This window comes from Ambystoma mexicanum, chromosome 4q, assembly GCF_040938575.1.
Source record: "Ambystoma mexicanum isolate Mex_15411 chromosome 4q, UKY_AmexF1_1, whole genome shotgun sequence".
In the NCBI taxonomy this organism is placed as follows: domain Eukaryota; kingdom Metazoa; phylum Chordata; class Amphibia; order Caudata; family Ambystomatidae; genus Ambystoma; species Ambystoma mexicanum.
The window spans coordinates 623,859,999-624,422,301 of record NC_090928.1 but is presented as its reverse complement, the minus strand read 5'-3'; the positions used below and the strand labels follow the sequence as shown (position 1 = coordinate 624,422,301).

Genomic DNA, 562,303 nt, shown 5'->3' with positions numbered 1-562,303 from the left:
GCCCTGCCGGTGCTGGCCCATGCCTGCCCTTGGGCACCTGCCGGCCCTCGGTCCTTTGCCAAGGGGAAAGCCTAAAACACAAGTAACCCCAAGTCTGTTTTCACACCTGAATTTCACTTTCTCACATCATACAGATATGGGCCTTGGGTGTCCAAGCCACCAAGGAAAACAGGGAACCCCATGCATTTCTGAAAAGAGGACACCCGTGGGAATCCGCAGAGGTATGATTTGCGCAAATCGGCCCAGAATGTATTACCCAGACACCCCCACAAAGTCCAAAATTTGGGAAAATAAACGTATTTTCTGCACATTTCACACAGCTCACCCATCGAAACACGCCGCCAACAACACATGGCCTACCATCCCGCGTTCCCACAGGTGTCCCGATGAAAACGGTACCTCACATGTGTGGGTGCACATACCTGGGCACCAAGGGGAAAGCCTAAAACACAGGTTGCCCCAAGTCTGTTTTGACACCTGAATTTCACACTTTCTCCAGACAAGCACAACATACAGATATGGACATCAGGTGTCCAAGCCACCAAGGAAAACAGGGAACCCCATGCATTTCCGAAAAGAGGACACCCGTGGGAATCCGCAGAGGTATGATTTGCGCAAATTGGCCCAGAATTTATTACCCAGACACCCCAGCAAAGTCCGAAATGTGGGAAATAAAATGCATTTTCGCTCATTTCACTCGGCTCACCCATCGAAACACGCCGCCAACAACACATGGCCTACCGGCCCGCATACCCACAGGTGTCCCGATGAAAACAGTACCTCACATGTGTGGGTGCACCTACATGGGCGCCAAGGGGAAATCCTAAAACACAGGTAACCCCAAGTCTGTTTTGACACCTGAATTTCACACTTTCTCCAGACAAGCACAACATACAGATATTGGCCTCGGGTGTCCAAGCCACCAAGGAAAACAGGGAACTCCATGCATTTCCTAAAAGGGGACACCCGTGGGAATCCGCAGAGGTATGATTTGCGCAAATCAGCCCAGAATTTATTACCCAAACACCCCCACAAAGTCCAAAATGTGGGGAAAAAAACGCATTTTCCGCACATTTCACTCGGCTCACCCATCGAAACACTCTGCCAACAACACATGTCCTACTGTCCCGCGTACCCACAGGTGTCCAGATGAAAACGGTACCTCACATATGTGGGTGCACCTACCTGGGCGCCAAGGGGAAAGCCTAAAACACAGGTAGCCCCAAGTCTGTTTTGACACCTGAATTTCCCACTTTCTCCAGACAAGCACAACATACAGATATGGGCCTCTGGTGTCCAAGCCACCAAGGAAAACAGGGAACCCCATGCATTTCTGAAAAGAGGACACCCATGGGAATCCACAGAGGTATGATTTGCGCAAATCGGCCCAGAATTTATTACCCAGACACCCCCGCAAAGTCTGAGGGCCCCCTATTTTTGGGGGCCCTCTCCCCCCTCACCCTAAATGGGAGGCGGGGCACCTCATGCAGGCCTCCCTGGGCCTCCTACAAACGGCTGTGTGAGGTACACCCCCCCTCCATTTGGGGTGGGGGGGCAAGGGCCCCCAAAAATGGTGGGACAGGCCCCCCAGTCGGTGGGGCAGTAAGGTTTGTGCAGCCCGGGGTCAGATTGGCACACCAATGTGCCCCTCTGCGCCAAGACAAGTTTAGTAAACAAAGAAAATAATTCAAAATGGCAGGCTGCACTTTAGCGTGGGCGGAGGGGCCCCCTACACCGCTGTGGAATTTTCGAATGTGAAGGGGGTGTGCACCTCTGCACCCCCACCCCAATTGGAGGCGTCCGTTCCTAGGAGCAGATATCTGGTCCCAGGGAGGGCTGCATGACATGGCACCCACTCCATTGCGGGTGGGGGTCAATGCCCCATCCCATTAGAAAATTCCCCGACCCTTTGGGGTGCCCCACAGCCCCCTTAAAAAGCGTTCCACCATTTTCACTTTTATCTTTTGGTAACCCAACTCCCCTTGGTGCAGAGAGGCATATTGATGTGCCAATCTGGCCCCGGGGTGCCCAAACCTTACTGCCCCACCCACTGGGGGGCCTGTCCCACCATTTTAGGGGGCCCTCTCCCTCCTCACCCCAAATGGGTGGCGGGGTCACCTCATGCAGGCCTCCCTGGGCCTCCTACAAACGGCTGCGTGAGGTACATGCCCCTCCATTTGGGGTGGCGGGGGCCCCCAAAAATGGTGGGACAGGCCCCCCAGTGGGTGGGGCAGTAAGGTTTGGGCACCCCGGCACCAGATTGGCACACCAATGTGCCCCTCTGCGCCAAGGCAGGTATGGTAAACAAAGAAAATAATTCAAAATGGCAGGTTGCCCTTTAGTGGGGGCGGAGGGGCCCCCCACACCGCTGTGGAATTTTCTAATGTGAAGGGGGGGTGCACCTCTCCACCCCCACCCCAGTTGGAGGGGCGGCCCATCTCATGTAGCCTTCCCCATGGGCAGATAAGGTGGGGGGCTGTCCTGCACTCCACCCTGGGCTCAGGCGTCCGTTCCTAGGAGCAGATATCTGGTCCCACGGAGGGCTGCATGACATGGCACTCACTCCATTGTGGGTGGGGGGGAGAGGGTCAACACCCCATCCCATTAGAAAATTCCCCGACCCTTTGGGGTGCCCCACAGCCTCCCCTAAAAAGCGTTCCACCATTTTCACTTTTTTCCTTTGGTAACCCAACTCCCCTTGGTTCAGAGAGGCACATTGATGTGCCAATCTGGTGCCAGGGTGCCCAAACCTTGCTGTCCCACCATTTTTGGGGGCCCTCTCCCCCCGACCCCAAATGGGTGGCGGGGCACCTCATGCAGGCCTCCTTGGGCCTCCTACAAACGGCTGCGTGAGGTACACCCCCCCTCCATTTGGAGTGGGGGGGAGAGGGCCCCCAAAAATGGTGGGTCAGGCCCCCCAGTGGGTGGGGCAGTAAGGTTTGGGCACCCCAGCGCCAGATTGGCACACCAATGTGCCCCTCTGCGCCAAGGCAAGTTTCGTAAACAAAGAAAGAAATGGAAAAGGTACTCTACACTTTAGGGCGGGCTGAGGGGCTCCCTAAACTGCCAAGTAATTTTCTAATGTAATGGGGGTGACCCTCTACCCCCCACACCAAATATAGGCGGGGGCATCTCATTCAGCCCTCCCTGGGGGCAGATAAATGGGGGCCATCTCATGCAGCCCTCCTGGAGTCAGATGCCCCTTCCTAGGAGCAGATATCTGCCCCCAGGGAGGGCTACAAGGGGTGCCCCCATTTCCCCTTGGGGTGAGGGGGAGAGGGCCACCCCTCTTTTCTGTAAAATATATGCCCGGTGGCTAGTGGCCCCTCCACTCCCACACAAAATTCCTTTTTGTTTTTGTGCTTTTCGTTTTTTATTTTGCCCCCTTCCCTGGGAGCAGATGATCAGCCATCTGCCCCCATGGTTGTACACATATGTGCTCCCATGCTTTGGGGACTGGGGGGGCGAGGTCTGCTTACTGTAAGCAGCCCCCACCCCCCCCCCGCATTCAAAGACATCCCTGGTGTCTAGTTTGCATTGCTGCCCGCGCATCGAGCGCCCTGCGCCCCATCCGCAGGCAGCAATGCTGTCACACAGGGTGTCCTTGGAAAGGGGAGAATCTCCCCTTTCCAAGGATACAATTTCTGAAAAACAAATCCCTGGTGGCTAGGGCCCCCAAGCCCCCCTCCCTTCCCATCATGTTTTTTTTTCTTTGTATTTTTTTTTGCCCCCTTCCCTAGGGGCAGATGATCAGCCATCTGCCCACAGGGTTGTGCACATATGTGCCCCCATGCTTTGGGGGCCGGGGGGAGAAGGCTGCTTACTGTAAGCAGCCCCCCTCCTCCCCACATCACAAACGTATCCCTGGTGGTCCAGTGGGTTGCTGGTCACGGATCAAGCGTTCTGCGCTGATCCGTGACCAGCAATGCCTCATGTACATGGTGTCGTTGGAAAGGGGAGTATCTCCCCTTTCCAACGACACCATATTCACCAATATCCCTGGTGGCTAGTGGGCCCCAGGGCCCCACACACCATCCCACCTACCCCCTTCCCTCGTCTTTTTTTTTTCTTTTTCACCCCTGGGGGCAGTGATCATCTGCCCCCAGGGGTCTCCAGCGCTGTGGCCCCATCCTTTGGGGCCACGGGGGGAAGGGGGCCGCTTACCTAGTAAGCAGCCCCCCTCCCCTCGTGTCACAAACAGATCTCCATTGATCCTGTGACATTGCTGCCCACGGATCTCGCGCCCTGTCCCCGCTCCGTGAGCAGAAATGCCACACAATGGGTATTGTTGGAAAACAGAGAATCTCCCCTTTCCAACGATACCTGCCTCGATCTCCGACTTGAAATACAGCCGGAGATCGAGGCGGAGAAAGAAGGGCACCCACCTTCTTTCTTCACCGCAGCAGCCGAAAAGGGCTGCTGCAGTGATTTTACTTTCAGTTTCACGCCAACGTGCTTTACGCACGCCAACGTGAAACTGAAGGTAATCCAGCCCCCTGGCAGTGAGGGGGGACCTCCCCCTCACATAGCCCGGGGGTTGGATTACAGTTTTGAGCGATCCCTGCTTTGCTGGGATGGCTCAAAACAAGGTGCCAAAAAGGACGAGCTATCTCATCCTTGGCACTGCAAATGCAATTCCAAGGACGAGATATCTTGTCCTTGGCATTGAAGGGGTTAAACCGAAACCGGGTTGCGTTAGGTGTGACAATGTTTTCGGAGGCGCGCAAGATAAGATCTTGCAGGGGCACACATGTATCATTTGTAGCGGGAGTTGCGTACCAGTCGGGTCCACTTTGGTGGCTATGGGCAATTTACGTGCAGATGTAACAGTTGGTCTTATTTAGTATCTGGTTCGTATCATTCATCCATGTCAAGATGCTATTCCTGGGGTGCTTCTTCCGATACTCCTGATCTATGTGGGGAATAGTTACCAGTTGTGGTGTTGGGACCGGAGTTGTGGGGGGTAACAGATTATGAGCAACATAAATATCATGGTGTTCAAGATACCAAAAGAATATAGCGAACCCCACTGCTATAAAAACACAGACTATGGATATAATGAGTTTCTCTTTTGGGGTGCATGCATACCTATCAACTCATGGACGCCTTCGTCCTGCATCCTCGTTTTCCATTGTAACAACCTACTTCGTTCCCTCGCACAGGGCTAATCCCAGATGGCTGAGTTCTGGAACTTGGCTGTCAAATGTCACACGTTACACAGTATATATTTACACAAATAGTCTGGAATCCCTAACAATTACCCTAACGGTGCCGTCCGTTTATGCGCTAGATCGCAAGGGTTGCACAGTATAACCCGTTCTGCTGTCACCACTTCTGCCACCTACCTTGACACGTCTCGGTGAGGCTACTTCCTTACCCTTGAGAGGCTGCTGAGGCCATTTCATCTGTGTGTCTCGGTGGGGGTACTTCCTTACCCTGGAGGGGCTGTTGAGGCCACTTCATCTGTATGTTCAATTGTCCTTGCTTGTTCCGAACCTTTACCAAGTCCTTTCTCAGCCAGGTATCAGAGTTCAAACATAGGCAATCAATGCTACTGCCTAGGGCGCAGATTGTACCTTGGAGTGTCCTCCGTTGGCTCGGTTGCAAAATGGTCTGTGTCTTTGGTTGGGGGGTGAACTATCTGCGGTGGCGCTCTTTTTAGATGGTTGGCATGGATCCAAGTCTTATGGCCAGCTATTTTCACTGCTGTCTGAGTTGCCAATAGGACCAAGTAAGGCCCTTTCCATTGGGCCTGCAAGCAATTGGCCCGATCGAAACTTTTCACGAGGACGATTCTCCGGGTTTGATAGAGTGACCCTCGCCTTCTAGGGCCGACGGAGCTGCTTCTTTCACCTGTTGATGGATAATAGACAGTTTATGCGTGAGTTCAGCACAGTATTCTCTCAACAAAGGCTGCTCAATATCACCAATAGCTTTGGGTTTTGGAATGGACCAGGCACTTGGAGGTCGGCCCATGACAATTTCAAAAGGGGACAATTTGTGTGTCCCCTTTGGAGTAGTACGCATGCTGAGCAATGCCAAGGGGAGTGCGTCTGGCCACTTTAGATTTGTGGAGGCACAGATCTTGGCCAACTTGTTCTTCACCCCGGAGTTGGCACATTCAATAATCCCAGCTGACTTTGGGTGATATATTGAGTGGAATCTTTGATCGATCCCTAAAGCAGTACAGACATACTTTACAACTTGGCCAGTAAAATGCACTCCATTGTCAGAATACAAAAGGCTGGGCACCGTGTATTGGGATACCCAGTATTTCAAAATACATTTTGCCGTGGAAATAGCAGTGTTATCTCTCAGGGGATAGGCATCTGTGCAGCCAGAAAACCCACACCTCATCACAAGACAATATTTCAATTTCACAACTGGTTCCATTTGTATAAAGTCCCTATACACCACCTCGAAAGGTTGCATTGGGAGCCTGCTATGACCTGCTGGCACTTTTACAGATTTACCCACATTATGCTGGAGTCAGATGGAGCACTGGGCTGCCCACCTCCTGCAGTATGATCCAATTTTCCGTTTTTTACATACTTTGCTCAGAATGTCCTCCATTGCACTCGCATTAACATGGGCATTCCCATGTGCCATGTCTATTATCATGGGTAAATAACTGTCAGGGAGCAGCCACCTAATTTGAATTTTATCCAACCACCCACCCTTGGAAGTCTGTTAATTGTTACTGTCCTAAGTCCATGCTTTAACTTCACAATCTGCTGCTTCCTTTTGAATTTCTCTTACTACTTCTTCAATGTCTCTTCCCAGTTCACCACCCCCCTTCCCTTCCACATTCCTCTATATCATGTTGCATTCTGGAAGGGGCAGTTAACAGTGTTCTGCGGCATATTTAGCCACCTGGTCTGCACAATCATTTCCCTGCCCCACAAAATGTACTATCTTTCTATGGGCGGAGCACTTCACAATAGCCACCTGAGCGGGTTCAGCCAATGCTGCTAATAATTTGCTTATCAAATTACCATGTTTTATTTTGGTTCCATGTGAGGTGAGAAACCCTCTTTCTTTCCGTAGCAGGCCGAAATTAAAGGCCACACCATGCGCATAGGCTGAATCTGTATAGATGGTTACATCTAAGTCTGGCCGGCGGGCTATCTGGCCAGGGGGGTAGGACCAGATGGTCCGAGTGGCGGCCGGCGGACCAGATGGCCCGCGTCGCGGCCGGGGTGGCTGGCTCCCACATTTTTCTCCGGTCGGGTTCCATAAGCCCCCACTGCGTGGGGGCTTAATAGTCGGCGTGGAAGTGCCACCCTGCGGCCCCCGGGGAAGCCGTTGCACTGTTCCCAGCCTCGGTTCCATGGCGTCCGTGGGCTGCTCCCGGTCAAGTCCAAAATGGGGTGGCGCCCTGAGCGGGGGGGGCCCTTCCCTCCACAGGGCTATAGCCGCTCATAGGGTCTGGCCTTAAGTCCCATGGCGTTCGTGGGTTACTCCCGGTCCTCGGCCCAGTGCCTCCCGTGTGCGGTCAAGTCCAGAATGGGGTGCGTGTGTCAAGGGGCGCTCGTAGTGGCCGGGCCCGAGTTCCACGGCGTTTGTGGGTCAGTCCCGGAGGGCAAGGCTCTAACGTGGAGGGAGAAGCTCTAAGGGGGGCCTGGCCGGAGCTCTGGGGCGGCCGGGGCTGCTTCCACCCCATCCCCCTGTCTCGAAGGTCCCCGGCCCCAGCGCTGGTCGCGGGGAGCCCTGGCGGCGTCCCCGTCCCTCGCCGGAGGGAGAAGCTCTAATGCGGAGTGGGGGAGGCTCCAAGGCGGCCCGGGCCTGGGCCCCAGGCTGCTGCAACCACCCCGGCCCTGGGCGCCGCGTCGGTCCCGTCCCCCGGTCCCGGGCAGCGGTTCCCGGGGAGCCCCGGCGGCGTCCCGGAAGGAGAAGCTCTAATGCAGAGTGGGGGAGGCTCTAAGGCGGCCCGGGCCAGGGCCCCAGGCTGCTGCAACCACCCCGGCCCTGGGCGCCGCATCGGTCCCGTCCCCCGGACCCGGCGGCGGTTTCCAGGGTAAGCCCCGGCGGCGTCCCCGGAAGGAGAAGCTCTAATGCGGAGTGGGGGAGGCTCTAAGGCAGCCCGGGCCAGGCTGCTGCAACCACCCCGGCCCTAGGCGCCACGTCGGTCCCGTCCCCCGGGCCCGGCGGCGGTTCCCGGGGTAAGCCCCGGCGGCGTCCCCGTCCCTCCCGGGAGAGAGAAGCTCTAATGCGGAATGGGGGGGAGACTCCAAGGCGGTCTGGGCCGGGGCCCCAGGCTGCTGCGACCACCCCAGCCTTGGGCGCCTGTCGACCGAACCCCGGACCTGCCCGGCGGGCCCCCCAGGGAGCCCCGGAGGGGTCCCCGTCCCTCCCCGGAGGGAGAAGCTCTAATGCGGAGCGGGGGAGGCTCTAAGGCGGCCCAGGCCAGAGCTCCAGGCAGGCGCCCAAGGCCGGCCTTGGGTCCTACAAAGGTCCCCAGGCCCGGCGGGGTCCCCGTCCCTCCCCGCAGGGAAAAGCTCTAATGCGGCGGGAGAAAAGCTCTGAGGCGGGGCCTGGCCGGAGCTCGGGGAGGCCCTGCCGGTGCTGGCCCATGCCTGCCCTTGGGCACCTGCCGGCCCTCGGTCCTTTGCCAAGGGGAAAGCCTAAAACACAAGTAACCCCAAGTCTGTTTTCACACCTGAATTTCACTTTCTCACATCATACAGATATGGGCCTTGGGTGTCCAAGCCACCAAGGAAAACAGAGAACCCCATGCATTTCTGAAAAGAGGACACCCGTGGGAATCCGCAGAGGTATGATTTGCGCAAATCGGCCCAGAATGTATTACCCAGACACCCCCACGAAGTCCAAAATTTGGGAAAATAAACGTATTTTCTGCACATTTCACACGGCTCACCCATCGAAACACGCCGCCAACAACACATGGCCTACCGTCCCGCGTTCCCACAGGTGTCCCGATGAAAACGGTACCTCACATGTGTGGGTGCACCTACCTGGGCACCAAGGGGAAAGCCTAAAACACAGGTAGCCCCAAGTCTGTTTTGACACCTGAATTTCACACTTTCTCCAGACAAGCACAACATACAGATATGGGCCTGGGGTGTCCAAGCCACCAAGGAAAGCAAGTAACCTCATGCATTTCCGAAAAGAGGACACCCGTGGGAATCCGCAGAGGTATGATTTGCGCAAATCGGCCCAGAATTTATTACCCAGACACCCCAGCAAAGTCCGAAATGTGGGAAATAAAATGCATTTTCGCTCATTTCACTCGGCTCACCCATCGAAACACGCCGCCAACAACACATGGCCTACCGGCCCGCATACCCACAGGTGTCCCGATGAAAACAGTACCTCACATGTGTGGGTGCACCTACATGGGTGCCAAGGGGAAATCCTAAAACACAGGTAACCCCAAGTCTATTTTGACACCTGAATTTCACACTTTCTCCAGACAAGCACAACATACAGATATGGGCCTCGGGTGTCCAAGCCACCAAGGAAAACAGGGAACTCCATGCATTTCCTAAAAGGGGACACCCGTGGGAATCCGCAGATGTATGATTTGCGCAAATCAGCCCATAATTTATTACCCAAACACCCCCACAAAGTCCAAAATGTGGGGAAAAAAACGCATTTTCCGCACATTTCACTCGGCTCACCCATCGAAACACTCTGCCAACAACACATGTCCTACTGTCCCGCGTACCCACAGGTGTCCCGATGAAAACGGTACCTCACATATGTGGGTGCACCTACCTGGGCGCCAAGGGGAAAGCCTAAAACACAGGTAGCCCCAAGTCTGTTTTGACACCTGAATTTCCCACTTTCTCCAGACAAGCACAACATACAGATATGGGCCTCGGGTGTCCAAGCCACCAAGGAAAACAGGGAACCCCATGCATTTCTGAAAAGAGGACACCCATGGGAATCCACAGAGGTATGATTTGCGCAAATCGGCCCAGAATTTATTACCCAGACACCCCCGCAAAGTCTGAGGGCCCCCTATTTTTGGGGGCCCTCTCCCCCCTCACCCTAAATGGGAGGCGGGGCACCTCATGCAGGCCTCCCTGGGCCTCCTACAAACGGCTGTGTGAGGTACACCCCCCTCCATTTGGGGTGGGGGGGCGAGGGCCCCCAAAAATGGTGGGACAGGCCCCCCAGTCGGTGGGGCAGTAAGGTTTGTGCAGCCCGGGGTCAGATTGGCACACCAATGTGCCCCTCTGCGCCAAGACAAGTTTAGTAAACAAAGAAAATAATTCAAAATGGCAGGCTGCACTTTAGCGGGGACGGAGGGGCCCCCTACACCGCTGTGGAATTTTCGAATGTGAAGGGGGTGTGCACCTCTCCACCCCCACCCCAATTGGAGGCGTCCGTTCCTAGGAGCAGATATCTGGTCCCAGGGAGGGCTGCATGACATGGCACCCACTCCATTGCGGGTGGGGGTAGGGGGTCAATGCCCCATCCCATTAGAAAATTCCCCGACCCTTTGGGGTGCCCCACAGCCCCCCTAAAAAGCGTTCCACCATTTTCACTTTTATCTTTTGGTAACCCAACTCCCCTTGGTGCAGAGAGGCATATTGATGTGCCAATCTGGCCCCGGGGTGCCCAAACCTTACTGCCCCACCCACTGGGGGGCCTGTCCCACCATTTTAGGGGGCCCTCTCCCTCCTCACCCCAAATGGGTGGCGGGGGCACCTCATGCAGGCCTCCCTGGGCCTCCTACAAACGGCTGCGTGAGGTACATGCCCCTCCATTTGGGGTGGCGGGGGCCCCCAAAAATGGTGGGACAGGCCCCCCAGTGGGTAGGGCAGTAAGGTTTGGGCACCCCGGCACCAGATTGGCACACCAATGTGCCCCTCTGCGCCAAGGCAGGTATGGTAAACAAAGAAAATAATTCAAAATGGCAGGTTGCCCTTTAGTGGGGGCGGGGGGGCCCCCCACACCGCTGTGGAATTTTCTAATGTGAAGGTGGGGTGCACCTCTCCACCCCCACCCCAGTTGGAGGGGCGGCCCATCTCATGGTGCCTTCCCCATGGGCAGATAAGGTGGGGGGCTGTCCTGCACTCCACCCTGGGCTCAGGCGTCCGTTCCTAGGAGCAGATATCTGGTCCCACGGAGGGCTGCATGACATGGCACTCACTCCATTGTGGGTGGGGGGGAGAGGGTCAACACCCCATCCCATTAGAAAATTCCCCGACCCTTTGGGGTGCCCCACAGCCTCCCCTAAAAAGCGTTCCACCATTTTAACTTTTTTCCTTTGGTAACCCAACTCCCCTTGGTTCAGAGAGGCACATTGATGTGCCAATCTGGTGCCAGGGTGCCCAAACCTTGCTGTCCCACCATTTTTGGGGGCCCTCTCCCCCCGACCCCAAATGGGTGGCGGGGCACCTCATGCAGGCCTCCTTGGGCCTCCTACAAACGGCTGCGTGAGGTACACCCCCCCTCCATTTGGGGTGGGGGGGGGGAGGGCCCCCAAAAATGGTGGGTCAGGCCCCCCAGTGGTTGGGGCAGTAAGGTTTGGGCACCCCAGCGCCAGATTGGCACACCAATGTGCCCCTCTGCGCCAAGGCAAGTTTCGTAAACAAAGAAAGAAATGGAAAAGGTACTCTACACTTTAGGGCGGCCTGAGGGGCTCCCTAAACTGCCAGGTAATTTTCTAATGTAATGGGGGTGACCCTCTACCCCCCACACCAAATATAGGCGGGGGCATCTCATTCAGCCCTCCCTGGGGGCAGATAAGTGGGGGCCATCTCATGCAGCCCTCCTGGAGTCAGATGCCCCTTCCTAGGAGCAGATATCTGCCCCCAGGGAGGGCTACAAGGGGTGCCCCCATTTCCCCTTGGGGTGAGGGGGAGAGGGCCACCCCTCTTTTCTGTAAAATATATGCCCGGTGGCTAGTGGCCCCTCCACTCCCACACAAAATTCCTTTTTGTTTTTGTACTTTTCGTTTTTTATTTTGCCCCCTTCCCTGGGAGCAGATGATCAGCCATCTGCCCCCATGGTTGTACACATATGTGCTCCCATGCTTTGGGGACTGGGGGGGCGAGGTCTGCTTACTGTAAGCAGCCCCCACCCCCCCCGCATTCAAAGACATCCCTGGTGTCTAGTTTGCATTGCTGCCCGCGCATCGAGCGCCCTGCGCCCCATCCGCAGGCAGCAATGCTGTCACACAGGGTGTCCTTGGAAAGGGGAGAATCTCCCCTTTCCAAGGATACAATTTCTGAAAAACAAATCCCTGGTGGCTAGGGCCCCCAAGCCCCCCCCCCTTCCCATCATGTTTTTTTTTCTTTGTATTTTTTTTTGCCCCCTTCCCTGGGGGCAGATGATCAGCCATCTGCCCACAGGGTTGTGCACATATGTGCCCCCATGCTTTGGGGGCCGGGGGGAGAAGGCTGCTTACTGTAAGCAGCCCCCCTCCTCCCCACGTCACAAACGTATCCCTGGTGGTCCAGTGGGTTGCTGGTCACGGATCGAGCGTTCTGCGCTGATCCGTGACCAGCAATGCCTCATGTACATGGTGTCGTTGGAAAGGGGAGTATCTCCCCTTTCCAACGACACCATATTCACCAATATCCCTGGTGGCTAGTGGGCCCCAGGGCCCCACACACCATCCCACCTCCCCCCTTCCCTTGTCTTTTTTTTTTCTTTTTCACCCCTGGGGGCAGTGATCATCTGCCCCCAGGGGTCTCCAGCGCTGTGGCCCCATCCTTTGGGGCCACGGGGGGAAGGGGGCCGCTTACCTAGTAAGCAGCCCCCCTCCCCTCGTGTCGCAAACAGATCTCCATTGATCCTGTGACATTGCTGCCCACGGATCTCGCGCCCTGTCCCCGCTCCGTGAGCAGAAATGCCACACAATGGGTATTGTTGGAAAACAGAGAATCTCCCCTTTCCAACGATACCTGCCTCGATCTCCGACTTGAAATACAGCCGGAGATCGAGGCGGAGAAAGAAGGGCACCCACCTTCTTTCTTCACCGCAGCAGCCGAAAAGGGCTGCTGCAGTGATTTTACTTTCAGTTTCACGCCAACGTGCTTTACGCACGCCAACGTGAAACTGAAGGTAATCCAGCCCCCTGGCAGTGAGGGAGGACCTCCCCCTCACATAGCCCGGGGGTTGGATTACAGTTTTGAGCGATCCCTGCTTTGCTGGGATGGCTCAAAACAAGGTGCCAAAAAGGACGAGCTATCTCATCCTTGGCACTGCACATGCAATTCCAAGGACGAGATATCTTGTCCTTGGCATTGAAGGGGTTAAACCGAAACCAGGTTGCGTTAGGTGTGACAATGTTTTCGGAGGCGCGCAAGATAAGATCTTGCAGGGGCACACATGTATCATTTGTAGCGGGAGTTGCGTACCAGTCGGGTCCACTTTGGTGGCTATGGGCAATTTACGTGCAGATGTAACAGTTGGTCTTATTTAGTATCTGGTTCGTATCATTCATCCATGTCAAGATGCTATTCCTGGGGTGCTTCTTCCGATACTCCTGATCTATGTGGGGAATAGTTACCAGTTGTGGTGTTGGGAACGGAGTTGTGGGGGGTAACAGATTATGAGCAAGATAAATATCATGGTGTTCAAGATACCAAAAGAATATAGCGAACCCCACTGCTATAAAAACACAGACTATGGATATAATGAGTTTCTCTTTTGGGGTGCATGCATACCTATCAACTCATGGACGCCTTCGTCCTGCATCCTCATTTTCCATTGTAACAACCTACTTCGTTCCCTCGCACAGGGCTAATCCCAGATGGCTGAGTTCTGGAACTTGGCTGTCAAATGTCACACGTTACACAGTATATATTTACACAAATAGTCTGGAATCCCTAACAATTACCCTAACGGTGCCGTCCGTTTATGCGCTAGATCGCAAGGGTTGCACAGTATAACCCGTTCTGCTGTCACCACTTCTGCCACCTACCTTGACACGTCTCGGTGAGGCTACTTCCTTACCCCTGAGAGGCTGCTGAGGCCATTTCATCTGTGTGTCTCGGTGGGGCTACTTCCTTACCCTGGAGGGGCTGTTGAGGCCACTTCATCTGTATGTTCAATTGTCCTTGCTTGTTCCGACCCTTTACCAAGTCCTTTCTCAGCCAGGTATCAGAGTTCAAACATAGGCAATCAATGCTACTGCCTAGGGCGCAGATTGTACCTTGGAGTGTCCTCCGTTGGCTCGGTTGCAAAATGGTCTGTGTCTTTGGTTGGGGGGTGAACTATCTGCGGTGGCGCTCTTTTTAGATGGTTGGCATGGATCCAAGTCTTATGGCCAGCTATTTTCACTGCTGTCTGAGTTGCCAATAGGACCAAGTAAGGCCCTTTCCATTGGGCCTGCAAGCAATTGGCCCGATCGAAACTTTTCACGAGGACGATTCTCCGGGTTTGATAGAGTGACCCTCGCCTTCTAGGGCCGACGGAGCTGCTTCTTTCACCTGATGATGGATAATAGACAGTTTATGCGTGAGTTCAGCACAGTATTCTCTCAACAAAGGCTGCTCAATATCACCAATAGCTTTGGGTTTTGGAATGGACCAGGCACTTGGAGGTCGGCCCATGACAATTTCAAAAGGGGACAATTTGTGTGTCCCCTTTGGAGTAGTACGCATGCTGAGCAATGCCAAGGGGAGTGCGTCTGGCCACTTTAGATTTGTGGAGGCACAGATCTTGGCCAACTTGTTCTTCACCCCGGAGTTGGCACATTCAATAATCCCAGCTGACTTTGGGTGATATATTGAGTGGAATCTTTGATCGATCCCTAAAGCAGTACAGACATACTTTACAACTTGGCCAGTAAAATGCACTCCATTGTCAGAATACAAAAGGCTGGGCACCGTGTACTGGGATACCCAGTATTTCAAAATACATTTTGCCGTGGAAATAGCAGTGTTATCTCTCAGGGGATAGGCATCTGTGCAGCCAGAAAACCCACACCTCATCACAAGACAATATTTCAATTTCACAACTGGTTCCATTTGTATAAAGTCCCTATACACCACCTCGAAAGGTTGCATTGGGAGCCTGCTATGACCTGCTGGCACTTTTACAGATTTACCCACATTATGCTGGAGGCAGATGGAGCACTGGGCTGCCCACCTCCTGCAGTATGATCCAATTTTCCGTTTTCTACATACTTTGCTCAGAATGTCCTCCATTGCACTCGCATTAACATGGGCATTCCCATGTGCCATGTCTATTATCATGGGTAAATAACTGTCAGGGAGCAGCCACCTAATTTGAATTTTATCCAACCACCCACCCTTGGAAGTCTGTTAATTGTTACTGTCCTAAGTCCATGCTTTAACTTCACAATCTGCTGCTTCCTTTTGAATTTCTCTTACTACTTCTTCAATGTCTCTTCCCAGTTCACCACCCCCCTTCCCTTCCACATTCCTCTGTATCATGTTGCATTCTGGAAGGGGCAGTTAACAGTGTTCTGCGGCATATTTAGCCACCTGGTCTGCACAATCATTTCCCTGCCCCACAAAATCTACTATCTTTCTATGGGCGGAGCACTTCACAATAGCCACCTGAGCGGGTTCAGCCAATGCTGCTAATAATTTGCTTATCAAATTACCATGTTTTATTTTGGTTCCATGTGAGGTGAGAAACCCTCTTTCTTTCCGTAGCAGGCCGAAATTAAAGGCCACACCATGCGCATAGGCTGAATCTGTATAGATGGTTACATCTAAGTCTTTGCTTAGTTTCAGAGCCTTTGTTAATGCCCTTAATTCTGCAGCTTGCGCTGATAACTCGGGTATGCGTTCCATATGGACAATTTCATTTTCAGTTGTTATCGCGTACCCAGCCACTGTCTCCCCACTTTCCAACTTGTAACATGAGCCATCAAAATAGAACCCCATCACCTCCCTCCAAGGGAAGGTCACTCAAGTCGACCCTACCTCGGGTATGTTCATCTGTGCGTATTAAGCAATCGTGCATGTCTTGATCTCCCTCCCCACTTGGCACGGGTAAAAAGGAAGCTGTGTTCAAAGTGTTGCACCTCATGATGGTCACATTTGGTGCAAACAATGTTAATTCATATTGTGTTAGGCGGGCTGCCGTTAGATGATGAGTATGGGTTCCATTGAGCAACACATCCACAGCATGAGGAACTCTTACAATTATGGCAGTTCCCAACACTAAACCAGCTCTTTGTTTAAGTGCTACCGCTGCTGCAGCAACTGATCGCATACATGGGGGAGCGTTGCAGCCACACTGTCCAAGGTGCCAGAAAAATAAGCACAAGGCCTTTGCCTTCCATTTTGTTCCTGCCTTAATACAGATAGAGCACAACCTTTCTGTTCATGTACAAAAAGAGTAAATGGTTTGCCGTAATTGGGTGTCCCGAGCCCTGGGGCACTGCACAAGGTGCTTTTCAGAGCGTTGCAGGCCTCTCTCATTTCTTGTGTGCAAATGAAGGGTATCTGATCCTTTTCTGTTTTCAGACATTGTAGCAGGGGCTTAGCTAGTAGGGAGAACTCAGGGACCCAATGACGGCAATATGAGGTGATACCTAACAGGAGTCTCAATTCTTTAAAGGTACTAGGATAGGCTATTTCTTGGATTACCCGTACCCTTTCAGGTGACAGTGATCGACCCTCTGCAGTGAGAACCTACCCCAAATAATCAACCTTTAGCTGTACATATTGCATTTTCTTAAGTGACACTTTGTGACCATGGCATGCTAGGTGCTGTAACACAATCAAGGTACCTTCCTTACAACTGAACTCCGTATCTCCACAAATAAGGATGTCATCCACATACTGGATGAGCATCACTCCAGGGGGTAACAAAATCTCATCCAACTGTTGCTTTAGTGCTTAACTAAAAATGGGCAGGCTTTCTGTGTAACCTTGGGGTGCTCAACAAAACCTGTATTGTCGTTGCGCTAGTACAAAGGAGAAAAGGTGTCTGGATTCTTCAGCTATGGGTATGGAAAAAAAGGCGTTCTTTAAATCTACCACACTAAAATAAGTGGCTGTGGGGGGACCATGGTGAGAATACTGGTCACACTGGGGACAACTGGATACCTGGGGTCCACAACCTTGTTAATCCTTCTAAGGTCAATTAGAAACATCTCCTTTCTTATGAACAGGGAGCACCAGAGAGTTACATGGGCTGTCATCAAACTCCTCAACAACCCCAAGCCTTATCAAGTCCTGCACAATCCTAACCAATGCTGCTTCCCTTTCTTGGGATATTCTATATTGGGGGGTCCGGGGTAGAGGGACCCCATGTTTCACCTTGATCACAACAGGGGGAATGTTCAAAACACCTACATCATAACTGCCAGCAGCCCAAAGCTCTGCGGGCAATACCTGTAACTTTGGTGGCAATGGTTCAGCCAGATAACACCTCCAACTTTGGATTTACATATAGTCATGCGAACACCTGTTGGGAAACAATAAATAGTTGCATTCAAAGCTTTCAAAAGATCCAACCCAAGGAGATTCTCAGGGCACCTGTTGGTGAGTAACTATTTGTTTGTCAATTTCACTCCACATATGGATGTCTCAACTCTCTGGGACACTGGCGTACATATGGGCTACCTACCAAACCCTACAGAAACCTTATTTTCACCCGATAGTGGAACTGAGCGGACGGTCTTGACATCAACCGAGCTGTTACCTGCTCCGGTATCAATCAAGCATTTAATGGTGGGATGCTGTCCTATTTGCATTTTAACATAAGGTCCTTTCTGGTCTATGGGAACAGACACTGCCTCCTCAGGTTCACTAGGAGTGTTTCAACTCATTGTTGCTGTATTATCAAAAAACATCATTCCACTCAATTCATCTTCCACAAACCCATTGCCATTCACTTCAATCATTTGTCGCTGCGCAGCACCAGCTGAGAATACATTATTTTCAGGGTTTATAAACCTTCCCTGTCCTTGGGGTGGCCCTGTAGGAGGTCCACCTCGACTTCTTCCTCTCCCACCCACCGGTTGACCACTCGTGCCATTAATGTGGGACAATTTATTTTCCAATGTCCCGTCTGCCTACAAAATGAGCACTGATCTATTTGTGGGGGCATCCATTGTGGAGCGTTACCTGTGGTGTTTCTTACCTGGCGTCTCTGGTCCTTTGGTTTATTATGAGGTGATTGTACCAATTGTTGCATTAACACGTTGTTTTTTAAGTTTCTGTCTTCCTGTCTCTTACCTACCATTTCTTCTTCCTCCTGTTGTTCGTAATATTTAGCCATTTCTAGGATCTGGGACGGGGTGTTTGCCTGCCAAGTACTTTCGCCCAATTTAAGTGGTTTCTTAATTCCCTTACGTAGGCCTTTTACAAAGCCCTTTGCGAAATATCTCTGGCCTGTGGGTCGCTAACAGATTGTCCACTGTGTGCCTTAAATGCACTTTGAAATTTCAGGAAATAGTCCCCAACCGTTTCTGCAGGGCTTCGTATAACAGATCCATCTTCTCAACATTCACGTCCACCTCTGGCAGTACCTCACTCAGTGCCTTTAATATTCTAGTGTCTAGGGTTTTTAGGTCATCCGGAATGGGGTCAGTTGGTTGCCGATCCTTATCTTGCTTTTCTAATGCGGTCCAGGCAATAGCATGCCCAGGGGGGGTCCCGCGATCTCAAATGTTCCCATACATCAGCCGGGGTTACGGCGGACATCACATGATCGATGTCCTGCAAAGTCAAGGTACACATTTTAAATAATGCTCTCAGCTCTCTGTAGAATCCTGCGGCATTAGACCCTGGGTCTGGGGTGCTTTTTGTTATACTAAACAATTCTGCTCTAGTAAGGGGTACATAGACATATATCTTAGTTACAACGGGCTCTTTGTTTGGGTCCTTACCTGCTGTAACAATGGGCGCACATTCCCTCAGGGGTGCCATCATTTGGATCCCTTGGGGAAACACTTTTAATAATTCTTTGAACAATCTGAGCATCCTAAGAGGACTTTCAGCTTCCCAGTTAGTGTTATAAGTTTGTAACTGGGCCTTGCACTCTCTCACTTTCTTACAAACATCCTCCCGCTCATCCTTTTCACATTCCGATCCTATCTTATCCAGAAGTCCCTCCAGACACACCAGTTGGGTTGCAGTGTTCTGGGTAGCAAATATGTCCGTCCAGTAGTCTAACCTCCCTTCCTCCTTTTCATTAAATATCCTTTTAATTAAAATGTCAGCAGTTGGTTTGGCTTCCCATAGGGCCTGCTTTCTCCTGTCATTTTCCCGTTCCTCCCCCATTACTTGGTCTTTGTAGTCTTTCATAATGTTTGTCACCTTGTCAATTATCTGAGTGTATTTACCCCACAGGGCTGTTCGATCCCTCTCAGTGTTAAGGCTCTGATAAATATCATACAACCCTGTGAGCCACTGACACTTAGCCTCATCTCTGAACCACTGTGTAACAAGGTTACAATGCAATTTCATTAGCTGGCGAAATTCCTTCTTTTGGCAGGTATATAGCTTCTGCACGACTCCCGCCTCTGGGTCGGCAAACAAATCATGTGCAATGTTTTCTAAGGGGTCAAATTCATCCTGTGTAAAGTCAGGATATCTGGCCAAGTTCCCGATTTCCTTTTCCTCAGTACTATTTGGATCCATACTGCCGGTCTGAGTATCATATGGGGGTGGATATGCAGGGGGGTGCAGAAGCGGCAGGAGGCGCAATGTTAGACGGGGATATGACAGGTACTGTTAGTCGCAAAAGATTCTCTGTTAATCTGATAGCGTCCTGATCAGCCTCGCTGTCAGGACTAGCGATTTCCTTTCCTGTTTTCGGGAGGAGTGGGTACATACCTTTACTGTACTTTATTAATGCAGCCCGATCCTCTACATCTAGCTGGTGCTCAAATTCTTTGTTATCTAATTCACAGGCCTTCTCCTGTATGGTTCGCTTTTGTTTCTTCCTATCCTTTTTATCTTGGGCCATTTTCTGTTTTATTGCTTCTGTTCGCCATTGGCGAACAGCATTGTGTTGTGCGGGGCGGACCCTTTTTCGTAACAATACTAATTCTAAGTGTTCAATTGTTTTCACATCAAAAGTTCCTGCTCTAGGCCATTTGAATTGAATGGACCTCTTGGTATAGTTTTCCCAATTTTTACAAAATTGCACGGCCCCCAGCCCATAATTGGTTAACATGGTATAACACGGAGTGCCTTCAGCAGGCGCATACATAGGTTCCTCATTCTTATTTCGGTCACACAAATTTCTCATTATTAATAATATATCCTTACCAAAAATCAAATAATACGTACCATAAAGCTGATACCAATGTGGCTTACCATCCACCAATACAATTTCTGCAGATACAATCACTCACCGCACCAAGGAGCCCTCTGTCTGATTCTATTCCTTGGCAAAGCAGCCATCTCTCCTTCTTCCTGATCCCCGTCTTAAGACGAGGACTGCATCAAAGGTGCGATAGATGTTGGGCCCAGAAGTAATCGTCTGAAGACATGGCTCGGTGGAAGGCACGCATCAAAGCGAAGGACTGCAACTGCGAAGCCAGCACAGGGACGCCAATTTGTAAATGCTAAATTACCAGGTGGAGGTGTCCGTCAAATAAACGCACCAGTAAGTGAGTTTAACAATCATTTATTGCAATCAAAAGCTTCCGCGGAAGGGCCGACTACAGGTCCTCATCATAGGGATGCTGTCTTGAGTGAGCTGCTAATATTAGAGAGCTGATACATTTTATAGGAGAATGGTAACATTCAGCCTTATGACTGGCAAGAAAACGAGACACTTCCAGACATACAATGTCCTGCCAAAACACTTTTGGCTATAATCCTAGACATCGTGGTGAGAAACACAAAGGCCGGACATTTCTAAAAGCTATTATTCATGTTACTTCTCAGGGCACGTCATAACATGTACAGGATGCAGATGTGACCTTGGCATGCATGGTCGTGCAAAACAAGCATCTCATCAAGCTTGATACAGTGGGGAATTTTGGAAAACAACGCATATCTTGCTGAGGCAACAATCATTATTTCCTTTCATGGACTTTAAACAAAAGCAGGATATACATTTTACAGCGTGACGCACGAGTGTCGAACAAACACTCCCCTTCACACACATTCCAGGAAATAACAAATGCCAAATGTAGAAGGGTTTATGCTTATGTTTGCGGGAAAGAGCGCAGATGTTGGACACTCATTATTCATGAAAGAGACTCAAAGGTCGGCGAACACATGCTGACTTGCAGGCCACACACTGTGGGAAGGGAAGCAAAAGAGTGCTAACAGATGCTGTTATGTACGCATTTACCGGAAAGGCGAGCCGGGGAACATTCCTAAATCTATGAGTAATGTGTGCTCAAGGCAAACCCCGGGCCTCATGTGTGGACTCAAAAGAGCAATCGATTAAGATGAACATAATGCTATAATGTGAAAAATGGTTTAGTCTTGCTGAAGCAAACTTAATATGGCAGCTTTAGGAGAAATGATTTTCTGTATTTACCAGTCAGACACTTCTCCAAGCAGAGAGTTGAGGGAAGATCTTCCTGCTTGGCTGGCGCCTCCCTCTGGAACAGCCTCCCTGCCTCTCTCAAACTTGAGCAGAACCACCTCTGGTTCCAGAAGCAACTCAAGACCTTCCTTTTTGCTTCTGCTTTCTCTCTTCCTCTCCCCTGCTGATGCACCTGAATTCTCCATGCACTGGTCACCCTCTGAACTCAGGCCCAGGGTCCTGCATGTCCAGTTACCCTTGCACTGCCTACGGGCTCCCTAGCACTTAAGGGTCTGTATCTGCAACCCTACAGTCTCTTCTCTCTGCACTTAGTAGACACCTGCTTGCTGCACTGGTGAGTTAACTGCACTTCCCCCTTCCCCTGCCCCCTGGCACTTCTCCCCTTCCCTCATCCCCACACTTGCGCGATCTGAATGACACATCGCCCAGTAAGATCGTTATTTTGTCCTCCCTTTGTTTCCCCCTCGTAGTCTTGTCGCGCCTAGAAACACTTGTGTACAGGTGCATTATAAATGCCATATCATATCATATCATATCATATCATATCATATCATAGCTTTATTGTACACTATGACAGGTTCCAGTTACTCTTATAATGTAGACAGTACACCCACGGTCCATCCTCATTCATCACAGTACAGGCCCCAAGCAACATCCACAGAACATTTTTTGTATCATCACAAATCCAGCGTTCCATGAGCTGGCACTAACATTCTACCAGCATGCATGGTGGAACAGCAGCATACAAACATCATACAACACATGCATGCATGACACCCAAATGCAGGATACAATACACCCACTCCATATCACACTACACACAGGAGTTCGACACCTGCCCACTGAGGCATGGTCAGTACACTGACCTTATAAAGAGGGGATGGGTACCACTCTCAGCATGGGGTCGGAGACCTACCAGGGAGGAAACCAAAGCCAGTCCTAGCCCAGAGGGGGGCAGTGGCAGTTGGGAGGTCCCCATTTTCTGTTCACTCCCCAAGTGACTTCCTATACATTTGCAGTACCAATTTGCATCACCCCATGCCTCTGAACCAAAGTGCTTGCCAGGTTTCTCTTTCTTTTACAGAGAAACTACAGTCACAGGAGAAGACCAGCCACAAAACAGAAACCAATCAGTGCCCCACACAAACCCATATAAAACCCCACAGAAGAGAAAGAGCCAGTGGGACTAGAGCCAGAGCCCCTGTGTGCCTGCCTCAAGCCCTAGGTGATTGGTGTACAAACACCTCCGGCTGAGAAGAAGTAATCAAATGAGGGGCAGGTGCTCCCTTGCAGCTATTGCTGATGCCACACACCACACCCCAGCCTCGTCTCACATGGCAGCAAGACTGGTGTGCCCGCCCTAGACCACCAGGGACATAAAATAGGAAAACAACAAACAAGGATTGTACTTGTCTTAGGGGAGGCCAGGCTACCCCCAACACAAACCTGGATAATGTACAACATGAACCACTGTTGTTGTTCCGTGGTCTCCTTATACAGAGAAGGGGGCAGGGTTCAATGCACTATATTAAATATTGGTTGTATGTAACACCTCCTGGGCAGGGAAGATAGGGCTATATTTGACATGGCCAGTGAACCAACTAGAGGACAGCTAGAGGGTTAAAAGAGACCCTAGAAATCAGAAAGTTATGGGTTGTTCAGGTGAGGTCAGAGGAGGTGGCATATCAAGAGACCCACAGTGTAGCAGAGAATGGAGGAGATTTTTGGAGCAGCTGGAGCATTAAGTAGTGTGTGCAAGTGGTACTGTGCTGCGAGTGTGCCTGAAAGATTAACAAGTATGTTTAGGAGAGGGTGTGTAGTGACATCAAACGGTGGAGGCAAGGCTTAGCAAGAGTGAGAGACATTGGAGGGACAGATGTGGGGGAAGCAGTGAGTAGAAGGAGTGGAGGCTGGGGGAGTTGGATGGAGGAGAGTAGTAAGAGGGAAACATCAGAGAGAAAGAGGGAGAGGAGTGCAGGGAAGTGATAGAAAGAATACCTAATCAGGTTAAGTGTCTGAAAGGCACGCCCCATTATCCGTTCTAGTCAACTAACCATTGTGTTCGTCTAGGGTCAGTCTAGTAAGTCAAAAAAAACAAAAGGGTTGTACGTTGATCTCACAGCACCTATTAAGTGAAACTTTAAAGGAATGGTTCACATTTCCATAGGTTCTGAGGCTGCTTAAAATAAACGGGTATTACCCGCAATCCTGTGTCATGTCATGTAGTAAAAGAAAACAAAAAGAAAAGAAGACCTTTTGTGAAGCTCCCCAAGAAAAACATGTTTTGGTGTCTATCCTTAGTCCATCTCTATTTTAATTGTATATATTACTCAATTGAGACTTCAAATTGTATGATTCCTAACGTTTAATTGCACATAATAGTTATAAATTCATAGATAGTTGACATGTCAAATTGAAAAATCATAAATAACCAACATCATGGCCATGTGTTTCCCCAAGAAGGATCTCTCAAGGCTGATATAAACGGTTTCTGACTAGATTAGTATTCTATTGAATTGTCACAATATACTCATGTCAACTGTAAATGATTATATATTGAGCAACCACCTGATTGAAAATGTATTTCCCGAAAATATTGTTGTCCAAAGGTACATCTTAATAGGTATGTGCTGCTAGTTCAGCTCCATTTGTACCTTTTTGCAAGTTGCCGTAGGTACTTCAAAATATTATAAGATCTTTGTTGGATAAAATTTCATCCTGCCGTGTTTGGCTTTTTATGTTGTTCCATGTGGTGAGGGAGTGTCGTACTGGGATGAGATAGGACAACAAATTGGGCTAAGTGTCTGAAAGGCACACCCCATTATCCCTTTTAGTCACCTAACCATTCTGTTAGTCTAGGGCCAGTCTAGGAAGTCCCTGCTGGAGGATAGACAGACAAGATATTGCCTTTCGGAGATCCCACCCAGCAAATATAGATCTGAGACAGTGAGGATCAATCTTCTGTATATACTAACTTGAGGAATAGGGATGCCTGGTTTAGGGCATATTGGTGCTTTCTAGATGAGGGAGAGGGCATCTCTACGGCCCTGAGAATTCATTCATTAAAAACCCTTGACCCATCTTTGAGACTCAGAGTATTCCTTGAGCCATCTCTGGCACCACTCAAACCACACAGTTATACAAACAAATACCATCACTCGCACGCTGTATCCATGGTCTCCTTACAAAGGTGAAAGCCAGAGTGAGGAAGAACATAGGGGTAACTAGCAAAATCTGGAGAAAATTACACAACACAAGAAGGTGGAGAACAGCAGATTATGCAATCTGAAGTGCCATTCAGGAACCAGCATTGTGACATAAGCTCCACATCCTACTCACGCAGGGGTCAATGCCCCAAACCAAACACACCATATGTGGTGTGAGAAGCAACACACTGAGAATCACACCAGCTCACACCCATCAGTGCTGAATAGGAAACAACCACAATATCAGCTGGTGGTCCCTAGAGCCACAACAACAAGCCCTAAACCCAGATGGAGTCATGGCTGGCAATCTTAACCGGTGGAATTGCTCCGGACAATACCCAATACCATTGTTCCTCAGGCTGCCAAGCCAGTAGAGTAAGGGAAAAGACCCTATGCAAACCAGTCCAGCCCGAACTGCTTAGTCACATCCCTTCTGCATAAGACCACATGCAATACAGACATGTTTTAGCCTCACTGGGCATCATCAGTGAGTTGTAGCTTGGATCTGCAGGCCCATCTTGCTTGGGACCCACGTCTGGGCATACCATCCCAGAGCTATGCCATCACTCCTTTTGTTTTGTTTTGTTTTATTTTATTTTATTTATTTTATTTGATTGGTTTTTATAACAAACCTAATACCGTACCTGAGTTCGGTTTCTAAGAGCGGATCCGGGATTCGAACCTCTGTTACTCTGCGTGGTCCCGAATGGGACATGTGAGCAGAGATCAGACATTCAAACTTGTTTCCATCATGTTGTATTTGCCCCATCTGGCAGCTGATAAACAAAACTACTACCACCAGTTTACCCATTGCCTTTTCAAGAAGAACCGATCTTGGCCTATAGCTTACCTTCAATAACTTTTGAGCTGGTGTGCTTTGAGGTTTTGTGTATAGAAATGGACCGTAACAGCATTTAAAATGTCTTGGTCATAACGGACGACTTTACTTGATACCCCCAAGCCTTTCCCAGTAAAGCCTAGATGTTTTTGACCATGGCAAGAGTTTTGTGGGAGAAATCCTTTCTCCATTACAGTGGGCTTGTGTGGATTTATTCTGATTAGGGCCCAGACTTTGAATCCTATCTGAGCAAACAGATGCTGGAGCTTCTGGAGCTACTGGGTGTCTGAAAAACCTGCACCTCCCATTGCTTTAAGAGAACTCTTCTCAACATGCTTGGAACCCGGCAAACAGGACAGAAATCCTGCTTCAGACAATATTCGACAAATATGACTAACTGCTCCTCTGCATGAGCCATGACTATGACCAAGTCAGTCTCTTCACCATCTTCATGCACTACATGTTCTTCCTCTCTGTTTGTTCCTTGTTCCTTTCCCTCCAGGATGAGTAAAAATGCTGTGATACCCTAGGGTCTGGGTGTTATATAACTGCAATGAATAAATAAATATGTAGCCACACTGGCACATGCCATTGTTCTCTACCAAGAACAATGTGATTGGCTACTCCTCATACTTTCTAATGTTTGGCAGGGAGAACCGGTCACCAGTGCATCTGTCTTTCCGCATACCATCTGATGGAACCGGAGCTGAGAGCTATCTGAGCTATGCCAGACAGCTCCAACAACGAATGGAGCAGTCCCATGAGCTTGCTAAAGCTGCCACAGACCAGAATGCTGGTAATAACAAAAAAAGAAATCATGCCATGGTAAGGTGTCAGAATCTCCAATCAGTTGACCATGCCCTCATCCACAACTTGGGCTGGCAAGGAAAGAAGAAGGTTGGGGCAGGTGGGAGACTCAACCCTACTTGGCGAAGTGTCGTTTAAATTTCTGTCTGTCTATCACATGTGAGAAAGGAAGCCCCAGAACTGCCAGGCCCTTCACCGTAACCACATCCTCTTGCTAGGCAATGATATGGACTGATCTGGCCTAGCACCAGAAGAACCAGAATTGATGACAAGGCCTGCCACACAGAGGTGCACAAATGCAAGACTGGGCCCATCTTTCCCTGTGTTTGTCCCCAACATAGGGCAGAATGTAAATAGCCCTGAACCCTTTGAACACATGTCTGAATCAAAAGCTTTACCAGAAATCCATCAAAAAGACAGCATAGAAGCTGGCCCAGGTCTTGAGATCGAGATTGAAAAAAGTATGAATGAGAAGGAAAGATTGGAACATTTTGCCTGGTTGTGGTGGTCCTCATGTAACCCTGGTTACCTGTTTCCTTTGATTCCATGTCCTGAACCCCAAGAAGCCATGTTTACTCTACCTCCAGTCTTAACCCATTAACAATCACCACTTGTACCTGCTCCTGTCCTACCATCATCTTTGAATCCTGGACCTACGCCTGTGCTACAATGCAAGCCTGTGTCTCACCAGCCAGAGGGTCCGGGAGCTGGCTGAACAAATGTCCTCGTCACATAAGACCATGGCCCGAGCCATACATCTGAGCCTGGAACATCTACAGGTGAGAATGCAGGGGAGCACACAGTCCGCTACCCATACAGAGGGGTCAACGCAGAGCACCCTGCCCAGGCGCTCACAAAGGTGTGCTGCAAATGCTGACAGGGCATTGGACAAGGGGGATAAGGGCAAGTGCTAATGCGAGTGATAGTTGTTGGGGGAGGTGGGTGGTGGTTGTTGGCAGGAGTGGGGCTGGGGGTGGTGGTTGTTGGTGGGGGTGGGCGTTGTTGTTGGGGATGTCGTTGCCTTATTGCCAGTAGTAAACCGACTTGAATGTTCTTCATGTTGGTAGTATCAATTTAATGCAATTCAGACAGATGCATTCATTGCATGTATCGGTGGCATGTCTCTGGAGTGAAAAATAATTTTCTATGAGCGCCTGGCGGACCTTCCGTCCTTCCCTTGCTTCCCCATGTAGGGCCTGGTGGGCCTGGTACACTCCTACAGGCTCTTCCTCATCAGAGCTAGGGGGGGTCATGGTCCTCACCTGTGGGCATTGCCACATTTCTGTGTATGCACATGTTGTGCAGCATGGCGCAGACCACTATGATTTTGCCTATTTTTTCGGGGCTATACATCAGTGCACCGCCTGTGTGATGTAGGCACCTGGACCTGTATTTCAGAAGGCCAAATGTCCTCTCAATGCAAGATCGTGTTCTTCTCTGTGCTTCATTACAGGCCATCTCCAGTCGTGTAGCAGGGTTTCGCACAGGGATCATAAGCCATGGCAACTGCGGGTATCCAGCAAGACATGAATGGACTCTGTGAGACATGGCGGTGTGTTGTCCGTGGTATAAGTGCATGGTCTGATGTGCATATTCCTATGTGCATGTCTCTGTGGATGGGCACAGGGCACCGTGTGTGTATCAGCATTGTTGGGGCATGGTCAACATGGCTACCTTGCAGTCATATGCATTGTGTGAGTCGGCAATCATGTGTAGTCTGTCAATGATGTGACATTGGCAATGCACTGGTCAGCCATGGTGTGGCACTACACCATCTGGGGTATATAGATATGCCTAAATGGGTTGTACGTTGACATGATTGCATGGTGCTGCCTAGGGTGGCTGGATGCCCTCATTCAACACATGTATCAAGTCTGTGTCCTGGATTGGGTCAGAACGGGTGCCAGGCCTGTTCTGGGTGTCATTATTGTTGCATCATGGTACTTGTGGTTCGTTCACTTCACTACTACTGACGTGCCCCATGTGCATGTGAGTGGTTTTGTCAGTCAGGTCTGAGTGCTACTTACCCACGAGCCAGCTGTGCTGTCCTCTGTGCCTCTCCTTGAATACAGGCAGGGTGCTGTTGCACAGAATCAGTGCATCATGTGTCGCACCAGGATATCGGGCACAACAGTGACTGATGGTGAGGTCAGAATCACAGGCCATCTGCACGTTCATGGAGTGATATTGTTTCTGGTTGCGGTATGCCTGTTCAGTTGCCTGGGGTGGTACCAACCCCACATGGGTGCAGGCTAATGCTGCAATTGTGTTGGGCAAATGTGCAGAATGCTGTAGAACCTTGCCTTTTCTGCATGCACCTGTGCCTGGGTGATGGGCATGGAGATGTGCTGGTGTGCGTGCATCATTAGGGCCTCCAGGACTTGGTCCAGCACCTTTGAAAATGTGGGCTGAGACATGCCATGCAGTGCCCCTACTTTGTGCTGGAAGGAACCAGTGCCACAGAAATGTTGGACGGACACAAGCTTCAGCAGGGGGGGCGGGTGGATGTTCGGATGGAAATGGCAGTCTGCAGTTGTGCCTCTGTCAAGATGAGCAGGTCAGCGATGGTTGGATGGTCCAGTCTGTATGAGGTGACTAGTTTCCTGTCCATGACTGTCCATGGGGATGGTCATACATGTGGGATTGGTGCCCTCCACTGCACGCATCTCCTACACCTTGGTTTTGTCTTTCTTATTCCCTGCTGTGGTCCAGCATGCTGCTCTAGCTCAATGTAGAGTAACAGGTTGTGGAGCCCATAATGTTTGTTTGTTTGTTTGTTTGTTTATTTATTTATATGGCGCACCTTACCCAGGGGCACCAGGGCGCAGGCAGAAGATAATTCGAAGCTTACAATGTTGCGGCAATATACACATTGAGGTAATGATAGAGATAACCAAAATTACAGGATAAGAGATGTAAAAATCTTCAAACATACAAAGTCAATATCTATGCAGGGGTAAATAAAAAAATATACAAATATGTACAGGGCTGTAAGAGGCGGGTACTCCTGAGAAAAGTATTCCGGCTTACAGGATTACAGGAATAGGAGGTATGGAAGTGTATGCCAATCTTCATACAAATAGGTCAATATCTATACAGGAGGAAGGTGTACAGATGTGTGCTGTAGGGCTGTTAGAGGCGAGGGCGAGGTCACGGGCAGGGTATCACTATCTATACCTAGGTATAGAAAGTGCAGCTACAAACAAGGGTTGTTGGAGTTAAGGTGACTGATGAGGTGTTTTCTAAAGTGTAAGTATGGTTGGTCAGCTCTTAGGTTATGTGGCAACGAATTCCAGAGCATGGCAGCTTTCACCGGGAAGCTGTTCCCACCAATGGTGGATAGTTTGAATCTGGGAATTATCAGGCGGTTGTACGTCTGCTTGTGGCTGCATGTTGCTTGGATGTGTGTTGGGGGTGGGGCTGGACCTTTTATAATCTACTTAAGTGGATCTGGTGCACCTGGGCCTTGATTTGTGACACTTGTTTGCAGTTACCTCTACCTTTATGGTGATGGTAATTGGGATGTGTTTTTTGCAGAATTACCTCCGATTGGTGGAGGCAATTCTGCAGGTTTTTTACTTGTAATATGACAGTAATGGGTTTTTGCTTTTTGGAGGTCATTCCGCCCACAGAATTACCTCTGGCTCAGATTCCGCAAATTATTGTCGGAGTTACCGCTGGATGTGATTCCGGCGGTGGTAACTCCGCCACAGGAGTTACCGCCAAAATTCTATAAGTCATAATTTGGCGTAGTCGTAAACTTGGTGGTAACACAGTTACCGCCAATTTTACCACTTACCGCCAGACTCGTAATGAGACCCAAAGTCTTTTTGGTTTATTAAGCAAGAGCTTGTGGAAACTTTGGACAATCATTTTGGAAGAGTGATGAATCTTGTGTAACAAAAAGACAAGCTAAGTGCTAAGTGAAAGAATCATGGAGTGAAAAGAACTTTGTGTTGCAACTTAAACAGAACTTGGCTATCGAAAAGAACATTCTTGATTGGAACTTTAAATTGGAAAATCCTGCATTAATCCTGGGGAAGGGAATGCAACCCTGGTTACAAGGATACATGGTTACAAAATTTATGTTTGGAAATAACTGTTATTTTATTGAATTGGAATGGCCATATGATACATATATGATTTTGTTGTATGTATATGTGTGAGGGACAGATACCCTTTAATATTAGAGTGTTTCCCCTTGGTCTTAGTTTGACAGGCAGGGAAATCTTCGTGAGGTTAGGGAAAGTGAGGCCTTTATCTCACCCTTATTGTTTAATAAAATGGCTACTTGTGGGAAAACTCTACTTATCCTCGTATTTCTGATCCCTCACAATTCCTTCCACAATGGATGTACATACATGGTATATATAGCCATCAGTGCCTGGCAGTGTTGCATTGTCATTGTTCAGTGTTGAACTGTTAGATTGGCTGTGTAGGTATGTGTGCCCCAGTCATTGTGGTACCTTTAGTCATCTGTTTTTGCGCAGGAGTTACTTGTTGGGGCATTATGCATTGCTGTCCTACTGCTGCATAGTCCTGCTGGGCCTAGTCCTGTGAGTTGGTGGCTGTCATGTACATTGTGAGAGGGTAGGTCCTGCATGTACAGGGCCTTGACAGGAAATACATTGATCAGTAGAAGTAATGTTCCACCTCTCTGCCCCTTCACATGGCATTCAACTGGTGCTGCAAGATTGTATTATGATGGCACTTGTACTCACCAAGTATCCATGTCTGTTGTCTTTCCCAAAAAAAAAAGGAGGAAGAAAAAAAACCTATGAACCGCAGGGACAGGCATCCCCGCAAGGGTACCTCCTCGCTGCCATTGTTGAATAGGGGCCTTCGATGGACATCCAGCAGGCCCCAGGGTGCTATGGGGCATCAACACCTGAGAGGGTTGCCGGGGGACACCTGGTCTTCAGTGGGGGCAGGGTGGGCCATGACCACGCGGACCCTTGCCACCTTTCTGGGTCAAGGGTCCCATGGCATCATGGCCTGCAGGCCCATGCTCACATGGTGTGGGCCTGCAGGCCTAAACGAGAGACAGACCATTCATTCCTCTTTGTGAGTCTGCAGCCATTCTGCAGGGGCTCCTTTTATTAGCTCCGGCCACAACACAGTCATGACTCATGTTAAAAGGGCAATACACATGGGAGGGACACATTCCCTTAAAGGGGCAACACGCTTGGGAGTGCCCACACCACAACTGGGAGTCTTCCGCGGAGGCGGTCCTTTAACTGGCTGAGAGCGAGGGTTTAAAAAAAAAGCTCCACAAACGTATTGCTTGAATAAATTCACTTTAGAGCACACAATCTCAGCACCGAATGTGTTAAACTCTGTGCTGTCACGCCTGTTATGGTACACTTGGGAGGGTCACACATAACAACTCCTGACCCACACGTCCCCTCACACCTCTCAAACCCTACAGACCGGATGCTTCCGCCAGGAGAGTTCCTGTGTTGGGTGGGGTTGGCGGCGAGCCATCTCCCTGGTGCCTGTGAGCGTTGTTTACCTTATGATTAGCAGGCACTCACTGTCAAGCGTGTACCGCTTCCAGGCATGTTGTGCCGAAAACAATGGGCGATAGAGATGTGTCTGTAGCGTCCCAGCCTCGCCTGCATGAAGCTAGGGTTGTTATTGGTTACTGTGTTGGCAGCCTGTAGGCATGACCTTCCGGTCACAGTGAGCCAGTCTAGGAAGACCCCTCCGAAACCAAGGAGGGTTATTGGGGTGGTGTCACCCGGTCAGCTTGATTGGCAGGTGCTTACTGATGAAGAGTGTACCTACATTTACAAAAAGTGAAAGCAAAATGCTTCACTTCCTGCTAATAATACGGAGGTCTGGATACTGTTGTGTGGAAAGTGGTGCTGGCATTGGAGCCTCTCGATGAGCGTCGACATCTAGCGTTACAATAAAGTCTTGTAGACTACCCTTCCACTTGCCTTAAATAAATTCCTCGAGCAGGTTTATTTTTGTATTGTTGGTTTCGTTTCAGTTGTTGGCAAAGTTCTCACTCTTTAAAAGTGACTAACAACTTTACTTGCCAGACTAGACTGTCTTTAAATTGGATATTAATAATTATCATTATAGCGCTTAGAAATGGAAGGAATCCAGCATGAAGCACTATATAAAAACCTAATATTATTTACACCCGTGTGGAAATATCCAATCCGCAGAGCCCTGGCGAATAAAACAGAAAACATTCTAACCACCCATGTGAGCGGTGAATTCCCATTTCAGGCCTTCTGACCATTGACATTTATTTTCCTAGTCATGCCCAAATAACGTCAAAGGTAACAGTTCCGTTGGACTCTGAGAATGTCACACGTTCTCAGACAAGAAAAGGCACCCTAGCCCAGTAATGCAATAGAAAGCGGTCCTTCATAGTGCACCTGTGCCGTTTTGGTGGCCTTGTTGCACGTGGCTGCGGTGGGGTTGGGTGTCAGTTGGACAGAGTGGAAGGCACGTGTGATACCAGAGGTGTTGCTGTGAGCATGCGTAACTACTGGAGTCCTCAGTGCCAGTATGGTTGCATATGGCTTGCGACTGGGCAAAAACAAAGAGGTGATGGCAGGAAGGTTTAGAATGAATCTTAACCACTGGCATTGCTCTGGGCAACCCTGCAGACCACTGTTCTTCGCCTGCCAAGCCATTACAGAAGGGGAAAGACCATATGCAAATCAGGCTTGGCCCCACCCCAAAAGGGGCAGTCCAGCCCGAACTGCTAGGTCACATCCCTTCTGCACGAGACCACAAGCATCCCCAAACATGTTTCGCCATTGTTGGGGCTCATCAGTGAGGAGTAGCTTGGGTCTCTAGGCCCAGCAGGCACAGGACCCACGTCTGGGCATACCCGTCCCACTCGGGGTGACAAAGCAAAAACAAAGAGGTGATGGCAGGAAGGTTTAGAATGAATCTTAACCACTGGCATTGCTCTGGGCAACTCTCCAGACCACCGTTCTTCGCCTGCCAAGCCATTACAGAAGGGGAAAGACCATATGCAAATCAGGCTTGGCCCCACCCCAAAAGGGGCAGTCCAGCCCGAACTGCTAGGTCACATCCCTTCTGCACAAGACCACAAGTACCCCCAAACACGACTGTGACCCTTGTGCAAACCCTAGGCGGATTAATGCAAGTACTGAAACCCTCATTATTAAGGCTAAATGTAATGCCCTAGAAGATCCGCTCTTGGCAGGCAGAACACAGAACTCAACAACCCTTAGCACATGCAGGAGGAAATCATTGGATGTTGGTTATGAAAGCTATCCGGAGGTGGTGAAACCCACTTATGCGAGGTTATTATACATGAAATGTAGGTTCCTGACCCTGCCATTAGCCGACAGGCAACATAAGTGGGACATGGCCTTCAGTCATAAATGCTGCTACTGTAATACCTTGAGGGGGAGCTAGATGCAGTTCTTTTTAACGTGTCAATTTTATCTTGGGTATAGAAGGGCATATTTAAAACTGAGATTTTTAGCAAATGGGGTTAGAAAAGGCACTACAGTTTTGCAGATATACAGGAGACGAGGCAACTTTGTTTGCCGGGGCCAAATACTTATACAGAGCCTGACTGAAAATAACTAAATTAATCTCCTTTCTTATTGATATTAGTTTGTATAATTAGCTGATCAACAGTACTGAATTGAGTTGTGCGTTGTGATAGGTAATAATGTGATAACGTGTATAAAATCTGTTTTAGCTTTCTCCCTTTTTATGCTATTGCACAACGCACTTTGCATGTTTGTGATAATAAATGCATTGAATTGGTGACAATTGTACTGCATTGTGCTCTAGCTATTTTACTGGGCTGCTCAAATATCCTTTTGCCCCATAGGAATAAACGAACTGTCACATGACGATTCTAGTTCCCATTAGAGCAAACACCTGTTTGATCTCCTGGTGGTTAGGTTGTACATTTAAAAAGGATTTTCCTTACTCTCACTTAGAATGCTAGCTCCCAGTAATGAAAAGGCTAATTTGTTATCAAGTCCTGTTTTCAAGAGATGTACTGGCTGAAATGACACGCCTGACATTAGAAGAAAGAAACATCTGCTACCCGCCCCCACACCCACAGCATGTCGGGGCTTTGTCTCTGATGAAATGTACTTGGTTGCCAGTTAAGAATTATCTTTAGTATGAAATACTTAGGAGTCTGCAAGAGAGACCCAGAAGGATGGGTTAAGGAAGTGATAGATGCCTGGAGAAGTGACCAAAGGCACTGGGGAGAAATAGAAACAGACGGCTTGAAGCAAGTATACCTAACGGACCAGGAGACAGAAGACTGATAAGGTTTAGTAAGGAAAGGCTCCGGAATGTTGCAGCAAGGAAGGCTGGAAGGTGATAGATGCTGAAATCTGGGGAGAAAGTATCACAGAAGACTGGTTACAGAAGGACCCACAGGGTTGAGGCAAGGACAGCCCAGAGAATTGGAAAGGGAGATGCCCAGAGCTGGAAAGAGAACCAGACCGGAGAAGGGCTCCAGAGCAGACCAGAGGGCTTGGGGCCAAGAAAGCATTGCATTTGGTGGGAGGTGAACCCAGAAGTCTCAGCAAGGAGAGATTTAGTAGGAGGTTGGGTAGAAGAGGAACCACAGCTTGAGGAGTGTTTGTTAAGTAAGAAGAGGGAGATGAAAGAAGAGACAAAGAGTTGGTGAGGTATTACTGATGGAGGTGGAGGAGTGGACAACTAAAAGGGAGGAAGAAGAGATGGTAGCGAAAGATACAAAGGAAGTGGATGTCTGGAGATGGTTGTGGGAGACAGCTGGTATGTTTTAGCAAAGTTGAAAGGCGGTGCTGAGGTTTGTTTTGACACAATGTTGGTGACAAGTGGAAGAGTGCACCAAGTGCCTGCAGATGGAGGCAATGGAGGCATTACTTTCTTGGCAGACCTTTTGTTGAGCTGGATTGTGTTGGCAGGAGGAGTGAGTTACAGCAACCCTGGCATGTTCATAACTGCCTCTCCAGCGTGGAGCGCTGCAGAGTGCAGTCAAGTGCCTGCCGTTGGAGGCAGTCAAGGCATTACTTTGTTGGCGGACCTTTTGCTGAGCTGGATTATGTTGATGGAAGGATCGAGTTTACAGCAACCTTGGCATGTTCATAACCGCCTCTTCAGCACGCAGCACTGCAGAGTGCAGTCAAGTGCCTGCAGTTGGAGGCAGAGGAGGCATTCATTTGTTATTGGGCCATTTGCTTAGCTGGATTGTGTTGATGGAGGACAGAGCTTACAGCAACCCTGGTATGTTCACAACCGCCTCTCTAGCAGGATGTGCCACAGAGTGCTGATGAGTGCCTGCAGTTGGAGCCCGAGGAGGCATTACTTTGTTGGCAGACCTTTTTCTGAGCTGGATTGTGTTGACGGAGGTGTGAATTTACACCAACCCTGGCGTGTTCATAACTGCCTCTCCAGCACAGAGTGCTGTGGAGTGCAGTTGAGTGCCTGCAGTTGGAGGCATTTAGAAGTGGGTAGTAGTCCATACACTTAATAAACCTCACTTGTTTTATTTCAGCTTTAAGTTGAAGGAGTTGGTCGAGAAAAACAAGGCTGTAAGACGCTTTAGAATGTATGACTTAAAGAGGGAATCAGTTCCTGAAGACTGTACAATGGTGCATCCTGTTAATCATACTTTACAGTCATTAAACACATACGCTACAGTCGTTAAACAATGCAGTTTTTGAAACGTACTGTGATTCTCTAGTGGTGACTTTGGAGACTCTTTATTCGCCACCTGAGGAGAATTCTCCTAGCGACTTGGTACAATCAAACTCTGTTATGCCTCGCTTAGAGGGTATTGAGTCTGCTTCTGCATCGATATCCTTTCCAACCAACTCCAGGAATATACTTGCTGTTGATAATGTTTGTAAGATACTAAATAACCAGCCCAGCACTAGGTCAAGTAAGTCATGTAAAAGACCTCTTGCTCATACAAAGATCACATACTTTTATCCTACTGCTGGAACAAGCACTGATATGCTAAAAACATTCAAATCTAGTGCAGTTCAGCAGGATGAACAAAATGTTATACATAATGTTAGTCTGCTTGATTTGGACTTATCAAATGTCGCCCATTATAACCACCAACAATTCAATAGTAACAAAAATAATAATGACAGTTTAGGACGACTTCTGTCTGCTTGCTCAGCTGACTTACCATCAATTGTTACAGACCATCATACGTTATCTGAAGCAATGTCATCAGCGAGTTTAATCTATCCTTCTGGTTTGAATCACACCTTAGGAGACTTAGAAAATAACATAAAGTTGACAGCCCTGTCCATATCAGCACTTAATATGGCACAGAGCTCTTTTGTTTCCTTATATGACAATATCAGAGACGAAATGAAATCACATTCTATAACCCTAAGTGAAATATAATTTAAATTGGAGATACTTGAAACTAATCTTAGGGGAACGGTCCGCGATCAAGGTATCAGAAGTTCTTTGTCTCTGAAGGAAACCCACTCAATAAGCGCTAAAGAATTTGGTAGTCTCATGGCTGTCTCAAATCCACCTCATACTCACAAACCCACTGACATTATAACTGATCAAATCCCTTTAGGCAGCCCCTCAACATCACAACACAAAAAGGCTATAAAGAAGTAAACAAATTGAAGGAAAAACAGATCCTATAAACAAAATTCAAGAAAACTCTTGTGTAATTTACACCTTACTGAAGAGGCGGAATCTAAGGAGTCCCAAGAGGCAGTCGATACTATGAGTGATGGGCAAACGGGTGAATTTGTGCCAAAACTCAATCAGCCCTGTGTTAAAATCACTAAAAGGTCTGGGAAACTGATCGGGTCGAAAATGGGCATTGTTGAGTCGCTAGAACAATCAATGGAGCTTGGAACACAGGCAGGACTAAGGTTGACAGAATCCCTGGGGCCCCAGGATGTCCGTCGAAACAATCAAGTAAAAACACTGAAAGTGGAGCGTGACCAAGATGGCCGGCTGAGCGGACGTGTGGTGAAAGAGCTTCGTCCCTGCCTGTGTGAATAACGTGGATACTGGCATCAGGCACGGCCACAAAATAAGGAAAGTGGGGCTGTGAAGGAGGAGAAACAAGCAACAAAAGGGAGCACTGACACAAGCACGTCTCCCCGAACCAAGTGACGGTAAAGGGCGGGTGAGGCAGCAGAGAAGCATAAAGGTCCGGCAAGAAAGATGACAGACGGCACCTCATGACTCCGGGATGAAGGCGGTCACAAGGCCAAGGTGAAGCGGGGCTGCTCAATCCCATCTGTCGCCTGTAGCAAAACAGACAGCAGACAGGAAAGAAAGAAAGAAAGTGTGCGACTCCCCGTTGCGGCGGTGTGAAGGGTGCAGGAGGACCAGGAGGGAACACGCAAGAGAGGAGGAGCCACAGATGGAGAATCCCATCAGGTGCCTGTAGCAAAGCGGACACCAGACTGGAAAGGAAGAAAAAAAGTGTGCAACTCCTCGGGGCAGCGGTGATAGGGGTGCAGGCGGACCAGGAGGGAGCACACAAGAGAGGAGGAGCTGTAGATAGAGGCCTGCGGCGGGAGACTCTCTCGGCCATAGCGGCCCTGGGCAGAGGCAAGCTGTGAGCAGTCAGTGAGGGACACGCTGTCTGCATCCAGCCAGAGGAAGGAGGGGGAGACCGGGAAGGTTCATCCGTCCTGCCGCCGAGCAGTGAAAGAAGGCCAGGGGCATCGGGGGTGAAACAGGAAGGAACACACTGTCGGAGCAGAAGAGTGGAGTTGCATGACAGCGGGGACAATAATTGGCTTCCGGAGGAGCGATCCTCTAGGCTGCTGGAGTGCAGGAGATGCAGACCAGCACCGGCACACCCAGAGGGAGCACAGTGCTCTGAGGAGACAGGGGCAGCACGGGCCGGATAGAAGGCACACTCCAGGCAGGGATCCTGCACCTGCAACTCCAGCAGAGCAGGGCCCTGACAAACAGGAGGCAGGGGACTGTGAGAGGCATTGCCAGCGAGGGGGAAGAGATTTTGAGGCTCATAACAGCTGGGAGACCCTGGGCTTGGAGGCTAGTGAGCATCCCCAGAGGAGGGTGCATGAGAGCAGGGTGCCTTGGGGGAAAGGAGGTACTAACGACTGGGGGGAGGGCACTGAGGGACATGGAAGCCAACAAACAACCCCGAGAGAGGGTGCATCAGTGCGGGCCCTTGGCAGAAACAAAGAGGCCGGAGATTGGGGGAACAGAGAGAAGGTGAAAGGACACCCTCTGCAAGGCTCCAGTTCCTTGCGAGGGGTCCATCCCCTATAGGACTACAATCTGAGAGCGGAGCCACGACAGGAGAGAAGAATCAGGAAGCATCAGAGGAGTGCCTTCCAGAGCGAATGGTAGGGGACTGCGGGGCTGGGGAGAAGAGATGGCCGGAACTACCGGGGAAAACACTGCAGACAGCAGGAAAGCAGGTCGAGCAAGAGCAAATAGGGGAGGGAAGAAATCAGAAAGTGAGGAAAGGGCCCGCAGGGGAAACTGCGAAACCAGAGAGCAGTGGGCAGTGGCACCAGCAAGAATGGAATAGGGAAAGGCTGATGGGCCCAAAAAAGAAGAATATCAATCAAAGAGAGAAAGAACAGGAAAGGGTTCATAAGGGGCACATACAAATGAAACTCCTTTACGGAAACTCGGCAGGACCCAAAGACGGGGACATGGCACTCACCAAAGAGGACTTGCTCACTGCAGTAGCCAAATATAAGGGAGAGGTAACTGAGACAGTAAAGTCATAAGGAGCCAGCATAAGAGAGGAGCTCTTGCGGGCCATTATGAGTAACCAAAGAGACATTGATTCTCTAGACGAGCGAGTAATGTAGATAGAGGAATGAGTGACGGAGCTGGACATAAGGGGGCCCGAGTGGGCACAACAGTCGAGGGAGGCAGAGGAGAGACTAAGGGCCCTGGACGAGAAGTGTGAGGACCTAGAAAATAGGTTGTGAAGAGATAATATCCAGATCAAGGGCTTGGGAGAGGGAATGGAGGGCTCCGACTTGGATTACTGCATCCGGGAATTGTTCGAGAACCTAATAGAGGGGGGTCAGGCCCGAAATATGGAAATAGAAAGAGCACATAGAGTGGGCAGTCAAAGGACAGACCCAGGCGCAAGGCCCCAAGATATACTGGTGAAATTACACAACAATAAGTACAAAGTGTAGCTCATGGCAGTGACCAGGATGAAAGGGAAGATCAGAGTACGGGGGCTGTGGAATCCAGATCTATGGTGACTTGTCCCAAACCCCGCTGGCGAGGAGACGCACATTTAAACCACTTACTGAGGAATTAAATAAGAGGAAAATGAGATACAGATGGCTCTTCCTGACAAGAAATCAATTTCACATGGGCAACAAGGAAAAAACTATTTCCTGAGTGGAGGATGGTATGAGGGCCCTGGGGATGACCCAAGGAGAGAAAGGGGAAACTAGCAAAAAAACATACCCAGAAGAGGAGGCGGATGAGTCACGATCCGGGACCCAATTAAAAAGGTGAAGAAGACTTGAAGGTAAACAATGTGGCCCGAGCAGAAACCAACTACAAAGGGCTAAGGGACTAGAATATAGCTTGATGTGGAGTAAGAAATTGGGAGAATGATGGGTGAGGGCAAGGGGTGAATACCACACAGGGTTCGCAGAAGGGGACCACGCCGAAAACCTGGACAATGGATCCAGGGATAACTATAAGTGGGGGATGTGCAACCAGTTCTGAGGGCGGCCAGTTGCACAGGGATGAGGGCTCAGTCGACCGGAGGAAACAGGGGGTGCCAGAGCGAATGGAAGCATACACTAGCAGGAAGGTATGTATAGGTTAAAGTCATGGAATGTAAGGGGACTGAACAGCCAGAATAAGAGGGTCACTATTCTGAGGGAGATTGACAAAGAGGGGGCAGGTATAGTTTGCCTACAAGAGACCCACCTGAAGAAAGGGGATGAAGGTTGACTATGCAGCAGGAACAACCCGCTACAATACCATGCAAATGCGAGAGCTAAACGGGCAGGGGTGTCAATCCTATTCCATAAAACTTTACGCATAGAAGGGAATAAGGTTAAGCGTGACCTGGAAGGGAGGTTTGTGATAGTGAAAGTGAAAATGGGGGGCCGAATGTATACATGGGTGTCAGTATATGCCCCGAACCAGGGCCAGGAGTTTTTTTTGAAAGATTTCTGGAGGAATTAGGTAAATTGGTGGGAGAGGGAACTGATCGTATCTGGGACTTCAACCTGTCAGCGAACCGTGTCTGGGATAGGGAGGACAATGTCTAAACGACAACTAAGGAGGTTAAAAGAAGAGGGGGTCATTGATGTGTGGAGGGAACACCAGCCACAAGAGAGGGATTATTCTTTCTACTCACATGTTCATAAGACCTCCTCCAGAATAGACTATATTATGGTGACACACAGAGTGGTACAAGCAACCAACAGAGCTCATATATCGGACCATGCTCTGCTTTCAAAAGAGTGGGAGGGAGGAATCACGAGGAGGGCGACTGGGGGGTGGAGACTGAAGGAATACCTTCTTAGAGATCGAGGGGTGAGACAGCAAACAGAGAATGAGATACGTCAATGTGTGGAGGGGTGGCGAGGGAAGCAACCCGGGGGAAGAGATGGGATGCGTTTAAGCAACACATCAAGGATACTTCATGAAAGTCTCTAAGGAGAGCCATGAGGCAAGGAAAGAAGTGGAGGAAGGGCTACAGTGGGAAATACAAGAACTTGAGAGGCTGTACAAGGAAAATGGAACGAATATGGTAGCCAGGAAATTAGCATATGCAAGGGATCAATTCAAAGAACTAATGAACCGAGCAGTGGAAAGTACCCTCTTAAGGCGTACGCAGAGGTTCTATGAGCACGGGAACAAAGTGGGGACAGTCCTAATGCAGCAGATAAGGACCAGAGAGCAGAAGGCTTTCATAGCCACCTTGGAGGGTAGGGGGTTGAACAGGTGGGACGGAAGGAGCCAAACGTAGGATTGTGAGAGAATTCTATGCAGACCTGTATGGGGAGGAGCCAACAGATGAGGAAGGGCAAGAGGCATACCTGTCAGTCTGGGAAGTGCCAACATTAACCCCCGAGCAGAAGAACCAACTAGAAGACCCCATAACATGCAAGGAGGTGCAAAGAGCAATATTACAATTAAAGCCTAATAAGATCCCAGGGGAAGATGGGCTAACGGCAGCATTTTATACAACATTCAGGGACCTGCTTGCCAAAGCCCTGGCAGAGGCATTTAATTACTTCAGGGGGAAGGGGGAGATATCGGAATCCATGAACATGGCACATATCACTCTCATTCCAAAGCCAGTGAAGAATCCACAGCTGTGCTCTTCATACCACCCCATAGTGCTCATCAATGTGGACGCCAAACTCTATACGAGGGTGCTGGCAGCAAGACTAGAAGGGATAGTACCGGTCCTGGTGGCACAGGATCAAATGGGGTTCATTCAGAGGCGGAACACGTTTGACAATATAAGAAGGGTCCTACACATTATCTGCAAGGCTGGGAAGGGGGGGCCACAGCAACCTCCCTATTAATGCTCAACACAGAGAAGGCATTCGACCGGGTTAATTGGGTCTTTATGGAGCGAACGCTTAGGAAGGTGGGGATAGGGTCAAACTATTTGAGAATGATACAGGCTAACTATCAGAACCCTCAGGCCAAGGTTAATGTAAACGTTAGGCTGACCAACCCATTCTCTGTAAGAAGAGGGACAAAGCACGGGTGTCCGCCGTCCCGACTTCTTTTCGGCCTGGTGATGGAACCCTTTGCGCATAGGACAAGGGAGAATAGGGAGATCTGAGGGGTCAGATGGGCAAGGGTGCACTATAAAATAGGTCTATTGGCTGATGACGTGGTCTTGATGGTCACAGAGCCGGAGAAGTTGCTCCCGGCAATAATGGAGGAGATAAGGGCTTTCTCTGCAGTGTCGGGCTTTAAGGTGAACTTTGGAAAGTTGGAGATCCTAAATCTATTTGTGGGGGAGAGGGAAAGGATTCATCTAGAAAAAAGCACCCCGTTCAGGTGAGCAGCAGGCCCAGTCAGACACCTTGGGGTGAACTTGACAACTTCCATTGGACAAATAGTGGGGGCAAATTACCCGCCATTATTGAAGCAAATTAAGGAGGATCTAGTGCAGTGGAGAGGGCTGCACATATCGTGGTTTGGAAGGATAGCCGCCGTCAAAATGAATGTACTTCCCCGGCTCCTGTATCCCTTCCAGGCGATCCCTCTGGCTATCCCGGGGAGACTGATAAAGGACATCCAGGAGAGCATCATGAGATTCATCTGGGGTAGGAGGGAATCAGAGAATAGGGAGAAGAATATTATTCAAGAACAAGGCCCAGGAAGGAGTGGGCTACCCCAATGTAATGAAATATTACCAGGCGGCACAGTTATGAGGGAGGACAGAGAATCAAAAACACTGGGTGGGTATGGATCAGGTAGCGGCGAGAGAGCACCTTTGGAAAATACCTGGGATGAGAAAGATAGATAGGCCAAGGGGTCTAATGGGAAATCCGATAACAAGGAACACCCTGAGAATTTTGGACCACTTAAATAAAAAATATAAACTATCTCCAATGCCATCACCGCAGACACTCATTTTTGACAACCCCGCCTTACCGCCAGGAAAGGAATATAGTAGGTTTGCACGGTGGGTGGAAGGAGGGATAAGCGAGATCGGGGATCTGTGTGAAGATACCCAATTTAAGTAATTTGCAAAACTGCAGGCGAGAGCTGGGCTTAAAGAGAGGGGATCGATTTGCATATCAGCAGCTTCGACACTGGGCGGGAACCCCGGCAATGATGGAAGGGGCCACAAGGGAACCTACAGATTGGGAAAAGCAATTGTCCCCCTGAGAAAATAACAGGGGACTTATATCAGAGATCTATAAGATCTTGTCAGGCGGGGAGGAGGTGGGAGAGGAGCCGCTAAGGGACAAATGGGGGAAAGTCCAGGGAAAGGGACTCATGGATAAGGAGTGGGACCAAGCACTAAGGGATTGGTACACCTCCTACACCTGGGTACAATACAGCAAATTACAATACAAGCTATTACACCAATGGCATCACATCCAGAGAGGCTTCACAAAATGTACTCCTCAATACCGGCAATGTGCTAGAGGGGGTGCGGGGAAACTGAAACGCTGGAACACATCTGGTGGGGATGCCCGCAGCTTAAACACTTCTGGCAGGAGGTGAAATCAAAGGTGGCAATGAGGTATGCTAATTGTATTGGAAGGTTGAGTCGGATACGATTGAAAGTATGATTTGGAAAATAAAGTTTGGGACTTCCCAACTGTATCCCGATCGCAGCCATTAGGTAAGAGCTTGGGCTAATATCAATGAAGGGCTGGTTAAACTGGAAAACCCAGTCATTTTCTAAAACTGTTATGAATCTGCCTAGAAATTCGATCCATAATGAGTTTTAAAACCGTATGCTCAGAGGTAGGCCAGGGCTCTTCAAACATTTTAAGATCAACAGTGAGTCAACACTGGCAGTTATTGCACAATCATTGGAAACACTGAGTACCAACCCATCACAAGCCAAAAAAGCTTTCTTTCAGAAAGATTGGTGTGATACCATCGGGAGAATGCGTAATTTGACATTGTACAAAAGCTTCTCCGCTATGGATAGGTCAATGGGTACACTCCCAAGATATCTGAAAACATTTCCAAATGCATACTGGAGGTTTCAGTTTCCCAGCTTTAGATGAAATATGATACCTACTGGCGAAATACAATGTATCCGCAGTAAATCTAGGGCACTACTTAGTTACTGTACTTTGTACAATCAAAAACAGTGTACTCAAGATCTAACGCATGGATTGATCTCCTGTCCCACTCTTCAAAACCTAAGATTGTTACTACTGAGCACATTTGTAGATACTGGACTGCGGGCCACTACACAAGAATTTTGGGGATGGCTGTCAAGTGGTAATAAAACACCACTGACAATCGCAGTTTCAAAGTTCTTACATCAAATTAATCTGATTGCGATCAGATGGTAAAGATCTCTATTGTATATGTCGGTAGTACATATTTTTTATGAATTAAAATACTTTATTCGTAGTATGATACATAAACTAAATGCTAATAGTTGTCGAAAATCTTATATGAAGTTTTAACCAGATTTTTATAATGTTTTGCAAGGCTTTGTTTTATCTCTTTGTGCAATGTTCATTGGGAATTTTATTACGCTTTGTAAGACTGATGTTTTTCTTTTTGTGTAAGATTTACAGTGATAAACCAATTCACAATAAATAAATAAATAAATAAATAAATAAATAAATAGATAAATATGAGAAAGTGGTTGTGAAGATCAGGAGGTGGGTGTAGGAATGTGTATGTGGTGGAGTGGCAAAGAGGATAGAATGTTGGGAACTAGAGAGCCAGTGGCCTAAGGGATGGAAGCTGTGGGCGGGAGCCCGGAACAAACCACAGAGACAGCCTGGGGCTGCCTCTAGTCTTCCTGTGGCCTCTGACATGGGTCAGATCCGCTCCAAGACACTGCCAACTACCAAGAAGCCACCATGCTCCAATGCAGTCCTTAGGCCCATGAGGACTGGGTCTCCCTTTTGCTTGCTTCAATGGAACTGTATATTCCACTCGCCACAGGAAGGGAACAACCCAGGCTTGAGAAGAATGGTAAGAACTGCAGTTACTGCCCTAAGCAACGCTTCCTATTTAAGTTATGCAGAGCACTGACCACACCTTGGGGTAGAACCATAATTAGAACTTGATTTCACTTCAGAGCCCCGTTTGTTAGTCTTTTGTTATGTACATCCTTTTGTTTGGCCTTTCATTTGCCAGTCAGTGTCAATTATGTAACATTCCATTAAAGGAAAATCAATATGAAGAGGGAGGAAGAGTATGGAAACATCTGTGAACGAGCAATAGAGATGCTACGCAGCTACAAGGGATGAAGAGGTGTTGCGGAAATTCAGCAAGGACACATAAAACCGAAACTCAGTGCTCACAGAATGGGCCAAGGTGCTCATCTTGTGTAAGCCAAATACCACTGTGGCAAACACAAAAGGACAGATTACTCGCTGGGTACCAAAAGGCCCAGGAAGATTGTGCCACGTTATCTGTGAAATTGGCTGACAGGGGTACTTGTCAGACTTCTTTTTTATATCCTTGCCGCCAAGGTATCCAGGGAGATGTTTCAGACACAAAAAGGCAGTCTATCCCGAGAGGAAATGACCACGTTGGTGAATTCACTCACCAAATGCAAGGCCCAACAGCCACAGAACTTGCTGCAACTATTCAATGTACTGTTGGAAGGGAAAGAGAGAGAAAAGGCACATTCCTCAGCACCTTAATTAAGTTTGTTTCCATGTCAGGCCTTTCATCCACCAAGGTTGGAAACTTTAAACATATTTCCCTGATTAACTGTGAGTCAAAAATATATGCACAATTCTAAAGACCAATATTTGAAAAAGTCCTGCCTGCTTTGATTTTATCAGAGCATGTGTTATTTGTATGAGGAAGATTAGTGTTGATTAATTCTCCGTTTTTTGTAAAATCCTTCAGGTAGCCAATCGGATTTAGTCTCTGCTGCCTCAATCTTCCGCGATTCTGAGAAAGCATTTGACCAGGTAAAATGGAGCTATGTACTACTGGAGCTGACATGGATCGAGTTTGGTCGCAAAATGATATACATGTTTGAGCAGCTCTTCTCAAACCCTAAAATAGTGATCTCAATTAATGACAATCACTACCAACTCTTTCACCATAACCGAAATACCCACGATGGGAGCCCTTGGTCCCCTATCATCTTTATTTTGGTTCTTGAGTCTCTTCTCGTGCTTGGTAGACATGCCATCTATACACAAGCCATCAGGTTCTGTGCCTGTTTTGTGAAACTAATCACATATATGGACAATGGCTCATTGTATTGATCAGATCCACAATATTAATTCCCATCTCTTGCTTGTGCCTCTACATAAAGAGGGAATGCTTCAATGTACACGTACAATGGGAACTCAGTAGAGATGGAGGTCCTTCCAATAGACACACGCTCTATCCCTTCCATGGCTCTCAGTTCTTGTTAACATGGAATTCTGAAGGTTCCAATAACGTGAGCGTTCTGTTCTCTTCCAACATTGGTAGGTGGCTAAAATAAACACTAAAACACTTTATAGACCAATATTAATCATATTGGACATTAGCTCCCCTCATATGATATGTTATTTATAATGCACTTAATACCCAGAGGTTTTTAAGCGCGGACCCGGGGATCGAACCTGTGTTGCTCCGCGTCATCTTGCTTCCAAGGCAAGCACGTTGCCGCTGAGCTATTCTCCTGGCACATTTCAATTCTCCGTGGAGAATTAAATCAATGAAGATGGTTCATGTGTTCTTTCCAGACTCCCGATACCTCTGCACAAATATGTCTTCTCTGACTTTTTCAAAATAATTTTGCAGGTCATACGACAGTGTCATAAGTCTCACATAAAGATTGCAAACCTACAAAAGGGCAATGAGCTTGCCTGCGTCACATTCCCTGTTTTTTCGGCGTTACCAATACACCCATGCCTGGCCTCCCTCTGACACCAAGAGGATAGCCTCGTGGGGGCACCACAGTGATGCTGCATCTGCAAGCAGAACCTGCAGTAAGTGTTATCCGTGATTTAGAGTCATTAGGATGGTTATCAGTGATATTTAGGCTGACATCTTGGTGAGTCTATTATGGAGAGGCAGGGTCGGAATGGGACAAGAAGTAGGCCTGGTCACCCAAAAAGAAGTGGGCCACCCCTCGCCTCAAAAAAGTGGCCCACCCCTCACGACCCTTGACCTCTGATGACATTTGACCCCACCACAAAGTGACATCCCGGGAAGCAATGCAACACGACCTTTCACCCCTTGACAAAACAGGAAATGGCATCAAATAGCATTGTTCCTAAGTACACTAAATTATTGTGAATCCAAGCAGACGTCCAAGGCCAAATGATAATGTTATTGTATAGCACTTACGCTTAAACTCTTTTTTTATTGAACAAATATGCATACAATATCACCCAACCTGTGTTGGTACTCATTTATCGACCTCAGAAGAATGAAAGGCTTTTTGAAAAAAAAAAAAAGATTTTGAAAAAACACAAAAAAGTTCAAAGTTTGTTCGTTCCAAAGCGGCCCAGGTATGGCCAGGAACCGGCCCCCACTCCCCAGGGACGATGTTGGCCCGGCCACGGGCCGAAAAGCCAAGGGACCAATCCTTCCCTGTGGAGAGGTGAGGTTGTGGTTCTCACGGCAGGGCTCCCCAATAGCTCATGAAGGGCTCCGGCCCCCTTGATAACACTACTAGAATTCCCAAGAATAAGGCAGGGGGCTTGCCAGCATTATTCCAATCACTTATGAGCACTGGCATAGTGGAGGCACCTGCATCCCCTGCTGTGTGGGAGGCCTGGTGAGGATCCCCAACAGAGATTTAAGTCAGCTGAGTAAGAGCAGCCGAGGAAATAAAAAGCTTTTCATTTTACGTTTTGTTCGCTGGTTGTAATTGGGACACTTAAAACGAAACACGGTCAATCATAATGTGACTGGATGCCTTTTCTAGTCAGGCGTATTGCTACTGCTGAGCAAACTGCAATGAGATTGGCTATCAGGAAAGTGATGCAGGGCCGTCGCCAGGGGGAGAAGGAGGGGCAAACTGTCTCGTGCCACGTGCTTTTGCGGGGGCCTCGCGTCACCCTCTCCTGAGTAGAAAGCAGCACAGTCCACCCATGTCCTTTATTCACACAGGGGACTGATTTAGCTGTTTGTTGCAAAGTCGTTTGGCTCCGCAACAAACAGCAAAATAATGGGAGACAGCAGGGCTCAGAAGTGAACTCTGCTTTCTCCCTTATTCAGCTGACAATGTAGATATGCTGAATTACAAGAGAGGACTCCTCTCCTGTCAGTCAGGGCTGTCACAAGATGTGGTGAGGCCCCCTTAGGATTTTCTGCACTGGCGTAGTAGCAGCACCTCCGCAAACAGGACTCAAGAAATCTCCCCTTGAGTTTGTGTAGAGGTACCCAAATATGGTTTGTCACTACAACTGCAAATCAACTACAGCAAAGTTAGTTTTCTCTACTGAAGAAAGGTTTATGCAAGACTAACTTTTGTATCATATGCATTAATATATATAGGCTGGCGTGACGGCAGGTGGTGCGTGATGCCAGCATTAAGGAGCACCCTGCCCCTGCGTGCGCATTAAAACACACATCATACACAGTGACAGATAGATGACGTACAGTGGAGGCTGGTGAATTTCTCAACTGACAAGGCTTAAATGTTTGTGCCAATTAAGCAGGATCGACAGAGCACAGTGAGGGAGCCCAAACCAAACAAGTGTTGCTTGAGGGGGTTTCTCACTCCCAAGAACATTTCTGAAACATTGGGTTAAAATTATGCATTTACAGCACTTTCTTTGGAAAATTGGGTAGAGATCCATACCGTTTCCAATTGGTTGTGTGTGGAAGCACATGGAAAACCCCAAAAGTTGCAAGTCACCAACCGTGCACAGGAACATTTTCCAATACATTTCATGCCACCTTTGCACACAACATATGCTAGTATAAAAATATATTCATGCTGGTTGTTCCCATGTATGTCCATGCAGGCAGCACCAATATATGCCATTATTACCATGTACAGACTACCAGCCAGTAAAAATGCCATACCACAGAAAGTATGTCCAGGCTGACTGTGCACCATAAGTGTTATTGTTATTACTGGTTAGATGGCCTAAATTCAATGTGGGCCAATTTAGCAAAGTAGTATGTTTGCTTTAACCTTGATGCATAGTCCTGTGCATCAAGGGTAAAGTAAAACAAGCATTGGCAATGCTAACAGTTTGGGCTTTCATGTAGGCATGGGAAATGCTCTACTGTATTGGTATTAACTGGCCGTTGATCGTAGCAGGTGCAAACATTTTGAGTACCTGAGCATCTAATAGCAGTGCCTGGCAAATGCCTAATACTTATGGACAAACCAAAACTGTTGGCTTTGCCAATGTTTGTTTTTAAATGGACTTCAGTGAAAGACATGCAGGGTGCAACACCATTGAGCAGATTGGCTTTAGCTCCCTCCCGAAATGCTGGGTTTTGTTGACCAACCTGGCTGGATGGGCAGCGCCAGTCCCTGACAAGGGAGGGCTGAAGCCCTCCCACTTTGAGGCAGAAGGCCTCTTTTGGTGTGTCGCCAGCCCATAGCACTCGTTATGGAGCGACAGCAGCATCAAACATGCACAGCACAAAAGCCTATCCATGCGACATCAACAGACTAACTTTGATAAAGCCAAAGTCTTAACTTCTGGTCTCAGTTTTTAGATGGCCCACCTCTCCAGAGATTAGCATAGCATTATGAAAGTAAAGTCTGAATTAGGGTGAAAGGTACGACTATTGGGCAAAGGGAAGGTGAAATAGCTATTCAGCTTCTCAGCTGGGTTTAGGGAATTGGGAGGGAAGTGGGAGCAGGGCTGGTTGAAGATGTGTCAGGGCTGGTGGGGGCCCATTTCTTTGTGATGTTTGGGGAGCGCCCCTGGCCTTACAGATTACAAGAATAGGCCAATGCTCCTGTGTAGTACTTAAATCAATAATGAAGTCAAAATAATGCAGCAAGGTGGTTAAAAGCTGCAGATTATCAGTAGGTTTCTGTGTCATAAGACTGCCAGTATGGGACAGTTGCTTGGGGGCCTATTTCAACTGCAAACACTGAAAGACCCAGACTCCATCCCTCATTGGGGAGACTGACAGCGCAATGGGTTTATTGGCCACACATTGGCCCCACTCACTATCCGCTTTCAAAACTGTCATCCATCCCCTGTCGGGCTGACCAACAGAGTCATGGCCAGACGGAACAGGACACAGACATTAAACAGTGCCTGGGATCCGCTGTTAACAAAGGCCCTCCCATTGCTAACATACAACTTTCCACGTTTAGCACCTGCATTCATATGCATACATTTTTAGGTAATTGAAATTGTGATGTGGGGTTAGCACTTGCATGCCAGGGGAGTGATTAGAAGGGAAGTGGTGACATGAGAAATCTCATTTTCACAGCAGTCCTTAAGTGTGGCGTTTCAGAAATGAAGGAGAGAGTTGGTTGCTTCTAACAATGAAGCTTCACCAGAATAGTCTCTTTTGAATGTGGAAAGATGTTAGATATCCCCACACAAGTAAGTTTGCCCCTCTCCCCCACAGCCTCTAAAGTTAGCGCCTCTCCCAACATTTGAAGTGTTAGTGCAGGCTTCATTGCGCAAAGAAGAAAGCCAGGTTGTGGGGAGGAGAAGGAAATCGGACCAGGGATCAAGCAGAAGAAGAAACAGAGCTAATCATTAGAATTAAAGAAGCATGTTTTTAATGCTTTCTTAAAGCTGATGTTGCTGGGTAGGTTGCCAATGTAGGGGCGAAGGGAGTTCCATAGTGTGGGCGTGTAAACTTGAAAACAGGTGCTGCCAATTGTTTTTAGCTTAAATCTAGATACAAAGAGTGTATTATCGCCACTGGAGTGAAAGGTATGCTTGATGGGGGCATTGAGAAGACAGCTGGTGAGGTACCGAGGGGCCTTGTAGGCCATGCATTTATAGGGAAGAGTACGTATTTTCTGTGAAATGTGATGGCGTACTGGTAGCCAGTGTAAAGATCTTCTGGAATCAGAGACATGCTCCCGTGGGCTAAGATTGCAGATGGCTCTGACAACCCCATTCTGGGCTGTTTGAAGACTTTTCAAGTTGTGCTTGGATGTGCCTGCCAAAAGGCTGTCGCATGAATCGAGCCGTGAGTTGGCAAACGCTGTAGCCAGTGTCGAAAGGTGCTGAGATTATAGGTATGGCTTAATTTGCTTAAGCAGCTTGTTAACATAGGCACAGAACGATTTAACATGCAACACATGTTGCTTCATGGTCAGCCCAGAATTAAGGATGACGCCCAGTGTTTTCACAGTGATGCTTACTGGGATAATGCAGCGAGAAATGGTAAAATGGCTATTGCATGAGTCAAGCATTTTTTATACGCTGACTAGGGCCAACGATCAATAACTCTGTTTTTTCCTTGTCCGGAGCCAGGGCGTTGGCTGACATCCAATCTTTAATCAAATTGTAGGTATTATTGATAAGAACGGAATCAGTATCAAAGTCTCCCAATAACTCAAAAACCAGCTAAGTATCATCAGCGTAGTTAGTGTACTTGACGCCGATGATATCGAGCAGGTCAAAGAGGGGACGCACATAGACATTGAACAAAGAGGGCGAGAGGGAGGCACCCTGCGGAACGCCACAAGACTCTAGCTCTGGAAGGGTCTGGAATCTACCCATGGCAACTCTAGCCCGTCTAGGACCAAGAAATGAGGCGAACTAGGCGATGGTATATTTGGTGCAATTAATCAGTTTACTTAGTCTCTCAAGCAATAAGGAATGGTCGACCAAATCAAAAGTGGCAGAGAGGTCTAATAACATAAGCAATGTGACTCTACCGCTGTGGACAATTTCCGCCAAATTGTCTCGCAAGTCCAGCATAGCTGTCTCTCTGCCGTGCATGGTGTGGAATCCGTACTGGCGAGTACTGAGGAGACTATGTTTTTCAATATGCTCCTGGAGCTGTAGATACATGGCCCAGGCTTTGTTTGTACTTGCCAACGCCCACTGGATCCAGGGTGGCTTTTTTCAGTACTGGGGTGAGCCAGACCTCTTTTAGACTCTAAGGGACGATTGAATTGATGAATGAAGAGTTTACAATGTTAGTAATTAAGGGTGAAAGACAGGAAATTGAATCACTGATGATCATTGCAGGGCATTGAGCACCAATACATACTGTAGTTTTAAGCCCATTCACAATGTCATTCAGGAACTCTTGAGTCACGGGGTTCAAGATAAGTTCTGGGGCACTGTTGCTTAGTTTAATCATTGTGGCCTCCTTGTTGGGTGTATGGCTAGTGTGGTCCACTGCATTAAGTCTTTAATTAATAATAGCAGACTGGTGGTTCTTAATTTTAGCTGAGAAGCCATCTTGGATTCTTTGGCACCATGAATGACTTTGAGGAACTACATTGGTGCTACATTTACTGACATCCAATTCTTTTAAGATGGCAAATAGTTATTTTTTTATCGGATTTGGCATCAATGGTCCATTGTTCAAAATTCAGCTTTTTTGCCGCTAGGATGGCTTTTTTGCAGTCAGCAGCCGCCAGACGATAAGTGGCAAGAAATTGGAGCAGGGATACTTCCTACATTGTCGCATATAGCTAAAATCTGGAAGACGTGACCACTTAAAAAAGAAAATCTAGGGAGAGAAAAAAGCAACCATTTTCAGCGGCAATTGCAGACATACAAGTTCTGAAGGGCCATTGATTTTTTTCCTGTTAGGGCTCACCCTGCCTGCAGCATATCATCCTTTGTCCACATACTGAGGTTGGTTGTAAGGGTCTCAATGTCTCCTTGCATGCAGCGATGGCTGCATTTGAGAATTCAAAACATGTTTGTAGAAAAAGTAATGCAGCCTTCTGCTTTCCTTGTAAATTACAGGAACTGTTTGCAAGCCCTGTGTGACAAAAGGCAAGTGGGTCCCCCTAATTGACATATATATTTATATCATCAAACGTTGATACCCAAGGGCATCATGGGAAGTTAAATTACAAGGCTTTGCAATGAGAAAGCCAAGAGAGAAATAACTCTGTGATGTGAAATATATGAATATTCACTGATGAATATGTTTGGATCCACAATACAGTCTATACATGATTGAGTTGTCTCTAATAGCGTACACTGTGAAAATGATTCAACTTTTAGGGCCTCTCCATTTAGGCCTCTAAAATGAGGCACAGTGTGATATACTTTTTGCCAAATTTCACATGCTTTAATTAAATAGTGAAGCCAGGGTTTGAGCACCATCTGTGATTCAAGCACTTAACCACATATTTTCTCAACTCTCTAGTTGGTACAAATCTGTATTAATGTTTGGCGCCTAGTTTACCAACCTTGAAATGAGCGAGTCATAAGTGGGGGAAGATACTTCCATAGTCTGCCATAATTTCAATTAAAGAATACTCCTGAAGTTAATGAGGCCTTCCTATTCCTTTGTACGTGGCCATGTGTGCTGTCTGGTGTCTGCGGGCCTACTGAGGGAGTTCTGCAGGTGTCTTATCTGTGCGTGGCTCATAATGAATAGTCAGTGTTTCTCATGTTTGGAACACGTGTTAGGGTACTGTGTTTGAGAGTGGATTTCCTTCTATTTATTAGAGTTTTAGCTAATTGTAACATGCATGTTGTGTTTTTGTGGCCACTTAGGACACTTGTCAGTTACTTGTCTATAAAGTCTTTTAGCTCCCTGATTTCATGCACCTGAAAATTATTGTTTTTTTTGTACACTTATTAATTTTAATTAACTTGATAGTCTACCACTTCGCATCATGGGAACTGTTATCTTGTGCCTGTGCTCTGTTCATCCATTACTCCCTTCCTAGTTCCTGCCCTTGGCTCTGGTCGTGTGCTACTGTCTGGACTCTCCACGAGTTTCTGGAAAATGTGGGTTTTTGGAAACCCAGCATCTTGTGTTCTGAGGCCTTGCTAATTCTGAGACCTGCTAGGACTTCTATGTTAGGAAAATGGCTGCACTTCTGTCTTCCTGTCTCCATATTGGCGACCTATAGCTGTGTCTTATTCATCTCATCTTATATGTCTGCCATATGACGGTGTCCCTGCCCATGTAAACAGCATCTTATCTACCTATAATCAGCTGCCCTATTGGTGCAGTGAGTCTCTCTCTTGGTACACAGGAACCTCCTGTCCTCTCATACTGTGTTGCACTATTAATACAGCACACTATTTGTGCATTCTACAAACTACTTTTGTCGCATCACGTAGCTAATCCTTTATGGCAGATTACATGTTGATTCATTGGAGTTAAGCATATTGTTCCATGGATCTTCAGTTTAGCTCATATTGTCAACCACCACTAGGGTCATTGGGTAATAAGGCTGGCTCAGTTTGTAACGTTTCTCGCCCTTGCAGTACTGGAGCGGGGTCGGGCAGAATGTGGTAATGACATATTAATCTGCGTCATCACATTCCCCCCTCTGGTCAAATTTGTGACCATTCCATACTTCTGCCCATTCCGTTATAATCATCCCGCTCAAGCTGCCTCCCTGTGCTACATATTCTTTAGGATCACAGGTCATGAAACAGCAATCCCCATCAGCTTCACAATCCACCCCATGTTCACAGGACATTCAGACAATGCCCCAGGAGGTGCAAAGGGATGGTTTAGGGTGTACAGCCAAGGTAGTTGGTCTGTTTCTATACACTCATGTACTTGGGTATCTACATTTATTATTATGGTAATTTCCAGTGCCTTCTTGCTAACTTATTTGCATTAGTTCAGTGCTATTTTGAGAACACAAAAAGCTGTCAGGACCAGTACCAGTATGGCCAATAATATTTTGAGTGGGTTTGCCAACCAGGTGGGTACCCATGAAAACAGGTAATCAAACCATCCATCATCTTCAATGTCTTCCACCTCTGACACCATCTTGGTGTGCAGTTCCTGTAGGGCTGTGATAGCCTCTGTAACAATCCCATTGTCCTCATCATTTGTTGGTATGGATGTACAGCAAGATTGACCGATCTTAGTGCAAATGCCTCCCTCCGTGGCCGTTATCAGATCCAGGACATACCTGGTTTGGAAGGTCATTAGTCTGACTGCTCTCAACTCTTACTTGATTGTATTAAACCCTTCTGTAGTTGCATTTATTGTTTGCAACGGCTCCCATCCTGTTATTTCTAACCATTTTGCATTCATGGTGGTGTGCAAGCTGGGAGCAAGTTAGGACATAAAGAATATTGCTGTTTTAGCGAACAATTTGTGTTACACTGGTATGTCTTCACATGCTTCTAATGAGAGACCTTTTATTTCTGACTTGTTTACTCATCAGGGAGGAATCAACAATGTTCACTTCGCTCTGATGCACCACCTGTGCTGGTGTGCTTATTACTATGGAGCAGAGACTGCCCCAATTTGGGAGAAGCTGCATGTAGGCCATTGAACCACATGCCTAATAGTGGTTCATTAATGCAGCTGTGCCTACTTTCATGCCTGGCACATCAAAATATATCTGCAAACTGTGTTCTTTCCAACTTTCACTGTGCAATTATTTCTGAAGCACAAAATACCATTATTCACTTGTATAATCAGTACTGGTCCTCCCTCATCTTAAACCGCGGTGAGCAGTTTTGTGTATTGTGTGTAATCTGAGGACATCCTCAATTCTTTCCCAAAAATGTCACCTGCCCAGGTGGCCTGGAAAAGGCCATAGCTCTTGGATTCTGACCCTGTGGGTGGATATGCAAAGGAGGATCACCTCAGAGGAGGAGACTTGAGGAATAGAGATGAGGCACCCTTGGGTGATACACAGTATCCCCCATTTCCCTTTCATGAGGAATCAAATTTCCCCTAAACCTTTATGGGATATTTCCAATCCCTTCCCAATTGTGTTAGAAAACCATCTCCCAATGTAAACAACTATGGTACTGAGACGAGGAAGAGACCACATAGGAACATACATTCATCCTTTATTAATTCAGACATACACAAACACCACTCTGGTACTGGGACGAGGAAGAGGGATGCCGAGTTCCAAGACCTTTGTGAATTCAATGTGAATGACCTGCACCTCAAGCCAAAGGGGCAGTATAAATGGCCTGCTCAAGTGAGGCTAATGGAGAGAAGGTGCTTGTAGACGGAGAAGCCAGAGGTGAAGGCAGGGAGACACGTGTCCGAAGTGCCGAGGTGCTGCAGAGTGATTGCAGCGGAAGCAGACTGTGGCTGGCATTGTCAGAAAGTCTTCGGTGGCAGGGACAGTTTACCGATCTCCTAGAGTCAAGAGGACTCTCTCTCCGGTAGCCCAAGGTGTCGGAGACCCAGTAATTGGGGCTTGCCTAGCCAGAAAACAGCAGCAGCCACGAAGAACCGACCGAAGCGGAGAAGGGCGCACAAAGAAAGTATACCTGGTGAGTCAAGAGAGGCTCAATGACTCCGGGAAGCTGTGGTGCGAGCCGTGTGGTGAAGGAAGGTCGGAGTGCTCGCGAGTGAGCAAGGGATAGTGGAGGCAATGTGATTGCTGGTCCTAAAAATATAAAACACTGATGTTTAATGACTACAATAATGTGAAGGTTGATGTACGGGGTGGTTTGTGAATACCAAACTGTATAACATTTGGAAGGTCACAGAAAGGGCCATAAAAGCAGAAACAGAAAACTTGAAATTGAGTGAGAAGCCTTTGAGCAGGGTGCAAATTGCCAGCAGGAGAGTGAACTGAGAATTTGCAGTTATGTTGTTTTGGGTATTTATTAACTGCAAATTTGAATACCAAACCAAAGGAAACTACTAATGAGTGAATGCCACATGAGTGGAAAGCAGAGAAACGCGTTCCCTGATGGAAAGGAACTGTGAATCATGGAAACCAAAGAAAGCAAGCATCGGTAATGAATATGAAGAACTGTCAATTGTACAAGTTGAGAAAAAGCAAGCATTGGCAAGAGCCATAAGGAAAAGAGGAACTGTGCAAGTTGAAATTGTGGCAAAACTATAAAAAGGTTTTTATACTCCACAAAAAGTGAATGGTGGCAAAACACATGTTGAAAAGGACTGCAAGAATATAATTCCAATACCACTGTTGAGCTGAAGCAGTAGTGGTATAACTGTGGATAAAGAAGCCAATCAGGTGTGTCAGTTGCGTGACTTGTAATGGGTGGACCGTGTGGTCCAACAACTGCCCCTAGACCAAATACACTCCACTAATGAGAAGCCGCTTGACTCATCTATAAGTTTATGGGTGAATATCCAGAGAAGCTTGTACATTGTGAACTGAAAGAGGTGAACCTTATGATATTGACAAAAGAGCCAAAAAGCCTGAAAGCTGGGAAGAATCCAGAGGAATAGTGTTGTTGTGAAAACAGTGAAAGACTTCAAAGCTTGGGGAAGAGAACCCCTTTGTGATTGAAAGTGAACTATTTGGAATCCTGGGGAAGGGGGAGCACCTTTCCGGCCAAGAGCTGGAAGAAGCTCCGAAATCTTGTTTGAACACTTTTTCATTTGATGCTGACATCCCTACACAGTTAGAACAAATAGATGGGAGGGCATGTATATGTTTTGGACGCAGACAGACATTTACTTTGGACTTCCTGACACAGACTATCCTTAGTTTTAGTTAGGTAGGGAAATCCCACCTTAGCATAGGGCAAGGTAGGCCTTATTCCAACCTCTTTGTGATATTAACAAACATTTGTAGCCCAAGCTTTACTCTGTTGTCTGTGTCTACTTTCTCATGCCTTCACAGTATTTAGTCCATTCTTCAATGCACACTTTATTTGCATTCTGTACAACCTCCTCAGGCTGTGCTAGGCATGCTTGAGCATTGCAGCCTATCAATCCGTTGACCCACCCTTCGGTGGAGAGTACACTTCCTTTGATATGTAACTGGTCTCCATACCAGCAACCCGGTATTTCTTTCCCTTGCGCGTAACTGCACTGCAGCAATTTGTTGTCTTCTATTATAATCTCGCCCCTATTTGGGCCTGACAGTATGTATTTCATTATCTTGTGTTATGTTTTAGCATTGATCATCAGGGTCATTTGTTTCATGAAGCTATCCTCACGTGGAGAGTCTGCATTTGTTACCCACTGTATGGTGGTGGTTTGACCAGGGAATTGTCCTCATCTCATGCATAGTGCAAGATGTGTCAGGCAATGTGCTGTGTTTGCAGGTACTTCTGTTACAATAAAAACTCTAGAGGCACTCATGGGGTACAGGATGAGGGAACCCACAAAACAGCTCTCATCAGACTTCTCCCTCCCTACTTCGCTCATGTGTTTGTACCACATGTTATTGGTAACATGGAGGGAATTATCTAAATACTTGCTCAAATAGTTTTGGTCATCTCACACACTTCTTTTTACTCTTTTAATTTGTGTGCTTCCTTCAGGGATACTTTCAAATTTAATTTCAACTGCTGTTATTTCAGGGATAATACTTGTGTTCCCGTCAATAAACATTTGCAGCACCATAGCGATGGTGTAAAATCGCTGTACTGCAATACAATAAAGAAAATAGACACAACAAAATGCAAAAAAGAATACTAAAATCATTATAGCCAAATAATCTACCTTTTGTAGGTACATGGGTCTGTAAGCTTGTTTGGGCAACAAAAGGAAACATTTGATATTATCTAAAAAGTAACACCTAGTTCTAACTTAGAGAAAATTCCTTTCTAAAATAATGTACGTTTTAAGAGTGAACAATAAAACTGTCATACAAATGTTCAATACTCCAAAAGAGGGATAAGTGTTCTGATTGGCCCTTGTCATTGCTCTCGTCTGGGGTCTTCGGATTTCTTCTTCACTGTCGACCTTTGTGTCATTGGACAGGGCGGCGTCACAACAGTATTGCTTGATGTTACTGAAATGAAGCCACACTTTCCTTCCCTCTACTTTAACTGCGGAAGAGGTTGGTGCTTCTACAACATAAGGCCCTTACAAACCTAGGCTTGTGCCATCGTCTCACATAATATGTTCACCAGTTACATATCAATATGTCCACTTGTATTTCCTGTGACTCTTGAGCCCCCCTCTCTCGCCGATTGGACATACATTTCAGAGATTTACTCATACTTATCAAATAGTAATCGTTTCTTTACCAAGTACAGTAGCTGAATTCTCAGCATCTGTTCGAGCCCTTGTGGCTAGAGCGCTTGGGGCGGTCATTCTGCGTACTGTCACCAACTCATGAGATGTCAGGTGGTAGCCTGAGCCTGGCTGATTGCGTAAGGCAAAAAGAGCCTGGCAAGGCAATGCAACCAACTCTTATGCAATGCGTATTTTATTTTTGCAATGTGTTCCTTCAAGAGGCGACACTCACAAATCTCATTTGCTTGTAGGTGGTAGGCAAATGAGAATTTGTGTCTTATTCTCACTAGGGATGTTATGTGTTCGAACACTTAATTTACAAAATGGGCTCCATTGTCAGAGCGTAGCACTTCGCATACTCCCCATCTAGGAAACACCTCTCATACAAGGAATTTTGCAGCCAATATGGCATCTGGATGTATGCATTGACCTGCATCTATCCAGCAAGAAAAAGGGCACAATGTTCTACTGTTTAATTTGACTGAAGGGATGTGTAATTTTTTATTTGCATTGAGTATTTAATGTTTGTACTGTTTGAATTGACTGCACACAAGTGCACTTCCAAATGTGCTCCCAACATTTTATTTTACATTTGTAGGAGTGCACTTAACCCTATGGCGTGAAGGTGCTAATTACGGGCAAATAGAGGGAGGGCAAAGGAAGGTGCAGATGGATGTCTGGAAGGACGCTAGTTGTACAGGCACTGTTTAATGTGACAGCCCTTTGCCATCGGTTCATCCCAAATTTAAGAGAATTATACACAAATCTGATGGAAAGCAAACCCCAGGTTGGAAATTAAACATTTTTGACTTCTGTGTAAGTCTGCTGTGGATTGCTTTACAATTAAATATATTTTACAGATCAATGTGTTCACAATATGCACCTGGGTGTGTTATTCAATTGCATTGCTGTACTGAGTATTGTGACATGACTTAGCAACAAGCCAAAATAAACTAATATAAATTTGAATTTAACTTAAATCTATCATTACAATCCAGGAGAGGGGCTGGCAATCACTTTGAAAAAGGAGCCTGAATTTTACTCACACTCTGCTACTAGATAATTCCACTCGTGTTGAGGAACACTGGTCGGCTCATGTATCCAGAGAAAGGGTTTGGGTTTTTGGTCATTATGCCTTCAATAAGTGGTGGATTAATCCGAAGCCTGGTAATGTTTGTTGTATTGGATCAGGGTATAACCATGTTTCTACATGTGTTTACATTTTGCAACTCTAGACAAAGTGAATGGATTTCTTGAAACATGTTATGAAATTTTAATTCCAGTATTAATGTCAGAGATAACTGAAATCAAGAATGATTTGCTCTGAACAACGCAGAACCTCCTAATACAGAAATGAAAAATTGCAAATATATTTTAGGAGATGAGTGTTAGTTTACTGTAATCTTACTGTATAAGGGGGGAGTACATTGATCAAAAAATGTTAATCCTCAGGTTTGGTGTTATCCCACCGGTAAATCCGGCGGGATACCACCAAACGTTAATACTGTTACTGGCCCTTGGTCTGCCCGAATTACTGGTAAGAGATGTTAATCCCCATTCCATGGGGGATTTGGTGGAATATATGGCACCGGTAATACTGGTGCCGGTAATGCCAGCATTTGTGATGTCATCTTTGATGTCCTGGGTGTTAGTCTTAACAGTGCAGGGTGGTGACGCGAGTAAAGGTTGCTTAGCTTACCATAAGCAGTGAATTTCTGGGGAGTTTCGGTTTTACTTGTAACCATAATGTCCCTTTAACAACGTTTTTTCATTGAATTTCATAGGTTTTCATTAGTGCAACTTAACCATAACGTCCCTTTAACAACGTTTTTTCTGTGAATTTCATGGGGTTTTACCAGTGCATGCTAATTTCCTACAACTTACTAACATCATACTTACCCCAATATAGCAACATTTTTGTCCAATTTACAAAGTTTCACCTTAAACTCTTCCATTTCTCACCTTCTAGCATCATTTTTAACACTTCTATACACTTATTGCAACTTTTTGACCTGATTTTGCATCCGTCAACATTCGTGGAGGGCCGACATCATTGTGGACCTTCCGGACATTGTCACGTGATCACGTGATCACCCACTCGCGTGCAGCATGATACATGTTCGCGAACGCATCTGCACTTCGCGATTGGGTCCCTGCTTCGCGGACAGTTCGGAACTGCATTTTCTGCTCATCTAGGAAGCTCAAAATGTTCCTCTTGCACAGCTCCTACACCTATACTTACTCATTATCCATTAACAATATAGTACACAGCACATACTTGAAGGAATATTAGCAAAACTGCTATTTATCTTAGAAATGGCTGACCTACACAACAAAAAAAAAGCACAGTACTTCCAAAAACAATGAAGAGGACGAAGAAGATGAGGTAGAGGAAGGGCATACCTCTAGCAGCCAGAGAGAATCAGGGGTGTGGCAGTTCTTTAGCACTATCGGGAATGTACCAAACGCTAAAGCTACCAAAGTGAAATGCACTGAGTGCAATGTGGTACTCAGTCGCGGACTACCTGGACAGTAATCCTACAGGACCACGTCCATGCCACACCCAATCCAACCACTGCAATGCTCTCAGACAGGCTGTTCCTTTCTTAGAAAGTAATAGGCTGTCTTCTTCCACCTCATCTTCCTCAACCTATACTGTAACCCCACAGCCTACTTCTGTGAGACACAACATCCCACACCTTGCTACCTCGCAAGCAATAAAAGAGGATATTGATCCATATCTTTCAAAGACAACAGTCTTCTGCAACACACTACTCTGCACAGGGGTGCAATTTCGAAAGTGCTTTTGAAGCTGTAATCAAAGAGCATGGGAAACACTGCCCCCTACCTAAAATGTAACACACGTGCAACATCTTCCCCTGTCCACCTGCCCCTCCATATTAATGCTTGGTGCCTATTACCTAATTTCCCTCCCCACCTTACATTCTGACCTCTCCTGCAAAAACAAAACAAAAACAAAAAAAGGTTCCTTTAGGAACCACCTTTCGCAGTTAAAAAATAGAACTAAAAAAAATAATCTTATAGACTCCATCTACCTTACATTTCTCAATAAAGTAAGGTAGACTCAATAAGATTCTAGCAGCCGAACTTCAAAGGCCCACGCGGTACTGATTACAATCGCCCGCCCTTAACGCTAACATCACCATATGCTCAGAATGAGCTCCACCTATTTTAATGACGTTAGTGGGCATAGCTAAATGTACCCTGTCATCAACAACATCATGAGGTTATCTAACGCAGAACAAGGAACTTAAACACCCACATCGACAACACACGCAAGAAGTTTGTTTCTTTTTAGAAAAATGATAGAAACATTTTATTTTGAAGAAGACAGCAATAGTCAGGACCGTAAAAAGTACTTTTCATTTTGACACACCGATGAAAACATTCAATTAAGTCCACGAAAACTTTGTTAACTTTTGTTCGAACACAGTTCATAGCTACCGAATTTCACATCATTCCTATTTTTAGTGAAACTGTCAATGGTAATCTTCTAATGCCAAATCCGATCATTGATCGATCAATGCAAGTCTTCACGTTCTTCACCAGAAATTATCTTCCATGACCGACAAATAATCTATGCACATGGCGCTCCATTACAGAAGATAAATTAGTGCTCTGAAATTGAAATAAATTCAACACTTTCACATCCGCACTTTTCAAGAACCTATACCTCCCATGTTGCTCCTTGTTGCTCCTTGATGCTGCAACCGCGAAAGGACAGATTGTTGTCTGGCGATCGTCCCAGATGAGTATTATCACATATCCGTTGTAGATAATTATTGTCCAAATACCGTTGAAGAAGCCGTCAGCCAGTAGACTGTACACACACGCAGCGGGAGTATATAACTTTGTAAAATCGAGAATGCAGAAAACATATTTCAGTAATCACTTTATAGTTGAATGTACTCAGTACATTCTTATTTTGGCTATACATTTAAGTTGCAATTGACTATTACAATGTCTATTCTTTGCGTCAAATTGAACATTCATCCGTTAGAGCATTCATCATATAGCACACGGTACGCTTTCAATCTACACTTCAGTAACTATTATTTGAAATCTTGCTTACATTGTGTTTTGTGTATCCATTCTTCCGATATAGCAGAGGAGCAACCACTTGAAAACACAGTTTTTCTGAAATAGACACTTTACTTTCAATATAGTGAATCTTATCATTTGTTTGTGGATTTTCGACACATGTACTCCTTCAAATTCTTAGCGGGGTGTATTGAAGGACACATAACAATGAGACCCTTCATCTAGCGTTGACAGCGTTACCAAGTCAGTTTCGTTTCTGGTAACACATGCCACAAAAATGAACATTATTACTGGCAATCAGTTACTGCAAAACCAACTAAATATTTCAAGTAAACCACATTTCACAATATTTACTTCCATTTTACCGGTATCAATGTGCCAGTTCCCCATACATTTACGTTTTCTTTCAAAAATAACCTCAGGCGCAGTGCACACAGGCACAGATTTCTCTATACGTCAATAGTGATGTGCCCCCTGCTCTCAGCTATGAGAAGCGTATCCCTAGCAGAGAGCTGGATCGGCAAGATCGAAGGTATCATGAAGAAAAGTAGTTTGTCAGAAAGAGCTGCAGGTAGTGTGTTCCCATGCCCCAGACAATTAAGGGTCTTGAATTTCACCCTTAAAGCAACCACGAAGGCAGCAGACTTCGTCCGGCATAATTGCTGGAACTTGAAGGGATAATAGTGACAAAAAGACAAGTACACTGATTGCATAACAGTGGGGTACAAGCTTACTAGCTTCTGTGTACATGTATTTCCGCAATCATATCAATTTCTGCATTCATGCACGCGCCCCTCATTGCCCTCTACAGTAAGATGTAAATGTGCAAAGACCACAGGCGCTTGTTCAAAATGCACATTGGCAATACAAATTCCTTCGCCCGTTATTTCAATGTTGGCTAATACTGTGGTACATAAACTTTTGGTCTATTGCAATCTGCAGCCACTTATCATGATCTCTTCTTTCCAGCTTGTCCAGACTTCATTTACTTTATTCATTAATTTCTTTGTTATTTGTGAAGCCCCTACACCCAAAAGAAAATGGGCATGTTCGCACAAGACCAAAAAAGGGTGGTGGGTCCAGGGAACAAAACAACAATGATATAATATGGTAAATCAATTATAAAGCACCTGTACAGAGGTGTTTCTAGGTGCAACAAGTCAAGGAAGGGAAAAACAAAGGGAAACAGAATACATGATTTTACTAGGCCCTGTGTCATTCATATTACACAAGTGCAACAGGAAACGAGAGAAGTGCCAGGGGGATGGAAGGAGAGAGTGCAATAAGCAACCTCCCGTAAGTAACGCCGGGGTGGTCAGTTCTAAGTGCAAATAGGCATGGCATCATGTGCTTGCAGATACAGTCCATAGTGCATGGAGCTACTCGTCATAAGGCAACCTGGCCCCCATAAGATTTACCGGGTGGCCGGGTAACCAGTTAGTGCAGCAGAACAAGTACTTCAGCAGGGGAGAGAGAGAAAGCAGAAGCATAAAAGAAAGTCTTCAATTACTTCCAGACCCTGAGGTGTTCCTGCTCAAGTTTGAAAGAGGCAGTTCCAGAGGAATTCACTAGCCGAGGAGAGACATCTACCCCCCTTCACCCTGTCTACTCTTCCTTCACAATTTATGGCAATAGCATCAGAGTAGGACAAGAGGTCAAAACATTAGGTTTTTACTTGGACTCCAACTTCTCGCTCAACAGACAGGTGAATTCCTTAGCCTCTTCTACGGCTTACACATAACGGATCCATGGAGCCAAACCCTTTTTGACTGACACTAGCTGCCTAACCCTTGCGAGAGCCCTCATACTGTCCCGCCTGGACTATTGCAATGCTCTTTATCTTGGGGCTGCGAAAGCCACTACCAGTAAACTACAAACCCTTCAAAATAATGCTCTTAGAGCAGCATTGGGCATCTGCAGAAGATATCACATTACAGCACACAGTCAACAGAACTACCGGCTTTCTATCAATGACATAATTCTCCTAAAAACCTTGTCACTCACTCACAAGTCCCTCAATAACGCTGCACCGATTTATCTGATTGACAGATTTCACAGACAGACCTCCCTTAGACCCACAAGAACAGTCTACAAAGACTCCCTCTCTGTCCCTAACTTTACACATTCTACCATAGGGGGTAACAGCTTCCCAGTGAAAGCAGCAGAAATGTGGAATTCCCTACCACCAACCCTTGGAATGGACCTGCCTTATCAGAACTTCCGTTCTAAGGTAGTTCTATGGCTGAAAACGTAAGCCTTCTAACACTCCTAAGCGTCATGTCCTGCATATTTTCTCCTTCTGTGCATATTTAGTCACAGTTGTTTATCTGTATATATGTACATAATCCAGTTATTATTTCACTGTGTATGTTTATATTCTTGTTGTTGTATATATTCTTGCTGTTGTAACTAAGCCTCGCATATACTTGTAACTGCTGCGCCCTGTTACCTCAGGGTATGCTCGCACATTATAAATAATAAAACAAACAAACAAACAAACAAACTCTCTACTTAGAGAAGCATCTAACCCTCAGAGAGTTGGAGGTATATGAGTGAAGGGCTGAAGAAGAAAAAGTTGCAAGTAGTGTGGTCCCTAGCCCCCGAAAGCCTTGTGAACAATAGAGATGGTCTTGAAATTGATCCTTGCAGCTACCAATTGGAGCCAGTGTAGAGATTTTCGTACTGGAGCTATATCATCCCTTGAGTTAAGGCCAAGTTCAATTCTTGCAGTCCTGTCTGGATAAGTTGCAGAGGTCGAAGAGTAGAGGCAGGAAGATTTATAAAGAGGCTGTTACAATAGTCCAGCCTAGACAGAACTACAGCTCTTGAGACAGTGAGCTTCTGGGGGAAAGTGACAAAAGCAACAATACCTCTCAGTAGCCAGTAGGAGGACAGCCAGAGTGAAATAGGGAAAACAGTAGCAGGGGTCTAAAACGAATGATCTCAGCCTTACTGGCATTAAGGCAGACATTGTTGGATGCACACCATTCCTGAATCGCACATATACAGTCAGCAATAAGCGAGAGAGGAGACGATGCGGCACACAGATTGAAGCTTGTCATTCGTATAACACTGAAAGTTAAAAAAGAATGTAGAGATTAGGTGCGCTACAGGTGCCAAGTAAAGGTTGAAGAGCCACAGTGAGATATGCAGTCCCTGGTCTTCAGGCCAATGATAAGTCTTGCATCCTTATTTCGAATTACCTGGAGGGGATGAGGAAGAAAGTGGGTAGATTAAAGAAGAGGCTGTTGCAATGGTGCAGCCTACAAAGTACCATAGCTCTACAGACATTGAGCTTCTAGGTAAAAGTGAGAGGAGGAGAATGAGGATGTGGCAAGAGCAATAGGCCAGGGACAATGTTCAAGGGACACATAGATATGTTCATTGCAAGAACGGGGTCTTCAAAGGGGAGTCTGGAGACAGCAGGACTGCAATGGTCACAATGCATAAAATGCCTTTCAGGTGCACATGGTACCATACCTTCAGCGTCCCCATCCACTGAGCCCCCTTGCGAGCACACGATCACAGGTGCCAACTGCCATTGATACCGGAGGGCGGTTATATGAGGATGAGGCGAGCGCCATAAGCCAATGCACGTGTTATTGCACACCAATATGTAAAAATAGTCTTATATGTTTGAACATGTAGTGCACTGACAAAACTTTCTCACAACTGTTTACCTTCAATTATTTTTTATATTCGTATTTAGTTTGGTACGGTGGATATCAATGACACTACAAATTATACTGCTGTGGTTGACATACTGGCTGCATCAATCCACGGTACTGTCCGCTGTAACTGGGGAATTCATCAATAATGCCCCGAACCACACAAACATGTATTATTACTGTTTGGACACAAAATCCCAGTCTTCCATGAATCCACCATGCAAATGCGGGATATGCCACAAACCTGCACCACCTATGTAACAGATACAAACATAAATTAGTGGAATGAAAGCAATAATTACATTTTTGTTTTGCACTACTTTGTGAAATGTACAGCATTGTTTTCATTCATAAAGTACCTTTTCATACAAATTATTAACAGTACCTGTATTTTGTGATCCACAAATAGAACTCTCTGGTCCATTTAAATTCAGTAACACAAATGGAGTAAATTGTTATGCTAATTTAACAAAGAATGTACTCTTTCAGTGGTCACCAATTGTTCACAACATTTACTTAAACGACTAGGACCAGTTGTGTTTGCAAATGCTTGTCCTTCACTAAAAATGCCACAAGAATTCCTAATGTACTTACTACAAGTACTGAAAACCAAAAACATACCTATAAATGAAATCTTCCAGAATTCACACACCTGGAAGCATACATGCACTCTCTGCAACCAATTGTCACAAGACCACATCCCTAACGAACAATTTCTATGTGTATGCATACCAAATTGTGAATCTATTCAATTTCACCAGCTTCTGCAGAATGCAATTCATGGCATATTATGCCCTTTTTGCAATTCAGACAATCGTTCCACCATACAAATAAACTCACATAGCCAATATGTCATACTAATGCTTCCAAGGTACAATGCAAATGGTACCAAAAATAACTGTAAGCTTACAGGCTTCACACACGGCCAAGTACCTCTTGGAAAGAAACCCTTCACAACAGTAGGTATAATATACCACGCTGATGCCCCAACTACTTCAGGGCACTACACTGCATATGTGAGAAAAGAAAGTCGTTGGTTTGAATGTAAAGATACCTCAGTCACCCCGAAACTGGTAATAGCAAATTTAACAAATGCTTACTTAATATTCCCTCAACCCACATTTAGTCACTAAACTATAGCACAATTAACAGTTAGAATATGCCAGCAGGTATCTAACTACATCCATAATACTACAAGAACACTTTTGAAAGAAGTCAATCTACTATGAATACGCCAACAGGTATCTAACTTCTTCAAAAACACTTTTCATTGCAAATCACTTCAAATATGCCATCTCAATTCTCATATGACAAAACATATTCTAACCTCTAATGTGGTTGGAATTCGTCAACGGGTATCTAACTATTTCAAGCATTCCCTTAATTACAACATACTTCAAACAAACATACTATCACCTTTACACTCACGTAACTGTAATCAGGTTCTTTTTCTCTAGAACAGATTTTTTTTCTCTCAATGATTATGTAATGGCAAAACAACAGCAGTGTGTCATACACTAATGTTGTGCCACACATAGTACTTAAAGTGTACTGTTTATGAGAATCTAAAAAAAAGAAAATGTATATTGAAAACTGTATACCACTACAGCTTTTGAACTATCATGCAAACCAATTGTACTGGTTTTCTTTCCATAGAAAGGAAACCAGAGATTGCAGCTTCATGACGCTACAACACTAAGTAGCCACAGCAATCTTAATCAACTACATATTCTGTGAGCACTATCCTCAATTGTACTACAATCATAAGTACTGTATACAATTCAATTACATAATTCCTCCATATTACAAACACTTTGTACTCCCACTACATTACATACAATTACTTTACACATATTCCTACTATGGTGATTCTGGCCATACTCTTACTACATTACCTATAAGTACAATGCACATATTACTACTGTGGTGATTGTGCCCAGTGCACATATTCTGGGCGGTATGGCCTGCGTTCATGCCCCCCAGAATCTGGCAACTAACCACAACACACTTAACTGTATAACAAGTAGGTATCATACATGGCCAACTAATAAAACTCACCCCCACACCCCTGTAATCGAAATGAAGTTCACGGACACCGAAATTGACAGCGGACTCAGCAGCATTTCTAACCCCTTTTTTGACCTATAAAAACAGCTCTAAATTACCGTCATTCCACTTCCCTACCATTTCTATGCCCTCTTCAGCCATCAAATAACCCCAAATATCTTTCCCAAGCTGTCCGTTCACTACTAACAAATTACTGCAGTGTCCGCGGACAGCTACGACACCTGCCCGGCCTTTTTCAACCTACAAATATAGCCCCATATCATCTTTTTGCCCCTCTTTACACCACCAAATTACTAAAAAAGGGTTTTCCACACTTTTTCCCCACCACGGTGTCCGTGGATCCAACATGGCTGACGTTTCCCAAAATCTGACGCACCTCACGCTCTTCACCATCCAATAATCGGGCATGTCCAATGTCCGCTGAACTCACATCGCCCTCCAGGCCAATCGGAGGCTCGTCTGCAGACCCAACAGAGAAGTGAGTCCGCGGACCGGACTCAAATATCACACTTGTTTTTACCTACTTTTTGGTCATTTTAAATAAACATACTGGACGGATTTACACCAAATTTACAAAGGCACACTTTCAGGACCAAGCCACCGCTAATGTCGCAAATTTGGTGAAAATCCATCCAGCGGTTTAGGCTGTAGAGATGAGCAAAATGTGTCTTCTATTGTGTCTATGGGAAAAACCACACATTTTGGGACCCCCTATAACTTTGCCCCACCCCTTTGACGAAACCTCACCAAACTTCGTAGGATCGATCTGATGGGGCCATAAACTTTTTTGCAAGGTTTTGTGAGGATTCGTCTGGGGGTGGCCAACTTCTCCCCTAAAGCCATTGCCTGGATCACCTCGAAATGTGGTGTCTCACAGGGATCCTGCATCTCACCCACCCTGTAAAACCTGTTTACAAGGCCATTGTTCCACATTTTGGATGCCTTGGCCATCACATATACCAACTATGCTGATGACACACAGGTCCTCATCCCCTTGACCAGTGACTATGAGGCTGACATGGCAACCCTTAAATTCATATAATCCACCATCCAAACCTGTATGGCAGAAAACTGGTTGTGCCTTAACAGTGAAAATACTGAACTTCTGCTAATTGGATCTCCTGTCACCCTCAGGAAACTGGACATAATACAGATCTGTCACAATTTACAACATTCCAATCCAAGTATCGCAAGCTGTCAAGACCTTGGTGGTCTACCTGGGTTCCGACCTCTCCATGAACAGGTAGGTTAATGCCAATTAATCTACCTCAGCATACCATTCCAAATTGATAAACGCAGCCCGACCCTTTCTGTCCGAACAGAACTGTCTCATGATTGCTAGAGCAATTATTGGTTCTCGGCTGGACTAAAGCAATGCCCTATTTGTAGGAACGTCCGTAAAAAATATCACCAAACTCCAAACTGTCCAGAATAATGTCCTTAGGGCAGCCACTGGCATTTCCAAGTGGGAGCACATATCGGAAACCAGGAAGTAGGTTCATTGGCTCCCCATTAAAGAGAGGATAGTCTTCAAAACTCTCGCTCTGACGCATACATTTTTCCATAACCGGGCCACACTGTACCTTGCTCAAAGAATAGTTAAGCCTTCCTCTTCAAGACCCATAAGAACTGGTTATACCAACAGGATCTCCACTCCCAAGACCCAGAGAGTCTGTGCAGGAGGGTCTAGCTTCCCGGTCTTGGCAGCGAATCACTGGAACTCCTTACCACCTTACATTACGAATATTGAGTCGCATCTTGCTTTCAGGAAAGCAATACAAACAATGTTGTTTGTTTAGATAGCATCGGGTGCTATCGCCCATGTTGACTGCACGCTCCTCTCTACTCATGGGGGAACTCTCGTTGTAACTGTATTATGAACTAAAACTGTAACCACACTTGTTTGTGCTCCTATATTGTATTCCAAGCTCACTGTAACCATGAGCTAAGTAACCTTATTGTAACTAGGATTAGTAACCCTGTTGTAACTAAGACAAATTCATGCAACAGCACCTCGATGCCCTTGGGCTGCTAGTGCGCTTTACAAACATAAATAAATAAAATGAATAAATAAGCTGCCCAAGAAGTGCTCTTCCTATGGGTTGAGCAACTTAACCATCACTACAGGGCTGCTACCGCAGGTCCTGTAATTTTCTATTAGCAGCCTTGACAGGTGCGTCAATCAATCAGTTTGCTCAAAGCCCAGGCTGAATCCAACGATTCAAACCCAGGTTCTGAGGAACCCGAGCAGTGGAGGCACCCGGCTGCCATCTTTCCTCCCACTCCCTGCTCTCGCTGGCCCTCACCTTCCCTGTTCCCCACAAGCCCCCACTCACCTGTTGCTGTGCCAGCACAACACCCAACTTTACAGATGGCTGCCATGGAAATGGAAAGAGGAGCTCTGCAACGGAGCCCCGACTTCCAGTTCCATGGCGGCTATGGTTGGTGAGGAGGTGAGGAGGATGCCTTTGTATGAAAGAACGGGTCGCATGCTCGCCGCAACCTGTTGATACACACACATGTATTGCCATTGGCACCCTGAGGATTAGCCTTGGGTGCTAATAGCAATAAGCACCCCTTCTGGGGACTTCACTGGGTGGTAACATTTAACAATGACCATTCACATGAGGGCAGCATGCACTTTGTATGTATCTAAACAGAAATTAACAGCACCCAGAGCAAGCCATTGTTATACAGTGTAGATGAGATGCAGAGGTAGAAGCTGGGAGAAAAGACAGCAGATTTGAGCCATTTTCTAGCACTTTTGCTAATTACTATATTAAGGAACCGGGGGGTCCCGCGAAATTAGTAAAGTTAATTAATAACAAACGAGACACTACACACAAGGTCATTGTTTTCCCGCCCATTGAATAGGGTGTGAGTGGATGTGCAAAAGCTGGGACGATGACAGAAAACTACGACGGACTCAGAAAGTGCTCGGTCCAACATTGCCAGTGAAAAATCAGACTTCAAGCTGCTCACGAGTGGGCAGGTAAGAGGTTGCTTCAAGCATAATGGTGTTCAGTAGTAGCTTGAAATAGTGAGTTACAACTGTAACCCCATAACGGATAGGGCAGCTAAAATTTGAGTAATTATGTAGCAGCCTTTAGCACTTGAGTGAAGCCTAATGAGAGAGAAGGTGTGAAGGGAGTTTTTCACTTAGGGAAACAGAGCTACTGTTAATGAAGCAACAATCTGAACGCAGGTGGCATTTTGAAACGTACAGATTTAATATCCTATGTTCGAAACTCTTACAGTTGATGGGGTGTCCTCCTAACAGGAGTAGATAGCTCTAAGAAAGAACATTTTGACAAAAGATAGCCCAACGACAAGGGCCTGAGAGAAAACCTGGCGGACATATTTATTTTGAAAATAGGTGAGCGAGTGAGAGGTCATAAAGTGACGATGCATTGTAAAAACTAGAGGATTTGTATCTCTGTTGCAAATGAAATCATGATGCCATACACCGAAATAATAGGTGTCTGTATAGGGTAATTAACGTTCCCTTTCTCTTTTGTAGATTCAGGAGTAGGAAAAAAAACAAGAAAGATCGAAGACAGAGCGGGGAAAAGGAGAAAAAATATTTTTTCTGTACTATACTTAAGATGTTAGTATACCCGATACTTGTTATGTTGAAGTGGAATTGACCAATGGTGTACCCCTGATGAATTTCCAAGCTATACTGTGTTTTAAATTGTAGTGTGCAGGAATGAAACATGTTGAGTATGGAATGTGAAGTTGGAATGAGTGTGAATTGTTGCATTGAGAGCGTGAGTGAATATTTTAATTAAAATTTGAGTGGTAACAGGAAATGGTGCTACCATGTGTTGAACACCATTTATGTCGGTCCACATTGGAGTTCTTTGGTAACAAATAATTGTGTTGTGTAATAATAACTATGAAATATTAATAGATTGAAATGTAAACTATTCATAAACTGTGTATGGAGATTTAATAAAAAAAGAAAATACACAGAAGCAAGGTACAATAAGTGGTATCTACTCAGTGAATCTAAAATACTGTAACTTAGAAGGAGTACTGGTGTAAGGCAACAATGTACATAACATAATTTTCCAGATCTATCCATCATTATAACCAAGTCCTGCTATCATATCTTCTTACAATAGACAAGCGCTGTGTATAAATCTTCCATGTGTGTGTCTCTCATGGGATGCTGGGCTATGCATTTTCATTCATGGTGAATGATTCTTATGTTATCAATTACGTGCAGCTTAAGCTTAATAAAACATGCGTGATTGATTCTTTGCTAGTGTTTCCTTATTTTCTCCAAAACATCGGTTTCAGTGAACAAACCTTTTCAATGTGCATGATACTTCCTCATCATGCTCTCCACTCCGTCTACCTCCACCAACAATTAAGACAAACTTGTCTCATTGGATGAGAAAAAAAATGACAACACTTGGGCAGAGTAGAATTCTGGTATATGCAGTTTATAACTAGGGTTTCCTGTTTTAGGGGTTTTTTTGTTTTGTTTTACTTCCGGGGGTGTTTTTCCAGTGTTTTCAAAAAGTCGGAATCTGTGTTTATCAGTGTTTTCCCGTTCACGGACAACTGTTTTTCCAGGTGTAAACACAGAAATGTTCTTTTATTGCTTCATTGTGTGCATATTTAGAGTAATCTCTCAGAGCAAGATGTTCTATTCAATTTCATATTAATCCAGTAATCTGCTGCATTCCTACAAGTCAAAATTATTGTAATAAATCATGCAATACTTCTTCAAGGACTCTTTCAACATCTGTGCCCTTTTTTTTCTTCCCATAAAAAATTTTAATTGGGAAAACGACCTTTCCATATTGGCACTGGACATAGGCAGGGCCAAAATATCCAACACACAAGCTGATAAATCTGGCCACTGTTGGCGCTTTGCCACCCAATACTCATGCACCTAAAGATGCAGATTGTCAGGCACAGACTCTGCCATAAAGGCATTAAACTGGCTGCACACAGTCTCAGTGTCTTTAAAATGGTTAATAATAAATGCATACTTTTCAAAATGTTGACTAAATTCTTTTTTTGCGGAAGGGATCTAGTACTTACATTGCATACCACAAAGAGGCTTCACTCCCTTTGAATGACATGGTAGTTGATGGGATGTTTCGACACAGCATTACTTGCCATTTTTCATGCATTGTTGCGCAGAATATCTTAAACTTCTCTTCAACAGTCCTTTGTTTGCCAAGTGGCAGACATTCCAAACGTGCACATGTTACAGGACCAAAGTCACTGAAAGTGTCTCCCAGCTTTCAAATAAAAGTTTGACCTCCACACCAATGGCATTGTACACTTGGTAAACATATGTGTTTTCCGATTCCAACCACTTCATTATGTCAACTACAGCGGTCATGTTCTCTTGCAAAAATCTGAGAACACAGTAGACTGTAAATTTTTTCACCTCACTATCAATGTGCGCCCTCAGATCCTCACATTTCTTGCCTGAGGCCTCATCACTAAGGACGAAATCGGTAAAAGGTTGCCACATCAATAGTATGGCGTTCACTGCCTCTAATACAGAGAACCACCGGCTAAAGGAGACAGTTGAAATAACACTTTCTTTCAATCCATAAAAAGTGCAAAATGATAGGTATTTGTGTTTCAGTTCACGTGCATATCTAAATAGTGCACCAGAATGGACCACAAAGTCAACTACACCCCTAACCAAATCTGAGATCTTTAAAGCTGCTTTTAAAACTCCATCAAGTAAGTGGCAGGGGTCTCGCATGGGGAAGGCCTTGAAATCGGCATTGCTCTTGGACAGATCATCACATAACGTTTTCATGTAACTTGCCGAATCACTACAAACGCACACTACATCTCTCCAGTCCTTCCCAAACTTGCTGACGACTTTCTGGAGTAATGCCGCAACTGAAACTGCTTTGCAAGTTTCAACCACCTCTAAATCTGCCATGATAGTAGGGCACACCCATCCACTTTTTTGGTCACAAAAAGTGAAGAGGACTGCCACTGCCGGATCACCATGCATCTCGGGCGTTTCATCGACGGTGATTGAAATGTTTACGTTGCCTTGGACTAACTCTTTGATATGGGCAATGTCTGTCATAAAAACCTCAGGTAGGTATTTCTTGTGCATGTGCGTGGATCGGGGTAATATTGTGGCTGCTGGGGCCCATTTGCGGAAAAGTTACCAATCGAGCCTTCTGCCTGGTACAAGCTGGTTCCTGCCAGCACGAAGGCGCGCACAAATTTATGTGCCACATCTTTTTCCTCATTGCGTTTTCTTTTAAAACGCATCAGTGTCTCTGTAAGGGACATTTGGCACAGACCACTTTCAAATGTTGGCGGATTTTTCAACCTTAAGTGGGTCTTCGAAGAAACATGCTCGGCGATTCGCTTTGAGGTTTTTCCATTAACTAATGCAATTGTTACTCTGCAAGCCTTGCAAATTAACAATTGATTTCCGTTGTGTTCCTCTACTGTAAAATCTGTGTGTTCCCGTGCATAATCGTCAGCGGTCTTGCTTTTGCGGGGCATTGCTCGATGTCAGAGAAACCTATTGGAACAATTACAAGAGGAGACTACTTACACTTAAAAGAAGCATGACATCCACTTTGTCCTTCAAATTCAGTCTCAGTACCTTCCCCTGCAACATATGGTCTGCAAGTCACATTCTCTCACCCCATTGTCAAGGACCTATGCCCTATGCTCTTAATTGTTGCAGGTGTTTTTGTACCAAAAGTGCATTGCTTTGTCTGTGATTTCTAAACATTATTAAATAAAATTAATTAAAAAAACATCAGTTGACCTCAGCGAACTACATAATGTCACCTAGTAATGACACGTGATGCTACTAATGTTCTCTATTTGGCTGCTGTCTTTTGGCTAGAGAAGAGCTGCCATGCAGTAATGTAGATAACAACAAAAGATATCACAACAGCACAACAGCAAGTGCTTGATCAAATGAACATGGCTGGACAAACAAATATGTAAACTTACCTTGGGTGAATTTAGGTGTCTACTGTTCGACTTCTTCAGTCCAGAGACCAGGGCTGTCACGAGTGCGGTGCAAGGGGGGCAAACTGCCCCGGGCCTCGCGCTTGCTGGGGGCCTCGAGGCCCCCTCTCCTAAGTGGAAGGCAGCACAGTCTCCCGTGTCCTTTATTCACATGGGGGACTGTGCTGCCCCTGCAATGATTTTACTGTTTCTTGTGAAGCCGTTTGGCTACGCAACAAACAGCAGAATAATGGGAGACAGCAGAGCTCAGAAGTGGGCTCTGCTGCCTCCCGTCATTCAGCTGAAAACGTGGACATGCTGAATGACAAGAGAGGACTCCTCTCCTGTCAGTCAATATGTTCACGTTGCTCAGCGTGACCACACTGACTGACAGGAGAGGAGTTCTCTCTTGTCAATCAGTGTGTTCATGTTGTCAGCATGATCAGGCTGACTGATGGGAGGAGTTCTCTCTTGTCAGTCAGTATGTTCACGTTGCTCAGCATGACTAAGCTGACTGACAGGAGAGGTCTCCTCTCCTGTCAGTCAGTGTGTTCACGTTGCTCAGCGTGACCACGCTGACTGATGGGAGAGGAGTTCTCTTTTGTCAGTCAGTGTGTTCACGTTGCTCAGCATGACCACGCTGACTGATAGGAGAGGACTCCTCTCCTGTCAGCCAGTGTGTTCATGTTGTCAGCGTGATCATGCTGACTGATTTGAGAGGAGTTCTCTCTTGTCAGGCAGCATGTCTACGTGTCGGCTGCGTGGATACTTTTTAAGTGTGGATGGAGGTAAGTATTTTTTTTATTTTAAATTAAAAGTGTATATGTGTATTTTAATTAAATTAGTATGTGTATGTATGAATGCATGGGTGCATGTTGGTGTTTGTGTCAATGCTGTGTTTGGTTTTATGTATACATGCATGTATGGAGTTGTGTAACTGGTGGATGAATGCATGGGTGAAAGTGTTTTTTGTGAGTGTGTGTTCAGCACCACCCCGAAATGTAGCCGCCCTGGGGGCCTCTTCATTAAGGGGTGGGTTCATGGCATCAGAGGTGCACCTAGGATAAAATGTCAGGGGGGAAAGGGGACTAACACTTCAAATGTTGGGAGAGGCGCTAACGTCAGAGGTTGTGAGGAAGGGGCAAACTTCCTTGTGTGGGGGCACCTAACATCTTTCCACATTTCGAATGAGACTATTCTGGTGAAGCTTCAATGTTACAAGCAGCTACCTCTTGCCTTCATTTCTGAAATGTCACACTTAAGGACTGCCGTGAGAATGAGATGTCTCATGTCACCACTTCCCTTCTAATCACTCCCCTAGCATGCAAGTGCTAACCCCACATCACAATTGCAATTACCTAAAGATGTATGGATATGAATGCAGGTGCTAACAGTGAAATTACTTCTCATGGCCATGCTAATCCCTATGGCAATTCTCACCCAGTTCCTGCCCTCCCCACCCAAAACACCTTCTCACTGGAACTCTTGAGCTAGCTTTAAACAGTGTTTCCTCAAAGGAGTCTTCTGAGAATTCATGACTTCATTGGAGTTTTAAGCACGTAACTGGTGTAATAAAAATGTCTTAATCAGGTCTGCCTTTGGCCACTCAATTTAAAAACACCCTGCGTGTCTTTCACTGAAGTTCTTTTAAAAATAAGCATTGGCAAAGCCAACAGTTTTGGCTTGTGTATAAGTATTAGGCATTTACCAGGCACTGCTATTAGCTGCTCAGGTACCCAACCATTTTGCACTGGCACTATCAATGGCCAGCTAATACCAATACAGAAGTGCCTTTCCCATGCCTACACGAATGCCCAAACTGTTAGCATTGCCAGTGCTCTTTTTGCATTACCCTTGATGCAAAGGACTATGCATCAAGGATAAAGCAAATATACTACTTGGCTAAATTGGCCCACATTGAATGTAGGCCAATCTAGCCAGTAATAACACTTATGGTACACAGTCAGCCTGGATATACTTTCTGTGGCATGGCATTTTTACTGGCTGGGAGTCCGTACATGGTAATAATGGCATATATTGATTCAGCCTGCATCGACATAATTAGAACAACCAGCATGAATATATTTTTATACTAGCATATCTCGCGTGGAAAGGCGGCATGAAATGTATTGGAAAATGTTCCTATGCACAATTTGTGATTTGCAACTATTGGGAATTTCCATGTGCTTCCATACAAAACCAATTGCAAACTGTATGGATTTCTACCCAATTTTGCAAAGAAAGTGCTGTAAAATGCATACTTTTAACCCAATGTTTCAAACATTTTCTTGGGAGTGAGAACAGCCCTCAAGCAACCCTTGTTTGGTTTGGGCTCCCTCACTGTGCTCTGTTGATCCTGCCTAATTGGCACAAACATTTAAGCCTCTTAAATTCAGAAATGTACCAGCCTCCACTGTACATCATTTGTCACTGTGTATGATGTGTTTTAATGCGCACATGGGGGCAGGGTGCTCCTTAATGATATGATATGGCATTTATAGCGTGCCTGTACACAAGTGTTTCTAGGCGCGAGAAGGCAAGGAGGGAGAAACAAAAGAAGGAAAAAACACAGATCTTACTAGGCCTTGTGTCATTCAGATCGCGCAAGAGCAGGAAGCGGGGAGGGGAGAAGTGCCGAGGGTGGGGTAGGATGCAGAAGTGCAGAACAAAGGAGAAACAAGAGTGCAGCCAACGGGTGGCAAGTGTGGGTACTCATAAGTACAGCCAATGGGTGGAGAATAAGAGCAAGAGCGGGGACTGTAGGGTTAGAGACCACAAGTGCAGGGGAGCCAAGAGGCAGTGCGGGATTGCAACAGGACAGGCAGGGACCTGGGCCCGAATTCAGAGCTTTACCAGGTGACCAGTGCATGGATCAGACAGGTGATCAGCAAGGGAGAGGAAGAGAGAAAGCAGAATCAAAGAGATAGGTCTTGAGTTGCTAACAGAACCATAGATGGTTCTCCTCAAATTTCAGCGAGGCAGGGAGGCTGTTTCCAGAGGGAGGCCCCAGCCGAAGAAAGAGATCTGACCTCAACTCTTTGCTTGGAAAAGTGACTGACCCTCAGAGAATTGGAGGTGGCGCAGTGGAGAGCTCATGCCATCCTATATATATTTATTCATATGATAAAAATGTTAGTCTGGCATGAACCTTTCTTCAGTAGAGAAATCTAACTTTGCTGTAGTTGATTTGGAGTTGTATTAATAAACCATATTTGGAATCCTGCACACAAACTCAAGGGTAGATTTCTCGAGTCTCCTGTTTGCGGATGTGCCGCCGCTGGCTGAGTGCAAAAAATTGAAAGGGGGCCTCACCAAATGTTTTGCCCCGGGCCTCACCGCATCTTCTGACAGCCTTGCCAGAGACTACTATTCTGATTGCTTGATGGCAAGTTTCTCAAATTCAGTTGGAAATCTTATTTGTTTGCTGTAAAGGAAAACAATACATTAACACAACAGCACTGGCTGGTAGCAAATAGTATCAGTCCACCGGGCTGAATACAAACGTTCCCCTGCTGGCAGAGTATTAACCCACAGCTATCAATTTTCAATGCACTTGGTTTAAGTAGGTGTACCTCCAATTAAGGCCATGTTCTGCACTTTTCAAGAAATAAGCAAGACGCGGACACACAAATGATATCCACAACCTGGCTGCAAACAAACAGAAGAAAAAACAACACGACTAATCACCCCAGAACCAGCCAGAAGTGGAGTACACACCGACTGTCCAGGACACACTTTGTGCCTCCCAGTCTCCCTGAGAGGGGGGAGCGCTTGGAGCCCCTGCTCCTGCTTGGGGAAGTCAGGTGGTCACCGTCACCATCTTCGCCTCCATGTCCAAGGTGTCTGGACCCAACGCACAGTCATCTCATTTTGCAGAGGCTTCCATTTTTTAAATTATTGCCTCACTGCACTACGCTAGATCTTAGCAGACAATTCGGCCAAATACAACATTGCATGCCTTAATTACAGCCTGTCCAAATAAATAGCTCTAGATAACCTCAACATAAATGGGATATACAAAAACATGAATTTGCACTCTAGGACTTATACTGCCCTTCGCTAGTCTCTATAATTGGGAGGCCAAACAAAGCAGGAATTTACATAACTTGATCAAATCGCTGTTCTTTCAAATGAAATTAAAGTCCTACCCTATGTATCAATGGAAACCCCCACAATGGTGTTGAAAGCACTTGTAAAATAAAGTCTGGAGTACTCAACACCATCTGCTCAGGCTCCTCATCCTACCTCCCCCGCTCCTACCAGGGACAGCAGAATGCTCTGTGACATGGTGCAGGGGGGGTTCTCATGGGGGGCATGGAGGTGGGTGGGGGACACACAGGAACTCACAGGTGGCAAGGAGGTGTGTGGGGGCAGATAGATACTCATGGGGGCATGGAGGTGGGTGGGGGCACAGAGGCACTCACAGGTGGCAAGGGGGTGGGTGTGGGACACACAAGCACTAACAGGGGGCAGGAGGGTAGGTGGGGGACAAACAAGCACTCACAGGGGGCAAGGGGATGGGTGGGGGCACACAGGCATTCCCAGGGGGAAAGGGACCGATGGGGTGGGGGACATGGGATAACATCTCGGGACAATGGATGGGGTGGGGGGCATGGGATAACATCTCAGGACAACGGAGGGTGTGGGTGGGTAACTAAAAGCAACGTGAGACAACGGAGGGGGTGGGGGGAAATGGGATGACATCTCAGGACAACGGAGGGGGTGGGGTGGCATGGGATAACATCTCGGAACAGCCGAGGGGGGACTAACTTTTTTATTTTTTATTTTATTTCAGCTCATTTTGAACTTTTAAAATAATAAAAACAAAGCAAAACTTCCTTCTTTACAATTGGGATGGTTAACAGGCAACATTTGTCTCTCTCAGGCTTCCAGTTTCTCTAGTTCTATTCTGTTCTCACTTTCTACCATAGTTCTTTAAATCCTCTTTGGAGTCTTCGTCATTTGTGTTTTTTTGTTCCAATTTTTTTTCCATCTCTCCAATGTATGTCGTTAATGCGAACATCAGTGGCCTGTAACTAAAAGCAACGTGGGACAACGGAGGGGGCGGGGGGACATGGATAACATCTCGGGACAAAAGAGGAGGTGGGGGTAACTAAAAGCAATGCAGGACAATGGAGGGGCTGAGGAACATGGGATAAAATCTCGGGACAACGGAAGGGTGGCAAGGTATCTAAAAGCAATGCGGAACAATGGAGGGGGTGGGGGGACATGGGATAACATCTTGGGACAACAGAGGGGGTGGGGGGGCATGGCATAACATCTCGGGACAACGGAGAGGGTGGGGGTAACTAAAAGCAACGCGGGACAACGGAGGGGTGGGGGACATGGGATAACATCTTGGGACAACGGAGGGGGTGGGGCGTAACTAAAAGCAATGCGGGACAACAGAGGGGTGGGGGGACATGGGATAACATCTCGGGACAACGGAGGGTTTGGGGGTGGGGGGCATGGGATAACATCTTGGGACAATGGAGGGGGTGGGGGCTAACTAAAAGCAAAGCGGGACAACGGAGGGGTGGGGGGACATGGGATAACATCTCGGGACAACGGAGGGGGTGGGGGGTAACTAAAAGCAATGCGGGACAATGGAGAGGGTGGGGGGACATGGGATGACATCTCGGGACAACGGAGGGGGTGGGGGGACATGGGAAAACATGTTGGGACAACGGAGCGGGTGGGGGGGTAACTAAAAGCAATGCGGGGCAACGGAGGGGGTGGGGGGACGTGGGATAACATCTTGGGACAACGCAGGGGGTGGGGGGACATGGGATAACATCTCAGGACAACGGAGGGGGTGGGGTGGTAACTAAAAACAATGCGGGACAACGTAGAGGGTGGGGGGACATGGGATAACATGTCGGGACAACGGAAGGGGTGGGGGCATGGGATAACATCTCAGGACAACGGAGGGGGTGGGCGGTAACTAAAAGCAACGCAGGATAACGGAGAGGGTGGGGAACATGGGATAACATCGCGGAACAATGGAGGGGGTGTGGGACATAGGAGAACCAAATAAAAGGGTACTAAAACGGCGGCTCACCTCACAAACCGATCACAAACAGTAAACAAACAGGGCCTTAGTCTCAGGGCCTTGGAGGTACATACAACCTTACTTGACAAAGGGGTCCAACAGGTCCAGGCGGACAACAGTGACGGCAAATACAAACTAGCAGGTTCAGGGAAGCAAAGAATGGTTCCAAGTGAACCTGCTTATATGGGGCGAGATTTCGCGGGCAAACGTGTACGTTTAGCCTAATTATCCAATCAAGCCTCAGAGGTCATGGCTGGAGGGGGCACATTAGGCCCTCTCAGGCCTGCTAATGGTTCCTTCCCAACAACAATTCCAAAGCTGGGAGGTCTGTGTTATCAATAGGCAGTCAAGGCAGTCAATTTGACATTTGGCCACAAAATGGCAATGGTGCATAATAATTTCAGTTGTAAAACCCAATGCTTTCACAGAGCTGCCAGGATAGCTCATCAGTTTCGAAATCCCGCTCCCTGCACTTTGTAAGTATGAAGTACCGGGGTGTATTGGAGTCCCCCGAGTAATGTAAAAACATTAATACAGATAAATATCCATAAGCCCTAAAAACCGGAAACCCTATTCATAACACGGCAGAATAACATTTTATTTGTTGAATGAATATCAAGAAAAATCTGACCTTTCTAGCTCCATGTCTCGAGACATGATCTTATGAAAAACTTTAGAAAGTATTCCCCTCAGCCCCTTCTCCCCCATCATAGCTTACATAGTTTTCCATGCAGTCCAGGGTACTATGCACAAGGCTCGTTGCTGCCCCTCGTAGCGCCTCAGGCACACCAGCCGCGGCTGGTTGCTTTGTATGTTTAAGGTTAACATAGATTCTTTGCTGGGAACAGCATGAGGATAGGATCTTTAAAATGAGGAGTTTCCAGTTATGTTTGAGTTCAGAGCTTGTCAGTGCTGGCTGCCGCACTGAATAAAGCCTCTAGATACCGGGGCTTGAACGCTGCACTGCACGCGCACAGATAGAGGCCCACACAGAAACTAACTGGTCTCAAACTCATTTTCTAAGTACTGAGGCTTCCTGCCCCGAAGCGTCACTTCTCCGTAACAGCTCCCTTCCTAACGAGGCCGACAGCACAACATGATACCTTCCCCCTTCTTAAACAAATAGTTATGCATTAATCCATTTCTTCAATAGGTCTTACGGGTTTGAACCTGGCCCGGACCAGCCGCCCTTCACATGGTGGGGTCAGGATGCGTTTTGAGGGGCTGGGCTCCAACTTCACCCACTCTTCATCAGATACCTTCCCATCCAGCTTTCCCATGGACCAGACATCTGTGGGCCCATCAAAGTCTTCAGTCTCTCCCCGGGATTCCCTTAAATGGGATACATGGCATGTGATTTCTCGTCCGTCATTGTCCTCTGCAGTAACCATGGTGGCCTTCGCCTGTGTGACAATAAGGGCCCCTGGTGCGAACCTGGAGTCCTCCTTCCTGTGCTCTGTCCCTAATGTCAAAAGTGCCTTCCTATGCACCCCTCCTGGCATCTACCATCGCTTTCATTTTCCTCTTCTCTCTCGAGTCTTCCTCTCGGAGCTCTTGGTCGGATGGTTTCAACAGATCTGGATCCGGACGTTGCGGGAGACGAGTCTGTAGTCTGTGGCCAAAAATGAGGTCCACTGGGCACATGCCTGTGGTGCTGTCGGGCGTGTGGCGATAATCTCTAGGTAGCTGGTACATGGTTTGCTTGAAGGGGTTGTTCAACACAAGAGTGACTTGCAAGGTCCGCTTGATATTCCCCATGAAGCGTTCGACAATGCTGTTGGCCTGTTGCCAGAGGGCCGTAATATTCTGGTGCTTGAACCCCATGTATTGTGCAAAGTTGTCAAAGTCCAGGCTGGCAAACAGTGGGCCGTTATCCGACTTGATGATTTTGGGGATGCTACATGCTGTCAGTATGCAGTCCAGGGCTGGTATGATTGCTGACGCAGCCGTGGATGGCACAATCTGCATCTGCGAGAATCTCTAGTATTTGTTCATTACCACCAGGGCACAGAAGCTGTCTCGGAGTGGGCATAAGGAGTCAATTGCCAGCTCTTCCCAGACACCCTCTGGCAGTGGGGACATTTGTAGGGTAGTTGGCCATGGGGCTGGGGCCACTGCACAGCAGATAGCACAGTTCTTCAGTGTTTCTTCGAGTTGCTTGTCCAGGCCTGGGAACCATATTTTTTGTCAGAGCAGTTTCTTGGTGCACACCACCCCTCAATGTACCTCATAAACTAGGTCTACAACCTGCTGATGCAGCGACTTGGGCAGGATGATCTTACACCCTTTCATCCCCACATGGTCCTTGGTGACCGTGAGTTCCTCATGCACCAGCATCATGTTGCTGACATCTTCTTGAGATGCCAGGTCAAGGTATTTGGCCATGTCCCTCGCATGTCTCTGCTTTCCTTGGGTGACGCACTGCGTGATGATGGCAAGTGGCGCACCGGCTGCTGATTCCTGTTGAAGTGTTCTCCATGCCACTGGAAACAGCTTCATCTGGTGGATGACATAATGTAGGTACGCATCTGCGATCAAGTGTTCAGGTCACAGGGACTCTGCGAGATGATGTGACAGGTAGTCAGCAGGGTTCTTGGTCTCTTGTCCTTCCCCGTTCTGTGGCAGATTGTGAATTTGTAATCTTGGAGACAGAGACCCCATCTTGCAATGCATTGGGGCATCCTTACCTTCGGGTTCCCATAAATGGTGAGGAGGACCTGGTGGTCCGTGGCAATTGTGAATGGCTTCCTGAACAGGAAGAGGTGAAAGTGCTTACAGGCACAGACTACCACCAGGCTCTCCTTCCCAGCCAGAGAATACTTCTTCTCTGTGGCTGATAGACTGCGGCTGGCATTTGAGGTGTGGGGTCCTTTTGTCGAATTGGGCCTACATGGTGCCAAGACCCAATGGGCTGGCATCAACAGTCACATCTGTCTCTTTGGACGAGCTGAAAAACACCATGAGTGGCAAATGCAATGTTCGCCCTAATAATCTCAAAACGTGTCTCGCACTCGGAGTACCAGATGAACTCCTGTTTCTCTTTGGTGAGCTCCCAGAGTGGGGCGCTCACCGTTGCATAGTTTTCCAGGTATCAGGAGCAATAGCTTGCAAGACCAAGGAACACCCCACATTTGTCAGATGCAGGGCCCATTTAGAGCTGTGACTTTGTCGGGATTAGGGCGCGTACCCTGTTCTGAAAATATATGTCCAAAAAATGTCAGTGTCCTTTTTCTGAATTTGCACTTGTCTTTGTTGAGCGTGACCCTGGCAGCCTCTAATGCCAGATGCAATCCAGTCTGTCATCGTGTTCCTGTATGGTCTCGCCAAAAACTAAAATGTCATTGCTGTAGTTGAGGTAGTTTGGGATTTGTTTGATGACTTGGTGTATTTCCTCTTGGAAAACCTAGGCTGTGGGGATATCCCAAAATTGAGCCTTTTATGGCGATATAGCCACATGCGTGTCACAAAAGTGATGATGTACCGTGACTCGGGGCAAGCCACAGCTGGAAGTAGCCCTTGTTGAGGTCCAGTTTGGAGAACAGTCACCCCTTTGAGACGATGAATCATGTCTGTGATTCTATGGGCCTGTTGCAGTTCTTGTTGTATGGTTACGTTCGGTCGGCGAATTGACCCTTCCGCTGATTATTTCGAGATGGGGACAATCGGCGAGACCCATAGGTGTATCTATTATTCTATCTAAGGCTATTCTTGATGATACTCCTCTCTCAGCATCTGTGATGGAGGAGTTCTTGAGATTAGTTGTGTTGGCGGACATTGAACCTCAATCTATGGCCCCGGACGTGGGTCCTCCAATTAACATCTCTTCTGCTGATTCAGATTTGGTAGTTCCTCGGAGCAAGAAACTGAATGGAAAGTCTAAAAGGAAAAGAAAAAGAAAGCCAATAGTAGCCGCTGAAATCATCTATCCACCGAATAAACAGCGCAAACGGGAAAAAAGCAGATTGCTTCAGAAACTAATCAACATCTGCGAAAGTTGAAAGACGGTTTAAAGAACCTTGAAAAATCTCAAAAGGAAAAGGTTTTGATGCCCTCAGATTCTAAAAAGGGGAAGAAAATTCCTAAATCGAAAGCCCAAAAAGTCCAGGTAATGGCTGAAACTGAAGTGCCTGGAAGTAAATTAACTGTGGGAAGTCAAACCGAACCTATAGAGCAACCTAAGAAAATTTCACCTATCTTTTTACTGGCAAAACAGAAAAAGACACCGACCAACCCTTTGGTGAAAATTGTTCTTATTTTTTTGAAAAAATCAGAGAGGGTGGCCTTAGGTCCCTGGACCAAGGGCGTGACTTCTAGTATTGAAAGTCCTCAAGTAAATACTGCTGTTGTAACTAAATATCCGCCTGACAGATCTGCTCCTCACAGGTCTGATGGTCATTCACAAGATCTACAGAAAGGACTGCTTCCAGTTATCGGAACTGGAGTTCCTCCTGGTACAGGAGCTCCGATGGGGAATGGAAATATCCCATTAGGAGGCCAGAGGATAGACAAATCGTATAAGCAGAATCCAGATCTGAGAGTTTTTTTGTCAAGAAACACTACATCTACACGTATGTAACGCTCACCTGATTCCCGTAGAGGCGCCGGTCTTGACTGGGCGTATACCGTATCTTCAAAGGTGATGTGTAACACACGGCTGGCTCTTTGGGCTGGACCTCTGTGCACTGTATGTCTGACTCGAAGGGTAAGATGTCTGCAGATAGAAAATATTGGATTAAGGAACTGGGTTATTGAATGTCTCTCTCTTCTTCCCTTTCTCTTCTCCTGTAGAACCCCAAAGGTTAACGCTCTCACCTTAGGTAAGTGAACGCCGTGCTCTCAATCTGCCTCGGGGCAGGGTGCTGTAACCAGTTTCTTCACTGGATAAGGGGAGCAGGCCTCTTGACTTAAGAGGACTGCTGTCCGTCGTTTACTGCACGAACGGTAAGTTTCGAGTAATTCTAATGTCTTTAAAGTCTTTAGTAATGATGTCTCTTGTTTTGCAGGGTTCCGGCGATGGCGGATGACGGGCTGAAGTGAGTTGAAGATGGAGCCCGTGTGATGAATAGAAGCGCCTGGAAGCACGTAAGTAAGCGCTTGTTGCCTGCTTCACGATGCGCTCTAACTGTCTTTTTATTTTGCAGGTACAAGTTCAGAGCGGCTGCAGGGTGCCGGAATACCCACTGGGTTAGATGTGGAAAGGAGTAATGGCACGTGAGTATTAAAGTTCCCCAATGTCTTTAAACGCACCTTGTTTTGTCTTTCAGATGCAGGATGCAGCGCCGAAGGCCTCCGGAGCGTGCGAAGAGTTGGTAAGCTTTTGTCTTTCAGATGCCGGAATGCAGTGTGAAGACCTCCAGAGCGCACAAAGAGTAGGTAAGCCTTTGTCTTTCAGATGCCGGAATGCAGCGCGAGCCGTTGGTGACAGCCGATGGACCAGGTAAGTGAAGAGCTGTCACTGAAGACCGTAATGCTAACCTGTTCTTTCTTGTCTTTATAGGTGTTGCTGAAGACTGGATTCAGGATGGTAAGCCTTTTTCCTTAGGCCCAGGATCAGATGCAGAAGACACGATGAGCGTTCTGCTGCAGAGGATGCAGAATAACGCAAAGCAAGATTCATCCATCGGGTGTGGTTTAAATAGCCTCCTGTAGTGCTTAGGTGTCTCCTTCCACAGCCACGCCTAGGTAAGAAAAGAGTTCCTGCTTTCCAGAAGAGTTCCAGTGTTCTGAATCTAGGGAGTGGCTCCTGCCCCACCCAACAGGAAAAGTAGTTCCAAACAGAAGAGGATCAGTGGCTCAACTGGCAGGCAAGTAAGCAGCATGGTCTGCTGCAGGTAACTCCACCCAAGCATTATGAGCCCGGCGCTTCCAGCGCTGGGACTGGGCATATTTATGAGCCTGGTGCCACTGGCGCCAGGACTGGGTCCAAAAGGTCCCAATTGGGACTGGTTGGCACTCGGAACCTGGGTTATGGATCTGCTTCCAAGGGAGTTGGGAAAACCCTGACCTTTTGGAAGCAGAGATCATGACAGTACCCCCCCTCAAGGCCCCTCCCAAACCGGGCTTCTCCGGGGGTTTTGGCTTGTCAGGAAATGTTCGGTGAAATCTTTTGATTAGGCTAGGAGCGTGGACATATTCAGCAGGTTCCCAGGATCTCTCTTGGGGGCCGTAGCCTTTCCAGTCAATTAGGTAAAATAGTTTAGATTTGGGGATCTTGGAGTCCAGAATGCTTTTGACTTCAAACTCGAGTTCTCCATCAACTAGGATAGGTTTTGGAGATTTAGTTAGTCGGGTTTGAGGTTGCACGGGTTTTAATAGAGAGACGTGGAAGACCGGATGTATCTTCATGTGCGGGGGCAAGTCCAACTTGACCGCTACTGGGTTTACTATGGTAGTGATGGAATAGGGACCAAGGTATCTTCGGTTGAATGTGCGTGGCCCTTTTAGAGGTAGATATTTGGTGATTAACCAGACTTGATCCCCTACTTGATATTGAGGAGCTTCCTTCCGATGTTGATCTGCTCCTTTCTTGTATTGTTCTTTAGCCATTTGAAGGTGAGAAACAGCTTCCTTAAAGGCTTGGGTGATTGTAGAATGCACGTAGTCTACTGCTGGTGTTTCAAGATCTTGGAGGGGATCCAACTCCGAGGTTCGAGTGTGACTGCCGTACAAAAGAAAAAACGGGGTTTTCCCAGTTCCCGAATGGACAGAGTTATTGTAGGCATATTCGGCTATCCAAAGGATGTCTTTCCAAGTTTTTTCAGTTTGTTGCAGCATGCAGCGTAAATACTGTTCCAGAGTTTGATTGGTCCTCTCGGTTTGTCCGTCGGTCTGAGGGTGGTGACTGGTCGATAGTCTCACATAAATTTGAGCCGACCGACAGCAACTTCGCCAAAAATGAGAAATAAATTGACTACCTCGATCCGAAATTAGAACCGAAGGAAAACCGTGCAGTCGGACGATGTTTTCGAGAAATTCTCGGGCCAGAGTTGCTGCTGTTGGCAAGCCTTTGAGCGGAATGAAATGCGCCATCTTGGAGAATAAGTCCACGATTACTAGAATCGTATTGTATACGGAGCATGGAGGTAGATCGGTGATGAAGTCCATAGAAAGCGTATGCCAAGGGCGAGGTGGGATGTCAATAGGGCGTAAGAGGCCTGCTGGTCTTTCCTTTTGACTCTTGTTTTGGGCGCATACTCCACAGGACATTACAAAGTCTCTGATATCTTTTTTCCAAGACGGCCACCAGAAGTAGCGCTTGATCTTTTCTGAGGTCTTGGCCATACCGGGATGTCCTTCCATTAAAGAATCGTGATAACAAGAGATTACTTTTTTCTGTAAATCTGTGCTGGGTAGGTATAATCGTTCTTGGAAATACAATAAGTTGTCCTTTACTGCAAAGTCCTTTCCCTGCAGATGCCAATTCTGTATGTCTGCTGGAGTTACAAGTTGCCTGGCTTTATCCTTAACTTCCTCTATGGATTCTGTGGCGATTACACCCAGAATTCTTTGTTCGGGAATGATTGGTACAGGTTTAGGGTTGATCAAGTGTTCTTCCACTCCCATCCGAGAAAGGGAATCAGCTTTACTGTTCTTTGTACCAGGTCGTTAGGTAATTATGAAGTCAAACTCGGCAAAGAATAATGCCCAACGGAGTTGTCTAGAGGATTGGGCTTTTGCGGTTTTCAAATATTGCAGGTTTCGGTGATCCGTAATCACAGTAACGGTGTGTCGGGCCCCCAGCAGATAATGCCGCCAAGCCTTAAAGGCAGACTTGATAGCCAGAAGTTCCTTGTCAGTAATCGTGTAATTGATTTCAGGAGGCGAGAATTTGCGGGACCAAAATGCCACAGGATGCAACTGATTGGTTACCGGGTCCTTTTGTGATAGAACTGCCCCTATGGCAAGGCTTGAAGCATCAGTTTCCACGATGTAGGGGAGTTCGGGGCGAGGGTGTTTTAAGATTGGTGCAGAGATAAATTTAGTCTTCAAATCCTGGAAAGCTTGTTCCGCCTCGGTAGACCATTCAAAACGTTTGTTTTTCTTTAACAAGGCAGTGATGGGCTGGACTATTCGAGAGAATTCGGGGATAAACCTGCGGTAAAAGTTAGCGAAGCCTAAAATGCTTTGCACACCTTTTACGGAGGATGGTGATGGCCATTTGAGAACTGCATCGACCTTCTTTGAATCCATACGCATTCCGCCAGGTGATAATATGAATCCCAAGAATTCAACTTTAGTCACGTTGAAAACACATTTTTCCAACTTAGCGAAAAGTTTGTGTTGACGCAATCTTTCGAGGACCATTTTCACGTGTTTCCGATGTTCAGATTCCGATGAAGAATAAACGAGGATGTCGTCAATGTAAACAACAACACACACATCTATGAGCTCTCTGAGGACATCGTTCATAAAATATTGAAAGGCGGCCGGGGCATTGCAAAGTCCGAAGGGCATGACCTGATATTCAATAGCCCATACTTGGTGCGGAAGGCCGTCTTCCATTCATCGCCCTCTTTTACTCGTACCAAGTGGTAAGCTCCTCTAAGATCCAGCTTTGTATATATGCATGCTTTTCTGACTTGGTCCAGGAGTTCAGGGATCAAAGGTAACGGATATCTATTCTTAACGGTGATCTGGTTCAGGGAGCGATAATCTATACAACTTCTAAGGTCTCCTTCCTTTTTTGGAACGAAGAACAAAGCTGAAGAAGCAGGGGGCTTGGAAGGACGAATAAACCCATTTGTTTATACTCGGAAAATACTCGAGCATCAAACTTGGAACGATCGGCCTTCCTGTTCTGCAGTCTGTGATCTATTTGAACGACTAAGTCTATATAGTCCGAACAATCTTGTGGGGGATTCACTACTTGGGCTAACACATCTTTGAGCTCTCCACGTAGACCTCTATAAAACACTGTAATCCTTTTATCCTCAGGCCATTGAGTTTCCACTATCAGTCTGTTGAAAGACGCAATATAAGCCAAAAGGTCTTGATTACCTTGTCGCAACGAAAGAAGCTCATTGTCCAAGGCCTGCCCCTGTGAATGTCTTGCGAACAGTTTTTCCATACTGAGCTGAAAAGCATGGAGGACCGGATCATCTTGATTTACTAGAGGGATCGACCAGTCTGCCGCATTGCCACTAAGGTACGAAAGCACGAAAGCTACTTTAGCTTGATCAGTTGGAAAGGCTGCTGGTCGGCATAAGAAATGCAACCGGCACTGATTGATAAATACTGCAAACCTCTTTGGGTCACCAGAAAATCGTTCGGGAGCCAGAGGTACATTCCCAGGTAGGTTGATCTGCATTGGATTCATAGAGGATGTAGAAGGAAGATTTCCCCCAGATGCGGGTAACGGGGTCTGTCCGGCTTGTGACTGTAGCAATTGTCTAGTTCAGGGAGCGATAATCTATACAAGTTCTAAGGTCTCCTTCCTTTTTTGGAACGAAGAACAAAGCTGAAGAAGCAGGGGGCTTGGAAGGACGAATAAACCCATTTGCCAGGTATTGATCCAGGTATTGTCGAAGGTGAAGGTTCTCAGGCTCGGTGAGGGCATAAATTCTACTACAAGGAGGAGTAGATACAGGTATCAGGTCTATCTGGCAGTCATAAGACCTATGAGGAGGTAGAGAGTTAGCCTGATCCTTCCGGAAAACATCTTGGTATTCTAGGTATTCGGGAGGTAACTGGGGAGTCTCTGAAGAAATTGCTGCCAGTGCAACACCAGGTGGAGGGTGACAAGTAGAGACATATTCTGGAAACTGGACCGTTCTCGCTCGCCAATCGATCAGAGGATTGTGTTTCTCTAACCAAGTTATTCCTAGAATAATCTGAAACTGAGGGGCCTTGATCACATCGAACACGATCTTCTCATGGTGTCCATCTTGACTTACTAGCGTCACCTCTTGAGTGGTATGCGTTACTGGCCCGGAGGCTATCTCCGTACCATCCACCGTAGTAATGACGTCCTTTACAGCCTTGGGACAAAGAGTTAGATTCATCCTCATGATCCACATAATTGCCGATGGCACCGCTGTCGACGTAAGCTTCAATTGCATGTAATCGATCCGGATTATCAGGGCTAATGAGGACCATAGGTATCACGAAATGCGAGGTCACGGAACTGGTTTTCACGCTCGGCAAGAGGACCTCTATTCTTGTCGGGCGAGGTCGTTTCCCTGCGCAGAGTTTGTAACTTTGGTAACTGCAGCTCCTACTGCCTTCTTGGCAGGTTTCACCGGACAGTCTCGAAGAAAGTGCCCTGAGTTTCCGCAATAGAGGCATAATTGCAACTGTTTTCTCCTTTCCCGCTCCTTTTGTGTTAGAGGACCTTTCAGACCCCCTATTTGCATGGGTTCCCCGGAGTCTACTCCTTTGGAAGGAGTTGGCGGTTTGGAAAATACTCGAGCATCAAACTTGGAACGATCGGCCTTCCTGTTCTGCAGTCTGTGATCTATTTGAACGACTAAGTCTATATAGTCCGAACAATCTTGTGGGGGATTCACTACTTGGGCTAACACATCTTTGAGCTCTCCACGTAGACCTCTATAAAACAGTGTAATCCTTTTATCCTCAGGCCATTGAGTTTCCACTATCAGTCTGTTGAAAGACGCAATATAAGCCAAAAGGTCTTGATTACCTTGTCGCAACGAAAGAAGCTCATTGTCCAAGGCCTGCCCCTGTGAATGTCTTGCGAACAGTTTTTCCATACTGAGCTGAAAAGCTTGAAAATCATGGAGGACCGGATCATCTTGATTTACTAGAGGGATCGACCAGTCTGCCGCATTGCCACTAAGGTACGAAAGCACGAAAGCTACTTTAGCTTGATCAGTTGGAAAGGCTGCTGGCCGGCATAAGAAATGCAACCGGCACTGATTGATAAATACTGCAAACCTCTTTGGGTCACCAGAAAATCGTTCGGGCGGAGCCAGAGGTACATTCCCAGGTAGGTTGATCTGCACTGGATTCATAGAGGATGTAGAAGGAAGATTTCCCCCAGATGCGGGTAACGGGGTCTGTCCGGCTTGTGACTGTAGCAATTGTCTAGCGAGATCATCAGTTCGCTCCTTGGAAATAATCAGTTCCCTTCTTAGAGCGTTCGTTTCCTGACGGACTGCATGCACATCTGCCCTTAGTTCCCCAAGTAACTGGGCTAGCTGGTCGGTATCCGAGGTTTCCATAGCGCCTGGACGGGAGTTTTGTGGTAGGCTTTGCGTTCTGTAACGCTCACCTGATTCTCGTAGAGGCGCCGGTCTTGACTGGGCGTATACCGTATCTTCAAAGGTGATGTGTAACACACGGCTGGCTCTTTGGGCTGGACCTCTGTGCACTGTATGTCTGACTCGAAGGGTAAGATGTCTGCAGATAGAAAATATGGGATTAAGGAACTGGGTTATTGAATGTCTCTCTCTTCTTCCCTTTCTCTTCTCCTGTAGAACCCCAAAGGTTAACGCTCTCACCTTAGGTAAGTGAACGCCGTGCTCTCCATCTGCCTCGGGGCAGGGTGCTGTAACCAGTTTCTTCACTGGACAAGGGGAGCAGGCCTCTTGTCTTCAGAGGACTGCTGTCCGTCGTTTACTGCACGAACGGTAAGTTTCGAGTAATTCTAATGTCTTTAAAGTCTTTAGTAATGATGTCTCTTGTTTTGCAGGGTTCCGGCGATGGCGGATGACGGGCTGAAGTGAGTTGAAGATGGAGCCCGTGTGATGAATAGAAGCGCCTGGAAGCACGTAAGTAAGCGCTTGTTGCCTGCTTCACAATGCGCTCTAACTGTCTTTTTATTTTGCAGGTACAAGTTCGGAGCGGCTGCAGGGTGCCGGAATACCCACTGGGTTAGATGTGGAAAGGAGTAATGGCACGTGAGTATTAAAGTTCCCCAATGTCTTTAAACGCACCTTGTTTTGTCTTTCAGATGCAGGATGCAGCGCCGAAGGCCTCCGGAGCGTGCAAAGAGTTGGTAAGCTTTTGTCTTTCAGATGCCGGAATGCAGTGTGAAGACCTCCGGAGCGCACGAAGAGTAGGCAAGCCTTTGTCTTTCAGATGCCAGAATGCAGCGCGAGGCGTTGGTGACAGCCGATGGACCAGGTAAGTGAAGAGCTGTCACTGAAGACTGTAATGCTAACCTGTTCTTTCTTGTCTTTATAGGTGTTGCTGAAGACTGGATTCAGGATGGTAAGCCTTTTTCCTTAGGCCCAGGATCAGATGCAGAAGACACGATGAGCGTTCTGCTGCAGAGGATGCAGAATAACGCAAAGCAAGATTCATCCATCGGGTGTGGTTTAAATAGCCTCCTGTAGTGCTTAGGTGTCTCCTTCCACAGCCACGCCTAGGTAAGAAAAGAGTTCCTGCTTTCCAGAAGAGTTCCAGTGTTCTGAATCTAGGGAGTGGCTCCTGCCCCACCCAACAGGAAACGTAGTTCCAAACAGAAGAGGATCAGAGGCTCAACTGGCAGGCAAGTAAGCAGCATGGTCTGCTGCAGGTAAGTCCACCCAAGCATTATGAGCCCGGCGCTTCCAGCGCTGGGACTGGGCATTTTATGAGCCTGGTGCCACTGGCGCCAGGACTGGGTCCAAAAGGTCCCAATTGGGACTGGTTGGCACTCGGAACCTGGGTTATGGATCTGCTTCCAAGGGAGTTGGGAAAACCCTGACCTTTTGGAAGCAGAGATCATGACAACGTAATGACTCACCTTTAAATCGATCTGCAATTCTTTCGGAAATGAAGTCAATTCCAGCCTTGAAGTACTTTTCATCAGCAGACATTGAGGCAGTGATCTTTCCGCTTGGTTCTGATACGAATACGGCAGCAATAGTACTGAAGTCAAGACTTGGTCTAGATATAATTATGGGAGAGGTGGTGGCTTGGGACCAGAGGGGTTTGAAGATTTCTCTGACTTGCCCGGTACCCTTTCCTCCTCATTCTTGCCAGGTAGTTAACCAAGAGCATGCTTGGGGAGCAACAACTAAGGATGTTCCCGCAGTTATTCAACCAAATGTGTGGGATATGCTCCCCGAAGTAATCTCACAAGTTTTTCTTAAGATGCGTATGACCCAACCGAAGCTCTAGGGTCTACTCAGGTTAATGTGTTATCATGGAATACTAGAGGTTATGCCTCCTTTTCTGAGGAGCCCAGAAGATCAGAAATTTTTAAAACATTTGACCTAATTCTTTTCCAAGAAACTTGGTTAACTTGTCTGGTGGGTATAGATGGGTACTCTATTTTTCAGTAGTTGGCCTTGGACTCAGGGGTCGGTAGACCAATGGGGGGTCTTTTGGTGGCTTCTAGTAATGACGTCTTTAAATCCTCTGTTATTATCTCAAACGGTATCCAGGGGATCCTTATGTTGAGACTGTCAAGAAGAGGTCCTATAGAATGTTCAAGTTGGATAGTGGTAAATTTGTATTGGAACCCTGGTGTCCTTCCATTATCTGAGTTTCTGCATGCCCTTTCTGATGGTTTAGTTGATTGTTCCTTGTGATTCCCGACAGATGATATTCTTATTGCCGGGGATCTCAACTCCCAATGTATTTCTACACTGGACCCAAGGTCGGGAAATTTCAAACAGAAGTCCAGCAATGGAAAAATATGGGTAGAGTTCATGCAGAATTGGAATCTCTTTATGCTGAATGGAAACATCTGGGGGGATATCCCAAACTCCCCTTCCTGGCACAGAGGTTCCTCTTTCTCTACGATTGATTACCTTTTTGCCTCAAGAAATATCTTTGAGAGCTGCTGCAGTTTGGTTGTGGGGGATGGGAACAATGATGACCTTGCTATGCTGAGGGTGGCCTTGTCTTATGACTGTGCTGCAGTGGTCCCTCGCTATGGTCAAGAGCTCTTTATTAATAATGCAGGTAATGCTATCAGAAAGTTTCCCAAAGGGGGACAACTAGTAAACAAGGAGCTGAGAAACAGGGTGAGTTATTTATCTATCCAGCAATTGTCTGAGTCCTGTACTCCTGGTTTTTTTTTTAATTTTCTGTCTGATTTGGCTCCGGTGGAGCTTTCCATGTAGAAACCCCACAAGATCCATAAACATTCCTTCAACGATCAAATTACAGCCCAAAAGACTGAATTGAGGCGTCAGAGATCTATCCTAAAGAGATCGGGTTTATGTGTGAAAACCTATGGGGAGGGAGTAGCAAAGCTAAAAAACAACTATAGGAATTGGCTTCGTGCCTATAAGCATCTGGTGCTTCAGCAGGGTGCTGAGAAAATGCTTTGTGCTCTATCTCTTAGGAATTCTCGAAACTTTTGGCCAATGGTGGGAATGAATGAGGTAACCCATCACCAGAAACAGGATTCTGTAATCCAGGAGAGGGTGTGGTTTGATCATTTTGCCAAGGTTTATGATTCTGAGGTTCCAGTGTGTTCAGTTGTGGATATAACGTCCAACTGGTGTCTTGAATTTAATGACCTGGACCTTGAATTGTTCATTAAGAAATCTTCAGCCTCAAGATCGTCTGGTCCGAATGGTTTGAGTAACTCAATTCTGAAATTGGACCCAGTCACCTGGGCGAAGGTTCTAAAGTTACTTTTTGATAACATCATTACCCAGAAGAGAATTCCAGACTCTTGGAAACAATCCATAGTTATACCTATCTACAAAAAGGGTGATAGGTCACTGGCTTCTAATTATCGCCCTATTTCTCTGCTAGATGCCGATAGTAAAATCTTTTCGGGCATCATTTTAGGGGAATTGGAAACCTGGGCAGAATCAAAGGGAATTATCCCTAAGCAGCAATCTGGTTTTAGAAAGGGCTTATCTACTTCATTGAATGGGCTTGTCTTGAACTGCCTTGCTGCAAAGTCATTTATCAAGGGTGGCCCTATCCTTTTTGGAGCCTGGATTGACCTATCCCAGGCATTTGATGCGGTTGATAGGAATTTACTGTGGGGAAAACTTGATACCTGGGGAATTCCTCCTGGTCTACTTTCCATTCTGAGAGAGCTGCACTCCAATAATTACATGTGGGTCAGACTTGGCAGATCGGGCTTGCTTTCTAATCCAATTAGGATAACTATAGTGGTACGACAAGGTTGTTTATTAGCCCCCCTGCTTTTCATCCTTTTTATGGCGGATCTAGCTAACTGGCTGCATGATATTGGTTTAATATCTCCATCTATTGGCAATGCAAAAACAAATTGGTTAGCGTATGCGGATGACGTAGTAGTCCTGGATTATTCGCAAGTGGCGCTGCAACGTCTGTTGTCCGCGTTAGAATCTTATGCCAGGAGCAATAAATTAAATATAAACCCCTCAAAATCCAAGATTCTTCTATTCAAGAGACCAAATAAAATAGCGAAGAATTTTGCTTGGAAGTTGTATCAGTCTCCGGTAGAGGTTGTCTCAGAATGAACTTATCTGGGAGCTGTATTAAGATCTTTTCCAACAAAGAATAGTCTGCTGTCATCTATTGATCTAAAATTAGTGAAACTAGGTGCTCAGATGAAAAAAATCAATTCCAAGTTTGGCAAATGTTCTATCCTTCCCCTTTTATGAATCTATATAGGGAAGGTAGTTCCCATCATTTTATATGGTTTGGACTATAACACTGTAGCTTTGGAGATAGATTGGGATGTAATAGAATCTAGGATTTGGAAACGTACTTTGGGTCTGCCAGACTGTGTTCCCATTGTTTGCTTGCGCTATGAACTTGGTCTTTCGTCACTCAGATCATGGCTAGAATGGAAGTGGTTTACTCTCTATAGATTAATCCTAGACCCTCCAAAGAATTCCCTTTTTGAGGAAACAGCTATAGAGCTGCAACAAGGGAACAATTATTTTATGTGTAGATTTGGGATAAAATGTTTGGAACTACTGTCTGGTTGTGACTGTGATGTTGAGTTGCTTTTGCAGAACCCATTAAAAGTGAAAGAAAAAATTAAATTGGGTGATTGGATAGACATGATTGATGATATGAGAAAAAACAAAAGATCAGCCTCTTTGACAGTGCAGGATAAACACTTATCATTCATGCCGGCTTATTTAAAGAAGCGCCCTAACCTCGGTTTAGATCTACCTTTTTGAGATTTCGCTTAAACCTACTCCCTACTCTAGAATTACTAGCTACTAGAGATAAGGAAGGGGGGGCTTTATCAATCTGTGACAGGTGCCCTAGTAGCAAAGTTCAGACTATTAAGCATTTATTATCTAATTGTCTTGGACCTGGAGTATCAGGGCCAGACATTTTAGTAGATTTGTTCATCATGAGTCATATCTTAATACCAATGTTTTTTGGGTAAGATTATCTTCTGGTAATGAGGTGGCTAGATCAATCGAGGTGGGAAGATGTCTGAGGGGACTGAAGTTAGTAACAGATTGAATTGTTAGTGCTGATTTGAATCCCTTTTCCTTTTTTTTCTTATTTTATTTTATCGCTTGATTTTGTTTTATGATGTATGTTCTGTCTTTTTGTGTTATTTAGAGCATGTAAAGTGTTGGATGATTTTACCCGTTTTATTTTGGTGTACTGTATGTCGAAATGTGTTAAAAGTCAAATTGTGGCTATTGCACAATAAATACATTTTTAAAAAGTTGGATTTCTTCTACCACCTTCTTCTGGATATTGATGGGGATTCTCTGGTAATGCTGGGCGACTGGTTTGACCGTCAGATCGATGCGTAGCCGCACCATACAGTTGTGCAGCTTGCCAAGACCTCTGAAGAGGTTGGGAAATTCCTTCGTGACATCATCCTCTGGCGCCAGGTATTTGTGGGCCATCATGTGATATAGGATGTGAACGAGGACCATATCGATTGCAGTCTGGAAACTCAGAATACATCCGCTGTTGGCTTCAGTAGAGAGCGTGTGGAACCGGATGCGGGCAGTGTGGGACTTGTGCACGCATATCGTCATGAACATCCCTTGTAGGTAAGGCACGGTATCACAAGTATGACACTGACACAATGGATAAAGTTTGTAAAACCTTTATTAAAAATGTTGCAATCGGAAAAACTCCTATTTTGCCCTATAACTAAGATGGGAGTAGTCTCGACCATCAAACGATAAACAAAACAGTCCTAGTGGAGTCTGTCAAATCAAAATGGCCTATGTTAACAAAAACCTAATGCCTGTCCTATCTCTTGTACAAAAAGTGTAAAAAAGAGAAATGTATGCAAAGGAAAAATCAGTGTTCAAAAGAATAAAGGTAGTTGAACCAGCTCTCCTGCTTACGTTAAACCTCACAGAGTAAGGCTGTCCTCGTAAGCAGGATGACAAAGTATGGCTCAGTTTCTAACACTCTAAGCAGTTCCAAACCATGGATTGAGGCCCACCTGTCCTTCCACGTTAAAGTCTCTGTCTTGACTTTCAAAATTATATTCACAAAGGTCCCCCTCTGCCGGGCTAAGACCTTACAGCACACAGTTCACGTCGGTCCCCATCTGTCGGGGCTCAGACCTCTCAAGTCTCAGTTCAACACAAACCTGCCAGGGGGGCTGCCTTCCCCAAGCTTATTTTACTTCAGGTCTCCCTCAATCGGACTCAGACCCCTTTTGGATGTCGAAGACTTTTGAATGTGCGTGGCTATCTTTACAGACCACCGCAGGACCACTTTGACTCAAAGTTCATCTTTACTCTCGCTGAATTAAATGTTTCTGTTTGTTCGCTTTATAACATCAAACAATGTACCTCTAACTGAGACTTTCAATTGGGCTACTTCCGCTCGCTGGACCACTCAGTTCCTTAGTATCGCTGATCTCACAGCTGCCTTTTACTTCCAAGTTCATTCACAGGTCTGCCTTTCTCCGCGTCTCATCCACAAGTGTGCAGCCTTCACCTGGGATATAATGTTGCTACTTCATTCGCTTTAACACACACCGGTCTCTAAGGTTGCTTGCCAACTCACCGGCTCTGTGCGCTTCTTTCTTGTTTTGCTATTTCCAATTCACAAGTCAAGGTTAGTACCACAGGCTTGGCCTCGCCTCTCCAACCCTGCTGTTCACCCGGGAGTGTGTCTTTAGGTGTTGCCTTTTATTCATGTGAGGAGAGCTAACTGGTATCAGGTGTATGCTAGCGTAAAGTCCCTGACTTTGCTTGACCGATTAATGGGACATGTCCAGTACGATGTGAGTGAGTTTGTCTGGTTACTCTCAGTCACCCTCTTCCTCGGCCCAGTGTTTGGGTAAAAAGGTGGGGGGGAGTGGGACTTCAGAAAATCCTAAAAAATAGGATGGGGTAGATGAGCAGAAAAGGGGGAATACTGTGTCTCACTATCGGCTGTCTCATCCCCACCCTCCGAAGACCCCTCACCCAGGTGATGCTCCCACATTGTTCCACCGCCAGGGTCTGGAATCAAAGGCGATTGCCGTGCCCTGGCTGCATTGCCCTGACTTCATTTCCCAACGCCCATGCATAGCCCCTTTTTTGTTGGTCATCTGGAGATGACGAGGATTCACTCCCCAACTGGGATCTCACTTCCACATATCACACGTTCCACCTCGTCTTGTAGGATCCTCTTCGGTCCGGGGGCCTACATGTTCTTCGAAATCGCTGTTTGTCGCCCTCTCCTTCTGTCTGGCAATATCTCCTGTAATCATAACCTGACTTCTGGTCATCAGTGCAATATTTTGGATGTCTTATCCCGCTTCTCTGGGATACCCTTTGTGGTGTGGCAGTGGGGTATACTGCCCTGCAATGGTCATAACCTCCACAAGCCATGCATTTATGTCCCGAAAGCCGGGCACGTGCCTTTGTGGGGTAATTCGTACCCACATCGGAAACAGGTTTTGTTTGTGCTCTTGGTGGTATCTTGGGAAGTTGGTGTCAGCTTCTTGATCGACTCTTGATCTCTCTGCGTGGGGACAATTTCACTCTACCCATGTTTACAACTTGTTGCAAGATGTCTTAGTCTGTGCAATGGCTAGGATCTCAACTAGGGATTGTTGTTTTTGGAGTAGTATTTTCTGAAGTTGGGAGACTCACACTCCACTATAACCTGAGAGCGTAGCACCTCTTCATTTGTAATGGACAATATTTTATGCAAATGCATGGGCGCATAACGAACAAACACATCGGCTATTTAAGGGAATGTGCAGTACACTAAGTGCAAGCTTCAACTTCTTCCTACGCGTTTATTTTAAAACGAAATCATTGCAGAACGATTTCTTTTTAAAATAAAAGTATAGGCACAGTAAAACAAAAAAAACAAAAAAACGTATAGGAGCACCGCTCCCGCCCACTTCGACCTCTGCATATCTGTATAGTTTATTGCAAGTTCTAAAAAATCAATGCCCGAAACACACTGTGCTTTATCTTAAATCTACTTGGAATCTTCGCAAGAGTCGACCGTGGCTCTCCCACACAATACTTATTGCGGCTCCCCCATTAGGCACATGCCTAGATCATGACACTGTGGAACTTATTTTGCGTGAAACGTTTCGTTTGTGTCACGTGATGATGACGTTTTGCTAGGTCCGTTCCTCTAGTGGGAACTAGTTCTTAGCCTACCTTGCTACTGTTTTCTGATGGCTCCAAATCAGAAGCAGGCTGCAGCTGTCCAGTCACCAGCAGTGGCCACCAACCCTGAGGTTCAGGTAACAACGAGACAGAGTGTGCCTGTTCTCTGTCTGGAGTCGGGGAGGGGAAGACAAAGGGTAGCCAGCGCCATATGGGTCGCAGTCAATGGCATTATTATGTCTCTTACTAGTGCCTTTCGTGGTTGCTGACTATTTAGTTGGTAGTTAGGGTGTTTTTTTTTTATCTTCTTGCCTGGGTACATGTAGTTTCAGGCACTGGTGCCTGGCTGTTTGTCAAGTTTCAGTATTACTTGAAGATCTCGAGAGATGTCTGTCTAGTTGCATTCTTTCGGTGCTGAATGCCTGGTTAGAGAGGGCGGTTGCTGCATGTTTAATTGGTTGATGGATGTGTAGTGCACGGACTGTATTGTTGCAAGGCTTGCGACCCTGATGCCTACCTTCAAGTGTTGGGTGCTGGATATCAGCCCAATGCCTCACTGGGAATGGAGCATCTTGTTATTGGTTGCCGAGTGTGTTGTTATGGGTGATTGGGTGCTATGTCGAATCTTTACCTTTTGCTGGAAGCTGGTTGCTTGGTATATGTGTGATGCTCGTTATTTGATTGGTAGATATCGCATTTTTTGCATTCTTCTTTCAGCAGTGCAGGTCATGTAGTTGTAATCCCTGGTGATCAGGCTGGTTGTCGTTTTGGAGGGATGGTGTGATGTCTAGTTCCAGTGTTTTGGTGCTGAATGACCAGTAAGAGAGGTAGGAAGCTGGGTTGTTTGCAGGATCTAAAGTGGGAGGGACTCGGCGCACGCTGTCTAGTTGCATGGACTGTACGTGCGATATGTGTCATGGGTGCTTGATGTCTGTTTACAGGGGTTGCGTGTTGGATGCCTAGTTGTGGGGTTTGGGGTTGCGTGGGTTATTGAAATTGGGTGATTGGTGTAAATTTGCAGGGGTTGGGTATTGATGTCTCGTTTACAACGGTGCTGGGTGCCTAGGTGTCTGGTTGCTTCCAAACACCTTTCCAGCCCCAAGAGAGGAGGCGCTGACTCTGTTGGGGCTCGGAGTTGTCTGCACTACTGGCGCTAACCACCCGAACAACAATGGCAACCTCCCATCCTTGACTGACATGAGCTGTACCCTCGGTAGCTCGCTCAGCACTAGCTTTTGTTTTTCATTCCTTAGGCAGTGATTTATTTCAGCTCATCAGACAGAGCACAGTCAAATCTTGCTAGGAGTTGCATCAATGTCCGTTAATATTATAAAGTATACCAGAAGTAGAAGTCTTTTCCTTAGAAGTATCTTTTCAAGATATTGTTTTCTATTTTTTTAAACCAAGCTGCGGCACTTTTCCTGTTGCTAACAATTTCACCCTCTCCAATAATAGACCTAGCCTGATTGCACTCCCCCCCCCCCTATCCTCTCCTTGCACTTCACCCTCTGCTTCCCCCAGCACAGGGCAGTTTCTAGTCCATTTGGTACCTAGGGCGAAACACTAAATTGCGCCCCCTGCGCATCATCGGCATGCACGGCACTCCCAAACTATACCCTGCGGTTAAGTAACTCCCACCCAACGTCAATAAATCAATGTTATACACATGAAACAGGTTTTATTACATTGTGATTCAAGAACTTTTTGTTAAAATTGCTTTTTATTTTTCTAACAATTAGTGTCTATTTTAATCAAGTGTATGTGTGACTTATAAAAGCACATCTTTGGCTTCTCTGGTCCATCGTCCAACGGGTCCTTGATTCGTCGCTCTCTTCCGGTCCTTGGCTCCCTTGCATACCTGCCAGGTATTTCCATGTCCTTTGTGACACTGAGCCAGCCCAGGCATTTCCTGTTAATTGCTAGGACTGGTATTTGTGTTCTTCCAATTATAAGTATGGGCCTAGAAGGACCACCATGCAGAGTGAAAATCCAGGACTGGCTCATTGCGTCACGCAGGGCATGGGCCCCTCACTTGGCAGCAATCGCTCTCCTCTGGTCCTTGGTTCATATGGCCATTCACCCTCTGGTTATTGGCTCCCTCATGAGTTGCTCCTCTAGTTAATCACTCCTCACATTTTGATGTGATCATAAAATACCTGGGTGGTTACCGAGGAACATTTTTGGTGAAATAAGGGAAGAATAGAGTGCTTACAAAGCGTTCACTTTTACTCCTCCAAGTAAACATGCCAAGTGCCAGGTGTTATGGCAGTACTGGCGAAAGGACTCAGTCATCTGGTTCACCCTAGAGTTTGCCTGTCAATGTACTGAGCAAGAAGGAAACTCTTTCAGCTCTTTTTAATCAAGCCTTAACATCAAACTTTACACTCAAAGTGCATGCCAGTGTTTTTTCAAAGCAGTCTTCTGAGAGTTAATTACTTAATTTGAGCTGTTAGCACTACTGGTGTAGTAAAAATGTCTTAACCAGGTCTGCCTTCAGCCAATCGATTTATAAGCACTGTGCGTGTCCATCAGTGAAGTACTGTTAAAAAAAACATTGGCAAAGCCAACCGTTTTTGGCTTGTGTATACATTTTAGGCATTTACCAGGTACTGCTAATAGATGCCCAGGTCATAAAAAGTACTAATGGACATGCTTTTCTGCAATTTCCTCAGTTCCCTTTCCTTTTCTTCCTTTAATGCAAGACTGTCCCGTCTAGCGATTCATAGTGGGTATGCCATAATCATTCCACAGTTGATCAGTACTTTTGTGCGAGACACACCAAGTGTAATCTTTATTCCTGTTTCTTTATAGAAATTTGTAATTTACACGGTCTGTAGAAAAAGTATTTAATTTCTTCAAAACAGCATTTCCTATTATTTGTATGGCATTGTTTATTTACGTACACTTGTTATGAATGTGTTGCCCCCATAAAACCACAAACGAAATGACCTGAACTTGCGCACCGTGAAATATGTACTGTCAGTAGCAACTGGAGTAGTAGGGTCTGCTGTGGTATCAGCTGAAGCATGTGCAAAAGGAAGGGATCTTGGACCATGCTGCAGTGCCAAGCCCATGAAACTTTGCAGCAGTGCTCTGCCCTGCCGATAAACCACAGGGAACTTTACTCCTAACATGATTGAAAAAGGAGTTAACTTCCCAGTGGAGTATTGTTTCTTCACTTCACCCACTGTGGCACTGAGTCTGATAGTGACCCCCGCTGCTAATGAAACTTAGCAGCAGGGGTCCGTGCGCCACTGCAGGGATTGAAAGGAAGAAGGTTGACAGGCCAGGGAAGTTAATTGGAGGTCGTTTGTGCTCGAGTAGAGGCAGCAGGTGTTGGCGCTGCCTCTGATTTGCTCACGTTAGGTGCTAGGGCAGGCACCTAACGTGAGCATGTCAGAGGCAGCGCCAGCACCTGCTGCCTCTAATCGCGCACAACCCAAGGCAATGGTGCCCGCCCCAAGGCGAATGCGCCCCCAAGGCAATTCGAGCCCTCACCAGGGTCGGCGATTGCGCCCAGGGCAGTCGCCTGCTTCTCCCAGGCCAATAAACAGGCCTTCCCCTGCACATCTTGTTGTCGCACTTGCACGATCCGAATGACACAAGGCCTAGTAGGATTGTCTGTCTTGTCCTCCCTATGTCTTCCCTCCCTTGTCTTGTGGTGTACAGATGTGCTATAAATGCCATATCATATCATTGAAAAAGTAAACATGTTTTCCTAAACTGAAAATCACTATTGGGGTTACGGAATTTAGTTTATGTTTAGTTTTATGAGGGAATGTTACTTGGATTCACCTCATGCACGCCCATAAGATGCATGACTGTCCAACAATGATTAAGACCAGGTGTTAATACATGCATGTAACACAGGGATGGGATAAAGAGTATTCCAATTAGCCCATGTTAATTGTGATCTGCTCTGCCAGTCTCGGATTTTCATATTGCCTTTTGGTACGTACTGCGTTTAGTTTAGTTTAGTTTATTATTTGTATGGCGCGCCAAACCCTGGAGTATCAGGGCGCAAACAGACAAGGATATGCTCAACTTAGTTACAGGTACATAGAAATCAGATGAAGGTACAGAGATGCGCTGAGCTTGGTTACAGATATGCTCGGCTAATTGCAAGTGCAGGAAGTGTAGACATAGACATCAGCAATATTTCAGCAAGCAGATATGAACGGGGAGAGATCAAGGACAGGGGAGCAAGGAGCATGCTCCTGCATGGTCCTGTTCACGTAATATATAGTTATATACAGTAATGTACAATGTGACAAGTGGACTAGTTAGCTGTCAATTGGCTCTCAGCCACCTAGTGAGGTTTTGTCTAAATTTTGCGAAAGGCTGAGGTTCTCTGACGTCATGGGGGAGGGAGTTCCATAACTGCGCAGCCTTGACCGGGAAGCTATTTCCTCCTATAGTGGCAAGTTTGAAACGCGGGACTTGGAGGCAGTTTGCGTTGGCTATTCTGGTAGGCGTTATGTGTTATGTAAGGCAGCTTGAGGGCTGTACATCAAAAATCCTCATCTGATCTCGCCTTTCTTTGCTCCAGCAACATGTTTATCTCCTGCAATCCTAAGGCAGTGGCCTAGTGTTCTTCAAGCTCTTATGTCCATGATTGCACATCTAAGACAATTAATTCCTTGATGGATTAGGACCCCAAACCTAAACTTACTGTAGTCTAGAAGCTACTTGTGATCTAAGTTGCCCTATAGTTCTCTGCTTAGCCTCCGTCTAGTAGGACACTAATACCTCAGGACTCCTCATGACCACTACCCCAAGTGATACCTAGTGGAAACAATCGCACTCACTTGATACTTATATATGGGGATATTGAGTATGTATTTTAGTGTTTATAACATCAGTGACACTGTGGTTAACATTTACAGTTAAATGTCTATTTACCAGACTCTTGGTTTACCACTATATAGACAGCCAAGTTTTCAGTGGTAAGCATAACTTAATTTATTTACCTCTGTTGAGTTATGCAATTTTATTCATTAATTATTTAAAACAGAACTAATTTGTTTTGAATGATTATATGTGCTAGAAGTTCAGACTCCACCTTTGTTGAGTATTATTAAGAATACTTTCAACCCCAGAGAGTCTTTTATGGAAAGCTATCCCACTGCCAAAGAAGATTTATCCCCTGAAGAAGTTCTTCAATTGTGAAATTTTATGGAAGAAGGAAACAAGTCGGGCATTACTGTACTGTATTTATAAAACAGACATGCTACCTACACATTGATTGGTTTTGAGAACTATATAGTAATAGCTTTATGTATTGCTGAAACCTTCCCCGACTGACACATGTGGTGTTTGGGGGGTGGGGGGGATTTGCGGGGACATGATTCGGGGCCTGCTGGCAGGTTGCCGTCAGCCGTCAATGGGGGTGGGGTGGTGGGACATGTGTCTGGGCCTGCTGGCAGTTTGCCATCTTGTATCGATATTAGCAAGTTACTGCTTTCTGTTTTAGTATTTGTTTTAGATCATTGTATGTACTCGTCCTAAGAAAATTGGACTTGTCACTTTCAGTGGTTGCACTGGTCGTTCCATGACAAATAATGTTTGTACTGTGATAAAGAGGAGATAAGTTATTCAAAAGAACCTTCTCTTCAACTCAGTACTCGTAGCCTTGTACCTCATCTCCCCATACCTACTTCTCTCTCTCCTTTTCAACTTCTCTCTCTATCACCTCTCCCGTCAGCCCTGTTACACCCCCCCTTCTCTCTTAGGGAGGGCATCTCCTCTGACTCTCCTGCTCCCTTAGCACCCAGCATCTCCCAATCCCCACGTGAACGCTCTTTGCATCGCTTGCATGAGTCTCCCCCGTCTCGACACTAACCTCCTTATGCCTAGCTGATCCAAGTCGGAGTGGAGCATTGCCATTCTCAATGCTACAAGCATGCAGCTAACGCCCATGACTTCGTGGAAGATAGAGTTTTTGGCAGTAAGGAAACTTGGGTTGGCAATTAACCCCACACAAGGGGGACCACACTCTCAATACCAACCTGTGCTCCCGGCAAGTACAACAGTCTGATTTTCTTGTTGGCCCGCCCCTTTGAACCAACCACTTTCTAAACTAATAGGCTTGGCAAGTCGTAGAAAACACATTTAGCATCTCCTGCTATTCTATTGTTTCCAGGTACAGGTCGGGCAGTTGCGTCCATAGCGCAGCTTTGGAAAAGGGGATGTATAGTAGAGATGATGTCCCTGGAATCCCCGTTTCGAATATAATTAATAGTCGAAACAGGGATTCCCCTCCCCACGCACCTTTAACTATATCATCAAAACTCTGCATGGCTTTGCATAGTTTTAGTCTAGTATGAGGCTTAATCTGTTGCAAACTTACGAAAACACTGGTTCATGATTTTAAATTCCTTATGAACAACGGAAATGCAGGTTTTATAGTATGAGGTTGAGAGTTCTAGGCATGTGTTAACTGATTGCCCTTTACTTGCTGAAGTATAAAAAGGGTTATGCATCACTTGTTAGTGTCTTGGAATATGTAAAGTCTGACCCGTTTTGGAGCATCTTATTTTCTGGAGAGTCCTTGGTGATAACGTCTGCATCTGATTGTATGTCAGCTCATTGTAGATGATAAGATTTCGAGACATTGATCTTAAAGTTGTACATTTGTTATGATGTATTTTATGAATTTTGAGAAATTGGTATAATTGTGCTAGTTGTATTTTTAGTAATGATGCTGCATTCATGGATCTACTTTTTATTTGTATTTTGGCTTTATGGATATATGTTTGTCGTCTATTTTGTTATATAATGTATGTGTATAAGGTTTGTGAATTAACCAAATGCACAATTAAAAAAAATGTATACAACATTTCTATTGTTTCAGAAACTGCAGTACTATAAACCGGGGCTAGACACTTGAGGTTGATATTGCGCAAAATATATGTAGTGTTCGACTGTTCGTTACAACGAATTAGGCCTTGTGCTGTCAATTTGCCACTGTATGTCTTGTTGCAATAACGGTCCCAGCAATTTAGTTGCAGGGACTAGGTGCTGGATGTATGCCTTTTAGTGCTGGCCCTCTGTGTGCTAGGTTTAGAACTTCAGTGATTGCTTAAAATACTATTTAAGTAATGTGCACCTCAAATGTGCGCGAAAAGTAATATGAAAGCACATTCAATAGTGCTATGTATTTGACAAAAGTGTGAGTGTTCCTCTTTTGGAAACAAGCGAGGCTTAATGACCTCTTCTTCGGAATGTGGTTGCTCTGGAGTTTTATGGGTGTGGGGGGGAGGGGGTCTAGCATCAGTACGTTTTATATATGTTAACAATTGTGCTGGGCTTTCCTGAAATATGACCGTTTTGTAAGTGTTTGCTTTTGTTAGTGTCCTTTGCAATACATTCTTGCGGGGGAAATGAGTGACATGCTTTCTGTTAGTTGCCCGAATAGCTAGGAAGTCACGTTAGATATCAATAATAATGTGGGTATCCTATCAGATCAAGGGTACAGCACGGATCTATGAACATTCTTCGAATTTATTTGGCCGATTTTTGCCACAAAAAGGGAGGGGCCCTTGCACTCATCACCCCACCCAATTTCTATGTATCTTATCCAAACCTACCATATATATTTTTGTGATTTAAAAACTGCGGCAAAACAAAATAATTAGACAAGATTGCCATTCGACAAAAGTGGGTAATATCCCAGGTACAATGGTTTATATAGTTCATGGGTATATTGATTGATTCATTTACTTATTTATTTATAGAGCTCTTTACACCAAGGCACTGTACATTGGAACAACAAAATACAGAGTAATAACAATAACTTTATGAGCAAATTACAACTTGAATCATTCAGCAAAACAGTGCAAAGAGCAATTGACTGAGGGGGGCGGGGGGAGTGGAGTGGGAACAGGAGTGTTGGGGGAGGGGCAGGGGAAGGATTGAATAAATGTAACAGGAGGGGAGGAAGAATGTAAAGGTAGTAGGGAGAGAGGAATTAAAAGGGGGAAAAAGAACAGGGGGGGTAAAGAGGGCAGGGGGGTGCTTCAAGGTGGGGAGTGGAGGAGGAGGGATTTAAGGGAAGTGCGAAATGAGGTGAGGGAAGTGGAAGAGCGGATTGAGAGGGGGAGAGAGTTCCAATGCAGAGGAGCAAGAAGTTGGAAGGAGCGGAACCTGGAGGAAGCACAGGGGGAAGGGGGAACAGTGAGAAGGAAGTGGTCAGCAGAACGAAGGGGGCGAGAGGGGGAGTAGAAGGAGAGAAGGGAGGAGAGATAGGGAGGAGCAAGACCATGGAGGGTTTTGAAAACAAGGCAGAGAAAGTGGAAGTTGTAGGTGGAAAGGTAGCCAGCCAAGGTGAGAGAGCGAAGCGGAGATGGAGTCACGGGAGGTAAGGAGACAGAGGGTACGAATAGCAGAGTGGTAAATAGATTTGAGAGGGGTAAGCTGAGATGAGGGAAGATCGAAGATTAGAGAGGAGCAATAGAAGAGGCGGGAAAAGATGAGAGGGGAGATTTGGAGTTTGGTAGCATGGAATGTGAGGGAGGGACGGAATTTGCGAATATTGTAGAGGTGGTATCTGCAGGAGCGGGAGGTGAGTGAAATGTGTTGCGAGAAGGTGAGAGAGGAGTCAAAGAGAACACCTAGGTTGCGAGCATGAGTGGAGATAGGGAGATTGGAAGGAGGAAAGTGGATATCATTTAGTGAGCAATATGTTTTTGTATGTGGCCATCATAAATCCTCGTTCCCACAGCATTAGAAGGCAAGGCGACGGGTGGAACAATGCCAGTTCATAAAAGTGGCTTATAGGGTGGGCCAGCTTTCCTCTTTCATTCCCAACAGTCCATTTAGAAACTTTATCTGTTAGGATTGGCACGGACCGAGTTCACAGAGGTCACCTATGCCTGAAGATCTAAGTCTTGTATAAACTATTTGCGCATTTTGATATCCACCGAATTTACCATTGAGGGCACCTGGAAAACGACGGGAAAAACAGATAGACATGCGGGAAGGGCTGCAGATAAGGGAGTATAGAGAAATATATCTCAACTGCTTTTTCTTTAAAGATTTTCAGTCCGATTTATTATGATCTTGCAAAGTTTTAACATGCAGCTATCTGCTTGTCCATGAGTGTATTGATAGTTGATGTAGGCAGCGTTTACTGTAAGCAATGGTATTGGTGATGGTGAGGGTAATGTTGTGGGAGAAAAGCATGTGCTGCAATTGAATCCAAGACTCCTCTTCCAAGATATCACTATAAATATAAACGATGTTGTCGGGCATCAATGCACTCATTGTGGGGTGATTTTAAAGTTCGTCGATCCAACCTTGTTTACACACATTTTCAAACCTGTAACCACACAGGCCATCAATAAATAATTCTGTGCTTATGCCTTTCCTTGTGCATTTCAGACCCTCTTTGGTTTTCGTTCCGCTTATCAGGCAAATATATTGCTTTTTTACAAAATAAAGAATCTTGACAAGATGATGATTCAGGAGTAGAAAATGGCTATTCTGTTCCGGAAATGCAGATGGTGCTAAGCCGAAGCTGCTACTTTTTTTATTTTTAAATAATTTGTTTTGTTTTATAATTTCTCACTATATAGCCTCAATCTTAATGAATGGATAGTGTGAACGCGGTTTTAGTGTTGTACAAAAACTGCAGAATGAGGATGCTTCTGCCTTTCTCCAGGATTCTATAAAACATGATGTCCTATCGAATTATGATTACTACAGGAGCTTTATAGCTAGAAAATGATCTGCCACATGCCTTCTTTAAACCAGCCTGTGCCAATTATTGTAATAACCTCGGGAAAGTCCAATTAAAGCGGTTAGTCTGGTAATCATCATTGAGTTGCTACACCAGACAGCTAGGATAGTTGGGTGAAATACTTTAGGAGATCCCATAAAAAAATATTGTACCACTAACTGAAGAGTTGTAGTGAGGGCAGAGGCAAGGTGGTTTTGAGGAAACTGGACCAGGCAGTCAATGAGTTGGTCAATTGGGAGAGCAAACGTGGTTATTTGGTTCTTTGATCTTAGGTAGTTGGCTTAGGCACCTACTATTCCTTTATTTCAGGTAGAGGTCTGCACCCTAAAAAATCCTCTTGCATAGGAAGGCACATTACTCGTTCCCCTCTGCAAAAGAAAAGAGGCTTGTGGTCTAATATGCTTACAAACTTTGCAAGATGGTATTGATATGATGTGGCATTTATAACGTGCTTGTACACACGTGTTTCTAGGCGCGACAAGACCAGGGGGAAAAAAAGGATGACAAAATAATGATCTTGCTAAGCATTGTGTCTTTCAGATCGTGCAAGTGTGGGGAAAAGGGAAGGGGGATGTTCAGTTAACTCGCAAGTGCAGCCAGCGGGTGTCTCACTAGTGGAGACAGAAGGGACTGTAGGGGTGCTGGGGAGCCCGGGTGCAGTGCGAGGGCAACTGGACATGCAGGAGCCTGGGCCTTTTATTAGTAATGTGTTACCCACGGTTGCTGGAAGGACTGACTGAATAGGCCATTTTCGCTGGGGCTCTTATCTCTGCACCAGGAAGTCTTTGATCGGAATAAGCACTCTAATATCTGACAAACTTGGAAGCATGTAAGCTGATTTCCACGGGCTAGCTATATTTTAGTCTGCATTCAAGCCAATAGACTGAATTCCTGTTGTCAAATTGTAATACCCTTGGTGCGCCAGGGGCGTACAAGTACATTCCATAATTCAAAGCCAAGCTCACTGAAATCTGGCCCAATATTTGCATGGTTAGTAATGGAGAGACCTCCAACTTTCTTACTCAGAAGAAACTTCAAAATGCCAGACTGCTGATTATTCTGCGCTTTTTCCCTGCCAGAATTGTACTGGTGGTTGGACTAGCAAACCTGATGCTGAGATTTCCGTTGTAATAGCCACTGCCTATAGTCATAGGAACGGATGCCAGCAGGAGATGCTGAGGATCTCTGTTTGGCCATAATACGGGTCAGGAACTCTGGCCCAGTTCAGAGCAGATTGTCTTCAAATTGCAGGGAGCTGAGGGAGATCCATCAGGCATTACTGTGCTTTGCACATCTGGTGCAGGAGTATCTGGTCCTCATCGGGACAGACCATAATTCGGCCCTGACTTATGTCAACCACCGGAGGTGGGGAGACCAGGTCCAGGCCACTAGAAACAATGGCTCAGGAGATGGGGCTCCTAGAATTGGGGGCAGTCCATATTCGATGGTCCGAAGTCCCAAGCAGACTCGTTGAGCAAATTGTTCCCTCCTTCAGCAGAATGGTGCCTGTCCAGTGCAGCGTTCTGGTGGATTATGAGGAGGCGAGGGTCTCCCCAGATGGACATCTTTGCCTCCCCCCTGAACTCATGTTTTCCCCGTTTCTGCTCCCAGTTCTCAGCATGGGGGCTGGATGCCTTGTCCATCCCACCGACTCCAACTTTACTCTTTGTCAACTCCCCAATTGCCCCAGATCTTGTGAATCACTCTGGTTAGAAGCTGGAACATGCATGGGTGATTCTGGTGGCTTCTGTATGGGCCAGATAAGTTTGGTTTCCCCACTTGATCCGGTTTGCCTTCGAACCCAGGGTCGGGTATTTGGCTCACTCCACCATTGCAGTGTCCAGGAGCCTGTCTGCTGAACAACAGTTTGGATTGAGGGTGTTGTCTCTTGAAAGGGAGGGGTTGAGACGCCACCGTCTCCTGACACTGTAGCCATTGCTGGTCATTAGGCCGGCTCTCACCGGATCCGAGTTCCAGCACCAGATGTGAAGCCGGATCTTGGGATCCGGCCAGAGCCACACCAAACCCATGCGCTGCAGCTGGGTTACTTGCAGCGAGGAAGAAAAAAAAACCTCGATGACGCAGTCACTAGTTTAAGTTGCTTTGCTGCCGGGACAGTGCTGGCACAGGGCAGAAAGGGTTGTCCTTAGCGATGGGCGAGGGTCGGATTGGCCCTAAGGCATCTCGGCCAATGGCCTACCAGAAATCGTACCTGGAGAGTGTGGGCCTGTTTAGACAATGGCTTGCTCGAGCGAAACCAAATGGTATAAACGGTACCTACTGTTTAGAAATAAAGAGACTTGGTTATGTAGTTTAAAAGCTTGTGTACTGCGCCCATCAAGTTCATCGCCACAGTGCCTTAGGGCTCCGATGCTTGTCCGTTTGTGGCATATTTAATTTGCCCTCTCCACAGCTCAAGAGCGCGCTCTGTGGGGTGAAGGTAAAAAGGGAGAATAAAGGTCAAGCGGTATCGGTGCAAAGAAACTGAAGCGCAATTGCCACCTTTGTGTCGGCGTCTTCTGTGAATAATTCAAGGGATTATATAAACAGCTGCTAGTGCTAACCTATATATGAAAACACTTTCACATTTACCAACACAGTTCAAAGGGAATTTATAATGCGTGCCACTGCCTTTCATGGCAATTGATATATAGTTTGAAAAAGAAACAGCATGAAAGAAATTCCGCTGTTTTAAACTATTATTTGGGACATTTCCTTTGAGCGGAGGTCACCTGCCAGCTCTGCCCCCACCCTCGGGCCTTGTGGGATCCCCCACCAGATTTTTTCCATTTCCACCACTGCCTGTAGCCTCGTGACTTCAAGCCTCTAGAAAGGCTTCTGCTTTGAAGCCTTATGCACACTACTGGGAGTCCTTCTGGGGTTGGTACAGCAATTTGGATCCCCTACCATAGAGTGTGAGGGGGACAGAGATTTCGAGATTCTACCCGGAAACTTTTGATCTGGGCTTTTTGCCCTCCTCTTTGAGGGCTCAGTGGGCAGTGTATGGGTCTTTTGGGATCCTGTTGGGTGCGGAGTTCATTTGCCTTAGCCCCTGACAGGTCACCTACTGACGAGCTTTGCCCTGTCCCACCCCAGGATGCGGCCAGTGGCCCAGGCCTGGAACTTACCCTTCGTTCTAAGGGCCTTTCAGGCCCCCGGCCCCTTTCAAACCTCTGGCTATGGCGCATTTGCAGTTACGGTCCTATATGGCCTTTCTTGTGGCTATGACCGCAGGCAGACTAATGGAGTGCTCTCCTGTGCTCACAGCCACCCGCCCCCGCCTCCCTCCCATCTAGTGGTTTTCCCCAAGGCTATCGTGTTAACACTGCGATCCATCCTTTTGACCCAAGGTAGTCACGACATTCTGGTAGAGGCAGGAGGGTCTCCCATCCCACAATTAGACGTTGGCTCAGGCACACGATCGCTCAGGTAATATGCATGGCAGAGTGCAGTGTCCAGCAGGTGTTCTGTGGCGTTCTACCACATGGCTGGCTACCTCTGGGAGGAAGCTAGGACGGCCTCCATCATCGGCACCTGAAAAGCAGCCACTTGGTCGTCTACCCTCGCTGTTGTGATACACTACAGACTCCTTGGAGGGAAAGAGGATCAGCTTTTGGTCACGTGGTTATTCGTACAGTGACTGGTTAATTTTGTTGCAATCAATAAAGTCGCATGGTGTGCTGCCATGGTCCAATGTGAGTTTGTGTGAGCGCCATGTCCTCCGAATGATTTTTGGTACACTTCATGATTAAGTACTGGGAAGAGGGACAAGGAGGTCATGCTTGCAATACTTATAGGCATTCTCCATAATTCCTAGTCATCCTCTTCCTCGTACCAGTACTTTGACCACCCCCCCTCTTCTCGGGGGCTGGGCGCTTACACTATTGGTGTTATCTCGCATGTTTAGAGGTAAGCCATGCCCTTTATAGAGCAGGGGCGAGGGAGCCTCTATTTTGTGGCTTAAAGAAGATGAGATTGCTGCTGAAGAAAGGCCCTTCATGATTAAGTACTGGTACGAGGAAGAGTAGGACTAAAAGTAATATAGATTACCAGGAAGTAATTCAAGCATTCTGTGCTCCCCACATGGAAGAAGCTGCAGCAGCAAGGGAGTTCCCTCCCCTCAGCTAACTTGTTTTGGTGTGTAGCACCAACCCTTTGAGGCTGCAAGCAAAACGAACATGTCGTCATCCGTACACCCTCCTCTTTACTTCATAGATGGATCTTCCGGCCATCATAATCTCTAGACTTCCAATTGAAGGTTCCCGGGTCATTGTTAGTATTCCGGGCCTCTTGTTTTGGTTGCAGAAAGAAATTACTGCAATAAAAGAGTCTTTGTTCCACCCAGGTCAGCCATTTTTGGTTCTGGCTGAGAGGTGTAGCTTTAACAACACAAAGTGGGATTAAAACTATTGATATGGATATGGATAGTGATAGAAGTAAAATGTGTAATAATGCACATGATTGTTGGAAGAGACGACTGTGCCAGGAATGGAAATGAAGTTGGTGTGTTATAGTTGTAAGTTCAGTGGACGAGTTGCACACTGACATTTTGCAGATAAGGCAGCAGACCCACTCACTGATGGTCAACATATGCATCTAATCAAAACCCGCTGCCCACTTCCTTACCACTATATCTAGCTTGTTGAGGTCATCATTCAATAAGGTTACACGATTGGCAAGCTGTATATTTTCCATGGTCTTGTGTGGTTCAAGTCCAGCCTAAACTGAAGTGGAACCAGCACATTTATGAAGACCCTAGTAAAGGGAAACGACTGTATGCATGTCATTTTGTAGACACAGCAACTCCAGTAGCATGTGTTAGTGTAACTCGAGGTCCTTCTTTAGGTGTTCGCCCAAGTTCGGAAATCTCTGCTGTATAAGCACAGCAATATCATTATGTGTAGAAATATGGTTCGATCAGCTATGACGTGCTAACCTAAATTTCAGATTACTCAAAAGAAAATATATGGCCAGAGATACTTTTTTTTCTTCTTTTCTGCAGATCAGTGATGACCCCCTAGTCTTCTGGAACTAAAACTAGCTTACTTCTGATTCATTGCTGATTTCATATCAGTGAATTATTTTTTATCATGACAGCCATATGTCATTGGTGATTAGTGCCTGGCATGTGGTGCCCATTCTGTAATGCTGGACCGAATTGTGTCTATAAACCTGCATCAAGACAGCTGACCATTGCTCCCCTGTGTGCCGAGAGTTCTGCTCCCATTGCCCTGTTCTTCCCCTTCACCACCCTCCCGAAATGAGCTGGGAAAGCTTGGCCTTTAATGGTCTCAACCTCACTGAGGTCTGAGCCCTGTGCCCACCCCAGTATGGAGGGATTAGTTCTATGTTACTCTGGAGACTGCATACTGGCATTCAACAGCTTTACTCCCGAAAGTGTGACCAGGAGCCCCCTTAAAAAAGAAAAAAAGTGTACCTCCTTTTCCTGCACTTTTTAGCCACCAAGACCGCAAAGCCGCTGTCCCCCTTGTGCGATTCTAGATACTTATTTTGCTTTGACTATTTGGAAATGTTTGTAGCAATGTAGTTGGCACCAACCTGCATCACACTCCATGCCAATGTGCTCTGTGAGTGGGAAGGATCTGTCTTTTCTTTTCAGCTTGAGCTGCACAAGAAAGACTTCTCCAGTACTTACTTGCACTCCATGATATTTGGCTACAATTTGATGGTTTTTCAGTGACTTGGACTGGAAATGTGTAAACTGGGAGCTTACTGGGAATGCCATGACATGATGTGGCATGGTACGGTGTAACGAATTGCGTCTTGTATAAATTGTCTTTGGGAACCTTTGTCCATATGACATTCCTAGGGAACCTTTTCATATTCGGTGATCAATATTGCCATCAAACAGAAGGGACGTCAGTGGGGGTGGCTATAGTTCACAACGTAGTTAATGTATACATTAAAGAGTTTGAAGAAAGGTTCATATATTCTATCAATAATCCCCACCATAGGTATACACTTGCATATAGCGACATTCATGGACAATATTGTCATCCCGTGAACAGGATCCGAGAAGGAAGCACATCTATATACTGGATGGGCAGCAGAAGAAGTACTTGTTGCACAAACCCCCAGATAGCAGTGGGACAACTGGTTAGGAGACCGGCATTATACTTGTGCTCCCTAAGGTTCAACTCCTGACGCTGTGCGAAGGAGAAACCCAGCCTTAGTCCAACGTTTCTTTGGCACTACAAGCATCACAAATTCAATTAGTGTTCAGCACAAAAACCAATGCAAAGTGGCCCATTGCCCCAGAGATACGAAAGGTAATGTACAGTTGCTTTAAAGAACTACCTAGTAATACATTCTGGCAGAGGCGGCACCACAACCTGAGATCTATGTCATTATTTCTATCTTCTGCCAGTGGTCTTTTTCTTCATGTTTTAGGCTTATTTTAGTTTTTTGTTTTGTTTACGGTTTTAATATACATATATAGATATATTTCAGACGAAGCCCGAGTAGGGTGAATCGCGTGGTTTTTTGTGCATTCAAGACTGCTTTGTCCTCCTTGTCTACGCAGTTTTAATTAATAAAGGACACTTTAATTGCACAATACACTAAGACTGTGGATCAATTGGAGAAATACAACATTTTGCTGGAAACGCAGCCGGAGTGCCGATGCGTGTGTGTGTGTGCGTGTGTGTGTGCGCTGGTGTGTGTGCGTGTGTGTGCGTGTGTGTGTGTATACACACATACATACTGGAAGTCGTGCACCAAGCTGCTCATGTCATGCTCTGCTTACTGGGTAATTGGAGTCACCTGACAGTTCAGCTACCCCAGCAAGCCTGTAACAAACACTGCATGGAGCACAGTATTTTCGGCTGTGTTCACGATTGGCTGTAATCTCACTGCCTGTCTAAGCCCTAGATCTCCATGAAAGCGTTGGCCTCCTTTCAGTCAGGCACCCACAGCAGAGAGAGTAGTTAAGGCCAGGCAACGATGGGAGAAGTGAACATAACAGAAATGGGACATGATGCAGGGCATAACGGAGACTGAAAATTATGTGCAAAGCGGGCATATTGTAAACTAGCAATGATGTGCCAACTGTGCAGAATACAAACTGGCAATGATCTGCGAAGTGCAGAGATTGAACTGGCTTGTAGCTTAGAAAAGCCTTATTCGTTTGTCACCAACAGCTGCTGGGAGCTACTTCTGAATCCCCAGACAACTGGTGCCATGCGGACATACTAGTGTGGCGTTAACTGTTTGGGAATGCCTGATACAGAGCGGCTGCTTTTAGCTGCTGCTCATCAAATCTTTATTTCCGTGCCTGTAAGTGGTCATACACTTCACTTCGCGCATAACGTTACTGTGGAGAGTGCAGCTCTTATCCTCTGTATTTTTAAGTTAAAAGAGCAGGTTTGTGGTTAATATACGCTATTATTGGGCTACCTGGACCCTTGGATATGGCCGAAGAATGGATGTGGAAATAAAGTTAGGACCACAACAAGAATCTAAAAAGAACAAGTTAGGGGTGATAACATACGATTATTGGGCGTGCTGAGACTTTGATGTGGTCGTCGAATGCTTGTGGAATGGTAATCGTGATGACAACAACAATCCAAAAAGAATGTATGAAGTATGGAACAGCACACAGAGGGGTGGCAACAGGTTACCCGCATACCTCGAGTACAGTGTGGATTGCATTGGCCCTGGGGAAGACGTCAACATCAAGTAGTCATTGGAACTAGTGGGGGCACCATTCGAGCTACAATAATAATGTTGGAGTATTGACTCATTGATGCCCAGATCAATATATGTGAAACTCAACATAAGTTGTTCAACATCTTGTGACTTGTTGCACACTAGTTGGCCTGTGGTCAAGCAGTTATCCATGGGGTGGGAGTGTGCCACCTGGTGATTGCATCTACACCACTCTGGGTATACGCATCCTGCACCTACACCACTATGGGTATACCCATCCCAGGTTTTTAATGTAGAGCAGTGGCACTTTCAGATACTTATTATGTCTCAATGTTTACATGATGCCCTTAGATTTTCTGTGATTTGCTGTTTTTGTATGAATAATTAATTACGATGCGTTTTGTATGAATTAAAATGTATTGCTGTTTTTGCATACTCTGGTGCGACACTTGGAATATAATGAATTTGCTTCCAATTAAATGGTGACATTGCTAATGTGGTAGTAATATTGTTGATCTATGAAGATGGTGTGTTGTGTATTGCAAGGGGTCCTAGCACATCATTGCCAGCTTGTATTCTGCAAAGCTCTCAAATTATCCTAAGTGGGTTTGCTAGAAACTGGTAATGAGGTGTTCTCAAAGTGTAATGTAAACTGGTACTGATATGCTAGCTAGGTTTACAAATACATACTCGGTTCACAGTTCAAACAGCAAGTAAAGAGCGCATGAATCAAGGAAAAAAGTACAAAGACGAGGCCAGAACACAGTGATAACACCCGATCATCATACTTCGAATTGGCTTGTCCTATAAAGGTGTATACCAATATCAAATCTGTATAATGTTAGGTAATGGTGTAACAAAGTAGACGCACATCTTGTTCGAAAGAAACATTTAATAATCCAGCCCTCCTTGGTGTCCTCCTCCAAATGCATAAGGTTAGAGAATGAGTGACCAAAGGAGCCATCAGAATTTATTTAGCAACAATAATTGATGCATAAGCGTAAGGAGCTCAAAGAAGTAGACCTCAATTCAAACATACAATAGATACATTGTTTGTCCTCCAGTTTAACCATTTCCGTCTCCCTTTTCGACAGAGGGCCCACATATCAAGAAGACAAAAGTACCAAAACAGCTGGGAAGACCTAACGGCGTACACTCGGGGAAGAGCTACTTGCACAGCAGCCTAAACCGTAGTAGCTGCACATAACAGTTAAAGGCAGAGCAGATTGGTTTACCATGACCTTTTTCCCTTTGCAGCAAGTGTTTAGAGCTCAGAAATCCTGCTCTCCACTATTGGTCGAGTGGGGTGCAACATAAGATCGGCTTCTAACCCCCAATTAATGTCCTTTGAAGTCATGTCAAAGCCGGGGGCAGAATAACCTTTGTAACCAGCTTAATGTCTCATATGTAGCAGCACCACGATGCCCACGGGCTGTTGTGCGCTTTAAAAATACGAATAAATAAATAGTCCATACCAAAGGTACCAACGACAGGACACAAAACCCAGGTGAGCTTGGGACGGGGAACCAAGCGCCAGTCAATTGGCTTCATTACCACCTCTGTTTCTCACAGGACCTAGAACATGTTTAAATCTGTGCTGGTACTAGACCAGCACAGATCATCCAGGAGACGTTTGCACCATTACTTGATGAGCACTGTCCCGTATCAGGTAATAAAATCGTTGCAAAAATGTCGCCGGGAAAAAATAATCGCGGCAAACCGTGGTTTGACCCGGTAAAGGTGTACCCTATTATACCATTTTTAAAGAGAGCAGGGGCTGCGGGGGTGTCCCCCGCTCCCCTTAAATGGCATAATGGGTCCGGGAGTTGCGGGGGTGTCCCCGCATCCTTTACATGATTGTGGTGGCAAAACCACAGCATTTGTGCTGCAATATTTTGTATACACGACCATTTTTGCCACGATTTTAAGACCTGGAACTCACTGTCCCATAGAGGTGGTAAATTATGTGTTGCTTTGTATATTATCTGTTGCCCAGTTTAGTACATCTACTCAACTATTCTACCCCTCTTGCCAATATGTCATCCATCAGCAACAACCTATACATAGTTGGCTGATAATAGTGAGGCCTGGGAAAGTTGGCAAAGGACAGATGGAGGGTACAACTATGTATGTAGAACCGACAAATCCATAAACCAGTTCACAAGGACACCCTAGCGTGTGTGTTCACGATCTCTGGCTTGTTTTTAAATCTAAGATGGTAAAAATCATCCAGTGCACCCTACTGGAGATTGTCATTGAAAGTCGAGATACCAGCCTGCTGCCATGTTTTCCAGTTTAACTTAATCTCCTAACCTTGACATCCAGATTTTTCCATAGGATGGTCCCTGTTGAAAGAAGATACATTTTCCCTCCCCAATTTGTTGTTAACCTGCCAACAGTTCTGTACCTCTTGTACAGCCGGAAAGGAGATGTGGAAGACCGCAGAGAGACATCAGTTGACAGTAGGCAGACCATAGGAGTTGGGTGCCTGGACATTTTCTACAATGCTGCACAAGATGGAGTTGTGGCACAGTGGTGGAGGAATCCGAGCGTGACTGCCCCTTAATAGCGGTCCTACAAGGCAAACTTTGATAATTGTTACTAGTGATTTTTGAATGAGGAAGATTCACTGAGAAAACCATCACACCCAATATGTACATGCACCGAAAACTCTCAGGTGAGGAGTAAGTAACACCGCTCGTTATCCTCTCGTCTCAGCAGTTCTGTGTAACATTCGGAGTTTGATAGATGGCCGTTTTAACTCTTTCATGAAGCTTCCTTATGTGAGCCATTAGTTCTCATTGTCTATCTCTGTCTAGTATAGGTTCTGTGAGAAGCATATAACTGTACATTTGTTTTTGTATAAACTAATGTTAATTGGTCTAGAGTGATTAACTTTATGTCTAGAAGTATAAAGAATGCTTGTGATGGGTGCTTTTTAGCAAACGCATGCAACCTTAGAATTTACTGTTTTGGGCCTGCCACTCTTCCACCCCAGGCAGTACTGAGGTTCTGGTTCTAGACCCAAGGAGCACACAGACTACAGTCATGGGTAGAGTGCTCAGAGCTCATTCAGGAGGAGGATTGCTTTCTGCAGGTTTGTATACGCCTATTGTTAAAGCAACTGATGAACGAAGTAGCTGTCTGGCCTTAATAGTGAAATAAGGAGCTCTGTCAGTTAACCACTATGGATTTAGAATTCGTATACTGCTGTAGCTGTAACATGCCAGCCAAGTCTAATTGCCAAAATCCTTTCCCTTTGTGAGTGGCATGTGCAAAATAATGTGTTGATCTTTCTAAGTAAATTCAGGCTAGATTTCCTTTTTGACACCGTTTTGTCCTTTTTTCTTTTGCGGCCTGATGCCCGCGGGCTTCGGCGCATTACAAATAAGTAAAATAAAAAAACTCCTTCCAAGTGGTCACACACGGCTGATTCTCCGTAAATCCAGCCAAGTGAAGCAGGCATTTAATAGTTGTATTTATTATGTGTATACCTGAGTGCCTGAAGTACCAAAGTCTATTCGTAGCCATGTGTTTGAGGAGCTGTTGATGGGAGTTGGCTTGATCCAAATATGCAATCAATAGGAACATAGTCACTATGGACCTGATTCACAGAACGTTTTCCTATGGGATTGCGCCATTATAAAACACTTCAATGAATCAGGTCCATATATATCTGTTCCCCTTTGGACCTTCTCATCCAGAAATCCATGGACTGCATGGGCGTTAAAGCTGAACTTTCTCCTCCTCCTCCTCCAGTTTGATGGAGCTGCTGTTCTGACATGTCTGGTGTCCTGTTCGATTCCTTTTTCCACTGGTCCACATAACCGAACTGTGTGATCCAGTGGAAACCATGCAATCGTAGTGTGACTTGTCCGACAGAATTGAGAGTCCCTAAAGTGATTTTCTTTGCAGCTTGTGCTGTTTAAAACAACTCCTCACTCATGGTTTGTGTGTTGCTCCATATATTCTAATAGTGCTGTTCATATATTGCACACTGCAAAGTTATTTGTCTTGGCTCACTGGTGGACCTTCTTATAATGTCCCTTTCCATGATGCCCTCTGGTATGAACGATTAAAATGACCCGTGTTGTAATGCCCTTGTCTGCGACATCACTTCTGAATTGTGATGCGAATGCATAAGCAAATCCGGGGGGCTCCTGTCTTTTGCTGCACCCGCCCTGTAAAGAAATCTCATAGATTAGTGCCCTGTATACAAGTGCGGTGACTGTAAGAATGCCACCTAGCACGAATGTTACCAAAGAAGTGGGTTGGGCGCGCGAATAACACTATACAGACATGTGCGCAGCGGGCACCACAGAGGCGTTTTGCTCCGCCACCCTGTGTAAACTATGTTGGGGACATATTTGAAAGTTGGTCACGCTACACTTAGTCTAAAAGTTGGACGTTCAGCCTGCAATACCCCCATGGCATGTGCAAATGCTGTAATTGGGCTACGGGCACTAGGCTTCTCTCTACGTGTTGCTACCAATGTGCTAGGAACTTGAGAGCAGTGTTGGATGACGCCCAATTTCCCCAGCTCCGTGCGTTGGTCACGTGTTGTGTGTACTCCTTGCAGGGTGAAACGGTAGGTAACCTTGTCAAAGCTCCCCACGCTTGGGCAGAGTGTCCCCCTGACAGCGTGTTACGTTTGGGACAGTGACCTTCTGTTGCGGTGTGAGCATCACTCCGCAACCGCAGTCTGTTTACAGGACGTCTCCTAGGCTTCTGCGGAAGGAGGCTTCCTGAACGGGCATTGTTGCAACACATCCCGGGGCGAGAGCGGAACAGCGTCGCTATGCGCAATAGGACGCCTCCTGTCAGCGCGGGCATGTTGCAACGTGTTTGTTAATCAAGTGAAACAAGAGTGCAGTAATGCGACCACCACAGAGGCAGGTTACCGGACCCGATGCAATAGTGGTAAGTTTATCAAACCGAGCTGTTGGATTTCCTTTAACAAAAGGGCTTCTTGCATGATGTTGTCGTTCCCGTTTCACCGTCAACCAAAAAATACCGGTAGTTTGTTTTTCAGTTGCTTTCAAAGTATAGTTTAATTCTCAGCCCTGGGAATTCGCAGAGGTGAGTTTTAAATCTGCTTCGCGCTTTTTCGGTTTGGCTATTAGGTGGCGCTAGCCATCTATACAGTTTAAACTATTGCATAGGCATAGCAGACATATGGCAACATCCTGGAGCACCTGCAAGTCAGATTTCAACACAGAAAAGGGGGAAAGGAATGTTTCCATGGGATTGTATTGGGGTTCGAATAGTTTTAGATGGGTGAAAGTAAAAATAGCAATATTTATAATTGAAAAATCGTCAGTCTCACGTCTAAATCTTGAGGGTTGGCATGTATGGATTTAGGGGACATGGCATGCGAGAAGGAAGGGACGCACAGCCTGCAGAGGTTTGATTATGTGTGCCCATGGCCATGCAAGGCTGTCAGAAGATGCAGTGAGGCCCGGGGCAAAACATTTGGTGAGGCCCCCTTTCAATTTTTTGCACTCAGCCAGCGGCGGCACATCTGCAAACAGGAGACTCGAGAAATCTACCCTTGAGTTTGTGTGCAGGATTCCAAATATGGTTTATTAATACAACTCCAAATCAACTACAGCAAAGTTAGATTTATCTACTGAATAAAGGTTCATGCCAGACTAACTTTTTTATCATATGAATAAATATATATAGGATGGCATGAGCTCTCCACTGCGCCACCTCCAATTCTCTGAGGGTCAGTCACTTTTCCAAGCAAAGAGTTGAGGTCAGATCTCTTTCTTCGGCTGGGGCCTCCCTCTGGAAACAGCCTCCCTGCCTCGCTGAAACTTGAGGAGAACCATCTATGGTTCTGTTAGCAACTCAAGACCTATCTCTTTGATTCCGCTTTCTCTCTTCCTCTCTCTTGCTGATCACCTGTCTGATCCATGCGCTGGTCACCTGGTAAAGCTCTGAATTCGGGCCCAGGTCCCTGCCTGTCCTGTTGCAATCCCGCACTGCCTCTTGGCTCCCCTGCACTTGTGGTCTGTAACCCTACAGTCCCCGCTCTTGCTCTTATTCTCCACCCGTTGGCTGTACTTATGAGTACCCACACTTGCCACCCGTTGGCTGCACTCTTGTTTCTCCTTTGTTCTGCACTTCTGCATCCTACCCCACCCTCAGCACTTCTCCCCTCCCCCCTTCCTGCTCTTGCGCGATCTGAATGACACAAGGCCTAGTAAGATCTTTGTTTTTTCCTACTCTTTTGTTTCTCCCTCCTTGCCTTCTCGCGCCTAGAAACACTTGTGTACAGGCACGTTATAAATGCCATATCATATCATTAAGGAGCACCCTGCCCCCGTGTGCGCATTAAAACACATCATACACAGTGACAAATGATGTACAGTGGAGGCTGGTACATTTCTGAACTTAAGAGGCTTAAATGTTTGTGCCAATTAGGCAGGATCAACAGAGCACAGTGAGGGAGCTCAAACCAAACAAGGGTTGCTTGAGGGCTGTTCTCACTCCCAAGAAAATGTTTGAAACATTGGGTTAAAAGTATGCATTTTACAGCACTTTCTTTGCAAAATTGGGTAGAAATCCATACAGTTTGCAATTGGTTTTGTATGGAAGCACATGGAAATTCCCAATAGTTGCAAATCACAAATTGTGCATAGGAACATTTTCCAATACATTTCATGCCGCCTTTCCACGCGAGATATGCTAGTATAAAAATATATTCATGCTGGTTGTTCTAATTATGTCGATGCAGGCTGAATCAATATATGCCATTATTACCATGTACGGACTCCCAGCCAGTAAAAATGCCATGCCACAGAAAGTATATCCAGGCTGACTGTGTACCATAAGTGTTATTGCTGGCTAGATTGGCCTACATTCAATGTGGGCCAATTTAGCCAAGTAGTATGTTTGCTTTAACCTTGATGCATAGTCCTGTGCATCAAGGGTAAAGCAAAAAGAGCACTGGCAATGCTAACATTTTGGGCATTCGTGTAGGCATGGGAAAGGCACTTCTGTATTGGTATTAGCTGGCCATTGATAGTGCCAGTGCAAAATGGTTGGGTACCTGAGCAGCTAATAGCAGTGCCTGGTAAATGCCTAATACTTATACACAAGCCAAAACTGTTGGCTTTGCCAATGCTTATTTTTAAAAGAACCTCAGTGAAAGACACGCAGGGTGTTTTTAAATTGAGTGGCCAAAGGCAGACCTGATTAAGACATTTTTATTACACCAGTTATGTGCTTAAAACTCCAATGAAGTCATGAATTCTCAGAAGACTCCTTTGAGGAAACACTGTTTAAAGCTAGCTCAAGAGTTCCAGTGAGAAGGTGTTTTGGGTGGGGAGGGCAGGAACTGGGTGAGAATTGCCATAGGGATTAGCATGGCCATGAGAAGTAATTTCACTGTTAGCACCTGCATTCATATCCATACATTTTTAGGTAATTGAAATTGTGATGTGGGGTTAGCACTTGCATGCTAGGGGAGTGATTAGAAGGGAAGTGGTGACATGAGACATCTCATTCTCACGGCAGTCCTTAAGTGTGACATTTCAGAAATGAAGGCAAGAGGTAGCTGCTTGTAACATTGAAGCTTCACCAGAATAGTCTCATTCGAAATGTGGAAAGATGTTCGGTGCCCCCACACAAGGAAGTTTGCCCCTTCCTCACAACCTCTGACGTTAGCGCCTCTCCCAACATTTGAAGTGTTAGTCCCCTTTCCCCCCTGACATTTTAGCCTAGGTGCACCTCTGATGCCATGAACCCACCCCTTAATGAAGAGGCCCCCAGGGCGGCTACATTTCGGGGTGGTGCTGAACACACACTCACAAAAAACACTTTCACCCATGCATTCATACACCAGTTACACAACTCCATACATACATGCATGTATACATAAAACCAAACACAGCATTGACACAAACACCAACATGCACGCATGCATTCATACATACACATACTAATTTAATTAAAATACACATGTACACTTTTAATTTAAAATAAAAAAAACACTTACCTCCATGCACCCTTAAAAATTATCCACGCAGCCGACACGTAGACATGCTGCCTGACAAGAGAGAACTCCTCTCAAATCAGTCAGCATGATCACGCTGACAACATGAACACACTGGCTGACAGGAGAGGAGTCCTCTCCTATCAGTCAGCGTGGTCATGCTGAGCAACGTGAACACACTGACTGACAAAAGAGAACTCCTCTCAAATCAGTCAGCATGATCACGCTGACAACATGAACACACTGGCTGACAGGAGGAGAGTCCTCTCTTGTCATTCAGCATGTCCACGTTTTCAGCTGAATGACGGGAGGCAGCAGAGCCCACTTCTGAGCTCTGCTGTCTCCCATTATTCTGCTGTTTGTTGCGGAGCCAAACGGCTTCACAAGAAAAAGCAAAATCATTGCAGGGGCAGCACAGTCCCCCATGTGAATAAAGGACACGGGAGACTGTGCTGCCTTCCACTTAGGAGAGGGGGCCACGAGGCCCCCAGCAAGCGCGAGTCCGGGGCAGTTTGCCCCCCCTGCACCGCACTCGTGACGGCCCTGTGGCCATGCTAAGCTCTGTGACTTCCCCTCTCTGAACATATCACGCACCTTCAGGACTCTTTTCCCTTGTGTCAATCTGCTGCATGTCGGGTTAACGGCCCCCTTTGCAATGGCTAATCCCCCACGCTAACGTGAGATGGGGGTTTAGATTCTATTAAAGACAAGGAGGCGATGATTATGCATAACAATCTTTACTCTGAAACCACAGCAGCAAAGAAAAACTTTTACAAACAAAAAAGTTATAAAGAACAGAACTAAATAAGTTCAATGTCAATGTAAGGGAGCTCCCCAATCCATCATGGAGGACAGGTCATGCCCTGCAGGAGACCAATGAGCAGGGACCCTTCCTTATATAAGTCCATTACTCTAAACCCAACTCCTCTTTCTGTAGCTGTCTTGAACCAGACGTCCACTGCACAGATCCGATGATAAACGATGAAGGCAAATCCATCGAAGCTCTCGTACCACACACTCCACAACTTGTAACGGTGAGCCACACTCCTGATCAGAATCTCAACTCGTAGCTGTAAGAACAAGAAGCAAGAAGGGTGGGTGGATGGGAAGAACAACAAACCAAAGAATGTTCTCTCTTAAAACACCTGTGTACATGCGTGTCATAACTGTCATATCATATCATATATCGTGGGTGGGTGGGATAATAATCGCCTCCTTGTCTTTAATAGAATCTAAACCCCCATCTCACGTTAGTGTGGGGGATTAGCCATTCTATGACAAGACAGGAGGCTCATATTATGCAAGTTCGAAGCCCTTGCATCTCATTAGTACAACATGATCAATACAATAGGGACAATATAATAAAATAATAGGATTGATTCATTTGATCAATCAGCTGTTCGCAAGAGTATTGCCCAAGGCTAGGCTGTCTGAATAACGGTCTTATAAGGCATAGCCAAATCCGCTGCCAGAAAACAACTGGCAGATGTGCCAATTCCAGCGTTCCTTACAGGCACCCAAAACCACCTGGTAAAAAAGAGGGGGGGGGGAATACTGAACCCAGTTTTCATATACTAATAGGTTAGGAAAAAAACCATCGGAGTAATAAACTCCTCTGTTGTCCAATCAAACATCTAAAACACTTAAAACCATACCATCTTTGGGAACCTAGATAGCAAACAAAAGAAGATAAACACTTAGCTCTCCTGGAGATAAAGAAAAATTACCCCTTAGGGGTGAAAGCTTTGTAGGTTCCATCCAATGCGTTAAAGGAAGATATCGTATTAGAAACGGGACATGTCACATAACTACACTGGGGAACCAAGTGGGAAACAAATCTTCATAAAAGGTAAAATGGGAGTAAAAAGTTATTTTATTAATCTGTAATGGGACGACCTATCCGGAGCGGAGCTGAAAAGCAATAGACTTAACCCACAATTGTCCCCGGACATATGTGTTTCTCCAGCATGGGGTCTGGCATGGATTCACATGCTCATGAATATTCCCCGTCGTCAGGCTGGGAATCCTCGGTAAAGAAAAAACCAGTATCAGTTTCGTTTCTGATCTGTCTTTCGTAGTAATAACCAATAACTGGTCTCTGCGTCATACTGACCACAGCCAATGACTGCCCTCTACCTAAGCACCGCCTCTGGCAGCCATCTTCAGATTTTTACCGCACGTTCATGTGTTGGGATCCTCGTGCTATTGCTCTCGAGCGTTAGTGCTATTTTTTTCACGTTTTTTCTCAAAAACTTCGTTTTTTAGGTCAAAAGAGCCTCAAGCTCCACCGACTCTCTATCCGATCAACGGGGACCCGTGTCGGATTCGTCTGCGCCCCTCAAGGGTGAAGATTCGTCGAGTTACGCTTTTGGAGGACTCCAGAAGTTTCTCAGGCCCGGTCATGGCCCAGGAGAAGGGAAGCTCGACGCCCGGAAAGCTGTTCAGGGTCTGCCCTGGATGCCAGCTGCAGAACGTCTTCAAGGAGGACGAACACTCCTTTTGTCTCTACTGCCTACATGAGGACAAGACGCACGTGGAGAAGGACTGTGCGTTTTGCGGCAACATGTCGGAGCGGACCATGAAGGACCACCATCAACGTCTCGCCAACTGGCTAGAAGGGAAGAGCCCGTCCGGCGAGAAGAAGAAGAAGAAATCTGAGCGGTCTTCTAAGACCTTTGAGGACGCCCCGGCGACGGGGGTCCAACATAAGGCCAAGCACCGCGAGTCCGCTGGCACCGGGAGCGCCGAACGGTCGGGCTCTACGGGCGCCAGGCAGGGCGCACCCTCCCCGGCACCATCAACCACGAGCCAACGCTCTGGGTCGGGTAAGAGGAAGGCCGAGCACCCGGCGAAGCTCCTGGAGAGGCCCCGGTCGAGCTCGAAGGCCCCATCGGAGGGGGAGCGAGGCGGTGTCCCCCCCCCTCAAGGATAAGGCGGTGAGCGCACCTAAGGTGGTGAAGGCCTTAATCCATCCGGCCAAGCCCTCTATCGAAACTGTCGCGGCGGCCCTGGCTCAGCCTGTGCAGGCTACACCAGTGGTGGCGACCTCGGGGCTCAGAGTCTCCCTGCCACCTCGGAGGGAGTCATCTTTTGTGCCCATCGATAGGACCCCCGTGAAATCCCCTGTGGGGAAGAAAAAGGGGGGGCAGGGCGTCGTCGTAGATTCGGCCTCAACCTCGGAGGAGGAGCTGGTCGAAGTCTTAAGCCACGGCCTCGGCGTGGAAGAAGACCGACCCGTCGGGATGGATCCTGACGCAGGTGACGACGACATCGTCGAGGGTACCGACGGGGCCCCTGATCGCCCGTCGGATTCCCCTCTGCCAGCGCCGCGAGACAACTCGGCGGCCATTTTGTTGGCTATACAGTCCTTATGCTCAGAGATAAGGACGAGACTACCGTTGCCGACGGAACCTCTCCCGTCGGGGAACCCAGAACCGGGACCTTCTGGTGTTCCCCCTACCAAGAAAAGAAGGATCCACCCTCTGCCTCCTTTTCAGCCGTCGCGCCCCTTCCAGCCCTCCTCCCCGTCCACCCGAGGGGATGATACGGGGACTGACACGGCAGCGACGGGTACGGACGACGAGGTATACGACGAGGATGTACCGTCGTCGCCTCCCACCAGGGCTTCTCCGCCCGACGAGATTGGATCGTTCCACTCCATGATCTCCAGGGCATCCGAGCTTTTTCAACTATGCCCTGAGGAGAAGAAGAAGGAAGGTTTCCTTTATCAGCGGCGCGAGGCCAAGAGGAAGACGGTCCTCTCAGTGCCTCTATTGGACGACATTTGGGATGAGGGCCTCACCCTCCTCAAGAACCCTTCCACGACGCCAGCTAGAAGAGACCGGTACGAGAAGAAGTACCGGGTCCCGGACACGGCCCCCCTGTGCCTCCGGGCGCAGCCTACCCCAGACTCCGTCGTCTCTCCTCGGCGGCCAGGAAGAAAGCGGGGGGGGGGGTGCGGCCTCCACATCGACTTCCCCACCGGACGGTGAGGGAAAGAAATTGGACGCTATGGGACGCAGAGTCATCTCGTCGGCAGCGACGACGATTAAAGCGGCCAACGCCTTGGCTATCGTGGCCCGCTACGACAGGGAGCTCTGGTACAAACTGGCTCCCCTGCTGGACTTCCTGCCGGACGACAAGAGGACAGAGGCCCTGGAGATCCTGCAGGAAGGTGAGGTGGCTTCGGACCACGCCATTACCGTTGCGACGGACATCGCCGACACTGGGTTCCGCCAGTTGGGCAACGGCGTTTGCCTTAGGCGGCGTGGATGGCTCAAGGCTACGGACTTCCGTCAAGACGTTCAGACCAGAGTCCTGGACATGCCCTTCGATGGGAACAACCTGTTTGGCAAAACAGTGGACGATTCCCTTCAGGCCATTAAAGCGGACACTGAGACGGCCCGGGCCCTGGGAGTTCTGCAACAACGACGGACGCCCTTTCGGAGCAGCGGAGGCAAGGGCGCCTCCAAAGGTTCCGGCGGCGGTTTCTCCACCTACCGTCAAGCGGCCCGCTCGTCGTCTCAGGAGGCCTACAGAGGACGAGGCAAGTCTGGCGGACCCCGCCGTCGTCGCCAAGGAGGTCAAGGCGGCAAAGCCTCGGCCAAGCAGGATTGAACCGGCCGTGGGGTCGGGCCCCCACCGAAGCACCCCGGTGGGAGGCCGGCTGGCGAGCTTCGTCAGCGTGTGGGAGTCCATCTCCACCGAACGTTGGGTGCTGGACGCCTTGGCCCGGGGCCACGCGCTCGAGTTTCAAAGAAGGTGTCCGCGCGTCCCCCCCGTGGCCAGGAAAGAACTTCACGTCCCTCAACTTCTCCTGGAGGTAAAGGCGATGCTCAGGAAGGGCACCATCGAACTCGTCCCAAAGAAGCTTCGGGGCTCCGGAGTTTACTCGAGATACTTCCTCGTGAAGAAGAAGACGGGGGGATGGCGCCCCATCCTGGACCTGCGACGTCTGAACAAGTTCATCAAGGCGCAAAAGTTCCGGATGGTCACCCTCCAGCACGTCCTGGGCCAGCTGGAGGAAGGAGACTTCCTGTCGTCGTTGGATTTGGAGGATGCCTACTTCCATATTCCCATCCTAAAGGGGCACCGAAAATTCCTCAGGTTTGTGGTCCAAGGGCGTCATTACCAGTTCAAAGCCCTCCCCTTCGGTCTACGGTCGGCACCCAGGGTGTTCACCAAGTGCCTCGCACCGGTGGCGGCGCAGCTGCGCCGCGAGGGGATCCACGTCTACCCCTACCTGGACGACTGGCTCATCCGAGCCAAGACGAGGGAACTCGCCGTGGTTGACACGGCAAGGACCGTCCAACTTCTCATGGACCTGGGATTCTCCGTGAACTACGCCAAATCCCACCTGGTACCCGCGCAAGACGCTCTGTTTCTGGGAGCGAGGCTCAACACAGTGTCCCTTCTGGCCTCCCCGTCGGAGGAGAGGACCAGGACCATCCTGGGCAAGGTGCAGCGGATGTTGGTGGCCGACGTGGCCAGGGTGAGGTCCATCAAGTCCCTCCTCGGAATGATGTCTTCCTGCATCTACCTCATTCCCATGTGCAGGCTCCGGATGCGCCCGTTGCAGGAGTTCCTGGACGCGCGCTGGATCCAAACGACGGGCAGCTTCGAGGAAAGGATCACACTCGACGAGAGTTTCCGACGAGCGATCCGGTGGTGGGGCACCCGCGCGCATCTGACGGCGGGCATGGACTTCCAGACCCCAGCCCACCAGGAGACAGTGACCACGGATGCCTCCCTGGAAGGGTGGGGAGCGCACACCGAAAATCTGCACGCAAGGGGCCTTTGGCTCCCGACGGAGCAATCCTTACATATCAACGTCCTGGAGCTCCGTGCAGTGTTTTGGGCCCTCAGGTCCTTTCTTCCGTCCCTCAAGGGCAAGGTGGTGAGGATCTTCACCGACAACACCACCACCATGTTTTACATCAGAAAACAGGGCGGAACCAGGTCCCCAGCACTGTCCAAGGAGGCGCAGGACCTGTGGCATTGGGCAGTCGCCCAAGGGATGTTTCTGGTGCCGTTTCATCTGGCAGGGATAAAAAACACCATCGCCGACTCACTCAGCAGGGAGCTGCGCTAGTGCCACGAGTGGGAACTACGGCAGGATCTAGTGGATCGCCTCTTCCGACGGTGGGGCACACCCCAGATCGACCTGTTCGCGACGGCGACGATCTCCAAGTGCCGGAGGTTCGCCAGCAGGTTTCCCCAGGCGAGGAGCATGGGCGATGCTTTCTCGTTGCCCTGGGAGGGCCTGTTCCTCTACGCGTTCCCTCCTTTGCCACTGCTAATCCGGCTCGTCAACCAGCTCAAGAGGTCACGGTGCAGGATGATCCTCGTCGCACCTGCGTGGCCGAGGCAGATATGGTTCCCGGACCTTCTGGACTTGTCAGCGTCCCCGCCAATCAAGCTGCCGGTGGACGCGGATCTGCTCTCCAGGGAAGGAGGCGCCATCCTCCACCACGACCCGAAATCGCTGAACTTGCAGGCCTGGCTCCTGCAGCGCTAGAGTTTGGAGGATACGACATACCGGCCGACTGCAGAGAGGTTCTTGCAAAGGCCAGGGAGTCCTCGACTCTTAAATGCTACGGACACAAATGGAAGAGGTTCTCTGTCTGGTGCCACGCACAGAAGATTAACCCTCTACGGATTACGGCTCCCCAAGTTCTGCCGTACCTGCTGACGCTGGCCAAAGCTGGACTGGCACACGCGTCCATCAAGATTCATCTTGCTGCGATCTCCCGATATACCAGAACCACGGGACGGACGTCCTTGTGGTCTCATCGTCTGGTGAAAGAGTTCATGAAGGGACTGTTCAGATCGTTCCCGCCGGTGAAGGCTCCGGCCCCGGCGTGGGAGCTCAACGTGGTGCTGACCAAGCTCATGGGACCTCCGTTCGAGCCTCTGCACTCGGCCCCGTTGAAGTTTCTGTCGTGGAAGACAGCGTTTCTTGTGGCCATCACCTCCGCACGACGGGTGGGAGAGATCCAGGCCCTTTCCTGCAAGGCCCCGTACTTGACTTTTCACGACACGAGGGTAGTGCTCAGGACGCACCCCTCCTTCATGCCCAAGGTACCGTCGGACTTCCATCTCAACGAACCCTTGGTGTTGCCTATATTCTTCCCGTCGCCTTCGTCGCCGGCTGAGAGGACTTTGCACTCGCTGGATGTGGCTAGAGCGCTGAAGTTCTACGTGGACCGCACGAAGTGTTTTCGGAAGACGTCACAACTCTTTGTGAATTTTGGACCTGTCAATCAGGGGAAGGCTCTCTCGAAGGCTTCCATTTCCAGATGGCTCTCCGGCTGTATCATGTACTGTCATCGGTTGGCAAACCGACCGCTGCCCGGGCCGTCCGAGAGCCCATTCCACCAGAGCGATCGCAGCTACCACGGCGTTCCTTTCTGGTGTGCCCCTGCTGGACATATGCAGGGCTGCTACGTGGAGGTCGACGCACACCTTCACTAAGTTCTACTGCGTCGATCGGGATTCCAGGGAGGAGTCCAGGGTCGGCCAAGCAGTGCTGCGCAACCTGTTCGCCTGAGGTGAGCCTGGTGAGGAGGTAAGATGCTTAATGTTGAGTTTGATGCAATGCTTAATGTTGAGCCTTTGCCACCTCCCGTGGTTGTGCATGTGTGTACTGCTATGTATTCTTTATTCATGAGCATGTGAATCCATGCCAGACCCCATGCTGGAGAAGGAACACGTTACTTACCTGTAACTGTTGTTCTCCAGCATGGGTCTGGCATGGATTCACATGCGAACCCTCCCGCCTACCCCTCTGCGGCTCTTCACTTGGTCATACTGCCACTTCACGTGCTTCCAAATCTGAAGATGGCTGCCAGAGGCGGTGCTTAGGTAGAGGGCAGTCATTGGCTGTGGTCAGTATGACGCAGAGACCAGTGATTGGTTATTACTACGAAAGACAGATCAGAAACGAAACTGATACTGGTTTTTTCTTTACCGAGGATTCCCAGCCTGACGACGGGGAATATTCATGAGCATGTGAATCCATGCCAGACCCATGCTGGAGAACAACAGTTACAGGTAAGTAACTTGTTCCATACTAAGAAAGGTATGTCTTCTGGAGGCAGAAACAGAATGGAAGAAAGGGGGCCCCACCTGAAAAGTTAAACCTGCAAAACCGCCAAGACCGAGACCAACAGATCTCCCGAGCTCTTGAAGAAGGATTCTGTTACCATGACAAAAGGAAGATATTTACAAAAAACCTGACCCCTAAGAGACCGAACTTGGGAAGGAGAAAAAATGTTTGTCTTACCACCAATCGCTACCATTATAGTGATATCTGAACCCCTTTGTCGATGTGCCAGGTGCTTGGACCTTGTTCCCTCCTCCATGGTTGCTAAATCCCCTAGAGGATCATAAACTAACCGAAGGAGGACCACTAAATTCCATAGTCTTAGCAAGACTCTAAACTGCACAGAACTGATCACTAAACAGTTAAAATGAAGTAGCTCACCAGAAGAGGACTAACCTCTATCTTAGCCAATCTGAAAAACCTTGAAGGCCCCAGCACCCTGTGCTGGCACCTTATTACAAACAATCTCCTGTGAAAACCCAAAAGGTCTACCGGCCATGCAGGCGACTAGGAGAACCAAGTCATTTAACTAAATATATCCCAGCCCTCTGGAAATCGCACTGACCGATACTTTCTGAGATAATTAATGTAGAGACGTTGGAACGCCCTGTGATAGAGGGCCGTAATAACTTGGATGGAAGATGAGGAGCACTCCCAGACCCCTCTATCCCACCAATGGATCTTATGCCTTCCCAAAGGAGGAGAAACCCCCCCCCCCCCCAACTTATCTAAGGAAAAACCTTGCAACCCAGCAGAAGGTCACCCTGAGGACCACACTAAAGCCCCGCTTTACACCCTTAAAATAAATATACTCTTGCACTTCTACCAACCCCCTGACCGTGGAAGGGGGCTCCGCTTAACTTGGTGAGAAAAGAAAACAGAAAAATGGCGCAAAGGAAAGTAAACTGACTGGAGGGAAATGCCCATTGCGAGTCTGCAATGGTCATGAGCCAGAACTCCTGTAAAAAGGAAAAACGGAAACCACCAGGTGTTACTCAATAGATGTAATATTATGATGCGATCTCCCCCAAGGATGGCGGGAAAAGGAAAGAGTGGGGGGGGGTGGAGGACTTTTAGATAATTATCATGCCCCGTAAATGAGAGGTTGCAAAAGAAAAACTGGAACCACTGTCCCTTCAAACACTGAGGACCGAGTCTCTGTATGCATGTGAGGCTGACTGGCCACTATGGGGATCGGGGGAAGGAAAAAATTAAGCCCATTGCCCATAACAAAATATCACTTATATAGTGCTACGAAACCTCCGGTATATGAGTGTTGCTCATCACTACTACCAATGGTGTGGGGTGTGAGGTGCTCACTTATCGATCTCAGCAGGATGAAAGACTGATTTAGACCGTCCCAAGTTCGGTTCAGAGTGGCACCAGTTCTGTGCAAATATGGAATCGTCTGTTTTCTAATCCAAGAATGACTATACAACTTGCAATTGTGCAATTTCTTAATATAATTTTCCCCGGCTCGAATTCTGCATAAATTAATTCAAAGTGAATGATGATTGTCAGTTTTAAGTAATTTCAAGGAGGGCTCTCACTTTCACTTTGTATCATTCTGTTTATTGTGTTTTATGTGGTTTTATTATGTTTACTTGTTTCACATTTGCCTATAATGAGATGTAAATATTTGTTGTAAAGTATAAGATGTTTAAGTATGCTAAATGATAATGTGTATACAAATTTTAAAAGTTGGTTTACCAGCTATAACAAATTAAAAAAAAAAATGTAGACTGTCCCAGTAGGCTCAGTACAGATCTGAAGCCAGCACTCTATTTGTTGCACTGTAGAAAAAGAAATATATATAAAGACAGAGGCTAAACAACTCTCTTGAGGGTACAGAAAAAAACTGCTGTACTCCTCGAGCAGAGGAGAAATTGTAACACACTGCTAGACAGATAGCTGAAAATAGGCGAAGCGCTGGGAGGAAAACCATGGGGCAGGCGTCAGAAAGTTATTTGGCAACTCGTCCCTCTGATACCATCAAGTGTTTCCAAACACTCAATCCAATTGGAACATGGTTGCCCAACTTGCCTTGCAACAAAACTGAACAGATATCCCTGAGCTGACCTTGTCTCCACCAATAGTCCAAATAGTATAATGAATGTCCAAATGGGACAAATAGTAAGGGAACCACGCCACCACTAAAGAGAGCATCAAGCCCTGCAGACCTCAATAGGGGCAGAACGCATCATTTTTTCTTCCTCATGTCGAGAGAAAACTCTGTAGCTTACGCAGCACGGGTATTGGGTGGAGCAATTGTTATTGGGGAAAGCAAAAACTTAAGGAAAGGACTGAGTTGTTCTAAAACTAACTAAGGTAAAGGGTGCCAGAATTTTAACTAAAAGACGAAGGTTAACACCAGAGTGACGGCTAGAGGGGAAGGTACAACCCCCACATGAGTCTGTTTACAACTACCTCCACACGCTCTTTTCTTTAAAGTACTTAATTAATAAATAATTTAAAATATCCAAGGAAGGGGGGTTACGCCCTCACAGGGGTGCGAACCCCCAGCCCTTATAGAAGCTGATACCTACTGAGCTATCCGGGCTACTGACAACTTTGAAAATGCAAATGTGTTCCAGTCAACACTTAAACATATTGTTTAGCAAAATAGTACACTTAGCAAGTGCACCTCCAACTGCTCGCCCGAGCAGGGCGTGATAACCAGCAGTACACAAGGGGTAACCTCGCATTAGAACTTGGGCAGAACCTGAAACCGAGCAGGTTATGGCACACAAACAGTTAAGGTAATCACCAACACCCTATGCCGCACACAAGCAAAGTTGCTGACTTTAAGCGAGGAATACACAGAGTAAGTGTACCTCAAACTGCTCACCCTAGCAGGTTGTGGACCCAGCAGTATACGAGGGGTCACATCGCAGAAAAACACAGGCAAAGTCTGCCACCAAGTGGGTGACTGCACCTTTCCAGGGAAGATAATGACATCTGCCAAGTTTAAGGGAGGAATACACTGAGCAAGTGTACCTCAAACTGTTCACCCCACAGGGTGTGGTAACCAGCAGTATGCGAGGGGTTAACCTCGCAATAGAACTCAGGCAGAACCTGAAACCGAATAGGTTATGGCACCTACAGTGAAGGCAAATCACCTATGCCCTGTGCAGCGCTTAAATAAATAAGTAAATAAATAAAAACAGATTGGCAGCGTATGAGGCTCTTCAGTAGGCAAACTAGTGTTAATATAAGCTGAAAATATCAATTTAAACACAATAAAATATCAATTTTTAAATATATATATATATATCTATCCATATGTGTACACTGCCAATGGCGGGCAGCGAACCCAGGTCCCTCTGCATAGTAAACCTGCAACCTTCTCCTTGAGCTATGTCGCTTGTGTGCCGAAACAGAAGCCTTCCTGAAACTATATGGACACAGCTGCACGCTGTAGAAATGCTCATTAAAGAGCTTCACCAACGAAATGAGGGCGTAGCGAACTGCCTCCCAGCCGGGTCCCAAGAACAGGCCTAGCCTGTGTGCACCTGATTTCATGTGCGAGCAGCGTATAAATAGAACAAACACACACACGCGACGCGTGTGAAATGAATGAAACTACAAGGAGCTGCCAGTCTTTACAGCCGTGACGCGTGTCGGTAAGAAGCTGAGCTTCTTTAACAGACCGTGCGCGTCACCAACAAACATGTGTGAAATGCCCGCTGGCTCCGGGGACTGGAGGCAGCCGCGTAAAGATAAACAAACTTCCCCAGAGGGGAAAGAATTTCACGCTTCGCCACCTGAGTTTTAATGAGGCAGGCGAAGCGACCCTAATTACACTGAACACGGCGAGAACGCCGCCCAGGGCAGGAAGCAAAACAAACACTGCACAAGCGGAACGTTCCCAGCGGAGCGCTGCCACAATGTAACAATGTGACCTGGAGGTCAGCGTTCGAACACGGCACTCAGCCAATTACCAATATAACATGAAAATACATGACCCTTTCATCGGCACAGTGCCATAGATCACCAAACTCTTTCAATATAACATAAATAACATAAAATAACACTCTAAACTCCATAAATTCAACACTAAGGCAAGAACTAGGAGGAGTGACTTAGATGTGGATTCAGCAGCAAAGAAAGAGGAGTTGGGTTTAGAGTAATGGACTTGTATAAGGAAGGGTCCCTGCTCATTGGTCTCCTGCATGGCATGACCTGTCCTCCACGATGGATTGGGGAGCTCCTTACATTGACATTGAACTCTATTTAGTTCTGTTCTTTATAACATTTTTGTTTGTAAAAGTTTTTCTTTGCTGCTGTGGTTTCAGACTAAAGATTGTTATGCATTATATGAGCCTCCTGTCTTGTCATAGAATTAGGAAAGCGAAATATGAAAACCATACACACACGAATATTATGTATGGTGTGTGGGTCCCCGCCCCCTTCCAACCCCGGAGTTTCATGCAGTCATAGATCCATCTGGCAGGTTCGTGTCAGTTATGGGTGTACTAGTTGCTGGATAAAGCTCTGAATATGTGTTGGGTAGCTTGGTGTGGGTGTGCATTTAAAAGGTGTGGCTTTCTATGTGAACGGTATACAATCATGTCACAATTACTCTAGAAAGCTTGGGCCGGCTCATTAACATCACGGGAAATGAACATATTCTAAAGCGAAATATGTAAATTTCAATCAATTGGCTTTGCCTAATAGAAGTGCTCGGGAAGAATTAATATTTGCCTTTCAGGAAACCATCAACTCATGAAAAATCACTGAGTGTGGATATTTTCTTATAGTGTTGTGAGCAAAGTATGAAAGGTTACTGTTACACGTGGCCGGGGTCAGGGCCCTGCCTGTCCCCTCTGGCTCCTCTTTCCCTCTCAACTGCCCTTCACAGAACAGCGGAGCCACTGGTAGATACAACTTCTCTTTATTCTCCCTCTCCAGTTCTGCCATTCCCGGGCTCTGGTAGCCCCTCATCTTCCTCCCTCATCCTGTGCCCAGTCCTTCCCTCCTTCTCTTAAGGCTGTCTCCTGTTTAAGGGGGACTGTCCTTAATTACTCTGCAACATTCCCCCCCCCACTTAACATTGAACCTCTCTCTCTTATAGGTCAGTCCACTGGCTCGGGGCCCTTTCATCTTCCAACTGTTTGGGCTCTTCTAGTTCCACTCCCAGGTATTTCCCTTTCGTTCTCCATGTGGTCGTGTCCATCGCAGAGTATCTGTCCAGTGGCTCGTCTTGCTTCGCTGGTTCCCACCGGCACCTTTCGTCCAGCGGCCTTGTCATTCTTCTTTGCAAGGGCGGGGCGTCTCTTGGCAGGAAGAGCACACCATCCCTGCACACTTCCTCGAAGTGGCTCTCTTCCACATCTGGTGCATTGGTGGCCCATGCCCGGGAACGGTCCCTGGTGGGGGAATGACAGGCCACACCTCTTGCACTTTGGGTCTTCTAGACTCTGCTGGCTGTCAATTGACGAGGCATTCCGTCTGTGCTGCATTGTCACGGGGCAGTGTAGTGCGGTCTGCGTGTGTGTCAGCGATGGTGCCAGCCTCCTTTGGATTTTCAATCCCTGCAGCCTGGAGGCCCACCCTTTCATAGATGCGTGCCAACTCTAATATTTCCTCCAGCGGGAGGGGTTTCCTGAGGAGTTGTTTTCGAAATATTGGTGATTTACAGCCTTCTATTATTCTCAGCCGTATCGCTTCCTCATCGGAGAAGGTGTCAAAGTCGCAATGGGCTGTTTTCTTTTGTAGCCTGATGACAGTCTCCTATCATTTCGCCTGGCAGTTGCTTGCATCGGTTAAATTCATATTGTTTGAAATCATTGTTTGGCTGTGCAACCAGCCTTTTGTTCAAAGCGGCTATGGCCAGGTCATACGTTGCTTTCTTCCACGGTGGAATGGTCTTGAGAATTTCCTTTATCTCTTTCTGATAGATTGGTTAAGATGTCAAGGAGGGCTGTAGAGTTGTCATCCACTAAGGCTTTCATGATTAACTCCGAGAATTCTTCTACCCATTCCTCCAACCGCGGGCCCCTGTCCTGTTGTTGCTGTAGTTGAAAGGGTTGTGGTCTTCTTAGGAATTGCGCTCTGGATCTGGCAGTTGCCTAGTCCTTTCTCTGGATTTCTTGTTCATCGCCCATGGCTGTCTCCCTGGGGTGTTTCTTTGCGTTCTGGTATCTTGGGTTGACTCTTTTGGGGACGACGCTTGGTCTGGCTCTGGTTTATGGCCTGTTTAGTTCTCTTCGTTTCCCTCACAGCTTTGGAGCAGGATTGTCCTTTTGTTCCTTTTCCCCCTCTTTTGTTTGACGTGTTGTTGGGCGTACCTGCAGTCTGCCACCTCGCTCTTTTCCTCCACCTCAATGAGGCCCCTGTCCTCTGTGCCACGTGCAGGGGGGGGTCTACTGCCCCCTACCCCGCAGGGGTGGATTGTCCCTTTTGCATCCGATAGTCTTGGAGGCAGGTTGCCCCTTTCTCCGTCTGTGTTGCAATCTTCTTGGTTGGGCGGATCGACCTCCTTCCCTTGGAGCCGAGGTCGGCTGTGTGGTTGGTCGGATTGACCCCCCCGTTTATCCAGGCCAGGATTAGCTGTCCATCTGGGCGGATTGCCCTCTTTCTGCCACAGGCGGACTGCCCCCTTTTCCACTGCGGGTAGACTGCCCCCTTTACACTACGGGCGGACTGCCCTTCCTTCTATTGTGGGTCTCCTGACCCTTCTGATCATTCCTGTGGCCCTCCTTTCTGGGTGTACTTCAACTGTGGGTTATTGATCTTTCCTGAGGCCTTTAGTGTGTGTACTGACCCTTCACTTGTGGGGCTGTATGCTTCCCCACCTTCTAGCTGTATCATTTGCCTGTAACGCTATTGCTTATTCCTTGTTTTTATTATTTACTCCCACTAACCCCCCATTTTCGTTTGCGGGCACCTGCCCTTCAGGCCCTATAACTGATATTGTGCTCCTGCTGGGTATTGGACCACTTTGTCCTCTTTTTTTAAAAATGGTTATTTTTTTTTTTCTGTGCAAGCAGAGCTGTTGTCATCCTCTTGGTGTGTCCCTCCGCGTCACCAACAGGATCCTCACCAATCCGGAGGACTCCTTACCGCGCTGTTCAGCCATGCTGGAGTTTTCCCCACGCACTCTTCACCCGCTGCCTCCGGCTTCATCGAACTCTCCCCTCAGCAGCCGTTCTTCGCACATGGCTGCACCAGCACACCTCAACCTTCACGTCCACCGGTGCAGGGTGTGCAGGCGGTCCCCACTGGCAGGCGCGGGCTGCCTCGGATCACCTTTATGCGCCTTGCGGGATCGGCCGCTGGGTTGGGCAAGGCCCCCTTGCCTGTTCCTTGCTGTGGGTGGACCGCCCTTCTCCCTCTCGTGCTGCAGGCTGCTGACTATGGTGGCAGACAGCCTATCTTTGACACGTGCAGAGTTTCTGATCCATGTGTCCCGGTCCTGATCAGCAAACAGGACGATGTGCTGGGCGCCAGATTGCCGTCTGTGTTGGTTCCACTTACCTGGATTTGTTTCTCCTCGTCGCCACTTGTTACACCCGGCCGGGGTCGGGGCCCTGTCCCCTCTGGCTTCTCTTTCCCTCCCAGCTGCCCTTCACAGAAATGCAGAGCAACTGGTAAGTACAACTTCTCTTTATTCTCCCTCTCCAGTTCTGCTGTTTCCGGGCTCTGGTAGCCCCTCCTCTTCCTCCCTCACCCCGCGCCCAGTCCTTCCCTTAAGGTTGTCTCCTGTTTAAGGGGGACTGTTCTTAATTTCTCTGCAACAGTTACCACCTTTTAAACCCCATGATATGTACCAAAATATTCCCTGCATGGGTTCTTGTGGGAAAGTGCCTGGTCTGGGAACCCCGATGAGCACTGTTTGAATTACAGCATGGTATTAGTCCATTAATACAACATTTAGTCCAGTGCAGGTTGCATGAAGGTGTGGCATGCGTGCATCCACGAGAAACGCAAATTGCAGTGTGTGAACTTGTAACAGTTTGTCTTATTACATTTAATGACAAATATTGTCACGCTGCCCACTGTTTAGCCTTTGTTGTGTTTTTTTTGTGTTGCGTTTCAGTATTTGTCACGTGCAAACAATGTCGCATAAATATCTAAGGCTCAGAACCATAACAAGTTAACACGATAGTTAAAGCAGACAAATATTGCAATAACCAACAATACAAATGATAAGTAAATTAAATTAAACTGGAAATGTCATATACGGCTCTTCATCTTGCACTCCTAAGCCAAGGGCGATCGAGTAATCCTTTATTTTCCGTTTCAAAATCCTGCTTCCGAGAATCTGTCTCAAATGCTTGGGCATAGAGTCCCAAAAGGCTACACTGGCAACTTGTAGGTCTGTTCCATTCAGATGCGACTTGTACGAGAGAGATTTAATTTTTTGGGTTCACTACAGATGGAAGTCGGTCTGCGGTAGGCAATAAGACCAGGCTACGTAGGTATGAACTGCTACCATTTTGTAGAACAAGCTAATAAGCCTGGTATGAATTCTGAGGTTCATATGTGGCCACCTAGTGGTCTCCCGACCAAAAATAATTCTAATATACCGAATTTTGCACCGCTTACCGTCTACATTGCAACATTTAAGCAAACCACCACACGGTATTCAACGAAAGGTAAAACCACTGCCTGCGCTAGGAGTTTCAAGATTGCTTTCAGTTAATTAAGTCAAGGCAGTACGGTCGTATCAAGTTGATGACTATAATTTGTTCCAATATTAACATAATTTAATAAGCATATTATACATGAGAAAATCATATAATATAAATAGATTTCAACAACAAACAATTAAATAGCTCGATGAATTTCGGGAAGAAAATCCCTTCATCGGAGTGAAATTTTCATTAAATTCATTAAAGGTCTCAATCGTCTAGCTTCAATTTTAGTCTATAAAGTAAAACAAAAAGAACCCATAAGAGTGATATGTCTAAAAGGTTATTAATACCCTGAGTAACTGATGATGTTCATATAAATATCACCTCGTTAGAAATTCTAAGAAGGTCCTACGAACATCCCAGCATGGTTCTTAAGGACTATAACGTCCGGGAACAAAGTGCATCAGGTTTTCATTTCTTTGGGGAGTGTTGAAAGATAAGTTTATAAGTCAAAAAAGGGTTGTGTCAACGTAATAGAACAAGTCCATAGTTTGCCAAATGAACGTACCTCTATTCTTAGGTCTCGTTGAATTCTTGATGCCTATGGGTGGATCCAGATATTGAATGGATGGAGTCTCTTACCTGTGGAGAATATCAAAAAGAGTCCAACGGTGGCTAGATTCTAGCGGCTGATAAAAGCTAAAACTAAGTAATCAGGGTTGATGGTGAAAAACCCAGTCTGGTCAATAAAGCCAATGAGGCAAGAGGTAGCAGAGTGACTTACCAGTGGATGTAGTACTAGTGTCTAGTCGCATGTGTTCGGAGGATCAAAGGGTGTAGTTGGACGAGAAGCTGTCTTTTGTATGACGTGCAGCGTGCTTAGATCGGCGTGCTGACGACAGAGATAACTGTTGTGACAGTCGATGAGGTGACCAAGATGGTGCCAGAGTATAAACTGAGCCTTTTTCCTTAACAATACGGCTACTCATGGGCCATTTCTATTGTTTCTCACAGCCGACAACCTCTTAAACCTCTCAAGCATACGCAGAAACTCCGTTTGGAGGTATGTTTTCTCTAAACAATTATTACTTTCGTTTTGAGCTTTTATCAGCTGCTAGACTCTAGCCACTATTGGACTCTTTTTGATATTCTCCACAGTTAAGAGAGTCCATCCATTCCATATCGGGATCCACCCATAGGCATCGAGAATTCGATGAGGCCTAAGAATAGAGGTACATTCATCTGGCAACCTATGGACTTGTTCTATTATGTTTATACTCAACCCTTTTTTGACTCATAAACGTATTATCTTTCAACACTCCCCGCAGAATTGAAGACCTGACGCAGACATTTTTCTTTGTTCCCGGACGTTATACAAGGCATAAATTAGTTTTCAAAAATTGATTAGCAGAGTTTGCTAATTAAAATGTTTTTGAGTAGCAAACTGACCCATTTGATTAGCAAGTTTGTACTAAAATTGTTAATGTCACCAGAAGTTATTTGTACCCAAAACATGAAACGAGCAACAATACAGCAGTTTGGCGGAACGCGAAAATAACACTTTAGTGAGAGGCGTCCGGCCTTGCAAATTCTTTAAACTTCAGCTAGCACTACAGGTCGGGTAACTTAGTTTACCTATTCAACCTAAGAGAAATGCACTCGACCCATAGCAACGGAGAACAACAAATTAAAAATGCGATTTCTGTAAAATGGTGCATGTCACTACAAACCCACTTTATGTTTGGCTCACTGCCGCCACCCAGAGGCAAGCCATGTACAGTGAAAATTGTATTTGACATTTACTGCAACGTAGATGCTTAAATAAGTTTCAAACAACTCTTGCAAAGGTTACTTGCCCTTCATAAAATCTACTTGCTATGCGAGTGGGCAAAAACACTTTGCGAGAAATAGATGAGTTTCTGCAAAATGTAAAAGGTTAGCTCCATGAATGGACACAAATGAATAGATATCATAAAAAGGCTCTGAAAACAGTTTGGCCAGCTGTCTCCTGTAGGTGGTAATGTATAACATAATCATAAAGTAAAGCGAGCTCTGCAGGCTAACTACAGTGTTTGGTATTGCATTAGATCTGTAGATGTACAGACTGGATGAAACTATTGATCACTACTTTGCATAAGCATCTAATCTGCTTTGTGTATTCATTATACACTTAACTCCCCTCTCGAGCTCTTCGCTCCTCTACCTCCCTCTGGGTCAATCGTTTTTCAAAGAAATGAGCTGGGGGTAGATCTCCATCGTCGGCTGGGGCCTTTCTCTGGAACAGCCTCCCTGCCACTCTAAAACTTGAGGAGAACCATCTCTGGTTCCAGAAGCGCCTCAAGACCTTCCTCTTTGCTTCTGCATTCTCTTCCCCCTCTCCCCTGCTGACCGGCTCCCTCTTGGCACTGTGCACCTGGCCACCCTCTTTCCCCTGGGCCCAGGTACCTGTTCACCTTGCCGCCCTCCTAGCCACCCCTTGCATTGGTGGACTGTATCTGTACCCATACAGCCCCCCCTTTTTTCTGCACTTATCAGACTTACCCAGTCTGCTGCCATAAACACAGCACTTGCCACTTGCTGGCTGCACTACCACTGTTTATTGCCTCCATTTTGTATTTATTTTATTTATTATTTATGTATCTGCTCTGCACTTTCCACTCTTCCCCCTTCCATGCACTTTTTCCCTTCTCCCTTTCCCATGCACTTGCACATTTTCAATGTCACTGGGCCTAGTAAGATCATTGTTGTTTTTGTGTTCTCCCCTGTTCCCCTCCCTTGCCTAGTCGCGCTCTGAAACACTTGTGTACGAGCGCGATACAAATAAAATATATCATTATGTAAGAGGAAAGAAAGAGACTAAGCAGAGTGGATTGTGTAGCAGGCAGGGAACTGGGAAAACTATTTGGAATGTTGTAGTTTGTGGTCATCTCACTTTCAGGGTACCTGGTATAAAGCAAAAGGGTGAAAATAATATAGAAGTTCATGGAGTATGGATTTGCTCATGGGTTGAGCACTACAATATATATGCAACCTGCAGGCTACAGAACTAGGTTTGCCATCAAAAGCATTTGATCATGTATATTTTCAAAAGTGTTCACTCGTCAATATGACGCATCTTCCCCATAAACAAGAATGATAGTTGACACTATGAAATTTAGATACATAACCTAAACTTTATTGTAAAGCATGGAGATGATGCAGTGTTTTACAGTATCAATACAGTAATTATGCATTATGGTAACAACTTACATTTTAGGAATGGAATTGCATGAATGTCTTTTTAAAAAAAAAAAAAATATATATATATATAGGCATAGAAAGCTTAATAAAAGTACCATCCCGATTGCTTCTGGTTTGCAATTATTTAAAAAAGAAAAAAATTCTTGCCTAGCACGCCCATACATGCCTTTGGCACGAGTGGAAGAAATTATTGCTGCTGTACTTTCGCTCCATTAGCACTTAAAGTGAACAGAGAAAAGGGGGTGAAGAGAGCACTGAGGCAAGCGAGGAATGCAAGGCGAGCTGTGCTTTCATTGAAGAGAGCAACTTAAATAGCTAATTTTGCTACACAAGTGTCTATTTGATGAGCAAACCTACAGAATTGCGTAGCAAATTGTTATGCAACATGGCTATTTTATGCCTTCTTATAGTCCGATAAGAATTATACTGGGATGTTGAGAGGACTTTCTTATAACTTCTAATGAGGTGACATTTTATATGAACATCATCAGTTACTCACGTGATTAATTACCTTTTAGAAATATCACACTTATGGGTTATTTATTTTTTTACTTTCTAGACTAAAATTGAAGCTAGAAGATTGAGACATTTAATGAAAATGTTGGTCCTGATGAAGGGATTTTCTTGCCGAAACGCGTCAAGATCTTTTACATTTTTTGTTGTTAAATCTATTCATGTTATGGATTTCTCACATGTACAATATGCTTATTAAATTATGTAATTGGAACAAATTGTAGTCATCAACTTGATACAACTGCACTGCATTGACTTGCTATCATCCTTCTGACCCCAATAAGGACACCTTCACCATAGCGTCCCTCAACTATAAAGAGGCTATTTTCCAAGCCAAAAAGGACACTAAATAGTTCTTCAAGATCCTGAAAGAACTTGAATCTCCGACTACTCCCCCTGACACCTGCAGCAAAGATAGCAGCACATGGTGCACAAACATACAGAATGCGCTCCTCTGCAAAATTTCCACACTCCATTCCAAAATCAATGCCAAAAAAAACAGCCTCCAGACTGGTTACCAGCTCACCACCCCCTCTACTCAGACACACAAACCCTTCAGCTTCTCCCCTCTTAGCATTACTGAGGTCAAAAACATCATTAATAAACTGAACCGTCCAAATGCCAAGGTGACATGTGCCCAGCCCCTACTATCAAGGATTCCGCACATGAACTTGCCCCGTTATTACGTCCTTCATAAATACGTCATTCAGCACAGGTATTGTCCCGGATAACCTTAAAGACGCTTGGGTCACTCCCCCTTCTCAAGAAGCCTACCCTTGACCCTAACATACCTACTAACTTTAGGCCCATTACCACAGTTCCATTCTTGCTTAAAATACTCGACCGTGCTGCCTAACTACAGATCCAGGAGCACTTGGAATCTAACAAACTCCTTGGTCTTAGGCAATCTGGCTTCCGGCCCAGGCATGGGACCGAAACAGCCCTCATTGACCTAAAAACACAAATTGAGGACTTGAAAGAGAAAGGGAAACTGGCTCTGCTACTCTTACTCGACCTATCGGCAGCCTTCAATTTGGTCAACCACCAAATCTTATGTCAACACCTCAAATCAGCTGCTAACCTTTCTGACTCTGCCACCTGGTGGATTAGCTTGTTCCTTGACAATAGTTCTATGCGTGTCTCCTCCCCCTCAGCTGCTGACGAGCCCTCACCTGTTCGCTGTGGTGTCCGTCGGGGCTCAAGTGTTTCGCCAACACTTTACAACGTGTTCACAAAACCGTTATTTGATATTCTTGACTAGCTGGGTGTCACCTACACTAATTACGCCAATGAAACTCAAATGCTCATCCCTATCACTGGCGACCATACTTTGGACTCTAAAACGCTGAACGATATCTACCTGGTCATTCGGGCCTGGATGGCTCAACATGAACTTTACCTAAATGATAAGACGGAGCTTCTCATCGTAGGCTCACACTATCGTCTTAATAAACTAGACCCAGCCTTTAAGTCATTCACCATTGATGGTAACGCCATCAAGGTTTCTAACACTACCAAAATGTTAGGTATCGACCTAGACTCCACCCTGTCCCTAACTCGACAAACCAATTCTGTGACTTCAGCCGTGGCCTATATGTGCAAACTTATTACAGCCTGCTGACCCTTTCTCTCTACGGCCAATTGCACTACTCTAGCTAGAACACTCATTTTGTCTAAAATAGACTACTGCAACGCTCTCTACTTAGGAACGAGCCAACACAATCTAAATAAACTTCAGGTCAACAGAATAACGCTATTAGTGCAGCCCTCAACATTCCTAGAAACCAGCACATTTCAGACACCATACGCAATCTACACTGGCTCTCGGTTTCTCAGAGAATCTCCCTGAAAACGCTTGCCCTCACTCATAAGTGCCTTACTAATCAGGCTCCCTCCTATTTGGTCTGCCGATTCACTCCCCTTACATCCACCCGCCCTCAATGAACTGGCCAAGCCCACTGCCTCTCTCTTCCTAGGTTCAAGCTGCAGTAGTTTACCAGTACTAGCTACCAATCCCAGTACTAGCTACCAAATTGTGGAACACCTTGTCTGCCCCTCTCAGATCAGACCCATCCTTCCACTCCTTCAAGAATAAAGCCAAACTGTGGCTAGCTGCGCTAGACTACCCTGCTTTGTAGCGATTTTGCTCCTTCCTGGCACCTCATCCTGCTTACTACCTGACTGTAATTATTTACAATACACATCACTTGTATGTACTTGCTCTGTAAATTGATTGTATATTCGCTATTTTACTCAGATTTTATATATGTCCTACTTACAGCAGATACTGTACTCATATTCTGCTCTTTGTATATTTCCCTTATTGTATGCGTTAATATGTACCATGTAATACCTGTATATGTAACTCAAGTCATGCGCCCAGATGCCTTTGGGCCAGGTGGGCTTTACAAATCAAGAAATACAAATATACAAATACTTAAGTAACTGACGGCAATCTCAAAAATCTTAATAAAATTTAACTGACTACTGTGTCAGTAAATGTGGTGTGCAGGGGACGCGAGTGTCCATTAGTCTAGGACATTTTCTCTTCTGTATATACTGGCGACTTTTTGTGCCAGGGTCGCATTTTCTCCTCTGCACCTGTGAATTACTTTAGAATACTCTTTACCCGGACCCAATCTGACCCACTATTAGAGGTATGCGCTTCTTTTATACTTCTATACCTTCTGCGCTAGGAGTTTCCAATGTTGCAAACGCAACAGAAGACTACTTTTGTGGGGTATATAAAGATAAAAAATGAGAATATTCTTGCCACCTGTACGGGAGTTTTAAAGGTTTGGTCCTGTGAGGGGTCAGAAATGAGAGCAGACAGAAAGTTTTGTGTATTCTCATTGTCAGACATTTTATTTAACAGAAAATGCGTTGGCAAAAAATGCCTCGCTAGTCCTATCTTTAAGGAAGGAGGTTCTCTTCTTAAACAACTATAACTAAGAATCGGTCTGTGTCGAGTAGTTAGTAACTTAGAAACAGTCCTTGTGTCCAGAACATTCTTAACTGACCTTCACACTAGAAAAGATCAATTAAGAGTGCAAGGAAATATCTAGTGGGAAAAGTGTTCATAATCAAAAAATCCAATCGATGTTTTCCAAGGAGAAATCCTTGAAACCAGAGGATAGTACCCTTGCCCTGGATTTTTAGGTAGAATCGTGAAAGTGTCTCTTTTAAACAACAGTTTCCTGAGGTCAAAAGAATACAGAAAGTTCATATTCACACAATATTTTCCATAATATCCAACAATGCCTTTTGTAGCCAAACGTGTCTAATTTTAAATTTGATTGACGAGTTTCTTCTTCTTGTAAACTAACAGATTCATCAGTTGCCGTTACAAATCAGAACGTCTTTCAGGTACTTTCCAGGTTTCTTGGTACACTTCCTTTCCAGGTATTTTATATCAATATTAAAACCTTTCTTTACAAGTCTGATGGATTGCCTGGTATACTCATCCACCAGGAATCCTCTTAAGGGTTCTTCAGATCCCATGGTATACTCCCCTGCAAGGTATCTTCCCACAGTTTTCAAAATGCCTGGTAGCTTTGGCTGCCAGGACTTCTTGTATACATTTCTTTGGTGGATTACCCGGTATACTCCTTGGCCAGAAATCCTTTCACGGGGCTCTTCAGATTCTCTGGTATACTTCCCTGCCAGGTATCTTCCCCCGAACGTTAAAGTTCTTTATAAATGCCTGGTGTATGTGACTGCAAGGAATTCTTTTGATGGCCTTCTTAGATCCCATGGTATACTCCCTGCCAGGAATCCTGCCACAATGTAAAAGTCTTTTCACGACTTCAGTGGATTACCTTTATACTCCCCTGCCAGGAATTCTCCTTCCTTTGGAGTATTACATATCCCTTGGTGTACTCATGTGCCAGGCATCTTTCCCCAAACAATCAACTGACTAGTGCCTTCTCTTTACCAGGACTTCCTTATTGGTTTCACTTGTTATTTTCAATATATCGCATCAGCTTCTACTTTGTTCTGTCCTATGTCTTTACTTAGGGTAACACTTGTTTCAGCCCTCCCCCACATTGACATCTCATACATATATATTTGTTCATGCTTCATTGCTGCACATTTTCTTGTCAGTATTCAAATCTTCTCTCTTTGGAACATGGATGTAACATTAAAAGTTTGTCTGCATTTAAATTGCCTTTGAGTATTGTCCAATATCAATCTCACATGATTCATTCACTTGATTGCCTCGTTGTCGGTACGCCCGGGGTCCCCAATGTCTCGGGGCCGACTGAACAGTAGTCTGTGGTGTCTCCAAGTTGTGTCGTGCCTCTGCAATGAAGCTTCCTCCCTGGATTGGCTTCTCAACAATGCAGGTGTGTTTTTAGCATTCCCTGCAGCTCTGCGGTTAGTCGCCAGCTTTGCTCAGTGGCCTGGACCAGAGAATGCGGTTTCCTGCTAAGACCGTACTTGTAGAACCTCTGCTGTGCCTCCCGGTGCTCCTGCGGTCCTTCTGGAATGCTTGCTGTGCCTCTCCTTCCTTCGCACCACAACGGGGTGTGTAACTCGCATTTGCGAGCCGCAGCATGAATGAGCCCGTTCCCTTCCACGGTTCTCGCCCGTACTACTTTGTTGAATACTGTGGTTGCCATTTTTAAATGTCCCAGACAATTACTTTGAATGAAACAAATATTCTGCACGTTCGTCTTTGGACTTTACTTAGTTTGCATTAACTCTTCCTATCTCTTCTTCGTCTCATTACTTGAGGCTTTATGGGAGCTGTAGTCCATAGATACAATGGGATTTCCAAAATGTTACTAAAAAACTTGACATACAGAAATGTCAGAAACAGAAGAGGTTTTATGTGGATTATGAATGTTTGAGGTATATACAGAATTTTGTCTAGAGTGACATAACGAAAAGGGTCTCTGATTTTCACAATAAGGGGAATTTATGGGATGACTGCAAGCCCTCAAGAATTTAGATGTGATAGGGTCTTTATCAGGAAAAAGGGTAGAATGCGCCGTCTCATCCAATGGAATCATCCCATCCCCCTGGTAGTTGTCTCCTCCTCTGTGATCCTCCCTCATATAACCACCCCCAGGGTCAGGATCAGGTAGCGGCTGCCATCCCCTGGCCACATGGGAGGAGGTTACCATGGGGGGAATCAGTGATGAGTCCATCGGATTCATCACAGTCCCTGTTAAAAATAAATAAAGGACTCCTAGGTTGAGGTTTTGGACTTGTAGGGCATGGAAGTCCAACACATGTCTTGGGAGGCGTGCTTCAGTACAACATACTCTTATGTGGGCGTTGATGCTGATCCTGCAATCTCTACTACAGAGATGCGAGGGCAGCTTTGTGAGACAGAAAGCCAACTCATTTTAGAACTGCTTATGTTCTGCTGCTTCTCCCTTTGTCTCTTACCCGGCAGCTTCCCAACCGCATCGTAAAGGGACAGCCAAGCAACTCTTGTCCAACAGCAGAACGTTGTTGATGCAGTACACGTAGGAAGATGTCAATCATGTGGAACAAGCACTGCGGTCATCTAATGTGGTTTGTAGCCTAAGCTGGGAGCAGGAGCCTTGATACATAGCTGAGGGGTGCCACCTGCCATTAGTTAACATTGCTGAGGTATTTTGAATCTGCACTTGGCATGTGATTGCGGCATCTCCTAAGTTTGGCTTTACCTTACATATGTTGACTATCCTCTGCATTTAAGACAAACTGACAATCGATGATATTACTGAGGCTGTAATTAGTGTATCGATGACAAGATCTGTACATGTATGTTGGACAAAAGCAGATTTCCTGGGTACCCCAATGCTTGCTATTCTCAAAATACGGGTTTGGGAGGGTCCTGTTGTAAAGTGATCTCAACCTAGCTTGGGCCACCACCTCTGAACAACCCCTGCAGCCTGTCCAGCCCATGAAGGCTCACCAGAAGACTGTTCGGGAACAAACTTACCACAGAAAGGGCTAAGGGCATTCCTATTGGTGAATCAGGGATCAGTGAAGGGCTCTCCCTACCACGCGGCCGCTCTCCTCAGTCTGCTGCAAGATCTTCCAAGGAAAGCAAAGCTTCCTCTCAAACAGATTGCACATGTGCCTTCTGCTCTGGTTATCTTTGGGTAGGGATCCACTAAGTGGGCGTTCCTGCATTTGCTGCCTGCCTACGGTATTTCCTGGTGAACAGAACTTGATTACATGAACTAAAAAAAAAAATAGATCCAAACTCCTTTCTGCACTATTGGACACGTTTTCTATTATCTGTTCTCGTGGACCCATAACCCATTTACCATTACTTCTTGCTGGTACAGGCTGTTTCCCTTTGAGCTGTATTAAAAATGTATTGTAGATTTGCAGTATTTTGCTTCTGTTCTCCCTTAGTACTTTGATGAGCTATGCAATAAAAAATAGCTCCAATCACGCAGCTGCTGCTGTTACGTGTAGAATTAACTGACATTCTAGCACGATTGTTGCTGCACTTGTCATATGTTGGCAGCACCCCAGCGTGCGGCTGGACGTTACTTATGGTGACTATACCCTGCACATGAGGCATTGCTTGGTTTATGTTCCGTTAAGATGCAAAGTGCAGCAGAGGAGTGAAAAGGGTAAAGTGGGTGGATAGTAATTATTAATCTGTTAGTCTGCCAAGCCATAAAACGTGTGTGTATATGTATATATATATGTGTATATATATATATATATATATATATATATATAATTGCAGGCCAGATGTATGTTTGTCCCTGTATGTTTGTCTGATGCAGTAGCCTCAACTGTTGTCATCGTTAGATGGAGCTGTTGCCTTAGGATACATGGAGACCATGGCAATTCACATAGCTTTGCATGTTGTCACAAGCTAGAGGGCACTCTTGCCTTATGATATGTAGTGATCCTACTGCGTCAATGAAAACCTGCACTTTGGCCCGCGTACACTGGCTCTTAAATAAAACGGCATCAATGTTGCAAATTAAATTGAAGCCTAAAAATGGCAGTACATATCAAAATGACACCTCGATAAACATAAAGATAAAAAAAAGTATTAAAATGCAAATCTGCATTATTCAGCAATAAGAGGAGGACTTAATAATGTGCAGATTCATGCTAGATCGCATACAGTAAATATAAAACGCTTAAACAAATTCAGCCCAACATACAAAGCAGAATTAAATTACTTCGTCAACTGCATAAATGGAAGTCTTTTCTTTCAGGCAACGGTCAAAATCTGTCCCAAAGATTTTTTAACATCGGGGTCATTTAAAGATCTGCATAAAACAAGTGCCTTCTGTACATTACAAATGGCTCTGGTCTGCAGCATAGGGTTCAGCCAGTGAATTCTTAAGGATTTGTACAACGGGCAAATTAAAAGAATGGGTATTACTGTTTTCAGTAACACATTTAGCCTATCAATTGGTTCCCCATTTAGAGGTCAGTGCGTTATAAATGCAGTATTCCCAAACGCATCTTTATCAAAACCGGTACGAGCGGCCACCTCATGTCTATCAAGATATGTCTTAACGGTACCATCGTTTTTAACATGCAAGAAGTAGTAGTTTTGAAAGACTGCTGCCCTCACTGTGGCAGTAAGCCCTGAGACAGCGGGCCAATACCACCCCCGGCATTACCGTGGGTGGTATTGGCTTGCTGTCAAGGGGCTTATAGCCATTTGTACCCCGGTCCGTTAGACCTGGGTACTAATAGCATTTTTTTCTGCTCCGAAACGCTGCTGCGTTTCGAAACAGAAAAAAGTCACATAAAATGGACGCCGGGAAAGGGAAAACGTTGTCTGTTTTCCCTTTCCATGGCGGCCATTGGGAGCGGACCTGCTGGGAACAGAAGTGTTCCCATCGCGTTCGCTCCCGAGAAAAGAAGAAAAAAGAAGGTAAGTGGGGTTGGGAGGGTGGAGAGGGGATAGTTTGCAGGTGAGTGGGGTGGAGGAAAAAAGAAAGCTTATCCGAGTCCCCAGCGGGGGAGAAAGGCAGCCTCCAGCCTTGGGGAGGCTCAGAGCGGGGATTGCCCCGTTTCGAGCCTCCTCATTGGCTAAGGGGCTGCCACGCCCCTCTTAACCCCCCCCCCCCTTGCCGGGAACAAACGCAGGCACGTATGTGCATCCACGGGAATACACTGAAGTATGGCTCGGAAATGAGCCAATCACCTTTCAGTGTAATCCCGTGGAACGTATTGCCGGGTACTAATGATGTTTAACAGTTCATTCCAGACCTAGGATTTCTATGCCCCCCTTCAATATTGCATTTGTCCATCTACCACAACAGCAAGGCTTAGACCATAATTCTCCTCAATTCAACTTAAGTAACATGCTTTTTACAAATGTGAACCAAGGTAAACCCCCAGCTCCTGGCCATTTAAAAAATTTGCTAAGGGACGCTGCATAAACTTGGAGGTGGTCACTATTCCAGAGCTTCAACCAAAAGATGAGTGGCGTGATTCTTATCCTGTACATTATCCCAACGTTCCCGAGTTTAAAATTTGTTTTGAGTGAGGGAGCACTGCATGTCAAGGAGAGGAGCCTTTTTTAGAATTTTCTTTGGTTTCCAGCAATGAGGTATCGTAATGCACCCACAATTCTACACCGAAAAAGGAACCCTTCACTGCCTGAATGCAGGGTCGGACTGGGGCATACAATTGTCCCGGGCACCAATGAAAAAGTGACCCATAGTTGCAAATGGCAATTCACTCCTTTTGTGACGGACTGTTTGAATAGTACTCAAGGGGGAGTTTTTTGATGAAATGTGATGCAAATTATGATTTTTAAAGAATATTTATTCAGCAACATTGGTCAAAACTACTAGCCTCATAGTGAAGTAACTTATCAAACTGGCCCACATTGGCCAAAAAAGTCTCACTTCGCCACAAAAAACTGGCCCACACTAGCGTTTTTTGGTTCGGGCATTGCCCTTTTGCCCTATAGGCCAGTCCGAGCCTGCCTGAGTTGCACTTGATATAGTTCGCCCATTGTTAACATTAGAAAACGTAAGCACTGCCCCCCCCCCCTCTGCTCAATACAGTATTACTTTTAAACAATTTGGGTTTCCTGCTAATAACATTGTTGAGGAGTTTGATAACCTAGGTATCAGAATGAACAATGTCCACCGGGATATCATCTAAGGTAACTTGCACATTTGGCAGGTTCTTACCCCTTACTGGATGACAAATTAAAATCTTTGTTTTAACAGCGTTTACTTTGATACCTTTTGCTATATTGTTAAAAGTGGTAATTGACTTTGCAACCCATCAGGTGCTTTGGACATTAAATTCCAGCATTTGCATAAAACAGAGTTGCTATTCCTCCCAACTCCGCCCCCCCCCACCCACTACCCCCCGCCCAGGCTCTGGATATTAATCTCCCATGAAAGATTTGTACAGTTGTACAGGTAAGAAAGGGAATGGGAGTCCGAGATGGAGTTTGATAGCTTGCATGCTTGTAGTGTCAGTGTGGAATTAATAAAGCTCATAACTGATCAGCATATGCATGAGAAAATCGTACTAAAACAATCTTTTGGGAAATTATCACATGATTCTCTGAGAAATTACAAGAGTCTCAATTGGTTCTTAAACCAGCACATGTGGATTGGGAGGATACTATACTGGGCCCTACAGATAAGGTGTGTATCGGCCACTTTTGCTCAAGAAAAATTGGCAAATACTCCCAGAAAATAAACATAGGGAGTAAAAATACTCCCAACAGAAAATAGAAAACTGCATGCAGAATCCTGCACTCCTGCTTTCACCCTCAGAGCTCCATGGATATGTTTGGACCAGTAGTGCACGTAGTAGTACCACAAGAAGAAACGACTATTTTAGCTGCATGATTGAAAGAAGTAAACATGTATATTTTAATGTTCATAAACACTAGGAGCAAGAAAATAAACATTACAAAAATATTTCAATTTTTCAGTTAAAACATATTTTTACTCGGTAATAAAATAATATCATTGGGAATTGGACTTCAATTTTGACTCCCTATAAAATCATTTTACTTGGCTTTAAAAAATAGGGAGTGATATACTCTCACTTCCAAATCTTATCTGGAGTACTGATTACACTCATGGATTTGGGCAGCTATGGCAATATTTGTTACATAGGTTAAGGGCTAATGCTGTCCGTTATCAGCATTTATCAGAGGACTCCCTGCGTCTACGAGTTCTTCTGTTAGATTTCACTAAACGGGATAAAATCCATCAGTCACTAGTGAGATGGAATACCTGTAACAACGAGCCACATCCTCCAGGTTTTTATGCATTTCTCATGATAAATAAAAATGTCCCCCGCGGACGTCCTATTGTTCCAGGACATAGATCAATTTTGGGACGTTTCTGTAAGTACCTAGACATCGTCTTACAACCACTAGTAAGACAAACCCATGCTTTTCAGCAGGCACTTGAGATGTATGAAATTTATGAACGATGACAACAAGATAGAGGTCATGTTGACATTCTAAGTGGAGGCATGATCTAGTAAAATCCAGCATTTAGAAGCCTTACGAATAATGCAAGCATAACTTGATGGCGGGGAACAATCCCACTCTGTTACCAGTAGTTTCCTTGTAGGCCTGTTGATTTACAATATTTTAACTTTAAAAATACAATGGGTGCAGTCCCGCCCAGTGAAGCAAATATTTGTATGGCCCAACTTTGAGCAGAAATATTTCCTAAAATCTTTATGATCAGTGTATATACACTTATGGAAGCAGTGCATTTATTACATTTTAGTGATTTGACGTGAGGAAGAAATGAACTGGCCCCATTTTTACTATGGCTAAACCAAGAAGATCTCATTCATAAGTTCACTATAACAATTGGTAAAGACATATTGCCCTTTTAAACCTTATAATTTGCAGGGATACTGGTTGTCTGGCTGCCAAACTTTACTGTAAATGGACAGGCAGGAACACCATTCTGCAACACACCAGTCGGCATCCACATGGCCAAAATGACAATATTCCACATGGTTTACTACTATGACTCGATAGGAACTGCAGTAAAAAGATTATTTTTCAAAAAGGCAATGCAAAAATGCTCCAGTGCCAGGGGATACTTACTGCTGCTAGTGAAAGGGGGCTACCAAGATAGCATGGTTTCCTAAAAAGACAAAACAACTTTGGGGGCCCATGCAGAAAAATCTGTGACAACATCTTCTAAATTTTGGCAACAAATAAAAATATTGATTAGGCTTTATTGGAATGTGATTGATTCAAATGATCTTATAGATCATAAACCCCAACTTGCCCTCAAGAATTTGATGGACCAATTGGTTCGTGCCTTTTCGGAAAAAGACAGAACACTATAATTTTTCCATCGCATCTTCCACCTGGGGAGGGTCAGTTCCCATGCGTCTGTTGTGGATAATGCTGAGCCACGATTTCCGACATTGCCCGATTACATGGAAAATACACAGCATGCACAAACTGTTTAACCAACAAAGTTAATCTGTTTACTGTACATTTGAATGACCACAAGAGTGCTTACAATACATTTAGGGTAACACTGCTCCAAGATGAGCATAAAACAACTTAACTCCCCACTACTTGACCAATATGTGGAAGGAGGCCATAGAGGGAACGACATACCAAAGGCTTGTTAATAAAGCACAGGAAACCAACGGAAGAGGACTGGCCATGGAACCCCTTTGCACAGAAACCTGTGCACCTCCCTGTGTTTAACGCCCTTCATGAAGCATTAACTCTGCATTTGAGGGGCTTGCATTACTGTCATGAGTTGATCCTAGCTGTTACTTGGAGCCAATAACCATCTATGAAGCACGTATTTTGAATGTATGGGAATGACATTGATTGATCTGAAGGTACAATATGTTTTGTGTTCACCCCTGATTGCATAGTTGTAATACAAACCAGCCAGTTGGTCTTTGTGAAAAACACATCTCTGGGTTTCAAGGTAGTGTTAGTGCTTAATTTCCTCATTCTCAATTCGTATGCACCAAATGTCAGGGTTTGTTGCTGTTTTCCTTTCCAAGATCGTAAACAGCGGCACCTTTTTTAGTGGTCTAGTCTGTTCCCTTCCCGATACGTGGAAACAAGTATGTTTGCATGAGGTTAGATGACAACCCGCGTGCTCCACACCTCTGACCTTTAACCATAGGCTTGTCTTTTTGGGAGTTATGTTGCTGAACTGGAGGGCTGCAGGTAGTTCTTGGAGCCCTGGACTCTATTACTTGGTCCAACTGAAGCAGAGGATCAGTTAAAAGGGAATCTTGTTATCCTCAGACCGTGTTTAGATAAACCATGTGAATAGGCCAGTTTAGGAACAGCTTCTGATATATTATCCTTTTTGGACAAACTGTGTAATTTTGAAATCTGTATTTCAAACATCCTCTGCAATAATTGTAATACTGTCCTACCTTTTTAGACTGAAAAACATAACCACTTAAGAAATTCCACATCTTTGCCAGGGATTGCCATAAGGAATTGATGTCCTGTTCTTTTTCTTGACAAAGGAAAATGGCACCCTAGTTGAGCAGTATTTGAAGTTACATATATTCTCTAAACCGGCCATGTTCTGGTCAGTTATTCATTCCAGCATGTTACTACCTAACAGGATACATAAGAAGCACTGCATTGGACGAGGACATTGCTCTCAAACATTGCTGCACTGTCTGCGTTATTGAATTAGATGCCCACTTGCACTTTAAAGTGCTCCTCTTTTCATCATCTGTATTTTATACTCAAAAGGATAGGTTAGATGCTGCAGGTTAGTTCTTTTTTATCTACCCGAGGGGTTGATCTCCTATTCCGATTTCTTATTATTCAATTCTTTAGCAGAAGCCCGGCTTGTGGTGTGCTATTTCTTTTATATAGATAGAAAAGTCCCTCCCTTCTGAATGGACTTCTAGCAGGCAGAATGTTCTTTCTCAGAAATGTTTCAGGTATTCCACCCTTGTTGGAGTCCTTTGTGTTTTGGTTGAATCGACTTCTCTGCAAAAGAGAGGCACCACCTCCTTCTCTTTAGGAGGTGCTTCTGCCTCGTGTGGTCTTTTTTTCCCCACCGTGTGACTTTGATCTATGGAAATGTTTTGTTGTTAAATGTGCTATGGTGAAGTCTGTACCACGCTATTAAAACCACACATCGTGAGTTAATTCCTATTTACGAACCTAATTGTATTACTAATTGAGTTACCAATGAGAGGGAATTTTCCTAACTATTGACAGGCCGATTGGCATGTTTTTAGAGAAGTAAAAGGCCTGATTATACATTTTTGTCCTTTTCCTGTCTTGCATTTACTTATAGTGAATGCATTCTATATATCCAAAACGGGGCGGAGGGGGGGTTCTGGGAAACTCTTTACCATCACGAACACAGCCCATGGACTTGTTCTTGGGTGGATGGCCCCTGCGAGAGTCTCAACCAAGTCTTTAGTTCACTGTTCTTTTCACAGAGAAGACATTTCCCCGCATATCAGTCTTTGTCCTGCCCAGGGGCAGTCCAGCACTGAAATGCTAGGCAATACTCCCCTGAACAGTACCACAGCAACCCCATACACGTGTTTCAGCCTAGTTTGGCATCAGCAGTGAGGTGAAGCTGTGCCTCTGTAAGAGCAGTGAGCAAGGGGTCCACGTCTGGATTCCCCTGGTAATTTAAGGTGAGACCCAAAGTTACTTGGTATGCAAAACGGGGGGGGGGGATCTGGGAAACTCTCTACCAGCACAGACACAGCCCATTGACTTGTTCTTGGGTGGATGGCCCCTGGGAGAGCCTCAACCAAGTCTTTAGCTCACTGTTCTGTTCTCTTCACAGAGAAGAAATCTCCCAGCAGATCAGTCTTTGGGTCTCACCCTAAGTTACCACGGGACTACAGACGTGGACCCCTTGCTCACTGCTCTTAGAGAGACACAGCTTCACCTCACTGACGATGCCCAACTAGGCTGAAACGCGTGTATGGGGTTGCTGTGGTACTCTTGTTCAGAGGAGAATTGCGTAGCATGTCGGTGCTGGACTGCCCCTGGGCTGGACAAAAGACTGATATGTGGGGATATTTCTCATCTGTGAAAAGAACGGTGAGCTAAAGAATTGGTTGAGACTCTCCCAGGGGCCATCCACCCAAGAACAAGTCAATGGGCTGTGTTCATGCTGGTAGACAGTTTCCCAGACCCACCCCTGTTTTGCATTCTATATATCCCCATATGTTGGCGTCTACCTCTTAAAAGTGGACCATTCATCTGAGGAAGACTTGAGTCCTGTTAATCATCCACATACCCTGTGGTCAAAACTCGAATTTCTATTGTGACAAATTTAGAGTATTCGCCCCTTCTTCCTATGGGGGAGCCACCCCCTTTGAGCCTAGGGAGGCGAGCCCGCTCCACAAGACCCTCCCTACGGGGTCTGGCCAAGTGGGACCTTACTGGGGGGGAACCCCCCTTAGGGGACAAGGGCTCTAATAACAACAAGGAACTCCCTATTCAAGCCACCTTATCTGCATGTATGGGACTGCCTCCAGTAATGAATAGTTTCCGTTTTGTTTGACTCCAGGCAATGCTGGATCAAACGCGACACTTGAAGGAAAAGGGAATATCCCTTTAGGAAAAAACTTGTGTGTAAGAAGGACGAGTGAATTGGAGGAGGGGTAAGCCATACCCAGGAGAAGCCCTCTGTCGTAGCTACGCCTTGGAGGGATAGAGCAGAGTGGAGCCACGGAGCCCGCAGCAATTCGAGTAGTAGCGAACACCAAAGCGAGACGCCGGCAACCCGAGGATCGGATAAACTGCTGTCAGGATGGAGCTTGAAGGACCGTCTGACGTGGTGGCATGACCACGGAAGCACAGTGGTGGGCCTGGGGTACATCTAACGATGCCAACACCAATGAAAGTGAAAGACCTAAAACCTCCCATCGGCATGTATTTGCCGGACGCGACAACCTACAGAGATGCCAAGAGCGCTGCTGCTGGGAATCCTGGAGCAAGGAAACGAGGAACCGAAGAAACAGACCATGCAAGCACAAAATCCCAAAACGCCACCCACAGCGAACAAAGGTACCAGGATGGAGTGGAGATGGTGGAGGCCACCGGGAGGAACATATCTTAAGTGTAAGAAGTTGTGAAAACTATGATATTTGGACAGTGAAAAAGCATAAGTGCATATATCATGAGATGTCAAGAAACATGAGTGGAGATATTAAGCATGGGGCTTTGAGAAAGAGTATCCTGTGAAGGATGGAAGACTTTACCAAAGTTAACTGTTGAAGAAGAGTGGGGGAATCCCTTAATGAGAGACTTTAAAAAGTACTACGAGTCAAGATTACATGTTGTGCCAAGGGCTCAGAGAAAGAGCCTAGTAGAGAGACCCCAGGAGTGGTGGTGCGTCACCCATGATGAAGATATATAAAACCCCAGAAGGACCGAGTGTAAAGTGAGTGACATACTCAAAGTAAGAGGAAGGACTGGTAGTGACTATTTTACGAAAACCATTTAGGAAACTACTAAGAGCACCGATAAGCATTACAGCGTCTGTAACACAAGCCCTGTGAGCAGTTGGCAGGAGCACATGAATAAGACACTTGAGAACCAGAAGAGATCATCTTAAAGAAATATATATATATTTATATATTTGTGAAAGTGTTTTTATGTTTGGGTCTTGCTCCAGCCCCACAACAGTTGGTGGGCTGAAATGTTGGCACGAGGTTGGCATACCAGTCTGGGGTGTACTGGCGAGAGTGAAATCTGACCAGCCCCACCCAGTTGCACTGCACAGGGCAGGGTCCGGCCCTATGCTATCGGTATAGGTGATTTGGGAGATTGACGATTTTGTGACTTTTCAAAAATAGGTAGTGACAAAATAAAACATACACAAGGCTATAGCAGACCCCCACGTGCATGTCAGCTACAGACTCGGGCAACTCCTGGTGGTACCGCTAGTTTTACATAAAAACCAAAGGAATGTCCAATATGCCTGACTCCTTCTTCTGACCCACCACAGTATATTGAAAATCAGTTATGTGGAAATTAAGATTTATGAACGCAAAGGAAATATGCCATCTGTTCACGTTTACTGTGATCCATTTTGGAAGTGTAGTCATTAAAGTAGTCTTTATGCATATGATTTATTAATACTGTACATAATAGACCCGTGTTGTGTTCAAACCAATTTATAACAATGGAATACAACATGATTTTAATTTCTTAGATATGAAATGCATTAAATAAGCATGAACATTTTTATGTTCACAATGTTGAACACAGGGTGTTATTCTCAAAAGAATTTTGCAAATGTCTGAAAATTATACTGCTTATGAATAATTGAAACCATATCACCTGTGAGATATGGATATTTTTAAATATTTGTATTGTTATTGATCATGGTCTAACATCATTGCATGCCCTAAAGTGACCTTTTTTAAAGGGAAAAAAAACAAATCACTTAAATAGGCAATGCAAGAAAATATAATCCTCCCAACCATCCTATTAAACAGTCCCCGCCACCCCAATCAAAAGCTATTACAGCTCGTGTATGCAAAAGTGCATTTCACCTCACCATATTAATATGTCATCCCAGTTACTCCAGGATATTGTAAATACTATTTGATATGTGTAAAATATATTCATGGGGTCTCATCTCAGGGATACAGCAATCCATCTATTAATGTCGCCCATTCACCTCTACAGTGGTGCTACAGGTTTCAATTCATGCTAATGTCACTAGCTCAGCTCTTGCCCATTTCAGCAAGTCTCTCATCCAGCCAATTGCTTTCAGGAACAAATGGGTATACCAGGGTGCAAAATGTGCACTCGAAACTAGCCCATGGCTAATGAGTTTTGATGCTTGGTGAGTAAGAAGTGACTATTTTATTTCTGGCTAGTAGCTTGCAACTTGAAGTTTTGCAACCTGTTACATGGACTCAGACTAATTTAAGACCACTTTCTATATCACATACAACCTGTAGTCCTCAAAGGTGTTCTTTACACAGACACAACACTTTAACATAAAATGTAATGATGTATACAAAGTGTGCGATACTTGAGGGACAAGTGTTCTTAGGTCCCACAGATCAGCTAACAACCAGAAAATGGTGCGTTTCCTGCTCTGGCAGATCGGCTGACCACAAAGCTGTCAGCTAGCAGCCTGTTTGACTTCACACCATTAGGTGTTATTTGATAGCACCCTTTTAACTTCACAGAGTGAAGTGTCATCTGATAAGGATTCAAGACCAAGAAATTGACAGACGTGAACAGAAACATCTTTCACATTCAAAAAGTCAAGGCCCATAGGATGCAATGGAAAACACTGGGTAACAAGTGAGAAAGATAGCCCTTGATAACAGACAGCCGTCTAAAATAGCCTGCAGAACATGCAATGCTGTGATGTTGCAGAACTTCACAAATCAAAAACAAAGGGGTGATGGCTGGAAGGTTTAGAATGAATCTTAACCTCTGGCATTGCTCTGGGCAACCCCCCAGACCATCGCTCTTCGCCTGTCAAGCCATTACAGAGGGGGAAAGACAATATGCAAATCGGGCTTGGTCCCACCCCAAAAGGGGCAGTCCAGCCCGAACTGCTAGGTCACGTCCCTTCTGCACGAGACCACAAGCATCCCCAAAAATGTTTTGGCCTTGTTGTGCCTCATCAGTGAGGAGTAACTTGGGTCTCTAGGCCCAGCAGGCACGGGACCCACGTTTGGACATACCGGTCCCACTCGGGGTGACAAAGCAAAAACAAAGAGGTGATGGCTGGAAAGTTTGGGGTAGGACCAAGCCTGATTTGCATATGGTTTTTCCCCTTCTGTAATGGCTTGGCAGGTGGAAAAACAATGGTCTGGAGGGTTGCCCCGAGCTATGCCCTGGTTATGATTAATTTAAAACCTTCCAGCCATCACCTTTCTGTTTTGCCGAACTTCACAAATGCCATAGAGTACAGTGAAGGCATTCTAACTGGTACAGAGGTCTCACTTTGAGATGCAAAAAAACATCTAACGTAGTTTCACATAGGAGTTCTACCGCGAACTAACAAAGTGATACGCTAGCTCTCTCACTGTTCCAAACAGCAGATATGACGAACCCACACGTGCAGGGCCGCCATGTTACTTGATAGATCTAAAGCCCAGCATAAGGAGGAAAACTAAGGGAAGGGAGCCCAGCAGACTTGCCAGTCCATGTTCAAGCCGGAGGGGCTTGGGAGGAGTGCAGAGCAGTAGCAGCATACGAGCAAGACAGCCAGTCCCAGCTAAGCTGAACTCGTCAACCCCAGGAGGAGTGGTTTCATTTGAAGCACACTCCGCTCTAAACGTGAGTGACAGGTGGATGCTTGCTGGGTGCATGGAGACTGATGGCGTATAGTGTAGCGTAGCTTCATAAGAGATGAAGGTTATCCATGCTTTTAAACTAAACCACCACTTGTTTGTTTTGTTTGTTTATTATTTGTATTGCACACCAGACCCAAGGGTATCAGGGCGCAAAGCATAAAATAACTTACAGCTTAGTTACACATCATAGTAATAAAATACATAAAGGTTATACAAGAGGAACAGACGCTGTATGCAAGCAGAACAATCCAAAAGAAACATATGGATTATCTAGTCAGTTGGGGACAAATATGGTAGACAGGAGTATTACCAATGACATTTGAAGTCTAGGCAGATAGGGCGGCCCTTACTTATCTGAATCTTTGAGCCATTTTATGAGGCTCAGGCGGAAGTTTTGGTAAGGTTGATCTGATCTTATTGGAGGGGGTAAAGAGTTATGGGTGGCCTTGACCGGGAAGCTGCAACCCCCAACTCTAGACAGCTTAAATCTTGGGACGAGGAGGAAATTGGTGTAAAATGATCTGGTAGATCTTCTAGTAGATTTCCTGGAAACTCTTTCTGTCAGATAGCAAGGTGCTGCATTATTCAGGCATTTATATGTGAAAGATGCAGCTTTTAATTTGATTTTGTCAAGTGTTCAGAGACAGTTATTTGATCTTCTAATCTCAGAGATATGGTCTCTCCTGGCAATTCCCAATGCTGCTCTAAGGACTTTGTTTTGGAGGAATTGGATTTTCTTAATTGTATGTTTGTTAGGTGCCATGTCATTTCATCACAGGATGTTTTTTTGCGTTTTTTTTTTTTTACCGCTATTTTTTTTTTCAAAAAAAATCAAATCTTTTTTTGGGGAGGAGGGAGGGTTGGGGTTCACCTCCAACCCCCCCATTTTCTAAAAAATGTGATGGGTTTTTTCGAGAAAAAAATAGCGGTAAAAAACCCTGCGAAAACATCCCACGATGAAAGGATGTCGTACCTCTTGTTAGCCCCTATGTACAGCGCGTTACAATAGTCTAACTTGGATAAAATGAGCGCTCTGTCCAAGGTAATACAACTGTTTGACAGGAAGGGTTTGCCTGCTCTAATCAATTTGCAAGTGTATGCCATGGAGGATAGGGAAGTTTCAAGGTAAGAACCCAGGGTTTCCACCTCCTTGGCTACAGTAATAATGTTGTTGTTGATATTAAAAGCAGAGTATTTGGGGCTCAATTTTTTTAAGTGTTGAGGATAATGATCTCGGTCTTCTCATTCAGGCATAGTCCATGCGTGCCCATCCATGCCTGGGTGATGAGATATACCCTATTCAACAAGGCCAAATCCTTATCATAATACCCAGTAAGTGGTAGGAGGATCTGAGTATCATCTGCATAGTTAGTGTAGGTGATACCAAGATGATCCAGTTCATCGAAAAGGGGCTTCGTGAAGATGTTGTATAGGGTAGGCGAGACGCAAGATCCTTGGGGTACTCCAGAAGTGATGGGGATAGGGTCTGCAGCAGCTGTGGGAGAGAAGACTCTCATAGTTCAATTACTTAAAGGATTGTATCCATGCTATGGCTTCTGCTGAAAAGTGAGCAGCAGAGTCCAGATGACTGCATAATGCATAAGACCTCATGGTCCACAAGGTCAAATGCAGCCGATAGGTCCAGGAGAAGCCAGAGGGCTGAGTTCCCTTTACCCCTAAATTCGTCAATCTGGGACTTCAGCTCGATAGGAGCTGTTTCAGTCCCATGCTGTGGTCGAACGCCTGATTGGCGTGAACCAAGCAAGCAGTTAGATTCCAGGTATTTTTGTATTTGTGAGTAGGCCATCTTGTCTATGATTTTTAGAAGAAAAGGCGCAGTTGTAATTGGTCGGTAATAAGTGGGTATAGAAGGGTCAAGGGTCTGTTTTTTAAGTAGTGGAAGCACCCAAGATTCTTTAAGGTTGGAAGGGATGATGCCTGAGGAGAATGATGCATTGATGAGTTTCGTGATGAAAGGGGACAGATCTCTGGCTGCATCCTTTATAAGTTGGGTAGGGCATTGATCACCCTGGCAGTTAGATGGTTTAAGTGATGAGATAATGTTTTCAGTTTCGATTATAGTGACTTTCGAAAGCTTAAAGCGGGGGGGCGGCAGCATTGTTGTTGGGTGGTGCCGCGGAGGTTGTTGGGGGGAGGAGGGGGTTGTACTGGTTAGTAAAGCTTTTTTCTTGGTAATTTGTGTTTGTAGGGTGGTAACTTTATTGGCTAGTGCTTGCTGTATGTTGGAACATCAAAGTTTATCTTGTATACAGTTGTCTGGCACTGGAATGGGGCTTCTAGCTCTTTCAGTATAACAGAGTTCTTTCATGCTGGATTTGGCTTGTGCTATTCTGGAGTTGTAAGTTTCACTTTTAGCTAAAAGTATTTAATTTCTGTAGAGTGGTGATAGTGCTGAGGGTAGTCTTATTTTCCTCAGACGGTAGTGATCTCCATGAAGCCGCGCATTGTCTTTTTCTTTTTTCTTTTCTTTTTTTTTATTCGTAGTGTTTTCAGGTATGCTGTGTACCATGAATTGAGGTGGGCTTTAGGTTTGCTTTGTCTCATTTTAAGTGGCGCTTTTGAGTCCAGTGACGTGGTCATAACTTGATTGTACTCCTTGACCAGTGCATCAGGCCCTAAGTTATCAGGAAGCCCATTGAGTGTGGGTAAAATGAGAAGGAGTAGGTTGTCGGGGGTGATATTCTTTTTGTTCCTGGTGGGTATAGGTGGAGCTAGTAAAAAAAGGGGTAGTAATGGGTTTTACGGTTGCTAGGGAGAAGGTTATAAGGTGGTGGTCAGTCCAGATCTGGGGGGATATGGCAGAGATTGAGACATTGCAGTTGTAATCTGCTACCCAGTCAAGTGTTCTTCCTTTGTTGTGGGTGGGGTGAAGCACTTTCTGAATGAGGCCTAGTTCAGTTAAGATATTAGCCACATTAGTTGCGTGTGTCTTTGGGGTCACTAAAGCCTAGGTTCATGTCCCCCAGTAGGAGGACTTGAGAGGAGTTTTTTAAATTATTAGACAGAATGTTAGAAATATCTTCCTCATAAGCTCCGATGTGGCCTGGCGGTCTGTATATCAGATGGATTGTGAGAGTCTGGGAGCTGTTGATCGTAAGCTTAGCTGCAAGATATTAGCATGATTTGATGTCAGTTGAGGGTGGCACTAGACTGATTGGTAGATTAGGTTTGACGATAAAGGCAATACCGCCTCCTCATGCTTAGTTTCTTATTACTTACACATTCAACCATGCTGTTTGCCTATATGGCAAACTTGTTCATCCTATATGGCAATCTTGTTCATAGGTGTGATATTATGTTATATCTGCTATTGCTTTAGCTTTTTTTAGTGAGAATAAGAAGCCTCGGAAGATAGGGGGGAGTCATGTTAAATGCATTAACATGATATCTCCTGTGTCAAGTGTATAATTCAGAGCAACGTGCCAGAGTGGTATCTCTTTACAATACCTGACTGTATATTTAATCATGTTGATGAGCACATGAACCTAGGCATACCTTTCTTTTAGCGCTGCGACACAGCCTACAGTGAGTTTGCGATGAGTGACTGATGACATGGGATCTGTTTTCACTGCCTCAAATGAGGTGGAGATGAGGCTCATGGTCACGCCTAATGGGCAATCAAGACACCTGTCTATACCATGTCTTGCAAGGTGCAGATTGGCATATATTAATGCTAAGTCAACCATTTTATTAACTTGTTTCATTGCTTTACAACTGCCCCAAGAGGCATATTGGCGGTATTCATTCTGTCTGTGTGGTCCCTAATTTTCTTTTCTTATGGTGAAGAGATGTTTTGAAGCAGTACAGAAGAAATGTTTTTCACTGCTCTCTATTATGAGACCCTGCTTAAGTATGTTTAAGACTTTATGCTAACATGTTTACGTTGACCCTGAAGAAGTTCCTTAAACTTGTTTACTGTGATTTTTATAGCAATGAAGCATGTTGGGTATTTTCGGTTATGAAAGGTAGGTACACAATACAGAAGTAAAGACCCTCTGGACCTGATAATGGTTGGTCTGTGAATATAACGTCATAATGATCATTGCGTTTATTCCTTGCCTCTATTCTGAATAACGTTAGCCTGTGTATTCTATAATTTGTGAATGCCTGCTAATTGCATCATATGGCTGTCTCTATTTTTCGATTTTGAATTTAAGTTTACTAAATGCACAAGACACTGTAATATTTTTTTTAAAAAAGGTTTTTATTTCACCAACCACAAACATACAGACAGGTTCGGCTATGTCATTAGAGTCGCTTAAGCCTACATCAATTCAAGACTTTTCATGGGCTTATTGTTTTCCTTTCCCCCCTGTACCCCCTTCCCACCAGGCTTGTTCCCCCTTCCCACCAGGCGTGTTCCCCCTTTTGATATCTCCACCCTTTCATTTAACCTCTCTTCCTAAATATCTTCCTCTCGAGCTCTTCGCTCATCCGCCTCCAACTACCTCTGGGTCAGTCACTTCTCCAAGCAACGAGTTGGTGATCTCTTTCTTCGGCTGGGGCCTACCTCTGGAACAGCCTCCCTGAAACTTAAAGAGAACCATCTCCGGTTCCGAAAGCACCTCAAGACCTTAATCTTTGCTTCTGCTTTCTCTCCTCCCCTCCCCTGCTGAACTCCGGACTGAAACCGCACTGGTCTACCCTCTGATCTCGGGGCCCAGGTCCTCACTCTACAGCCAGCAGCACACTTTAACTGCCGCCCGGGCAACCCCTGCACTTGGGGGCTGTTTCTGTATCCCTACAGTCCCCACCAGCTCTTGACACTTGATGTCTGCACTTACTTGCACTTGTCACTAGATGGCCAAACTTTTACCTGTTATTCATTTATTTTCTTTATTCTTTAATGTTGATCCTATGTATTGCACTGCCCTCACTCCTACCCCCGCACTTACCCTTTCCCTCATCCCCTCCACTTGCGCGATCTCAATGTCACCTGGCCTGGTAAGATCGCTGTCTGTCTTCCCTCTGTTCCCCCTCTCTTGCCTTCTCGCGCCTTGAAACACCTGTGTATAGGCGCGTTAGAAATGCATATCATATCATAACCACTGAGTGCTCCAAGTTCAGCTATTATGGGTCTACTCCTTTAATTTCTCCCTCTCTTCCTGTGCTCAGTCAACTCGACTCTTCCTCATCAGAGGCGTACATGCTTTGCACCAATGCATTCCAGGCCTCTGCCCCGGCACTCGCTACATTCAATCCCCTCTGCAGCACTCTATGCCACACTGCAGTTTCTGCTAATGACCATCGCTTCAGGTGTCCCCACCAAGCCTCAAGTCTCTGTCCCTCTGCTGTTTTCCAGGCAATTGCTATTCTAGGTTTTGCCAGTATGCAGACCAGGTCTTTCATTTTAGAGAAATGGGCCTCTTGTTCCCTGCCCCTTGGAAACCTCACCAGCAAGCAATATTCAGGGGGCTACGATCGCATCTTCAATCTACGATTTCACCAACCAAAATTTCAGGATCTTCGGCCATGTCCAGAACATGTGTATCGTGTCCACCTTTCTCCGGCGCATCTCGGACAAACCTGACCCCCTTCTCTCATTATGTATGATAGTCTGTGTGGTGTCAGGCCGGATCACGTACAGCAGCATGTCATCTGCGTACAGGGTGTTCAGATGTGCCATCCCGTCTATTGCTATTCCAGCTTCTTTATATTCTTCCCTAAGGAAGACGGCCACTGGTTCCAATGCTAGAGTAAACCGCATCAGCGACAATGGGCAGCCCTGCTTGGTGCCCTTATGTACCTCCCATCTCTGCAAAACCTGTCTACCAGTCCTCACCCGCACCATGGGTGCCGTATAGATCAGTTTTACCCTTCGCAGGAAGATCCTGTCAATCCCAAAGCACGTTCGCGTTGCTAGTAGTCAGTCCAAGTCAAAGGCCTTTACTGCGTCCAGCGAGGCTACCACACAATCTTCCTTCACCTGGTTTGGGGGGTGGAGGGGAGCTGGTTTCCAGCTGGGCTCCCAGCCTCCGGGCAGCCGTGCCAAGGCACCTCCCCCCCCACCCAGACTAGTTTTAAGCAACGTGACTCAGTGATACGGTCCTTCCCGCCAGTCATCTCCTTTTCGCCTCAGCCAGCTCTTAGACAGCAGCAACGCGTCCCACACAGCGGCTCCTCTGTGCAACCTCTCTTCCCTCTCGACCAGGTCGCCATCCACGGGACCATCTAGGCAGCGGGCACTTCACCTCCCTTTGTTGGGTCTCTGCCTCTCGCGCCGCTTACTGATGCTCTGCAGCCGCCATGTTGAGTCTCGCCTTCCCGGCCCTTCTCAGCACCGTTCTCTCTCTGCTTCCAGGATCGAGCCTCAGCACATGTGTTCCACTGATCTGCACGGCTTTACACTTCTACTTATTGCAATTCAAATGGAAAAGGGCCTTTTCAATTATCGTGTATTGGGATCCTGTGGGAGTTAAACAGAAAGTCGACTTCACTGCATGGCAGCTAGCCATGCCCCCAAGACACGGTAATACTTGAATGAATTTTTAGTCACTTGATCATGTCACTTTTGTATGTATTTTTATATTTGTAACCTTTTTTCTTCATAAAGATAGCAAATGTATTCTAATAAAATTACATATCGGTGGTCCTGTTTGACCACCTGCTTTAGTATATGTGAGGGTTTGTGTTTATTATTTACATTAGTAAAATGGTATAACAATCTTGGGAGTATTGCCATGTTGGCTTGGGCTATTCTGCCATTAACGATAGAGGTAATTTGGTCCAGAATTGTCCAGATTTATTTTTCTTTAATAGTTAATCTGGGCAGATCTATCAATTCTAGTGTATTGACTGCATCTATCTTCCCTTGTGACGTTTCCTCGGAATACAAAGCACCACAATATTCTGCAAACCCTCTATTAATATCTGGCTGTTGGTGAACCTCCAACCCAGCTCAACTACTTGCGGACATGATTGTTGTTCTGGGATTCTCATGTTTAATAAGCCACGCCAATAATGTACATGCTTTATCAACCTCTCTGTGTAGATTGCTCATCTGCATATATTATAATCATGTTGGCCCAGGACCACCAAGCTTTCCATTTAATTTGTTCTCGGCCATTGTAGCTCTTCTCTCCTCTCTGCGCCTTTGTTTACATTTGAAATAATATCTATGCCTTTCTCAATTTTCACAAGTGTGCATTTCAGGGTTGTCCTCAACTCAAATAAGGCTGGCATACATATTCCATGTATCACAACTTTAAAAGCATCCAAATCTACACACATCTCCAAACGATCCTTCATTTGCTATGAAATATCCACTAATGTCCATACTCTGTATGCCTTTGTATGCATTGTCCCTCAATCCCGGTGCTCTAAAGTTCTGCCACCTGAAAGTTGTAAAAGCATTAGTAGGGGTGAATGATCCAAAGGTGTCATTCCCAGATAATGTATACTACCACACACATCTGTTCATCACCCATGAATAAGTGGTCTATTCTGGTATATACACCGTGAAGGTTCAAATAAAATGAATAACCCCATTTATGCAGGGTTTTAGCCTGCCATATATCTATTGCGTGCAAATTGGCCATCCCACCCTGCAGTGCTCGAGATGCCCTTGACTTCACAATAGACGTCCTGGACCTGTCTAGGACCGGATCACCTATACCATTTAGAATAACTTTTCTTTCCCTCCATCCTCCCACAGAGCCAGTCTATACTTGGCACATTTACTCCTCAACATCTGGAGGAAATTTCCAGTGTCAACTTTGGGTGCATAAGAGTAAACCAGGCATCCCTCCGTACTTCCCAGGTTACCATGTACAATCGCATATCTCCCTTCTGAGTCATGTGGCACTATGTTAACTGACAATGGATTGCCTCTGCTATCCAGAGCAGCACACCCCTACCATACATCAAAGAAGCGGAACCACAGCCTCTCCCACCCCACCCCCCTCACTTAACCATCTTATGTAGCTTACCAGGTCACAGGTGAGTCTCCTGAAGGAAATCCGCTACCACCGCCAGCTTCCTCAGATAAGCTCTCTCTCTGCGTGTTTTGGTGAAATCATTCAGTTCTCGCACATTCCATTACATACAACTGCTGTCAACGTTTGTGTGGATCTTTAGTTATCCCTTCCATTTCTCTAGGTAGCTACCACTCCTCACCCTGGTTCTGTGTTGCATCACAGATATGGTGAACCTCCCTACCATGCAGAGTGTTATGTGAAGTGATTCAACCTAATGACCTGTGCTTTTAACCCTTGCCACCACCGTCATAACGTTTTTACTTCTCTTTTGAACCATAACCAAGACGTTCTTTGACCAAACTTGCCAAAAGAAGGTGTTCTCTACAGCTAACGACTATCCAAGAGTCCCTAAACTACAGTGTTCCTGTGAACCCCATATACTGAATGTCAGAGCCTTGTTTCATGGGTCACCTACTGCCAGGCCAGTGTGCACTGTTACATATATGCATGCTGTATCTGCAGAGTGAAACTGCCTTTAGGGTTCAAGTAGTTCCAGAGGGGCGTGGTCTAATAGCACCCAATCGTCTTTAGTACTCAATCATTGTGTTCACTGTCTGCCATTTTATACCCTATCAAACCTCTGTTATGCATAGTCCACCGTAATAGTTGGTCCCATCTATTTCTTGTTCATGTTTTCTCAAATTGGACCTCCTCAGGGTCCCAGGAGAGGCACCTGGGATCCAGAGTTCAAAGCCATTCAAACCGGTCCAAGATAATTTGCTCTTCCATGTAGATAATTTGCTCATGTTGGCCTTTTCTCTGTTTTGCCTCATACCCTGGTCCTACAATTCGGGATGGCCTTCCTGGTTTTCTCTACCGGGTCCATCTTCTAGACCGATGTCTAAGTCTTGCTATCACATCCGCGTCAAGGTCTCATCTGAAGTATCAAAAAAATGCATTTTGCCATTATGTAGTATCTTAAGCGTGGCCAGAAGCAAAATCAGATACCAGATCTGGGCTTGTCTCAGTAAGAAGCTGGTCTTTACAAAGGCTCTACGTTTATTCTGAACCTGCCTTGTATAGCCTGGGAAGACTGCCATATGTGTTCCTTTCACAGATTGCCCCCCCCACCTTTGCTCACAATTTGAAATATTAACTATATCTTTGTAGTTAATGCTCTTTGTAATTATAGCAAGCGGGGCGCACCTGGTGGGGGTCATCTAATTTGTGCCTGATGAGCTCTGTGACAGCTTCTCTGGATCCACCAATTGCATTAATAGGGTAGGCCTATTACACAAACATTGTTCCCCCTCGCTCTGACCTCCACATTGTCCAGCCTATTTTTCAATATCGTAATGCCATTATGGAGTTCTGCTATATGTTCTGTAGCGTTTTAGTCCAAGAGGTTATGTTGGCAATGCCCTTTCGCTGATGATTATTATTATGTTATCTGACTGTTTACTGTATCAGAGAGGTTGTGGAGTTCTTGACATAGGAGCGCGCATACATTCTTAACTTCATCCACTTTTGTCTCTAGTGATGTCTGCAACCTTCCTTCTGTGCAGGGTCTGGGGTGTTCATCCCAAGGGACTGTGTCTGTAGCAGTGAAAAGGTCTTTTTTTGTGACTGGCTGCCCTGTGTAAATCAATCCATTTTGATTGGCTTGTGTTGTGAACTTAACTTCCTGCTAGGCATTACCACTGCCTAATAAAGCGAACCGCTTCACTAGGGGAATCGCCCTTCTCATTTAACTCGTCGTTTTTTTTCAGTACCTTTCAGACTAGAGGATCCTCCTGTGTGACACCATTGGGTATCGCTTTTCAAATTCTATGCGTCCGATGCAGCAGGGTTGCAGTACACAAGTAGGTAATGTCCATATGCAGGGCATCCCCTAACTGCAGGATGATTTATTCAACAGACGCCAGAACAGAAATTCAACCGGTAAAGTATTTGGTCAGTCTTGTTTCTGCAGAAAGAGTTGGAAGTCCATCAGGCCTGACCAGATTTACAAGATCTGAAGTACACTGCAGAGGATCTTGCAGTGTCCAGGGGAGGTCACAGGCAGCTTTCCGATGCACTCCCAGTGTCGCCTTCTGGGAAGTGTTGTTTGAAATATTATTCACGAAGGTACCCCTCGGCTTTCAGACTCATTTGAACGCTGGTTTGTTGTCTGCAGGGGCTTGTAGTGTTGCAGGTCTGGGTTGGCATTCTTGGATGAGATACCGCATCTGCTCAGGAGCGGGAGGGGCCTGCTTCTGCCTCGCAAAGCTCTGGCGTTCAGGAAATCCTGATTCTCACTAAAAACTTGCACCTGTAATTCTCCCATCCCATGTCACCGCTGGACAGGCAGCAGTGGCTGGTTGTTGCACAGGATCACAGAGTCTTCAGGCAGCTGAGCGCGTTTACTTCTGCGCATCTCGGCTTTCAAATCGCACACCTTCATCTGTGAGAAATGGAAAATCCCCCTCTCCCCCCGCCATCCCCACACTCCTGGAAGGACAGTATTTGAACTAAAATGTTCGATCTACCCCAGGAAATGATAGGCTTATTACTCCTTTGTCCCTCTCATGAAAGTAATGTGTTAAAGATGATCCTAATGCATCCGAATAGAAGCTCTCAAGTTTCCAGTGCAAATGTTTGTGAAAGATCATCCTATATTGTATGCTTATTTTTTCTAAATTACAAATGAGAAAGGAAAAACTACAAGTCTCACAATGAAACGGGGGCCCGCGGCGGGGAGGAATAGGGGGGAAACAGGACTGTGTCGTTTTCTCACGCCTGGCCACATGAAACTTGAGAGCTCTGCTGAATGAGCTGGTGTCGTTTAAACCGGGCTTGTTGCTGTCTGCGGTTTTGTGCCATTTGATGCTGGTACTGTTGGTAAAGAGGGCATCCTCAGGATCGTCTGACCTCCTGTATTGTAATAATTGTATGTTCAACAGAGAAACGTCACTAAAATTGACAAAATAGGTGTTCCAGCAGGTTTGACGCAATTGATTGCATTATACTCGGAACTGTGGGGCCAGGTGACAGGCCCAGTTCGAGCCAATCTCTCCCAACACCCCCGTCACCCAGCAGCCTATAGTGCTGGGATTGCACATGGGCCTAGTTTGGTGCGATTTATGGATTGCAGATCTTTTCATCTTGTTCAACTTGCAGAATGTTTCCCTGTTCACTGGGCATCCTGGAAGTCCCATACAGTATGCAGCTGATGCATTTGACTAGACCAGAAGGACACCTATCTGTCAGCAGAGGCCACGTTTCAATGCTGTTTCCAGGTAAACCACTTAGTACTCAATGTTTCATGTGCACATAATGAAATGTTGGAAGTGTAAAGAAGCTTGGTCTGTAATCCACGGAGTTCAAGTGGCTGAATATTAATACCTGGGTGTATCATTTGACCAAACGTACTGTTTCCCTTATTTGTGACAATATATTTTGCATTCAATAGTGAGGATATTTCTATCAGAACTAAGATAATAAAAATTAAAATCTAAACTTAGTACATTTTGATCGTCTATATGGGGAACATACCATAACACTGTTGCTGGCAGTAAGATGGCTCAGCGGGTGCTCGTTGTTGTGACCTGTGTTTGATCTGCAGGCCACAGGTTCGTATCCAGGCAAAGCCAACTCCTTCCGAGGTAAATAAAATGAGTACCAATTTCAATTGGGTATTAATAGTAATGTATGTAAATATGTCCTATGTAAAGTGCTATAGATTAAAGCACTATATAAAAAATAAAAAAAAATTCTTAACCAGGGGGAATAGTTCCTTCTTTTGTTGTGGTCAGAGGTGTGGTTACTAACTGAAGATCCAATAACCCTTTTCTATATAATCCGGTTATGAACATGGGGTGCATACACCAAATGTGAAGGACTTGCTCATTTGTTGATTTTGTGGCTAACTGCGTTACACTGAAAAGGACACCGTCATATTGTCCCTGACGCAAAAGGAAATGGTTACCTATGCTATACTGGAAACTACTTGTCAGCTGACACTAGACAGAAGAGTTGTTGGTGGACTCTGAACAAGAAATTAAGTGTGCCTTGAGAAAGAAGGGTATGAAGAAGGAATTTGAATAAGGTGACAGCTATTGAATTTTTAAAAGCTTTGGGGATAATTCTGTCCCCTGCACTACTTTGTAAAACTACTTTTGGAAGCTAAAGGGTGACTGCCTGAACAAGTTATGCTCCGGAGATATTGTGGGAGGTAGGAAAGATATTCAGTGAGAAACCTGCTTTGGCCGACTGTCTTTCCCTACTTAACTCTTAAAGCTTGAATGTCCACAGTTGAGTGATGAATGGGACATGCAGGAAGGTTAGAGTTTTGAATTGTGAAGTACATGAAGCCAGGAATATATGGTGTTGGCTGCTCACTGTGAAGTTGTTTAAAGTCCATTGACATGTTACATTGTCTGGAAATGGCTGCATCAGTGTATTTCTAAGGGTAGCTGCATAAGGAGTGGTGGAGTAGAAGGCGAAGTAGTATGGGAGGCTTGTCTCCTATAAAAATGCAGTGAAAAATGCAGGGAAACGGCCGTGATGAGTTGGCCATCTACGAGTTTTACCAGGTCCACATACCACAACTGTTCACTAATACAAGGACACCCTGCTTGCGGGGTGCTTTGCATCAGAATCCTGATATTGTATAACGAAGTAATCTGGTAGTTCCTCTCCACCTGCCTCTCTCCAGGTTGTTGACCAACTGAATTCAAAAGTTTGTATCGCGAAACAGAACATGACGGTTCACAATTGTTTTAATTCTACTAGCAGTTGATCTCATGATCTAGATAATGGTTAGATGGATATAATGCACATTTTTGTGAAGTGGCATGGTTTACTTTCTTTTCTGGATATTTATAAATTGCGCCTTTTTACACAAAGGAATTACTACCTGGACTGGAAAACACTGACTCTGTTTTACTCCTCAGCAATGGAGAATACAGAGCAGTAGCCATCTTAGATGCCAAGATGAGGCCCCGCAGCCCTCCCACAAAGATAACTCTGCATACATTCATATCGTATAATGTCTGGCTTTCCTGATTACTACATGGTCAGATTATTCTTTAGGTAGAATGAGAACTACTACCTCTTAAAACCACCTATCTCGAGCTTCTCTAAAGAGACACTTTTTAGAAGCCTTATATGAAATGGATAAGTGAACATTGTCTTTTAAATGGACAGAGCAGGTAATGTTGTCAAGTAGAGGAATCCCTTCTAATGACTTGTATTCGGTTCTAGTGAAAATTGTCCTAGCCTCATGAATAAGGGCTGGCGTCTGATGAAAGATTTAGGTGACCTACTGGAATGCAATTGGAGAGGAGTGAACCTTCCCATGTCATCTATTGCTATAGCAACGTCAGCAAAATGATCAGAAGATAACCGCTCTTTTGAGACCACATATGATCTGAAAACCAGAAACATCAAAATGAATACAGGCCAAGTAGAACCATTCTGACATTGTATGGTTATCATCTTGTGAACTATTTGTGACTAAGGGGAAGCATGCATGTAGCTTCTGTTCCGAGGGCACCAAAAAGCACCCAACCCACCCATAAAGCAGACTTGTTGCAGTTCATGTTGGTATTGATACAAAAATCTATTTTCAGCAAACCTATTGAGTAAACAGCAAACTAGTTTCAAAGTTGGCAAGTCGCAACACATGAGGTGTATGTTTGAATCTCTTCAGCCAGCTTGTTCAGAAGTTGTGGAAGGTTAATTGCATATTGTAATTTTCTGTGAACCTTTGCCAGTTTTCACTTTTGAATAATTTTGAACGCAGATGCTTAAAATGTAGACATCCCTGTTGTGAAAGTGGAACATTACAGTTGTGTTCTCTGAAAAGCCTGTTAGCCATAACAATCGCTCAGGTATAGAATGTTAATATTTTGTGTCATGGATTGTCGGATAATAATTCAACACCCCACCTCTGCCAGAACAGAAAAAATGCCACCAATCAAACGCAAGAAGATGGCAACCGTGTTCTGCCCAGGAGTTTAATAGAGTGGGGTATTTCTGAATGGAATGAATTCTACGGTATTCCAGAACAGTTGTGTTTGCATCCCTGCGACCATATCACAAAGCCCAACCCAGCACAGGTTATACTGTGACCGGCCCAATCATGCCATCCTAAGTCATACAGTATGTATGGAATAAAATCATTTGCTGTGGAGTTTTAGCCTTTCTTAGATTGTGACTGAAGGATTGGGAAGGAGGTCCTACTAATATATCTGTTTTTATCTCTTTTAGTGTCTAACATTCTTCTTCTGTTTAAGTGCCCGAGCCAGAGCTAGGATGCCTAACCTACATTCTGCATCCAAGACCTACAAGCTGAGCTAGGGAGGTCTCTTTTCTTCTATATCTACGCTTGGCTGTGCACAGATTTAGACGACAAGATGGACAAATTAAGTCCATGTAAAAAAAAACAACGGCTTGGGGGTAGGAAGAGACCTTTTTGGAGATGAGGCACATATATAGGTGTAGCATATTCATCTTGGACGCCAGTGAACTATGTCTGCGGCACCGTAGAACATAAGTTATGTAAATGTGTAATTAGTTTGTGTCACATTCACCTTACTACCTGGAATGACATGTGTCGGAACTTCTAGTTATGCGCACTTTGAATCATTTAAGGCAGTGGTCTTCAAACTTTTTTGGCCAGGGCCCCCCTGAGCAAAATTTGGGCAGGTCAGGACCCCCCAGAAATGCCAAATGGACAGTATATATTGCGCGCCGTCACCTGCTCCCATCAAAGTCGCTGGGCTCCCTCATCCCACTCCTACCCAGTCGCTGGTCTCTCCCCACCCCATCACACACCCAGGGCTCTCCCCACTCTGCTCCCATCACTATCCCATGGTTCCCGCCCATTGTGCTCCCACCATAGTCCCTCGGTTCCCCCATCCCGTTCCCAACACAGTCTGAGGGCCAGTGGCGGCTGGTGAATCTTTTTTAAGTGGAGGGGCATTAAGGGGAGGTTCGGGGGGGTTTCCCCCTGTGAATTTTTTTTTAAATAATAGGTTAAAATGTTGCATTGTAGAGCATACTTTTAACAAAAAATGGGTAAATAGCCAAACAGTTTGCAATTGTTGCTGGGAGTCCAGGGGGCAAGCATTGATATTTTATTTCTATCGCGCTCGTACACAAGTGTTTCAGAGCGTGACAAGGCAAGGGAGGGGAACAGAGGAGAATAAAACAGCGATCTTACTAGGCCCAGTGACATTGAGAACGCGCAAGTGTGAGGGGAAAAGTGCATGGAAGGGGGGAGAAGTGGAAAGTGCGAAGCAGAGGAGAAACAGATAAATAACAATAAATAAATAATAAAGGCAACAAACAGTGGTAGTGCAGCCAGCAATTTGCAAGTGCTACGTTTAAGGCAGCAGACAGGGTAGGTCTGATAAGTGCAGGAAGAAAGATGGTTCTCCTCAAGTTTTAGAGTGGCAGGGCGCTGTTCCAGAGGGAGGCCCCAGCCGAAGACGGAGATCTACCCCCAGCTCGTTTCTTTGATAAACGACTGACCCTGAGGGAGTTGGAGGTAAAGGAGTGAAGAGCTCGAGAGGGGAGGTATTTGCGGAGGAATAGCTGAAGGTATTTTGGACCGAGGCCCCAGAAAGCCTTGTGGACAAGGCAGAGGGTTTTGAATGATAGATGTCCGGTAAAAAGATACCATCCCTGTCCCCTGGGCCCCACTGGTCCTAACACAATGAACATGATTATGTGTATATGCAAGGCGCTGCACATTCATACAGCAATCACTCTATCATTCACATGAGCATCCATCACCATACACTCACTCATAACGCATCCATACACATGTTTAAATAAAAACAATGAACATAAACGTACCTTCTGCATTGGCCTGTGTGTGGGTGCTGCTCCAGCTGCTCTGTCCATATGTGCGAGGAGGCGCAGGAGCTCCCCCTCGGACATACAGACATGCAGTGCCCCAGCCAGCATTTCCAATGAGCTATGCAATGCTGGCGAAGCAAAACGCCCCAGCACTTGCATGGCTCAGTGAGCATGTGCGGCTGGGGAACTAAACTGAACTGTCAAAGGGAAACAGTGTTTCCCTTTGACAGTTCAGCCAGCCCAGGAGCACTCCATTAGCTGGATAAAGCAACTGAGGGAGTGCTCACTGTTTCACTGGGCTGGCTCCTTAGCTCCTCCATAATGGGTGAGGGGCCACTATGCAGTTAGTAATGTTGACCATTGTTGCTGAATATATCACAATTTACTTACATTTTAACACAAAGCACCCCTTTGGGTACTATTGAAACAGTGGGCTTCATAACTACTCTGGCGGTAGCTGTGCCGGTAAAACCGGCACGGCTGCCACTGGAGTTGCATCCGGGTCTGGCACCCGCGAATGGGCAATTACTAGGTCATGCCGAGTTAGGCGGACATGATAATTGCCCTTTCGAAGGTGCCGGTAGATCCCCATTCCCATTTGAGCCCCATATGGCTCAAATGGGAAGGGGGAGCTCGGATGCACCGGCACCGTTAATAACGGTGCTGGTGCATCCGACGAGCTGAGGTCAGACCTGGCGGGGGCTGTCAAGCACCCACGAGCACAACTCTTACTATGGCGGAACGGTAGCAACGGTGCCGGTAGCTTACCAGCACCGTTGTTACTGGTCCGCCATAGTAGTAATGAGGCCCAGTCTGTGACTAAAGGAATGAATATCCATTTACAACTGTGGGCCACTTTTTCATTGTTGCCTGAGACAGTTTCATGCTTCAGCCCGCCCATGTGGGCCACCCCTGCCCATTTCTTCCAATCTAAAAAAAAAAAAAAATCTTTTTTCATGCTGAGCTCTCAGGGCCCCCCTGGGATGCACCCGCGGACCCCTAGGGGGGTCGCGACCCACAGTTTGAATACCACTGATTTAAGGGATGGGCATGTTACTGTGAGTACCCTAGAATTGAGCACTAAGTATTACTGACATGTATCAAAGCCCCTGGTGAGGAAAACCATCCCTGCCAATCAAATGACTGCAATAGTATGGGCACTTTAACTCTGGATTTGTTCACAAATCCAATGCATTGAAACGTCTGCACACAGTAGGACATTTTATAAGGGATATTTAAGTAGGTTTGGAGATGCACGCAGCAGCTCAGCCTCTGTTTGCTGGGCAATTCACCTTGGAGGAGTATTATTATAGTATTTATTAAGCGCCAAACTAGAGAAGCAACAGAGCACTTTACACTTATAGGGGTATGAATAAAGTTAGGGAGCTGAGAACAAGCAAATGGGACTCTAACAACAAGGGAGGGAGGGCAATTGAGATCAATGGGTCTACAAGTGACCAGCCGAGGAAACTGTGGGAATTGATATGATATGATAGGTTATTTATAACGCGCTTAATACCCAGAGGTTTCTAAGCGCGGACCGAACCCATGTTGCTCCGTGTCGTCTTGCTTTCAAGGCGAGCACATTGCCCCCGAGCTATCCTCCGGAGACAATTAGATCACCTATTCGCTCATATGGTTGGGCGTGGATGGAGTATGGATGTAGATGTTATGGAGGAGACATTTGTTGAATGGGCGTGTATTGAGCTCTTTCCTGAACTGCAGAAGTGAGGGGGCAACCCTCTAGGCTCCTCATGCCAAGTCCTGCAGTGAAGCCTTAAAAGTGCAACTCACTTCTGACACTCTGCACCATTTAAGGGCATGTTGGTGTCTTTCCTGCTTTCTTTGCAGTTGCATAGTTTCCAGAATGGTTCGCTCTTTTGGTCTTCTTTCTAAGGGGTATCTGGAAAGGGTACAAAAGAGTACAAAAGCAGGGTAGCCGACCATCCGTGTTGGAATGATGGCATTTTACCATAATATAATGTATATTTTTAACGTTTTGATAATGGTCTTTGATCATTGGCAAGACAAATGTAACATCCTGTTATGGCTCAAAATTATACTGTAAGGCATCATTTAGAAATTCACATTGTAGACTGGCTCTTTTTTACGTTTTACGATGTTATTGCAATTAAATCATTTCCTTTTACCCTGGTCTCTCAAAATGGTATTTCGTTCTCGGAAAGGGTCACCCTCCTATTAAAACAAAAGATCGGTTTCTTCTGTGAGCACCAAGGGAATGTTTAGTGTTGTGTGTTGGCCACTGATTGGTTGGTAGTAAGTACTGCAGAAGCTGTGCTTTTGTTACGGTATGCACAAACTGTAATAAACAAATGCAATTGTAGACCTTACAGGGTATGTTTGATCCTCAGTAACACCCATAGTCTATTCACACCTCCCACACATACTTTTACCACTCCACCCGCCAATACAGAAATTGTACCATCAGTGTGATGGCAGCATTCCTGTAGAACGCAAAACTATAGGTTTCCAAATACCAGGCTTCACCACATGACATAGGCTGACTTTCCCTGCTGCTCTGATTCAAATGTTAACAATAAAAAATACACCACTTCCCCCTGCTTAAAGAGATCCGTTTTTATGTGCTGTAAGGCATAGAATTGAAGTTTAATTATCTTTTTTGTGATTTGTTGTTTCAGAGTCATAGACTGCATTTACTAGACAAGTGCACGTTGCATTAATGGCCTTGGTTGTTGAAAACCCAGCAGCACTGCTGACCCCCAAAAGCAGATCCTATGGTAGGTGGAATTATGCAGAATTGGACGCAGACTATCCTGAGTTGGTTACTGGTGTACGGCAGCTCTTGGAAATAGACGAGTCAAAATCATCTTGCGATGCAAATGAAAGTGTACGCGCTGGGAGAATGTATGCAACCCCTCGCAAGTTGGTTGAAAGCGTCATGTGTCGAAGCCAAAATGAGGAATCACCGACTTCTGTTGGATTTTCTAAAGGAAAAACACAATATGTGGATCGAAAGCCACAGCTAAGCAGTGCTACACGCAGTTCTGTGTCGTTTTGTCGAACAAGCATTGACGTTGATCACTCGCACACACAGCAGGTACGTTTTGTAGCATTGTATTTTCTATGTGCCTGTGAGTGCCACCTTTTAATTTTGAGGACATATGTAAACCTTAGGTCTGTGTTGTCAACAAAGGAATATTTTGATTAAGATAGTTTACAGTGTTTAATGTTCTTACCTAAGCAACCTCAAAAGAGCTGCTTGAAATGTAAGCACTGGTAAAGTTTTAACATTTTGGAAGCACTTTGGAAGTCGTTGCTTGAGTGCTGATCCTGACATTCATGGCATTATGCGACTCAAAGCCATGATCCCAACCCACCTCTTCTATTTTCTATGACTGACTGGGATAGGGCTGGGAGATATATCGAATTTTGGTGATATATTTTCAAAAGCGTTAGATATAAATGTTAACGATATTGTCTAATCCTCTATATCTGTCATCCATTAAATTAAGGTGACAAATCAATATGGCCAAATGTCAGTTAATGCCTACTTCAGTGCTTATAGGGATGTGTATCGTACTTGCATTTCTTTTGTTGATATGGCCCTTATTGTTGAGATGTCCTTATGAATCAATTGCAATTTTAGGATGAGGTCAACTGACAATGTTAAAGTTGTGTTTTGCATTTACTGTTCGGTATTAGTACTGTTGGCATCTCACATGCTTACAACTGAGCATTTAACCCACATAACAAAATCGAGAAGTATATCGTAAATTCCTATTTAACCCAAAAATATGCAGATATGACCTTTGGTCCATTTCGTCCAGCCCTAGACTGGGAGGCATATTTTCTACTCTTTAATTCACTATTATGCCAGGATCCACAGGGCGCACTGCACCTTGACCTTCGTAGGAGAGCTCAGACATGTTTAAGTTGACTTAGAAATTTGCTGAATTTTCACTACAATGGTAGGTGTTTGCACTCAAATGGGGAAATCTTCCTGCCCTCGTTCTGGGATGGTTGGCAGGCCCAGCAACCTGACCGATGAATTTTAAAACCTACCAGGAATTAAAAATAAAATTTATAACCTCAGTGAGGTTGCCCGGCTACATTGGAACGTCCTTTTGACATTATTTGATTATGGTTTATAGAGCACATCAATACCTATAGCAGGAGTAAAAGTGTCAAGTTGCAAGCTACTAGCTAGGCATAAGCAGTCACTCTCTTCCCCAATTCTCCACATGCACACAACAGACCACTGCTTAAACTCCAAAAGTAAATTTTCTTTCTCCAAGAGCAAGTGAACATTTTGAGGCCTGCCTGCAGGCTTCATAGCGCTAGCGACTGAAGAACCGGCCTGGATAGAGCAGCTACCCCTGGAAAAGCAAGGTCTTTATACTCCCTTATAGAAGATAATATGGTTGGTCTTAGATCACAGAGGAGCAATGTCCACAAGTTAGGTGCCACCACAGAGAAGTCCATGCAACTTATTTTCTTCTTGTGGACTCTGGAAATGGGAAGATGTTCTGCACTGGAATGAAGTGGGTGGTTGCAGATATACTGGTCAATCTTTTCATTAATGAATGCTGCTCTTTGGTAGTCAGTGGGTGGTGCTAGATATCTTTAAAAATCCACTGAGGATGGAGTGGCCAAGTTGGAAACCATTCAGGTGTGAGACTCTCTTCCTCTGGGGGACCTGTAGCCCACAGGGGGCTTGGGACTTTTCTAAAATGCCCAGATATGTTTGTAATTGGCGTTGGAGTCTCCTTTAAAACTCCATGTATTAGTGGGCTAATCGGCATTTGAGGGAGTAAGTGGCTGCTGAATTTCTGTGCTTTGGCAGCTTAGGCCATGTATCCTAATCTCCGAGGCCAAGGTGGCACCCAGCATGGTCCTCTGTGCGCATCAAGAGCCCTGGATGAGCTGTGGGGATCGAACATGACCAATCTGCTTGAGTACACCGAACTCTGCTTATACCTGAGGCCCTCTGCTGAGCGGGATTGGGAACACTGTCTTGTTTAGGAAAGAGTTAATGGATGAGCTGTTGCACTATTGGAGTGTACTTGTCCGGCCACTTTGTATAGTTCTATATACTGGGCATAAAAACAAGGAATGTTGCTGGGATTCGTGGATGTCAAAATTGCCAAAAGTCCTATCTATTTAAATGTATACCTATTGGTAAGATCCCACATCTAAATTTCAAAAAGGGGTCTCTAGTTATTGGATAGATTTTATCCAGATAATACTCCAATCTGGTGTAAATAGTGAAAGCCTTAGTAGCATAGAAGAACTCGGCTTTGCAGACATCGAAACAATTGACTCCGACCCGGCTCAATTTCCAGAGGGCGCACAAGCACTCCAGGTGGAGCCGCTACCCTCTCGGGACCTTGTTGGTGGGGTGACTGGACGTTGGGGGGCAATTCTCAATGATGTACCCCATAGTCGGAAATACCTTCACCCAGCAGTGAGTTGTAATAACCTATAGTGGGGGTAGTGCCACAAAAGAAAGAGACCACCATCTGGTCAGGGAGGACAGCGAAGGAAGCAAACGCAAGTACATAGTCCCAACCCTTCTATGGCTCTCATTGTTACTTAACAGCCAGATCTATAGTTTATTTTCAGAGTTAAATTTATGTGAAACTATGAGTAAGCAATGACATTTTCTTGTTGTGGGCTCTACCCCACAGCTGTGATCAATTTCAGCTTTGATTTATACTTTGTGATGTATTAGGTGGGTGATGATGTATGGGAAAGAGATCTACGCTGAAAAACCGCAAAGCCCACTTGTTCACATTTTGTAACTCAAGCTTATGGGATTTATTTTGTTTTTCCCCCGCTGTGCATCTAATGTATGCGGGGGACACCCCTGTGCCCCCGCAGCCCATAATACCGAACACTGGACACCCCGCTACCCTTGTTCCGTATCATGACTTCAGTTTTTATTTACCATGCCGAATGCACACCAAATGTGCATTTGGCTTTTTGTTTTCTCGACCAAAATGTGGGAAAGTGGGGATTTTACTTGGAGCTTTGATGCAATGTGCTTAGGGAGAGGGTAGGTGCCCTTCTGATAAGTGGGGTTCCCATGGGATTAACGCACCTGACCATACTAATAATGTTTTACTTTTTCATGTTTCGGGTGGAAGCATCCCTATGGAGGATGGCACCAAAGTATTATGACTATGTCATTAAGCATCGATACTGGACCCATCACCACCGTAGGGGTCTTATGAGGTCTCACTGTGTCAGAGAAATGGTATATTGTGCCCCCTCCCGAGTATCGCCAGACAATAGTCTCAGGGGTAAGAAAGAATAGGAAATGAGGAAGAGAGGTGATTGGAAAGGAGGAGTCTGAATGCTGGCAGTTTGGTGGGGAGAGTATGTTCCTCTTGAATGAATGGCTTCTCCCTAAAGACCACGCGTTTTCCACTCCTACCCAGCCTGAGACTGGGTGACCTGCTCCCCCCGTTTCCTCCCCCGGTTGTTTGTATATCTCATGCTGCCAATTTACCTGCCCTACCCCATTGTTAGGGTTCTATGTGATATTTCTTTTTTTTGGTCGCCTACCACAAATACTGATTTCATTTTCCTGCCGATTTACGGTTGCCCACAAAAGGCATACATATTACTTCCCTTTGCCCCCCCCCCCCACCGTTGCTGCCCGGATGTCTATGAAATAGAGGGCGGGGGGTTCACCCAGTAACCCCCCCCCCCCCCCCCCCCCCTCAGCTGCTTCTCTTTGTCTCTTTCTCTCTTTCTCTCCACCCCTGTTCTCCATGGTCCTGATGTGCCGGTCATTCCCTGCGCACAATCGTATGCATCAGGGGTATGACAGTTTGATTTAGAGAGACCGATTTGTGTGGTCACAGAGCGGTCTTTCTAAATCAGTCTCTTTTTTTATTTGATGAATAGAAAAATCCTTTTTCACTTATTAACATTGTTAGTTCCCCGGTCCCCAGCATCTCTGCTTCCATCACTGTCCTTCTGACCCCCCCATACCCCCTATGATTTAAAAAGTGCTCTGTTGTTTCCTGTAGCTAGCTCTACACTTGAATATCTAAATAATAATGATAGTGGGAAAGAGGGGTACAAGATATGGTTGTTGTTGCTTGGATGCACGTTTCTTAACTGTAGATTATAATTGCTTTTATTCCAGGTCTCCAGCTCCATATGAGAGGACACCATGGAAATGTAACGATAGTATATGTGATGTAGCAATATGACGTGATGTAACAATATGCACGCACATTTTGGAGTATCTTACTCAATATTTTGAGGGGGAGGGCTCCAGCAAAGGGAATGGTAACACAATTTCACATGCTGCGAAGCCTTTTCACAGCTGGCTTAGAGAACACTGCATCCCGGAGATGGTTCAAGGATTTTTCTTTGATTATTCAGGGATGTCCCTCTCTAATCTAAAAAGCATCAATCCTCCCTTCACCACAAGTTGTTATATATATATATATATATATGAACTCTTGACCCCTGTTGTCTAGGTTGTGCTTCTATTAATGGTGATGAGCTAAAGGCAGAACGCCTTCTGTCTAACCTCTCTCAGGGATTTCCTAGACTGGCCCTACACTATCCAGGTGTTAGTTGGATTGTGCCTTTCAGACAATCTGCCCGATTCGGTCTCCTTTCTATTACACCGATGTTCATCTCTCCCTCATTTCCTTAGGTTTCCTTCTTGCTTCTCTCACTCCTCCGTCACTCACCTTCTTCATTTGTGGCCTCTTCCTCCCATCTCTCTCACTCCTGTCTTGCCTCAACCCTTTATTGTTACTTCTCCCTCCTCTACAACTACTCCCTCCTCCATGACACTACTGTTCCCTCACCAGATTACTACTACTCTGCCCCACATTCTACTCTAACACCCTCCTTGACTCACCCAAGCACTTGACATTCACTCACTAAACTCTTGCGCCTAACCCACTTGCCACTCTTTCATGCACACTTACTATGCAGTGCCACTTGCACTCACTAACCAGTGCCTCATCTGCCCAACTATTGCCTCTACAATCCACTCCAGTATCCTGCTGGTCTCTTGGTCTGTCATATCCTCCTCCTCTAACCTCACCTGCACAACTCGCACCTTCCTGGGGGCTTTCTTATCCCCTTCCCTTACCTCTGATTGGTGGACAGTCCCTATCCAATTTGGCCCTGGCCTCCCGCCCGGAAGATGTTCCAAACAGCAAAGTCTTTATATAGTGCCTGTATATAGTGCCTTAAGCCCTACCGTCTGAACCAGGCCAGCATTCAGGGTCATAGGCATGGGGTAATGCAATTTGATACTACACATGGGGTGGGGACACACATTGGGGCCCTCCTAGCTGCAACAATGCTCCTGATGGGTAGGATTGGCTCTGGATTCCTATTAGTAGGTCTCCCATCCCAGGCTTAAGGGGATCCCATCTCCTCTTGACAAGGTTAGTGACTGACCTTGTCACAGAATGTTAATAAGGGGGAAATGGTTAGCAGGTCCGCTGCTTTCATAAAAGTGAAGAATCCACTGAAAATGACCGGAAAACACAATAAAAAATGTAAATTGCAGCACAAACCGACTCTGATAAATCCTTCCTAGCCCTAGCCGTTGCCCTGGGACTTGCTATCAACCTGCAGCCTATCTGGCAGACCACTCTGCACTCAATTCTCTGTACTAAGCTGTTCTACTACTCGAAAGGGTATAAAGCGAATCACTTCCATTACAATCAAGTTTCGGAGACAACCAGGCCAACAGATGACGTGCGTACCAGGCCTTTTTACGCATGGAAATCTTGTAAATACAACAACTTTATTATTTTCCTGTGTACATTTACGTACAGGTTTAGAGCAGAGGGCAGTGCAAAGGTCATGTTGCTTGAAAGAAACCAGAACGCTTCTTTTGATTTTTATCTGCATATATGTAATTGCAAGCCATGGAGAAAAGCTTCTGAAACAGAATGTATTTCTCTGAAGCCTTTCAAAAAAAGAAACTGCACACTGTTAAAGGAATGGTTTCTTTGCATTCAGCTTCTGCTGTGTTGTGTGTAAATACTCTTGGAGCAAACCCAAGCACTGTGCATATTTATTTATAATTAATAGGATGGAAAACTAAGTTGCAATTGAGAATTCATCTTTTGTAACAAATTCAGCTTTTTTCCAGTGAAAGCAAACCAGTTTTGCACAATTGCATTTTTCAGAGTTCCTGAGCTGTGTGCATAATCATCGGAGGCACAACATTTTTACACTTATAATATAATTTAATTTACACTCTAATTATAAATAAAAACAGTCTGTACAATGAGTATGCACGGTCTAGTTTACATCCTTTCAACCTTGCAATCAATGGGGTACATAACTATAAATGGTCAGTGGCAGAAGAGTCTTTGCTCATGGGTGAGTGATTGTCATTACACCATTCACAGGTTTTGTAGCCTCTCACATCTTCCTGACTACAGTTAAAGCATCCAAAGCCTGACTCTCCAGGATGTGCAAGCGCTGTTAAAAAAAAAAAAAAAAGTTCTATGTACAGCACTTTGCCAAAAGTACTACATAATTAACCATTTGAGATTAGATATACAATTTAGCATGGAGTCCTTGTCTTTCTGCACTGTTGTATCATAACATTGGCAAACCATTAGGTAGTGATAGCTCCAGGAAATGAGGACTTTCATTAAACATCAAAAGGCAATTCTGCTATCGAACCTCAAAACACACAATACAACATATGTTTGCTTTACTAATGGGCAGATCTTAGAGAAATAATGAAAGGTGTATTCTGTCAAAATGCAGAAAGCTGCCTCATGGTAATGATTTCCATACAGTTTTTGCACACGTCGGCTGGATGTCGCATACATGTTCCTCTCTTGCAAAGGAGAAGTCAATTTTACACTTTTGAAATCACATTTAATCTCAAAGTTTAAAAATGGGGGGTACAATACCCCACCTCAAAATCTTATCTGGAGCACTGGAGACAACAGTGGCATAATTTAGTTCCGGAATTGCCGGACCCAGAGGAGTGGAGCAGGTTGGGGTGGGGGGAGATGGAATACACTGAATGAATAGAAACCTATTATTGAAACCTTAAGTGTAGAGAACTGCACGTCATTGCAGCATCAATACCTACCCTCCCTCGGGTTTCACAGACCAATAAGGAGAAATTAGAATTGCCCACCACAGCAGATGAAATTGAGTCTGCAATTCTGTCCCTTTTCAGGGAAAAAGTGCCTGGCTCCGACGGATTTACTAATTCTTTTTATACAACCTTTAAATTGAAATGCATTTTGAATTAGGGCTCAGTATCTTAGCCGTGGCTGAACCACTAACCACGCAAAGATCTATCTGATTGCGCTTCATTCTGGGCTATCTCGTTTCTCCATTTTCACACCAAGATATATTTGACAATTGTGTGGCTCAGACTTTGCATATAATTTCTGTTTGTAATTGCCCCCAACCATTTTAGGTTAATAAAGCTCAACACCCATGACAACATCCGAAGAGTAATTGACTTGGTGGAGTGGGGTAAATGTACTGGTGAAATATTTGCACTATTGGCACTAGATAATACGCTATTTGACATTATCAACTGGACACCTAGCCAGATACTGCTGAAGTGCATTGGCTTTTGTCCTAACTTAATCAAAATGGTTTTAGTCAATTTTCATTTTCTACACATGAAGATCCACGTCAACAATCTAAGTTGATTCCGTCTTGAGGCATGCATCAGGGGCTGCCGTCTATCTCACCTAATCTTGGTCAATGAAGCCTCTAGCTGTGAGACTGAGAAATCTGTGGTGTCCATTGCCACATTGTGCCACAGCAGTCCGTTCCATATGCCGATAATATTATTTATTTAGCATTTGTAAAGCGTGCCAAACCCGTGGGTATCTGGGCACTGGAGAGCAGGTAATACACATTACACAAGTTACCACAGGCAGCAATAGAATACATAGGCTGGACAAACGTTACATGTATTTACAGGCATGGGATATTTACGGATGCATTGAAACCATAAGTAAAATTAGCTACAGTAATAATCAATAATATTTACATGTGCAGTCTTATTCACTTAAGTAATTTACAGATGAAGTAGCAGGACTATTTACAGAAGCAGTAAAATTGTATAGTGATGATACTATAAGCATTCAGGCAATGTGTGAAGAGTACTGTCACACAAGGAGGGTTACAAATTGGATGTGAAGAACCAGGTCTTAAGTTTTCTACAAAATGAGGCGTGGGAAGGGTCAGTCCTGATGTCTAGAGGTTGGGCGTTCCAGCCCCAGCCTTGGTTCTTTTGAATTTAGGAACAGTATGAAGGAAGGCTGAGGTGGAGCATGTATCTTAGTGGTTTGGGTTGGATTGAGCAAGTTAGTGAGATATTTGGGAGCTATATTAGTGAGGCATTTGTGGGTGATTGCCATGGTTTTGAATTTGATCCGGTCCTGAACCAGTAGCCATTGCACTTTGTGTCTGATTTCCAAAATGTTCTTTTCTTGGTATGTTTAGTGCCGCTCGTAAGGTGTTGTTTTGAGTGACCTGTAATTTTTTGATACTGCTAGTTGCTGTGCCAGCTAGGAGGATATTGCAATAGTCGAGCTCCGACAGAATAAGGGCCCTTCCTAAGGTTAGGCAACTGTCTGCTGATAAGTAGGGTCTACAAGCGTTAATGAGTTTGGCAGTGTAGGCTGCTGATGAGAATATGGAATTAACTTGTCTGGAGAAGGTTAAGGATGAGTCCAAATATACGTCCAGAGTTTTAACTTCTTTAGAGACAGTAATGGCATTTCCATCAAATATGAAGTGTTTGTATTTGGGCTCAAGTTTTTTGGGCTCAAGTTTTTTGAGGTGTGTTTGGGTACCGACCAGGAGAAGCTCCATTTTGTCATCGTTTATACAAAGTTCCTTTTGGGCCATCCAGGATTGGATAATCTGGTAAATGTCATTGAGGATGGAAGAGTCAGTGGCATAGTCTCCAGTTAGGTGGATGAGCATTTGTGTGTCATCTGCATAGTTTGTATAGGACACTCTGCGTTCATCAAGGCGGTGAAATAGCAGCTTTGTAAATATGTTGTATAGCATTGGTGACAAGCATGAACCTTGAGGTACCCCGCAAGGAACATGGGCAGGGGCGGCGTTAGCTAGGTTGGAAGAAACTCTCATGGCACGTTCAGAGAGGAATGATTGTATCCAGGCGATGGTTTTGGGTGAGAAATGGGTTGCTCGTTTCCAGGTGTTGCTGTATCTGGAAGTAGGCATTGCGGTCAAGGATTTTCAGGAGGAAGGCGACCGTTGTAATGGGACGGTAATTGGTAGGGATGCTGGAGTCAAGGGATGTTGTTTTTTTAGGAGCGGGAGGACCCACGCTTCTTTCAAATTCTTAAGGACTGTACCTTGTGAGAAGGAGTTATTGATGAGGGAGGTGATAAATGGGGCCAGTTCTGTAACCGTCTTTGATGACTGGGGTAGGGCATATGTCGCCTTGTTTCAAAAACTGTAGCAGGTGCTCTTCTCCAGAAAGAACATGGCATGATAACCTGTTCTGAGATGAGTTTGCAGCACATGCTTTTTGCTCACTGTACCTTTCGCAGATGGGAAATATCCATTTGCATATCAGTCTTTGTCCGGCCCGCAGTCCAGCACCGAAATGCTATGGCAATTCCTCTCTGAACAAGAATACCAACAGCAACCCATACATGTGTTTCAGCCTTGTTGGGCCTCATCGGTGAGGTGAAGCTGTGCCTCTCTGAGCACAGTGAGCAGGGAGTCCACATCTGGTTGCCCCCAGGTAACTCAGGGTGACCAACCCCAAGTTCCTTGCAAATATTTCAAAAAAGGTAGCAGGCGCTCCTCTCCAGAAAGAACATGGGTGAGAAATGGGTTGCGCTGTCCAGGTGGTGGCACAGTATTTTGTGATTTACTAAGTCAAATGCCGCCAAAAGGTTGAGGAGAAGTAATATGGCTAAGTTTCCATTGTCAATTATGGTGTCCATTTGGTTTTTCAGGTCAAGGATTGCCTTTTCTGTTTCATGTCTAGGTTTGAAGCCCGATTGGCGTAGGCCTAAGAGATTGTTCGTTTCTAGGTGTTGCTGTATCTGGAAGTAGGCAGCCCGGTCAAGGATTTTCAGGAGGAAGGGGACCGTTGTAATGGGACGGTAATTGATAGGGATGCTGGGGTAAAGGGATGTTTTTTTTAGGAGCTGGAGGACCCACGCTTCTTTCAAATTCTTAAGGGCTGTACCTTGCGAGTTATTGATGAGAGAGGTGATAATGGGGCGAGTTCTGTAACAGTCTTTGATTTACTGGGGCAGGGCATATGTCGCCTTGACATCTAGAAGGTTTTAAACTGGAGATGATTTTGATAACCTCGGTTGTGGAGACTGGCCTGAATTCGAAAGGGAATGTGGGGCCTTTCAAGGAGTTCTAGTGGTTGGTGGGTCGGTGTTTATGACTGGCAGCGTTACCTTGTCCTTTTTGTTTGCGATTTTGTTTTGAAGCATTGCTATTTTGTCCAGAAGTGCATGCTGTATCTTAGCACACCATGTTTCGTCTTTCTGACGGGTGTTCGATGGGCTGGTGGTAGATTCAAGTTCCCTCAGGATGGTGAATAGTTCCTTACTGCCAGATTTGGCATTTGCTATGCGCTCATTGTATGTGGCGATTTTTGTTAATAATATGGCTTGTTTGTATTTTTTGGAGGAGGAGTTATATAGATCCCTATTATTATGTTTCGATGGTGAGGCTTTCCAAAGATTCAGCAGCAGGTTTATTAGATCTGAGATTCTTGAGGTCAGGTGTAAACCAAGAGTTCAGGTGAGCTTTGGGTTTTGGTTTGCAGTGTTTGAGTGGGGCAATTTTGTTGCTGGCTTGGAGGATGGTGGTGTTGTAAAGCTCTACCATGGCTGATGGGTTGGCTTGGGAGTATGTACCTTCAGTGATGGGGCCTAATAGTGGGAGCAGGTTAGTACGTTTAATGTTGCACGCGTTTCTTGCAAGGGTAGCTGAGGTTAAGTTTGGAACAATTTTGGGTTGGGTTTGTCTAGGGATAGTGAATGTGATGTTATGTCTGACCAGGGGCAAGGGGAGTTGGCTGTAATGCTGGTTGATACATTTATGTCGGCAATCCAGTCTAAGGTATGGCCTTTGTCATGGGTAGCTTGTTCAATGCGTTGAGTGAGTCCGAGAGCGGTCATTGTGTTTTTAATGGTTGTGGCATTAGGATCTAAGCTGTCGTGAAGGACAAGGTTGAAATCGCCTAGAATGATGATTCTCATGGATGGTTTAGTGTTTTTTGAGAGGAGAAGGATTATAGCCTCGTCAAAAGTTTGTAGTGGGCCCGGTGTTCTCTATATGATGTGCGTGGTGGTGGTGGTGGTGTTAGGGTAGGATAGCTTGATTGAGAGAGGTTCCCCAGAGGAGAAAGCTTGGTTGGGTAATTCCCTGATGGATAGGTTAGATTTAGCGATCAGGGCAACTCCACCTCCTTTGGCGGAGGTTCTGTCTTTCCTGTGAATTGTGAATCTTTCTGGTATGGCCAACGAAAGTGCAGGGCCTGCTGCGAGGTGCAGTCAGGTTTCTCTGATCGCTAGGAGGGCGAGTTGGTTGGTGATAATGAGGTCCAAAATGTCAAGGGCATGTGCTAGTAGTGATCTGGTGTTGATGAGAACGCCCTTGATGGTGGTTTCACTAATGGTGATAGTCTGGATGCCTTTTGGGGTTTCGGGAGAGAATAGTATGGCTCTGTACATCGTTGGGCTCAGTGGGATTGTTAAGCGTTGGAGCGGTGTCTGTGAGGCCGGATATCAACTTGGGCTTGGATGCTGTAGTATGCTGTTGATCCCATCTGCTGGGTCTGGGCTTCACATTTGCTTGATCGAGGTCGGAGAGCAAATGGTCATGCTTAGGGTTGGGCAACAGGTGTGATTCTGGGGGGTTGGGCAGAGCATTAAGTAGAGTAGGGGTTATGGGCAATTGGTCACATTTAGTAGGGTTGGGAGACCCAATAGACGGGTTCATTCATAGATTTCAGCGCAGAGAGGGAGCGTGCGCCAGCCGTGTGCGCTAAACAGCATTCTGGTCCACCGCGTATTCATGGAATTGCCAAGCCATTTTGAGCGCTGGCGCAGAGAACATCCTGCAGTGCCAGTTACTCCCCCAACAACGCCCCTTGCGCAAGGAAAAACCATTGAAATCCCCAATGCAAAGGGCCACGCTAACCCTGAACCAGCTAACGGGGCCGCTACACTGCAATCGCGCAAGCGGGGAACGAGTATTCCTGGGGGGGGGCACGGGAAGTTTCACACGCGATAGGCCTTGTGCGAGCGGGATACGTGTATTTCTGGGGTGTGCGGGAAGTTTCACACGCGATTTCGCTGTCTGAGCGGGGTACCTGTATTCTGAGGGGTGCGCGGGTACTTTCACATGAGATTCCGCTTGCAGAGCGGGGTACGTGTATCCAGTGGGGTGCGCGGGGAGTTTCACACACACACACACACACACACACGATAGGCCTTGGGCGAGTGGGGTGTGGGTTTTCCTGGGGTGCGCAGGGAGATTCACACGCGATTTCGCTTGCAGAGCAGGGTACGTGTATCCAGTGGAGTGCGCGGGGAGTCTCACACACGATGGGCCTTGGGCGAGCGGGGTACGTGTATTTCTGGGGTGCGCAGGAAGTTTCACACGCGATTTCGCTCGCAGAGCGGGGTACGTGAATTCAGTGGGGTGCACGGGGTGTTTCACACGTGAATTGGCAGTGTGGGTCCTCCCAGGTGTGCCCTCTACCCCCTCCCCAGCCCCTGCAGGCAGCCCACACCACAGGGGACTACCCTGCACCCCTGGTCATGTCCCGCAGGCAGCCCATCCACCATGGGCATGCCCCTCAGGCAGCCCACATGTCACCTTGCAATAGTGATCACCAACTCGTGTCCCCCTGCACCCCCACCCAGCATTGACGGGCACCTGCCAGCAGGCCCCCACTCATGTCCCCCTGCAACCCCACCCACCATTGATGGGCACCTCCCAGCAGGCCCCGACTCATGTCCCCCTGCACCCCCACCCACCCAGCATTGACAGGCACCTGCCAGCAGGTCCCGACTCATGTCCCCCTGCACCCACACCCACCCAGCATTGACGGTTATAGCCCGACTCATGTCCCCCTGCACCCCCACCCAGCCAGCATTGACAGGCACCTGCCAGCAGGCCCCGACTCATGTCCCCCTGCACCCCCTCCCACCCAGCATTGACGGTCACCTGCCAGCAGGCCCCCACCCACCCAGCATTGATGGTTATAGCCCGACTCATGTCCCCCTGCACCCCCACCCAGCCAGCATTGACAGGCACCTGCCAGCAGGCCCTGACTCATGTCCCCCTGCACCCACCGCCCACCCAGCATTGACGGGCACCTGCCAGCAGGCCCCGACTCATGCCCCCCCCACAACACGTCATAAAGATGCACAATCATGGGCCTCATGTCCACCAAAATCCCACAGCTCGCCACCCCAGTCTTGAGAGGCAATCAAGTCCTCAATCCACCCCACACTGAAATGCCTATTTCATGACACAAACTGAAACTCAACTATGCACAGCAATACGTGTCCCTCACACACACACTGGGTGCCAGTGATTGTGTACATCCACTTTTTCACATGCAGTAACCCAATGAGTGAATACCACACATCTAAGTAAGAAATCAAAATGTATTATGAACAAAATGAATGAATGAAATGAAATGAAAGCATGAAAAATATTTAAAACAGGAAATGAAATATATGTCCAAAACAGAATAAAAAAACGTATGAAGAACCAATCCAAAGTGATCCAAAAGAAAATTTGTCCAAACTCTCGGTCCACCAAATTCAAATCCAAAGGAAACGTACATTGTAATTCCATTGATCCATGGTGAGTAAAAAAATCAAATTCTCTCATAAATCCACTGTTCAACTAGGTAGACCGATTTCATCCAGGGTCCATGAGCCCAACGAAAGACATGAAACCTATCAAAAAAACTACCTAAGAAAAGAACTATATACAAAAGTGTGGCGCATAGTCCAATCACCCCAAAATAAAGGAAAATGAAACCTAACACTACAAACTATGTACAATGGGGGCAGGCTAGTCCGACGGCTCACTTTCCGATTTCCCGGGCCAGGGCATCATCAAACTCCTGGTCTATGTCCTGGAGGCGGGCCTCTTTCATGTCCCCGAGGTTTCGCAGGGACGATGCCATGTTCAACTCCAACTCCCTGCGAATTGCCTCGAGGCACTCGGCCTGCCTCAGCGCCCTGCGCATGGAGTTCTCCGCCCTGACCATTGTGAGCCGTGCCTCTTCCGCCCTCCCCCGCTCCGCATCTATGGCCTGGACCAACCGCTGCCACACAGAATACACTTGCAATCCAGGGTTCTCCTGCCGATGCCTGCCCCTCTGATGTTGTTGGCCCCGAGACATCATTGCTCCCACTTTGAGCCTGCTGCTGCCATGCATGTGCCCTGCCCATTGTTGCCTGCATGTCATCCGCCTGCTGGGGTCCAGTTGTTGGGGTGGCCACCCCTGCCGGACCTCCGACTCCCGACTGTGGCAGGGATGTGTCCTCCACCAGCCTGGCCGCTGGGTCAGGGACAGCTCCACAGGGTGCCCGGGTGACACTTGGGCAGGAAGATGGCATGGAGGACGACCAGCGCATAGGGAGTTCAGTTGAGGAGGGGGTCGTCCGAAGCTCCGGCACACGGAGAAACCCAGCACTGGTGACCCCCCCAGTAGGTTGACGCGGTCTTCGAGACATTCGAGATGATGTGCACTGTCCTCGCGAGAACCCCGCATGTCATTCCGAAACTCACAAACACGCCACCCCACCAAGGACAGGCTCAAGCCGGTCCCGGATTGCCACGTCTGCAGGGAGAGGAAGGCCAGTTGTTGTGCAGCTATCCCCTCCCTGAAAACAGGTCTGGACGAAGGCATCCCTGCTGGTGCTGGATGATGCAGTCACAGGATCGGGAACAGGATTACACACAGGCACCTCCGCAGTGGCCTTTGCTGCCTCCTGTCCCTGCCCCTGGACCGCACCACTCGCACCAGTGGAATTCCCCCACCCCCCACCCCCTCCAGGCCCCGTGTGTGACTTCTGTGGGATGTTTTTACCCATGCATCCGAGCCCTACCATAAAACTGTGCAGTACTGGCATGGAAAACATCATGATGGCCAGAACTCCCCAGAGAGTGCACAGGGAAAACATGAAGAATAGGCTGCCACCCATTTTTGCCTATGTTGTGAGCACAGGAGGGCACTGCCTAAAACCACCATTGGGCTACACACACAGTAGCCTGAAACCATTGGGAATGGCAATGCTGATTGCCAAAAAGCAACTCAGAACTGGGGGGAATTAATTTTCTTAATCCCAAAAATGGTTGCATTACCAGTACTCACCACTATCAGAAAGCCGGCGTTTTAAAACCACCAGACTTTTGTGTAAAACTGAACAAATGAAACAAAACCAGACCAAGGAAAGACTTGCTTAGAGGTGGATACAATGTAAAACTATATTCTGAAATGACTTGAAGGAAGTAATTATTTAATGTATAGGTAAAAATTGTCAGTTTGATTTGAATGTAGAAAACTGGGAACAAAAAGTGACATTTAGCTGAAACCTGGCTTAATGAAACTGAATCCTGCCTGACAACTACCCCCGACAGGAGTTGACACCTCTCTGATTAGATTAGGGGTGGAGCACCTGGGAACTGGAAGGGACCGAACAATGCAACTTCCTTGACTCAGGCAAATGTTATATTGGGGGCGTCGTAAAATAGCTTCCTCTTGGGAGAAACTGGGGGGCAGCTGTGCCTCTGTGAACAGGCTGGCTTGGGGGAAGTGGATAAACCAGTTATTCCACCATGTGATGTGGGAAGCCAAACCCCTTTTTGACCACAGCATAATTTTAAAAAGATAGATAACTCATAGTGCGGACTTGTCAGAATTATATAAGTAATATCATTATTTTTGTGATTTTTCTGTGAACATTTTAAGAGGCGTTAGGACCCTGTGGTGTATTCTGGGGGGTTGCTAGCGGAAAATAGGGTCTCACTCCAAATGTATGCATGTTAAAAAATCTGACACTTTATCATCTGTAACCCATATCCCTGGTGCACATTTGTGTAAAATCTGGAAAGGTTTAGAGGTCGTTATCTGGATGAAAAGGGGAGAATTCTGTCATCAGTGGACACGACATCGTACAAAGACAGGGATCGGATGGTTTGGTGCTACAGAAAATATGTTAACTGGACCTATAATATTAGAAAAATGGTACATAGATAAATATGTATTTGGGTCAGAAATAGATTTGTGTGCAAATTGACCAGGGTAGGATCCTCTGACCCATAAACAGACCTCATCATGATGACAATCCATTTCCTTCCCCCAATCATGGGAGAGGGGAGAATTGGGCCAATGACAAGTAGAGAGGGGCAGGCTTAGCTAGGCCCAGGCACACACCCATTTTCAAAACACATAAAAAGAGACTGCTGGGACAGGTAGAGACATTCAAATCCATTTGCTGCGGAGCATGCTGACCGACGACTTCACATCCAGAGATCCAGACTTCAAATCCATCAATCTCCAGAACCTGTAGCAGAAATTAACTCCAGAATTTGTAACAGAGAGGCCTGAATCCACCGGCTGATTCCTCTTCAGCAGGCCTCAAAACCAACCAAACTATTCAACAGCCGGGCGAGCTCTTTGAATTTTGCCAAGAATTTTTGCAAGAACCTGTAGCAGTATCCAGAAAGCAGTGCTGTATCCGGAACCCGAGAGAACCACAAACCAGACCGTCGTGAGCAGATCCGGTGCTTGACAGACCCAGAGAGCAGAGCTGACCCAGATAGCCGGGACTTCAGAACCACCCGCCGGAAGTCCTGTCCAACCTGACCAGACCGTGACGAGGCCTATTTCAAATTGATATTGTGACTACCTAGCAGAACTGTGCAGAACCAATCTCTTAGTTAAAATAATCTAATCCAAACTATTTTAACCTAAGTAGAACAGCCTCCTAGAAATCGTGTCATCTGTCATTTTTAAAGCTGCACAACTGTCACCTGTCAATTCTGCAGCTGCAAGCAGTCACCTGTCATTTTGAGTTTACTTTAAATCCGAAAAACTACCTTTATTGAATCGTCCGTATCTCTGGAACCGTTTGGGCTAGGAACGAAATTTAGGCTTTCCAACGAACCTAGAACCGACTTCCTACTCCCTATACTTTTCCCGTAATCGCAAGACACGCACTCGCGAAATTTACCGCGATTTGGCCCGATTTCTTCATCTGTAGAAATCAGCAGCTTTTTGCTTCTCTTTGCTAAAATTTGTTTGCAATCTGCTAATCATTCATAGAGTATTGTTAAAGTGAGCCTGAACTAATATAAAGTAGCCATCACCTACCCTGAACCTCTAGAGGGAATTAAAAGCAATTTTAGCACCTTTTCACTTCCTTGCAAACCACATTAAAGTAATTCGCCTGTGTTTAAAACTCATCCCTGTTTTCCCTAAGCTTGCTGGGAGAACTGGAACTGTGTATTGCATTATAAAGTGTGATTTGTTGGGATTCTTGGGATTCTTGAAGACTGTGTGCTCTCCTTCCATTTCTGGTATTGCATAGGGGGGGGTGTGAATTGTCAAAAGAAAAAGTGATCATATTACCTTTTGCTAAAATCATAAGTTATTTCTGTACTGCATTTTATTCCACCTTGCGTTTCCTTGAACCATATAAAGCATTCTTTCCCACCTTGTTCTTCTGTTCCTATTCATAGTTACCTCTTGCTGATTACTGCTCATATTCACAAGTGTAATATCCATTATCAATTTATTTATAGAAGTGTGATATATATATTGTTTACATTTTCAAATAAACCTTTTAATTTGCAAAACAAACCTACTTCTTGGCTCAGTGGGGACAGAGGGATTCTAAGAGGGGGGTGTTATACAAGGGTTGTCATCCAGAGTACTGAACTGGATATAAAAATACCTCAAGGGTTTTCCTCAGCATCCCAGACTAGGCATTGACTTAGCTGTAGTGTTGATTGAATATCGCTTACACTTCCACGGTCTCCTCCTCAACCAAACCCCACACCAACCTGGATGACTCTGTGCCATCTTCCTCCGTAGGCCCCTGTGGGGTCTCAGCTGCCCCTTCTGCTGCCGAGGAGTCCACCTCCGACCTCCGCCTCTTGGACCTACCCCCCCCAGCAGCTGCGGCCGCGGAGGCAGCACCAGACTCCTCACTCCCCAACGAGATGGTAACCTGGGAGGGGAGCTGGGCCTTGTCTCTCCGACTGGCGGTGGGATCCCTGCCTGTGTGCTTCACAGCACCATCTCCGCCCTCTTCATCAGTTGACGCTGCAGACAGGGAGAGACAGAACACAGGCATCAGGGCACTGTACAATAGTCTGATACACACATGACAGTTGCAGATGAGTGGCAGTCTCAAACTTCACGCATGGCATCGCACTCCCCAACACACATCATTTCTAGCGACACACACGCGCAAATGAACAGGAATGTTGCAGCAGCCAGCACCATCCATACACATACAACACCATGACCATCCGAAGGTTAGCCTGACGTCACATGCAACAAGGGGATTGGCAAACACATGCACACACGCCACCAGACGTACATGCATCTGTACATCTACACCACCTGTTGCAGTGAAATCCTCGGCATCCATGTCACATCTGCCAATCAGCCTCCTACATGTCAGTGTCACATGCATCCATGGTGTATCACAGTGGCACACATGTCAAATACCCTCACACACACATGTACAACATGCACGCACATGAAGGTGGAACCCGCATCCATGTGTCACACCCCAACCATGCCATGGTACATACACAGATATGTAAGCATGTGTGCACCCCAACATGCATTTGGCCATAATGCTTTTGTACACATACACCGTTGATATGCCTCACACATGACTGGACTCTCATGCGGCAGGCTCATGTCCCTGTACATACACATCCATAAATGGGCCTTCCAAGACATATGTGCAACCTGCACACACCTGCCACACCTCAACATGCACAGCATCCAATCAGTACACATGCACACTTACCGCTCGACTCCGGACGGGTCTGCCTCTCAAGGACCTGGAGGTGGAGCACTGGGTGTATGCGTTCCAGGACCCTCATCTGCATGTTGGTAAGGCAGACCCGGCGCCCCTTTGCATGCTTTGCCTTCGGGAGACGCTGGGCCTTGCTGAGGGTCCTGGACCTGAAGTCCTCCCAGCGCTTCCGGACGTGTTGCAAGTCGCGGGCTCCCACCTCCTCCATGTTGATGGCAGCCACGATGTCCGTCCAGATCCTCTTCCGTCCTTCATTGTCGGTGCGTGTACTTCCAAAGAGGGCATCATAATGCCCCAAGACTTGCTCCACCAGGATACCAACTTCTGCAGCACTGAAGCTGGTAGCCCTCTGCCTCTCTGGCTGGGGGTTGCCAGTGGTGCCAGATGGTGTTGTGTCTGACATGGCAACCCCTGAGGCAGGTGTGGGTGGGCAACTGGGCCCTGGGGCTGTGCTGTGGAGCAAGATGGTACTCCAGTTGGGAGTCTTCTGTTCCAGCAGGGGTGGTCACAGCAACTGGACCCCTGCAGATGGCTGACGTGCAGGCACCAAATAGCAGGGTACGTGGCCAGCAGGCAGGCAGCAGCAGATGGCAGGTGGGAGCGTGCTCGGGGCTCTGGGGGGCAGTAATTCGGCCTTCTGGGCAGGAGCGTGGTCTTCCGTGTGTTGTCGCGTGGCCAGCTTGATACGGAGTGACTTGGCACGTGAAAAAACAGCACGTTGGCGTGTAATTCGAGGAAAGGCCCTTAGCGCGTAAGGGTGCCTGTGACGTTACACGCACGGGTGTTTCCCACAACATGGGTGCATGTTTATTGTATACGTGAAAAAACTGCATGTCCGGGTGTCACTGCGTGTGATTGGAAGAAAGGCCCTTAGCGCGTAGGTGCCTAAGTGACGTCGCACGTGTGGGCTGGCTTAAAAGGTACGTGTAGGACGCCACTTTCTTGTACGTGCTTTTTGTGGAGAGCGAGCGGGTGATTCTTGTACTACTTTTCGGTTCACACGCGATTACTTCACAACGGTTCCAGTTCGTACTCCCTGTTTCCTCAGACTGCGTTCATTTATTCTTTTGGGGGGGGGTGTTGCCAAAGTGCGCACATGCGCATCTTTTTCACGTTCTTTTTCCAGGCAGACGGTGAGTCGCGCATGTACTTACCAACTGTGATTGCCCCCGTGTGTTGCGTACCCCTTCAGAGGTCATTGTAGGCTGCATGTAACACGCATACCCTTATTTTTGTGTTTCTGGGTGCCGCAGCGTAGTGCAGGATCATTTTTCCACGCACGTGGTCTACCAGGGGTTGTGTGCACATTTACTTTTGTTTTTGGGGTGCCTGTGCGTTGCGTGACCCGTCATCTTCCCCCAGGGGTCACAGACAGCCTTGCTAGAGCACTAGGGTACGAATTCCATCTAGTACCCTACCCCTTTCACCCCAATTGCCCAGGACAATTGTTTACTGCAACTCCCATACACACAACCTCATCAGTGGCAGGGTTGGTGGCCGACCTCCAAAAGGTGGGCGCGGTAGGGGACGTGGCCAGGATGTGCAGGGTGCCCCAAGAGACCAGTGTGTGCAGGACCAATCGGGGCCACCTATGCCCTCCTCCAATGGTTGTTGGAAATTTAGCTGACACCATCCCAGCTCAGCCTTTCTTAAACCCGCCCATATTGTCAACTGAAACGGCACAGGATGACTCCCAGGTCACCAGTCTAAGCCACGCGTGGCGGCGAAAGTTGCTGTCACCAGGCCACGTGGATCTGCTGCTCCAAATAGCCAGGGTGAGGAGGCTGCAGGGGCAGCTGCAGCTCAATCCACCCCAGCTCAGAGTCTCCCAGCTGGGACAGTGTCGGTCCAAGTCCATCACACCGACATTGGTCCTGCCAACATCACCCTGCAGCCAATGCCTGCACCGAGACCTTTGGTCATTGTGCCTTCACAAACTTACAGTACCCAGTCCACCTGCGCTTCTGCCCCTACCAACCAGAGCGGCGTAAGCCACTCAGGATCCGCACCACCTTCCAAGAAGAAGGGTGCTCTTGCACTACAGGCTGGGACCACAGACACGGCTACACACTCCGGCACGTCAAGGAAGCCTAGCTTCAATGACGCCGAACTAGATGCACTTGTGGCCTATGTGTTGGCACATAGCCGCGAAATGGTGGTGACTGCAGGGTGCAAGACTAAGCCTGCTCAACGTAGGGCCCACTGGCAGACCATCGCGGACCACATTAGTGCCCTTGGATTTGTGAGGCGCACAGCTGATGATTGCTACAAGCGGTGGAATGACCTGAAACGCACAAGCTGGCTTCCAATCATGCCTCTACTCTGGTGACCGGCGGTGGGTCTCCACCAGAGGACGACCAACTCACTGAACATGAGTCTGTCGCTGGAACCTTCGTCACAGAGGAACAGATCCGAGGTGTGGGAGACCTACCAGATCTTGAAGCATTGTCCGGTGAGTGCCCATGCATGTGTGTGTAATCCATGTGTATGTTGCTTGGGTGATGTGTTCTGATTGAGTGCCAGGTGAGGGTGTGTAGTCATGACTGGTATGGGTCACCCATGTTGTTCCTCCAAACCATTCCCCGGCCTTGGTTTTGTGTATGACAGTATCCCTTCTGACCACAGTAGCCAATTTGCACCAGATCACTGCAGTTGCCCATCAACTGTCATCTTGCAACAACATTGTTCAAAATATTTTCCTGTTCAATCAGCCTGATTGTTTCAATTCTTGCCATTTTTACGACACATTTTTCTACCCTACTGCCACATATGTGACATGCTTCTGTCATAGATTACACCCCACAATGGCCCACATTTATTATCTTGTTATGGGAATGATTTAACCATTCAGGCTGATTGAGTAATGGCCTGCACACAATCATTTTTGGGCCCCGTTTGAATGTAGAACATGACTGTTGTCTTCTGTCATGTTGAAGTGACCAACCATTGATGTATCCATCTGCCTGCCATCACTGTGTAATTGAACACTGGATGTTTTGCAGCGTGTGGCACATGCATATTTTGTCACACTATTTTGCATGTTTCATCTCATCATCTCCATCTCACATAGATGGATGACAGTACTCATTCACTACCATATGACTGTAGTTGTCAAATTACCATGGCAATGCTACGTGACATCTGTGTGATGGCATGTGTCATGTATGTGTATTGGACATGCCACTCCCAGGCTAATGTGTGCTGCCAGTGCGATCCAGCATGCTGCACATGTGTTGCTATTCCATCTTGGAGTCCACAGTGTGTGCTATTTATCTCCCCTTCCAACTCATTGACAGTGCATGCATGCCAGAGTTATATTCATGTGGGACATGTGCAATTTATGTACTGGATCTCTGTCTCGTGCAGGCCTATGTGTGTGCTATGGTGCTCATGCCTGTTTCCATTTGTTGTCTTTCATGTTTTTGTAGGTGATGAGGCACTTGATTCTGTTGAGGAGGAAGGGATGGTGCACACCCAGGAGGGATCTCGGCCACAACCGGGCACCAGTGGAGGACGTGGGGTGGTGGTGGGTGAAAACCCAATCCTCCTGCAGACCATACTGTCCACGGGTGTCTCTGGGTACACCTCCGGAGACCTCTATGAATCAGGTGCTGAATCGGACAGTGAGACATATGTGCCATCTCAGGTGAGTGTTTCTGGCAGGGATGCTGTTCTGTCCAACCCACCTGCACCAGGGGTAGACCCCTCTATGGGGATGTCAGTGTTGGAAAGTCCGCCTGTGGCGGTTACAGATGCAGGGTCATGCTCCACAATATTTGCTTGTGTTCCTGGGCCAGCAGATCAAAGGAGGAATGCAGTCCTGCAGCCTCAGGCAGTGCCAGCACAGCAAGGTGCAGATCGCCTTTCCCCAAACAGGTGTGGTGCCCGTCAACGCGGTGGCCGTGCGCCACCAGGCAATACTGTGTGGGAGAACTCCATCTACAGTATTGCAGCACAACAAGGAGCATCGTGTGAAATGATGGCTCAGGCAATGGATAGGGTGGCCACTTCCATTCTCCCCCCTGAAAGGCAGGTGGAGCTCCAGCAGCAGGCAACAGACTCCATTTGCCACTCACACAGGGAGGACATGTTGGCGTCCAACAGGGACCGACGGGCTGGACTGGAGGCTCTGCGCGAAGCCATATCTGTAGAGTCACAGGCCCACAGGGAAGCCCTGAGGTTAGAACACGGGTTCCTCAGAGATACTCTGGGTGAACTTGAGGCTTCCTGGAATTTTAGGTGAGAACAGCAGCTGGAGCAGCTCACACGTTCACTCTCAGCTGAGCTCCAGGCAACCCGTCCGGAGATCCGGGCATCACACGAGGCCATGCAGGCAGAAATGCAGGCAACCCGTGTGGTGCTGCATGGGGATCTCCGTACCATCGTCCTGCAGAACCAAACCTTCCAGACCCGCATGCTTGCTGCCATGGAGGACCATACCAGGGCTTTGCATGGGCTGCCTCCCATATCATGGCCACCTCCTGATGTAGCAGCAGAGGGTGAAGAGAGATACGGCAATTCTCCCACTGTAGCGTAGCCGTGCAGGCCATGAGCCCATGGAGGTATTTTTTTTCCAACATCCACGCATGTGGGTGTTGGGATGCACCCTGTACCTCGTGCCTCTTGGGTGCCCCCCCACCCCAGTCCACACATGGCCGTTTTTGATTTTTCTTTTATTTTGTTTTGAAAGTGTGTTGCTTTGTGTGGCTCCCGTGGGCATCCACTGTATATTCCAGCTGGGCACATGCAGGCTTGTCCTGTCTTTGGGTTGCATGCTTGGTTTCCTGACACACACACACACCCCTCCTGCTTCCCCTTTCCATGGGCTTGCAAAGGGTGTGACCAAGTGACAGTAGCTTACACAGTGACATTGGGCTCCCATGAGTTGTGTGGGCAGCCTGTAGTCAAAACTGTGTGTACATCCCTAGTGGGGATTGTTGTTGGATTCTACAATGCATGGTATATTGATATGTGCTTGTGCATCCATGTCTTTCTCCTTATATACATGTAGGTTCTTCATGTTTTCAGAAGGCCGTCTCCTTTGCAGATGCAGTTCATGTTGTATGCAGTACACTGACACATTTGCCTGACAGCAACACTCTGCAGTTGGAAGGGGTCCATGTGCTGCCTTGGTCAGGTTGTGAGACTTGCACTACTTTAATTTTTTCCTGTCTTATATTGCCACGCTTTCTTCCTGTACTGATGTTTTGTGTTGCTGTTAATTATTTGTTCATGTGTGGTGTTTCTTATTGATTGCTGAGAGCATATTGTCTGTGGACTGTTTACATTAGGAACATTGCACTTTGTGACACTTGTGTCATGTGTTGTGCATTCATTTAGTTGCTTTCACATTGCATGCCATGCCATGGTGTGTTGGGTAGCTGAGATGGGGAGGGGTTGGGTGACATGGCACTATTTTGATGTGGTATTTTGCAAGGGGGTAATCTTTCCTGCTGCATGAATGTGTGTCTTTTTGTGACACAGCATTGGGTGTCTTTGTAGGTAGGGATGCACACAATGTAACACTTCCAGGTGAACAATCTCAGGCTGGTATGGTTGTGACAGTTGACTGTCCCTTTTGCCATCATTGATTGTCAGCTGGTATGTGCCAGGGCTCTGTGCACTCCGCAGGGGTGTGATTTTAGGTGAAGTAATTTGCCACAAGCTGGGTACGGGCTGCCTCACCACATGCCCTTTTACCTCCCATGCGCAGCGGCCGTGCATGTGGTTGGGGATGTGGGGGCACCGCCATGTCCACCGGCACGCGCCAGCATGTTGCAACGTTGTGCAGGACACATGCTGCCACTATGATCCTGCACACTACTGGGGGCGCGTATAGCAGCTGCCCACCAGAGCGGTCAGGGGAGCGAAATCGTGACTTGAGCACTCCGAATGTGCGTTCCACAATGCCCCGGGTTGCAATATGGGCTGTGTTGTATCTTACCTCGGTTGGCGTGGTGGGGTTCCGAATTGGCGTCATCATGTAGGTGCTTGGAGGGAAGGCACTGTCCCCTGGGGAGGTGATAATGGTTCTCATTAGTGGGGTTTTCCCATTTCTCAGTTTCTGATATGCATGCATGCATGTACAGAGGCATTTATACTCACCAATTAGCCATGTGTCTCCATGCCGCCCAGCTTCAAGGTCCTGGTTTAGGGGTGACATTCTGAAAATGAAACTATCATGGCTTGACCCTGGATAGTTGGCATATACTGAAGTGATTATTCCCTTGGCATCACATACAACCTGCACGTTGATTGAATGCCAGTGATTGTGGTTTCGATATATGTGCTCAGTGGTCCTGGGAGGACGTAGAGCCACATGGGTGCAATCAATAGCACCTAGCACTTTGGGGAAGTGTGCCACCCCGTAAAAGTCCTGGACCACGGCCTGCCTTTCTGCAGGTGTTCTGGGCATGTATATGTGCCTGCGTACTGAGGGGCGTGTAGTCATGATGGCCAACACCTGGTGTAGGCAGCGTGACTGCGTGGCCTGTGACACTCCCCTCCCCCAACTATGCACTTGTCCCCTGAAATGACCCAGTAGCCAAGAAGTGCAGTACATTGAGCACCTTTTCCAAGGGGCTCAGTGCTTGGGAGCACAGGGTGGGTGATGTGAGGTCATCCTCCCACTCCCTGACCAGTTCTAGGATTATGTGTGGTGGAAACATGTACCTCCCATACACCTGGTCATCAGGCATCCCAAAAAGTCTGGTCCTGGGTAAAAAAATGCGGGGCCTGGCTATCCTCCTCCTCCTCCTCCTCCTCCTCCTCCTCCTCCTCCTCCTCCTCCTGCGGTGTCCCACGACCACTGCTGCGACGAACGGTATATTCATCGTAGCGTCTGAGCTTGTTTGTTGTTTGCGCGCACTTTTATGCTCCGCGGGGCTGCTTACGCCTGCTTCCTGCTGGCGTTTGTGTTTCTGGATTAGCACGTCTTTTTTGGCGCACGCATTTCCCCCGTTCGATTCCATGAATACGTGTTGTTGGCGCAAGTGTGGGCGTTGCGAGCATTTACCTCCCTTACTTCCCCCGTAACGCCCACATTTTTGCGTGTTGTTCCCCATTCCGCGTGTTACGCCCCGTGTTCCGCCCACTTTTGTTGTGTGCGCTACTCGTGTGAGCGTAGCGCATGCCGTTTAATGACGTGTTCGCCCGCGTGCGCCAACCACGATTTTAGCGCACATCCCAGGATTTACACGCGCACTGAATTCCATGAATCAGCCCATAAATCAGTGAGGCTAGGTCTAACTGACTCAGTGGGGTCAGGTCCAAATGAGCAGGGGTAGGCACACTCTGTTCAATTTTGCTAGTTATGAATAGTTCTGCATAGCTGGGTACAGCAGTAGATGCAGTTGATTTACTAGGGCTAGATGCAGTCATTTCAGGACTGGGTGCAATTAATTCAGGACTGGGTGCAATTAATTCAGGGCTGGATGCAAGCAATATCAGGCTGGGAGTAATCAATTTAGGGCTAGGAGCAATCCATTTAGGGCTAGGAGCAATCAATTTAGGGCTAGGTGCGATCAATTCAGGGCTAGGCGCGATCAATTCAGGGCTAGGCGCGATCAATTCAGGGCTAGGCGCGATCAATTCAGGGCTAGGCGCGATCAGTTCAGGGCTAGGCATGATCAATTCAGGGCTGGGCGCAATTAATTCAGGGCTAGGCATGATCAATTCAGGGCTAGGCACGATCAGTTCAGGGCTAGGCATGATCAATTCAGGGCTGGGCGCAATTAATTCAGGGCTAGGCATGATTAATTCAGGGCTTGGTGCAATTAATTCAGGGCTGGGCATGATCCATCCAAGGCTATGTGCAATCAATTCAGGGCTAGGCACGATCAGTTCAGGGCTAGGCACGATCAGTTCAGGGCTAGGCACGATCAGTTCAGGGCTAGGCACGATCAGTTCAGGGCTAGGCACGATCAGTTCAGGGCTAGGCACGATCAGTTCAGGGCTAGGCATGATCAGTTCAGGGCTTGGTGCAATTAATTCAGGACTAGGCATGATCCATTCAAGGCTAGGCGCAATTAATTTAGGGCTAGGCATAGTCAAATCAAGGCTAGATTTTAGGTTAGGTGCAATTCCGTGCTAGGCATAATCAATGTAGGCATAATTAATTCAGGGCTAGGTTCAAATGAATCTGTAAAGCTAGGCACAATCGAGTCAGGGATATATGCCTTTAAATACAAAGGGTAGGGAGTAGGTAAACCCTCTGCCGTTGGGACAATACGGTTATTACAGCTGATTAACACATTAGTATCAGACATGATGGTATGGCCATTGTCACGGTCAGAGGTGCTCAGGCTTGTATAAGTTTCCATTGGAACAGAGTGCGTAGTATTGAAGTTACATTGCTTTTGAATACTGTGGGCATTCGTGGCAGTGAGCATAGGGTTAAAGTAAAGCTCAAGGCAGAGAGGCGTAGACTCGCAGAGCGGCAGTGTCGCAATGGATTGTGGGCGGGAGCTAGCAGCGTTCGTGATGGGCTGTGTATCCATACAAGTGCTCAGTAGAATTTTGGGTACGAGATGCGGCTTGGTGGAAGGTTGAGATCCTGGGATCGGGGCGGTGAAAGCGGCGTCGCTGTGGGCCCATTTATGTTCCGACTCGGTCGGCGACTTTAGTGCTGCAGGATCACTTGCGGAAGGCCGTGGAGTGCAGGGTGGCGGTGGAGTTGGCTTCACAAGACTACCAGAGGCTGTTTCAAAGGAGTGTACACCGATGGAGCGTTGACGTAGGACCGTGGATCGGTAAGTTTTGTGATGGGCCATAGGTGGGGCTGGATGAGCAGTGGACTTGGTTATGGCGATGTCGGTTTCAGGCGACCTTGTCTGTAGGCTAATCTTTCCGGCGGTTGAGGGTATTGGTGGATAAGTATGCCTTTTGTGCAGTGGCGATATGTGACTCTTGCTGTGCGTGTGGCACTTGGAAGGCAGATCGTGTCTATAGGAGGATGCCAACTCTTCAACTGAAAGTGGAGTGTGTGGCGGCATGTAGCTCTGTCGACGTTCAATATCCTATTCATGAGTTAACCAAGCACTTGCCTGTCTATATAGAGGATTCTGCGTAATAGATTAATTTATACAGAATCTAAAGCCACATACAGTCCACATTTGAGTCCCCTGACATCATTGCTCAACTGCAAGATGGTCTGTTTCCCCCCTGATCAAAACAAAAACAAAGAGGTGAGGGCTGGAAGGTTTAGACTGAATCTTAACCACTGGCATTGCTCGGGGCAACCCTCCAGACCATCGTTCTTCGCCTGCCAAGCCATTACAGAAGGGGAAAGACCATATGCAAATCAGGCTTGGCCCCACCCCAAAAGGGGAAGTCCAGCCCGAACTGCTAGGTCACATCCCTTCTGCACGAGACCACAAGCATCCCCAAACATGTTTCACCCTTCTTGGGGCTCATCAGTGAGGAGTAGCTTGGGTCTCTAAGCCCAGCAGGCTCGGGCTGGACTTCCCCTTAGGTTTGAGATCAATACCACACATTTGAGCGACCATAATATGCTGGTAGCCACATTTGATCTATATGCTAAACCCCAAGCTAGGGAGCAACATCTGGGATTGGTGGTTAGCAGTGGTGGTAATAGACTTAACATTTTTTGCCGTAATGGGGCAAATTTAACTAAGAAATTAGAGGCCTTTGTAAATAACTGACATGAAGAACTCATGCTTGAAAAGTGTACCAGTGAAGCTTTTAATTAGTTTTTTTTGGGATAGTGAAAAGCTAAAAAATCTTGTAAAACTACATCCGGCAGTCATTTGATAGTGAAGCCTATTGTAAAACGGAATTGATAACAACCCACAAAAATTGGATGCAAAACCAGGAATTCCTAATGATTCATCATGACAGTGAAATATTGCTGTCACCACTGAAGCAAAGTAACACCCGTAATGTTTAGTCCATAATTAATACAGACTCAACTGATCAAATCGAACTACAAACTCAGTAGGGGAAAGTGAATGGCGGCTGCATTGGGCCGAAATGTGTGATATGGCACAAAGACTGCTTAGGAGAGGGGGAAGCTATTGCTCCTGGAGTGTAGACTTTAAACAGGAAGAAGTTAGGCAGTTAATTATGAAATCATCGATTTCTAATGCAGCAGGGCCTAATGGACTCACAAACTCCATACTTAAATCAAATGCAGAATGTTGGTCTCTGGTCCTGACTCATATGTTTAAGGATATTTTTAGTTAATGCTCTACACCTAGTTCCTGGAAGGAATCCATAATTCCAATTTTCAACAGCGGCAATCGGTCTGATCCTAATGATTATCGGCCAATTGCCCTTTTAGACTGTGATAGTCAAATCTTTTCAGCACTAGTTCTTGAAAAATTGGAGCTATGGATCAAAGAAAAGAATCTTACCCAGGAACCAATCTGGTTTCAGAAAGGGATAATTAACATTCTGTGCGTCATTAAAGATGGAACTGGGAGTGAGGTTAAGGGACTGCCAAACCAAATGTATGTAGCTCTAATATATTTCTCCAAGGCTCTTTATCTTGTGATTCGTGATTTGCTTTGGGGAAAGTTAAGAAAATGGGGCATCCCTGCATCTTTGTAGGCTATCCTGGAGCGTATACATGAGGGAACCTCTGTGATGGTGAGAATTAACACTGGGAGATCGCTCACAGCAGCTTTCCTACATCGAAAGGACTCTGCCACGGCTGTGTATTGACGCCATGTCTCGAAAGACTATATTTGTTAGACCTGAACGATGCTCTGGGAAAGGCTGCCTTGATCAGTCCTAAGGTGGGCGGGTTTCCCATCAGCTGGCTGTTGTATGCGGATGATGTGGATGTTATGGATGGTCCACCCATAGGGCTACAAAGGCTGCTGGTAGCCCTAAGAAAATATGCAAAGGTTAATGATTTGATTATCAACCAGAAAAAAAGTAGCATTATGTTTGGCAACATCAAAAAGAAACTTAGAAGCTTTAACTGGTCCATTAATGAAACCAGGAGAGTGTAACCTATCTGGGGTTCAATTTACATGAACTCTAAAATACCTTGTAATCAATAATATTGAAAAGATGAGGCGGTTACAAAGAAAATGGAGTACATTGTCAATTAGACTTCTTTCTTTTTTTATGTAGGTAAGGTTATACCAAAGATAACGTATGGTATGGAGATGGATTTGGCTGTGTATAACATCCCATGGGAGAGACTGGAGGGCAGACTGTGGAAGAGGGTCTTGGGTCTGCCATCCTCTCGTCCCGTGGAAACATTACGATTTGAATTGGGACTGTTATCGTTAGAAAATTGGTTTAACTGGCGGATACTAACTTTGGTTTGAAATATTTTGTTGCCTACAAAACACTCCTCATATGTGAATCTCTCAAACTCTTTGGAGCGTAGTGCATCACCATTTTTGAACAAGATGTTATCCTTGGCTGATAATGCTACAGATAAAAATCGCTCAGATTTGGTGGGCAACCCAATGAGTAAAGAAGGCTCTAAAGCAAAAGGGCTGGATTAGTACCATCATGCATACAAGAGGATATAAACTGCACTCAACCTTTTCAATAATTGATTAACCCCTTGGACATTTACCAAATTATCTCTATCAATAGCCGTGTTCTGATGCAGGAACCCAGTTCTTCAGATTTCAATTGAATCCCCTACTGACTGGGGAAATGAAACATGCTCGTAGAGACCAAAAGGCAGAGGAACATAACATTTGCCCTCTGTGTAATTCCCCAGCAAAACCAGAAACACTACGACATATTTTGGTGGAATACCCAAAACTGGCCCCAGTGAGAACAAATATCTGTCGCTTATTCTGCACTGTAAATAATTTTGTAAATTTGGATGATCTGTGGAACTGCATGTCGGCCGGATCAGAACTTTTATTAAAATATGTAATTGTACAAATGCTAGATGAATTAGGCTTACTTAGATAGTGGGTATGTTATGTACTTCAGCATAGTTTAGGAAGTTAAACGTTTTTAGATGGATATTGTTGTGATTTTGTATGAACTTTGTATTTGTGTGTAAGATCAAATTTTTTATCAGATTCACAATATTAAAAAATGTCCACAAATGTTTAAATTGGTTGAAAACAATCAATAAACATTACGAACAAGTAGATGTTGAAGGACATAGACCTTCAAGATATTAATAAAATAGACAGACCGTTTCTAAAAGTAGAACTAGGATGTAGCGAAAACACATATGAAGAATATGCAATCCACCATTTATGTTCTAAAGAGGTTATAGGTGACGCCCTATAATTTAAAATGAAACAAGCAAAAGGTAGATTACTAAATGTATTGGGTAAATACTTAGAAGAAAGATGTTTTGCTCAATTGTTTCCCATAGTAGATGGAGGACAATTTGATGATGGACCAGTACAAATATCTAAGTCCGTCTATAGGACAGGCCGAATGTATTCAAGTGATACTCGATTTAGACTTAATAATCCATATATGTTTCATCTACTGTGTGAAAGTGAATTATCCACATTGTTATGGAGTTGATCATACTTTAAAACAACGAATGTTAGTGCATCTACACCAATTAAAAAAATCAAAGGAAAATAAGAATACCGTTTTGGGGATTTATCTGAATTAAATAGTATGTTCCTTAACCTTGGACCACCAACCTAGTTCGTAACTTTAAGTTGTGCTAAATATACATGGAAAGAACTCATTCAATTTCTTATAAAAGCAAATGCACACTTTTCTAACATCAACTTTTATGTCCAAATGTACTTTGGGCTTGGGAACAAGTTAATGTGTCAAGATATTTTCATCCTTGCGATGTTCATTTAATGATATGATATGATAGTTTATTTATATAGCGCCTATACACAATGTGTTTCAAAGTGCTTCGAGGCAAGGGAGGGAACAAGGGAAAATACAATGACATTCTTACAGGCCATGAACAGTAAGGATGTGAAATTAACTATCGTACTCGGCCTGATGACGTTTCAGATAATGCAAGAGCTAAGACATAGATAAGGAAGGGAGGGGGAGAGTGGGAAGGAAATGGAAACAGACGGGCGACTACCGTACTAGCCCTGACAACATTTCTGGTAGAGCCGGAGAAAAACAAAGGTGAGGAAGAGGGGTGTAGAAAGATAGGGGAGGAACAAAACAAGCGACTATCGTACTAGGCCTGACGACATTTCAGATAGTGCTGGAGGGGGGGTGGGGAGGAAAAAACTAGTAAGGGGGAGGAGACAGACAAGGTTGCTATCCTACTAGGTCCAGGGACAATTCTGTGCATAGGAGAAAGTAAGGGGAGGAGATAGGAAAAGGGAGAAGGGAAAGGAGGAGAGAACAGAGAGTTAGCCGTCAAAAGAGTGGAGAAGCAAAAACTCAGAATGCCCACCATTATGCAAAGTAACACGTTAGTTGTGGAGAAAAGAATGCCAAACTGCTCAATGAGCCCCCCACCTCATATCCATATCGTTTTATGAATTGAAGGTGCTCCACAATGTGGACAAGATTCTTCTAACACAGTAAGTAACTTCATTGAATAATATGTCACTTGCTCAATACCAAACTAGGTTAAAAAAAAGCTGAATTTACAGCGCAAAGTAATTTGTTTTCAAACACAATAATCACGTCTTAATTCAAATAAATATACAAATGGAATAAACCTTTTTTCAAAAGATGTCGATTTTGGTTTCCATAGAAAGACATGTGCAGATACAATTATTAATGACCGTTAGACGCCATGTAAAATGAAAAACCTCAAAGATTAAATGAACTAAAGCGCTTTTCTAAATGTACAAACGGTTATGACTCTGCTTCTATAATTTTAAGTATGTGGAATGCAAACATTGATATTCAGTTTGTAGCGGCCGTAGCAGGCTATTAAATGGCTGTAAGCCGATCCATAACCTCATACACTGCAAAAGTGTAAATGTCAAATACAAGATCTTCGGAAAGACTTAAGTGAGAAGTCACTATCTGCTTGTTTAATTAGTTTAGGACAGTGTTGCGCAACATGCAGCTCTTCAAGACATTATTTATGGTCCTCCAAGTCACATGAGTTTAGTGATGAAGCGTTGCATGGTTAAAGTCCGTCCGTCAATCACCGTCTGTCAAGTGCGTCAAGCCTGAGTGGTCCAGTTTTGTTTTTACATCATGATACATGCAGTTTTAGTCTAGCATCATTATTTCAGTCAGATAATGCAAATTTATCAAAGTGGTAATGCCATTATAAGGCTGTGTATCACGTGTCATAGTAATAAATAAAAAGTTAACCGTAACACTTCCTTTTTACTCAAATTCACACAAAGATGCCCCTACCTCCTGCTCATTTCCGTGGATGGTGCAGCTCACTGTACAGGACCCCTGTGGTACATTCAGCACTCCAGCAAAGCCAGTTGTGCACCCTTGGTTTAGGAGCTCTAACACTCTAATTATGACTGTGACATACAAAGCTGCTGATGGATTGACAGGAAAACACCTCCATTAAGTGGAAAATAGATTTAAAATATTACACCTTACGATCAAATCATTCAAACTGTGAAGAAATGCTGAATGACCAATGTCCTGAAAAATCATAGCATTTGAAACATGTTTATGACATTTTACAACACTACAGTTCTCAAGAAAGATGTTAACCAAAACATTGGAACAGGATGTTTTAAAGGTACATCTACAGATCGTTGGTTAGCAAGACATGCAAAACCTTGCTTAATTAATCATCAAAAACGTGCATGTGGTTCATCTGGAAAAACATATTGTAATATTGTTTACTTCAGCTCTTTTTACCATGTGTGAATGCATCATGAAGGAAGACATAGACAACAGATTCAATGGAGTAAGTCCTAACTTGCCCTATGCTAAGGTGGGATTTCCATACCTAAAGAAAACTAAAGATGGTCTGTGTCAGTAAGTTGAGGTGAAAAGTCTGTCTGTGTCTAAAACCTATACTTGCCCTCACAACTAAATATATACAATGTATAGGGATGTCAGCAACAAAAGAAATAGTGTTCAAAATTTAAGTTCTGAGCTTCTTGCAATTCTTTGGCTTACACTGAGCTACCCCTACCAAGTTCAGAACTGTTCCACAAAAGGCCTCAGGGGATTCCTTCCCCAAGAGTTCAACACGATTCACAAAATGGTTTTCTTCTCTAAGAGTTCAACCCAGTTAACAAAGTCTCAGGGTTCCCTTCCCCAAGAGTGCATATCCTTCAGCTTGCAAAAATGACAATCATTTCTAGTCCCAATTCTAAAAACAATACCAATTCCAGGCATTCTTGGTGATCCAAGCGTTTCTCTATTTAAAGTCTCTGGGTTCCCTTCCCCAACAATTTAGCTCGGCTTCAAAAAACCAAAATCGGTTCAGATCTGTGGTCAGCCTGGTTTTTCAATTGTTAACCTAGGCTACTCTGTTTCTTAATTTACAATTTTCTTCATCATCTGTTGCAACATACAGGCTTCTTTGCATTTGCTTTCCTTTGCTCTTTCCAGGTAGGCGTCACTTGGTATAGGCGCAGTCGTTGAACCACACTGTCCACCTGTTGCAGGTCACACAACCAATGACTCTATGCACTTTGTTATGCTTCTGTATTTTTCAGATTTTTGCCAACACAGATTTTCTCTCTTAACCAGTAGTAATTTGGGTTCCTGTATATTTGGTCAATACGTATTTCACATTCTTCTTGGCAATCTTTTTGGTTTTGCCAAGCCTTGTCTCACACAGTTCTTTATATTTGGCCATCACTTATTTCATATTCTTCTTGGCAGTCTTTTGGCTCTGTCACAACTTGTATCACATACTACTCACACTGTGGTGTTTACCTCTTTTCTCCATCTTGCTTTCACTTCATGAGTTCTCATCACTTGCTTTTGTGCTGTATTCAAATATGCTCATATCTTTTAGGGTGTTTGGCGTTAAATAATGCTTGTTGCAATTTGTAATACTGAAAACCACTTGATTTGGCCTTCTGTATAATTTGCAATAGTTTTCAGTTCATTCGGCATTCAGAGATGCTTGTTTCCAGCCCCTAGAGCACCCCGGTATGAGTGTTCCCTTCTTTGCACTTGCTGGTATGCGGCCGCTCCTTCGGGCTTCTCGGTTCTGCTTCCCATCTTCTATTCGCTCTGACCTTTTCCTCGTGGGAGCCTCTGCGAATAGCGCTCACAGTTCTGTGCAGCGAGTAGCTCCGCTCTTGCCCAGCAGGAGCTACTGAGAGCACCTCTCGCTCTCTGAGACCTGCACCGCTCGGGAGGCTTCAGAATCCCACAGCTTCTGCTGTGGACACTGAGTAGGGAGGACAGCAGAAATGTCGACAGCGTCTCTCTCGCACTCCTGCTCAGCAAGGCTTCCCTCAAGCCAGTTCCTCTCCAGCCCACTCGGCTTCCATAAGCCGTGTCCTCTTCTCGCCAGGCTGTCTCAGTACCTCTGTGGGTGGTCACCCTTCTTATACACCTGTGACCAGAAAACATTAACACGAGAATGAACGTAGGCACTGACCATACACAATACGGGCATATTGGTTTGTCAGAAAGGAACATAAACCTGGATCTCTAGAGCTGAATATGCAATCGAAACTAAACATGTTTACGCGCGCACGATACAGTATGAAGATACAATTGGTTCAGAATGTACATATGCACTAATCACACATGTAAACAGCACCACCCACATGCAGCACATGCACACCATATGATCGTAATGAGCGTAAACACGGATCTCCAACATGGACTAGCCAATAATTATGAAACCTGCATTTTCACTCGCTCACAACACACAGACATTGGACCCGGTTATCAAAACATGTTTTGGGAGCAAGTGATGAGATGCGACAAAGTAATTGCCCGATTCTCAAAGAGCATCTGAATGAGCGCATCGAAAGATGACAGTTTTTTTTTTTACCCTTTTGCTCATATCGGGAGCTGTTTTTGCGCATTTGAAAGCACATCCCAGATTGACAAAAGGAATGTGCCTTTAAATGCAGAGAAATGAGAGCCATCCCTGTACGCCTGTTGGAAGTGGGGAAAATCATGACCGTCATTTCATATTTTCTTTAAGTGTGACAGTTTTTAATTCCAGCTGTCACACTTGCATTTCCATCCCCCAGACAGCAATGGATATATATATATATTTTTTTTTATGTCATGCATTTCAGAAACTCGGTGAAAAGTGCTCCCACAAAAAGTGCTGGGGGTCTCCAAGGTGCTGGACTTTAGGACTTCTTAATTTTAACCCTGGAGTGAAACCTTATTTTACTCATGTGTTTTGACCTGATTTGGATTATGTGTTTCCACTGTTTTTGGAGTCTGACAAACTCCATAGGCATCTACTTTTTGTACAGCGACACACAGCACCTTCAGTGCCGAGTCACAGAGAAATCGGTTCCATGTGATATAATCGCGGCAAAAATTGCTGTGGTAACAAAATATTGCGGCAAAAATTCCGCCATTTTTGCGCTGCAGTCAATGTAAAACATGCGGGGGACACCCCCCGCAACCCCTGGACCCATTATACCATTTAAGGGGAGCGGGGGACACCCCCGCAACCCCCACTCCCCTTAAATGTTATAATGGGGCACACTTTTACCTGGTCAAACAGCGGCATTTTTGCCGCAATATTTTTTTACCGCGACATTTTTGCCACGATTATATTACCTGATACCTTTTCTTGTGAGAACTACTGTTCCCAAGAATAGTAAAATGAAATTGACTTTACTTACCTTTTTCTCTTTGTGGGTCCAGCAGACACCATTTTATGTGGAGTGCTGCGGGTTACCTAGTAGCCCCTTATCCTACATTCTCATTCAAAGCATTTTATGTTACCCTGACTCCTTTAAATGGCTGGGGGCAGTGGTTTAATTTTCCCACCATTGTGCTTTTCTACCACAGGCTCAATCCACAGCTGCAGTATAGCACCCATGGGTGACCATTTTTGTCAAAATGACCCGGTCTTCTTTTTTTTGCCATTTTCTGTTTGTGAGGTCTTTCTTGGGTTTTACTCTACATGCCCAGCCAGGTTTGAGCCATTTGTTCGTTTGGCCTTTGGTGGGCTTCAGTCCTGAATCCCGCCTCTGGCTCCAGTGTCTGGGAGAGCAGGAAGTGAGGTAGGTTCCCGAAACTCCATCCTTTTTTCTCTAGGAGTGCATGAATGGGTGAGTGACAGCCTAGGCTGTGTATGAATGGGAGAAACCTGCTTAAAAGCAAGGGTTTTGGGACTAGAGGCAGAGTTAACCACTGGGAAGAACACCCGACGAAGAAACTGTGAACAAAGCTTACTGCATCCTCCTGGACCCTTGATTTGCCCAGTGAAGTCCTGCTGCTGTGCTGAAGCTCCTTTTTCTGATTGACAAGAGAAGCTCCGGAAGGGACAACTTCTTCCCTTGGGTTACTGGGACCAATTAACCCTGAGACGAACTCCACTGGACAATCTTCCTGACTGGCTGTACTTCTTTGCTGCTGCAGGAACGGAGTGCCAGGGGTCGAGATATCCACAGTCGAGTGCAACTACTGCAATCTGGCCAGGAGTCTCCAAAGGACCCTCCAGAAGCAGGACGACCAGAGCTCGAGTCTCCTCACCAGAGTACGGGACTCAAGGAGTAAAGGAAGCCCAACCGGTAGCCAAGATCTGCGGTGGTGCTGTTTACCGCGTGCTGAAACCACTGATCCAAAAAGAACCCGTAGCTGCCGACGACCTCCAAATTGCTGCTGCATGAGTCCTCCAGACGCCCTCCCTCTTGTCCCCATGAATGAGGCTCAGGAGCCCAAGATCTGCATCGCTGCAACAGGACAAAATCCAGCTGGACCACTCTTCTTCAAAACAGCGTACTGTTCAGACTTTGGGTACTTACCTCGGTGTCTTCAGCTTTGCTCTTCTCAGTTGAGAATTGCAGTGGCTACTTTTGTTAGAGTTGATCTCGACTGCTCACCACAAGTGTAACTGCTTGTGACCCTAGGTGATTTTTTTCAAAACTCCAACTTTGTGCAAGGCTTCTATTAACTACGAAGTGCCTCAGCTCCATAGACTGTGCTCCAATTGACTTTGGCTGTCCTGGCTCCCTGCAGACTCTTCTAGTCCATTGACTGTGCCTCAGAGGTGATGACTTGTTTTTAGGCTGTTATTGCTGGGAAAGGTTTTGTCTAGAGTTCATTGGAAGATTTAAGTATACTCACATGCCCTGAGAAACTGTTTAACCTGTTTCCTTCGTTTTAACCTTTCCTTTCTGCAACCTCAGTCTGCAAAGTGTACTAGTGATATATAAATGCGTTACCCATCTTGCCCCTTTTTAAAGAATGCTTATTTAAAAACTGATGATAAATACTATGTATAACCGAAACCTTCAGTATAAGTGTTACTTGGCTACTTGTATTTGCGTATTTCATTGTTACAGCTCTACAGCTCACATATACCCCTCTTGAGATAAGCCTGGCTGCTCAGTCACACTACCAATTTATAGGCCTGCACTACCAGTAGTGCAGGCCTATACCAAAAGGTGGTTTACCTAATACCAAAAGGACACGTGTTGTGTAGTCTCACAGTGTTACTACATCAATTCTTGCCTAGCAATTACTCAATAGGTCTCTAACCACTCTGGGGTCTTAAAACCTGATCCCAACCGAATCAGGAGCGTCCTCCCCGGTTCTGGAGATCCTGGTACAATCAACAATAAGTCCCCCGGTGACAAAAGGGCAACCCCTCACAGATCGCAACCAATGTAATAACTTGTTCTGGATAGTTTCCCTCGGTTCATACTGCTTCTAAGTTAATTTAGGAACTCTATGCAGGAATATTGATTGGGGTGGAAAAACCTATTGGTTTTATCAGGGAAATTGGGCAAATTCTGTATCGGTACGCTAACTGTTTTAACAGGTATTACATTCGCCTTAAACGTTTTATATATCTGCAAGCTGCAAGACTGCCTCAATAGAACAGGGTGCGGGGGGCAGTGTGCAGGGTCCCTTTTGGGATCAAGATCAGCCGTAGCTAGTTTACACAATGTCCCTTTTCCCCTTTGGACACTCACATTATTAGACCCTACTCTGTTCCTGTCACAAGGCCCACTGACTTCCTGGGTTGTCTTGGAGTAGTTATTACAAAATTCATTAGTGAAAAGGTCAACTATCCTTTGGTCATTTAGGTTATTCTGGACCCCTTTCTATCCCACCTGGTTCATTTGAGGGGGTGGAGGGGTGGTGTCCCAACCTCAGCTCTCTTCTCAGTGGCTTGGATTAGGGTCAGAAGCAAGTTAAAAGTACACATCTAAATGCGGGTATGTCACCTAAAGTAAGATCGTTGTTTTGTTCTCCCCTGTTCCCCTCCCTTGCCTTGTCAGGCTCTGAAACACTTGTTTCAACGAGCGGGGAGGTGCAGGGTGCACGTCAACACCCACATGTGTGGATGCTGAGAGAAGAAAAAAAACCTCCATGGGTTAATGGGCCGCACAGCTAGCATGGATCGGGAGACCTGTCGCTGCGGTCTCCACTCTTTGGTGTTGCATCAGAATGTGGTAGTGGTAAGGGAGGGTCACCACGTATAGCCCTGGTCTGGTCCTCAATGGCAGTGGCCATGTGGGACTGAGATGCTTGCATCTGCAACATGATGGCTCAGAGGTCTCCATGCAACACCTCACGAGATGCACGCAGTTCCTCCGTGATGGTACGAGTCATCAGTTGCATCTTCTTTTCAGACCGTCTACTGCTGGATGCCTCGAGTGCAGTCAGTGTAGTCCTCAGGGACCTATACTCTAACGTCAGGGCTTCCCTGTGGGCCCGACCATCTGCAGCCATGGATTAGCGCAGATCCCTCAGTTCTGCCCGTCGGCTCCTGTTGCTGGCCACCATGTTCAGCCTGTGTGAGCGGCATGTGGACCGCAATGCCTGCTGCTGGTGCTCCACCTGTCTTGCTGGGGGTATCATGGAATTGGCAACCCTATCCATGCCCTCGGCCAACATCTCATATGAAGCAGCCTGTTGTTGTGCAACTACATAAATGGACTGCTCCCCCACAGTATCGCCAGCTAACACACGGCCACCGCCTTGGCGGACTCCACGTCTGCCTGGGTCAAAGGAACCTGGCCCTTGATGTGATGGCGCTGTCTGTGGCTGCAGGACTGCATCCCTCCCTCGATCAGCTGGCCCAGGAACAGGAGTCAATACTGTGGAGCGTGACCCTGCAGCCGTAACTACCACAAATGGACGTACCAACACTGACTGGCCATGTGAGGGGTCGTGCCCCCCCTTCCGACATTTGGGATACAACAGCACCCACAGTCGATGCACTCACCTGCGACAGCACAGAGGTATCCATATCCGTTTCATCACCAGAGCCAAAGGTTTCCTCGGAGGCAGACTCAGACTGAGTCAGGGCCAGGATGGCCTGTAGCACCAGTGGATCTTCATGGGCTACCACACCACGTCCTCCACTGGTGGTTGGTCGTGACTCAGTATCCTGTTCCTCCTCCACCACCTCCTCTGCATCCAGTGCCTCATCACCTGCACATGGACAGAAAAATACACGAAGAGCCATGTAAATGGCATAGCCCACACACCTAGGCATCACAATGCCGTCATGCAACACATCAACCTACCATGTCACAAAATCCTGTGCGTACGCAGTGTCAATGCAAGTGAAGGGTAGTATGAAAGCAGCCATGGATGTGTGTGGAAGGGCTAAATACAACATGTAGTGCATCGTGCATAGCACCTGCTACATACACAAGCACCTGACTGGCATAGTTCATTCACCATCATCACTGGTGCAAATACACATATGCCACGTAGCATAGCCATGCCTGAACTGTAAAACTGCATGAGATGGAACTTGCTGACTACTGTCCCAGAGCCATGTTGAATGGATGTGACATGACATGTAATTCACAAACTCAATACACATGTGTCACAAGGTGCTTACGATGCAAGGCTGGTGGAATAGAGTGAAACCAGACATACCCATCCCATGAGGCCAGGTCACATTGACATCACGCGAGTGAGTAGGCACGGTGAAGGTGAGACCTGGGGTTGGAAGTGCGAGTGGGCAGTGCAGTACATGGGAATGGCATAACAATAAATGCAGCGGGCTGGTGGAAGTGTAAGTGCAGACATCGGGTGTCCATTGCTGGTAGAGGGTTGTAGGAATACAGTAAACAGCCGCTGAGTGCGGGTGATTGCAGGGAGGCAGTGCATGGGTACAACAGGTGGCTCAGAGGCCCGTGTCGGAGATCAGAGTGTGAGCAGGTCACTAGTGCATTCTCTGTCATCCAGCACTCCAGCAGGGGAGAGGAGGAGAGAAAGCACAACACATAATGAAGCATCAGAAGTGCCTCCAGACCCAGCAAAGGTTCACCTCCAGTTCCATTGAGCCAGGGAGTTTGTACCAGAGGCAGGCCCCAGCCAAAGATGGACATTAACCACCAACTAATTGCTATGAGAAGTAACTGACCCTGAGGAAAGGGATGATCAAAGACCATGAGAAGGAAGCAAATTTGGAAGATGGAGTTGAAGTAACTGCGACACCAGGACCCATAAGGCCCTGTGGACAATGCACAGGGATTGGAAATTAACAGTCGTAGCCACTGGGAGCCAGTGCCATGCCAGGCCCCAAGACCAAAAGGACAATTCCCACAGTCCAGGTCTGGGTGAGTTGAAGAGGGAACAGAGTAGAAGCACAATCATCTTGTTAGAGGCTGTTGCAGTACCCCACCATAGGTATGACCAGTTCTCTGGAGACAGTGAGCTGCTGAGGGAAGGAAAGGAAAGGCAAAATACCCTGAGGAGGTGCAGCTGGCAGGGTGACCTCTCGGGGATGTCAGGGATGTGCAGAGTGAAGGCGAGTGTGGAGTGGAAGATTGTCACAGGCTATCCGCCATCACAGGTTGGAGCTGGAAGAGGGCCAAGAGAGGCTGGACAGAGAGTGACATGGAAGGAGTGAGCAGGTGTGGTGATGTGGTTTGTCTCGGTGTACAGCACATTGTGCATATGCATCTGCAGGACAACAAGCACGTGTCAGTCCACCATGACATGGTTCACCCATGGCAGTCATGTAAATACAGGCAGAACTGCCAGACAATCATTACACTTCATCCAAGCAACATACACATGTCCTGGACACACACACGCAAATTGGCAGGTCTCCCACGCCTTGGATCTGCTCCACATCAATCATATGACTAATGTTCTCGTCATGTGGAGTGAGTTCTGTGTCCTGTTGTGGTGGCCCACCTCCAGTCACCAGAGTAGAGGCGTAGTTGGCACTAGCTGACCTTTGGCTCGGCGCCAGAGGTCATTCCAATGCTTCACCACCTCAGAAGCTGTGCGCCTCTCAATGCCCAAGGCGTTCAAACGATCGGCGACACACTGCCAGTGGGCCATACGCTGGGCAGGTGTATGGGTGCTCCCTGCACGCACAAGCATGTCATGTTGGTGTTCCCACACTTAGTCCACGAGATACCAGAGTTCCTCATCACTAAAGCTCCTCTTCCTCGACATGTGGGTCTCCTGTGCCGTGCCTTGGGACTGAGCCTGTTCGCCTACTGCACTCTTTGCCTTCTTGCAAGGTCGTGCATACCCTGAGTGGGAGGGACCACTTGGGTCAGTAGGGCCTGGAGCACTGGTGGCCTGGGCTGTGGCATCACATAATGATGGTGTGTGTTACGCTCATCTGGTTCCACGGGGGTGCCACCCAGCAGTTGGGGTTCAGATGTCCCTCCTTGCGATGCCCAAAACGACCAGCGGGAGAGTTCTGCCTGGAATACAAGTAAGCTATGTTCAGGACTGGGCAACCGGGCTAAACAGCCTCCCGCCTCCCTGTAGGTCTGCAACCCTTCTGGACTTCTCCTCACCTTGTAATAGATGTTGGCGGGTTCTCTGTCCTGCTGTCTTGGCAGGGGCGCGTTGAGCTTTGTGGGCAATGGCGATCGAGTTGCTTCACTGATGCCAGCCCGTCTTGAGTCTTTCAGGTAGGTCTTATTGCTGTGAATATTGCTGTTCTTGCAAGCCTTATAAACAATGTCTTTTTCTTCCTAGGTACGCGGAAGTCCAATATGTGGCGAGGCGGAACCTGTGTTTCGCCGGTAAGTATGGGCGTTTCTGGAGCACCTTGATGCGGTGAGTAGGCGCTATGCGCTGCGCTTAAGATGCCTTGCCTTTGCTAACCTGTTATCTTTTCCTCTCCACAGGTCGCGGGACTCGCCCGGAGTATGGAATTTCCGTCGTGATGCTGATTGAGGAGCGGCCGGCGAGGTAAGCCTTAAGGCACAGTTCGTTAATTGTGCAATGTCTAATGCCTTGTTTCTTCTCTTTTACAGGTCCGTCGATCCGGGGGAGCGCTGGTTCCAGGATGATGGTCGGAAGAGCTGCGGACCGCTGGCGATGAAGTTCAGGTAATCTGCTGCCTTTTTCTCACAAGGTCTTCTCCTTTCCTTTGCAGGTGCTGTCCTTACGAGGTTCGTGGCTGAAGCTGAACACGGTGAGCGTTACGTTGCAGTAATGCAAACTAACGCGAAGCGTGCCAGTCTATTCGGGTGTGGTTTAAATAGCTTCAAGAAAGAAGTCCAGGTAAAATAGTCCCCATGGTACCACACCCAAAAACACTACACTGCAAGCCTGGTTTCAAGGAACCAGGTTGTGAGGATGCCTCCACATGAGTGGCATTAATGAAAAGTAGTTCTCAAGCACAAGTCCATATTCAAACATGAGCCTGGCCCTAAGAAGGCCTATGCTGCAATTTCTTGGGTTTAGTGGGGGCAGGAATCAAGACTCTCCCTGGCCCATAGGTTGGCCAGGGGGTCTTCAGAGTGTGGGTCGTGACAGCAGGTGCCCTTGCAGGTGGCTGTACCTGGGTGCCAGTACCAGGATGCTTCACAGCATGTCCCTTCCCCTTTGATGCACGGATAGCATTTGCCCCAGTGTCTCCGTGAACCAGGGTGGGGAGTACTACAGGCCTGGCTGGGTGACCCAGAGCCTGGGTGGTGGTTGCTGCCACTGCAGCTTCCTGGCCCTATTGGGTGGGGGGCATAGCTCTCCCTGCATGGGCATAGCTCCCTGCACGGGCCCGAACACCTCGGCCACTTCCGCCACCTTTTGCCTCCCTTCCCACTAGTTGCCCTCCCAGTCATGGCACTGATGGATTAGTGCAATGGGAGGTGCAGCTATTGATTGTCCTGGGCAATTTGAGTGAGGGTGCAGTGTACGTGATGTTAAACGTACCATTGTGCCCCAGCAAGGCTCAATGTAACCCCTGGGGAAAAATGAACGGCCGCGTAACGCACAGGCAGCCCAAGTATGAAAAATATGTGTATGCGACCCCTCTGTAGCCCACGTGTAAAGGAAAGACCTAACGCAGTATGCTGTGGCACCCAGCAACACAAATAAAAACATACACAAGCGACACATAAGCTACAGTGATGTTAAAATAAGGGGTTACGCGACACACGGGGGCACCCACAGAATGCAAAATGCGAACGCAACTCAGTCGGCTTCAAAAGTAGACACACACACGCGTGCATGTGCGCAGAGGCAATCTCCCACCAAAACAAGAGGCTTGCATGCAGTGAAGAGATTGTGTGGAAACGAAGTCCACACGTCCGCTTTAACTCCCGCAAGTGTGTGATGGTCTCCTACGCACTACTTTATCCCGATCCTGAACGCCACACCCAACGTTCAGCATGTGTTACGTAATTTATGCGCTTAGGGCCTTTCCTCTGATTTCATGCTTATGCGCTGTTTCCGCATGTGCAGAGTCACTATGTACTCTGCACACCCGAGTAACCCGGAAGACCCACGCTTCTGCCTACGAGCCAATTCACCTGCCTCCAAGTACCCCGAGCTGTCTCCTTTGAGCCATCAGCTGCTGCCTGCCCATTGTGTGTGCGCCTGCTGCCCATGTGCCCTGCAATTTTGGTGCCTGCTGTACAGCCATTGCCAATGCTCCTGTCGTTGGACCTGTGACCACCTCTGCTGATCCAGAAGACTCCCGACATGCCAGACCACCGCTCCACAGCTCAGCCGCAGGACCACTTTGCCCACCCACACCTGCCTCGGGGGTTGCTATGTCTGACTCGGCAGAGGGCTGTCAGCTTCTCAGCCAGGGAAGTTGACATCCTGGTGGAACAAGTCTTGCGGCATTATGATGCCCTCTTCCACGGACCAGCGCAAGTCGGCAAGGAAGGACGGAGAAAGATCTGGGCGGACATCGTGGGTGCCATCAACGCGGAGGGGGTGGCACGTCAGGACTTACGCCATGCCTGCAAGCACTGGGGGGGGAGGACTACAAAACCAGGACCCACAAGGCACAGCGCTTCCTCCAGGCTGGTGAGAACCAAGAGGGGCACCAAGGCCGTTTGACCACTGACAACATGTGGGTCCTGGAGCGGTTCTACCCAGCGCTGCATGCCCAGGTCATGGAATTGCAGCTCGGCCTGGAGTCAACGGGTAAGTGTCCATGTGTTGTTGTCCTCCACTGTGCATGTTGATGTGTGGTTGGAGAGTGCAGCTTGACCTCATGTCAGGCATGCCTCTTGTACAGATGTCTGTGTGCATGTAACATACAGTGCTGCATGTGTGTCCATTCAAGCATGTGACATCAACGGTGTTCCAATTTCAATGTGTGATGCGCTGCAGCATGTAACAAAGTGCACATGGTTGCATACATGTGCATGGACGTGGCCGTGTGAGAGGTGTGACACAGGTGCTGTCGGCAACATCATGGACATGCATGGTGTACATGTGCATGTGCATGTGTCTGAGTAGTGAGTGTGTGACTGGCCAACACTCTTGGATGTATGTTACTGGGGCATTTGAATGCGTGCTTGACTCTTGCTGCCAAATTGACATTGAGTGGACTCTGATGTGATGGCTCCATGCCCTGCCTCAGGACTGTCAGGTGATGTGTGCGAATGACATGTGTATGTCCCATTATGCATGTGAGGGGCATGCACTTTTTGTAGGTGCTGACAGTCCCTTGTCCATGGATGTGATTGACTGGTGTAAAGGACGGTCATGTATGTGCTTGTGGGTTAATTGAACTTACCAGTGTGTTGTGGAGGGTGATGTGTGTGGCCTTTGCTAATGCAATTCATGTGCATATGTTTTGTGCCATACACACAAATGTACAGTACCCTGATGTATTTTTCGATGTCTCCCTATCCACAGCGACGTTGGAAGAAGAGGGAGGAGAAGGTGCTGTCGAGCAAGGCAGCAGGGATGCCTCCACCAGGCAGACGCAAGGCCCAGTCACGCTCCCAGCAAATATCATCTTCGGAGAGCGAGGAGACTGGTACCGCGTCTGAGACAACGGCCGCAGCTGCTGAGGGGAGGTCCAAGAGGGCGAAGGTGGTCGCGGACTCCTCAACAGTGGGAAGGACAAGTGAGGTCGCACAGGGGCAATCCACTGCGGAAGACTGTGGGGAGGCATCCGAGGAGGAGAAGGAAGAGGAGGAGGAGGCCGCATCAGCCCAGCCCATGGGCCCGGCGTGGGTGATGAGGTGGGTGTGATTGGTGCAGTCCAGACTCCGGGGGAGGCAGTGCAGGTCGCCGTGGAGGTGCATGTGCCTATTCCTGCCCCTGGGACTGTGACTGCACCAGTATGCACCTGCGGGCATGCCCCAGGCCGGACCCATCCGCAGGTGGCAGATGTTTCCACGCAAACGGAAACACCAATACCTGCGGATGTCGCCATTCAGGACAGGGTGGAACCGTTGCTAGCCGGTATCATGAAGCGTGCAGGCACCATTCGTGATGATGTGCAGGCTTCCAATCGGGGGCTTGCACATCATCACAATGAGGTTGTGCGTCTCGTGAAGTGGCTATCACATTTCCTGGTCTCGAATTTGGTGCGTAGGCTGGCCCCTTCTGCGATTTATTTATTTATTTCCCCCCACCCCCTGCTCATCTTTCTCCTCTATGCGCCAGTCATCCTCCCTGCCACCTTCCGGCCCCGATTCCACCAGGGCCCCCTGTGAACCTGTCCCAACCGCAGCGGCCAGTCTGGTGGAGATCACATCCCAGCCAGAGTCGGGGTTGGATCAGCCGAGGTGGTCACCACACAGATCCAGCCGGCGACGGGAGCTGTGGCAATGGAGGGAGAGCATGCATGAATAAGCAGGGCACATGCATGACAGCCTCGGGGGGTGTCATCATCCCGTAGGCTATCCTTGAGGAGCAGGCACCGTGCTATTCGGCAGCAGCAGGCTCAGAGTAGGAGGCACCATTACTCTGGGCATACCAACTCATGGAGGCAGGTATCGGCCATCAGGCAGGAGGCAAACGTGGACCTTACACAAAGGATGTCTTCCGTGTTGGAGCGTTTCGGGCAGCAGATCGGGGCAGCGGGCACGGGAGGCACGACTCACCATGGCCAGGGCAGAGATTTCACTGCGTCGGGCAGAGAGGCAGGCTGAGGTCCTCGAGGAGACTTGCAGGGAGTGGGAGAGCAGCATGGGAGTCCCTGCAAGCCCTCGAAAGCGAGAGCAGAGGCCCGGCTTGGGGAATTGGACTCAGTGTTCGATGATGCCCTGGGAGAGACATCGAGGGAGCGGAGAGACATCGAGGGAGCATGGTGAGAATGACGATGATTTTTTGATGTGACTTTTATGGACATGGACCTGTTGTGAGACTTTTCCTTTTTTTATGTACGTATTTGGATTTTTAGTTTGGACATTTGAACATTTTCTTTGTTCAAAATGTACATATATTTGTTTTGCAGTTTGTATGAAATTAATACAACTGGATAATATATTTTGATTTCATTAATCACAGTAATGGCTTCTCTGACTTTTCTTTCACATTTTTACTGATTTGTTTCTCTGATGTCGCAGGTAAGGGCAATTGTTGGTCGTGTGTGCTTACTTGCATGCATGTGTCATGTTTGCTATCCATTTGCGTGTTTCAATTACACATGTGCATGACCACTGGATGTGTGTGAAAGGTAAGTTTCGGTATGCACAGGGAAGTTTCATTTGCTATCACTTGTGCACCATCACTGTGTATTGGTCCTCACTTTGTTGGCAGTTGGGGTAATGATTGGAGTGTGAAATGTTCACGATATTTGGCCAGGAATTGCTTGATGCAGTGTGACGTAAATGGCATGCTTTGACTTTCACGTGCATGTGTTTGTGATGTTTTCATTGTCTGTGCTGTGGTTGGGCATCTTGCAGTGGCAGCCACTTTTGGCATTTCTCTGTTTTTGCATTTTTATACACAAATGCAGCAGTCTCTGTGGGTAGCACCCTTTCTGATTGCCATGTAGTCATTCAGTACTTCAGTCACTCCTCTTTGCTTGTGCTTTTGGTACTCCTCTGACCTGCTGAACTTGTGTCGGAATCTGCAATGGTCACGTGGCTGTCCTCTGAACTTGGGCAAAGGTCCCCTTGCACACCTGCACTGCCTCCCTGGCATCCACCACACTTGGACCGGTTTTATGTTTGGCAATATCCACCTACCTGCACTTCACACCTGCTATCTGCACTCAGGCCTGGACTTGACACATGCTGGCTGCAGTTTCTTGATTTTTCAACATTGTTCTATTTGTTATGGTGTACTTCACATTTACTGCAATGCCCCCTCACCCGGACCCCTCATCTCCTTCCCCACTTCCCATGCACTGCCGCTATCTCAATGTCACCTTCCCTACCAAGTTCGGTGTCTCTGTCGTCCCTGTGTTCCACATCCCCGGACTCTTTGCAGGTTCTTACACTTGTGTATATGCGCTTTATAATTGACACGTCATTTGAAGAGATGTCATGTCTTTCACACATGGAAGGAACAGTAATGTGTTTATTAGGTTATCTGTTCTGGTAATGTCAGCTCATTGTGGCTCTGGCCGTGACACGCCTGGGCAGTGTCTGTTCATGTGACGCACTTTGAGGGTGCTTAGGATTCTGCCATGTGTGACTATTTCAACATGGGGATTCTTTGCATTAGTTTGGCACATGGATTGCAGGGCCTCACTTTACCATTCACTTGTGTGATGTGTACATTGGGAGATGGTTGCAGACAGGAATTATGTTTGTCCAGCTGCCACACTGAAGGATGTGGCACAGGTGTATGCATTTGTTTCTGTTTGCAGGGTACTTTTTTCACAGGAGGTTCTGGGTGGTGTCACTACACGACAGTCAAGGTGCTCGACACACCATCGTTCGAGTGAACATATGTCACACTTTCAACATCCAGCATGCAGGTGATGTCCGATCAGGAGGGTGCTGCAGGCGGGGTGGCATCACAGGTGATGGTGGGGTGTGGGGGGGGGTCCCTTGTGTTGTGGGGTGTGATCACGGGTGATTTGGGGACGGGGGGTTCCATGTGGTGTGGGCTGCCTGCGGCGTGTGTTCACGGGTGATGGGGGCTGAGGGGGGTCCCTTGTGGTGTGGGCTGCCTGCAGGTTGTGGTCACGGGTGATGGGGGTTGGGGGGGTCCAATGTGGTGTGGGATGCCTGTGGGGTGTGGTCACAGGTGATGGGGGCTGGGGGGAGGGGGTCCCTTGTGGTGTGGGCTGCCTGTGGGGTGTGGTCACGGGTGATTTTGGGGGGGGGGGGTTCCATGTAGTGTGGGCTGCCTGCAGGGTGTGGTCACTGGTGATGGGGGCTGGAGGGGTCCCATGTGCTGTGGGCTGCCCGCAGGGTGTGGTCACGGGTGATGGGGGCTAGGGGGTCCAATGTGGTGTGGGATGCCTGCAGGGTGTGGTCACGGGTGATTGGGGGAGGTTCCCATGTAGTGTGGGCTGCCTGCAGGGTGTGGTCACGGGAGATTGGGGGGGTCCCATGTGGTGTGGGCTGCCTGTGGTGTGGCATCACAGGGGATGGGGCGTCCCTTGTGGTGTGGACTGCCTCTGGGGTGTGGTCATGGGTGATGGGGCTGAGGGGGTCCCTTGTGGTGTGGGCTGCCTGCGGGGTGTGGTCATGGGTGATGGGGGCTGAGGGGGTCCCTTGTGGTGTGGGATGCCTGCGGGTGTGGTCACAGGTGATGGGGGCTGGGGGGAGGGGATCCCTTGTGGTGTGGGCTGCCTGTGGGGTGTGGTCACGGGTGATTTGGGGGCGGGGGGGTTCCATGTAGTGTGGGCTGCCTGCAGGGTGTGGTCACTGGTGATGGGGGCTGGAGGGGGTCCAATGTGGTGTGGGATGCCTGCAGGGTGTGGTCACGGGTGATTGGGGGGGTCCCATGTGGTGTGGGCTGCCTGCAGGGTGTGGTCACGGGTGATTTGGGGGGGTCCCATGTGGTGTGGGCTGCCTGCATGGTGTGGTCACGGGTGATTGGGGGGGTACCATGTGGTTTGGGCCGCTTGCCGGGTGTGTTCATGGGTGATGGGTGGGGTCCCTTGTGGTGTGGGCTGCCTGCGGGGTGTGGTGATAGGGGGGGGGGGTACCATGTGGTGTGGGCTGCCTGCAGGGTGTGGTCAAGGGTGATGGGAGGTTGAGGGGTCCCATGTGGTGTGGGCTGCCTGCGGGGTGGCATCACAGTTGATGGGGCATCACAGGTGATGGGGCATCACTTGTAGGGTAGGCTGCCTGCAGGGTGTGGTCACAGGTGATGGGGGGGGGGGGGTCCCCATGTGGTGTGGACTGCCTGCAGGGTGTGGTCACGGGCGATTGGGGGGGTAGGAGGGAGATCTCTTGTGGTGTGGGCTGTCTGCGGGGTGTGGTCACAAGTGATTGGGGGGGTTCCCATGTGGTGTGGGCTGCCTGCAGGGTGTGGTCACGGGTGATGGGGGCTGGAGGGACCCTTGTGGTGTGGGCTGCCTGCGGGGTGTGGTCACGGGTGATGGGGGGGCAGGGGGTCCCTTGTGGTGTGGGCTGCCTGCAGGGTGTGGTCATGGGTGATGGGGGGGGGCTAAGGGGTCCCTTGTGGTGTGGGCTGCCTGTGGTGTGGCATCACAGGGGATGGGGCGTCCCTTGTGGTGTGGACTGACTGTGGGGTGTGGTCACGGGTGATGGGCGCTGAGGGGGTCCTTTGTGGTGTGGGCTACCTGCAGGGAGTGGTCACGGGTGATTGGGTCTGGGGGAGGTCCTTTGTGGTGTGGGCTGCCTGCGGTGTGGCATCACAGGGGATGGGGGCGTCCTTTGTGGTGTGGGCTTCCTGCAGGGTGTGGTCACGGGTGATGGGGGCTGGGGGAGGTCCTTTGTGGTGTGGGCTGCCTGCGGGGTGTGGTCACGGGTGATGGGGGTGGGGGGGTCCCATGTGGTGTGGGAAGCCTGCAGGGTGTGGTCACGGGTGTTGGGGGCTGAGGGGGTCCCTTGTGGTGTGGGCTGCCTGCAGGGTGTGGTCCCGGGTGATAGGGAGGCTAGGGAGGGATCCTTTGTGGTGCGGGCTGCCTGCAGGGTGTGGTCACGGGTGATGGGGGTGGGGGGGGGTCCCATGTGGTGTGGGCTGCCTGCAGGGTGTGGTTACGGGTGATGGCGGCTGAGGGGGTCCCTTGTGGTGCGGGCTGCCTGCAGGGTGTGGTCACGGGTGCTTGGGGGGTTCCTTTGTGGTGTGGGCTGCCTGCAGCGTGGCATCACAGGGGGTGTGGGCTGCCTGCGGGATGTGGTCACGGGTGATTGGGGGGGGGTCCCATGAGGTGTGGGCTGCCTGCAGGGTGTGTGGTCACGGGTGATGGGGGCTGGGGGGGGTTCCCATGTGGTGTGGGCTGCCTGCGGGGTGGCATCACAGGTGATGGGGCGTCCCTTGTGGTGTGGGCTGCCTGCAGGGTGTGGTCACAGGTGATGGGGGTTGGGGGGGGTTCCCATGTGGTGTGGGCTGCCTGCGGGGTGGCATCACAGGTGATGGGGCGTCCCATGGTGGTGTGGGCTGCCTGCAGGGTGTGGTCACGGGTGATGGGGCTGGGGTGTGGCTGTCCCGTCAGGAGGGATCGGCTTGCAGTGGATTTGTGCTTGTAGTTTCCACGCAATTTGGCTGGGGTGCGTCTGGGGTAATCGCGTGGAAACTCGGCGCGTACCCCAACCGCATCCCAGCCAAATCGTGTGGAAACTCAGCACGTACCCTGCCGCACCGCTGCTAAATCGCCTGGAAACTCAGCGTGTACCCCGTCTGCACCCCAGCCAAATTGCGTGGAAGCTGGGGGCTGGAGGGACCCTTGTGGTGTGGGCTGCCTGCAGGGTGTGGTCACTGGTGATTGTGGGGGAGGGGGGGAAGGTGGTCCCTTGTGGTGTGGGCTGCCTGCAGGGTGTGGTCATGGGTCATGGGTGATGGGGGGGGGGGGGGTCGGGGGGAGATCTCTTGTGGTGTGGGCTGCCTGCGGGGTGTGGTCACGGGTGATGGGGGCTGGAGGGACCCTTGTGGTGTGGGCTGCCTGCGGGGTGTGGTCACAGGGGATGCGGGGGCAGGGGGTCCCTTGTGGTGTGGGCTGCCTGCAGGGTGTGGTCATTGGCGATGGGGGGGGGGGGGGATAGGGGGTCCCTTGTGGTGGGGGCTGCCTGTGGTGTGGCATCACAGGGGATGGGGCGTCCCTTGTGGTGTGGACTGCCTGTGGAGTGTGGTCACAGGTGATGGGCGCTGAGGGGGTCCTTTGTGGTGTGGGCTACCTGCAGGGAGAGGTCACGGGTGATGGGGTCTGGGGGAGGTCCTTTGTGGTGTGGGCTGCCTGCGGTGTGGCATCACAGGGGATGGGGGCGTCCCTTGTGGTGTGGGCTGCCTGCGGGGTGTGGTCATGGGTAATGGGGGCTGAGGGGGTCCCTTGTGGTGTGGGCTGCCTGCAGGATGTGGTCATGGGTGATGGGGGCTGGGGGAGGTCCTTTGTGGTGTGGGCTGCCTGCGGGGTGTGGTCCCGGGTGATGGGGAGGCTAGGGAGGGATCCTTTGTGGTGTGGGCTGCCTGCAGAGTGTGGTTATGGGTGATGGGGGTTGAGGGGGTCCCTTGTGGTGCGGGCTGCCTGCAGGGTGTGGTGATGGGGGTGGGGGGGTCCCATGTGGTGTGGGCTGCCTGCAGGGTGTGGTTACGGGTGATGGGGGCTGAGGGGGTCCCTTGTGGTGCGGGCTGCCTGCAGTGTGGCATCACAGGGGGTGTGGGCTGCCTGCGGGTTGTGGTCACGGGTGATTGGGGGGGGTCCCATGTGGTGTGGGCTGCCTGCAGTGTGTGTGGTCACGGGTGATGGGGGTTGGGGGGGTCCCATGTGGTGTGGGCTGCCTGCGGGGTGGCATCACAGGTGATGGGGCGTCCCTTGTGGTGTGGGCTGCCTGCAGGGTGTGGTCACGGGTGATTGGGGGGGGTGGGGGAGGTCCCATGGTGGTGTGGGCTGCCTGCAGGGTGTGGTCACGGGTCACGGGTCACGGGTGATGGGGCTGGGGTGTGGCTGTCCCGTCAGGAGGGATCGCCTTGCAGTGGATTTGTGCTTGTAGTTTCCACGCAATTTGGCTGGGGTGCGTCTGGGGTAATCGCATGGAAACTCGGCGCATACCCCGTCCGCACCCCAGCCAAATCGCATGGAAACTCCTGTGCGCACCCCAACCGCATCCCAGCCAAATCGTGTGGAAACTCAGCACGTACCCCGTCCGCACCGCTGCCAAATCGCCTGGAAACTCAGTGTGTACCCCGTCCGCACCCCAGCCAAATTGCGTGGAAGCTCAGCGCGTACCCCGTCTGCACCCCACCCAAATCACGTGGAAACTCCTGTGCGCACCCCAACCGCATCCCAGCCAAATCGTGTGGAAACTCAGCACGTACCCCGTCCGCACCGCTGCCAAATCGCCTGGAAACTCAGCGTGTACCCCGTCCACACCCCAGCAAAATCGCTTGGGAACTCAACGCGTACCCCGTCCACACCCACGCTAAATTGCGTGGAGTTCTCACGCGATTTGGCTGGAGGTGGGGGGGGGGGGGGGCTGTAAGCTGGTCCAGGGATGGCGCAGGGGATTGCAGTGTTTGGCATTTTACCTACTTTTTTCTGCATGTGGGGGCGTGATGGGGCATTACAGCCGCTGTTTGATGTTCTTTGCGCCACGGCTAGTGATGCCTCGTGAATTCCATGAATATGCGTGCTGTGCAATTGTTGCTTTGCGCCACGGCTGGCGCGCGCGACGCTTGCACCTTTTCTACGCTGGTTTCTATTAATCGGGCCCATAGAGTCTGTGTGGAGTTCGGTGGTTCTAGCAGACATTTTCAGGGGCCAGAGGACCCGACTCCCAAGTAATCCGTCTCCAGCATGCAAAATTAAACATTGCCTTGATACTCCCAAAAGAAACATATTGAGGATTTTAATCTGTTCACAACCCTTTCCAATATGGAAGGATGATTTGTGAGCCAAAATGGTGCGTATTATTGTCAAAAGAAGCTATTAAAAAAAAAAAAAAAAAAAAAAAAAAAAGGATATGGATTTACTTGTCCTAATATCCGTTGTAAACATTTCAAGGTTCAAGCTGGTAGTCAGGCACACAGTCCTCTACATGCACATAGCACACCATTTCCTACTCCGAAAGAGTTAACTGTCGGTCACTATTCCATTTTGATAAAGAGCCAGTTTACAATGTACATTTCTAGTGTCACTTGTGGTATATATTGCTGACTTAATAAGAATGTTACACATTTCTTACTGAGCAAAGCACATCAACAGAACCTGTAATAACCAGATTAATTATTTTCTGAGACAACATTATAATTCTAAAATGGGCGTCCTGGTACACTCCTGTTGTACTCTTTTAAACTACTCTTTGAGAAAGGTGAAGCAGACAGATCGAACCAATGAGTGTTCCAGCTGGCTTTGTATAACATTAAAGATCATTTTGAGAACATAAGAATGACCATAGATCTTTGTTTCACAATGATGGCTGAAAAGGGTTGTATGCTTGAATCACCAGGCATATAATTCACACTGAGCTTGTCACCTATTCCACTTTTCCCAACACTCAGCCTAACCTTAAAGGGTTTGAAATCCTGAACCATATATGCCATTTAGGCAAGATGAAGGCTTGGATGTGAGGATAAAATGGCTGCAACCTCTATTGGAGTCTGAGTTAAGGATAGCTGTGCTCATGGGGAGAGGGGAAGAGAGGGATATCAATTAAACATTCTCCACCTTTGTGAGTTTTGTAGCCACATGCATGATTGTTTCAATTGTTTACAAAAATGTAACGGGGCCACTTTCCTATTTTAACCCCTAAGTATTGAAGCCCCCCGCACACCCTGTGCCCACCGAATTACAGGCTTCCTCATGAGCTGCTCCAGTGGCAAGTCTAAGATCTCAGATTTCTGCATATTTATTTTGAGCACTGAAATCTCTCTGAATGGGCCGATTTCCCGAAGCAGGCTCTCCAGGGATTCCCATGGGTCGGTTAGGGTTAACAGCAGATTGGCAGCGAACGCCATTATCTTGTGTTCTTCCCCATCGAATCTTATCCCTTTAATGCTTTCTTCCTCCCGAATTCTTGTTAGAAAAGGTTCCAGATAGATTGCAAACAATAAAGGTGATGCGATGCGGGACCCAGACTGTTTTGGTCTCGTTGCTTGATGACCTGACACTTCTTGCTGATCAGGGTGGAGTGGCGGCATTGATCTTGTTGGAACTCTCTGCTGCTTTTGATACTTTTGGTCACTCCATCCTGATCAGTCGTCTGTCAGCAGCTGGTGTGGCTGGGTCCGTTCTCTCATGGTTCCATTCTTTTGTCTCTGACCGCTCTCAGCTGCTTTCAGTCAAGCCCTTTCTGCCGTTTCTGCTCTGGTATGTGGGGGCCCTCAAGGATCTGCCTAATCTCAATTCTTAACATTTACATCCAGCCTCTGGTCACTCTTATCCGTTCCCATGGATTCAGATGCTACTCGTACGCTGATGACACTCAGATCTTTGTTCGGCTTGACCTTTCCCACCTGGCCCATGCCACTCAGCTGCGAGATTGTCTGTCTGCTGTGGGGAGCTGGATGAGCAAAAAAATTGCCTCAAACTGAATGGGGATAAGTCTGAGGTTATGGTTGTGGGCTCTACTGCTGTCCCGTCTGCTTGGACCTTGTCTTTTTGGCCTTCTTTTGGTGCTTTTCCTTCTGCTGTCCCTGTGATCAAGAACTTGGGTGTAAAGCTGTCTGCCCCTCTATCTCTGACTTCCCAGATCAGCTCAGTCTGTCAGGCCTTTCCAGCTGAAGATACTCAAAGGTTTTGCAGTTTATTCCTTTTCATATGTGGGCCCCAGTGTTTTCCTCTTCGGTCCTTAGTCGGATCGATTATTGTAACTCTCTTTATCTGGCCCACCCTGACTACCTGTTACACCGCCTCCAAATTCTTCAAAATTCTGCTGCCCATCTTGCCACGGTTGCTTCCTATCGGGATCACATTTCTCCAGTTCTCAAGGCTCTACAATGCTCTACTATACAGTAGCTAAACTTGTGCACGTCAAATCCCTCTGCTTGGTGCATAGGGCTTTTCGCGCTACTGGCCCAGATTATTTGCAGTCTAAGTTTCGGCCTTGCAACTCTGCCTGTGTGTTATGTTCTAGGGACAGCTTTCTTCTTCCTGTCCCTAGGTTTTGCCGTTCTAGAATTGGTGGTCGCTCATTTTCTGTTAAAGCTATGTTGTGGAATGCCCTACCCATTGCTCTTCGATCACTCTTCTAATCTCTTCTTCCTCCTTTAATAGTGTCTACTCATTATTAGCGCCAGGTTGCCTTTCGGTGTATCTTGCGCTGTACCTCGGTATGAAAAATCTTAACAAAACAGAAAATAGGGGGCAACCCTGCTTCGTTTCCCTATTAATCGGAAATTCCCTGGAGAGGGTTCCATTTATTGCCAACCATATAGAGGGGGGTTCGATAGTTGGCATGTATCCTCTTTAGAAATCTGGGCCCAAACCCCACTGTCTCTAGAAACCTGAATAGGAAAGACCACTCCACTCGATCAAAATCCTTTTCAGAATCAAGTGAGAGTAGTATGGAGGGGTCTTTCCTGTGGGAGGTTTTTTCCAAGAGATGACATACCCGCCTGATTTCATCTGTCTCTTGGGGATGAACCCAGATTGATCTTTGCCTATGAGCCTGGTGAGAATTGCTGACATCCTCTTTGCCAATATTTTGGTGTATATTTTGGCATTGAGATTAATTAGTTTGATCAGCCTGTATGACACGCAGAGCATCGGATCCTTGCCTGGCTTTGGGAACAGAACCTCTTTCGCTTCTTCCATCGTGGGGGGCATCTTCCCATAGGATTTGAAGGTATTGAATAGTTTTGTTATTATGGGGACCAATTTGGACCTGAACTTCTTGTAAAAGACTGCCGGAAAACCATCTGGACCCATCGCTTTATTGATCGGAAGGTCCTGGATAGCTCCTCCTACCTCCTCCTCTCGTATATACCCTTCTAATGCTTCCCTTTCCTGGGCCGTAGAGGGATTTTGTTCAGGTATACCCATTCCAGTTCCACATTCGATTATAGGGCACTATAGAAGTCGGCAAACACTTCTGTGATCACTTCTAATTGCTTGACCTCCATACCTAATTGATTTTTCAAAGAAACGATGGTCCGCGCTGCAGTTTTGGCTCTAAGCTGCCTCGCTAATAAACGATCTTCTTTGTTGGCCCCCATTTAATATCTTTGTTTTGTGTACAGCATGGCTTTCTCTGCCCTACGTAACTGCTGATTTCCAATTGCCCTCTAACATGTTTGAGCAACTTCTGGAGTGCCATGGATGGGCGTTCTGCTAGTCCCTTCATGACGATCTGCAGCTGACCCTCCAGATCCTCTTCCATGCTGCGCAATTGTTTATCCCGCAGGGCCTTCATCCCTATGAGCTCCCCCCTCAGCACCACCTTAAATGCCTCCAACAGTCACCATCCCTGTGTGTACAGCTAGAGTTCAGCCAGAGCCCCCTTAAACTGTCTTGACCCACATTGGGAACGTGTACATTAGCTAGGATGTAAATTCGACTAGCAAGCCAAACCTGTATGAATATATACCGCCCTTCCTGGTCAGAACGAGATTTTAGAACCTGCACGTCCAAGGCATTGCTGAAGGCTATTAGGATCACCACTGTTTTGACTTGTGCATTTGATTGATATACTCAGGAATAGTGGCATATTTTAACCCTGGTGCTATCCCTCTTCCTGATGGGAGTTTCCTGGAACATTATCACTTCAGGTTTATCCCTTCCCAGAAATGCCTTTAGCTTTTTCACCGGAGTATTCACCCGCTGATATTATGTTAGGATTCTGAATACCCCCGCCACCCCCCCCCATTTTCATGCCCCCTTTTCCCTGTCTTTCTTTCCTCTTGCAGTATTCAGTTGCCTCTCCCTCCCCCCATATCCATAACTAACATCAACTCCCCTGGTGAGGACCAAAGTTCCTAGTGAGACCCAGGTCTGTGCCCCACGGAATTGACCCTCCCATACACAGAGATAAAACTTGTGGGGGGCTCTCTAAATTCCTCCGGTAGATTCCAGATTTGATTCAAGAGCTAGTCACGTCCACTCCACTGCCTCTAAAGTTTTTGCAGCAATGTCTTAACCTCCACCCTGTTCCGCTGGGTGTCCGCTCACTTACCGATATTCTCAGTTGCTCCATGTGGGCCGATGTGGGTGGCCTCCCTTTGCCTCATCTCGTAACTTTCACCCACTCACACGGCTTCCTCGCGAGAGGGGTTGTGGTTTTCCCTGGGCCTACCACGCGGTCACCATCGTCCTTTAACTGTAAGATTTGCACTTCCTCCTAACAGGTCGTTATCCGATGTGTGGCACTCTCCCACGTGAATAGTAGACCAAAGGTAATCTTCACTTGTTTTGGATTTGCTTTTTGGACTGGGCCCGCACCACAGGACCCATCTCCCTCCTCTTCTGCAGAGTGCCTTGAGCCAGTTGGAGATAGTTGGACTTCCTTCCCACCGCCGTGGGGGTGGATCACGCTGCCAGTAGTATCTGTTCTTTTTGCCCATATGATGCCATTGTTGTGAGTACATCTCAGGGTCTGGCCTCAGGCTCCTTTCTTTTTGGACCCCCACAATGCACCGTGCTCCTTAAGTCGTTATTGGCTATATCTTCTGACAAACGTATATTGGAGCACCTTGACCTATTTTCCAAATCTTCACACTTAAGCTCCAGATTGTGAGACAGCTTGGAGAGGTGCTCAATGATAAAAATGTTCCTAGAGTCCTCCACCACCTCTTGCAGAGCCCTCTCTGCTGTGTCAGTTCTCTCCTGTAGTTTGGCCAGATCCCCTCTCAATTCTTGTGTCGAATGCCTTGAGTCCGCCTTTAATGAGTCAAATCGTGCTGGAAATGAATGGGTCATTTTGTCCTGGAACTCCTGGAAGCACTGTTGTATGTCTGCTTTGCAGAGTGCCATGTCCAGGGTGGTTCGCTCCCCTTGCTGTTCCATTTCACACCCTCTCGCTTGAGTATCTTCTTGTCCCCAGAGTCTGGGTATACTGCCTTCCTGAGTCCTGCTGGATGCTTTGATATATGTAGCCGAGCCCTTGCCTCTCTGCATTTGAGTGATTCCTCAGAGTGCTGTCCTTTAATCGAGGCGGCTTTGGGGGGTTTGGGGGGGTTTATGTTCCAGAACCTACACTCTGTTTTCAGCCTGGTTCCCCCCACCTCTTCTCTCCTTGTTTGCGCAGGACCCCTGTCGTCCCCGCTCCTCATCCACTGGCAGTTTGCACCCCAATCCTCCACTCCCCCAGGGCTGGAACAGTGGCTGTTGGGGGGAACAAGAGGGGGGGGGAGTGGGGTGAGTCCAGTGTTGTCTCTGTGCTGTCCTTCATGCCTCTGGGGTGGGGGAGACCCTGTTGTCTGGTAGTTCTCAGGATCTGGGGGCTCCAGGCACCTATCGCCCACCAGACACCCGCACAAATACTCTCTTCCCTACACCACGCGTGTCCCCGGTCTTCTTCTTGCCCCGCTCCTCGCCTTCCTCAGGCTGCGTGTCTGTCTGGGGACCACACCAGATCATTCCCGGCTCCCTGGTTGCTGTCTTTCCTCCTCTGCCCTCTGCCAGCCCCCACTGCCATTAAACAATCGCCCAACTTAAGCCCACCGTTTTGGAGCGGCAGAGCCTCTGGTACTATCTCCACACTGCTGCCACTGTACTTCTTTATCGCCTGGAGAGTCACTCCTTTCCCTCGCCTCACTCTCCTGTGCTCCACTGCTTCCCTCTGATCCGTGCACAATCCCACAGGGCTGTTTGCCACCTCTGTGCCCTAATGCTGTTTGCCTAAAACACGTCGCAGCATACACGCACCCGTCCCGCACCTTGGGCTCCACTGGCCAGAGTTGCCTGCTAGAGTAAATTCTTATTTTTAGGCGGCGAGCGGATGGAGCTCTTTCACCTCCTCCGTAACATGGCTGCCATCTTGGAATCCCATTTTGGCTTTTTGGGGCTTTTTTTCCTTTTGTTTCACGCAATAGTTATTGGCTGTGACTGACTCAATGGAATAGAATGCATGGCAACCTGCAACCAACAAAATGTAGGTCAACTGACGTTGTATTCGGACAGTGTTGGTTACGTTGTCAGGGATGGCACTGGTATTGTTTTATTTATTTTGTACAATTACAAATGCAGAGGAAAATCATAGCACACATTTTAAGAGATACAAAGCAGAGTTTCTCTGCCACTTTCTGTTCTATACTAAATGCTGGGAGAACAGGAATAGGGGAAACGTTCAGGATCAGTTGTAAAAGTTCTTGGTGCATTGAGGGCTTATCCATAAGTACGTAGGGAAAGGGCCTTAATCATAGCATTCCAAGACATTACTCCATGTTACCACAAATGTATGTTCCAGATCTCCCTTTTTTAATTGAGACTTATCAAATGCTGTGAGCCCACACCTGTCTATTACCTAGTCTTGTATTTTCACCCTCTTCTTCCACTATCACAAAAAGATTATTTTTCATACCAGTAAAGACCAGATCAAAACTTCCCTCTTCCCACAACTGTGCTCTGACGTTTGTGAATCTAAAATTGGAGCCCAGGATCCAGCCTACCTACCTGAGGTGTTCTCTTCAATAATAAGTATCCGTCTTAGTGACAGAAAATGTGGGAGTGAGCCCCCAGTTTATGCCACAGGATAGGCACAAACCACTTCCACCAGATTCAGCTTGTGCTTCTTAAGTGGAATCCAGAAAGCTCAGAGGATTGTTAGTTGATAAATATAGCAGAGTGTTTGGTGCATGTTGGAGCCAAGCACGCAGCTCAGCATTCCATCCCGCTCCTCATCTCTTATATTCTTCTATAGTTCCTCCCATCCCATCACACAGATTTGAGTGGCGTCATTGCTTTTGTACACCTCACCAAGTGGGGTATGTAAGGAGGAGACTGGCACTGTGATGAAGCCAGCAAGGAGATGCCCAGGGTCCATGGCTCCGAGCATATTGGGAGCCGGGGTAGCGTAGGTGACACTACAGGGACCAGGGAACTACAGGGACCAAGGAGCATATTGACAAGAAGGATGGGCCAGGGTGAATGTGAGGAAGGAGTGAACTGACTGGGCGGCCACAGTGGACCATGGAAACGGTTAAATGAGGACAGCTGGGGAACCAGGTGGGAAGAGGCTAATGAGCTGTGTGGTTTTGTTTGTTTCTTTTCTTTGCTGTTTGTTCACGGATGACCAGTAGTGCGCGAGCATAGGGGAAACTGAAGCAGAGCCGGGAGAGGAGACCACGGGGGCTGCCATTGAGGAGGAGAGATTCGTGTGGGCTTATTAGCCCGGGAAAAAGAGAGCAGAGTGGAATGGAGAAATTCAAGCAGAGCATGGGAGCAGACTCTGGCGAAGCGCCAAGAAAAAAGGAACAAAAGAGGTTGGCTGACGGAACGCTCACACAGGAATTACTGTGTTTAGAAGCCGGGGTCCTGAACTTTCCCTCCTAGGAAATGTGGTAAAGGAAGAGGTCTCAAAGCTGTGTTCATGCTCATTGGAAGTGGATTTTGGACAGCACACGTGGAGCGCCGCCAACGGGGGACCAGTTGATTAGCCTTGGAGGGGAGGATAAAACCTGATTTGAAGGTACTCAAGAGGGACCGAGGGTGCACCACCCAAGGCTCTTGGCAGAAGCCAAGGGCACTGGGAACTGAGAGAGGTGGTGTTTTGCATGGGACATACACTCTCTCGAGACCAGAGAGTTCTTTTTTTATTTAATTGGTGATAGAAGTGTGTTATTTACATACACACAACCCCAAGTTTTGACACACCTGTATTAGGAAATTAAGCAGGCCCAATTGCGGAGGTGCTAGAGAGCCCGGCGAAGGTGGCAATGTCCCTCAGAGCCTCGTCCAGTGAATGGGGGCTGCTCCACATATCCTGCTGATATCCTGGCCCTGAAACCATCCTGACCAATGCTACTGGGGTAGGGAAGCGAGATCCACAGGCTGTGGGAGTCCCGGGGACCCTGGTGCTCTGCTTATACTTGAACTCCGGGGCGGCGTATCACCCCAGCTGGAGGCTGGGAGTGGGCCCTCGGCGTGGTCTTGGCGTTGCCTGGGATGTCCATCGGTGGTGTGGAGAAAGTGTGGAGGCAACGGGGGACCGGGCTTGCTACCAGAGTCCGAGAGCTCTTGAATAGGAACGCCTGCATAGCAGAGGTCCGTGAGCAGGGGACGTTATACCGGCACTGAGGCGCAGCAAACTGCAGCTGCGTGGTTGAGTGCAGATGGAACCCAGGAGTTAAATTGCCGGGCGTGCGGCAGCCCCAGCCTGAAGATGAGAAGCTGCGACATAGCTTTGGAGCAGGAGGACTTTGGTCCCGACCCGTGGTGAGGTGGGAGAAGTGGCTGCTGCGTGCTGCTGTGCCCGACATGAGTATGTGGAGGCAGCCGGGAGGCCTCTGCCCATGAGGAGGAGCGCCCTAACGTGGGGGCTGCTGGGGATCGATTCGTTGGGGCCATACTGGTGGCAGCAGGAGGAAGATGGTGTCACCCTCATAAGGAGAGCCCTTCACTGGGTTCACTGGATTTTCCGATTGGTGAACCCTGGACTTCCTCTGGCTGTGCGGGAAGCATAGGGACTTACCTGGCGGACCCCACAGCACTGCAACAACAAGGGGCTGAGGCTGGGTACAGGCCTCAAGAGGAGTGTCATGATGCCCGCTCCCGGGTAGCCGGTTCAAGCCCTGCGTCCCCGAAAGCAGACATCCAGTCCCCAAGGAAGGACCCAGCAACCCCATATAGGGGCCCTTTGGACAGTGTCCTGGCGCCTATGGCACCAGGCTCATAAAAGACATCAGTCCTGGCGCCATAGGCGCCAGGCTCATTATGGATGTGCTTGGGTGCACTTACCTGATGCAGACCATGCTGCAGAATCCCGGCCTCCTTGAGGCCTGAAAGGAACTACTTTACCTGTGGGACTAATTTACCATCCGGGCGTGGTCGGGGAAGGATACATACCTGATTGGAGGAAGGATACATACCTGGAACTTCTTCCAAGGCTATTTAAACCCCACCCGAACAGCCACACGTGCTTCGCGTTGTTCTGCATCTAGCAGCTGGACGCTCACCGTGTCTGCTCCTGCATCCTGACTTCTGCCACGCCTGCCAGCATCCTGGATCACCTGCAAAGGAAGAGAAGAAGAGAACAGAAGAAGGAAAAGTCCTTACCTGCTAAATCCGCATCCCGGAGACATCTCGCCGACAATCCTGAAAAGGAAGACTTTTATTTCAAAGCTCATCGCGTCGATCGTTGCAGCGCCGCATTCCACTCACCTTTACTGGGCGCCTCCATGTTCAGCAGCGATCATCCGGATTTGCAGTCATGCCCCAGCGCCTAGGGAGAAAAAGACCAGAACAAAAGGTGAGAGAGAGAAGGGAATAAGGAAAGCTAGATCTCCATGTTAAGACTTACCTGTTGATTCATTCCCTCTTCATTTCGGGTCCGCGCCGCATCCTGGCATTTCCGGACCCCGGCCCCTAAGGGGGAAAAAAGACATCAGCGTTAATGAGCGAATGAAAAGACATTACCAAAAAAACGCTCATTAAAGACTTACCTGATTTCTACAAGGATTTCACCTCTCATCTCGGGTCGGTGCCTGTTCCCCGGCATTCCGTACCCCGGCCCCTATGGGGAAAAAGACACTATCATTAGTACATTAATGCATGGACACAAGGGGAACCTCTTATCAAAAAACTTACCTGGAAGCCAAGCAAGTTTGGTTCTCACCAATCCGAAAATCCAGTGAAGTAACTGGATACCAACGCGCCCCTGCATCAGAAGCAGGATGGAGAGCTCGTCCTTCCAGACCCTAAGGTGAGACGCTACGAGGAATCACAGAAGGGTTTCGAGGAGGGTGAGAGGGGAAAGTGGGAGGCTGATTGCATTACCCTGCAGACAGTTAATCCCCTATTTTCTCCTACAGAAGGATACTTCTGCGAGCCAGACAAGCCAGATTTGGGGGCCAGGTCCAGTCAGTCTTCCGAACCCTGCGCATCACTTTAGAAGAGGTCACATCAGCGCGAACCAGGCCAGCGCCTCCGTGGGAGTCAGGTGAGCGTTACAGAACGTGAAGCCTTCCTACAAATTCCCACCCAGGTGCTATGGAAAGTTCTGAGACTGATCAGTTGGCCCAATTACTGGGGGAATTACGGGCCCAAGTACATGCCGCTCGTCAAGAGACTAATGCACTCAGGAGGGAATTAATAATATCAAAGGAAAGAACTGATGACCTGGCCAGACAGCTTTTGCAAGGTCAAGCTGGGCAAACTCCTCTACCCGGTTCCGGAGGGAACCCTGCTCCTGTGGTTTCCAGTAACCCTGTGCAGATTAATCTACCTGGAAACATGCCGCTGGCCCCACCCAAACGCTTTGCTGGGGACCCCAAACGATTTGCCGTATTCATGAATCCGTGTCGTTTGCACTTCCTATGCAGACCTGGGGCCTTCCCTAATGATCAGACCAAGGTAGCCTTTGTATTGTCATATCTCAGCGGCTGCGCTGCTGATTGGTCAGTTCCACTGGTTACTCAAGATGACCCGATTCTCCGTGATTTTCAAAGGTTTCAAGCAAGCATGGAAAGGTTATTTGCTCGACACTCTCAGGGGCAGGCTCTTGATGGCGAACTTCTATCCCTGCGACAGGGCAATCAGGACCTCTTATCCTATATTGCAACCTTTAATAGACTAATTGTGGAAACGGGATGGCCATAGGATAAAAGAGTCACGTTGTTTTATCGAGGCCTACGCGGAGAACTTAAAGATGTCTTGGCCCAAGTTGTAAATCCGCCCCAAGAATGCACAGAGTATATAGACTTAGTGGTCCAATTGGATCACAGACTTCAAAACAGAAAAGCAGATCGGTCCAGGTTTGAGACCCGGGTGTTGGTCAAGACCCATGCTAATCCCAAGGGAGTTGATGTCTCTGAGCCTATGCAAATTGGAGGGGTTAAAGGACCCTTAACTCAAAAGGAACGTGAAAGGAGGCGGCAGTTAAAATTGTCTTTATTGTGGGAATTGTGGACACTTTCTACGAGATTGCCCGGCAAAACTGCCCCGAAAGGCGGTAGGAGCTGCTGATAAAAACCATGAAGACTCTGTTTCGGGAAACGACTCCGCCCGACAAGTGTAGGGGTCTGCTTGCCGAGCTTGAAAACTAACTCTCAGACCTCGCATTTCATTGTGCCAATGGTTCTCGTAGATCCAGAACAGCCTAAGCTGTTGCATGCAATAAAGGCATACATCGATAGTGGGGCTATTGGAAACTATGTGGATCGTGAATTGGTCTCTAGGATTAACCTCCCTCTCCGTCCTAAAACCAGCAAAGATGTCATCACCACAGTCGATGGAACTGAAATTGCCTCTGGACCGGTAACACATTCCACTACTGAGGTGACTCTTATTGGTCCCGACGGCCATCGGGAGGGTGTTGTGTTTGATGTAATCAAGGCTCCACAGTTTCAGGTTATTCTTGGAATCCCTTGGTTAGAGACACATAATCCTCGAATTGATTGGCGAGCTAAGAGAATAACCTTCCCGGATTGTACACAAACCTGCTACCCAGAAAACCTGAAGATTAATCTAGCATCTGTAACCTCTGCCTCCATGCAACTATCTCCGGCATACCAAGACTTTCAGGACGTCTTCCAAAAGGAACAGGCCAACACGTTACCTCCTCACAGATCGTACGATTGCCAAATCGATCTGGTGCCCGGTGCACAACCCCCTTGTAGCAGGATTTATGCCCTTACCGAACCTCAGACTCTGCATTTGAGACAATATTTGGATCAATACCTAGCTAATGGTTTTATTCGCCCGTCAAAGTCCCCGGCATCCTCGGCTTTGTTCTTCGTGCCCAAAAAAGAAGGCGACCTTAGAACTTGTATCGATTACCGCGCATTGAACCAGATACTGTTAAAAACTGTTATCCTCTGCCTCTGATCCCTGAACTCCTTGACCAGGTGAAGGACGCTTGCATATACACCAAGTTAGATCTCCGGGGGGGCTTATCATCTGGTACGAGTTAAAGAAGGCGACGAATGGAAAACTGCCTTCCGTACTAAATACGGATTATTCGAGTACCAGGTGATGCCTTTCGGATTGTGTAACGTGCCGGCTGCCTTCCAATACTTCGTGAATGATGTCCTTCGGGAACTCATCGATGTTTGTGTTGTCGTATATATCGATGACATTCTGGTGTACTCCTCTTCGGAATCTGATCACAGAAAACACGTCAGGGCAGTACTTGAAAAACTGCGCCAACACAAACTATTTGCTAAATTGGAGAAATGTGTTTTCCATACCACAGAAGTAGAGTTTCTAGGTTAAATCCTGACACCCAAAGGAGTCCGAATGGACTCAAGAAAAGTGGATGCCATCCTCAAATGGCCATCACCTAGCTCTGTAAAAGGGGTTCAAAGCATGCTCGGCTTTGCCAATTTCTATCGCAGGTTTATCCCGGAATTTTCACGCGTGGTACAACCCATTACTGCACTCTTGAGGAAAAATAAACGTTTTGAATGGTCTGAAGAAGCCGAGCAGGCCTTTCAGGATTTAAAAGCTAAGTTTACCTCTGCACCTATATTGAAACACCCGCGTCCAGATCTCCCTTATGTCGTCGAGACTGACGCATCCAGCCTAGCCATGGGAGCTGTCCTGTCCCAAAGCGATCCCGTAGCATTTTGGTCCGGAAAATTCTCGGCACCCGAGGTTAATTATGCAATCACGGACAAAGAACTGTTAGCCATTAAGTCCGCTTTTAAAGCCTGGCGGCATTATCTGCTTGGCGCTCGACATACCATCACAGTGATCACTGATCACCGGAATTTACAGTATTTGAAAACCGCCAAGGCTCAGTCATCACGGCAGCTCTGATGGGTTTTGTTTTTCGCTGAATTTGATTTCGTGATTACCTATCGACCTGGCTGCAAGAATGGCAAAGCAGACGCCTTATCCCGAATTGGAATGGGAGAATCTGATACAAACTCAGAACCAGTACCAATAATTCCCGAACAGAGGATTCTAGGCATGACTTCGTTACAGACGCTTGAAGACATTCAAGCCAGAGTGAAACAACTCCTGGACCCTACAACCTTACAGGATTGGATACAAAAGGGATCAGACTTTACCATAGATAATGGTTTACCTTATTTTCAAGGACGCTTATTCCTGCCACATAAGGAATTACACGAACTAGTTATTTCCGGTTATCATGATGCATTAATAGAGGGACACCCCGGTATTGCCAAAACAGAGGAAAAGGTGAAACGACAATTTTGGTGGCCCTCTTGGCGAAAAGATGTTAAATCTTTTGTGATGTTCTGTGGTGTTTGCGCCCAAAATAAAAGTCAAAAGAAAAGACCAGCCGGTCTCCTTCAACCTCTAGACATACCGCCAGCACCCTGGCACACCCTATCAATGGATTTTATTACGGACCTGCCTCCTTGTTCAGGGTACAATACTATTCTGGTAATTGTGGATTTGTTTTCCAAAATGGCCCACTTTATTCCTTTGAAAGGTTTACCTTCAGCTTCTGTCCTAGCCAAAGAATTCCTCGAAAATATTGTTCGGCTACATGGATTCCCATCTATACTAATCTCTGACCGGGGAAGCCAATTCATTTCCCACTTCTGGCGCAAATGTTGTCAAATGGCGCAGATCGACATAAGATTATCGACCAGTCACCACCCTCAGACCGATGGTCAGACCGAGGGGACAAATCAGACCTTTGAGCAATACTTACGGTGTATGTTACAGCAATCTGAAAGCAACTGGAAAGACATTCTTTGGATAGCCGAATACGCATATAATAATTCGGTACACTCTGGAACTGGCCACAGTCCTTTTTATACTTTGTTTGGGCATCACCCTCGAACCTCAAACCTTGACTCTCCTCAGAACCTCGGAAGGCCTGCAGTAGAACATCTGCATTCTACAATTACCCAAGCCTTCAAAGAGGCAACTACGCATTTACAACAAGCCAAGAGAAAATACAAGGAGAATGCTTATCTACATCGGAGTGAAGCACCTCCGTATCAGATTGGGGATCAAGTGTGGTTAGCTACCAGACATTTACCACTCAAAGGGCCTCGAACTTTTAAACCAAAATATCTGGGACCTTATTCTATTACGGCAATAATTAACCCAGTGGCTGTTAAACTTGATTTACCAGCTAGTATGCGAATTCGCCCTGTTTTTCATGTGTCACTTCTGAAACCAGTGGTACCCGGAACCCGACTACTCAAACCTCCAGAACCTATTCTAATAGATGGGGAGCCCGAATTCGAAGTGAAGAACATTTTAGACTCAAAAATGTTTAGGTCAAAACTGTTCTACCTAATTGATTGGAAGGGGTATGGACCTCAGGAGAGGTCGTGGGAACCCAGCGACCATGTGCATGCACCTCGATTAGTCAGGAAATTCCACCGACTCTTACCAGACAAACCATAGGCGCCAGGCTCATTATGGATGTGCTTGGGTGCACTTACCTGATGCAGACCATGCTGCAGGATCCCGGCCTTCTTGAGGCCTGAAAGGAACTACTTTACCTGTGGGACTAACTTACCATCCGGGCGTGGTCGGGGAAGGATACATACCTGATTGGAGGAAGGATACATACCTGGAACTTCTTCCAAGTCTATTTAAACCCCACCCGAACAGCCACACGTGCTTCGCGTTGTTCTGCATCTAGCAGCTGGACGCTCACTGTGTCTGCTCCTGCATCCTGACTTCTGCCACGCCTGCCAGCATCCTGGATCACCTGCAAGGGAAGAGAAGAAGAGAACAGAAGAAGGAAAAGTCCTTACCTGCTAAATCCGCATCCCGGAGACATCTCGCCGACAATCCTGAAAAGGAAGACTTTTATTTAAAAGCTCATCACGTCGATCGCTACAGCGCCGCATTCCACTCACCTTTACTGGGCGCCTCCATGTTCAGCAGCGATCATCTGGATTCGCAGTCATGCCCCAGCGCCTAGGGAGAAAAAGACCAGAACAAAAGGTGAGAGAGAGAAGGGAATAAGGAAAGCTAGATCTCCATGTTAAGACTTACCTGTTGATTCATTCCCTCTTCATTTCGGGTCCGCACCGCATCCTGGCATTTCCGGACCCCGGCCCCTAAGGGGAAAAAAAGACATCAGCGTTAATGAGCGAATGAAAAGACATTACCAAAAAAATGCTCATTAAAGACTTACCTGATTTCTACAAGGATTTCACCTCTCATCTCGGGTCGGTGCCTGTTCCCCAGAATTCCGTACCCCGGCTCCTATGGGTAAAAAGACACTAGCATTAGTACATTAATGCATGGACACAAGGGGAACCTCTTATCAAAAAACTTACCTGGAAGGCAAGCAAGTTTGGTTCTCACCAATCCGAAAATCCAGTGAAGTAACTGGATACCAACGCGCCCCTGCATCAGAAGCAGGATGGAGAGCTCAGCTCGTCCTTCCAGACCCTAAGGTGAGACGCTACGAGGAATCACAGAAGGGTTTCGAGGAGGGTGAGAGGGGAAAGTGGGAGGCTAATTGCATTACCCCGCAGACAGTTAATCCCCTATTTTCGCCTACAGAAGGATACTTCTGCGAGCCAGACAAGCCAGATTTGGGGGCTCGGTCCAGTCCGTCTTCTGAACCCTGCGCATAACCTTAGAAGGGGTCACAGCAGCGCGAACCAGGCTAGCGCCTCCATGGGAGTCAGGTGAGCGTTACAAGGAGCAAGGTTACCGCCATTGACAGAGGGGTGCCACAGTGGAGAACAGGAATTAGGGGCGGCGCTTCTCCCCATTCATGCGTAAGAGGAGTTGGAAAGGTTGGTGGTCGCCCTGGTGTGTCTGCACCTCTGATACTGAGGGGGGAAACTGGAGTGAGGCAGTGGGGGGAGCCGATTGGGAGTACTATTGCCCTGTTTGAAACGTGGGGGGGCTGAGGCGCAGTGTGGGGGCACAGCAGTGACCGCTGGTAAGATGGTGAAGGGGCAGCAGAAATTGGAACATTGCCTAGGTGTTAAGAGTAGCCAGTTCAAGCCCAGGATTCAAGGGGCTGAGGATGGACCGGAGCAGGGCCCGATAGAGGAGGCAATGTCCATGAACCAGCTACTGACAGCCATTCAGGACTCCAGAGTGTCACTGGAGGGAAAGATCTAGTCGATGGCAGTGGATATCATGTTGATCAGGGCAGATCTCAGGAAGATGGGGGGTGGGGGTGAGAGGGTGACCGAAGCAGAGAACCGGGTTGGTGAAGTGGAACATGCGGTGACAGTGTTGCAGGCGCATGTGGAGGCATTAGCTTCGGACTCATGAGCTCTCGAGGTCAAGGCGGAGGATTCAGAAGGGCTCTCGAGTCGAAGCAACATCAGCATCCTGGGGATTGCGGAAGGAGAGGAGGGCCCTAGCATGGAGCTGTATCTCGAGCGCCTATTCACTGACGTCCTGAAGATCAGAGGGCTCTCCATGTGGTTCACTATTAAAAGGGCGTGCAGCGTCGTGGGTAGGCCGCCCCCGGTTGATGCCCCTCCACAAGCAGTTGTGGCCAAGCTTTTGAATTTCAAGGACCGGCGCGTTATTTTGCAGGACGCACAGCCGTCGATATTATACAAAGTGGGCGGCATGAGAATCCTGGCGTTCCCCGACTTAACTGAGGAGTTCCAAAAAACTGCATAAATCCTACGATGCGGTGAGGAGACGGCTCTGGGACCTGGTCCTCAAGCATATGCTGTTTTTTCCCACAAAGTTGAAGGTGTTAGTGGTCAGATGCTCCTCCTTTTTTTTTTTTTTGCACGCCGGAAGTGTGGGACTGGCTGGACTCTGAGTATGGACATACAATCCCCTCTGGCCGGGAGAGATCTGGGCCCTCCAGAGCAGGAAGGATGCCCTTGGCCGCTTCAGCCCGGAGCCCGTCGGTAGTTCGACACCTGGGAAAGTCTATGTGGGTGCAGGCGGAACATTGGGTTTGAGGGATGCATGAGATCGTCCTGGGCCTGGATCGGGACGGGAGCCGGTGGAAACAAGCAGGGCCAAGGTGGGCCTGGAAGAGCCCGGGAACAATGGGTGAAGCTGCCTAGCTGGGGGGGGCTGGGAGGGATGCTACACCTCATTGTAGGATGCTTGCATTGACAGTGGTCACTTGATGAATTGCTTTTCGTAGCGAGTGCTGAGCTTGGGGTGGGGGAGTGGTTTGGTTTGAGCACATGGGCTGAGGTATGGTTGGGGTGGGCGGGTGAGTTGTGGGCTGAGGGGTGGTGGTTCTTGGACCGGTCCACCTGACTGGACGGAGGGCCCTTCCAATAGTGTTCTGTTCTCTGTCCGTTAACTGGTCGTCTGGTGGGAGGAGAGAATTGGGGGGCGGTGTGAGTTGGGGGCACTTGGGACTCTTTTGGTGAGGGGTTAGGGGGGGTTGTGCCTGCTGTGTGGGTTTTTGGGAGAGGGCAGGGGCAAAGTGGGGTGTGGTTATGGTTGGCACTTGTCTATGCGGGAGTGAAGGGGGTGGTTTGGTGTACAAGGGCTGTGGGGAGGGGGGGCTGATGGCTTGAAGATGGTTGCTGTGGCCAGGCTGAGGGTGGTTAGCTAGAATGTCTGGGGGCTGAATAATGTTGTAAAGACGGGGGGAATTCGATCTTTTTTTCTCGACATGGCATAGACGTGGAGATACTGTAGGAAACTCACTTGGATGCTCAGGGACTTCGGCGGCTGCAAAGGAGGTGGAAGGGGGTGGTGTTGGCACTACATTCTCTACCTACGCCAGAGGAGTGTTGGTGTGGATTCAGGATGCGGCAGCAGTGAAGGTGTCCCGGACCCTGGTGGATAAAGAGGGGCGATATGTGGGGATTATGGGGGAGATCATGGGCACCTCAATGTTCTTGCTAGGTACCTACGCTCCTAATGTGGCTCAAGCGGAGTTCGTCACAGACATGCAGGATATACTGGTACGTTACAGAGACACCTGCTTGATGTGGTTTGGGGATTTCAATTGCATGCTGAATAGTGTGATGGATGTGGCTAGTGCAGTGGCTTGGCAGGTGGGGACGGCGACTAAAACCTTGGCTCTGATATTCTGGGACCTTCACCTTGCCTGGAGGGTGCTCCACGGGCACAAGTATAGCTACTCTTACTTTTTTTGAGTTCATGAGTCCTACTCGCGAATAGATGGTCTTTGTGGGGTAGGAGAGAGTGGCATGGATGACCAGGGTGGAATATTTGGATATGTCTGTCAGATCACCCACCCCCAGTGCTGACGTTTGAGCAGAGGGAAGTCTGTCCGCCTGCCCATTACTAAATGGAGGTTTTACACACGGATGCATGAGGACAGAGTTTAGGGCATCCCTACGGCACAACATTCAGCAGTTCTTGGATGAGAACTGGGGATCAACGGTGAGAAGGTCAACGGAGTGGGAAGCGTTGAAGGTCTTTTTGAGGGGGGTGTACATGTCAGCCAGTGTGAGGGATTAACTTAAGCTCCAAACTCGAGCCTCCGTATCCAGGTTCATTGTTGTAGGAAGAGCAGAGTAGGTTTAGTTTGTCTTACCATTTGTGTTTTGAGGCTTTTGGTCTCGGCGCCCGTATGCCTCTGGGCCGTTTGGCTGCACCATTTACACATCTATTGAAGTAAAGTACTTAGCCAGGAAGTGAGGGATATCGAGTTTAAGGTGGCCCAGGTAGATCCGGATTGGTCCAGAGGACAGATTCAGGTAGAGATCTTGTACGAGACAAAGGGGGAGTCTGGGCGGCAAGGGACCGACTGGCCTCCCTGGGGGTATGCAGGATACGTGGCCAGGCAGCATGCTGAGGGGGACAAGGAGGGTAGGTTGTTGGCCTGGTTGGCTGGGAGGGAGGGAGGGAGGGTCTAGGTGATGTGAGGGGTCCGTGACCCGTCAGGTCATTAATCACGGATGATGCCGGAATATGTGATGTGTTCTGGGATTTCTATGTCGTGTTATAGCGGGGGAAGGGTGGGCTTGATAGGGGTGGGCGAGACAATGGTTGAGGGATGCTGAGCTGCCCTCATTGGACGAGCGGATGAGGGATCAGTTGGAGGTGGACATTGACATTGGGTGGTGATTGGGCCATTAACTCCCTTGCAAGGGGGAAGAAACCTAGGTTGGATAGGATTCTGATGGAGGTATACAAGGAGTATAACAATCGCCTTGCTCCAAGGCTGTTCGAGGTGCTGCTGGAGGCCCAATTCAGGGGGGGGACTTCTGGAAACCTATGTTAGAGGCGTTGACCTTAACGCTGCCCAAGAAAGGTCGGGACCCAGCTGAATGCGCGTCCGGTCCCCCGTTATTCATGATAAAGGTAGATGTTAAAATTTTAGCGCCCTGCAGTCCCCTCATATGAATGTGCTGGTTCACCCCGACCAAACAGGACTCATCGCAGGGAGACCCACAATACACAATCTGGGGAGATTGCTCCTGATAACTGACAAACATAGACAGGCGGCGGAGAGGCTGGCGTTGGTCAGCCTGGATTCATATAAAGCCTTTGACTCAGTGTCTTGGGACTTTCAGTGGCTGGTGCTGGAATAAAATGGGCCTGGGAGCTGGCTATATCAAGTGGGTCAAGATGTTGTACGTCTGTTCATTGTCAAAGGGTTCAGGTGAATGGGGGCCATCTCTTCTGCGTCGAGGGTGTGTAGGGGCATACGGCAAAGTTGCCCGCTGTCACCGCTAATATTTGCACTCATGATAGAACACCTGACGAGAATGTATAGGCTTCCGCACAAGCTCTGGGTCTGCAGCTTGGTTCGGGCGATAGGCACTGCTTATCTACGTGTGCAGATGATGTCCTACTGTATGTTTGGAACCCCCAGGACAGCCTGGGGCAGGTGCTGGCGACAGTCAATGAGTTTTGGCAGCTATCAGGGCTGGTGGTCGATCAGGCCAAATCCGTGGTTTATGCGTTGCTGGCTGATGAATTGGGATGGAGGTGATGACTGTAGGGTTTAAGTACCTAGGCATTCAAATAAGTGTGGATTCGGATTGAATGTACTCCCAGAATGTCGGGAGACCGATTATGGCATTTGAGGCTCTTGTGAGGTTTTGGAACAGGTTTCCCATTTCATTGTAGGGAGGACTGGCTTTGGCAAAAATGGTTGTGCTGCCGAGATTGTGTTCCAGGCTATGCCTGTTGTGTTGGGTATTGCCTGTTTTCGATCCTTGCATGCCACCCAAAATGGGCTGCTTTGGAAACGTGGGACCCCAAGGATTGCCCTGACTGTTATAGCTGCCGGCGGGCAAAGGGGGTTATTGGGGCTTCGAGGCGTACTACTGGGCGTCTGTCCTACAGCATATGGTGGACTGGTTCACCCTGCCTCTTGTGGACCGAGTCACGGGCTGGATAGAGAGAGAGATGTCGCTGTCCAGTTTGTTGGGGTCTTCTAGGGGTTGGGACTGGGAGAAGGTTGTGCACGATCATTAGGGCATGGTGGAGGGTGGCCGCATGCAAGGGGAAAACGTCCCTTCTTGTCGCTCCTTCCTCTGGGCTGCACGGGAGCATGGCTTCGAACCAAATAGGAAACAGACACAGAACAACAACTTACTGACAGCGAGCGGGCAATGGTCCTCGAGCATGCAAAGTGGGTGCCTCGAACACCAAATTTCAAAGTATACAATATAAAATAGTCCGGAGGGCATAAATCACGCCGGTGAGGGTAGCCAAGATGGTGGCAGGAGAGGACCCAGTTTGCTGGAGGTGCAGAAAGGAGCGCCAAAACTTATTGCACATGTGGTGGAGGTGCAAGTGGGTGGTGGGTTTCTGGGGTGAGATCTGCGCTGAGTTGGTTAACTTGGTTGGTCTACGCGTGCAAACTTGTATCAAACACTATCTGCTCAGTTTATATCCTGTGGAGAACGGTAGGCGCTGCAAGGGGTTGGCTAGAGCCATGGCTCTGGGTCTGTTGCTGGCGAGAAGGTCAATAGTGCTCGCCTGGAAGGCACACGATGGCCCCAGAATGGTAGAATGGCGCAGGAGCTGGCGTAAATGGGTAAGAACTGAAATGGATCGGAGTTCCCAACTGTGTCAGGGGGAGGGCACAGAGATTCGCTGCACAGTGTGGCATGAGATGCGGGACAAACTGGACTTGAACCCCGGACTTGCGCCCTGCTTGAAGGGTCAGCGGTTTGTTGCTCTTGTAACAAAGTGGGGGCTCACGAGGGAATGGGAGGAGGGAGGCTAGGGACATTAGAGGTGGTGTGGTAGGGGCAAAAGGGATTGTCTCACTGCAGAGCTGTTTGCCTGGGTTTGTGTTTGGTATGTACCTGTATGACAAGTGTGTGTTTTTGTTTAAATCGAATAAAAAAGTCCAGCTGCCACACACCCAATTCCAGTCCCAGCATTGTGCCTGGCAGTTTGTCTTTCCCCTGCTGAGTTTCAGGAAGTCTGTACTTAAACCTAAGGTGGTCAAGGTTTAGGATATTTGGATTGATCGCTGAGAAGTGCCAGTATGCTCCCTTGTATCCAATACCTCCAAAATAAAATTAATCCAATGGAAAATCTTCTGTTTTGCCATGTCGTGCTCCTTGAGTATATCCCTTGCCCCATGTTTTTGTATTTCTTTCCACCGATCCAGTAGCTTTTGTTGCTTTGTAATATGATGCCCTCTTCAATCCTTCCCCTTACCAATGCACACGTTGAATATCGAGGGGATCCAATAATGCCTTCTCGAAGTGTAATTCTGTTGCACCAAGCCATTCTTTCAGCATACATGTCATATCAAGCCTCGATCCGGATCCCCTCTGTCTCTTTCCTTCTCATAAAGTCATATTTAGCCTCTTACCAGTCACCTTGAGGGATTTAGAGTATCTTATGTTTGTATGTTCGGGCCTTTTTGTAAACTCAGAGTGGCATACAGCCAAATAGTCAACCGGGTCCCCATCTCAAGATGTTTGTACGGTCAGCCTCCAATTACGAGCATGCACCATGGTAGTTTAGTGTCTCTTGCCCTAAGTCTTCAGCAGTTGGGCCTGTCTGCTCAAGCATTCACTCCTTCTTGCCAATAGTCATTTGCTGATTTACTTTAGAGCCTTGTTCTGCAAGTCCCCGAATGCAGTGTACACATTGGTTTTCTTGTGAACTTTAGAAACGTGCACTCTATTTCCGAACATGCAGCATGCCTTTGTACTGTGATTTTATGCATGCCTTTTGGAACTCGTACTCTAAATTTCAGCATGCCGTGTTTCTCAGTGCAATGGCTTTCTCATTTTCTTGTGACAACATGTACATTGAATCCCAGAATGCAACATTTCTCACTGGAATTACTTCAGTTCAGTCTAGGAACTGCAGGCTCCCACCAGCCAATGTAGTTTATTAGATTTTCCTTCTCAAACGTCTGTCTTCCAAAGTGCTTTGGAACCTCTTACTCCAGGATCCGAGTGTCCACTTTACTCAGTGGATTGTGATTTTACTCCTCCGAACGCTTGCCTACAGTCTGTCTTGCTCATTTTCAAATGTATCAACCCTTTTCCATCCATAGATATGGGGGCTCTCCCTCTCTCCTCCGTTTGGGCAGTTGTCCGTTTCTTCCCTCTTGCTGTGAACTCTTTCGACTAACTTCCTACATCAGAGCATCCTCTCCATACTTTGCTCTGACCAATCAGTTCAGGTCCCTCCTGTTCTGCTCTTGCTAGCCGTCGACAATGCTCTGGTTACCTCTTGTTCAGCAAGGGTTCTTTTGCCCTTATCAAGCTCATCAATTCCGCCCCGGGCATGCTGCAGGGGCTCTAATCTCCACCTCCCTCATGACTCACGCAGGTGAATGGAGTGCCCCCTACCCCCATTTTCTTTCTGGAGTCACCACCTTTTTCACAGGGCACCTTGATATGCTATTATCTGGTGACACCACATTGAATTGGTATGTTAATGAGTCCCCCCCCTGGTCGCTCTTCATTGTTTTGTGGCATCAGGACAGCATTGTTCAGTTTGTGTCTCTTGGCAGATGGTTCTCCTAGAGTAGCCGGCGTGCTGTGCACATATCTGCCAAGCGCTACGCTCTCCTATTCACAACCAGGGACATCAACTTCCGAGAGATTCTCTCCTCCAGTTCTAAAAGAGCAAATTCAACACGTGCTCTATTACATTTGCACAATATGTTCCCAACAAAGTGATCAAAAGTATAAGCAACCGTTAAGTCAATTGGCCTTGTTACCTGGAAAACCGCACATCACTAACATTAACGTTGGAAAATGCAGCTAAAATGAGCATTGCCAGAGCCAATCGGTTTGGCTTCTCCCTAGCCGTTTCCAGCCATAGTCCTCTGGTGCCCCCCTGCTCTATACTAATCCAAACGCACTCTTGGAATTAAGCCTGATATTTTTGCGCCTGACCAAGGCCAGCTGGGGGGAGAACAAGGACGACATGCCCATCTCCCGCTGTTTACAGCTGGAGTGTGCAAAGCATCCTTGCCCCCTGGCGCCATCCTCCCCCTTCCTCATGGATCATGATGTATGTATTTGTTTTCATTAGGGTATTTTCATGTACAAGGATGCATGCAACGTTGACATCTTTTGTCTTGTACAATTTAGGCTAAATGTTTCACTAAGGATTTCATTCCAGACTTTAAAAATAATCGTAGTATACAGTGTTAAAACCGTTATCAAAACTGTCCTTTTTAAACATGTTCAAGCTGAGAGTTCAAGGATTTACAATACAGCTATTCAAATGTAAAATACTTTTTCTATTATTAAAAGAAGGTGTATAGCCTTGCATATTTGATACCATATGTTGGGGGAAGAGAGAATGGCTACAGTTATTATTTTTGGGATTTATTTTATTGTTTAAAGCGCGGAACTAACGCGAGAGCAGCAGAGCACTGTACAGAGTGTGGGTAGCCAGCATTTGGGTTGCCATCTTTTAAACCATAGCGCAGTACTGTGAGTTGACGTCTGTGTGTCGGTATGCAGATCCATTGGAGTTAGTCTTTGATCAGGTGTTGTTGGAAAAAGTCGTCTTTCGAGAGATTTGCAAAATTGCAGATTTGTGGGTGTGGAGGGGGGATTTACGACCCAACATCGGGATCAAGTTCCAGAGGGTGGGTGCATGAGAAGAGAAGACTTGTTTGCGGGTCCTCTTTGCTGATGAGTTGTGATTTAAGCCGGTTGGTCGATTTTCTTAGTGAGGAGCGTGTGCCACCAGATATGTAGAGCTTGGCTGGCAGGTACGTTGGCGTGCTACTCGTGACTGCTTTATAGATGATACATACAATCTTGAACAGTATCCTGGCTTGGAGAAGAAGCCAGTGTAGTTTGCGTAGGATGGGGGTGATTTGTTCAAATGTCTCTGCTCCGGTAATAAGATGTGCTGCAGCACGGTGGACTGCTTTTAGTGGAGCCAAGTGAGCAGCTGGGAGCCCTGTCAGGAGAGCATTTCCCCCATCGATGTGCAAGACCATGAGGGCCTGCACTGCAGTCTGGAAAGCCCTATGGCAGGATTAAGGTTTTGATTTTCCAAAGGGTAGAGACTCGGGGCAAGGTTGTTTTGGCCTTCTTGGCTATGTTTCTGGAAGGACAAGCTGCTGTCAGTGGTGTAGCCTAAAGATTTTGCTGAGTCTGAGAGTTGTGGGTCAAATCCTAGGTGCAGATGATTGAGCCATTGTTGGACAAGTTGTTTATTAGCGAGCGGACCAATGAGGATGAATTCAGTCTTGAATGGGTTTAGTTTTAGGTAGACCGTCGGCACCCAAGACTGGATGATGGCTAAGTAATAGCAGCTATGACTGATGTCTTGCACACTATTTCTCTCATGTACAACTGAGTATCGTCCAGGTATTGCTGGATGGCTATATTGGATCTTTAAAGAGAGTGCCCATAGGCTCCATTTTGAGGTTTAAAAAGGATTGGTGAGAGTATGGAGCCTTTGGGTACTCAGCAGGAGACCTTCAGTCGGTTATAACAGTGTTCGAAATTGAGGGGAGCTGGAAGCTATTTAGCTCCTGCTTCTAGCATAGTAGAGCCTGGTCAGCTTGAAACCAGCAGCTACCAGGAACTACTTTTGGCTCCTAGGGCCAACTGGTGCCTTCCAAACATGTAAATGTGACATTAACTTTGAGTATTTTAGAATGTTAATGAAGAAGAATTAGAACACATCCAATACACATTTAAACACAATGGGTCATACAAAGTTAAAGGAGCCCCTCTGATAGCTCTGGGTTCCCATGTGGTAGCGCCTGCCTACAGGGTAATACCCAACACCCACAAGCTGGTTTTAGCTCCTGCTCGTCGATCTCAATTTCGAACCCTGTATAATGCAACAAGTTCATCTGGATGGCCTGGTGTCTGCTTGAGAGGTAGGCGGCAAACCAATTTGGGACCAGGCCAGAGAAAAAGAAAATCCATTATCCAGGTGTGGCTTAGTCTCTTCTTACAGAGGTTCAAAAGTTACCAAAAGTTATTTCATAGAGATTGACAAGACAAACTCAGTAGGCCAACTGCTGTTAAGTTACTGAGATCTATGCCACACACACACACCACTGCATTTGCATAGTCTACAAGGACTTTGACAGATCTGAACGAGGAGGAGATGGCATTCGTTAGTGAGGAGAGAGCAAAAAGGCAACATGGGTAAAAAAACAAGGTAAGCATTAAAACCACTGCTGCAGCAGGAGGGGCAACAAGAAGGCTGGGGAGTCTGAGGTTCCCAGCACACGGTTAGAGTTCCAGTAGGCCGAGGAAAGCTGCTTGCAGGGTGAACCCCCTGGTTCACAGGCATGTAGTATGGAGGATGTAGGGGAGGAGAGAAGCACCTCTGCAACCAGGGCAAGGACACCAAGGATGGGGCATTCAAACTATGGATTCTGGGTCTAATGACATGGGGTGGGGGAAGGGGTGGAATAATCCGCACTGGCTGTGACTGATTTGTTCCAGGAACAGGCGGTGCATACGTGAATTTGGGTGCCAGGGTAGATACTTGTTTAGTTCGCTGTTTGTGGGTCTTTGGCGGGTGTGACATGAGCCATTGTTGCAGACATGGCCCAGTCAAGTAATTCACAGTGAGAAAGACACCCAGGACCTATGTCCCGTAAGACAGAGGAAATGACAGAGGTCATAGCAGCTGGAGGAGCACCCGGGAATACCCAGCAGGGTTCACAGTTGGTTTAGGGGGAGTGTTGCGGGTCAAGCTAGGCAGCACAAGATGGGTCCACAACAAGGACAATGGTTGGAAGTGGCCCTAGAAACACCTCAAAGAGCGATGGTGGATTAGTAAGCAGCTACTTCAATTCCAGGGCAGCACAGTCGAGCTGATTTCTCCCCCTTGCCCCTGCCCAACCCACATTTCGCTAGGTAAAAAAAGGATTTCACTGGAGTATCAGGTGACGAGCAATCCAACATGTACAGCAAAATCTAGCAAAGGAAGAGCCCTGGCAGGCATTCCATCAGCACAGGAAAGCAGGGATGCAGAGGAGAAAGGGCCATAGGCACAGCCAGTATGGCTACACCAAGATCTGCAGCAACTGCCCCTCTAACCAGCAGTCTTCATTTGAGTTTAGGAACAGATCTGATTCAAAGAACAGGGTCTCCAGCTCCTCTACAAATTCACTCAGGGGCTCCCTATGCCAGCATACAACCCACAGGCATGCCGCATTCACACTTTTGGCAGCCAGCTAATCGTGGCTGGTCATTTGTGGATTGGGACGTCCAGAGGACAGTTTAAAACCAAACCGAGGATGACTTTGTGGGCTCAGAATGAGCCAGTCTGAGCAAACAGCCATGTTGGCCTCCCTTCATAGACATCACAAAGGAAAAGAAAAGCCACAAATCAAATGGCTGGGAGCAGATCTTGGAAAAAACATTGGGACCTCAATATTTACCATGTAGGTATTTTGGGCTACTAATACCATAAAAATGACTGCAGCCATGGTGTAGCCAACACAGAAGTTTATCTGCCATCCGCCTGCTGCCAAACACTTTCAGGGTGACTTAATAACGCTGGGACCAAAAAGAAGCCCCGTCCGGTCCTAGTAGCCTTAAAGGCTACTAAGGACGACCCATCAGAAAAGGGTTGCAGTGATGGGGGGGCTATTTGAGTAGAATTCCCTCTGATCACAAAAATAAACTTGAAAAAGCATAGCAGTCAGCCAAAAATGTAGGTGACCAAAATGGTTACATCAAAGAACCCTAAAAATAGGGCAGAATGCTAATGCCATATCTGGTGCACGCCCATCCTTTTGTAAGCCATCTTTAGAGTACTGTATGGAATAGAAACACTGAAATGGTGGGAATGATTTTAAGTGTTGGGAGCATAAAACACACTTGTCGAAGGCATGTCAAAGTGACATTCTATGAAATGGAAAAAAAGCTGTGTTTTGCATAATACAAGTGACTAGGCCAGAGTAAAGTGACAAAGTATTAACCGCAGGTCACCCACCATACAGTGCATATTTTAAAGATTGATGTTTGTTGCTGTCATATTAATAAAATAAGTTTAATTTGTAGATATTAATTCCCAGAAAGGTGTTACATTCAGAATTGACAATAATTACTGAGCCAAATTTCTAGCCACACAAACTTTGATCTGCTACACAAAGAACTGTACTGGATGAGCCTTTCGTTCATAGAATGATGTAATTATTTTTTTGTTTGTAACTCTGAGGCATACCTCTACTAGACCTTGATCATATGTATACTTTTATAGATGCCATTTGAAATATGTGTTTTCTCAAGTAATCTGTGGTTGTCTTGTCGAAGTTACTTATTGATTATTATATAGTTGCTAAATTTTATGTCTATTCTTGTCTTTCAAGCAGCGGCACAAGGCTGAACTTTCACTCAACGAAGACTATCTGCTGCAGTCCAGATACCGGTCACCGTTGTCGAGGAACAAAATGGAGAATTTGGATTTCAGTGGAATTCAGAGAACATTTCCATCTTATTCATCAAGCCCAAAGACTTTGCTTAGCAGAGCAGCCCACCATTCAGAAGCAGTATCCCCAAAATATTCCAAAAGCTATCTTTCTGCTCCTTCTCCAGAAGCTGACCACCTCCCACAAGAAAGAACTAGATCGAGAAGCTTATCCGCAGCCAGATGTTCCTCATCAGACATGTTCACACCTTCCCATCGTTGTACTCGTGCAGACACTATTGAAAACTGTTTGGTTGGCACAAGGAAGTCAGTGCAACGTAGCCTTAGTTGCGCTGTCGAAGCGGATCATTGTTGGAAACCGTCTCCTTTTCAGGCTGATTACTGGGCATGTGCACTCCCCAACTCCTTACCACCTTCACCAGACCGCCAGTCTCCACACTGGAATCCAGATAAGGAATATCAAGATTTACTAGACTATACATATCCTTTGAATTCCAAGCACATGAGGTCAAAGGAGAAATCCAAAGATGTGGTGCCTGAACCCTTTTTGTATGACTCCGGCATAGGCCTTGATAGCTTTATAGCTACACCAGATCATACGCTGCTAACCACTTCATACTATGCAGATACTGAGGATGTCATAGGGAGCAACAACAACCTTACCGGTGTGTACACCAGCCCCCCACAACAACTTTACACTAAACTATCTAACCATGTAGAAGTGGATTCTGATTATGAGGCTACTTCTGTTGGCAAAGTATGTTTTGAAAATGATTCTTACTACACTAGCAGAGAGGATCATCCCACGGATTTCAAACCCCCCTTTTTTAAATGCACCTCCTCCAGTTCTGATACATTGTCTAGTGTGGATGAAAGTGAATGGTTTAGTAGAGGGGAGCAATCTTCAGTTAATATACTAGAGAAAGATTCTGGCTTCGTACCCACCACCCGAGTCCTGCAGTTAAACAGCGAATGTGACAGTGATGACGAATATCTGTCTTTGCCTCCCAGACTTAAAGAATTGGAAAATTTGGCTCAACAAGTGAATGAGCTTTCATTACTTGGGCAGGAGTCTGGTTATGATGTTAACGTTAGAAACCACCGACCCTGCATAAGTAGCATTGATCAACTTTCATCAAAAAATGCTAAAGAGATTGAAGAAAAAGAATATTGCTCCAATAGTGGACTGGACAGTGACAATATTGTAGATTACAGATTTTTGTGCCATCAACCGCATGTGACTAACATGAGTTGCAGCCAAGGCGATGCAGCAAGTGAACTAGGGAGGTTATCCTCTTTGAGAAGCATGTTAGTTGGGATCTCTACATCTGAAAACCTGGAGATAGATGGACAACATCAAAATAAGGAAGCCATTAGTGGAAAGGAGTCTCTTGTTCAATGTATTAAGGTAAAACACACAAAATGTACCTTTCAATATGTACTAAAATTACGAGCAATTGAATCACTGATTTTGATAAGTGGGTTAGTTAGGTAGAAAATCGTAATACTTTTGATCATCTTACTCCGAGAGGGTGGGGGGTGCAAAATGTCAAGTTGTCTGCTCCTAAAATGTCGCTGGCCCTCCTAATGCTCCACATATACCTAGCACACCATTTCATACTCTCCAAAAGTCCATTATCACTCGCCAATGGCTGATGGTGAATGCACATTTTGGGAGCCTGGTCTTGCTAATTGATCATATGAAGCACTTCCAGGCACTGTCTCCTACTTTATGCTCCCACAAATTCACATTATTTGTGTGTGCTTAAAACGGACAGATTATCTCTGTAGTTTTTTGTTTTGAAAGACCCTGCAAAGTGGCTAAGGAGTAAATCTGGAAATGTCAGTAGGGTATTACCCAAATTGACCTTTTGTCCTAATTGACCTAATTATAGTGGTCCTAATTGACCTTCTGCACAATTGACCTTTATATTATTTTAGTTATTTTATATATGTATTGGGTTGGTTTTGGATTATAAATAATATAGGGGGATTGGGTGGGGGGTTGCTGGGGGTTTCCCCCCGCATATATGTCCTAATTGAACTTTTAAATTAGGTAAATTCTCCCACGGTCAATTGTGAAAAGGTCAATTAGTATACCTCCGTCGGTAGACCAGCCATCCGGGTATGAACAGTGCAGACCATTATGGTTTCTCTTTTATGATGTATTACATAGGGAGCATAACTTCAAAATCTACTGTGCTTCAGTGAAAACACATAAGAATCTCCAAATTACTCCTTGCAGTTGCTTCCAGGTTTCTTTTCCATCTGGGAAGACACCTGAACCATTATCGGTTCTCTGCCCTGGCATTCCCTTATGTATATAGGTGCAGCATTGACCAGTTTCTGTGCAATTTCACTGATAGACAATGTTGCTGTATTTGTTCTTTTAACTGCCACCATTGTAGTAATTTCATTTAGTGCATGGGATGGTTGACTCCTATCAAGTGGCACTACATTTGCCTGCTGATCTTTCTCTCTCCTGCTGACCTTCCTGGATGTCACTCATGCCAGAAATAGGAGAAGCCTCCAAAAGCACAACATTGCATGTGTAAAAGCATATATACACTAAACTGACAACTAAAACCAAACTATTTGGGATACCAGGAGGTTACAGGAAATGAAATATAACAGTTTTCGGGAAAACCGTAAGGTCAGCCATACAGTTCGAAGTAAACATTCAAAATGATCTCAAAGACCTCTTCCAATCCACCCTGGGTATCATTTTATCTTTGTAGATTGTCTTGCCTAGTGAGGTCATTGAACCAATTATACAACAAAAGTCATCTGGCCACCCTCCGTGATAAGACAATCCAAGAAATATGTTCCTTTTTCACTTATTTCAGACAGTGTCATCTTATATAGATGGGGAGTTTGTCTTTCGCAATTCAGACTCTGCATACAACTTGCATGAACAACTTGAGTGAAGGATTTTCTTTGTCAGGACTCGTTGCACTATAGTATAGCTCTTCCATTGTTGATGCTGTATCCATCAAAGATGCTCTCCTGAAGTTGCCACTCCCAGTTAGTGATTCCTGTAAAGTATACTAAAAGACTAGGTCACGCGCATATCTTGCACATGGGGTCTAAAACATTGTTACAATATAGGGCTGCTCAAAATCAAGATCTTTACCAAAGAAAGGGTTTCTAGACTCATGCCAAGATGAAGTCTACATAGGATTGTTTGCAAGAGGGAGTAAGCATTTGCATGGTGAAGAAATTGGCCCACATTGTAGAGGTTTACCATGGTGTATATGTAACTATTTGGACATGAGAAAAGAGGAGTCCTAGGAACGTCACGTACTGAATTGGTGGGTAAAAAGTGAGTAGTCGATATTGATTGATGTACTAAGTTAACATTTTCCTCAACCTTAGTCCTAACCATGATGTGTCTGTTATCCAGTACCCAACTCCCCATTCCTTTGTCCCATGACCTGAGATTAAGTGGGATATTTAAGGGGATTACAATTGTCTCCTTATTGGTGGTTACCGGTGGCCCTGCCCATGCAGCATTTTCCAGTAGAACAACCAATGGTGCACTCTCTTCTGCTTCATCCCTGTTCCCGATGTGGCTTTCACTGATGGCGCTTTCTTGCATCCCATGGTTGGGAATGGTTGACATACTAAATTACCCTAATTCTGATCTGCAGAGTGCCGGCTAGGGCACTGGTTGCAAGCGTTCAGACATTTGGAATGCCCCATTTTGCTTCTGGAAGACTGCTTGCAGCACACCAGTTGGGTTCTGGACAGGGTGGCTGTCCAAATAGGTGAGATGAAATACTTCCATACCCATGGAGAGAAGTTATTGGTCACAGTTGCCATGGTTATCTTTGTGATTCTGTTTCTTGTTGAAACAGGACAGCTTCATTTGTGTTGTTAAGTGGCTGTGTGCAGCTATTTGCATTTCTAAAGTGAGCCAACGCCAGTTATTGGCACGATCAACGTGAAGGCAAGTAAAAATGCGAGAGAGTTCCATTGCAGAGCTGTTTAGAAATTAGCCCCTAGTTTCCTAACTAGTCAGGCTCAGTGATGTCCAACAGGAAATTGAGCAAAACAAAGGTGGCCACAGAAGCACGGGTAGAGAAACCTATCAGAAGAAAGGATGGGTAAGACCAATGAAGGTATGTTCCCATTGACCTCTGATCCTGATCCAGGTTTTGCCTGATTTTTTTTTTATTATTATTATGGAGAACCCATACTAAGCTGCAATAACGGAGAGACTTAGTGATGGAATTTGGCAGCCACACAACCACACTGGAGCATAGTCTGGTTGGTGTTTATGTATTTATTTGGATTTATAAAGTGCCCAAGCGGCCCAGGGGCATCGTGCTGCTGTTACAGAGTATTCACTTAATACATTTTAGTGTTGATGGCAGTGGCACTACTGTCACCACTCTGACAATAAGTGGCACCATCATTGATTACCATTGCAACTTGTATTGCCGTTCTCGTTGCTCTAGTGAGAAGACCGATTTGTGTGCTCTTTAAAATGTCTCTACTTAACAGCCATTTTGATAGCACTTTGAAGCACTTCATTTGTGTATAGGTGCTATACAAATAAACAATTACATTGTTCGGGCCCCGCACATCTGGTACACTCACTGTATGATAAAACAATAAACTGATTAACTTATCCGCTTGTATTTTACAAGCATGCACATTTCTCCTTTAAATTGGGTCATATCAATTTGTTTATAAAAATGTTCTATGGAAATCACTTTAGATATGCACACTATATAAATAACATATATTTTTCTTATTATTAGATGTTCTGCCATAAACTAGAAGAGCTGATTCAGTGGTTGTATAAACTTTCAGATGTTGCAGAGACGTGGGTTCCTCCAAAGCCAGATGTGAAAAGCATCCAGTCGGCCCTACACCTGTATCTGGTAAATATATTTGTGCATCCTTTTCTCAAAAAGGACATTCCTCATGCATGCCTTACTCTAAATGTACAACTCTGGCAGGAAAAGCATGTGTTATAATGATGAAATGTTAGTAGTTTGTATTTTGATTGAAAAAGGCCAGTTCTACAATATGCTGTGGTTGTTAAACTAACACCATACTGCTGTTGTATCACTAAACACGTGCTGATATTCTACAAACCAGAAATGTATTGATATTGCATAATCCAAATCGACCCTGAGGTACACCAACTGGAAGCATACTTGGATTTTGAAAATTCCGAATCTAGTGGCATTCCCAAACTGCAATATACAGGTTTTGCACCTACAGGGAACATATAGTGTTTCATCAGACTACATGTCTAAAGGGGTTTTGGAAACTGGAAATTTATTTGGATGGCAAAAATTGCAATATTCTGGGGTGGGCAAACTGGAAATATACCAGGATTGCCAAAAAATTGTGAATGACAAATTGAGAGGATGGTGGGATTGCCAATGTGAGAGCATATGAGGGAAGGTGCAGACTGAATATTAACAGGAATTGGCTTAACTCGGAATATACAAACTGGCAATGATTTTGGATTGTGGAATGGTAAAGTGGAAGAACCAACATTTTGCAGCAGTATTCTGGGATAATGGTGAAATTGTGCAAATTGGGACAATGTTGATAACTTGTGCACTTGCATAGTGTGTACTTGGATGCTGTTAAAAAATCGGGGAAGTGCTGAAATTTTGTAAACTGGGATTTAGAAAATTGAAACTTAAACTGATATTGAAACTAAGAATAGGAGACCACCAGGGGGCGCGGACTGTGATGGCCACGTAAAGCTGAGCTCTGCCGTCAACCGGCTGACATTGGAGCCTTCTCCCCCGCCTAAGTGAAGGGCATCCCTGGCGGGGTTATGGCAGCAAGGTGCAGGGGTACCCACGGCAGCCCAAAGTCGGGGGTCACACAGCCACACTGGCGGCAATCGGGCCGGTGTGAGCAAAGGGTACGCCGAGGGAGAGGCAACCGCGAGGAAGGCTGGAACACATTTGAGAGGCCGGAGGCCTCGGAGGGCTGCCGGTGAAGAGCGGGCGAACCATCGCAGCAGAGACACTGCAGGGAGAGGGCTCCTGATATCACAGTGAGTCCACATCATTTGGTACTGCCTCCGGCACCCAGGAGGCCCAGCAGCCCTCTGCGACACGGAATGCAGGAGGGGCACCAGCGGTCCAGGGCAGAGTGTGAAGGTGAGGAGCAGAGGCTACCAAGACAGCGGGGGACGACCCATGCATGCCAGAGGAGAGGCCGTGAGGTGAGATGAGCCTGCCCTGGGTGTCGCGTAGTGGGGGCGCCCACACCAAAGAGACCTCCGAACACTCGAGCCCCCTACCTGGAGGAGGGTCAGGAAGCCTGAAAGTAGGCCCGGCTGGGGGGGGGGGATAATACGTAGGGCCAGAGGACAGTGCAGTGAAGGGCCCACTGGAACCCACGTGAGAAGCCTGCGCAGGACTCAGGTTGGGTGGACAGCGGGAGAATACGGAGTGGGAGAGCGATGCGCCCCTGGGGCCTCACTAGGGGAAGAGACCGCCTGGGGTGTGAGCGGACCCCCAAGTTGGAGGACAAGATGGAAGGGATGGAGAACAATCATTTGCAAGTAGACCTAGAGATGAAACATGAGGCTAGGCTGACGGACCTGGAGACCCGTGAGGAGGACACCCTTTTGAAGCTTGATGATCTCGAAAATCGGGAGCGCCGGAACAACCTGTGCATATTGGGCCTGACTGAACAGAAGGGCGAAATAGCTACAGACATGGGAAGGAAGTTTCGGTGTTTGATTAATGCATGTTTCCTTTCTGAGTGGGGGTGGTGGGTGGATCAGGAGGTCCAGCTAGAGAGTGCCCACAGAGATGGTGGAGGTAGGGGCTGAGGCCAGAGATCGATCGATGTCTGCTTTCTCAGATACAGGGACAGGATGTAAGTCCTGGAGAGAGTAAAGCACACGGGGACTGTGCAATATGTCGGGGACTCGGTTCAGGTGTTGCAGGACCTTTTCAGGACTTACTTTGTCACAAAGAAGACATTGGGCCTCATTCCGAGATTGGAGGCAGCCATGGTGCTATTAGCACCATGGCTGCCTCCAATACCGGTACCGACTCCGACCTGGTTCAATGGGGACTTACCGGTGTAGTCTGACCTTTGCGGGACTGGTAAATCCCCCTTGAAAAAGGCAGTCCCCATTCCCATTTGAGCCCCCAATGGGGAGGGAGCTAATAACGGTACCGCAATTTGCGGTACTGTTATTTGCTCCCTGGTCCCTTTGCGGCTCCCGCTAAGGGCGCCTGGTAAAACCAGGTGCCCATAGCGGGACCCGCAAGGGACCTCGGAATAGGGCGCAAAGGGATTACCGGCACCAATGTCCTTAACGGTGCCCGGTATCCCTTTGCGCCCACCTCGGAATGAGGCACATTGTTGGCTTCTCACTCAATGGCTGACCGAAAAGGGGACCCGATACTGTTGGTCATTCCCATTTGCTCCATCCATTTGAGAGAAGTGATACAGATTATCGGATTACTAATGGCCAGGAAGTGCAACAGGTATTACAGTCCCTGAAGAATGGGGTCCCTGACCCAGATAGGAGCTCCGAAACCAGCGGGGCATGTACAAACTTGGAGCAGAGGAAGGAACTCTTGGCAAAGAAAAAGATTACAGGCAGCAGGAAATACAAGAAACTCAACACCCCTTGGGGGAACTGTTTAGAGGCTTGGGGATTCCGCGTAGCCTCAAATGTACTTGCAATAGTTGGGGAGGAGAAATGTGAAAGTATGGACGGATGGCGTGGCAAAGTTATCCTTGGTGGCCCATCAATGGTGGAAATCTCTAGTTTGAAGGTGGGGGAAAGGAGATGGTTGGGAGAGGGGAGATAGGGGGAGTAAGGGAGGTGGGGGGGGTGAGGCTGGGGCAGTTGGGCAGGTTATTTGTTTTTGCAACTGAAGGGTCAGGAACTAGTTTGAGCTCCAGCTTTGGTGCGCATGGATCGTGGTGGCCGGACGGACGTGCTCAGGGTGGGGACTTTAAACATGAAAGTCCTGAACTCCCCCACAAAGCACTCACTGGTGGCAAGGGAATTCTGAAATCAGGGGTTGGATATCATGTTGCTACAGGAAACAAGGTTAGTTGCTGGGGAGGAAAGGCGTATTCCAGGGGGTCTGATCGGACAGGTGTTCTGGGCGTCTGGTGCAGACAAAAAAGGAGGGGTTGGTATCCTATTTAACAGGAGGCTCTGCCTTAGCGTTTTGAATGTGTGGCGGAAGTTGGATGGTAGGGCCTTGCTCGTCCTGGGCATCCTGGAGGGCGTGCAGATGACGCCGGCCACTATTTATTGCCCGAACCAGGGACAGCTGCTGTTTCTCCAGGAAACGCTGGGGGGGGGGTAATATTTCGGCAGGGTAGCAGTCTCTTGCTTTTAGATCGGGATTTTAACATGTGGGCGGATCCAGCAATGGACAGAAGTGTGGGTGATGGTCAGCTGGGTGGGGATGGGGGCTGGGGATCACAAACAGATTGTGGCTTCTACAGCATTCTGTCAAGGGAAGGTATTGTGAATGGCTGGAGGGAGTGCCACCCAGAGACCAGGGGCTACACAGGTTTCTCCCCTGTACATGGCACAAGGACGAGGATTGTCTATTGGTGTATTCAGAGGCAGCACATGGGTAGGGTATCCAGCTGTGACCTTACCCCCCATTAGCTGGACGGATCACAATATGGTGCATATGGGAATGTCTATGGTGGGCTTACAAACGAGGAACTCCCTATGGAAATGCAACGATATGTTGCTGAAGGATGCAGTCTTTGTGGAGGAAGTTAGGAAAGCGGTGGTGGACTTTTTCTTATTTAACGGCAGGGGGGGGAAGTGGAACCCAACGCATTCTGGGAGGCTGCGAAGGCGACATGGAGGGTGCTACTGATTGGAGAAGGGGCTAAGAAGAAGAGGGCCAAGGCACTGTTGGCAGAAAGATTGAGGGGGGAGATTTGGGATTTAGAGGCCAAAGGTTCGGGTGGGGTAGGGGCTGCCTACGAGAGGCTCGCGCTGGCTAGGAGGAAGAGGCAGGAGCTGAGGGAACTGGAGGTCGCGAGCATGGTGTCTGGGTTGCAATTCCTTCGCCAGCGATATTTTGAGAAGGCGGATGCCATATTGGCAGATCACTAATTGATTGTACAGTAGTGAGATTGTACGAACTTGGGAGTGTACTCTGCGTGTTCACGCTGAGGACATACTAGGGTTGGTGAGTTATGAGTATTCATTGGCTTTTCAAACTGGAAATGTATGGACTATAAATATACATATTTGAGCTGGAAAAGCTGGGAATATTCTGCTGTTGCACAAACTGGAAGTATTTTGGGGGTAGATAAACTGGCATATACCGGGATGCTCAAAGTCTCACTTGAAATATACTAATATTCTGAAAACTGGGAGCAACGGGTGTTTGCAAACTTTGAGTGTGCCAGGATGCAACGACCGGGAATACATTTTGTGCACTGTGCAAACTGTGGCAATACTGGATTTGTCGAACAGCAGTGTATTGTGGTAGTCACACAGTTTAATTCTGTCACACAGACAATTTAAATATGTAGTGCCAGTTTAACCAACTCCAATATATTTTCAAAATGGGTATGTGCTGGTCTTGTGTAATACCAGTGGTACACTGGGATTTTCTGTTAGTAGTATTTGGAGATTGAGCATCTCACCTCACATCGCTGACCTTGCAAAGAAATCTCACTTTCAGCTTCACCTCCTCGGAGGCATTCCCCCTTTCCTCACCTTCCCCTCAGAAACTCAGTGTCTCTGGTTCTCTCTAGGCTTGACTACTGCAATAGCCTCTTTCTCCTTCCGCCCTCTTCAACTAATCCGGAACAGGACTGCAAGATTTATGCTTGGCGTCAAGCCCAGGGACTGCATCTCTCCAGCCCTAAAATCTCTTCACCTGCTCCCTGTGGCTGCAAGGATAAAATGTAAGACCCACTGCATCATCCACAAGGTTTTCTGGGTCCCGGGACCACACTACATCCAACTCTCTCCCTAAATACCTTGCTTCTCTAAGCAGAGAGTGGGGGTAGATCTTTCTTCGGCAGGAGCCTCCCTCTGGGATGGACTTCCTGCCCCTCTCCTCATTGAGCCAGATCTCCTTAAATTCCGGAAGCTTCTCAAGACCTTCCTTTCCTCTTCCTCCTTCCCCCCTCCCCTGCTAGTTCCACCTGCCTCTGCCTGGTGGCCTGTTTCCCGCATGAGCCTTACTGGGGCAGGCCCTCCTTCAACCAGTCTCCCACTTACCCTTACCAGCACTTGCCCTTGGGCACCCTTCCCCGACTACCTATCTGAGTCTGGTCCACCGCCCCTCCCTCGCACTAGTTGTCCCCCCAAACCCTTGCCTGAGCACTGGCCCTCCTAGGGCCTCCTTACCACTTACCCCTCTACCTGCACTTCCTCTTATCGCAGTTGCACAATCCGAATTTCACAAAGCCCAGTAGGACCGTTACTGCAACTGGGGACTATGCTGTTGTCAAACTGGGATTCTTGGGATATACCGACTAAATGTATGCTTGGAATGTCGAACTAGTGTGTGATCGTGAAGCTGGCAAAATACTGGGTGTTGGATATCCTGGGGCTACTGGTCAAAATAGAAATCTACTCAGATTGCTGAAACTATGAATGCCTAACTAGCCGTTTACTGATTTCTTTTTTAAAAGTAAGATTATTCTGAGTTTGTTAATCTTGGATATACTGGGACTACGTAAACTGGTAATAGACTGGTTTTGTCATACGGTTATATCTGGTGTTACTTTAACGGTAGACCTTTAATGCGATTTCTAGCTTCAGCACAATGTCCATATTTGTCAGGTGTTGACACTGAAGGAATTAATGGATTTGTGCTATGTTGTATGACCACACTTGCATTGTTAGTTCCAGGGCTAACACTGCTGCATGTGGTATTCCACTAGTGCTAAAAACAGCCATCTTTGGTCATTGTGCTGCGGCTACATCTGGCTGTATCAGGAATTGAGTGCCAGTTGGGACCAGCACAATGGCCAGATTTGTGATGCTTTGAGGACCACTTCTAAAAGAAGGGCCTATTAAACAATTGTGCTTGAGTGGATGCACCGGACATGTCACGAGCATGCAAAGCAGCCAACTGTTTATTTCACTTACACTGTGACCAACACAATTCCAGTCATTACTCCATCACCAAGGCTCATTGCCGCACGCTACCACACTTTGGGCCTAATTCACAGAAGCGTTTCATAATGGCAAACACCCATTGGAAAACGCTCTGTGAATTAAGGGGTGTGGGTGTGTGTGGGTGGGTGGGTGTGTGTGTGTGTGTGTGTGTGTGTGTGTGTGCGCGCCAGTGTGTGTATGTGCCAGTGTGCGCGCCAGTGTGTGTGTGGGTGGGTGTGTGTGCGCGCGCCAGTGTGCCAAGAGGTGCACAGGGGGCAGTGATAGCTGGGGAGGACCAGGCCTGGCAGACCGTCCCATGCCTACAGTCATACAAACCAATAATAGATGTTGCTTTTGGGGCGCTTTCTAGAACACTGTGGGAAGCATTGACCTCCCAACTTCATAGCACTGCAACAGAAAATAATTACGGGAGTATGCAGATGAGACTTAAGTGACATGGCCGCCTTCATGGCCCTGTCATGGGTGGGAGGGAGCTTTCCCGAACACCTCCATCGGTGCTGGCATGTATGCAAGCCCAACCCTGACTTACCTGCGGAGTCCGCTGCATGCCAGAGAGGCACAGGAATGCCACAGCCGTGGAGAGGCAGACGGGCGCTCTGCAGCGAGACGAGGCTGGCAATGCGAGGATCAGGGCTGCGTAGTGCCGCAGGCAAACCTACATCATGGGATACAACAATTGCCACAATACCAGCACATCGTCCAAAAACACTCCAGCAGACCGCGTCTGCTGGTCCGCAAATGAACATAAGCCACTAAAACCACAAGGAGTGCTTTTTATTATACCATGGCCTCCAGGAAGGCCATATGCAACAAACCATGTGGGAATTATAAAGAAAAGCAAGGCCTCTCAGAAGGCCTTCTCTATACAACCCCCAGTAGCCCACCAGGGGTTACAGTATTAAAGAGGGGCCTCCAAAAAGGCCATGTTGGGGGCAACCAGTCCTCTGCCAATAATGGCAGCATCTGTAGTGGAAATGCTGTGAGGCCGCATGGAAAGGGGCAGGGCTTACAAACCCTTTTAAAGCCTTTCGCTTGCCACATCCCCTGGAGCTAGGGAAGTTCATTGGTCAGGGGAAAGTAACCAATCCTGGGGGGTGGGATATTTAAGAAGGTGGGTGTGAATGGTTAGTTGGGTGAGGACGTCCGAAAGACCAGAAGACATGAGTACGGAGGCTATTAGAAAGAGGGGGAGGGGCAGGGGGGTCTGTGTGGGAGAATAAGGAGCAAGGGAATAGAGGTGGTATTGGCAGTTGGAAGTGGAGATGGGAGTAGTAGTTAGAGGGGGAGTAGTAAGTAGCAGTATTGGCTGTTGAGAGTAAAGACTAAAGAGAGACGAGGGGGTAGAGTAGTGGTAGTAACACAGTGGTATTAGCAGTGGGGTTGGAGTAGTAGTTGTGAGGGGTAGCGGTAGTAGGTAGAGGGAGTAGTGGGACAAGGATTAAGAAGAGAAATAAGATCAAATGGTGGAGGCAGCAAGAACAAGGAGGAGTGTAACATTGGAAGCATAGTAGCTTGGTGAGAGGAGAACATTGTGCGGCCCAGTGTAGGAGAGTGTCAGGTGAGGTAGAGTGCGAGTGAACAGTCGATTGAACTGGACAGAAGGCACTATCCCTAACTCCCTTGGAATACTAAGCATCAGGGAAAGTTATAAGATCCCCAAGGGGTTAGACAGCCACTGTTCAGACTCCACCAATGTTCGTAGTCCGAGAAAAGATGGGTGTTACCGAAAAGTAGGCACTTGCATCCCTGTTAAGGTTGCCTGGGCTAGGGAGGGGGTAAACCAGAGAGATAGAGGGACTGCTCTAGCGCCAAATTCCCTAAGACCCCAGCTTACTTCATGTGTTGGCAAGAGATTTCAAGCCTATTCTTCTTGTATAATTCCAAATAAGCACCCATGGAGCTTTATCTGGGAGTTGGAGTGGTTGTTTGCGGCAGCCACTCCGTCACACTGATAGAACTAGCCATAATGTGCTGACCTAGAATACTATAAATGAGCAATGATCTGTACGACTCAGACATCTGTCTCCTCCTTGAACTCTTTGACCTTGACGTCCTCGCCCTCACCGAGAAGCGATTCAATGCAAGCTCTGTCACTGCTCTTGACACTCTCCTTCCTGAGGGCTACAGAATCCTCTCCAAACACAGGCCCGGAGGTGGAGTTGCCCTGATTTTCCCTGAGTGGGTCCCTGCCACTCTCAATCCTACTCCTCTTTTTAATGCCTCATCTGTAGGCTCTGGGTCTCGCCTACTCTCTCTCACCCTCACTACCATCTACAGGCCCCTTGGCCCTATATCTCTTTTCCTCTCTGAATGGGGAGACCTTGCCTCCACCCTCTCAACTTCTCCTTCCAAACTCCTCCTCCTTGGTGACTTCAACATTCTCCTCAACTCCCTTGAATCAGCCACTTCACAGTTCTGTGTCCTTTGTGACTCACGCTCCCTCACTATTCTTCCTTCCGGGCTGGCCCACTCAGCCGGACACACCATGGATGCCCGCATCACTGGGGACATCCCTACCTCTAAACCAGTCACAACCCCCTCTCCTGGTCTGACCACTCTCTCCTCTTCTCCCGCTTGGGGCCCCTTGGCCCTCTATCTGAGCCACTCCCAGCACTGACAGCCTCCTTCGCCGTCATTCGACCAATGAAGCGAGTGTCAATAGTTGCTTTCGCCTCCACTTTCTTTGCTAACCTGCACCTCCCCATCTCGAACACCCTCTATATCCTTGCCCCTGTAATGAGGATCCACCTAAAACCTGCCTCCAAGCCCAATGGGTGGTATGATTCCGATCTAGCATCCCTGAAACATAAGTGCAGAGTTGCTGAAAGGAAATGGCAGACCTCTAGTTCATCCTCTGACAAACTGGCCTGCCGCCTGCTCCAAAGGCAATATCGTTCTTCAATCCGCTCCAAGAAGAGGGCCCACATCCAAAGCTGCATCTCTGAAGCCAGTAGCAACATGGCTGAACTCGCCAATCCAACTGCAGTCTCTACCTTTCTTCTTCTTTCCGCGGCTCTCTGCACCGCTTTGGCCTCCGATTTCACATCTAAAACTCAGAACATCCTGTCCTCCATCTCCTCCACCCCATATCCTCTCTTGCTCCTGCTCCCCTGCCTCCCTTAGCTCCCCTCCTTCCACTCCCTGCACTCTCCTCCCTCCTGCCCATAACACCGGATGAGGTCTCTAAGGTTGTCCGCTCTATGAAGGTCTCCTCCAAACAGGTGCTTCTCTGCTTTTCCAGAACTATTAAGGACAATGTTTCCTTTTTGCTCGGACTCTAGTCGACTTCTGTAACCACTCCTCCACCACTGGCTCTTTCCCTCTATCCCTCAAGCACTACCTTGTGCAGCCTCTTAAAAAAGCCGTCTGCTGACCCCTCCTGCCCGGCTAACTATCGCCTTCTCTGCTAACCCCTTCCTGGGTAAACCCCTGGAGAAATGGGTCCTCCCCCAAAACTGCCCCTCCACACTGAACTTGTCGGTTGCCTCCATGACCATTCATCTGGATTCTGGGCATCCTGAGGCACGCAAACTGCTATCCTGAACACCCGTGAAGACATGCTTGCAAATCTTGACTCTAACTCTCCTGCTGTTCATTCTCCTCGATCTCCCCTCTGCCGTTGACACAGTTAACCATTCTATACTCATAAAACGACTGCGATACCCTCGGCATCACATACCGGGCCCTGAAATGGCTGACCTCCTTCCTCAATAACCACCCTTTGCAGCTGCAACTGGGCCCTTTCGCCTCCCCCACCCCACTCTCTACCTGTGGTGTCCCCCATGGCTCTATGCTATCGCCATGGCTCTATCTATCTCATCCCTCTTGCTCACCTGATCTCCTCCTTCTTGCCAGTGTTATTTTCATGACGCACAGCTTTCCTTCAAACTTCCCTCTACTGCCTCCTCTTCTTTAGTCCCTGTTTGTCTGGCTGAATGCCATCCAGGCGGCTAACAAGCTCTCTCAATGTCAGCAAGAAAGAGATCCTTCTCATCGAGACACCTATGCCTCCCAGCTTTCCTACCCTCTGGCTGCCCTCCTTGTGCCCTCAACCTTCTATATCCTGTGAGGCGCAAAACCTTGGGGTCATCTTCGACTCTGCTCTCTCCTTCTCCCCTCACATCTTGGACCTTGCCAAGAAGGACCACCTCCTGCTTCACCTTCTTAGAGCCATTCTCCCTTTCCTCACCTTCTCCCAGAAGCTCATTGTCTCCAGAGCTCTGGTCCTTTCCAGGCTGCACTACTGCAACAGCCTCTTACTCAATCTACCCCTTTCCTCCCTGCGCCCCCTTCAGCTAATCAGAATAGGGCTGCAAGACTTATCCTGGGGCTCAAGCTCAGGGACCGTATCTCTCCAGCTTTAAAATCTCTCCACTGGCTCCCAGGGGCCGCGAGGATCCCATTCAAGACCCTCTGCATCATCCACAAGGCTTTCTGGGGCCTGGGACCATGCTATCTCCAACTTTCCCTCTCTAATTACTCCCCAGCTAGAGCCCTCTTCTTCTCTAATTCCAACTCTCTGCTGGTCAAACGCTTCTTTATGCAGAGAATGTGGGGGAAGGTCTCTCTCTTCGACTGGTGCATCCCTTTGGAACAGCCTTCCTGCCCCTCAGACTTGAGCCGGACCTCTAAGTTCCAGGAACTTCTCAAAACTTTGCTTTTCGCTACCGCTTTACCTTCTTCCCTTCCTTGCTAATCACCCCACTGCTGCAGAGACTGGTGGCCTGGTCCTTCTGCTTCGTCCCAGGCTTCCAGGATGCCCTGTGTACCCTGTAGACACCAGCACCCTCCACCCCCACAGCACTGCCCCTGCGGGCTCCCTGTCTGGCGGCTGTGCATCCCAACTGTGGTTCATCTGCCCTAGCACTTAGCCGGAGGCCTCCTCTCTGGCTCCACTTGGCACTTCCCTCCCCCGGCCCACCAACACTTGTCCTTTCCTGTCTCCCTCACCCCCAGACCTCCACCCATCCCTATCTCCTGTACTTCTCTTCACTTGCACGTCCAAATACAAGGCCTACTAGGACCATGATTGTATTTACTGCTCTTGACAATGTTATTTAGTCCCCTTGTTCCCTCTCCATTTTGTCTTATGGTGCTTAGAAACACGATTCTGTTGTATAAGCGCCTAACAAATGCTCAATAAATAAATGGGACGTAATTTATTTAATAACAGGGGATAATCTAAGATGGTAAATAATTGTTAAATCATTATGCTGGAAACTGCAAGTGATGGCTAATCCTGCATGCCAGTTGGCAATAATGTGCTTGTCTCCCTCGGACTCCTCTTCCTGCTCTTCCTTCTCAAGACAACTATGTATAAAAACAAATTATACAAATATTGGAAATGCCAACTATAAGGTTTTACCCGATGTCAAACAAAAAGTAACTGTAAGCCTAGCATAAATGCCTTAATGCCAGTAAAACGAAGATTCTCCTCATTGGCATACCTGCACCCTCCTTTCCTGTCGCTCTCTGGCCGGCCTCTTGGCCCTCTTCCTGCCCCCACCTGTGAGGCTAAGAACCTCTGGGTCATCTTCCACTCCAAACTCTGATTTTCTCCTCGCATCTCGGACGCCTCTAGGAAGTCAAACTACCACCTGCACCTCCTCTGAGGTATTCTTCCTTTCCTATCCTTCCCCCAGAAGCTCACTATCTCTAGAGCTCTGGTTCTCTCTAGGCTGGACTACTGCAACAGCCTCTTTCTAAATCTTCCTGCTTCTACTCTCTGCCCTCTGTAAATCATCCAGAACATGACTGTGAAACTTGTCCTTGTCCTTGGCCTCAAGCCCAGGGATCGTATCTCTCCAGCCCTGAAATCTCTGCATTGACTCCCAGCGGCTGCCAGGATTAAGTTCAATACCATCTGCATTGTCCACAAGGCCTTTTGGGGCCTGGATCCTCAATACTTCCAACTCTCTCTTCGTAAATACCTTCCTGCTCAAGCTTTTCGCTCCTCCACCTCAAACTCCCTCAGGGCCAGTCGCTTCTCCAAGCAACAAGTTGCTGGTAGATCTCTTTCTTCGACTGGGGCTTCCCTCTGGATCAGCCTCCAAGCCTCTCTGAAACTTGAGGTCCATCTCCGGTTCCGGAAGCACCTGAAGACTTTCCTCTTTGCTTATGCCTTCTCTCTTCCTCTCCCCTGCTCATTTCCTGTCTGATACTGCACTGGTCACCTGGCTAACCTCTGATTTCGGCCCCAGGTCCCTGGCCGCCCAATTGCACACCTGCACTGCCTCCTGGCAACCTTTGCACTTGGGTCTGTATCTGTAACCCTACAGTCCACCTACCTGCACTTTTGAACACCTGCTGTCTGCACTTACCCTTGCACCTGCCACCTGCTGGCCGCACTTCTTGTTATTGTTTGATCCCATGTACAGCACTGCCCCCTCCCCTTTCCCCTGCCACTTTTTACCTCCCCTGTCCCCAGCACTTGCACGATCCCAATGTCACTTGGCCTAGGAAGATTGTTGTCTCTGTCCTCCCTCTGTTCCCCCTTCCTTGCCTCATTGCACCTTGAAACACTTGTGTATAGGCGTGTTCCAAATGCCTTATCATTTAAACCAACATTGGTCAAATCTAAACTCACCCTCTTGTTTTAGATTGTTGATGTTTTGAGGACAGAGGTTTGAAGAACAAAACACAAAAAGTTAACAGCAAGTCATAACCTGGCCCGAGGTCCATCCCTTCCTGTTGCATATCTAGCAGTGTGTCCATGAATCATTGGGTGGGGAGCTGGATCGAACAGTGAATGGTGCCCTCCACTCCCTGATCAGGGCCACCACACTGAGTCCTGGTCGGCAATTACAATTGCTATCAGTGAGCATGGGATCAGACCCAAACATATGCTTGGCCTTGCGGCAAGGAAGGATCTTCCACTTTTGTGGCTTTAAGTCTTGCTTCACCTGCGACTGGCTTCATGGACCACAGGATGGTGACCTGGGGTTTACTATATGAAATCAGATTCATCTTTGTCCAGGGACTTTCAGCCGCTCCAATTTGCTATGAAACGCTCTTCTAGGTTGTTCATCAGTGCAAATAATATGCGGTACGCAGTGTGGTGACTCTTGGGTAGGGTTGCCAGGGGCCATTTAGAGAATCCATACCTGTGAGAAAACATGTGTTTTAACCTGTGACCTTTGGGCACTACACTACACCCTTACATCTTTGGGTTGGACTTCTAAAGTATAGATAATTGAACTTGTGACTGGTTCTCATCAATTTATCTACATCTGCATTACTTACCTGTTTCATCTGGTTAGTTATTTAATGATGTATTGTAAGTGTTCCTACTACTGAATGTATATATGTATATATTTGTTTTATATGGTATTGTGTGATATTACTACTTGCTAGCTTCATTTTTCAAGCCTAATTAAATAACCGTATTTTTATAACGGACTGTCTAAGCTGAATTGTTGTGTATTATTCTGCGTTGACTCATTGAGGGCCCCTGCCAGCACTCACACTCTCCTGACACTAAAGCCTTGCATGTTATCCACACTACCTTGATTGTGTTTTGGCTAAACTCGTCTCCCTGCTCACCATAACTAGGGTGGCCTTGTAAAATCTGTCCCCCAGGGCTGATTTTAGGAATCGATCTTAACATGCAGCTATATACCCCGGATGGTGGAATGGTTGAAAGCACCACCTGCGTCACCAGGATCCATTATGACAACACGCCAGGTGGTAGCTAATAACACTCCCTCGCACCCAAGAAAGGCCAACCTCCTCTCCTCTTGCAAAGGGGGCTATACAAGAGATTCCTACACTACAATCCCTCGAGGCATTTAAATTCTCGATGACTACCTTATAGGACATAATTTCCCTATTGAACCCAGCACACTTCATTTAATGACAATGATGTACATGAAAGATGTATACTGCCATATTTCCATGTTCCTAAGGAACAAAAGATGCCCCAATTTCAGGTAGGTGCCCTACACTACCAATTCATAGTTCTTCCATTTGGGATAACATCAGCAGCACATCTGTTTACCTACATCTGAGTTGTTGCTGGGCAGGCTGGGTTTCCATGTTTCCTACTTCTTAGATGGCTGGCTAATTACAGGGAACAGTGCCTCAGTGCCAAAGGAACATACATATATGTTGAAACCGAACTCCTACATTGAGGGGCTTCTCGATGTACCAAGGTCTAATACCATTAAAAAAAGACCTGTCTAATGCCAGAATTAGATGATTTGGGCACTGGCTTTTCCGCCCAATGAAAGAATTCAAACCTTCAAATCAACTCTTCCCCATCATCATCCATACACAAGATAACAGTAAGAAAAGTGATGATTAAACTGATGAGAATAATTGTATCCTGCATTTATTTGGTGCCACATACAAGACTACACACCAGTACCGTCATTGCAGCGGAGACGCTGAAATAATCATGCCCACTTGAGTGCCTTGAACTTGCAACTGCAGAGTTATAGTGCAGCCCTTGAATTGTCAAAAATTATTAGTAGAGCTTTACAGCAATTTATTGTGACTTGCACAGGTTTTTCAACAATGTAAGCCTCGGAAGAAGAGCCCTGTAGTTCGAAACATGTGTCAGGCTGCCCTGCTTTACAATTAAAACCACAAACCATTGCTTTTATTTGTAGTTTGTGTGCGCAGTGTGATTGCAAATAACCTTCATTTGTACATCATACCATGTGGGCAACTTGGCAGGTTTCCCACTACGTGCTTTCACCTGCAGCCCATTCAAACTAATTTAATTTGACAGTCTGTGCGCTGGTCCTCACCACTCCCCTCCTACCACCTCTTCTGCTTTCAGGACTACACACAAGACTGCTTCATGAATGGATTGGCACTCACTAGTTTCGAGCAGTTAGCAATTGGGTTGATCTAGTGCTAAGGACAACAGTGGTCACCCAAACAAACAAAAAAGATATGCCATAGGACACCCATCTTCAAATCCCTCAGTGAAAGTTACCATTACAACCAATGTCTCCCTAATAAAGATGGAAGGTGCCAGGGTTCAAAGAGTTAATGGAAAGGGTAAAAAGAATAAACTCACAAGTCTGAAATCCAGCACCTTGCTTGGATCTTCCATATTACTACACAGGGTATGAACCTATTCAGAAGAGCTTCCTTGAAGATATTAGTTGAAAGGTAACTTTATCATTGCATTCACTTCTATCAGCTGAGTTACTGAATTGCAAGCACTGTTGATGAGCCCTTTGTGGTCATGCACAAAGACAAGTTGGTGTTTCTCATCAAAGTTAATTTCAAAATTCCATGCCAACCCGATTGACTGGTTGACAACTTTTTACCAGAAACCACTAAGTAAAGTAGAGAAGAGCTTCCATGTGCTTAATGTTGAACAGTGGTCCTGTTCTACACATATTGAACATTAGACATCGGTATAACAAGCCAGTGTCTCCTATATTTTGCTGCAGAGCAAGAAGGTTTTCCTATTAGCAAAGCTAGAACCTTCCATCCAAGAGTGCTATGCTTTTGCACAGAATCATCTGCCCTATATAAGGGTACATTTAACAGGCTGATGCCAGGGGCAACACTCTAATTTCTAGCAAGCAAATGTTCCCCCTAGATGCAATATGTAAAGCGGCTACTTAAAACTCAATTAACACTTTCACCAAACACTAGTGCATAGTTACACAAACCGAATCAGACACACATTTATTTTGAACTAGACAAATTGCAGATCAAAGTGTGAGGCAACCACTGCTTGCTAATTTATGCATTGCATGTTACTCTGTACCGATTTGCAAGCGCCAAAAGACCAATGTTACAAACCAGTATTCGCCTTTCTGGAGCTTGCATCTGATTAACATGACATTAAGTTGTAAGATGTGTGTTGGTAGGCTGCGTACCACCGTTTAAAGTGTGGTTTGAAGTGATATTAGAGTACAACATGTATTATTTCTCCAGGACAATAGGGTGCACACCTCGCCGCTTGGTTACACGCAGGAAGAAAAACAACTTCAGGGTGTTCATTTAGAGTAAGATTGTGGGTGCCCCGATGTATAAGGTAGGCATTGACAGTGGCATTTGTGTCCTACTGCTCTCCCTTTTACGTTGCAATAAACAATTTGAAATCCCCAAGACCAACCACTAGATTGTTAACTGCATTGCACGTGATTCTAAACTGATACAAGCTCCAGGGGCACTGTTGCTTGTAAGAAATGTGTGTCTGGCTCACTCACACACACATGTGACATTGCTACTTTGTTGTAATTGAAGTTATAAGTTATCTCTTGGTTAAAAGTTTAATGGCAGTTCAAATTGACTTAACAAAAAAAAAAATCTAATTTCCAGAAATGAATATGTATTTACATCTGTTGAATGAATGGCCAGAGGACATAGACTGATTACTCACAGGCTAGTTCTCCAAAGTTTGCCAAAATGTTTTTGTGATTGTGCTTGTACGTTGACATTAAAACAATGCTGCCTTTTTCCTCACAGAAATTTAAGAAAGATGTAAGTGGTCAACAGGTGGTGGCAGAGAACGTCATAAAATTGGGAGAAATCCTTCTCAACTGTATAGCATCTAATTCACCAGGTACTTTCTTTAATTTGAGCTACAGAATGCTTTACCTTTATTTCATTTGTGCCTAGTTTTACCTCTTCTGTTGTTTGTAAGACTGCATTTCTGTAGATGGCGTGAAATAATAAATGCATTTCGTAATATATTCCAGGGTTTGTGATCATCCTGGCAAACTTTATTGTTTTTCTTCAGAAAATCCAAACTCCCAGGGAGAATATTTGCTTGTCTGATTAATTATAAAGTTTCCTAGTGTGTTGACCATGCCAGCAAATACTGGGAGCACTTTACACTGTAGCACTATGAATTCTGTGACCCCCTCCCCAACAAATTCTGACTACAACAATAATAAAGGGAGGATAATGCAGAGAGGCAGTGACCATTGTATACAACCCCATTCTAGACGGAAGTAAACAGCAGCAGTGCAGAGAAGTCGAGGGCCAGACAAAATCGGTGCTGAGCAGGATCAAGCCGATCATTTCAGGATATATATGTACTTGAAACCTATTGTTAAAGAGGAGGGGCAGCCAATGCAAGGGTAGCAAAAAGAAAAGGTTTATATTCGCTGTGTGGCCATACAGCAGTTTCAGAACCTATCTTGAGGGCAGGCGGCATATCCTGATGAGTCGTGTCTGCTTTGAACAGAAACGTGAGGTAAGAATCACATGGGGTGAAATGGGAATTCAGATAGGTGAAGGAAGGCTACGATCAGTGATAACGGCCTTACATCTCTTGGTATTTGATAATGAGGGTAATTGGGGTGACTGCTCTCGTAAGGCGTGATCATGGGAGTCGGTCACTTGCCGTTAATTAGCAAGACCAGGGTCTTGCCTAACTCTGTGTGAGGCATAAGGGTGTAAAGGTAGCAGTAGCAGAGGAGGATTATCACTCTTCTGAGCTTTCACCAGGGTATCAGTCATACAACACAGCTGCAGGTGAAATCAGTAAGGATTTGAATTCAGCGGAAGGGAGCTGTGTGACTGACCATGCAAACATATTGTGTGCATCCAGTATTGCGTGAGTTGACTTTTGAGACAATAAGAGCAGATATGCTCATTGGGTGTAGAAGAAAGGCTGTGAGATGGGCTTGTGTAAGTGTAGGTTGTTATGCCATGCCTCTACCGCTCCCTTAAATTGTGAACATGGCAGTGTGGCCCCTTAGCAACTGTTCGTAGTTAAATTGGGCATTTCAGAATACAACATGGTTGTCATATAGGCAGCATGAAAGAGCTCCACTAGTCAACCGTATCATAGCAAGTGTTCGTGTGTTTGTCACTAGTCTTTGGACATGGTGTTTTGTCCTTTGAACTCGAGTATAGACCTAGACTTGATTCTGTCATTCATTTTCTCATTCCGAATCGGCTTTGAAAGTGGATACTTGCCAACCCAACCCTTACTGGTGGCTACCTTGATACTGGGGAAAGGCTTTCTTTTGTCAAACTCTGTGGTGAAAAGACATCTTGAAAAGCTCCCCAATTGCCCCCATGCGCCCCACCCCACCCTCTTACCCAGTCAGTGCTTCTCACATGGTCTGTCTTTTGATCTTAGTGTAAACTGCCCTAAAGAACTGTAGCCCCAGCCCATCTACAGCTAGTCCGGTGGAAAACTGCCTTTTTGGACAGGGGCATTAGTCCTTTGATTTCAATTATAAAATATACTTTGCTTCAGAATGTCAGGTTAGCAAGGTTCAGGCACTTTCTTCTTCTAATCCCTATACTATTTTTATTCTTTTATTTACTAGGAAAAGGTACCCGTACTCCACACGGGTTCTGTAGATAGATATAACAATGTCAATTGTTTAAAATCAATGATCCTGTAGGTCACTGTTCCGAGTCTCTTATCGCCTGATGTGCTTTGCAATCTGAAGTAAACTGCACTGAGAATGCGCACACATGTGGCTGTCTTATGTGTGGCACTATGTGTGCTGCAACATAGTGGGACCTACTGTGTGCTCTCCCCACCAGTTGCTTCACCCTGTTTCAGTGCGTTGAAGTGCAAATATCTTGCAAACTGCGCATCCTAGGGCCTTCATATTTTTTTAGCCTTCGAGTTGTGTTCCTCTCATCAAAACGCTTAAAATGAGCTTTGTCTGGTCCTTCTACGACCACAATGAGGGTTCACCGATTTGTGACAACCGTCTTGTGTGTGAAGGGGCTGAAATCCAGGGAAAGGGGTGGGATGTCTAAATGTTATGTAGCCAGTAGTGTCTGAAGGGTCCTAACTGGTAATTATGCAAAATTAGGTGCAGATTGGTGGATCTATGTGGAATTGTATAAGGAACAAACTAACAGATGTCTGCTTTATATAGATAAAGGGATTATGGGGATACAGTGATGCTTCACGCCAGCTCTCATTTTTGCCTAATGTGCATACTGCATTGTACATCAACTAGCACCTTTTGCTTGCCTATCCTTTTTCTGAACCCATCATATAATTCAGAAAATACTCTGCACAACCTAACTATTCGCTGAGCTCTCACATTTTACTGGACAAGAGCAGGACTATTTCTGCATCCATCAGATAGGCTTTCTTTCGTGTATGCTGGTTCAGCTGCTAGAAAGCGGGCCTCTGACTTCTATTGCTTGGTAGACAGTTTAACGTGTTCTGGAAGCATAAAATGGTCAAACACTGTCCCATGACTGCACACACAGCCAACATGGCAAAGGTATCCTAGTAAGCTAATCTGCAAAGCTGTTATTTGAGACTCTTCAGTGTTTTGCTCTGATTATTCCACAGACTATCTTTTCAAAGCGAAGGCTCATTTGTGTTAAGAAAGCTTTTGGACTCTGGGTAAGATATGAACCTTCCATGCTTTTTTATATGCTTCTGTAGAATCCCCCCCATACATTTTGGAGAAAGGTGATGAGACATGGGTGTATGTTAGTCATTTACCAAAGGGACTGGTGTACTCCAAATTCCCCTTTCCTCCATACAACCTTTCTCCATCTCCTCTAACCTAGCTAGCTATCGGGTCTGGCAGAGGCAGATGGAAAAGGACTGGTGGGCAAAGCCAGAGGTCGTGGCATAATGAGGCTGGTCCTACAAATATGTTCCTCTTTCTCCCAAGAATTTGGCGTTTTGCTATGCAAAGGGCTCTGGTCCACTTGCCACGAGACAGATTGCAGAAGTGTGGAGGAAATAGAACTACACATACAATAGTCGCTACAGTGAATAACGTTTACATTCTCTTCTTCCTTGGTCTTCTCTGGATGACTTCCATCCTTCTACACCACAGACTCCTACTGTACCTTAGTTTGTTACTAATGTACAGGTTTCAAGACCATAACACTGTTCCTGTTTGTTCACCTCCAGGTGTTGAGCCTCCAGTGCTAGTGTTCTCTTCTACCTATCCAGTGGCATCTAGCTGGTCAATGTCATTCAAAATCCTTTCCATTCCAGAATTTGACAGGGTGAAAACAGAATCAGTCGTGCATACCATCTTCTCTAACCACGTTTTGGATGTGTTGGCTACAAAGGTTAATAACAAAAGGCCTCAACCTTTACACATGGCAGTTGCCTTCGGTGCCAGTCGACATTCAATAAGCATGAATTCCTCATCCAAAGTAACTAGGGATAGTGAAAAAACATCGATTCTGCTGTTTTAGGGTAGAGGCAGATGCCCCTCTTCATCCATCTGAACTATTTCACATTCTGACATCAGTGGCCATGCCAACACTTGATTTACTACCCACAGAGCAGCCAATTTATATTTGGACTATTTTCAAGATTGCCCCTATGTCTTGTGAAGTAGTCCCCTTTGGGAGGGCTACAGAGTGGGAATGTGGTGCAGGGGAAGCCACCAGCTGAATGTTGTAACTGCTGAAGGTGGTATATGTATGATCCCCTAGCTCTCTACCATTCTTCCCTTGGCTGCGGCATCACTCACCCTGCAGTCACCCATCAGGGCGGTCATCCCAGCATGGCCCACTGTGAAATGTACTGCATGAGAAGTAGGTGAAAGTGCCCCATAGTTAAATATTTGAAGCAGAATAGCACTAGACAGCAGAAACACAAAGTATCAGGAAAGGTTTGTATAGAATACCGTGCACAATGTGAGCAAACGGCTTCACATCCACTTAATCTGCAAGTCTCCTTGAGGAGCAGAATTCCTCACTTGGGCATCTTGGGGTCTTACTAAGTATTTTAATGGCATACCTGCTACTAATACTCCACTGCATGTTTGGAAAGAAGCAGCTTTTCTTCCTATTCATAATAAAGGTGATACAAATGGGATGTATGTGATTATTTCGTTGATGATGCATTTTGAATTCGAAATCCCCGTTACAAAATAATCATGTACATGATCCTGGGCCGCAATCCCCGTACCCCTGAAACTCCTCCTAGCCTTAAAGCCTACCTCCTGCTCCTCACTCACCTGCTGTTCCTCTGCACGGCTCCTTCCTTGCCACGCAAGTGCTGGCTCCCCATTGAGGGGCAGATCTTCTGCTGCAGTCTTTTTGTCTCCCGCTTTCCTTTTTTATTTACATTTGTATTTATTTTTTACATTTTTTTTTACTATGCCTAATTTTTCATTTTCTCCCGTTCGTTCATTTTTTAAAAATGTTTTATTTACTGCAGATACCATACAAATGTAACAGCAAATTTCAGGCCTATTTCTTTGACTGCTTGGCTAAAATCTATTCAAGGGTTATTTTTCACCGATTGGAGGAATGGGTGGATAATCCAGGCATTCTTGCACATGTTCAGATAGATGGGTTTTCGTCCAGGGGTCTCCACGTTGGATCAAGCAATGAGGTTTGACCTTTTGCTTCACGAACATTTGTGCCTAAATTCCCAACCCGTGCATTTGGTGTTCGTTGATGTGCAAACGGCCATTGACACTGTTCCAAGAGACCTCTTATGGGCTACCCTAGAGGAGCTGCACAAGACAATGATGTGTGTTCCTCATGAGCGCCATTTGTGTTTAATGGCCAAATTCCATCTGAATGACCATCTTCTGGAGATGGCGGATTCCTTTAATTAAGGATTGGCTTTCTCTGATGAACTTAAATTGGCTGCATCAGATTGCGAAGAGCTCTTTGATAGGCATACAGCAATGTGGTCTCATTTCAATTATGGTCTTTCATTTGGGGGATGAAGTAGTATTGGTGCCCCACAAGATCTATATGACAGAGGTGGTGCCGGCAGTCACTTATAGAGCTGGTCTGATTCAACTTCCTATCCAGTTCCTATTGCACAGAATATATTCCTTAAGAAGCTTCTGTGCCTACCCTTAAGTGCACCTTTGGTGGGAGGGGAGTGAACCTATCCCGACTCTTCCCCCTCCTCACCCCCCCCCAACCCCCTGAAGCGCCTTTAGGGTGAGGCGAGCCCCATTGGAAGACCAATAATAGCCCAGGGGGGGTGTCCTAAAGGTCCCCACACAATCATATTGTATGCAATGTAGACATAGTGCAGACATATAAGCTGATGCCAGTTTGCAGATATTAAGTAGCCATGGTCGAAGCATAGGGACTGCTTGGCCATGCACTATTTAGTGTTAGATACAGGCCGCGAGCTTGAAGGGGAAATATGAATAGACCTAAGTGATGAGAGGCCTGCGCTACCAACCTCCACAGAAACCCTTCTTTGTTATAAAATTGTTGCCAATACGTATGTTCTAGAAAGAATGTGTCCTGCAAGGCCACGAGACAGCACTGGGCGCCTTGGTGTACGCGTTATTACAAAAGGCCAGAGCAGGCCCCTGACCCCCCCCCCCCCCACCCAGCGAACTAAGAGTTATAGCCCCAGTCCAGAGACCCCTAAATTCCAAGATAGTAGTTGACCCCAGACCACCTACCATAAATCTATCAACCACAAAAAGATCTGAAGAGCATGGTCATCCCACCTTTATTTCATAATGACATGATTTGTATTGCGAGGTACAGGGAGGGATACATTCTAGTTCAAAAGCGAAGGGTGGAAGCAGAGACGAGATTGGGATGAGTGAAGTATGGGTGGGTTAGTGTGACCTCGAGGACCCCTACCCGTCCCCCCCACCCCTTGCCAGTCTTTGAGCATGCCAGGTGCACTGTATAATGGTAAAGTAGCACTATTCACAAGTGTAGCTAATTGCTTCTTTGGCCTTGGTTCCCGGGAGACCATGAGCCCAGCAGAACCCCACATGTCGGACGGACTGGGCAGGAACCAATGGCCCGACATGCCCTGTGGAGCAGGCCGACCATGTATAGGGTCTCAACAACCAGCCACGCGGGTTTCCACTGTATATAGTGACATGACCTATGGCGATGTCTCCTTTTAAGCTTCCGTTTGTACCCTTTTTCGGCAGAACGTTCCATGACAGCAGAATTCTTTGCTGACGCACCTACTATTGTATAAATAAAACCTGTTATCATTGCAAGAGTTTCTTTGGCCTTTTCCCCTAGCGGGTTGTATTTTATTTCTGTTGTGAGCATTTAGGGGTGTGCCTTCAATTGGTGACCCCGACTTCTACTCCATTTGCTTGCGAAGTGGGATTAACTCAGTTTAAGTATACTATCATGCTCCAACCAGTATTGTATTGGTTGAGGATCTGGAATTCGGAGGCCCGTGTATTATATAGGAAGGACTGAAGGAAGTTTTTATCTGTGGGGGGAAGCAAGCAGCGCCCATGTTTTAAGCACGTGAAAAAGATGCTTGCTAATATTGGGCTTGCAGATCTATGCATACACCCTACCAAATTTGGCTGTGGCTATATGTGTTATGACTTGTTTTAAGTGTGGAGCATGGGGTATGGTGATACTCTTGTTGCACGAGAAAGCTGGCAGCTAATTAGGTGCCAGTTAAAAAGATGTAGTGTTAGGAGCCGTATTTGGATTACCAGTTAAATCCGTATTAGGGAACATTCTCAGAAATGTGCCAATTCCTCTCTACCTTAGAGACCCCCAGCACTTTTGCTGGACTCTAGGACTTTTTCATTTTTAACCTGGAGAGAGTGAGACCCTTTTTCCCACTCATGTATTTTAATGTGATTTTAAACACTGTTTCTTTAGGTTGTGGAGTCTGACAAACTCCATAGGCATCATCTTTTACATTGTGTCACACAGCACCTTCAGTGCAGTGGCACAGTGAAGTCTTTCAGATTTCTCAAAGGTTTAAATACCTTCTCTTGGATTAGCTACTGTTTCCAAGAGCAGTGAAGTGAAATTGACTCTACTTTCATTTGTAACTTTCTAGACCCAGCACACACTATCTTACAATAGGGTGCTGGAGGGGTTAGTTAGTTAGTATCCCCTCTGTCTAGATTATCATGTAACATTTTTAGGTTACCCTTTCCACGATTAATGGCTGATGGCAGTGGTTTACTTTTAACTACTTTGGTGTGCTTTTACCACGGGCTGCGTTTGCAGCTGCAGTAAAGCACCCAAGGGTGCCATTTTTGTCAAATGGCCATTTCTTTGTGGGAAGGTCCTTCTTGAGATTTACTCTGCGCGCCAAACCAGGTTTGGTCCCTTTGTTTGTTTTGCCTTTGGCGGGATTCACGAGTTAAGCCTGCCTCTGGCTCCAGGGTGTCTGGCGGGGGCAGGAAGCGAGGTAGGTGCCCAAAACCTCCTGTGCTTAGTCTCCTAGGAGACAGGAATGCACTCTTAGATGATTGGCCAGCTGGCTGTCCGGCAAGGACAGCCACCTTGCTGAGTGACTGACAGCTGGGCTGGAATGAATGAGAGAAACTTGCATAAAAGGCGAGGCTTTTTGGCTTGGAAGGCAGTCGACCAGTCGACAAAGGAATCCGAAGAAGAACTTGGAAGAGACACCTGCTGCAACTCCTGGACCGTTGGTTTGCCCAGAGATGCCCTGCTGCTGTGCTGAAGCTCCAAATTCGTATCAACAGAGAAGTCCTGCAAGGACAACTTCTCCCCTTGAGTTGGTGGGACCAATCAACCGGAAAGTAAGCCACCTGGACATCCTCTCAAAAATGGTTGAATTTCCACTGCAGTTGCTGCTGCAATCGAATAGCCAGGGAGAGGAACACCAGTTTGTGTGCATTGTTTTCAAGCTAGCCAAGAGCTCCAGGAAGATCCTCCAGACTCCAAAGAAGCAGGACTGACTGAGACTGAGCCACCTCAACAGAGTGCTGCACCCAGATGCAAGGAAAGCCCATCTCGACAGCCAGGAACCGCAGTGGTGCTATTTGGGGTAGATGGGAGGAGCTGAAACACCAAAGTGCCACTTGTTTGAAGATTGCCAGTTGCGAGCGGTGACCGTCCCATTGCAGTGCAGGAGTCCCCGGACCTCGTCCTTCGTTTCCCCACGACTGACCCCCAGGAACAGCAGGATCTGCAGAGCTGCACAGGAACAGAAGTCATCTGCTGCACGTTTTCTTCAACCTAAAGGTACTTTACAGTCGAAGAGAACTTACCTCTTGTTGTGTAGCCAGACTTGCTTGGTTGCATTTGTTTGTAGAGTTGCTATCAGCTTCTTTACCTCACAAGCCTAACCAGCTTGTGGCCCTACTTTGATTTCTTCTATTCTACCAAGACTTTTTAAAACATTGTGAAAGGCTTTCTACTTACCTGGCCTGGCTCCCTGAATGACTCTTCTCTCCTCTGTTTACGTGTTTTTGCCTTCCTTCTGGGAAAGGGTTAACTGACTGTACATTGGGATGTTATTGAAAGTGCTTACATGCTTACGAATCATTGTGTGAATACTTGTTCTGTTCTGATCCTTCCTTTTCTTTGACACTCTCCTAAGAAAGTCTAAAGGCAAACAGTGATATATTAAGGGCTACAGAAGCCTAGCAATTGAAGTCACCTGAGGGGGTAGGTAGTGTCTGTGAGCCATCCCAAATGAGTATTTGCTGATTTAGAAAACTAAGAGTGTGTATTATTTTTTAAGTGTATTTGTGTGTTTCTTAACATTGCTCCCTTCTGAAGAAGGCTTTACTATAGCTGACTGGTAATCATAAAACCTTTTGTGTAAGAGTTTATTTGGACACTTGTCACTGTGAATCTCTGTTACTCCCCTACAGCTCACATTGACCCCTCTTGAGATAAGCCTGGCTACTCGACCACACTACCAACTTGTGTAGTACATACCTATGCCAAAGGTTGGCTTCCTATTGCCAGGAGGTCAGGCTTGTTGTAGCGCACGCAAAGGGTACTGCATACAATCTTGCCTAACACTGGTGGCAGGCGGTGAAGAACTATTGTAGAGTTGTTACACTAAGAAATTGCTTTGCTTTTGTTCAACTAAAAACCTTCACAAGGCTAAGCTCCACTAGAATAGCAATTGTAACATGCCAAATATGGATAACTTCAGTCAGGAAGCCCTGGTCATTATAACAGTAGAGCAACTGAAAGAAATGTGTAAGGACAGGAGTCTCACTTTTAAAGGAAAGAAAAATGAATCATCAAAGTCGGGGTAGTAGGCCTATCACACCTACTAACCAATGAAATGTGGAAAATGATATTGGGGATGATAATTCAGAGTCTAACTCTAATGTCTTAGAGGAGTCAGAGGAGGAAGAGGAGTCTCAGGAAGAGAGCCCCTCCTTGCCTCAACAGGACTTTGCCTCAACCTTTAGCCACTGGGACCCCACAAGGTCCATCGCTGAGTCCAGAATGTGTGTCTCTTGAGAAAATGAGACTTGAGTTAGAATTCAAAAGATTACAAATCCAAGTTGAAACGAAAATTCAGGATATCAAACTAAGGGAAATGAAATACAACCTGCTCTTGAAATGAAGAAATTGTCTCCTGAAAATGTTTCTATCCCAGGTCTTCCAGTCCAAAGAGACCTTGCATGCCCAAAGAAGCAGTGGGTATGTATGATGTGAAACTTGATATTTTTGATTGGTTGGGTGTTTTTGAATAGAACTATGGGATTCAGGGTTTCACAGGGAATCAATTGATTCCTTGGCTTTTGTCTAGGCTCCCCCAGGTGGCAACTGATGCTGTAATGGAGGTGGGGGAACTTGAAAGATTGGAGTATGAAAATGTGAAGCTAGCTTTGGTAGCTAGATTTGGGAAAACCCCTTCCCAGTACCTTAAGAGGTTTAGGACCCTCAACAAGACTGATGGTACCCCTTGGGCTACCTGGGTGTGTGAATGCTTGAACAACTTAGATGGTTGGGTTAAGAGTTACAGAGTGAACTCCTTTTGAAGGAATGAGGAATCTATTTTTGTTGGAATTTATTTTTGATGCCTGCTCTCCTGAGCTGAGACAGCACTTTGCTTACTCAAAAGAGATTGATCCCAAGAAGCTATCAAAAGTTTTTGACTTGTGGGGTTGCCAACAGGGCCACTCACAAGGATTCTGGGGCCACTCACAAAAAGGATGAGGGGAAGCAGCACAAGAAAGATGACAAAGAGAATTCTAAAACCTCCCATCCAGAATAGGGCCACAAACATAAGCAGGGTAAATACCATGGGAAAGTAGGTCAGTCTATTGAAACCTCTGGTGCCAAACCAGAGGGAGGTCAGCAGAAACCCCCATTCCAGAAATCATTTGGTTAATGTTATGCTTGTTGGGTCTACTGACAATGTGAAAGGGGATCCCAGATGCGAGGGTAACCCTTCAGGGGTCCACACTGCCTCCTTAGCCTTCATCCCTGAGGGAGAAGTACATATGGCAAGTGGAGACTTTCATCTATTGGCTGAACTTCCCATTTGAGTCTCAGCCAGTGTTTCTTTAGTGTCCCTGGGTCTGTGGGAACAGCAGAATTTAGAGGTGTAGAACTCTATTCCAGATAACACAAACAAATATTACAAGGACAGTCTCAGGAATGTGGGGTAAACTATCCAAGAACAATTCTTCTGACCCAGATTCCCCTTCCTCCTCACCTGTCCGTGATTCCTCGGATGAGTCTTCTGAAGATATCTCCCTCCGGCTCCTCCAGGCGTGCTCTGGCTTTTTTGGACGAGTCTTAGGAAGAGCCCCGCCGGAGGCCACCCTACCTACTAGCAGTCAGCCCGGCAGTGGGGGCCTCCAGGGGGACCGCCCCACGACCAGGGAAAAGCAAAGCTGAAAAACCCTGGGACGATGTTAAACTGCGGTTCTTGAAGGCAGTCGACTTCGTGAGACGGAAATGGCATATCCCGTCTCTCCAGAAGGTATCAAAGAGGATACGCAAATGTGTGTTAACAGATGTGTTGAAGGAACACAAGGTAAGAGTAAGGAAGGCTCGGAGTGGAAGGGCGCTCCGAAGGAAAGCGGAGCGCAGAGGAGGGGCAGAATGGCGGTCGGTAGAATAGAACGAACCGCTAGGAGAAAGTGAGGAAGTGGACACGGAGAAGACAAAGCAAGGAAGGCGGGAAGGCAGCGGGAACCACCAGAACAGTGGACGGAGAACAATCATGTATACCCAAAGAAGGAGGGTTGCAACGCATTGTCGCTTAGGCGTGACGCGCCGTAAACAACTAGAGCACTGCATTAGTTTCCACTCAGTAGCCCTTCTTCCATTTCCACCATAGTTTCCAGGGACGGCGGATCGTGACAGACAGTGTCACGCTCACCTGGTATCCACAGGGACGCCACCCAGCTGGGTTACTCGCTGGTATGCTTCTCAGCTTTGCCCTGATGTGGTCTGCGGGGAAGGTTCTGCCTGAAAATACAGGAGGACTGTGTTCAAGACTGACCGACTGGGGTAAGTATCCTTCCTCCACCCCTGTATGCTTTCAGTCCCTCTGGCGCCCTCTCCTCACCTTGTGGTAGAATTAGGCATGCTCTCCATCCTGCCTTCTTTGCAGGAGCGCGTTGTCTTTCATGGACGAGTGCGGTCCAGTTACTTCACTGACGCCGGCCCGTTTGCTATTGTTCAGGTAGGTCTTATTGCTGTTCTTTAGTTTTGTTGCTATCCTGCATGCCTGTCTTTGTTTAAAATGTCTTTTTTCTCCCTTAGGTATGCGGAGCTTCAGCGCGGTGAACTGGCTTGGTTTTAGCCCCACTGGTAAATGATGGCGCATTAAGAGCCCTATGATGCGGTAAGTAAGCGCTATGCGCAGCGCTGCAAAGTCTTGCCTTTGCTAACCTGTGTTTTCCTTCCTTGTAGGTCGCGGTGTTCTTCAGCGCGAGTGGAATGTCCGGAGTGGTGCCAGCCGAGAGGCGACCAGCCAGGTAAGCCTTTTGAGCAGTTCGTAATTTGTAAATGTCTCTACAGCTTTCTTTAATGTTGCCTCTATCTTCCTCTTTCAGGTCGTTCTGTCCAGGAGGCATGCAGATTCGAGGAAGCTGTTCTCAGTAGCTGCGAGTGTTTAAAGATGAAGACTGCAGGTAAGATGGTGCTGCTAATGATGTTCCTTTTGTCTCCTTGCAGGTTCTGCTTCTCTGAGGTTCGAGGGAATAGCTGGATAGCTGGACACTGCGAGCATCACGTTGCAAGCTGCAAAGTAACACAAAGCATGTTCAGCAGTCAGGGTGTACTTGTGAATGGTCAGGAAACCTCTGCCATTAGAGACACTGGGGCCAGCATCACAGTGGTGGATGAAACCTTTTTCAAAGCTGGGGATTTTGCTAAGGCACCCAAATGCCCCACTAAGCTTGCTGGAGGCCCTGTCCAGATGGTTCCAATACTACCAGCTCTCATCCCGTGCAACAATATAACTGTAAGAATGCCTGTCAGTGTTCAGAGTGAGGTGCCTGGGAGAGTCCTGTTGGGAAATGACTTAAAGACTCTTGGAGTGGTATCGAGCACCCCCAAGCCTCCAAGTAAAAGGAAGCAGCAACAAACTAGGAAGGCCAGAGAGCTCACTTTAGATGACTCTCAGTGGTTTGTTACAGAGGAACCTATAACACCCAGTCCACAGGAATGACAAACCTCTACTTCCAGGAAGGAAGAGACAAAGGGGAAACCCAAGGTCTCCGGAAACAAGAAGACTAGACATCCCTGTGAGGACAGTCCCAAGTCACACCTGTGAGGCTGAGTGTGAGAAACCCCCAGAGGATGGTGAGTCAGCTACTGATGACACAGAGATGGAAGAAGACCTTCCCCTTGTTGGAGATCTGGATCCTAAAGACCATCTTGAGCTGCAGACATTGCTTGCAGATGGTTGCATCTGTAGGGCAGACTTCAGCAGAGGTCAAAGAGTGTCCTACTCTTGAAGGACTTCACCAACAGGTAGTTTCCCAGCTGAAAGGGCAAGAGTCGGGGAAGCATAGGTTTTACTGGGAGGATGGCCTCCTCTACAGTGAAACTATTGAGTCTACCCCACGGGAATACAGAAGACTTGTAGTGCCTCAGGAGGTGAGACCCCAGTTTCTACAGTTAGCCCATGAGATTCCTCTAGCTGGTAACTTAAGTTTTAGGAAGACCAAGGAAAGGATTTCTCTGTATTTCTACTGGCCTAAGATGGGGTCTGATGTAGATACTTTCTGTAGAAGCTGTCACACTTGTCAGACATCCGTCAAGAGTGGAGCCAAGAATGTGGCACCTTTGGTACCTCTCCCAGTGGTGGGAGTCCGTTTTGAGAGGGTAGGAATCAACATTGTTGGTCCCTTAGACCCCCCCCCCCCATCATCAGGCAATCGATTTATATTGGTTGTGGTAGACCATGCTACCAGGTATCCTGAAGCCACACCTATGAGCACTGTTGCTGTTCAGGCAGTGGCTAAGGCCCTACTTGGTATTTGTACCAGAGTAGGTTTTCCTAAGGAGGTTATCTCAGATAGGGGGACCAATTTTATGTCCCACTACATGCAAGCCATGTGGAAAAACTGTGGAGTGACCTACAAGTTCTCAACAGCCTACCATCTCCAAACCAATGGGTTGGTAGAGAGGCTTAATAGAACTATGAAGAGCATGATAGGTGCTTTAGAGGAACCCCTTAGAAGAAATTGGTACCTTCTACTGCCATGCCTTCTCTTTGCTTATAGAGAAGCCCCTCAAGAAGGGGTTGGCTTCAGCCCATTTGAGCTTCTCTATGGTCATCTGGTTAGAGGTCCATTGGCCCTAATCAAGAAGGGGTTGGAGAGTGCTCCTTCCCACAAGCCAGTGAGAGTCACGGACTATGTATTCGGTCTCCGAAGGAGAATGACACACATGATGACAGAAGCTTCAGTTAACTTGAAAGCAGGTCAGGCTCTGGTTAAAGCATTGGCATGACCAGAAGGCCAACGTGGTTGAGTTTACTCAAGACCAGCTAGTTCTAGTTATGGTACCTAAAAGGCAGAGGGCCTTCCAGGACAAATGGATTGGTCCCTTCAAGGTAGTGGGAAAACCTGGAGAGGTCAATTATTTGGTGGACTTAGGCAATCCTAAGGTTGGACCCCACAGTCTTTCACTCCAACCGCCTAAAGGCCTATGTCTCTAGACCAGAACTGGGAGCTTTGCTTCTTGCATCTGCTCAGGAGGAGGAGGAGGAGGAGGAGAATGAGCCTCTATCGGACCTCCTCAGTGGACAACCTTTAGATGGAAAGATAGGAGTTAATCTCTCTTCTGATCTGACACTGGATCAACAGGAGGAGTGCAAAGCTCTGTTAAATCAGTTTGCCTCTCTGTTTTCACTAACAGGCTTGGCCCCTTGAGGCCTGTATGAGATTCTCACTGGTGACTGTTTACCTGTTAAAAGCAGAGGTTACAGAATGTCGGACCATGTAAGAGCCCACATAAAGGAAGAGGTCAAGAAGATGCTTGATCTTGGGGTAATGGAGCCCTCTACCAGTCCATGGGCTAGTCCAGTTGTACTAGTGCCAAAGGCAGGATCCAAGGAATTGAGATTCTGTGTGGACTATAGAGCTCTTAATGCAGTCAACACCACTGATGCCCATCCTTTACCTAGGACAGATGAGCTGGTGGACACACTTGGTTCCGCCAAGTACCTCAGTACATTTGACCTAACCTCAGGCTATTGGCAAATAGCCCTGGCGGACCATGCCAAGGAAAAAAATGTATTTTCAACCCTAGGAGGCCTCTACCAGTTTAAGGTCATGCCTTTTGGACTAAAGAATGCACTTGCTACATTCCAAAGGATGATGAATCATGTTCTGAATGGGATGGAGGACTTCTGCATGGCATACTTGGATGACATTGCAGTGTTCAGCACTACTTGGAAAGAACATATTGGCCACTTAGGATATATATTGCAGGCTCTTGAGCAGGCCAATCTGACCATAAAGGCAATTAAATGTCAGATATGTCAGAGTACAGTGGTCTACCTTGGACATGAGTTAGGAGGAGGTGAAATAAGGCCATTGCCTAGCAAAGTACAAGATGTACAAGACTGGGCCACCCCTACTACTCAGACCCATGAGAGAGCCTTTCTAGGTCTCACAGGTTACTATAGGAACTTCATTGAGAACTGTGGGACCGTAGCTTCTCCCTTGTATGTGATCTCACCCAAATTCCCCAAGAAGGTCAGGTGGAATGAGGAGTGCACCAATGCATTTGAAGGACTTAAGAAAGCCATTTGTCAAGCTCCAGTCTTAAGAGCTCCCGACTACAACCAATTCTTTATTGTACAGACATATGCTTCCAATACAGGTATAGGTGCAGTTCTGAGTCAGCTGGATGAGAAAGGCAGGGAACTCCCAATCTGCTTCATCAGTAGAAAACTAAAGGACCCTGAAACAAGGTGGGCAACCATAGAACGTGAGTATTTTGCCATTGTGCGGTCTTTGAAGAGGTTTAGACCATACTTGTATGGATCTACTTTTGTAATTCAAACAGACCACCAACCCTTGAGATGGTTAATGCAGCTGAAGGGGGAGAATCCTAAATTGTTAAGATGGTCAATCAGCATACAGGGGTTTGATTTACCATAGAACACAGGTCAGGGTGTAATCACCAAAATGCTGATGGTCTCTCCAGAAAGTGTGACCGACTGAAGTAAGGAGATTATCCAGGGGTGGATTAAATCCTCTTGTCCCTTAGTCTGGGGGGGGGGGGGACAAGTGTTAAGGAGAATTCTCAGAAATGTGCTAATTCCCTCTAACTTGGAGACCCCCAGCAACTTTGCTGGGTTTTGAGGACTTGATTTTTGTAACCTGGAGAGAGCGAGACCCTTTTTTCCCACTCTCTCATATATTTTAATGTGATTTTTGAGCACTGTTTCTTTTGGTTGTGGAGTCTGACAAACTCCATATGCGTCATCTTTTACATTGTCACACAGCACCTTCAGTGCAGTGACACAGGGAAATCTTTCAGATTTCCCAAAGGTTTAAATACCTTCTCTGGGATAAACTACTGTTTCCCAGAACAGTAAAATGAAATTGACTTCACTTACATTTGTAACTTTCTAGACCCAGTACACACTATCTTACAATAGGGTGCTGGAGGGGTTACCTAGTATCCCCTCTGTCCAGCTTCTCATTTAACATTTTTATGCTAGCCTTTCCTCGATGAATGGCTGGTGGTAGTGGTTTACTTTTTACTACCATTATGGGATTTTACCTTGGGCTGAGTTGGCAGCCACGGTAAAGCACCCATGGGTGCCATTTTTGTCAAAATGGCCCCAGTCTTCTTTTTTCGCCATTTCTTTCTGGAAAGATCCTTCTTGAGATTTACCAAACCAGGTGTGGTCTTTTTGTTCATTTCGCCTTTGGCGGGATTCACAAGTGAAGCCCGCCTATGGCTCCAGGGTGTCTGGCGGGGGCAGGAAGTGAGGGAGGTGCCCGATACTCCCTGTGCTTAGTCTCCTAGGAGAAAGGAATGCACTCTTAGGTGATTGGCTGGCTGGCTTTCCGGCAGGGGCAGCAACCCTGCTGGGTGACTGACAACTAGGCTGGAATGAATGGGGGAAACCTGTATAAAAGGTGAGGCTTTTTGGCTTGGAAGGCAGAGTCGACACTGGACGAAGGAATCTGAAGAAGAACTTGAAGAGGACGCCTGCTGCAACTCCTGAACGGTTGGTCTGCCCGGTGAAGCCCTGCTGCTGTGCTGAAAGTGTAAATTTGTATCGACAGAGAAGCCCCTGCAAGGACGACTTCTCCCTTTGAGTTGACGGGACCAATCAACTCTAAAGTAAGCCACCTGGACATCCTCTCGGAGCTGGTTGAAATTCCATTGCAGTCGCGCTGGAACCGAATAACCAGGGAGAGGAACACCAGATCGTGTGCGTTGCTTTTAAGCTGGCCAAGAGCTCCAGGAAGATCCTCAGGACTCCCAGGAAGCAGGACTGACCGAGCCTGAGCCCCCTCAACAGAGTGCATGACCCCAGATGCAAGGAAAGCCCATCGAGACAGCTAGGAACCACAGTGTTTCTATTTGCGGTAGACGCGAGGAGCTGAAACACAGAAGTGCCACTTGTTTGAAGATTGCCAGTTGCGATTGGTGACCGTCCCATTGTAGTGCAGGAGTACCCAGAAGTCCTACCTTTTGTCCCACGACTGAGACCCAGGAACACCGGAATCTGCAGAGCTGGACAGGCACAGAAGTCATCTGCTGCACTTTTCTTCAACCTAAAGGTACTGTAAAGTCTGGGAGAACGTTCCTATTGTTGTGCCACCTTTCTTGTCCTCATTGGATACTTGTCTCGGTTGCCCCTGTAGAGTTGCCAACAGCTTCTTTACCTCACAAGCCTAATCAGCTTGTGGCCCTTCTTTGAATTTCTTCTTATTCTACAAAGACTTCTAAAACATTGTGCAAGACTTTTACTTACCTGCAAGAAGTGCTTCAGTTCACCTTGACTTTTGCCAACTTAACATTGGCTGGCCTGGCTCCCTGAATGACTCGTCACTCCTCTCTCCTCTGCCTGGGTGTTGTCTTCCTTCCAGTAAGGGGTTAACTAATTTTGCATTGGGGGTTACCAAAAGTACTACCTGCTTCAGAATATTTGTGTGATCTCTTGTTTTGTTCTAATCTTTTTCCTTTGACATATTCATAAAACTGATCCTAAATGCAACAGTAATATATTAATGTCCCCAGCACCCTAACTATTGAAGTCACCTGAGGATGTAGGTAGTGTCGGTGGGCCATCCAAAATGGGTACCTACTGATTTAGAAATCTTAAGAGTGTGTATTTTTGACGTGTATTTAAGTGTTACTGTTATATTGCCCCTTCTGAAGAAGGCTTATTCTAACTGACTGATAAATTAATAATTGTTTAATCAAGAAACTTTGTGTGTAAGAGTTTATTTGAATACTTGTCACTGTGAATCTCTGTGTAACTCCCCTACAGCTTTCATTGACCCCTCTTGAAATAAGCCTGGCTGCTTGACACGCTACCAACCTGTGTAGTACAGATTTATACCAATGGTTGGGTTCCTATTGCCAGGAGGTCAGGGTTGTTGTAGTGCACCCAAAGGGTACTGCATACGATCTTGCCTAACAATACTCTTAAATCCCACAGTCAATTAACCAATAAGCCGTTTGTCCAACAGCGTTCTTCTAACTCCAGGAGGTTTCAGGGACAGGGTATGCAACACTCCTCCAGGTTCAATCAAGACGGACAGGCTTCATCATGGGGCTACTCAAAGGGACAGTCCTCCTCTTCTAATTTTCAAAGAGGTCATAAAAGATCCAGAGGAAGAGGTAGAGGCTCCCCGGCCAGGGGCTCCACCCCTCCCAAGCAATGACGCACCGCTCCAAGTCCTCTCCCATGCTACTCCAGTAGGAGGTCCCATTTCACATTTACCCATGCATGGGAGGGATTTAGTCAGACAAGAGCTCTTGCAAAAACCACCCCCAAGGCATAGGCGGATGATGCCAGAAAAGCGGTGCCTACTATTGGAGGAAGTAAACTGCTGGAAAAAGACGCTGTACAGATTGTTCCAGCAAATCAGGTAAAGAAGGGGATTTATTCAACGTACTTCCTTGTGCCAAAGAAGGACATATCCACGCTTCCAGTGCTAGATTTGCGCCCAGCAAACATATGTCAAACATTTGCATTACCACGCTCCAAGAGGTAATATCCCCTCTTAAAACAGGAGGAGGGGGGGATTACATGGCAACATTGGATATGAAAGATACATACTTTCATATTTCAATGTTCCCAGCGCACAGAAAATAGCTACGATTCCAGATAGCAGGAGTACACTATCAATTCAAGGTGCTCCCCTTCGGCATCGCCTCTGCTCCAAGACTGTTCACGAAGGTGCTAGCAGTAGTGGCAGCACACCTCCGCAGAGAGTCAATCTCTGTGTACCCTTATCTAGACGACTGACTAATAACAGCGGAGTCCCCTCAAATCTGCAGAAACAACACCCAAAGAACCATCAACCTTCTTTTCTAATTGGGATTCTCCATTAACGAGAAAAAATCAAGTCTTGTTCCCAGTCAAAGAAAGCAATTTCTGGGAGCTGTCCTGAAGACCGAAAAGGAGTTGGCTTTCCTGTCTAACGAGATGGTACAAAACATGCTGTTGCAGATACCTCATTACAAAGCCAGTTGCCAGATAACTGTATACAAAGCAATGCGCTTGCTCAGGATGATGGCCTCATGCATACACTTGGTTCCACACACACACGCTTGCACCCAATGCAGGAGTGGTTAGCGAAACAATGGTCTCAGGCAAGCGGTCAGTGGGATAATCTAGTGATTGTTTCGCTAAACCTGTTACAGGCTCTTCACTGGTGGTCCAAGCACAACCTGCTAAAAGGAAAACCCTTTCGCATCCACCAACACAAGCAATCCCAACTACAGACTCCTCACTCGCCGGATGGAGAACTCACTTCCTCCACCACACAGCCCATGGGCAGTGGACACACGCCACAACCCAAAAACGCAGCAATTTCCTAGAACCTCTGGCAGTTCTGAAAGCTCTACAGGCTTTTCAACAACATCTTGCAGGTCAAACAGTGCAAGTCCTCACAGACTGTGCCACTGCCATGTTCTACCTAAACAAGCAGGGAGGCACACACTGTCCACGTCTGTCCAGGCTGTCCCAAAAAATATGGAAGTGGTCACTCAAGCGGAACATGTTCTGAACCTTTTAACACGTTCCAGGGGAACTCGATGCTCTGCCAGATACTCTAAGCAGATACACTCTACCAGAAGAACACGAGTGGCAACTCCACAGATATTCTAGATGGAATCTTCTCCCAATTGGGTCATCCCCCATTAGACTTGTTTGCCACAAGCCTTAACTTGCAATGCCCAGACTTTGCGTCCAGGTTTCCCCAACCAGGGTCCAAGGGGAATGCACTGTGGATGAACTGGTCAGGGAAATTTGCTTACGCTTTTCCTCCGACACCACACCTGAGCAGGATAGTGCACAAGATGCACCATGAGCATGGTTGCTCCTATGTGGGCGAGACAACCTTAGTTTCCACATCTGCTAAAACTGGCGATGTGCAACCCGCTCAAGCTCCTGTTCCCCTACGACATGCTATCGCAGGACAAGGGGGCATCTCTCCATACTCAGCCTCTATCTATGAACTTGGCAGTCTGGCTACTGAAGTCATAGAGTTTGGTCATTTATATCTTCCACAACTGTGTATGGATAACCTAAAAGAGGCACGGAACCCAACACCAAACACTGTTATTTCAACAAGTGGAAAAGTTTTGAGATATGGTGCAGGTCACAATCCATAAATACAATTGAATCTTCTCCAGCCAACATTCTGCATTACATGCTTTACCTACTAGTCCCGGGAGGATAGCTCAGCGGCAACGTGCGCGCCTTGGAAGGAAGACGACACGAAGTTACACAGGTTTGATCCCCAGGTCCACGCTTAGAAACCTCTGGGTGTTTAAGCGCGTTATAATTACGCAACTAAGACAAACAAAAAAAACAATTACGCATCCAAAAAACAAACAATTCCTGTAACAGCTCCTCGATGCCTGTGGGCTGTGTGAGCGCTTTAAAAATGTAAAATAAATAAATAGTCTCCGGCCTACTATCTAACTCTATGGTGGAAAGTTCTGTCATTAAGGCCTTCATGGAAGGGGTGAAGAGGGTATACCGTCCATTTCTAACCCTCCAACAGATTGGGATTTTAATATTGTGCTCTCCAAACTCATGGGTCTGCCCTTTTTACCTATGCACAAGGCCATCCTAAAAAACTTGACCTACAAAACTGCCTTCCTGGTAGCCATCACCTCTATAAAACAAGTCAGTGAGCACAGGCACTGTCCATACAAGACCTCGTTCTTTGTAATCCACAAGGACTGGTCCTTAGAACACACCTTAAGTTTTCACCTAAAGTCATTTCAAAGTTCCATATTAGTCAATCTATCAAATTTCCTACCTTCTTTCAGAATCCATCCAACTCAGCTGAAAGAAACCTCCATACACTAGATGTAGGGAGGGCAGTCTTGTAATCCATGAACAAAACTAAACCCCTAAGGAAAACAGACCAGCTCTTTGAATCCATAGAACCTGGTAGAGAAGGCGATTGTTAGGGAGAATTCTCTGTTTAGGCTGAATTTCCTAACCTAGTGAGTCCCCCAGCAGCTTTACTGGATTTTTGGGGTTTATTTTCTTTCTCCTGCCAAGAGTGAGACTCTTTTACCCTCACTCTTGGGCATGATTTGAGTGTGTTTCTTTGAATCTAGATGTGTTTAATGGGCTATGGGGTCTTTTACTCCATAGGGCTTCATGTGTTTTTGTGATGTGTGTTACACAGCACCCTCATGCAGTAACACAGGGGTGTCATAGTGACCCCCCAGTATAGACTCCATACCCTGGGACTGACTACTGTCTCCCAGGGCATGTAAAGTCACCATTGACTTTACTAGTCTTAAATTCTGAACAGAACCACTACAAACCATCATATTGTGGACGTACTGGCTGGGGCAATTCAATTGCCCCGGGGTCTGTTAGTCGAGGGGGCACGTCTCCATCCCCCCTGATCGAGTTTTGTCTGGTGGCAGTGGATACTACTTTTTATATTCAACCGCAAATATTTTCCCATGGGATTTCCCATTGTTTTAGTCTACTATCTTTATTTAATTATTTACGGTAGCCTCGAACATACCGCCGGTTTATTTAATTAATATTAATTCTCCGGTTGGTATTTTTGCCAAAACTTGTTTCTAAAATGGCATTTCTGTTCTCTTCTGTGACTCCAACCCAAGTCGAGCCCTTTGTTCCACTTTTTGGCAGGCTTCTCCACAGAAGCCCTCCAAAGTGGTGCCACTCTGTCTGGGGTACTTAGGAGGGGTGGAGGGGGATTTAGGCACCCTGGACTGAGTTGCCTAGGCAACTCAAGTCGCACTCCGTCACCACTTAGCATGTTTGAGTGACAGCTAGGCTGAGTGAATGGGGGTTTTTTGCATAAAAGCAGGGCTTTGGGGACTGGAACTTCAGAAGTCGCCACAGGACCTAATAATCTGAAGAGGGAGAAGCTGAGCCGACCTGCCACGACGCCACCACCGGTGGAGCCCTGCTGGACCATCTCACCACTTTTCCCCAACGACAGAGGAGATCTCACGCCGGAGAGTCTTCTTCCTTTGACTGGTGGGGATAACCAGTTTCACCGTCTTTTCGCCTTCCCGACGTACCTCGTGGCCGCCTTGCCTGTGCCAAGCACCCCGGCAACCGGAATACCACGTTTTACCGCGAACAAAGGTACCACCTTTAACCGGAAAACTCTGCGGCTGGTTTCTTCCCTGGTAGCGCAACGACCTTCATCTTTCCTCCAAGTCGATATCTTCTCTTCCCCTGGACGACAACGCGACTTGCACCCACTGCCAGGAACAACTGCCACCGCTGAAGGATCCTTCCCACTTAAGGTACCGTGTCCCGCCAGGCTTCCCTTGCTACCGACTGTATGGGGTAGATTTAGCCCCTGGCTTTCGAACCTGGGTTAGCCTGGGACACCCTGGCTAAACTTTCCTAAGCCTCTCAACTCTTTTTTGAAATCCCTGCAAGACTTTCTAATCCTAGTGTAACTGTGTGATCTTGGGCGCATTTGTGCTCTGCTCTCTCTAAGAGTGGGCCCACCTCTGTATGAAAATAAGTGGTGTTTCACTGAGACTTATCTGATAAGGAAAAAGGAGTGTATATATTACAATAGTAACTGTGTTTAGAATATTTTACAACAAGAGTGCTGGAGTGTTTCAAACAGTGTGTTTTTAAATAAATAATTATATACTTTGATACCAAAGCTCTGGTCAGTGTTTGCTTGTATTGGTGTGTCGGAGTGCCTATTGTGTATACTTTGCATACTGCCTAACTCTTCTTGAGAGAAGTCTGACTGCTCAGCCACAGCTACCAGGTAAATCTGAGTGGTACTGACTGCTACCAAGTGGGTTTACTGCTAACACCTGTAGTCCTAAATCTTTTGCAGTGTTCCCTAAGGGAACTGCACAGGTTTCTGCCTAACAGCGATCATAGCTCTATAAACGCCATCTCCGTAGGGATAGTCAAATGCATACAACTGTGCTATTCCCTTTCCAAAAGAGCGTTGCCTTTCACTCCCAGGGCTTACTCTACCAGAGGCAATGAAGGCTCCTGTACCTTAGCCTTCATTGCAAACGTCCCCCTAGACGTCATTTGCAAAGCAGCTACATGGAGTTCCATTCATACCTTCACACAACATTATTCCATTGATACTCACTCATACGCAAATTCACAGGTGGGAAAAGTGGTGCTTAAACATCTATTTGCTGCTGTACCTTCTCACATCCCACCACCTTCTCCAGATGCTGCCCACTAATCTATGCAGAGCATGGGATCTAAGCAGATCCACAAGCCTTAGAAGGGATACACCGTAATCGTATTTCTGATGTTTGTATCTGCTTAGATTCACATGCACCCACCCTTTCTCCCCTTGGAGTAGAAGGTGCATAGATGTCTTTCTTGCTTTATTACTTTTTATTTGCTTTATTACATCTGTACTCAAGCTACACTTCCTGCAACCTCATGTCAGAAACAAACAATCTGAGGGACCTCGATGCGTGAAGGGCCATGGGTACAGTAGATGTCACATTAGGCATAATATTAGTAACATGCCCAGTCAACGTGAATGTGAATCTAAGCAGATGCAAGTATCAGAAATACAATTATGCTCAGTAATGTATGATATATATTTCCAGTAACTGTCAGACAGCCCTGCACATAATGTGCAGATACTCATGACTCAAAGGCCCTGAAAATAGGAAATGACACAGAGATACACCTGAATGACATCCTCTGCACATACGGAACAAATGAAAGGCACATTGGAAACTTGTCTGAAATCTCCTCCACTAAAGGCAACTAACTGAAAGAAGCATCTAGCTGATGGCTCCTGTACATATGGTACTCTTAACAGACACAGCTAACCTGGCTGACAGGTTCTGCTCATAAGAGAAATATGGTACATACTTTGTTGACATTCCTTTCACATAAGAGACAGGTGGTAGGCATATCTGCAAGCCCCTGCACATGCAAGGTAAAAAGTTCAATAATTATAGGGACATGACGTGCTGCGCTATAGGTACGTTTCATTAACTTATTATTTATTTGACTCCATGAGTTAGGCCAGAACTTGCCATGACAATTCTTACACATAATACTTGATTTAAAACAGCACCAAAATAACACTTTGCATTCTGTTAGAGTACATGTGGCATTTTGCACTACAGTCTGTCCGTTCTATACTTTCAGAGGATACAATCAGTGTATAAATGCTGTGTGACCCATCAAGGGAATTCATCCCTGGTCCCCTCAGGTAGGCCGCCCCTCAACCCCTCGCCCTCCCTCATGAGGCTCGGGAAGTCACCTCCCCCGCTCTGCAACACCCTCTGTAGGACCTCACCCAGAGAGACTCCTCATGTGGGGACAAGGACTTGCGTTCCTCTCAAGAACTACCAAATGCGTGTATGGCCTACTTGGGGAATATCAGAAAATATGAAGGAGATGCAGTGTAAAAACCAGGAGGAAGATGTTACCATTCGTTATTTTCAACTAGAAGATGAATGGCTCTTTAAATGGAAATGTCCATTTAAATCGGATGAAGAAGCTGAAGTGGAAGCAGACTCCTCTGTCAGCTGAGACGGAGAGCCACGTACGTCAGCCAGTGAAGCCCCAGGCAGACTCGCCACAAGGGAGGGGAGGAGACTCTACAGTCGGCATAAGCCGCAAGTTTGAAAACTGCTGGGAAGCCGCAAAAGGAACCAGGGATGGGCAGAACCAAAAGGAGAAACGGCAGTTGTGGTGGCGTGATCACTGAGACCCTGTGGTGGACCAAGGATCCCCCAAACTGCGCCGAAAACATTAGGCTGAGTCGAACGGCTACCACACGGTTATCCGAGGATTTGATGAACTGTATCGAGAAAGGATACGGATATCGAGATGCTGAAGTGAAGCGAGACAGCGAGAGAACAAAGAAACAGCCTACCCTGAGTGGACAAATGCCCCGGTGACCACAGGGAAAATGGGAGACCCGGGAGGCTTGTGAGAAAACGTTATGGGACCATTCATACTTGTCGCAGTAATATAACGGGAAGAGTAACCTATTGCAATAAGAGAAACCTGAATACTATAACTATTGGAAAAGATACTACATTAAAAATATAAACAACCGAGGAGAGAACCACAGTGTTAAGTGAGAGAAATACAAAGGCAATAGAGGCTATAAAATACCCCACAACTGAGAGCAACATGCCTGGGGGGGGGGAGACAACCACGAATATTTATAAAAGGCTGGAGAAGCTAAAGTGATAGAATATTCTAATCTGGGGAAGAAGGGAGGGGTTGTAAAGAGGGGAAAATTAGTCTGTGTATCAATACCCTGGGAAAAGGGGAAAGGCCCCTATATGAGTAGTTATTCAACACTGAATAGAAAAGAATTGTAAAACAACCCTGACAGAACTATATGAACTGATTAGGAGTCACAAGGGGCTACTTAAATATATCATACGAAAGAAGAAGAAACTTGCAAGAAACAGCCCAAGGAGAAGGGAGTCATTCTCCTATTCTTAGTTGGAATACTGGTAGGGTCAGTTGGGTTTAGTTTGGACAGGGACATTTTTTCTTTTGGACATTCACCAACGACCACCGTAGTTAGTTTGGTATGTAGGGACAACCCCTTTCCCATTCTTTAATAAAACCAACACTGAAATGGCCACAGTCAGTATCCTCCTTCTGATCCGCCACAGCTGACACTAGTGCACTTTATTCTGGCTACAGCATCAATCTCACCCCCGCCCCACCCCCTGTCTGTGATGCTAGCACTAATTCTACACTGAGTATATCCTGCGAGAAATGTGCATTCTGACACTAGTTTTCTACTGTGCTTTCTGGCAGCAATGGTAGTAGGTAGAGACGACTCCTACACTAGCAGAGCTCTCAAATTCCCAGTCCTGAATTTCTCTTTGCATTGTTGTATTTGTCGTTCAGCATTCATATTAGCAAACTCAAAACTGAAAGTATCTGCATGCAAACGGAAAAGCAAGCCTAGATTTGCTGCTCCTCCCTTGAATTCTTACCACTGTCCAGTCTTCAGATTTTTCAGCTTGTTAACAGTTTGAGGGTTTACTTCTGAGTGTGGCAGTTTGTGAATCAGATTATTAGTTGTCTGGGCCGTGCCTGGATGCTTGGCAGGACTTTTTAAATGTTTTATTATAACGACCGCAGTTAGTTTGTGGTCTTGTAGTTTGACGCTTGTAAGTATTTTTAAATGGGGGTTTGCCCAATGCCCCCTGCTCCATACTATGGACACACAAATTAAGTCGACTTACAAGAGTCAAACTGCAAGATCACAAACAAACTGTGGCCAATGTAATCACTGTAAATGACATCAAGCACTTCAGAAATGCAATTTTCTTTCCTCTTGTTTGATTACTTGAGAGGTAATGGAAGACTTGGTCCATTGAAAAATGTATCTAAATAAATATTCAAACATTCTCAAATGAAAATGTCTGTTAATCCATATATATATTTATGTATTGGGATTTATAAAATGCAAATCATGCTTGGAAATTGCTGACTGAATGTATTGCATGCTCTTAGAATCGTTCTATGCTTGCAATGTTTAGTAATATTAATTACTCTTCCTATTGTTAGTACTGAAAGATGCAATTGCATTGATTTCAAAAAAATCTGAAGAGCTTGAAAGCCACGGGGAGAGACTGTATGCTTCGGTTCTTGGTGCCATGGACCTGATCACAGACAGTAACCTGAGGATGAATGAAGACACTCAACATGTTGTTTCCTAGGAAATGCAGTCCTCCTAGGTAAGAAGAAAGCTAATCTATTATACTTTTCAGTTCAGTCTGTACTTAAAAATCACACTTCTGACACTTCTAATGTACAAGTAATGCAGAAAAGTATCCAAATGCATCGGACACTCCGTCCCCTGCACACCATAATACTGAAGTCAGCCAAAACAAGTAGAATTATACAGTTGTATATAAAGTCCAATAGTTCACAGGTATATACGAATGAACATAAAAAAATCAGTTCCACAACAATTCAATTGTACCAGTTAACTTTGATAACATACCTCTGAGTCTTAAAGTTAAAAAAAGCACCAATGTGCAAATACAGCATATATAGAATGCGTCTAGTGTTAATCTGCATGCATTTCCAAGAGAAAGAAGGACATTAATCAAAACGTGTATTGATAAATACCTGAAACCGCAACGTTTGGGGTTCCTTCACAGTAAATCACCATATGCTGTTGCTAAAGCCACTAAGCATACAGCTGAAAACAATGTAGAAAAGAGGGTTCAAAAATCTCTGCCTATGGTATTGTGTGGGAATAGCAGTCAGAGTTTAACAGAATTACCTCAGAGATATACAAAGTCAACTAGTATGGTCCAAATAACAGCTGTAAGAAAGAGTTGTACCATCAAATCAGTACATATCCAGATAAAGGGTATTGTGGTGACCATCTAACTCAGTTATGCTGTCTCACCTGCTTGTTAAATCGTTAGCTCCGTAATAAGCTGCTACGCATGATTACAAAAACTGGAAATGCATCTGAGAACGCCTTTATGCATTCCCAAGTAACCTCATTCAGTATGGAAGTCACACATGTCTCCACACAGAACATCGGCCGCCTATGGGTTATGTAGTCCATGAATGTGCTTGCTCTCAAACAGATGGCATTAAAGACTTCTCTATCTTTTCTCTTCAATGACCACTTTGGTAGATAACGAGATTCATAGGATAACTTGTGTATGTAAAATTTGTTGGACATGGACATCACAATTAATTCACTAGCGGTGTCCATTGGAACCGAGATTTCAAAATATGGCCTTCACACAACACTGCAGTAATTTGATATTAACTCAAATGCGAGAACTTACATTTCTTTATCTTGATTGGCGAAAAATTGATATGCTCAAATAGGAACTTTTTAATGAAAAGAATAAGCGCCAAAGAGGCTAAATAGGTTAAGAGCAGTTCATCAAAGGCAGTGTCTAAAGCACTCCATGACGTGTCCAAAAATCATGCTATAATGGGCCAATGCTGAAGAAGTCTTGGAGCCAACGGTGAGGAGAATGGACAGTGAACAAGGTACATGTAATATATAACAGAGGCTCACTTTTTAGCAACGTTTTATAATGGACATTTTTCCATGTACTACAACACATTTTTCTTAACTCATGCATAGTATTAAGTGGGTCAGAGGGCATTATGGGTGTATAGCACGACTTTTGTTTGATCTCAAACAAAATCAAATGTTTCCATCTCTGTTAATCATTAGAGATACAATACAATTTCACTCGCTTAACACGAACTACTGTAGAGTTAACGAAAGTCCCCAAATGCTACAAGTATATGTACTGAAAGTAATCATTGGAGGTACGTCAATGTGGAGATGAAATGCAAGTAAATTCAATAAGAGTAACAGATTTAACATTACATCAAGAATTGGATAAGTGTTAACAGTAGACCTCGGAAAGGGTACTTGGAGAAAATAATGTAGATTGTACTCCTCATTGAGTTCTTTGGGATGCACTGTATCCAGTAAGTGGATCTAGTGCATTTCCCTCTGCAACAATTTCTTAGATTTGTCACCCCCTCTGGCTGATGTACGGACTACTTCCAAGACCATGAATATAATCTAGGCTAGATTGTGTCAACGCTCTACAAAATATCTTGCTACTCGAGATTTTGAATTGTGCGCAAATGTTTCCTGCTTGTCTGCCCAACATATAGAAATCTGCATGGGCATTTGATTGCATAAATGACTCCAGTGACGTTGCAAGTGGCAAAATGCCTAAGTACGATCTACTGGCCTGCATGTGGATGTTGGATGGTGTTGCTCTTAATGATGTTATTGCATCCCAAACATGGTAATGTGCCTTTGTTCCGTGTAGTCAAAGATCTTCGTGTTTTGGGGTAGGCCCTCCTCGCTCTAACCAGTCACTCTAAATCTCCTACCTCTTCTATATGCCATCAGTGATGTCATCAATGACATTTGTGATGTCATCTTTGATGTCCTGGGTGTTGGCCTTAGCAGTGCACGGCGGTGGTGCGAGTTATGGTTGCTTAGCTTACCATAACTGGCAAATGTCTGGGGGTCGCGGTTTTACTTTAACCATAACATACCTTTTTAACAACTTTTTTCACTGAATTTCATGTGTTTTTACCACTGGACCCTAATTTGCTACAACTTCCTAATATCATAATACCCCCAATATAGCAGCATTTTCAGCTGATGTAGAAAGTTTGACCTTAAAACTGTGCCATTCCCCACCTCCTGCCAACATTTTTAACATTTATACAAATTTTTTGCAACTTTTTCCACTGTTTTTCTGTTCGCCGATGTTTGAATTTCTGACGTCATCGCAGACTTTCTAGATGGTGTCACTTGACCATGCGCTCGTGTGCAGTATGATGATGTGTTGGCGAATGGGGCCATGCTTCGCGAACAGTTCGAAACTGCATTTTTAGCTGCTCTAGGAAGTTTCAAGCTGAACAGCTCCTCAACCTATTTTTACTCATCCATTTGCAATCTAGGACAGAGCACATGCTTGGAAGAATATTAGCAGAACTGCTATTTATCTTCAAAAATAGCATCAGTTATTGCCATCCCTTCTCCCCAGGAGCCGCCAACACCAGCTGGAGGGCCTACACAATGGAAGAAGCTCAATCTTGCAGCAAACAATCAAGAGGACCAGGAAGATAAAGTAGAAGAAATGGCTAAACCTAGCACCCAGAAAGAATCATGGATGTGGCAGTTCTTTACCACTGTTGGGGGGTGGGGGGGTATACCAAAGGTTAAGGCTACCAAGGTAAAATGCACTGAGTGCAATGTACTCCATCGTGGACAACCTGGGCAGTGTTCATACGTGACCACCTCCATGTGCCGCCACACTAAATCCAACCACCGGAATGCTCTCAGAAAGGCTGTTCCTTTCTCAGGAAGTAGTTCGCTGTCTTCCTCTACCTCATCTCCCTCAACCAATACTGCCACCACACAGGCTACTCCTGCTTATTTTTTACTTCTATTTTTAGAGTCCATATATTTTACATTTTTCTGTAAAGTAGTTAGACTCAATTATATTCTCTGACATTACCGTTAGCATTTTATACTACGCTGATGAGAATAATGGACAATTGTATACTAGACAAAAAGAAAAAAAGCACAAACAATGTTCTGTCCCAATACTTTTCTCTAGCATACAATAAAGACCATAATTCATGGCCCTTTGACTATCAACCCTCTCCGCAGTCCCCTCTCTAGGCCATGCATGATTAAAAAACCCAGATTGCACGTGCACACCATCGCACAAAACAGCCCTTCTACCCTTTTTACTTTTATGTTTGTAGCACTTCCTTGTTGCCTGCTTTGAAACATTCGCACATATATCCACCAATACGTTAAAAAAAGCTCTACATATAACCCTATCAACATATTAAATTTGAACACAACTGCCACTTAATGTTCTACAAATCCTTTGCATATGCATTTCTCTTGCCTATCCCAAAAAACTGTACACACTGCTGCTATAAATGCACATATGCATTGTGCAGTAAAAGAAGTGCATGAAAGGAAAGAGTAGTAGGGATTGCCAAGTGCTCATAGGAGCCCAGAAGTAACGAGAATAACAAATTAGTTCAGGGAAGTTTAAGGAAAGCTGTGTGTTATTAACATAACACTGGACATGAGAAAAAAAAGAAAGGCATCATGTGAACCATAGGGACTAAACATATATGGAAGAGCCACAATTATTGGATAAAACCCTGGGTTAATCTGCAGGTACACAGTAAGGTGGTGCAGTACAAACAGCCCAGTTTCAACTGGGAAGGGCGGTTCGAGAGGAAAACAAATCCGCCAGTCCAGTGCCCGATCCATGATGCTAAAGGTATCATATAACTGTTCATGAGGATACAATGGTTGACCGTTTGAAAGGCGGAAGTGGCATCAAGGAGCACTATCCTCCATCGTACTACAATCCTAAATGCCATATACACTTTATATTATTCCACTATATTACAAATACTGTATACTCCCCCTACAGTACTTATAATTACTATGCACATATTACTATATTATGTGTTGCCAGTGGCCAGATTTTCAACCACCACAATAGAATTAAACCATATAAGTACATACAATACACCTTCGCATAACAAAACTCACCCTGGACCCACTGCAATTGAAATGTTGTCTGCAGACTCCAATATTGACTGTGGACTCAGCGGCATCTACAAACCCTTTTTCTTCACCTACAAAAACAGCTCCATATCATCTTTATTCCACTCCCGTACACTTTCCACTGTCTCTTTCAGCCATCAAATTACCCCAAATGTGTTTTCCAAACTGTGCATTCACAGCGCTGTCCGCGAACTACCGCAGCACCTGTACGCCCTTTTTTCACCTATAAACCCCCCATATCGCCTTTATTCCACCCCCACCCTTTCCAGCCACCAAATAACCCCCAATGTGTTTTCTGTAGTTTCCCCACTGTGCTATCCATGGACACTGTCCGTGGATCCAACATGGTGACCGTTTAAAAAAAAAATACGCACCTCACGCTTTGCACCATCCAATCAGCGGCCGTGTTTGATGTCCTTACACATCACGCCGGACCCTGATTTGTCTGTCCGTGGACCAAATGGGGAAGTGAGTCCGTAGACTGGACATTACACATTTTTTGTACCTACTTTTGTCCAGTTATTAAAACAATTACTGGATGGATTTACACCAAATTTGCAAAAGCACGCTTTTGGGACAAGCTGCCGCTCCTGGCGCACATTTGGTGAAAATCCGTCCAGTGGTTTGGGCTGTAGGTGTGAGCAAAATTGTAATTCCATTGTGTCTGAGGATTTCCACACATTTTGGGACCCCCCCCCCTATAACTTTGCCCCCATACCCTTGACGAAACCGTATTCGTCCATGGGGTGCGAAGTTATAAGCTGCCCCAAAAAGTGCTCTTCCTATGGGTTGAGCAACTTAACCATAACTGCCGGCCCGCTACCGAAGGCCCTGTAAAATATATATTTCTGGAGCCTGTGGATCTGCTTAGATCACATGCTCTGTATGCTCTGCATAGTCCAACATCTAGTGGAAGTCGCAGAGTATTATAAGATTTCTTTTCGAAAATCAAACGGATGTCGACAGGGTGTGTTAGTAATACTATCCTTAATGTGACATGTACGGTACCCATTGTTTTTTTTTCTGCCATCTAAGTCGGTGGCATATGCAGAGTTCTCTTCCAGGCTGATGCCTTTAATTAGTTGGAATTTTACTTGTAGACTTTTTCTTTCCTGTATTGTTCGCCTTGCCGCACGGCCAACAAACTGCTCGAGGGCTTCAACGAACAAACTCATCGTCGACGACCTGACGCGGCCTACAAGGGCCTCTTCGGGCTTCGACCCATTACAGTAGGGAGAGATGGGGAGGTTCTTCATACTGACCTCTTAGAGAATGAATATTCTCTCATACCCATCCCCCTTTTTTCGCCAATCTGCCCTTATAAAAAATTGACAAAACTCCCTTTTTAAATTTCCCCTACCTGCCACTGAAAGTTCCTGTGGAAGGACAAGCACCGAGTGTGCAATTAGTCTCCTGAGGGATCACCCTGAAAGTTTGCAAATGCTGTAAACTTTTTTGACCGAAAACCTTAAAGGATCGGTGCACCAAACGCTGGGCTGCTCACGCCATGCAGGCCGAGGCCTTAATCAACGTGACTGAAAACTCCAGTGAGGGCAGTATCTGAGTCATGAGTGATGCCTAATGCGAGCGGGTTTCATCTGAACCCTGTGTGCGGGTCCCCGACTGCAAGAAGCAGGCCGGTGCTATTTGATGGAGTAGACACCCGGTGGCCAGAGAACAGCACAAAAAAACATACCACACGGCTGACTTTCGATGCTACCGTCGAGCGTCGAAGCCCACGCAGTGTCCACGGAGAAAGCCTCTGGTTCCTCACTATCCTCTCGGCCATCGCGTATGCTTTCACCTCATGTCAGGCCTCCGAAACTGAAGGTTCGGACATCGCCCACAAAGACACTTCTTTCATGCGGCAAAGTACAGGTGGTGAAAGGCGTTTCGGCGTCCCCCAAGAAAATGCAGGAGTTAATCAAGAAACACATCAGTGCTTCCCTGCTTAAAGCGAGGTTGGCGAAAAAGTCCCAAATTTCAAAGCCCGTTCCCTCGAAGCACACAGGCTACAATCCCCCCCCAACCTCCTTCTAGACTCTTTCAGGGGCTATGCACCACAAAGATCAAACTCCCGCCCAGGCATCCCCCATCATGTCAGGCTTCCCACCTTCATATGACTATACACCTGAAGAGTTCAATAAAGTCTAAGAGGATGTCAAGTTTTGTGGACTTTATGGACAGACACCCAGATCAACTGTCATCCCTCAAAGATGCATCACAGCCAGGGGCCTCAGCACAGCAGCCCCCTGCCAAAAAGTCTAGTCTTGAGCCACAGCCTAGCACCTCTGCTCTAGGCACCCCGGCCTCGACCTACCAAGATCCCTCTTAGGACTTGTACTATGATGACCCCTCAGGGTCACAAGACCCAGGGTCTCAAGGGATACCTTTATAGTCCAGACCAATTTTCTGATGACGACATTTACGTAATCCAATCACCAGACCACCAGCACCGGTAGCAGATTCGGCCGTTGATAACCAACTACAGTACAATTGACTACTAATAAAGGGCTGCACAATACTTTAATATCGACAATCAGGATGCACAGGTCGACAAAGACTTGGTGGAAGACATTCTGGGGGACTAAAGGTCTCCCACCCAGTTTATTCCGCTCCTGCAGTCTGTAATTAAGACTCATCCAGCCATCCCTACTGGCGCCCAGTCTTACAAGGACGGTCAACCCTAGAATAGAAAAACTATTCACACCAGCACCCACTGATCCACTGTATATTATGGGTCAGTTAAACCGGATTTATTAGTGGTCACCACCACCAGAAAGAGGGAAGGCCCTCCCCTTACATCAGCAGAGCCCCTGCAAAGAAAGCAAATAAATATATACTTTCGGGAGAAAAGTTGCATCCTCTGCGGCATACCAGACCAGAATCTAGTTACGGGTGCCACGAATGGGATGACCTGGAACGCCAAATCGAAGCCATCACGGAACCCCTAAAGGTTCCATTGTTCAAAACTATTTCAGAAGGCAAGCAGATATCAAACTGCATCCTGAAAAAAGACCATGATGCGACAGATTATGCGGGACGCATCATAGCAGAGGGTAAGCTCATCAAGCGCCACGCCTGGCTCAGACGTTCAGGGTTTAAGTTAGAAACTCTGGCAACCCTCTTACACATGCCAGTGGAGCCTAATGTGTTATTCGAGAAGGCCGTCGAAGATGCCCTTAAGGGTGCTAAGGAGGACTATGGCACACTCAAATCCCTTGGCCAGTTGACAAACAAGCCCTATTTTCAACAGGGCTCCTCAAATAGAAGGTTTAGGGTGAGGGTGCTCCACCTTCCTCTGGGGACACACAGGAAGGACAGTCCTCGTCTTGGGGCCAATCGCGAGGTCAAGGTTCCTCTTCCAATTTTCAAAGAGGAAATAAAAGGGGCAGAGGAATGGGCAGAACCTCACCTGGGGGAGAGGCTCCATCTCTCCCAAACAATGATGCACCCCTTCAGGTCCCCTCCCTTGCCACTCCAGTAGAAGGCAGAATTTCACACTTCACCCACGCATGGGAGGGTATAACGTCAGACAAGTGGGTGTTGTCCACCGTGGCAGGCGGGTATTGTATCCAGTTGTTACAAAATCACCCTACTGCCCGCCAAGAAACAGGAAAATGTCAACAGAAGAAAAACGCTTACTGTTGGAAGAAGTAAAGACACTGCTGGAGAAAGACGACATAGAGATGGTACCAGCAAACCAGGTAAACAAGGGTATTTATTCAGCGTGCTTCCTTGTGCCAAAGTGGAGCCTAATGTGTTATTCGAGAAGGCTGAATAAACTATCATACATCATATCAAAGAAAGACCTTTCCATGTGCCCAGTATTAGATCTGCGCCCCACGAACAAATATGGCAAACCCCAAATGTTTCACATGACCACGCTCCAAGAGATAATTCCACTCCTAAAACGGGGGCGGGGGACAACATGGCAACATTGGATATGAAAGATGCATACTTTCGTATTTCAATGCTCCCTGCGCACAGAAAATATCTGAGTTTCAAGATAGCGGGAGTTCACTGCCAGTTCAAAGTACACCCCTTCAGCATTGCCTCAGCACCAAGAGTATTCACAAAGGTACTCGCAGTAGTGGCAGCACAAATGCGCGGAGGGTCCAACCCAGTCCACCCTTAGCTGGACGACTGGCTAATCACTGGGGAATCTCCTCAAATTTGCAAACAAAATATGCAAAAAAACAATAGTCCTTCTTTTCAATCTGGGCTTCTCCATCAACGAAAAGAAATCCAAGTCTAGTCCCCAGCCAAATAAAACAATTTCTAGAGGCTATTCTAAAGTCGAAGGAGGATCTGGCTTTCCTCTCAAACGAGAGATTACAAAACATGCTGTTGCAAGTACCTCGCTACAAAGTCGGTCGCCGGATAACTGTACGCAAAGCAATGCGCTTGCTCAGGATGATGGCCTCATGCTTTCACTTGGTTCCACACGCGCGCCTGCGTCCAATGCAGGAATGGTTAGAAAAACAATGGTCTCGGGCAAGCGGTCAGTGGGACGATCTAGTGGTTGTTTCGCTAACCTTGGTACAGGCTCTTCGCTGGTGGTCCAGGGACAACCTACTAAAAGGAAAAACCCTTTCGCGTTCCACCAGCACAAGCAATCCCGACTACAGATGCCTCACTCCCTGGATGGGGGGCTCACATCCTCCTCCACACAGCCCACGGCCAGTGGACATGCGCCACAGCACAAAAACATATACTTCCTGGAACTGTTGGCAGTCCTCAAGGCTCTTCAAGCCTTTCAGCAACCTTTTACAGGTGAAACAGTGCAGGTCCTCACAGACCGCACCACTGCCATGTTCTACTTAAACAAGCAAGGACGCACACACACACACACGCACGCACGCACGCACTCTCGCACTCTCGCACTCTCGCACTCTCGCACACACGCTCTCTCCCTCTCTCCCTCTCTCCCTCTCTCCCTCTCTCCCTCTCTCCCTCTCTCGCTCTCTCGCTCTCTCGCTCTCTCGCTCTCTCGCTCCCCTGCTCAAATGGGCAATGTTTTGGGAAGGAAATGATCCTATCCCGCCCCCCTATTCGCAGCCAAAGTGAATGTACTCCATCGAAGCCAAGGGGGAAAAGCACCCACCTCCTGGGTACATGAAAGAGCCCTATAACATAGAGAATTAGATGATTAACACCAGCCATGCCCCAGCTCCAGAACTCCATTTTGTATTAGGCCCTGGCGCCATCTTTTACTAGGCCCAAAAACCGCCACTCTGTGAGGCTGCAGCACTCGCATCTCCAGTCTCACACAGAGGGGCCAAGCCATCAGCACGCCAGGCCAGCTGTGCACTAGCCTTGTTCCAACGGAAGTCCATCCGTTTCCTGTCCCCTCAATGTTGCAAATACCTAGTATCGTTTTTCAAGAATTCGCTCTGCGAAGAGCGTGAGACAGTACCAGGCCCCAGCACTATGCCCATCCATCTCCACTAAACTGCCAGCGTCCCCCCTGATGCCCAGCCCACCAGGCCATAGCCCACCATACCTCTTAGTCGCGACCCCTCAACTCTTTTCATGCCGATAAACATCTGACCCCCCTGGTCTTGACCATTTCAGATTACCCACCACAGATCTAAGCCTGCACAGCAGTATATCTTCCCAATAGCGACACGCATCTGCTGGTATCATGAGGCACCGGGGAAGGTAGACTGTAGATCAAACCCCCGGGGGAGAAACTTGGGTACAGCAACTGCAGTATTAATAATGTCCCAAATGTGAGGGTCAATATGCCTATATATTATGTCCTTTTTCGAAGAGGGTGCTAGAGACCCAAACAAGATGGCCGCTCCCTTGTGAGCTCCCGCACGGCCCAATAAAATCCTGACTAATCATGTCATCCCCGGTGGAATTCCGCATCCAGCCTGCAGCACACGTTGCCACAACAGCCTTTGCCATCGATCAAGCCAAAAATTGGCGATCGCCGGTGCCCTGCGCGGCCGAAATCCCGACAAACACGTCCGGGAGTGGAGGGAGACCCAGAGGCCCACCGGCGTCCAGCTGCCTGCGCCGAGCCTTCCGGCGGGGTGTCAACGACCGTGACAAGAACAGCAGCGAGAGCAACCCTTAACGGCCCCTGGCAGACTAAGAACTCCCGGGCGCTGTCACCGATCGAGGAGCGAGCCGGCTCTGGTGTGTGCAACCTGGTGGGGAGCGGAGCGTGAAGACTGGCCGGCGACCGCGGACACAGTCTCCTGAGGCGCCGCGGCGAGCCGGGGCCCGCGAGAGGAGTCCAGACCAGTGAATCCGCGCCGCTGCCTCCTCCCGCCCAGGCGTGGTGCGGCACCGCTCGGGAAGCCCTCCCCGGCGGTGCAGACACTGCCCCCACCCGCATCTTGACACTGTTGGCCGCGCTGCATGCTGGTCGGTGGCCGCTTGGGGACAGCTCAAGGGAGAGAAATCAGCAGTGCCCGCCACACCCAGTGAAGCCATCGAGAAAGCGCCAGAGGTCCCAGGTGCGACGCTTGCGGCGCGGCGAATCCAGCACCTCAGAGACACTGGGAGGCCAAGTCCATCCGGGCGGCCTCCCCCCATGGGTTGCCACAAGAGGCACTGCAAATGCGGCAGGGAGCCTGCGGCAAACAGCACCAGCCAACCCCCCCCCCCCCCCGGCCACCTCCCTGCTACCGCGCCACTACTATCCAGCATAACAGTACACCTGTGCTCATGCAACTTGGCGCAACGCCACTAATCCGATGCCTTGATGCCAACCTAATTCACCAGGCATTTATTGAGTCTCTTCCTCAAAACTCTGATGAGAGGTGCATTGCATAGCTACATAGCCACAGCCGGCAATTACGCTACCCCGACAACCTCATAGTGGCGCACGCCCCTCGATCAATCAGTGTGGCCGCCCAGAACTGTTGCCAGGCGCCATTTCCTCGTTCCACCAGCTGACGATCCATCAGAACAACACATATACAGCGCGCACACTCACACGATGGGAAAATCGGACAAGTCGCAACGCAAATTGACCTTTGAAGGCGGCACCGCGTCCAAGCAACTGAGGCATAATTGCGAACCAGAATCCCCACCAGTCATCCGGCCAAGAAGAGTGCGAACCACACACGCTGGATATCAGAGCTCTGCTCCTAGAACTAAAAAATGGAATCAGTAGTCTGGACAGTAAACGAGACGATCTCTCATCCAAGGTGGATCAGGTCCAACACAGGCTGGACAATCACAGTGAGCACATAGACAAGGCAGAGCAACGCATATCCAACCTCGTCGACGGCATGTCGTCCCTCACCACCAGAGTTGCGACTCTTGAAAGCCCAGATGAAAACTGCCAACGCACGGAATGAAGACCTCGAAGGGCACTCGAGGAGGAATAACATCCGGATAGTCGGAGTAAGGGAGAAACAGCTCCAAGGCAAAATGGAAGACCACGTCGAGGAGATGTGCAAGTCCCTCTTCGGTACAGAGGCACTCTCGCATTTGTTTGTCATCGAAAGGGCCCACAGAATACCGGCATCAAAACCCATCGTCGGGGCGCCACCTCGGCTAATCATTGCGAAACTCCTGAACTATAAGGATAGGGATGCGATCCTGCGAATGGCCAGAGAGAAAGGCGTGCTACATCATGACGGCGATACAGTGCACTTCTACCCCTACTTTTCGCCAGCCGTCCAAGCCCAAAGGAGGTCCTTCACCAACATCAAACAAAGACTCCGATCCAATTAAATCCCTTATTCAATGCTGTTTCCAGCTTGCCCGAGAGTGCAACACCAAGGAAAGATCCAGTTTTTTCAATCCCCTGAAGAGGCACACATATGCTTGGATCAAAATGGCTGCGGCCCGCAGGAGAACAACCAACCACGCGCACAGAGATCCCGCCCAACGGAACCCACTGTAGGCAACTACAGGCAACAGAACACTGCATTAAATTTTAAAAAATGTTCCACCGGTACACCTCAAAAGGGACCACTCACCCCACAGACGTGCGACTTGGGAGGATCCGAGCGCCCCTAGCACAGCAATGTTCAAGTTCACTGGTTTCCAGTATCTATGTTGGGTCGACACGACGAGCAAGTTGGGGGTTGCTCGTGAAATAAGGGAGGGAGATCCACACCAGTTGGGAGTTAACAAGTTATACCAAGTTCGAGGCTACCTGCATGCGCTGCCCACGAGGAGGCCACGTCTCTCCCTGCACCCCCCCCCCGCCGCCACACGCCGCAGCCGCCCCTTGGGGGCCTACCACCCAAACATGCCGGCGGTAAATAACCAACGAAAAGCCCCTTCAACGTAGCCACGTGGAACATCAAAGGAGGTAACCAGCCGGCCAAAGTGAGAAAGATGACTCAATACTTGCGTCGACACAAGATAGAGATCGCCCTTATCCAGGAGACTCACCTATCCCCATCCACCGAACACTCTTGGGCAAAAGACTGGGGCTGCCACCGTTACCTCGCCTCATTCTCGTCATACGCTAGAGGGGTGGCTATTCTGATTAATAAAACGACTAACTTCAAACTAATCTCAGAACGGAGAGACGCAGAGGGCAGATCGCTACTGATACGAGGAACGATCGACGGCGAGGACATCACTTTGGTTAATTCATATGGCCCAAACACCGACAGCCCCAGCAACTTCGAATGGGTAAAGACCCAACTGAACTCCATAGGACTCTCCACGATCATATGGGGCGGAGACCTCAACACAATGCTTAATCCCTCTAAAGATAAATCGCATATATCATCAGCAACCCCTTCCAAAGCTAGCCTGCAAATTAGGGAAATCTGCAGTGCCTACCACCTCGTCAACATTTGGAGAAATAAACACCCTGACGCCAGAGACTTCACATTCCACTCCTGGGTACATAAAACAAGCTCAAGAATAGACTATCTCTTGGTGTCGGTAAACGGCCGCTTGCAGTGAGGAGAGTGCAACATTCAACCACGCACACTATCAGACCACTCCATGGTGTCTCTAGAGTGTTCCACCGCACAGACAATCAGAACTACCCCGCATTGGAGATTTAAACCCAGATCACTGCAGGATACTGTCTTCGCTGACGAGCTGCGTTCAGAAATATCATCCTTCCTGGACGTCAACCAGGGCTCAGTGGCCTCGGCCGGGACTCTGTGGGAGTCCATGAAGTGCTTCACCAGAGGAGTCTGCATGGCAAAAGATTGTGGAATCTGTAAACTGATACGCAGAGAACTGTGCATTAGCGAAACCCGCCTAAAAGACCTTGAGGGCTCCCTCCTGGTGGACGACGACCCGCGGATCCTCGCAGAGTTCAAAAAGGAGCTGGAGACGTTCAGGTACACAGCTGAGAGGAAAGTGAAATTCCTCGACCGCCACTGTAAAATACGCCAGTACGGTGAAGGACAACAATCTGGAGCCCTCCTGGTGAGACTCATAGCACCCGACAGGAAACCTACATCAATTGAAGCAGTGACTGACCACTGCAGCAACACTGTCCATTCCACGGCTGAAATCGTTGAAACGTTCCGCTGCTTCTATCAAGACCTGTATGACTCCAGTTACTCCGTCAGTCCGAATGAGCTAACGCAATACCTAAACACAGTGGAGCTCTTTTGGGTCGATTCGGAGCCCAGGGAACTGCTGAACGCCCCCATCACCATAGCCGAGATCCTTGAGGCCATTAAGGACCTACCCCACACAAAGGCGCCTGGCCCTGACGGCTTGACCAGCAAATTTTATAAATTCTTCGCCGAGCTCCTCGCCCTGCTACTCCTCCAAGTATATGAGGAAGCTCTGGCCAATGCCCAGCTGCTTCCTACCCTGTACATGGCCAACATCATACTCTTGCACAAACCTGGTAAAGACCCAACGCACTGCGGCTCCTACAGGCCCATAACTTTGATAAATCTCGACAACAAAATCTACGCTAAAATTCTAACAAAGCGACTGCTGCCCCTCATGCCTGCCATGGTACTAGCAGATCAAGCTGGCTTTATCCCTGGAAGGAACACCTTGTATGGGATAAGACGACTGTTTGGAGCAATGGAAGCACTTGACGAGGAGAGCCAAGCGGTAGCGGTGCTACTAGATGCCGAAAAGGCATTCGACTCAGTCGAATGGCCTTTTCTCTTTACGATTCCCGAGAGGATCGGCCTGGGCAAACGCTTCGTACGCATGATTTCACTACTCTACGAAAGGCTGAAATCCAACATCATACTAGGGGGCCTGCGATCAGCAGACATTCACCTCCAAAGAGGGACCAGACAGGGCTGCCCCCTCTCCGCACTGTTATTTGCTCTTGTAATGGAACCATTGGCTTCCGACCTGCACCTTTATCACCTCCACAGAGGCCTTTCATTCGGGCCCCACAGGATGATCATCTCCTTGTACATCTCCTTGTACGCAGACGACGTCGCCCTGTTCCTCCAGAACCCCGAGGAGAACCTGAACCCCGTGATGAGAGCAGTTATTCAATTCAGACACTTCTCAGGTTTAAAAATCAACACCAAATCCGTCATCTTCCCACTCACCACCGCTACCACTGAATTCACAGACGACTTTGGCTTCCAATGGCAGCACTCGAATGTGAGATATTTCGGCATCTACATGTCCAGACTGAAAGAAGACATTGTACGCGAAAACTACGAGACTGCACTCGCCTCCATTCAACTCAAGATAGACAGGTGGAGGTCGATGCTGCTGACCCTCTGGGGCCGAGTTTCACTGGTAAAAATGATCATTCTACCAAAGCTACTGTACCTATTTGTGAATATCCCTATGTTGCTCCCCCAGAGGCTACTGCAACGCATTAAAAGCATGGTCCTCGACCTCATCTGGGCGGGCCGGGTGGCAAGAGTTGCTTACACCACATTGCCCCTGCCGACGCAACAGGAAGGACTAGCTCTCCCGGACCTGGAGCGCTACTACTGGGCCGCCCAAGCACATTATTTGAGCCACTGGTACGCAACACAGTCTATAAGGCCCATGTACAAATCGAGAGGGCACTTGCATCTCCGCACCTCCTTCGTGCCATAATTTTCGGCCACTTCCCAACTGGCCAACGCTCAATGAACCCTGTCACCACCACCTATTCAATATGGAGGAAAATAGCCAAGAAAAACGATGTCACAACCAGATTCTCCCCTCTTCTCCCAATCAAACATATTCCAGGAATCCCAGTCACGTCCGAGAAAGTATTTCTGTTATGGGCAGCAAAACCTCAGCTGAATGACATGCACAATCTTTTCCCGGAGGGAACCTTCCTGACCCTGCAACAAGCACGAGAAAAGGGAAATGACAATGCCCTCGATACCTTCGTCTACCTAAGACTGCAGCACTCATTCCAGGCGGCAGTCCCGACCTTTCCGCTCCAACCACCTGACTAGCCGCTGCTACACAACGTAATTCAAGCCCAGGGAGAAGGTCACCTAGTGACGAATATCTACAAAGCCCTCCTCGGCGAACAAAAACCGCTGTGCTCGAAGGCAAAGAAAAACTGGGAAAAAGCCTTAGATACTAGAATTCCCGACAAGGAATGGGCCTACGTACTATCCCGTACGCAAAAGGTTGCGATAAACACGAGATTCAAACTGATCCACTTCAATTACCTCCACCAAACATACCACACCCCGAAGCGACTCCATGCGCAAAGAGAATCAATAGCAGCTGTCTGTCTCAGATGCGGAGCGCCAGAGGCAGACTTTCTTCACCTTGCATGGTCCTGTCCCCCCTTAGCCACCTTCTGGAACGCAATCTTCGAAAAAACTTCGGCAATAATAGGAATAGACATTTATAGAGACCCAAAAACGGCGATGCTAGGCTTGACTCAATTGCTGTCGGATTGGGTCAGGAAATTGACGAACCTATTACTCGTCCTCGCGCGAAGAAGAGTTGCATGCACCTGGCGCAGGGGCCACCCTCCGAGCTCCCAACTCTGGCTTAAAGACATCACATATTGTCAGGACGTAGAAACAGACTTCTTAAAGACTCTGCCACTTCACTCTCGCTCCCCCCGACATTTGGGGGCCTTACATTGCTTTCCTGTTGTCAAGGACAGACACATCAAACTTGCAGCCAACATCTCCATCACAGAGTCCGGCCATCAGCGTACCACACGACGGCACAACCACCAGGGCGGCACCACACGAATAACTGTCTCAGTTCAAAGACTATGCTAATATATGAGGCGGAGGGGGGGGCGGCGGGAGGAGGGGAATGGGTATCGAGTTCTGGTCAGCGCATGGCCTCATTGTATGTTATGTTAAAAACACCAATAAAGAAAGTTTCAAAAAAAAATAAATATTATGTCCTTTTCTGTTAGGCATCCCTTTCATATGATGTCCAGGTGCTTTTCATTTCTAATGAATTACTGGTTCCTGTTTAGCTTAGATTACATAGAATGTTTCTCATCTGTGACTCGACCTTCATCATGAGGATGAGCCCAGCTGACCCACGTGCACCAAGATCGACTGGAAAGCAGCATCCTGTTAGCGCCTGCCATCCCCTATGGAGCCGGCTAAACTATACGTTCCCACCAACCAGCGATATGATTTTTCACCCTATGTAATGTCATCAATGATGATGCGTTTGCTCTTTTTAATCTGCTGCCTGTGTAATTTTTGGCAGAGAGCTCTCAGGCAGCAGAGTTCTTTGCTGGCATATTGATATTATATAAACGTTATTATCCTTGTAACCTATCTCTTGGTCTTATTCACTGACGGGGTGTACAATGATTGGGATACGTGTTCAGAGGTCAGTGCCTTCAGATGTGGAACCCGATCAAGCTCCCATGCCCCTTTAACATGCTCACCAAACACGGGGTGAAAAGGGGAACATTGCACCCACATCCTCAATCTCTGAATTTGGCAGCTTGGCTTCACAAGTCATAGAGTTTGGTCCTTTAAAACTACCTCAAAGGTGTATGGAAATCCTAACAGGCCCATAAACCAAACACCAGACACTGTTACTTTAACAAATGGAAAGGATTTGTAATATGGTGCCAGTCAAAACAAATGTAAACCCAATAAAATGTACTCCATCACACATTTTTCATTACATGCTCCACTTACTAGACTCTGGCCTAGTATTCAACTCAATCAAAGTTCACCTAACGGCTCTATCTGCGTACACCACTTCTCAAAACAAGGTGTCCTGGTGGAAAGTCCCTGTTAAGGCTTTCATGGAGGGAGTTAAAAGGCTTTCCCAACCCCCCTGCCCACCACCCATTTTAAACCCGCCTCCAGGGTGGGATCTAAATGTGATGCTCGCAAAGCTCATAGGTCCTCTTTGAGCCTATGCACAAATCCAGCCTTAAACTCCTAACAATCAAAACGGCTTTTCTAGTGGCCATCTCTCCATAAGAAGAGTCAGTGAACTACAAGTTTTGTCCGCGCAAGACCGTTTCTTTGTTATCTACAAAGACAAGTTGGTACTAAGAACTTCAAACTCAGCTGAGAAAAACCTCCATACACTAGATGTAAGGAGAGTGGTTCTTTACTAGGTAAACAAGATAAAGCTGTTGAGTAAAACAGACCAACTGTTTGTCTCCATAGCACCTGGCAGGGAAGGTGATCACATTTCAAAAAACGCCATCTCCAGATGGATAGTGAAAGGCATACAGCTCTGCTACTCCCCATCAAACACAACTCTGCCTTTCACACCAAAAGCTCACTCTACCAGGGGTCCAAGAGCCACTTTGGTCTTCATTGCAAACTTTCTGCTGGACGCCATTTGCAAAGCAGCTACATGGAGTTCCGTACATACTCCGCATTACTGAATTGACACACATTCTAAAGCATATGCACAGGTGGGACAAGCGGTGCTAAAGCATTTATTTGCTGCTATACCTTCTCAGATGCCACCGCCTTCTCCAGACACTGCTTGCTAATCTATGCATATCATGTGATCTAAGCAGATCCACAGACCTCAGAAGGGATACATTACTTGCCGTAATCGTATTTCTGAGGCTTGTATCTGCTTAGATTCACATGCACCCACCCTTCCTCCACTGTAGAGTAGAAGGTGCATAATGTTTTCTGACTTTATCTACTCTTATTTGCTTTATTACATCTGTACTAATGCTACACTTCATGCTAACTCGTGCATGAAAAACAAAACAATCTGAGGGACCGACACGCGTGAAGGATCATCGGTACAGTGGATGTCACACTAGGGTATAGGATTATTGGCACACCCTATCGACGTCCCTTTTTGAGTTTCGAAAACCAAAAATGTAATACTCTGCGGCTACCACTAGATTTCAGCATATGCATAGCATGTGAATGTTAGCAGATACAAGCAACAGAAATACGATTACGGTGAGGAATGTATCCCATATATATAAAATATATATAAATGTATATATTTTTTTAAAGGCTTATGGGTCTACTTAGATCACATGCTAGCAATGGTTGAAATCTAGTGGCAGTTGCAGAGTATTACATGATTTGGAACCCGATTCCTTAGTGGTTATCACTACAAGGAAAAGTGCAGGCACCCCGCTGGCCTCTGTGGAGGCCCCACCAGATAAGGAAAGCAAAGAAATACACATTTGGCAGAACAGTGGCTTCCTCGGCTGCCTCCAAAACTACCACCCTCCTCCTGCCTAGCTATAGTTGCCATAACTGGGATGGGCTAGAACAACAAATTGAAGCAGTACCAGAACCCCTGAAGTCACAACTCCTGAAAACTGTGCCAGAAGGCAGGCAAGTATCTAATTGCATCTTAAAAAAATACCCTGGATGCCACCGACAATGTAGGCTGTATCATAGCCGAGGGAACTCTATTCAAACATCATGCCTGGTTTAGGCCGTTGGGGTTAAAGTTCGAAACACAGGCCACGTTGCTCAACATGCCCATTGGTCCTAATGCACTATTCGGCAAAGCAGTTGAAGACGTCCTAAAAAGTGTCAAAGAAGAATATGACAACCTCAAATCTCTTGGACAACTAACAAACAAGCCATTTGTCCAAAGGGGGTCTTCCAACACAAGAAGGTTCTGTGGGCAGGGCTCTCAATGTTCCTCTGGTTACAGCAAGGGCAACCAATCCTCATCGTGCAGCACTTTACAAAGACAATTCTCCTCAAACTTTCAAAGAGGCTAAAAAAGATCCAGGAGCAGAGGTAGAGCCTCCTCAGCCAGATGCTCCACCCCACCCAAACAAAGATGCCCCGCTATTGGTCCCCCTCCCATGCCACTCCAGTAGGTCGTATCTCCCAATTCACCCATGCATGGGAGGAGATCACGTCAGATAAGTGGATGTTGTCGACTGTGGTGGGCGGATATTGTATATAACTTCTACAAAATCCATCCAACCATCCGCCAAAGACACCGAAAAATGACACTGGAAGAAAAGCACATATTACTGGAGAAACTTAAAGCCCTGCTGGAAAAGGACACCATAAAGATCGTCCTGGCAAACCAGGTAAACAAGGGTATTTATTCAACGTACTTCCTTGTGCCAAAGAAAGACCTAACCGTGCGCGTGGTACTAGACCTGCGCCCAGCGAACACGTATGTAAAGGATCAACAATTTTGCATGACGATGCTTCAGGTAATTCCCCTCTTAAAACAGGGGATTGCTTGGCAACAAGGGACATGAAAGATGCTTACTTTCATATTTCAATGTTCCCAGCACACAGAAAATATCTGCGCTTCCAAATAGCAGGAGAACACTACCAGTCGAAGGTGCTCCTTTCAGCATAGCCTCAGCCCCAAGGGTATTCGCAAAGGTACCAGTGGCAGCAGTGCACCTACGCAAACAGTCAATCACACTGTACCCTTATTTGGACAACTGGCTAATAACAAGGGAATCCCCTCAAATTTGCAAATGCAACACCCAAAGAACAATTAACCTTCTGTTCCAATTGGGAGTCTCCATCAACGAGAAAAAAATCAAGTCTCGCACCCAGTCAAACAAAACTATTCCTGGGAGCAATCCTAAGAAACAAAGGAGGGGCTTACTGTTACAAATACCTCACTACCTAGCCGGTCGCCAGATAACCGTTAGCAAGGCAATGCGCCTTTTGGGAATGATGACATCATGCATTTATCTAGTTCAACACACTCGGCTGCACATGCACCCAATGCAGGAGCGGTTAGCAAAACAATGGTCTCAGGCAAGCGGTCAGTGGGACGATCTAGTGGTTGTTTCGCTAACCTTAGTACAGGCTCTTCGCTGGTGGTCCAGGGACAACCTGCTAAGAGGAAAATCCTTTCGCAATCCACCAGTCCAAGCGTTACTGACTACAGACGCCTCATTCTTCAGATGAGGAGCCCATTACCTTCACCACACAATTTGCGGCCTATGGACACACACCACAACCCAAAACCACATCAACCTCCTAGAACATCTGGCAGTTCTTAAGGCTCTACAGGCTTTTCAGCAGCATCTAGTAGGTCAAACAATGCAAGGCCTCACAGCCGGCACCACTGCCATGTTTTACATAAACAAACAAGGGGGCATACACTCTGCAAGTCTGTCCAGGCTATCCCAAAAAATGTGGAAGTGGGCACTCGAGCAGAGTATGTTCCTGTCTCCCCACGTTTCAGGGAAACTCAATGCTCTAGCAGAAACCCTCTGCCAGAGGAACAAGAGCGGCAAATCAACAGATATTCTAAACAAAATCTTTTCCCAGTGGAGTTATCCTCCCTTAGACTTGTTTGCCAAAACACACAATGGCCATACTTCGCTTCCAGGTTTCCCCAACCAGGATCCCAGGGGAACGCCCTGTGGACGAGTTGGTCATTGAAACGCTTTTCCACTTGCACCACTCCTGAGCAGGATAGTGCACACGATGCACCAGGAACAAGTCACTCTAATCCTGGTCGCTCCAATGTGGGCAAGACAACTTTGAGTTCCACATCTGCTCAAAGTGGTGATGTGCAAACGAATCATGTTTCCATGCACCTCCAACATGCAGTCCCAACACGAGGGGACGGTACTCCATCCTCAGACTAGGAACTTCGCAACCTAGCTCCAGAAGACCTAGAGTTAGGTCACTTAAATCTTCCTCAAAGGTATATGGATATACTAAAGGAGGCATGGAAACCCAACACCAGACACTGTTACTTCAACAAGTGGAAGAGAATTATGGTATGGCGCAGATCACTGTCCTTTAATCCAATTGAATGTTCACCATCCAACATTCTACACTGCATACTTTATCTACTAGACTCTGGCCTAGTATTTAACTCCATCAAAGTACACCTAGCTGCAATGTCTGCATACAGCGCTTCACAGAACAAGGTGTCTTGGTGGAAAGGTCCTGTTTTCAAGGCAATCGTGGAGGGAGTGAAGAGATTATACCCTTCCATTTCCAACCCTCCATCAGGTTGGGACCTTAATGTTGTGCTTTCAAAACTCATGGGTCTGCCCTTTGAGCATATGCACTAGGCCAGCCTAAAACACATAACATACGAAACCGCCTTTCAAGTAGCCATCACCTCAAATAAGACGAGTCAGTGAGCTACAAGCATTATCTGTACAAGACCCTTACTTTGTAACCCACATGCATGTCAACCAAACCATTGAACTACCTACTTTTTTCTAAAATCCATCTAACTCAGCTGAAAAAGGCAGGCGGTCTTGTACTACGTAAACAAAGCCTCTAAGGAAAAAAGATCAGCTCTTTGTTTCCATAGCACCTGTTAGAGAAGGTGATCACACCTCAGAAATTGCCATCTCCAGTCAAATGCATACAGCTGTGCTATTCACTATCCAAAAAGACCCTACCTTTCACTCCTAGAGCTCACTCTGCAGTAAATACTAGAGTAGCTCCTGTACCTCTGCTAAACGTCCCCCTAGACGCTATTTGCAAAGCAACTACTTGGAGTTGCATTGACCCGTTTATGCAGCATTACTGCATTGGCACACACTCTAAAGCAGATTCACAAGTGGAACAAGCAGTTCTAAAACATCAATTTGCTGCTGTACCTACTCACAACCCACCTCCTCCAGATACTGCTCGCTAATCTATGCATAGCATGTGATCTAAGCAGATCCACAAGCCTCAGAAGGCATATGTTAATCACAGTAATCGTATTTCGAAGGGATTGTGTCCTCCGACGTATTCCTTATCTTTGATAATACGTTTCCAGCTTGCTGGCCTCGGAAATTTTTTCTGTAGAGGGTGCTGCGCGTCGATGTCCGCCGAGTCGATGTCCCTCGACGGCCACCGTATCGGCACCGACGTCACCATGCCCATAAATAGCCACGCGCTGCGTCCGTTGCGCAGTTCTGTTTTTCCGCGCTTCGTGGGGCCTCGGAACGTCGTTGCTCAGTTCAGTCAGGTTTAATATCTATTTCGACTTGAATATTCCTTATCGTTCTCGATGGCTTCTTCATCAGAACCGACGATGCCGCGATCCGGCTTCAAGAAATGTCGAGACTGCAGTAAAAAAAATGTCAATAACAGATCCACACAGGGTCTGTTTATGGTGCTTGGGGTCCGAGCACCATTGTTCGAAGTGTGAGGACTGCATGTCCATGACGGTGAAAGCCCTGAAGGAGCGAAAGGGGAAACTCGAGAGAGGTAAGTCAGCCAAATCCTCCTCGAAGGTTTTGTCGGCTGAGTCGAGGCATTCGTCTCCTCGCCGTCGAAAACACTCCCATTCTAGATCTCGAAGCAGCTCCCACCATTCGTCGAGATCTATACACTCAAAAAAGAGACGTCGAAGGTCCCATTCCTCGTCTTCTGTGTCCCCAGAAAGAGTTTCCTGTCCCACCAAACACAGTTCTCAAGCTGAGTGGGAGGAATTCAGAAAGAAAATGTTAAGCGTCTTCGAGAACGCGGCCTTGACCCCCTCGAAGACAGCTGAGGGTGATACCCCGGGTGAAAAACCCAAAAAATCAAAACGCTGCAGGTCGCAGCACCCGGCGAAACATTCCACCCGAGAGCACCATGAGCCATCGGGTAAGAAGGCACCATCTTCGTCGTCGAAGGTTCCTTCGACGCACGGATCGGCGCCATCGACGCCGTTGTCGAAGGGTTCCTCGACGCATCGGTCGATCGACTCGACGCCATCGTCGCCGATGAAAGAGAGGACCGAGGCTCCACAGCCAACGGTGATTTCAGGGGCCTCCGGCACGACGCCGAGACCGGCGTCAATGCCCTCGAGTAGGATCCCGATCCTCTCGAGTTTTTCGAGACCCCTTCCAGTTTTTTCAGCGCCTTCGAAGCCGGTTAAATCGGCGTCGACGACATCAACATTTTCTCGTCCAATAACGACAAGTTTAGCTCCTTCGGCCCTAGAGATGGGCTTTACTCCATTTCAGAGATCAGAATACCCTGGTCTTTCTTCAATTTATGAAGAAGGGGAAGACTCTGACCAGGAAACATTTGGTTTACAAAGAACCACACTGCCTACTGCAGAGGATTTCACCTCTGAAGAAAGAAGGCTGAAGGAACTACAGGAGTCACTTCATGAGGCAAGTGGACTGGACACTTCCCCAGAAGTGGAATTTGTAAAGCCAGACCCAGGGGAACATGCCGAAACACCATACAGAACCCTGATGGCAAGAATAATTGAGTTTATGGGTTGGTCTGCACCTTCACCTGTTTTCCAACAGGATGATCTGACAGATATATTGGACAAAGGCCCACAGGAGGACCCGGTGGTCCCCTTCCATGCAGCCCTACAACGAAAAATTGCATCCAGTTGGGAAACTCCCGAAGTTATCCCAGCAGTCAATAAAAGATTGTCGACAAAGTATAGGGTAGCGGCTGCTGACCCTGAATACCTGTCAAAACACCCGACCCCAGAGAGCCTGATGGTTCAAGCGGCAACTTCATCCAGCAGTAGGACTGCTTACCCTACTGTCCCACAGGATAGGGATGACAAGAGGTACGACTCTATGGCAAAGAAGGTCTTCTCTGTCTGCGTAGTTCATCAACGCCACCTGTACGCTCGCCAGGTTCAGTCACACACTATGGGAGTGTGCTTCATCGGCGGCTGACTGCATACCCGAAGGAGAGGAAAAGGAAGCCTTCCTTAACATCATTAAAGATGGCAAAGATGCCATGTGCGAATCACTTCAAACGGGCATCGATTCCGCTGACAGTATCAGCAGGGCCATGTCGGCAAGTACAACAATCCGCAGGCATGCGTGGTTGCGAAAGTCGGGCTTTGCCCCTGATGTACAGGCCAGACTTTTGAATATGCCCTTTGACAGCGCTTCATTATTCGGGAAAAAGGCTGATGACAGTCTGGAAAAGTTATAGACTTCTAAAGTAGCAGCAAAATCCTTAGGAGCAGCTATCCGCCAAACTCCTTTTCGCCCCTCGGGAACCTCTGGAAGAGGAAAGTCCTTTCGCTATTATTCCGCATTCGGCAAAGGCAGAGGACAGCCGGCTCAAAGAGGCCAAAGGAGATCCACTCGAGTTGGACGGGTCAACAGTACTAAGACCGCAGCAGCAGCAGGTGCCTCTTTACCCTCGGCATCTGCATCAGCCGCCCCCAAACCACTCTGAGGCCTTCACACACAAGACACCTGTAGGGGGCAGGTTAACTCACCATCTGACGGAATGGCAGGCTATAATGTCAGATGCTTGGGCGTTGGAGACAGCTGCCCAAGGTTACTGCCTACCCTTTCTACACATCCCTCAGAGTCATCCACCGGGGAACAGCTCCCTTAAAGTTCCAGATCCGCTCCTCTTGCAGGAAATTATGGACCTGCTAGAGAAAGGTGCCATAGAACCGGTACTTGTAGCGGACAGGAACAAGGGCTGGTACTCCCCCTACTTTCTCATACCAAAGAAGGACGGAGGACTGAGACCCATCCTGGACTTAAGAGAATTGAACAAGTTCCTCAGGAAGGACAAGTTCAAGATGGTAACTCTCTCTCAGATCCTTCAGGCCCTCCAGCTCCAGGACTGGCTGGTATCTCTGGACCTTCAGGATGCTTATTTCCATGTGCCAATCCATCTCAAACACAGGAAATACCTGAGGTTCGCAATTGGCAACTCATTATCAATTTCGAGTTCTGCCATTTGGGCTGACCTCCGCCCGAGGGTCTTCACCAAGCTGATGTCGGTAGTGGCGGCGAGCCTACGGAGGGAAGGGATCCACGTCTATCCCTACCTAGACGATTGGCTGATCAGGGCTGTATCTTCGGAGCAGGCCCAGACCCAGCTAGATTATGTCTGCCTCTTCCTTCACAGACTAGGCTTCTCCCTCAGTTTAAAGAAGTCACAGATGATACCATCTCAGAGACTCCAGTTCATTGGAGCGGTCCTGGACACTTCCCTGGGAAAAGCCTCGCCACCAGAGGTGAGGGCTCAAGATATTCTACAGATGGTCACCAAGTTTCAAAATGCCCATCGTCTCCCAGCCTTCGACTTTTGAGGTTGCTAGGCCTCATGGCATCCTGCATCTTCCTTGTGCCAGAGGCTCGCCTGAGAATGAGATCTCTTCAGTGGGCACTGAGAAGTCAGTGGTCACAATTCTCAGGGAGAATGACAGACCTCCTCCGGATTCCGGACAAGGTAGCCCACGATCTTCAATGGTGGGCCTATCTAGAGAACATCTTGAAAGGAGAACTGTTTTGGCAACCATGGCCGGAGATAACAGTAGTCACAGACGCCTCGCTCACAGGGTGGGGAGCCCATGCCAACGACTTGACCATCAGCGGTCGTTGGTCTCCATCGGAGTCCAGACTACATATCAATCTATTAGAGCTGAGAGCTATCAGACTAGCGCTGAAAGCTTTCCTGCCATCAGTACAGGGGAGAAATGTCCTGATAATGACGGACAACACGGTGGCTATGCACTACCTCAACAAAAGAGGAGGCGTAGGATCTCTGCCACTGTGCAGAGAGGCAATGCAGCTCTGGTTTTGGGCAATTCGGGAAGGAATCTCTCTATCGGCAGTCCACCTAGCCGGAGAGAAGAGTTTGACAGCGGACGCTCTGGGCAGGCAGAGCACAGTCTCCCACGAGTGGGAGCTAGCTCAGGAAGTCCTTCAAGAGATCTTCGCCCTTTGGGGAACCCCTCAGGTGGATCTGTTCGCCACAAGCACCAACAGGAAGTGTGATCTGTTCTGTTCAAGGGAATTTCCCCCAAGAGGAGCTCTAGGAGATGCGTTCATAGTGGACTGGGAGTTTCCACTCCTTTTCGCGTTCCCACCAGTCCCTGTTATTCCTCAAATGATCAGGAGGTTGAGAAGATTCCGGAAAACCATGATCCTAATTGCCCCGGATTGGGCCAGGAGAAAGTGGTACCCGGACCTTCTAGATATGTCTATCTGCCCTCCAATCCGTCTTCCACTCAAAGAGAATCTTCTCTCGCAGAAGGGATGTCAGGTTCTCCATCCAGACACCAGAACCCTCAACCTTCACGCTTGGCTTCTGAAAGGTTGAGGTACAAGGATTGGGATCTCCCTGATGACGTCATGGAGGTGTTGCTTTCGGCCAGAAGACCAGCAACAAAGTCTTTATACCGCTGCCGTTGGAACAAGTTTTGCAGCTGGTGTAGGGAAGAGAATATCGACCCTTTTTCATGTGGTACACCAACGGTGTTATCGTTTCTACTCTACTTGGCAAACTCAGGCCTTCAAGTTGGCACTGTAAAAGGCTATCTCGCAGCGCTTTCTATCTTCAAGCACACTGCGGAGGAACCATCCTATTTCAAAATTCCTCTAGTGGTACAATTTCTCAAGGGTCTAACTAATGTTTACCCTCCAAAATCATTCCAGGTTCCATTATGGGACTTAAATTTAGTCTTAAACTTCTTAATGGGCACTCCATTCGAACCTCTTCACTCTTGCGCATTGAGATTTCTCACGCTTAAAACTGTCCTACTGGTAGCACTAACATCTGCTAGGAGGGTGAGTGAGCTACAAGCTCTCTCTTGTAAACCCCCACATACAATCTTCCAGAAAGACAAGGTTGTCCTACAGGTGAAGCCTAATTTCCTCCCAAAGGTGGTTTCGGAATTCCATATTACTCAGAAAATTACCTTGCCTTCATTCTACCCTCCTACCCATCCGGGGAAAGAGGAGGAAAGGCTACACAGGCTGGACCCTAGGCGAGCTCTCAGCTTTTACATCAGCAGAATGGCTAGGATCAGGCAAGCAGACCAACTGTTTGTAGGATACTCAGGTCACAAGTTGGGACTACCCATAACAAAACAAACCATCTCCAGGTGGATTATTTTGGCCATCCTGGAATGTTATAGACTAGCACGGAAAGAGCCACCCCAAAATCTCAGGGCTCATTCAACCAGGGGTATCGCAGCCTCTTCGGCTCTCCACAGAGGGGTACCGGTCCGGGACATCTGTGCGGCTGCCACATGGTCGTCCGGACATACATTCACAAAATTTTACAATCTGGGTTCCTCCACTGCTCAAGAGACCAGATTTGGCAAGGCCGTATTACATTCGGTCCATCCCTAAAGGGATACATAACACTATCACTCCCTCCTCCAATTAAATACCACTGCTATGGGAGTCTATCAAAGATAAGGAATACGTCGGAAGACACAATGACGTCACCATGCCCATAAATAGCCACGCACTGCGTCCGTTGCTCAGTTCCGTTTTGTAGCATAAGAAAAGACATGCCTGAATCGGTTAGTAACCTTGAAGGAGCGAAAGCTGCAACCACAAGGGAAGTTATCACTGCAGGGGCGATAAGGAATACGTCGGAGGAACATCCCGTCAAAAGAATGTTACCAGGTAAGAAGTAACTTGTTCTTCTGATTCTTGTCTGCTTAGATTTCTTGCTCTATCGCTATTTTCAGCTTTATTACATCTGTACTTGCGCTACACTTCATGTAGCCTCATGTCAGAAACAAAACATTCTGAGGGACCTCGACGCGTGAAGGACCATGGGTACAATAGACGTCACAATAGGGATAGTATTACTAACACGCCCAGTCAATGTCCCTTTTCGAGTTTCGGAAACAAATCGTGTAATTCGCTGCGACTACCACTAGATGTCAGCCTATGCATAGCATGTGAATGTAAGCAGATACAAGCAATATATTTTAAAGGTATTTATACCTTCAAAATACCACCATTGCTGTGGTCCCCAGGTGCTCTGGCTGATCTGAAAAGTACGGCATCAAGAGGGGGGTCGTAGGGTGTAGTGGGAGTGGGAAAGTGAGAGTTGTGATGTCTTGTTGGCCGCTTTAGTTCGGTTTGCACCGTTCGCTGAGCTTAAGTGCACTTTTCTTTTTTTTTTATAACTCTGTTTATTGATTTTAAACAACATAACATAAAGAAACGTACATGAATAAGACATGGATCAGCGGTATACATTTTGAAGGCAATTAACCATAATAACCGGGCCTGCGGGGCCAACGACCGTAAGACATCAATAGGACAAGGCAGGCAAACAATGCTAGCAGCGTTACCGATGTACCCCCGCCCGCAGGGCTCATTGAGCATCCAGCCATTTACCCCATATTTTTTCCAAATTTGCGGGGACAGCCCCTTGCATTATAGATCCGGCGCTCTAAGGTTGCGCATCTGTCCAACTCATTACTCCACCGGTTCAGGCTCAGTGGATCGCCAGATCCCCAATTGGCCACGATAAGTCTTTTGCCTGCCCCCAACGCAATTGCCAAAAACATTTTCTCATATTTGGACAGGTCTACTTCACCCCCAATGCCCAAGAGTACCATATTGGGGTCCCTAGAGATTGGTGTCACCAGAGCGGCTAGGATTGTGTTGACACAGCCCACCCAGAAGGCCTGTATCGCCCGACAGTCCCATATCATATGGTAGAAGGTGGCGGGTTCAGTTTTGCATCGAACACATGTCCCGTCTTCTATTCCGCCCCATCTGGCCATTGCAGTGCGTGAGTGGTATGAACGATGGAGGATCCTCAGCTGTATTAGTCTGAGCTTGGATTCTATACCGATTTCTCTGGGGGGACATTAACGCCTCCACCCAATCTTCAGGTTCCAAGGGGCCCAGATCCCTTTCCCACTTTACCTTTAGTCCGTCGAGTTGTGCCGCCCCGAATGAGTTAAGGGCCTGATAGAGAGTGGAAGTGACCCTAGAAGGGATGTGCTGCGGGAGAATATTGGTCTCGATGGGAGAGCAGGGGGGTACGACCGTCGTGTCAGGGAATTGGGTGCGGATGGCGTGGGACAGTTGCGCATGCCGAAACCTGTCGATGGGTGCCAGGTCGAATTGTTTGCGCATGGTCTCAAAGCACAGGGGGCGACCCTCTTGTATCACGTGTGCTAATGTGTGTATTCCTTTTGCCAGCCAGTGACCGAAAGAGCCCATTTTTACTAGTTCCGGGAGGAGCGCATTGTGCCATATGGGTTGCGACAGTGTTGTCTGTCCTTCCCAGCCGATTAGTTTGTGTGCGGCCCGCCAAGCGCGCCAGATGTGGTGGGTCATTTTGGGCAGCACCGGGAGTTGATCGTGGGTGGCATAGAGGATTTGGAGCGGTGTTAGCGGGGACATGGTCTCTAGCTCTATACGGGTGTGTGGCAGTGTGGGGTCCGCGTGCATCCAGTCAGGTAATAGGTGTGTATGCAGGGTAAACGATGCCTCCCTCCCACACCGATCTCTGGAGCGTGTCAAGGGCGATCCTGGATTGTTTCCCGCCCCATAGCAGTGTGCGCAGGTTCTTGTCAATGAGTGCGAAGGTTTCTCGGGGGAAGGAGAATGTTCTGGAGGACATACGACAGTCTGTGAAGGGTCATCATTTTGAATAGTGCGGCTCAGCCCACTAGCAATAGGGGAAGAGATTGCCAATGGGGGGTGTCTCTGTTAAACCGCTCTATTACTGGTTGTATATTAAGTCGGGGGAACCCATCAAGCGTCGGGTCGAGCTGTATACCCAGGTATTTGAGTTCCCTGATAGAGATGTGATATGGACAGGTCTCCGGGATCGCAGACTCGCCACCCTGAATCGGGAAGAAAATGGTTTTGGCATCATTAACCTTTAGGCCTGCAAAGTGCTGATATTCCCTGAGTATGAGGGAGACCACCGGGCACGAGATACTCTGGTTACTGAGGTATATGAGCAGGTCATCCGCATAGAGCGAAAGGCGGTCTTCTCCTCCTCCCGGCCAGACAAAACCGGTCCAGTTGGTGTTAGCTCTAAGCTCAATCGCTAGTGGCTCGATAGCCAGGAGAAGGAGGAGTGGAGACAGCGGGCATCCCTGTCTCGTGCCCCGGCCCAGGGGGAATGATTTGGAGGACCTGCCGTTCACCCTCACCGTGGCCTCCGGGGCTGCATATAGAAGTTTTACCCAGGATATAAATGTCTGCCCCAGGTTCATCCTAGCCATGATCTCCCACAAGGCATCCCACCCCACAGAGTCAAACGCCTTTTCGAAGTCCACCGCCAGGAGGGCGAGTGGGGCTGGTATTTCCTTTGCCCTGGACAGCGCCAATTGGACTCTGCGTAAGTTCATCCGAGTTGATTTATTGGGCATAAAACCACATTGGTCTGGGTGGACGAGGGTCTCAATCACTTGCAATAGTCTGTTAGCGAGTGTTTTGGCGAGAACCTTCGCTTCGCCATTGATCAAGGATATCGGAAGATAGGAGGCGCATTCCTCCGGGGGTTTCCCAGGCTTATGTATGACAACTATGCATGCCTTCCTGAGGTCTGGGGGAAGTACTCCTAGTTCCCTGCTGCGTAGAAACATGCGGTGCATGTGGGTAGGTAGCGTGCTACCGAGGCATTTCCATGTTTCTGTTGGGAATCCATGGGGGCCGGGAGTTTTCCCGGGTTGGAGTTGTGCCAGTGCATCTTGCACCTCGGTGTCAGTGATGTCAGCATTCAGGAGATCATATTGGTGCTGCGGGAGTATCGGAATCTCGATGTGGTCGAGGTATCGAGAGGGTTCGACTGATGGGTTCCCAATGGGTGGGGTATAAAGATTTTTGTAATAGGTGGCGAATTCCTCGACAATATCCGAGTCTTCTGTCAATAATGTCCCATCCGGAGATCTGATTGCCCTTACGTGTCCCCTGCTCTGCACGCGTCTCTCCAACCAGGCCAAAGTCTTGTTAGCTTTGTCGCCCCTTTCATATATTTGGCTTCGGACTAATTGGTGAGCAGTTCGTGCATTGTCTAGGGACAGGTTACTGAGGGCGTCTTGCGCCGTGAGCATCGCTTCCTTTGCTTCTTGGGTGTTTTGTATAAGGATTTGTCGCTCACACTCCAAGACGAGTGCTTCTGCTTCCCTGACCTTCTGGACTTGGTGTTGTTGGTAGGCGGAAACCGTGGAAATAACCTCCCCTCGTAGGACTGTTTTGTATGCCTCCCATATCGAAATCGGGCAGTCCACCGAGCCCTCATTAAGTTCAGAATATTCCGTTGTCCTCTTTCTAGCTCCTCCGCAATTTCAGGAAGACGGAGATGGTATGTATTTAGGCACCAATTACGATCCGGGTGGCAGGAGGGGTTCTTGAGAGTTAAAAGAAGCGGGGAGTGGTCCGAAATTCCTCTCGCGAGGAATGCAGCGTCGAGAAGCCTGTGGGTTATGTTGCGGGGGATGAAGGCGTAATCGATCCTGGAGAATGATTTGTGGACACCTGAGTAGAAGGAGAACCCTGCCTCGTCTCCATGAAGTTTGCGCCGTGCGTCCACCATTCCTGAGGTCTCGGCGAACGTGGCGAGCGGCGTGAAGGTGGGCGTGTTCCAACTCTCCTATAGGTTCTGTCGACTGTGATGTCCATTACTTTGTTAAAGTCCCCTCCGAGCACCCATATATCAGCCTCCTCCTCCAGAAGCAAGCTCTGTAGCTCGGCGAGCAGTTCTTTCGTCAGCGTGGGGGGGGGCATAGATTGCTGCCAGGCCCCATGTCTCGCCTCAGATGTCCGCCAGCATCAGTACATAGTGGCCCCGGGGGTCTGCCCTGATCTTCCTAACCTGGAGAGGGACTCTCTTGTGGACGAGTATCATAGTGCCCCTAGCTCCTTTCGTGAATCCGGCATGGTAGACATTCGAGTAATTAGATCTTTTGAAAAAGTCGGTGTTTGTGCCTATCAAGTGTGTTTCATTTAAGAGGGCAATGTCCGGTGAATGTCGGTTTAGGTACTGGAGCACCAGACTCCGCTTTATGCTGGAGCCGAGGCCATTGACGTTCCAGGACAGTATTGTCACCTTATTGGAGTTCATCCTGTCTGCGTGAGTCTATTTGTTGGGGTATCTGGGAGGATTAGTGGCAGTTGCATTTTTCCCGGGGCCGTATGTCGTTTTCCTCTGAGGGGGGGACATCCGGGGGCTGCCTCGCACTGGAGTGCCTGAAGACTGGCTGATACTTGTGTCTCTTGTCCTTGCCCAAAACAGTGTTTGTTTGCCTTGCCTGCTCTCGTCGGTTTTCAGCTTTCTTTTCTCGTGATTCCGTTTCCTCGAATCCCCAAAACTCCCCCCACCCTGTACTCTCCCCCCCCCCCCCCCAACTGGGAGCACCTGTCGCCCAAACATTGAACTTCTAACTTGGTGAACTTAAACTTCGTCGGGATGGTCCGACCTAGGGTGGTAGCTCCTGTGGAGTTACCTGGACTGTGCCTGAAACTGCGATGCCCAGGCGGTGACGGCCGCAGTGGTGTAGTTTCAATGGTGTCCTGTAGCGAATTCAGTGCTGTGATGCCCAGGCCTCATCCGTTCTCTGTGGTATTCCTGGAGGGACGCCTTGGTGATTCTGTTTCGGGGTCTGTCGGAGTGAGAGGTGGCGAGTTCTGCCCAGGCCCGGGTTTGCGAGCAGACGGTCCAGAGGGCGAGCGTCAGGCCGCAGGCCCATTGAGGATCTGTGTTTCAAGCCAATCCCATGCTTCTTTGGGGTTGTGGAATAGGTGTGTCGTACCCTCATGGTGGACCTTGAGCAACGCCGGAAAGAAGAGGGCGAACTTAATTGACAGAGAGTGAAGTTTCTTCTTAACAGAGTCAAACGACTGGCGGGCCTTCTGGACCTCTTTAGTATAGTCCGGATAAAACCCCACTTTGTAGCCGTTGTATGTGATTGGGCCGGAGGCCCGTGCCATCTGGAGGATGGCGTCTCGGTCCCGGTAATTAAGGAGGCGTGCAATTATAGTTCTGGGCGGGGCTCCTGGGGTAGGTCGCCCAGTGGGTACCCTATGTGCTCTTTCAATAGAGAAGAATTTCGACAGTTTCTTGGGGGCAAAGATGTGAGTCAGCCAGTCTTCTAGGAAAAGTTCGACACTGGGGCCTTCCTCTTTCTCCGGGATCCAGAGAATCCTGAGGTTATTGCGTCGTGCCCTGCCCTCAATGTCTTCGGCTCGGTATTCGAGTTGGTTGACCTTTTGGGCAATTATGGCGAGTTGTTGTTCCAACTGGCGGATATTATCTTCTATGTCCGACACTCTTTGTTCTGCTTCTCCGACCCTAGACGATAGGTTGCAGAGATCCTGGCGTAGGAGAGATACTTCAGTGGAGACTCCACCTATCTTGAGTTCTAGCGATGTTCTCGAGTCCCCAATTGCCTTCATTAGGTCATTCAAGGAGAGTTGGGGGTCCTGAGTTTCTACTCCGACACTTGCTTCTGCCAAGCTTTGTGTCTCCTGGCGAGGGGGGGCCTCCACTGTGTACGGGTCCATTTTACTCTGCAGGGTCTGCCTCTTGGCCTTGTCCTTGCCCATGGTCGAGTCGGTAATTAGTATGAGGATTTGGGCCCAGGTGGGTCGTGTGGGTGCCCCACGGGGATTGACGTGGAAACCAGGGTGAGGTGGGCTTGCCGGGCGTCTATCTTCCACCACTTTGTCTTCGCTCCCGGGCCTCGGCGGGGCTATGTGGATCGGTGTTTGTCGATCCCCTGTTCTGGCTGGTCTGGTGCATCTGTTGGAGGAACAGGAGTCCGTTGGGGGGGTGTTCGTGGTTGCTCCCCTGTGGGAAGCAGCGTAGTCTCTGTGGGTATGGGCCTTTCCACGAAAGCTGCCGGATGTGTGGGGAGGAGGGGGGGGCTCAGCCCCGTGTTGTTGGTGCCCCGTGGGGGTTGTTCTGCTGCGTGTCTACCCTAGTTGCGGTCGTTGCACCGCAAGGGAGAAGAGTCTGAGGGGGCCAACCGTGGGCAGGTGGCTCCGTTGTTCATGGGGAGAGGTGCCTCCCGCCGCCGCACTTCAAGTACGGCTCCGCTGTACATAGGCCACGTGGGGAGAGCCGTATTATTGTTGTCCCAAGTGTATAAGGGGCCACAGGGGGGGAGATATGGCGATTCCCCCACCTCATTCACTCTTGTACCTGGTTACTGCTGGGCACGTGTGCAGCGTAACTTCCATCCACAGGGGAGCCCAGCACACGGTCCTTCCTGACGTTCTGCAGCTCAACCCCACGCGTTGCCGTCTCGCTGATGGGGGGGGGGGGGGGGGAACGGGTCGGATCTCCAGGGGGGGGCCACAGGTCAACTGGCAGGTTGGCGTCCAAGTTCGTGGAGGGAGTATGGTGCGTTATTCCGCCCGCCTCTTAACGCTGCTTCCTGGGTCCGCTCGCTCGCAGCGCTGTCGGAGGCGGGAAAGGTGCCGTCTCAGATGGCCTCAGTTGCTACGGTTCGCGTCCTCTGTAGATTTCACCGGGGTTAGATGCGGGGAACCGCCGTTGGCTCTCCGGCTGTGTCGGTGGGTAACTGCCGGGCCCTGCAGTCGGCCCGGCCGAGCATGTGCCCTCCGTCCCCGCTTTCGGAATTACCAGGGTCCGCGGTGCCGCGGAGGGGGGGAGGGGTGGGCGGACGCTTCACCCGCAACACAAGGGCCGCGGATCGCCGCCTGACGAATTCAGGTCGATCCTCGCATCCCCTGCACCGATTCGCCTCGGGGACGTGGCAACTGCTTCCCTGTTGAGGTTTGTTTTGGGCTTTGCTGTTAGGTAAAGGATCATGGATTCGTAGTTTTTGATGTTTATTGGTTCATCCGTTTTAATTTTGAAGTCCTCCTCCTCTTTTGTTTTTCCTGTTTAGTTGTGAACACTTGAAGTTGTCAGCGATGCAGTTATGCAAGGTGGTTTTGTAGTGGCCGTCTAGCCATATTTCGGTTATGAATAGGATGTCGATGCCGCCTTCGCATCAGAGGTCATAGATCTCTGTGGCATGTTTGGACATTGATCTGGCGTTGATGAGGTTGCAGTGGATTGTTTTTAAATGTTAGCATTTTCTTGTGGTTGTTCTGTTGGGCTTCTTCTTTGTCTGCGAGACAATTTGGTTGGTGCTCCATGTATTCTGCTTCCTTGCAGAAGCGATCTGTTAGGTTGATTGACGGGTTGATGATAACGTCTTCTGCTTCTTTGTCCTCTGTTTTGCTTCGGTTGCTCGCTGTGCCCTTGTGTTTTTGTGATGTAAGGGGTGAGAGTGATGATTTTAATTCCTTGCCCTGCTTGGGTCATCTCTTCTCTTCCTGTGGGGTTCTGGTCGTTTCTCGTCGTGCCTGGACATATTGGCTTTGCAGAGTTGTTGAGGTGGTTGCAAGATACAGTGTTAGATAAAGGGATTAATCTCTTGTTGTGATATTTGTTTTCTTGGCTGCAGTGTTTTTTGGCACGTGTTCAGTATTTGTGGTGGCTTCTGCTGGAGTCGGGCGCGTATCTGGTTGGTTTGTTCTATTTTCCATTTCTCTTTGGCGACGTCCTGCTCTTTGACGAGGCATCTTCACCGTCTTTGGTGGTGCGATAGCTCGGATTTTGGTTACAGGGGCTGTAATCCACCTGTAGGACTTTGTGCGGTTTGAATGATTGTTGAGTTTTGTTCTCTTCTGTTTTGTTGATGAGGTGTACTCTGTTGGCTTGTGTCTTTGTAGGATTGTTAGTGATTCGGTGGTGAAGAAGCTCTTAAGTGTAGTGATTTGTTGTTGTTCAGGACTTCTTTCTTCAGTTTACCGTGTGTCTAAGCAGGGCAAGGTCCTGTTTACCAAGGGTTTTCAATCGTGGGGGGGGGGGCTGCACATCGTTGGACTAACTAGCCCTTGAATTAGACTGTGGGTTCGCGTTTGACTGGGGCAAAGTAATTGCTTTATGTGGCTAGGTGGGTGTTCCCGGAACGCAGTGAGGTTCTGTGGTTAGGCTGATGGCATGCGATGGGGGAAACGCACCTGGATTCGAGGTTCCTGTCTAATGGGTCGGTTGCTAGGTCTCACAGTACAAAGGAAGGCGTCTTAGGTAAACCTACCTTGGTATTCCTGTCTAGTGGTTGAAGGCCTAGGTTATATATACAAGCCTCAGATATATATATAATCTGTGGCTTGTGGATCTGCTTAGATCACATGCTATGCAAAGGCCAACATCTAGTGGTAGCCGCGGAGTGTTACATTTTTTGTTTTCGAAACTCGAAAAGGGACATCGACAGGGCATGCCAGTAATACTATCCCTAGTGTTACGTCTACTGCACCCATGGTCCTTCACGCGCTGAGGTCCTTCGTTTTTCCGCCATCCTAATCTGACGCATATCGCAGAGTTCCTTCTCTGGCTGGTGCCATCCCTGTTTCGCCGCCGCACTCAGTGGCTGCTCCTCTTTTTCTCATTGGAGAGGGTTCACCACTTCCAGGTCTGGTGAAAAATGGCACAGCAGCCCCAGATGTAGGTAAACTTATAAAAATTCCAAATAATATGGAAATCACCAGTGGGATGATATATACTACTTGCTTTGTACTTCTAGTGTACAAGGCAAGAGAATACAGGTGACTTTAAAAAAAAACTAGATTAGTGAACTTGGATGAGTGGGATTGTGCCTCTGGAGGTCCAACTGGATCATGCCAAAGTTCTTGGAGGATTTGTCCACGAAAAGATGTTGCACTGCATAGGAGTACACCAATCAGGCTTTAGACCTCAACATGGAACGGAAACTGCACTGATCGACCTCAAAGCACAAATAGACACCCTGAGAGACAATGGCAAAACAGCACTATTACTGTTACTTGATCTCTCAGCGGCGTTCGACCTGGTCGACCACAAGACCCTCGGCTACCATTTAGATTCTGCCACAAACTTCTCACAAGAAGCAATAGGATGGATTCAATCCTTCCTCGACAACAGAACTATGCAGGTCTTTTCACCTTCGGCAGCTGCCGACCCGATACCTATTACCTGCGGTGTGCCCCAGGGTTCCTGCGTCTCGCCTACTCTGTACAACATCTTTACAAAGCCCCTTTTTGATGATCTAGATGGCCTGGGTATCACCTACACTAATTATGCAGATGATACACAGATCCTCATCCCGCTGACGGGAGACTACAACAAGGATTTGGCCTTTGTGAATAGAGTGTATCCCTTCATCCAGGCATGGATGGCATCTCGTGGTCTATGCCTAAATGATGACAAAACGTAACTCCTCATTGTCGGTACCACGGCTAACCTCAACAAACTGGGCCACCTCTGCTCGAATTTCCTAATCGACAATAACAACATCACAGTAGCCAAGGAAGTCAAAACCATTGGACTGTATTTAGATTCTACTCTTGCCTTCAAAAAACAAGTAAACTCCATGGCATCAGCTACTGCCTATACCTGTAAGCTAATTAGAGCAGCTAAACCCTTCCTTTCACCTAACTGCATTACCCTAGCAAGAGCCCTTGTACTATCGCAATATCGAATCGCAAAAAGATGCTCTCGAGGTGGTGGCACGACCGCAGAAAGGTGGACCGTGAGATCTGGACGCAGTGCCAAGACCACATGCTGGTGTCAAAAATCGCAGAAAATACTAGTTTACCCCTCGAATAACAACTTTACAGAAAGTATTTTTTTGACATCGGGAAGAACTGGGGCCATGTCCCGAAAGAACAAGCTAACCAGAATGGCGGGAAGACCACGAAGAGTCCGGGAAGCCAAATCAAGAAGCCATAGTGCATCCCTAATCGCAGTGGTGACAACTCGAACCACACCATTGAGCCAGAGTGGATCAGGAGGGTTTTTATTTTTTTTTTTTTATTTTTATTAAATTTCACAAACAAACAATAAACCAAACAAATAGTGCATGTTCCAACAGTTTCAATACACTTTTTTAACTTCCTAACCACTACTCCCTCTACCCCAGCCCCCTTGCGAGTCTATTGCATTGAACCTTCAGTTTCCACACCCTGTGGTTCGGTCACCTCCTCCACAGGCTCAGTCGGGTCATCCAATGACCCAAACAGTCCGGCTATCAGTGATTTCCAGGCCATCAGGGACTCATTCTCCTCCTCCCCCCCCCCATTGCAACACGCTTCTTGCCATGCAGTGGTTTCGGCTTCTGCCCATTTTTGCAAGTCCATCCACCACACCTCTATCCTCGGCACATGGCATGACTTCCATCCCATGGCAATCCTCCTTTTTGCTAGCACATAAGCCAGGTCCCTTAGTTTGCTTACGTGCCTGAGTTTCTGTGGTCTTGGGAACCCCCCCAGCAGACAGGCCCACACCGTATCCACTACCATCTTGACCCCTCTTCCTTCTAGTTTCTCCTTTACACCCCTCCAGAACCTCTCTATGATCTTGCATGACCAGAACATATGCACCATGCCCGCGTTCTCTTCGTCACATTTGGGGCTTGCTTGCCGACCTGCATTCACAAACCTCGATATCCTCCAAGGCGTCATGTAAGCCCTGTGTGTTATGTACAACTGTATCTGTTTGGGCCTCGCGTTTCTAGACACCTTCTTATGATCCCCCTGCACCCTTTTCCACATCCCATCTCCCATTTGGGCCCCAACCTCCGTTTCCCAGTCCATCCTCAACTGCGTGACCTCCTTCCCCACTTTCGACATCAACATCTCATACAGTCTGGAAATCTCATGACCCCCCTCAGCTATATCATATATCACGTCTATAGTGGCGTCCAATTCTTCCCCCAGCACAGTTTCAGGCCATGTTCTCTTAATCCTCTGTACCATTCTGTGGTACGTAATGTACTGGCCTTCATGCAACCCAGCTACTTCCCGTAGCCCCTCAAAAGTAACACTAGAGCCCTCCTGCCAGATGTCCCCCATCGTTGCCACCCCAGCCGGTTCCCAGTGGGTCCAGAGTATCAGTCGCAGCTGAGCGTCCGCCCCTGTCAGTACTACCAATGGCATCTGCGGAGAGCATGGGGATGAGTCCCCCATCATTTGGCATGCCCTGCGCCACACCTTCCACCCTAGTAGCATCATTTTAGGGCGCCCCCCCGTTTCCGCTCTGGGTGCCCACATGACTTCTTTCAAATAAAAAGGTGCACAATCCCGCCCAAGCAACCTGTGTTCGGAGGTCTCTTCATCAGATAGCCATTTGGCAACATACTGCAACTGGCTCGCCACATAGTACGGCTCGTAGTTGGGCAGCTTAATTCCCCCTTTGTCATGGAAGTTCTGAAGCTTCCACATCGCCACTCTGTTTCGCGTGCCGTGCCACAGAAAGTCCCTACATATGCTATTTAGTTTAGTGAAAAACCCCCTAGGAATCAGGTACGGTATATTCCCGAAGTAATGTAGGAGCCTCGGCAGGAACACCATCTTTAGCATCGCTCCCCGTCCCATCATCGCCAGAGGCAGCTTCGCCCAAAACCGCATGCACTTCTCGATGTTTCTAATGGCTACTTCTGTTCTGTGTTACACTTGTGCTCCTCTTCCACAGTGTGGTATATATTAATCCCCAAGTACCGAAACGTGCGAACCGCCCATGGCACTTGCAATACAGGTAATCGCTCCGATGGAATCCCCTTGTACCCCCCCAATGGGAACATGCTGGACTTCTGGGGATTCACTGCTATGCCAGACAACTCAGCATATCTCTCCATCACTTCTAGGATGTACTGGAGATTTTCTTCTGGGAATCGTAGGTACAGCAGCATGTCATCTGCGTATAGGGAAATCAGGTGCCGCTCCCCTTTCACCTCAATGCCTATAGTGTCATATTGTTGCCGCAGATAGATCGCAAGAGGTTCCAGGGCCAGTATGTAGCGCATAGGAGACCACGGGCATCCGTGTCTAGTACCCCTGCTAAACTGCCACCTCTCTGAAATCACAGATCCTGTCTTAACTCTAGCCAGCGGTTCACTGTACAAAATCTTCGCCCACCTCACATAGCCAGGCCCTAACCCATAGTGTTTCAGGGCCGCCAGCAGCCACGGCCACCTGACGGAGTCAAAGGCCTTGATCGCATCCAAGGACACGATTGCCATTTCCTCATCCCTTCCACTGCCAAACTCAATGATCCTCTGGAGTCGCCTATGATTATTGGTGATGTTTCTATGGGGGACATAGCCCCTTTGATCTGGATGTATTAACTTTCTAATGACCCTCTTCAGTCTATTCGCCAGGACTGCAGTCAGTATCTTGCCGTCTTGGTTCAGCATCGACACAGGTCTAAAGGAGTCACAGCTACACCCAGGTTTATTTGGTTTCGGGAGAGGTACTATGACAGCCTCTCTGTTACTCCGGTAAGCAGCCCATCTCGAATGTTTCGTTTATCATTTCTAACAGCAGGGGGAGGACCTCTTCTATATATACCTTATAAAATTTGCTTGGGAGCCCATCTGTCCCCGGGGTCTTACTAGTAGGCAACTGCCTCACCACCTCCCCCAGTTCTTCCAGGGTAATCGGGGAGTCCAATTCCTCTCTTTCCTCCTCGCTTATCTTGGGCAGCCCCATATCCTCCAGCGTTTCCTCTATCATTACGCAGCTGCTTTCCCCGTCTTCCCCGTATAACCCTTTATAGTGATCCACAAACGCTTGATTAACTCCCTCCTGGGTATCCTCTACGCTACTATCTTCCCTCTCTATAGTTCTAATTGTGGCTCTGGGGGTCTCGCTCTTATATAACCATGCCAAAAGTCTCCCCGGTGTATCGCCTCCCGCATGCTGTCTCTCTATGTACCTATTATAATTAAGGTTACACGACCTCTCCCAATATTCTGCACATTTTTGCTGTAGCTTAAGTATCAAATCTAGGTTCTCCGCTGTATCATCCCCAGCTTTTAAGGCCTCTTCCAGTTTTGCTTCCATCTCCCTCAGTTCAGCCGAAACCCCCCCCTGTAGGCCCTTGGATTTCGTCATGGCCGCCCCCCTCATGACAACCTTAAAGGCCTCCCATAATGTCCCCGCCGAGTCCACACTCCCAGTGTTGGTTTCAAAATAGTTTACTATCTCCTCACGCAAGTCCTCTCTGAAGAAGGGGTCCCTCAACGCCTCCGCTCGTAGGCGCCATGTCGGGATCCTCGCCCTCGGGGGGGCGATATTGCCATGCAAGAATCAGGGGCGAGTGGTCCGAGAGGACCCTGGCCCTGTACTCTATGTATGCCATCTCCGCTATCATGTCAGGTGATGCAAAGACATAGTCCAGCCTCGTTGATAACTGCTGTGGGGCCGAGTAATGCGAATATTGCCTTACCCCAGGGTACTACACTCTCCATGCATCTTCCAGCCCAAAGTCATCAAGCAGTGTCTGTAGCGCCCTGGCTGCAGGGGCCGGTCTATCTAATTTTCCATCCGATCTATCCACCCTCGGGTTCAGTACGTAGTTGAAGTCCCCTCCCCAGATCACTGCGCTACCCACACTCCCGCTCAGATTCGCACTCAGTGTCCTAATGTACGCCGCTGTGTTTTGTTTCGGGGCGTACGTGTTAACAATACTTATCTCCCTGTTCTCTACCAATCCCCTCAGCATAACCATCCTCCCGTCTGTCTCAGCCACCACTTGCAACTGCTGAAACGGGACATGTGGCGCTACCCATATAAGTACTCCTCTTGCGTAGGCCGAGTAAGACAAGCCCACCAACACCCCTTTCCACTTTCCCGCAATCATGTCCATCCTCTCACGTGTGAGGTGGGTTTCCTGCAGCAATGCAATGTCTATTTTCTGCCTGCGCAGATACAGCATAACTTTGTTCCTTTTTAAATAGCTGTTAAGCCCCCGCACATTCCATGTGAGTATTTTAAGGTCCCCAATGGCCTGGTATAGTCCCGTTCCCTCCCCCCCAGGTATCGTTTAGCTTCAAGTTCCAATCCAATCTATATAGGCTTGCATCCCATTCTAAAACCCCTTTACCCAAAAACACACCAAACTTCCCATTCCCTCTCCCCCCGCCTCCCATCCCTTCCCCAACACTCTCCCCCCGCCCCCAACTGTTGCCCAGCTCCATCCCTGGATCTCAGGCTCCCCCGCATCTAGCTCTTTCCAGCTTTTGCCTGTACTCGAAGCTCCGCAGGGTGAGGCCGCCCTAGTGGCCAACCTACTACAACTACAACTATAATTCGGGGGGTAGGGTACTTCCGCCCTGCGCTCCAATAGCACATCTACACATTGCCAAACAATTTAAATATATGTAACTGCCACTATATTCCAGTCCATCAAGTCTCTCACAATCAGCAATATGTAATCGAACATCAGCCTCTTACAGCCAGGCCCATCGTTCTCAGCCTTCGCCTAGGCACCCTCGGGAAGTTTGCTCACCGCCCTAGCAGTATGCATACCGTATCTGAGTCACTTTTCTTGTCCATTTTGTGTCTCTTCCGTGTCTTGATCCGGGCAGCCCTGCAGATCCAGCCATATTGTTGCTTCTTCCGGAGTGTTCAAAAAATGCAATTTGCCCTTATGTACGATCTTCAGTTTCGCAAGGTACAGCAATATATATTTTATCCCCGCAGCCCGTAGCCTCCTTTTGATAGTTACATAGCTGTACCGCTGCTTTGGACCAGGATAGTATAGTCCGGGTATGCCGTGATAGTACTCGAGGCCCTCTCAATTGTTCCACCTTTCCGAAAATATTCCAATATTTTCTCGCGGTCTTTATAGTTCAGTATTTTAGCAATCGCTCATGGAGGGGCCCCTGGTCTCGGCTTCCTCATAAGGGCCCTATGTACGCGCTCCACCGCAAAACCCTGCGAGAGTGTACCGGCCCCAATTGCTTGTAGGAGTAAGTTCTCAATGTAATCAGTCGGGTCCTGGCCTTCTTCGCCTTCCGGCAAGCCCACCGCGCGAATATTGTTTCTCCTCGCTCTCCCCTCTGCTTCTTCTGCTCGAGACTCCAAGTTGGCCACTTGTTGTTTAAGGACATGGATCTCCTTTGCATTGTTGGTGCTGGTGTCCGTGTTAGATTTCACCGCACCCTCCAGGCAGCCTGTCCGTTCCGCCAGTCCCCAGACATCTTGTCTCAGCAGGGAGACTTTGATGTCAACTGCTTCGATTTTAGCTTCCAGGGAAGTGCATAGGTCCATCATCGCAACCCCCCAAGATTCCTTCAACTCTGTGATGGCTTCTAAAATCTGATGATTATCAGCCGCTGTGGCGCCCTCAGCCTGTGCCACCGGGCCTTTGGTTGCGCTGGCCGCAGGAGACTGCTGTGTTTTCGCAAAAATATCCATCGTGGGTTGTTTGTTCTTATTTTTGCCCACGGCCCCTCGCGCCACCATATTTCGGTCTCCGTTGGGTTTCCCTAGCGTCCGAGTGTCTTCCCAACTGTAATTTCCGCTCTTCACCGACGTTGTGGTGATCTCAAGGCAGTCGTGACATCTCCTCACCGCTGCTAGTTGCTGATCAATGCCGAGCGAGCGCTGCTCGTGCTTGTCGTGGTGCGGCCTGCATTTTCACACCTCTGTTGCCCTCCAGCCCCCAAGCCTCCACGACCCAAGGCCCACAGCCACCAGGGGTTTTGTTCCGTCTTCACCTCGCCATTGCCGTTCTTTCCCGGTGGCCGCCGCCTCTATTCGTCCTCTTCAGGTACCCCAGTGTCGTTTCCTTTGTTGTCGGCCATCTTGTGTGACAATGGACCGAACTGCCGCCGTCATTCGTCGAGCAATTCCTCCAGACTCCCTGCTTACGATTCTCTCAATCTTTACACAATGAGCAGAGCATACATTCCCGTCGTGTGTGATCAATTCTGGAACCCGTGGCGCATTTTCAAAGGTAGTTTTTTCGGATCATCTGTCGGATCCTCCGGAGCTACACGGGAAGCACGTCCTACTCCATGGCTGCTCAAGCAACGCCCCCGTGGATCAGGAGGGTTCTACGTTATTTTGCCGCAGGATTTTTCGTCGTCGGGCTGATTTTTTTTTTTTTGATAAAAAAACAGCGATGAAAAAGCCCGTGACGAAAAATCCCGCGGCAAAAGAACTGTATACCATCAGGAGTAGTCAGCCAATCACCACTGTCCAAGTAGAGTGGAACAAGAGCCATCTACCATATCAGAGTGGTAAATGGAAGACAAATAAGGCTGAGTTTTTCTACTTCCTGGAAGGAGTTCAAGAGACTAATCCAAGTTTTCTGCAAGAGTGCTTAAAGAACACTGTGGAGAACTTTTATAGAGCGACCAGGAGAATGTGATGGAACATTGAAGGAGTTACTTCTACTATAAGATGGAAGCAAGAAAACAAGAAAAGGGAGTTATTCTCCGGGTGAAGGAAACGTGACCTTTTCTTTACTTAAAGACTTATGTTTATAGTGTTAGATTAGTTGGTTTCTGATTGGGAACGAACATTTCATTTTGAGGGACAGTCTGAAAACTCGCTAAAGTTTTCCTAGATTGAGGCAGGGCAAGTTCCATAGAAATAGGGAGAGAGAGGTTTCTTTAATGATTTAAAAAGTGTGTATCCCAGAAGAGGACTCCTCCTTCTACACCCTCCCAACAGCCAGAGTGATACCTCATCACTAGGCTCCACCTGGACCCTTTTTGCTGCACTTATGCAGCCAACAAGCAAGACTAGTGCTTTGAGCTCTTTTAGAGGCTGAACCATCCACATCCACGATGAGGTACGTTAAGGGGCTCATCAAGGAGGTTGCGCCGTAGGCTTTGCTGCTTCCTCCTCCTGCTTTTTCACGCTCCATATCCACAGCCCGTGACTCCAGTGAACTCTGCTGCAAAGATGCATCCATGCCCCTCATGCCTCATCATATTGAAATCCAAGTGCTTTCGGGTTTTAAGTCATACACCGTCTTTCATAAAGATAAGGATGTGCCTAAGACCCATCCCTACTTTCTTCCAACGTTGGTATCATCTTTTCACTTCAACCAGAAGGGTTGTACGTACCACCTTCTTCCCAGCTCCTAATTGGAGATTGGAAAACCAGTCCATACATAGCCTGTGTTAGGGAGAATTCTCATTTCTGTGCTAATTCCCTTCTACCTTAGAGACCCCCGGCTCTTGTGCTGGACTTCATGTAACATTTGTATGTTACCCTGACTACATTTAATGGCTGATGGCAGTGGTTTAATGTTCTTATAACTGTGCGTTTTTACCGCAGACTGAATCCTCAGCTGCAGTATTGCACTCATGGGTGCCCCTTTTTGTCAAAATGGCCCGGTCTAATTTTTTCGCCATTTCTTGCTCGAGATCTTTCTTGGGTTTTACTCTGCGTGCCAAACCAGGTTTGATCCCTTTGTTCGTTTTGTTTTTGGCAGGCTTCAGTGTTGAAACCCGCGTCTGGCTTGAGTGTGTCTGGCAGGGCAGGAAACAAGGGAGGTTCCGGAAATTCCCTGTGCTTGGTCCCCTTGGTTGCTTGAATGCACCCAAAGGTGATTGGCTGTCTTGCTGTCCTTGGAGGACAGCCACCCTGCTGTGTGACTGACTGCTAGGCTGCAAATGAATGGGAGAAATCTGCATAAAAGGCGAGGTCGCTTGGAGAGAAGGCAGAGTTGACCACTGGATGAAGGAACCGAAGAAAGAAAGTGGAATAGAAGCTTGCTGCACCCTCCTGGACCGTTGGTTTGCCCGGTGAAGCTCCAGATTTTGTATCAACTATAGAAGCCTGTAACTGACAACTTCTTCCCTTGGGTTGTAGGACCAACTGACCCCAAGACGAACTTGGACTGAACCTCTTCCTACTGGCTGTACTTCTTTGCTGCTGCTGGAACCGAGTTCCTGGGGACAGGAACCCCAGGGACGAGTGCATCGTCTTTAAGCCGGCTCCAGGAAGATCCTAAGGACCCTCTCGAAGCAGGACGACCCAAGCCTGAGCTACCACAACAGAGCGCTGGACCCGAGAAGCAAGGGAAGCCCACAAGGTGTCCAAGAACCGCAGTGGTGCCATTGACCGGTAGCTGAAACCGCAAAGTGCTGCTGAATTGGAAAGAGCCCTTTGCCGCCGACGACCTTCAAACTGCAGTGCAGGAGTCCTACAGACGTCCTCCCTCTTGTCTCCACGACTGAGGCCCAGGAACCGCAGGACTGCAACATAAACCAAAGCCAGCTGGATCCCCTTCTTCCAACCTAAGGTACTCTCTTGACTAAAGGGGTACTTTCCTTTTTGGTCTGTAGCTTGTCTGTCTCACTGGAGACTTACAGAAGCTGCTTTTCCTGCAGAGTTGCTTGCAGCTTTGCTTTCACAAGACTAACAGCTTGTGGCCCAAAAGTGATTATTTTCTACAACCTCTCTATATAACATTGTGCACGACTTTTGTGCGATCTACAAGAAGTGCCTCAGCTCCCCTAAACATTGTTTCAATTGACATTGGCTGTGCTGGCTCCCTGCAGAATCTTCTTACCCATTGACTCTGTGTTTAACTGTCCCTCATAGGTGGTACATACGTTACTTGTATTGCTGGGAAATGGTTAATCTGCACTGCATTGGGGGATTGTAAAGTACTCACCTGTTCAGAGAACTTGCTAACCTTTTTCCTTCCCTAACCTTTTCCTTTTTCACCAACTCTGTATTGGTTCAAGTGTCAAAAGTGATATATCAATGTCCACAGTGTCCTAGATATTGAAGTCACCGCAGGGTGTAGGAAGTGTGTGTGTGAGACACCCCAAAAGGGTATCTACTTGCTTAACTTAAATCTGAGGAAGTGTTTTTGAAGTGTATTTTATTGTTGCATATTGCCCTTTCTAAAGAAGGCTTATTTTAAAACTGACTTTTAAATTAATGAATAACTATTTTACTAGAAAACCTTGAGTATGTATTATTTTACTACTTGTATTTGTGAACCTCTATGTTATACCTCTACAGCTCACAATTAGCCCTCTGGAGATAAGTATGGCTGTTCAGTCACTCTACCAACTTGGGTAGTACAGACCTATACCAATAGTTGGGTATCTATTGCCAAGAGGACAAGGGTGGTGTAGTCTCCCACAGGGTTACTACACACAATCTTGCCTAACAGCCTGGATGGTCGCTGTGCTTTAAAGTATTACATTGGATGCACTCGGACAAGGAAAGCGATACGAGATAGGAGCAAGCAAAAGTTACTTATCATAGGGACTGCTGTACTCCTAGTTCATAATGTCCCCTTTCCTCCATACGCCTGCCCCTGTTAGGACAGTTTTTCTGAGGTTCAACTAAGGGCTTAGTAAAGCCATTCAACTGAGACAGTACAAGACTCCACTCTTAGTACAAGGCTGTACCACCTGAGTATATAGTAGCGTAGACCGAGCAGCCAGGCTTATTTTAGGAGTGGAGTATTGTACTGTCTCAGTTGAATGGTTTTCCTAAGCTCTTAGATGGACTTCAGAAAAACTGTCCCAACACTGGTGGCAGTGGTGGGATAGGGTTCTGTTGCAGGCAAAAGTCAAAGTTCCTGTGGAAAACTGTTCAAACAAGTAAGTAGTTCACTTTAATGTTAGTTAGGGTCCAGTGACTTCTGAGAAGACAACCTAGGAGGAGTCCAGCAGTGGGCGTGGGTGAACTTGATGAAAGGACTCACAATCGCAAGAACACCCCAAAGCTTTACAGAAATCACACAGGCTTAAGGTAAGTAAATACCCCAGCCAGCACAGTACCTTAGCACGGTAGAGTCCCAGCAAGAAGACTTTAGGATCTGCAGCCAAAAACCTGGTCGCTGAATTCCTTGTCATGAAGAATGAATGGAAGGGCTTCTGCAGCAGGGATCAACAGGGAAGGGTCCAGGCAAGAGTTTCTTTGCGGTGCTCTGTGGTCTTGGCGCCCTTTTCAGGAGCCAGAAGGAGCCAGAATATTGGATTGGATTTGCGTCGCTAATCTGGTCCAGCGCTCCGGTGATGGGATTTCAAGGACTGGAATCACGTCTCTTGAGGTCCAGCAGGATGCCACCAAAGTCTCAGCACGATTCGGAAGACCATGCACTGCACGATGGCTTGAGGTCCCAGGGTATTGGGGGTAGGGCGTATTGCAGCCCGCAATGTCGCAGCACTACGTGGGAGGGCTCAAAATGCAGGTCTTGTTGAGTCTAGTGGATCTCACCAGGCTTTGGATTGGGGTTGTGGTTTTCAGAGTCCCCAGGTCGCTTGGAAGGAAGGGTAACAGCAGGCTCCGGTTACACAGCAGGCTCTCCGAACACTGGAAATCACATCAACCGCATTTTTTCATCATCTTCCTCTTCGTAATTGGGTCCAGTGGTCGACTTGTCAGTAGCTTCCAGGTTCGGAAGTTTTTATCAGGAACTACAGCACAACTTCTGCATTCTCTCCCTGCAGTTTACAGCAGGGGCGGTCTGGCTGTCCAATCAGGACAGCCAGCCCCCCCACTGGGAGTGTGTTCCTTTCATGCAAGGTGAAAGACAAAGGGCTGCAGAGTTTTAGACTCCTCCCTCGCTTCCTGCCATTCCAGACACTCTGGGGCCTGGGTGGGGAATCCGCAAGATTCCTGCCGAAGACAAAACTGCCACTGAGCTTGTTCCCACCTAGAATGGCAGGGGAAGACCTCAGAAAGAGCAAGCAGACAAGAAATGGCAAAAAAGGAGCCCACTGTTTTAGCAAAATTGTGGCAGTTTGTGCATTACTGAGGCTGAATTAACAAAAGTTATACAAGTAGTTACACTACCACCAGCCATTCAAGGAAACTTGCAATTGTAACAAAATGTTACCAGATGCGCAAGAAAGGGGATACATTGTATCCCCCAGCACTCCACATTGAGGTCAGGTGTGTTGGCTCACTATATAAAATGTAAAGGAAGATGAAAATTCCTCTTTACTACTTGGGAACTGCAGTTCTCCCAAGTACACAAAACAGAAATTAACAGGGAGCCCATAGGGGCAACCCAGCCTAAGCCCAAAAGTTGTAGGAAACTATAACTTCAACCATACACTATGGAGAGACATAAAAAGGTCACCCATAAAAGACTAGGCGAGAGGGGAAAAAGATTCCCCTTCACCAAGGGACAAGGTAATAGTTACCTAGTGAAAGAAAAAAGGTGTGGGGTTGAAACAGGTCAGGAAGATTTATCATAGATATGAAAATCTTACCTAACCGCCCCCATTGCCCTAAATATCTTAATAAATTAGCCCTATTGGGGCAGGGAGTAAAGAAATTGGCCAGTGTTGCTGAGAGGCGGAGTCACCGTGTGAAGCCCTCTAGCCCCAGGTCTACATTTATTGCAAGGTTACTTGGTTAAAAGGCTCTGGTCCAGTCCTGTCTCCATAGGACAGATCCCGAGGGTAGGCAGTAAATGGGACCATGGATTTAGGAGTACATTTTTCATTATGGTGAGTATTCTATTCTTAAATGTGGGTCACATCACTTAATGCAAGCAAATGGGAAAACCAAGCAGCACAGCCTGGAAAAAAATGGCCCCTCCACCTGACTTGGGCCCTTAGGTGGTCTTGGAGTTGCGGGGTGGGGTGGCACCTTTAAGGTGGAGGTAAAAATAGGTTGATTTTCTGCAAAATGTCTGCCAAAATACCAATTCTGGTATTCCCCCTGGAACACCAAAAATGGTATTTGATCAAGCCCTGAATTGAGTGGACAGTAAAATCAACAGTAGTTGCCAAATACTGACGATTTTCCTGTTGGCAGCCAAGTCTCATTGACCCCCCCCCCCCCCTACATTTGTGATTGTTTTCCATTGTCTTATCCAGAACACTCTTCTCTTATGTGACCAACAAAAGGCACATGTACATTTACAATTAAAGGGCATTAGGGGCAAGGAATTGGCGACTGGAGCCATGTGGACAAAGGTAGGGAAGGGGATTGAGTTCACACTTAAAGGATGGAGCAAAAGGGAGCTGAGGTCTGAAAGTTAATCGTAAGAAAAAGGGTGGGGGGATGATAGGCAAAGAAAATAGGGTAAATGAGACAGAGGTAGGTCAGCAGGTTGACTGTTACTGAAATCTGTGTCTGATTTGCTTGTCACTGCTTCCAATTTTGGGACATGATTGACCCCTTTTCTTTTTTCGAACTAAGAGATGCATATTTGCGCTAGGAACCTATGTTTCAGTAACTAATTCTCTTATATTTTTTCAGGTTTCTTTATCATGTGACTTGATGCTTTGAAAGTACACACAGTAGTACAGAATGAGATTATAATTATAATAACGTTTCATTATAATTATACTCTTAGTCTGTTTCTCAGATGTATTGGCCTCAGGATATATATGATTAATAGGCTTCCCTGATTTACTTTTTTTTAAATTTTTTTTTTGCTGCTTTGAAACCCACATTTATTGAACGCTATACTAGTTTACCCCTTGAATAACATCTTTACAGAAATATTTTCTTTTTTTATAATATTGAATGGAATAAGAGAAGATGAAGTCTCCCCGGCTTTCTGAATTGGAAGCTGTGGAACCAGGGAAGACCTAGCTCAAATGCCCTTCCTTTCTCACTTCATACATTCTGTGATCCTGAGCAAATCACTTTTCATCACTGTACCATATTTTCCTTAACTATCTGTAGACAAAGCCTCACTCATAACAATTATCAAGATTCCTTGGTCTTGGAAATCTTCGCATGTTTCCGATGTTTAAGTAAGGAGACAAATTGGACCCAATGCATGCCTATAGCTCCTTTTTAGATGCATATGCAAAGATTTTCTCAGCTTTCATTTTAAAAGAATTGGAACAATGGGCCACCACACAAGGTATTTATAAAATGTTCCAAACGAGTTTCAGGAAAGGTATAGGGACAAACCTAAATGGATGTATTATCGACAGTATACAGAAATTAGCCTGGGCAAAAAACACATCTTCTGTATATATGGAGAGTATCGATTTGTCCATGGCTTCCGATAAAGTAAATAGAAAACAATTGTGTATTCAATTAAAATTATGGGGTCTTCCATCCCATTTACTTAACATCATGGTTTAACTCCACAAAGGTTCTACTTTTAAAATGTGTTTAAGTTTACAGGGACACTTTACAAAGGAAATTAAAACATATTGGGCACGGATGTATCTTAGCCCCCATCCTTTTTTAACTTGTCCCTTGCAAACTTGAGTGAAATTTTAGATTATGAAGCTTTTATTTCACCAACAGTGGATAATCGGAATTAGCCTAGAATACATGCGCAGACGATATCCTTTTGACTGTATGAAAATAGGTCTCCAACTTCTGCTTAACTGATCCAGTAGTACACTCTTATAAATAATTAGGTAACAATTATAATAAATGTAAAGTTATGCACCAGACGAGAGTAAGGCCAAATCTGAAGGCGAGATGGTGTCATGTGTTCGTATAAGTTAGAAATGGCTAACAATCTAAAATATTTAGGACTAAGTGATGAATCTAGTTATGTCATCACTCCTTTGCCCGAGACAGCATTCACAGCAGCTCAGGGGGGAAGGAGTTGGGAGAGCTGCAGAAACTCGAGCACACAGCGTCCGACATGGAACGCAACTGGCAGAGCAGAGCTGCAAACGCGTTGCGGGCCGATACTGGCCAAGGCGCTGGAAACCGAGATGCAGAGGCAGAACCCCCAGACAGAATAGGACATCGGATAATGTAAAGTCCATTGGCCCACAACATAAAGCAGCAGAAGCCGTGCCTGACAGGTAGAAGCATGGTGGAGGCACAGCAGTTCCCGAGACGCTCGCTGAAACAGACCGCAGAAGAGAGAAGGAACGAACAAGTGCTGAGGGCACTCGAAGCAACCGGTAAGCCCGGGGATATGAGGCTGGTTACTGGGTTGCGTGAACAAGTGTGCCGATTCGCAAAAGTGAAGTGGAAGGAGTGAATATTAGGAAAACAGACTACAAACGGGTTACTAAACCCATATCACAGGAGTGACAGCGAACTAAACAAGCAGTGTCTTGAAGGAGGGACAGAACCCCAGTATATGAAAGACCCAAGAAATATAAATGTCAACTTTATGAATCAGGGTTCGTTAAGGCAGCAATATAACACTATTGTTGCATGGATGAAAGGTGAAAGTAAATCCTCACAAGTAAATGTATGAAAAATCCTGGCAGGAGAGTACGCCAGGTGAAGATAAATGTGTTCAAGTGAATGCTTACAAACAACTGTATGACCTGGCAGAAAGGCTTACAAGGTGAAAAGAAGTATTGCATAAGGCCCTGACGGGGAGTATACCAGGTCCATGCAAGTGTGTGTAGAAATAATAAGACTCGAGGAGAGTACTTGCCCTTGCAATAGTGAACTGTGAGAAGGTAAAAAGGGCTATAGGAGGAGCCATGCCCTTAGGATTATGAATTGTATATTGGTGAAGAAGGGAAATATTGTCCCTGAGAACTTAGAACATTGCCTATTTGGAACCTTTTTGTTGAAGTTGAATCTTTGGTTGGATTTGAACATGTGAACACTTCAAGAGATAAAAGACCATCCCCTTTACGCCTTAAAATCCGTTTTAGAGTATTAGCCTGAATAGGATTACGGGGAGAGGACATATTTTGTTGGACATCTTGACAAAAGACAGACGCATTCGTTTTTAGTTGAGATAGTGAAATACCTCGTAGGTTAGCGACAGTGAGGCATTTTTCAACCCCTTTTTGTTTCAATAAAAGCTTATGTACCAAACCATGAGTCCTCTGTGTCCGCATCTCATTCCTGGCTCCTCACACTGAACTGTTAGACTGTGGCCCAATAAATGTCTCTTGTTAACGACATTAAGGGAAAAAGCTGGACGTTTAGTGTCTCGGTTGAAACACTTTAATGGCAAATATGGAAGATTACACTCTTGCTGGCAATTAAAATGTTTGAAAGTGAGACTTAACAGGTGGAAGTAAGTTCTTTGGACAACGTGCAAATGTGTGGGGAAGGAAGAATTATGTTTATGTTCTTGTTCTGAGTGGTGACACGGATTAACTAGTATTTTGAAATCCAATAACACGTTTATATACTGTTCTCTGTTCTATTCAAAATGGCAGCTGAAAGAACTAAGAGCTATGATGACAGATGTTTCAGAGTTGCTTGCTAGAGCTTCACTCTTTTCAGGTGAGGGAGAAGGTTCCTTGGTGGCGAATCCTAGCAACTGGGACGAGTTGTTGCCGCTAAAAAAGAGTTTCATTTGGACGGAGTTGCGCGGCTCTATTATAATAGAGTATTTACGATCAGGAACTCTTCCACAAGGTCTAGTGGTGCATAACGAGCCACGTTTGTTCCTAGATGATAAAGATTTTGTAATTCAATTGAGTTGTATAGCAAACAAATGTGGCAGGGACTGGATTATTCTTATAGCTACCGCACAAGATATGACAATAAAAAATCTCAGGAGATCTTGATAAGATGGAAGAAGAAATTAAGAGACTGGTACCACTTGAAACTTATAAGAAAAGATTGGAAGAGATTGCACAAGATGTAGAGTTGAAAGAGTTTTGCACCAAGGACCATATTGCAAGAATGAAGAAAGATTTGTTACAATTCTCAGATGAGAAGGAGTTTAGATATACCAAAGACTGATATGATCCTTTTGCCAATCAACAAGGAGTGCCTAACAGACAAAGGTAGGTTAGATTTGGGAATACCGCCTACAGTTCAGGCAGTTCTAGTGATGATGGCCTTTACAACCAAAGAGGACCTAGAGGGTTTAGGAACCGAGGTAGGAATCTGTGTTAATGGATGAAATGCACACAATAGAAGGAATGCATTTTCTGGTAACCAAACAAGCTCAGGACCTCCACCACCTCAACAGCAACAGTCATTTTTAGAGCAGCATCCCCTATTAGACAATTGGGACTGTGCCCGAGGCATACTCGCAGCAACCAACCTTATTAGTCAATTTGTCATCTTATACTTCTAATGTAGAAGAAGTGGCTGTATTGAAAAAAGGGTTGGGTTTTGTCCCCACTGCAAATCACGATAAGTTCAGGATCCGAGTTGAGATTGAGCAATTGCTCCGCAAAATCCACCTACGACAGTTTTTCTACCACACAGAATATGATCTTCAGAAGAACGAGAGCGGTTTACGCAACCAGTCTTTGTTTTGTCCCTCTACTATGAGTCATTCTCCAGAAGCCGTAGTATTTGCCAAAAGTGTGTGTCATGATTTGCATCAACTAGAGCAAAAGGTTTCTGAATGTCCTTTTCAGAATCTAAGTAATCTAGGACGTGGTGCAGTGAAAAGCTTATCTAACAATCAGAGTGTGATTTTGCATAAGGCTGATGAAGGTGGGGCGATAGTCATGCTGAATCGACAATCTTTTATCACTGAATGTGATCATCAGCTAGACGACGCCTCATTGTATCAACAGATTTTGGATTATCCAACTCAAAAACTCTCCTCTCTGATCCAGAATAAGGTCCACAAGGCGTTATCAAGAGGGTGGATCTGTCAACATGAGCTCAACTTTTTGTGGGGGGGGGGTGGCAGAGAGGTTTAGGGAGCAATTGTGGCTGGGTAGGGGCAAGTTAGAAAAACCAGGAAGAGGGTTAGGGGAATCGTATTGGATAGGTAACGGGGGTGGGTGCAGGGAAAATAACATACAACATACTCGCAACTGGTTCTTGTTTATTCACCTGACACAGATACGAACACCTAATTCGTGATCTGACTTGGTAACTCTATACATTGATCAAGACGACTCCTCTTTTATACACTGTGCCTTTGTTCCACCTTGCACTTCCAGTTGCTCTTGATTAAGGAAGCCAACATTGCCCTTCCTTAATCAAGAGCACCTGAAAACATGAGCACACACCCTTTAGCACCTGGGAGCCTGAGCACACACCCTTTCTTGGTTAAGGGTTTAAATACATTTACTCAAGTAGATTACCCTAGCAATGCAACATTCAAAACTCATACCGACATTAAAAGCACATTGAGCCAACAATTGGTGCTGCCTTGCCAGCAGCTGCACATAACATGACTGGGAGCAAGCACATGAAAGTGTTCGTAATGTAATCGGTGCTTTGCTTAGTCTACCGTGCCCCCAAACGGTAATTCCTGTTAATGTCACAGGACCGTGAGGCTTAGAATTAGCATATTTATATACAGGTCATTGCTGAGGAGTGAGGCGAAATGACGCTGAACCGCTCCAGCGACCTCCGCGTCTGCTTTCTGGAATGGAGAGACCCGGGTATGGAAATCGTGCAATGGAGAGAGTGGGTAAGACTGCCGAACTGCTCCTCCGTGTGCTCACAGTCACTCCTGCTACCAGCATTGGGTCTGCTCCTACTCCTCGGCCCGTGCCCGTGTCATAATCAATCACCAGCAAGCGGAACGGGCTGAGGCAAAGCTAAGAAGCTCTCATTTCCACCCACCTGACCCTCCAAAGCACGCCACAAAGGAGCCTGTGGAGTGTGTTCCAAAAGCGGTCCGGGTTCCCAACACACCACATTTCCAGGGCTTATTAGCCTGTGTGTTGTAAACTCCAGCCGCAAACTCCCCCAGGAGACACCTCCCATTTTCCTCACATAACCCCCCTCCTCCAGGCCTCTGCAAGGCCCTGGTTTGTCCGGGTGTAACCGTTGAAACCATCTCTCCAACCGTGGAGCGTGGCCATCTGCTGACTCCCATGAGTTGTCCTCTAGTTTATATCCCACCCATTCAATGAGATACCATACTCGTCTGTGCTTTAACTTGGAATCCAAAATTCTGTGCACTTCAGACTGCTCCTGCCCACCCTTCAGAATCACAGGGGACTTATGATTCTTTTTTTAAAATCTTTATTTAATTCTGACAAGACATCTGAGCATTAAGCAGGTGAAATATCATTATACATTTAATGAAACAGTACTAACATGAGTGGTATTGCTAATGAAACGGTTCTATAACTCTTAATAACGTCTTTCTAGTTATCCTGCTCACCGGAGCTTGCTTCTTGGGCTTGGTAAATCTGGTAGGACAGACTAGGTAAATCTGGGTGGTACAGACTGCTACCAAGTGGGTTTACTGCCAACACCTGTAGTCCTAAATCTTTTTGCAGTGGTCCCCAAGGGAACTGCACAGGTTTCTGCCTAACATGATGGGCATGTTGCTCTACAGTCTCTGAATAGATGAGGGTGTCATCAATGTATACAATTACGAAGACATCCAAGTAATCCTGCAACACCTCGTGCATAAAATGCTGAAAGGCTGCGGGAGCATTACATAGTCCAAATGGCATAACTATGTATTCAAAGAGTACAAACTTGAGGCGGAAGGCAGTATTCCACTTCATCGCCTTCCTTTGCTCGAATAAGATGGCATGTCCCTCTCAAATCTAGCTTGGTGTATATTGTGGCTGCCTTTAATTGGTCAAGCAACACATAGATCAATGGCAAAGGGAACCTTTTTATGGTAACTTTAACGCTCCATAATCAATACAGATTCTTCGGGTACCCTCTTTCTTAGGGACAAAGTGAGGAAATAGGTGATTTGGAATGGCGAAGGAACCCACATGCCAGCAATCTCGTCAATATGATCAAACACAACTTTATTCGGCAGTTAAAGCCATAAAAGCTTTAAAACAATACATTCCATAAAAATATACTTCATAAAACACAGTTCTACATCATAAAAAAGTGCACCGGGAGCCCATAATAAATAATCATCAAAACATTAAAAATCCAACAGTCACTTTTAAAAACACATACTACACCTCTTTACATGTGTCGACCTCTGCGTGTATAAAATTTAAGAAAAGGCTGTACACAGAGTATTGTGGTTTCTCCTCAGGGGACGAGACAGGGGGCTACAATAGTGTCTCCTAAGAGGGTCTAAACAGAGCGATCCCTGTTACTTTGGTCTTCTTAGCTAGGCCCGATGTAAGAATTTAGACGCAGCAAACACCGCAACCAGGTCCTTGGCATTGGAACAGAGCTCCATGACATCTTGCAGCAACCTCACATTCCTATGTTTAAAAAGGGGCAACAGCGAAGATCTCAGGACATTGTATCTACCGCAAAAAAGCATAAAGTGCATGATTTGTTGGCTGCCCCACAGGCTGCACACACAGTGCTATTACCTTCCATTTGGCAGTAAAGGAAGCTATTTTCATATTGGTACGCAGCTGTATGTATAGCGAATGAGCATACCCAGGGCTAACATTATCAAGATATTCCTTGAATCCATGTGACCATTTGTAAGACATATACGATCGTCCTGTACTGAAAGCCATACAGTCCTGTTTGATCCGGTTTGTTACCGCTTCCCGATAAGCTTGCTTCACCACCATCTTTTAACCTGGTGTTCTACTATGCAGACTCTCCCAGAGTATGGGCAGGTCAGATGAGCTCTGCACGTACAAACCTAAACCAAGAAAGAGTGTGTGCATCACAGAGTTTGAAAATTTGGTAGTGACAATGGGTAGGGTGCTAAATACTCATTTGACCAAATCCTGACCCAATACGGTACTGGTCTCAGGGACAGGACGCCTGCAATTGCAGGCCAGTTGCACTCCATTCGAATGTTAGCTATCGGGGCACCCTTAGGCTGCATCAGAATAGCCCTTAGAAAATCATTCTCTGTAACACTGAGAGAAGGAACCCTTTGATGGCCCCACAACTCTGCTCTATATAATGCTGCGTGCAGGGCCTGGCCTGCCCCTAGCATGGGTACTAAAAATATCTCTGCAGTCCTCCACAGTATTTGTCCAATGACACTGTAGCCTTGTATTGCTGGTTTAGCCAATGGAGCCTCTCTGAAAACCTAATGCCCAGATAATCATACGTGGCAACTTGTTCCAGGATCTTACCCTCACATTCGATGCTCAGCGTAACCCTCCTGGCCAACTTATGCCTAAAGACCATAGCAGTATACTGTCGCAAGTGTTCTGTTTCCTTCTCCGAGAGAGCATAAATACGATTGCATGAGAGTTTTGCATTAGGCTCAAGATCAATTGCGTAAGATCTGTGCAGAGGCAAAGTTCCAGCCCTTACATTGTCAAAAATTTTGCAAAGTCTTGATATTCCTCAGGAATTATCCACCGCTTCTGTTTCTCGGAGTTAGAGCACCTTCCATCAATAATGCAGTAACACCCCCCCCCCTGAATCTGTCAATTGTAAAGCACACTGCTTGGTGTCAAATGTCAATGTGCGTTCACCCCAGTTGATGATTGGGTTATATGTTACTAGCCAGGGCATTCCCAGAATTAAGCCAAACCGTGGCGCAGCTATCGGATCAAAAGTTATTAATTCTTCAGTTTACGGCACACAAAACCTCTTGAGTGACTGAGTCTGCATAGCGATTGGACCGGACGTTAAACACGACCCGTCAACTGCCTGTGCTGGTTCCGTTACCTCCTTGAGAATAGTGGAAACCCCAGTTTAGTTGCTAACGTGATGTCAAGGAAGCTTCCTTTGGCTCCAGAATCTACCATAACAGAAACTGTTTCCTTGGTATTGGCAAATAATAAGGTCACCAGACAATATAAATGAGGTATCTTGGTCTGCACTGTTGGCCATTGAACTTGGGAACTCTGGTACAGATCGGGCTCAGTGTCATTGTTCTCCCACCTACCGAGCCAGCTCTTTTCTCTGGTCAGTACTATGTGGGACAATTGCTTATATAATGACCCGACTTGCCACAATATTAACACACATTCTGATGCTTGTGAATCTGCTTAGAATCACATGCTGTGCATATAGTCCGGCATCTAGTGGTAATCGCAGAGTATTTTTATCAAGGGTCGAAAAGGGAGGGCCTTGTTATTACTGACTTTCTCTAAAGAATGCCTCTGCTTTGCCCCTCCTGTTCTTTTCTTCAGTCTGGCAGCTGTTTTTCTCTGCTTTGACGAACACCTTTTAAATTCTGCCTGTCTTGCAACAGCATATTTCCCTGGAAAAAGATACCCAGTGCAATCAGTGCCTCCCTCGTGGCCACAGCGTTGCAAGGCCCGCACACTTTTTCAGACCAAAGCCTTAATAGACTGGTGCATGAAGCGGTGTGTGGCTATGCAGGCTGAGAGTCGCTCTCCCACTGGCGCCGTCTCCTCGGAAGAGTAGTCTGTCGGCAGCAGCGGCTCTGATTCGGAAGCCATTGTCGTCTTAACAGTGGAACCCTCACAATCCCATGTGTCTGTTCTTGGCCCGAACAAGCATGCCACTGGCAGTGCAAAGGGGAAGTAACCACTCAGCGACAAGGGCCCACACACAACACCTGCTCCTAAGCACACAACCCCTACGCTTTCCTTGAGGGATCCGCCAAGAAAACTGTTGATGCCCAATAAGTCTTCTGTTTCAGCAGGCGCCCATACTAAATCCCCGACCCTTGATTCAGTTGCACCGAAAGACGCGCCTGAACGGGTGCATTCATGAAACGCTCCCGAAGCTTCGGCAGAAACTCTCTAAAGCCCATTTAAACGGCTGTGAGCCCAAAAATGCCTCTTCTCTTCCTGAAGGCTGTTCTCCTGCTTCTCCTCCTCTATTTAGGGCCCTGAAGCAGAACCCTGCTCCAACTGTTCAGCCCTTTCCTCCTACTGACAATTCAGGCTCCTCTGGGTGGACTAGCGATATGTTTTGAGGCTTGCATGAACAAATGGCAGAGTTGATCAACTTTCCAGGCCAGTTTGATGAAATACCTAAACGCCATAGGCCTGTTGATTCCGGTCCTGTCCCTCAGAAGTCCCAGATACTCCTTTCACCAGGTGCACAGTTTACACCCTTGGATAAGCACTGTCCCCAGGTGGATTTATTTCTGGACAACCAGGATAGCACCGACCAGGACATCTACTATGTTCCTGACCCAGCCACCTTGCTCAGGACCCTGTCTCTCAAGACCCAGACTGGGACCCTGCTGATGATCAGGACACGTGGCACTCTATGCCTCCCCATGACCCTGACTCTGTGAAGATCTTTTTGGATGCACATCCTGTTGTTCTGCCCAGAGACTTGTCACCCATCGATGATCAGATGCTTTTTTAAAACCTTCTTAAGGAGGCAGCTTATCATCGTGGAGAACATTCCTTAGGAAACGGTCCCGGTCAGCCAGGCTATCCCCCCCCCCCTCTTAAACTTGGTAAAGAAACAGCAAGCTCCCTCTCTGCTGACACGTTTGCTCACTCATGCAGTTAACCCCCGAGTGGAGAAGGTGTTCCACCCGGCGCCATCAGACCTTCTGTATAGCTGGGGCCACGCCTCCGGACAAGGATTGCAAAAAACGGTATGCTCTCAGCAAATGTGTCCCCAGTTCTGCCGCCTTCTGTACCGGTATTGCCAACAACACTGCGCTCCTCGTGAGCTATAGTGATGTACAATGGGGACTCCTCCAGGAGGGCCTTCAAAGTGTCCCGGAACCAATCCGCACCCAACTCCTAGCCGTGGTTGTGGAAGGATGACGGGTCACCCAATGTATACTTCAAAATACCCTAGACTCTGCTCGCATCCATAAGGAATCACCAGCAAGCAGTATGGGCCGAGGCGGAGCCAAGAAGTTCTCCTGCATGATGATTCGGCCCACATGGCCCTCCTGCGCACGCCACAAAGGAGCCTCCGGAGTGTGGTCCAAAAGCGGTCCAGGGTTCCAACACGCCACATCTCCAGGGCTTATTAACACGTGTGTTGTGACTCTGGCTGCAAACGCTCCCATGAGACACCACTGCTCCCATTTCGTCACACTTTGACTGATAGTAAGTGTCAGTGTGGTTATTTGTGGCGGGCCACCCCATCACAACCCACAAGTATCTAATTCAACCTCCAGTTGGAATTTGAACATGGTTATACATGCAAATGTTACCACCTTTTTGCCAATGAACACATGCTTACTTAGGCATAGGTAGCCTTCCTAATTTGTATCACCTCGATAAGGAGAGTAAACTACAGGGTACATGTAGCAACAGACCAGGGCAAGGTACTTTTTTAAAAAGCAGCCAAGGATTTCACCAAAATGCATATAAACATTTTATTTGAGCCAGTCCATTGAAACGCTTGCTTTTTCTCAAAAGCCACTTTTGGGAGAAAAGGGCATTTTCCTTGCCATAGGGCAAGATGACTGTCTTGTTCACTGTATACAGGGGTGTTAGCCTTGCACAGAAGCCTTTACCTTCAATTTCAAAGGCACGCCCGATGGGGTCTACACCTGTATTCATGGCCAGTATTCCTCTAGACACAAATGTGCAAGGCAGTAACATGGAGTTCAGACCACATTTCCACTTAACATTACTGTATAGCTACAGCAACAAAGCAGATTCTTAAGTGGGTCAAGCAGCACTATGCAGTTTATATTCTGCAGTGCCAACTATACATCCACCACCAAGAACACGGACTACTTGCTAATCTGTGCATAGCATGTAAATAGATGCACAACCCCCAGAAGAAAAACATTGCTTACCCAGTAATAGTCTTTCTGGTGCTTGCATCTGATAAGAGTCGCAAGTAACCACCCAGCTCCCCAATGTGGAACACAGCATATAAGATCACAAATGTGTGGGATTGGTAAACGTACAACATGAAGCTGCAGTTGTTGCATCCTAGTATGTGCACATGGAAAACAATCAATCTAAGGTTGTTGACTCCAAGGGGCGTTTTGGCTACCTGCACACATAGTTAAGGGATAGTATGATAGTATGACCAGCACGCCCTCTCGTGCATATCTTTTTCTTTCAAAGTAAACCCCTTGTAGTCTGGAAAATAAGTATGGTTTGTCAAATAATGCACACATGAACTGCCCTACATGCAGTCTTCAAACACAAGCCTCCAGATGCAAGTTCAACGGTGAATGCGCATTTTCACCAGACCATGTTGTGAATCCATGTCCGATACTATTCAAGATACCTCTGTCCTCTAATGCTCCCGGCATGCAATCTGTTACTACAATGTTGGCAATGGAAGGAAGTACATTGTAAGGTTAAAGGAGCAGTTACCCAGGTAATAACTCTGATGCCCTTAATCCACTAGGAGCTAACTATTGCCGCCCCATGCTCTTTATCCAAGCCTCAGCAATAGCTACATGGTAACATCCATATAGCTGATTTATTTCAAAACAAAGGTATGAGGAGTGCACAAGTCGTAAGGGGACATTTTGCAAGGTGAGTGTGTTGTACCCTTGGTCTCGCACTAACAGGTATGTTCCCCTGACCTAACGTTTCAACTTTGGTACAAGACAGTTTCCTGTGCTGCAATTGGGTGGTTTAAGTTTCCAAAAGAGCTGGCAGTAGAGTAGTTTGTTGTGTATGTAGGAGAGTAACTATGTTTTAATGAGATAGAACCTTATGTTTAATGAGGGGGTTCTCCCATATTGGTGACAGCAGACCTTGCTTTGTGCAGCAAGATCAGATATTTTATCTATATTGCAACATGGAAGAACTTGTTGCTGTTGGGTCAGGTACAGTAATACGCCACTATAAAGTAGTTTATTTCCCAAAAGCTTTTAAATTTAAAAACGGTCTCAGTTTGCTGTAAAAATAAATGGTGCTACGGTTCTGGTTCTTCTTTTTTTTTTTAAATGGCTTTTCACTTCAGATTTTGTCTTCAAACTTTTAAATGAAGTTGTCCAATTTGATGGTCTATTATCAGGGGCCGCCTTTTACATAAATTAGTCTCATAACAACTACTTGTTAATAATTTTATTTTTTTTACTCTTTATTTTTAGATGCAACCTTTGGAAGAAAAACAAGGGATCGCTTTTGTTGCAAATCAAGAGCATTTGATTGTTTGAAAACTTATTTAATGTGAGATCTATTTAAAAGGACAATGATGTGTTGGTTCTTCAGCATTAGTCTACTTTGTGCTTTGTTGGATTGGACCTCCTCTTTATAAAGACTACGTCGAGTAGCAGCATAGCTGTACACGAATCGCTTAGTTATCTTGCTCAAAGACTCCCATTATACCACCGGAATGCCTGTAACTCGATGAAGGCCTTGTTTCAGGTAGAGCCTGTGAGGAACTGTGAAAGCATGTGGTTGGCCTCTAGAAAAGGAGACGATTGAGCGAGCCCATTTCTTTCTCGCATTGGTAGGAAAAAGTTTGTTTTGATCGAATTCAGCAGAATTTTTGGAATCCTAATCCATGGTTTGGCCACTTCTTCAAATAATGCAATGTTTAAAAAAGTGAATGATCTGAAATATTATTCATCTCCTTTTTAATACAATCTTTCAAATCCAGTTGATGGCAAACATGTACTGTGACAAATATTGTTGTATTTTGTGGTAAAGCAGAAAACTACCTATTTTTGCTTTTGATGGCAATTCAAAAATAATCAAAACATGCACATAAATTCCCTTTCAAGAAGGTGTTCACAAAAGGCAAAGTAGCTGGAATAAATGGTGTTACAAAGTGGACAGGTTAAGTTAAAGTTTCATTTTATACTGATAATTCTTAATTTAATGAAATCAACTACAATTTTATATATGATTTATTTTTGTATTTTATTCATTCTTTTGTGCATTTTTCCATGTATTGGAACTGTTGAAAAAGCCTTTTCATGCCTTAACATTTGAATGCTTTGTGACCCAGCAACATTAAAAAATGTCGCTGTCTTGGCTCTTTTAAAGAGATTTTACTTTTCTGTAGTGCAATGTTCAAATGTGTGCACCCAAAAAAGCATGGGTTAGTGTGTTGTAATGCACGTTTGTGGTTCGATTTGTCAAGTTTTAGTGTTGTGTGCAAACGATAGTATACATACATGTTTATTAAAAGCAGTTCGAATTTTGTGGTTTATATATTTCATAAAGTTACTTCTGCTACCTTATTTGCCTTTTTCTGTATATAGAAATGTTTTATCTGTGATTATAATAAACTCAATATTTTGAACATCGTGAAACACTTTTTTTGTGACTCTATACAAAAGACATCCAGTGGTAGTGTTGCTAGCATATTATGCACATGTTTAACTCATTGCCCAGAGAAGAAACATTTTAGAGTGTACTTGCTCTTAACCCTTGCACTGGTGGATGCTCTGAGTTGGAGCACTATTATGTGGCCAGTTATCCTTTCCTTGTTTTGACAAGGACCTATTTTAAGCATTTTCTCCTCCGTTGTCTTGTAGATGGCCAGGCATGCTCCCATTTAATTTTTAATTTTGTCTGAAAGTTGAAAAAAATCCAGCTTGGCAAAAATATGACTATGTAGTGAAGGCTTTGGGAAACACGTAAGGATACAGTGCTTTGGTCTACCTCCAAAATTAATTTGTAGAGCAAGTATCCCCAATTCCTCTTATTGTGGAGGGAGGCGGGGATAAAGGCAAGCAGTGGAGGTGTATGGTTGGGAGAGAATCGGTGAAAACCACAGTAGGCTGTTGGGCAATCAAATAGAGTGGACTGCCCTGTAAAATCAAAGCTTCCAGGGCTGGTGCCCTGTTGGTTTAGGGATTCTTCACTACATGGAATTACCTTGTGATAGACGTTTTTGCAATGGGTGTGCTTTTTTTTTGTTTTTTTTTTTTTTTTTTATGGAACAGTGCTTCCGAGAGGGGAGGTTTTCAGTTGTTTGGGGGGAAGGGTATATTTAAAAAAATTATTTTTTCAGCATGGGGTCTGGCATGGATTCACATGCTCATGAATATTCTCAAGCATGGAGTCATGCTCATGAATATTCCCCGTCGTCAGGCTGGGAATCCTCGAAAAAAAAACAATTTCAGTTTAGTTTCCAAACTGTCTTTCTCCTATAAACCAATTACTGAGTTCTGGGTCATACTGCCCCAGCCAATGACTGTCCTAAGCCCCTCCTCAGGCAGCCATCTTCAGATTCTTACTGCACGTTCACGTGTTGGGAGTACTCACGTTTTGCTCTTTGAGCTTTCTGTGGTTTTCCATGCTTTTTCAGTAGTTAAACTCTGTTTTTGTCAATCGAGCACTTGTGCTACATCGCTTATCCATCTGATCAACGGGGACCCATTTTTCAGCTTCTTTCTTCACCCCTCAAGGTCTTAAATCGTCGAGTGTTTCTTCTTGGAAGCTTCCAGAAGTCCATCAGGCCTTCACCGCGCCGGATAATGTCACAGGAGAAGAACAGGGCTTCCCTCTTCAAGCTCTGCACCAGCTATGGTTTGCGGAATGTTTTCACGGACGACAAGCATTCCCAGTGTCTGTATTGTTTGCACCAGACGCACAAGGAGGAAGATTGTGAAATTTGCTGTGGCTTCACCAAGCCCACGATGAAGGACCGGCACGACCGACTGGCGATGTGGCTCAAGGCCAAGGCTTCTACCCTGAGTGGACCTCGGGGGCATGCCTCATCTGGAGTGGGCTTCTAAGTCCTTCAATGGTGTTCCAGCCGTGGGGGCCCAAGACGAGGCCAAGCACCACCAATCCGTTTCTTCTGGGGTAGCCGCGCAAGTTCTGGGGTAGCCGCGCAAGCGGGTCTCGCAACGGTCGGGGCACGCTCATAGTCTCCATCTGCTTCGATCTCCAGCCATCTCTCCGACTCTTTGTCGAGGAGAACGTCAGCTACGCCAGGGAAGCTGCAGGAGAAGCCAGAGAAGGCCAGACAGGACAAGGGATCCGCCCCTCCGGCGCATGCCAAGGTGCTCCAGGCCAAGATGTCATCTGCCATTGAGATGCTTGCGGCTGCCCTCTCGGCTCAGGCTACCCCCGTAGTGGCCAGAGTGATGCTTCCGCTTAGGCGGGAGGCTTCGGCCAAGCTGGTGAAGAAGACTCCGGAGAAGAGGATGCTGAGCCTGTGCCCTAGGCCGGCCCCTCAGGACCCAAAGAAGGATGGGGGGGCAGAGCTTCAGGGCACAGATATTTCATCATCCGATGAGGAGGAAGTTGTTTCTGTTCCCACCATCCCAGAGGATATGGGTGACGACTATGATGAGAACATCTAAATCGCCCACCGGAGGAGGCGGCGGCGACGACGACAATGGGGAAGGGGATGACGACACAGGTGCTGGGCTCAGCGTTCCTGTCCCCTTGGACCTATCACAGGATTTCCTCTCTACCCTCCACACACTGGTGTCGGAGACTCAGAAGATGATGCCTATGGCACCGCCAGCAGCACCACCGGCGACGACCCCGTTGACACCGGCACCACCACCACATAAGAGGAGATGACAACGTACGCCTCCACTCCAACCGTCACTGAACCCCTCCCCCCCCAGGGACACAGGGACGGACATGGCGACGACTGACACCAATGACAACGGTGGCCTCTCACCACCGCCAAGGGCTTCTCCACCGGACGAGATTGGATCTTTTCATTCCATGATTTCTCGGGCATCAGAACTTTTTCAGCTCACTGCGAAGGAGAAGAAAAAGGAAGGTTTTCTGTACCAACGCCAGGAGGCGAAGAGGAAGACCATTCTGTCGATACCACTCCTGGACGATGTCTGGGATGAGGGGCTGGTGCTCCTGAAGAACCCTTCTTCGGCCCTGGCTAAGAGAGACCGGCTTGAGAAGAAGTATATAGTGATAGTTTGAAATAATATGCTGTTGTAATTCCTTCTTGGGTACATATAGGCGATCCCTAAAAAAGGGTAGATGGTCCTTGATGGTATATTGTTCTCCTTGAGTTTGCCATGAGAGGTAGGCATCAGGATTCATTGTCCGTTGGATTTCTTTTCGTAGTTCTGCTTGTGTTAAGGCTGTCGTGATACCCAAGAGTTTGTCTTCAGGTATAATAGGTACTGGGTCTGGAGTTGTATATACTATTTCATCTATGCCCATGCGAGATAAGGCATCCGCCTTTCCGTTTCTGACTCCTGGTCGAAATGTGATTACGTAATCATATTTGGCGAAGAAAAGGGCCCACCGTAATTGGCGCGAGGACTGGGCCTTGGCTGTTTTGAGATATTGCAGGTTTCAGTGGTCTGTGATGACTGTAATGGTGTGTCTGTCCCCCCGAAGGTAGTGCCTCCAGATTTTAAAGGCGGATTTGATAGCCAGGAGTTCCTGGTCCGTGATGGCATAATTAATCTCTGGAGGTGAGAACTTTTTCGACCAGAAGGCCACAGGATGTAGCTGGCTGGTTTCCGGGTCTCTCTGTGAAAGGACAGCCCCCATTGCGAGACTGGACGCATCAGTTTCAACGACATAAGGGAGGTCTGGACGAGGATGTTGCAGGATTGGAGCAGAGGTAAACATTTGTTTAAGTTCCTTAAAGCCTTCTTCTGCTTCTTCGGTCCAAGCAAACTTTTTATTGTTTTTTTCATAATAGTACTGTGATTGGGTGCACAACCTGAGAGAAGTCTGGGATGAACCGGCGGTAGAAGTTCCCAAAGCCCAGCATGCTTTGTACCCCTTTCAGAGACGTCGGTGAAGGCCATTTCAGAATGGCATCTACCTTGTGCACGTCCATTATGATGCCTCCTGGAGTAAGGATAAAACCAAGAAATTCTACTTCAGTGACATGAAAAAAAGCATTTTTCAAGTTTTGCAAACAAGCGATGTTGACGGAGCTTGGTGAGGACTGAACGAACGTGCCTGACATGACCTTGTTCCGAGGCTGAGTATACTAAGATGTCGTCTATGTACACTAAGGCGCACACATCAATTAATTCCCTTAAGACGTCATTCATGAAATACTGGAATGCCGCAGGAACGTTGCATAACCCGAAGGGCATGACTTGATATTGAAACAAGCCGTACTTAGTACGGAAGGCGGTTTTCCATTCATCTCCTTTTCTGACTCGGACCAGATGGTACGCTCCTCGACGGTCCAATTTGGTATAAATCTGGGCATCCTTAACTTGGTCTAGCATCTCAGGTATAAGTGGCAAGGGGTAGCGGTTCTTCAGTGATCTGGTTCAATGCGCGGTAGTCAATACAGGTTCTCAAGTCTCCTTCCTTTTTCGGTACGAAGAACAAAGGACTGGCTGCGGGGGACTTCAAAGGACGGATAAATCCGTTTGTAAGGTACTGGTCTAAATAGGATTTCAAATGAAGGTTTTCTGGTTCTGTGAGAGCGTAGATCCTGCCGCAGGGGATTTGTGCACCAGGAACAAGGTCGATCTGACAGTCATAGGGCCTGTGCGGCGGCAATGTATTGGCTTGGTCCTTTCAGCAAACATCCTGGAAAACATGGTATTCATTTGGCATGGTATTAGTTGCTCCCAGGGTTGATACTGTTGCTCCGGGAGTCATGGGGATACAGACGTCGGGTTTCCCCTCTTGGTAATAGCAGGCAGGGGAGCAGTCACCGGGGAAGGTTAATTTTCGTGCTCGCAAGTCTATCAAAGGGTTGTGAGCAACCATCCATGGCATCCCTAGTATTAGCCTGAACTGAGGTGCCTTGATGAGATCGAATGAAATAGACTCCCGATGTCCGTCCTGGCACAGCAAGGTTACCCTGGCTGTGCACTGGGTTACTGGTCCGGAAGCGATTTCTGTCCCATCCACAGTGGTTAACTTGTCCATAGTTGGCTTCGAACACAAAGGAAGCCCAATCTCTGCTGCCAGTTCTTGATCAATATAATTTTCAACTGCTCTGCTATCGATGTATGCTTCAACGGCATGCATTCTTGACGACTGTTGGTGGTTAATTAAGATCACTGGTATTGCAAAGTGCGAGGTCAGCAAATCTTTCTTCTCACTCGACAAACTGACCTCTACGTTTGTCGAGCTTGGTAGTTTTCCGATTCCTTAGCTTCATCCTTCTCTGTGGCCCAGACTGTTCTTCTTGGGGGTTTTACTGGACAGTCCTTCAGGAAATGTCCTGGTTTCCCACAATACAAGCAAAGCTGTTGTTGTTTTCTTTTGTCCCGCTCTTGTTTTGTTAATGGAGTCCGTATCCCTCCAATCTGCATGGGTTCTACAGCATTTTCAGGTACACAGGGTGTGTTTTCTCCTGGTCGAACATACACGGTCCGAGGATCCGTCTTAGACCGTTCTGCCTTTTGCTCCTGCAACCGGTGGTCTAGCTGCATGACCAGATTTATGAATTCTGCACAGTCTCTGGGTGGATCAACCACCTGGGCTAAGACGTCCTTTAATTCGCCTCGTAAGCCTCAATGGAATAATATGGTTCTTTTGTTATCTGGCCACCTAGCTTCGGCAACCAGTCTGTTGAAGGTAGCAATGTACGTTAACAAGTCCTGATTCCCCTGTCGGAGGGACAAGAGTTCATGGTCTACTTCTTGTTTCTGGGTATGGCGAGCAAAAAGTTTTTCCATTTCTCTCTGGAACCCCCCAAAGTCATGTAATGGAGGATCGTCATGGGTCACCAACGGCACCGACCAATCTGCTGCACTACCACTCAGGTATGTTAAGACAAAAGCTACCCGAGCTTGGTCATTTGGAAATGCTCCAGGCCTACAAAGAAAATGAAGGCGGCACTGATTGATGAATGCCGCATACTTCCATGGGTCGCCTGAGAACCTTTCTGGTGGTGCCAGGGGCACTGTTCCAGGTAACCTGATCTGTACCGGAGTGGGTGGTATGGTGGGGTTTTGTATCATTGGATTGCATCCAGGTAGAGGCATCTGTCCTGCCTGTGATTGCAAGTATTACCTGCTAATCTCTTCATTGCGTTCTTTGGTCACTATTAGGTCTCTCCGGAGGGCATTAGTCTCTTGTCGGGCAGAATAAACCTCAGCACGAACCTCTCCTAGTAATTGGGCCAATTGGTCCATTTCTGATGTCTCCATGGCGCCCAGGTGGATTTGTTATGGTAGGCTTCACTTTCTGTGACACTCACCTGGTATCCACAGGGATGCCACCCAGCCGGGTTACTCGCTGGTACGCTTCTCAGCTTTGCCCTGATGTGGTCTGCGGGGAAGGTTCTGCCTGGAAATACAGGACAATTGTGTTCAAGACTGACCGACTGGGGTAAGTATCCTCCCTCCACCCCCATATGATTTCAGTCCCTCTGGCGCCCTCTGCTCACCTTGTGGTAGAATTGGGCGTGCTCTCCGTCCTGCCTTCTTTGCAGGGGCGCATTGTCTTTCATGGGCGAGTGCGGTCCAGTTACTTCACTGACGCCGGCCCGTTTGATATTGTTCAGGTAGGTCTTATTGCTGTTCTTTAGTTTTGTTGCTATCCTGCATGCCTTTCTTTGTTTAAAATGTCTTTTTTCTCCCTTAGATATGCGGAGCTTCAGCATGGTGAACTGGCTTGGTTGAGTCCCGCTGGTAAATGATGGCACATTGAGAGAAATAAGATGCTGTAAATAAGCGCTATGCGCAGCGCTGTGAAGTCTTGCCTTTGCTAACCTGTGTTTTCCTTCCTTGTAAGTCGGTGTTCTTCAGCACAGGTGGAATGTCCGGAGTGGTGCCAGCCGAAAGGCGACCAGCAAGGTAAGCCTTTTCAGCAGTTCGTAATTTGTAAATGTCTCTACTGCTTTCTTTAATGTTGCCTCTATCTTCCTCTTTCAGGTCGTTCTGTCCGGTAGGCGTGCAGATTCGAGGAAGCTGTTCTCAGTAGCTGCGAGTGTTTAAAGATGAAGACTGCAGGTATGATGATGATGATGATGATGATGATGATGATGATGATGATGATGATGATGATGATGATGATGATGCTGCTGCTGCTAATGATGTTCCTTTTGTCTCCTTGCAGGTTCTGCTTCTCCAAGGTTCGAGGGAATAGCTGGACACGGTGAGCGTCACGTTGCAAGCTGCAAAGTAACACGAAGTGTGTTGTCTTGCTCGGGTGTGGTTTAAATAGCCCCAACAAAACAGTCCAGGTAAAGTAGTCCCTAGGCTACCACACCCAAAACACTAGACCGCATAGCTTGGTTCTTAGGAACCAAGCTATGTGGATGCCTCCATGTTGGCTGACAATACAATAAAGCAGTTCCCAAGCACATTGTTTTTCATGGTGTATGAGCCTGGCGCCATAGGTGCCAGGACTGGCCACAAGAGGGCTTTTGAAGAGGAAGCCAGGCTCTAGAGGCCCGAGTCCTGACTCCACCTGGCCAATGGGTTTGCCAGAGGGGGTTTTGGGCGAGGGTCGTGACAATTCCAGCCTCCAAGCATGATTGAACCGGCCAGGACGCCAGGCCCCCACCTCTGCACACTGGTGGGAGACCAGCTAACGAACTTTGTCACCGTGTGGGAGACCATCTCCACCGATCGATTGGTGCTGGATGCTCTCGCCCACTGACACACTTGGGAGTTTCAACAGAAGTGTTCACGAATACCACCGGTGGCCCGACAGGAACAACCCATCCCTCAGCTGCTGCTGGAAGTTCGGACCATGTTAAAGAAAGGGGCAATGGAGCTGGTTCCCAAGCGACTCTGGGGCTCCTGAGTTTACACAACATACTTTCTCGTAAGAAAGAGCACTGGGGGCTGGAGGCCCATTCTCGACCTACGACGGCTCAACATATACATAAAGTCCCAGAAGTTCAGGATGGTCACGCTGCAGCACGTGCTCGGCCAGCTGGGGGAGGGAGACTTTCTGTTGTCGTTGGATCTGCAGGACGCGTACTTCCACGTCCCCATACATGAAAAGCATTGCAAGTTCCTGCGCTTCGAAGTACAAGGGAAGTATTACCAGTTCAAGTCTCTTCCCTTCGGACTGAAGTCGGCGCCTAGAGTCTCCCAAGTGCCTGGCTCCGGTGGCTGCCCATCTACGACTGCAGGGGATTCATGTGTATCCTTACCTGGATGACTGGCTCATCCGGGATAAGTCAAGCAACATTGCAGTCGATCACAAGGTGAAGACTGTCTGACTGCTGATGGACCTGGGGTTCTCAGTGAATTATGCAAAGTCCTGCTTGATGCCATCCCAGGACGCTGTCATGGCCACAGGCCCCAGAACACAAAAACCACACCATCTAGTGATGAGGGGAATGGGTCACTTGACTCACGTATGTCCCTTTGGGACCCATAAACACAGGGGCCCTGGCTGGACTCAGTCCCGGCACCTTTGGTGCCAGGCTCATATAGAGATGTGAGCAGGAACACTTTATTTCAGTGCAGGAGTGCTTTTACTTTATTTCAGTGCAGGAGTGTTTTTATCTTATAAGAACTTTCCAGGAGCTGAAAGCCTTTATTCCAGAGAACATCCTCATGTGCTGTCATGATGCCTACCCCCGGGGACCCAGACCAGGTCCAGCAACCCCGGAAGCAGGCATCACATTATTTTGAGCAAGCCCAAAAACCCCTGCTAGGGGCTGTTTGGGTGCGGTCCTGGCGCCTACGGTGCCAGGCTCATATGGAGAGTCAGTCCTGGCGCCATAGGCGCCAAGCTCATAGAGTAGAACTTACCTGATGCAGACCATACTGCAAACTTACCTGATGCAGACCATGCTGCAAGAGCTCCAAGCCAAATGAGGCTTGGAAGGGACTATTTTACCTAGGGACTATTTTTTTTACTCGGCTGGGGAGGAATACTTACCTGGGACTACTTTGGAGGCTATTTAAACCACGCCCGAAGAGCAGCACACGCTTTGCGTTATTCTGCATCCAGCAGCGTAACGCTCACTGTGTCTGCAAGCCTGCATCCAGTCTTCTGCCACGCCCGCCTCGAGTCTGCAGCTCCTAGAAAAAGGGGGAACAGAAGGAGAAAAGGTTAGAACAAGAGCAATACCTTCGATCCTTACCTGAATTCCGGATCCACCGCGCCTTCGAGCTGGAACAAAGAAGTATTTTATGCGCGCCGCCTCACCTGCTGCAGCGCCGCGCTGAACTCACTAGCCTTCGCTGCATCCTCACGATCCACCACATACTTCTGCACGTTCCCGCCACACTCCGGCACCTAAGGAACACAAGAACAGCAAAGGTGAGCCAAGGGAATAAACGGAGGCAATAGTAACTACCCCTATAGACTTACCTGATTTACCGCCGGGGGTACTATTCCTCTTCACGGGTCGGCGCAGTCTCCATTGCATCCTCGCCATACCCCAGCCCCTAAGGGGAACAAAAGGACAACAAGGTGAGACAAAGGGATAAACAAGGGGAATCCTTCTCACCACAATAGACTTACCTAATTTTACAGCCAGAGGCATTATTCCCCGAATTTCATATTTTCTCTCCGCACCTGAATAAGGGAGAAAGAAACAGGTTACATTCTGGCCTTATTTTATTGAACTGTGTTGGATAAGACAAATCCTTACCTGAATTTCGTCAGCTACCATGAGGAACTCTTCGCTGGGGTCAAGCAGCAAACTGCAAGGAATCGGACAAGAGTGAAAGTCAGACATTTGAACTCTTACGAACTATAATGTTCTGAAACTCACCAATTCTTTCTAACCAGTGAAGCAACTGGTTATCTACGCGCCCCTGGCTCGATGCGGGATGGAGAGCTCATCCTTCCAAACCATCAGGTGAGACTTTAAGAAGGGACATTAGAGGCCATCAGTGGGGAGAACAGCAGGGGACGTGGGGGTTAACTCTCAACTCCCCGGGTGGTTAATTCCCTTTCTCCATTTACAGAAGAATACTCCTACGGGCCAAGCAAACCAAGCTGGGTGGGCCAGTCCAGTCTATCTCGGCACTACACGTCACATTGGTGGAGGCCGCAGCTGTCCAGTTCGGATCGACGCACCTGTGGGAGCCAGGTGAGCGTAACAGTGCTGACTCATCGGGTGTGGCTCCCTAGGCCTGGTCTTCATGTGCTGACTCATCGGGTGTGGCAGGCAGGCTGAATCAGGTGGGCGTGGCTTCAGAAGCTCTGCTATAAAAGCTGCTCCATCCTTAAGGCCGGTGCTTTGCGTTAGTGTGCACTTGCATGCAACGTGAAGCTCACCGCCACTTGGACCAGTTTACTTACCCTTGAAACCAGGTGTTCTCCTGCATACTCGCCTCCAGGAAACTGGTGCTTCATCGCTTCATCTACAGACTCATCTCCTGACATCCAGTGATCTTGATCCCAACGCCACAGCACTGCACTGCGCATCCACGAGCTCAGACCCTGTGAAGAAGATAGAAAGACACGGTTAGAACATCCGTCCTAGAGCCACGCCGCATTTGAACCCCGCGAGCCCCCTAGTTAACAATTTACCAGCTAGTGTACCGCTGCAGCTTCGTTCCTCATTCCCTCCGGTTGCCGCCTCGAGCTCCGCCGCTTCTGCCGGGCCGGCAACATCACCTGCAAGGGAAGAAAGCAAAAGAGCAAACATCAAAAGTGGAACGGACAGCAATACAAGACAACAAACTTTACAATACAACAAAAACAGGAGAGTAAAGACAAAGGCAAACAGGAACACTTACCTGAAGTATAGTGGCTTAGTCGCAGCAGGACAGGACTACCACGTGCAAGGGACCAGTGAAGGAACTCGGTCCAGATCATACAAACGCCCCTGCCAGAAGCAGCAGGACGGAGTGCTCGCGAAAACTAATCAACAGGTGAGCTTTCCAGGGACAGCGCATCCCACGGGTACCACGGTTTGGGAGAAGGGGATCAGGCGCACAAGCTGGCATACTCATGCCCCCTATTCTCCACGCAGGAGCAGTCCTGAGCAGCATCACCTATTACCACCAGTCACCACATAAGCGCAGAGGGCGAAGACGGACACGAGCAACCTAACCCCTGGGAGGGCTGCAACCGTGCCCCAACGCCTCCGCAGAGACCAGGTGAGCGTAACAGACGTGCTGTTCTTGGGATCCAGACTCGACAGTGTCCTGCCTGGCGTCGCTGTCGGAGAAGAGGATAACGGCCATCTTGGGCAAGGTGCAACGGCTGTTAGCACGGAAGATCGCCATGTGAGGACCATCAAGTCGCTGCTAGGCATGATGTCATGCATATACCTGATTCGGCTCTGCGGATTGCGATTGCGTCCACTCCAGGAGTTCCTCAATGCCCGTTGGGTCCAGGTGCCCGGAGGCTACCAGGAGAGGATTGCACTCGACGAGCAATAAGGTGGTGGGGCTTGCACTCCAACATCGCCGGAGGCGCGGACTTCCAGAGCACCCCGTACCAGGAGACGGTCACGATGGATGCTTCCCTGGAAGGATGGGGAGCCCACACTGGACGTCTTCACGCCAGAGTCCTGTGGCTTCCAGAAGAGAAGATGCTACACATCAACGTACTGGAACTACGGTCAGTGTTTTGGGCCCTCAGGTCGTTTCTGCTGTCCCTCAAGTGGTGAGGTTCTTCACAGACAATACCACCACAATGTTTTACATCCAGAAGCAGGAGGGCACCAGATCCCCAGTGCTCTCCAAAGAGTTGCAGGAATTGTAGCACTGAGCCATCGCCCAGGAGATGTTCCTCATTCTGTTTCATCTGGCAGGAGTAAAGAACACTCTCAGCAGGGAGCTTTGACAAGTTCAAGTGGACAAGCTTTTCCTCAAATGGGGCAGTCCCCAGATCGATCTGTCTGCAACGGGCGGCGAGCACCAAGTGCCCGAGGTTCGTCAGCAGGGTCGCATGGGGATGCATTCTCCTTCCCTTGGGAAGGCCTGTTTCTATACACATCCGTTGCCACTACTACTTTGAGTTATCAGTCAACTCAGGGCAGTAGCGGTGAGGCAGATCTGGTATTAGGACCTTCTCAGCATGTCAGCGTCCCCTCCAGTCAAGCTGCCAGTGGTGGCGGATCTCCTCGCCAGGGAAGGAGGTGCAATTCTGCACTACGACCCAGGATTGCTGAACTTGAAGGCCTGGCTCCTGCAGCATTAGATTTCGGTGATTACGAGCTTCCGGCGGACGGCAGGGAGATCCTCGCCAAGGCCAGGGCATCGTCGACTTTGAAGTGCTACGGACACACATGGAAGCGTTTTGCGACATTTTGCCAGTCGCAGAAGATCAACCCTCTGAGGATCACGGCCCCTCAAGTACTATAGTCATTGGCTAAATCGGGGCTGGCGCACGCCTCCATCAAAGTATATCTGGCGGCTAACTCCCGCTATACCAGGTCTCTGGGTTGGTCTTCACTGTGGTGGCACCGTCTAGTCAAAGAGTTGATCAAGGGACTGTTCCGCTCATTCCCACTGGTGAAGGCTCCGGCCCGACGTGGGAACTCAACGTGGTGCTGACTAGGCTCATGGGGGGTGGGGGGGCGCCCATTCGAACCTGTACATTGAGCTCCGCTCAAGTTTCTGTTGTGGAAGACCGCTTTCCTCATGGCCATCACTTCTGCAAGAAGAGTAGGTGAGATCCAGGCCCTGTCCTGTAAGTCAATTTCCACTAGACGAGGATGGTGCTGCAAACGCACCCCTCCTTCTGCCCAAGGTTCCGTTGAATTTCATCTCAACGAGCCCTTGGTGTTACCTATGTTTTATCCGACACCTTTGACGCCAGCTGAAAGGACTTTGCACTTGCTGGATGTGGCTCAAGCGCTGAAGTTTTATGTGGCCTGCACCAAGAGTTTCCGGAAAACTTCTCTGCTTTTTGTGAACTTTGGTCCTGTGAACAATTGCAAGGCCCTGTCCAAGGCTTCCATTTAAAGGTGGCTCTCCGGCTGCATCACTCATTGTCACCTGTTGGCAAACAGACCGCTGTCTGGCTGTCTGAGAGCCCATTCTACCAGAGCGATCGCTGCTACGACGGCGTTCCTATCTGGTGTGCCCCTGCTGGACATTTGCAGGGCTGCTACGTGGAGGTCGATGCACACCTTCACATAATTCTACTGTGTCGACGGGGATTCCAGGGAGGAGTCCAGAGTGGGACAAGCAGTGCTGCGCAACCTGTTCGCTTGAAGGTGAGCATGGTGAGGAGGTAAGAGATTGCTTCTGTTGAGCCTTGCCACCTCCCGTGGTTGTGTAATTATGTACTGCTGTGTATTCTTTATTGATGAGCATGTGAATCCATGCCAGACCCCATGCTGGAGAAGGAACAAGTTACCTGTAACTGTTGTTCTCCAGCATGGGTCTGGCATGGATTCACATGCAAATCCTCCCGCCTGCCCACCTCCGGCTCTTCTACTCCTACTGCCACTTTACATGCTACCAAATCTGAAACTGGCTGCCTGAGGAGAGGCTTAGGTAGAGGGCAGTCACTGGCTGGGCCAGTATGACCCGGATCTCAGTGATTGGTTTATAGGAGAAAGAAAATTTGGAAATGAAACAAACAGTTTTTTCTTGTACAGAGGATTTCCAGCCTGATGACTGGGAATATTCACGAGCATGTGAATCCATGCCAGATCCATGCTGGAGAACAACCGTTACCGGTAAGTAACTTTTTTCTTCACCCATCATCAGACTGGGAATCCTTGGTGAAAGAAAAAACAGTTTCACTTTCACTTACAAATTGTATTTCTCCTCTAACCCAATCACTGAGCTCTGGGTCATACTACCCATCCGCCAATGACTGCCCTCCTCTAGCCGCCATCTTTAGCTTTTTACTGCACGTTCAAGTATTGGGAGTCCTGTTTTGCTCCATGAGCTACTCTACGTTTTCGTGCTTTTTCCGATAAGAAAGTTCTATTTTTGTCAAATAGAGCCTGTGTGCTCTTTCGCTCCTTCGGCCGACAAGCGGCAATCCGTTTGTAGGTGAATTTCGACGCCCCACAAGGGCAAAAATCGTCGAAGATTCCAGAAGGCCATCAGGCCTACTCCGCACTCCGGACCATGTCGGAGGAGAAGAGAGAGGGAAGCATCCTTTTCAAGCTCTGCTCCAGCTGCAAATGTGTTTGTGGAGGACAAACACCTCCACTACCTCTACTGTCTCCATCAGGATCACAGCGAAGCGGATTGCAAAATCTGCCTCGGGTTCTCCAAGTGAACCGTGAAGGATCGTCACAGTAGGCTGGCTGCGTGGCTCAGCACCAGGGCCTCTGCCCTGTGCGGCAAGCAGGGGCATGCCTCACCCAGGACCAGCTGGTCCGAGGAGCAGGCTTCTTAGTCCTTTGAGGGCACTCCATCCGTGGGGGCTCAAGATGAGGCCAAGCACAGCAAGTCTTCCCGTCTGGGTCGCTGTGCAAGCGGGTCTCGCGACAGGCAGGGCACACTCATCTTCACCATCTGCCTCCAGCTCCTCCTCGAAGAGGAAATCGGCTAACCCAGCAAAGCTGCGGGAAAAGCCAGAGAAGACTAAGGCGCAGGAAAAGGTGTCCGACCTGCTCCAGAAGGCCTAGGGGATGTCGTAGTCGATGATGGAGTTGGTGGTGGCCACCCTCTCGAAGGCCAAAGGGGCTGACCGGGTCAAGGTAGCCCTGCCAGTGCCCATAGTAGCCCTGCCCCCATTAGGCCTACTGCCCGACCCCTCCGAGGGATGTATCGCTGGATATCTTTCAATCCTGCACACCCTGGTGTCGGAAATTCGAAAGAGGATGCCAACAACACCACCAGCCCCGATCACAGTGGCCCCGGACCAGCTTCCCATGAAAAAGAAGCAACACTGTACGTCGCCTCATCAACCTCCATATGTGCCCGCCCCCTAGGGACACAGGGACGGACACAGCAACTATGGAAACGGACGGCATCATGGCCACGAGGGGCGGTTCGCCGCAACTAAGGGCATCTCCCCCGGACGAGGTGGGGTCTTTCCATGCCATGGTCGCCAGAGACCGAAAAGGAAGGTTTCCCATACCAACAATGTGAGGCCAAGAGGAAGACTGTTTTGGCGGTGCCTCTCCTGGATGACATTTGGGACGATGGCCTAGCTTTAATGAGAAATCATGCCCTGGCAAAGAGGGATAGGCTGGAGAAAAAGTACTGGGTGCTGGAGTCTGCACCCAAGTGCCTACGTTTGCAGCCTTCCCTGGACTCAGTGGCCTCAGCGGCAGCGGGAAAGAAGTCTAGCCACTTGTCTTCATCCTCCATTCCACCAGATAGCGAAGGGAAGAATGGTGATCTATTCTGCGGCATCAACAGTCAAGGCGGCTTAACGCGCTTAAAATCCTGGCCAAATACGACCGAGAACTGTGGTATAAAATGGCCCCGCTACTGGAATTTCTACCCGACGACAAGCGGGACGAGATGCTTTCCATCCTCCAGGAGGGGGAGGTAGCATCGGACCATCCCATCACTGTGGCCCTGGATGTCGCAGACACAGGATTCCGACAGATGGGTAACAGTGTCTGCCTTCGTCGTGGCTGGCTGAAAGCCACCAACTTCCATCAGGAGGTCCAGACAAGGGTGCTGGACATGCCCTTCAACGGGGACAACCTCTTTGGGAAGGCCGTCGGCGAGTCATTACAGGCCATTAAGATGGAGGCAACCCGTGCCCTTAGCACTATTCAACAACACCGCCCTTCCTTTTGTGCATCCGGTGGGAAGTCTGGCAGATCGTCAAAAGGTTTTGGCGGAGTGTCCTCTTCGTACCGCCAACCCTCCCGGTCCACGAGCCAGGAGGCCTACAGAGGCCGTTCCAAGGCTTTTGGGGGAGGTGGCTGACGTCACACCCAAGGCGGCACTCAGGCCCCGAAGCAAGATCCGGCCAGGATGTTGGGCCCCCATCCATGCACTCCGGTGGGATGCCGGCTGGCGGGCTTCGTCAGCAAGTGGAAGATCTCCACCGACTGATGGATTCTGGACGCTCTCCCCCAAGAACACACTCTAAGAGTTCCAGCAAAAGTGTCTGAGTATCCCTCCGGTGGCCCGGCAGGAGCAGCACATCCTCAGCTCCTGCAGGAGGTATGGGCCATGATAAGAAAAGGGGCGATAGAGCTTGTTCCAAAGTGACTCCGGAGTCTACTCCAGATACTTCTTGGTAAAGAAGAAGACAGGCGTTGGTGGCCCATTCTAGACCTGCGGCATCTCAACAAATAACTCAAGTCACAGACATTCAGGATGGTCACATTGCAGCACATGCTCGGCCAACTGGAAGAAGGGTACATGTCCCCATTCAAGAAAAGCATCGGAAGTTCCTGCGCTTTGTAGTGCAGGGAAGGCACTATCAATTCAAGGCCCTCACCTCTGGGCTGAAGTCTGCACCCAGGGTGTTTACGAAGTGCCTGGCACCAGTGGCGGCCCATCTGAGTTTACAGGGGATACACGTGTATCCGTACCTCGACGACTGGCTCATCCTGGCCAAGTCAAGGGAACTGGTCGTCGAACACACCGAGAGGACTGTCCGGCTGCTAACAATTCTAGGATTCTCCGTCAATTATCCAAAGTGCTGCTTGATAACATCTCAAAATGCACTATACCTGGGGGCCAGACTCAACACTGTCTCCTGCCTGGCGGCTCCCTCGGAGGAGCGGATAGTGGCCCTGCTGGACAAGGTGCAACGGCTGTTTGACTCTGAAGAACGCTGCAGTACGAACCATTGAGTCACTGCTCGGCATGATGTTGTTGTTCATCTACCTGATCCAGCACTGCAGGTTGCGGATGAGACGCCTTCAGGAGTTCCTGGATGCTGGCTGGATCCAGGTGTGATAAGGTGGTGCCGGTGTACACTCCTACATCGCCGGACCACAGGTTTTCAGAGCCCCCCCTGTACCAGGAGACAGTCACCTCCCTGGAGGGCTGGGGAGCCCACGCCAGAGGCCTGGGGCTGCCGGCGGAGAGGGCTCTCCACATCAATACCCTGGAGCTGCAGGACAGTGTTTTGGGCTCTCGAGTCGTTCCTTCTGTCGCTTGACGGCAAAGTGGTGAGGGTCTTCACAGACAACACCACCACGATGTTCTACATCAGAAAGCAGGGGGGGCACCAGATCCCTGGCGCTCTCCAAAGAGGCACAGGCTTTGTGGCACTGGGCCATCGCCAAAGAGATGTTCCTCATCCCCCTTCACCTGGCGGGAGTCAAGAACACCATCGCCGACTCCCTCCGCAGGGAACTGTGCTCCTGCCAGGAGTGGGAACTTCGACAAGACCAAGTGGACCACCTCTTCCACAAGTGGGGCAGACCCCTGATCCATCTGTTTGTAACGGCGACCAACTCCAAATGCCGGAGGTTTGCCAGCAGGTTCCACCAGCCCAGGAGTATGGGGGGGGGACATGTTTTCTTTCCCGAGGGAATGTCTGTTCCTATACGTGTTCCCTCCATTGCCTCTCCTGCTGCAAGTCATCAATCAACTGAAACGGTGCCGATGCAGTATGGTCCTTGTCGCCCTGACGTGGCTGAACCAGATTTGGTACTCGGACCTTCTCAGCCTATAAAAGTCACCTCCAGTCAAGCTGCCAGTGGTTGCTGATCTGCTTACCAGAGAAAGAGGCGCAATCCTGCATTGACCCAGGATCGCTGAACCTGAAGGCTTGGCTCCTGCAGTCTTCGAGTTCGGAGGGTACGAGTTGCCGGCGGACTGCATGGAGAGGTCCTTGTCGGGGCCAGAGCATCGTCGACTCTTGAGTGTTACGGACACGAGTAGAAGCGTTTTGCTACGTGGTGCCGGATGCAGAAGATCAATCCTCTGAGGCTCACCGCCCCACAGATTCTTCCGTACTTTGTCATTGAGCGGGGCTGGCACACGCCTCTATCAAGGTGCATCTGGCGGCTATCTCCCACTACACCAGATCTCCAGGACAGTCTTCTCTTTGATCCCACCATCTCATCAAGGAATTCCTCAAAGGACTGTGTTGATCGTTCCCAGCGGTGAAGGTGACTACCCCAGCGTGGTAACTCAAAGTGGTACTGACGAGGCTCATGGGGGCCCCGTTTGCGCCTATGCGTCGGGCCCCTCTAAAATTCTTAACTTGCAAAACGGCTTTCCTCGTGGCCATCACATCTGCCAGGAGGGTGGGTGAGATCCAGGCCCTATTCTGCAAACAGCTGTATCTGACTTTCCATGACTCGAGGGTGGTGCTGCCGGATGCACCCCTCCTTCATGCCTAGGTTCCGTCAGAATTCCACCTCAACGAGGCTTTGGTGTTGCCTGTGCTCTTCCCGTAACCTTCATCGCCGGCTGAAAGGACTTTGCACTTGCTGGATGTAGCGTGTGCTCTAAAGTTCTGCGTGGCATGCACAAAGAGTTTCCGGAAGACGTTGTGAACTTTGGTCCTGTGAACCATGGGAAGGCCTTGTCCAAGGCTTCCATCTCCATGTGGTTCTCCGTTTGTATCACACACTGTCATCGGTTGCCAAATCGACTGCTGCCCGGTAGTCGGAGAGCCCATTCCACTAGAGCGATGGCTGCGACTACAGTGTTCCTGTCTGGTGTGGCCCTGCTGGACATCTGCAGGGCTGCTACGTGGATGTCTACGCACACGTTCACAAGATTCTACTGCGTCAACAGGGATTCCAGGGAGGAGTCCAGGGTCAGCCAAGCAGTGCTACGCAACCTGTTCGCTTGAAGGTGAGCATGTTCCGGAGGTAAGAATAATTGCTTCAGTTGAGCCTTGCAACCTCACGTGGTTCTGTAATATTGTACTGCTATGTATTCTTTATTTATGAGCATGTGAATGGCATGGATTCACATTCGAGCCCTCCCACTGTTCCCTCTGCGGCTCTCTTGGTCATGCTATCACTTTGTGCTTACCAAATCTGAAGATGGCTGCCAGAGGAGGGGCTTAGGGAGAGGGCAGTCATTGGCCCAGAGCTCAGTGATTGGTTTAGAGGAGAAATGCAGTTTGTAAATGAACTTTTTTTTGTTTTACCGGGGATTCTTGGCCTGATGAGGAATATACAAACACTTGTAGCCTTGAATGCTCAAGAGAATTGAGTTACAAGTCTGAGCTCTGGCGATAGAATGTCAGCATGTCCGATGACATACCGTTGGGAACATAAAAGTGTGCAACAGTTGGAACTGCAAGAACTTGAGACCAAGTAAGTTCGGGAGCAGGGCAGTGAGCAGAGGGCAGCAAAGGGGGGCTGCGATACAGAGTGGGCAACATTCGGACCCTGATCAGAGTATCGTGCATCTGCAGAGTTCACAGATTGTTCCATATCGGGCAGATTGGCTCATTCAGTACTGGTTTTTGCTTTGAATTCTAGTGCTTGTAATGCTTTAATTACTGTTGCCCCAGAATGCAACGGAGGAAGCAGGAATGAATGGACTATGCACATCTAATGTTGTGCACCTTAAGTGCTCTGCACGTTTGAAATACAACAAAACGACTTTTGTTTCTTAAATATGCAGCGTATTCACTTTGGCTTGAGGGTAAAAACGTCATGTAAATTTCATCAGTGCCTTTTTACAGCGTGGGCACATTTTTTGGGGAGAAATACTGCGGGCAGTAACTAACACCACCACCTGGGCTAGTAACACTACACCCAATAACAGGAAAAAAACAGCAGCTCTTGGTAATGCTAATGTTAAATACAACTTAATGTGATTTTTATTTATTGTGGGTTCTTTATTATTTTTTAATTGTGTATCCCTTTCTACCCTTGTGTTGATGCTGGTAATGCATAGTGTATATTTGTATTTGTATTTCTTTTATTTGTATAGCGCGCCTGGCCCCAGGGGTGGACTGGCCGATACGGAACTCTGGAGATTTCCCGGTGGGCCTCTGCACCCTGGGCCTCTTTTCTGTGGCATTTCCAAATTTTCTCATAGGAAAAGCATTGGGCTTGCTGAAAATGTCATTTGGGGCGACTTTGAACTTTATTTCCAGGGCCTCTTTTGGTCCCCAGTCCAGCCCTGCCTGGCCCAAAGGCATCTGGGCGCATATCTTGGATTACAGTGTAGTATAGTATTGGTTCATACCGCTACTTATTTTTTAATTTGTTTTCATTGCACCAAATGTTCAATTTTGACCCTTTAATGCGTTCCATGCAAAGAGTGCTAAGAGAGTGGGCAGCAGAGATCATGATGACCACTTTTTCTTTTTACCTCCTTCCAATATGCCCAAGACACGTTGTTTTTTAGTATATTGAAGGGAAGCGCGCATGTTCCCCCCCCCCCCCCCCCCTGTACAGTAAAACAAACTTTTAAAATGTATGGACCATTTATTTTGCAGGCCAATATTGTGGTCACAGCTGCACCATCATGAAACCTTTTCAGTGCCACTGATATATTTTATCTATAGCGCGCCTATACACACATACGTGATGATATTTAATGTGAGCACCAGTGAGAATGCTGGCATATACTGAGAGCACAGGCATCAAGAAAGTGTATTATAGTGGGAACCATGGCATTATGAAACTTTAACTATGGGAATGCTGATAGACGTTTAGGCACTGGCATTAAGAAAATGTTGTAAAAGGCTGCCGTGTGCTGTTAGGGACTTGTTGTTTACTGGATTCTTTCGGGTCTTCCTTAGTAAACCGATTGTAAATGGCATACCTTTTTATCCCATTATTCTCAAACATTGTACTGTAAAATTACAATGTCATCCAAATATATATATATATATCTTTTTAATTCTCATGGGCGAACCGACTGCCCCTACATAACTTAGTCTCTAACTTTACTCTGCACCTTGAGCTAATTTGGGGGAAATATTGTGCCCATCTGCTGAAAATGTTCACCAGTCGCCACTGACCTTGAAGCATTTTGAATGCCAGTACGCTCCCAGGAGCCACTCACCACGCCCTGCACAAATGGCTGACACCTCCTCTGTGTGGGTAAGGCTCAACGGTATCTACTGTGGACATCCTAGGGCAGGGCAGCAGGTAGAATGAGCAGATCAAGTGTACCGGTTGAGAGAAAAATTAATACATCATCCATAACTGTGGCCCCTCCCCTGGCATAATATTTTAAGGGTAAGGAACGTTGTTCTTTAAGGCAACCATACCGCCCTTCTCCCAGGCAGGTACAGCAAGGGATGAATATGATGTAAACTGAAGACGGCGAGAAAAATAACTCAAGTGATCATAGAATCATGCATATTCATCCATTAGACAAGAAGCACATATGCACTTGCCATGAAGAAAACGCACTAGGTCAAATGTACATTTATACATGAAGAATACTAACATAAGCAATATACATTAGCTGAATGCAACGCACACAACACGCAAGTATAGCTTACATAGAAATGCAACAGTAACGGACAGCCATCTTGTGTAAAATGGAAGCTGTATCATGCTTCTAAGTAAATGAAAGGCCTCAAGGTTTCACAAGAATTCAAAACACTGAAATAACAAAATAAAGATCCTTGCAGAGCTCAGACAGTAGCTCGTAGCTTGAGTCAAGGTTACCAAGAAACTAGGGATGGTCCGAGCACCACAGGATAACTATTCCCAGGACACAAATGCAAAGTATGGAAAAGTACAACTGACCATTGTGATCCGGGTGCAGGGTAATTACAAGTCAGAAGGCTCTACGAAGAATAGGCTCAGAAAAGTCCCTAGTGGTAGAGGAGATCATAACAGCATGGGGGCGTGGTTAGGAAGCCATGGAGTAGGACCCTAGTCCGGGACACTCCTGCAGATCCTTAAAGATCCGGACGAATAAAGGCGGTATATGCTGACCACCATTACTGCATTTTGTCCCAAAGCTGTATCAACAACCTGGGAACTGATGAGGAGCAAAACCACAATGCAAAGGAAATCGGAACGTAAGGAGTGAGCTGAAATCCCAGCGCGGTGCGTGACCGTGTAAAAACAAGATGGCCGTGACACTGCGGCACCAGAACAAAGGACTGGCCTCGGGGAACGAAGCGCAGAGGGAGGAGGAGGAATCAAGTAAGCCGAGGAGCAGTTAATCCACTGGACATTAGCAAGCGATGCACGGTGGACCAGGAAGGCAGTGGAGAAAGCCCCACTGGGAACCGCACTGGGCGTGAGCAGCGGAGCAGAGAAGCCCTGGAAACGGGGCTGAGTGGTACGCCCCTCGCCGTGGGCGCACTAAGCCAGAAGTGTGAGAGATTGCAGGGGACGAGCGGCGCACCCAGCGGGAGAGTTCCATGGATCAGCCCGACTGAGCGGTGGAGTAAGAGAGCGGTGAGCCGAGAGCACATCTTGAAATGCAATGAAAGCCCGACCGGACACAATGTTGCCAGTCTCTCGGAATGAACAACAGTAGTGATCAACGAACACTGGACGGCCGTGGGACCTGGAACGGGCCGCTCTGGTGCACAATAGCACGCCTTGGAAACCGCTGTAGAGACAGCGTGCCTGGGAGGGGACGGTAGACCCCACGCTGACACGGAGGTGACCAGGCAATGAGCTCCTGACATAGGGAGGACAGGGAGCTGCGCTGGAGACACAGACTAATCCGGCCAAACAATAAAGAGAGGTGGGCCGGGGGCCTGGAGCGGCCCATGAGCCGGTGCTGCACAACCACCAGGTGCCCCGGATAACACACCTGGCCTGTCACAACAACCGGTGACACGCGGCGCCTGGGCAAGGCGCAGGCCCACCAGAGTGAGGCGCGGCAGGAGGAGCACCCACCGAGCTGCAGTGCGCTCTGACCGGAGTGCAGGGGAGGACGGGCCGGTGATGCCTCAGCAGATGGCAGAGAGAGGCACTGAGACCGCAAGCGGATTTGGGAGCAGGCTGCAAGTCTGACTGTAATGGCCTGTAGCAGGCCCCATAAGCGGGAAGATCAAGGTGAGCCACGGGCACATGAAACTGGCGAGCAGTAGAGGTGGCATCAGAGACATGCTCTGAAAGTCCCAGAAGTGGGACAGATCTACTTACAGAAGAGGTGCTCCATGGCCCAAAAAACAGCATTGCGGCATGGCCCAGTGATGTCTACAAACAGCGTCGGGCAGCAAAGTTGAAATTAATGGTCAAGGAAAGTGGGAGCAGAGTGAGAGCTGCCGGGTGGAACTACTCTAGAGCACGCCAGGCACGACCTGAACAGCCCGAACTAAGAACCCATACGAACCTGAGGCACTGGACTAGGCGATCAGCGACCCCAACACTTTAATGAGACGCCCAGGAACTAACAGGGACTCATCAACTTAAGTGGCCTCTAAAACTCCAACCATGCAATACGTACAGCAACTGGACTCATAGAACTAAGCCCGGTAGTTACCTGAGCCCGCCGATATCCCTGAGGGTGCACGCAGCCCTGTGACATTTGCAGCTAGGGGGCACGGGCAGAACAAGGGGGGTATGCGCTGTAAGAGACACCTTGAGCCCAGACAATAAGGGCCCTAGATAACAAAGAAAGCTAAGGACAAAGGCTCTGGCCCCAGGCCACACACAAGCGAGGATGACCACCAAGCTGTTAAAGGGCAATAGGAAACAACCTACCATCGAGGAATTCACCAAATCGCCACAGGTGATGGAGGGGGCCAGCGGAAGGGCCCAAAACACTAGAGAAAATGAAAAGATGGCACTTAACAATCAGCAGATACGGGTCGCCATAGCAGATCTGAAAACATCAATGGGAAGCAGGATGGATACGGCCATCTCAGACCTGAGGACTGCGCTAGAATTCAAAATTGATGCTGCGACTGTGGATGTGAATTTATTACGGCAAGATGTAAGAGCCCTGGCTGAACGAACAGGGACCCTGGAAAAGGCAGTGATGGACAACACAAGCTCATGCAAGACTAACACAACAGATGTCCACGTGCTACAACAGCAGATGCGCAATCTTGAAAACAGAGCAGAAGAAGCGGAAGGACGGGCCCACAGAAACAATGTACGCATAGTAGGGCTTCCGGAAGTGGAGGAGGGATCCGACCCAATGAACTATGTGGAAAACATGCTATTGCAAGAGATAATGAGCGGTGCGTTGAGCCAAGGGTTTGCAGTGGAAAGAGCGCACAGGGCCCTGACCAGGAGACCTCCGCCGGGTGCCCCACCGCGACCAATCATTGCAAAGATCCTGAATTATAAAGACAGACAGAAGGTCATGGAGCAGTTCTGAAGGGAGGTACAATCAGCAACTGTCATTGCATATCCAGACTATACACTTATGGTGCAAAGACAGCGAATTAACTATGGTGCCATAAAGCAAAGGTTACGTGAAGCGGGGGCTATAGGTATATGCTGCTATATCCGGCAAAAATGAAGGTGCTCCTAAAGAATAAAGCTCTGTTTTTCGAATCACCAGAGGATGTAACTACATGGCTGGATTCCAGGAACTGTCCGGCGGGCACCGCAGAGCAGGAGGAGAAAGCGACAGAGAAATTAATGGGAGCCCCGCAAGCGCTGAGCCGAGATGGAAGAACATGATCCAAAAGTGATAAGTTAAATGTTAAAGGTATTTGTACCGCGCACCGTCACCAACGGAGTTGGTCCCCAGGCGCTCTGGCGGATATGCAAACGAGAAGGTGGGATGGGTTAGTAGGTGAAGCAGGAGTAGGATAGTGAGAGGAGTGGTGTTCTGTTGGCAGCTTCAACTCTGTATACACCGGTTGCTGAGCTTTGGTGCGAGTATCAGATCAATATCAGTCCTTGTGTGCTGTTGGTGCGGCTTATGTGTTGTTGCAGTGTTGTGAAGTGTGTGCAGGTTGTTGTGCGAGAGATGGTTGTGTGAGATTTTTGAGTGAGATAAGTCTGCAGAAATGCTGAGTTTTTTTGTTAGTGGGTTGTATGAAGTTTAACATGCTAACATTCAGAACTCTGTCCGAGTGTGGCACTCGCCAATCCTCCCAATCTCATCAGTGTGGGCGAAGGGGTTACGCCTGGCAGGGTTTTAGGTTTGTGTGAAGCGCTCTGTGCTGTTCTAATGCGCTCTGTAAGTGTTATAATTGCTCCTCACCATGCTATTCTAGCGAGCTCTGTAGGAGTTCTAATGCTGATGGATTGATTAGTGTGGGTTGGGTGTCTATTCTCCTCCTTGGGTGCTGGAGCTGGTGTTGTGGTCTCCTCTCACAAACTTTCTATCTAAATGTGTCTGCTGGGGGTTTGGATATGGTATGGCCGGGAGGCAGTGGATGAGTCGTTTAAGGGCTTTCGTCTCGGTCCGAGTATGTGATCTGTCTATGGTGACCTCCTTTTGTGGCCATTTCCCATAATATCTTATGGTCTGTCGTGGAGTCCGTTCTTTGGGTTCTGTGTATGTCCATTTTGGGAGTGACCGAGGTTGGTGTTTTTTCATCGTTGTTTAACGGGATGGGCATTCTAGTGCATCGCTGTTGTAGTTACGCTGTGAAGAGCCATGATTTGAGGAGTTTCCTGAATGCTAGGTGGTGTGTTGTGTTCCGTATATTCTTACGTAGGTCATTCCAGGTTTTCGGTGCATGGTGAGAGAAAGAGGATCCTCCGAGTTTTCTTCTGTTATAGGGTTTTGGTTCCAGGCGGATGTCGGTGCTTGATCTCGGATGCATAGTACAAAACCTACATTACACATTGAAATGAAAAAAAGACATTAAACATAGATATTCATAAAAGATGTTTGTTGTATTCTATATATAACCCAACATGTTTCTGTCTAGTGACTTGTTAATGCCTGACATTCATCAGGGGGAGGTCTTCTCAAAGTAGTGAAAAACCATCCACTTTTGTCCTGGTCAAGGGGAGTCTTAATAGAAATACTTACTGGTACTCTATAAAAAAAAACACATAAAACACAGCGGGCCTCATTACACGGTAGGCGGTAAGGGTTTACCGGTAAGGGCACTGGTACCGGTAAACCCTTACCGCCTTACTACGAGGTCCCTTTGCGGGACCCGACCTTAACGGCTAGTTTTACCAGCCGTTAAGGAACGGGCCCGCTAAGGGACCTTGGTGCGAATTACGGTACTGCAATTTGCAGTACCGTAATTAGCTCCTTCCCCATTCCTATTGAGCCCTATGGGGGCAGAAATGGGAATGGGGGAAGTGCCTTGGTGAATGGGGCATTACCGCCCCCGCTCACCTTGGAGTAGGGCGGTAATTCCGCCATCCACCAAGGCGGACACGGTAAAATACCGGCGGCAACCATGGCGCTAATAGCGCCATGGTTACCGCCTGCCATGTAATGAGGCCCAGTGTAAAAATCTTGTTTTAACACCATCACTTAATTATACTCTAGCTCTAGATCCAGTTTGTCAATCTTCTAACAGACATTTTGATTGGTAAAACATCCTAGTATTGTGTCCTCACACTGACATATTAGCACCAACAAATCTGCTGATAAATACCTTCAGTGGAACATGTTCAAAAAACTCCATCGATGGGAAATATAATTTCAAATACCTTCAAATTGGACTCCAAAACCTTCTCATACACCCTTCACTTGGGCACGGGGGAAAATACACTGTATCAAAAAAACCACAGACATACCAAACACTGTAACGCACTGCTATTTCATTTAGCGGAGTTGCACACACCCACAAGTATCATTCAGTAACCAAATATAAAAAACACGTACCTCTTTCAAGTGCATAAAGTATTATGTGCTAGAACCACAAATGGCCCTCTTTAGCAACAAGTCTTTTTGAAAAAAAACAGGATCTTAAACACGATTTTCTCCTCTTAGCCTGATATATCTAAAAGGAGCAGGTAACAAGATTTGCTCAGAAAAAACATCCATCTTGCTCAAACTCATTTTTACCAAGATCTGAGACATCCAGAATAGAAATCATCAAAACTCCTATCTAGCCTATCACTGTTTTAGAGACCATATAGCCGCTTAAAAAAGCGGACCAAAGACCTTAATTTGCATATATGACCGGCAAGCGGCGGTAGAACAGCATGTAACAGGCAATAAAGAATACACAAATACTCATCACCCAGATCAAACACCATTAGGTTTCTGGATTTGTAAAAATGTTGCCATAGAAGCTCATCGGCAAAAATCAAACAACCAGTATGTACAGTCTATACCTAGCATGCGGCAGTAAAACAGTGTATAACAGGCAACAAAAAAGGGAACGGTGTAAAACCCGGAACAGGCCGGAATGGGCCGGAACGGTACCTTAATATATAAAATGGCAGCAAAACTCACCTGAAAATGATGCAAACACACATGAAGAACATTTTGGAAATGGGATAGGTTGAACAATGTGCTGTCATTAACCCATTACTGCCCAAAATCTATATTTTCACACGAAAAAAACCCGGAACGGTACCCTAACATATAAAATGGCAGCAAAAAGCACCTGAAAATGATGCAAACACACATGAAGAACATTTTGAAATGGCCAAGGATGAACAATGTGCTGTCATTAACCCATTACTGCCCAAAATCTACATTTTAACACGAAAAAGTACCCGGAACGGGCCGGAACGCTACCCTAATATATAAAACGGCAGCAAAACTCACCTGAAAATGATGCAAACACACATGAAGAACATTTTGAAATGAGAATGGTGCACCAATATGCTGTCACTAACCCATTACTGCCCAAAATCTACATTTTCACACGAAAAAGTACCCAGAACGGGCCGGAACGGTACCCTAACATATAAAAAGGCAGCAAAAATCACCTGAAAATAATGCAAACACACATGAAGAACATTTTGAAATGAGAAAGGTGCACCAATATTAACCCATTACTGCCCAAAATCTACATTTTCACATGAAAAAGTACCCGGAACGGTACCCTAATATATAAAATGGCAGCAAAACTCACCTGAAAATGATGCAAACACACATGAAGAACATTTTGGAAATGGGATAGGTTGAACAATGTGCTGTCATTAACCCATTACTGCCCAAAATCGAAATTTTCAGACGAAAAAGTACCCGGAACGGTACCCTAATATATAAAATGGCAGCAAAACTCACATGAAAATGATGCAAACACACATGAAGAACATTTTGAAATGGCAAAGGATGAACAATGTGCTGTCATTAACCCATTACTGCCCAAAATCTACATTTTAACACGAAAAAGTACCCGGAACGGGCCGGAACGCTACCCTAATATATAAAACGGCAGCAAAACTCACCTGAAAATGATGCAAACATACATGAAGAACATGTTGAAATGAGAAAGGTACACCAATATGCTGTCATTAACCCATTATTGCCCAAAATTTACATTTTATCACGAAAAAGTACCCGGAACGGTACCCTAACATATAAAATGGCAGCAAAAATCACCTGAAAATTATGCAAACACACATGAAGTACATTTTGAAATGAGAAAGGTGCACCAATATGCTGTCATTAACCCATTACTGCCCAAAATCTACATTTTCACACGAAAAAGTACCCGGAACAGTACCCTAACATATAAAAAGGTAGCAAAAATCACCTGAAAATTATGCAAACACACATGAAGAACATTTTGAAATGAGAAAGGTGCACCAATATGCTGTCATTAACCCATTATTGCCCAAAATTTACATTTTATCACGAAAAAGTACCCGGAACGGGCCGGAACGGTACCCTAACATATAAAATGGCAGCAAAAATCACCTGAAAAATATGCAAACACACATGAAGTACATTTTGAAATGAGAAAGGTGCACCAATATGTTGTCATTAACCCATTACTGCCCAAAATCTACATTTTATCACGAAAAAGTACCCGGAACGGGCCGGAACGGTACCCTAACATAGAAAAAGGCAGCCAAAATCACCTGAAAATGATGCAAACACACATGAAGAACATTTTGAAATGAGAAAGGTGCACCAATATGCTGTCATTAACCCATTACTGCCCAAAATCTACATTTTCACACGAAAAAGTACCCAGAACGGGCCGGAACGGTACCCTAACATATAAAAAGGCAGCAAAAATCACCTGAAAATAATGCAAACACGCATGAAGAACATTTTGAAATGAGAAAGGTGCACCAATATTAACCCATTACTGCCCAAAATCTACATTTTCACATGAAAAAGTACCCGGAACGGGCCGGAATGGTACCCTAATATATAAAATGGCAGCAAAACTCACCTGAAAATGATGCAAACACACATGAAGAACATTATGGAAATGGGATAGGTTGAACAATGTGCTGTCATTAACCCATTACTGCCCAAAATCTAAATTTTCAGACGAAAAAGTACCCGGAACGGCCCGGAACGGTACCCTAATATATAAAACGGCAGCAAAACTCACCTGAAAATGATGCAAACACACATGAAGAACATTTTGAAATGGCAAAGGATGAACAATGTGCTGTCATTAACCCATTACTGCCCAAAATCTATATTTTCACACGAAAAAAACCCCGGAACGGTACCCTAACATATAAAATGGCAGCAAAAAGCACCTGAAAATGATGCAAACACACATGAAGAACATTTTGAAATGGCAAAGGATGAACAATGTGCTGTCATTAACCCATTACAGCCCAAAATCTACATTTTCACATGAAAAAGTACCCGGAACGGGCCGGAATGGTACCCTAATATATAAAATGGCAGCAAAACTCACCTGAAAATGATGCAAACACACATGAAGAACATTTTGGAAATGGGATAGGTTGAACAATGTGCTTTCATTAACCCATTACTGCCCAAAATTCAGTAAAAAGGCAGCTAATAAGTAAACTCAAAGAGAGACTTTGGGATGACATCTATATTGTACTAGAAAATCCTCATCTACCTAAATATACTCTAGTCACATAAAGGTAGAATTGTAACACTTTTGATTTGATTGACATGAAGGGAAATTATATATTTCAAAATATTACTGGAGGGTGACTACACCTTACTGAACACTAGAGGGAGCAGTAACTGTTTAGTTGTTTTCATAGTCAGGTTTTCCTTTATCAGGCCAGGAGGAAGGAGAAACTCCCTTGTTTAATTTTCTCTGAACCCCCAATCTTGGAATGGCTTATTGTAAGGTAGAAGAAGTTAGGAAAACTAACTTGGTTGGCAGGGACTTCAAGTCCCATAATTCTTCAGTACTGGGACGAGGAAAAGGGATGCAGAGGAATATTGTTGTGGGAGCAATCAGCTAATTAGTGTAAACGACCTACACCTGAGAGAGACTGAGAGGCATAAAAAGCCCCCTCAGGTGCAGGAAGAGGGAGAACATGAACAGCAGGAGCAGCAGGAGAGGAGAAAGCAGTGCAGGCTGCAGAGGAAAGTGAAGCTGGCACGAGAGAAGACGCCGGGACCATTGTGCAGCCAAGAGCGGTGTCAAGTCCTGTGAGGGTCTTTGCCTCAAGCTATTCCTGTTGCAGAGGTTGCGCAGTGGGAAGCATAAGAACGGGACGCTTGCCCATTGAAGGCTTGTTGTGCAGAGGTTGCGCAGCAGGAAGAGGAAGTAGCAAGGGAAGTGTACCCTCGTTAAAGGCTTTAGGTGGCTGGGTTGCACGTAAGCCTCTGCCGAGTGGAGGAAGCTCCAATTTCGAGTGGCGTGAGCGGAGGTGGACCAGACGAGGCTGTTTGCCTGACCGCGAGGAGCCACAATGACAGAAGACCTGCGAACACCAAGCGGAGCTAGATTGAGCGACTTACCTTGTGAGTTCACAGCTTGCAAGTGACTCCGGATCGCTCTGACACTATCCACGGCAGGCAGTTTCACTCGCGTGTGAGTGAGAGAAGCAGTGATTACAATTCTGAATACTGAACCGTACAAAACCAACAAATGTTTTACTTATTAAACCAAAGTGACTGTGCAAGCAAGCATGTGAGTTGGTGGAAGGGCCAAAATCCCTGTGGTGAAGCCTTCGTCCAAACAAAAGCATACAAACAATACCAAGCAAAAGAGTATTTAAAAACCCGGCAATACCAATATAACAACCATTGCTCAAGATTTCGGGAGGATAGCTCAGGGGCAACGTGCTCGCCTTACAAGCAAGACGACATGGAGCACCACAGGTTTGTCACAATTGTCACATTGTCAATTGTCACAAGCTTTGACACTCTCCTCCCGATGACTGTAAAATCCTCTCCGTGCCCAGATCCAACCGTTCTGGAGGGGGTGTAGCCTTGATCTTCCCAGAGTGGATTCCTGCCTCTGTCATTCCTATGCAGGCCTACTCCTCTTTCAAATGCCTTGTCTGAGGCTTTCTCTCTCTCCTTGCCACTCACTTACCATGGCTACTATCTATCAGCCACCTGGTCAAATCACCTCCTTCCTCTCTGAGTGGGCGGACCTCACTTCCTCCCTCCTGGCCTCAACTACTCAACTCCTCGTTCTTGGAGACTTCAACATCCATCTGGATGCTTTCGCGACCTCTGTGACTCTCTCTTTCTATTCTCCCCTCTGGCCCAACTCACTCTGCTGGGCCCACTCTGGATGCTCTGATCTCTTCAGACCTCCCCCTCTCTATCCCTCTGACCACTCCTCTCTCCTGGAGTGATCACTCTCTCATTTCCTCCCATCTCTCCCTCTCTACCCATCAGGCCAATCCAACTCCAACACTGCCATGTACCTTCTCGGTCATCCGACCCATGAAGCGTGTCAGTTGAGGCTTCCACTTCCACTTTCTCTCCCCCTCCTCCTCTGGCTGACTCACATCCTGACACAGCCCTTTCCATGCTCTACTCTTCTATCTCTGATACTCTTGATGTTCTTGCCCCTGTCATGAACATCCGCTTGAAGCCCAAAACCAAGTGCAACTCTTGGTATGACTCTGACCTAGTTACCCTTAAACGCAAGTGTAGGGTGGCTGAGAGGAAATGGCGGGCTTCTTGTGCATCCTCTGACAAACTGGCCTGCGCCTGCTACAAAGGCAATACCAGCTCCTTGTCCGCACTAAGAAGGGAGCCCACATCCAAGCCTGCATCTTTGTGGCATCTAACAACTTGGCCGTACTCTTTAAAATCTGCAAGGAGCTGGCCAACCCTGCTGCAGTCTTTACCTCTCCTGTCGCCTCCGAGGCCATCTGCATGGCCTTTGCCTTTCATTTCATCTCAAAACCCAGGACATCCTGTCCACCCTCTCGTCCTCTCCTCCTCCTCCCGCTTCTCTCTCTGCTACCTTTGGCCCCCCTGCAGCCGCCTCTCCTCCTTCTTTCTCATTTATTCCTCTGTTCTCCCTTGAAGAGATTTCCAGAAAGTCCAATCTATGAAAGTATCGTCAAAACAGGTTATTTCCTGTTCATCCAAAACCATCAAGGACCACATCGACACCCTTGCTCCTGCTCTGGCCGACTTCTGCAACCACTCCTTCGCCTCTGTAGCCTTCCCCTCCCCTCTGAAGCACTCTCTTGTGCACTCTCTTCTCAAGAAACCCATAGCCGACCCCTATTACCCGGCTAACTATCACCCGACCTCTATCTCTCCTTTCCTGGGCAAACTCCTGGAAAAGCTGGCCATCTCCCAGCTTAATCTTCACTCCGATTCTGTTGGTTGTCTCCATGACCATCAGTCTGGCTTCAGAGCTGCCAGAAGCATGGAAAGTGCTCTCCTGAACATCCGTGAAGACCTGCTCTCCACCCTTCATTCTAATATCCCATCTGTCCTCATCCTACTCGATCTTTCTTCTGCATTTCACATGGTCAACCATGTCATCCTGCTCAATCGCCTCCGTGATAAGCTTGGTATCACTGATCAGGCCCTGGCCTGGCTGACACCCTTTCTCTCCAACCGACCCTCCTAGGTCCAACTTGGGTCCTTCCTTTCCTCTATCTCACTTTCTACCTGTGGCGTTCCCCAGGGGTCTAACCTCTCTCCTTGGTTTTTCAACCAATACCTGGCACCGCTAGCCCACTGAATTTCAGCTCTCTGCTGAAACTTTCAGTGCTATGTGGATGACAACCAACTTGTTTTCAGGCTCCCCTCTGCCACCTCTTCTCCCTCTCTCATCTCTGACTGTGTGTCTGCAATCCAGGTGTGGTGCGCCGCCAACAACCTCTTCCTTAATGCCAGTAAGACAGAGATCCTCCTCATCGGCACAACTGCACCTTCGTTTCCTGTCACTCTCTGGCCGGCTTCCCTTGGCCCTCTCCCTGCTCCGACTTGCGAGGCTAAGAACCTCTGGGTCATCTTCGACTCCACGCTTTCCTTTTCTCCACACATCTCTGACGTCTTAAAAAAAGTCTAACTACCAACTGCACCTCCTCAGAGGTATTCTTCTTTGCCTCTCCTTCCCCCATTAGCTCACTGTTTCCAGAGCTCTGGTTCTCTCTAGGCTGGACTATTTCAACAGCCTCTTTGTCAATCTGCTTGCAACCACTCTCCACCCTCTGCAGCTCATCCAGAACAGGACTGTGAGACTTTTCCTTGGCCTCAAGCCCTGCGATCGTATCTCTCCAGCCCTGAAATCCCTTCATTGGCTCTCAGCGTCTGCAAGGATTAAATTCAAGACCCTTTGCATTGTCCACAAGGCTTTCTGGTGCCTGGTTCCGCAATACCTTGAACTCTCCCTCTGTAAATACCTTCCCACTTGAGCTCTTCGCTCCTTCACCTCCAACTCCCTCAGGATCAGTCGCTTCTCCAAGCAACAAGTTGGGGGTAGATCCCTTTCCTCTGCTGGGGCATACATCTGGAACAGCCTCCCTGCCTCTCTGAAACTTGAGGAGAACCATCTCCGGTTCCGGAAGCACCTCAAGACCTTCCTCTTTGCTTCTGCCTTCGCTCTTCCTCTCCCCTGCTAAACTGTCTGCTTTGGCACCGGGCACCTGGTTACCCTCTGATATCGGGCCCAGATCCCTGCCCTCCCAGCCACACACCCGCACTGCCTCCTGACAACCCTTGCACTTGGGTCTGTATCTGCTACCCTACAGTCCCCTTCGAGCACTTATAATACACCCGTTGTTTACACCTTATTTTCGCACTTACCACCTACTGGGCACACTACCTGTTGTTCTATCACGTGTTCAGCACTTTCCACTCTTCCCCTGCCCCTCGCACTTCCCCCTTCCCTCTCCCCTGCACTCGCACGTTCTTAATGTCACTGGGCCTAGTAAGATCGTTGTTCTGTCCTCCCTTGTTTCCCCTCCCTTGCCTCGTTGCGCTCTGAAACAATTGTGTATTGGCGCAATACAAATAAAATATCATATCATGTAAATATCAGCCTCAGAAGGAAGGTGAGTAACAGCAATATTCGATTGAATAGAAATGATTTCATCCATAAAACATGTGGACAAGGAATTACAGAGGGCCTGAGAGGAGGGAAGAGGAACCGGTAAGCTAGTAGAGAGATTACGAACCACTTTGAACAACTCCCTGGGGTGATTCACAGAAGTTTCAATAATAGATGCAACGTAGACACGTTTGGCACATGAAATGGCTAGGTGATACTGGGAGGTGCCCAGAGACAAGGCAAACTTTTTCCTGGGGGTATAAGAGTGCCTCCACGTTTGCTCCATCTGCCTGCATTGTTGGCGAAGGGCACGCAGCTTGTCCATGAACCACTGCTGAGAGGGGCGTGAAGATAGCCTAGATGTCTTGAGCTGAGCAAGGCTGCCTGCAACTGCGGTCAGAGTACTAGTTAAAGAATTTATGTCCACAGGGGACAGCCCTGAAAGTCGGGCAAGTATCAAAGAGGTCATATCAGATTTAGATACTGAGCGCCATCCACGCCGCTGGACTAATTTGGCTGGTGGAGCAGATGGCGGGCCCTTAATGCCCCAGGGGAAGGGAACAAAGAAATGATCAGACCACAGGATTTGAAAGGCCACAAAAAGAGTGATCTCAGCATCTGCTGAGAAAATCAGGTCCAAGGTATTACCTAAGGAATGGGTCTGTTCATGAACCTGCTGGGGGAGGGAGAGTTCTTTCATAGAGGACAGAAAGCTTTGAATCTTAAAGTTCTCCACCTCATTGACCTTAAGATTAAAGTCACCCACAATTGTAATTGTTTATTTATAACATGCTTAATACCCAGAGATTTCTAAGCGCGGACCCGGGCATCGAACCTGTGTTGCTCCGCGTCGTCTTGCTACCAAGGCGAGCACAATGCCCCAGAGCTATCCTCCCGACACAATGGCATATCATCCTGACAAAGACAGTGTTTGTTTACTTGAAGAAGATGAATTTAAATCCTGTTCTTACTCCAGGAGAAGTTGGAACCTATCACTTCTTTTCGTACATTGTTGATACAACTGAACTTTTTATTATCAAGTTTTGAATCCGAAAGAACTGTGTTGGAACTTTGTGGCAAAACAGAATTTCCTGATTTCTTTTGAACTGTGGAGCATATCCTTGCTCAAACCTGGGGAAGGGGAATTAACCCAGGTTATGAGAAGAGGCAGTGGCCACATTGTGATGTGGTTTTATGTTATATATAATTGTTGGATTAAACTGCCATACATTTCCTTATTGATTTATTGAGTATACAAGTGTGAGGGACAGATATCCTTTTGTAAGAGTATTTTCTTTAGTTTATTCTAGGCAGGAAAATCCTTGTCAGGGTAGGGATAGAGTGGCGTTTATCCTACCTTTTTATTTAATAAAATGCTAAAGTTGAAAACTCTTTACAAAGTTGTCGGCCTCACATTTCTTACCCCTCACAATAGGTTCTGAGATGCTGGATGGTTGGGGAAATCCAAGGTTCAATGCACAGGCAAGAGGGATAATGGTACTCAACGAGAGCACTAGTGCTAGGTTAAAATCTGGGAAGGCCTTCTCACTGGAGTTGGTAACAGATGGAAAGAGCACCTAAAGGAAGGGCCTGACTTTATTCAGATGAGGAGTTATTTAGTCCAGTGAGTTTCAGAAAAATTGGGCCGACTGATTGTGGAGGGTGACCAGAAAATGGTCAGAGTATGAGGAGTCAAGGTGAAGACAGTGGCTGTAGTCATGTTTACGGCAGGTTGAATTGACAGGTGTTCAGTGTCAGAGATTTGATTAAGAGGTCTAAGTCATTGAAAAAGAGAGATTGAAGACTCAAAGAGGTCAATATATGAGAATTATGCAAGAGGAGGTGGAGCAAGGAGCTGAATACAAACATACTCAAAAGAAAATGAGATTAAGTAATTGGGGAGAGAGGTGGATGGCATGTCTTTACTGATCATAAGACCTCCCATCCTGCCACCCATTATGCCATCCTTTTAGGATAATCAGTAAGAGTAGGGAAAGTTAGAGGAATCAGTGTGAAGGGCTTCTAGTGAGGCTGATGAAGATATGGGGCCTCATTACGACCCTGGTGCTAAGTGTTTAACGGCGCCGTAAAAGGCTGCGGCGCCGTTAAACACTTAGCGCCTAATTACGAGGTCCCTTTGCGGGACCCGACCTTAACGGCTGGTTTTTCCAGCCGTTAAAGTAGGCACCCGCAAAGGGACCTTGGTGCTAATTACGGTACCGCAATTTGCGGTACTGTAATTAGCGCCTTCCCCATTCCCATTGAGCCCTATGGGTCAAAAATGGGAATGGGGAAGGGCCATGGCAGCATGGGGAATTACCGCCCCACCAACCTCGGAATGGGGTGGTAATTCCCCATTCCGCCATGGCGGACACCGGCATGCACCATGGTGCTAATAGCACCATGGTCCTCCGCCTAGGTTGTAATGAGGCCCATGGTGTTTACCCCATTGATACACACAGGTTACTGGTTATCAGCACATAGAGACCCATTTTATGATATAGTGTGGAATTTAGGGCCCAATTCTGCTAGAGGTGTAACACATCCATGGCCCTTAGGGCCATATTCTGCCTGGGTTGTAATTCATGAGTGAATTCCTGATTCGGAATGTACATTTGCTTTTTACACCAGTTTTTTATCTTTATAATGGGACCAATTCTGCCAGAGGTGGAACAACCCCATGGGGATATTACACATCTAGCAGAATAGGCCCATTATAAAGATAGGAAACGGGTGTAAAAAACAGGTGTACATTCCGAATGGGGAATTCACCCATGAATTACACCTCCATCAGAATAGGCCACTAAGTCCAGACATGCTTCCTTTATCACTATGTCCCGACATCATCCCTTATCACTGTGTCCCTTCTTGAGTAACAAACCCACTGCCTGCGTATTTGTAATGATCTTAGGGTGTGAGGGAAACAGTGTTCATTTTTAATTTAATTCATATTTTTACTTTATCCTCCAGAATGTGCAGCATAGTTTATATGAACAAACAAACGCCGCTTTCACCACAAGAAGTATTCAACATTTTAAGGCATCACCTAAAAGGCAATATTTCCACACTTCCGGCAACTAATCCAGAAAATGGTCAGGTGTTCCTATACAGTTATGAAGGACAAAAGCATAGAAAAGATGATTGGAGGTGTGATCAGTATAAATGGATTCAGAAAGGAAGGCATGCTCTGCCGAGGGCCAGTCCTCTGGTGTGGAAGACCTACTTCCAAAGATTAATTGGTAGAGAGGAAGTTACATTTTACAGATATGGCTATGAAGTTCTTGATGGAAGTGTTGAAAAAGTGATTGTCCATTATCTAGGTGAAGACAAAACACCTGAGCCATGCATGCCTCATGGAAATATGAGAAAATACCCCTTAAGAGCTCATGTTCGCACAATGCCATCTGTGCTGATAGAAATGGCTGAAAATAAAGATTTAGGTCCAACTTCAATTTACCAGAAAATAATTGCAGAATGCGATGCTTCCCCTACCCACATGAGAGTTACAGTGCCGAAAAATACAGAGCAAATAAAAAATAAACTTAAGTATGGGAAACAGAAAAGTAGTATCAGTCATGATGATTTATATAACATCTTCGAGCTTCACTATGCACTGGAAGGGTTTGTATGCCATTACTCTCCGGTTCCCGAACTTATTGTAACTTTGGCTCTTCCAGACATTATCAATATTTTTGAGGAAGTGATGAAGTTGAATTCAAGAACCCTAATTTCATATGACACAACATTTCAATTAGGTGATTTTTACCTCTCTCCACTAATATTTCAATGTTCATTGTTTGAGGAAAATCCTGCAATCCCTGCCTTTGTACTGATTCATGATAAACGCACAACGATTGTCCATGAAACATTTTTTTCTTTTGTAGCAAAGCGTATGCCTCAAATTAACCAGAGTTCCATTACTATAGTAACAGACAGAGAAGCTGCTATTGTGAAATCTGTAGAGAATATTATTCCAAGATGCAAGCATGTGGTTTGTTGTAACCACATACTGAAAGACGTGGAATTCTGGGTTTCAGGTCACGAAGGAGGAAAAGCAGACAGAAAAGTGTACACCAATAATATTCTACAGCTCTTAGACTGCAATACTGAAGAAGACTTTCTAACATTGTTGGAAAAACTAAGGGCCACATGGAGTGCTTCTTTTGTGAAATATTTTGAGGAAAAACTGAGCAAAGACATCTTGACAAAGGCAGGCAGATGGGTCTTGGAAACAGTTGGCATTTATAGGAAAACCAGTGGAGTTACGACTAATGTGTCAGAAAGCATGAATGCAGTGATGGAAAAGACTGACTAAGCACAAAGAGGTTCACATGGATGAAATGGTATTGGCAATCTACTTTTTGCAAACATTTTATCTAAAGGAAGTGTTGAGAGGACAGTGTGGTATGGGGAATTATCACCTGTCAAACAGGCATGCTGGTGATATTGAATTCCCATTTGATTACATACCTGTGGAAAAGATAGTGGACTTTATAAAGAAGGGTCACTATGATGAAGAACCTGTAACAATATCAAAAGGTGATGAGCGCAAATCAAATGCAATGGAAGGCCTAGCAGACTTGATAGTTAAGCAAAACCGAGTATTTCTTCAGGCACAGTCTGGATGTTTCATAGTTACCGGATTACGAGACAAAAAGTATGTGGTAAAGTTATTCCCAATTGAAACATGCTCTTGCAACAGTTCACGAACATGCTACCACATTCTGGCTGCACAGAAGTCAATTGGTAAGAGTTCAAGTAAGAAAAGAATAGTGTATTCTCTGAAAAAGCTCAGGATGAATGTCAGAAAAGGCAAATCTGGAAGGAAAAGAATTAGACAGAAAGATGAGCTGCAGACTGTAGCCGCAATGGATTCTATTCTGATGAGTGAAACTAAATTTGATGACACTCAGGAAGACATTAAAGCAAAAAATAAACATACTAAACAATTGAACCCATATGAGAATGTTCCCAAGAAAGAACATTTTACCTCTTTTCTGGTAGACGAGTATGATCTGGGTGTACCGCAGCGGTCAAGCTCACCTAAACAAACAAATAAAACGGTGCCCCTTCCATGGGACTTAATACCAGATTATCTACGCATGCAGAGTGTCCTAGTTCAAAATATTTACATCAATGTTGAAGACATGAAATCTCTCTTAGGTGATAACTGGCTGGTTGACACAGTCATTGAAGGCTTCTTGCTTACTAGAGCTTCTCTAAAACATGTCACTGAATGTGATGTATGTGTGAGTGTTTTCAGTCCATTCATAATTCATTCCATTGACTTACGTGGATACTCTTCAAGTGTTCACGAGTTTGGCATCAAATCAGATATTATGGCAAAGGACATCTGGATCATCCCCACAAATGTGCAAAATACTCACTGGGTACTTATGCTGGTGTTCATGAAGTGGAAGATTATTCTATATTTAGACTCCAATAAAACCCTCTACACAAAGTGCATAAACATACTACAAACATTCATGGACATGCAGGTGGCATCCACAATTGACTGGTCTAAGTGGACAATCCATGCTCCTCATGATGTACCAGCTCAGCATGATTCATCCAGTTGTGGACTATTTCTCTGCTTATTTGCACATACATTGTGTAGTGGGTCACTTGTACCATTCCCTGCAGACATGACTGCTGTGCGGCAGTGGATAGCTATGGAATTAATTATTGGAAAATCCTTTCTCCCAAAATCACAGTTGAAGAAACATAAATATTGCAGAGCAAAAAAAGAGATTAAGCAGAATATTAAGAAAGATTTTAATACACCTTTTTCAAGGAATCCTCCAAAAGAGGCAACATCCACTGTTGAATTCTTATCTACAGCATTAGATGACTATTACACAGCAACTTAGTTCCTCTGTTTCATGGGTAAACTCTGTAAAAAACCAACAAAATCAAAAATGATACTCTGCCAGGGACTATGCCAGGACTGGTATGATTTGTCTTGCCTTGACCTAGCTCATTTCCCTAGTGGTCTGTACAAATGTCCGAAGTGCATTTAGGGAAGCACTATGTATTTGAAAAAACAGAATACATCTCTTCAAATACACACAGATGTCTACCAAAAGACCAATAAAATATGACACTCACACTGCATCAAAGTTTATGGACAACCTTTGAAAGACATTTTATATTAAGTTTTATGTGACTTGTTAGCACAACATTTGCCAGATGCAGCTGGTTCAGGCAACACAATCTGCTTGTCTCGTGTGCTAGATTAACAGGAATAGAAGGCAGGTTTTACTGACATCCTACAAGTGAGATGATCTCCCAAGGCTCTCAGGTGGCTTGGTCAAGAGTTTGAAGAAAGGGATGGCATATATTGTGAAAGAGAGCTCATCCATACATGTCTTATTGGTAGCTTGAAACCATGTTATAGTATCTCATTTACAATGTTATTTCATGTATTTACATTTGGTTAAATGTTATAAAATCTATGCTAACATACAAGTACTAATGTCTCTCGCCTTTGCTGATTTATTACACTGAGGGTGGTAAGTGACACTGGTGAATTGTACTTCGTGCCATTGCTGAATTTGGGTATTCATTGCAGTCATACCCAATGCCCCATCTTACAAACTTGTCACACAAAGTTGCACTCCTCTGCCTGTGCCTTCCACTTGTGCAGTGGAATGTATATAAACATAAGCATATCCACAGCACTAGCCAAGTTATACTGAGCGAGTCACTTGTCCCAACAGGTAGCGAAGAGCGGAGAGTCTTCTCCTTTGCATGTGCTCCCCTCACCCACTTGATTCCACTTGCGCAGCCCTACCAGACACTGCTGGTGAGTGCCCCTGCTCTTGTGTTTCCTCTTACTGTCCCCCATCCCTCCACTTTCATTTCGTTTTAGTGTTTTTTTGCTTGTTTGGTCCTTTCCCAGTCCCTCCCTGACCTTCACCCCTGCACACCCTGGTCCGCCTGCAACTCCTGGATTGGGCCATGAGCGAATCACGTGTCCCTCATCCTGAAGAACTCCAGGGCAGCCTTGCCTGAACAGCCAACGGCTAATGCTTCTGTGATAAGACTGTGCTCTTCTACCATACAGCATACCCTCATACCTTTAACTGACAAGTTCTACTCCATATATCCAGGTACTGGCAGACAAATCACTATAGACCATGTTTGTGAGTAATGGGTTAATGACAGCATATTGGTGCACCTTTCTCATTTCAAAATGTTCTTCATGTGTGTTTGCATCATTTTCAGGTGAGTTTCGCTGCCACTTTATATTTTAGGTTAGCGTTCCGGCCCGTTCCGGGTACTTTTTCGTGATAAAATGTAGATTTTGGGCAGTAATGGGTTAATGACAGCATATTCGTCCACCTTTCTCATTTCAAAATGTTCTTCATGTGTGCTTGCATCCTTTTCAGGTGAGTTTCGCTGCCGTTTTATATTTTAGGGTAGCGTTCCGGCCCGTTCCGGGTACTTGTTCGTGATAAAATGTAGATTTTGGGCAGTAATGGGTTAATGACAGCATATTCGTCCACCTTTCTCATTTCAAAATGTTCTTCATGTGTGTTTGCATCATTTTCAGGTGAGTTTCGCTGTCATTTTATATTTTAGAGCAGCGTTCCGGCCCGTTCCGGGTACTTTTTCGTGATAAAATGTAGATTTTGGGCAGTATTGGGTTAATGACAGCATATTGGTGCACCTTTCTCATTTCAAAATGTTCTTCATGTGTGCTTGCATCCTTTTCAGGTGAGTTTCGCTGCCGTTTTATATATTAGGGTAGCGTTCCGGCCCGTTCCGGGTACTTTTTCGTGATAAAATGTAGATTTTGGGCAGTAATGGGTTAATGACAGCATATTGGTGCACCTTTCTCATTTCAAAATGTTCTCCATGTGTGTTTGCATCATTTTCAGGTGAGTTTCGCTGCCATTTTATATTTTAGGGCAGCGTTCCGGCCCGTTGCGGGTACTTTTTCGTGATAAAATGTAGATTTTGGGCAGTATTGGGTTAATGACAGCATATTCGTCCACCTTTCTCATTTCAAAATGTTCTTCATGTGTGCTTGCATCCTTTTCAGGTGAGTTTCGCTGCCGTTTTATATTTTAGGGTAGCGTTCCGGCCCGTTCCGGGTACTTTTTCGTGATAAAATGTAGATTTTGGGCAGTAATGGGTTAATGACAGCATATTCGTCCACCTTTCTCATTTCAAAATGTTCTTCATGTGTGTTTGCATCATTTTCAGGTGAGTTTCGCTGCCATTTTATATTTTAGGGCAGCGTTCCGGCCCGTTCCGGGTACTTTTTCGTGATAAAATGTAGATTTTGGGCAGTATTGGGTTAATGACAGCATATTGGTGCACCTTTCTCATTTCAAAATGTTCTTCATGTGTGCTTGCATCCTTTTCAGGTGAGTTTCGCTGCCGTTTTATATATTAGGGCAGCGTTCCGGCCCGTTCCGGGTACTTTTTCGTGATAAAATGTAGATTTTGGGCAGTAATGGGTTAATGACAGCATATTCGTCCACATTTCTCATTTCAAAATGTTCTTCATGTGTTCTTGCATCTTTTCAGGTGAGTTTCGTTGCCGTTTTATATATTAGGGTAGCGTTCCGACCCGTTCCGGGTACTTTTTCGTGATAAAATGTAGATTTTGGGCAGTAATGGGTTAATGACAGCATATTGGTGCACCTTTCTCATTTCAAAATGTTCTCCATGTGTGTTTGCATCATTTTCAGGTGAGTTTCGCTGCCATTTTATATTTTAGGGTAGCGTTCCGGCCCGTTGCGGGTACTTTTTCGTGATAAAATGTAGATTTTGGGCAGTAATGGGTTAATGACAGCATATTGGTGCACCTTTCTCATTTCAAAATGTTCTTCATGTGTGCTTGCATCCTTTTCAGGTGAGTTTTGCTGCCGTTTTATATATTAGGGTAGCGTTCCGGCCCGTTGCGGGTACTTTTTCGTGATAAAATGTAGATTTTGGGCAGTAATGGGTTAATGACAGCATATTGGTGCACCTTTCTCATTTCAAAATGTTCTCCATGTGTGTTTGCATCATTTTCAGGTGAGTTTCGCTGCCATTTTATATTTTAGGGCAGCGTTCCGGCCCGTTGCGGGTACTTTTTCGTGATAAAATGTAGATTTTGGGCAGTATTGGGTTAATGACAGCATATTCGTCCACCTTTCTCATTTCAAAATGTTCTTCATGTGTGCTTGCATCCTTTTCCGGTGAGTTTCGCTGCCGTTTTATATTTTAGGGTAGCGTTCCGGCCCGTTCCGGGTACTTTTTCGTGATAAAATGTAGATTTTGGGCAGTAATGAGTTAATGACAGCATATTCGTCCACCTTTCTCATTTCAAAATGTTCTTCATGTGTGTTTGCATCCTTTTCAGGTGAGTTTTGCTGCCGTTTTATATATTAGGGTAGCGTTCCGGCCCGTTCCGGGTACTTTTTCGTGATAAAATGTAGATTTTGGGCAGTAATGGGTTAATGACAGCATATTCGTCCACATTTCTCATTTCAAAATGTTCTTCATGTGTGCTTGCATCTTTTCAGGTGAGTTTCGTTGCCGTTTTATATATTAGGGTAGCGTTCCGACCCGTTCCGGGTACTTTTTCGTGATAAAATGTAGATTTTGGGCAGTAATGGGTTAATGACAGCATATTGGTGCACCTTTCTCATTTCAAAATGTTCTCCATGTGTGTTTGCATCATTTTCAGGTGAGTTTCGCTGCCATTTTATATTTTAGGGTAGCGTTCTGGCCCGTTCCGGGTACTTTTTCGTGATAAAATGTAGATTTTGGGCAGTAATGGGTTAATGACAGCATATTGGTGCACCTTTATCATTTCAAAATGTTCTCCATGTGTGTTTGCATCATTTTCAGGTGAGTTTCGCTGCCATTTTATATTTTAGGGCAGCGTTCCGGCCCGTTGCGGGTACTTTTTCGTGATAAAATGTAGATTTTGGGCAGTATTGGGTTAATGACAGCATATTGGTGCACCTTTCTCATTTCAAAATGTTCTTCATGTGTGTTTGCATCCTTTTCAGGTGAGTTTCGCTGCCGTTTTATATATTAGGGTAGCGTTCCGGCCCGTTCCGGGTACTTTTTCGTGATAAAATGTAGATTTTGGGCAGTAATGGGTTAATGACAGCATATTCATCCACCTTTCTCATTTCAAAATGTTCTTCATGTGTGCTTGCATCATTTTCAGGTGAGTTTCGCTGGCGTTTTATATATTAGGGTAGCGTTCCGGCCCGTTGCGGGTACTTTTTCGTGATAAAATGTAGATTTTGGGCAGTATTGGGTTAATGACAGCATATTGGTGCACCTTTCTCATTTCAAAATGTTCTCCATGTGTGTTTGCATCATTTTCAGGTGAGTTTCGCTGCCATTTTATATTTTAGGGCAGCGTTCCGGCCCGTTGCGGGTACTTTTTCGTGATAAAATGTAGATTTTGGGCAGTATTGGGTTAATGACAGCATATTCGTCCACCTTTCTCATTTCAAAATGTTCTTCATGTGTGCTTGCATCCTTTTCAGGTGAGTTTCGCTGCCGTTTTATATTTTAGGGTAGCGTTCCGGCCCGTTCCGGGTACTTTTTCGTGATAAAATGTAGATTTTGGGCAGTAATGGGTTAATGACAGCATATTCGTCCACCTTTCTCATTTCCAAATGTTCTTCATGTGTGTTTGCATCATTTTCAGGTGAGTTTCGCTGCCATTTTATATTTTAGGGCAGCGTTCCGGCCCGTTCCGGGTACTTTTTCGTGATAAAATGTAGATTTTGGGCAGTAATGGGTTAATGACAGCATATTGGTGCACCTTTCTCATTTCCAAATGTTCTTCATGTGTGCTTGCATCATTTTCAGGTGAGTTTCGCTGCCGTTTTATATATTAGGGTAGCGTTCCGGCCCGTTCCGTGTACTTTTTCGTGATAAAATGTAGATTTTGGGCAATAATGGGTTAATGACAGCATATTGGTGCACCTTTCTCATTTCAAAATGTTCTTCATGTGTGTTTGCATCATTTTCAGGTGAGTTTCGCTGCCATTTTATATTTTAGGGTAGCGTTCCGGCCCGTTCCGGGTACTTTTTCATGATAAAATGTAGATTTTGGGCAGTAATGTGTTAATGACAGCATATTGGTGCACCTTTCTCATTTCAAATTGTTCTCCATGTGTGTTTGCATCATTTTCAGGTGAGTTTCGCTGCCATTTTATATTTTAGGGTAGCGTTCCGGCCCGTTCCGGGTACTTTTTCGTGATAAAATGTAGATTTTGGGCAGTAATGGGTTAATGACAGCATATTCGTCCACCTTTCTCATTTCAAAATGTTCTTCATGTGTGCTTGCATCCTTTTCAGGTGAGTTTCGCTGCCGTTTTATATTTTAGGGTAGCGTTCCGGCCCGTTCCGGGTACTTTTTCGTGAGAAAATGTAGATTTTGGTCAGTAATGGGTTAATGACAGCATATTCGTCCACCTTTCTCATTTCAAAATGTTCTTCATGTGTGTTTGCATCATTTTCAGGTGAGTTTCGCTGCCATTTTATATTTTAGGGCAGCGTTCCGGCCCGTTCCGGGTACTTTTTCGTGATAAAATGTAGATTTTGGGCAGTATTGGGTTAATGACAGCATATTGGTGCACCTTTCTCATTTCAAAATGTTCTTCATGTGTGCTTGCATCCTTTTCAGGTGAGTTTCGCTGCCGTTTTATATATTAGGGCAGCGTTCCGGCCCGTTCCGGGTACTTTTTCGTGATAAAATGTAGATTTTGGGCAGTAATGGGTTAATGACAGCATATTCGTCCACATTTCTCATTTCAAAATGTTCTTCATGTGTACTTGCATCATTTTCAGGTGAGTTTCGCTGCCATTTTATATTTTAGGGTAGCGTTCCGGCCCGTTCCGGGTACTTTTTCGTGATAAAATGTAGATTTTGGGCAGTAATGGGTTAATGACAGCATATTGGTGCACCTTTCTCATTTCAAAATGTTCTCCATGTGTGTTTGCATCATTTTCAGGTGAGTTTCGCTGCCATTTTATATTTTAGGGCAGCGTTCCGGCCCGTTGCGGGTACTTTTTCGTGATAAAATGTAGATTTTGGGCAGTATTGGGTTAATGACAGCATATTGGTGCACCTTTCTCATTTCAAAATGTTCTTCATGTGTGTTTGCATCCTTTTCAGGTGAGTTTCGCTGCCGTTTTATATATTAGGGTAGCGTTCCGGCCCGTTCCGGGTACTTTTTCGTGATAAAATGTAGATTTTGGGCAGTAATGGGTTAATGACAGCATATTCATCCACCTTTCTCATTTCAAAATGTTCTTCATGTGTGCTTGCATCATTTTCAGGTGAGTTTCGCTGCCGTTTTATATATTAGGGTAGCGTTCCGGCCCGTTGCGGGTACTTTTTCGTGATAAAATGTAGATTTTGGGCAGTAATGGGTTAATGACAGCATATTGGTGCACCTTTCTCATTTCAAAATGTTCTTCATGTGTGTTTGCATCATTTTCAGGTGAGTTTCGCTGCCATTTTATATTTTAGGGTAGCGTTCCGGCCCGTTCCGGGTACTTTTTTTCGTGATAAAATGTAGATTTTGGGCAGTAATGGGTTAATGACAGCATATTGGTGCACCTTTCTCATCTCCAAATGTTCTTCATGTGTGCTTGCATCATTTTCAGGTGAGTTTCGCTGCCGTTTTATATATTAGGGTAGCGTTCCGGCCCGTTCCGGGTACTTTTTCGTGATAAAATGTAGATTTTGGGCAGTAATGGGTTAATGACAGCATATTGGTGCACCTTTCTCATTTCAAAATGTTCTTCATGTGTGCTTGCATCATTTTCAGGTGAGTTTCATTGCCGTTTTATATATTAGGGTAGCGTTCCGGCCCGTTGCGGGTACTTTTTCGTGATAAAATGTAGATTTTGGGCAATAATGGGTTAATGACAGCATATTGGTGCACCTTTCTCATTTCAAAATGTTCTTCATGTGTGTTTGCATCATTTTCAGGTGAGTTTCGCTGCCATTTTATATTTTAGGGTAGCGTTCCGGCCCGTTCCGGGTACTTTTTCGTGATAAAATGTAGATTTTGGGCAGTAATGTGTTAATGACAGCATATTGGTGCACCTTTCTCATTTCAAAATGTTCTCCATGTGTGTTTGCATCATTTTCAGGTGAGTTTCGCTGCCATTTTATATTTTAGGGTAGCGTTCCGGCCCGTTCCGGGTACTTTTTCGTGATAAAATGTAGATTTTGGGCAGTAATGGGTTAATGACAGCATATTCGTCCACCTTTCTCATTTCAAAATGTTCTTCATGTGTGTTTGCATCATTTTCAGTTGAGTTTCGCTGCCATTTTATATTTTAGGGCAGCGTTCCGGCCCGTTCCGGGTACTTTTTCGTGATAAAATGTAGATTTTGGGCAGTATTGGGTTAATGACAGCATATTGGTGCACCTTTCTCATTTCAAAATGTTCTTCATGTGTGCTTGCATCCTTTTCAGGTGAGTTTCGCTGCCGTTTTATATTTTAGGGTCGCGTTCCGGCCCGTTCCGTGTACTTTTTCGTGATAAAATGTAGATTTTGGGCAGTAATGGGTTAATGACAGCATATTCGTCCACCTTTCTCATTTCAAAATGTTCTTCATGTGTGCTTGCATCCTTTTCAGGTGAGTTTCGCTGCCGTTTTATATTTTAGGGTAGCGTTCCGGCCCGTTCCGGGTACTTTTTCGTGATAAAATGTAGATTTTGGGCAGTAATGGGTTAATGACAGCATATTGGTGCACCATTCTCATTTCAAAATGTTCTTCATGTGTGTTTGCATCATTTTCAGGTGAGTTTCGCTGCCACTTTATATTTTAGGTTAGCGTTCCGGCCCGTTCCGGGTACTTTTTCGTGATAAAATGTAGATTTTGGGCAGTAATGGGTTAATGACAGCATATTCGTCCACCTTTCTCATTTCAAAATGTTCTTCATGTGTGCTTGCATCCTTTTCAGGTGAGTTTCGCTGCCGTTTTATATATTAGGGTAGCGTTCCCGGCCCGTTGCGGGTACTTTTTCGTGATAAAATGTAGATTTTGGGCAGTAATGGGTTAATGACAGCATATTGGTGCACCTTTCTCATTTCAAAATGTTCTCCATGTGTGTTTGCATCATTTTCAGGTGAGTTTCGCTGCCATTTTATATTTTAGGGTAGCGTTCCGGCCCGTTCCGGGTACTTTTTCGTGATAAAATGTAGATTTTGGGCAGTAATGGGTTAATGACAGCATATTGGTGCACCTTTCTCATTTCAAAATGTTCTCCATGTGTGTTTGCATCATTTTGAGGTGAGTTTCGCTGCCATTTTATATTTTAGGGCAGCGTTCCGGCCCGTTGCGGGTACTTTTTCGTGATAAAATGTAGATTTTGGGCAGTATTGGGTTAATGACAGCATATTCGTCCACCTTTCTCATTTCAAAATGTTCTTCATGTGTGCTTGCATCCTTTTCAGGTGAGTTTCGCTGCCGTTTTATATTTTAGGGTAGCGTTCCGGCCCGTTCCGGGTACTTTTTCGTGATAAAATGTAGATTCTGGGCAGTAATGGGTTAATGACAGCATATTGGTGCACCTTTCTCATTTCAAAATGTTCTCCATGTGTGTTTGCATCATTTTCAGGTGAGTTTCGCTGCCATTTTATATTTTAGGGTAGCGTTCCGGCCCGTTGCGGGTACTTTTTCGTGATAAAATGTAGATTTTGGGCAGTAATGGGTTAATGACAGCATATTGGTGCACCTTTCTCATTTTAAAATGTTCTTCATGTGTGCTTGCATCATTTTCAGGTGAGTTTCGCTGCCGTTTTATATATTAGGGTAGCGTTCCGGCCCGTTGCGGGTACTTTTTCGTGATAAAATGTAGATTTTGGGCAGTAATGGGTTAATGACAGCATATTGGTGCACCTTTCTCATTTCAAAATGTTCTTCATGTGTGTTTGCATCCTTTTCAGGTGAGTTTCGCTGCCATTTTATATTTTAGGGTAGCGTTCCGGCCCGTTCCGGGTACTTTTTCGTGATAAAATGTAGATTTTGGGCAGTAATGGGTTAATGACAGCATATTGGTGCACCTTTCTCATTTCAAAATGTTCTTCATGTGTGCTTGCATCATTTTCAGGTGAGTTTCATTGCCGTTTTATATATTAGGGTAGCGTTCCGGCCCGTTGCGGGTACTTTTTCGTGATAAAATGTAGATTTTGGGCAGTAATGGGTTAATGATAGCATATTGGTGCACCTTTCTCATTTCAAAATGTTCTCCATGTGTGTTTGCATCATTTTCAGCTGAGTTTCGCTGCCATTTTATATTTTAGGGTAGCGTTCCGGCCCGTTCCGGGTACTTTTTCGTGATAAAATGTAGATTTTGGGCAGTAATGGGTTAATGACAGCATATTCGTCCACCTTTCTCATTTCAAAATGTTCTTCATGTGTGTTTGCATCATTTTCAGTTGAGTTTCGCTGCCATTTTATATTTTAGGGCAGCGTTCCGGCCCGTTCCGGGTACTTTTTCGTGATAAAATGTAGATTTTGGGCAGTATTGGGTTAATGACAGCATATTGGTGCACCTTTCTCATTTCAAAATGTTCTTCATGTGTGCTTGCATCCTTTTCAGGTGAGTTTCGCTGCCGTTTTATATTTTAGGGTAGCGTTCCGGCCCGTTCCGGGTACTTTTTCGTTATAAAATGTAGATTTTGGGCAGTAATGGGTTAATGACAGCATATTCGTCCACCTTTCTCATTTCAAAATGTTCTTCATGTGTGCTTGCATCCTTTTCAGGTGAGTTTCGCTGCCGTTTTATATTTTAGGGTAGCGTTCCGGCCCGTTCCGGGTACTTTTTCGTGATAAAATGTAGATTTTGGGCAGTAATGGGTTAATGACAGCATATTGGTGCACCTTTCTCATTTCAAAATGTTCTTCATGTGTGTTTGCATCATTTTCAGGTGAGTTTCGCTGCCACTTTATATTTTAGGTTAGCGTTCCGGCCCGTTCTGGGTACTTTTTCGTGATAAAATGTAGATTTTGGGCAGTAATGGGTTAATGACAGCATATTCGTCCACCTTTCTCATTTCAAAATGTTCTTCATGTGTGTTTGCATCATTTTCAGGTGAGTTTCGCTGTCATTTTATATTTTAGAGCAGCGTTCCGGCCCGTTCCGGGTACTTTTTCGTGATAAAATGTAGATTTTGGGCAGTATTGGGTTAATGACAGCATATTGGTGCACCTTTCTCATTTCAAAATGTTCTTCATGTGTGCTTGCATCCTTTTCAGGTGAGTTTCGCTGCCGTTTTATATATTAGGGTAGCGTTCCGGCCCGTTCCGGGTACTTTTTCGTGATAAAATGTAGATTTTGGGCAGTAATGGGTTAATGACAGCATATTGGTGCACCTTTCTCATTTCAAAATGTTCTCCATGTGTGTTTGCATCATTTTCAGGTGAGTTTCGCTGCCATTTTATATTTTAGGGCAGCGTTCCGGCCCGTTGCGGGTACTTTTTCGTGATAAAATGTAGATTTTGGGCAGTATTGGGTTAATGACAGCATATTCGTCCACCTTTCTCATTTCAAAATGTTCTTCATGTGTGCTTGCATCCTTTTCAGGTGAGTTTCGCTGCCGTTTTATATTTTAGGGTAGCGTTCCGGCCCGTTCCGGGTACTTTTTCGTGATAAAATGTAGATTTTGGGCAGTAATGGGTTAATGACAGCATATTCGTCCACCTTTCTCATTTCAAAATGTTCTTCATGTGTGTTTGCATCATTTTCAGGTGAGTTTCGCTGCCATTTTATATTTTAGGGCAGCGTTCCGGCCCGTTCCGGGTACTTTTTCGTGATAAAATGTAGATTTTGGGCAGTATTGGGTTAATGACAGCATATTGGTGCACCTTTCTCATTTCAAAATGTTCTTCATGTGTGCTTGCATCCTTTTCAGGTGAGTTTCGCTGCCGTTTTATATATTAGGGCAGCGTTCCGGCCCGTTCCGGGTACTTTTTCGTGATAAAATGTAGATTTTGGGCAGTAATGGGTTAATGACAGCATATTCGTCCACATTTCTCATTTCAAAATGTTCTTCATGTGTTCTTGCATCTTTTCAGGTGAGTTTCGTTGCCGTTTTATATATTAGGGTAGCGTTCCGACCCGTTCCGGGTACTTTTTCGTGATAAAATGTAGATTTTGGGCAGTAATGGGTTAATGACAGCATATTGGTGCACCTTTCTCATTTCAAAATGTTCTCCATGTGTGTTTGCATCATTTTCAGGTGAGTTTCGCTGCCATTTTATATTTTAGGGTAGCGTTCCGGCCCGTTGCGGGTACTTTTTCGTGATAAAATGTAGATTTTGGGCAGTAATGGGTTAATGACAGCATATTGGTGCACCTTTCTCATTTCAAAATGTTCTTCATGTGTGCTTGCATCCTTTTCAGGTGAGTTTTGCTGCCGTTTTATATATTAGGGTAGCGTTCCGGCCCGTTGCGGGTACTTTTTCGTGATAAAATGTAGATTTTGGGCAGTAATGGGTTAATGACAGCATATTGGTGCACCTTTCTCATTTCAAAATGTTCTCCATGTGTGTTTGCATCATTTTCAGGTGAGTTTCGCTGCCATTTTATATTTTAGGGCAGCGTTCCGGCCCGTTGCGGGTACTTTTTCGTGATAAAATGTAGATTTTGGGCAGTATTGGGTTAATGACAGCATATTCGTCCACCTTTCTCATTTCAAAATGTTCTTCATGTGTGCTTGCATCCTTTTCCGGTGAGTTTCGCTGCCGTTTTATATTTTAGGGTAGCGTTCCGGCCCGTTCCGGGTACTTTTTCGTGATAAAATGTAGATTTTGGGCAGTAATGAGTTAATGACAGCATATTCGTCCACCTTTCTCATTTCAAAATGTTCTTCATGTGTGTTTGCATCCTTTTCAGGTGAGTTTTGCTGCCGTTTTATATATTAGGGTAGCGTTCCGGCCCGTTCCGGGTACTTTTTCGTGATAAAATGTAGATTTTGGGCAGTAATGGGTTAATGACAGCATATTCGTCCACATTTCTCATTTCAAAATGTTCTTCATGTGTGCTTGCATCTTTTCAGGTGAGTTTCGTTGCCGTTTTATATATTAGGGTAGCGTTCCGACCCGTTCCGGGTACTTTTTCGTGATAAAATGTAGATTTTGGGCAGTAATGGGTTAATGACAGCATATTGGTGCACCTTTCTCATTTCAAAATGTTCTCCATGTGTGTTTGCATCATTTTCAGGTGAGTTTCGCTGCCATTTTATATTTTAGGGTAGCGTTCTGGCCCGTTCCGGGTACTTTTTCGTGATAAAATGTAGATTTTGGGCAGTAATGGGTTAATGACAGCATATTGGTGCACCTTTATCATTTCAAAATGTTCTCCATGTGTGTTTGCATCATTTTCAGGTGAGTTTCGCTGCCATTTTATATTTTAGGGCAGCGTTCCGGCCCGTTTCGGGTACTTTTTCGTGATAAAATGTAGATTTTGGGCAGTATTGGGTTAATGACAGCATATTGGTGCACCTTTCTCATTTCAAAATGTTCTTCATGTGTGTTTGCATCCTTTTCAGGTGAGTTTCGCTGCCGTTTTATATATTAGGGTAGCGTTCCGGCCCGTTCCGGGTACTTTTTCGTGATAAAATGTAGATTTTGGGCAGTAATGGGTTAATGACAGCATATTCATCCACCTTTCTCATTTCAAAATGTTCTTCATGTGTGCTTGCATCATTTTCAGGTGAGTTTCGCTGGCGTTTTATATATTAGGGTAGCGTTCCGGCCCGTTGCGGGTACTTTTTCGTGATAAAATGTAGATTTTGGGCAGTATTGGGTTAATGACAGCATATTGGTGCACCTTTATCATTTCAAAATGTTCTCCATGTGTGTTTGCATCATTTTCAGGTGAGTTTCGCTGCCATTTTATATTTTAGGGCAGCGTTCCGGCCCGTTGCGGGTACTTTTTCGTGATAAAATGTAGATTTTGGGCAGTATTGGGTTAATGACAGCATATTCGTCCACCTTTCTCATTTCAAAATGTTCTTCATGTGTGCTTGCATCCTTTTCAGGTGAGTTTCGCTGCCGTTTTATATTTTAGGGTAGCGTTCCGGCCCGTTCCGGGTACTTTTTCGTGATAAAATGTAGATTTTGGGCAGTAATGGGTTAATGACAGCATATTCGTCCACCTTTCTCATTTCCAAATGTTCTTCATGTGTGTTTGCATCATTTTCAGGTGAGTTTCGCTGCCATTTTATATTTTAGGGCAGCGTTCCGGCCCGTTCCGGGTACTTTTTCGTGATAAAATGTAGATTTTGGGCAGTAATGGGTTAATGACAGCATATTGGTGCACCTTTCTCATTTCCAAATGTTCTTCATGTGTGCTTGCATCATTTTCAGGTGAGTTTCGCTGCCGTTTTATATATTAGGGTAGCGTTCCGGCCCGTTCCGTGTACTTTTTCGTGATAAAATGTAGATTTTGGGCAATAATGGGTTAATGACAGCATATTGGTGCACCTTTCTCATTTCAAAATGTTCTTCATGTGTGTTTGCATCATTTTCAGGTGAGTTTCGCTGCCATTTTATATTTTAGGGTAGCGTTCCGGCCCGTTCCGGGTACTTTTCCATGATAAAATGTAGATTTTGGGCAGTAATGTGTTAATGACAGCATATTGGTGCACCTTTCTCATTTCAAATTGTTCTCCATGTGTGTTTGCATCATTTTCAGGTGAGTTTCGCTGCCATTTTATATTTTAGGGTAGCGTTCCGGCCCGTTCCGGGTACTTTTTCGTGATAAAATGTAGATTTTGGGCAGTAATGGGTTAATGACAGCATATTCGTCCACCTTTCTCATTTCAAAATGTTCTTCATGTGTGCTTGCATCCTTTTCAGGTGAGTTTCGCTGCCGTTTTATATTTTAGGGTAGCGTTCCGGCCCGTTCCGGGTACTTTTTCGTGAGAAAATGTAGATTTTGGGCAGTAATGGGTTAATGACAGCATATTCGTCCACCTTTCTCATTTCAAAATGTTCTTCATGTGTGTTTGCATCATTTTCAGGTGAGTTTCGCTGCCATTTTATATTTTAGGGCAGCGTTCCGGCCCGTTCCGGGTACTTTTTCGTGATAAAATGTAGATTTTGGGCAGTATTGGGTTAATGACAGCATATTGGTGCACCTTTCTCATTTCAAAATGTTCTTCATGTGTGCTTGCATCCTTTTCAGGTGAGTTTCGCTGCCGTTTTATATATTAGGGCAGCGTTCCGGCCCGTTCCGGGTACTTTTTCGTGATAAAATGTAGATTTTGGGCAGTAATGGGTTAATGACAGCATATTCGTCCACATTTCTCATTTCAAAATGTTCTTCATGTGTACTTGCATCATTTTCAGGTGAGTTTCGCTGCCATTTTATATTTTAGGGTAGCGTTCCGGCCCGTTCCGGGTACTTTTTCGTGATAAAATGTAGATTTTGGGCAGTAATGGGTTAATGACAGCATATTGGTGCACCTTTCTCATTTCAAAATGTTCTCCATGTGTGTTTGCATCATTTTCAGGTGAGTTTCGCTGCCATTTTATATTTTAGGGCAGCGTTCCGGCCCGTTGCGGGTACTTTTTCGTGATAAAATGTAGATTTTGGGCAGTATTGGGTTAATGACAGCATATTGGTGCACCTTTCTCATTTCAAAATGTTCTTCATGTGTGTTTGCATCCTTTTCAGGTGAGTTTCGCTGCCGTTTTATATATTAGGGTAGCGTTCCGGCCCGTTCCGGGTACTTTTTCGTGATAAAATGTAGATTTTGGGCAGTAATGGGTTAATGACAGCATATTCATCCACCTTTCTCATTTCAAAATGTTCTTCATGTGTGCTTGCATCATTTTCAGGTGAGTTTCGCTGCCGTTTTATATATTAGGGTAGCGTTCCGGCCCGTTGCGGGTACTTTTTCGTGATAAAATGTAGATTTTGGGCAGTAATGGGTTAATGACAGCATATTGGTGCACCTTTCTCATTTCAAAATGTTCTTCATGTGTGTTTGCATCATTTTCAGGTGAGTTTCGCTGCCATTTTATATTTTAGGGTAGCGTTCCGGCCCGTTCCGGGTACTTTTTTTCGTGATAAAATGTAGATTTTGGGCAGTAATGGGTTAATGACAGCATATTGGTGCACCTTTCTCATCTCCAAATGTTCTTCATGTGTGCTTGCATCATTTTCAGGTGAGTTTCGCTGCCGTTTTATATATTAGGGTAGCGTTCCGGCCCGTTCCGTGTACTTTTTCGTGATAAAATGTAGATTTTGGGCAGTAATGGGTTAATGTCAGCATATTGGTGCACCTTTCTCATTTCAAAATGTTCTTCATGTGTGCTTGCATCATTTTCAGGTGAGTTTCGCTGCCGTTTTATATATTAGGGTAGCGTTCCGGCCCGTTCCGGGTACTTTTTCGTGATAAAATGTAGATTTTGGGCAGTAATGGGTTAATGACAGCATATTGGTGCACCTTTCTCATTTCAAAATGTTCTTCATGTGTGCTTGCATCATTTTCAGGTGAGTTTCATTGCCGTTTTATATATTAGGGTAGCGTTCCGGCCCGTTGCGGGTACTTTTTCGTGATAAAATGTAGATTTTGGGCAATAATGGGTTAATGACAGCATATTGGTGCACCTTTCTCATTTCAAAATGTTCTTCATGTGTGTTTGCATCATTTTCAGGTGAGTTTCGCTGCCATTTTATATTTTAGGGTAGCGTTCCGGCCCGTTCCGGGTACTTTTTCGTGATAAAATGTAGATTTTGGGCAGTAATGTGTTAATGACAGCATATTGGTGCACCTTTCTCATTTCAAAATGTTCTCCATGTGTGTTTGCATCATTTTCAGGTGAGTTTCGCTGCCATTTTATATTTTAGGGTAGCGTTCCGGCCCGTTCCGGGTACTTTTTGTGATAAAATGTAGATTTTGGGCAGTAATGGGTTAATGACAGCATATTCGTCCACCTTTCTCATTTCAAAATGTTCTTCATGTGTGTTTGCATCATTTTCAGTTGAGTTTCGCTGCCATTTTATATTTTAGGGCAGCGTTCCGGCCCGTTCCGGGTACTTTTTCGTGATAAAATGTAGATTTTGGGCAGTATTGGGTTAATGACAGCATATTGGTGCACCTTTCTCATTTCAAAATGTTCTTCATGTGTGCTTGCATCCTTTTCAGGTGAGTTTCGCTGCCGTTTTTATATTTTAGGGTCGCGTTCCGGCCCGTTCCATGTACTTTTTCGTGATAAAATGTAGATTTTGGGCAGTAATGGGTTAATGACAGCATATTCGTCCACCTTTCTCATTTCAAAATGTTCTTCATGTGTGCTTGCATCCTTTTCAGGTGAGTTTCGCTGCCGTTTTATATTTTAGGGTAGCGTTCCGGCCCGTTCCGGGTACTTTTTCGTGATAAAATGTAGATTTTGGGCAGTATTGGGTTAATGACAGCATATTGGTGCACCTTTCTCATTTCAAAATGTTCTCCATGTGTGCTTGCATCCTTTTCAGGTGAGTTTCGCTGCCGTTTTATATTTTAGGGTAGCGTTCCGGCCCGTTCCGGGTACTTTTTCGTGATAAAATGTAGATTTTGGGCAGTAATGGGTTAATGACAGCTTATACGTCCACCTTTCTCATTTCCAAATGTTCTTCATGTGTGTTTGCATCATTTTCAGGTGAGTTTCGCTGCCATTTTATATTTTAGGGCAGCGTTCCGGCCCGTTCCGGGTACTTTTTCGTGATAAAATGTAGATTTTGGGCAGTAATGGGTTAATGACAGCATATTGGTGCACCTTTCTCATTTCCAAATGTTCTTCATGTGTGCTTGCATCATTTTCAGGTGAGTTTCGCTGCCGTTTTATATATTAGGGTAGCGTTCCGGCCCGTTCCGTGTACTTTTTCGTGATAAAATGTAGATTTTGGGCAATAATGGGTTAATGACAGCATATTGGTGCACCTTTCTCATTTCAAAATGTTCTTCATGTGTGTTTGCATCATTTTCAGGTGAGTTTCGCTGCCATTTTATATTTTAGGGTAGCGTTCCGGCCCGTTCCGGGTACTTTTTCATGATAAAATGTAGATTTTGGGCAGTAATGTGTTAATGACAGCATATTGGTGCACCTTTCTCATTTCAAATTGTTCTCCATGTGTGTTTGCATCATTTTCAGGTGAGTTTCGCTGCCATTTTATATTTTAGGGTAGCGTTCCGGCCCGTTCCGGGTACTTTTTCGTGATAAAATGTAGATTTTGGGCAGTAATGGGTTAATGACAGCATATTCGTCCACCTTTCTCATTTCAAAATGTTCTTCATGTGTGCTTGCATCCTTTTCAGGTGAGTTTCGCTGCCGTTTTATATTTTAGGGTAGCGTTCCGGCCCGTTCCGGGTACTTTTTCGTGAGAAAATGTAGATTTTGGTCAGTAATGGGTTAATGACAGCATATTCGTCCACCTTTCTCATTTCAAAATGTTCTTCATGTGTGTTTGCATCATTTTCAGGTGAGTTTCGCTGCCATTTTATATTTTAGGGCAGCGTTCCGGCCCGTTCCGGGTACTTTTTCGTGATAAAATGTAGATTTTGGGCAGTATTGGGTTAATGACAGCATATTGGTGCACCTTTCTCATTTCAAAATGTTCTTCATGTGTGCTTGCATCCTTTTCAGGTGAGTTTCGCTGCCGTTTTATATATTAGGGCAGCGTTCCGGCCCGTTCCGGGTACTTTTTCGTGATAAAATGTAGATTTTGGGCAGTAATGGGTTAATGACAGCATATTCGTCCACATTTCTCATTTCAAAATGTTCTTCATGTGTACTTGCATCATTTTCAGGTGAGTTTCGCTGCCATTTTATATTTTAGGGTAGCGTTCCGGCCCGTTCCGGGTACTTTTTCGTGATAAAATGTAGATTTTGGGCAGTAATGGGTTAATGACAGCATATTGGTGCACCTTTCTCATTTCAAAATGTTCTCCATGTGTGTTTGCATCATTTTCAGGTGAGTTTCGCTGCCATTTTATATTTTAGGGCAGCGTTCCGGCCCGTTGCGGGTACTTTTTCGTGATAAAATGTAGATTTTGGGCAGTATTGGGTTAATGACAGCATATTGGTGCACCTTTCTCATTTCAAAATGTTCTTCATGTGTGTTTGCATCCTTTTCAGGTGAGTTTCGCTGCCGTTTTATATATTAGGGTAGCGTTCCGGCCCGTTCCGGGTACTTTTTCGTGATAAAATGTAGATTTTGGGCAGTAATGGGTTAATGACAGCATATTCATCCACCTTTCTCATTTCAAAATGTTCTTCATGTGTGCTTGCATCATTTTCAGGTGAGTTTCGCTGCCGTTTTATATATTAGGGTAGCGTTCCGGCCCGTTGCGGGTACTTTTTCGTGATAAAATGTAGATTTTGGGCAGTAATGGGTTAATGACAGCATATTGGTGCACCTTTCTCATTTCAAAATGTTCTTCATGTGTGTTTGCATCATTTTCAGGTGAGTTTCGCTGCCATTTTATATTTTAGGGTAGCGTTCCGGCCCGTTCCGGGTACTTTTTTTCGTGATAAAATGTAGATTTTGGGCAGTAATGGGTTAATGACAGCATATTGGTGCACCTTTCTCATCTCCAAATGTTCTTCATGTGTGCTTGCATCATTTTCAGGTGAGTTTCGCTGCCGTTTTATATATTAGGGTAGCGTTCCGGCCCGTTCCGTGTACTTTTTCGTGATAAAATGTAGATTTTGGGCAGTAATGGGTTAATGACAGCATATTGGTGCACCTTTCTCATTTCAAAATGTTCTTCATGTGTGCTTGCATCATTTTCAGGTGAGTTTCATTGCCGTTTTATATATTAGGGTAGCGTTCCGGCCCGTTGCGGGTACTTTTTCGTGATAAAATGTAGATTTTGGGCAATAATGGGTTAATGACAGCATATTGGTGCACCTTTCTCATTTCAAAATGTTCTTCATGTGTGTTTGCATCATTTTCAGGTGAGTTTCGCTGCCATTTTATATTTTAGGGTAGCGTTCCGGCCCGTTCCGGGTACTTTTTCGTGATAAAATGTAGATTTTGGGCAGTAATGTGTTAATGACAGCATATTGGTGCACCTTTCTCATTTCAAAATGTTCTCCATGTGTGTTTGCATCATTTTCAGGTGAGTTTCGCTGCCATTTTATATTTTAGGGTAGCGTTCCGGCCCGTTCCGGGTACTTTTTCGTGATAAAATGTAGATTTTGGGCAGTAATGGGTTAATGACAGCATATTCGTCCACCTTTCTCATTTCAAAATGTTCTTCATGTGTGTTTGCATCATTTTCAGTTGAGTTTCGCTGCCATTTTATATTTTAGGGCAGCGTTCCGGCCCGTTCCGGGTACTTTTTCGTGATAAAATGTAGATTTTGGGCAGTATTGGGTTAATGACAGCATATTGGTGCACCTTTCTCATTTCAAAATGTTCTTCATGTGTGCTTGCATCCTTTTCAGGTGAGTTTCGCTGCCGTTTTATATTTTAGGGTCGCGTTCCGGCCCGTTCCGTGTACTTTTTCGTGATAAAATGTAGATTTTGGGCAGTAATGGGTTAATGACAGCATATTCGTCCACCTTTCTCATTTCAAAATGTTCTTCATGTGTGCTTGCATCCTTTTCAGGTGAGTTTCGCTGCCGTTTTATATTTTAGGGTAGCGTTCCGGCCCGTTCCGGGTACTTTTTCGTGATAAAATGTAGATTTTGGGCAGTAATGGGTTAATGACAGCATATTGGTGCACCATTCTCATTTCAAAATGTTCTTCATGTGTGTTTGCATCATTTTCAGGTGAGTTTCGCTGCCACTTTATATTTTAGGTTAGCGTTCCGGCCCGTTCCGGGTACTTTTTCGTGATAAAATGTAGATTTTGGGCAGTAATGGGTTAATGACAGCATATTCGTCCACCTTTCTCATTTCAAAATGTTCTTCATGTGTGCTTGCATCCTTTTCAGGTGAGTTTCGCTGCCGTTTTATATATTAGGGTAGCGTTCCCGGCCCGTTGCGGGTACTTTTTCGTGATAAAATGTAGATTTTGGGCAGTAATGGGTTAATGACAGCATATTGGTGCACCTTTCTCATTTCAAAATGTTCTCCATGTGTGTTTGCATCATTTTCAGGTGAGTTTCGCTGCCATTTTATATTTTAGGGTAGCGTTCCGGCCCGTTCCGGGTACTTTTTCGTGATAAAATGTAGATTTTGGGCAGTAATGGGTTAATGACAGCATATTGGTGCACCTTTCTCATTTCAAAATGTTCTCCATGTGTGTTTGCATCATTTTGAGGTGAGTTTCGCTGCCATTTTATATTTTAGGGCAGCGTTCCGGCCCGTTGCGGGTACTTTTTCGTGATAAAATGTAGATTTTGGGCAGTATTGGGTTAATGACAGCATATTCGTCCACCTTTCTCATTTCAAAATGTTCTTCATGTGTGCTTGCATCCTTTTCAGGTGAGTTTCGCTGCCGTTTTATATTTTAGGGTAGCGTTCCGGCCCGTTCCGGGTACTTTTTCGTGATAAAATGTAGATTCTGGGCAGTAATGGGTTAATGACAGCATATTCGTCCACCTTTCTCATTTCAAAATGTTCTTCATGTGTGTTTGCATCATTTTCAGGTGAGTTTCACTGCCATTTTATATTTTAGGGCAGCGTTCCGGCCCGTTCCGGGTACTTTTTCGTGATAAAATGTAGATTTTGGGCAGTAATGGGTTAATGACAGCATATTCGTCCACATTTCTCATTTCAAAATGTTCTTCATGTGTGCTTGCATCTTTTCAGGTGAGTTTCGTTGCCGTTTTATATATTAGGGTAGCGTTCCGACCCGTTCCGGGTACTTTTTCGTGATAAAATGTAGATTTTGGGCAGTAATGGGTTAATGACAGCATATTGGTGCACCTTTCTCATTTCAAAATGTTCTCCATGTGTGTTTGCATCATTTTCAGGTGAGTTTCGCTGCCATTTTATATTTTAGGGTAGCGTTCCGGCCCGTTGCGGGTACTTTTTCGTGATAAAATGTAGATTTTGGGCAGTAATGGGTTAATGACAGCATATTGGTGCACCTTTCTCATTTTAAAATGTTCTTCATGTGTGCTTGCATCATTTTCAGGTGAGTTTCGCTGCCGTTTTATATATTAGGGTAGCGTTCCGGCCCGTTCCGGGTACTTTTTCGTGATAAAATGTAGATTTTGGGCAGTATTGGGTTAATGACAGCATATTGGTGCACCTTTCGCATTTCAAAATGTTCTTCATGTGTGCTTGCATCCTTTTCAGGTGAGTTTCGCTGCCATTTTATATTTTAGGGTAGCGTTCCGGCCCGTTGCGGGTACTTTTTCGTGATAAAATGTAGATTTTGGGCAGTAATGGGTTAATGACAGCATATTGGTGCACCTTTCTCATTTCAAAATGTTCTTCATGTGTGTTTGCATCCTTTTCAGGTGAGTTTCGCTGCCATTTTATATTTTAGGGTAGCGTTCCGGCCCGTTCCGGGTACTTTTTCGTGATAAAATGTAGATTTTGGGCAGTAATGGGTTAATGACAGCATATTGGTGCACCTTTCTCATTTCAAAATGTTCTTCATGTGTGCTTGCATCATTTTCAGGTGAGTTTCATTGCCGTTTTATATATTAGGGTAGCGTTCCGGCCCGTTGCGGGTACTTTTTCGTGATAAAATGTAGATTTTGGGCAGTAATGGGTTAATGATAGCATATTGGTGCACCTTTCTCATTTCAAAATGTTCTCCATGTGTGTTTGCATCATTTTCAGCTGAGTTTCGCTGCCATTTTATATTTTAGGGTAGCGTTCCGGCCCGTTCCGGGTACTTTTTCGTGATAAAATGTAGATTTTGGGCAGTAATGGGTTAATGACAGCATATTCGTCCACCTTTCTCATTTCAAAATGTTCTTCATGTGTGTTTGCATCATTTTCAGTTGAGTTTCGCTGCCATTTTATATTTTAGGGCAGCGTTCCGGCCCGTTCCGGGTACTTTTTCGTGATAAAATGTAGATTTTGGGCAGTATTGGGTTAATGACAGCATATTGGTGCACCTTTCTCATTTCAAAATGTTCTTCATGTGTGCTTGCATCCTTTTCAGGTGAGTTTCGCTGCCGTTTTATATTTTAGGGTAGCGTTCCGGCCCGTTCCGGGTACTTTTTCGTTATAAAATGTAGATTTTGGGCAGTAATGGGTTAATGACAGCATATTCGTCCACCTTTCTCATTTCAAAATGTTCTTCATGTGTGCTTGCATCCTTTTCAGGTGAGTTTCGCTGCCGTTTTATATTTTAGGGTAGCGTTCCGGCCCGTTCCGGGTACTTTTTCGTGATAAAATGTAGATTTTGGGCAGTAATGGGTTAATGACAGCATATTGGTGCACCTTTCTCATTTCAAAATGTTCTTCATGTGTGTTTGCATCATTTTCAGGTGAGTTTCGCTGCCACTTTATATTTTAGGTTAGCGTTCCGGCCCGTTCTGGGTACTTTTTCGTGATAAAATGTAGATTTTGGGCAGTAATGGGTTAATGACAGCATATTCGTCCACCTTTCTCATTTCAAAATGTTCTTCATGTGTGTTTGCATCATTTTCAGGTGAGTTTCGCTGTCATTTTATATTTTAGAGCAGCGTTCCGGCCCGTTCCGGGTACTTTTTCGTGATAAAATGTAGATTTTGGGCAGTATTGGGTTAATGACAGCATATTGGTGCACCTTTCTCATTTCAAAATGTTCTTCATGTGTGCTTGCATCCTTTTCAGGTGAGTTTCGCTGCCGTTTTATATATTAGGGTAGCGTTCCGGCCCGTTCCGGGTACTTTTTCGTGATAAAATGTAGATTTTGGGCAGTAATGGGTTAATGACAGCATATTGGTGCACCTTTCTCATTTCAAAATGTTCTCCATGTGTGTTTGCATCATTTTCAGGTGAGTTTCGCTGCCATTTTATATTTTAGGGCAGCGTTCCGGCCCGTTGCGGGTACTTTTTCGTGATAAAATGTAGATTTTGGGCAGTATTGGGTTAATGACAGCATATTCGTCCACCTTTCTCATTTCAAAATGTTCTTCATGTGTGCTTGCATCCTTTTCAGGTGAGTTTCGCTGCCGTTTTATATTTTAGGGTAGCGTTCCGGCCCGTTCCGGGTACTTTTTCGTGATAAAATGTAGATTTTGGGCAGTAATGGGTTAATGACAGCATATTCGTCCACCTTTCTCATTTCAAAATGTTCTTCATGTGTGTTTGCATCATTTTCAGGTGAGTTTCGCTGCCATTTTATATTTTAGGGCAGCGTTCCGGCCCGTTCCGGGTACTTTTTCGTGATAAAATGTAGATTTTGGGCAGTATTGGGTTAATGACAGCATATTGGTGCACCTTTCTCATTTCAAAATGTTCTTCATGTGTGCTTGCATCCTTTTCAGGTGAGTTTCGCTGCCGTTTTATATATTAGGGCAGCGTTCCGGCCCGTTCCGGGTACTTTTTCGTGATAAAATGTAGATTTTGGGCAGTAATGGGTTAATGACAGCATATTCGTCCACATTTCTCATTTCAAAATGTTCTTCATGTGTTCTTGCATCTTTTCAGGTGAGTTTCGTTGCCGTTTTATATATTAGGGTAGCGTTCCGACCCGTTCCGGGTACTTTTTCGTGATAAAATGTAGATTTTGGGCAGTAATGGGTTAATGACAGCATATTGGTGCACCTTTCTCATTTCAAAATGTTCTCCATGTGTGTTTGCATCATTTTCAGGTGAGTTTCGCTGCCATTTTATATTTTAGGGTAGCGTTCCGGCCCGTTGCGGGTACTTTTTCGTGATAAAATGTAGATTTTGGGCAGTAATGGGTTAATGACAGCATATTGGTGCACCTTTCTCATTTCAAAATGTTCTTCATGTGTGCTTGCATCCTTTTCAGGTGAGTTTTGCTGCCGTTTTATATATTAGGGTAGCGTTCCGGCCCGTTGCGGGTACTTTTTCGTGATAAAATGTAGATTTTGGGCAGTAATGGGTTAATGACAGCATATTGGTGCACCTTTCTCATTTCAAAATGTTCTCCATGTGTGTTTGCATCATTTTCAGGTGAGTTTCGCTGCCATTTTATATTTTAGGGCAGCGTTCCGGCCCGTTGCGGGTACTTTTTCGTGATAAAATGTAGATTTTGGGCAGTATTGGGTTAATGACAGCATATTCGTCCACCTTTCTCATTTCAAAATGTTCTTCATGTGTGCTTGCATCCTTTTCCGGTGAGTTTCGCTGCCGTTTTATATTTTAGGGTAGCGTTCCGGCCCGTTCCGGGTACTTTTTCGTGATAAAATGTAGATTTTGGGCAGTAATGAGTTAATGACAGCATATTCGTCCACCTTTCTCATTTCAAAATGTTCTTCATGTGTGTTTGCATCCTTTTCAGGTGAGTTTTGCTGCCGTTTTATATATTAGGGTAGCGTTCCGGCCCGTTCCGGGTACTTTTTCGTGATAAAATGTAGATTTTGGGCAGTAATGGGTTAATGACAGCATATTCGTCCACATTTCTCATTTCAAAATGTTCTTCATGTGTGCTTGCATCTTTTCAGGTGAGTTTCGTTGCCGTTTTATATATTAGGGTAGCGTTCCGACCCGTTCCGGGTACTTTTTCGTGATAAAATGTAGATTTTGGGCAGTAATGGGTTAATGACAGCATATTGGTGCACCTTTCTCATTTCAAAATGTTCTCCATGTGTGTTTGCATCATTTTCAGGTGAGTTTCGCTGCCATTTTATATTTTAGGGTAGCGTTCTGGCCCGTTCCGGGTACTTTTTCGTGATAAAATGTAGATTTTGGGCAGTAATGGGTTAATGACAGCATATTGGTGCACCTTTATCATTTCAAAATGTTCTCCATGTGTGTTTGCATCATTTTCAGGTGAGTTTCGCTGCCATTTTATATTTTAGGGCAGCGTTCCGGCCCGTTTCGGGTACTTTTTCGTGATAAAATGTAGATTTTGGGCAGTATTGGGTTAATGACAGCATATTGGTGCACCTTTCTCATTTCAAAATGTTCTTCATGTGTGTTTGCATCCTTTTCAGGTGAGTTTCGCTGCCGTTTTATATATTAGGGTAGCGTTCCGGCCCGTTCCGGGTACTTTTTCGTGATAAAATGTAGATTTTGGGCAGTAATGGGTTAATGACAGCATATTCATCCACCTTTCTCATTTCAAAATGTTCTTCATGTGTGCTTGCATCATTTTCAGGTGAGTTTCGCTGGCGTTTTATATATTAGGGTAGCGTTCCGGCCCGTTGCGGGTACTTTTTCGTGATAAAATGTAGATTTTGGGCAGTATTGGGTTAATGACAGCATATTGGTGCACCTTTATCATTTCAAAATGTTCTCCATGTGTGTTTGCATCATTTTCAGGTGAGTTTCGCTGCCATTTTATATTTTAGGGCAGCGTTCCGGCCCGTTGCGGGTACTTTTTCGTGATAAAATGTAGATTTTGGGCAGTATTGGGTTAATGACAGCATATTCGTCCACCTTTCTCATTTCAAAATGTTCTTCATGTGTGCTTGCATCCTTTTCAGGTGAGTTTCGCTGCCGTTTTATATTTTAGGGTAGCGTTCCGGCCCGTTCCGGGTACTTTTTCGTGATAAAATGTAGATTTTGGGCAGTAATGGGTTAATGACAGCATATTCGTCCACCTTTCTCATTTCCAAATGTTCTTCATGTGTGTTTGCATCATTTTCAGGTGAGTTTCGCTGCCATTTTATATTTTAGGGCAGCGTTCCGGCCCGTTCCGGGTACTTTTTCGTGATAAAATGTAGATTTTGGGCAGTAATGGGTTAATGACAGCATATTGGTGCACCTTTCTCATTTCCAAATGTTCTTCATGTGTGCTTGCATCATTTTCAGGTGAGTTTCGCTGCCGTTTTATATATTAGGGTAGCGTTCCGGCCCGTTCCGTGTACTTTTTCGTGATAAAATGTAGATTTTGGGCAATAATGGGTTAATGACAGCATATTGGTGCACCTTTCTCATTTCAAAATGTTCTTCATGTGTGTTTGCATCATTTTCAGGTGAGTTTCGCTGCCATTTTATATTTTAGGGTAGCGTTCCGGCCCGTTCCGGGTACTTTTTCATGATAAAATGTAGATTTTGGGCAGTAATGTGTTAATGACAGCATATTGGTGCACCTTTCTCATTTCAAATTGTTCTCCATGTGTGTTTGCATCATTTTCAGGTGAGTTTCGCTGCCATTTTATATTTTAGGGTAGCGTTCCGGCCCGTTCCGGGTACTTTTTCGTGATAAAATGTAGATTTTGGGCAGTAATGGGTTAATGACAGCATATTCGTCCACCTTTCTCATTTCAAAATGTTCTTCATGTGTGCTTGCATCCTTTTCAGGTGAGTTTCGCTGCCGTTTTATATTTTAGGGTAGCGTTCCGGCCCGTTCCGGGTACTTTTTCGTGAGAAAATGTAGATTTTGGGCAGTAATGGGTTAATGACAGCATATTCGTCCACCTTTCTCATTTCAAAATGTTCTTCATGTGTGTTTGCATCATTTTCAGGTGAGTTTCGCTGCCATTTTATATTTTAGGGCAGCGTTCCGGCCCGTTCCGGGTACTTTTTCGTGATAAAATGTAGATTTTGGGCAGTATTGGGTTAATGACAGCATATTGGTGCACCTTTCTCATTTCAAAATGTTCTTCATGTGTGCTTGCATCCTTTTCAGGTGAGTTTCGCTGCCGTTTTATATATTAGGGCAGCGTTCCGGCCCGTTCCGGGTACTTTTTCGTGATAAAATGTAGATTTTGGGCAGTAATGGGTTAATGACAGCATATTCGTCCACATTTCTCATTTCAAAATGTTCTTCATGTGTACTTGCATCATTTTCAGGTGAGTTTCGCTGCCATTTTATATTTTAGGGTAGCGTTCCGGCCCGTTCCGGGTACTTTTTCGTGATAAAATGTAGATTTTGGGCAGTAATGGGTTAATGACAGCATATTGGTGCACCTTTCTCATTTCAAAATGTTCTCCATGTGTGTTTGCATCATTTTCAGGTGAGTTTCGCTGCCATTTTATATTTTAGGGCAGCGTTCCGGCCCGTTGCGGGTACTTTTTCGTGATAAAATGTAGATTTTGGGCAGTATTGGGTTAATGACAGCATATTGGTGCACCTTTCTCATTTCAAAATGTTCTTCATGTGTGTTTGCATCCTTTTCAGGTGAGTTTCGCTGCCGTTTTATATATTAGGGTAGCGTTCCGGCCCGTTCCGGGTACTTTTTCGTGATAAAATGTAGATTTTGGGCAGTAATGGGTTAATGACAGCATATTCATCCACCTTTCTCATTTCAAAATGTTCTTCATGTGTGCTTGCATCATTTTCAGGTGAGTTTCGCTGCCGTTTTATATATTAGGGTAGCGTTCCGGCCCGTTCCGGGTACTTTTTCGTGATAAAATGTAGATTTTGGGCAGTAATGGGTTAATGACAGCATATTGGTGCACCTTTCTCATTTCAAAATGTTCTTCATGTGTGTTTGCATCATTTTCAGGTGAGTTTCGCTGCCATTTTATATTTTAGGGTAGCGTTCCGGCCCGTTCCGGGTACTTTTTTTCGTGATAAAATGTAGATTTTGGGCAGTAATGGGTTAATGACAGCATATTGGTGCACCTTTCTCATCTCCAAATGTTCTTCATGTGTGCTTGCATCATTTTCAGGTGAGTTTCGCTGCCGTTTTATATATTAGGGTAGCGTTCCGGCCCGTTCCGTGTACTTTTTCGTGATAAAATGTAGATTTTGGGCAGTAATGGGTTAATGTCAGCATATTGGTGCACCTTTCTCATTTCAAAATGTTCTTCATGTGTGCTTGCATCATTTTCAGGTGAGTTTCGCTGCCGTTTTATATATTAGGGTAGCGTTCCGGCCCGTTCCGGGTACTTTTTCGTGATAAAATGTAGATTTTGGGCAGTAATGGGTTAATGACAGCATATTGGTGCACCTTTCTCATTTCAAAATGTTCTTCATGTGTGCTTGCATCATTTTCAGGTGAGTTTCATTGCCGTTTTATATATTAGGGTAGCGTTCCGGCCCGTTGCGGGTACTTTTTCGTGATAAAATGTAGATTTTGGGCAATAATGGGTTAATGACAGCATATTGGTGCACCTTTCTCATTTCAAAATGTTCTTCATGTGTGTTTGCATCATTTTCAGGTGAGTTTCGCTGCCATTTTATATTTTAGGGTAGCGTTCCGGCCCGTTCCGGGTACTTTTTCGTGATAAAATGTAGATTTTGGGCAGTAATGTGTTAATGACAGCATATTGGTGCACCTTTCTCATTTCAAAATGTTCTCCATGTGTGTTTGCATCATTTTCAGGTGAGTTTCGCTGCCATTTTATATTTTAGGGTAGCGTTCCGGCCCGTTCCGGGTACTTTTTCGTGATGAAATGTAGATTTTGGGCAGTAATGGGTTAATGACAGCATATTCGTCCACCTTTCTCATTTCAAAATGTTCTTCATGTGTGTTTGCATCATTTTCAGTTGAGTTTCGCTGCCATTTTATATTTTAGGGCCCGTTCCGGGTACTTTTTCGTGATAAAATGTAGATTTTGGGCAGTATTGGGTTAATGACAGCATATTGGTGCACCTTTCTCATTTCAAAATGTTCTTCATGTGTGCTTGCATCCTTTTCAGGTGAGTTTCGCTGCCGTTTTTATATTTTAGGGTCGCGTTCCGGCCCGTTCCGTGTACTTTTTCGTGATAAAATGTAGATTTTGGGCAGTAATGGGTTAATGACAGCATATTCGTCCACCTTTCTCATTTCAAAATGTTCTTCATGTGTGCTTGCATCCTTTTCAGGTGAGTTTCGCTGCCGTTTTATATTTTAGGGTAGCGTTCCGGCCCGTTCCGGGTACTTTTTCGTGATAAAATGTAGATTTTGGGCAGTAATGGGTTAATGACAGCATATTGGTGCACCATTCTCATTTCAAAATGTTCTTCATGTGTGTTTGCATCATTTTCAGGTGAGTTTCGCTGCCACTTTATATTTTAGGTTAGCGTTCCGGCCCGTTCCGGGTACTTTTTCGTGATAAAATGTAGATTTTGGGCAGTAATGGGTTAATGACAGCATATTCGTCCACCTTTCTCATTTCAAAATGTTCTTCATGTGTGCTTGCATCCTTTTCAGGTGAGTTTCGCTGCCGTTTTATATATTAGGGTAGCGTTCCCGGCCCGTTGCGGGTACTTTTTCGTGATAAAATGTAGATTTTGGGCAGTAATGGGTTAATGACAGCATATTGGTGCACCTTTCTCATTTCAAAATGTTCTCCATGTGTGTTTGCATCATTTTCAGGTGAGTTTCGCTGCCATTTTATATTTTAGGGTAGCGTTCCGGCCCGTTCCGGGTACTTTTTCGTGATAAAATGTAGATTTTGGGCAGTAATGGGTTAATGACAGCATATTGGTGCACCTTTCTCATTTCAAAATGTTCTCCATGTGTGTTTGCATCATTTTGAGGTGAGTTTCGCTGTCATTTTATATTTTAGGGCAGCGTTCCGGCCCGTTGCGGGTACTTTTTCGTGATAAAATGTAGATTTTGGGCAGTATTGGGTTAATGACAGCATATTCGTCCACCTTTCTCATTTCAAAATGTTCTTCATGTGTGCTTGCATCCTTTTCAGGTGAGTTTCGCTGCCGTTTTATATTTTAGGGTAGCGTTCCGGCCCGTTCCGGGTACTTTTTCGTGATAAAATGTAGATTCTGGGCAGTAATGGGTTAATGACAGCATATTCGTCCACCTTTCTCATTTCAAAATGTTCTTCATGTGTGTTTGCATCATTTTCAGGTGAGTTTCACTGCCATTTTATATTTTAGGGCAGCGTTCCGGCCCGTTCCGGGTACTTTTTCGTGATAAAATGTAGATTTTGGGCAGTAATGGGTTAATGACAGCATATTCGTCCACATTTCTCATTTCAAAATGTTCTTCATGTGTGCTTGCATCTTTTCAGGTGAGTTTCGTTGCCGTTTTATATATTAGGGTAGCGTTCCGACCCGTTCCGGGTACTTTTTCGTGATAAAATGTAGATTTTGGGCAGTAATGGGTTAATGACAGCATATTGGTGCACCTTTCTCATTTCAAAATGTTCTCCATGTGTGTTTGCATCATTTTCAGGTGAGTTTCGCTGCCATTTTATATTTTAGGGCAGCGTTCCGGCCCGTTGCGGGTACTTTTTCGTGATAAAATGTAGATTTTGGGCAGTAATGGGTTAATGACAGCATATCGGTGCACCTTTCTCATTTTAAAATGTTCTTCATGTGTGCTTGCATCATTTTCAGGTGAGTTTCGCTGCCGTTTTATATATTAGGGTAGCGTTCCGGCCCGTTGCGGGTACTTTTTCGTGATAAAATGTAGATTTTGGGCAGTATTGGGTTAATGACAGCATATCGGTGCACCTTTCGCATTTCAAAATGTTCTTCATGTGTGCTTGCATCCTTTTCAGGTGAGTTTCGCTGCCATTTTATATTTTAGGGTAGCGTTCCGGCCCGTTGCGGGTACTTTTTCGTGATAAAATGTAGATTTTGGGCAGTAATGGGTTAATGACAGCATATTGGTGCACCTTTCTCATTTCAAAATGTTCTTCATGTGTGTTTGCATCCTTTTCAGGTGAGTTTCGCTGCCATTTTATATTTTAGGGTAGCGTTCCGGCCCGTTCCGGGTACTTTTTCGTGATAAAATGTAGATTTTGGGCAGTAATGGGTTAATGACAGCATATTGGTGCACCTTTCTCATTTCAAAATGTTCTTCATGTGTGCTTGCATCATTTTCAGGTGAGTTTCATTGCCGTTTTATATATTAGGGTAGCGTTCCGGCCCGTTGCGGGTACTTTTTCGTGATAAAATGTAGATTTTGGGCAGTAATGGGTTAATGACAGCATATTGGTGCACCTTTCTCATTTCAAAATGTTCTCCATGTGTGCTTGCATCATTTTCAGCTGAGTTTCGCTGCCATTTTATATTTTAGGGTAGCGTTCCGGCCCGTTCCGGGTACTTTTTCGTGATAAAATGTAGATTTTGGGCAGTAATGGGTTAATGACAGCATATTCGTCCACCTTTCTCATTTCAAAATGTTCTTCATGTGTGTTTGCATCATTTTCAGTTGAGTTTCGCTGCCATTTTATATTTTAGGGCAGCGTTCCGGCCCGTTCCGGGTACTTTTTCGTGATAAAATGTAGATTTTGGGCAGTATTGGGTTAATGACAGCATATTGGTGCACCTTTCTCATTTCAAAATGTTCTTCATGTGTGCTTGCATCCTTTTCAGGTGAGTTTCGCTGCCGTTTTATATTTTAGGGTAGCGTTCCGGCCCGTTCCGGGTACTTTTTCGTTATAAAATGTAGATTTTGGGCAGTAATGGGTTAATGACAGCATATTCGTCCACCTTTCTCATTTCAAAATGTTCTTCATGTGTGCTTGCATCCTTTTCAGGTGAGTTTCGCTGCCGTTTTATATTTTAGGGTAGCGTTCCGGCCCGTTCCGGGTACTTTTTCGTGATAAAATGTAGATTTTGGGCAGTAATGGGTTAATGACAGCATATTGGTGCACCTTTCTCATTTCAAAATGTTCTTCATGTGTGTTTGCATCATTTTCAGGTGAGTTTCGCTGCCACTTTATATTTTAGGTTAGCGTTCCGGCCCGTTCTGGGTACTTTTTCGTGATAAAATGTAGATTTTGGGCAGTAATGGGTTAATGACAGCATATTCGTCCACCTTTCTCATTTCAAAATGTTCTTCATGTGTGCTTGCATCCTTTTCAGGTGAGTTTCGCTGCCGTTTTATATATTAGGGTAGCGTTCCCGGCCCGTTGAGGGTACTTTTTCGTGATAAAATGTAGATTTTGGGCAGTAATGGGTTAATGACAGCATATTGGTGCACCTTTCTCATTTCAAAATGTTCTCCATGTGTGTTTGCATCATTTTCAGGTGAGTTTCGCTGCCATTTTATATTTTAGGCTAGCGTTCCGGCCCGTTCCGGGTACTTTTTCGTGATAAAATGTAGATTTTGGGCAGTAATGGGTTAATGACAGCATATTGGTGCACCTTTCTCATTTCAAAATGTTCTTCATGTGTGCTTGCATCCTTTTCAGGTGAGTTTCGCTGCCGTTTTATATATTAAGGTAGCGTTCCGGCCCGTTCCGGGTTCTTTTTCGTGATAAAATGTAGATTTTGGGCAGTAATGGGTTAATGACAGCATATTCGTCCACATTTCTCATTTCAAAATATTCTTCATGTGTGCTTGCATCCTTTTCAGGTGAGTTTCGCTGCCGTTTTATATATTAGGGTAGCGTTCCGATTCGTTCCGGGTACTTTTTTGTGATAAAATGTAGGTTTTGGGCAGTAATGGGTTAATGACAGCATATTGGTGCACCTTTCTCATTTCAAAATGTTCTCCATGTGTGTTTGCACCATTTTCAGGTGAGTTTCGCTGCCATTTTATATTTTAGGGTAGCGTTCCGGCCCGTTCCGAGTACTTTTTCGTGATAAAATGTAGATTTTGGGCAGTATTGGGTTAATGACAGCATATTGGTGCACCTTTCTCATTTCAAAATGTTCTTCATGTGTGTTTGCATCCTTTTCAGGTGAGTTTCGCTGCCGTTTTATATATTAGGGTAGCGTTCCGGCCCGTTCCGGGTACTTTTTCGTGATAAAATGTAGATTTTGGGCAGTAATGGGTTAATGACAGCATATTCGTCCACATTTCTCATTTCAAAATGTTCTTCATGTGTGCTTGCATCATTTTCAGGTGAGTTTCGCTGCCGTTTTATATATTAGGGTAGCGTTCCGGCCCGTTGCGGGTACTTTTTTGTGATAAAATGTAGATTTTGGGCAGTATTGGGTTAATGACAGCATATTGGTGCACCTTTCGCATTTCAAAATGTTCTTCATGTGTGCTTGCATCCTTTTCAGGTGAGTTTGCTGCCGTTTTATATATTAGGGTAGCGTTCCGGCCCGTTGCAGGTACTTTTTCGTGATAAAATGTAGATTTTGGGCAGTAATGGGTTAATGACAGCATATTGGTGCACCTTTCTCATTTCAAAATGTTCTTCATGTGTGTTTGCATCATTTTCAGGTGAGTTTCGCTGCCATTTTATATTTTAGGGTAGCGTTCCGGCCCGTTCCGGGTACTTTTTTTCGTGATAAAATGTAGATTTTGGGCAGTAATGGGTTAATGACAGCATATTGGTGCACCTTTCTCATTTCCAAATGTTCTTCATGTGTGCTTGCATCATTTTCAGGTGAGTTTCGCTGCCGTTTTATATATTAGGGTAGCGTTCCCGGCCCGTTGCCGGTACTTTTTCGTGATAAAATGTAGATTTTGGGCAGTAATGGGTTAATGACAGCATATTGGTGCACCTTTCTCATTTCAAAATGTTCTCCATGTGTGTTTGCATCATTTTCAGGTGAGTTTCGCTGCCATTTTATATTTTAGGGTAGCGTTCCGGCCCGTTCCGGGTACTTTTTCGTGATAAAATGTAGATTTTGGGCAGTAATGGGTTAATGACAGCATATTGGTGCACCTTTCTCATTTCAAAATGTTCTTCATGTGTGCTTGCATCATTTTCAGGTGCGTTTCATTGCCGTTTTATATATTAGGGTAGCGTTCCGGCCCGTTGCGGGTACTTTTTCGTGATAAAATGTAGATTTTGGGCAGTAATGGGTTAATGACAGCATATTGGTGCACCTTTCTCATTTCAAAATGTTCTTCATGTGTGTTTGCATCATTTTCAGGTGAGTTTCGCTGCCATTTTATATTTTAGGGTAGCGTTCCGGCCCATTCCGGGTACTTTTTCGTGATAAAATGTAGATTTTGGGCAGTAATGTGTTAATGACAGCATATTGGTGCACCTTTCTCATTTCAAAATGTTCTCCATGTGTGTTTGCATCATTTTCAGCTGAGTTTCGCTGCCATTTTATATTTTAGGGTAGCGTTCCGGCCCGTTCTGGGTACTTTTTCGTGATAAAATGTAGGTTTTGGGCAGTAATGGGTTAATGACAGCATATTCGTCCACCTTTCTCATTTCAAAATGTTCTTCATGTGTGTTTGCATCATTTTCAGTTGAGTTTCGCTGCCATTTTATATTTTAGGGCAGCGTTCCGGCCCGTTCCGGGTACTTTTTCGTGATAAAATGAAGATTTTGGGCAGTATTGGGTTAATGACAGCATATTGGTGCACCTTTCTCATTTCAAAATGTTCTTCATGTGTGCTTGCATCCTTTTCAGGTGAGTTTCGCTGCCGTTTTATATATTAGGGTAGCGTTCCGGCCCGTTCCGGGTACTTTTTCGTGATAAAATGTAGATTTTGGGCAGTAATGGGTTAATGACAGCATATTCGTCCACATTTCTCATTTCAAAATATTCTTCATGTGTGCTTGCATCCTTTTCAGGTGAGTTTCGCTGCCGTTTTATATATTAGGGTAGCGTTCCGATTCGTTCCGGGTACTTTTTTGTGATAAAATGTAGGTTTTGGGCAGTAATGGGTTATTGACAGCATATTGGTGCACCTTTCTCATTTCAAAATGTTCTCCATGTGTGTTTGCACCATTTTCAGGTGAGTTTCGCTGCCATTTTATATTTTAGGGTAGCGTTCCGGCCCGTTCCGGGTACTTTTTCGTGATAAAATGTAGATTTTGGGCAGTATTGGGTTAATGACAGCATATTGGTGCACCTTTCTCATTTCAAAATGTTCTTCATGTGTGTTTGCATCCTTTTCAGGTGAGTTTCGCTGCCGTTTTATATATTAGGGTAGCGTTCCGGCCCGTTCCGGGTACTTTTTCGTGATAAAATGTAGATTTTGGGCAGTAATGGGTTAATGACAGCATATTCGTCCACATTTCTCATTTCAAAATGTTCTTCATGTGTGCTTGCATCATTTTCAGGTGAGTTTCGCTGCCGTTTTATATATTAGGGTAGCGTTCCGGCCCGTTGCGGGTACTTTTTTGTGATAAAATGTAGATTTTGGGCAGTATTGGGTTAATGACAGCATATTGGTGCACCTTTCGCATTTCAAAATGTTCTTCATGTGTGCTTGCATCCTTTTCAGGTGAGTTTGCTGCCGTTTTATATATTAGGGTAGCGTTCCGGCCCGTTGCAGGTACTTTTTCGTGATAAAATGTAGATTTTGGGCAGTAATGGGTTAATGACAGCATATTGGTGCACCTTTCTCATTTCAAAATGTTCTTCATGTGTGTTTGCATCATTTTCAGGTGAGTTTCGCTGCCATTTTATATTTTAGGGTAGCGTTCCGGCCCGTTCCGGGTACTTTTTTTCGTGATAAAATGTAGATTTTGGGCAGTAATGGGTTAATGACAGCATATTGGTGCACCTTTCTCATTTCCAAATGTTCTTCATGTGTGCTTTCATCATTTTCAGGTGAGTTTCGCTGCCGTTTTATATATTAGGGTAGCGTTCCCGGCCCGTTGCCGGTACTTTTTCGTGATAAAATGTAGATTTTGGGCAGTAATGGGTTAATGACAGCATATTGGTGCACCTTTCTCATTTCAAAATGTTCTCCATGTGTGTTTGCATCCTTTTCAGGTGAGTTTCGCTGCCGTTTTATATATTAGGGTAGCGTTCCGGCCCGTTCCGGGTACTTTTTCGTGATAAAATGTAGATTTTGGGCAGTAATGGGTTAATGACAGCATATTCGTCCACATTTCTCATTTCAAAATATTCTTCATGTGTGCTTGCATCCTTTTCAGGTGAGTTTCGCTGCCGTTTTATATATTAGGGTAGCGTTCCGATTCGTTCCGGGTACTTTTTTGTGATAAAATGTAGGTTTTGGGCAGTAATGGGTTAATGACAGCATATTGGTGCACCTTTCTCATTTCAAAATGTTCTCCATGTGTGTTTGCACCATTTTCAGGTGAGTTTCGCTGCCATTTTATATTTTAGGGTAGCGTTCCGGCCCGTTCTGTGTACTTTTTCGTGATAAAATGTAGATTTTGGGCAGTATTGGGTTACTGACAGCATATTGGTGCACCTTTCTCATTTCAAAATGTTCTTCATGTGTGTTTGCATCCTTTTCAGGTGAGTTTCGCTGCCGTTTTATATATTAGGGTAGCGTTCCGGCCCGTTCCGGGTACTTTTTCGTGATAAAATGTAGATTTTGGGCAGTAATGGGTTAATGACAGCATATTCGTCCACCTTTCTCATTTCAAAATGTTCTTCATGTGTGCTTGCATCATTTTCAGGTGAGTTTTGCTGCCGTTTTATATATTAGAGTAGCGTTCCGGCCCGTTGCGGGTACTTTTTTGTGATAAAATGTAGATTTTGGGCAGTATTGGGTTAATGACAGCATATTGGTGCACATTTCGCATTTCAAAATGTTCTTCATGTGTGCTTGCATCCTTTTCAGGTGAGTTTGCTGCCGTTTTATATATTAGGGTAGCGTTCCGGCCCGTTGCAGGTACTTTTTCGTGATAAAATGTAGATTTTGGGCAGTAATGGGTTAATGACAGCATATTGGTGCACCTTTCTCATTTCAAAATGTTCTTCATGTGTGTTTGCATCATTTTCAGGTGAGTTTCGCTGCCATTTTATATTTTAGGGTAGCGTTCCGGCCCGTTCCGGGTACTTTTTTTCATGATAAAATGTAAATTTTGGGCAGTAATGGGTTAATGACAGCATATTGGTGCACCTTTCTCATTTCCAAATGTTCTTCATGTGTGCTTGCATCATTTTCAGGTGAGTTTCGCTGCCGTTTTATATATTAGGGTAGCGTTCCCGGCCCGTTGCCGGTACTTTTTCGTGATAAAATGTAGATTTTGGGCAGTAATGGGTTAATGACAGCATATTGGTGCACCTTTCTCATTTCAAAATGTTCTCCATGTGTGTTTGCATCATTTTCAGGTGAGTTTCGCTGCCATTTTATATTTTAGGGTAGCGTTCCGGCCCGTTCCGGGTACTTTTTCGTGATAAAATGTAGATTTTGGGCCGTAATGGGTTAATGACAGCATATTGGTGCACCTTTCTCATTTCAAAATGTTCTTCATGTGTGCTTGCATCATTTTCAGGTGAGTTTCATTGCCGTTTTATATATTAGGGTAGCGTTCCGGCCCGTTGCGGGTACTTTTTCGTGATAAAATGTAGATTTTGGGCAGTAATGGGTTAATGACAGCATATTGGTGCACCTTTCTCATTTCAAAATGTTCTTCATGTGTGTTTGCATCATTTTCAGGTGAGTTTCGCTGCCATTTTATATTTTAGGGTAGCGTTCCGGCCCATTCCGGGTACTTTTTCGTGATAAAATGTAGATTTTGGGCAGTAATGTGTTAATGACAGCATATTGGTGCACCTTTCTCATTTCAAAATGTTCTCCATGTGTGTTTGCATCATTTTCAGCTGAGTTTCGCTGCCATTTTATATTTTAGGGTAGCGTTCCGGCCCGTTCTGGGTACTTTTTCGTGATAAAATGTAGATTTTGGGCAGTAATGGGTTAATGACAGCATATTCGTCCACCTTTCTCATTTCAAAATGTTCTTCATGTGTGTTTGCATCATTTTCAGTTGAGTTTCGCTGCCATTTTATATTTTAGGGCAGCGTTCCGGCCCGTTCCGGGTACTTTTTCGTGATAAAATGTAGATTTTGGGCAGTATTGGGTTAATGACAGCATATTGGTGCACCTTTCTCATTTCAAAATGTTCTTCATGTGTGTTTGCATCATTTTCAGGTGAGTTTCGCTGCCACTTTATATTTTAGGTTAGCGTTCCGGCCCGTTCCGGGTACTTTTTCGTGATAAAATGTAGATTTTGGGCAGTAATGGGTTAATGACAGCATATTCGTCCACCTTTCTCATTTCAAAATGTTCTTCATGTGTGCTTGCATCCTTTTCAGGTGAGTTTCGCTGCCGTTTTATATATTAGGGTAGCGTTCCCGGCCCGTTGCGGGTACTTTTTCGTGATAAAATGTAGATTTTGGGCAGTAATGGGTTAATGACAGCATATTGGTGCACCTTTCTCATTTCAAAATGTTCTCCATGTGTGTTTGCATCATTTTCAGGTGAGTTTCGCTGCCATTTTATATTTTAGGGTAGCGTTCCGGCCCGTTCCGGGTACTTTTTCGTGATAAAATGTAGATTTTGGGCAGTAATGGGTTAATGACAGCATATTCGTCCACCTTTCTCATTTCGAAATGTTCTTCATGTGTGTTTGCATCATTTTCAGGTGAGTTTCGCTGCCATTTTATATTTTAGGGCAGCGTTCCGGCCCGTTCCGGGTACTTTTTTGTGATAAAATGAAGATTTTGGGCAGTATTGGGTTAATGACAGCATATTGGTGCACCTTTCTCATTTCAAAATGTTCTTCATGTGTGCTTGCATCCTTTTCAGGTGAGTTTCGCTGCCGTTTTATATATTAGGGTAGCGTTCCGGCCCGTTCCGGGTACTTTTTCGTGATAAAATGTAGGTTTTGGGCAGTAATGGGTTAATGACAGCATATTGGTGCACCTTTCTCATTTCAAAATGTTCTCCATGTGTGTTTGCACCATTTTCAGGTGAGTTTCGCTGCCATTTTATATTTTAGGGTAGCGTTCCGGCCCGTTCCGGGTACTTTTTCGTGATAAAATGTAGATTTTGGGCAGTAATGGGTTAATGACACCATATTGGTGCACCTTTCTCATTTCAAAATGTTCTTCACGTATGTTTGCATCATTTTCAGGTGAGTTTCGCTGCCATTTTATATTTTAGGGCAGCGTTCCGGCCCGTTGCGGGTACTTTTTCGTGATAAAATGTAGATTTTGGGCAGTATTGGGTTAATGACAGCATATTGGTGCACCTTTCTCATTTCAAAATGTTCTTCATGTGTGCTTGCATCCTTTTCAGGTGAGTTTCGCTGCCGTTTTATATATTAGGGTAGCGTTCCGGCCCGTTCCGGGTACTTTTTCGTGATAAAATGTAGATTTTGGGCAGTAATGGGTTAATGACAGCATATTGGTGCACCTTTCTCATTTCAAAATGTTCTTCATGTGTGCTTGCATCCTTTTCAGGTGAGTTTCGCTGCCGTTTTATATATTAGGGTAGCGTTCCCGCCCGTTCCGGGTACTTTTTCGTGATAAAATGTAGATTTTGGGCAGTAATGGGTTAATGACAGCATATTCGTCCACATTTCTCATTTCAAAATGTTCTTCATGTGTGCTTGCATCCTTTTCAGGTGAGTTTCGCTGCCGTTTTGTATATTAGGGTAGCGTTCCGATTCGTTCCGGGTACTTTTTCGTGATAAAATGTAGGTTTTGGGCAGTAATGGGTTAATGACAGCATATTGGTGCACCTTTCTCATTTCAAAATGTTCTCCATGTGTGTTTGCACCATTTTCAGGTGAGTTTCGCTGCCATTTTATATTTTAGGGTAGCGTTCCGGCCCGTTCCGGGTACTTTTTCGTGATAAAATGTAGATTTTGGGCAGTAATGGGTTAATGACACCATATTGGTGCACCTTTCTCATTTCAAAATGTTCTTCATGTATGTTTGCATCATTTTCAGGTGAGTTTCGCTGCCATTTTATATTTTAGGGCAGCGTTCCGGCCCGTTGCGGGTACTTTTTCGTGATAAAATGTAGATTTTGGGCAGTATTGGGTTAATGACAGCATATTGGTGCACCTTTCTCATTTCAAAATGTTCTTCATGTGTGCTTGCATCCTTTTCAGTTGAGTTTCGCTGCCGTTTTATATATTAGGTTAGCGTTCCGGCCCGTTCCGGGTACTTTTTCGTGATAAAATGTAGATTTTGGGCAGTAATGGGTTAATGACAGCATATTGGTGCACCTTTCTCATTTCAAAATGTTCTTCATGTGTGTTTGCATCATTTTCAGGTGAGTTTCGCTGCCATTTTATATTTTAGGGTAGCGTTCCGGCCCGTTCCGGGTACTTTTTTTCGTGATAAAATGTAGATTTTGGGCAGTAATGGGTTAATGACAGCATATTGGTGCACCTTTCTCATTTCCAAATGTTCTTCATGTGTGCTTGCATCATTTTCAGGTGAGTTTCGCTGCCGTTTTATATATTAGGGTAGCGTTCCGGCCCGTTCCGTGTACTTTTTCGTGATAAAATGTAGATTTTGGGTAGTAATGGGTTAATGTCAGCATATTGGTGCACCTTTCTCATTTCAAAATGTTCTTCATGTGTGCTTGCATCATTTTCAGGTGAGTTTCGCTGCCGTTTTATATATTAGGGTAGCGTTCCCGGCCCGTTGCGGGTACTTTTTCGTGAGAAAATGTAGATTTTGGGCAGTAATGGGTTAATGACAGCATATTGGTGCACCTTTCTCATTTCAAAATGTTCTCCATGTGTGTTTGCATCATTTTCAGGTGAGTTTCGCTGCCATTTTATATTTTAGGGTAGCGTTCCGGCCCGTTCCGGGTACTTTTTCGTGATAAAATGTAGATTTTGGGCAGTAATGGGTTAATGACAGCATATTGGTGCACCTTTCTCATTTCAAAATGTTCTTCATGTGTGCTTGCATCATTTTCAGGTGAGTTTCATTGCCGTTTTATATATTAGGGTAGCGTTCCGGCCCGTTGCGGGTACTTTTTCGTGATAAAATGTAGATTTTGGGCAATAATGGGTTAATGACAGCATATTGGTGCACCTTTCTCATTTCAAAATGTTCTTCATGTGTGTTTGCATCATTTTCAGGTGAGTTTCGCTGCCATTTTATATTTTAGGGTAGCGTTCCGGCCCGTTCCGGGTACTTTTTCGTGATAAAATGTAGATTTTGGGCAGTAATGTGTTAATGACAGCATATTGGTGCACCTTTCTCATTTCAAAATGTTCTCCATGTGTGTTTGCATCATTTTCAGGTGAGTTTCGCTGCCATTTTATATTTTAGGGTAGCGTTCCGGCCCGTTCCGGGTACTTTTTCGTGATAAAATGTAGATTTTGGGCAGTAATGGGTTAATGACAGCATATTCGTCCACCTTTCTCATTTCAAAATGTTCTTCATGTGTGTTTGCATCATTTTCAGTTGAGTTTCGCTGCCATTTTATATTTTAGGGCAGCGTTCCGGCCCGTTCCGGGTACTTTTTCGTGATAAAATGTAGATTTTGGGCAGTATTGGGTTAATGACAGCATATTGGTGCACCTTTCTCATTTCAAAATGTTCTTCATGTGTGCTTGCATCCTTTTCAGGTGAGTTTCGCTGCCGTTTTATATTTTAGGGTCGCGTTCCGGCCCGTTCCGTGTACTTTTTCGTGATAAAATGTAGATTTTGGGCAGTAATGGGTTAATGACAGCATATTCGTCCACCTTTCTCATTTCAAAATGTTCTTCATGTGTGCTTGCATCCTTTTCAGGTGAGTTTCGCTGCCGTTTTATATTTTAGGGTAGCGTTCCGGCCCGTTCCGGGTACTTTTTCGTGATAAAATGTAGATTTTGGGCAGTAATGGGTTAATGACAGCATATTGGTGCACCATTCTCATTTCAAAATGTTCTTCATGTGTGTTTGCATCATTTTCAGGTGAGTTTCGCTGCCACTTTATATTTTAGGTTAGCGTTCCGGCCCGTTCCGGGTACTTTTTCGTGATAAAATGTAGATTTTGGGCAGTAATGGGTTAATGACAGCATATTCGTCCACCTTTCTCATTTCAAAATGTTCTTCATGTGTGCTTGCATCCTTTTCAGGTGAGTTTCGCTGCCGTTTTATATATTAGGGTAGCGTTCCCGGCCCGTTGCGGGTACTTTTTCGTGATAAAATGTAGATTTTGGGCAGTAATGGGTTAATGACAGCATATTGGTGCACCTTTCTCATTTCAAAATGTTCTCCATGTGTGTTTGCATCATTTTCAGGTGAGTTTCGCTGCCATTTTATATTTTAGGGTAGCGTTCCGGCCCGTTCCGGGTACTTTTTCGTGATAAAATGTAGATTTTGGGCAGTAATGGGTTAATGACAGCATATTGGTGCACCTTTCTCATTTCAAAATGTTCTCCATGTGTGTTTGCATCATTTTGAGGTGAGTTTCGCTGCCATTTTATATTTTAGGGCAGCGTTCCGGCCCGTTGCGGGTACTTTTTCGTGATAAAATGTAGATTTTGGGCAGTATTGGGTTAATGACAGCATATTCGTCCACCTTTCTCATTTCAAAATGTTCTTCATGTGTGCTTGCATCCTTTTCAGGTGAGTTTCGCTGCCGTTTTATATTTTAGGGTAGCGTTCCGGCCCGTTCCGGGTACTTTTTCGTGATAAAATGTAGATTCTGGGCAGTAATGGGTTAATGACAGCATATTCGTCCACCTTTCTCATTTCAAAATGTTCTTCATGTGTGTTTGCATCATTTTCAGGTGAGTTTCACTGCCATTTTATATTTTAGGGCAGCGTTCCGGCCCGTTCCGGGTACTTTTTCGTGATAAAATGTAGATTTTGGGCAGTAATGGGTTAATGACAGCATATTCGTCCACATTTCTCATTTCAAAATGTTCTTCATGTGTGCTTGCATCTTTTCAGGTGAGTTTCGTTGCCGTTTTATATATTAGGGTAGCGTTCCGACCCGTTCCGGGTACTTTTTCGTGATAAAATGTAGATTTTGGGCAGTAATGGGTTAATGACAGCATATTGGTGCACCTTTCTCATTTCAAAATGTTCTCCATGTGTGTTTGCATCATTTTCAGGTGAGTTTCGCTGCCATTTTATATTTTAGGGTAGCGTTCCGGCCCGTTGCGGGTACTTTTTCGTGATAAAATGTAGATTTTGGGCAGTAATGGGTTAATGACAGCATATTGGTGCACCTTTCTCATTTTAAAATGTTCTTCATGTGTGCTTGCATCATTTTCAGGTGAGTTTCGCTGCCGTTTTATATATTAGGGTAGCGTTCCGGCCCGTTCCGGGTACTTTTTCGTGATAAAATGTAGATTTTGGGCAGTATTGGGTTAATGACAGCATATTGGTGCACCTTTCGCATTTCAAAATGTTCTTCATGTGTGCTTGCATCCTTTTCAGGTGAGTTTCGCTGCCATTTTATATTTTAGGGTAGCGTTCCGGCCCGTTGCGGGTACTTTTTCGTGATAAAATGTAGATTTTGGGCAGTAATGGGTTAATGACAGCATATTGGTGCACCTTTCTCATTTCAAAATGTTCTTCATGTGTGTTTGCATCCTTTTCAGGTGAGTTTCGCTGCCATTTTATATTTTAGGGTAGCGTTCCGGCCCGTTCCGGGTACTTTTTCGTGATAAAATGTAGATTTTGGGCAGTAATGGGTTAATGACAGCATATTGGTGCACCTTTCTCATTTCAAAATGTTCTTCATGTGTGCTTGCATCATTTTCAGGTGAGTTTCATTGCCGTTTTATATTTTAGGGTAGCGTTCCGGCCCGTTCCGGGTACTTTTTCGTTATAAAATGTAGATTTTGGGCAGTAATGGGTTAATGACAGCATATTCGTCCACCTTTCTCATTTCAAAATGTTCTTCATGTGTGCTTGCATCCTTTTCAGGTGAGTTTCGCTGCCGTTTTATATTTTAGGGTAGCGTTCCGGCCCGTTCCGGGTACTTTTTCGTGATAAAATGTAGATTTTGGGCAGTAATGGGTAAATGACAGCATATTGGTGCACCTTTCTCATTTCAAAATGTTCTTCATGTGTGTTTGCATCATTTTCAGGTGAGTTTCGCTGCCACTTTATATTTTAGGTTAGCGTTCCGGCCCGTTCTGGGTACTTTTTCGTGATAAAATGTAGATTTTGGGCAGTAATGGGTTAATGACAGCATATTCGTCCACCTTTCTCATTTCAAAATGTTCTTCATGTGTGTTTGCATCATTTTCAGGTGAGTTTCGCTGTCATTTTATATTTTAGAGCAGCGTTCCGGCCCGTTCCGGGTACTTTTTCGTGATAAAATGTAGATTTTGGGCAGTATTGGGTTAATGACAGCATATTGGTGCACCTTTCTCATTTCAAAATGTTCTTCATGTGTGCTTGCATCCTTTTCAGGTGAGTTTCGCTGCCGTTTTATATATTAGGGTAGCGTTCCGGCCCGTTCCGGGTACTTTTTCGTGATAAAATGTAGATTTTGGGCAGTAATGGGTTAATGACAGCATATTGGTGCACCTTTCTCATTTCAAAATGTTCTCCATGTGTGTTTGCATCATTTTCAGGTGAGTTTCGCTGCCATTTTATATTTTAGGGCAGCGTTCCGGCCCGTTGCGGGTACTTTTTCGTGATAAAATGTAGATTTTGGGCAGTATTGGGTTAATGACAGCATATTCGTCCACCTTTCTCATTTCAAAATGTTCTTCATGTGTGCTTGCATCCTTTTCAGGTGAGTTTCGCTGCCGTTTTATATTTTAGGGTAGCGTTCCGGCCCGTTCCGGGTACTTTTTCGTGATAAAATGTAGATTTTGGGCAGTAATGGGTTAATGACAGCATATTCGTCCACCTTTCTCATTTCAAAATGTTCTTCATGTGTGTTTGCATCATTTTCAGGTGAGTTTCGCTGCCATTTTATATTTTAGGGCAGCGTTCCGGCCCGTTCCGGGTACTTTTTCGTGATAAAATGTAGATTTTGGGCAGTATTGGGTTAATGACAGCATATTGGTGCACCTTTCTCATTTCAAAATGTTCTTCATGTGTGCTTGCATCCTTTTCAGGTGAGTTTCGCTGCCGTTTTATATATTAGGGCAGCGTTCCGGCCCGTTCCGGGTACTTTTTCGTGATAAAATGTAGATTTTGGGCAGTAATGGGTTAATGACAGCATATTCGTCCACATTTCTCATTTCAAAATGTTCTTCATGTGTTCTTGCATCTTTTCAGGTGAGTTTCGTTGCCGTTTTATATATTAGGGTAGCGTTCCGACCCGTTCCGGGTACTTTTTCGTGATAAAATGTAGATTTTGGGCAGTAATGGGTTAATGACAGCATATTGGTGCACCTTTCTCATTTCAAAATGTTCTCCATGTGTGTTTGCATCATTTTCAGGTGAGTTTCGCTGCCATTTTATATTTTAGGGTAGCGTTCCGGCCCGTTGCGGGTACTTTTTCGTGATAAAATGTAGATTTTGGGCAGTAATGGGTTAATGACAGCATATTGGTGCACCTTTCTCATTTCAAAATGTTCTTCATGTGTGCTTGCATCCTTTTCAGGTGAGTTTTGCTGCCGTTTTATATATTAGGGTAGCGTTCCGGCCCGTTGCGGGTACTTTTTCGTGATAAAATGTAGATTTTGGGCAGTAATGGGTTAATGACAGCATATTGGTGCACCTTTCTCATTTCAAAATGTTCTCCATGTGTGTTTGCATCATTTTCAGGTGAGTTTCGCTGCCATTTTATATTTTAGGGCAGCGTTCCGGCCCGTTGCGGGTACTTTTTCGTGATAAAATGTAGATTTTGGGCAGTATTGGGTTAATGACAGCATATTCGTCCACCTTTCTCATTTCAAAATGTTCTTCATGTGTGCTTGCATCCTTTTCCGGTGAGTTTCGCTGCCGTTTTATATTTTAGGGTAGCGTTCCGGCCCGTTCCGGGTACTTTTTCGTGATAAAATGTAGATTTTGGGCAGTAATGAGTTAATGACAGCATATTCGTCCACCTTTCTCATTTCAAAATGTTCTTCATGTGTGTTTGCATCCTTTTCAGGTGAGTTTTGCTGCCGTTTTATATATTAGGGTAGCGTTCCGGCCCGTTCCGGGTACTTTTTCGTGATAAAATGTAGATTTTGGGCAGTAATGGGTTAATGACAGCATATTCGTCCACATTTCTCATTTCAAAATGTTCTTCATGTGTGCTTGCATCTTTTCAGGTGAGTTTCGTTGCCGTTTTATATATTAGGGTAGCGTTCCGACCCGTTCCGGGTACTTTTTCGTGATAAAATGTAGATTTTGGGCAGTAATGGGTTAATGACAGCATATTGGTGCACCTTTCTCATTTCAAAATGTTCTCCATGTGTGTTTGCATCATTTTCAGGTGAGTTTCGCTGCCATTTTATATTTTAGGGTAGCGTTCTGGCCCGTTCCGGGTACTTTTTCGTGATAAAATGTAGATTTTGGGCAGTAATGGGTTAATGACAGCATATTGGTGCACCTTTATCATTTCAAAATGTTCTCCATGTGTGTTTGCATCATTTTCAGGTGAGTTTCGCTGCCATTTTATATTTTAGGGCAGCGTTCCGGCCCGTTTCGGGTACTTTTTCGTGATAAAATGTAGATTTTGGGCAGTATTGGGTTAATGACAGCATATTGGTGCACCTTTCTCATTTCAAAATGTTCTTCATGTGTGTTTGCATCCTTTTCAGGTGAGTTTCGCTGCCGTTTTATATATTAGGGTAGCGTTCCGGCCCGTTCCGGGTACTTTTTCGTGATAAAATGTAGATTTTGGGCAGTAATGGGTTAATGACAGCATATTCATCCACCTTTCTCATTTCAAAATGTTCTTCATGTGTGCTTGCATCATTTTCAGGTGAGTTTCGCTGGCGTTTTATATATTAGGGTAGCGTTCCGGCCCGTTGCGGGTACTTTTTCGTGATAAAATGTAGATTTTGGGCAGTATTGGGTTAATGACAGCATATTGGTGCACCTTTATCATTTCAAAATGTTCTCCATGTGTGTTTGCATCATTTTCAGGTGAGTTTCGCTGCCATTTTATATTTTAGGGCAGCGTTCCGGCCCGTTGCGGGTACTTTTTCGTGATAAAATGTAGATTTTGGGCAGTATTGGGTTAATGACAGCATATTCGTCCACCTTTCTCATTTCAAAATGTTCTTCATGTGTGCTTGCATCCTTTTCAGGTGAGTTTCGCTGCCGTTTTATATTTTAGGGTAGCGTTCCGGCCCGTTCCGGGTACTTTTTCGTGATAAAATGTAGATTTTGGGCAGTAATGGGTTAATGACAGCATATTCGTCCACCTTTCTCATTTCCAAATGTTCTTCATGTGTGTTTGCATCATTTTCAGGTGGGTTTCGCTGCCATTTTATATTTTAGGGCAGCGTTCCGGCCCGTTCCGGGTACTTTTTCGTGATAAAATGTAGATTTTGGGCAGTAATGGGTTAATGACAGCATATTGGTGCACCTTTCTCATTTCCAAATGTTCTTCATGTGTGCTTGCATCATTTTCAGGTGAGTTTCGCTGCCGTTTTATATATTAGGGTAGCGTTCCGGCCCGTTCCGTGTACTTTTTCGTGATAAAATGTAGATTTTGGGCAATAATGGGTTAATGACAGCATATTGGTGCACCTTTCTCATTTCAAAATGTTCTTCATGTGTGTTTGCATCATTTTCAGGTGAGTTTCGCTGCCATTTTATATTTTAGGGTAGCGTTCCGGCCCGTTCCGGGTACTTTTTCATGATAAAATGTAGATTTTGGGCAGTAATGTGTTAATGACAGCATATTGGTGCACCTTTCTCATTTCAAATTGTTCTCCATGTGTGTTTGCATCATTTTCAGGTGAGTTTCGCTGCCATTTTATATTTTAGGGTAGCGTTCCGGCCCGTTCCGGGTACTTTTTCGTGATAAAATGTAGATTTTGGGCAGTAATGGGTTAATGACAGCATATTCGTCCACCTTTCTCATTTCAAAATGTTCTTCATGTGTGCTTGCATCCTTTTCAGGTGAGTTTCGCTGCCGTTTTATATTTTAGGGTAGCGTTCCGGCCCGTTCCGGGTACTTTTTCGTGAGAAAATGTAGATTTTGGGCAGTAATGGGTTAATGACAGCATATTCGTCCACCTTTCTCATTTCAAAATGTTCTTCATGTGTGTTTGCATCATTTTCAGGTGAGTTTCGCTGCCATTTTATATTTTAGGGCAGCGTTCCGGCCCGTTCCGGGTACTTTTTCGTGATAAAATGTAGATTTTGGGCAGTATTGGGTTAATGACAGCATATTGGTGCACCTTTCTCATTTCAAAATGTTCTTCATGTGTGCTTGCATCCTTTTCAGGTGAGTTTCGCTGCCGTTTTATATATTAGGGCAGCGTTCCGGCCCGTTCCGGGTACTTTTTCGTGATAAAATGTAGATTTTGGGCAGTAATGGGTTAATGACAGCATATTCGTCCACATTTCTCATTTCAAAATGTTCTTCATGTGTACTTGCATCATTTTCAGGTGAGTTTCGCTGCCATTTTATATTTTAGGGTAGCGTTCCGGCCCGTTCCGGGTACTTTTTCGTGATAAAATGTAGATTTTGGGCAGTAATGGGTTAATGACAGCATATTGGTGCACCTTTCTCATTTCAAAATGTTCTCCATGTGTGTTTGCATCATTTTCAGGTGAGTTTCGCTGCCATTTTATATTTTAGGGCAGCGTTCCGGCCCGTTGCGGGTACTTTTTCGTGATAAAATGTAGATTTTGGGCAGTATTGGGTTAATGACAGCATATTGGTGCACCTTTCTCATTTCAAAATGTTCTTCATGTGTGTTTGCATCCTTTTCAGGTGAGTTTCGCTGCCGTTTTATATATTAGGGTAGCGTTCCGGCCCGTTCCGGGTACTTTTTCGTGATAAAATGTAGATTTTGGGCAGTAATGGGTTAATGACAGCATATTCATCCACCTTTCTCATTTCAAAATGTTCTTCATGTGTGCTTGCATCATTTTCAGGTGAGTTTCGCTGCCGTTTTATATATTAGGGTAGCGTTCCGACCCGTTCCGGGTACTTTTTCGTGATAAAATGTAGATTTTGGGCAGTAATGGGTTAATGACAGCATATTGGTGCACCTTTCTCATTTCAAAATGTTCTCCATGTGTGTTTGCATCATTTTCAGGTGAGTTTCGCTGCCATTTTATATTTTAGGGTAGCGTTCTGGCCCGTTCCGGGTACTTTTTCGTGATAAAATGTAGATTTTGGGCAGTAATGGGTTAATGACAGCATATTGGTGCACCTTTATCATTTCAAAATGTTCTCCATGTGTGTTTGCATCATTTTCAGGTGAGTTTCGCTGCCATTTTATATTTTAGGGCAGCGTTCCGGCCCGTTTCGGGTACTTTTTCGTGATAAAATGTAGATTTTGGGCAGTATTGGGTTAATGACAGCATATTGGTGCACCTTTCTCATTTCAAAATGTTCTTCATGTGTGTTTGCATCCTTTTCAGGTGAGTTTCGCTGCCGTTTTATATATTAGGGTAGCGTTCCGGCCCGTTCCGGGTACTTTTTCGTGATAAAATGTAGATTTTGGGCAGTAATGGGTTAATGACAGCATATTCATCCACCTTTCTCATTTCAAAATGTTCTTCATGTGTGCTTGCATCATTTTCAGGTGAGTTTCGCTGGCGTTTTATATATTAGGGTAGCGTTCCGGCCCGTTGCGGGTACTTTTTCGTGATAAAATGTAGATTTTGGGCAGTATTGGGTTAATGACAGCATATTGGTGCACCTTTATCATTTCAAAATGTTCTCCATGTGTGTTTGCATCATTTTCAGGTGAGTTTCGCTGCCATTTTATATTTTAGGGCAGCGTTCCGGCCCGTTGCGGGTACTTTTTCGTGATAAAATGTAGATTTTGGGCAGTATTGGGTTAATGACAGCATATTCGTCCACCTTTCTCATTTCAAAATGTTCTTCATGTGTGCTTGCATCCTTTTCAGGTGAGTTTCGCTGCCGTTTTATATTTTAGGGTAGCGTTCCGGCCCGTTCCGGGTACTTTTTCGTGATAAAATGTAGATTTTGGGCAGTAATGGGTTAATGACAGCATATTCGTCCACCTTTCTCATTTCCAAATGTTCTTCATGTGTGTTTGCATCATTTTCAGGTGGGTTTCGCTGCCATTTTATATTTTAGGGCAGCGTTCCGGCCCGTTCCGGGTACTTTTTCGTGATAAAATGTAGATTTTGGGCAGTAATGGGTTAATGACAGCATATTGGTGCACCTTTCTCATTTCCAAATGTTCTTCATGTGTGCTTGCATCATTTTCAGGTGAGTTTCGCTGCCGTTTTATATATTAGGGTAGCGTTCCGGCCCGTTCCGTGTACTTTTTCGTGATAAAATGTAGATTTTGGGCAATAATGGGTTAATGACAGCATATTGGTGCACCTTTCTCATTTCAAAATGTTCTTCATGTGTGTTTGCATCATTTTCAGGTGAGTTTCGCTGCCATTTTATATTTTAGGGTAGCGTTCCGGCCCGTTCCGGGTACTTTTTCATGATAAAATGTAGATTTTGGGCAGTAATGTGTTAATGACAGCATATTGGTGCACCTTTCTCATTTCAAATTGTTCTCCATGTGTGTTTGCATCATTTTCAGGTGAGTTTCGCTGCCATTTTATATTTTAGGGTAGCGTTCCGGCCCGTTCCGGGTACTTTTTCGTGATAAAATGTAGATTTTGGGCAGTAATGGGTTAATGACAGCATATTCGTCCACCTTTCTCATTTCAAAATGTTCTTCATGTGTGCTTGCATCCTTTTCAGGTGAGTTTCGCTGCCGTTTTATATTTTAGGGTAGCGTTCCGGCCCGTTCCGGGTACTTTTTCGTGAGAAAATGTAGATTTTGGGCAGTAATGGGTTAATGACAGCATATTCGTCCACCTTTCTCATTTCAAAATGTTCTTCATGTGTGTTTGCATCATTTTCAGGTGAGTTTCGCTGCCATTTTATATTTTAGGGCAGCGTTCCGGCCCGTTCCGGGTACTTTTTCGTGATAAAATGTAGATTTTGGGCAGTATTGGGTTAATGACAGCATATTGGTGCACCTTTCTCATTTCAAAATGTTCTTCATGTGTGCTTGCATCCTTTTCAGGTGAGTTTCGCTGCCGTTTTATATATTAGGGCAGCGTTCCGGCCCGTTCCGGGTACTTTTTCGTGATAAAATGTAGATTTTGGGCAGTAATGGGTTAATGACAGCATATTCGTCCACATTTCTCATTTCAAAATGTTCTTCATGTGTACTTGCATCATTTTCAGGTGAGTTTCGCTGCCATTTTATATTTTAGGGTAGCGTTCCGGCCCGTTCCGGGTACTTTTTCGTGATAAAATGTAGATTTTGGGCAGTAATGGGTTAATGACAGCATATTGGTGCACCTTTCTCATTTCAAAATGTTCTCCATGTGTGTTTGCATCATTTTCAGGTGAGTTTCGCTGCCATTTTATATTTTAGGGCAGCGTTCCGGCCCGTTGCGGGTACTTTTTCGTGATAAAATGTAGATTTTGGGCAGTATTGGGTTAATGACAGCATATTGGTGCACCTTTCTCATTTCAAAATGTTCTTCATGTGTGTTTGCATCCTTTTCAGGTGAGTTTCGCTGCCGTTTTATATATTAGGGTAGCGTTCCGGCCCGTTCCGGGTACTTTTTCGTGATAAAATGTAGATTTTGGGCAGTAATGGGTTAATGACAGCATATTCATCCACCTTTCTCATTTCAAAATGTTCTTCATGTGTGCTTGCATCATTTTCAGGTGAGTTTCGCTGCCGTTTTATATATTAGGGTAGCGTTCCGGCCCGTTGCGGGTACTTTTTCGTGATAAAATGTAGATTTTGGGCAGTAATGGGTTAATGACAGCATATTGGTGCACCTTTCTCATTTCAAAATGTTCTTCATGTGTGTTTGCATCATTTTCAGGTGAGTTTCGCTGCCATTTTATATTTTAGGGTAGCGTTCCGGCCCGTTCCGGGTACTTTTTTTCGTGATAAAATGTAGATTTTGGGCAGTAATGGGTTAATGACAGCATATTGGTGCACCTTTCTCATCTCCAAATGTTCTTCATGTGTGCTTGCATCATTTTCAGGTGAGTTTCGCTGCCGTTTTATATATTAGGGTAGCGTTCCGGCCCGTTCCGTGTACTTTTTCGTGATAAAATGTAGATTTTGGGCAGTAATGGGTTAATGTCAGCATATTGGTGCACCTTTCTCATTTCAAAATGTTCTTCATGTGTGCTTGCATCATTTTCAGGTGAGTTTCGCTGCCGTTTTATATATTAGGGTAGCGTTCCGGCCCGTTCCGGGTACTTTTTCGTGATAAAATGTAGATTTTGGGCAGTAATGGGTTAATGACAGCATATTGGTGCACCTTTCTCATTTCAAAATGTTCTTCATGTGTGCTTGCATCATTTTCAGGTGAGTTTCATTGCCGTTTTATATATTAGGGTAGCGTTCCGGCCCGTTGCGGGTACTTTTTCGTGATAAAATGTAGATTTTGGGCAATAATGGGTTAATGACAGCATATTGGTGCACCTTTCTCATTTCAAAATGTTCTTCATGTGTGTTTGCATCATTTTCAGGTGAGTTTCGCTGCCATTTTATATTTTAGGGTAGCGTTCCGGCCCGTTCCGGGTACTTTTTCGTGATAAAATGTAGATTTTGGGCAGTAATGTGTTAATGACAGCATATTGGTGCACCTTTCTCATTTCAAAATGTTCTCCATGTGTGTTTGCATCATTTTCAGGTGAGTTTCGCTGCCATTTTATATTTTAGGGTAGCGTTCCGGCCCGTTCCGGGTACTTTTTCGTGATAAAATGTAGATTTTGGGCAGTAATGGGTTAATGACAGCATATTCGTCCACCTTTCTCATTTCAAAATGTTCTTCATGTGTGTTTGCATCATTTTCAGTTGAGTTTCGCTGCCATTTTATATTTTAGGGCAGCGTTCCGGCCCGTTCCGGGTACTTTTTCGTGATAAAATGTAGATTTTGGGCAGTATTGGGTTAATGACAGCATATTGGTGCACCTTTCTCATTTCAAAATGTTCTTCATGTGTGCTTGCATCCTTTTCAGGTGAGTTTCGCTGCCGTTTTTATATTTTAGGGTCGCGTTCCGGCCCGTTCCGTGTACTTTTTCGTGATAAAATGTAGATTTTGGGCAGTAATGGGTTAATGACAGCATATTCGTCCACCTTTCTCATTTCAAAATGTTCTTCATGTGTGCTTGCATCCTTTTCAGGTGAGTTTCGCTGCCGTTTTATATTTTAGGGTAGCGTTCCGGCCCGTTCCGGGTACTTTTTCGTGATAAAATGTAGATTTTGGGCAGTAATGGGTTAATGACAGCATATTGGTGCACCATTCTCATTTCAAAATGTTCTTCATGTGTGTTTGCATCATTTTCAGGTGAGTTTCGCTGCCACTTTATATTTTAGGTTAGCGTTCCGGCCCGTTCCGGGTACTTTTTCGTGATAAAATGTAGATTTTGGGCAGTAATGGGTTAATGACAGCATATTCGTCCACCTTTCTCATTTCAAAATGTTCTTCATGTGTGCTTGCATCCTTTTCAGGTGAGTTTCGCTGCCGTTTTATATATTAGGGTAGCGTTCCCGGCCCGTTGCGGGTACTTTTTCGTGATAAAATGTAGATTTTGGGCAGTAATGGGTTAATGACAGCATATTGGTGCACCTTTCTCATTTCAAAATGTTCTCCATGTGTGTTTGCATCATTTTCAGGTGAGTTTCGCTGCCATTTTATATTTTAGGGTAGCGTTCCGGCCCGTTCCGGGTACTTTTTCGTGATAAAATGTAGATTTTGGGCAGTAATGGGTTAATGACAGCATATTGGTGCACCTTTCTCATTTCAAAATGTTCTCCATGTGTGTTTACATCATTTTGAGGTGAGTTTCGCTGCCATTTTATATTTTAGGGCAGCGTTCCGGCCCGTTGCGGGTACTTTTTCGTGATAAAATGTAGATTTTGGGCAGTATTGGGTTAATGACAGCATATTCGTCCACCTTTCTCATTTCAAAATGTTCTTCATGTGTGCTTGCATCCTTTTCAGGTGAGTTTCGCTGCCGTTTTATATTTTAGGGTAGCGTTCCGGCCCGTTCCGGGTACTTTTTCGTGATAAAATGTAGATTCTGGGCAGTAATGGGTTAATGACAGCATATTCGTCCACCTTTCTCATTTCAAAATGTTCTTCATGTGTGTTTGCATCATTTTCAGGTGAGTTTCACTGCCATTTTATATTTTAGGGCAGCGTTCCGGCCCGTTCCGGGTACTTTTTCGTGATAAAATGTAGATTTTGGGCAGTAATGGGTTAATGACAGCATATTCGTCCACATTTCTCATTTCAAAATGTTCTTCATGTGTGCTTGCATCTTTTCAGGTGAGTTTCGTTGCCGTTTTATATATTAGGGTAGCGTTCCGACCCGTTCCGGGTACTTTTTCGTGATAAAATGTAGATTTTGGGCAGTAATGGGTTAATGACAGCATATTGGTGCACCTTTCTCATTTCAAAATGTTCTCCATGTGTGTTTGCATCATTTTCAGGTGAGTTTCGCTGCCATTTTATATTTTAGGGCAGCGTTCCGGCCCGTTGCGGGTACTTTTTCGTGATAAAATGTAGATTTTGGGCAGTAATGGGTTAATGACAGCATATCGGTGCACCTTTCTCATTTTAAAATGTTCTTCATGTCTGCTTGCATCATTTTCAGGTGAGTTTCGCTGCCGTTTTATATATTAGGGTAGCGTTCCGGCCCGTTGCGGGTACTTTTTCGTGATAAAATGTAGATTTTGGGCAGTATTGGGTTAATGACAGCATATCGGTGCACCTTTCGCATTTCAAAATGTTCTTCATGTGTGCTTGCATCCTTTTCAGGTGAGTTTCGCTGCCATTTTATATTTTAGGGTAGCGTTCCGGCCCGTTGCGGGTACTTTTTCGTGATAAAATGTAGATTTTGGGCAGTAATGGGTTAATGACAGCATATTGGTGCACCTTTCTCATTTCAAAATGTTCTTCATGTGTGTTTGCATCCTTTTCAGGTGAGTTTCGCTGCCATTTTATATTTTAGGGTAGCGTTCCGGCCCGTTCCGGGTACTTTTTCGTGATAAAATGTAGATTTTGGGCAGTAATGGGTTAATGACAGCATATTGGTGCACCTTTCTCATTTCAAAATGTTCTTCATGTGTGCTTGCATCATTTTCAGGTGAGTTTCATTGCCGTTTTATATATTAGGGTAGCGTTCCGGCCCGTTGCGGGTACTTTTTCGTGATAAAATGTAGATTTTGGGCAGTAATGGGTTAATGACAGCATATTGGTGCACCTTTCTCATTTCAAAATGTTCTCCATGTGTGCTTGCATCATTTTCAGCTGAGTTTCGCTGCCATTTTATATTTTAGGGTAGCGTTCCGGCCCGTTCCGGGTACTTTTTCGTGATAAAATGTAGATTTTGGGCAGTAATGGGTTAATGACAGCATATTCGTCCACCTTTCTCATTTCAAAATGTTCTTCATGTGTGTTTGCATCATTTTCAGTTGAGTTTCGCTGCCATTTTATATTTTAGGGCAGCGTTCCGGCCCGTTCCGGGTACTTTTTCGTGATAAAATGTAGATTTTGGGCAGTATTGGGTTAATGACAGCATATTGGTGCACCTTTCTCATTTCAAAATGTTCTTCATGTGTGCTTGCATCCTTTTCAGGTGAGTTTCGCTGCCGTTTTATATTTTAGGGTAGCGTTCCGGCCCGTTCCGGGTACTTTTTCGTTATAAAATGTAGATTTTGGGCAGTAATGGGTTAATGACAGCATATTCGTCCACCTTTCTCATTTCAAAATGTTCTTCATGTGTGCTTGCATCCTTTTCAGGTGAGTTTCGCTGCCGTTTTATATTTTAGGGTAGCGTTCCGGCCCGTTCCGGGTACTTTTTCGTGATAAAATGTAGATTTTGGGCAGTAATGGGTTAATGACAGCATATTGGTGCACCTTTCTCATTTCAAAATGTTCTTCATGTGTGTTTGCATCATTTTCAGGTGAGTTTCGCTGCCACTTTATATTTTAGGTTAGCGTTCCGGCCCGTTCTGGGTACTTTTTCGTGATAAAATGTAGATTTTGGGCAGTAATGGGTTAATGACAGCATATTCGTCCACCTTTCTCATTTCAAAATGTTCTTCATGTGTGCTTGCATCCTTTTCAGGTGAGTTTCGCTGCCGTTTTATATATTAGGGTAGCGTTCCCGGCCCGTTGCGGGTACTTTTTCGTGATAAAATGTAGATTTTGGGCAGTAATGGGTTAATGACAGCATATTGGTGCACCTTTCTCATTTCAAAATGTTCTCCATGTGTGTTTGCATCATTTTCAGGTGAGTTTCGCTGCCATTTTATATTTTAGGCTAGCGTTCCGGCCCGTTCCGGGTACTTTTTCGTGATAAAATGTAGATTTTGGGCAGTAATGGGTTAATGACAGCATATTCGTCCACCTTTCTCATTTCAAAATGTTCTTCATGTGTGTTTGCATCATTTTCAGGTGAGTTTCGCTGCCATTTTATATTTTAGGGCAGCGTTCCGGCCCGTTCCGGGTACTTTTTCGTGATAAAATGAAGATTTTGGGCAGTATTGGGTTAATGACAGCATATTGGTGCACCTTTCTCATTTCAAAATGTTCTTCATGTGTGCTTGCATCCTTTTCAGGTGAGTTTCGCTGCCGTTTTATATATTAGGGTAGCGTTCCGGCCCGTTCCGGGTTCTTTTTCGTGATAAAATGTAGATTTTGGGCAGTAATGGGTTAATGACAGCATATTCGTCCACATTTCTCATTTCAAAATATTCTTCATGTGTGCTTGCATCCTTTTCAGGTGAGTTTCGCTGCCGTTTTATATATTAGGGTAGCGTTCCGATTCGTTCCGGGTACTTTTTTGTGATAAAATGTAGGTTTTGGGCAGTAATGGGTTAATGACAGCATATTGGTGCACCTTTCTCATTTCAAAATGTTCTCCATGTGTGTTTGCACCATTTTCAGGTGAGTTTCGCTGCCATTTTATATTTTAGGGTAGCGTTCCGGCCCGTTCCGGGTACTTTTTCGTGATAAAATGTAGATTTTGGGCAGTATTGGGTTAATGACAGCATATTGGTGCACCTTTCTCATTTCAAAATGTTCTTCATGTGTGTTTGCATCCTTTTCAGGTGAGTTTCGCTGCCGTTTTATATATTAGGGTAGCGTTCCGGCCCGTTCCGGGTACTTTTTCGTGATAAAATGTAGATTTTGGGCAGTAATGGGTTAATGACAGCATATTCGTCCACATTTCTCATTTCAAAATGTTCTTCATGTGTGCTTGCATCATTTTCAGGTGAGTTTCGCTGCCGTTTTATATATTAGGGTAGCGTTCCGGCCCGTTGCGGGTACTTTTTTGTGATAAAATGTAGATTTTGGGCAGTATTGGGTTAATGACAGCATATTGGTGCACCTTTCGCATTTCAAAATGTTCTTCATGTGTGCTTGCATCCTTTTCAGGTGAGTTTGCTGCCGTTTTATATATTAGGGTAGCGTTCCGGTCCGTTGCAGGTACTTTTTCGTGATAAAATGTAGATTTTGGGCAGTAATGGGTTAATGACAGCATATTGGTGCACCTTTCTCATTTCAAAATGTTCTTCATGTGTGTTTGCATCATTTTCAGGTGAGTTTCGCTGCCATTTTATATTTTAGGGTAGCGTTCCGGCCCGTTCCGGGTACTTTTTTTCGTGATAAAATGTAGATTTTGGGCAGTAATGGGTTAATGACAGCATATTGGTGCACCTTTCTCATTTCCAAATGTTCTTCATGTGTGCTTGCATCATTTTCAGGTGAGTTTCGCTGCCGTTTTATATATTAGGGTAGCGTTCCCAGCCCGTTGCCGGTACTTTTTCGTGATAAAATGTAGATTTTGGGCAGTAATGGGTTAATGACAGCATATTGGTGCACCTTTCTCATTTCAAAATGTTCTCCATGTGTGTTTGCATCATTTTCAGGTGAGTTTCGCTGCCATTTTATATTTTAGGGTAGCGTTCCGGCCCGTTCCGGGTACTTTTTCGTGATAAAATGTAGATTTTGGGCAGTAATGGGTTAATGACAGCATATTGGTGCACCTTTCTCATTTCAAAATGTTCTTCATGTGTGCTTGCATCATTTTCAGGTGCGTTTCATTGCCGTTTTATATATTAGGGTAGCGTTCCGGCCCGTTGCGGGTACTTTTTCGTGATAAAATGTAGATTTTGGGCAGTAATGGGTTAATGACAGCATATTGGTGCACCTTTCTCATTTCAAAATGTTCTTCATGTGTGTTTGCATCATTTTCAGGTGAGTTTCGCTGCCATTTTATATTTTAGGGTAGCGTTCCGGCCCATTCCGGGTACTTTTTCGTGATAAAATGTAGATTTTGGGCAGTAATGTGTTAATGACAGCATATTGGTGCACCTTTCTCATTTCAAAATGTTCTCCATGTGTGTTTGCATCATTTTCAGCTGAGTTTCGCTGCCATTTTATATTTTAGGGTAGCGTTCCGGCCCGTTCTGGGTACTTTTTCGTGATAAAATGTAGGTTTTGGGCAGTAATGGGTTAATGACAGCATATTCGTCCACCTTTCTCATTTCAAAATGTTCTTCATGTGTGTTTGCATCATTTTCAGTTGAGTTTCGCTGCCATTTTATATTTTAGGGCAGCGTTCCGGCCCGTTCCGGGTACTTTTTCGTGATAAAATGAAGATTTTGGGCAGTATTGGGTTAATGACAGCATATTGGTGCACCTTTCTCATTTCAAAATGTTCTTCATGTGTGCTTGCATCCTTTTCAGGTGAGTTTCGCTGCCGTTTTATATATTAGGGTAGCGTTCCGGCCCGTTCCGGGTACTTTTTCGTGATAAAATGTAGATTTTGGGCAGTAATGGGTTAATGACAGCATATTCGTCCACATTTCTCATTTCAAAATATTCTTCATGTGTGCTTGCATCCTTTTCAGGTGAGTTTCGCTGCCGTTTTATATATTAGGGTAGCGTTCCGATTCGTTCCGGGTACTTTTTTGTGATAAAATGTAGGTTTTGGGCAGTAATGGGTTATTGACAGCATATTGGTGCACCTTTCTCATTTCAAAATGTTCTCCATGTGTGTTTGCACCATTTTCAGGTGAGTTTCGCTGCCATTTTATATTTTAGGGTAGCGTTCCGGCCCGTTCCGGGTACTTTTTCGTGATAAAATGTAGATTTTGGGCAGTATTGGGTTAATGACAGCATATTGGTGCACCTTTCTCATTTCAAAATGTTCTTCATGTGTGTTTGCATCCTTTTCAGGTGAGTTTCGCTGCCGTTTTATATATTAGGGTAGCGTTCCGGCCCGTTCCGGGTACTTTTTCGTGATAAAATGTAGATTTTGGGCAGTAATGGGTTAATGACAGCATATTCGTCCACATTTCTCATTTCAAAATGTTCTTCATGTGTGCTTGCATCATTTTCAGGTGAGTTTCGCTGCCGTTTTATATATTAGGGTAGCGTTCCGGCCCGTTGCGGGTACTTTTTTGTGATAAAATGTAGATTTTGGGCAGTATTGGGTTAATGACAGCATATTGGTGCACCTTTCGCATTTCAAAATGTTCTTCATGTGTGCTTGCATCCTTTTCAGGTGAGTTTGCTGCCGTTTTATATATTAGGGTAGCGTTCCGGCCCGTTGCAGGTACTTTTTCGTGATAAAATGTAGATTTTGGGCAGTAATGGGTTAATGACAGCATATTGGTGCACCTTTCTCATTTCAAAATGTTCTTCATGTGTGTTTGCATCATTTTCAGGTGAGTTTCGCTGCCATTTTATATTTTAGGGTAGCGTTCCGGCCCGTTCCGGGTACTTTTTTTCGTGATAAAATGTAGATTTTGGGCAGTAATGGGTTAATGACAGCATATTGGTGCACCTTTCTCATTTCCAAATGTTCTTCATGTGTGCTTTCATCATTTTCAGGTGAGTTTCGCTGCCGTTTTATATATTAGGGTAGCGTTCCCGGCCCGTTGCCGGTACTTTTTCGTGATAAAATGTAGATTTTGGGCAGTAATGGGTTAATGACAGCATATTGGTGCACCTTTCTCATTTCAAAATGTTCTCCATGTGTGTTTGCATCCTTTTCAGGTGAGTTTCGCTGCCGTTTTATATATTAGGGTAGCGTTCCGGCCCGTTCCGGGTACTTTTTCGTGATAAAATGTAGATTTTGGGCAGTAATGGGTTAATGACAGCATATTCGTCCACATTTCTCATTTCAAAATATTCTTCATGTGTGCTTGCATCCTTTTCAGGTGAGTTTCGCTGCCGTTTTATATATTAGGGTAGCGTTCCGATTCGTTCCGGGTACTTTTTTGTGATAAAATGTAGGTTTTGGGCAGTAATGGGTTAATGACAGCATATTGGTGCACCTTTCTCATTTCAAAATGTTCTCCATGTGTGTTTGCACCATTTTCAGGTGAGTTTCGCTGCCATTTTATATTTTAGGGTAGCGTTCCGGCCCGTTCCGTGTACTTTTTCGTGATAAAATGTAGATTTTGGGCAGTATTGGGTTACTGACAGCATATTGGTGCACCTTTCTCATTTCAAAATGTTCTTCATGTGTGTTTGCATCCTTTTCAGGTGAGTTTCGCTGCCGTTTTATATATTAGGGTAGCGTTCCGGCCCGTTCCGGGTACTTTTTCGTGATAAAATGTAGATTTTGGGCAGTAATGGGTTAATGACAGCATATTCGTCCACCTTTCTCATTTCAAAATGTTCTTCATGTGTGCTTGCATCATTTTCAGGTGAGTTTTGCTGCCGTTTTATATATTAGGGTAGCGTTCCGGCCCGTTGCGGGTACTTTTTTGTGATAAAATGTAGATTTTGGGCAGTATTGGGTTAATGACAGCATATTGGTGCACATTTCGCATTTCAAAATGTTCTTCATGTGTGCTTGCATCCTTTTCAGGTGAGTTTGCTGCCGTTTTATATATTAGGGTAGCGTTCCGGCCCGTTGCAGGTACTTTTTCGTGATAAAATGTAGATTTTGGGCAGTAATGGGTTAATGACAGCATATTGGTGCACCTTTCTCATTTCAAAATGTTCTTCATGTGTGTTTGCATCATTTTCAGGTGAGTTTCGCTGCCATTTTATATTTTAGGGTAGCGTTCCGGCCCGTTCCGGGTACTTTTTTTCGTGATAAAATGTAAATTTTGGGCAGTAATGGGTTAATGACAGCATATTGGTGCACCTTTCTCATTTCCAAATGTTCTTCATGTGTGCTTGCATCATTTTCAGGTGAGTTTCGCTGCCGTTTTATATATTAGGGTAGCGTTCCCGGCCCGTTGCGGGTACTTTTTCGTGATAAAATGTAGATTTTGGGCAGTATTGGGTTAATGACAGCATATCGGTGCACCTTTCGCATTTCAAAATGTTCTTCATGTGTGCTTGCATCCTTTTCAGGTGAGTTTCGCTGCCATTTTATATTTTAGGGTAGCGTTCCGGCCCGTTGCGGGTACTTTTTCGTGATAAAATGTAGATTTTGGGCAGTAATGGGTTAATGACAGCATATTGGTGCACCTTTCTCATTTCAAAATGTTCTTCATGTGTGTTTGCATCCTTTTCAGGTGAGTTTCGCTGCCATTTTATATTTTAGGGTAGCGTTCCGGCCCGTTCCGGGTACTTTTTCGTGATAAAATGTAGATTTTGGGCAGTAATGGGTTAATGACAGCATATTGGTGCACCTTTCTCATTTCAAAATGTTCTTCATGTGTGCTTGCATCATTTTCAGGTGAGTTTCATTGCCGTTTTATATATTAGGGTAGCGTTCCGGCCCGTTGCGGGTACTTTTTCGTGATAAAATGTAGATTTTGGGCAGTAATGGGTTAATGACAGCATATTGGTGCACCTTTCTCATTTCAAAATGTTCTCCATGTGTGCTTGCATCATTTTCAGCTGAGTTTCGCTGCCATTTTATATTTTAGGTTAGCGTTCCGGCCCGTTCCGGGTACTTTTTCGTGATAAAATGTAGATTTTGGGCAGTAATGGGTTAATGACAGCATATTCGTCCACCTTTCTCATTTCAAAATGTTCTTCATGTGTGTTTGCATCATTTTCAGTTGAGTTTCGCTGCCATTTTATATTTTAGGGCAGCGTTCCGGCCCGTTCCGGGTACTTTTTCGTGATAAAATGTAGATTTTGGGCAGTATTGGGTTAATGACAGCATATTGGTGCACCTTTCTCATTTCAAAATGTTCTTCATGTGTGCTTGCATCCTTTTCAGGTGAGTTTCGCTGCCGTTTTATATTTTAGGGTAGCGTTCCGGCCCGTTCCGGGTACTTTTTCGTTATAAAATGTAGATTTTGGGCAGTAATGGGTTAATGACAGCATATTCGTCCACCTTTCTCATTTCAAAATGTTCTTCATGTGTGCTTGCATCCTTTTCAGGTGAGTTTCGCTGCCGTTTTATATTTTAGGGTAGCGTTCCGGCCCGTTCCGGGTACTTTTTCGTGATAAAATGTAGATTTTGGGCAGTAATGGGTTAATGACAGCATATTGGTGCACCTTTCTCATTTCAAAATGTTCTTCATGTGTGTTTGCATCATTTTCAGGTGAGTTTCGCTGCCACTTTATATTTTAGGTTAGCGTTCCGGCCCGTTCTGGGTACTTTTTCGTGATAAAATGTAGATTTTGGGCAGTAATGGGTTAATGACAGCATATTCGTCCACCTTTCTCATTTCAAAATGTTCTTCATGTGTGCTTGCATCCTTTTCAGGTGAGTTTCGCTGCCGTTTTATATATTAGGGTAGCGTTCCCGGCCCGTTGCGGGTACTTTTTCGTGATAAAATGTAGATTTTGGGCAGTAATGGGTTAATGACAGCATATTGGTGCACCTTTCTCATTTCAAAATGTTCTCCATGTGTGTTTGCATCATTTTCAGGTGAGTTTCGCTGCCATTTTATATTTTAGGCTAGCGTTCCGGCCCGTTCCGGGTACTTTTTCGTGATAAAATGTAGATTTTGGGCAGTAATGGGTTAATGACAGCATATTCGTCCACCTTTCTCATTTCAAAATGTTCTTCATGTGTGTTTGCATCATTTTCAGGTGAGTTTCGCTGCCATTTTATATTTTAGGGCAGCGTTCCGGCCCGTTCCGGGTACTTTTTCGTGATAAAATGAAGATTTTGGGCAGTATTGGGTTAATGACAGCATATTGGTGCACCTTTCTCATTTCAAAATGTTCTTCATGTGTGCTTGCATCCTTTTCAGGTGAGTTTCGCTGCCGTTTTATATATTAGGGTAGCGTTCCGGCCCGTTCCGGGTTCTTTTTCGTGATAAAATGTAGATTTTGGGCAGTAATGGGTTAATGACAGCATATTCGTCCACATTTCTCATTTCAAAATATTCTTCATGTGTGCTTGCATCCTTTTCAGGTGAGTTTCGCTGCCGTTTTATATATTAGGGTAGCGTTCCGATTCGTTCCGGGTACTTTTTTGTGATAAAATGTAGGTTTTGGGCAGTAATGGGTTAATGACAGCATATTGGTGCACCTTTCTCATTTCAAAATGTTCTCCATGTGTGTTTGCACCATTTTCAGGTGAGTTTCGCTGCCATTTTATATTTTAGGGTAGCGTTCCGGCCCGTTCCGGGTACTTTTTCGTGATAAAATGTAGATTTTGGGCAGTATTGGGTTAATGACAGCATATTGGTGCACCTTTCTCATTTCAAAATGTTCTTCATGTGTGTTTGCATCCTTTTCAGGTGAGTTTCGCTGCCGTTTTATATATTAGGGTAGCGTTCCGGCCCGTTCCGGGTTCTTTTTCGTGATAAAATGTAGATTTTGGGCAGTAATGGGTTAATGACAGCATATTCGTCCACATTTCTCATTTCAAAATGTTCTTCATGTGTGCTTGCATCATTTTCAGGTGAGTTTCGCTGCCGTTTTATATATTAGGGTAGCGTTCCGGCCCGTTGCGGGTACTTTTTTGTGATAAAATGTAGATTTTGGGCAGTATTGGGTTAATGACAGCATATTGGTGCACCTTTCGCATTTCAAAATGTTCTTCATGTGTGCTTGCATCCTTTTCAGGTGAGTTTGCTGCCGTTTTATATATTAGGGTAGCGTTCCGGCCCGTTGCAGGTACTTTTTCGTGATAAAATGTAGATTTTGGGCAGTAATGGGATAATGACAGCATATTGGTGCACCTTTCTCATTTCAAAATGTTCTTCATGTGTGTTTGCATCATTTTCAGGTGAGTTTCGCTGCCATTTTATATTTTAGGGTAGCGTTCCGGCCCGTTCCGGGTACTTTTTTTCGTGATAAAATGTAGATTTTGGGCAGTAATGGGTTAATGACAGCATATTGGTGCACCTTTCTCATTTCCAAATGTTCTTCATGTGTGCTTGCATCATTTTCAGGTGAGTTTCGCTGCCGTTTTATATATTAGGGTAGCGTTCCCGGCCCGTTGCCGGTACTTTTTCGTGATAAAATGTAGATTTTGGGCAGTAATGGGTTAATGACAGCATATTGGTGCACCTTTCTCATTTCAAAATGTTCTCCATGTGTGTTTGCATCATTTTCAGGTGAGTTTCGCTGCCATTTTATATTTTAGGGTAGCGTTCCGGCCCGTTCCGGGTACTTTTTCGTGATAAAATGTAGATTTTGGGCAGTAATGGGTTAATGACAGCATATTGGTGCACCTTTCTCATTTCAAAATGTTCTTCATGTGTGCTTGCATCATTTTCAGGTGCGTTTCATTGCCGTTTTATATATTAGGGTAGCGTTCCGGCCCGTTGCGGGTACTTTTTCGTGATAAAATGTAGATTTTGGGCAGTAATGGGTTAATGACAGCATATTGGTGCACCTTTCTCATTTCAAAATGTTCTTCATGTGTGTTTGCATCATTTTCAGGTGAGTTTCGCTGCCATTTTATATTTTAGGGTAGCGTTCCGGCCCATTCCGGGTACTTTTTCGTGATAAAATGTAGATTTTGGGCAGTAATGTGTTAATGACAGCATATTGGTGCACCTTTCTCATTTCAAAATGTTCTCCATGTGTGTTTGCATCATTTTCAGCTGAGTTTCGCTGCCATTTTATATTTTAGGGTAGCGTTCCGGCCCGTTCTGGGTACTTTTTCGTGATAAAATGTAGGTTTTGGGCAGTAATGGGTTAATGACAGCATATTCGTCCACCTTTCTCATTTCAAAATGTTCTTCATGTGTGTTTGCATCATTTTCAGTTGAGTTTCGCTGCCATTTTATATTTTAGGGCAGCGTTCCGGCCCGTTCCGGGTACTTTTTCGTGATAAAATGAAGATTTTGGGCAGTATTGGGTTAATGACAGCATATTGGTGCACCTTTCTCATTTCAAAATGTTCTTCATGTGTGCTTGCATCCTTTTCAGGTGAGTTTCGCTGCCGTTTTATATATTAGGGTAGCGTTCCGGCCCGTTCCGGGTACTTTTTCGTGATAAAATGTAGATTTTGGGCAGTAATGGGTTAATGACAGCATATTCGTCCACATTTCTCATTTCAAAATATTCTTCATGTGTGCTTGCATCCTTTTCAGGTGAGTTTCGCTGCCGTTTTATATATTAGGGTAGCGTTCCGATTCGTTCCGGGTACTTTTTTGTGATAAAATGTAGGTTTTGGGCAGTAATGGGTTATTGACAGCATATTGGTGCACCTTTCTCATTTCAAAATGTTCTCCATGTGTGTTTGCACCATTTTCAGGTGAGTTTCGCTGCCATTTTATATTTTAGGGTAGCGTTCCGGCCCGTTCCGGGTACTTTTTCGTGATAAAATGTAGATTTTGGGCAGTATTGGGTTAATGACAGCATATTGGTGCACCTTTCTCATTTCAAAATGTTCTTCATGTGTGTTTGCATCCTTTTCAGGTGAGTTTCGCTGCCGTTTTATATATTAGGGTAGCGTTCCGGCCCGTTCCGGGTACTTTTTCGTGATAAAATGTAGATTTTGGGCAGTAATGGGTTAATGACAGCATATTCGTCCACATTTCTCATTTCAAAATGTTCTTCATGTGTGCTTGCATCATTTTCAGGTGAGTTTCGCTGCCGTTTTATATATTAGGGTAGCGTTCCGGCCCGTTGCGGGTACTTTTTTGTGATAAAATGTAGATTTTGGGCAGTATTGGGTTAATGACAGCATATTGGTGCACCTTTCGCATTTCAAAATGTTCTTCATGTGTGCTTGCATCCTTTTCAGGTGAGTTTGCTGCCGTTTTATATATTAGGGTAGCGTTCCGGCCCGTTGCAGGTACTTTTTCGTGATAAAATGTAGATTTTGGGCAGTAATGGGTTAATGACAGCATATTGGTGCACCTTTCTCATTTCAAAATGTTCTTCATGTGTGTTTGCATCATTTTCAGGTGAGTTTCGCTGCCATTTTATATTTTAGGGTAGCGTTCCGGCCCGTTCCGGGTACTTTTTTTCGTGATAAAATGTAGATTTTGGGCAGTAATGGGTTAATGACAGCATATTGGTGCACCTTTCTCATTTCCAAATGTTCTTCATGTGTGCTTTCATCATTTTCAGGTGAGTTTCGCTGCCGTTTTATATATTAGGGTAGCGTTCCCGGCCCGTTGCCGGTACTTTTTCGTGATAAAATGTAGATTTTGGGCAGTAATGGGTTAATGACAGCATATTGGTGCACCTTTCTCATTTCAAAATGTTCTCCATGTGTGTTTGCATCCTTTTCAGGTGAGTTTCGCTGCCGTTTTATATATTAGGGTAGCGTTCCGGCCCGTTCCGGGTACTTTTTCGTGATAAAATGTAGATTTTGGGCAGTAATGGGTTAATGACAGCATATTCGTCCACATTTCTCATTTCAAAATATTCTTCATGTGTGCTTGCATCCTTTTCAGGTGAGTTTCGCTGCCGTTTTATATATTAGGGTAGCGTTCCGATTCGTTCCGGGTACTTTTTTGTGATAAAATGTAGGTTTTGGGCAGTAATGGGTTAATGACAGCATATTGGTGCACCTTTCTCATTTCAAAATGTTCTCCATGTGTGTTTGCACCATTTTCAGGTGAGTTTCGCTGCCATTTTATATTTTAGGGTAGCGTTCCGGCCCGTTCCGTGTACTTTTTCGTGATAAAATGTAGATTTTGGGCAGTATTGGGTTACTGACAGCATATTGGTGCACCTTTCTCATTTCAAAATGTTCTTCATGTGTGTTTGCATCCTTTTCAGGTGAGTTTCGCTGCCGTTTTATATATTAGGGTAGCGTTCCGGCCCGTTCCGGGTACTTTTTCGTGATAAAATGTAGATTTTGGGCAGTAATGGGTTAATGACAGCATATTCGTCCACCTTTCTCATTTCAAAATGTTCTTCATGTGTGCTTGCATCATTTTCAGGTGAGTTTTGCTGCCGTTTTATATATTAGGGTAGCGTTCCGGCCCGTTGCGGGTACTTTTTTGTGATAAAATGTAGATTTTGGGCAGTATTGGGTTAATGACAGCATATTGGTGCACATTTCGCATTTCAAAATGTTCTTCATGTGTGCTTGCATCCTTTTCAGGTGAGTTTGCTGCCGTTTTATATATTAGGGTAGCGTTCCGGCCCGTTGCAGGTACTTTTTCGTGATAAAATGTAGATTTTGGGCAGTAATGGGTTAATGACAGCATATTGGTGCACCTTTCTCATTTCAAAATGTTCTTCATGTGTGTTTGCATCATTTTCAGGTGAGTTTCGCTGCCATTTTATATTTTAGGGTAGCGTTCCGGCCCGTTCCGGGTACTTTTTTTCGTGATAAAATGTAAATTTTGGGCAGTAATGGGTTAATGACAGCATATTGGTGCACCTTTCTCATTTCCAAATGTTCTTCATGTGTGCTTGCATCATTTTCAGGTGAGTTTCGCTGCCGTTTTATATATTAGGGTAGCGTTCCCGGCCCGTTGCGGGTACTTTTTCGTGATAAAATGTAGATTTTGGGCAGTAATGGGTTAATGACAGCATATTGGTGCACCTTTCTCATTTCAAAATGTTCTCCATGTGTGTTTGCATCATTTTCAGGTGAGTTTCGCTGCCATTTTATATTTTAGGGTAGCGTTCCGGCCCGTTCCGGGTACTTTTTCGTGATAAAATGTAGATTTTGGGCCGTAATGGGTTAATGACAGCATATTGGTGCACCTTTCTCATTTCAAAATGTTCTTCATGTGTGCTTGCATCATTTTCAGGTGAGTTTCATTGCCGTTTTATATATTAGGGTAGCGTTCCGGCCCGTTGCGGGTACTTTTTCGTGATAAAATGTAGATTTTGGGCAGTAATGGGTTAATGACAGCATATTGGTGCACCTTTCTCATTTCAAAATGTTCTTCATGTGTGTTTGCATCATTTTCAGGTGAGTTTCGCTGCCATTTTATATTTTAGGGTAGCGTTCCGGCCCATTCCGGGTACTTTTTCGTGATAAAATGTAGATTTTGGGCAGTAATGTGTTAATGACAGCATATTGGTGCACCTTTCTCATTTCAAAATGTTCTCCATGTGTGTTTGCATCATTTTCAGCTGAGTTTCGCTGCCATTTTATATTTTAGGGTAGCGTTCCGGCCCGTTCTGGGTACTTTTTCGTGATAAAATGTAGATTTTGGGCAGTAATGGGTTAATGACAGCATATTCGTCCACCTTTCTCATTTCAAAATGTTCTTCATGTGTGTTTGCATCATTTTCAGTTGAGTTTCGCTGCCATTTTATATTTTAGGGCAGCGTTCCGGCCCGTTCCGGGTACTTTTTCGTGATAAAATGTAGATTTTGGGCAGTATTGGGTTAATGACAGCATATTGGTGCACCTTTCTCATTTCAAAATGTTCTTCATGTGTGTTTGCATCATTTTCAGGTGAGTTTCGCTGCCACTTTATATTTTAGGTTAGCGTTCCGGCCCGTTCCGGGTACTTTTTCGTGATAAAATGTAGATTTTGGGCAGTAATGGGTTAATGACAGCATATTCGTCCACCTTTCTCATTTCAAAATGTTCTTCATGTGTGCTTGCATCCTTTTCAGGTGAGTTTCGCTGCCGTTTTATATATTAGGGTAGCGTTCCCGGCCCGTTGCGGGTACTTTTTCGTGATAAAATGTAGATTTTGGGCAGTAATGGGTTAATGACAGCATATTGGTGCACCTTTCTCATTTCAAAATGTTCTCCATGTGTGTTTGCATCATTTTCAGGTGAGTTTCGCTGCCATTTTATATTTTAGGGTAGCGTTCCGGCCCGTTCCGGGTACTTTTTCGTGATAAAATGTAGATTTTGGGCAGTAATGGGTTAATGACAGCATATTCGTCCACCTTTCTCATTTCGAAATGTTCTTCATGTGTGTTTGCATCATTTTCAGGTGAGTTTCGCTGCCATTTTATATTTTAGGGCAGCGTTCCGGCCCGTTCCGGGTACTTTTTTGTGATAAAATGAAGATTTTGGGCAGTATTGGGTTAATGACAGCATATTGGTGCACCTTTCTCATTTCAAAATGTTCTTCATGTGTGCTTGCATCCTTTTCAGGTGAGTTTCGCTGCCGTTTTATATATTAGGGTAGCGTTCCGGCCCGTTCCGGGTACTTTTTCGTGATAAAATGTAGGTTTTGGGCAGTAATGGGTTAATGACAGCATATTGGTGCACCTTTCTCATTTCAAAATGTTCTCCATGTGTGTTTGCACCATTTTCAGGTGAGTTTCGCTGCCATTTTATATTTTAGGGTAGCGTTCCGGCCCGTTCCGGGTACTTTTTCGTGATAAAATGTAGATTTTGGGCAGTAATGGGTTAATGACACCATATTGGTGCACCTTTCTCATTTCAAAATGTTCTTCACGTATGTTTGCATCATTTTCAGGTGAGTTTCGCTGCCATTTTATATTTTAGGGCAGCGTTCCGGCCCGTTGCGGGTACTTTTTCGTGATAAAATGTAGATTTTGGGCAGTATTGGGTTAATGACAGCATATTGGTGCACCTTTCTCATTTCAAAATGTTCTTCATGTGTGCTTGCATCCTTTTCAGGTGAGTTTCGCTGCCGTTTTATATATTAGGGTAGCGTTCCCGCCCGTTCCGGGTACTTTTTCGTGATAAAATGTAGATTTTGGGCAGTAATGGGTTAATGACAGCATATTCGTCCACATTTCTCATTTCAAAATGTTCTTCATGTGTGCTTGCATCCTTTTCAGGTGAGTTTCGCTGCCGTTTTATATATTAGGGTAGCGTTCCGATTCGTTCCGGGTACTTTTTCGTGATAAAATGTAGGTTTTGGGCAGTAATGGGTTAATGACAGCATATTGGTGCACCTTTCTCATTTCAAAATGTTCTCCATGTGTGTTTGCACCATTTTCAGGTGAGTTTCGCTGCCATTTTATATTTTAGGGTAGCGTTCCGGCCCGTTCCGGGTACTTTTTCGTGATAAAATGTAGATTTTGGGCAGTAATGGGTTAATGACACCATATTGGTGCACCTTTCTCATTTCAAAATGTTCTTCATGTATGTTTGCATCATTTTCAGGTGAGTTTCGCTGCCATTTTATATTTTAGGGCAGCGTTCCGGCCCGTTGCGGGTACTTTTTCGTGATAAAATGTAGATTTTGGGCAGTATTGGGTTAATGACAGCATATTGGTGCACCTTTCTCATTTCAAAATGTTCTTCATGTGTGCTTGCATCCTTTTCAGTTGAGTTTCGCTGCCGTTTTATATATTAGGTTAGCGTTCCGGCCCGTTCCGGGTACTTTTTCGTGATAAAATGTAGATTTTGGGCAGTAATGGGTTAATGACAGCATATTGGTGCACCTTTCTCATTTCAAAATGTTCTTCATGTGTGTTTGCATCATTTTCAGGTGAGTTTCGCTGCCATTTTATATTTTAGGGTAGCGTTCCGGCCCGTTCCGGGTACTTTTTTTCGTGATAAAATGTAGATTTTGGGCAGTAATGGGTTAATGACAGCATATTGGTGCACCTTTCTCATTTCCAAATGTTCTTCATGTGTGCTTGCATCATTTTCAGGTGAGTTTCGCTGCCGTTTTATATATTAGGGTAGCGTTCCGGCCCGTTCCGTGTACTTTTTCGTGATAAAATGTAGATTTTGGGTAGTAATGGGTTAATGTCAGCATATTGGTGCACCTTTCTCATTTCAAAATGTTCTTCATGTGTGCTTGCATCATTTTCAGGTGAGTTTCGCTGCCGTTTTATATATTAGGGTAGCGTTCCCGGCCCGTTGCGGGTACTTTTTCGTGAGAAAATGTAGATTTTGGGCAGTAATGGGTTAATGACAGCATATTGGTGCACCTTTCTCATTTCAAAATGTTCTCCATGTGTGTTTGCATCATTTTCAGGTGAGTTTCGCTGCCATTTTATATTTTAGGGTAGCGTTCCGGCCCGTTCCGGGTACTTTTTCGTGATAAAATGTAGATTTTGGGCAGTAATGGGTTAATGACAGCATATTGGTGCACCTTTCTCATTTCAAAATGTTCTTCATGTGTGTTTGCATCATTTTCAGGTGAGTTTCGCTGCCATTTTATATTTTAGGGCAGCGTTCCGGCCCGTTGCGGGTACTTTTTCGTGATAAAATGTAGATTTTGGGCAGTAATGGGTTAATGACAGCATATTGGTGCACCTTTCTCATTTCAAAATGTTCTTCATGTGTGTTTGCATCATTTTCAGGTGAGTTTCGCTGCCATTTTATATTTTAGGGTAGCGTTCCGGCCCGTTCCGGGTACTTTTTTTCGTGATAAAATGTAGATTTTGGGCAGTAATGGGTTAATAACAGCATATTGGTGCACCTTTCTCATTTCCAAATGTTCTTCATGTGTGCTTGCATCATTTTCAGGTGAGTTTCGCTGCCGTTTTATATATTAGGGTAGCGTTCTGGCCCGTTCCGTGTACTTTTTCGTGATAAAATGTAGATTTTGGGCAGTAATGGGTTAATGTCAGCATATTGGTGCACCTTTCTCATTTCAAAATGTTCTTCATGTGTGCTTGCATCATTTTCAGGTGAGTTTCGCTGCCGTTTTATATATTAGGGTAGCGTTCCGGCCCGTTGCGGGTACCTTTTCGTGATAAAATGTAGATTTTGGGCAGTAATGAGTCAATGACAGCATATTGGTGCACCTTTCTCATTTCAAAATGTTCTTCATGTGTGTTTGCATCATTTTCAGGTGATTTTCGCTGCCATTTTATAGGTTAGGGTACCGTTCCGGCCCGTTCCGGCGCGTTCCGGGTTTTACACACACCCACAAAAAAGCTCATTACCCAATTCAAACAACATTAGGTTTCAGAATTATGAGACGTGGCCCCAGAAACTTACCGGCAAAATTCAAATACCCGTGTCCTCATGAAAACCTGTCCGACTCAGATCGAAAAACGCTAGCCGCCAAACAGCATTTCCGAGAGTTAAAGGCAACTCTAAGGATCAAGACATAGAAAGCAGACTAGGTCAAATGCGTAATCACAAAATAAATTGTTATAGAAAACGGACTGAAAGCGGAGTCTGGGGAAGGTTGTATTTGCTTGCTGCATGTTTCACCGTGACCAACAATGATATCCAAAAGATTGAAACAACACGCAGAAAATGCGGGCCAAATAATGTTCCTATTCGCACACATATATCTGGTTAAATAAGACCAAATCTATGGTTTAAGTGATAGAAAGACTGGCTAAGTCAAATATACGATCACAGGAAAGAGTGATCATAGGAAAAGGACCAGAGGTGGAAAACATGGTCCGGAGGGGATGAATGCTAGCTGAATCTAGCATTGCAACCAGAAATGTTTCCCAAAAGGTTAAAACAAACAGAAGGAGCATGCCAAATAACTTTTTCTATACGCCAAAAATGTATCTGGTCAATTAGGATACATTTGGCCTATCTTGACCTCATTGTGCAGCGAAAACTGCTGCCATGGAAACCAAACACAAGACACAAATCAAACATTAACTTCAAAGTATTTTACAATTCCTAAAATGGATAAAGAAGGCATGTTTACCTAATGTATCTCAGACATCAATGGTCATATAAAATGTTAGGTTCTCGATTACCTTGCTAAACAAATTAGAAACGCTCATACATTCTATTTCGATCTATAAAACAGATTTCTACAGTGTTGTACAGAAAGTACCCAAAAATTCATTTTTTTCATCTTAAGCCCTGGCCTTTTTTTGGGCTACATGATGGTTTTGGGAAGCTCCCTATTGAGTCCTTTATGCAGCTTCTATGCAGGAATCATTTGAGTCACTTTGGGTTTTATGGTCATTTAAGGCAAGCGCAATGAATGGTCTCTATCTGAAAATGTTCTGGGTTTTTTTTGTCCTATTTGCAAGATGCTGAAAAATTAACAAGAACCATGTAATAGGGGTTGAATGCTAAAGGATGTTGTGGTAAGAAAGAAAAAGAATTGATGTTTTTGTGTACTTTCTGTACGATGCTGTAGAAATCTGTTTTATAGACCAAAATACAATGTATGAGGGTTTCTAATTTGTTTAGCAAGGTAATCGAGAATCTAACATTTCATATGACCATTGATGTCTGAGATACATTAGGTAAACATGCCTTCGTTAGTCACCTTGTGACACCATCAGATTTTTTATATAAAACAAATAATAAAGTCTGTTTTCCTTTCATCCAATATAACTTTGTCGTGGTGTACCCAGACAGTGGAAAGCAGTAGGTCAGCGCAAATGACCAATCTGATGCCGTCATTACTGACAGAACCTGCCCTCCTCCCTAAAGTAGTTGTATATGCAGTCTCTCCGGCACATATAGTATCTGGTAGCAATCATATATCTGAGGTCTTAGTGAGAAGTACCCGGCAGGAGAGGTCTTTGAAAGGATAGTGTGGATTTAATGGATGAGGGCAATATGGACATATGGGGCACTTGGGCTATTCCATGAGGAATCTTGGCTCAGAGAAAGCTCTTGAACAGTTGAACAGAGGGATTTGGGCTCTGTAATAGAGGATGTGCCACATGATAGTCAATTGGGAGTTCATGCTCTCATTCCCAAGCTGTGAGTTTGGTACTGCAGCTCCCATCAATGAGCATGGAGAGTTATCTCCGATGTTGCTCCAAATCCTCTCAAATTGAAAATATGGGTTTGAATGAGGGTCTGCTTAAGCCTGCAAGTTGGTAATATATTAAAGAAAAGATCACACAGGATCTTAATGCAAAAGCAGTTCTGACTTTATTGCATGGGTTTAATCCTTTTGACAAGGCCATATCAGAATTACCATCTGACAAGGTTAACAAAATGTCTCAAACTGATCCAATGAATGTCCAAGAGTCTATTTCCATGTGAGACGTAGCCTGTCAAATTAATCTGCTTGAAAATATTACTACTCCAATTGTTCACCTGAAAACCAGTGGATACCAGCCTGTTCCTATCTCTTCAGCCGCTGGTCATGTCTCAGGATTGGCAACCATAGCCCACTTGGGAAGAGCTATGTCACCCTCCCAAAAAAACTCTGAATACTCCAAAATCTATATGTAATCAGTTTTTTCTGTTTGGAAAGGATATCCGGGTGAAGAGGTCCAGTATGCCTGAGGCCACTGACTCTTTCCAGAGAGGATTTGTGACGGACCAAAGAAACATTGTCATTACCAATGTAGATAAACAAGAGCAGACTGAACCAGAGAGGCGCTTAGGAATAAAGTCCTCTCCTAGTTACATGCTACAGTTGGTCATGGTTATATTAGATCCAGAGACTTGAGAGTTTCGTGGAGGGTGCAAATTAAAGATGGGTGCTCTAGGAATGACACAGACTGTAGTATTATTGGTTGTAACATGTATGTCTTTGGCATTGTTTTTATATGTTTGTGTTGGCACCCATATGCCCACGGGCCTGTGTCTCAGCACTTTACAAGTAATAAATAAGTGCCTAATAAGACCTTTAGGAACTTGAGCACCCAAAGAGAGATCAGTGTAGGAGTACACTGCTGCTGCTGGTAGTATCCATAGTAGAGAGGATTGCCAAAGGCCAGATTTTGTTAAGGATATGATGTAGGAAAGGAGCTGATGAGTCTTGGGAGGATATCTTACGGGAAACGTGCTCGCCTTGGCAGCAAGACGACCGAGAGCAAAACAGGTTCGATCCCCGGGTCCGCGCTTAGAAACCTCTGGGTATTAAGCGTGTTATAAATAACCTATCATATATCATATATATACATAGTACGCCCCGTCACTCAGTTCCTCCAAACCTTTTCCCCTTCCGATTGAGAAAAACCACAGGAGGGGGTTATCCATCTGTTAAAACATTAACAAGGATGCACCCCAACAGGGTGGGCACACAACAAGGTGTAAATTATGGTATACAAAAGAGGTACCAACATTAGAGATAAGTTGCTAAAGGCAGAACGTGGAGCAAGAGAAACACAATTAACATTAGCAACTAAGAAAAAGGGTACATTTCCCTGTTTAAATTGCAGCCACTGCAATAATGTGGCGAAGGGTGATTAGATCACGCACCCACACACTGGGAAAAAAATTACATTGAGAAATTTTGCAACCTGCCGATCAACTGGGGTCATTTATTGCATTAAGTGCCCATGTGGCCTAATGTTCATTGGACAGACCGCAAGGTCCGCCAGAGAGAGGTGAACGGAGCATAAATCTAACATTCGATGCAACAATGAGAAGTCCCCTGTTGCAAGACATTTTACATCAGCTCGTCATACAATAGCACAGATCAGATTTACTATTTTGGAAGTGGTGAGGAAACCACCAAGGGGAGGTGACTATATGAGGATTCTTGCACAAAGGGAAATGTTTTGGATAGATGCTTTGGACACTATCTCACCAAAAGGTCTTAATGAAGAATTTTCCCTTAATTGCTTTGTATGAATAGGACCCTTCCGATCACGTTAGATAATTTGTCCTTTTCTTTTTTTATTTCTATATAGGTTCACCTTGAATCATCATTCCTCTTTGGTCGATTTTAGGCGGGTTCACACACATCCTCCAGGTTTTGACTCCTTTCTTGTATATTGTTGGCTTTTTAGTTTTGCTCTCTATAGTTTCCCCTTTGCAATTTTACCTTTCAGTATATGCATTTGATTTTTGTTTATTCCGTTTCTGGCCATCTGAGTTTTAGTACCTTATTGTCTTTGCTTCTATTTAATTTAAATGTTTGTTGTACACTGTATTTTATATTATTTCTTAATTGTTTTAATATTTATTATTTATATTCCTTCCTCCATATATTCTTTGTATTTGCCTCTTGTCTCGCTTTTATATTATTTACCTTCATTTGTTCCCCAGTTTCCCTTTTATTTTTACTTGGCAGCAACTGGCACCTGGATCTGCTGCCGTACGGCGCTGTAGCATCCGTGCACGTGACCTGGTTACATGACGTATACTTTCCAAAAGGTCTCTTTCAGCTATTGATTTTTTGGAACAACATACGGGGGATTATTTCTTCCACCCTCTAACTTTGATAACAGGCTTTTTAGGCATAAGGTGTGGGGGCCAGTTGTTATTGACAACTGGAATACCCATACACGTGACCTTGTCATGTGACATGCAACACGGACAAGATATTTGTAATAGATTTCGCTTCAGCTCTCTACATGGATTATTGTTTAGTTGCTTTCCAAACTTACCCCCATTGGGAATTATACATTTTTTGGTGACCACATTCTTCATGCCGTCGTTGTATGCGGTTAGAGTACCTGATCACGTGACTCTGTCACATGACTTGTAACAGACTGTAATAGGAGATGGATACTTGGAAAGGCTATGCCGTACAGATTGTTGCGATCCTTTGTGGCAGTGAGTTTCTGGTCAAGGTGAGTTAGATGGGGTTATTTGGGATTTTTGGAACCGTTTTTTCAACACGAGGCCTTGTATACAAGAAAGCTTTATCTATATCTGCATGCTAACTAGGTGGGTCTGTTTTTTTCTGCCCTTGGAGTGGGTGCACTATGATGTTTTGCAAGTAGCAGTAGTGCTAGGACCGTGAGGGGGTTATAGCAATAGCCCTAGAATTGTGCAAGATTGGCTTCACTTATATTACCTCCTTTGAAGAGGGTTTTACGCATTTAAGACTGTTGAGTCTATGCTTTTCTTCCTTTGCTTTGTTCCATGATGGCCTTCTTGAATTTCCTTTGACATTTTGCGATGTAAAGGTTCATCAGAAGTTTCTGGTCTGAAATAATTTTGTTAATTTGTTTGCCTTTGTAAATATTCAGCACTTTGAAGTAAAAAATTATGAAGATATTTGACTGACTATGAATCAGCTTTAATAGTGTGCAGGGGACAGGAGTGTCTTTAGTTCTAGACACTTTTTCTTAGTTCACACAACAAGGTGTAAAGAAAAACACTTAAAAAATAAAATAATTTTAAATACAGAAACGGTCATCCCAGAGCCATCACCAGATGCCTACACGTTCAGACAGAAGCAACAACCCACAGATCTTACTGAGCAGGGATGGATGGGAGGGTCGATGAGGAATCGGCAGGAGAAGAACCCATAGAAAGAACATTACGGTAAGGTCATTTCTCCTTCAATGGATTGCTTTTCACCCGCAGATTCCTCATCATAGGCTCCCCAAGCAGTTAGGATAACAGAGGAGAGCAGAAAGATTTAAACCAGCAGATTCTGTAAAACTGCCCTACCATACCTAGCATCAGCTCCCTGTGCAAGGTCCAAGGCATAGTGCTTGGTGAAGGTATGCAAGGATGGCCAAGTGGCCGCCCGGCAAACATCCCTAACAGGGACCCCTATCTGGAGGGCCACAGAGGCTGAGACCACTCTGGTCGAGTTCACCTGGATTCCCGCTGGCAGCTCCTTGCATGCTGATTCTTACCATTCGGATATGCACAAAAGAATCCACTGTGACAGAATTTGTTTGGTGATGTCTAGAAAAGGCCTTCTTAAGGCCTTTTCTAAACTCAGACTTACGAGCAACATAGAAGCTTAAAGCTCTCTTGGAATCAAGGCAGTGGAACCACTCTTCCTCCTTCGAGAGATGCAGAGGAGGGTAGAAGACAGGCAAAACAATAGAGTGGGAAAGATGAAATTCGGAAAGCACCTTAGGAAGGAATCCGAGTCTGACTTTAAGAGAGACTTTCTCACGAAAGAACTTCAGAAAAGAGACAACAGCCGTAAAGAACATGAATACATAGGCTCAAACGGAGCCACCATCAAATAAATCAAAACCAGATTAAGATGCCAATCTGGGACAACAAATGGGATTGGCAGAAACATGTTGAGAAGGCCCTTCAGGAACTGGGCCATGACCAGAATGGTGAACAAATTATAAATTACTCACCATAGTGACTAACGTACTCTTAGTCCAAAGTCCCCTTTCGTCCATACTATATGGGCATCCCTTACAAGGGACGGGAGACAGAACCTTTTTCATCAGAAATAATCTTCCCCTTTAAATTTAGAGGCACGGCCCAGGGAGCATGCGCTGCCCTGACTCCGCCCTCCGGTGCCACACCTCAGTCCCCATTGACGCGTCGATAATAGCCCAATGACACCAGTATTATTAGGGGGGGAGGTTGGTGGGATGTATGGAAGAAAGGGGACTATGGACTAAGAGTACGTTAGTCACTACGGTTAGTAACTTATAATTACTCTTACGTCCCGTCCCCTTTCCTCCATATTGTATGGGCGATTACAACTGATTCTAGCCCCAGGGTGGAAAGGAGACTCTCCTTAAGCAAATAGGTTCCTGAGAACTGCCTGTCCGCAAGCCCCATCAGATCTAGAGCCCACATCCAAACATTAATGCTTGCAGAAAGCTGAGGGAGAGGCCCAGGTGGCCACCCTGCTTATGACTTGCCAAGGGACATGGCGCTGGAATGTGATGGCCATTGCCTTGGCCCTGAGTGCGTGGGCATGCATGTTGGCCGGGAGCGGCTTGTGCTGGCCCTCATACGCTTCTTTGATGGCAGAGACCATCCAGCGGGATATGGACGCCTTAGAGGCTTGATAGCCTAGCCTAGAACGATCAAAAGTAACAAACAGGGCGTCCGACTTGCGGAAGCCCTTGGTCCTGTCCAAGTAGAATTTTAGGGCACGCCTGACATCCAGGCAGTGCAGCACTCTCTCTGCTTTGTCCTTGGGATCGGGAAAGAACGTATGAAGGACTATCTCTTCATTCAAGTGAAATGCAGATGGAACCTTGGCCAGAAATGATGGGTGCGTCTGCATGACTACCTTGTCCCTGTGAAAGGTGGTATATGGTTCAGAGGTGACCAGCGCCTGAATCTCGCTGACTCTGCGAGCCTTGGTAAGACCGACTAGTAAGGCCGTCTTGATGGTGACCAGCCTAATGTCCACGGATGCCATTGGCTTGAATGACTTGTGCGCCAGGGCGCCCAAGACTATATTAAAGTTCCACACTGGGTGCAGTCTCTTGACAGCCGGGTAAAGCCTGGCGAGACCAGTCAGGTGTTTGACGATAGGGTTGGAGGAAGAAAAGATGCCCTCCTCAGAGTTCCTGTAAGCCCCGATGGCTGCGAGATATGTATGGCAGGTGGCGACCTGTACCGAGTGAGCGAGGTGCGCCGAAAAGGAGAGCACGTCGTCCAACTTGCAGGTCAAGGGGCCCAGTGGCAGAATCTGGTCCATTTGCTCTTGTACTGCGCCTTGGTGGCTCTGCTCCTGGCACCCTGTATGATTTCCAGATTTGCCTGTGAGAGGCTAAGGTCCTGAAGCGTTACCTACTCGGGTACCACGCTGTGAGGGCTAGTTTCCCTGCCACGGGGTGGATGATCCTGCCCCCCTGCTGTGCCAGAAGGTGTGCTGGGCCTGTCGGAGGTGTATCGGAGGCACTTCCGAGAGGCTGAGGAGCTCCGAGAACCATGGTCTGGCCGGCCACAATGGAGAAATCAGAATTCGGTGCGACTCCTTGATCTTGCAAATTACCCTGTGGATCAGGGGGGTGGGCAGGAAGGCATAGGCCTTCATGCCGGTCCACTGGAGGTGAAATGCTTCGCCCAGAGAGCCGGGACCCTGACCCTGCCAGGATGCGAACTGGGGGCACTTCTTGTTGTGCCAGGTGGCAAAGTGATCCACTTGGGGAAGACCCCACTTGTTGAAAATCTCCTGAATAACGAGGTTGTTTAGCTGCGACTCGTAATTGTCTGCTCCCAGCCTGCTGAGCCTGTCCGCTTCCAGGTTGGCTTCCCCCGGGAGGTGAACTGCTAGAGGACAATTTAATTTTCCAAAGCCCATTCCCACATGCTGATCGCCAGTCCGTACAGAGGAGGGGATCTGGTGCCTCCCTGCTTGTTGATGTAGTTCATGCTGATCGAGTTGTCTGTCTGTATGAGGACAACCTTGCCCTTGAGAAGTGGTAGGAATGCTCTGAGCGCTAGCCAGATGGCGTTCATCTCCAACCAATTGATGTGGTATTCCTGCTCCTGTCGAGTCCAGGTGCCATGGACCGAGAGGTCGTCCAGGGTGGCTGCCCAGCCCTCAAGCGAGGAGTCTGTGGTGATGGTGGCCTGCGGAGAAGGAGGCCGGAAATGCTTGCTCGTCCGTAGGTTGCAGTCCCTGGACCACCAAGTTAGGTCCGGGTGGAGAGATGGAGGAACGTTGATCATTTCTGATTGAAAGCCCTGCTCCTGACCCCATGAGGCTGCAAAGTGCAGCTGAATCCTTCTCATCCTTCGTCTTGTGTGCGGGACGGCTAGCAGCACCGCCACTAGTAGACCCAGGAGATGTTGATACCACCAAGCCGAGGTCCCTTCTCTGCTGAGGAAGTGGAAGGTGGCCCTCTTTATGGCCGAGATCTTGTCTTCCGTCGGGAAGACTTTCTCGGAGCACGTGTCCCAAATGAGTCCCAGGAATGTCAGAGTCTGTGTAGGGAGAAGCTGTGACTTCTTGAGGTTGAGCGAGAAGCCCAGGTCGTGCAGTGTGTTCATAAGGGCATGGGAGGAGTGGTGGACCACCTCCGGAGATGTCACCCTGACGAGCCGGTCGTCGAGGTATAGATAGATGTGGAGGCCCTGCTCTCTGAGGAGGGCCGCTACCGTGTTCATGAGTATGGTAAAGACCCTTGGGGCCGAGTTGAGGCCAAACGGGAGGACCTTGTATTGGAAATGGTAACCCATGATCCTGAACCATAGGAAAGAACGATGGGGCTGCCAAATCGGGACCTGTAGGTACACGTCCTTCAGGTCTTGGGAGCACATCCAGTCTCCCTTGTCCAATGTCTCTGCTATAAAAGCTGGCGTAACCATCTTGCACTTTTGCAGGGGTAAGGAGAGGTTGAGGGTGGAAAGGTCCTGCACAACTCTCAGGCCCGCCTGGTTCTTTTTCTGAATGGCAAAAATCCTGGAGTAGAATCCAAAGCCTCGTTGGGAGGCTGCAACTTCCTCCACTGCCTGGCGCTCTACGAGCGACCGGATCTCTGCCAAAAGAGTTACTGTCCCAACCTGTGGGAGTGGATGGAGGAGAGGCTGGGATGGGTAGGCGGTACCCCATGGATCCTATGGAGAGGATCCAGGGGTCCGCAAAATTCTGGTGCCAGAAATTTGCATGGAGAGCAAGCCTGCCCACCACCTGAGGCACGTGGACCTGAAGGTGCGGGTCATGCCTTTCCCTCACAGGCTGAGGAGGGGGACTGAAAAAAGCCCTTATTCACCCCTCATCCCCCCACCCCCCTTTTTGTTGTTTGCGCCGGCTCTGAGACGGCGAGCGGTCCGACTGCCTGGATCTACGTTCCTGGAAACCGTGGAACTCTCCATGTGTACGACCCTTCTCTGAGTGCTGCTGAGATTGGGTGTAAGATTTGGGCGTGGTCTTTGTAAGAATGGACAAATATTTTACCGTTTGTGAGCAGTTCTTCTTGTCCAGCTCTTCATCCATAGAGGAGTGGGAGAAGTCCCCCCTCGAATGGCAGATCTAGAATGCGCTGCTGGACGTCCAGGTTGAATTTCGTCGCCCGGAGCCAGGCTGTGCGCTCCATGTCAGTGGCAATGCAGATGGCCTGGCCTGAGATATCGATATGCGCCACAGTGAATTCCAGCAAGTCGTGCGCCACAAGCTTGGCCCTCGCTAGCCCCGCCTTGAAGCATTATTGGCATTGGGAGGGGAGTTCCGGGAGGAAGTCTGCAATTTCCCACCATAACTGTTGGTTGCCGGCAGTGTACATTGGCACCTGCGTTGGCCTGACGCAGGTGCAGGGAGGCGTTGGAGTAGATCTTCTTGCCGTAAGCCTCCAAGATCTTCTCCTCTTTGCCTAGCAGCGCCGCAGAGGAGGAGGCTGGGGACGACTGAGCCTTGGAGTAAAGTGATGCTGCAGCGATCACCGAGGAGTGTGGCTGAGGATGGGTCGAGAGCAAGAGTGTGTCCCCCTCCAACTACCTCTACTTGGCATCGAGGCGTCCATTGACCGGCTGGACTGAGTTGGGCTTGAGCCAACCCTTCTTGGCCAGGGAGACTACATTGGTTTGCAGTGGAATCCCCGTGTTGGGAGAGGGGCGTTTTGTGAGGACTTCAGCCAGAACCCCCTCTGCCGGCTGTTCGACCTAGAGCTGAGGGAGGCCTAGGTACTCCGCCAGGTCAGCAAGACATTCATGGAAGGCCCTGGCTAAGGATGGTGTGTCCGGATCCTCCTCGTCCGTGTCCTGCGGATCCGGAGGATCTTGTGGAGAAGGAGGAGGGGTAGATGGCACCGGAGGCTGGGGTACAGAGACTGCAGCCGGAGGCTGAGGAGGCGGCAGAGGTTGCAGAGTTGGCTGTGGAGCTGGAGGAGGCAGCTGCACCGGGGTCAGGGAGCCCGATGGAGGGGTCTGTGGTGCCGCTAGCATGGCGGGGAGTGTTAAGTATTTCAATCAGGCGATACACCCTGGCCTCAGCCTAGTATGCAGCACACAGCTGAAATGCTTATTTTATTAATGTTCTGAGTGATATACCGCTCATATCACACCCCTTCTCAAAATACCCCAGATCACAATGGACCAGGACTCAGGCTGGTTGGTAAAGGCAATATTTATTTATTTAAATTCAAATGAAACATATACTTTGTAATAGGGAGCAGCAGTCACCAATGTGGTGACAATAACAGATAGGTAGGTATGTAAGGCAGTTAAATTCACTTTTAGCAACACAGAATTTAAAACACCAGAGAAAAGAACACTTTTGCCTTGTTTAGAAAGACAGCACTTCCGTTAGGATTTCCTCCTGCAATATTCCTCAACCCACAAATAAGCAATTCTAAACAGATGTGAGGAAGCAGCAGGTATTTGCGAATAAAGAACAGTAAACCGAATTTGAATACAACCTTCCCTCCCCATACAAGAGAGAAAAACAGGTTTGAAGTCTTACACTTTAAAATGACATTCGTAAATGGCTATATAAAACAATCAATGTGTGCAAAAATCCTTAAATCAATACAAATTTCTATGGGAGCAACATTGACCATATGCGAACAATCATGAGCTATAGTTTGAGCAAAATTAACCACTTTGAATCTGAATGGAAGGTTGGAAATAATTTAGAGTGAAAATCACACGTGTAAAACTTTGCAGAAATGCGGATTCCTGCCTAAATTTAACCAAACGGGTTTTAAGAGAAACTGGTGAAATTCTGAGTGCAGTGTTTAGGTTGGGATGTAGCTACAGGTCTTATGTATAATCCAGAGTTGAAATGAAGTCTCTAGCTATTCAATTGAGTGAGTTATGCAATGTTGAATGAGAGGCGTTTTTGGAAAATAAAGGCGCGAAAAAGAAAACGGAAATCAATTTTTACAAAGGATAGTTATGCTCTACACTAGGGCATTCAGGCTAGGTTACCAGATTGAAACACAGTAAGCTCTAGAGTTCATCCGTGGAACCAACCCCATCTCCTCCATGTCCGCCCTGGTGGACTCAGTCCGATTACCCGAGGGAGGATTAAGGGTTTGGGATTTCACAAGACAAAATTATTTAAAGGAGTTAGCACTACCACAAAGAATCAAAGGCAAAGTTTCAAGAATGGTTGTGACAATATTACAAGTTCTTAAGGTAAAGATGGGATGGTTTAGAGATGGGGATGGAACAAAACAAGGCAAAGTATGCTATGATTCTCTGTTTCCTATTAATACTTACAGTCCACTTTAATTTAGGATTTTGGACCGTCAAGGGTTTCTTGTCACTGGACAGCACTGGACTGCACTGGTTACTGGAGACTGGAGATCAGTGGGATGGTGAGTTTGCAGCAGGCAAGCATTTACTAGTAGCAAGGTAGACTGGATCAAAATGCTTCCCTTGGATTTTTGGGATTGCTTGAGAATTTGGGCCTAGCTGAAAAAGGAGTTCAGCAATGCTGAGGCCTTTACTTTGTAAGGAAAATCAGGAATCGGGAACAAGGATGGAGAAATCAGGAACAGGGCGCCACACAGAAAATCAGGAAGAAGTCAGGAATCTGTGTGTGTGTGTGTGTGTTTGTGTGTGCTGTGAGATTCCCTTATTTATCAGGCCAAATGACATCACTAAAGTATATGGCAGGGGCAGGCTTAATGTCCACACCCCTAATGTTAGGATTGGGCAGGAGCACAGTTTCCGCCTTGCTCTCCGCTGTTTGGGTGACAGAAAAGGATGTCATGTTTATGGGGTTACTTTTACAATGTCTAGAAACCTCCCATAGCTATTGGGACCAAAATCTAACTTTCCCACAAATACATATTTATGCATTTAGAACCTCTGAGAAAATCAGACACACAAATTACATATTTTGTGGGTCACATTTCAATCCAAATCCCAAGTCTGTGGGACCTGGTTTAGTCTTTCTGCTAAATTTTGGCAATTTTAACCATGAAAGATTTGGCCTAACATTTCCCAATTTTGTACATAGATGTGCATTTACCCTTAGCTTATGTGTATAAAATGTTATATTCGCTGCATTAATACTTTAAGCGCAATCGGTTATTCTTTATAACTTCTGTTCCTTATGCAGTAGTAAGTCCTACCAAGTCTTCAAATGAATAGCATACAATTAGATTTAGAATTATGCACTTTTCACATTTTTTCTCATTCTTGCTGTCAAGTTAAATGTCTTGAAAGTTCAGTTGCAAAAAAGGCTTTTTAAACACCAAATGTCACTTGTCAGTTTTTTTTTCTTTTTCCCAAGTGTAAGCACATGTCAATACCTTTGAAGTAGAATGAGGGCCCTCTCCCACTGGAAGGTTGATGTCTTAGCCTGCCATTGTCTTAGCCTGGGGCAAAGACAAATGTCTAATGCCGACTGGGAAACCCCATTGTCCTGGGTATTCAAGGCCTATTCAGGGGGGACTCTTTCCATGCAATTTACCTGACTTGAGCGGGGTACACATATTCGGAGGGGTGCGCATGGACTTCATGCGATTAAGCTGGCGCGAGTGGGGTATGTGTATTCTGGGGGTAGGTGGGGAGTTTTACACGCGATAGGCCTGGCGCAAGCGGGGTACGTGTATTGCGGGGGTGCACAGGGAGTTTTACACGTGATTACGCTGGCGCGAGCGGGGTAAGTGTATTCCGGGGGTGCACAGGGAGTTTTACATGCGATAGGCCTGTTGCGAGCAGGGTACGTGTATTCCTGGGGTGCGCATGGACTTTTACATGCGATAGGCATGGTGCAAGCTGGGTATGTGTATTCTGGGGGTGCGCAGGGAGTTTTACACACGATAGTCCTGGTGCAAGCGGGGTATGTGTATTCTGGGGGTGCGCGGGGAGTTTTACACACGATAGTCCTGGTGCAAGCGGGGTATGTGTATTCTGGGGGTGCGCGGGGAGTTTTACACACGATAGTCCTGGTGCGAGCGGGGTACGTGTATTCCGGGGGTGCGCGGGGAGTTTTACATGTGATTACGCTGGCGCGTGCGGGGTATGTGTATTCCGGGGGTGCACAGGGAGTTTTAGACGTGATTACGCTTGCGCGAGCGGGGTATGTGTATTCCGGGGGTGCGTGGGGAGTTTTGCACACGGTTACGCTGGCGCGAGCGGGGTACGTGTATTGAGGGGGTGCGTGGGGAGTTTCACATGCGATTGGCCAGTGTGTGCCCTCCTGGGAGTGCCCCACCTTTCCATGCCCCGCAGGCAGCCCATCACCCCAGTCCATGCCCCACAGGCAGGCCACATGGCACCATGCACATGGGAGCACCGACACATGTCCCCCCCAAATTGACAGGAATCGTGCAGCAGGCAGCACCATCCATACACACACACACCAGCATGAACATCCGAAGGTTGGCATGACGTCACAAGCAACATGGGGCATGCCAAACACATGCATACAGGCCGACAGACATGCATCTGTACATCTCCACTAACTGTCACAATGCAATCATCGGCAACTATGTCACATCTGCCAATTGGGTTCATACATGTCAGTGTCACATGCATCCATGGCGTATCAGTCACACACATGTCAAACACACACACACGCACATGTATGCCGTGCACGTACATGAAGGCGGAACCAGCATCCATGTGTCACACCCCAACCATGCCATAGTACATACACAGAAATGCTATCATGTGCGCGTCTCCACATGCAGTGTTGCATCATGCTTTGTAACACACCATTGATGTGCATCACACATGACTGGACTCACATGCAGCACGGTCATGTCCCTGCACATCCATACATGGCCCATTTCAGACATATGTCCAAGCTGCACACTTCTGGCACAGCTCAACATGCACTGCATCCAATAAGTACGCATGGACACTTACCGCTCGACCCTCATGTTGTCGGTGGTAAGGTGGACCCGGCGCCTCATTGCACCTGCTGCTTCCAAGAGGCGCCGGGCCTTCCTGACGGTCCTGGACCTGGAGTCCTCCCAGCACTTCCAGACTTGTCGTATGTTGCGGGCTGTCACCCCCTCCACATTGATGGCAGCCACAATGTCCTTCCAGATCCTCTCACGTCCATCCTTGTCGGCATGTCTTCTTCCATAGAGGGCATCATAATGCACCAGGACTTGCTCCAACTTCTGCGGCACTGAAGCTGGTAGCCCTCTGCCTCTCTGGCTGGGGGTCGCCAGTGGTCTCTGATGGTGTTTCCCCCGACATGTCAACCCCCGAGGCAGATGTGGGTGGGCAACTGGGTCCTGGTGCTGGGCTGTGGAGGGTTGGAACTTCAGTCTGGAGTCTTCTGTTCCGGCAGGGGTGGTCACAGCAACTGGACCCCTGCAGATGGCTGACGTGCAGGCACCAATTAGCAGGGCACATGGCAGGCAGGCAGCAGCGGATGGCTGGTGGGAGACTGCTCGGGGCTCTGGGGGGCAGGAAAACAGCCTTCTGGGCAGGAGCGTGGTCTTCCGTGTGTTGTCACGTGGCAAGCTTGATACGGAGTGACTTTGCATGAGTGTTAGGGAGAATTCTCATGCTATGGCTAATTTCCCTTACCTAGTGAGTCCCTGAGCAGCTTTGCTGGATCTCTGGAGTTATTTCTTTCCACTTGGTAAGAGTGTGAGCTTTTCCCCCACTCTTACACCTATTTTGATATGTGTCTTTTACCTGTTTTTAAGATTGTGAGCTCTGGAGTACACCACTTCAGTAGCCCCCTTCTTTGTGTGTCACACAGCACCTTCAGTGCAGTGACACAGGGTTGTCGGCCAGACCTCCCACTGACTCAATTTTCTGAGGTGACTACTGTCTGCCGGAAAAGAGTAAAGTTACCATTAACTTTACTTAGTCAAATTTAACCACAGATCCAGTACACACCATCTTACATGGAGTGCTGGAAGGGTTAACTCTTAACTCTTTTTATCTGTACCTCCTAGAGCATTGTTTCGCTCTTTTAACATTTAGACATGGCTGGTGGCAGTGGTATCTACCCTAAATTTCTACCACGGTTATCTTAGATAACCGTGGTAATATTGTAGGCAATTGTGTTAACCTCAAACTTAAAACCGCTTGACCAAATCCTTTTTCGTTTGGCTATGGTGCGGTTTATTCGCCATTTCTTTTTGTTGAACTCCTTCTTGTGTTTTACTTTGCAGTGCAAACCAGGTTTGCCTTCTTTGTTCACTGTCTTTTGGCGGGCTTCTACCTAGAAGCCCTCCTCAAGGCGCTTGGGTGTCTAGGTGGGCTGAATGTGAGGGAGGGGTGTAGTCTCCTCCTGCACAGGGTATCCTAGGAAACCCAAGTCACACTTAGTCAGAGAGTCGCCACTGGAACTACAAGGAACTGACGAGAAGTGGAGGAGAGGTCGACTGCTGCAACTACCCGTACCGGTGAAGCCCTGCTGCAGTCCTGAGCTATCTACCCTTCAACGACTAAGAGGAGATCCAGTCCGGAGTCTTCTTCCCTTGAGCCTGGTGGGGATAACCAGCTCATCTTTTTCAGCCAGAGGTCGCCTTCGTGGTCGAAATCGCTGCACACTGCTGTAGTGGTCTGGATAGCCACTTGAAGAACCTCTCCTGTTTTTAAGGAGCACACCTTTTATTCATTGTGGCTGCTGCCGGCCTCATCCCTGTGTGGTGCGGACCCCCTCATTGTCCTTCTTCATGCTGAAGCTGCAGGAAAGCATGGGTCTGCGGGAAACCAACAGGAACACCTACCGTGGCACCAGCATCATTCTTTAAGAAAGGTACTGTGTCCTGTTTGAGGAATTTTGGGTGAAATCCCTATTTCTCTACTTTTAAGGCTTGTCCTTACTTTTCCCTCCTTCTTATAACTTTTGCTTCCGAACATTGACAATATCAAAGTACTCTTGGCAACGTTGAATCTTGAACTGTCCGACTGTGTGATCCTCGACAACAGGCACCCGGTGTCACTTGACTTTGGGTCCGGCCCTTTGACTCTTGAATTCCTGTCTGTGTGTTCTTCGATTCTGTCTGCCTAACCAACATATTGCCTGTAATTTTTGCCCCCAACTCGCGCTGGGTATCTCGGGTGCTAAGTGTGTTTTTGCCCCGGTAGCATTTCTTGCCATGGATACGCGTTTATCTAGTAGACCGAACTATCAAAAAGTGATCGCAATTGTATTCACAGTAACATGTTCTGTTTCGTAACACTGGTCCATCCAAACACAGGGTACTTACCTTGAGTAATACTGTACAAAGTGAATTGGTGAGTTGTAGTATATTTTACGTGTGGTTTTTGAATTAATAGAAGTGTTGTGTTGATAACAAATGGTTAAAAAAATAAATGTACTTATATTTTTTTACCTGAAACCTTGAGTCAGTGTTTGCTTGAGTCACAGTAATTGTGGTCCCTTTGTGTAATCTCTGCTACTGCTCATATACTCTTGAGATAAGCCTGGCTGCTCCGCTACTGCTACCACTTTAACATAGTAGTACAGGCTTGTACCAGAGGTAAAACTTGTATTGCCACCTGTAGTCTTAATTGTGCGTAGTGGTCCCTAAGGGCACTGCACAGGATTCTGCCTAACAATGTGAAAAAACAGCACGTCAGCATGTAATTCGAGGAAAGGCCCTGTCATGATGCCTACCTCCAAGGAGCCAGGTCCGACCCAGCAACCCCAGAGGCAGGCATCATTTCCCCCAGGGGAGTGCCAGCGGGCCCAAGCTGGGGCCCTTTGGACGCAGTCCTGGCGCCTTAGGCGCCAGGCTCATGTTGGACCTCTGTCCTGGCGCCTTAGGCGCCAGGCTCATAAAGCTAGACATGTGTTCAAGTGTTTTAATGTGCACTTACCTGATGCAGACCATGCTGCCACATCCAGGCCCTCTTGAGGCCTGAATGGAACTACTTTACCTGTGGGACTACTTTCCACCCGGGTGTGGTCGGGGAAGGATACATACCTGATTGGAGGAAGGATACACACTTGGGACTTCTTCCAAAGCTATTTAAACCACACCCGATCAGCAACTCGCGCTTCGCGTTGTTCTGCTCCTCGCAGCTGGACGCTCACCGTGTCAGCTCCTGCATCTGGACTTCAGCCACGCCTGTCAGCATCCTGGGTCACCTACAAAGGGAGACAAGAGACCTTACCAGCTAAATCTGCACCACAGAGACATCACCGAAGATCCTGAAAGGGAAGACATTATTTTTAAAAGCATTTCGTTACGATCGCTGCAGCGCTGCATTTCACTCACCTTTCCTGGGTTCCTCCATCTTCAGCAGCGATCATCCGGATACACAGCCACTTCCCAGAGCCTAGAGAAAAAGACAAGAATAAGAGGTGAGAGAAGGAAGGGAATACGACTTACCTGTTGGGTCATTCCGATTTCATTTCGGGTGTTGGCCCTTCCAGGCATTTTCCGGACCCCGGCCCCTATGGGGAAAAAAGACAAAGACATTGAATGAGCGTATGCAAAGACAGTTCCCGAGCGCTCATCCAGAACTAACCTGCCATTTACTGGAACTGGAACTGCACGTTTCACTTCGGGTCGGCGCCATATCTCCGGCATTCCGAAACCCGGCCCCTAAGGGGAAAAAAGACATAAGCATTAGCACTTGCTGCAAAAAGACAATGAACATTATTATTAAGCTTGGATTTTTGAACTTGCAACAGAACTTTTACAGAGCCTTACCTGAATAGTCAAGCTTACCTGAACTCCCATCAATCCTCAATCCAGTGAAGTAACTGGGTTTCAACGTGCCCCTGCATTGGAAGCAGGATGGAGAGCTCATCCTTCCTGACCCTAAGGTGAGACTTCACGGGGAATCGTGGAAGGGTATCGTGGAGGGTTGGAAGAGAGTGGGAGGCTTGAGCATAACTCAGTCAGTAGGTAATACTCCCTTTTCACACACAGGGGAATATTCCTGCGAGCCGGAGAAGCCAGAGTAGAGGGCCCTTCCTGTCCATCTTCAGAGTCCTGCGCTTCACCATTGAAGAAGCATCAGCACTCGAAGCCAGACCTGCGCCTCCGTGGGAATCAGGTGAGCGTTACAGGCCCTTAGCGCGTAAGTGACGTGATGCTTGAGGGTGTTTCCCTTGGCACGGATGCATAGTGAATACGCACGTGCAAAAACTGCACATCCGAGTGGCACTGCGTGTAATTGGAGGAAAGGCCCTTAGCGCGTAAGCACGTAAGTGACGTGGCACGTATGGGCGTTTCTGTGGGCAGGGGTTAAAGGTCCGTGTAGGATGCCATTTTCTTGGACGTGCTTTTTGTGGAGAGCGAGTGGGTGATTCTTGTACTTCTTGTCGGTTCACATGCGATTACTTCACAACGGTTGCAGTTCGTACTCCTTGTTTACTCACAGCGTTCAATTCTTCTTTTGGTGGGGGTGTTGCCAACGTGCGCGCACACGTCTTTTTCACGTTCTTTTTCCAGGCAGACGGTGAGTCGCGCGCATATTTTTCCACTGTGGTTGCCCCTGTGTGTCGCGTACCCCTTCAGAGGTCATTGTAGCCTGGGTGTACCACATGTACGCTTATTTTTGTGTTTCTGGGTGCCACAGCGTAGTGCGGGTCCTTTATTCCATGCACATGGGCTACCAGGGGTCGCATGCACGTTAAATTTTGTTTTCGGGGTGCCTAAGCGTTGCGTGACCCGTCATCTTCCCCCAGGGGTCACAGACACCCTTGCTAGAGCACAGGGGTACGTATTCCATCTAGTACCCTGCCCCCTTCACCCCAATTGCCCAGGACAATTGTTTACTGAACCTCCCATTCGCACAAGAACATCAGTGCCATGGTTGGGAGGTGACCAAGTGGTAAGGGAGGCAAAGGTGGCTGACCTCCAAGAGGTCTCTGCGGTAGGGGACGTGGTCAGGATGAGCAGGGTGGGCCAAGAGGCCAGTGTGTGGAGGACCAATCAGGGACACCTATGCCCCCCCAATGGGTCGAGGAGATGCAGCTGATACCATCCCAGCTCAGGAGCTGTTAACACAGCCCAGATTGGTCACAGAACTGGCACGGGATGACTCGCAGGCTGACTTCTGTGTCACGAAGTCAAAGCCACGTGTGGCGGTGAAAGTTGTTGTCACCAGGCCACGTGGATCTGGGGCAGCAATGTCATCTGCTGCCCCAAGGAGCTAGGTTGAGGAGGCTGCAAGGTCAGCTGCAGCTCAATCCACCCCAGCTCTGAGTCACCCAGCCGGGACAGTGTTGGTCCCAGACCATCACACCAAGGTAGTTGTGGCACTTGGTCCTGGCAACAGCAACCAGCAGCCAATGCCTGCAGAGAGACCTTTGGTCATTGTGCCATTGCCTGCTTCCAGTGGCCAGTGCACCTGCACTTCAGCCCCTACCGACCAGAGCGGCGTAAGCCACTCAGGGTCCACACCACCTCTCAAGAGGAAGAAGCGTGCTCTTGCAGAACAGGCTGGTACCCCAGACAGGGCTCGCGCCTCCGGCACATCAAGGAAGCAGAGTTTCAATGATGTGGAACTAGACGCACTTGTGGGCTATGTGTCGGCCCATGGCTGCAAAATGCTGGTGACTGCACCGTGCAAGACTATGACTGCTCAACGTAGGGCCCACTGGCAGTGCATCGCGGACCAGATTAGTTCCCTTGGATTTGTGAGGCGCACAGCTGATGATTGCTCAAAGCGGTGGAATGACCTCAAACACTGAGCAAAAAACAAGCTGCTTCCAATTATGCCTCTACTCTGGTGACTGGCAACGGGTCTCCACCAGAGGAGGATGAACTCACAGAACATGAAGCACTCGCTGGAGGGTTCATCACAGAGGATCAGATGCAAGGCGTGGGAGACCTACCGGATCTTGAGGCAATGTCCGGTGAGTGGCCATGCGTGTGTGTGTGCAAGCCATGTGTATGTTGCTTGGGTGATGTGTTCTGATTGAGTGACAGGTCAGGCTGTGTAGTCATGACTGCTATAGGTCACCCATGTGGTGCCTCCAAGCCATCCCCTGCCCTTGGGTTTGGGTTTCACAGTATCCCTTCTGACCGCAGTAAACACTTAGCACCTGATTACTGCACTTGCCTTTCAACTGGAATCATGCCACAACATTGCTAATACTGTTTTTCTGTTCATTCTGCCTGATTGATGGGATCATTTGCATGATGAACACGTTTCTGCCGTTCTGCCCCAAATTCACCATACTTCAGACATAGATTTCACCCCACAATGCCCCACATTTGTTTACTTTTTATGGGAATGATCTCATCAATCAGGCTGATTGACTTTTGTGCACCTACACATGCGGTGCACACGATCACTTCGGAGCCCTGTTTCAATGTTCAACATGACAATTGACTTGTGTCATGTCCAAGTGACCTACCATTGATGTATCCATGTGTCTACCATCACTGTTTTAGTAAACACTGGCTTTGTTGCAGCGTGTGACACGTGTGTTTTGTCAGACTCCTTTGCATGTTCGATTTTATGATGTGCGTCTCACATTGAGGGGGGACAGTATTGATTTACTACCATCTGGGTGTGCTCGTCAATTCTGCCATGGCTATGCTACGTGCCATCTGTGTGCTGGCATGTGTCAGGTTTGTGGATTGTCCATGCCACTCACAGGCTAATGTGTGATGCAGGTGCTATGCATCTTGCAGCACATGTGTTGACTTTCCATTTTGGAGTCCTCAGTGTCTGCTTTTAGGGTCCGCTTCCACTTCATTGCCAGTGCATGCATGCCAGAGTTAGTGTCAGGTGTGACATGTGTCATTAATGTATTCAATGTGTAGATTGTGATGTCTGTATGTCGGCTATACTGTTCATGCCTGTCTTCATTACTTTTTTTTAATGTTTGTGCAGGTGATGAGGCACTAGATGCTGTGGAGGAGGAGGAGATGGTGCAGGGGCAGGAGTACTCAGAGCCCCAACCAGGCACCAGTGTAGGACGTGGGGTGCTGGTGCAGGAAAATCCATTAGTCCTACAGACCATCCTGTCCACGGGTGTCTCTGGGTACATCTCTGAAGACTTCTATGGCTCAGGTGCTGAATCTGACATTGAGACAAATGTCCCGTCGCAGATGAGTGTTTCTGGCAGGGATGCTGTTCTGTCCAACCCACCTGCACTGGGGGGGGTAGGCCCCTCAGTGGGGCATTCAGTGTTAGAATGTCCGCCTGTGGAGGTTACAGATGCAGGGTCACACTCCACTATATTTGCTCCTGTTCCTGGGCCAGCAGATCAAAGGAGGAATGCAGTCCTGCAGCCTCTGGCATGGCCAGCACAGCAAGGTGCACATCACCTTGGCCCAAACAGGTGTGGTGCCCGCCAATGCGGTGGCCGTGCGCCACCAGGCAATAGTGTGTGGGAGAACTCCATATATACTATTGCAGCACAACAGGGGCATCGTGTGAGATGATGGCCACTTCCATTCTCCCCCCTGAAAGGCAGGTGGAGCTCTAGCAGCAGGCAATGGAGTCCATGTGCCGCTCACACAGGGAGGACATGTTGGCGTCCAACAGGGACCGACAGGCTGAACTGGAGCCTCTGCGCACAGCCATATCTGCAGAGTCACAGGCCCACAGGGATGCCCTCAGGTTAGAACAAAGGTCCCTCAGAGATACTCTGGGTGCACTTGAGGTGTCCCGGAGTACAAGGTCAGAACAGCAGCTGGAGCAGCTAACACGCACAATCTCAGCTGAGCTCCAGGCAACCCGTGAGGAGATCCGAGCATCACACGAGGCCTTGCAAGCAGAAGTCTGTGCTACCCGTGAGGTGCTGCATGGGGATCTCCGGACCATCATCCTGCAGAACCAAACCTTTCAGACCTGCATGCTTGCTGCCATGGAGGAGCATGCGAGGGCTTTGCGTGGTCTGCCTCCCATACCACGCACACCTTCTAATGTACCACCAGAGGGTGATGACAGCGACGGCAGTTCTCCCACTATAGGGTAGCCGTGCAGGCCATGAGCCCATGGAGGTTTTTTTTTCTCAACATCCACGCATGTGAGTGTTGGGATGCACCCTGTACCTCCTCCCTCCTGGGTGGCCTCCCACCCACCCCCCTGGTCGACGCATGTAATTTTTGATTTTTATTTGTAATTTTTCTTTTTGACAGTTTTTTTTGTCATATTTGATTCAGATTTAAAATTTGTAAATAGAATTTTTGAAATTATTTTTTCAGTTTATTATTTTCATTTTCTTTTTGTTTCATTAGATTTTTTCATTTTCTTTAGAAGTTTTTTTTCATTTTAATTAGTATTTTAACTTTTCTTTTTTTAATACTTTTCATTTTTTTTCTTATTTTGAATTTAATTTTTTTAAGTTACATTTTCTTTTTTGTTGATAACTATTTTCTTCCAGATTGTACATCCATGTTACAGTGTGTTGCTTTGTGTGGCTCCCGTAGGCATCCACTGTGTGTTCCACCTGGGCACATGCAGGCTTGTCCTGTGTTTGGGTTTGAAACTTGGGTTCCTGACACATATGCCACTCCTGCTTCCCCTTTCCATGGGCTTGCAAGGGTGTGACCAAGTGACAGCAACTTACACAGAGGCATTGGGCTCCTATAAGTTGTGTGGGCAGTCTGTAGTCCAAACTGTGTATACACCCCTAGTGGGGATTGGTGATGATTTCTCCACTGCATGATTGATTTGTATATTGTATTACATACAGGACATTTTTCATATTTGCATGCAGCTTCTTCATGTCTTAACGAGCCTGTCTCCATTATAGATCCAGTTCATGTTGTATGCAGTACACTGCCACATTTACCTACCACCAACACACTGGAGATTGAAGGGGTTGATGTGCTGCCTTTGTCAGATTGTAACACATGCACTATTGTCATTGGTTACTGTCATACATTGCCACTGTTGGGTCCTGTACTAATTTTGTGTCTTGCGGGTAAGTATTTGCTCATGTGTGCTGTTTCTCTTTCATTAGTGAGAAGAAATTGTCTCTGGCCTGTTTCCATTTGGGACGGTGCACTTTGTGACACGTGTCATGTGTTGTGCATTCATTTGGTTGCTTTCACATAGCATGCCATGGTGTGTTGGGTAGCTGAGATGGGGTTGGGTGTCATGCCACTATTTGGGTGTACTATTTTGCAAGGAGGTAGTCCTTCATGCTGCATGAATGTGTGCCTTTTACTGACACAGCATTGGGTCTGTTTAAGTAGCTAGGGATGCACACACTGTAGCACTTCCAGGAAAACAATCTCAGGGTGGTATGGTTGTGACAGTTGACTGTCCCTTTTGTCATCATCATCATCAGTTGTCAGCTGGTATGTGCCAGGCATGGGTGCACTCTGCAGGGGTGGGAGTTTAGGTGAAGAAATTTGCCACAAGCTGGGTACGGGCTGCCTCACCATGTGCCCTTCCCCTCCCATGCGCAGCGGCCCATGCATGTGGGGGCACCACCATGTCCACCGGCACGCCCTGCCGGGTTGCAACATTGTGTAGGACACATGCTGCCACTATGATCCTGCACACTACTGGGGGTGCATATAGCAGCTACCCACCAGAGCGGTCAAGGGAGCAAAAACGTGACTTCAGCACTCCAAATGTGCGCTCCACTATGCCCCGGGTTGCAATATGGGCTGTGTTGTATCTTACCTCGGGTTGTGTGATGGGGTTCCGTATTGGTGTCATCATGTAGGTGCTCAGAGGGTAGGCACTGTCCCTAGGGTGGTGATAGTTGTCATTAGTTGGGTTTTCCCATTTCTCAGTGTCTGACATGCATGCATGTGCAGAGGCATTTGTACTCAACAATGAGCCATGTGTCACCATGCCTCTCAGCTTCCAGTTGCCGGTTTAGGGGTGACATTCTGAATATAAAACCATCATGGCTGGACCCCGGATAGTTGCCATATACTGAGGTGATGATTCCCTTGGCATCACATGCATTCCATCAAAGTACAGGTTGTAAGTGCTTGCGGTTTTGATAGATGTGCTCAGTGGCCCTGGGAGGACGTAGAGCCACATGGGTGCAGTCAATGGCACCTAGCACTTTGGGGAAGTGTGCCACCCCGTAAAAGTCCTGGACCACGGCCTGCCTTTCTGCAGGTGTTCTGAGCATGTATATGTGCCTGCGGACTGAGGGGCATGCAGTCATGATCGCCAACACCTGGTGTAGGCAGCGTGACTGCGTGGCCTGTGAGACGCCCCCCAACAATGGCACTTGTCAGCTGGAATGACCCAGTAGCCAAGAAATGCAGTACACTGAGCACCTTTTCCAAGGGACTCAGTGCTTGGGAGCACAGGGTGGGTGATGTGAGGTCATCCTCCCACTCCGCAATCAATTCTAGGATTATTTGTGCTGGACATCTGTACCTCCCATAGACCTGGTCATCAGGCATCCCAAAAGGCTGGTCCTGGGTTTAAAAAAAAAAACGCGGGGCCTGGCGATCCTCCTCCTCCTCCTCCTCCTGCGGTGTCCCACAACCACTGCTGTGAGGAACGGTATATTCATCGTAGCGTATGAGCTTGTTTGTTCTTTGCGTGCACTTTTATGCTGTGCGGGGCCGTTTTCTTCTGCTTCCTGCTGGTGTACGTGTTTCTGGGTTAGCACGTCTTTTGTGGCGCGCGGGTTTCCCCTATTTCATTCCATGAATAAGTGTTGTTAGCGCGCGTGTGGGCGTTGCGAGGATTTAGCTGCGGTACTTCCCCTGTAACGCCCACATTTTCACACGTTGTTCCCCATTCCGTGTGTTCTGCCCCCTTTTGGTGTGTGTGCTACACGTTGTGCACTTTAGTTGTGCGTGTCTTGCACAGCGTTCTGTGACATGTGCGCCACCCGTGGATTTGGCGCACATCCCAGGGAAAACACGCACAGCGCATTCGATGAATCGACAAACAGCTACGTGCGTGGCTTTGGCACACGTGCGCTGCGATTTTCATGCTTGCGCTCCCCTTTTCAGTGCACATTAATTCCATGAATTACCCTGGTTTGCTTTTTCAAATATACTTTTGGTATGAGCTGTCATTCAAATGAGTCCCGGTTCCTCTGAGACTCAAGACTGATCCTGGGCATTGCAGGGCCCTTTAATCACAGTGGTTCAGTAGAAATGATGGATTTAGCACCAAAACAGCACTTTTTAAGGTTGAAAAGCTGACATTTTAAACAGGCATTTTGGGTTTACAGCAAAGTAATGCTACTTCTTTCCTTCGCTCCATGTAAAATGTTGCCGAGCACACTGGCATACTCCTGCAGTGAGTACTCTGTTCCACCCCACCTGGAATGTGTGTTGGCAGGGCGGTGGAGCCATTTTCTGGTTATTGCAAAGCGCAGTTTCGTTATCTTGGCGTGCACATGAGTCAGCGCATCCATTTTGTGCTGTTTCTTGCACCAATGCAGTAAAGTAATGTAACAAAGCTCAGCTGTGTGTGTTGAAATATCCCACAGGAGGACTTCCCTGACTGTGTCCTTGATGATAACCCCCATCTGAGGAGACCTCATGAGGCCGCAGAATTTATCGAAGAGCACCTCCTTGTTGACCGAAGAGGTGGCAGGGGGTACCGACGGGGTAGTGGGGGACTGCTGGAGCCGCTGCGTACCCAGTCCGTATGGATGCATGGGAAAGCTGCCCAGCGCATATGAATGGTAGACTGTAGGCCACGTATCTGGTTGTGACCAGTCCCACCTGGACACTCGTTCTTGGCCGAATTTGTGGAATGGCGTCAGACGGGTGCTCCTGTCTGGAACAGTGGCCATTTTGTCGAGCTGCCTGCCACGTGCCTGCCACGTGTTGCCCAGCCCGCTGGGTCCGGCCTCATCCAAGACTCTCACGTGTGGATCACACGACCTACCCTGCTCCTCGGGACTCGGCCCGGTAGGTGTAACACCCTCGACCCAGGGGTTGGTAGAGCTGCGTATAGGCACCCCCCTCGGATGTCTTGCTGGTGTCAGGGTGTAGCCCCTCGGCCATTGCACTGGTAAAAGGGCATAGCTCCTTGGGTGTAGACCCGGTACAAGAACCTTCTGGTCCTTCAACACTGCGTCCGGGAGGATCTGAGGACCCCTCGACCCGAAGGCCGGTAGCTGAAACAGCCTCGGTGCACGTGCCGGTGGAAGGACCTAGCAGATCCCTCCCACGTGGGAGAGTCCCTGAGAAGGAGTCTCCCTTGCAGGGGTGCGCTGGAAAATATCGGTGGAGAGGGAAGGTCCAATCGACCAAAAACATATCCCCCAGTGCACCATTCACTGTGAATTCCCCTCGAGCAAAACTGTTTGCACTTCCTATTGGACTCTGAGGCATACAGGTCCACTGCTTGGGTACGCCAGAGCGTGAAGACCTCCTCTAGAACTTCCTGGCACACTTCCCACTTGTGTGAGACTGTGCTCTGCCTGTTCAGAGCATCCACCAAGGCGTTCTCTGCTCCCACCAGATGAACTGCCATGACTGAGATTTGGTTCTCTCTCAACCAGAACCACAGCTGAATTGCCTCTGCGCAGAATGGGTGGGAGTACACGCTACCCTGCTTGTTGAGGTACTGCATGGCCACTGTGTTTTTACACCAGGACAAGGACATACTTCCCACCGAGAGACGGGACCTGATGGCCCACAGCACCAGCCTTTTCCTATACCACTTTGCTTCTGATGGAGACCAGAGGCCGCTGACTTGGAAATCCTGGCAGCGAGCGCCCCCAACCCTTCAGGGACACATCAGTGACCACCCGGGCCTGGGGCCAAGGAGGCCAGACAGGTTCGCCCGCCAACATATTTCTGCATGTGTGCCACTAGCCGAGTTCACAGACCACTTGGCTGGACACTGAAAGGCGCTCCGTGAGAGCTCCCAGATAATGAGACCACTGGTCCCTCAGGAGCCACTGAAGGGATCTCATACACAGCCTGGCCTCTGGCACTAGAATACAGGGCCCATGAGACCCAAGAGGCAGAGGAAGGAAGCCACTGGTAAGTGGCGTGGTTCTGAAACAACTGTACCATCTGGGCGATGTTGCTGACTCTCTCTTCGATAGGAAAAGCTGGGTATCCAGGACTGCTCCGATTAACTTGAGCCACTGAACTGGCGTAAGATGGGACTTCAAGTTGAGGGAGAACCCCAGCCTGTGCAACAGAAGGCAGGTGTCGTCCAGATGAGAAGACTTGCCCACCTGACTTCCCTCGGATCAGCCAGTCGTCCAGGTACGGAAATACATGGAACCCGGATCTCCTGAGGTGACTACTGCCATGAGCTTGGTGAAGACCCTCGGCACGGAGGCCAACCCAAAGGGAAGCACTTGAACTGATAGTGCTTGTCGCCAATGAGGAACTTCCTGTGCTTGTGGTGTATCAGCACATGAAAATAAGCATCCTGTAGGTCTATCGACAGCAGCAAGTCCTGGAGTTCGAGAGCATGGAGAATCTCTCGCAACGTCACCATCCTGACTTTATCCTTCCTCAGGAACTTGTTCAAGACCCTGAGGTCCGGGATGGGGCAGAGACCTCCTCCCTTCTTGGGTACCAGGAAGTAACAGGAGTACCACCTGATCAGGAGGCATCTCTGCCACGTCTTAATGTAAATATAATATAATATTAATATAATATTAAATCTTAATAGATTATTGAATTCCACCCGGAATTCAAAGGGATAATTTGTTTTGCCCTTTAGTAAAGGCCGAATATGTGAATAAGACCTTGCAACAAAATGGACTCAACAGAAATAACAGACGAGTAAGATTTAGAAATACATTGTATACTACCAGTAATGATAGCAGTGATACAGATGAGAATGGAGAAGGGACATCAACTGGTAATAAACAACAGACTAAAAGAGGATGAGGACAGCCAATGAGACGATCTGGTAATGGAAACAGAAGAGGGAATCAGGGCCGTTTTTTATATCCGGCTCAGAATCGCAACAACTGGGACAAAGGGGCAAAACAAACCCGGAGCGGATATCGCTTTTGATCAACCTCTCTGATTACCAACCCTCTTTGATGGAATAAAAAGTGCTGAATAAAGGTCTAGGCTCTGTGATCACTAAAGAACACGATCCCTTCGAATTCCGGGTGGAATTCAATAATCTATTAAGAAAAATCCACCTGTGAGAATTTTTTGCACAAGAACCAAACATAGACAGTGGAAAAATGAAGAACCACACAGGATTACGGAACCCTTCGACCTTCAGCCCTCCTGCCAGTAGTTTCTCTCCAGAATCCTTGGTCTTTGAAAAAAGAGTGAATGCTGACATAGCAATTATAGAGGCTAATCCTCAAAGACCGTTTCAAAACTTGACAAAAACTGAACAAAGTGTGCTAAATTCACTGGCCAAATAACCCTGCTATTATTATTAAGAAGGCCGATAAGGGTGGTGGAATTGTGATGCTTAATCGGACTGACTACATCACTGAGTGTGAAAACCAACTGGGAATAGCCACTATTATAGATGACTGAAAGAAGACCCTACTAAAGAACTTCAAAGGCTGATTACAGAAAAAGTTACCAAGGCCAAAGACCGTGAACGGATTTCCAGACAAGAAGCAGATTTCTTGACTAATACTAAACCCACCATTCCCATTTCTTTTTATACCCTACCGAAGGTACACAAGACTCTTATTAAACTACCAGGTAGACCGATAGTGGCCGGTATTAATTCTGTTCTAGAACCACTATCCACCTTTGCTGATCATTACTTGAAAGGTTATGTCCAAAAGATGACCTCATATCTGAAAGATTCCAGAGACGTGATAAACATCTATGAAAATCTCAATTTCAATCCAGAGACCTCGCTCCTACTGGGTTTTGACATTGTGTCACTCTACACCAATATACCTCAACAAGCAACTTTAGACATGGTGGAAGAAATCTTATTGAACAGACTGGATCAAGATCCTGCACCCACCTCCTTTATATTGTGGTGTTTGGACCTGGCTCTCAAAAGAAATTACTTCAAGTTCAATGGGACTTACTACCAACAAGTTGAAGGTACGGCTGGGGCGGTGGGGGGGGGGGGGGGGCGCACCATGGCCCCGAGTGTTGCCAATCTGTATGTGGAAGTGTTCGAGAAGATCCATATATATATAGCTATACTAATCAATTTCAATCTAACATCAGAAAATGGAACCGCTATATCGATGACATTTTACTGATATGGGAAGGGACAAGTGAACATGCCAATGAATTTCTGGCTTGGCTCAATAATTTGAACCCCCATTTGCAATTTACAATGACCATAGGGAGAGAAGCCATCGACTTCCTTGATCTGACAATTTTCCACTCTAATGGAATTTTTAAACTGAAACCTTACCACAAACCGACGGATAAGAACTCCCTACTCGAGTATACCAGCCACCACATAAAACATCTACGAGATAATCTACCGTTTGGCCAATTTTTGCACCTAAAAAGAAATAGTTCCAACAACAGCACTTATGAAACAGAAGCCACTCTGCTTAGTAAGAAGCTTAAACAAAGGGACTACCCTAAAAAATTTGTGAAAAAGGCTGCAAAGCATGTATTTAATAACAACAGAGAGGCACTACTGGAAGAGAAACCCAAGAAACCAAAGGATGAGAGAATTGTTTGTGTTAATACCTTCACTGACCAAAGCCTAAAAATCAGAATGTGATTGCTAAACACTGGAAAATCTTTGAGACTTCTAAAAACCCCTCTACCGATGCCTCTGTTCGCCTTCAATTGGCAACAGAATAAGTGGAAGCCGGTTAAAACCACTGACCAGTAGGACGGCCAATCTAACTACACTCTGGGGTCTACCAGCAGCCAGCAGCCACCATCGATGTGGAGCATGTGGAGTCTGCAAACTTACCATCAAAAGCAAAGAGATTGACGTAGGTTTGCCTAAACCATGGACACAAAAAAAAACTGACAAATTGCAATATGTGGTATACCTAATTAAATGTGGATGTGGCCTCCACTATGTGGGGGGGAAACCATCCGTAAGGTTAAAACACGCATTATGGTACACCGTAGTTGTCTTAAAAATAAAACTGACAACGCCCGATGGTTAAACATTTCATCCAGGCCAACCACGGATACAAAGACTTCACATGGACTGTACTCCTGATGCTGAAAGGAGGAAATTCACAAACATTAGGAACTAGACTCCTGAGGAAAGAACAAGAAATGATTTATAGACTACGTAGTGATACTAGAGGCATTAAATGACTCAGTAGAATGGCATAACATTTGTCAATAGGAGGGCTTCATTCTAACCCTAGTAGAGAGCACTAGATCAGTTATATATTTTGGTCCACTGGATGATAATATGAAGGGCATATTGATGTATTTTTTATAACCTCTAAACTGTGAAATGAAGGATATCCTCCGATACATGATGATGGAAAGGGACTTAATATGTTTCACTCCTATCTCCTATAAATCACAATACTAATATGAATGGGATATTGAGATGAGTTTGTGACCCCATACAGTGAAAGAAACTTTCCTCCTGCTACACATTTGATATGCCTGATCCTTGTATATCTGAATCCACTGATGTCTCGTTCATACGAATATATTAATATGACTGTATCTAACGTTTGTCACTTTAATAGACTGTGTCATTTTTCTGTATATTATATAATTGATGACAAATACACATATACAAATGTGGGGTTCATGTAAAGTTCAACAAAAATGAAAATCTTGTGATCACTTTGGTAGAACGTGTTTAAGTATTCTGCACTCTACACAGTGTATGGCAGGACCCCTCCCTATAGTTGCTATACATAGATCTGTATTAGACAGTTTAGGACTACCCCACCACTAGGGCTAGATACTTTTTTAATGCCCCTGCAGATTTTTCGACATCGGGTTTAATTCAACTTATTTTAGCTTTGCTATTCCCCATGGTTGTAATACAGAGATCTGTTTTATACATGTTAGGACTACCCCCCTAATAGGGCTAGTTGCTTTTAGAGTGCCTCGGGTGTATTTTTACATCGGCTGTAAGTTCTACTAGTTTTGATGAAGTATTTTTGATTAATCATTTTTTTGTATTATTCATTCCGGTCCGTCTCATTTCAGCTATACTTGTTGCTATAGCTCAAGCATAGCACACTCGGGACTGCTATTCCTCTTTCCCTCCTAAGATGGCGGACTGATTATCAGAGCTAGGTAGCACTTCCTACTTCTGAATGGGTCCGTGCACCGTTTCTATGGAAACACAAACTTTAGTCTGCGAGTTACGTGCACTCTACACAGAGGTGCAGTACCAGCCTGCAGAATCCCGGTCCTCCGCGTTCCGTGTGGACGCCTTTGTGCCTATCTCTGAGGTACGTTCACAGCAGCGAACTGTAATTGTGATCTCTTTGCTTTCATATATGCAATGCCGTGTGGTTTTGACATTTACAGCTTAAACGTTTTTTACACACTACAGAGTCAGACTTGAGGAGTATTCACTTTTAGATGTAAAGTGCCGACATATGTTGCATCGAGCGCCACAAACTGTATAGATCCGTCTATTGTATAAGACAGTAAGCTAAAGCCCTGCGAGATATTAATAAACACTCGGGTATTTTTTTTGGGCTACGATACACGCTAGTGTCTATATTTTGTAGCTTTACAGTGACTTAATCTATTAGGTTATGAGTCACGGATTGGGTTCCATCTTGGCCTGTAGACACCAGTGGTGATTTCTAGACGAGCGACCCCATATGTTTTCACACTTAACATTGCTTGCTTCTGGCTTTGGGCTCTGCACAGGTACTGACGGGTTAACTCCATGCCTCTCTGTGTGAGCGAGTTAGGTGATCTATCACAGACTGATGGTAGCCTGACCCCAATTCTACTCTAGTTTTATTGACTCTTGTTTTGAGCTCACTGTGAGCCAACGGCTAAGGGACTATACTTAACGGTCCTCCTCCTTTTTCTGTCTAGTGGCTGCTGATTCCTACCCTGGTTGAGGTTTGGAGCATTTATCCATCTATAATAGCGGCCTCTTGTTTTGGAGTATAGCGACAACTAAAGAGCTACTCCACTTTCTTCAAGTCCACTTCCTAGTAGAGGACTTACAGGTGAGCCATTGGCGAACTACTATATATGTTGATACATACCCAATCACATTTTAGTCCTTTTTGATGTACCTACTGAACGTTTTGAGCTTGTTTTTTTTTTAGCTCATTTGAAAAACACTCAATGAGGTTTTTCATGTATTGACTACAGGCTCACTGGAATACCCCATATTGTGAGCCCCCACGAAAAGTAATTTTAACCCAATTTGTGGTCCTCTTATTCACCATTTAGGGAACTAGACAAACTTAATTAGCTAGAGATTCAGCTCCTCATCTGTCCCTTTCTTTTAATTCACAGGCTGCACAGGCATACCACACCTTTCCTCTTACGAAGCAACTGATCTTTTTAAATTGGGATTTTCGTGATTTTGACTATCCTCCTGATTAATGTTCTCCGAGTAACTCCCCAAGAACAGAAACATGTCGAGACATTTTTCCTGGATTGGTACAGGGAAAGAACAACTTGTGTTATCTAGTAGTGATTAGAAACTGATACAATACCAGCTAGATGTTGAATGCATCTTTCACTCTGTTAATCAACCATTTCATTGTTAATGATGAAATCCTAGGTTTTTTATGTAAGGATCTAGTAAGATCCCTTTGTATTTACTTAGCATTTGCGTGAAGAGTGGTATTTATTGTGTGTTTTATTAATTCTTAATGTGTATGAAATAAACATTTGTATACAGGTTTCTTTGGAACCTAGTTGGTTGTGCAACCTGTTTTCTGAGCTCTGTCTCATATATAATTTGATGCATTTAACAGAGGACATCACTTTTGCAGTGTCTGCCATGGCCATTGGGCAAGGGCCCAGGCCTTCATCACCCCCCAGGTCCAAATGGACCCAGCCCTGGTACCTCTGGCGCCAGGCTCCTAGACAGGTGTGCTTTGCACACCCTGTGCATTAGGGCCAGGCGTGGCCATAGAACATCATTGGGAGGCACGTGCCAGAGTCCTTTGGAGGGGCAAGGTGGAGCCACAAGGCAGGGCCAAAGGGAGGGGCCAGAGCCAGCCTATATAAGGCCAGCCCAACCCCGTGCCCTCGTTTCGCGTTATTCTGCTTTGCAGCGTGACGCTTACTGCTGTTCCTCACCTTGATTCTTATTACTCCATCTCGGAAGACCATCTTACCCAAATCCAGCCACTCCATCGCTGAAGGCGCACCTTACCTGATTCCAGTCGCTCCATCGCTGAAGGAGCACCTTAGCTTATTTCAGCCGCGCCATCGCTGAAGGCGCACCTTACCCGATTCCAGCCGCTCCATCGCTGTGCACATCCTACCTGCATTCAATAGCCATCGGAGTTGGAGCCTTTCCTCACCCGATCCGGACTTCCAGCGACGCGGGAGCTTCGCTTCTTCTCCTCTTCATCGCGGTATCTTCATCCGGTGCCGCAGAACTGCCTTCAAGCATCCAGATTCTGCTCCACGCCGTCAGACCGCTCCTACAAGGGGAAAGACACACAACAGGTTAGAAATCTTATAAATAACAAACTCTTGGCCGCTCCATACCTGAGTCTTGAATTCCATTATAACGGCCAGCTTACCTGTTGACTTTGAGAGTCCCATCATCCTCAAGGGAATCCCCGGATCCGCTCCACGCTTCCGATCTACCATCTTCACACCTATAGGGAAGAGCAGAGACATTGCAAGAATTATTATTACTTACCACCAAGTCAAAAGACTCATTGCCAAAAATGTTATTATAAACTAACAATAACCATAACCAAAGACTTAACTTCCAAGTGGATTGGTCGCAGCTGGTCTGGATCGCCACTTTCATGGGCCAGTGAAGCAACTAGGCCCACTCTACACGCCCCTGCTGAAGGAAGCAGGACAGAGAGCTCAGCATTTCAAAATAACAGGTGAGCTTGCATGGCAAAACTCTTGTGCACTACGTTTTGGCACGAAAGGGTCGAGGGAATTCGTAACACCGCCACGCCTTTCTCATTGCCTCTCATCTCCTCCCAGGGGCAATACCAGCATCCAGAACAGCATACTCCGCAGCAGCCGGGGAAGACGGCCGATACAGGGAAGCCAAGCTGAGGGAGGGCTCCAACGCCCCCGCAGAGACCGGGTGAGCGTAACAGTGTCTACAACATTGGAGGGTATCATTTAACAACTTCGCAAAAAAAGCTCCACGGTGAAGAGCATGACTAGTATCCAAGCTTACACTTCAGGACAGACGTTAGTGGCTTTCTTCCACACCTGAAATCCCAGCACTGCTTCTGTTCTAATTGTCTAGAGTATGCTACATCAAGGGCATGGCCAAGGGCCTGGTTAAGCAGTCTTGCTATCCTGGACAATGGCATTTGCATCTCTGTTGGTACACAAAAGATACATTTCGACAACCCATACCAGAGTTCGGGGTCAAACCTGTTTGCAATGGGAAATGCATAGGTTGCCCTTCTATAGAGGGATGTTACATTCTTGATGAAGGCTTCAATCTTTCTTAACTCCTTATCAGGGAGGGGTTGGTGCAGGAAGGACAGCTGCATGGTTGACTGCACATCTTCTAGCTGCACCTTGATCATAATGTCTGGGTGTGGTTGGTTCTAAAGGCACCACAGTGCGTTATCCAGAGAAATACTGCCAGATTTTCAAGATTTTCAGGCGCGATAAACAATTTGGTTTTAGATAGGTATTGCTGTAGCGGTTCTACATTGGCTGTCCCTATAATCATACAGGAAACAATTTGTGATTGAACACCCCCTCCCCACCCCCCATCCCCTACTACTTCTGGTATTCCTTCATTCACTGATTTTGGATAGTCCACCACAAATGTCTGCAGTGAAATAGTTACACTTTGAAGTAATTGTTACTTCCTCCGATTGCACTGAGGCTTGCAAGAGTCTGGAGGAAGCACGAGCTTGGTTGCCCAGGCCAGAGTTGTCATCCTGCTCAAAACCCTTGACTAAGTCCACAGAAGAGTAATCTTCCTCATGTTCCTTTGCGATAGGCAGTGTAGTGCCTTCCATGGACAATGGTTAGATAGTTTTGCTGCCATGGACAGATGGCAGCACATCGACAAGTTAAGCACCATGACAACATTGCTGCCAACTGGGCATTTGTCGATGGTTGGCCTGCCAATGACAAAGGCTGGGTCATAATCTCCTATGATGCTGCTCATAGGAGGTGTTCCCACCCGCATCAGTGACCTTATTGATGAAGCAGTCTGCGTTTCCATCAACTGGTGCTTTGTCAGAGGTCCATTGGAAAAGCTTGACAAAGCATCTTTGCCTTGCAAAGTTCCTTTATTGCCTCAGAATGTGGTTTTTGAGAGTGTGTTCGGAGGAAGAAAGGCAGAGGCTTGAGGAATCCCCATGGGTTCCAGTCAAGTCAATGCATTTCACCCTATTCTCAGAGTGAGCCCTCTTTATAGAAGAGGATTTGAGATTTTTGCACTTTCCATCCTCCAGAATGGTGCCTGGGGCAGTCTGAGTGGATATATCCCCAGACGAGACACTACCTTCACTTTGGAAACTGTCTCTTTCTCCAAACTGTCAGTGTTTCAAGAAGACATGCACTGCACTCTTCAGGCATATGGTCTGGGTCCACAACACAAATGCATTGTTCAGGAGGATCTCTGAGGAACACCATTTCTCCTTACATTTAGAATGCTCCTTGAAAAAGGATTTTCCAGAATTGGGCTTACATAAACTCCCCAAAATAGACCTCAGTCTTAACTTTTGAGGTACCCCCATCCACTTTTTGCTGTATTCCTTTTCCTCCCAACCATGCTTAATCCAAAGCCTGTGAGAGAATCTCAGTTGTTCTGCTCTGCCTTAAGAGTCTGTATTACTCATGGCAGTGGTATCAAAGAAGACATATGCTCAGTTAGTCATTTGGTTAGGCTGGTGGTAGCTTTTTGCAATATAGCTCCACCTGGTGTGCCCTTTTGCACCCCATTTCACAAAATTGATGTTGTTCTGGCTTCATTTGCCACCAATGATCACACAAGAAGCCCTTGTCTGTGTTTGGGGGAGGGGTGCATCGAAGGGTGGCGCAGTTGGGGCTGTAGTCAGACAAAGCAGTCCTGGCTTGCAGAAGCCTGTCTGGGTTAGTGGATTAACTTCCTTTTATGTATGGAAGTCCTTCATGACTGCTTGGAGGATGGATAAGCCACACTGTGAATGGTGCTTGGTGTGTGTGATAACAGGTGCTTGTTCACTCCCTGCCTCCTGAAGGGAATAAACCTCCCCCCGCTCTGCACACACTCACCTTGTCTACTCCTGGAAGTACCAAAGCTCTGCACCAACATTCTTTCACACTCCACCGAATTTAGAGTAACACTCTGCCCAGAAGGTACTGACAGCTATGCTCCTTCCTCCTGACCCAGTGGGGACAACTGGATCAGAGTTCTTTCGAGGGCACACCCCTCCACCCCACTTCCCCTCTCTGTAGCTCATGACAGTGGCTACATTACCAGATCCAGAAATGGGAGCTCCATCATGGTCAGAAGACTCCCTGTGCCATCTAGGCAAGAGTCCTTCAACACAGAAAAGCAAGCACGTGCACAGGTTTACACTGCCCACCCAACTGGGACAATCCAGAGGTATGTGCTGCCTTTCGTCGTGGTGGTGTTGCTGTGCGAACATGCCTCCCAGTCCTCTTTCTGCAGGTGGCTCACCTCTGGATGCAATCCTTGCCTTTGCTGGAGTCTTATTAAGCAGACCCCAGTCTCAGAGGCCAAGTCATAAGCCCATGGACAACAGAGGAACTCTGCATTGCTGTTAACCAAAGGGTCCACACTTTTCTGTAACTCTGGCTTAGACACTGCATATTCAGCAACTACATTACCAAGGTTCTTCTCTCGGCTTGACACCACCAGAACTGCTCCTTTGTACATTTATAGTTTTTAAATTGACCTCTGCAACAGGTTGCCTTTAGTCTCTCTGTCCCATCTGGGGCAGTGAATTTCAAATATGTAACTTGCTTGTACCAGCATTTTGTCTTCCAGGAAAGAATCTTCCCCCAAACTCAACACAATTTCTACTCCCAGCTAAGCAAACATCTTAAAATAAATACTAACAGGTAGGAGTAGTATTTTATCCCTAGCTTTTTGTCATATTAATAGAATTACCTTCATGGCAATCCAGGTTCTCTTAGTCCTTGCTCTACCTCCTTGACAACTAGTTGGGATGGCTGCATTTGAAGGCAGGAAAAAGCAAAGATAGCTGCCCCTTTAAGAATTTGCATTATAATAAAGACTCAAAAGGGGTGCATAGGGTTTTTCGATGCAGAGAAAGCTTTTGACAGGGTTAATTGGAGGTTTTTAGAATACACCTCATTAAGAATGGGTTTTGGGCCAACTTTTATGACAATGATTAGATGTATTCATCATGAGGTTAAAGCAAGAGTGACTGTCAATGGTTTGATTTCTGAGTATTCTTCATTATCTAAAGGCGCCCGACAAGGGTGCCCACTGTCACCATTTTTGTTTGACTTAGCACTTGAACCATTGGCTACCTATATTAGGCAATGGGGGGAAATTAAAGGTTTATGTGTTGGGAGAGTAGAAGTTAAAGTTTTGTCTTATGCAGATGACATGTTGGTCCTATTGTCAAACCCGGAACAATGTGGTTTGATACGGAGACAGATTGTTTGAGGAGGTAGGTGAGCTTTCTGGACATAAGAAATTGGGACAAGACTGAGATTTTTCCACTGACTAAAAATTGTAGCAAAGACATTCTAAAGGTATGGAAATGGTCCCCCGAGTGTGTGAAATATCTTGGTATATCATTGGTTATTTAAAGAAAATTATTCAATATAATATTGATAAACTCATGGATAAAATTGTGTATCCTATAAGAAGATGGGAAAGACTTCATTTATCATTATGGGCAAAAATAATGCCATAAAGATGATTTTACTACCAAAAGTATTATACGTTATTCAGTCAATTCCGTTATTGATTACCAAAAAGCACATTTTGTAAATTGATAAAACTAAGGTTTTCCGTGGGGTTTGGGCAAAAGACAGCAAATTCCAAGATATATGTTGGTGCAGAGAGTTGAGGAAGGTGGATTTGGTTATCCAGATGTGTATAAGTATTGTAAGGCATTTCTGCTTAAGAAGGGAACTTATTATAAAAATTAAGATTTTAAATGGTGCTCTTTGGCTGCGCATGGAGAGAGATATTTGCAGTCCGTATTGTTTAAATAATATTTATACCATGGGTAAAATATCGGTTAGTAGATTGAAGTTAAAGTCAACAATGGCAACTAGACGGGCTATGTGGTTGTGGTTTAGAGAGAATAGTCAGTCATATGGATTCAGTGAGGATGCTTCACTCTGGCATAATGAGGTATTACAGCTGAACAATAGATGCCTGAAATGGCAGAATTGGGTTCAGAAGGGTATTTTGACATTGGGTGATATATTGAATGGAGATCGTCTTTTGTCATTTGAGGAAATGCAGACAAAATATGAACTGCATGCAAGAGAAAGAAGGAAATATGTAGAATTGATTAATCTCAAGGTATGGTTAATAATTCCTTGGGGGTCAGACCAGCTTTGTGTCAACTGCTTACTGGGCAGGAATATTCTGTGCGTATATACGGAACAAGTTACTTACCAGTAACTGTTGTTCTCCAGCATGGGTCTGGCATGGATTCATGTTCATGAATATTCCCCGTCATCAGGCTGGGAATCCTCGGTAAAGAAAAAATCAGTATCAGTTTTGTGTCTGATCTATCTTTCTTAGTAGTAACCAATCACTGATCTCTGGGTCATACTGCCCCAGCCAATGACTGCCCTCTCCCTAAGCCCATCCTCTGGCAGCCATCCTCAGATTTGGTAGTATGTAAAGTGGCAGTATGACCAAGTGATGAGCCGCAGAGAGGAAGGAGGGAGGGTTCGCATGTGAATCCATGCCAGACCCATGCTGGAGAACAACAGTTGTTTGTTTGTTTTATTATTTATAACGCACTAGTGAACCCAGGGGTTTCAGGGCACAGCATTTAAGAAATTTCAAAGCTTGGTTACGATACACAGAGAATATACATGATACAAAAGTAGGTACATAAAGTTATATACAAATCAAATCAGCAGTCATATTATAGGACCGTAATGTACAAGTGAGCAGGAAGGCACACGTGGTTACAGTGTGTGCACGTAGCATTGGGCATTTCATATCCTAGTGGGACCCTAATTTCAGCCAGGAGACAACCTTGGATCGGAAGTTCTGATAGGGTAGGTCTGCTCTAAGGTTTTGGGGCAGCGAGTTCCAAAGCTTGGCAGCTCTTACCAGGAAACTGTTACCCCTTGTGGTGGCCCGTTTGTAGTGGGGAACAGATAAGCAATCTTTATAGATAGTTCTGACAGGTCTTAAGGAGGATTGTCTGTGGAATCTATTGATCAGGTAGATAGGGGCAGCATTATTGAGGGACTTGTGGGTGAGAGATGCCGTTTTTAAGAGAATTTTATCTCTAGTGGAGAGCCAGTTGTTCTGTTGGCTGAATCCTGTGATGTGCTCTCTTCTGGAGATGCCCAGTGCTGCTCTGAGAGCGTTGTTCTGGAGGATTTGCAATTTACTGGTGGTGGCCTTGGTGGACCCCAAATACATGGCATTGCAATAATCGAGGCAAGACAGTATGAGGGCTCTGGCAAGTGTCAGGCAGCTGGAGTTAGATAGGAAAGGTCTGGCTGCGCGGATTAATTTACATGTATAAACTGTGGCGGATGCAAGAGAACTCACTTGTCTTTTGAGGGAAAGAGAAGAGTCTAGGTAGAACCCCAGAGTTTTGACCTCCTGTCCGACTTTGATGTTGTTCCCATCAATCATGAAGGAATTATAGGCAGGGCCAAGTTTCTTAATACTGAATGTGGTACCTAAGATGATGAGCTCAGTTTTATCATCATTCAGGCATAGTCCATGAGTGGCCATCCATGCCTGGATGATGATGTACACCCTATGGCCAAATCCTTTCCATAATCTCCTGAAAGCGGAAGGAGGATCTGGGTATCATCTGCATAGTTAGTGTAGGTGATACCAAGATGATCCAAATCATCGAAAAGGTGCTTGGTAAATATGTTGTATAGTGTAGGGGAGACACAAGAGCCCTGAGGAACACCGCAGGTGATGGGTATAGGGTCAGCTGCCGCTGTGGTAGAAAAGACCCTCATGGTCCTACCGTTAAGGAAGGATGTAATCCAGGTGATGGCTTCAGTGGAAAAGTGAGCTGAGGTGTGAGCATAGGATAGAATGATCGACCAAATCAAAAGCTGCAGATAGGTCGAGGAGGAGGAGTAGAGCTGCTTGTCCATTGTCTCTGAGCAGATCGATCTGTGCTTTCAGGTCAGTGAGGGCAGTTTCGGTCCAATGTTGGGGACCGAATCCAGATTGTCTAGATCCTAGGAGGTTGTGTTCTTCCAAGAGCTTCTGTATTTGTACGTAGGCAATCTTGTCCAGAATTTTCAGTAAGAAGGGAACAGTTGTTATAGGACGGTAGTTTGTGGGTATGGGATGGGTCAAGTGTAGGTTTTTTCAGTAGTGGGAGTACCCAGGATTGTTTTAGGTTGGAGGGGATGGATCCAGTGGCGAAGGAGGGGTTTATTAATTTAGTGATGAAAGGGGAGAGATCACGGGCAGCAGCTTTATTAAGCTGCACAGATCACCCTGGCAGTTAGACGGTTTCAAGGACAAGATCATTTTTTCGACTTCCAGTATGTTGACTTTAGAGAATTGGAAGCGGGTGGAGTCTGGAGTCTGTGGGCATGGGCTTATCCGGAATTTTTGAGTTGAGGGTGTCATTTAGGGTAGCTCTTTTGCTGGCGATTTTACTTTGAAGAGTCACGATCTTATTCGCTGGGGCCCTTTGTATTTCTGAGCACCAGTTTTTGTCTTTGATGCACGTGTCAAGGGGTGCAATGGGGGGGTTTCTATAAGGATGGAAAAAAGTTCTTTCGTGTTGGACTTCGCTTGAGATATGCGAGAGTCAAATGACGCTCAATGGTCCAGGTAAATTTCTTTTTTGTAGAGTGCAGCTAGTTTGAAGAATTTGGTTTTGTTAGAGATTGACGGGGATTTTTTCCAAATGGCCTCGCAGTTTCTTTTTTGCTGCCTAAGATTTTTAAGGAACGGTGTGAACCATTTGTTGAGGTGCAGTTTTGGTTTGCTAGATCTAAGTTTAAGGGGGGCGATGCAGTCCAGCGAGGTGGCCATGATCTTGTTATATTCTTCAACAAGGGACTCAGGATCCAGGTTGTCAGGAAGTGTGTTAAGTGAGGGAAGTAAGTTAGGGATAAGTCTTTCTACTGTCATGTTGTTCTTGATTCTGGTGAAAGTGGGTGGGGCCTTGGTGATGGGTGTGGGTGGAGGTCTGTCAGTGGAGAGCATGAATGATACCAGGTGGTGGTCTGTCCAGGCTAAGGGTGAAGTATTTATGAGATTCACTAGACAGTTGTAGTCAGCCACCCAGTCGAGGGTTCTGCCTTTTACGTGCGCAGGTGTCAGGCACCTTTGCACGAAGCCTAGTTACAGGTAAGTAACTTGTTCCTTCTCCAGCATGGGGTCTGGCATGGATTCACATGCTCATGAATATAAGAATACATAGCAGTATACACATGCACAACCACGGGAGGTGGCAACATGCTCAACGTTAAGCATCTCTTAACTCCTCACCAGGCTCATCTTAAGTGAACAGGTTGCGCAACACTTCTTGGCCGACCCTGGAGTCCTGATTGACGCAGTAGAATCTTGTGAAGGTGTGCATCGACCTCCACGTAGCAGCCCTGCAGATGTCCAGCAGGGCACACCAGACAGGAACGCCGTGGTAGCAGCAATCGCTCTTGTCGAATGGGCTCTCGGACGGCCGGGCAGCGGTCGGTTTGCCAAACGGTGACAGTACAAGATGCAGCCGGAGAGCCATCTGGAAATGGAAGCCTTTGAGAGAGCCTTCCCTTGATTTACAGGTCCAAAGTTCACAAACGGCTGTGATGTCTTCCGAAAACTCTTCGTGCGGTCCACATAGAACTTCAGCGCTCTAGCCACATCCAGCGAGTGCAAAGTCCTCTCGGCGGGAGACGAAGGCAACTGGAAGAAAACTGGCAACACCAAGGGCTCGTTGAGGTGGAAGTCCGACGGCACCTTGGGTATAAAGGAGGGGTGCGCCCTCAGCACCACCCTCGTGTCGTGAAAAGTCAAGTATGGAGGCTTGCAAGATAGGGCCTGGATCTCTCCCACTCATCGTGCGGAGGTGATGGCCACAAGAAATGCTGTCTTCCACGACAGGAACTTCAACGGCGCTGAATGCATATGGGCAAATGGGGCCCCCATGAGCCTGGTCAGCACCACGGTGAGCTCCCACGCCGGTGCAAGGGCCTTCACCGGCGGGAACGATCGGAATAGTCCCTTCATAAATTCCTTCACCAGGCGATGAGACCACAAGGATGCCCGTCCTGTAGTTCTGGTGTATCGGGAGATGGCCGCCAGATGTATCTTGATGGAGGCATGAGCCAGTCCAGCTTTGGCAAGTGACAGTAGGTACGGCAATACTAGAGGGGCCGTAATCCGCAGAGGGTTAATCTTCTGTGCACGGCACCAGACAGAGAACCTCTTCCACTGTCCATAGCATTTGAGAGTTGAGGACGCCCTGGCTTTTGCAAGAACCTCTCTGCAGTCATCCGGGATATCGTATCCTCCAAACTCTAGTGCTGCAGGAGCCAAGCCTGCAAGTTCAGCGACTCCGGGTCATGATGAAGGATGGCGCCTCCTTCTCTGGAGAGAAGATCTGCGTCCGTCGCCAGCTTGATAGGTGGGGACGCTGACAAGTCCAGAAGGTCCGGGAACCAGATCTGTCTCGGCCACGCCGGTGCGACGAGGATCATCCTGCACCTGGACCTCTTGAGCTGGTTGATAAGACGGAGCAGCAACCGCAACGGAGGGAACGCGTACAGGAACAGGCCGTCCCAAGGGAACGAGAAAGCATCGCCCATGCTCCTCGGCTGTGCGAACCTGCTGGCGAACCTCTGGCACTTGGAGTTCGTCGCCGTCACGAACAGGTTGATCTGGGGTTTGCCCCATCGTTGAAAGAGCTGATTCAGCTGGTCCTGGCATAGTTCCCACTCGTGGCACGAGCACAGCTCCCTGCTGAGTGAGTCGGCGATGGTGTTTTTTATTCCTGCCAGGTGGAAGGGAACCAGAAACATTCCCCGGGCGATGGCCCAGTGCCACAGATCCTGGGCCTCCTTGGATAGGGCTAGGGATCTGGTGCCTCCCTGCCTCCGGATGTAGAACATCGTGGTGGTGTTGTCGGTCAAGATCCTCACCACTTTGTCCTTGAGGGACAAAAGGAACGATTTGAGCGCCCAGAACAGGGCTCGTAGCTCCAGGATGTTGATGTGGAGAGGCCTATCCTCCGGGAGCCAAAGGCCTCTTGCGTGGAGATCTCCGGTGTGAGCCCCCCATCCCTCCAGGGAGGCGTCCGTCGTTACCTTCTCCTGATACGCTGGGGTCTGAAAGTCCATGCCTGCCGTGAGGAATGCACGGGCACCCCACCATAGAATCGCCCGACGGAACTCCTTGTCGAGCGGGATCCTGTCTTCGAAGCTGCCCGCCGCTTGAATCCAGCGGGCGTCAAGGAACTCTTGTAGCGAAAGCATCCGAAGTCTGCAAAGGGGCACAAGGTAGATGCATGAGGACATCATCCTGAGGAGGGACTTGATGGACCTCACTCTGGCCACATCCAAGGCTAACAGGCGCTGCACCTTGCCCAAAATGGCCTCCGTCCTTTCTTCCGACGGAGATGCCAATCGCTTCACTGTATGGAGCTTCGCTCCCAGAAACAGTGCCACCTGCGACGGGACCAGATGGGATTTGGGGTAGTGGATGGCGAATCCCAGCTCTGTGAGCAGTGGGACGGTCCTCGCTGTGTGTTCGGCGGCGAGTTCTCCTGACCTTGCATGGATTAGCCAGTCATCCAGGTAGGGGTAGACGTGGATCCCTTGCAGGCGCAACCGTGCCGCCACAGGTGCGAGGCACTTGGTGAACACCCTGGGTGCCGACTTTAATCCGAACGGCAGGGCTCTGAATTGGTAGTGATGCCCCTGGACTACAAATCTGAGGAACTTTGTGTCTTTTTAGAATGGGGATGTGGAAGTAAGCATCCTCCAGGTCCAGCGACGATAGGAGGTCGCCTTCCTCCAGCTGTCCCAGCACGTGCTGGAGGGTGACCATTCTGAATTTCTGTGCCTTGATGTACTTGTTCAACCGACGCAGGTCCAGGATGGGGCGCCAACCGCCTGTCTTCTTTCTGATGAGGAAGTATACTCCGGAGCCCCGGAGCCTCTTGGGGACGAACTTGATGGCACCTTTCTTGAGCATCGCCCTTACCTCCAACAGCAGTTGAGGGACGTGATTCTCCTTCCTGGCCACGGGAGGAATGCAAGGACACTTCTTTTGAAATTCTAGCGAGTGTCCGCGGGCCAGGGTGTCCAGCACCCAACAGTCGGTGGAGATTGACTCCCACACGCTGACGAACTTCATCAGCCGGCCTCCCACAGGGGTGCTTCGGTGGGGGCCCGACGCTACGGCCGGTTCAGTCCTGCTTGGAAGAGGCCTTGCCTCCTTGCCGACGGCGGCAAGACCCTCCTTGCTTGCCGGGGCCTCTGTAGGCCTGCTGGGACAAGGAGCGGACCGCCTGGCGGCAAGTAGAAGAGCCACCGATAGATCCCTTGGGTCTCCCTGTCTGCCTCCGGAGCTCCGAAAGGGCCGCCATTGCTGAAGGACTCCTAGGGCTCGGGCTGTTTCTGTGTATGTCTTGATGGCCTGGAGGGACTCATCCACCGTCTTTCCAAACAGGTTGTTGCCGTCGAACGGCATGTCCAACACTCTGGTCTGGACGTCCTGGCGAAAGTCCGTCGCCTTGAGCCATCCTCGTCGACGGAGGCAAACCCTGTTGCCCAGTTGGCAAAATACGGTATTGGCAATGTCCGTTGCCACCGTTATGGGGTGATCCGACGCACCTCTCCTTCCTGCAGAATCTGTAGGGCCTCCGCCCTCTTGTCATCCGGTAGGAAGTCTAGCAGAGGAGCCATCTTCAACCAAAGCTCCCTGTCGTAACGGGCCACAATCGCTAAGGCATTGGCCGCCTTAATCGTCGTCGTCGCCGCCGCTGACGAGATGACTCGTCGTCCCATGGAGTCCAACTTCTCGCCTTCACTGTCCGGCGGGGAAGTGGAAGTTGAAGCCGCCGCACCCGTTGCTTTCTTCTTGGCCGCTGCCAAGAAGACAGAGTCCGGAGTGGGCTGGGCCCTGAGGCACAAGGGGGCGGCATCGGGGTACCGGTACTTCTCGTACCTGTCCCTTTTGGCGGGTGTCGTGGAAGAGTTCTTCAGGATAGCCAGCCCCTCGTCCCAGATGTCATCGACCAACGGCACCGCAAGGACTGTCTTTCTCTTGGCCTCTCGTCGTTGGTTAAGAAAACCTTCCTTTTTCTGTTCCTCAGGGCAGAGCTGGAAGAGCTCGGATGCCCTGGCTATCATGGCGTGAAAAGAGCCAATTTCGTCAGGTGAAGAGGTCCGAGGGGGTGGGACGATGACGGGATGTCTGTTGTATCATCGTCGCCGCCGCCGTCGTCCGTCCCCGAATCCGTCCCCGTATCCTCCCAAGGGTCCAGCGAGGGGGATGAGGGGTCCACAGGCCTCACGGGCACGAAGGGCGGCGCGGGGTGGACTCTCCTCCGCTTGTTCAGAGGGCTTCTGGATCCTCCGTCGGGGTCCATGGTAACCTCGTCCTTATCTCAGTACATAAGGATTGGATCGCCAACAAAATGGCCACCGAGCTATCCTGGGGCTCGGGTAATGGCTGCGACGGACGGGATGGCTGCTCCACTGGGCCCTCGTCATCGCCATCTTCGATCACATCAGCGGGAACCTTCCCCTGGGATCGAACCTTCTCAAACCTCTCATTGAGGCCTTTCACGGTATCCACTGGATCCTCCTCGGAGGCTGAATTAGAGTTCATAATGGCCACCGGCCCCCCCCCTCTTTTTCCACCGGGGTCTTCACGGGGGTCTTAACGATGGTCTGGAAAGAGGATTCCCTCCGCAGTGGCAGGGAAACTCTGGGCCCCGAGGCCGCCTCCACTGGGGTAGCCTCTGCCGGCTTCACCAGGGCTGCTGCAACAACCTTGATAGAGGCCTTTGCCGGTTGGATCAAGGCCCTCACCACCTTAGGTGCGTCCTGGGCCTTCGCTTTGTGGGGGAGGGTCATCACCTCGCTCCCCCTCGGCTCCCTTCGAGATCAACCGGGGCCTCTCCAGAAGCTTACCCGGGTTCTCGGGCTTCCTCTTCCCCGAACCAGAGCGCTGGCTCGTGGTCGATTGTGCCGGGGAAGTCGCGCCCTGCCTGGCTGCCGAGGAGCCCGACCTTTCGGTGCTCCCGGTGCCCGCAGACTCGCAGTGCTTGGCCTTCTGTTGGACCCCCGTTGCCGGAGCGCCCTTACAGGACTTAGAAGCCCGCTCAGACTTTTTCTTCGCCTTCTTACCTTCTGTGCCCTTCTCCAGCCAGGCGGCGAGGCGGGAACGACGATCTTGCTTGGTCCGTTCCGACAGGTTCTTGCAGAACGCACAGTCCTTCTCCACGTGCGTCTTGTCCTCATGAAGGCAGTAGAGACATCTCGAATGCTCGTCCTCCTTGAAAATATTTTGTAATCCGCATCCTGGGCAGCTCCTGAACAGCTTGGATCCGGGCGTCGAGCTTCCCTTGTCCTGGGCCATGTTTGTTGAGGTAGGCCACAGACCTTCTGGAATCCTCCAAGAAGCGTAACTCGACGAAATCTTCACCCTTGAGGGGCGTAGAAGAATTACAAAACGGGTCCCCGTTATCGGAAGTAGAAACGGTGGAGCTTGAGGCTCGATAAAACCGAAAAAATGAGAAAAATCACCTGAAAAAGCGTGAAAACGCAGTAAAAGCTCGAGAGCTAAAGCTCGAGGACTCCCAACACTTGAACGTGTGGTAATAATCTAAGGATGGCTGCCAGGGGAGGGGTTTAGGGAGAGGGCAGTCATTGGCTGGGGGCAGTATGACCCAGATATCAGTGATTGGTTACTACTAAGACAGACAGATCAGAAACAAAACTGATACTGATTTTTTCTTTACCGAGGATTCCCAGCCTGACAACAGGGAATATTCATGAGCATGTGAATCTATGCCAGACCCCATGCTGGAGAAATGAACTTTATGCAATTAGAAAGAAAACATGTCATAGCATGGGAAAACTTGAGAACTGCGTGGTCAGTTGATATGAATATTGATTTCACAGATGAAGAATGGAAAGATATACTTAGGTGGAGTGCCAATGTGGGTATGGATTTGAATTTGCGTATGATCAGACAGAAAATAGGTAGGGTGTACTGGACACCGGTTAAAATGTATAAACTGGGGCTACAAACAGACGATTTATGTTGGGGGTGTGGATATGAAAGAAGTTGCCTTTTACACCTTCTCTGGAGCTGCTCAAGAGTTCAGAATTTCTGGAACGATGTGATTGATAGAATTGAACTTAGTTTGAATATAGTTTTACAGACGTCAGAGGGAAATATCTTACTTCTGCATCGAGGTAAATGTTCTATGAGCTACAATAATTGGATAGATAAGAGTTTGTTAATGGCAATGAGACTGATCCTTCAGGTTTGGAAAACTATGAAGAAGCCCTCTGGAAGACTGGTTAGTTGATTTACACACTATCGAATTATGAAAAACAATCGTTCAAGGTAAAAGATAGGAAGAAGAGTACAATCTATTTTGGGGACCATTCAATGCCTTGTATGACTGATTATGTATGTTGTAGATAAGAAGTGGGCTACCTTTTTTATTTTTCTCTTCTCTCTCTGCTTCTTCTATTCCTTCTTTGTCATTCTTTTTGCAGAGTTTGGTGTTGTCTGAGGGTTATTTGTGTCCTAAATTGGGTGTGCTTTCAGCTTTTATAATTAGCTCTTTTATTGTCTACATAAATTAAAGGTTTCTTAGTATGTCGAGGGGGATGACTGGATTGTGATGTTTGTTCATTGATATGCAATTGGCTAAATATTTTTGAAATGTTCTTTTTGGTTTGCTAGTCACCTCTGTATTATACTGTTATGTAATTTGTTGACATACTAATAAAAAAAAATGCTATAAAAAATAAGAATTTGCAAGTTATGGGACTTTGTGTGCATTCCTCCGAGTGCCAGTTCCACCCTTCACCCGTATGTCACCAAACGCCCACACCCAGTTCCCTTCCGTTTTTTCTGATCTAGCCTACAGGTGGTTGTGAGTGGGGGCAGGAGTAGGGGCTGCCACAAGAGGCAATTCTCCCCAACATGACATACAGTTGCATTTTCAGGTTCCCGGTGCCCTCTCATAAGAAACAATGATCTGACCAATAGTGGCAGTATTGTCTGTCGAGTTGGAACACACAACAAAGGATTCTTTCTGGGTCATGCTGCTTGTCCACAGTTGCACTATGTGTTTTGCACATTATTATTTCAAGTTCGGAAGGTTTATTTTTGAGAGTTCACTTTCCAGGCCAGTGGCTCCAAGATTATTTTAGTCTTGCCACAGCCTGCCACCCACACACAGTTCTCAAAGTTTCTTTTTAAGAACAAGTCTTGTCTCGCATGCTGTGTCTGTGCATGGAGATAGTCCTTTGAGTACTGTGGTGGGCACTTGGTATTGGTGAACCAAATGGTGCCTGTAGCTTTTTCCCTCCTCTACCCATCATACCACCCAGAGCACTTGGTTACTGGCATATCCTACAAGTAATACACTTTCTTTCCTTCTTTGTTGCCCTAGTCTATGAAAGAAAAAAAACAAATTGCACACCCTGTGTTTGTCCATTCCTGCCATTACAGGCTGAAAAAAACAAATGGCATTGTTTCCAATCAACACCAAATAATTTAACAGTAATTAAAAACATTGCAATATGGTTTTCCATGATGGCCGCTGGTGAGACAACCCTGTGCTAGAGGCGCTTCCGGAGCCCCCAGCCGTAAAAGTGGGTAATTAGGAACAGCTTCCCTCCCCGGGTGCCCCTACCTGCTGTTGCTGGTGTCAGGAGCTATAGCTGCTGGTCGGGGTGCGGTGTGAGCTCTAGGGACCCCGTCATCACAGAGGCAGCGGAGTGTGGCCTGTCTTGGGGAAGCGTCGGTGGTGCTGGCCTGGTGCGCATCCCGGCCGGGTCGGCAGGACAGAGCACTTTCATTGGTGGCGTGGCGCTCCCGGTGGTGTCGGGGCTCAGATTTTGGCGGTCCTGCAGCTGCTCCCAACCCCAAGATCTTGGAGGCTGTTCCTGCTGCCCCGGGAAGGAGAGGAGGGGCCGAGGGGCCCTCTGCAGTGCAGCGCTGCAGGGGACTGGCGGAGGACTGCAGCGGTGTGTGTGTGGCTGGCCTGGTGTTCTGCCGGAGGGAGGAGGGACCCGCTCTGCTGCAGCATTGATCGGGAGACAAGGGTGAGAGGCAGAGCTCAGAGCGGGACCAGTGCCTACCCTGGGCGTTCTTGGAGTTGCCCTTGCCCCCGGACTGCGTGGGTGAGAGTGGCGGACCTGGGCCACAGCAAAGAGAAGTGGAGGAGCCCTCTGCTGTGAAGGGCACCTGGCACATCACCTGCGGCTGGTGAAGGTGGAGGCAGCGGCGTCCCCGAGGCCCCTCCGGAGGGAGGGGGAGGAGGAGCCCTGGCGGGGAGGCACATAGTGGATCAGTTCCCAGGGGAAGACCCAGGCCATCTGCAGTGAGGTTGCCGTCTGCAGGGGGTAGCAGCAGAGGAGTGTGGAGGAGGCCGGGGAACTTTTATTTTTAAAAACTTTGGTGGCACAGAAAAGGGCAGCTGCGGGGGGAGCGCTCAGGAGGACATTCCTAGACATTACTTGGGCACTGTGCGCCATGCCCGCTTTCTGGCCCCCCCGCCCCACCTATAATTCCTGCTTTGGGACTGCATTACAGAGGAGAGTGAAACAGCCCCGGCTTATCCATGGGCCCCCCTCGCCCCATTGCTTTGAAGCAGTGCTGGAGTGAGCAAGAGAGAGGGGGGGGGGGGGGGGCGGCCTGTTAGCTCCAGGGAAGTGATGTGTGAGGATCAGCGGATGGAGCTCTGAGCACCCCTAATAGCGAGAGGCCCGGCACCACCTCAGGGGGAGGAGCAGTGAACCCTCTTGGGCAGTTCTGTGGGCCCTGGCCACTGTTGGATTACGCCTGATCAGTGACACGGGGACCGGCCCTAGAATTTCGGGGCTCGGGGTAGGTGTGCCCCAGTGACTTGGGGGCGAGTGGGCTGAAGACTCAGTGGCAAACTGAGAAGACAGTCCCGCACGAGGAGTGACATTGGGCTCTGTTGGGGGGCAGGGGAGCCAGGGTGACCCTTCCTGATGGAAGATGTCTAAAGGCAAAGGGAGGGTCCCGGGGACCCCGGCGAAGGGAGAAAGGAAAACACTGGAGGGCGCGCTTCAGAAGTGATGGAGAAAGGAGGAGGGGGGGGCAGAGCCCGGGGGCGGGAGAGAGAGTGACGGCAGAGTGGTGGGCTTGGCCCTGGAGGCCGGACGTGAGGATGAAAGGGTCACAAAGAAGCTTCTGGAGGAGTGTTTTCAATCCTTTGGAGATAGAATGGCTCAGATCATGCAAGTACACCTTGATAAGATGAAGGGGGAGCGATCCGAGAAGTGAGCAGTGACTTGACCAACTTGGGTTCACGGGTGGACACTAATGAAAGGGTGCTCCAAGATTTGGCAGAGGACTCTCATAAAGTGCATGAGTGGGTGGAGAGTCTTGCCAATGCCACCCACAGCAAAGGGCTGGAATCAAATTCCTGGCTGTTAGGCTGTGGCGAGCGTTCGTGTGGAGAAGCATACTGAGGAAGGAGAGCTTGCCTGAAAGAACTCGCATTCACGGAGGTGCGTGTGCCCTTAAGGGGGAGGAGCTAGTGTGTCAGCTGGCAGAGTCACCTGACTTCTCCCACCTACTTGTGGCCGCCTCCAGCGCCCTTGCGGCGCTAAGCCCTGTGAGCAAAGGGCTGGAATCAAATTCCTGGCTGTTAGGCTGTGGCGAGCGTTCGTGTGGAGAAGCATACTGAGGAAGGAGAGCTTGCCTGAAAGAACTCGCATTCACGGAGGTGCGTGTGCCCTTAAGGGGGAGGAGCTAGTGTGTCAGCTGGCAGAGTCACCTGACTTCTCCCACCTACTTGTGGCCGCCTCCAGCGCCCTTGCGGCGCTAAGCCCTGTGAGCAAAGGGCTGGAATCAAATTCCTGGCTGTTAGGCTGTGGCGAGCGTTCGTGTGGAGAAGCATACTGAGGAAGGAGAGCTTGCCTGAAAGAACTCGCATTCACGGAGGTGCGTGTGCCCTTAAGGGGGAGGAGCTAGTGTGTCAGCTGGCAGAGTCACCTGACTTCTCCCACCTACTTGTGGCCGCCTCCAGCGCCCTTGCGGCGCTAAGCCCTGTGAGCAAAGGGCTGGAATCAAATTCCTGGCTGTTAGGCTGTGGCGAGCGTTCGTGTGGAGAAGCATACTGAGGAAGGAGAGCTTGCCTGAAAGAACTCGCATTCACGGAGGTGCGTGTGCCCTTAAGGGGGAGGAGCTAGTGTGTCAGCTGGCAGAGTCACCTGACTTCTCCCACCTACTTGTGGCCGCCTCCAGCGCCCTTGCGGCGCTAAGCCCTGTGAGCAAAGGGCTGGAATCAAATTCCTGGCTGTTAGGCTGTGGCGAGCGTTCGTGTGGAGAAGCATACTGAGGAAGGAGAGCTTGCCTGAAAGAACTCGCATTCACGGAGGTGCGTGTGCCCTTAAGGGGGAGGAGCTAGTGTGTCAGCTGGCAGAGTCACCTGACTTCTCCCACCTACTTGTGGCCGCCTCCAGCGCCCTTGCGGCGCTAAGCCCTGTGAGCAAAGGGCTGGAATCAAATTCCTGGCTGTTAGGCTGTGGCGAGCGTTCGTGTGGAGAAGCATACTGAGGAAGGAGAGCTTGCCTGAAAGAACTCGCATTCACGGAGGTGCGTGTGCCCTTAAGGGGGAGGAGCTAGTGTGTCAGCTGGCAGAGTCACCTGACTTCTCCCACCTACTTGTGGCCGCCTCCAGCGCCCTTGCGGCGCTAAGCCCTGTGAGCAAAGGGCTGGAATCAAATTCCTGGCTGTTAGGCTGTGGCGAGCGTTCGTGTGGAGAAGCATACTGAGGAAGGAGAGCTTGCCTGAAAGAACTCGCATTCACGGAGGTGCGTGTGCCCTTAAGGGGGAGGAGCTAGTGTGTCAGCTGGCAGAGTCACCTGACTTCTCCCACCTACTTGTGGCCGCCTCCAGCGCCCTTGCGGCGCTAAGCCCTGTGAGCAAAGGGCTGGAATCAAATTCCTGGCTGTTAGGCTGTGGCGAGCTGCGAGCCGACAGGGATTATGCCTGAGTCAACTCTTCCATCACCGGCCCCACCAACCTCCAGGACCCGAGCGCAAAGGAAACGCGAGGCACCCGTAGCGTCTGCGGTATTGAAGCCGACGAACACAGTAAGTCGTTACTTTTCATGTGTTTCTAACACAGAGGAGCTAGGCGGCCACACCCCCGCCACTGCCCCTCACGAACCTACAATTTCATGTACGCAAGTGGTCGGGTCCATTCCACATACGCTATTCAGCACAATGGAGTCACAATCAAGTGAGCACGACACTGTTGAGCTGAACGGAGCGAGTGCTTCAATCTTACCCGGCATAAGTGCTGATGTATATGGTCAAATCTTACAAACAGCTGCTTCAAACATTAGAATTCATACCAATATTGACGACAGCAACTATACCAGTTCCGACACACATCCTGAGCTAATTCCCTTTGTATCCCCTGAGGAGTTAGCAGCCACACTCACGGTGCAGGCGCCTGATAACATCATTCAAGGCGGAAATTCCGCATTAGGAGGCAGGATTCATACCGTGGCGGCTGTGGTTGGTTTAGAACAGATGGAACAGCCGGAAACGCCGGGGGTGCCAGGGCGGTCTATTGAGGAGAGGGGAAATGTTGCATCTGTATGCAGTGACGGAGGCCGCCCTGTGTGCGAGAAAAAGGCAAGCGAGTCTCTGAATAAGGCGCGGACATCAGACCACCGAGCAACAGACTTCAGGGGTGAGCGTGCTGATGCACAGAAAGTTGGTCCTGGTGAGGAGCCAGACGCGGAGGTATCTCTTTATGAGAACTCGCCAAACCCTGCCCGGACGGCCGGACTGCCCTGCAGCCATCAAGGGGAAGAGCTGCATGACGAGGTGTTCGAGATACAGCCTCCCATGGAGGACTGCGTTATAACTCCAAGCGAAAGTGAGCCTCCCAGAGTGGTCGGCTGCGCGCACGACCTAAATAGGAGAGATTCACTAGGAATTGCTGACAAAGTGCTGGGTAACTTGATAGCACTTAACAAATTACACCGACAACTTCCAAATAGAGGCTCCACGCAGCTCTCACACCAAACGGAAAGACCTGTAGTCAAAAGACCTAACTGCCTGCTGTCAGGCGCAAATGAGGATATATGGCACAAAGTGTGTTATAAGCGCGCAAAATTTGACTGGTGCGCCGAGTCCAACGCTAATGCTGATGATCCATCTACCCAACTATTATCATCTCAGAAGAGGGTAGCTTTGACTCGACATAACATAAACACAGTATCCGATATACCCATAGCCATGTCGGCATCTTCTGGATTAAATGGCACAAGCTCGGCCGACTCTCAAGATTCTTCCTTCATGGAACGGCCATTCCCTAAAATACGCCACTGCAAAACACCGTTAACGACGAATGTGAGAGATTATCAAGTTAACGAGTCCTCGCCCAACGAAGACACTCGCCCATCATCGCAAGACCTGCAGGCCATTTTATTGTCATCAACAACAATTGCATTGGCTCCGTTCATGAAATTATACGAAACTTTGCACGAGGCAACAAGGGATTTAACCACTACGGTGGCCTTAGCCTTGTCTAAGTTAATCCACTTAGAGCAGGTATGTGAGCAGACACAGCACTGTCAACAAGAAGGAGCAAAGAGACTTGACTTATCCTTTAACCTCCTTAAGGAGCAAAAACTAAATGACACCTTGGACAAAAAACTACTGGCTGATGTTGCTAGAGAAGCACTTGCGTTATTCAAATCTGAGGGTCGTTGCTCAACTAGAGAATGCAACCCCAAAGAAGGGGGTTGTTTAAAAAATCCATTGGTCATAAATAGGGAAGCAAGTTGCGCACAAGGTTCGCCTGTGGTGGACCTAGGCATTGAAATGCACACGGTCAGCGAAAGTAGCACCCTGTTAAAAGTAGCCACCAAAAAGAGAGAACAACCTGCATTGCTGTCTGCTGCATTGGTGCAAACGATGGAAGCTTTGAGAGACCCAAATCAGAAATTATCTGTACATCAAACTGAAAACTCTGAATCTTCTAGTGGTACAGGTTGCGAATTCTCCTTAGACATCTCGTTTAATACTGCCTTTGAACAAGCCCGGAGTTCTTCGAATCTAGCGCAAATGGTTACTCAGGAACCAGCCTGTTCAAAGCAGTCTTTGATTGAAAACTCTTCCGCAGAGTCGTCTGCAAAAAACTTGGAAGGGGTCCAAACTGCTACCTATCCGTTATTTAACGGAGGTCATCCACCAGTGGTAATGTTACCTCAACCAAAAAGGTTAAACGCGATCTCGACAACTCAACCAAAAAAAAACTAAGAATCAACCGAGCAGAAAACACAAGTCTCTAAATGGTGCTCGTAAATTCTTGCGAAACATCAATGTGGTCCAAAATGGAGTTAGCTCTTTAAACAAATGCACACGTAGTTCAGCTTTGCAAAATAAGCCTCCACAACAAACATCTGCCTCCCAATCAATTTCCTCACATAACACAGACTCAGCTGTTACAGACCAAACTCAAGAGTCTTCAATAGAACTGATGAATATGTCAACTTATGATGACGAGGACTACATAGACCTTGAAAATGAACCGTCACCTTTTGGGAGTGAGCAACAAACTGCACTGGAGCAATCGACGAGCGTAATTGTACAAGGCCATACAAACGGTCACCAGGTACCCGTAACGGGACCCGTTACAACAAACATAGATCGAAATCAAGAAGAGCCTCTGTATGATGTGTGTCGACCAACGATGCCAGGTGGCAGAATTTGCCAGATTGTCAACAAAAACAACCATGCGTTGCCTTGTTCGCAAGGTCCTGTGAGCCCTCCCTTTCTGACTTTACTAGAAAAGAGGCTGCGGTCTTTGGCCGCCAATCAACAAGAGCTCTTCAATATTGTAGAGGCAACTACACCGAAGGTACGTAACTTCGCATATGCAGAAAGTAAAAAATCACACGACCAAAAAGGAGTGGATGGTACACAGCCTTTGACACGAAATACGGGCTGCCTTAGAGACATAAAGGAAGTGCCAAAACACGTGCGATTCAGTACAAGATCGTCGCTAAGAAAAAATTCCCCGTCTATGCCGACTAATAAAATTATAATCGAGAGCCTTGAAATCTCGGACAACTTAATACTGAACCGAAGAAATATTGTTAGATTGCTGCATTCGGTCCCCTCACTACGATCGATAAGTTCAAATGACCTGAAGATTGTGGAATTCTACGATGAGAACAGAAACGATAAAGTAGTACTGCACGTGGCGTCTTCTTTAATCGCAGCAACAATCATGGAAGCAAATGCAGCACTGTTTTCTTTGGGTTTCGACGTGTATGAGTGGAATGGACTACAGCAAGCACCACCAAAGTCAGTCGATACGGTTGATAAGTATAAACCTGTAGTTCGAGTATCCATTTTGAAACCATCGTTAGGGAACAAGGTGCTAGAGGACAGTGAAAAAAAGAAAACCTGTGGTCAAGGCAATAATAAAAATCCATTGTGCGGTATAAACAATTCACGAGCAGTTGAGAAAGACGTATCGACTCATAAAACGGCCCCGGCGGATCAAAAAGACGAGATAACCATAACAATACACGGAAGCTTACCCCAGATCACCACTAAAGATGGAGAAGTGCAATTCGAGACATCCAGTACAAAAGATCAGGAGTGGGGTTGGCTATCAAAGGCCTTGGCAAATTCCTCTCAGCAATAATGCCAAAACCCCACGGTTCGAAATGCGTGTAGCCTCGTATCCTGGAACACGCGGGGATTTATGCATTTATTCAACTCAAACTGGATTAATGAATGGCAGGTAATCTGTCTACAAGAAACATGGCTAACAGATGCTCCGATCTCGAACGATTTTGAGGTGGCGATTAATCCAGCCATTAAATCTAGTAAAGGGCGTCCTATGGCGGGGATGGCCACCATGATCAGAAGATCTTCGGGCTGGAGACTTGTAAGCTCAATGAACCACTCGCCTTTCATTCAATCTACCCACCTAGAACGGGTTGGTGTAGTAGGCTTGGCGGTGGACTGCCTAATAGTGGTTAACATCTACTGGTATCATAAAAAGGCCGGCGAACAAGTCTTCATAGACGAAATTATGGAGATATTGGACTCTTTTGTGTCAACTTCAGGATGGCCTAATATAATGTTATGCGGAGATCTTAACATTGACCTGCTGAAAACAACAAATTTGAGGACAAAAACATACTTGAAGCAGGCATGGTTAGAAGAGATGGCCGCTCGTAACTTCCAAATGTTAAACGGTAATACCTGTAATGACATGCCTCCTGCTAATACTTGGCGCCGTGCAGACCAGGCCTCGACGATTGACTATATGTTTGTCTCAGAGCAGTTACATCCGCGTATAGTCTCATTTAAGATCTCAAAGAAAAACGCTAGCGACCATGACATGCTGATAGCAGAATTCACCGCACTAGAAAAAATTCCACCACAGATGTGGCAACATAACATTCAGGCAACCTCGAACAGAGTGCGATTATCCCTAAAGAAAGATGAGCTGGAAAAGTTCACAAGCGAGTATTGTAAGACTAGTCAGCACTTGGAATATGAACAGCTGCTACAGCAATTTAAACCTAAAAGGGTAGGCCTAAAAAATATGGGCTATGCGCGTGCTCACACCTTCGACGTAGAGGTGCTAAAGCATAAACGTATGCTACGCAGTAATTTAAGGCATTCAAAATCCTTGGGTCAATCGGCCCGTATACAAGTTGCTAAGGCTGCAAAACAATCGTACAAGAACTGGCTAAAATCACACAAACACATTTTACTACAAAAAGATGCCGAAGTGTTGATGAGGACATTACAAAACAAAAATACATCAGCCTTCTGGTCTCTCATTAACAACGTGCACGTGCCCCAAGAAGCAATTCAAACCTGTATGGTGTCAGAGGCTGATTGGATATCGCACTTTAGAAACTTATACATGTCAACTGAACATCAGGAAGACGGTATTGAGGATTGCGCCAAACCATGGGATCTGGAATTTAGAAAAGAAGATATAATAGAAATTATTCAGAAAGCAAAAAACTCGCGGGCACCAGGCCCAGACGGCCTCACAAACTTCACGATCAAGCAGTTTCCCGAGATCTGGGCAAGTCTGTGCGAGACACTTTTTAAAAGAATAGTACAGATTCGGCAATCCCCAAAATCGTGGAAGAGTGCGATCATCGTGCCTATTTTTAAGAAGGGAAACAGATCAGATCCGAAAAATTACAGGCCTGTGGCACTGTTAGACGTGTTAGGGAAAATTTACGCAACAATGTTACAAAAGAAGCTATTAGCTTGGTCAACAAGTTCTCTACACGTCGACAAACGTCAAGCAGGCTTTGTTAAACAAGTGGGTTGCTCGTTAAATCTTCTACTGATAAACATCATTAAAATGGAAGCAATCAAAACAAACACAAAGGTGTATTTAGCCTTTATAGACTTTTCACACGCTTTCGACACCATTGATAGAGCGTTGTTGTGGGAGAAATTGAAGAACTGGGGATGTCCAGTAGACTTAAGGGAAGCCATTAAGGAGCTCCACTCAAAGACTTCCATTCGAGTGAGACTGGACCGTTCGGGTTTGCTATCAGCCCCCATTGACACTTTTAGGGGAGTAAAGCAGGGCTGCCCACTAGCAGCAGCAATCTTTGGTCTGTTCATCTCCGACATTGGCGATTCAATCAACAAGGCAAAATCCTTTTCCCCGAAAGTGGCTAATACACATTTAAGCTGGCTGCTCTATGCTGACGACTTGATTGTCTTGGACATGACACCAATAGGCCTGCAAAGGAAACTGAATGCTGTGCAACATTATGTCGCGTCCAATAATCTTGTAATCAACATCAAGAAATGCGAAGTTATGGTATTGCAGAACTTAAACGGCGGCGGCATAGGTGGAAGAAAAAGAATAGCTTGGTCATTAGGGCATGAAAAGCTGCAGCTCTCACAAAGTGTCAAATATCTTGGGATGACAATTAGCTCTTCCATCAACGACGGGCCTTGGCTTGCGGAAACAAAAAGGAAATGTAACCAACTCGCAAATCAAGCCCTGATACTTAACAAGAAGTTTGGCAAATTCTCACTACGTCCTGTCTTAGCCTTTTACCAACAGAAGGTGATACCGGTTGTGTCTTATGGTGCAGAAAATGCGCTGGGATGCCCTTATGAGACCTGGGCCAATCTCGAAAACTGTTTTTGGTCGAGAGTTTTAACACTCCCCAGGGGGGTGAAAACAGCTTGTATAAGATACGAACTGGCGCTAATATCCCTGCACGCAAGAATATGTTGGAGCTTGTTGAGTTTGTATCGAAAAACCTGCAGTCGAGCGCAGATACCACAGTTTGAGATTCTTCAGAATATCCAACCCGGAAACTCTAAAATTATACAGATGTGGTCGAAAAGATGTGAGGCTATTCTGGAAAAATACGACATAACGGTCGACTTGCTTCACGAGAACCCGGACGCAGCCAAATTAAAGATCTGGCGGATAGACTGGGACGAGACCTGTGCGGAAAGAGCTGCTGCTGGAAATTTGAGTCATGCTCCATTGGAAGCACGTGCCTTTAACAGCCTTCAGAAGTACGTGTCTTTATTTCCCAACTCTCAGGCACGCAGACTGTTTATGCTGTTTAGGCTAAACATGTTTAAAACGAAGGATCGCCTCCGATCATGGAGGGACTTTGCCCACCTAAGCCCAGAATGTAGGTTATGTGCAAAAGGTCCTGAATCATTAAAACATCTAGTTTTATTTTGCACCAAATTGAGATCTGAGAGGACCAGATACTTGGGTCCATGGAGCTTAGCCCACCCATCGCTGTGTGCGGATGAGTGGTGGAGCTCAATGTATCAAGGAACCGACCTAAAATTAATTCTGCCTCTAATAAGACTACTGGAAACCATAGAAGCAAGTCTATTGTCATTAGTGGAAAGCACTTCGGGGAACGGAGCCCGTGGCTGATGGACCAAAGTCGAAATGGGAGGAGAAAGCTGTAATGAGGGAAGGAACTTGATCGGGGCAAGGGAAATTTGGGCGAAGATGGGTGGTTGTTTGCGTTAGATTTTAAAGGTTTGTAAAAACCAATAAAATAAAAAAAAATAAAAAAAAAAAAAAAAAAAAAAAAAAAAATGCCACCCACAACCTGGAGCTTCAGACCGAGGATCTTGAGAACAGATCCAGGAGGGCCAACATCAGGGTGAAATTTCTACCGGAATCTGTTGCAGACTCGAGCCTCCAGCAGACGGTGAGGCTTTTGTTTGCTCCCCTTGTGGATGTTTCCAGCCCGGAGGAAATCAGGGTGGACAGGGTTCACAGAGTGGGACCCAGAAGGGATGAGCCTGGTGCCCGACCGCAGGATGTGCTCGTGGCGCTGCATGACTATGCACAAAAGGAGAAAATCTTACGGGCCGCGAGGGGGATGGACGCCATTAGCTTTAATGGATTGACGATTCAGTTGTTCCAGGATTTGTCGGCTATTACTCTCAGCAAGAGGAGGCGGATGCGCCCGATAACGCAGGCACTCCAGAAGAGGGGCTTGAAATACAAATGGACATTTCCGTTTGGCTTGGTGTTTGAACTGGACACAAGGCAAAGAAGGGTCACGTCTGTGGAGGAGGGGGCGTCTATTCTCAGGATAGAGGTGGATCAGTCCTCTGGTGAATCGCCAGACAGGGGGAAAACTAGCTCCAAACCGATGGAGTGGTCAACACAGGTACCGAAAAGGAAGACGAGGAGGGGCCCAGCAAGGGATCCCCCTGGGGGATTGGCTCCAAGCCCGGAGGGGGAGGGAGGTGCGGAGCATGTCGCCACATTGATTTTCGGGTTAAGTTTTGGTTCGTTTGGGGGTACCCAGGGAGAGGTGTCTAGTTGAGATTATAATGGCTGAGGGGATAGTTGGGGTCATGGAGGAATACCTTTGGGTCAGGGTTGACCTGCCAATGGGGTCACTGGGGTGGTCAAGCAGCATTGCTCCTGGGAGGGAGGTTCAGGGGGGCTAGAGGCTGGTAGTGCGCACCCAGTGAAGGGGGCGGGGTCACAGGTCTGGGCGGGGGCAGAATCAGGGTATGGGTTCTGTTAGGAGTTCCAAGCTCTCTACAGGCAATGGGTAATGGTCTAAAAATGTGGTCCCTGAAAGTCAGGGGTTTGAACTTGCCGGTGAAAAGGAAAAAAGTGGAGCTCTTGCTGGTGAGAGAAAACACTGACGACATTAGTTTTCAGGAAACTCATATACAAGAGAAAGATAGATGGAGGGTGAGCCTGAAGGGGTTTAGCCGTCTTCACCAATCGAATGGCCAGAGGTAGAAGGGGGGCGTCCTTATAGCCCTTAGAAACAATTTAGATGTGGCAATCGTAGGTTCTTCTCGGGATGATTTGGGTAGGTTCCTGGTGTTAAATCTTCAGAGCGGTAGGGAGGTCTGGTCAGTGGCTACCCTTTATGCACCAAATACGGGACAGGACCACTTTATACAAAATGTGCTGCGTAAACTGGAAAGGGTGGCTAGGGGCTATATAGTACTTACGGGGGATTTCAATTTAGATTGGGATCCAGCGAGGGATAGGAGCGGGAGGCTCTTTCAAGTCCAAACTAGGCCTTCCAGGGAGCTACAGTCCAAATGGGAGAATCTAGCATTGGTAGACGCATGGCGGGAAAAGAGGGGTGATGACAGTGGGTACACTTTCTATTCTCGTGTGCACAGGTCCGCCTCCAGGATAGATTATGTTTGGTTGTCTCACTCTCTGGTGGGAAGACTTAGGGAGATTGAAGTGGGAGCGATCTCGCTTTCAGACCATACCCCGATAGTGTTGGAGCTCACATGGCCGTTGCAGGCGGCGGGGCTCTGGGAGTGGCAGTATCCTTCTCACATTTTCAAAGATGTGGTGTTGCAAGAGGAACTGCGGCAGGAGATAGGTCGCTTCTTTCAGACGAAGATACGGAGGGCATGGATCCAGGAATAGTGTGGGATGCTTTTAAAGCATTAGGGGGGGGGTGATTATTGGGATCAAGTCGAGAAGGGATAGGGAACGTAGGAAGATAGAGGAAGATCTGGAAGCAAGCCTGAAAGTGGTCATGCAGGAGCTGGCTAATAGACCCTCCGCAGAGACTAGAAGGCGGTATAGGGTAATTAAGGGCCAGTTGGGTAAGATTATCTCGGCTAAGGTGGAGAGAGCACTGCTGTACCTCAAGCAGAAGTATTATGTGAAAGCGGATAGGTTGTTGGCAAGAAAGCTGAGGAATGAGGAGAAAAACAGAACAATCTTAAGAATTAGGACGGCGGAGGGGGGGGGGGCGTGGTGGTGGTGTCAGAGACCCCAGAAATCAAGAGGGAGTTTGCAAGGTATTATGGGGAGGTATATAGATCCGATGGGCCAGCGGACAGGGGTAAAGGGATGGTTTTGGGAAGGTTGTCAGCTTGCTGGGGTTGGGGCAGTGGATAGGGAGGAACTGGAGAAGGACCCAACTATAGAAGAGGTTCACAAGGCTATTGCAGCTCTTCCCCTTGATAAAGCTCCAGGGACGGACGGCTTCACAGCAGCTTTTTACAAAACGTATAGAGATGTGCTGGCCCCGAGACGGCTAGCCTTATATAATACCTTTGGGGAAGGAAAAGGGATATCCCCATCTATGGATGAGGCAAAAGTATTGTTCATTCCTAAACAGGGGAAGGATCCTGCGTCGTGTGGAGCGTATAGACCGATTGCTTTAATCAATTTGGATGCGAAGATTCTTACTAAAATCTTGGCGTCTATTCTTGACCCCCTCTAGTAGAGCGGGACCAGTCTGGTTTTGTTAAGGGAAGGCAAACACATGACAATACCAGGAGGATTGCCCATATTAGAGAGAAAGTGAACAAATTCAGGATGGAAGCCATCGTGGTGGCCCTCGACGCTGAGAAAGCGGTTGATAGAGTGGAATGGGGCTTTCTCTTTGCCACTATGCGAAAGATGGGTTTTGGGGAAAAGTTTATGGGCAAGATAGAGGCAAACTATTGTAATCCCACACTGCGCCTGATGATGAATGAGGAGGCGTCTGAGCTGCTGACAGTCTCTAGGGGTACGAAGCAGGGCTGTCCGCTGTCGCCACTTCATCTTCTTCTTCTAGAGCTCCGCCTGAGTAAAATTAGACTTCACCAGGGGATTAAAAGAGTGATGTTTGGGGGAAGGGAACATAAGGTGGCCGCCTTTGCGGACGATATGTTGCTGACCCTGACAAATCCCTGAGTCCTTGGGGGCGGTCGAGGGAATCTTTGGGGAATTTGGCCAAGTTGCAGGGCTGCGGATCAATAAAAGTAAGTCAGAGGTGCTGTGCCTACAGATGGCCCCAGAGGTGGGAGGATGAATTCAGGGATAACTGAATTTGCCTGGGCAAAGGGTCAGATAAGGTACCTGGGGACTGTTATCACAGGAACGATAGAGGGACTGTATGAAGCAAACTACTTACCATTATTGGGGAAGATTAAGGGATTGCTCTTGGGCTGGGGTCCACTGGCTGTGTCTTGGTTAGGTAGGATTAATGCCTTAAGGATGGTTATTCTTCCAAAGTTGTTGTATTCATTTATGGCATTACCACTAAGGATACCAGCCCCTTTCTTTAGAAAACTGAGGAAGCTCACCCAAGCCTACATAGGGGGGTCAAAGAAGCCTAGAATTCCCAGGTTGATGCAAATGCCCAGGGACAGAGTGGGCATGGGTACACCAGATATGGTGAACTATTACCGAGCGGCCCAGTTGAGAGTAGTACGGGACTGGTCGAGGGATGATCGGGGTTAGGTGTGGAGAGAAATGGATAGAGCTGTGGTAGGACATGGGTTAGAGGGAGTTTTGTGGCTTCCTCGTGAGGACAGACCCAGGTTGTATTGTAGAGCAATTGAGGAGTTGGTGGGTAGATTATGGGACGAAGTGGTGTGTAGATCGAAAATCACTACCTTTCCCTCTCCTCTCACGCCCCTACTTGCTAATCCTCAGTTTTCCCCCAGGCTGGAGATTGATTCCGGGTTTGATGTGTGGCGGGAAGGGGGCTGCAGGTTCCTTAAAGACCTTTATGAAGGAGGGCAGGTGAGGAGCTTTGTCGCCTGCAAGGCCTTGTTCAGGGTAGGGGAAGAGGAGCGGTTTCGATACATGCAGTTAAGGCAGTGGGCTTTACATCCTGCTATAAAAGGGGCGGCTACAAGGGAACTCGCCCAATTTGAGAAATATGTGACCATTAAGACAGGGGACAGATACCTGGTGGGGGATCTGTACAGGTTGTTTAAGGAGGGGGAAGAGGTGGTAAGAGGGGCTTTATGGCCAGGTGGGAGACAGAAACTGGGCATTCAATTGCACTGGATCAGTGGCAATCCCTCTGGGCGCAGATTCCCAAGTTGACGAGCTCCTTACAACTTCAAGAAATTTGGTTGAAACTGATGTATCAGTGGCATCTCACCCCTTACAGGTTAGCTAAAATATATCGGTCTGCATCTGCTCTGTGCTGGAGGGGATGTGGGGAGGAGGGCTCCTGGAGGCATGTCTGGTGGCTCTGCCCAAAGGTTGCCCCATTCTGGGTCAAGATTCGTGAGGCGGTGCAAGGCATGATGGGTACTGTTACCGCTGAGGGCACAAATACTGGGTTGTTCATGTTGGGGCTTGACGGTGCCCTGGACGAGATACGGACGAAGGCCCAAAGGAAGGTGTATGTGATTTTGGTGATGGCAGGGGCACTCGTAATAACACAGAAATGGAAGACAAAGGAGGTGCCCACGGAGCATGAATGGATAGGAAGGATTTGGAGTCTAGCGGCTCTGGAGATGGTGAAGTACTCACTAAAAGGAGAGTATCAGCAGTTTCTTTTGGACTGGGACCTGGTTCTGCAAATCCTTAAAAGAGACTCAAGGGCTGCCTGGTGCCCGTGCAGCATGAAACTTTTGGGATTGGCGCAATAAGGGGTCATGGACCGGATTGGGGGGGGGGGGAGAGATTAGAGATGGGAGGGCTTTGAGTGGACCCATCTGGTGGAACTTGGAAGGCCTGGTATAAGGGTTATTGGGGGTAGGGGGCGAGAGACGAGTACAGAGATGGTAGTAACTAAGACTGAACCTATGGGAGTTGTAGTGATATACCAGAACCCGTAGGGGTGGGGGTTGAAGGTTGTTGGATGTGGGGGGGGAGGGGAGTTGGGGGGGTTATGGATACTTTGTTTGGTTGTTGTTATAAATACCAATAAAAAAGTTCTATGGAAAAAAAAAACATTGCAATAGGACTTGCCCAAAGTGCCCTCAATGTAGAAATAACCTTAACAATCTTAATGTGGAAAGCCCAGTCATCTTTTTTCCCCTTCCTTCCACCCTCACTTGACCAAAACAGATGATGACGAACCCCAGAGTGGAAAGCAATGACTAGATGGAGCACTGACCGTTAAATGCACCACATACATGGATCCTACTACGGATCAACCCCAGGCGATACTTAATTGGTGGTGGTTCTGAAGTTTTTAAATCTTATTTCCTTAACCTTTGAGGACAATGTGAGGCGTGCAAATCTTAACAGAATCCCATGCTTCAAATTATCTAAACACAAACGGTTATATATGGTTTTAACTGCTAGTCTGTAGCATTTTGTCTTCAAACGCTTACCTTATATTAAAGCTGTTGACTAAAATGCAAAGCAATGTGGTCAGCACCGGCAACCAACAAACTGTTTAGTGTGCTGCAAGAAAACGATGCACCCTGCCAGCAATAAACAGAAGCCTGTAATGGGAAGGAATTACCTTAGAGACCCAACTGATTGCTAATTAAGTATTAAAGCCTGTGGTGAGACACAATCAGTCGCGTTCCCAGAAGCTAGACTTATGGGCCTAAGTGTTAGGGGGAATTCTCAGAAATGTGCCAATTCCCTCCACCTTAGAGACCCCCAACAACTTTGCTGGATTTTAAGGACTTGATTTGTTTTTACCTGGAGAGTGAGACCATTTTTCCCCACTCTGATTTTGTACACGGTTTCTTTTGGTTGTGGAGTCTGACAAACTCCATAGGAATCATCTTTTACACTATCACACAGCCCCTTCAGTGCAGTGACACAGGGAAGTCTTTCAGACCTCCCAAAGGTTTGAATACCTTCACTTGGTTAAACTACTGTTTCCCAGAGCAGTAAGGTGAAATTTCTTACATTTGTAAATTTCTAGACGCAGCACACACTATCTCACAATAGGGTGCTGGAGGGAATACCTAGTATCCCCTTTGTCTAGCTTCTCATGGCACATTTTATTTGTTACCCTTTCCCTGCTGAATGGCTGGTGGCAGTGGTTTCGTTTTAACTACCATGGTGTGCATTTACCACAGGCTGCGTTCGCAGCTGCAGTAAAGCACCCAAGGGTGCCATTTTTGTCAAAGGGGCCGGTATTGTTTCACCATTTCTTTGTGGAAAGGTCCTCCTTGAGATTTACTCTGCATGCCAAACCAGGTTTTGTCCCATTGCTCGTTTTGCCTTTGGCAGGATTCACAAGTGAAACCCACCTCTGGCTCCATTGGTGTCTGAGGTAGGCAGGAAGTGAGGAAGTGCCCGAAACTCCCTGTGCTTAGTCTCCTAGGAGACCCAAATGCACTCTGTGATGATTGGCTGGCTGACTATCCGGCAAGGACAGCCACCCTGCTGGGTGACTGACAGCTAGGCTGGAATGAATGGGAGAGAACTGAATAAAAGGCAAATCTTTTGGCTTGGAAGGCAGAGTCGACCACCGAACGAAGAAACCGAAGAAGAACTTGAAGAGGACGCCTGCTGCAACTCCTGGGCCGTTGGTTTGCCCGGTGAAACCCTGCTGCAGTGCCAGTGACACCGCTGCAAGGACGACTTCTCCCCTTGAGTTGGTGGGACCAATCAACCCCAAAGCAAGCAACCTGGACATCCATCTCGGAGCTGGTTAAATTTCCAGAGTTGCTGCTGGAAACCATATAGCCAGGAAGAGGACCACGAGATTGTGTATGTTGCTTTTAAGCTGGCCTAGAGCTCCAGGAAGATCCTCCAGACTCCCAGGAAGCCGGACTGACCGAGCCTGAGCCCCCTCAACAGAGTGCGGGACTGCCAGACGCAAGAAAAGTCCATCTCGACAGCCAGGAACCGCAGTGTTGCTATTTGCAGTAGACACGAGGAGCTGAAAAACTGAACAGCCACTGAAAGTGAAGTTTGCCAGTTGCAAGTTTTGACTGTCCAAGTGCATTGCAGGAGTCCCGACATCCTCTCTTGTCCCCACGATGGAGGCCCAGGAACAGTGAGATCTGCACAGGAACAGGAACCATCTGCTGCATCTTTTCTTCATTTTAAAGGTACTGTAAAAAGTCTGAGAGAACTTACTGTAGAGTTGCTTGCATCTTCTACTACTCACAAGTCTAATCAGCTTGTGGCCCTACATTTGATTCTTCTTTTCTTCAAAGACTTCTAAAAACATTGCGCAAAGACTTTCTACTTACCTACAAGGAAGTGCTTCTGCTTACACAGACTTTTGCCTATTGACATTTGTGGGATACATTGACCCACTCAGCAGAACTCCCATCCATAACCAAGCTGCATTTCAGCAGAACCAGCAAAATGGCTGCGCTGGCTCCTTTGAGCACCACTGCCTTGCATGAAAACTGCGTTCTGCGGCTACAAAAGGATGGCTGCACTGTTTTGCCAAACACCATTGGGCAAGGTGGAACAGGGCGCACCCTGAGAAATGCTGCCAGAGTGTGTTCTTGTGGGTACTAAAAGGAGCGAAGTGAGAAGCTGTGCTCCTTTGCTGCTAGCCCGAAGTTTTCCAGTGAAAAAGGGAAATATTTTATATTCAAAATGATGCAGCCCTGATGCTCTTTTCATCTGTCCTATATTACCCCGCTTTTATCAGTGGGGCCTTGCCATGCCCATCCATATTCAGATTGTGCCCCAGCAGGAGAGGGCATAATTCCTGAATGGCAGGCTGAGTCAGACCAGATCCAGAAAATACACCGAAGATTTACTTTCAGCTGCACGGAAAAACGCTTGACTTTTGGGCTACAAAATGTCAAAAATCACGCTTCAAAAGAAAACCTAGCTCTAAGGGCATATGTCAATTTCAGTGGACCTGGCCATAAACAAACTGCTGTATAGTGAAACTGACTAGGGCAAAACAATGTTGGGAAGTCAGAAGGAAGAGAAACCTTTTGAAATGATCAGCCCAGAAGACTTGACCACGTGCTTTTGCAAATAAGGAAAAATGCAGGTTTTCAAAGTGTAATGTTGAAAGAAGGCCCTGTCTTGGCATAGCAATGTAAAAGGTTTTTTTTGCTGGGAAGCATATGGGATGTTTTATTTCAATAGGCTTTCTTCCGATTCAGAACAAAATAAAATAATGAAATGCAGTGGTTGGACTGTGGAAGCTCCAGAACAGGTTTTTCTGCTGGCAAAACTCCCAAAAGGAGCCACCATAAATTTCTGGGACACATAATTGCTACCTTTGAAAACTGAATGGACCAAGAGAAAGAAAGATCAGACCTTTGGTCTGGGCTTCAGCTTGAGACAATAGATCTGGGACACCTATGTGTGAAGTGGGGGGAAGTGACGATAAACATTCAATCAAACTGGGAAACCCCAATGGCCACCCTGTGCTGAACTGACAGTTGGTGGTAGCCTGGAAAGACATGACCATATTTGGAGGACAAAGGCAGCCCCATCTGTCTCAAAATACTATGCGATTAATAAACTTTTAAGACTTAATTCTGTAACCGGACAGTGCAGAAATATAACAGTTGCACAGTTTAAGTGTAATTTTTGTGGCTTTCAAACAAGACATGTTAGCCTTCACTGGCGTATTGTGGACATTCTTAGGAAAGTGTATATGATGCCACTTTGAAGTTCACATGCCTTATCACATGTATAAAGTTATAGAATTTTAGGTCAAGTAATTTCATTGAAAAACATAAACAATGATTAGACGGACAAACAAAGTCCTGCAAACAGGCAAATTTGGACTGCAATGCTCTGCGTGAAATATGTAATCTGCCTATGTAATTTGTTAAAGTGGCACAACTGTACAAATGTGTAATTTATGTTAAAGACTGATTTTGGCAAAAAGGACTATGGGAAGGCTTTGCACCTCAAAAACACAACCCAATAGAAAGTGAGCCCCCTCCTAGAGGAGGCAACCAACATTGGCTGACCTATCCGGTTTTTGGGGGTAGGTCTAGCTCAGTTCTGCCCATCAATATACCCGGTGATGTCACTCACGTAATAAAAGGGCTGGGAGCTCACAGGGACAGGACACACCCCTGGATTTCCAGCACCTGCGTATCCTGACATTCCAGATCCACCTTTGCAAGATTCCAGACTCTACTGCAAGGCCAAAGCATGGCTGATCCTAGCCCAGCAAGGCCAAAGCATAGCTGATCCTAGCCCAGCAAGGCCATTGATCCAGATATTCCACTAAAATCCCAATAACCAAGGGGTACAGCTGTGGTACCCTTTTGGGAAGCATCCTGTGACCAGAGAGGCTTTTTTGCTCACTACCTGCATGCCCGCTGTATCCTTGCCATCATCCAGTGGCCAAACTTGCCCAGCTGTTTGCTGTTAGGAGAGCCACCTTCCTGTGACCAGAACCTTTTGAATCCCAAATCCGGTTTGCTGTCCAAATGCCCAGACTCCAGTGCAGATTGTATTTTCCCATCCCATAGCCACACAGTCTACCCAATCTTGATCCTTTGTCTTTGTTCCACTCTGTAAATAATCCAAGCCATACCCCGATTCCTTGCTAAAACTGTTAGAATTCTCTGTGCATCTTGTCATTGATTTCCAAACGTTAGCACCACTTTTCTTTTCAATCTTGCATAGGTCCTTAGTAATATTTGGAATAATCAAATTAATTCCTACATGAAGTTGAACACAGGGTGAAAAGGTTGACTTCACGAATCAATCTTGGAACGTACCGGGTCTTTGACAATATAGTCTAGATAATTTAGTTTAAGTAAAACTTGCCTTTCGTTTTTAAAACCGATTTTCTCTTTTAAACTGCGCTATTTTCCTAAAATAGAACCTCATTCCACCTTGAAAATCTCATTCAATTCTCCAGCTATAGCCACTCTCACTTCTTTATTGTCCCTGTGATGGGCATCTATCCCGCAGCCTAAAAACGGCATTCCAATTCGGTGTTTTTACCAGTTTTTAAAAAAAAAATTGTCTGACATGTAAAGCTGAAAGAGAAAAATGCATCTTTTCCATGTGGGATTTGACTGCACTGTGTTCTCAACTTCAACCTGCTTTGTGAACTGTATTCCTTTTGTGATCCCTTATAGTTGCTAGCGATATAACATCCCCGAGACTGATAAAACATACGTACATCATTATTTAATTACACATAATTAATTATTTGTTAAAATCTGTTGTGAAGTGACTGTCTGTGGGTGCTGTGAGCTGGTGATGTCATGTGGAGTGTTTCTGTGTATGTTGGAATGTTAACCAGAGGGTTCTACACTCAGGCAGTTAGAGCTCCCCTGCCTGGGTGATGGGGCCAGTGTTAAGTCCTGTCCACACTCTTGTATCTATCTTCATGTAACCATGTCTTAAGTACCTCTAATAAACCTAAGATGTAACCCCAAGAAGCCTGGAAGTCACTTTGTAACAATGGCGACGAGTTGCTCTTAAAAAGGAGAACCTGCGTGCAATAACGTGAAGGGAACTGGAAAACCTGCTGCGGGGGGGTGCAGGAAAGAGGTGGACAAGAAGAAGGACAACACTGCCCCCAGGACAAGTAAGACCCATCACCCAGGGCACAAAAAAAAGGGGAGGAAGAAAGCTCTATCAGGAGGGATCAGATGCCCATAAGGTGGAGGGAGAGCTAGGTCCCGGGCCCGAAGAGAGAAGCAGGGCCATGATGTGAAGGGAAGCTCAAGAAGGGAGCTGGGCCCCGAGGGTGAAGAAGGGAAACCGTCCCATAAGGTGAAGGCAGTGTGAAGCTGCAGCTGCGCCCATAAGTTATAAAGGAGCTCATTGTGGAGAGAGTTTAGAGCCCATGGTTATTGATGTGCGCAGCAAATGAAGCTGAAGTGCTGGCATGTGAGCAGAAACTGAAGCGCTGATGCCGTTTACTGAGAAACATAGCCCTTTCCGAATAGAAAACTGTGACCACAGACGGTTGGTCAGCTAGAGATGTGAGCACTTCGTATGCGTTTGTAGCAATGATGATGTCACTGGAGGGCCCTGGAGAGTTGGCGATCGGAGAGAATGTTCTTGACAAGGATTCGGTAGCCGTTTGAGCTGCAGTCGATGTTAATACACGGCACAGTTAGCAGAGGCACGGAAGGCCAACTATAGAGAAAAGCACCTAAAGAAGCGTGCAACGTGACGAGGACGTTTTCAGAAACTGAAACCAAGGCGGTAACGTATCGCATGAGAAGGAGCCGGAAGAGATGCGCCCTGAAAGGTGACTTAAACCTATCCTTGTGTGGAAAGAGACAACGGCAAAATTAGGGCTTCTTAAGTTGGGAAGCGAAGCGGTGCCCGTTAGGAAAAGGGGAAGTGTCCATAAAAGAAGCAAGGACGTAGAAGCGTTCAGCAAGTCCAGTCCCACTGGATTGGAGTGCCGGACAGCCACGCATCATACGGGAGATACATAAGTCAGCGCTACGTGGCCAATGCTACGGGGAGTGGCAGCGGCAAGGATTTACAAGGAGTTTTCCACCGAAGGAAGAAACGGGGGGGAGCGGTGATACTGCTGTAGAGTTCTGTGCAAGCAAGTACAGGAAGGGAAAAGAAATTTGTATCCTTTTTTGGTTTTGAATCTGTTTCAAATGGAAATTGAAAAATGTATAGTTTTGACATGTAGCAGTGCCCAGGGTCAAGAGTCTTACGAATTCCTAAAGAGATACAAGATGAGTAGGAGTGGTTGAATATGTATTAAAAGGTGATGTTAGATTTAACAATCTGAGGAATTTGCAGGTAAAGCAAAGGACTGGCTATGGACGTTTAGGGGCATTTTTGTAGGTTACTGCATGAGAGTGGTTTGGTTATGGTTGAAGGTAGATGAACCAAATGTGAGGAATTTGCAGGTAAACAAGGACTGGCTATGGACACTAAGGATGTATTGGTAGGGCACAGCAGTAGGTTGCTTGAAGACAACATCGACTTTTAGGAATTCCTAGAATGTTATAGTACCTGATTTGAGGATTGTGAGTTCAAATGTTATAAGATATGCATATAGAATGTTACAATGCAAATGAATTTTAACTGACTGTTATGATATAGTGTAAAGTTAGCAAGAAGTGTGGTGTGAGTCAGAAGATGCGAGATGGGTAGCGCCCAGAGTGTGTATAGTATGTGGGCGAGTGCCACAATGGTGTTAGAAAGAGGTAGAGCCTCCGGTGTTAGTGTAAAACTTGGCCGGAATTATGTGCCACGCTGCAATGGTTATAGGAAGGTAGCGCCTTCGCCAGAAATTTGAAGTTGAATAGGAGGTAGCGCCTCCGCCAGAAAGGGGTAGAGCCTCTGTGTTTGGAGTTAGCGCCTCTGCTAGAAGCAGGACTGGAGGTAGCGCCTTCTGAAATAGGTTATTGGGAGGTAGCGCCTCTGTAAGAAGACGTGAGAGTGGGAGAGTGCCACTAGGGTTATAGGGAGTATAGGGAGGTAGCTCCTCTGTCAGAAAGGGGTAGCGCCTCTGTGTTTGGAGGTAGCGCCTCTGCTAGTAGTATGAGTTGTTTGGTTTGGGGGTAGCGCCTCTGTTTGCAACAGTTTT

At 46.5% G+C, this 562,303-nt stretch overlaps 1 protein-coding gene across 3 annotated transcripts; it reads left to right on the top strand.

Moving 5' to 3' along the window:
- Window positions 1-101,121: 101,121 nt before the first annotated feature.
- On the top strand, window positions 101,122-378,626 carry CEP68 (centrosomal protein 68). Of its 3 annotated transcripts, none has more exons than XM_069608166.1 (7): window positions 101,122-101,263; window positions 183,657-184,075; window positions 266,027-267,490; window positions 270,849-270,971; window positions 287,642-287,738; window positions 314,523-314,692; window positions 377,457-378,626. In XM_069608166.1, exons 2-6 carry the CDS (start codon window positions 183,698-183,700, stop codon window positions 314,672-314,674), a joined length of 2,214 nt encoding a protein of 737 aa, XP_069464267.1. In that variant the 5' UTR covers window positions 101,122-101,263; window positions 183,657-183,697; the 3' UTR covers window positions 314,675-314,692; window positions 377,457-378,626. The 3 variants fall into 3 exon arrangements, with proteins under 3 accessions (XP_069464267.1, XP_069464265.1, XP_069464266.1); XM_069608164.1 differs by having other exon boundaries at window positions 266,024-267,490; XM_069608165.1 differs by lacking the exon at window positions 101,122-101,263 and adding an exon at window positions 123,307-123,453 and having other exon boundaries at window positions 266,024-267,490.
- Window positions 378,627-562,303: the final 183,677 nt, after the last annotated feature.

Coding starts and splice junctions, on each gene's coding strand:
- CEP68 (XM_069608164.1), top strand. CDS start 183,698: ATGGCCTTGGTTGTTGAAAACCCAGCAGCACTGCTGACCCCCAAAAGC. Junction 184,076..266,023: donor ATCACTCGCACACACAGCAG/GTACGTTTTGTA, acceptor TTGTCTTTCAAG/CAGCGGCACAAGGCTGAACT. Junction 270,972..287,641: donor CGGCCCTACACCTGTATCTG/GTAAATATATTT, acceptor TTTTCCTCACAG/AAATTTAAGAAAGATGTAAG.